At 49.1% G+C, this 521,059-nt stretch overlaps 155 protein-coding genes and 2 non-coding genes across 157 annotated transcripts, besides 2 other annotated features; 73 read left to right on the top strand and 84 right to left on the bottom strand.

Moving 5' to 3' along the window:
- Positions 1-10,681: 10,681 nt before the first annotated feature.
- CLUP02_17554 (glucose/galactose transporter) lies at positions 10,682-12,274 on the top strand (the record flags this gene model as incomplete). The annotated part of the gene is made up of 3 exons (XM_049296462.1): positions 10,682-10,879; positions 10,939-11,943; positions 12,020-12,274. 3 exons carry the CDS (start codon positions 10,682-10,684, stop codon positions 12,272-12,274), a joined length of 1,458 nt encoding a protein of 485 aa, XP_049137686.1.
- A 109-nt stretch (positions 12,275-12,383) lies between these two features.
- On the top strand, positions 12,384-12,962 carry CLUP02_17553 (uncharacterized protein; the record flags this gene model as incomplete). Its single annotated transcript, XM_049296461.1, has 3 exons — positions 12,384-12,499; positions 12,578-12,638; positions 12,777-12,962. 3 exons carry the CDS (start codon positions 12,384-12,386, stop codon positions 12,960-12,962), a joined length of 363 nt encoding a protein of 120 aa, XP_049137685.1.
- A 238-nt stretch (positions 12,963-13,200) lies between these two features.
- Positions 13,201-14,656, bottom strand: CLUP02_17552 (uncharacterized protein; the record flags this gene model as incomplete). The annotated part of the gene is made up of 8 exons (XM_049296460.1): positions 13,201-13,264; positions 13,329-13,387; positions 13,433-13,490; positions 13,524-13,611; positions 13,670-13,871; positions 13,922-14,158; positions 14,350-14,521; positions 14,610-14,656. The coding sequence occupies 8 exons, from the start codon at positions 14,654-14,656 to the stop codon at positions 13,201-13,203; spliced, it is 927 nt and encodes a 308-aa protein (XP_049137684.1).
- A 2,161-nt stretch (positions 14,657-16,817) lies between these two features.
- On the top strand, positions 16,818-17,709 carry CLUP02_17551 (uncharacterized protein; the record flags this gene model as incomplete). Its single annotated transcript, XM_049296459.1, has 2 exons — positions 16,818-17,106; positions 17,168-17,709. The coding sequence occupies 2 exons, from the start codon at positions 16,818-16,820 to the stop codon at positions 17,707-17,709; spliced, it is 831 nt and encodes a 276-aa protein (XP_049137683.1).
- Positions 17,710-18,327: 618 nt separating this feature from the next.
- Positions 18,328-19,275, bottom strand: CLUP02_17550 (uncharacterized protein; the record flags this gene model as incomplete). Its single annotated transcript, XM_049296458.1, has 5 exons — positions 18,328-18,357; positions 18,413-18,679; positions 18,895-18,963; positions 19,033-19,116; positions 19,258-19,275. The coding sequence occupies 5 exons, from the start codon at positions 19,273-19,275 to the stop codon at positions 18,328-18,330; spliced, it is 468 nt and encodes a 155-aa protein (XP_049137682.1).
- A 66-nt stretch (positions 19,276-19,341) lies between these two features.
- On the bottom strand, positions 19,342-20,717 carry CLUP02_17549 (alpha-1,3-mannosyltransferase CMT1; the record flags this gene model as incomplete). The annotated part of the gene is made up of 2 exons (XM_049296457.1): positions 19,342-20,525; positions 20,579-20,717. The coding sequence occupies 2 exons, from the start codon at positions 20,715-20,717 to the stop codon at positions 19,342-19,344; spliced, it is 1,323 nt and encodes a 440-aa protein (XP_049137681.1).
- A 2,868-nt stretch (positions 20,718-23,585) lies between these two features.
- Positions 23,586-24,034, bottom strand: CLUP02_17548 (uncharacterized protein; the record flags this gene model as incomplete). Its single annotated transcript, XM_049296456.1, has 2 exons — positions 23,586-23,769; positions 23,841-24,034. 2 exons carry the CDS (start codon positions 24,032-24,034, stop codon positions 23,586-23,588), a joined length of 378 nt encoding a protein of 125 aa, XP_049137680.1.
- A 26-nt stretch (positions 24,035-24,060) lies between these two features.
- CLUP02_17547 (ABC transporter) lies at positions 24,061-26,580 on the bottom strand (the record flags this gene model as incomplete). Its single annotated transcript, XM_049296455.1, has 5 exons — positions 24,061-25,618; positions 25,696-25,888; positions 25,945-26,169; positions 26,239-26,425; positions 26,491-26,580. The coding sequence occupies 5 exons, from the start codon at positions 26,578-26,580 to the stop codon at positions 24,061-24,063; spliced, it is 2,253 nt and encodes a 750-aa protein (XP_049137679.1).
- A 784-nt stretch (positions 26,581-27,364) lies between these two features.
- On the bottom strand, positions 27,365-28,729 carry CLUP02_17546 (SET domain-containing protein 5; the record flags this gene model as incomplete). Its single annotated transcript, XM_049296454.1, has 2 exons — positions 27,365-28,230; positions 28,399-28,729. The coding sequence occupies 2 exons, from the start codon at positions 28,727-28,729 to the stop codon at positions 27,365-27,367; spliced, it is 1,197 nt and encodes a 398-aa protein (XP_049137678.1).
- A 2,674-nt stretch (positions 28,730-31,403) lies between these two features.
- On the top strand, positions 31,404-32,132 carry CLUP02_17545 (uncharacterized protein; the record flags this gene model as incomplete). Its single annotated transcript, XM_049296453.1, has 1 exon — positions 31,404-32,132. The coding sequence occupies one exon, from the start codon at positions 31,404-31,406 to the stop codon at positions 32,130-32,132; it is 729 nt and encodes a 242-aa protein (XP_049137677.1).
- A 2,028-nt stretch (positions 32,133-34,160) lies between these two features.
- On the top strand, positions 34,161-35,032 carry CLUP02_17544 (uncharacterized protein; the record flags this gene model as incomplete). Its single annotated transcript, XM_049296452.1, has 2 exons — positions 34,161-34,210; positions 34,276-35,032. The coding sequence occupies 2 exons, from the start codon at positions 34,161-34,163 to the stop codon at positions 35,030-35,032; spliced, it is 807 nt and encodes a 268-aa protein (XP_049137676.1).
- A 380-nt stretch (positions 35,033-35,412) lies between these two features.
- On the bottom strand, positions 35,413-37,355 carry CLUP02_17543 (dihydropteroate synthase; the record flags this gene model as incomplete). The annotated part of the gene is made up of 3 exons (XM_049296451.1): positions 35,413-36,379; positions 36,439-36,647; positions 36,786-37,355. The coding sequence occupies 3 exons, from the start codon at positions 37,353-37,355 to the stop codon at positions 35,413-35,415; spliced, it is 1,746 nt and encodes a 581-aa protein (XP_049137675.1).
- A 1,265-nt stretch (positions 37,356-38,620) lies between these two features.
- CLUP02_17542 (2-nitropropane dioxygenase) lies at positions 38,621-39,940 on the top strand (the record flags this gene model as incomplete). The annotated part of the gene is made up of 3 exons (XM_049296450.1): positions 38,621-38,633; positions 38,728-38,989; positions 39,094-39,940. The coding sequence occupies 3 exons, from the start codon at positions 38,621-38,623 to the stop codon at positions 39,938-39,940; spliced, it is 1,122 nt and encodes a 373-aa protein (XP_049137674.1).
- A 1,023-nt stretch (positions 39,941-40,963) lies between these two features.
- CLUP02_17541 (uncharacterized protein) lies at positions 40,964-42,640 on the bottom strand (the record flags this gene model as incomplete). Its single annotated transcript, XM_049296449.1, has 4 exons — positions 40,964-42,062; positions 42,113-42,296; positions 42,354-42,489; positions 42,569-42,640. 4 exons carry the CDS (start codon positions 42,638-42,640, stop codon positions 40,964-40,966), a joined length of 1,491 nt encoding a protein of 496 aa, XP_049137673.1.
- A 424-nt stretch (positions 42,641-43,064) lies between these two features.
- On the top strand, positions 43,065-43,879 carry CLUP02_17540 (uncharacterized protein; the record flags this gene model as incomplete). The annotated part of the gene is made up of 3 exons (XM_049296448.1): positions 43,065-43,334; positions 43,402-43,586; positions 43,636-43,879. 3 exons carry the CDS (start codon positions 43,065-43,067, stop codon positions 43,877-43,879), a joined length of 699 nt encoding a protein of 232 aa, XP_049137672.1.
- A 431-nt stretch (positions 43,880-44,310) lies between these two features.
- On the bottom strand, positions 44,311-45,147 carry CLUP02_17539 (uncharacterized protein; the record flags this gene model as incomplete). The annotated part of the gene is made up of 1 exon (XM_049296447.1): positions 44,311-45,147. One exon carries the CDS (start codon positions 45,145-45,147, stop codon positions 44,311-44,313), a length of 837 nt encoding a protein of 278 aa, XP_049137671.1.
- Positions 45,148-45,968: 821 nt separating this feature from the next.
- Positions 45,969-46,053, top strand: CLUP02_tRNA343. The gene has a single exon. It is a non-coding gene; the product is annotated as a tRNA-Pro (tRNA).
- A 1,449-nt stretch (positions 46,054-47,502) lies between these two features.
- Positions 47,503-48,105, top strand: CLUP02_17538 (uncharacterized protein; the record flags this gene model as incomplete). Its single annotated transcript, XM_049296446.1, has 1 exon — positions 47,503-48,105. The coding sequence occupies one exon, from the start codon at positions 47,503-47,505 to the stop codon at positions 48,103-48,105; it is 603 nt and encodes a 200-aa protein (XP_049137670.1).
- A 481-nt stretch (positions 48,106-48,586) lies between these two features.
- Positions 48,587-48,961, bottom strand: CLUP02_17537 (uncharacterized protein; the record flags this gene model as incomplete). The annotated part of the gene is made up of 3 exons (XM_049296445.1): positions 48,587-48,650; positions 48,727-48,834; positions 48,882-48,961. The coding sequence occupies 3 exons, from the start codon at positions 48,959-48,961 to the stop codon at positions 48,587-48,589; spliced, it is 252 nt and encodes an 83-aa protein (XP_049137669.1).
- Positions 48,962-49,251: 290 nt separating this feature from the next.
- Positions 49,252-54,388, top strand: CLUP02_17536 (uncharacterized protein; the record flags this gene model as incomplete). The annotated part of the gene is made up of 26 exons (XM_049296444.1): positions 49,252-49,318; positions 49,376-49,458; positions 49,568-49,763; positions 49,832-49,982; positions 50,046-50,096; positions 50,324-50,356; positions 50,416-50,516; positions 50,613-50,654; positions 50,825-51,116; positions 51,153-51,233; positions 51,292-51,421; positions 51,515-51,576; positions 51,670-51,712; positions 51,783-51,952; positions 52,061-52,143; positions 52,200-52,348; positions 52,416-52,430; positions 52,634-52,660; positions 52,812-52,880; positions 52,962-52,999; positions 53,106-53,120; positions 53,208-53,409; positions 53,474-53,677; positions 53,745-53,818; positions 53,876-54,021; positions 54,168-54,388. 26 exons carry the CDS (start codon positions 49,252-49,254, stop codon positions 54,386-54,388), a joined length of 2,745 nt encoding a protein of 914 aa, XP_049137668.1.
- Positions 54,389-54,876: 488 nt separating this feature from the next.
- On the bottom strand, positions 54,877-55,550 carry CLUP02_17535 (uncharacterized protein; the record flags this gene model as incomplete). Its single annotated transcript, XM_049296443.1, has 2 exons — positions 54,877-55,236; positions 55,344-55,550. The coding sequence occupies 2 exons, from the start codon at positions 55,548-55,550 to the stop codon at positions 54,877-54,879; spliced, it is 567 nt and encodes a 188-aa protein (XP_049137667.1).
- A 1,995-nt stretch (positions 55,551-57,545) lies between these two features.
- CLUP02_17534 (uncharacterized protein) lies at positions 57,546-60,351 on the top strand (the record flags this gene model as incomplete). The annotated part of the gene is made up of 14 exons (XM_049296442.1): positions 57,546-57,718; positions 57,809-57,942; positions 58,009-58,044; positions 58,120-58,258; positions 58,335-58,475; positions 58,560-58,655; positions 58,734-58,796; positions 58,882-58,919; positions 58,978-59,147; positions 59,206-59,343; positions 59,418-59,611; positions 59,673-59,831; positions 59,894-60,213; positions 60,281-60,351. The coding sequence occupies 14 exons, from the start codon at positions 57,546-57,548 to the stop codon at positions 60,349-60,351; spliced, it is 1,872 nt and encodes a 623-aa protein (XP_049137666.1).
- An 81-nt stretch (positions 60,352-60,432) lies between these two features.
- CLUP02_17533 (uncharacterized protein) lies at positions 60,433-61,317 on the top strand (the record flags this gene model as incomplete). The annotated part of the gene is made up of 4 exons (XM_049296441.1): positions 60,433-60,516; positions 60,588-60,626; positions 60,680-60,963; positions 61,038-61,317. The coding sequence occupies 4 exons, from the start codon at positions 60,433-60,435 to the stop codon at positions 61,315-61,317; spliced, it is 687 nt and encodes a 228-aa protein (XP_049137665.1).
- A 58-nt stretch (positions 61,318-61,375) lies between these two features.
- CLUP02_17532 (uncharacterized protein) lies at positions 61,376-62,195 on the bottom strand (the record flags this gene model as incomplete). The annotated part of the gene is made up of 4 exons (XM_049296440.1): positions 61,376-61,488; positions 61,556-61,845; positions 61,973-62,061; positions 62,097-62,195. 4 exons carry the CDS (start codon positions 62,193-62,195, stop codon positions 61,376-61,378), a joined length of 591 nt encoding a protein of 196 aa, XP_049137664.1.
- Positions 62,196-62,316: 121 nt separating this feature from the next.
- On the top strand, positions 62,317-63,785 carry CLUP02_17531 (uncharacterized protein; the record flags this gene model as incomplete). Its single annotated transcript, XM_049296439.1, has 7 exons — positions 62,317-62,433; positions 62,565-62,636; positions 62,690-62,819; positions 62,889-62,972; positions 63,129-63,339; positions 63,455-63,672; positions 63,736-63,785. 7 exons carry the CDS (start codon positions 62,317-62,319, stop codon positions 63,783-63,785), a joined length of 882 nt encoding a protein of 293 aa, XP_049137663.1.
- A 66-nt stretch (positions 63,786-63,851) lies between these two features.
- Positions 63,852-64,120, bottom strand: CLUP02_17530 (uncharacterized protein; the record flags this gene model as incomplete). Its single annotated transcript, XM_049296438.1, has 2 exons — positions 63,852-64,035; positions 64,095-64,120. 2 exons carry the CDS (start codon positions 64,118-64,120, stop codon positions 63,852-63,854), a joined length of 210 nt encoding a protein of 69 aa, XP_049137662.1.
- A 3,129-nt stretch (positions 64,121-67,249) lies between these two features.
- On the top strand, positions 67,250-68,491 carry CLUP02_17529 (uncharacterized protein; the record flags this gene model as incomplete). The annotated part of the gene is made up of 1 exon (XM_049296437.1): positions 67,250-68,491. One exon carries the CDS (start codon positions 67,250-67,252, stop codon positions 68,489-68,491), a length of 1,242 nt encoding a protein of 413 aa, XP_049137661.1.
- A 3,602-nt stretch (positions 68,492-72,093) lies between these two features.
- On the bottom strand, positions 72,094-78,272 carry CLUP02_17527 (uncharacterized protein; the record flags this gene model as incomplete). The annotated part of the gene is made up of 25 exons (XM_049296436.1): positions 72,094-72,353; positions 73,328-73,390; positions 73,453-73,552; positions 73,639-73,804; positions 73,877-73,919; positions 73,994-74,141; positions 74,207-74,264; positions 74,320-74,392; positions 74,480-74,647; positions 74,692-74,947; positions 74,992-75,178; positions 75,312-75,394; positions 75,508-75,559; positions 75,629-75,838; positions 75,921-76,072; positions 76,207-76,265; positions 76,321-76,389; positions 76,450-76,619; positions 76,678-76,715; positions 76,767-77,020; positions 77,111-77,416; positions 77,512-77,673; positions 77,732-77,819; positions 77,900-78,182; positions 78,247-78,272. 25 exons carry the CDS (start codon positions 78,270-78,272, stop codon positions 72,094-72,096), a joined length of 3,474 nt encoding a protein of 1,157 aa, XP_049137660.1.
- Positions 78,273-89,410: 11,138 nt separating this feature from the next.
- On the top strand, positions 89,411-91,456 carry CLUP02_17526 (N2,N2-dimethylguanosine tRNA methyltransferase; the record flags this gene model as incomplete). Its single annotated transcript, XM_049296435.1, has 1 exon — positions 89,411-91,456. One exon carries the CDS (start codon positions 89,411-89,413, stop codon positions 91,454-91,456), a length of 2,046 nt encoding a protein of 681 aa, XP_049137659.1.
- Positions 91,457-91,865: 409 nt separating this feature from the next.
- CLUP02_tRNA344 lies at positions 91,866-91,961 on the top strand. The gene has a single exon. It is a non-coding gene; the product is annotated as a tRNA-Leu (tRNA).
- An 856-nt stretch (positions 91,962-92,817) lies between these two features.
- On the top strand, positions 92,818-94,455 carry CLUP02_17525 (diacylglycerol kinase catalytic domain-containing protein; the record flags this gene model as incomplete). Its single annotated transcript, XM_049296434.1, has 1 exon — positions 92,818-94,455. The coding sequence occupies one exon, from the start codon at positions 92,818-92,820 to the stop codon at positions 94,453-94,455; it is 1,638 nt and encodes a 545-aa protein (XP_049137658.1).
- Positions 94,456-103,626: 9,171 nt separating this feature from the next.
- CLUP02_17524 (uncharacterized protein) lies at positions 103,627-104,241 on the bottom strand (the record flags this gene model as incomplete). The annotated part of the gene is made up of 1 exon (XM_049296433.1): positions 103,627-104,241. The coding sequence occupies one exon, from the start codon at positions 104,239-104,241 to the stop codon at positions 103,627-103,629; it is 615 nt and encodes a 204-aa protein (XP_049137657.1).
- A 384-nt stretch (positions 104,242-104,625) lies between these two features.
- CLUP02_17523 (NDT80/PhoG like DNA-binding family protein) lies at positions 104,626-106,167 on the bottom strand (the record flags this gene model as incomplete). Its single annotated transcript, XM_049296432.1, has 1 exon — positions 104,626-106,167. The coding sequence occupies one exon, from the start codon at positions 106,165-106,167 to the stop codon at positions 104,626-104,628; it is 1,542 nt and encodes a 513-aa protein (XP_049137656.1).
- Positions 106,168-107,292: 1,125 nt separating this feature from the next.
- Positions 107,293-107,820, bottom strand: CLUP02_17522 (uncharacterized protein; the record flags this gene model as incomplete). The annotated part of the gene is made up of 1 exon (XM_049296431.1): positions 107,293-107,820. One exon carries the CDS (start codon positions 107,818-107,820, stop codon positions 107,293-107,295), a length of 528 nt encoding a protein of 175 aa, XP_049137655.1.
- A 796-nt stretch (positions 107,821-108,616) lies between these two features.
- CLUP02_17521 (uncharacterized protein) lies at positions 108,617-109,933 on the bottom strand (the record flags this gene model as incomplete). Its single annotated transcript, XM_049296430.1, has 4 exons — positions 108,617-108,748; positions 109,308-109,480; positions 109,757-109,823; positions 109,904-109,933. The coding sequence occupies 4 exons, from the start codon at positions 109,931-109,933 to the stop codon at positions 108,617-108,619; spliced, it is 402 nt and encodes a 133-aa protein (XP_049137654.1).
- Positions 109,934-114,650: 4,717 nt separating this feature from the next.
- On the top strand, positions 114,651-118,713 carry CLUP02_17520 (uncharacterized protein; the record flags this gene model as incomplete). The annotated part of the gene is made up of 17 exons (XM_049296429.1): positions 114,651-114,655; positions 114,772-115,016; positions 115,048-115,197; positions 115,308-115,385; positions 115,472-115,534; positions 115,594-115,692; positions 115,767-116,032; positions 116,088-116,318; positions 116,376-116,708; positions 116,824-117,101; positions 117,154-117,230; positions 117,300-117,571; positions 117,668-117,681; positions 117,733-117,812; positions 117,899-117,999; positions 118,071-118,087; positions 118,479-118,713. The coding sequence occupies 17 exons, from the start codon at positions 114,651-114,653 to the stop codon at positions 118,711-118,713; spliced, it is 2,544 nt and encodes an 847-aa protein (XP_049137653.1).
- A 154-nt stretch (positions 118,714-118,867) lies between these two features.
- Positions 118,868-120,983, top strand: CLUP02_17519 (tafazzin; the record flags this gene model as incomplete). The annotated part of the gene is made up of 3 exons (XM_049296428.1): positions 118,868-118,872; positions 119,078-119,484; positions 119,647-120,983. The coding sequence occupies 3 exons, from the start codon at positions 118,868-118,870 to the stop codon at positions 120,981-120,983; spliced, it is 1,749 nt and encodes a 582-aa protein (XP_049137652.1).
- Positions 120,984-121,086: 103 nt separating this feature from the next.
- On the bottom strand, positions 121,087-126,596 carry CLUP02_17518 (uncharacterized protein; the record flags this gene model as incomplete). The annotated part of the gene is made up of 13 exons (XM_049296427.1): positions 121,087-121,327; positions 121,484-122,536; positions 122,646-122,811; positions 122,884-122,948; positions 123,000-123,050; positions 123,110-123,181; positions 123,247-123,370; positions 123,435-123,785; positions 123,846-124,011; positions 124,062-124,235; positions 124,288-125,033; positions 125,090-125,306; positions 125,370-126,596. 13 exons carry the CDS (start codon positions 126,594-126,596, stop codon positions 121,087-121,089), a joined length of 4,653 nt encoding a protein of 1,550 aa, XP_049137651.1.
- Positions 126,597-128,107: 1,511 nt separating this feature from the next.
- Positions 128,108-129,096, top strand: CLUP02_17517 (SUR7 protein; the record flags this gene model as incomplete). Its single annotated transcript, XM_049296426.1, has 2 exons — positions 128,108-128,519; positions 128,585-129,096. 2 exons carry the CDS (start codon positions 128,108-128,110, stop codon positions 129,094-129,096), a joined length of 924 nt encoding a protein of 307 aa, XP_049137650.1.
- Positions 129,097-129,501: 405 nt separating this feature from the next.
- CLUP02_17516 (large conductance mechanosensitive channel protein) lies at positions 129,502-130,895 on the top strand (the record flags this gene model as incomplete). The annotated part of the gene is made up of 6 exons (XM_049296425.1): positions 129,502-129,607; positions 129,690-129,787; positions 129,855-130,045; positions 130,242-130,442; positions 130,608-130,752; positions 130,833-130,895. 6 exons carry the CDS (start codon positions 129,502-129,504, stop codon positions 130,893-130,895), a joined length of 804 nt encoding a protein of 267 aa, XP_049137649.1.
- A 1,099-nt stretch (positions 130,896-131,994) lies between these two features.
- On the bottom strand, positions 131,995-134,424 carry CLUP02_17515 (uncharacterized protein; the record flags this gene model as incomplete). The annotated part of the gene is made up of 11 exons (XM_049296424.1): positions 131,995-132,099; positions 132,142-132,493; positions 132,602-132,842; positions 132,997-133,041; positions 133,113-133,220; positions 133,278-133,299; positions 133,505-133,611; positions 133,675-133,759; positions 133,821-133,952; positions 134,023-134,313; positions 134,371-134,424. 11 exons carry the CDS (start codon positions 134,422-134,424, stop codon positions 131,995-131,997), a joined length of 1,542 nt encoding a protein of 513 aa, XP_049137648.1.
- Positions 134,425-134,504: 80 nt separating this feature from the next.
- On the top strand, positions 134,505-137,317 carry CLUP02_17514 (uncharacterized protein; the record flags this gene model as incomplete). Its single annotated transcript, XM_049296423.1, has 10 exons — positions 134,505-134,544; positions 134,676-134,724; positions 134,765-134,879; positions 134,952-135,047; positions 135,088-135,350; positions 135,422-135,733; positions 135,785-135,968; positions 136,044-136,180; positions 136,256-136,613; positions 137,135-137,317. The coding sequence occupies 10 exons, from the start codon at positions 134,505-134,507 to the stop codon at positions 137,315-137,317; spliced, it is 1,737 nt and encodes a 578-aa protein (XP_049137647.1).
- A 387-nt stretch (positions 137,318-137,704) lies between these two features.
- Positions 137,705-139,058, bottom strand: CLUP02_17513 (glycosyl hydrolase family 76; the record flags this gene model as incomplete). The annotated part of the gene is made up of 3 exons (XM_049296422.1): positions 137,705-138,736; positions 138,830-138,909; positions 138,965-139,058. The coding sequence occupies 3 exons, from the start codon at positions 139,056-139,058 to the stop codon at positions 137,705-137,707; spliced, it is 1,206 nt and encodes a 401-aa protein (XP_049137646.1).
- A 2,752-nt stretch (positions 139,059-141,810) lies between these two features.
- Positions 141,811-143,140, bottom strand: CLUP02_17512 (histidinol-phosphate aminotransferase; the record flags this gene model as incomplete). The annotated part of the gene is made up of 2 exons (XM_049296421.1): positions 141,811-142,987; positions 143,067-143,140. The coding sequence occupies 2 exons, from the start codon at positions 143,138-143,140 to the stop codon at positions 141,811-141,813; spliced, it is 1,251 nt and encodes a 416-aa protein (XP_049137645.1).
- Positions 143,141-144,607: 1,467 nt separating this feature from the next.
- Positions 144,608-145,895, top strand: CLUP02_17511 (acetyl esterase; the record flags this gene model as incomplete). The annotated part of the gene is made up of 3 exons (XM_049296420.1): positions 144,608-144,646; positions 144,737-145,751; positions 145,822-145,895. The coding sequence occupies 3 exons, from the start codon at positions 144,608-144,610 to the stop codon at positions 145,893-145,895; spliced, it is 1,128 nt and encodes a 375-aa protein (XP_049137644.1).
- Positions 145,896-148,504: 2,609 nt separating this feature from the next.
- On the top strand, positions 148,505-150,540 carry CLUP02_17510 (uncharacterized protein; the record flags this gene model as incomplete). Its single annotated transcript, XM_049296419.1, has 4 exons — positions 148,505-148,772; positions 148,840-149,069; positions 149,817-150,046; positions 150,108-150,540. 4 exons carry the CDS (start codon positions 148,505-148,507, stop codon positions 150,538-150,540), a joined length of 1,161 nt encoding a protein of 386 aa, XP_049137643.1.
- A 422-nt stretch (positions 150,541-150,962) lies between these two features.
- On the bottom strand, positions 150,963-152,642 carry CLUP02_17509 (uncharacterized protein; the record flags this gene model as incomplete). Its single annotated transcript, XM_049296418.1, has 6 exons — positions 150,963-151,055; positions 151,395-151,430; positions 151,702-151,800; positions 151,954-152,035; positions 152,404-152,561; positions 152,610-152,642. 6 exons carry the CDS (start codon positions 152,640-152,642, stop codon positions 150,963-150,965), a joined length of 501 nt encoding a protein of 166 aa, XP_049137642.1.
- A 173-nt stretch (positions 152,643-152,815) lies between these two features.
- CLUP02_17508 (uncharacterized protein) lies at positions 152,816-154,306 on the top strand (the record flags this gene model as incomplete). The annotated part of the gene is made up of 6 exons (XM_049296417.1): positions 152,816-152,835; positions 152,910-153,013; positions 153,106-153,154; positions 153,260-153,472; positions 153,550-153,608; positions 153,693-154,306. 6 exons carry the CDS (start codon positions 152,816-152,818, stop codon positions 154,304-154,306), a joined length of 1,059 nt encoding a protein of 352 aa, XP_049137641.1.
- A 45-nt stretch (positions 154,307-154,351) lies between these two features.
- CLUP02_17507 (TBC domain-containing protein) lies at positions 154,352-157,757 on the top strand (the record flags this gene model as incomplete). Its single annotated transcript, XM_049296416.1, has 3 exons — positions 154,352-154,945; positions 155,003-155,613; positions 155,765-157,757. 3 exons carry the CDS (start codon positions 154,352-154,354, stop codon positions 157,755-157,757), a joined length of 3,198 nt encoding a protein of 1,065 aa, XP_049137640.1.
- A 3,924-nt stretch (positions 157,758-161,681) lies between these two features.
- CLUP02_17506 (uncharacterized protein) lies at positions 161,682-163,070 on the top strand (the record flags this gene model as incomplete). Its single annotated transcript, XM_049296415.1, has 5 exons — positions 161,682-161,841; positions 161,911-161,943; positions 162,026-162,187; positions 162,247-162,548; positions 162,618-163,070. 5 exons carry the CDS (start codon positions 161,682-161,684, stop codon positions 163,068-163,070), a joined length of 1,110 nt encoding a protein of 369 aa, XP_049137639.1.
- A 1,348-nt stretch (positions 163,071-164,418) lies between these two features.
- On the bottom strand, positions 164,419-169,797 carry CLUP02_17505 (topoisomerase IV; the record flags this gene model as incomplete). Its single annotated transcript, XM_049296414.1, has 2 exons — positions 164,419-166,086; positions 166,141-169,797. 2 exons carry the CDS (start codon positions 169,795-169,797, stop codon positions 164,419-164,421), a joined length of 5,325 nt encoding a protein of 1,774 aa, XP_049137638.1.
- Positions 169,798-171,251: 1,454 nt separating this feature from the next.
- CLUP02_17504 (carbonate dehydratase) lies at positions 171,252-172,140 on the bottom strand (the record flags this gene model as incomplete). The annotated part of the gene is made up of 4 exons (XM_049296413.1): positions 171,252-171,432; positions 171,487-171,638; positions 171,717-171,934; positions 172,098-172,140. The coding sequence occupies 4 exons, from the start codon at positions 172,138-172,140 to the stop codon at positions 171,252-171,254; spliced, it is 594 nt and encodes a 197-aa protein (XP_049137637.1).
- A 575-nt stretch (positions 172,141-172,715) lies between these two features.
- Positions 172,716-173,347, bottom strand: CLUP02_17503 (acetyltransferase; the record flags this gene model as incomplete). The annotated part of the gene is made up of 2 exons (XM_049296412.1): positions 172,716-172,868; positions 172,931-173,347. The coding sequence occupies 2 exons, from the start codon at positions 173,345-173,347 to the stop codon at positions 172,716-172,718; spliced, it is 570 nt and encodes a 189-aa protein (XP_049137636.1).
- An 887-nt stretch (positions 173,348-174,234) lies between these two features.
- Positions 174,235-174,504, top strand: CLUP02_17502 (uncharacterized protein; the record flags this gene model as incomplete). The annotated part of the gene is made up of 1 exon (XM_049296411.1): positions 174,235-174,504. The coding sequence occupies one exon, from the start codon at positions 174,235-174,237 to the stop codon at positions 174,502-174,504; it is 270 nt and encodes an 89-aa protein (XP_049137635.1).
- A 920-nt stretch (positions 174,505-175,424) lies between these two features.
- Positions 175,425-178,584, top strand: CLUP02_17501 (uncharacterized protein; the record flags this gene model as incomplete). Its single annotated transcript, XM_049296410.1, has 10 exons — positions 175,425-175,641; positions 175,713-175,886; positions 175,948-175,958; positions 176,037-176,307; positions 176,356-176,379; positions 176,432-176,551; positions 176,604-176,703; positions 176,763-177,044; positions 177,100-177,202; positions 177,268-178,584. 10 exons carry the CDS (start codon positions 175,425-175,427, stop codon positions 178,582-178,584), a joined length of 2,619 nt encoding a protein of 872 aa, XP_049137634.1.
- Positions 178,585-179,493: 909 nt separating this feature from the next.
- CLUP02_17500 (thioredoxin) lies at positions 179,494-181,923 on the bottom strand (the record flags this gene model as incomplete). The annotated part of the gene is made up of 3 exons (XM_049296409.1): positions 179,494-179,841; positions 179,898-181,671; positions 181,730-181,923. The coding sequence occupies 3 exons, from the start codon at positions 181,921-181,923 to the stop codon at positions 179,494-179,496; spliced, it is 2,316 nt and encodes a 771-aa protein (XP_049137633.1).
- A 1,114-nt stretch (positions 181,924-183,037) lies between these two features.
- Positions 183,038-185,567, bottom strand: CLUP02_17499 (uncharacterized protein; the record flags this gene model as incomplete). The annotated part of the gene is made up of 4 exons (XM_049296408.1): positions 183,038-184,160; positions 184,223-184,308; positions 184,375-185,059; positions 185,119-185,567. 4 exons carry the CDS (start codon positions 185,565-185,567, stop codon positions 183,038-183,040), a joined length of 2,343 nt encoding a protein of 780 aa, XP_049137632.1.
- An 812-nt stretch (positions 185,568-186,379) lies between these two features.
- CLUP02_17498 (tyrosyl-DNA phosphodiesterase) lies at positions 186,380-188,058 on the top strand (the record flags this gene model as incomplete). The annotated part of the gene is made up of 3 exons (XM_049296407.1): positions 186,380-186,754; positions 186,814-187,591; positions 187,640-188,058. 3 exons carry the CDS (start codon positions 186,380-186,382, stop codon positions 188,056-188,058), a joined length of 1,572 nt encoding a protein of 523 aa, XP_049137631.1.
- A 175-nt stretch (positions 188,059-188,233) lies between these two features.
- CLUP02_17497 (acyl CoA binding protein) lies at positions 188,234-188,719 on the bottom strand (the record flags this gene model as incomplete). Its single annotated transcript, XM_049296406.1, has 3 exons — positions 188,234-188,383; positions 188,478-188,545; positions 188,623-188,719. The coding sequence occupies 3 exons, from the start codon at positions 188,717-188,719 to the stop codon at positions 188,234-188,236; spliced, it is 315 nt and encodes a 104-aa protein (XP_049137630.1).
- Positions 188,720-190,567: 1,848 nt separating this feature from the next.
- CLUP02_17496 (uncharacterized protein) lies at positions 190,568-192,075 on the top strand (the record flags this gene model as incomplete). Its single annotated transcript, XM_049296405.1, has 3 exons — positions 190,568-190,684; positions 190,983-191,759; positions 191,854-192,075. 3 exons carry the CDS (start codon positions 190,568-190,570, stop codon positions 192,073-192,075), a joined length of 1,116 nt encoding a protein of 371 aa, XP_049137629.1.
- Positions 192,076-192,739: 664 nt separating this feature from the next.
- CLUP02_17495 (uncharacterized protein) lies at positions 192,740-194,078 on the bottom strand (the record flags this gene model as incomplete). Its single annotated transcript, XM_049296404.1, has 3 exons — positions 192,740-193,464; positions 193,529-193,763; positions 193,839-194,078. 3 exons carry the CDS (start codon positions 194,076-194,078, stop codon positions 192,740-192,742), a joined length of 1,200 nt encoding a protein of 399 aa, XP_049137628.1.
- Positions 194,079-195,164: 1,086 nt separating this feature from the next.
- Positions 195,165-199,369, bottom strand: CLUP02_17494 (uncharacterized protein; the record flags this gene model as incomplete). Its single annotated transcript, XM_049296403.1, has 3 exons — positions 195,165-198,068; positions 198,192-199,039; positions 199,090-199,369. 3 exons carry the CDS (start codon positions 199,367-199,369, stop codon positions 195,165-195,167), a joined length of 4,032 nt encoding a protein of 1,343 aa, XP_049137627.1.
- Positions 199,370-200,395: 1,026 nt separating this feature from the next.
- CLUP02_17493 (dual specificity phosphatase) lies at positions 200,396-201,370 on the bottom strand (the record flags this gene model as incomplete). Its single annotated transcript, XM_049296402.1, has 1 exon — positions 200,396-201,370. The coding sequence occupies one exon, from the start codon at positions 201,368-201,370 to the stop codon at positions 200,396-200,398; it is 975 nt and encodes a 324-aa protein (XP_049137626.1).
- A 1,422-nt stretch (positions 201,371-202,792) lies between these two features.
- CLUP02_17492 (peptidase family M28) lies at positions 202,793-204,116 on the bottom strand (the record flags this gene model as incomplete). Its single annotated transcript, XM_049296401.1, has 3 exons — positions 202,793-203,065; positions 203,123-203,866; positions 203,928-204,116. 3 exons carry the CDS (start codon positions 204,114-204,116, stop codon positions 202,793-202,795), a joined length of 1,206 nt encoding a protein of 401 aa, XP_049137625.1.
- Positions 204,117-205,693: 1,577 nt separating this feature from the next.
- CLUP02_17491 (uncharacterized protein) lies at positions 205,694-206,512 on the top strand (the record flags this gene model as incomplete). Its single annotated transcript, XM_049296400.1, has 1 exon — positions 205,694-206,512. One exon carries the CDS (start codon positions 205,694-205,696, stop codon positions 206,510-206,512), a length of 819 nt encoding a protein of 272 aa, XP_049137624.1.
- A 447-nt stretch (positions 206,513-206,959) lies between these two features.
- Positions 206,960-208,828, bottom strand: CLUP02_17490 (AFG1-like ATPase; the record flags this gene model as incomplete). Its single annotated transcript, XM_049296399.1, has 5 exons — positions 206,960-207,845; positions 207,913-208,363; positions 208,425-208,516; positions 208,573-208,679; positions 208,733-208,828. The coding sequence occupies 5 exons, from the start codon at positions 208,826-208,828 to the stop codon at positions 206,960-206,962; spliced, it is 1,632 nt and encodes a 543-aa protein (XP_049137623.1).
- An 866-nt stretch (positions 208,829-209,694) lies between these two features.
- CLUP02_17489 (uncharacterized protein) lies at positions 209,695-210,956 on the top strand (the record flags this gene model as incomplete). Its single annotated transcript, XM_049296398.1, has 7 exons — positions 209,695-209,739; positions 209,831-209,899; positions 209,958-210,127; positions 210,209-210,359; positions 210,499-210,641; positions 210,697-210,823; positions 210,876-210,956. The coding sequence occupies 7 exons, from the start codon at positions 209,695-209,697 to the stop codon at positions 210,954-210,956; spliced, it is 786 nt and encodes a 261-aa protein (XP_049137622.1).
- Positions 210,957-211,040: 84 nt separating this feature from the next.
- On the bottom strand, positions 211,041-212,998 carry CLUP02_17488 (uncharacterized protein; the record flags this gene model as incomplete). Its single annotated transcript, XM_049296397.1, has 10 exons — positions 211,041-211,192; positions 211,250-211,312; positions 211,444-211,541; positions 211,635-211,973; positions 212,014-212,132; positions 212,245-212,278; positions 212,336-212,441; positions 212,506-212,517; positions 212,662-212,747; positions 212,805-212,998. The coding sequence occupies 10 exons, from the start codon at positions 212,996-212,998 to the stop codon at positions 211,041-211,043; spliced, it is 1,203 nt and encodes a 400-aa protein (XP_049137621.1).
- Positions 212,999-216,447: 3,449 nt separating this feature from the next.
- CLUP02_17487 (uncharacterized protein) lies at positions 216,448-217,401 on the top strand (the record flags this gene model as incomplete). Its single annotated transcript, XM_049296396.1, has 2 exons — positions 216,448-216,690; positions 217,261-217,401. Coding segments are annotated over 2 exons (384 nt in total), but the record flags the coding sequence as incomplete, so codon positions are not given.
- Positions 217,402-217,436: 35 nt separating this feature from the next.
- Positions 217,437-218,662, top strand: CLUP02_17486 (uncharacterized protein; the record flags this gene model as incomplete). The annotated part of the gene is made up of 2 exons (XM_049296395.1): positions 217,437-217,565; positions 217,709-218,662. 2 exons carry the CDS (start codon positions 217,437-217,439, stop codon positions 218,660-218,662), a joined length of 1,083 nt encoding a protein of 360 aa, XP_049137619.1.
- Positions 218,663-219,631: 969 nt separating this feature from the next.
- CLUP02_17485 (uncharacterized protein) lies at positions 219,632-221,233 on the top strand (the record flags this gene model as incomplete). The annotated part of the gene is made up of 1 exon (XM_049296394.1): positions 219,632-221,233. One exon carries the CDS (start codon positions 219,632-219,634, stop codon positions 221,231-221,233), a length of 1,602 nt encoding a protein of 533 aa, XP_049137618.1.
- A 405-nt stretch (positions 221,234-221,638) lies between these two features.
- Positions 221,639-223,170, bottom strand: CLUP02_17484 (calcineurin-like phosphoesterase; the record flags this gene model as incomplete). The annotated part of the gene is made up of 4 exons (XM_049296393.1): positions 221,639-222,651; positions 222,719-222,809; positions 222,868-222,991; positions 223,055-223,170. Coding segments are annotated over 4 exons (1,344 nt in total), but the record flags the coding sequence as incomplete, so codon positions are not given.
- Positions 223,171-223,858: 688 nt separating this feature from the next.
- On the top strand, positions 223,859-224,230 carry CLUP02_17483 (uncharacterized protein; the record flags this gene model as incomplete). The annotated part of the gene is made up of 1 exon (XM_049296392.1): positions 223,859-224,230. One exon carries the CDS (start codon positions 223,859-223,861, stop codon positions 224,228-224,230), a length of 372 nt encoding a protein of 123 aa, XP_049137616.1.
- A 1,848-nt stretch (positions 224,231-226,078) lies between these two features.
- Positions 226,079-227,674, top strand: CLUP02_17482 (uncharacterized protein; the record flags this gene model as incomplete). The annotated part of the gene is made up of 2 exons (XM_049296391.1): positions 226,079-226,207; positions 226,757-227,674. 2 exons carry the CDS (start codon positions 226,079-226,081, stop codon positions 227,672-227,674), a joined length of 1,047 nt encoding a protein of 348 aa, XP_049137615.1.
- Positions 227,675-229,105: 1,431 nt separating this feature from the next.
- On the top strand, positions 229,106-229,378 carry CLUP02_17481 (uncharacterized protein; the record flags this gene model as incomplete). Its single annotated transcript, XM_049296390.1, has 1 exon — positions 229,106-229,378. One exon carries the CDS (start codon positions 229,106-229,108, stop codon positions 229,376-229,378), a length of 273 nt encoding a protein of 90 aa, XP_049137614.1.
- Positions 229,379-229,382: 4 nt separating this feature from the next.
- CLUP02_17480 (uncharacterized protein) lies at positions 229,383-230,518 on the top strand (the record flags this gene model as incomplete). Its single annotated transcript, XM_049296389.1, has 3 exons — positions 229,383-229,733; positions 230,023-230,117; positions 230,182-230,518. 3 exons carry the CDS (start codon positions 229,383-229,385, stop codon positions 230,516-230,518), a joined length of 783 nt encoding a protein of 260 aa, XP_049137613.1.
- Positions 230,519-230,672: 154 nt separating this feature from the next.
- On the top strand, positions 230,673-231,250 carry CLUP02_17479 (uncharacterized protein; the record flags this gene model as incomplete). Its single annotated transcript, XM_049296388.1, has 2 exons — positions 230,673-231,162; positions 231,231-231,250. The coding sequence occupies 2 exons, from the start codon at positions 230,673-230,675 to the stop codon at positions 231,248-231,250; spliced, it is 510 nt and encodes a 169-aa protein (XP_049137612.1).
- Positions 231,251-233,783: 2,533 nt separating this feature from the next.
- CLUP02_17478 (uncharacterized protein) lies at positions 233,784-234,119 on the top strand (the record flags this gene model as incomplete). Its single annotated transcript, XM_049296387.1, has 1 exon — positions 233,784-234,119. The coding sequence occupies one exon, from the start codon at positions 233,784-233,786 to the stop codon at positions 234,117-234,119; it is 336 nt and encodes a 111-aa protein (XP_049137611.1).
- Positions 234,120-234,502: 383 nt separating this feature from the next.
- On the bottom strand, positions 234,503-235,457 carry CLUP02_17476 (uncharacterized protein; the record flags this gene model as incomplete). Its single annotated transcript, XM_049296386.1, has 2 exons — positions 234,503-235,013; positions 235,306-235,457. 2 exons carry the CDS (start codon positions 235,455-235,457, stop codon positions 234,503-234,505), a joined length of 663 nt encoding a protein of 220 aa, XP_049137610.1.
- Positions 235,458-235,471: 14 nt separating this feature from the next.
- CLUP02_17475 (uncharacterized protein) lies at positions 235,472-239,479 on the bottom strand (the record flags this gene model as incomplete). The annotated part of the gene is made up of 19 exons (XM_049296385.1): positions 235,472-235,572; positions 235,667-235,883; positions 235,939-236,043; positions 236,097-236,185; positions 236,236-236,493; positions 236,550-236,682; positions 236,774-236,867; positions 236,951-237,229; positions 237,308-237,361; positions 237,415-237,476; positions 237,538-237,554; positions 237,644-237,672; positions 237,736-237,746; positions 237,804-238,249; positions 238,319-238,688; positions 238,762-238,924; positions 239,071-239,126; positions 239,174-239,323; positions 239,402-239,479. 19 exons carry the CDS (start codon positions 239,477-239,479, stop codon positions 235,472-235,474), a joined length of 2,712 nt encoding a protein of 903 aa, XP_049137609.1.
- A 203-nt stretch (positions 239,480-239,682) lies between these two features.
- Positions 239,683-239,973, bottom strand: CLUP02_17474 (uncharacterized protein; the record flags this gene model as incomplete). Its single annotated transcript, XM_049296384.1, has 1 exon — positions 239,683-239,973. The coding sequence occupies one exon, from the start codon at positions 239,971-239,973 to the stop codon at positions 239,683-239,685; it is 291 nt and encodes a 96-aa protein (XP_049137608.1).
- A 931-nt stretch (positions 239,974-240,904) lies between these two features.
- On the top strand, positions 240,905-242,023 carry CLUP02_17473 (uncharacterized protein; the record flags this gene model as incomplete). The annotated part of the gene is made up of 2 exons (XM_049296383.1): positions 240,905-241,097; positions 241,257-242,023. 2 exons carry the CDS (start codon positions 240,905-240,907, stop codon positions 242,021-242,023), a joined length of 960 nt encoding a protein of 319 aa, XP_049137607.1.
- A 517-nt stretch (positions 242,024-242,540) lies between these two features.
- On the bottom strand, positions 242,541-243,555 carry CLUP02_17472 (pyridoxamine 5'-phosphate oxidase; the record flags this gene model as incomplete). The annotated part of the gene is made up of 2 exons (XM_049296382.1): positions 242,541-243,259; positions 243,474-243,555. 2 exons carry the CDS (start codon positions 243,553-243,555, stop codon positions 242,541-242,543), a joined length of 801 nt encoding a protein of 266 aa, XP_049137606.1.
- Positions 243,556-244,687: 1,132 nt separating this feature from the next.
- On the bottom strand, positions 244,688-251,614 carry CLUP02_17471 (carbamoyl-phosphate synthase; the record flags this gene model as incomplete). Its single annotated transcript, XM_049296381.1, has 3 exons — positions 244,688-244,744; positions 244,796-250,824; positions 250,879-251,614. Coding segments are annotated over 3 exons (6,822 nt in total), but the record flags the coding sequence as incomplete, so codon positions are not given.
- A 2,518-nt stretch (positions 251,615-254,132) lies between these two features.
- CLUP02_17470 (uncharacterized protein) lies at positions 254,133-256,113 on the top strand (the record flags this gene model as incomplete). The annotated part of the gene is made up of 8 exons (XM_049296380.1): positions 254,133-254,268; positions 254,402-254,483; positions 254,516-254,615; positions 254,680-254,824; positions 255,079-255,240; positions 255,432-255,609; positions 255,666-255,751; positions 255,836-256,113. 8 exons carry the CDS (start codon positions 254,133-254,135, stop codon positions 256,111-256,113), a joined length of 1,167 nt encoding a protein of 388 aa, XP_049137604.1.
- Positions 256,114-256,158: 45 nt separating this feature from the next.
- CLUP02_17469 (integral membrane channel protein) lies at positions 256,159-260,839 on the top strand (the record flags this gene model as incomplete). Its single annotated transcript, XM_049296379.1, has 6 exons — positions 256,159-256,301; positions 256,533-256,860; positions 257,145-257,442; positions 257,499-258,864; positions 258,912-258,980; positions 259,033-260,839. 6 exons carry the CDS (start codon positions 256,159-256,161, stop codon positions 260,837-260,839), a joined length of 4,011 nt encoding a protein of 1,336 aa, XP_049137603.1.
- Positions 260,840-261,493: 654 nt separating this feature from the next.
- On the bottom strand, positions 261,494-264,299 carry CLUP02_17468 (uncharacterized protein; the record flags this gene model as incomplete). Its single annotated transcript, XM_049296378.1, has 11 exons — positions 261,494-261,647; positions 261,700-261,842; positions 262,132-262,177; positions 262,293-262,311; positions 262,374-262,590; positions 262,642-263,184; positions 263,273-263,422; positions 263,499-263,705; positions 263,790-263,954; positions 264,076-264,120; positions 264,261-264,299. 11 exons carry the CDS (start codon positions 264,297-264,299, stop codon positions 261,494-261,496), a joined length of 1,728 nt encoding a protein of 575 aa, XP_049137602.1.
- Positions 264,300-264,370: 71 nt separating this feature from the next.
- CLUP02_17467 (uncharacterized protein) lies at positions 264,371-266,863 on the bottom strand (the record flags this gene model as incomplete). Its single annotated transcript, XM_049296377.1, has 1 exon — positions 264,371-266,863. One exon carries the CDS (start codon positions 266,861-266,863, stop codon positions 264,371-264,373), a length of 2,493 nt encoding a protein of 830 aa, XP_049137601.1.
- Positions 266,864-266,886: 23 nt separating this feature from the next.
- CLUP02_17466 (uncharacterized protein) lies at positions 266,887-267,262 on the bottom strand (the record flags this gene model as incomplete). Its single annotated transcript, XM_049296376.1, has 3 exons — positions 266,887-267,076; positions 267,154-267,196; positions 267,238-267,262. 3 exons carry the CDS (start codon positions 267,260-267,262, stop codon positions 266,887-266,889), a joined length of 258 nt encoding a protein of 85 aa, XP_049137600.1.
- A 38-nt stretch (positions 267,263-267,300) lies between these two features.
- On the top strand, positions 267,301-272,178 carry CLUP02_17465 (uncharacterized protein; the record flags this gene model as incomplete). The annotated part of the gene is made up of 15 exons (XM_049296375.1): positions 267,301-267,361; positions 267,420-267,526; positions 267,609-267,713; positions 267,907-268,036; positions 268,109-268,153; positions 268,250-268,319; positions 268,376-268,394; positions 268,455-268,480; positions 268,548-268,726; positions 268,765-268,822; positions 268,887-268,952; positions 269,016-270,279; positions 270,334-271,922; positions 271,979-272,039; positions 272,104-272,178. 15 exons carry the CDS (start codon positions 267,301-267,303, stop codon positions 272,176-272,178), a joined length of 3,855 nt encoding a protein of 1,284 aa, XP_049137599.1.
- A 244-nt stretch (positions 272,179-272,422) lies between these two features.
- CLUP02_17464 (TAP42-like family protein) lies at positions 272,423-273,520 on the bottom strand (the record flags this gene model as incomplete). The annotated part of the gene is made up of 1 exon (XM_049296374.1): positions 272,423-273,520. One exon carries the CDS (start codon positions 273,518-273,520, stop codon positions 272,423-272,425), a length of 1,098 nt encoding a protein of 365 aa, XP_049137598.1.
- Positions 273,521-275,192: 1,672 nt separating this feature from the next.
- CLUP02_17463 (RNase3 domain-containing protein) lies at positions 275,193-280,117 on the top strand (the record flags this gene model as incomplete). The annotated part of the gene is made up of 3 exons (XM_049296373.1): positions 275,193-275,846; positions 275,904-278,417; positions 278,465-280,117. The coding sequence occupies 3 exons, from the start codon at positions 275,193-275,195 to the stop codon at positions 280,115-280,117; spliced, it is 4,821 nt and encodes a 1,606-aa protein (XP_049137597.1).
- A 367-nt stretch (positions 280,118-280,484) lies between these two features.
- On the bottom strand, positions 280,485-284,281 carry CLUP02_17462 (methylenetetrahydrofolate reductase; the record flags this gene model as incomplete). Its single annotated transcript, XM_049296372.1, has 11 exons — positions 280,485-280,561; positions 280,827-280,990; positions 281,054-281,130; positions 281,231-281,376; positions 281,432-283,157; positions 283,182-283,226; positions 283,512-283,551; positions 283,624-283,830; positions 283,999-284,079; positions 284,133-284,190; positions 284,254-284,281. 11 exons carry the CDS (start codon positions 284,279-284,281, stop codon positions 280,485-280,487), a joined length of 2,649 nt encoding a protein of 882 aa, XP_049137596.1.
- A 1,547-nt stretch (positions 284,282-285,828) lies between these two features.
- CLUP02_17461 (uncharacterized protein) lies at positions 285,829-287,075 on the bottom strand (the record flags this gene model as incomplete). The annotated part of the gene is made up of 2 exons (XM_049296371.1): positions 285,829-286,787; positions 286,925-287,075. 2 exons carry the CDS (start codon positions 287,073-287,075, stop codon positions 285,829-285,831), a joined length of 1,110 nt encoding a protein of 369 aa, XP_049137595.1.
- Positions 287,076-287,921: 846 nt separating this feature from the next.
- CLUP02_17460 (uncharacterized protein) lies at positions 287,922-291,900 on the bottom strand (the record flags this gene model as incomplete). The annotated part of the gene is made up of 4 exons (XM_049296370.1): positions 287,922-288,684; positions 288,748-289,927; positions 289,992-290,756; positions 290,814-291,900. The coding sequence occupies 4 exons, from the start codon at positions 291,898-291,900 to the stop codon at positions 287,922-287,924; spliced, it is 3,795 nt and encodes a 1,264-aa protein (XP_049137594.1).
- Positions 291,901-292,404: 504 nt separating this feature from the next.
- Positions 292,405-292,638, bottom strand: CLUP02_17459 (uncharacterized protein; the record flags this gene model as incomplete). Its single annotated transcript, XM_049296369.1, has 1 exon — positions 292,405-292,638. One exon carries the CDS (start codon positions 292,636-292,638, stop codon positions 292,405-292,407), a length of 234 nt encoding a protein of 77 aa, XP_049137593.1.
- Positions 292,639-294,319: 1,681 nt separating this feature from the next.
- CLUP02_17458 (uncharacterized protein) lies at positions 294,320-295,532 on the bottom strand (the record flags this gene model as incomplete). The annotated part of the gene is made up of 2 exons (XM_049296368.1): positions 294,320-294,977; positions 295,042-295,532. 2 exons carry the CDS (start codon positions 295,530-295,532, stop codon positions 294,320-294,322), a joined length of 1,149 nt encoding a protein of 382 aa, XP_049137592.1.
- Positions 295,533-297,384: 1,852 nt separating this feature from the next.
- CLUP02_17457 (uncharacterized protein) lies at positions 297,385-298,995 on the bottom strand (the record flags this gene model as incomplete). The annotated part of the gene is made up of 3 exons (XM_049296367.1): positions 297,385-297,662; positions 297,726-298,419; positions 298,990-298,995. The coding sequence occupies 3 exons, from the start codon at positions 298,993-298,995 to the stop codon at positions 297,385-297,387; spliced, it is 978 nt and encodes a 325-aa protein (XP_049137591.1).
- A 997-nt stretch (positions 298,996-299,992) lies between these two features.
- On the bottom strand, positions 299,993-300,298 carry CLUP02_17456 (uncharacterized protein; the record flags this gene model as incomplete). Its single annotated transcript, XM_049296366.1, has 1 exon — positions 299,993-300,298. One exon carries the CDS (start codon positions 300,296-300,298, stop codon positions 299,993-299,995), a length of 306 nt encoding a protein of 101 aa, XP_049137590.1.
- On the top strand, positions 300,191-300,766 carry CLUP02_17455 (uncharacterized protein; the record flags this gene model as incomplete). The annotated part of the gene is made up of 1 exon (XM_049296365.1): positions 300,191-300,766. One exon carries the CDS (start codon positions 300,191-300,193, stop codon positions 300,764-300,766), a length of 576 nt encoding a protein of 191 aa, XP_049137589.1.
- Positions 300,767-301,917: 1,151 nt separating this feature from the next.
- Positions 301,918-302,717, top strand: CLUP02_17454 (uncharacterized protein; the record flags this gene model as incomplete). Its single annotated transcript, XM_049296364.1, has 2 exons — positions 301,918-302,456; positions 302,606-302,717. 2 exons carry the CDS (start codon positions 301,918-301,920, stop codon positions 302,715-302,717), a joined length of 651 nt encoding a protein of 216 aa, XP_049137588.1.
- Positions 302,718-305,175: 2,458 nt separating this feature from the next.
- On the top strand, positions 305,176-306,165 carry CLUP02_17453 (uncharacterized protein; the record flags this gene model as incomplete). The annotated part of the gene is made up of 1 exon (XM_049296363.1): positions 305,176-306,165. The coding sequence occupies one exon, from the start codon at positions 305,176-305,178 to the stop codon at positions 306,163-306,165; it is 990 nt and encodes a 329-aa protein (XP_049137587.1).
- Positions 306,166-306,932: 767 nt separating this feature from the next.
- CLUP02_17452 (major facilitator superfamily transporter) lies at positions 306,933-308,779 on the top strand (the record flags this gene model as incomplete). Its single annotated transcript, XM_049296362.1, has 3 exons — positions 306,933-307,335; positions 307,400-307,747; positions 307,800-308,779. 3 exons carry the CDS (start codon positions 306,933-306,935, stop codon positions 308,777-308,779), a joined length of 1,731 nt encoding a protein of 576 aa, XP_049137586.1.
- A 583-nt stretch (positions 308,780-309,362) lies between these two features.
- Positions 309,363-309,971, top strand: CLUP02_17451 (thioesterase superfamily protein; the record flags this gene model as incomplete). The annotated part of the gene is made up of 1 exon (XM_049296361.1): positions 309,363-309,971. The coding sequence occupies one exon, from the start codon at positions 309,363-309,365 to the stop codon at positions 309,969-309,971; it is 609 nt and encodes a 202-aa protein (XP_049137585.1).
- Positions 309,972-311,720: 1,749 nt separating this feature from the next.
- CLUP02_17450 (uncharacterized protein) lies at positions 311,721-312,655 on the top strand (the record flags this gene model as incomplete). The annotated part of the gene is made up of 2 exons (XM_049296360.1): positions 311,721-311,832; positions 311,898-312,655. The coding sequence occupies 2 exons, from the start codon at positions 311,721-311,723 to the stop codon at positions 312,653-312,655; spliced, it is 870 nt and encodes a 289-aa protein (XP_049137584.1).
- Positions 312,656-313,380: 725 nt separating this feature from the next.
- Positions 313,381-317,388, bottom strand: CLUP02_17449 (RhoGAP domain-containing protein; the record flags this gene model as incomplete). Its single annotated transcript, XM_049296359.1, has 7 exons — positions 313,381-313,524; positions 313,579-313,712; positions 313,768-315,561; positions 315,637-316,944; positions 317,125-317,155; positions 317,229-317,321; positions 317,374-317,388. The coding sequence occupies 7 exons, from the start codon at positions 317,386-317,388 to the stop codon at positions 313,381-313,383; spliced, it is 3,519 nt and encodes a 1,172-aa protein (XP_049137583.1).
- A 3,047-nt stretch (positions 317,389-320,435) lies between these two features.
- On the bottom strand, positions 320,436-322,326 carry CLUP02_17448 (uncharacterized protein; the record flags this gene model as incomplete). Its single annotated transcript, XM_049296358.1, has 11 exons — positions 320,436-320,525; positions 320,602-320,687; positions 320,819-320,862; positions 320,902-320,989; positions 321,028-321,037; positions 321,142-321,222; positions 321,292-321,430; positions 321,567-321,731; positions 321,840-321,895; positions 321,936-322,124; positions 322,171-322,326. The coding sequence occupies 11 exons, from the start codon at positions 322,324-322,326 to the stop codon at positions 320,436-320,438; spliced, it is 1,104 nt and encodes a 367-aa protein (XP_049137582.1).
- A 2,727-nt stretch (positions 322,327-325,053) lies between these two features.
- On the top strand, positions 325,054-325,332 carry CLUP02_17447 (uncharacterized protein; the record flags this gene model as incomplete). The annotated part of the gene is made up of 1 exon (XM_049296357.1): positions 325,054-325,332. One exon carries the CDS (start codon positions 325,054-325,056, stop codon positions 325,330-325,332), a length of 279 nt encoding a protein of 92 aa, XP_049137581.1.
- A 1,218-nt stretch (positions 325,333-326,550) lies between these two features.
- CLUP02_17446 (uncharacterized protein) lies at positions 326,551-330,668 on the bottom strand (the record flags this gene model as incomplete). Its single annotated transcript, XM_049296356.1, has 4 exons — positions 326,551-328,531; positions 328,587-329,489; positions 329,547-330,169; positions 330,585-330,668. The coding sequence occupies 4 exons, from the start codon at positions 330,666-330,668 to the stop codon at positions 326,551-326,553; spliced, it is 3,591 nt and encodes a 1,196-aa protein (XP_049137580.1).
- Positions 330,669-331,331: 663 nt separating this feature from the next.
- On the top strand, positions 331,332-332,297 carry CLUP02_17445 (plant Basic Secretory protein; the record flags this gene model as incomplete). Its single annotated transcript, XM_049296355.1, has 1 exon — positions 331,332-332,297. The coding sequence occupies one exon, from the start codon at positions 331,332-331,334 to the stop codon at positions 332,295-332,297; it is 966 nt and encodes a 321-aa protein (XP_049137579.1).
- A 333-nt stretch (positions 332,298-332,630) lies between these two features.
- On the bottom strand, positions 332,631-333,785 carry CLUP02_17444 (uncharacterized protein; the record flags this gene model as incomplete). Its single annotated transcript, XM_049296354.1, has 1 exon — positions 332,631-333,785. The coding sequence occupies one exon, from the start codon at positions 333,783-333,785 to the stop codon at positions 332,631-332,633; it is 1,155 nt and encodes a 384-aa protein (XP_049137578.1).
- A 221-nt stretch (positions 333,786-334,006) lies between these two features.
- CLUP02_17443 (uncharacterized protein) lies at positions 334,007-335,119 on the bottom strand (the record flags this gene model as incomplete). The annotated part of the gene is made up of 5 exons (XM_049296353.1): positions 334,007-334,240; positions 334,300-334,464; positions 334,516-334,604; positions 334,723-334,835; positions 334,893-335,119. The coding sequence occupies 5 exons, from the start codon at positions 335,117-335,119 to the stop codon at positions 334,007-334,009; spliced, it is 828 nt and encodes a 275-aa protein (XP_049137577.1).
- An 84-nt stretch (positions 335,120-335,203) lies between these two features.
- On the bottom strand, positions 335,204-336,822 carry CLUP02_17442 (uncharacterized protein; the record flags this gene model as incomplete). Its single annotated transcript, XM_049296352.1, has 9 exons — positions 335,204-335,477; positions 335,664-335,773; positions 335,798-336,051; positions 336,081-336,108; positions 336,199-336,257; positions 336,322-336,388; positions 336,462-336,607; positions 336,676-336,722; positions 336,782-336,822. 9 exons carry the CDS (start codon positions 336,820-336,822, stop codon positions 335,204-335,206), a joined length of 1,026 nt encoding a protein of 341 aa, XP_049137576.1.
- A 54-nt stretch (positions 336,823-336,876) lies between these two features.
- Positions 336,877-338,879, top strand: CLUP02_17441 (uncharacterized protein; the record flags this gene model as incomplete). Its single annotated transcript, XM_049296351.1, has 9 exons — positions 336,877-336,975; positions 337,052-337,098; positions 337,291-337,362; positions 337,547-337,645; positions 338,060-338,146; positions 338,223-338,291; positions 338,366-338,654; positions 338,726-338,785; positions 338,844-338,879. 9 exons carry the CDS (start codon positions 336,877-336,879, stop codon positions 338,877-338,879), a joined length of 858 nt encoding a protein of 285 aa, XP_049137575.1.
- Positions 338,880-339,454: 575 nt separating this feature from the next.
- Positions 339,455-339,717, bottom strand: CLUP02_17440 (uncharacterized protein; the record flags this gene model as incomplete). Its single annotated transcript, XM_049296350.1, has 2 exons — positions 339,455-339,539; positions 339,596-339,717. The coding sequence occupies 2 exons, from the start codon at positions 339,715-339,717 to the stop codon at positions 339,455-339,457; spliced, it is 207 nt and encodes a 68-aa protein (XP_049137574.1).
- A 986-nt stretch (positions 339,718-340,703) lies between these two features.
- CLUP02_17439 (FtsJ-like methyltransferase) lies at positions 340,704-342,107 on the bottom strand (the record flags this gene model as incomplete). Its single annotated transcript, XM_049296349.1, has 4 exons — positions 340,704-340,964; positions 341,047-341,175; positions 341,245-341,586; positions 341,883-342,107. 4 exons carry the CDS (start codon positions 342,105-342,107, stop codon positions 340,704-340,706), a joined length of 957 nt encoding a protein of 318 aa, XP_049137573.1.
- A 602-nt stretch (positions 342,108-342,709) lies between these two features.
- CLUP02_17438 (uncharacterized protein) lies at positions 342,710-344,644 on the bottom strand (the record flags this gene model as incomplete). Its single annotated transcript, XM_049296348.1, has 3 exons — positions 342,710-344,209; positions 344,270-344,554; positions 344,609-344,644. The coding sequence occupies 3 exons, from the start codon at positions 344,642-344,644 to the stop codon at positions 342,710-342,712; spliced, it is 1,821 nt and encodes a 606-aa protein (XP_049137572.1).
- A 317-nt stretch (positions 344,645-344,961) lies between these two features.
- On the top strand, positions 344,962-346,994 carry CLUP02_17437 (OST3/OST6 family protein; the record flags this gene model as incomplete). The annotated part of the gene is made up of 10 exons (XM_049296347.1): positions 344,962-344,970; positions 345,052-345,127; positions 345,189-345,294; positions 345,329-345,384; positions 345,437-345,762; positions 345,830-345,930; positions 345,990-346,345; positions 346,396-346,576; positions 346,630-346,666; positions 346,818-346,994. The coding sequence occupies 10 exons, from the start codon at positions 344,962-344,964 to the stop codon at positions 346,992-346,994; spliced, it is 1,425 nt and encodes a 474-aa protein (XP_049137571.1).
- A 747-nt stretch (positions 346,995-347,741) lies between these two features.
- On the top strand, positions 347,742-348,074 carry CLUP02_17436 (uncharacterized protein; the record flags this gene model as incomplete). Its single annotated transcript, XM_049296346.1, has 2 exons — positions 347,742-347,815; positions 347,873-348,074. 2 exons carry the CDS (start codon positions 347,742-347,744, stop codon positions 348,072-348,074), a joined length of 276 nt encoding a protein of 91 aa, XP_049137570.1.
- A 486-nt stretch (positions 348,075-348,560) lies between these two features.
- On the top strand, positions 348,561-349,984 carry CLUP02_17435 (exoglucanase-6A; the record flags this gene model as incomplete). Its single annotated transcript, XM_049296345.1, has 4 exons — positions 348,561-348,829; positions 348,892-349,276; positions 349,367-349,479; positions 349,564-349,984. The coding sequence occupies 4 exons, from the start codon at positions 348,561-348,563 to the stop codon at positions 349,982-349,984; spliced, it is 1,188 nt and encodes a 395-aa protein (XP_049137569.1).
- A 174-nt stretch (positions 349,985-350,158) lies between these two features.
- Positions 350,159-350,419, bottom strand: CLUP02_17434 (uncharacterized protein; the record flags this gene model as incomplete). Its single annotated transcript, XM_049296344.1, has 3 exons — positions 350,159-350,185; positions 350,244-350,286; positions 350,343-350,419. 3 exons carry the CDS (start codon positions 350,417-350,419, stop codon positions 350,159-350,161), a joined length of 147 nt encoding a protein of 48 aa, XP_049137568.1.
- A 292-nt stretch (positions 350,420-350,711) lies between these two features.
- Positions 350,712-354,565, bottom strand: CLUP02_17433 (guanine nucleotide-binding protein subunit beta-like protein; the record flags this gene model as incomplete). The annotated part of the gene is made up of 11 exons (XM_049296343.1): positions 350,712-351,137; positions 351,255-351,677; positions 351,780-351,833; positions 351,892-352,189; positions 352,345-352,598; positions 352,666-352,762; positions 353,029-353,183; positions 353,352-353,962; positions 354,022-354,203; positions 354,262-354,407; positions 354,449-354,565. 11 exons carry the CDS (start codon positions 354,563-354,565, stop codon positions 350,712-350,714), a joined length of 2,763 nt encoding a protein of 920 aa, XP_049137567.1.
- A 941-nt stretch (positions 354,566-355,506) lies between these two features.
- On the top strand, positions 355,507-356,826 carry CLUP02_17432 (serine/threonine protein kinase; the record flags this gene model as incomplete). The annotated part of the gene is made up of 1 exon (XM_049296342.1): positions 355,507-356,826. The coding sequence occupies one exon, from the start codon at positions 355,507-355,509 to the stop codon at positions 356,824-356,826; it is 1,320 nt and encodes a 439-aa protein (XP_049137566.1).
- A 964-nt stretch (positions 356,827-357,790) lies between these two features.
- Positions 357,791-358,759, bottom strand: CLUP02_17431 (necrosis inducing protein; the record flags this gene model as incomplete). Its single annotated transcript, XM_049296341.1, has 2 exons — positions 357,791-358,454; positions 358,509-358,759. The coding sequence occupies 2 exons, from the start codon at positions 358,757-358,759 to the stop codon at positions 357,791-357,793; spliced, it is 915 nt and encodes a 304-aa protein (XP_049137565.1).
- A 994-nt stretch (positions 358,760-359,753) lies between these two features.
- Positions 359,754-364,364, top strand: CLUP02_17430 (isochorismatase; the record flags this gene model as incomplete). The annotated part of the gene is made up of 8 exons (XM_049296340.1): positions 359,754-360,202; positions 360,256-360,317; positions 360,371-360,434; positions 360,564-360,806; positions 360,915-360,961; positions 361,019-361,147; positions 361,202-361,363; positions 361,513-364,364. The coding sequence occupies 8 exons, from the start codon at positions 359,754-359,756 to the stop codon at positions 364,362-364,364; spliced, it is 4,008 nt and encodes a 1,335-aa protein (XP_049137564.1).
- A 572-nt stretch (positions 364,365-364,936) lies between these two features.
- Positions 364,937-366,785, bottom strand: CLUP02_17429 (serine hydroxymethyltransferase; the record flags this gene model as incomplete). Its single annotated transcript, XM_049296339.1, has 5 exons — positions 364,937-366,084; positions 366,146-366,283; positions 366,335-366,428; positions 366,532-366,588; positions 366,660-366,785. The coding sequence occupies 5 exons, from the start codon at positions 366,783-366,785 to the stop codon at positions 364,937-364,939; spliced, it is 1,563 nt and encodes a 520-aa protein (XP_049137563.1).
- Positions 366,786-366,991: 206 nt separating this feature from the next.
- On the bottom strand, positions 366,992-368,461 carry CLUP02_17428 (uncharacterized protein; the record flags this gene model as incomplete). The annotated part of the gene is made up of 7 exons (XM_049296338.1): positions 366,992-367,169; positions 367,227-367,283; positions 367,341-367,472; positions 367,574-367,654; positions 367,911-368,123; positions 368,191-368,346; positions 368,421-368,461. The coding sequence occupies 7 exons, from the start codon at positions 368,459-368,461 to the stop codon at positions 366,992-366,994; spliced, it is 858 nt and encodes a 285-aa protein (XP_049137562.1).
- Positions 368,462-368,582: 121 nt separating this feature from the next.
- CLUP02_17427 (ribosomal protein L19e) lies at positions 368,583-370,259 on the bottom strand (the record flags this gene model as incomplete). The annotated part of the gene is made up of 5 exons (XM_049296337.1): positions 368,583-368,741; positions 368,818-368,964; positions 369,032-369,749; positions 369,823-369,895; positions 370,178-370,259. 5 exons carry the CDS (start codon positions 370,257-370,259, stop codon positions 368,583-368,585), a joined length of 1,179 nt encoding a protein of 392 aa, XP_049137561.1.
- Positions 370,260-370,383: 124 nt separating this feature from the next.
- Positions 370,384-378,574, bottom strand: CLUP02_17426 (uncharacterized protein; the record flags this gene model as incomplete). The annotated part of the gene is made up of 3 exons (XM_049296336.1): positions 370,384-370,929; positions 370,985-378,333; positions 378,439-378,574. 3 exons carry the CDS (start codon positions 378,572-378,574, stop codon positions 370,384-370,386), a joined length of 8,031 nt encoding a protein of 2,676 aa, XP_049137560.1.
- A 288-nt stretch (positions 378,575-378,862) lies between these two features.
- On the bottom strand, positions 378,863-379,248 carry CLUP02_17425 (uncharacterized protein; the record flags this gene model as incomplete). Its single annotated transcript, XM_049296335.1, has 3 exons — positions 378,863-379,041; positions 379,130-379,186; positions 379,221-379,248. The coding sequence occupies 3 exons, from the start codon at positions 379,246-379,248 to the stop codon at positions 378,863-378,865; spliced, it is 264 nt and encodes an 87-aa protein (XP_049137559.1).
- A 358-nt stretch (positions 379,249-379,606) lies between these two features.
- On the top strand, positions 379,607-385,518 carry CLUP02_17424 (helicase associated domain-containing protein; the record flags this gene model as incomplete). Its single annotated transcript, XM_049296334.1, has 10 exons — positions 379,607-379,666; positions 379,730-379,816; positions 379,879-380,004; positions 380,065-380,415; positions 380,481-380,765; positions 380,798-381,566; positions 381,632-382,319; positions 382,371-385,085; positions 385,134-385,209; positions 385,276-385,518. 10 exons carry the CDS (start codon positions 379,607-379,609, stop codon positions 385,516-385,518), a joined length of 5,400 nt encoding a protein of 1,799 aa, XP_049137558.1.
- A 743-nt stretch (positions 385,519-386,261) lies between these two features.
- CLUP02_17423 (RNA recognition domain-containing protein) lies at positions 386,262-389,546 on the bottom strand (the record flags this gene model as incomplete). Its single annotated transcript, XM_049296333.1, has 1 exon — positions 386,262-389,546. One exon carries the CDS (start codon positions 389,544-389,546, stop codon positions 386,262-386,264), a length of 3,285 nt encoding a protein of 1,094 aa, XP_049137557.1.
- Positions 389,547-393,643: 4,097 nt separating this feature from the next.
- On the top strand, positions 393,644-395,567 carry CLUP02_17422 (uncharacterized protein; the record flags this gene model as incomplete). Its single annotated transcript, XM_049296332.1, has 10 exons — positions 393,644-393,797; positions 393,957-394,063; positions 394,107-394,187; positions 394,304-394,440; positions 394,521-394,590; positions 394,646-394,877; positions 394,946-395,018; positions 395,072-395,152; positions 395,285-395,347; positions 395,444-395,567. The coding sequence occupies 10 exons, from the start codon at positions 393,644-393,646 to the stop codon at positions 395,565-395,567; spliced, it is 1,122 nt and encodes a 373-aa protein (XP_049137556.1).
- Positions 395,568-395,934: 367 nt separating this feature from the next.
- Positions 395,935-396,552, bottom strand: CLUP02_17421 (uncharacterized protein; the record flags this gene model as incomplete). The annotated part of the gene is made up of 1 exon (XM_049296331.1): positions 395,935-396,552. One exon carries the CDS (start codon positions 396,550-396,552, stop codon positions 395,935-395,937), a length of 618 nt encoding a protein of 205 aa, XP_049137555.1.
- Positions 396,553-396,904: 352 nt separating this feature from the next.
- CLUP02_17420 (uncharacterized protein) lies at positions 396,905-398,049 on the top strand (the record flags this gene model as incomplete). The annotated part of the gene is made up of 4 exons (XM_049296330.1): positions 396,905-396,994; positions 397,100-397,271; positions 397,327-397,601; positions 397,660-398,049. The coding sequence occupies 4 exons, from the start codon at positions 396,905-396,907 to the stop codon at positions 398,047-398,049; spliced, it is 927 nt and encodes a 308-aa protein (XP_049137554.1).
- Positions 398,050-398,422: 373 nt separating this feature from the next.
- On the bottom strand, positions 398,423-399,597 carry CLUP02_17419 (uncharacterized protein; the record flags this gene model as incomplete). Its single annotated transcript, XM_049296329.1, has 3 exons — positions 398,423-398,562; positions 398,630-399,451; positions 399,564-399,597. 3 exons carry the CDS (start codon positions 399,595-399,597, stop codon positions 398,423-398,425), a joined length of 996 nt encoding a protein of 331 aa, XP_049137553.1.
- Positions 399,598-400,043: 446 nt separating this feature from the next.
- CLUP02_17418 (cytochrome c oxidase subunit COX9) lies at positions 400,044-400,574 on the top strand (the record flags this gene model as incomplete). Its single annotated transcript, XM_049296328.1, has 4 exons — positions 400,044-400,079; positions 400,176-400,231; positions 400,310-400,423; positions 400,487-400,574. The coding sequence occupies 4 exons, from the start codon at positions 400,044-400,046 to the stop codon at positions 400,572-400,574; spliced, it is 294 nt and encodes a 97-aa protein (XP_049137552.1).
- A 54-nt stretch (positions 400,575-400,628) lies between these two features.
- On the bottom strand, positions 400,629-401,715 carry CLUP02_17417 (uncharacterized protein; the record flags this gene model as incomplete). Its single annotated transcript, XM_049296327.1, has 5 exons — positions 400,629-400,684; positions 400,800-400,977; positions 401,041-401,162; positions 401,272-401,402; positions 401,501-401,715. The coding sequence occupies 5 exons, from the start codon at positions 401,713-401,715 to the stop codon at positions 400,629-400,631; spliced, it is 702 nt and encodes a 233-aa protein (XP_049137551.1).
- A 30-nt stretch (positions 401,716-401,745) lies between these two features.
- CLUP02_17416 (uncharacterized protein) lies at positions 401,746-402,840 on the top strand (the record flags this gene model as incomplete). The annotated part of the gene is made up of 2 exons (XM_049296326.1): positions 401,746-401,826; positions 402,106-402,840. 2 exons carry the CDS (start codon positions 401,746-401,748, stop codon positions 402,838-402,840), a joined length of 816 nt encoding a protein of 271 aa, XP_049137550.1.
- A 1,124-nt stretch (positions 402,841-403,964) lies between these two features.
- Positions 403,965-405,364, bottom strand: CLUP02_17415 (HAD-superfamily subfamily IIA hydrolase; the record flags this gene model as incomplete). Its single annotated transcript, XM_049296325.1, has 2 exons — positions 403,965-404,976; positions 405,036-405,364. 2 exons carry the CDS (start codon positions 405,362-405,364, stop codon positions 403,965-403,967), a joined length of 1,341 nt encoding a protein of 446 aa, XP_049137549.1.
- Positions 405,365-405,647: 283 nt separating this feature from the next.
- CLUP02_17414 (uncharacterized protein) lies at positions 405,648-407,426 on the bottom strand (the record flags this gene model as incomplete). The annotated part of the gene is made up of 7 exons (XM_049296324.1): positions 405,648-405,888; positions 405,950-406,118; positions 406,168-406,525; positions 406,802-406,948; positions 407,008-407,071; positions 407,150-407,234; positions 407,360-407,426. 7 exons carry the CDS (start codon positions 407,424-407,426, stop codon positions 405,648-405,650), a joined length of 1,131 nt encoding a protein of 376 aa, XP_049137548.1.
- A 26-nt stretch (positions 407,427-407,452) lies between these two features.
- CLUP02_17413 (uncharacterized protein) lies at positions 407,453-407,804 on the bottom strand (the record flags this gene model as incomplete). Its single annotated transcript, XM_049296323.1, has 2 exons — positions 407,453-407,485; positions 407,550-407,804. 2 exons carry the CDS (start codon positions 407,802-407,804, stop codon positions 407,453-407,455), a joined length of 288 nt encoding a protein of 95 aa, XP_049137547.1.
- Positions 407,805-408,999: 1,195 nt separating this feature from the next.
- On the bottom strand, positions 409,000-409,812 carry CLUP02_17412 (short-chain dehydrogenase; the record flags this gene model as incomplete). Its single annotated transcript, XM_049296322.1, has 1 exon — positions 409,000-409,812. The coding sequence occupies one exon, from the start codon at positions 409,810-409,812 to the stop codon at positions 409,000-409,002; it is 813 nt and encodes a 270-aa protein (XP_049137546.1).
- A 1,285-nt stretch (positions 409,813-411,097) lies between these two features.
- CLUP02_17411 (mandelate racemase/muconate lactonizing enzyme domain-containing protein) lies at positions 411,098-412,560 on the bottom strand (the record flags this gene model as incomplete). Its single annotated transcript, XM_049296321.1, has 4 exons — positions 411,098-411,139; positions 411,198-412,165; positions 412,235-412,383; positions 412,457-412,560. The coding sequence occupies 4 exons, from the start codon at positions 412,558-412,560 to the stop codon at positions 411,098-411,100; spliced, it is 1,263 nt and encodes a 420-aa protein (XP_049137545.1).
- A 458-nt stretch (positions 412,561-413,018) lies between these two features.
- Positions 413,019-413,246, top strand: CLUP02_17410 (uncharacterized protein; the record flags this gene model as incomplete). Its single annotated transcript, XM_049296320.1, has 1 exon — positions 413,019-413,246. One exon carries the CDS (start codon positions 413,019-413,021, stop codon positions 413,244-413,246), a length of 228 nt encoding a protein of 75 aa, XP_049137544.1.
- Positions 413,247-415,643: 2,397 nt separating this feature from the next.
- Positions 415,644-418,711, top strand: CLUP02_17409 (fungal specific transcription factor; the record flags this gene model as incomplete). Its single annotated transcript, XM_049296319.1, has 3 exons — positions 415,644-415,867; positions 416,162-416,186; positions 416,408-418,711. The coding sequence occupies 3 exons, from the start codon at positions 415,644-415,646 to the stop codon at positions 418,709-418,711; spliced, it is 2,553 nt and encodes an 850-aa protein (XP_049137543.1).
- A 1,434-nt stretch (positions 418,712-420,145) lies between these two features.
- CLUP02_17408 (ctr copper transporter) lies at positions 420,146-420,849 on the bottom strand (the record flags this gene model as incomplete). The annotated part of the gene is made up of 3 exons (XM_049296318.1): positions 420,146-420,624; positions 420,719-420,749; positions 420,805-420,849. 3 exons carry the CDS (start codon positions 420,847-420,849, stop codon positions 420,146-420,148), a joined length of 555 nt encoding a protein of 184 aa, XP_049137542.1.
- Positions 420,850-420,855: 6 nt separating this feature from the next.
- Positions 420,856-421,355, bottom strand: CLUP02_17407 (uncharacterized protein; the record flags this gene model as incomplete). The annotated part of the gene is made up of 2 exons (XM_049296317.1): positions 420,856-421,123; positions 421,156-421,355. Coding segments are annotated over 2 exons (468 nt in total), but the record flags the coding sequence as incomplete, so codon positions are not given.
- A 2,106-nt stretch (positions 421,356-423,461) lies between these two features.
- Positions 423,462-425,438, top strand: CLUP02_17406 (ferric reductase like transmembrane component; the record flags this gene model as incomplete). Its single annotated transcript, XM_049296316.1, has 1 exon — positions 423,462-425,438. The coding sequence occupies one exon, from the start codon at positions 423,462-423,464 to the stop codon at positions 425,436-425,438; it is 1,977 nt and encodes a 658-aa protein (XP_049137540.1).
- Positions 425,439-439,841: 14,403 nt separating this feature from the next.
- Positions 439,842-439,913: a sequence feature (Short protein (CLUP02_17405, UQC75896.1) was converted to a misc_feature.).
- A 2,299-nt stretch (positions 439,914-442,212) lies between these two features.
- Positions 442,213-442,284: a sequence feature (Short protein (CLUP02_17404, UQC75895.1) was converted to a misc_feature.).
- A 37,247-nt stretch (positions 442,285-479,531) lies between these two features.
- CLUP02_17403 (uncharacterized protein) lies at positions 479,532-482,560 on the top strand (the record flags this gene model as incomplete). The annotated part of the gene is made up of 3 exons (XM_049296315.1): positions 479,532-480,480; positions 480,542-480,642; positions 480,698-482,560. The coding sequence occupies 3 exons, from the start codon at positions 479,532-479,534 to the stop codon at positions 482,558-482,560; spliced, it is 2,913 nt and encodes a 970-aa protein (XP_049137539.1).
- Positions 482,561-482,775: 215 nt separating this feature from the next.
- Positions 482,776-488,337, bottom strand: CLUP02_17402 (poly A polymerase head domain-containing protein; the record flags this gene model as incomplete). The annotated part of the gene is made up of 18 exons (XM_049296314.1): positions 482,776-482,811; positions 482,865-482,963; positions 483,015-483,470; positions 483,537-484,103; positions 484,165-484,226; positions 484,292-484,345; positions 484,434-484,602; positions 484,656-484,761; positions 484,905-484,996; positions 485,067-485,287; positions 485,353-485,898; positions 485,974-487,012; positions 487,074-487,436; positions 487,629-487,713; positions 487,767-487,835; positions 487,904-487,947; positions 488,079-488,237; positions 488,296-488,337. The coding sequence occupies 18 exons, from the start codon at positions 488,335-488,337 to the stop codon at positions 482,776-482,778; spliced, it is 4,209 nt and encodes a 1,402-aa protein (XP_049137538.1).
- A 9,054-nt stretch (positions 488,338-497,391) lies between these two features.
- On the top strand, positions 497,392-498,218 carry CLUP02_17401 (uncharacterized protein; the record flags this gene model as incomplete). The annotated part of the gene is made up of 2 exons (XM_049296313.1): positions 497,392-497,743; positions 497,800-498,218. 2 exons carry the CDS (start codon positions 497,392-497,394, stop codon positions 498,216-498,218), a joined length of 771 nt encoding a protein of 256 aa, XP_049137537.1.
- Positions 498,219-500,493: 2,275 nt separating this feature from the next.
- Positions 500,494-500,907, top strand: CLUP02_17400 (uncharacterized protein; the record flags this gene model as incomplete). Its single annotated transcript, XM_049296312.1, has 3 exons — positions 500,494-500,500; positions 500,557-500,682; positions 500,753-500,907. 3 exons carry the CDS (start codon positions 500,494-500,496, stop codon positions 500,905-500,907), a joined length of 288 nt encoding a protein of 95 aa, XP_049137536.1.
- A 268-nt stretch (positions 500,908-501,175) lies between these two features.
- On the bottom strand, positions 501,176-503,786 carry CLUP02_17399 (pre-mRNA-splicing factor SYF1; the record flags this gene model as incomplete). Its single annotated transcript, XM_049296311.1, has 3 exons — positions 501,176-503,416; positions 503,483-503,653; positions 503,730-503,786. 3 exons carry the CDS (start codon positions 503,784-503,786, stop codon positions 501,176-501,178), a joined length of 2,469 nt encoding a protein of 822 aa, XP_049137535.1.
- A 28-nt stretch (positions 503,787-503,814) lies between these two features.
- CLUP02_17398 (ATP synthase subunit D) lies at positions 503,815-505,714 on the top strand (the record flags this gene model as incomplete). The annotated part of the gene is made up of 12 exons (XM_049296310.1): positions 503,815-503,866; positions 503,941-504,052; positions 504,146-504,247; positions 504,307-504,502; positions 504,575-504,687; positions 504,752-504,762; positions 504,828-505,153; positions 505,207-505,255; positions 505,309-505,318; positions 505,371-505,411; positions 505,460-505,515; positions 505,568-505,714. The coding sequence occupies 12 exons, from the start codon at positions 503,815-503,817 to the stop codon at positions 505,712-505,714; spliced, it is 1,215 nt and encodes a 404-aa protein (XP_049137534.1).
- A 185-nt stretch (positions 505,715-505,899) lies between these two features.
- CLUP02_17397 (RNA recognition domain-containing protein) lies at positions 505,900-506,782 on the bottom strand (the record flags this gene model as incomplete). The annotated part of the gene is made up of 3 exons (XM_049296309.1): positions 505,900-506,300; positions 506,387-506,700; positions 506,757-506,782. The coding sequence occupies 3 exons, from the start codon at positions 506,780-506,782 to the stop codon at positions 505,900-505,902; spliced, it is 741 nt and encodes a 246-aa protein (XP_049137533.1).
- A 13,654-nt stretch (positions 506,783-520,436) lies between these two features.
- Positions 520,437-520,601, bottom strand: CLUP02_17396 (uncharacterized protein; the record flags this gene model as incomplete). Its single annotated transcript, XM_049296308.1, has 1 exon — positions 520,437-520,601. A coding segment is annotated over one exon (165 nt), but the record flags the coding sequence as incomplete, so codon positions are not given.
- Between the last annotated feature and the right edge of the window lie 458 nt (positions 520,602-521,059).

Raw genomic sequence — 521,059 nt, 5'->3', positions numbered from 1 at the left:
CTATAATAAGAGGCATAACAGGAGTTATAATAAGAGGCATAACGGGAGCTATAATAAGAGGTATAACGGGAGCTATAATAAGAGGTAGAGTAAAAAGTAAAATAAGGGCTATAACGCTATTATTATTAGTAATAGGTCGGGGACGGGGGACATTATCCGAGGTAACGCTCTCGTAATCCTAGTTAAGCTAAGGGACCTTAGTAATATTAATATTCGTAAAGAACTTAGTAACGTCGAACTACTTATTACGACCCATAGCTTTAACTTTAGTACGAATAATAGCCTCGTCGAGCCGTTATAGAGCTTTTACTTAGAGCGGGAGGAGCGTAATACTAGCCTTATTAAAATTTAGAATAATATAATTAAGGGCTAGGGTACCCTCGTCTATATTAAAAAGAGCGTCGTAAGTAGGGGTCGGCGAGTTATTAATATTAAAGTAGCGGCGCTTATTATAATACTAAAAAAGAGAATTCTCTAAGTTGCTACCGAGCTCTTTAAATTTAGTATCCTCGTACTAGGACTTATTAAACTTAAACCCAAAGTCGTCCCGCTCGTCGTTACTATTAGGAATATAGTTAATAATAAGAGCACGCTTCTTAATAAGAATCCGAGTCTTAGGACCGTAGGAAATAGGAGTAGCGCTATATATAGTAATAGTATAAGTAAGTACCTTATTTACTAAGAACTTAGTAACGCGTTTATAAAAAATAAGGAAAATAAAAAACTCCTAGATACGCGTAATAATAACGCCCTTAAGAATCTCTTTATAATACTAAGCTAGAGCGTCGAGGTTATTTCGTAAAGCGGTTGCATAGCTATTATCGCAAAAGTAAGCTAACTAGAGGTAACTAAGGTAGGAGATAATCTTAGTCTTATTATTAATATTAAGGATACTAGCCTAAAAAGAGAAATCTAAGTTAATAAAAAAAAAATTCGCTAAACGATTACTAACGACTTACCGTAATCGAGATTAATAAGTTTAGATACTCGTAGTTAGTAACGAGCTCTTAGAGAGTAGCCTATTTAAAGTAGACCTTTTTTACCTTACTACCCGCCGACGGGTTAGTAATATAAGCGGTTACTTTTTCTTACGCGCTAATAGTATAGCTAAAGGTATAAAGAACGCGGCCGCGCTTATAAGAGTTAAGGCTACCCTACTCTTTAATATCGCAGAACTCTATAAGGGTATTCTAAATAAACTAGGCGGCGCTATATAGCTCCTCGGGAACTTAAAAAATATCGTTAGCTAATATTTTAGTAATAAATTAGTAAGGACTCGACGACTTATAGTAGAATACTTCTTCTTATTAATTTAATAAATAATATACTTAGCGACGTGAGCACTAGTAATATAAATAAGCTCGTTAATATTATAATATAGACTAGCTAAGTAGCGTATATAAGGAGCACCGCCGCGGAGACTACGGAAGCCCTTTTTAAAATTATACTCTATATTAAGTATATCCTAAATACGCAAAATAGTAAACATTTCAGTAGATACTTAGCGATAGTATAGCAAGAGAGTCGTAATTAAGAAACGATACGGAATTAGAATATTATATAAAAAAAAATATAGTTATATAAGAAAGAATTCGCAGAACGGTCGCCGAATAAAAAGAGGGAAAAAAAAGTAAATACGTAACTCGTAACGGATAAAAAATCTTTTATTATAATTAATAACCTAGTAATAATAATAACCGCGAGGTTAGGCAGGCTCTTATATATTACGACGGTCGGAATACTTTATTATAAATATATACTACTAACTTAGTAACTAGTCGGCGCGCTATTACCGAATAATAATAATAAGGTATCCGTTAGATAAGGAAATAGGAGCAATGCCTTATTCCTAGGTAAAAAAGGATATTATTAACGCCTTACGGAATTTATTACGAATAACGACGTTAATAACTTTATTATTAGCGTTAAAAGAAGATATTACGTAATGACTTTGGGGACTAAAGTTACGTAAGGGGGGAGTAATTATAATAGATTTGGGATACGGCCGGCGATAGGACGCCGATAACTTAGCGACTAGTATACGGATCTTATTATAAAAGAACTTTTTAAAAAGTAGAGCCCTTATAAAGGACTTTATAAGCTTTAGTCTTATAATATACTTATACTTATATTATAGCCTCGCTAGTTAAGTACTCATAGCCTAATCTCTTATAATAAAGCGAGGGAGGAAACTTACGATATCTTATTAAATAGGCTAGGTAGCTTACTAAGTATAATATATAGGAGCCTATTAAGTATTTTAAAGGGGTAGCGGAAGTAGTTAATAAATTCGAACGCTATAAAAAAAGGGTATATATAAAATAGGATAATAAACGTTAAGTTCGTAACAAAAGGTCGCTAAAGATAAGTTAATTAATAATATACTATAAAACCTTTTTTATCTAGCCTAGCGCAATCCTTAAGAAAAAGACATAGTATTATAACCCTTAGCAATACGTTACTAAGAGATTATTAAGATCTAGCTACGTAAGGGGAGTAACTTACGTAATACTAATAGTAGTAGTAGCGGCTCTAGCGTATATTTCTAAAACTTAATAATTAGTAATAGTAGTCCGCTTAGTAAGTAAGAAGCGGGAAGGCTTTATACGCGTACTCGGCTAACTATTTAGAATAAAGCTATTAACTTTATTAATATTATAATAGGTAAGAAAAAAGTAGTCGAAGTTACGCAGAGTATTATATATATTAATAATAGTAGTTCGTAAAGCGTTCGCCGCCTAGTTACCGTTAGAAACTATAATAAGAGGCATAACGGGAGTTATAATAGGAGGCATAACGGGAGCTATAATAAGAGGTATAACGGGAGCTATAATAGGAAGCGGAGTAAGAGGCAAAATAGGGGCCGTAACGCTATTATTTTTAGTAACGGGTCGGGGACGGGGGACGTTATTTAAGGTAACGCTCTCGTAGTCCTAGTTAAGCTAAGGGACCTTAGTAATATTAATATTCGTAAAGAACTTAGTAACGTCGAACTACTTATTACGACCCGCGGCTTTAACCTTAATATAAGTAATAGCCTCGTCGAGCTATTATAGAGCTTTTACTTAGAGCGAGAGGAGCGTAATACTAGCCTTATTAAGATCTAAAGTAATATAACTAAGGGCTAGGGTACCCTCGTTTATACTAAAAAGAGCGTCGTAAGTAGGGGTCGGCAAGTTATTAACGTTAAGGTAGTAGCGCTTATTATAATACTAAAAAAGAGAATTCTCTAAGTCGTTACCGAGCTCCTTAGATTCGGTATCTTCGCACTAAGACTTATTAAACTTAAACCTAAAGTCGTCCCGCTCGTTATTACTATCGGGAACATAGTTAGTAATAAGAGTACGCTTCTTAATAAGAGTCCGAGTCTCGGGACCGCGGGAAATAGGGGTAGCGCTATATATAATAACGGTATAAATAAGTACCTTATTTACTAAAAACTTAGCGACGCGTTTATAAAAAATAAGGAAAATAAAAAACTCCTAAATACGCGTAATAATAACGCCCTTAGGAGTCTCCTTATAGTACTAAGCTAGAGCGTCGAGGTTATTTCGTAGAGTAGTCGCACGGCTATCGTTACGAAAATAAGCTAGTTAGAGGTAACTAAAGTAGGAGATAATCTTAGTCTTATTATTAATATTAAGAATACTAGCCTAAAAAGAGAAATCTAAGTTAGTAAAAAGAAAATTTGCTAAACGATTACTAACGACTTACCGTAATCGAGATTAATAAGTTTAAATACTCGTAGTTAATAGCGAGCTCTTAGAGAGTAGCCTATTTAAAATAGACTTTTTTTACCTTATTACCTACCGACGGGTTAGTAATATAAATAGCTACTTTTTTTTACGTACTAATAATATAGTTAAAAATATAGAGAACGCGGCCGCGCTTATAAGAGTTAAGGCTACCCTACTCCTTAGTATTATAGAACTTTATAAAGGTATTCTAAGTAAACTAAGCGGCGCTATATAGCTCCTCGAGAACTTAAGAAATATCGTTAACTAATATTTTAATAACGGATTAGCGAGGACTCGACGACTTATCGTAGAACACTTCTTTTTATTAATCTAATAAATAATATACTTAGCGACGTAAGCGCTGGTAATATAAATAAGCTCGTTAATATTGCAATATAAACTAGCTAAGTAGCGTATATAAGGAGCACCGCTACGGAGACTACGGAAGCCCTTCTTAAGATTATACTCTATATTAAATATATCCTAAATGCGCGAAATAGTAGACATTTTAATAAATACTTAGCGATAGTATAGTAAGAGAGTTATAATTAAAAAACGATACGGAATTAGAATATTATAAAAAGAAAAGTATAGTTATATAAGAAAGAATTCGCAGAACGGTTATTAAATAGAAGGAAGGAAAAAAAAGTAAATACGCGACTAGTAACGGACGAAAAATCTTTTACTATAATCAATAGCCTAGTAATAATAATAACCGCGAGGTTAGGCGGGCTTTTATATATTACGACAGTTAGAATACTTTACTACGAATATATACTACTAACTTAGTAACTAGTCGGCGCGCTATTACTAAATAATAATAATAAGGTATCTATTAGATAAGAAAACAGGAGCAATGCCTTGTTCCTAAGTAAAAAAGGATATTATTAACGCCTTACGGAATTTATTACGAATAATAACGTTAATAGCTTTATTATTAGCGTTAAAAAAAGATATTACGTAATAACTTTAGGGACTAAAGTTACGTAAGGGGGGAGTAATTATAATAAATTCGGGATGCGGCTAGCGATAGGATACCGATAACTTAGCGACCGGTATACGGATCTTATTATAAAAGAACTTTTTAAGAAGCAAAGCCCTTACGAAGGACTCTATAAGCTTTAGTCTTATAATATATCTATACCTATATTATAGCCTCGCTAGTTAAGTACTTATAACCTAATCTCTTATATATAAGTTCGACGTTATTATAGACTATTAGCTACTACTATTCTTTATAACTAAGCGCCTACTTAACTTATAATAAGCCCGCTAGGCCGGCACGCTAATAGACTTTAATTTTTAAATTTATTACTACCTAAGGAAGGAGAACGTACTAGCTAACGCCTTATTACGAAAGATAGAGGACATCCGCACTTAGTAAGTACTAAAAGAGGCTAATAGGACCTAAGTTCTCTTATTACTAAGATTACTATTCCCTAATATTATAGCGGAGCTACGGGCGCTATTAAGCGCCGTAGTTAGTTAACTATAGCTTATAGTTAGCTCGCTCTTATTAAAAAACGAGCTTTAGGGGTATTTATTAATAGAAAAGATTCTAAAGCTTAATAGAGACCCTATTATAGCGTCCCTTATGCTAATATAAGCGCTAGTAGCTAAAGGGCGCGAGCGCTAGTCTATTTAAAACAATAGATTACTAATAATAAATAAAAAGCTCGTAGTACTTAAGAAAGAGAACCTTTATACTATAATTATCCGCGAGGTCTATAAGCAAAAGCTCCTTACTTACCCAGGGCGTAATAAAGTTATAAAAATAATTAAATAATAATACTACTAGCCGGGCCTAACGGCGGATACTTACTAGTACGTATAGAACTACTATACTTATTACTAATTATAAAAGCTGCGCAATAAGCCCTTAGGAGAGCTAAGGCTACTTCTAATACCCGACTACCCGTAGTAGCATATTTTTATTAACTTTATAACTATCCCCACTAATTAAAAAGGATTCGATAATATTTAAGTAGTAATAGACTATTTAGGTAAGAGGGCGATATTTATTCTTTATTATAAAACTATTATAGTAAAAGATATAAGCTAAATATTTTACGAACGGGTACTACCTATCTTCGGCCTATTAAAGACTATTATATTAAACCGAGGCCCTTAATTTATTTTTAATTTCTAAGGGGAACTTTATAAGATCTACGGGGTTAAGCTATAGTTATTAACGGCTAACTACCCCTAGATAGACGGCTAAATAGAGATACTAAACTAATATATCTTATAGTAGTTAAGATTATTAGTTAATTAATACTAAAATAATTAGAGTAATATACTACCCGTAGTCGACTTTATTTATACTACTTAGCTTAGTAAGACTATAGGGCTATTACTATATAAAATAAAATTCGGTCGTTAACTACGGCTCTTTTTTAATTAGTCTAAACGAACCTACTAATTCGGCTTTATAAAGGAAAAGCTAAACCGTACTAACGCGTAGTATATAGCTTAGGGGATATACGAGGCCTAAGAGACCGCTAGGGGTAATATAAAAGTTACTTAAGTACGATATAAAAGGTATACCGACTACCGCTAGTGCCCGGACGACTTAAAACTAGGAGACCGGGTCTTTATTAATACCTCGTATTAAAAGTCCGCCGACGTAAATAAACTATAATAATTATAAGCCGGGCTATAGCTTATCGTTAGTACTAAATAGGGGGGTATATAGATTATAGAACTATTAGTAAATAGCTAGGTATACCCGGTCTTCTACCTAAATAAGCTAAGAAAGGCTACTAACGACTTATTACCTAGGTAAAACTAAGACCTACTATTACTAATTATTAATAATAATAACGAACCGGAGTACGAGGTCTCGGAGGTTATTAAATTACGTTTATATAAAGGAAAACTATAGTACTAAGCAGACTAGAAGGGGTACGATATAAATCTAACTTAGTATAACGTAAAGAGCTTTAAATATATACTAATAGCGCTCTAAGCGTTTTATTATTAATACCTAATTATTAAGGGCCCGCTACGGAACCTAAATATATAAATAAAAGCCGCCGCGGCTAGTAATTTACTATTACTAAGAGAGGACGATAATATAATAGTAGTAATTATAGCTATAGATTTGCTAAAATAAGGGGTAATTTAGAAGTTTATTTTTTTAGTGCTATGGATAGCGCCCTCTAGTATAGAGGGGGGGGTAATATTAGAGTAGTAGGTACTAGGGCCCTATGGGCCCTGTAGCTTAGCCTTAGGCTACGAGGCTAAGTTCTTAGTAGTTACGTAACGAGCTAGACCGCTAGGCCCAAAGGGCTAGCCTATTAGCTTCTACTTACTATTCTGTTTTTTCCCTTTTTATATTAAGTCTTTAGTTAATTAGGTTAATATAGTAGCGTTCCGACCTACCTCGAGTTCCTTTTTATAATACTAGGCTAGTATACTAGCGGACTTTAATTTTTAGATCTACTACTACCTAGGGAAAGAGAACGTACTAGCTAACGCCCTCTTATAAAAAATAGAAAACATCCGTACTTAGTAAGTACTAAAAGAGGCTAATAGGACATAAGTCCTTATACTATTAAGACTACTATTTCCTAATATCGTAGTAGAGCTACGGGCGCTACTAGGCGCCGCCGTTAGCTAACTATAGCTTATAGTTAGCTTACTTTTACTAAAAAACGAGCTATAGGGGTACTTATTAATAGAGAAGATTTTAAAGCTTAATAGGGACCTTATTATAGCGTCTTTTATACTAATACGAGCGCTAGTAGCTAAAGGACGCGAGCGCTAGTCTATTTAAAATAACGGATTATTAATAATAAATAAGAAACTCGTAATACCCGAAGAAAAGAACCTCCGTACTATAGTTATTCGCGAGGTTTATAAATAAAAACTCCTTGCCCACCCGGGGCGTAATAAGGTTATAAAAATAATTAAATAGCAGTACTATTAGCCGGGCTTAACGGCAGATGCTTATTAGTACGTTTAGAACTACTATACTTATTACTAGTTATAAAAGCCGTATAATAAACCCCTAGAAGAGCTAAGACCGTTATTAGTACCCGACTACCCGTAATAATATATCTCTACCGATTTTATAACTATCCCTACTAATTAAAAAGGATTTAATAATATATAAGTAGTAGTAAACTGCCTAAGTAAAAGGGTAATATCTATTCTTTATTATAAGACTATTATAGCGAAAAATATAAGCCGGATGTTCTATAAGTAAGTACTACCTATCTTCGGCCTACTAAAAACTATTACGTTAGACCGAGGCCCCTAATTTATTTTTAATTTTTAAGGAGAGCTTTATAAAATCTGCGGGGTTAAGCTATAGCTATTAACGGCGGATTACTTATAAACGGACGGCTAAACGGAGGTACTAAACTAGTATATCCTATAGTAATTAAGATTACTAGTTAACTAATACTAAGATAATTAAAATAATATATTACTTATAGTCGACTTTGCTTATACTACTTAGCTTAGTAAGACTACGGGGCTATTACTATATAAAATAGAATTTAGTTACTAACTACGGCTTTTTTTTAACTAGTCTAAGCGAACTTATTAATTCGGCTTTATAAAAAAAAAACTAAACCGTACTAACGCGTAGCGTATACCTTAAGGGATATACGAGGCCTAGGAGATCGCTAGGGGTAATATAAAAGTCGCTTAAGTATAATATAAAAAGTATACTAACCGCTACTAGCGCCTAGACGACTTAAAAATAAGAGACTAGGTCTTTATTAATACCTCATATTAAAAATCCGCTAACGTAAATAAACTATAATAGCTATAGGCCGGCCTATAGCCCATCGTTAGTACTAGATAGGGGGGTATATAGGTCGTAGAATTATTAATAAATAGCTAGGTATACCCGGTTTTCTATCTAAGTAAACTAAAGAAGGCTACCGACGACCTACTACCTAGGTAGAACTAAGAGCCGCTACTACTAATTATTAATAATAACGGCGAGCTAGAGTACGAGGTTTTTAAAATAGTTAAGTTATACTTATATAGGGGAAAGCTATAATACTAAGCGGACTAGAAGGGATACGATATAAATCTAACGTAATATAATATAAAGAGCTTTAAATATATATTAGTAGCGTTATAAGTATTTTATTATTAATACCTAATTACTAAGGGTCCGTTATAGAACCTAGATATATAAATAAAAGCTATCGCGGCTAGCGATTTATTATTACTAAGGGACGACGATAATATAATAATAATAATTATAGCTATAGATTTACTAGAATAAGGGGTAATTAAGAGGTTTATTTTTCGGCGCTGCGGATAGCGCCCTCTAGTATAGAGGGGGGGGTAATATTACGGTAGTGGGCATTAGGGCCCCTGTGGGCCCCGTGGCTCAGCCTCAGGCTACGAGGCTGAGCTCCTAGTAGTTACGTAACGAGCTAGACCGCTAGGCCCAAAGGGCCAGCTCGCCAGCTTCTGCCCACTGTTCTGTTTTTTCCCTCTTCACGTTAAGTCTTCAGTCAATTAGGTCAATACAGCAGCGTTCCGACCTGCCTCAAGTTCCCTTTCGTGACACCCCCCCCCCCCCCCCCCCCCCCCCGCCTGGTTCCCCCCCTTTTTTTTTTTTCCCCCCTCTCCTTAAATCTTCCAGCAATTTGGGCAAACACCCCCCCCTCCCCCCCCCCCCCAATTCCCCTTTCTGGCCCCCCCCCCCCCCCCCCCTGGCCGGTTTCTCATTCTTTCGCGTGCTTGGCTGCCGCTGCCCAGGCCGAGATAAGGCATGTTGGCGGCTCTTCTTGCTATTGGAATACTTTTGCAACTTGATTACGGAGTAGAAAACCTAAGGTATGCCTCAAGTGCCGGGGTACCTCAAGCCGTGGGTACGAAGCCCGGAAAGACGCGCGAAGCTGGGACTGCTTGGGCCTGAGAGAGAGTTGCAGATTCTTTTCTCTTTCGCCTCAGTTCGCTACCACTTCCACTACCGCTACCGTGTGCCTGCCCCGGGTGATCAATATCGTGGTCTCGCGTCTAGAAGGCCGTCAAGAAGAGACTAAAGAGCTTGCAGGTTGTCAGTTTGTCTCCAAGGGAGGCTGGAGCACTCGAGGGTTCGTGCGCTCCGAGGTTTAGCTGTGTTGATCAGCACCATCGCTTGCTTTAGCTACCTACCTAGCCCGGCCACACATTCGATGGCAGTGGCTTTTCTACTAAGCACAGAGACTACCGAGTTGATCGATGAAGCTTGTTCTGGTGTTTGAGCGAGATCTCTGCCGTCAGGGTGGTGTGGATCTCACCCCCCCTTCTCGCATGCTGTGAAGGTTGTCTGCACTATACAGAGTACAGTAGACTCTGCTTGCTCAGTAGTGCGCCTGGGAAAACGTGCCAACGTTGGGAACATTCCGTAGTAGGCCCCAAAGGCGAAGAGAGAGTCGAGGTGAGAGTCGTACGCGACTAGTTCGGACCAGGGAAAAACTCCACCTTAACCACGACGTCGGATCCAGCCAGGCCTAGTCGCTCAGTCTACGGCCTATGGTGCCCCCCTCCAGCCAAGTGGCGTGGATGCTGGGCACGACGGTTTCGCCGAGTTGGAGATTTCCCATATTCTCTCTAGCTCCGGCTAGTTCTCCGCATCATCGTGGTCGCGTCGTAACCCCATGGGCCCTTGGGTCTGGGGGGGCTCACTCACACTCACACACCCCGGCCGGGGATTTCATGAGTATATATGAATGCGACAAGCCGCGCCGAGATGAAGGAAGAAGAATTTCTCCATCAGCCAGCAGGGAACTTCCTGAGCAGTAAAGCATCTGACTCTTCTCACTCTCAAACATATACACTCGCATATCTAGCGGGGGTTTCCCGAGTGATTTCTCGTCTCATCTATATATCACCTCATCCTCATCTCTCTTCTCTCTCTCCATCCTTCTCCTCCCACTCTACCTACAACCGTCCAACACTTCCCGACTCCGATCACCACATCCGCCACAATGTTCGGCAAGAGACAGGAGCCAGATGTCAACGAGGTCCTCGAGCAGCGCCGGCCCAGCACGGCCGAGGCGACGGCGCAACAGCACCGCAAGAACGTCTCCAACAAGGGCTTGACCGGCGCGTCGGCCCTGACCGTCAAGCAGTCCATCCTGCCCATCACCTTGGTCACCGTCCTCTTCTTCCTCTGGGGCTTCGCTGTAAGTCCATGGTCCTTTTTGACGTCAAACATCCAACATACTAACACGCTCATTCCCAGTACGGCCTCCTCGACGTCCTCAACTCAAAGTTCCAAATCGCCCTCAACATCACCGCCGCAAAGGCCGGCGGTCTCCAGGGCGCCTACTTCGGCGCCTACTTCATCGGCCCCCTGACCTACTCGGGCTGGATCGTCCGCAAGTTCGGCTACCGCTGGACCTTCATCACCGGCCTCTGCATCTACGGCGTCGGCGCCCTCATGTTCTGGCCCTCCGCCGTCTACCGCTCCTTCCCCGGCTTCTGCGGCTCCCTCTTCATCGTCGGCTCCGGCCTCTCCACCCTCGAGACCTCCGCCAACCCCTTCATCGCCACCTGCGGCCCGCCCCGCCTCTCCGAGTTCCGCCTCGAGCTCTCCCAGTCCTTCCAGGCCGTCGGCTCCGTCATCGCGCCCCTCCTCGCCGCCCGCGTCTTCTTCTCCCACACCGAGCCCAACGACCTGTCAAAGGTGCAGTGGACCTACCTCGGCATCGCCGCCTTCGTCTTCCTCCTCGCCGTCGTCTTCTTCGTCGTCCCGCTCCCCGAGATCACCGACAGCGACATGGCCCTCCAGGCCGAGATGGTCGCCGGCGAGGAGGGCCACGACGACAAGCCCCTCCGCAAGCAGTACCGCCTCTTCTTCGGCGTCGCCGCCCAGTTCTGCTACGTCGGCGCCCAGGTCGCCGTCGCCTCCCAGTTCATCTCCTACGCCGTCGAGTCCGCCGGCCTGACCCACTCCGAGGCCAGCGACCGCTACGCCATCGGCCAGGGTCTCTTCGCCATCGGTCGCTTCGCCGCCGCCGGGCTCATGATGGTCATCAAGCCCCGTCTCGTCCTCATGGTCTTCATGACGGGCATCATGATCTTCATCGCCTTGGCCATCGGCATCAAGGGCGAGGGCGGCATCGCCATGCTCTCCATCGTGCTCTTCTTCGAGTCGTGCATCTTCCCCACCATCTTCACCACCGCCATCCGTGGTCTCGGCAGACACACCAAGCGCGGTAGCTCCTGGATCGTCGCATCCGTTTGTGTAAGTTTTTTTCCCATCCGTCATCCACCGCTCCTGGTACTCCTCCACAAGACATTGTTGCTGATTCCTTCCGTAGGGTGGTGCCCTCTTCCCCAGTCTCACTGGTCTCGTCGCCGACACCAAGGGATACCACATCTCCATGGTCGTGCCCCTCGCCGGCTTCGTCGTCTCCCTCGCCTACCCCATCTTCCTCAACACCGTCTGGAAGAAGGACCTCGACAGCTTCAGCGCCTCAAAGATTGGAAACACGGACGAGCACGGCGTCATTGGCGACCCGGCCAGAGACGACGCCTACGGCGACAAGGCCGCCTCCAAGCACTTGGAGTCATAGATGCCTTTTCCTCCTCTCCTCAATACCCACCCCCATCCTCTTGAATCTTTACCCCTGGATGAAATGAATGAAACGAATTTGGTGTAGATAATAAACAAACACATCGGTCATGACAGATAGAAGAGAACTTGTATATACCCGTACCTTTAATCAAAGTTTCTCCTACTTTCACACTGTTATCCCTTTCGATATTGGTGAATACCGCGCCTCCCTGGCTTGTGATATGTGTTTCTAGATGAGGGTTTGGGGATTTAGGTACTGTTATCCGGATATCAGTCTGAAGTCGAGGAGAGACAGGTGTAGTCTTCTCATCGCTGTTTCCTCGCTATATCGGGAAATCAGCTTAATCATGATTCACGCCATGGTTCACGGTTGAGGAGGAGTCTACCAGCCCAATCTCTCCTCCCTAAAGTAGGCAAGGAATCGGCCCATATTCATCACGGATTCCTCGTCTTCTTAAGGGCACTGTAGGCTGAGTATCTTGATGGGCCTTAACCTTCAGATGAATGGCAACCCTGAGGAGGGAAGCCTATATACCCCCTCAAGTCCATTCCCGTCACCAACAGCAGCAGGCGCCTCAGCAGGCTTGCGAGGTCAGGTCAAAACTGCCGTTTGGCGGGATGGCTACGGGCGAGCCTGTTCAACCGGCTTAGCGTACACCAGGTTCGAGGTTCGAGTCCCAGCTTGAGCACCAGAGATGTAGCCCTCAGTTCAGCCCCCAGGGGGGGGGGGGGGGGGTGAACTCTTTTGGTTTTTGGTAACTCTAGTTTTTTCTCCCCACGAAATTATAAGTTGCATCACCTACGTATGATATGCCACCATCTGCCATACTATGTATGGGCTAGATGATAGGTAGAGTGAGTGTTCTAGCATGGTCAAGTCTCCCGCCCGAGGTCCTCCTCCTTCCGCTGTTTGGTTCATTGTAGTTAGATGGGTGTTTTGTTATCCAAAGCGAAGGAGTACTCCTTTGCGGTCATGTGATCAAGTCGCCTGCATGTACATCGGTTGCTCTTCTCTGTGCGACACTTTACATGCCATGTGAGTCCCTCCTCACAACTCATTGCCTTCAACCCGAGACCGGTCTTGATATGTGAGGTCGAGGGTATGCCGATGCTACGGAACACATCAAGTCTGCTACCGATAGCATCAGAATGGAACAGGATACTTGTGAAGTATCAACTCGAGATGCGCCTTCCACATGGTGTAAGTGAGCTGACTGCTAGCAGAGCCTCAGACTTCAGTACCTCACAAGAAATATCTTGGCGCTGGCGGAGCAGTCATGCTAGTTGCGAATGGCTTCAATGGCAAAAAAATCAAAAAAATCTGGGCCCAGCGAGCTCGGAAACTTGGATCGCAATGGCCAACAAACGACGCGAAGACACAGTCATGACATACCGGTTTCAGGAGCTTCAGCGACCAAAGCTTGCAACGAAGCATTCGCCTCCCTCTCAAAAGATGTCGGGATGATCGACGGCTCAGGATCGCCTCGGCTACGGATACAACCCCTCTGCTTTCCCACTCGCTTGCCCGAAAAACAGTCGACAGCGCCAAAGAGTTCTCGCATCGAAAGCAACAACCCAAAGCTTCGGCTCGTCTTCTTGCAGCAGCATCAACAGCGATATGTTAATAATGCGCACAGCCAATGACGCAGTCAAAGCTGTCCGATGTACCAAAGATGGGCTGCGGCGTACGTCTGTTCGTGTGAGTCGGATAGCACCATCGTCCAATGTCCGATTGAGTTTGAGCCAAATTCGCGCTGGACCCCTTTTTGGTTCCCTTTTCTCGAGAAACGCCTCGTCCTTGGGATTCAGGTGAGTCTTGAGCCCACGGTGTCGACGAGCGAATAATGTTACAAGGTAATTGTGTTTGAGACTTGTCCATCTGCTACAGCATGCTTCTCGCCAATTTTGATTTCCGCGCTCTACCTTAGATATGGGCGCATACGCAGCTCAGAAAAAAAAAAGTAATAATCCGATAATTTGGAAACACGACGAGACGTTGAAGCTTAGCGTCGTCACGCATATCACGTCGCGTTACCTTAGTAGGCCAGCGACAGATTCGAAAAGGCCGGCCACAGTTTTGGGTTTGAGCCGGACCCGAGGCCATCCGGCGGCTATCGACCGTGCTAATTCCTGGTGTGGTGGTGTACGGGGTATTGTTTCCGTGATCGCTGGTGCTCTGGACTCTGGGGGTAATGTGCCACGGATCGTGAAGTTGTGGTCCGTTGGTACATTAGATTGACCGTTTCTGGATGACCACGAAATTGGACGTGATGATAATCGGCGGCGCTTTCCCTTAAGGGAGAGTGAATTGCAAAAAAGGGATTGGGTTGGACTTTGGGGGGGATCCAAGGATGGGGAAACCTGGCAAAGGCAACGTCATGTTGCAATTTCCAGATCCCTAGGTGCATAGAGCCATCTTCTCATTTGCCCACTGCCCATTGTATCCGTACACGATGTACGGAGTACATTCCTAATAACTCTCTTTGCCGCGGCTAAGAAAGTACCTACGTTTAAAGGTGATGCTTGTTGAGAAAAAGAGTTGACCTAAGCGAACGGGCGAATCAGCACCCGGACGCCACCTGAAACGGCGTCCGATGGTTCGTCAGATGGCCGAGCTGGTGGGGGCCAAGAAAGACGAGAAAGAGGAAGGAGGGCGTTGCCGCCTTTCTCAGAGGCACAGAGATAGGACAGAGACAGAGACAGAGACAGAGAGGTTCGCAGCCGATACGTACTGGAGAGTGGAATAGGTAGTGCACGTGAGTGGGACAATGGCTGGGGTGACTAAGAGAATCTCATCCAGACGATTGGCGGATGATGCACGTCTGGGTTGGCCGCTGCAAGGTACCCGATGGTGGCACTAGCTTTTTCGGGACTGGATGAACAGGGGCAGCCGATGGGATCCACCTAAAAAGGAATGGGTCAGCTCAATTGGCAGGAAGGGGAAAAAAAAACTTGTGCGACTCTGAGGTGAGGAAGGCGCACGTTGGAAATCTCCTGGAAAGAAAGATTGGCTGGCGCGCGCCACCTGTCTCATTTCCCAGGCGCGGATTTCCAGCCGTTGGTCTTTCCCCTTCTGGTCTCATCGCGACTTTTGTCGTTTCTCTCTCTTTTTCTGGGTACTGGAACTGGATTGTCTCTCCCTGCCAGCGTCTGTCTGACCTCGCCCCTCTAAATGCCCCCCGTCGACGCGACAAGCCTCCCTGCTGCTTCTCTGCTTCTGGGGGCGGTCACGTTTGCCCGTTTCTTTCTCAAAGGCTCCAGGGCCTCCTCTCCCACTTTCCAGGGCCCCCGGCACCCTCGCTCGGTGGAATCGTGGAGGCATCGGAGAGGGACCGCTGCAACTGGAGTCTGTATTCGTACGAGTGGACGGACTTGTTGTTGTTATTGTTGCTGTTGACACTTGACAGTGGCGGTCAGCGAGCCTGGGTTGAGGCCGTGAGAATACTGCGGTGTCACCAAGTTTGCGTCGAGAGAGAAGAAACTAAAGGTACGAAATACTTTGGGCGCATAAACGACCACCAGTTCATCCCCTTTTCCTTCTCATTGCCGTCCACTTGAGACGCCGCACGAGGGCCAGTGCCACCCTCTCCAAACACTTCCAAACAGGAGCAGGAATCAACCTGGTGGGAACAGTGGCAGGCCGCTACACCACCAGTCAACCACAACCGCGTCCGCTCTTCGCCCAACATGATCCATTGGGGGCTGCCGATGCTGGCTAGCATCAACACCCCCAGGCACGGTCTGTTCACCGACCAAGCAAGCGACCGCCGGCCACTGGCTGCTCTGGAAAGCCTCTGATCCGAATGGAAGCGCGCTCCCCTCCAAGCCGGGGTCATCGTGGCTGGCCCTGTCGGCCAAGCGACTCCAAGTGGTTGCTGTCCAGGCAAATGAAATTAAAAGGAGGATCCTTCCGAATCCGTGCTGAGCGCACTTGGGAACAACCATCAGCCATCATCTCTGTCTCCGTCTCTCTCTCTCTGTCTCTCGCCCAGTCTAGGTGTCCATCTGTTGGACTGACAGACTGTTAGTGTTGCCCGTAGTGTTAGTGTTGGTGTTTGTCACGCTTTCCCAATCCCAATCCCAGTCCAGGGCTGCCCCGTGCCACCCTTCGCCTGTCGCCGACTCATCCCCATGTCCTACTGCCCCCCGTCTCGCGACTCAACTCCCAGTCTCTCCCACTCTTTCTCTCCACTTCATCTCCAGTCTTTTCGCCGTCCCTCGCTCTGCCTCTGTCTTTCTCCCGCAACCCTCTTTGCATCGTCGCTCGCTTTTAGGTCAGGCTCCTCCAGCCCAGTCACTCTTTTACACCTTCCCGTCACGATCCCACGTCCAGAGTACTTGTCTCTCTCTCGCTCCGTCGATACTCTCGTTGTTCGTCGTCGATTCACTCGTTCCGCGTCGACTTTGCGCTCACTCTCAACACACGACCACCATTGAGTCTACTGTCCTCCGGAAATTTCCAGGAAAGACTCCAATCGACCGACTACCCGATCGAACCATTTTCAACCACCACTGAACCCCCCGGCAAATACTCTATCGCAATGCATATCCGCTCACTCGCCTCTGTGGCCTTCGTGGCCTTCGCCGCCCAGGCTTTCGCGCAACAGCAGACCAAGGTCTTCAAGCGCAGCATCACCGCCGGAAGAGATTTGGGTCTTATGCGCCGTGCCGACGACGGTTACCAGCCCGCCGACGAAGTCTGCAACAAGGGTGGTAACACCTGCGCTGAGGCTTGCGGAACCGGCTATGAGCAATGCAAGTCCACCGACCAGGCCGTCCACTGCTTCAACCCGGCCGCCGGCGAGACTTGCTGCTCAACCACCACCGGAAGTGAGTCGACTTTAGTTCTTCTACTACAGCCTGCATCCTGAATACTAACGCCTTCCATCAGACTCCTGCTTGTCATCTTTCTACTGCACCCACGGCAGCAACAGCGACACGACCTGCTGCCCCAACGGCATGAACCTCGCCGACTGCGCCGCAAAGCACGGCGTTAGCGGCCTCACCTCTGACCCACCCGTCGTCGCGAGCACTTCCGTTCCTCCCACCACCAGCAAGACCACCCCTCCCCCGACCACCAGCTCAACGCCGGCGCCGCCTACCACCACGTCTTCCGTCGTCGTCACCACTTCCAGCACTCCCGCCCCTTCGTCCACCCTCGCCCCCTCCACGTCTGCAGTGCCCAGCACTACCGAGGTGACCACTGAGGTCTCATCTACCTTTGTTCCCAGCGCCGGTACCAGCACAGCCTTCGCCTCCAGCAACGGCACCACCCTGGCCACGACATCGACTCGCTCCAGCGCGAGGAGTACCGTCCTCCCCTCGGCGGCGACCACCTCGGCATCCGCCCCCAACCAAAACGCCGGAAGCAGCAACGGGCCCGCCGGCATGGCGGTCCTCCTCGGTGCCGCCTTCGTCGCTGCGCTGCTCTAATCCTTTACGACTGGCTCAATTGGAAGCGCTGACCTGGCATTGACTCTAATATGCTGCCTCAAGCAATCTCATCTGTCAATACCAGCGTCAGTGTGCCATGTGTCACGAGTATAATGAAAACGAAAGCAGCCGGCGGAAGGCAGTGGATCCACGTGCTCTGTTGGGATGTTTAATGTTGGCCGGAATTTTTTGCTGATGCTTATGATTCCCCTGATCTACTTGATATGTACGGAGCGGCTTGATGAACCTTTGATGTGTTTTTTTTTTTTTGCGATGGTGTTTCTGGAGAGACGAAAGAAAAAGATGGATGGTTTGGAGATTTGTACTCGATCAGCGCCTTATATCCTGTTTTTGTGTTTTGTGAACAGCGTACCTTACTTTGCGTTGTTCACCCTGTACTTACGATTCCCCCCCTTTTTTTTCCATTTTGGGCGAGCTTGGGAGACGCATATAATATCCCGAGCTCGATGAAAGACCCCAAAAAAAAGTATCATAAACCTTAATATCCTTCTGGGACAACACAATAACATCACAACATTGCACGCAACTGACTTGGCTTTCTACCCCTCGACTTGCTCTCGAAGTGTCTTTTTTTTGGAGAATGGCTACGTACGCTATCTACGCCGTGCGACATGGTTTGCCAAAGGCCTGTAGGTTGCGTGGCAAAATTCGATAACCCCCCCCCCCCCCCCCCTTTTCAAACCGCGCCGTGTTGGAAAGAGGAGATCCGGCCGACGACTCGGGGTCGTGGAAAATCGGTGCCGGCGGCGGCGGCGCTGTTTGAGTTATTCGCTCGGTCTCCCCGTTCCGATACCAGTAGGTACCTAGCAACACGGAGCCTAGTTGTGCCACTTCCTGATAGCGAGGCCGGTTGAAAGTTGAGGTCAACGCCGCCGGCCGGCCGGCCGGGCTGGTAGGGGCCGGGGCCGAGGTTTCGGTACCGGAGCCGGCGGGAGGTGAATTGAAATTTCTCAATCGGCCGGAACCCCGGGAATTGAAATCACGGGGGGGGGGGGGGGGGGGGGGGGGGGGGGGGGGGCTTTGGCGGTTCTTTTTTTTAAAAACCCCCCCCCCCCCCCCCCCGCCCGCCGGGTGGGGGGGGGGGGGGGGGGGGGGGGGGGGGGGGGGGGGGGGGGGGGGGGGTGTGGAGTGCCGGCTTATATGTCCTTACCTGCATTACTTTACAAATACGCGCTCCCCCCATTCCCCCGGATCCGTCGTGTGTGGTTGGCGCTTGTGTTCGGCCTTTGGGACCTTGAGATGTGGTTCGCATGCAGCATGCAACGGCGTCCCGACGCAAGGGGGGGACGGAACCGATGGGACCGACGGGACCACGGCTTGGTAGCTAGCATTTGTTGTGGCTTTCCGATCAACGGCCGCAGCCCTTTGACGACTTTGGACTAGACTCTACGCAAATGAGCAACCGTGTAATATATACCATGAGAAAAATGCTTGGAAACCTATCACATCAATATTCAGAGGTATCATCGAATACGGAGATGCAAAGTTCAAAGATAGTTGATATTAGCGCCTGCTATCCCAAAACACTATGCTACCGGGTATCATGGTTGATGCTCTCTACAATGAAAATTCCACCACTTCTCCTCCTATAGCGCCTCGAGCTGGGTTCCTTCAAAGTCCTTCATTCCAGGGCCGCCAGAACTGGTTCCTGAACGTCGGCATACACTTGACCATCGCTGGCGGCTCCTCTTGCCAGTTGATCTTTGGAGGCTCCCCGTTGTTCTCATTAATGGTCCAAGCCGAAGCAAACCCCCTCTCTTCTTTGATTTGTCGTCCGTCTTTCACATTATATGCCAAGCTGACGCTCGGCACGACGGCGATTTTGCCGTGACCCAGCTTCCACAAATCCTTGCACAGCAGTGTTGGCTCGCCGGTATGGCACTCCCCTTGATATGACCTCCGGAAGTCAATCTGCTTCTTCAGGAAGGGCTCTCCAGTCACCGCAACGCCTCCATTCCAGCACGCAAACACCTGCAGTGGCTTACGGCTGAGGTATCGATCCTGGGAGTACGGGTGGTTCCAAAACATGTTGGCCACATCGCTCCATTGTTCTCCCTTGGGTGTTCTGTCGGGAATCGGCAAAAAGGTGTCGCCGTTGATGGCGCGAGAGATCCACGAATCGTAGAACGAGGGTTCTCCATTATGCGGCGCAAATCGGAGGAAATGGTAGTCCATCGCGCAAGTCATATCGGCTCCCTGCGTTTGCTTCTGGTACGCCAACTCTAAAATATCCTCGGTGCATGCAGCGACGTCGTTGAGGAAAATAATCGTCGCCTTCGGGTCGTAGGCATCCGCATCTGCCATCATGGGTTCCAAGGCCAGATTCCTCAGCTTGGCGAGCTTGCCGATACGATCGCCACTGTGGGAATCAATGCTGCTCGTCTGTAGGTGATAAGAAACTCCCATCTGGTCGAGGTGTGATTTGAGGCGGTATAGCGTCTCGTATGTACCATCGGTGGAGATACCCTCAACAATGGAAAGGGCGCAGTTCTCCGGCCCAATGACGTTCATGGCTTCCAGAACAGCTCCTATCAACTGGGGCAGGAGATCTCTAACCTGTCGCAAGTCGAGAGCAAAGAAGTAGTGCCTCTTATCCATGTTCATGGTAGGCCGCAGAACTTCGTAGCGAGTGACATTTGTCGCAGGGCAGTTGACAATAGGAAAGCCACCATTTTTGGGGTCTAGAATTGCCTGCACGTATTGACTTGCTTCGCCAAACTTGTCTGGTCGACCTTCGTAGAGAGCTGGCTGAACCCAGTTTGGCGTTGAGTCGTTCATCCAACTGCCGCCATATTCTGAACCCAAATCAGTACACCGGGTTGGCAAAAGGGCGATTGGCTAGACTTACGTTCTGCTGTCCAAGGAATTACAAAGTATTGGACTAGCGGCTGGTGGAAGAGCAAGAAGAATCCGGTGATGAGAATGAAAACGATGATGGCGATAAAGGGCGTCCGAAGCCGCCTAGGGTTATGAAAATTCGCAATCATTGTGTGTATGTACAGTGGTCGTTCGACGAAGTCGCAATGTGCTGAATCAAGTTTGGCTGCCTGACGTGCGGCGATGGCATGCGAGTCTTCTTCGAATATAGCAGCAATAGCAGTTTTGGTGAACGATGCCAAGGGAACTATGAGCGTACGCCAACGAGACTGGATCAAGCGATTATGCAGGTTGATGACTCTAATGCAGTAAAAGAGAAGATGCCAAGATCGGTAACCTGAGAAATGGCTGAAGGTGGGAGGAGGGTGGCTAATAGTTCATATCAGGTCCCGGTGGGCAGGAGCACTGACGAAAGCTAAAGCAAAGGCGATCTGGAAGGCGAGTCGAACTCGAAACCTCCCGACAGTTCGTTTCTTTCTGTTTCTTGATCGGAACTCTCGGCGACCCTGCAGGAAGAAGAAGAGGTTATGGCATGAGGGCCAAAAAGAACAAAAAACAGAAAGGACTACTGTTGGGATTATAGAGTTCGGCGTGGTCGTGACCCAAGAGCAAGACAGCTCACATGGCCGGGAATGGCGAGTGCAGCTGAAGCCTGTGAGAGACCAGCAGTTCCCGCCGAGCTCCGTTATAAAAGGTGTTTAGGAGAAGAGACGGAGCCCGAGCGATGCGAGGCGCAGCGATCCAAGAGTCGGGATCAACTAGGATCTTGGTTGGGAAAGGGGGAACGCAAAAGGCATCGAGCGGTAAGGAGAGAGAATAGGTGAGATGGAGGTCAAAAGTAACGTGAATACCTTGATGCTGATGGGACGGGGGGAGCATCTGCTTTAGTTTATGTTGGACAGCACGCACTCGTTGGCCCTTAAGGTAAGGTAGGTAGGTGCCTTCCTTACCTTACGCACGCACAGAGAAAGCAGGCGGAGTCTTGACTCTGGAAACTTAATAACCAAGAAGGAAGAGAGACTCCTGGCTCCTCCTTGGGGCGGGCCAAGTGGTGTTCCTGGCTGTGTCCGGTATGTGTCAACTTGGCAGGATGTGCCTCACACTGCACACGTAGCTGCGGATACCCGTACCGTCTTGGGGCATCTGTAGCCAAAAGGGTACATCCCAAGGCAATAATGGGAAACTCAGACTGGGCTCGCCCTACCCGGATGCACATCGCACTATGTGACCCTCGAAAAGATCTCCACGAGCCAGGGCGGGTAAGGAGAGAACGGACCCAGTTCCGTCGTTGCAATTTGATAATAACCTGTCAAGTGCCCACATGCGAATCCTTCAATGGCACCATGCCAGGTACGGATACTCTGCCCACTTCATCTTTTTTCTTTTGTTTCTTCTTTCCTATCCGTGTGATTCTGCTCTTTCGTCTCACCGCAACGTATGGAGTATGGCAATGCCTTGTTGTTACTCTGCGACGCTCATGCTGCGCTGTGCCTTGCCACGGTCGTTGTTCCGAGGCCGGAGCTATGTGGCAGGAATGCGTTCTCTGTTAAGGCACGGCGAATACTCCGTACACACGGTTCCTGAGTGTGAGTTCCACGCCCCGTCACAGCTTGTTTCACCCTCTGCCTCTCTCTTGCTCGCAGCCCAAGTACCTTACAGTTTACCTTAGTCCGGATACCTCATCAAACAAACAATGAGAACAATCGACGGCATTCACGACGGGGATGTTGTGATCTGCAAATTGGTTCTGAAGACAACATCATCATGGCCACTGTTCCAGAAGTTAGAACCCCCGTCTCTGAGGTGCAAAAACCCCCCAGTGTAACCCCAGATGACCAAAGTTAGCCAACCAGGAAAGCCAACCAGCTCATTGTGGCTTACCCTGCTTTCTGGAGTCGCCCGGTCTAGCGGCAGCATCGCCCGGCCAAGCCCCTAAGACACGCATCGGCCCCCGGAAAGGTACAATGTTAATTTGGAGTTTGGACAGTGCCATTACAATTCAGTATATGCAGTAATTACGGCTACCACGGGCTACGGCTACCGGTGGGAGTAGCGAGTATACTGCGTAAGAATCTCTCAGCTGTTTCGCTCGTGCTCTTGACACATGCGCAAACAAGATGCGCGACGAGGTCTCAGACACGCTGCGCATACAAACTCAACCCAATCAAACATCGGATCACCAAGAGGCACTGGTCCAGTCAAACACAATTGTTTCCGTCCGTCTGTGCCTCTTCGCAAGGGCCAAACCTGGAGTTCTCTCTCCGCCAATGCAGCAGTGCGTCAGCAATGCACCCTCCTGTTCAATGTTATACCGCAGTATATACATTTGACTTCTTTCCGGGATCGACCACGGCTGATGGTGCCGATCCTCCCGCCCACAATCTCCCGAGGTTGCAGCTGGAAGTTTTTGCAGAGGATTGCAAGCAGCTTTTCTCCTTCATGGGGCCTCCAAGCTACTGATCCTGTCCAGTAAGAAGAAGAAAAATGCTGCAGCCTGGCACAGGTAGCCGGCAAGTGTCATGACATTCCTTGTCATACAACCACAATACCTTCTCTCCATACCACCTAACCCTTGTCTCCAGTCTGCCGAACAACCAGGCGGCATTAACCAGCCATCGACGCGACACCGATCGGCTTTCGTCCACGCTTTTTCTGACGAACTCGCATTCATGTCGAGTTTCCCAGCAAAGCCATTGGCCGGCTTGGCTTGTCCTGCTGAAACTAGCCATCTTCGACAGTCGAGAGTGAGGACGTGCCTCACCTCAACTCCTTTTGACAGCCTAGGCGGCAGCGGGGCAGTCCTACTTCCAAAAACAAAATAAAAAATAGTCGAGGGTTGACGTTGAGGCAACGCGCCAATTTCGCCGCGGCCGCTATCCCGACCCGACTGGACGGGCCGGCGCAGCGGCAATCAATCGACCAACATGTCCGAAAATAGCGCTGTTCTGTGTTGGCTCTCTAGCAAAAATTTTGTACCTTTACTGGCCTATGCGTTTCACGCTGTGAATACGCAACGGCCTCATCTTTGAACACTCTCTAAAAGTCTTCACAGCTGTTCTATTGCGGTCGGACTGTTTTTCAGACTCGTCGAGTCTTCGGCTTTCAGCATCGTCAGATTGGAAAGCCAGATACTTCATGCGAATGAAGCTAAAGAAACTTGAGCTGGATCGAGACACTAGGCAATTGTACCTACTCGACGCGCGGATTCCGGAACCCCCACATGTACGACGAACTACACGTATACCGGGCGGATCAAGCCTGACTCGCCAGTCCAATTGACTGGTCCAGTATTCTTCTGCCTTGAACACCGGTTTCTAGTGTATTGGAATTCGGTACTAATGCGCCATGTTCCTACGCAATCATATTTCATTGCAATTTCCTGAGTAGCTGGGACTTTGGGCACCGTCCTAGATTTTGGCCGAGCCATGGTGGGCCTAGGCAGTTTGTTACCCTCTACAGACTGAGCAGCTTCGTCACCCTCTTCGCAACGCTCTCCTCGAATTCGGTCACGCCGCTCTGTAGGTGCGTCATGTTCCCTTGTCTCAACTTGTACACAAGCCGTCGTCTAGGTACCCCCTTTTCATCTTCATCCTCTTCGCTGTCAGAGTCCTCGGCGAGACCCTCGACTGCTCCGCGCATGAACCACCGATCGTGACTGACGAGCACCACTGCGCCCTCCCAGTCTCTGAGTGCTCCACGCATAGCAGTCACAGTCTCGTAGTCGAGGTGAGTGGTAACTTCATCGAGGATGAGACAGTGTGGTCTCCGCCACAAGAGACGTGCGAGCTCGCATCGCACAAGCTGCCCTCCTGATAGCTTCCCAAGAGGTACATCGGAAGCAATGCGACCAGGCAGACCGAGGCTGCCCAGAACGCCACGGACTTGCCCCTCATCCAATTCCCCGGCTACTTCCTCCGTGAGCATCGACAACGCCGTCAATGAGGGATCGCCTTGGCCCTTCTCTTGCAGAACATCGACGGCATGCTGCGAATAGTATCCCAGCTTCAGCCGTGGGTGCGTTGTCACTGTCCCTGACGTGGGCTTCGTCTCGTCGACTAGAAGTTTGACCAAAGTCGACTTCCCGGCACCGTTCAACCCGAGGATGCCAATTCGATCACCCATGTGAACAGACAGGTCTATATCCTGCAACACTGTTGGCGCCGCTAGCTTCGTCTTGACCCTAGTCGGATAACGGAATGTCGCATTCTCTACCGATATGAGAGGCCCCGGGAATCGGAGATCTAGAGGTTCCGGCAAGACGAAGCTTACGGGCCGTTCGTCTTGAGGGACGTCTATATCCTCGCGGGCTGTCAAGTGATAGCCAACAAGGTCGCGATTCAGCTTGAAGCGGCCGCCTTTAGCACTGACTGAAAGGCCCCATCGATCGTCGAGCTTCTTTTGGCGGGACTTGGCTTGCCGCAGCTTGTTCTGGTCATCATTGGCCTTGCCTGCCTTGATGTTGTTGGATATGCTTTGCTGGATATGAGCCTTTTGCTTGTCTTGAGCATCCTTCATCTTTGTCAACCAGAGTTTCCGCTCCGACTGCGATGCCTCGTATGTCGGAAGGTCGCCGTGGAAGTACGTCAACCCCTTTTCCTTCAGGATGAGAAGATCACTGCAAATGGTGATAAAGTCTCTGTCGTGCGACACGAGGATGAGCGTAGGGGCATCATCCATGTCTTGGAGGGACCCCAGATACCGCTGAAGCCAGATGATGCCAAGTAGGTCAAGGAAGTTTGTCGGCTCGTCCAAGATGAGGATGTCGGTCTCCTGGAGCAGCGATATGCAGAGCGCCGTCCGCATCCGCCACCCGCCAGATAAGCTGGTGACGGGTTTTGACATGTATGCCTCGGAGAACCCCAGGCCGGTCAGGATGCGCTTGGCTTTGGACTCCGTCTCGGCTACTTTCGACGGCTCAACTTGTAGTTGGAGATCTGCGAGCATCTCTAATGCCTCTTGCGTCTCGCTCTTCATGGTTTCGGCCGATATCTCATCTTGCGGCTGATCGACCCTGGCTTTTGGGTCAGTATCACCCACGCGCGGAATTGGATGGGAAAGGAGCAAAAGAAAATCTAAAAAAAAACGTACAGTGACTGAGACTCGGCGACCTTTTTCTCAAAGGCCTTCAAAGCCTTGCGTGCTGCCAGGCCGCGGTCTCCGCTGCGCAGCCTTGCATTCTTGTCGACTTGGAAGAGATGCTTTTGGTTTCTTTCATGACGGAGAGCGCGAATGGCGCGCACGGGGCCGAGGGAGTCTGCGCTATTGATGCCATCGGACAGAGCTACGAATGTTAGTTCCGGGTCGATGGGGAAGATACAACGGCTATATCGGGCACACCTCTGATTTCCTGTTCGACATCTGACCGCGCAGTCGCCTGTTCGATAACGTGCTCCAACACAGTACGGCTGCTTCCAGCGGGGCCATCTACTGGAGAAGTCGAGTCGTTGTCTTCGGGGCGCACGTCCGAGTCGGTATCACTGATGCTCGTTTGCTGGAGAAGAGATATCCGAGTCGCCTCGGGTATGCCGGGGATTAACTTCTCAGCAATGGCTTTGAGAAGCGCTTGAACGTCGCGTCAATCATTTCGAGTTCGAAAGTTTGGTCTCGCGGCCTCTTTCGGTATGTACTTACTCGATTTGCCTGAACCATTTCTTCCGACGAGGGCGTATCGTTGGCCGGCCTTCAGACGCAGCTTGGCGTCGACCAGGATCTCGGTCCCCTCGCTCCGGGCTTTGGACTTGCCCTTGGCACCACCACCACCACTACCACCGGGTTTACGTGCCGAGGTGATGGTGATGTTGAGACCATCAATTTCTAGCTATACGAGACTTTTTGTCAGCTAGTCTGTACGCTTACTTTAGGTAAGTTGTGAAGAAAAATTACTTCTCGATAATCTGCTGTCTGGATGTTGAAGCGCGTCTGTTTGCTGGTGCAGAGGATCGTGGCCACGGACTCGGACGCCATCGACGTCATTGCTGTGACCTTTTTTTTCCCCCTCTCTTCCTCGGGTCGGAAAGTTGATTGAACTCAAATAAAGAAAGGATTGATCGCGAAGGGATGGATAATCAAAGCGAAAACCGCCGAACAAGGATGATTGAATTCGATGCCGTGCCTCAAATTTGAGGTGCTTGGGGCATTCTTCACATTATATTTTGATTCTTGTTCGGTTCTCTGGCCTGCGCCAAGAATACCTAATTAAGGTGCTTGTCCTGTCGGTGCTCGCATCTGCTTCCCAAGCATCTTACAGATTGGAGTATCATGGCGCTGGAGGATAAGTTCGTCTAGCTTGGTGGCGTTGTACCTTTTCCCCGCAAACCTGAAGGAGCTGCGCGGTACGTACCCCTCTCGCCTTCACCTCGAAGTGACTTGGGAGTCGCGGTTCAGGTGAGTTGGTCTGGCCTCTCAGCTTGCGTTGGTGTGTCCTCAACCACCCCTCCGCACAGAGTGACTCACGCCGAACACTGGACGGAGCCCTTTTGAGACGCCCGGTCGGATCTGCGGGGGATCCACTCCCCCTAAAAGGAGGGGAGAGCGGTATCCGTACGGATAGCCAAGTCTGCGGAGTGGTCCGCCCCCCTCCCTTCCATCCCCCGGTTACGGTTTCCGGCCGCGTCACAACCGGCCGTGGTGACTCAACCGCGGGGACTGGACCGACTCGCAACCCCCTTTTCCATGCCGACCTTGACTCGGTTCCGAGAGAGGTGAGCCGGCAACCACTGATGAAAATCTTCGTCAACTGTCCCACACAATCGCCCCTTCACAACAACGGAAGCGACGCCAAAAACGCCCTCGTCTCCCTCGCATATTCCGACTCCTCATCAGCAATCTCGTGAATCTCCAACTCCTTCCTCGCCCACTTCCTCGCCGCCCCAAACTTACCCGACCTCGACGCCGCGTACGAAGCATACTTGTACGCTTTACCCAGGTAATCCACCAGCCCGACCTCCCCAACAAGCTCCACGAGCCGCTCCGCGTCGGGCAACACGTCTCCGCCAAACGCATCGCTCCCGAGTTCCCGCTCGATAAGCCCCATCAACCTCTTCATCTCGACCCTCTTGCCGTCGTCGTCCCGCGCCTCGCACGCCTGGCAATCGCACGTGAACCCCCACTGCGCGAGCCTCGCCCGCCGGCCGTCCGTATCCTGCACCAGCGGCGCGTACGTGATCGTCACCTCCTCGCCCGGCGCGATATCCCGCCCCGCCCAAATCACCCTCCGCCCGCCGACCGAGGCGGACCCCGCGTTGGGGCGGCACGCGTGGTTGAGTTTCGCAATGTGCGGGAAGATGCCGATCTCGCCAGAGGACATGGTGAAGCCGTTTGTGCGGAAGATGAGGGCTTCCCTGCTGATGCCGTCGTCTGCGCCCCCCGGGTCGCGGTGCGCTGGGCAGGAGAGGTAGGCTGTGCGGCTGGAGGCGTTGAGTTGGGCGAAAGCTTCGTCGACGAGGGCTGCGATGGCGGCGAAGGCGAAGCCTTGGCCTGGGGTGAGGGCGCCGGGGTTTATCGTGAAGAGGGGGGTTTCGTCTATGATTACGGTGCCGCGGGGGATGGGGGCGAGGGCGAAGATGCCGAGGCCTTTTCCTGGGGAGGGGCGGACTTGCCAGAGGCCGAATGGTGATTTGAGATCTGGTGGTTGAGTTAGTGAGTGAGCTGGTGTGAGGGTGAGTGAGGTGAGGTGAGTTTATGAGTGAGATTATGTTGTGAGATGAAGTGAAGTGAGGTGAGGTCATGGGCGAAGTGAGGTTATGAGTGAGGTAAGGTGAACGGTGATGTGATATGCAAAGAAAGACCTACTCGTTCCATAACGGATCCGCGCTTCTTCCGAGTCACCAAGTCCCTCAGGTACGCCCTCATCAACAAAGGGTTCGTCTGCCGTGTCAAGGACGCCGTACGGTGATGTCTCGTTCTTCTTAATGGTGCTCTGCAACGATGCAAAAGTCAACGGGTTCGAGGCGCATATGCGATCCCGAAGCTGCTGTTGCTGCTGCTGCTGCTGCTGCTGCGCGTCATTGCTGTCTATCGCTGCCAGGCTGGTGTCAAGGGCGCGGATGTCGTCGTGTCCGCCGTCGCATGCGAGTGCGCCGGCTACGATTGATAGCCACACGGCGATATTGGATGATCTCATGACGTGGGACTGTTGATTTGAATTTCTTCGAAAGGTTGTGCTTCGGTGAGGGAGGGGATGAACACGCGCACGCCACGCCGAAGTTCAGATGAAAGGGACTTGAATGTGTAGATGATTGTATTTCGTGGTGTTTTGGTGTTTTGGCCCTTTTTTTCTCAGTATGAAGCAGTCATCTGTACTCACGGCCAATCCGCGCCGTGCTGTGCGTCTGACGTTTCCTGTCCCCTTCAATTGGGGGTTGGCGTTACAGAGACAAGAGCAGAGAAGTCGAAACGGATCTGCCGTCGCAGGATCGTGTCAATACCAGGTTCGTGGCGTTCAAGGGGCCGTTGCTGAAACGAGCAGCGCTTGCTGGATAATTCCGTTCCCCTGCCCCCCTCTGAATTTTCAATAGCAGAACAAAACGGAAACATAGAACATTCTGACAGATATTGGTGGTTGCATGCCCATTTCACTTATGAGTTTTTGTCGTTCGATAATGAAATGGAAAACAAGTTCTAATATAAAGAAAAATTCCTTCCCAGCCTTGTGGTTGAGGGGACGTCTGTCAGGGGCATCAGTTGTTTCATCTGTCAGGGCAGGCCTCACCGGGAGGGGGGGGTCCTGACTTCCAAGCCTCTCCTGTTCCTGCTTCAGCGATACGAAGCCGCGAAATAAAACTGAGTGCTGGCCATTCAGTCTAGGAAATTCTCGTTGCGCCTTTCCAGCTAGACGGCGGGCGTAAATTGAAGTAAAGCCACAGCAGTTCTTTCACTGGTCGCAACACTCTATAATATCACCGAAAGGCATGTGAATAGAAGGGTGAAGCACTCCTCGAGTTGTTGCACTTGCACATGATGTAAGCAAGGGTTCAGATCCGGTTGTCTAAGTATGCGACTTGGGTCGAACACCGCGCAGGCTCTCGAGAAGACTGGGCATGGGTCGAGTGGCCGGCCGGGCTTCTGCGGCGTCTTTCTCGGCGCTGGACAGACCTACTCCCCGAAATCCGGAGCCGCAATTGTGACCGCCCGGGCTAGAGGTGCGTCCGCCGCAGACCATGCGTCAAGAGTTCCGGCTCTGACCTAAGAAGATCGCCTATGGTTTTGTAGGATGCTATGGCCTCCGATAACAGCAAGCTCTATTTCCTTGATGACGGTCGTTTACACTGGCGTGTCCATCTTCACCAACACCCTTCACCGAACCTCGTCCTTCACTCGTTATTTCGGGTATTATTCTTTCATACGAAGATAGGATGGTGGTTCTTCAACTATATGCGGAAATCGATCGGCCGATATCAGGGCTCGTCTTGTTCCTGTCAAGCCTGGTAATGAGTTTTGGCTTTCATAAGATGCCTAGTTCGGGAACGACGGTGTATAAGTCAAGAGCTGATGGATTCGACTACTATCTCTATAGAATTCTATTGTTAGGGTGTTCGTAATCGTAAGATTATGCCCAGAACTACAATGGTAACGTCAATATCGGAACTGCCGTGGGACGCTGCTCCCGACGCAAACTAGACCTGTATAGAGTGGCGAGAGCGACGTACCTGTGAGCAATAAGAGAATGGTAGGTGGATTTGTCTCCTGAGTATTATATATAGAGTTCCTGAGTTTGACCCTGCTTTTGATGTTATCGGTCAAACATAGGAATTTGAGGCTTTAACACCATCATGCGTAACGGTCAGCGAATGGCTGCACAACCACCTACGAGATGTCTCCCACGTCGTTGAAACTACCAGCGTTGTTCTATTGAAAATTGTGTCTGATGTTGTAGTGATGTATCAAGTTCTAGCCATTGTACACCCCATCTCAAACCCACTGCTTTCAAGTATATCGTGGTAGACCTTCTGGGCCAAGTAACAGATGAAGCCATTGGTTCTCCGAGCCTGGAGCTGCGATGTATCAATCTACCTGGTTACTCGCTCTGCCTGGTATATTCTGAGTAGCAGGGAGGAGTTTGTGGATAATTGTGTGGCTCATTACAAACCGCTGCCAGAAAGTTTGTTTGCGCGAGGAGATAGCCAACGTTCGTTCTGTCCATTCCTATGAAGCCGTATACCCTCAACTGCTATGGCTAAGCTTTTCTGCTGCTCATACCTTTATGCTCCGCGAGGCCTTTTCAGGCTAGCCAGAAATCTGGACCAGACGCCTCTTCAGTCTTGTGGCAATCTCCGTTGAAACTATAGGCTTGACTCCGATAGATTTCAATAGAGACCGGAGAAAGGGCCCTTGGCCTTACATCCTCAAGGCTGACAGACATACCCGCACCGCTGGTTAACCTTCCGTCAAGGTTTCTAACAGTCGTGTTTATTCCGGACGGAGGCCATGGCTCTCAACCTTGATGCCGAAATTTTGGTGCAACGGGCCGCCCAGGAACATGCTCACACAGTGAAAAAACCTCCTTTGGCATCCATCAATCCCACAGGTTGAGCCTTAGGTTGAGCACGTTAGGGCACGAAGAGTCGGAATAGACTCGCGAATGCAGACACCGTGACGGCCTCGATCTTCCAGAAGCCTATAAGTTCTGGTCTTTTTCCTCCTACAATTTCTCTTTTCTATTCATCCTCCATCCATCTTACATACCACTCTCATCACTGCATCTTGTCAAGAAGTCAACTCAACCACTTACATACAACTACCCAACCAACTTACAACCCAATTACACATACACAAGCAACCCAACTTCAATCGTCAAGATGCAGTTCTCTGCTACCCTCATCGTTCTCGCTGCCGCCGTCTTCTTCGGCGCTGACGCTGCTCCTGCTGGCAACGTCCGCCGAGACAAACCTGTCGTCAGTGAAGGCATCCCCAACCTCGTCAAGTATGTTGGCGCTGGCGAGAAAGACAAGGCCTTCATCCCAGAGGGTGCCGGTGTGATCAACACAGACAAGGTCGTCCCTCTACAGTATGTCCCCAAGGCCAAACCAGTCCCCCCCATCGCAAAAGAGGGCGACGGCAAGGTCGACACAAACGTCCCCACCACCAAAGATGGCGACGACAAGACCGACGCAGGCGTCCCCACCACCAAAGAGGGCGACGGCAAGGTCAACAACACAGACATCGCAACCCCCGAAGCCCCCGACTCCTCAGTCGACGACTTCGTCCAGCACGGGGGCGCACTCTGTCAGCACCAGGAGATGAAACGCCGCGTCCTCCACGCCTACTCGCTCAAGGCCTACTCGGGAGTCGACGACGCCCCCAAGGTCTGCGGCGATCTCTGGCGCAACCTCAGACGCTTCAGTGGCTGCTTCGCCGCCTCGGACGCTTCCTGCCGCGCGGGCACCGACAAGGGCGAACTGATCTGGCACTTCGTCGCCTCCACCTTCTGCAACGTCGGCATGGTCCAAGCCGCCTGGTACGAGGCTACCCAAAACAAATATGGCGCCGCTGAGTGCAAGGATGTGGAGCAGTTGGGCTTCCGTTAAGGGGCACGCACACACACACACCTCAGGCTGAACGGTAGAGCTCGTGTCTCTTGCAGCCTGGGAGAGGTGTTGGGTTATGGGAAAGGAACCTTGGCGGACTGGCGCCTTCTCCGACTGACAATGGAGCACATGACTCTTGATGCCTTCGGAGACTTGGGTGATGTGAAAAGGACATTGAGGTCTAAGGACCTTGGGAGTTAAGATACCCTGGCATGCTGGCTTAGGCTTTCGGCGTTGTGGAAATGTGTATGGGTAGTCTCTCTACTTTGTGGGGGACAGTAAAAGGATGTCCTTGAGCCTTCGGGCCTCGGTGGGCGATAGCATCCACATCAGTTCGGTTTCAGCAGATTGAGATCGTGTATGGCTAGTATCTCATTCTTGTGGGCAGGCAAACAAACAGTCTGCGGCGTTGACAAAAACAGTTCAACGCGATACATGGGATAAACAATACTGAAGTAGTGTAGAACAACCACATTAGTTCTAATACACTACATCCATCCAAATTATCTTGAGTTGAATCGTGGCCGTTATTGCTGTGACACGAATAATCTCTGACATTGACCACCCTGAAAATAGTCTGACAGATCGGCATGATACTGCATCTCATACTTACACAGGCTGGGTCAAAGGCTTGGGCGAGTGCTGAAGGTCTCTCGTCACTGCAACACATCTGGCAATAGCACTCAAAGCGCCCTATGGGCAAATTTCTGATTGAACGTAAGCATACTCGTGTCAAATACTCATGTAGAATACTCACGGAATACTCAGCCAGAACACCCACGCACAAGGCCTCATATACCCCCTCGACCCCGTTTCCGTCACCAGCACAGCAGGCGCCCTCTAGGTCGGGGGTCAGGTCAAACTGTGGCGTGGGTGGTGGAATGGTTCATGGTCAACAATCAATTTATACGCCAACCAGCCTACTCGACGACAGGCTTAGCGAGTACCCGAGTTCGAATCCCAGCATGAGCACCAGAAATTTCCCAGTATGAGCGCCAGAGATGTAGCCCCCAGTTCAGCACCGGGGGGGTGAACTCTTTTGCCTGGGCTGTTGAGGAATTATGCTTACTCGAATCTTGTGTACCAACTTATCATAGTTACAACGACTGTCTCCCACAGCAACAAGTCATGCACGACTCTATATGTCTCCTCTCCCAAAGCTTGGGAACCAGATGCCTCCACCTTTCAAGGGATGACACTGGATATTTCGATTATCAAAGGCTCGATCAGGGGCTTCAAAATACCTGGAATAGGTGGGTATTCTGCGAGACATGATTGCCCTTTTCAGTCTCCTGAGGCACCGATTGAAAACCTTCTCTTGTTTGCCCGTCGACGGATAACGTGATGGGATCCATCGCACCTGCTCTGGATCTTGGTCCAGCAGCTGGGTTGACTTGCCTTGCATCAGATGGGCCCTGCTCCTCACTTCGGATTTATCGCACAGAGAACACCTGTTTCCGATCTGGAGCTGAAATTTTCCAAGTTAGGGGCAAGTAATACGTTATGATCTCTCAAGTTTTGAACAACAAGTGACTAATCGGATTGAGATAAACATGTCGCACGGAACCGTGATGCCCACTTCCGGGTATGTAAACTTTCTATAACGCAATGGCAATTTTGATATCATCTTGGCTGACTTTGCGCTTCTGGGATACCACAGCAATCGAACCGACTCTGTTTTGAACCAGATTCGAGATGGCGGATTAGTTGGCGGACTTTTATATAAGCTGTTGACTAAGCCCGGCGGATGGTCTACGGTCTAAACCAACAATTTAAGATGACAGATTTACCCACGAACACATACTGCATAATGGTAACGTTGATCAGTGTTTGTTAGCTGACGAAATCCGCGAAGACGAGAATGGGGATTCTCGCGATGAATGAAAAAGTCGTGGCATGTATCTCAAGATGTAGTACATATATCAAGACGAATCGCTCTTAGACACTTCTCTCTGTAGTTCATTCAACCCGTCCAACATCCCATTCTAGCATCTCAATCGCTCCAACAGCGACATCCCATCTTCCAAAATGTCCCCTCAAGTGACCAACGTCGGCTTCATCGGCCTATCCTCCCGACCGTACGTACCTTTGCAGCCACGCTTCTCATTCCTTTGAAACTCACAGATACTAACAACGAGGATAGCGAATGGTCCTGGGCCGTCGCCGCTCACCTCACCTACTTCATCAACTCCAAACACTACAACTTCGCAGCCCTCCAAAACAGCTCCAGAGAAACAGCCCAGAGAGCAACCCGCCTCCACAATCTTCCGCAAGACACCAAAGCCTATGGCGACATCAACGCCCTCGTCTCCGACCCAGACATCGACCTCGTAGCCGTAACCATAAAAGTCCACCTCCACGCCGCCGCCGTCGAAGCCGCCATCCGCGCCGGGGAAAGCGCCGTCTTCTGCGAGTGGCCCCTGGTGCGGAACAGCATCGAGGCAGAGCGCCTGACGTCCCTGGCTAGAGAAAAGGGAGTCAGGACCTTGGTGGGGTTACAAGGGCGTCAGGACCCTGCTACCCTTAAAGCCAAGGAACTCGTGGAACGCGGGGCATTGGGGGATATGCTGCAGACCACGATGTTGTTCATGAGCCCTTGGTTCGGGCCTGCGATGCCCGAGGCGGCGGGGTACGGCGCCGATATCGAGATTGGCGCTAATCTAGTGTCCATCTCGGCGGGCCACGCGCCGGACGCGATGTTATTTGTGTTGGGGGAGTTGAGGGGGGTTCAGGCTACGTTGGCGAATAACCGGCCCCGGACGGTCGTCACTGACAGTGAGGGGAAGCCGAAAGGTGAGATTGAGAAGACGGCGCATGATCACCTCTCTGTGGTGGGGAGGCTTCTCGGCGGAGGCGTGGGAGGCGTTTGCCGGGGGTTCTGGGGAGGCGCCGGATTTTGACGTTGCTTTGATTAGGCATCGTATGTTGGATGCTATCTATAGGAGCAGTGAGCTTGGTACGAGGGAGGAGTACTGGTGAGTAGCCAGGCTATCTTGGGCGTATCTGCCAATCTTCGGAACCGGTTCAAGTAGAGCGCGGATGTTGACTGTTATTGCAACCATGGTCGAGATAGTCCAGGAAGAATTCGTGGCCTTCTCTGAGATTCAAGGTTGTTTATTTAGTCAAAGCTCAGCTGAAGATGAAGTCGAAGAAGTTGGCTCGTGAAACCAAAGCTTTTGTTGCCATCTTATCATACAGGAAGTCTATACCCATCGCTGATTCCCATGTGTTGTACATATTCTATTTTATTACCCTTCTATTGCCAAGCAAATCAAGTCGCTCAGTGTCTGTAAATGGCGTCCGCCATCTTGACAATCTGGCACATCTCAACGGCATCGTGGACTCTGACAATGTCCGCGCCGCCCTGGACAGCCGAGACGACCGTGGCCGCCGTGCCCCAAATCCGCTCCTGCGGCTTCGACACACCAGTGAACTTGCCGACGAAGCTCTTCCGGCTAGACCCAACCAGCCAGGGGAACCCCTCCAGGCCCGGCCAGGAACGCAACTCGTCCATGTGGCGCAAAATCTCGAGGTTCTGCGGCCCCGTCTTGGCGAAGCCCAACCCGGGGTCGAGAACGATGCGCCACCGGCGCACGCCCGCGGCCTCGGCCTCGGCGACGCGCTCGAGAAGCTCGCGTGCGATGGTGGGGATCAGGCCGTCGGGGTAGTCCGTCAGCGAGTTCATGGTCGCGGGGGTGCCGCGCATGTGCATCAGGCAGACGGTGCGGTTGCTGCGCGCCATGTAGGGGATCATGGACGGGTCGAGCTGGCCCGCGGACACGTCGTTGATGATGTCCGCGCCCGCGGCGACGGCGGCCTCGGCGACGGAGGCGCGGTAGGTGTCGATGCTGACGGCGAGGTGGGCGAGTTCGGGGAGGGCGCGGACGAGCTTTATGACGGGGAGGACCCGGGCGAGTTCCTCGTCGGCGGGGACTTCGGGCCGTCCCGGGGCGGTGGAGCATCCGCCCACGTCGACGATGGTGACGCCGGCGGCGGCGAAGGATTTGAGGGTCGCGACGAGGTTTTGGGCGTTGTGAACGCCGCCGTCGGAGAAGGAGTCGGGAGTGGCGTTGATGATGGCCATGACGTGGGTTTGGCGGCTGGAGGTGAGGGCGGCGAGGGGAGGGTGAGAGGCGGAGATGGGGGTGAGTGGTGAGAGGGGCGCCGCTGAGGGGGGAAGCTCGTTGAGGTAGTCCAGGGTGAGTTTCCAGGGGTTGGATGCGTAGAGAGGCTTTTCTGGGATGAGTCTGAGATGTAGTGTGTTAGTCGCCGTGTCATGTGAGAGGACGTTTGAGAGAGGACGGACTCAGCCAGAGGTCGCAGGACGAATTCTCTCTCTGGTATGCCGATGTGAGGCACGTTTAGACGAGGATGCTCAATCTTTTCATCACCATACATGAGAATGTCGAGGTCAATGTTGCGGGGGCCCTTGTCTATCAGCTTCTTACGGCCCAGGGTGCGCTCAATGTCCTGGAGTTCATCGAGAAGAGCCAAAGGTTCGAGTTCAGTCTCGACCTGTATGTCATCCGATCAGTCAAAAGTTAATTGGCACAGCTACACTTCCAAGAAGTGCATGAATATCACACATAAAACCCTGAGCTCATGAACGGAGACAGAGTGAAGAAGAGATTTCAAAGAATGAGTGTCACTAACCTCACAGACTCCATTGACGAACCTATCCTGATCTAACACATACATGGGCTCCGTCTCCCACAAGCTGCTGGTGCGCTTCACCTTGATGCCGCGGCGATCCATCTCGGCGCAGGCCTGCTCGATCCAGGCAACGCGGTCGCCGAGGTTGCTGCCGAGCGCGATGTAAGCCGTGCTCGGACCTTTAGGTTTGGCGGCGCCGCTGCCGCATCCACCGCCGCCGCTGCAGGCGCATCCACAGGCCGACCGGGTCTGGGCGGCGCCGGCGGACATGACCGGCGACGGGGTCCGGCGGGAGGGCATGGTTGCTACTGACCGGGGGCGGGAGCGGGTGAGGAGTGCGGTGGCAGGGTTGGTGGAGGAGGAGGGACTACCCCGTAACGAAGAAGTGCAGAACGTGCGCGAGGAGGATGAGGCTATGCAGGATGTTGCAGCTGCTGGTGATGCCGTCGTGAGCTGGAACCGGACAAGTCGCGGCGTTAGGGGCTGGCGACGCGCATTGTTGCTCCGTGCTAGGGCGCAAGCTCGTGGAAAGAGGGAGGGTTGTTGACGGAGGGGGTTTGGGGGTTTCATCACGACGGAAGGGAGAAAAGGAGGCCAACGGCAAAAAGCCCACAGTCCAGTAAGGTAATATCCAATGGGTTTGTGTGTCTTGTGTGTTGAGGGTCACTAAGAAGGAGAGAATCTTTTCTTGCAGCCAATGAGGGTCGGGTGTGCACCGTGGCGGTCCCTTTACAATCCAGTGATTAGGTAAGACGTGGAAAAGCGCGTAAAGTGGCTTTGGAGGGGTTAGACTGGAAATCAGTGTACGAAGTCAGGTATCCGTAGAATGGGCTGACCTAAGGCGAAGTAAGCTATTCCAAGGCGGGTAAGGAAGACGGGGGTCGTCGTCTAGGATACTAGATTGATAAAGAGGTGCAGACACTCCTCTGTGTTTCTAGAGAACCAAAGTCCGAAGTGCCCGCTTGTGGTTGCAACGAGGTTGGAAGATGGTTAGATCATGACATGATTCGAGCCGAGAGAGAGTTTACGGGCTCATTTCCAAACGTTCTGGAACGGATAAAAGCGCCTGGTTGACTCGGTGCTCAGGCCCGCTGTCAGACTCAGTAGAGAACACAACTGTTCAATTCACCCGTCGCATTCGCCGTGCGATGTCAAAATGGGAAAAAACGACCGTGTCCGAAAGTGAGTGAGAGAGAGAAAGAGGGTAAACGTCAAACACGTCTCCTACTTTAGTCCCCACGAGGCTTTGCAAAACGACTCCATTTTCACAGTAAATGTGAACACGGAAAGCTCAGACCGAGGTCACCGGTCCGAGTCCGATCGATGAATCAATCACTCTCGGGGTGGAGGGAGGGATGCATAAACGAGTTATGCTTTGGCCTGCTTATGTAAGGTACACCAAACTGTACTGTATCTTGTGCTCCTGTGGCCCTTGTGAAATTGTCCCGCTTCTGGGCTGGAGGCTGGTAAGTGACCCTCGGCATCTCTCAGGTTCCCCAGATCCACCCCGCTGGACTGACCCGCCTTGCCCAAACAGGATTAGTTGCTGAGGTCACAGGCGAACCTCGGCCCAGGACTCCCAGCAGGGGCGGATGGCAACGCTACTCCGCCCCTTCTTCCCCAGAAACCAAAAGTGCCTTTGATGCCGAGCGCTACTACCACCGGAACCCTTTAAACCGCCGATTGCCAGATCTCACCTCTTCCCCCAAGATTTACTTGCTCCTCCTTTCATCTACTACTCTTCTTCCCAGGCCAAATTTCTTCGTCTGTACAGCTTCACGACCCGATATACCCAGATCTTTGTAGCATTTATCACATCCAGTAACACAGGCACAATGGCGTCACCTCGTAAGTAACCTATCTCGCTATCCGGACCTTGCCTGTCACATGGGACAAGACGGTCCGCCTCAGAGCCACTGCTGACACGTTCCCGCCATAACAGAGCAAATCCGCACTCCCATCACCGATCTTTTCAAGATCAAGCACCCGATCCTGCTTGCTGGCATGAACGTCGCTGCCGGCCCCAAGTTGGCTGCTGCTGTCACCAACGCCGGCGGTCTCGGTGTCATTGGTGGTGTGGGATACACACCGGATATGTTAAAGGAGCAGATCGCAGAGCTCAAGGAGTACCTGGTTGACAAGAACGCCCCCTTCGGTGTTGATCTGCTTCTTCCCCAGGTCGGTGGCAGCGCGAGAAAGACCAAGTAAGCATCGAACCACTCAACTCCACATGTCTTCTGGAGTGAAGGGCGCGCGGGCATGTGCCGCATCTACAACCTTTAACCGAGGCTAATTCCTTGTTCTTTAGCTACGACTACACAAAGGGAAAGCTTGACCAGCTCGTTGACATCATCATCGAGTCGGGCGCCAAGCTCTTCGTCTCTGCTGTCGGTGTCCCTCCCAAGCACGTCGTTGATAGACTTCACGCTGCCGGCATCGTCTACATGAACATGATCGGACACCCCAAGCACGTCCAGAAGTGCCTCGACCTCGGCGTCGACATCATCTGCGCCCAGGGTGGTGAGGGTGGTGGCCACACCGGTGACGTCCCCACCACCGTCCTCATCCCTGCCGTTGTCGACCTCTGCAAGAACACCAAGAGCCCTCTCCTCAAGGGCCCCGTTCAGGTCATCGCCGCCGGTGGCATCCACAACGGCCAGCTTCTGGCCGCCGCCCTCATGATGGGTGCTGGTGCCGTCTGGGTTGGCACCCGATTCATTCTCACTGATGAGGCCGGTGCCCCCGAGGCACACAAGGAAGCTGTCCGCACCGCCGGCCACGACGACAACATCAAGACCCTCATCTTCACCGGCCGTCCCCTTCGTGTACGCAAGAACCCGTACATTGAGAACTGGGAGACCGAGCGCCAGCAGGAGATCAAGGAGCTCACCGCCAAGGGTGTCATTCCCTACGAGGCCGACCTTGAGAAGCTCATGAACTCAGGCGACGGTGAGGGCAGCGGCGAGAGCGGCAGCGACGATAACGCCGCCGAGGTCGACATTGACGATGCCCTCGACCAGTTCCGCCCCTTCCTCATGGGTAAGGCCGCCGCTGTGTGTAATGACAAGAAGCCCGCCAAGGCAGTCATGGACGAATTTGTAAACGACGCCGTCGCATGGCTTCAGAAGGGCAACAAGATGATTGCCAAGTTGTAAATTATTAAAAAGCGTAATGTTCTTTTTTTAGTTGGTCGCATATTTGGGTGTGCGCCAGGAGAAGCCTATGCCTGGCGCCTCCCCAGGGCCTGGAGTTATGAGGCTCTTGTTTTGTATATTTGAGATGAACTGAGATGGATGATTGCTAGCATACCATGAAATGAACTACAACCTTCTCTTCATATAAGTTGACACTATTTTCCTGTGACGCCATTGCCGCATTCCCAATTTGGGGAAGCCGGAAAGATGAACAATTCTCCAGTTCCAAATTCCAGAGAACTTCCGTCTGTGCTCGAGGTCTGATTGAATTTTTTCTCCGACAAGTGGCCAGTAAGGAAATGGGACGTGACTGGAACGGCTGACCCCCCAAAGTCGCAACGTGTTCTCGCACTCTCTTGCGCTCAAGTTTTTTGTAGAGTTTCCGCTGCCAAGTCACACATGAACACGACAGACCCTTGGAAGGCTAAGCGCCAAGTGGATACTTCACATGCTTTAACCTCTCTCCCCGTCTCTCCACACATGTTCTCGGCCGCAGATCAACTCCTCAGCGCCAAGACAGAACACGCTAGACAGCAGACAAGAACATGGTGACGAAGCTCAATTCTATTCATTCATACTTATGTATTAGACCCAAACCAACCAAGCAAGTGTCAATCCACTCCCCCGTCGCCGGCTTCTGTCTGTACGCCTCATGTGCCGGGATGCAATTCAAATCTCAAAAGTCCTCAGCATGCGTCTTTTCCTCCCTTCCCGACCTCGAGATCCCCACAATGACCCTCCAGGCTCACTTGATAAGCAGTCCGTTGTGAAAAAGCACACAAGGTATCCTTTTTTCGCGTCCGCCTGCTGTTGTCCAACGTTCTGCTTTCGTTACCTTCCGACTCCCCTGGCGTAAGGCATTCGTCCCTCTAAACGGTGTGTGTGAGGCGGGGACCTTGGGATATGGCCGCTTTCTATATCTCAATGGCAAAGTGAAATTCCAATTTCAATTCTGTCGTTTCCAGTGACGTCATGTCGAACCGCTCAGCTTCCGAGGTAGGCGCGGATGGCACCCTGCAGCTTCTGGCTGGCCTCGCCGGCCAGCTGACCAAGGTTCTCCAAATCGTCGCCCGCGGTAATACCGAATCTACGAATGAAGTCCTTGGCGGCGCCCTCGAGGTCGCCGTATTCCTCTTGCGGCTCATCCTCGGGGCGGCCAAAGTATGCGTTGGACGAGATGGAGGTAGCGCCCTCGAAACCTTGCAGACGAGTCTTCGCCTCGGCCTGTTGGTTGGGGTCGAAGGAGCCCTTGCCGAAGAACTCATCAGAGGAGATTCCCTTCTGGGCGCCAAACTTGCTGCGTGCGTAGTTCTCGCTCTCATCTGCATCGCTGTTAGTTGCGCATTCGTGATTTAGGAAAGCGGTCTTCTTACCCTCAGTCTTAGCCTTGATGGGGCCAACGGAGCCGAATCCACCAGTTCCGGCCTTCTTGGGCGCTGCGGCGGCACCCTTGGCTCCACCAACCATGCCGAAGCCCAACTTGCGAACACCCATTCCCAAACGCTCCATCTCGGCGTCAGACTTTTGACGGGTATGGCTGGATGATCCGTATCCACCCGAGGGGGCAGCAGGGGTAGGAGCCGCGACAGCATCCACCTTGGCGGCTTTCTTCTCCTCCTCAGCCTCAGGGTCGTAGCCCAGCTTCTCGATGCGCTCCGCCTCTTCCTTAGCCTTCTTCTCAGCCTCGTCGAAGTCGATGATATCAGCCGTGACCTTCTTGACTCCAAGCTTAGGGGCCTTCTTGGCTCCCAAGATGTTGGCCTTACGGGGTCCGGTGGAGGTCGTAGTCTTGCGCAGGGCAGCAGAGGTGGTTACGCGGCCGGTAGTGGGCTTGTTATCGCCTTCCGTTTTGGACAGGGGCGAGGAGGATCGTGCAATATCCTTGCCGGCACCGTTGTTGGCGTTGAGGAAGGGAGAGGCGGTTCGGCCGACGGTCGGAGGAGTGGAAGTGCGAGAAATCGGGGGCGTAGGCTTCTTGATAGAGGGCTTATCCCAGGAAGAGAAGAAGTCATCGTCAGGCTCGCCAGCGGGAGTAGAGGTATCGGCGTCGGTAGCGTCGGTGATGACAACCTCGCCGGGGTATCTGTCTCGTCAGCTTATCTGGCACGCAAGAATGACAATTTGTATACGTACTCTTGAGCGTCTCTTGCCGCGCGGCGCTTCAGCTCGTCCTTGTACTTGGTGGCAGCGCTGGATTGGTACTTGGTCTTGGGGTCCTTGCTGTTGAGGGCAGCAGTACCTCCATTCTGCTGGAAGAACTTGGTAGCTGACTCATTGCCGCCAACCTTCATCACACGCAGCTGATCCCACTGCCATTCTGTCGTAAAGGTCAGTCAAGGGAGGGAAAGTAAGACGGTCTTCCGAGTACACGTACGGTCGAGGTTGGTGGATCGGACGAAGGAGATATGGACACCGAGGTTTCGGTGGTTAGACGAGCAGTCGAGGCAGAGGTAGATGCCAAAGGGAACTGAGGTCCATGTCGGGTACTTGGCGCCGCAATCGAAGCAGATCTGTGGTGTGCGCAAGTCAATCAACACTGCGCAACATAGCAAACTTTGGGCATAAAGGGGTGCAGGGTATTGGGCATACCTTGTTCGCAGGCTTAGTCTTCAATTTCTCAAAGATCTTGAGCGACTGCTGCTTGGAAGCGAGTGCAGCCATCGTGACGGTATTGGCAAAAAATCAGTTGTGTGCTTCTAGTCCTGGAGCTGAAAGCGCAACCTGTTGCGAAGGCCGTGATATCAAAGGGAGCGAAAGAGGGTGCAGGTTGCGGGTACAGAAATGATGCGCAAGCGAGAGCGAAGCAGGGAGCGGAGTTATCTGAATTTCGTGTCCAAAAGTTCAGGAGGCAGTCGCCGCCCTTGGGTGAAGTGGCATGTAGCCAAAGCGCTAGACCTAAAAAGGCTAGATCAATTCCCCCACAGTGGGCTGGCAATTGGGATTCTGCCAAGGGCGGTCAAGAGGCTTTTGCAGAGCTCGCCCAGACCAGCTACATGGGGAGCTCCAACTCTCGACTGCCGAGCTCTTTTCGACCACTACCGTACCCTGCTTGCTGCGGTTGTACGATGGCTGACGTCGAACCACCATGATGAAGACGACTACCTGTTCGAATGCGATCCGCGCAACTGCGAGATTAGGTCTTGCGCCCCGACTACAACCTCTACTACTCCAGCGAAGCTATGCGACGCAGTACGGTCTCGGAACCACCGCCTCGACAACTAGCTCAAAACGAAAGAAAGTCACACCATTCAACGACAATGGGTCGGTACCTTGGTCGCAGCTTTCTGGGGGAGAAAAGGCAGCCAGGGCGACCCAGCAGACCTTCAACTTTGGACTGATTTTGGCTGGTATCGCAGTGACGGCAAGTCAAATGACTTCTACCCCGCGGCAACTAGTAGCTAACGATGGGGGTGGTCTAACAGGGCGGAGTTGCATATGTTTTGTGGACAGATGTCTTCTCTCCGGACAGCAAAACTGCTGTCTTCAACCGAGTCGTTGACAAGATCAAGGCTGATCAGAAGTGCATCGAAATGCTGGGAGATTCGAAGAAGATTGTTTGCCATGGCGAGGAAACGTATAACAAGTGGCGACGAGCACGTCCGATTGCGTATGTCGCTTCTCCCATGACAAGGATCACATAAGTCTGACTTGATTAGCTCTACTATCAACACGGATTCGAGAGGCCACGAGCATATGCTCATGCATTTCCATGTCGAAGGGCCCCTCAACAGGGGTGTGGTTTACCTCCACATGATCAAGACGCCCATCTCCGGCGAATTCGAATACAAGTACCTCTACGTTGATGTGAGAGGGCACCAGCGACATTACCTTGAGAACGCAGATACGGCGACCGGTTCTGGAAAGAAAGGCGTCAGGTTCCTCGGCATCAACTGGGGATGATCCCGATATGCAAAAGGGCAGTGGGTTGAAGTGAGAGCATGTACGAGAAGCATTTCCTTGTAGTGTAAGATATCAGCATCCTTGCCAAAGCTTGGAGGGCGTGTAGCATACGTATTGATCTATTCGAATGCTTTCAGCTTGGCATCGTTATACCGTAATCCATGATTTTGCCCCAAGAATCTCGCTTTCGCCACCTTCAGGCAACGCCGTTAGATGCAAATGTGACTTAGTCTAAGAATGCATGTTTGTCTTTGCTCATCCCGTTACCGTTCCGATCAGACACAAGTTGCCTATCATCTACTACTGCCAAGGTCATGCCAAAACTGTAATAGGCACCGTACGCCTTAATCTCCTTCCTTACCACGATAATTCAGGGATAGGTAACACAAAATTCACATCAGCCCATTCTCTCGCCATGCAACGAGGCCTTATCATCTCTCTTCAATGGCCTGTGCCTCACTTGTCTTTGGTGATGCCACTGAAAGTCGGGTTGCAATGACGCCACTAGCAGCGTTGGGTGTTGTTGGACCTGTGGCGCTAGATTTCTGAGGCTCACCAACCTGCTGACCAGCTCCGAGAACCGAGCTGGGGGTGTACGTTGCAGGAATATTTGCCGCTACGGTCTTCTTAGCCTCGTGGTAGAGACTGAAGCAATGGATGAGAGCCTGGTCAACAGACATGTTCTCTGGGACAATGCCAGTGTCGAGGATCTGTTTGAGGTGGTCTTCGACCTCGTCGAACTCCGCCTGGTTAGAGCGGTAACGGTCGGGCAGTCCGCTATTGTGCAAAAGTGCGAGTATTCCAGCATTGATAGTGTTCGTAGCCGCAATTATGGTGATGGGAGTGCCGTTCTTGAAAGACATGGAACCGATTGCGGTAAGGATCGCTCCGAGAATGATCTGAAGAATGTAGGCAACCCATCGAATGGAGCTCATGCCATGGTACATGTAGAAATACTTGGTCCGATGCCAGATGACATCTCTGTACAGTCCATTCGGGATTCCTTTGGGTGGATAATACCAACATGAAGGATGAAGGGCAATGTGGCCTTCGGTATCATTGACACCGCCGATTCCATGAGCAACGATGGCCCATTCAGAGGGAGTGAGAAAGCGATATCTAACCCGATGTTGCTTCTGCTTCTTCAAGCGAGGCCGAAACGAAGACTGGTTAGGCTCGTCTGAGCTCTTCGAAGTGTCAGGCCGTGTGTTGTCATTATCCATCTCGGCTTCAATGCCGTCGAGCTGCAGAGGAGGGAGTTCTCGCATGACTGTAGTCTAGGTGGTGCGAAGAAGAGGTGAGTGGAGAATCGAAGAGGATCTGATGCAGCTACTGGTCTCTCAAAAGAGTCAGTCTAGCTCTGTTACAGATCATCATTGATTAGAAAGACTTACAGGACGCCTTCGAAGAGAAAGCTGGATTGCGAGGCAACGGTCTAGAGACACAGCCGCGACTCGACAAGGGGAACCTAGGATGATGGAGGAGGACAAGTTGGAATGGTATGGAACATCTTCACCGTGGGAACGTTAAAAAACAGCAGGTTCCATATTTGGGAAGGTGTTGGCCGGCGTTCCTTTCAGCTGCCCTCGTATGTCAACCTTCATCGGCAAGAACAACTCAACATCACCTTCCCTCAACCGACTGGATTCTTGCCGATTGCGGCTCGTTCACGAGACGGCAATAAGCATGATAATAACCGGAAAGGATCTCAACTGCGTCTTTGCGACACCTGCCAAGGGATAGTCAGGGATTGGAATGGTTGTCTGCTTAGCAGGAACGTCTCCTCTTTCCATCAATTGACCTGCTAGCCTTACTTTCACGGAAGGAATTGAAGAAATTGTGATTGTTTGCCAGAAAAAAGCCTCGAGACCTGTCAGGTATATACCTGAGGCACCTAGGATACCTCGTAACCGTCTTTCCCTGTCGTGGGTTCAGGTGAGGCCCTTTCACGCTCGCTTGCCGGGTGACTCAACACACCGCCCACACCCAGCCTTTCACCTCACATCTTCAACCTCACCCCGAACACAAATCACTCACCTTTATTCCGATTGCAATTGAAGCTATTCCATCAAGAATACATCAACAGACAGGCCGATTGGTCAAGTGGTAAGATCCTTGCTTTGGATTCAATGAATTATCTGCAAGAGTCCCGCGTTCGAACCGCGGATCGGCCCCTTTTTGATGGCTATATCTCCCTATGAACCCGCCGATCATTGATCTAAGGCATGGCGAGCATATTGAATTGATTAAGAGGGTCTCTAGCTTCTCTAGGACGAATTAGTTTGTGATCAACTTGACTAGGCAGTATGATAAGAGCATTCGTCTTTCTCAAATAATAAATGAAGACTGCCTACCTAGAGCAACAGGTTATTATTAGGAACGAGTTAAGAGTATTCCCTAATCTAAAGGTGAATATTTTATGGATAAACACTATTCTTTTAAAATGATTGATATGAAATCTGGTTTATACTGTATATTTGCTGTCTTCGGGTCCTGAAAAGTAGTGAAGTCGTTGCTCAGTTGGATAGGGCAACGAGCCTGGCAATGAGCATCGTCACTCGAAAGAAATTTGTAGTTGCAAACATGATCCTTCATTCGAAGGGGCTGATCTTCGAGAAGACTAGGCATGCATGGGGTGATGAGTTTCGTTGACGGAAGATGTTCACATGTGCTTCTTCCAGCTGAATGCAATAGTTGGGTAGATCTACTAATAGCAGTTCCAAGAAAACTTTACACCAGTTATACATCATTTCGCTCAAAATGACTAGTGTTCTATAGCTTTTCTCATAATCTTATGTGAAGGTCTACCTTGGTGTCTCGGTGCTAAGACTCTGACCAGACAGCCAAAGACTTACTGCAGCCTGAAATCCCATCACAAACTTCGATGCACTTGCACCAAAATCCGACGCGCATGCTTCACCATAAATCCAACGCTCGGAACCATCCCTTCCAATCCAGGCTTGATCTGATGCAAATGGTCAGACGAGTGCTGCGCATCTCACTGCTTGGCTCCCTCACGGCCGCGTAAGCGCCGTGAGCAGCGCGGCTGACACAGACACTCCTGATTTGCTGGCGCTGCACTTCAGCTCTGTTGCCTAGAGGCAGGCCCCTCCAAAAGCCCAAAGAAACAACTTCACAAATTCCCCTCTGCCATCCCTCCAGCACGCTTCCGATGCAACATGCGTCCATATCAAAGGGAACTCCCTTAGGCAGCAACTTGTAAGAAGGAACGGCAGGGGTTTACAGGTACATTGACGTCAAAACAAAAGACCCTTGGTGCGAGGCATATTCGGTAGGTAGTGGCCCAGAAATAGTATGGCTAGAAGAGAGACATATATGTAATGATATCCATCCCGTGCTTAGTCAGGCAGACTCTCTATACAGCCACAGTCTACTAAATCGCTTGGAAGTTTCCCATCCCACTTGCCTGCCTCTTTAACTTCGTGTTCCTTGGTGCCCGCCAGTCGCATTTCGTCTTCTTCCAATGTGCATCCCACGTCCACGCAGACACACAACGCAATCCACCTCGCCCATCACAAAACTCCCCTACCAACGCCTCGGTTCCCCTCCCCCAACGCCCCGCATGGTCCCGAAAACCCAGCGCCATCGGAACCGTCGCCGCCATGCCCACATCGCCGGCCTGGACACCGGCTCTCGCCAACCCGCCAGCCTCCTCCTCCCGCGTATCCCTCCAGCACGAGCGCCTCCTCCTCGAGCTCCTCCCCTTCAAAGACGCCACAAAGTTCCACGACTGGCTCGACAGCAACTTTGTCCGCGGACCCTGGAACGAGTTCAACGCAGACTTCCTCTCCCGCTCCAGCGCCGTGCTGGAGCCGGACAAAACCCGCACGGCCCAGGCGGCGCGGGAGGCGCTCAACGGCCGCAAGGCCAAATTCTGCGTCTACCGCCCGGACAAGAGCGCGTGGACGGCCGAGGACCACCACGTGCGCTTCATCGTCACGCTCGTCGCGGACAACATGCTGCAGAACCTGTGGTACGAGTCCGAGTGGAAGAAGAAGGGGCTCGACATTGTGAAGGTGGCGTACGAGGTGCTCATCTTTCTCAAGGCCACCATGGTGTACGCGGACCCGAATCCGCCGGTTACTCGGCATGACGCCCCCGTGGTTTCAGGACTATGGTCCGTATTGTTGGGAGCTTTTTGGTCTCTGTCTCTTTGCATTAGCGTGGGGTTGAGAAGTGTGGTGTCTGTTAAAATCGTTGAATGAGGCTGTAATCGGTGCAATGGCGTTTTTCTTACTGCGTATCAACGGCGTCTTTTGGTTATCTGGCCTATGTTTCTTCTTCCCTGGCAAGGATTGGGAGCGATTTGGGTTTTTGGGAGGGTTCGACCAATCGTAGTCGTCCTATTTTGGGTACATTAAATCTACAAAACGAAACTGTCTCGAGAAACATTTCACATGCAGAACACATCATCGGCTGATAAGCTAATCACGCCAACGTTCGATTCTGATGTAGAGTTCGGAGCCCCTCCCCGGTCTTGGTTGAAAGCACGTGATACTTCCGTCTTACAGAGAGAGAGAGGAACTTCCTGACTGCCTTTCCGATACGGCGCTATGTCGGCCTGAACAATCCGGAATGTGCTTCCGGAGCCAATGTGAAGCTGTGATGCTTGGGTTATCCCGCTAGGAAAATGATATATTACCCTTGCGTCTCGAAAGGGACTTAGCAATCATCAGCCCGAAGTCTCTATTGCGATGTAAAAGGATTCATGCCATACTGGCCACTACTGCGTACATAGCGTCGACATGTGCTTGAGAGACAACAGAATGAGTACAGTTGACTTTTGACAAAGGCCCATCTCCGTACCCGTATCTTAGCTTCCTCACATGAATGCTCTCCAAATTCCAATCTCGACGCCGAGGCCGAAACGAGGGAATGCCGTCGTATCCTTAGCAGGAAAGCTTCTCCTCAACACATGGCAATTATTCCGATTGCTAGCGAAGCCATCAATCATGCAATTGACTTGCCGAGAATCGAGCACCTGCCACGAGGGATTCCGGGAAAAAAGGTCTCGACCTTTTCTTCGCCGGGAAGTCTGTTATTTTGTTCTTCATGCAGCATGAGCACACTTCAAGGAAGCATGAGCATGAGCATGAGCCAGCTCTAATATTGCGGGGCAAACGGATGGGTGAAGGGGAAGGGAGGGGTCAGAGACAGCAATCAGCAAAAGAAAATGCTGTTCAATTGACATGTGAAGGTGTTGATAGACACAAACCACCCTAGCAAAAAAAGGGCACTGACGTAAGGTTTCCTCCGTTGGAAGTGCGGAGGAATAGAGAGCCGCAACCACCACACCGGCACCGCCCAGCCCTCTCTCTTCCCGACTTACCGTAGACTTCCCGAGGCGAAACATGACAAACTGTGTCCCGACGAACTCTCTGAAAGTTTTCGATCCAAACTGGAAGAAAGCAAAAATCCGTTGGTCTCAATACGCGCACGCCCCTTCCGTCCCCTTCCCTCTATGAGTTGTCAAAGAAGGGATAGAGAAGCCGAGCATACCTGCCGTGGCCACTCAGAACAACAGGCTCAACTTTCTGAATACCCTCGGTTACTTCTGCGTTTGAAATGTCGAACGGAATTCCTTCTGGGTAATATGTGCGAAAGATAGATTGAGCCCTGTGTGTTCGTACTCTGTGCGAAAGCTTCCGAGAAACCCAAATGATCAAGGAAACGGTCGACCATCTTCCCATTCCGACGTTTGTCGTGATTCCCGTTGTAAGAGCAGTCCACGGTTACACCTGCAACTGGACCAATGCCTTTCGGGCCGGAAAGAATGTTGTAATTGCGACTTCAGCTATAACCGTTGCTATTGTGTATTTGCCTCCTTTCAGTATCACGGGAAACAGCGGTCTAGAATCTCATTGTCCTCCCCGTATATGCAGGACGATAATCCGAGAGACGAGGGGGAAACTCAAGCCACAAGCAGCCAAGATGTGCAAATGAGCAAACGTAAGCAGCATTGGAATCCAGTTTCGGCAAGAAAAGACGTCTCTCTCCCTTTCTCTCCCCGTCTCGCCGAGCACTTAGCGAGCTGCTCCGGCGGCGATAGGAGGAAGGGACTCTTGGGAGCAGAGGAGAGAAAGTAACTTGAGGGTGTGTTGACGGGCGGGCGGGGGAAGCGGGATGTGTGCATGATCGCTGCAAGTCATCCGCTGCAAGGTTTGCAACTCTACTCATCCTACTGTTACGCAAGCAAGTCTGTCCATTTATCCTAAATACGAGTTTCTGTTTCTGTTTTCTCTTCCTTGTCGTGCGTGTGCTATATTCATCATATACTTACACCACATACTCTCATAGGTCTAGGTAGTCCTTGAACTCTACCTTTCTCTTAGATCAAACCACTGCCGAGTGCTCAGAGTGTGTAAAAAATAACAAACATGCACCCGATCTAGAAAGATAACCCGCACATGAAGATCTCGGCAGTGGTCGCGGCAACGCGGGCCAGCGGGAGCGGCGGTGTGGGGGAGGTGGGTGGCACTGGGGCCATCGAACGACTCCAGGCGGGGGTGCCACAGAGCCAAACTGCGGAGAGACAACTGCGGAGACAACAACGAACGAGAAGGCAATGTTGTCAAAGACTTCGCGGGCATCAAGCAGAGGCGCAACGCGTATATCGGTACCTAAACAGCCTAAATCGTATGATGGAAAGACAAGGAACGAGCCGACCTTATAGGTTAAGTCGAGTCAAGTAATGCTGCCCATCGATGCATAGCAACATGGGAGGGTCTAGAACGAGGTCCTGTAGCAGAGTTGCGTGCGTTGTCACATTGCGGCTCCCGCCAATGAAGATCAGAAACCGGGGTTAATACAGTCCAACTTGGTGCTTAGTCTTGCCTTTGCTATGTCATTAGGTTGTCCCTCGAGTCTGAAACTCGCGGCTCTCGCTCCTTGGGGGCTACTATCTTGGGCTGTGGTCGGTGGTAGTTGTTCGTCTTCGCCGCCGCCGCCGCCGCGACGGAAAGCCGGGAAACATGGAGCCAGTGTTAGACGACGTCCGCACGATTAAGCGGCGTTGTGGGCTGACCAAGGAGCGGGAGGCGCCTACAGTCCTGCAGCAGGAATCGTCTCAAGTCCCTGATGTCACCCTGCGCTCCTCGAGTCCTGATTGCTTGCTGCGCGCTATATTCGTATGGAGTCAGGTCTCCAAGTGGGCTGGTAAAGAGGCCGTTTCTGCAGGACCACGAAAATCCGGGACCGCGCATACAAGCCCGTCCCCGTCCGCAGGCTCTGATAGGCACGAATAGCCATGCAGAGAGAGAAAGAGAGAGGCCTTTGCCACCATCTGCCCCCGCGGTTGCATCGGTGTATGCGACCCGCGGCGAATGGGCGATCTGTGCAGTAGCTTCTCCCGCTGAAGGTCGCTCGCCCAGTTGTGACTGCAGTTTCGTTAGAAGCTCAGAGAGGCTGAGATACGCGTTCTGCTTGTTTGAAGAGGCGCAAGTACCTGCTTCGCGTTGCATTTTGTACACGCAAGAGTGCTGTGCCACCGATTTCCTCCGCCGGAGCAGAAGGTCTGTAATTGTATCTTGATTTAATCATTACTTGTGACGACGTGAGCCTATGGCTGCAGAGACAAAAGGACACTACGTGATTTTTGGCCGTGATCGGTTGTAGACGGTAGTTACGATGGAGGTCATGATGGTGGTGGTTGCCATCGACGATGTCATATCAAATATGTGACTTCCTCGATGCGGAGAAAGAAGAACGGAGGGGAAAGGACACCAGTGGCACGATCGATCTGCTCCCCCAGACCAGATCACCCAATCTAGACCTCCCCCTTTTTCCCCCTTAGATAATGCCGCCGCTTGCCTTGTTTGTGACATACTACAGAGCGGTTCCGCTGTCTGGTGCGGTTAGAAGATACATCATACATCACACACAGATAAGGAAACATCGGCTGATGATGGGTAGAAACATAGTTTCAGGCGGGCCGCAACTTGAGATTTCTCCTGTTTCCTTCTCTCCGGCGTCAGCCGATAGGACCTCGGCCTGGCTCAGCCGACCGGGGAAGGGGGGGTGCTGCGGCGGCGGCGGAAGGGGAAGGACGGCATTGTGCAGTAGTTTGGTTGGGATTTGCTCCTCTGTACGAATAGGCGCACCTACTATTCTACCTTGAAGCTGGAACCTCGCTGCATCTGGGGGCTGTGGGTGTTGGCCTAGGATCTGGATGGGCTACCTGGCGTTTGATGTCTCGATTTTCGGCAAGATCGTAAGATGGAATATGGCCTTAGGACTCCAATGTTGTATTCGTACGAGCAAAGAAAACAAGCGGAGAAGGGAAGACTGGCTGGGGCAAAAGGGCGGGGAACGCGGGAATTACTTGCGGCTCGCGAGGTGCAATTTGGACGTCTGTTCAAACTTCAACGTCCCATCGACGCCAGGTTTTTGCTTCGGTTCAAGTTTGTGACTGAATCCAGCAGTGATGCAACCGCAGAGGGCCTATGGTATGTATGTATGCCACCTTGCATTGGAGCGATGCCATGGATGCCATAAGTGCAATACACAATTGCGACAGGTCTTTACGCAACTTGTACCTACCCTCCAGAATTATCTAATTGCTCGACCGCTTACTTGCTGTGGATTACCGCGTTTGGCTTGTAGAGCGAATTGATGCCAATAATTGCGTGAGAGCCAAGGTTAGAAATGGCATCATTACCAGACAATCACAAAAAAAATCTCACTCGGTCCGTACGTTGCAGGGTTGAATAACAAACACCTAACCAACCATTGCAGATTCTCAGTGCGGGCTCGATAGTGAAGGTGAACCCTGCTGCGCCTGCCGGAGAATAATAAATGAAAGATGTACGTACAATATACGTGAGTTGCAGCCCGGGCCATGTGGGAATAACTTCACAAAAGCCCGGTCTAATACCTACCAATGCCAATGCCAATGCCCAATGCTCGATGCCAGTGGTTCCAGACGGGGAAGAGATCCACTGGCTTATGTCACCCTAATTGGGTGGAGAAGGAGGCTACTTCGGTCTGGAGTCGATAAGCAAGGTACACTAGGTGCGGATCCGCAGCGGCATTAAAAAAATCAAGAGGCTGAAAAACAGACCAGAGGGTTGAAAATGAGGTACCTCAGACTCCAGAACTCCAGTCTCCATAGAGGGAATTTTCACCTGCCAGCGCGAGAGGGAAAAAAAAAAAGAAGTAGGGGAGACAGGGGATCACCCGTCGCAGGGCTGTGACTTGTTCATTGTAGGGACCAGGAAGCAGGGTAGGTACCTTATGCCGTGGACGGGAGGGACCACGAAAGGGGGCGTGGACGTAGCAAAACGTGCTCGGAAGATCTGGGGCGCCTCAGATACCTACCTACTGGACACTTTACTCCAGAGGCTCTGACGGAGCGCGAGATGGTCGCGAGAGTGGAATGCGACCGGGGGAAAACACCTTACTCGAGTTTACCACAAAATCTCAAAAGTCACTTCTTCTCCAGAAATACTTGTGTAGGCTCTGTGCCTGACCCTGCCACCATGCCCGCTGAGGGCCGTTTTGCTTGGCATCTCGTCAGTACTGCACACCCACGCAAGGGACGAGAGCGAGCGATGTGGAATCTACCCTGTGTGACAGTTCTGCTGCAAATACTTTACCTTTCCAATAGCACCGAGTCCAAGGGCCGATAGGAGACCCGTAGAAACCCAGCTCTCCAGCCTGTGTGCATCTCTATTGACCCTGAATATCAATGATACGGCGGATAGGCACCGTAACCTCCCCCTGAAGGCCAGCGCTCATGGGAACCTGGCAGCGCTTGGCGCGCAGCTGAGCTCTGCAGAGGTGCTTAGCCAGCGCAAGCAAACAGCGCGCACACCTTGGCACCCTCCTCTGTGACCAATGTGCACAGGGTACAAAATTACCTCGACGAGCTTTGAGAGACCAGTGTGTCCGCGGACTGCAGAGCCCGGCGCTGCAGAGCGTGTGGGGTCCCTCGATCTGACGCCATTTTTTCCTTCGAGAAGAAACGGGGCTCTCAAGGGGCGGGAGAAAAAGATTCCCCCACGAAAACCCGTCACTCCTCCCCAGCAAAAATAAGTATCCTGAATCTCAGAGTGGAAAGTCGCGCTCCCCGATGAGTAAGCCAATGGCTCCCTCCACCTCACCTTCTCACCTCAGCCATCATGGTCCTCTTTTTTTTTTTTTTTTTTTTTTTCCCTCGTCCCCCTTGATGAGCCAGCTGCATCCGGACTTGCCCGGAGCACCTTGACAACACACTTATCTAGACTCATTCGCTCGCTCACTCACTAAACTCACTCACCCACTCACTCAGATCTCACACACTACTCCCTAGCCGGCCAGCTCCATCTCATTCCGCACTCCCAAACTCACTCTGGGTCTCCTTGCGACTTCCCAAAGGGCGCTACCGCACCGCAGCCACTGCGGCTCAACCAAACATGTGGGCCCCACGATGCCCAGGTCGGGGTCGGGGCCCCGGACGAGCCACGGCCTATTATCCCCATCTCTGCCCCTGAGCCCTGGAAGTGTCTCTGAGCTGGTGCTTCCAAGCGGTCCGCGTCAAGCCGACATTTGGCCGATGGTGACGATGGACTTTTCATGCTCTCGGTGGACCCGGCTCTTGACCGACCATTGCTTCTTATCGGTCCTTAACCGCTGAATCTCTACCTGTGGCGGGTCGTCCGTCATATTTGGTGGAGTTGCACTAGTTTTTCCTTCCTCTGTCTTTTCCCTCTCGCCTCACCCTCAACTGTGAAGCTTGAGTATTCGTAACATGACACACTCCGTCAGTCTCGGAATTGGCTCCTGGTTGGGTTCATTTTTTTCATGACCAGTCTCCAAATTCGTCAAAGTCTGGGGCTGGGCAGCCTAGGCTGAGATTTTGCCAGGGCCGCCAAGGGGAAGGCCGTCAAGGGACCACATTCCGTACCGTATTATCGATTCATGCTCGTCCTATCTGTCGGCCAAGCTCCGGTCCTTCACCCGGAAATTTTCCACCATGGTCCCTTCTCCGCCATCCCTCTTTACTGCTCGGCCAAAACCTGGTCATCTCGGCCGCTAGTCGCTGCCTCACCCACATCTTCTGCCTCGTCGTCTTCGTCATCACCGTCGCCGCCATCGCCGTGGCCGTCTCCGTTGCTACCCCGGTCATCCTCGCTTTCGGCCGCCTGGGTCCCCAGAAGGATGTCTTCGCTGCCTTGCCACTGCGGCGGCGGGCCGGGAAGCGCCGACTCGTCTTCTCGTGCCCATCCGTATTCTTCGTCATCTTCCTCGCTATCGGGCACCTCGAGGCCAGCCTCTGCCAGCTTGCGTTTCGCTCGTGGAGCCGTTGGAAGGAACACCGATGGTTGGCTAGTGTCGTACTGCACGCCAACCAAGCCCGTCTGTCACGATAACGAGCCATGTCAGCAAACCACATAACCTCTTGCCTTGGAAACTCCGCTTTTGCGAAATTATGCCGGAATCGTGACTGCCCAACGAAAATACTGACCGCCTCAACTCTAAACGCCGCTGCGCTCTGCATCATGTCCGGCCCAGCCTTGCCGTCTAGCTTCTGCACACCGGCGAAGCATACAGACCACGGTCGCTCTTCCTTCCATACCCAGTCTCTGAACAGCACTACCCGCGTCGACATGCCCTGTTCCCATACCCCAGCATTAATGGATGGAATCAATGTCGCGCTCCGTTCCAACTGCATCTTGGTTGCACATTGTGACAGGACCACCACTGCGCAGTCGCGTGTTGCTGCTAGTTTCTGTAGGGCACTGGTAATATACTGCAAAGCTTGCAGCCGCTTCGCTGATAGACCTGGACCTGCATAATATGAGTAGACAACTTCGATCTGGTCCAGGACAACTGACCTTTACCGCGCGACTGATCTTTTCTACCGTCGGGCGCTTTAGGAAAAACGTGATTCACCAAAGCTGATAAGGAGTCTATCACAACCACAGCCGAATTCGCTGGCACTGTCGCCGCCGTAGGACGGCAGAGAAGTGCTATCAGGTGAGGCAGGCTGGGGCAGCTATAGTGTGCAAAGTGATTCGTGGCCGATTTCACCGCTTCGGGGTCTTTGGATGGCCGAGTTGATTCCACTGCCTCGATCACCGCGTTCAGTCGATGGCCGCAAACTGAATACGCACAATCTTTGATATGTGTGTCAGTCTCGTCGTCGTCTTCCCGTGCATGGTAGTATTAGATGAACCGACCTACCCACACAGCGCCATGCCTCTCGCATAGCGCATTGGCGACCAGTTGAATACTTTGCTGATGGGTCAGTCATGGCTACATGGCGTCGTCTGCAGGACAGCATAATGGCAACTCACCCTAGGGCAGTCTTGCCTGAGCCTGGTGGTCCCCAAATCTCCGTAACCTGTCCTCTCTGGAGGCCTCCCCCGCTTGTCGGATCTGGTGCCTGAAGAGATGAAGAAGATATGAGAGCCCCATCTAGTCGTCCAATACCTGTAGAGACATTTTTAGCGACACCGCCATCTAATTCTTCCAGTGCGTCAGCGGCGGACACTGTAGGCAATCGATCTGCACTCTGTTAGGAGCTGTGATGGTCGGAGGACGGGGTCATACATGCGTGTGGAAGGGAGGTCGAAGCTAGAGATATCCTCCTGATGTATGGAGTGGTATTTCTCCATTGCTAGGACCTCAAATCTTGCCTGACGGGGTTTGATATGTCCCGATTGAAGGCGTGAAGTTGAAAAAGTCGCACAGTACGAGTCTGTGAACCTCACACGTGTTCGACATGAGGTCATCAGCCACACCCGTGGCTGGCAGACATGTGGCTGAGGGAATCTGCGCACCTTCTTGCTGTGCGATGAAAGGTTGCCTACCTCGAGGTCTACCTGCGTTATTTCAAGATATCTTACATCATCTTTTGGTGTTTTTCCAACTTCAACCCAAACTAAATCCCAAAGAACAAAAGACCAGCCTCCATCATTCCGATGAGGAGCTGCGCTGCGATCCTCAAACCACAGTCGAGTAGACGTACCGAGTCGCATCCAACCTCAAGACTTTGACCGCCAGACCAGCGGCTTCAATCAAGCACCGACACCTCCAGAATTATCGTGATTTCTGGACCTCTTTCTTTTTGAAACATGTACCAGTCGAACGATTGGCACAAGATACCTTCCATTGGGAATCCTTCGTTGCCGCCTGAGTCCGTCGATGCTACTCAGTAAGACAAGACGTCTAATTCGAGCCGCCTCAGCTTTTGCAGCCTTCTGGTACCGACCATCTGGAACGTTCAGGACCTTTCCGGGGCCTTGGCCAAGTTTCGGACGACAAGAATCGCCAGCACTGACGGCAGTGTTTCCGGGCCAAACGGGTGGAACGTGGCCGCCAGGGTTCGTTGCTCGAGCGTGCCGTTTTGCGTATGCATTTTCCTCGATTCCTCATCGACGGCTTCGCGAGTCTATTTTCACAGCGACTCGGAACGTTCTAGGACCCCTACGGTTTCACATCTTTCCAGACCGATAAGTCTAGCGAGCTTGGGCTCTCTGGTCTGGTATTACCTCAGACTCGTTATTGCCTGTAACCCTAGCGCTCGATTCTCTTCACTCGTGGTTTCACCTACCGGACCATATTCGATCCTGGTATCGACACTTACTACTGCCGGCAGGCACTGTGCCTGAATATGAGAAGGGTTGACTAGAACGCTGCTGATGGTAGCACTCGTTCGGGGAAAATGCCCCGGAAAGAGCCCCCAATCGCTTTGGCTCAATTATGCTCAATAATTCGGATTAACCTTCATCTATCACGGCATGATCCAACCTGGGGTTTGCGGGGTTTGACATGCTCAGGCCGAGGAAATTTCCGACTTGAGGCCACCCCCAAGTATTCAGGTGAACGCAACTACGTGTAAGTCGGGCCGCGAAGTGGAAAGCTAGTCTTCGTATTTGTACGGATAACGGGATTTGACTCCGTACTACGTACTGACCGGTTGAATAGGCATTGCTCGGGTCGGAAATCGGAACGGCTAACTCCAGAAAAGCCGGGCTTCTCACGAATGCACAGCAGGATCCTTGCGGAGATCAGAGATGTGTCCTACATACCCGACAGCGAGGGCCCGAGGTGCCTTACATGTATGCGTACAGTCACGGCTAAATATTGCCCTAAAGCCTGAGCCTCAACACTTCTCAATGCAATAGACTTCAAGGGTCTACCTGGCGACGGTGCTGCCAACTGTCAAGCATGATGGTATTCCGTACTAGGAGAGCATACCGCCTTAGCTGCCAATGCCCACAGCCTAAGGGCCATAGGTGGAAGTGTAAGCCACAATACCTTCACCTCTTCCTCTTTCCCGATATCCGAGCTCGGGTCGACGGATCACGTTATATTCCAGGACCCAGAGGCAACGAATCCTCATTCCTTCGCTGGCATTGACACCGCACACATGTCGTTCATCTTGCAGGCTGGGGTAAATTGCTGATGAGGACCCTTGGTGGCTGCTGGGGTCACTCGTCACGAGGTGAAGAGACCTGGGGTCGATCGTGGAGGGTAGGCGGAGTTTCTCTCATCCGCGGTTTTCATTCCACAAATTTTGTGGAGAGACGATATTGGGGCTCGGGCTACAAGTCTACGGCGCTTCAGATTGCCTGGAGTCGCCCGCTTACAGGTGCGGCTAACAGCCACCAACAAACTCTCGTTTTCGAACGGCAATTCTGGCCAGACCCTTTCCCCTCTGCATGTGCGATGCAAGGTACGCGCTTCTCCAGAATTTACATGTGGAAGAATGTTACCGTTTCTCCAACTTGCTGAATGCGGTTCCAAGCTTTACCGCTGACATCATGCTAAGGTTTGTTCTCTCGCGAAAGGGGACAGATTGCTTCTGGGGTACCCCCCTCTCTATCTGCTTATCTTTCACATGTGATAGGAACGAGGGGCAATCCAGGGTTCAAAATCTCCTGGGCGATGTTCCGTTGAGGGACGACTCTCAGTGCCGTCGATTCGTCTGTTTGCATCTCACCTAAGGCATCTAGGATACAACAGAGATTTCATAAGCGCCACTCACATGCCGCCAGCTATTACCAAACCAAACCTCTGCTTCATGGGATGAGCAGTTGGCTTAATTGTTTGCTTGTGCTTTCGGGGAATCTCGGGATCTCGACCTCCCTCAGAAAACTGGGACTCGGAACCAAATCAACACACCACGTTCAACTTTCACACCTCTGGGCGTGCTCCCTTCTCTCTCCACACTTATCTACATACCCTGTATATCAACCCCCTAGTGAAGCGCCATCCCCGGCTCATTCCCACGCCTTCAGATATTGCCCTTTTCAGGAAGCTGGTTTCAAACACAGGCGTGTCCCGGCAAAGAAACTCGGGTCAATCTTCACCCAAGGCAGAAAGCACATGATACCGGTACGACCCTTGGCCCTTGGATTCTAGCTTCAAGAGCTACCGCCTTGGCCTCTCCAAGTACATACTTTGCGGGGATGTTCAAAGTGAAGGGGAGTCTGGGGAAGCATGGGCAGATCCAATCTGTCTCTGAAGAGCTCGGTTCATTTCCGCTCGACCGTCGAACGCAGGAAGCAACAACTGACTCATGCTGGGCGAGTCTCGCAATCGATTCTGGGGACAACTGCGGAAGCCCACAGTTCCCCCGAGAAAATTGAGCGATAATGCGCCCGCTGGCGGCATTGCGAAGTCTTACAAGAGCCAGTCATTCCGACGCTTGTCCAGAGTTTTAACCAGTGCACTCTTCGAGTTCATAGCCCCGGACTCTGGACTCGCAGGTCTTATCTTTCAGCCGTCATGAACCCGGTCCAAGCGAGACACGGAGGTTTGTAAAGCAACAACAGAAACGCCCAAGTGAGGGCGTCCGCCCGCGGTGGAAACAGCGAACCAGCCAGCGGGGTTCTCCCCGCGCGAACAACAACGGGCCTGTCTCATACAACAGGACGATACAAAGCAAGATGCAACTCAAGCTCCAGGACTATGCATTATTGCTATTGTTGCCGCTGTTAAAAATGTAGAGGTCTCGCAACCCCCGCGCATGCGGTACATGCGTGGTATGCAAGTTCGTCGTTGCAGCCCCGCGAGATCCATCGGAAATTTCGAACATATTTGGTGGAAGCCTCCACAATCATGCGATGAGCGTAAGATTCTTCGCATGTCACAATTGCGTCCCAATCCGGCCGGAGGGCGACGCAAGCTATGCAGATACATGTGCAAATTGGAGTGGTCATTTTCCAATGGCGGTCGAGATATGAAAGCTGTTTCTAGGACAAAGACGAGAGTCCATGTTGAGTTGCGGGCGAGCCTCGGCGACATGCTCAGAGAGAACTCACGAGCAAACCATATCAATTTAATTGTGGTCTCGACATCAACAAGGATAGCCGTGAAAGCTATCTGTCCACTGCATAAGCTTTATCTCTTTGCTGGGTATGCTGGGGAAGGGGACGAAGCAAAGAGCCGCAGGCAGAGTCGACGTCCTGCTAGCTGATACCCGACTCGAGATTGGCGCCTTCCCGTTTTTTTCATACCCCTGAGAAAGTCACGACTCGACAGAGCACCCTGGCTTGTAGATTGGACAACTTCCATTCGCTAGTACGCTATCAATGCTCGTCAAAATGAACGGAACAATACACGACATTCGGGATTCTGCACGACTAACCAATCAGCCAGAGAGGGCTTGGTTTGGCGTCCGTGGACATGTCTGCGAATACCTAGATATCTTGCCATCCCTGGAAATACGAGTAGCGCAGCAATCAGACGTACCGGCCAGCCAGATCTAGACGTGGAGAAGTCCGGGTGCGGGATAGAGGTGTGTGTAGCGGGAGAAGAAATTCGACAGATTTCTGGACTTTGGACTTCTAGAGCAATGGGGCGTTGGAACTGTTTGACAAATCCAATAGTGGAGGTGTCGACTCCATGGCAGTTTTCCCTTGCCAAACACATTTGTTTCCATCAAACGAATCACCTCATTCTGTCGACCCATGCCATCACAGAGTGCCTAGGCGCCCCGAGTATCAACAGCCTGACTCGGTTTACACACGGGTACATCGCGATAGCAATGCTATGTTTGGCGTACCGGAGCATGCTTTACGCCATGGCTCACGGGCTCGGAGCCTCTCGTCCGACGAAAATCAAGCAATCCACCGGTGAGGAGAAAGAATCTGGGGATGAGAGATCTCACAGCACTGGGTACCCCAAATCTTGGGAACATGGTCAAAAGGGTCTCCCCCGGAATTCCCGAATCGAGCTTAGCGCATCTCGCAGCCCGAGGGACCGTACGGAGTAGGCACCTGGATAGAAGGAAGTTTGAACTGGAAAGGCAGTTCAACGCCCGGCCGACAATCTGGCCAGCTGGGCGCCCGTGGCACCTGGGGTTATCGCATGCAATTACGGACCTGGCGCTACTGCGCAGGGAGGCAACAGAGGATGTGGCGCCGCTCGAAGATCACAGGTCTTGCGACGCCAATGGGAGACCTGGTGGCTTGATGGCGATATCCTAGGACCAGAGCTTCGGATGATTGTGGTGACACGACGCCCCCACGTTCTGTCCCATTTGGATTATGGGGGAGGCTCTTTTCTGGCTAAATGAGGGGTCCTTGGTCTTGCAATTACCGCAACGAGGACACCCTTCTCCGATGCTGGATCCTGGAGGAGCGACGCCTCTCCTGTCGCTAGAGAGGATGCATTCCCGCTTATCCGTCGAAGACAAAAACGGAAACCCGAGGCTGGGAACATAACCAGCGCTACATAGCGGCTCATGGAACAACGGTACAACATAGGCGGGACTAGAGTCTTTCTGAATCTTGCTCCTGAGAAGGAAAGAGTCAAATGTTATGATTCCGACGAAGGTCCGAAGCTCGGCGGCGATAGCTGGTGACTCGGTGAGCGCGGCTTCACTACGCAACAGCCAAGGGATGCGGAATTTCATACACCATTGCGTTTTCGCAGACCGAGAGGCGAGCCGAGGGCCAGCGGAGCCTGTTGTCCTCGGCCAGTGACTACCGAGGGCTGCCGAACCGCAGAAGCGCCTACCCTGTGTCAAGCCTAGTGCTCGGTGAACATATGCACAGGGTGGAGGAACAACAACCAAGCCGAAGAGAGTCCAGAGAGCCCCAGCGATTACGGATACTATGCGTCTTATCTATTGAAGATCACGTCTCGCGCTGACGAGCGCTGAAGAAGTCACGATGCGATGCGGAAATTTGAGTCATCTGCGACAAGGCTCTTTTCTCGCGCTTAACGCGCTGCGGAGTCGTGACAGGAGACAACCGAGACACACAAGGTTGCAAGGTCGAGAATCGCACCAACGAATGCTGATTCTCTTGTTGGCCTCATTCTTTGACTGGGTCGGCTGAGAGGTTTGAGATTTGAGACTCATCTTGGGCGGCCCGGATGACCAAGGCCCCATTCACATTGTTGTATTGCGGTGAGGCAGATCAACTTGTGTGGAGGTAATTCTCTTGTAGGGTGTCTGGTGATTTGGACGCCTGGTGGCTTTCATGGTGAAGAGAGACAATGTGCGCAATGGCTACTGGGGATCCGGTACCGCTCCAGACTCTTATCTCGAAGGAGGGAAGCTAAGAAGCAGCGGCCCCCACACCCCCGCCGGGACCCCGGTGTTGAGGTAAGGGCTCGGAATTGCGATCCAAGGACGCTCGTAAAGACGGGCCAACACATTGCGATTCAAACGAGCCGCTCTCGCTGGGCTTTGCTCGGCCCTCTGAGTGACAAGGCAAGAGCAAAGTAGGGCGACGAGGCGATGGGCAAGAAAGCAGATATCTCGACTTGGGCCGCAAAGTTACATCTCAAAGCGGCGCTTGTGAGTTGGTACAGTCACCATTTGCTGGCTGCCTCTCATCCGCTGGCCAACAGTTCTCATCGTCTTACCAGTGCAAGCGCAATGAAGCGAGGAGCCCCCCACACCGCGGGGTTACAGTCCCGACATCATCTCATGGTGAGCTGAGGAAGTCGAATCGCGGCACCGTGCCAGCTCGGACAGGCTGTCCTGCGCCCTGTGATACGACCTGCACAAAGATAGGTCTACCTATAGACGCCTGAGGACCTGCCGCAGGCTCCGAGCAACGATACACGAGGACTGCGGCTTGGGCGAGGAAGAACAGCATCGAACAAGCTTATTGGGCTTTGTCTCTTCTCTGTATGCGCTTCGCCTTGCTTAGGCCTGACTGACAATGGCGGCCATGCCACGATGCGGCCTGGATTGGCACCGCGGCAAGGGGCATGGACGATCCCCCGGTCGGGATTGAGGCGAATTAAATGCCGGCATCCTCTCTCCTCAGCTGATACTCGTGAGTTGAGGGCATGATTGGGGATTCCCCGTGGAGAAGAAAACGAAATATTGTCTCTGTTTGGGCCGACATCTTCCCCCAGATTTCCTTCTTGCCAATAAATGCAGGCGCCCGCGGGTCAAGGTTGTGCCTTCATTCCCACGGGGTAAAAACTGGCGATGAGCGGAGAGCCGGGACAATTGTGCCATGGGCGAGGTGGCTTGGGCGGCACATTGCGTGACGAGGGGTCTCTTTTCCCCCTGCATTTTTCTTCTCCTTCGTCTGCCTTCGTCGTCTCTTTTTTTTCTTTACTTCCCTGAATAGCTTCCCAAGAACGTGGCGGACCAATCAGACACGAGGATGGTGGCACAAGCTTGGGGTTTATCAAGAACCAAGCCACCACTCACTTCCGTTGCCTCACCGCCCCCCCCCCGCGTCCGCCCACACAGAAATTGCAAGTCAGGGTCGTTGGTGAGGACAAGCCGGGACCAGGCTGGGGGATGCTAATCTCGGTGGCCTGGAGAAAGGAAAGCGGGATGGCCAAGGGCCATGGGATGAGATGGGCGAGGCGTGGAGGGAAAAAAAAAAGTCTCTTTAAGATTACTGACGATTGTGCTGCCCACGTTGCACAAGGGCCATGTCGTATTATTCACGATGCTCGCCCCATCGATACTCCGTCCTGAGCAGATATCGACCGCGGAGAACTAAGCACGTGTCGGCAATAGACCGAGATGTGGTTCACGATGTCTTTAGAAAATTGGTGTTGGGTCCTGGAGGTCAAAGTGGTGTGGGGATTCTCGAGCGGCGGGAATAGCGGCGGCGAGGCCAATACGGGGGACCACGACTGAAGTGCTGAACCACGAAGGGGGCGGACGGATACGTTGGGTGGATAGGCAATATTGCGAATGAGGCCGAGGATTCACCACGGCCAAGCTAGCAAGTCAGGCAGGCCGCAGGGCACCGTTTGAGCATTCCCACCACGGCCGCCATACCAAGACGGACTACGCAGACCCGGCATGACAAAAAGGAAGAGAGAAGATTTTTTTCTTTCTTCACAGTCCTACGACTATTACGGAGCACCTACTTCTGCTGAGGATAAGGGTCCCTATGCCTCTGGCATGGAACGATGGTGTAATAGTGCACCATGATTTGGGCCTTGGGCGGGAACGGTGAAGGATGAGGGTGTGAAGAGTCGGAACACACGATGGGCACCAACGGAAAGAAAAAAAAATCCTGTCTGCCTGCCTGATTGCGCACTTTGCTGACCGACACGGCGGTATGGTTCCGTTCCCTTCTTCTTGTCTGCCTGTGCTGACTACTACGGAGATAATGGTGATGGCGGTGGTGGTGTTGGCAATGATGGCGGTGATGATGATGCCACCACGATTTGCCTTTGGGTACTACAGCAGAGGTGCTTGCCTTGTCGGATGGTGCCAGCAGAGCCGGGCATAGCACAAGGTAAAAAGCTAATGATGAGCACAACTGTACGGAACACAATCCGTACTCCACACAGAATCTGTATAGATTGACAGGTGAAAATTATGGACCGGAACACAACGAGGCGAAGGAAGAGAAAGAAAAGTGTGGGTGAAGGGAAAAAGCTGAAGAGAGAGGGTACGTACTGATCCCCAGTTTCCCCCGACCTGTCGCAAAACCACGTCGGTATCTGATGGTGCGCGTACCTTACCTTACGGAGTACCTCTCGCTCTGGTGCGGAGATACCTGATGTGCTTCAGGTCTTGAGTTTGGATAGAGGTACTCGGGTACTTCCTCGTCCGAGGCGGGAAAAAAAAGAGCATTGGATCCATCTCTAACAGGGCCGATACGTACCGATCTCTCCGGGAGAGCGAGCACGTCGCTCTTGGCTTTTTCCTAGAGTGGGATTGGAATTGTGGAGAGTGGGGTCCAAACCCCCGGCTGCGACACGCCCTTTCTCTTTCCAAAGTACACGCCTCTTCACTCCCCGTCCTCTCTCGGGCTCTTCCTCTCTCCCCTTTCACCCGCGTAAATAACGTATGGGAACAGAGTCAGTATCGGTTTACCTCACGCCCCCCCTTCTTCCCTGCTGGACTCCCTGCTGGTCATCATCGTTGACTTCTTGCTGAGATTGTAGCGGCGTGGCTTGTGGTTGACGACACACACTCGCAGTTTCACACACACCAGCGCGCTCTCGCGGTATCTTTCTCTGCCTCTCTCTTGGCTCCTGGCTGTGAGGTAGCCCTCATCCACACAAGTCTCACACCCGGTCTATTTTCTTTCGCAGGTGCTCGCTGCCGCCTCCTACCACGGTAAAACATCTATCCCTACCTGGCAGTCATGACTGGCCTGGTCCTCCCCCCGTTGTCACTTCATCACGGATATCTTCCGTCTACGACGTACCTCATCCAGTCCATGGCGGTTTAGCCAAGCCTTTCCCCCCGTCTTTTACGCTCGTCCTTCTGCGAAGCAACCAGTACTCCGTACTTCGTCCCCGTACCTTACATACCGAGCCTCTTCCAGCCCTGTCCGATTACTCCACGGCTGCCGCGGCCGGTGTGAATCTGACAGTCTGGGATTCTGTGTCGAGTGTCGACTAACGAATATCCAGCCGGCAGGTACCCCATACTGTACACCTCCATACCTACCGTAGAGAAGTTCCGTACTGCCGCCGATGCGCCCACAAGGTATAGCTGGGCCCCGCCGCGCAAGTGCGCTTGCTCTCTCTGATGCTGGCGGGTTTGACGCTGAAATGGGATTATGGGGTGAGAGGAAGCCATGGGGGCCCGCATTCGCACCCGCACCCAAAATCGAACCCCGTCATCCTTTCCACAAAGTACCGCCCACTTTTTGGTGTACCTTCCCTCTGCGCCGGTATTGGATCCGTATTTTGCGTCGTAGTTGGTGGCTCCCGGGCTTCTTCTGGTGCCCTTCTCTGACTATTCGTTAGGTAACTGGGGGAGACAAGTTTGTATCAAGAGCCCCGTTTTCTTCTCTTGGGGAGCCCCAGAAGGGCATAGAGACACGGTTACAAGTATGGCCAAGCATGAGCACGAGCAAAGAAGACCGGGGGGGGAAGATTCCAAAAGACAATGGTGCGAATTCAGTAAAGAGTAGACTTCCTTAGCAAACCTTGGCTGGCTGAGGTCGAAACTCACACATGGCAGATTGCAGAGTGTATCTACACATTTCAGTACGGGTTATTCAGGAGCCAAGCACAACTTAGGGAGTACTTGTGCGGTGTACCGTCCAAGGAAGCCAGTCAGTGTCGGGACCGGGTCCAGGAAGTCTTCGTACAGGGACGACCAGTTTCCAACAAGGCCAGGCCGAGGAAGTAGGTGAGAATGAGAGTGAGAAAGAGCGTCCGAGAAACTGCCCACGCCCTGCTCTGAGGTTCCTTCCCTTGCCCTTCTTCCTCCCCATTTTGTCTGGTCTGGGATTGGGACTGCGATTGGGACCGCCCACACCCCATCCCGTCATCCACACCGTCCACACAATCCACACCCTCCTCGCCGTCTCTCTCCCACCTCGTAACTTGAACTGGAGGTGACTTGCACACACACCTCACTCCCCACGTCTCTTTCTCTCTCTCTTTTTTCTTCTCTCTCTCTTCCTTCATTATCTGCTTTCCCTCTCTCTCTCTCTACCTTGGCAATACCGTAGCACCCTGTGCCTGTCTACCTCCACGCATCTTCCTCTCCTGTCTCTTTTAAACCTATTGCCCCGTCCCTCCCTCCTTCCCCAACTTTTACTCTGTTCCTCTTTTTGGAAGAAAATTATCACGCCAACCTACTGTCATTGTCATCCCTCCCAGGACCAGCCAACTTACCCCGGGCCACCCCTCAGTCCCCCCCCCCCCCCCCAAAAGCCGCCAAAGCTTTTTTTTTTCACACACCCACCCACCACCACTGCCACTCAACCTCGCATAACTTATATATCCAGCCGACCTCCCACACCCATCTCATCCGCACTCTCTCGACTCCCTCATCTACGCCCACTTACCACACCACAAGCAACATACAGCAACTCGGAACCGCACTCACGATACTCGAGTCCGGTTATACAATACATATCGACGACTATCATCGTCGACTACTATTGGAAAGGACAGAATAGGAGAAAGGGTTCGACTACTCCCGCAAAGCGGCCCAGCTCTGGATTATCAGGGCAAATGGGCGATCACATGCAGCAGACACAACCATCTCCTTTCAACTTTTCAAGTTTACTCAACCCCGATAAGAACGACACAATGATGTCCGGCGATGCCATGGAAACTACGAGGCTTGGTCCTCTCAACGAGCTGAAGCCCAAGGGTCCTCTCCCCGGCCAGACCGCCGAGAACCCGAACGAGCTTCCGCGTCCCTACAAGTGCCCCTTGTGCGACAAGGCCTTCCACCGCCTTGAGCACCAGACGAGACACATCCGCACTCATACTGGAGAGAAGCCTCACGCTTGCCAGTACCCTGGCTGCAGCAAGAAGTTCTCTCGCTCAGACGAGCTCACCCGCCACTCAAGAATACACAGCAACCCTAACTCAAGGAGAGGCAAGAACCAGTACAACTCTGGTCCTCAGCCCCATTTGCCCCAGGATGGCATGATGGCTCCTCCTCCCGCACCCAAGACGATTCGTTCTGCGCCTACTTCGAGCTTGTCCTCGCCCAACGTCTCGCCGCCGCATTCGTTTTCTCAGTACGTGTTGCCCGCTCACCCGGGACACGGCAGCCCCTTTGGCCGCCAGATGCAGGGCCAGTCCAACATGGACATCTCTATCCTGGCAAAGGCTGCGAACCAGGTTGAGCGTGAGACGCTCACCGCACCGCCTTTCCACGGCTCTTCTGCCAGACATCACCCTTACTACTCCCATAGCCTGCACAACTCGCGCGGCCACCTCCCCTCTCTCTCAGCTTACCACATGTCGAGATCGCACTCCAACGATGAGCACAACGATGACCACTACGCTGGCTCTCGCCACGCAAAGCGATCTCGCCCCAACTCGCCCAACTCCACGGCACCATCCTCCCCTACCTTCTCCCACGACTCCTTGTCGCCTACTCCCGACCACACCCCTATCGCTACACCCGCTCACTCCCCGAGACTTCGTCCCATGGGCTACGAGCTGCCTTCTCTCCGTAATCTTTCCCTGCAGCACGCGGCACCTCCTGCTTTGGCTCCTCTCGAGCCTCACCTGGAGACTCCTTACTTGCCTCCCCCTCCCGCGCCTACCAGCGCCGGAACCCCCACTCGGAACGGTGCTTCTCTGGCAGACATTATCAGCCGGCCTGACGCCGGCAGAAAACTGCCAGTCCCCAAGATTGGTGTTCACCAGCTTCTGGACGGAAACGACGGTTTCCAGAGCGGCAGGAGTTCCACCACTGGCAGCGTTGCCGGCGGTGACCTCATGGATCGGATGTAACGGGAACGACAACCTTAAAGTGGCACGACCTGACGACCTGGGCAATAGACGGGATAGAAGAACAATGGCGTTTCCGGGTATTTTCGAATTGGCAGAGTTGGCCGACTACGACTTCTTTATCTAATCACCAAACAACAAACAAACCAAAGAATTCGATGGGCTCCTCTTTTGCAGTGGCGGCTACACTCAATCTTATAGACTCACTCCTACCTCGATGGACGAACAACCAGAGATCGGAAATACGACTGCACCCTCACCCCTCAACAACAACGAAAAGCAAAACTCATTTTTCTTGTGTCTTTTTTTTCTCCTCTCTTTCTTGTGTGTGATGGATATAGGGATTTTGTGAGAGTGTGTGTGTGTGTGTATGAGAACGTCAACGGGTCGTTACAAAACCCGTCCTTTCTCATCTGTGTCACGGATTTGCTTGTATCGGCGATGGGACGGAGACAAACCAAGATATCAACCTATAGACGGCGGGAACAACTTTGGGCGGTGTACGCGAGAGGATTTTCTTCCTCTTTGGGCGGGTTTTTTTGTTTTTTTTTGAAGCGCAGAGACAGCGCTAACACTCTGGTCTACTGGTTTTTTTTTATGTCTGGATTTTCTTTACGACGAACGTCGCCGCCTAGGCTGGCTGGACGAAAGCTTGTTTTTCTTTACAACTGTTCTTAGAAAGAGATTTACTCGATAAACCCTCGACAAACTCGAGAAGGAGAAATCCAAACAGATCTTCCCCCCACACTTTCAACAGCGTTCCAACTCCTCGCCGTTTGATGTGATGAATCTAGTGACCTAAAACGGGACTCTATCTGCTTGTGTGTGTGTGTGTCTCAAACAGTGGACTGATTTGTTCCCCCCCCTCGTGTTTGCAAATGTGATGTGTGCGAGGGTGCATCTGGGGTGTGACCAAGAAACACCCACCACCACCGACGATCGGAACCCGTGCCCAGGCGGCCGTTTGTTTCCCTCTCTCTCTCTCTCTCTCTCTTTTCCTTGTGATGGGTTGGAAAGGGGGGGAAAGGAAGGGTGTGGTGGACGGTTCTTGGTGGTGTCCGGGGTTCGCGGGCTGCTGCGCGGGCGTTTCCCCTCCACCATCCCATCCCATCCCTCTCTTACTTTTCCCCCCGGGCCCCCCCCCCCCCCCCCCCCCCACCCCACACACTTTAGAGAGAAGGTAGGTAGGTACTAAGGGGTATGACGCCGTACGTAATCCGCGCAACTTTGCCCCAGACGGGACTTTACAGAAATGGGGCAAGTTCAGAGTCGGAGTCGCTACGCATCGTCTTTTCCCCCACAAACAGCTGCCAAACCACGAGAATGATACGTCGAATAATCATGGAGGGGCCTCAAGCCACACAAGAGATTCGACCCTTTTTGGGGGGGGGGATAATTCAAAGGGGGGGTTTTCTTTTCTGGGGTTACGGTGGCGGACTGGGGAATTATTTCTGGGGAAGATGAGGCGCCTCTTTTGATCAAGGTTACCTCAAAACTGGCGGCATGGTTCCGGGGGAATTGAAAAAAAAAGACAAACCAAAATCCTCTCTCCCTTCTCTCTCTCTCAACTCCTCTCAAGATCTTGTGTTTGCCCAGATCCGTACGTCTACATGCCTTCCCCACCGGAGTTTGTGGAACAATTCTGATGGAATTTCGCTCGACTATCACTGAGTTGCAAAGAAACAACGGGGGGGGGGGGAATAACCTCCCCCCTTGTTCTAGTTCGTTCAAGTACAGCTTTCGGTACACTCACACCCTTTTCACAAGGCAGGAGGTTCGGGTACTAAGTCTGAATACTATTTAATCTTGATCCCGCCTATTCCGCAGGACTCGGTTGTATTCGTTTCCCGGGGGTGTTGCGTACGTGCCTGTATCTCTGCGCGGGTATGCGCGGGTGGGTGTCATCGAAAGGGCCAACGCAACGACACAACTTTCTGTTCTCTTGTCAAACTTGTCATTACCTGAACTAAAGTGAGTATAGATGGCGTAAACAGGTAACAACTTTACGTACGGATACTCACCCACCCCCCCCACCCCCCCCCCCCCAGCCCTTGCCAACCAACATTAAGCCCTGTGAGGCAGAACCCTTCATACAAAAAACCAAGGCACAGATGGGATCTTCCAGCCCCCCAGCCCCATCTCCAATTCCAGCCCCAGCTTTCCAACTCCATTCGTAAGAACACAAGAAAAAACTATAGGGGATTTGTATTTTTCCCAATGTTCTAGTTGGTGTTATTTGTCCCATTCAGGCCCTATCTTTCACCCATTTTCCTTGGCACCATGTCGTTCCATGGCTGGGGTTGGTGGGCTCTTGGGCGGTTAACTGACACATGCATACACACGCCCCCATCGAGGTAGGAGACACCACTCAACTTTCCATACCTACCTACCCCTTTGGATCGTCGTCTGCACTGAACGGGGGGCTTGTCACTTTGAAGCGGATAGACACGGATACATTGATCAAGTCGTATCCGCAATCCGCAGTTTGTTAACCTGCAGGCTGGCTGCATCCAGCATTTTCCCATCTTTTTGCCTGCCGGATTCACTCCAAGCGCGCGTTTTCCCCGGACTCTGAGCAAAAAAAAAAAAAAAGAAGAAAAAGAAAAAAGCCTAGGATTATACTGCTCAATCGTTCGACATCGTCATCAATAGTGACAATGCCTAGGTGGTCCGCCTTTCCCCCCGACTCATGAACGCTAGTAGATCCTGATCGACCGAGACCCGTGGAGATTAAAAAGATAGGGCAATATGGGGGCGTTATAGAAATCTCGACCAAGACGTGACTTGACTTGAGAGAACGGGGCACACGAGACCCCATCCTGCCAGTCACCTACGTCAAGATGGGTTGGAAGGACGGGAAAAGGGTAGGAAGCAAGAACCACTTTCTCTGCTTGTGTCGTGCCATATCTCGGCCAAATCCCCCCATGCCAACTTGCACGAACATTTCCATAAACCTGATGGAATGATGCGCTGGTGTGGAGTTTCGGGGCAGGTGCAAGAGTCAGTTCCCCTGAAGGCCCAAGGACCCCTCCAGCAAAAGTCAACAACCCTTTCTCATGCCGCACCCCTCCTCCGGCTCTCGAGCTCTCTTCCCTACCATTCTGTCCCTCCTCGCCAGGGATTCAGGAGAGGGAAAAAAGGTCTGGAACGGACGGCATTACGTATTTCTCTGGGGGATGATATCACACCCGGCCCCACTGTCCCTGGCATGAAGGCGTTGCGTTGGCACCAACTCTGACACTTTGCCTCGTTTCCGTGGGGAAAGAAGAAAAGCCAGAAGAAAATTGTTTGACAACTCCATAGGATCTTCGTGGCCGGAAGGATGGAGTTTTTTTTTTTTTTTTCCTCCCCCCTCCCCGACTAGCGCCCTGTGTATATCAGATCATTGCGACGACACAAGCAAAATGTTGTCGGCCAAGAATAGCATCATCCGGAGCCTGCGGATGCTGTTCTGTGCAACGGAGGGGCCAAAAGGGGGCGCGGCCAAGACAGTGACATTCAAAAATTCCCTGAGTGTTCCCCAGTTTCAAACGGAGGTCGGTGAATGATGACTCAGGAAATGTCACTGTCATTTTCCCCGTACTATGGCGGGGGGATGGTGTGGGTTAGCTTTCTGGGGATGGTTGCTTTTTGCCCTTGCCGTATCCCATTTTCGGCCACCAAGGGGTGGTGGGCTCGGTAGTTGGGTGGCGAGATGCTGTTGGGCCAGGAACGCAACTCGTAAACTCTTCCGGCTCATCAAAATTCAGCTCCTTTGGTTTGTGCGCCGAGAGAGCAGCAGCAGCAGCAGCAGCAGCAAAAGCCACCAAACAATGTTTCGTGCACAAGTCGGACTGCCAGATTGCGTTGCGGTTCCTTTCCGTCCCTGTCCTCAGACGATGACAACTCCGGCCTGATTATCATGCCCCAAGGTTTTGGGCTGAATTGTTGAATGCCGCCCACTTGTTGTCGGATTCACGAGTGAGTCAAGGCACATCACTATTTAACTCTATCGTTTTACATTACTAGAGGATTACCACAGTATATATAGACGCTACCCTACCCTCGAATTCCGCACTATTTAACCTTAACCCTTTTTTCACCTATCTTTTCCTCTATTTTACCCTCTCTCTCGTTAAAAAATTATTAAAATCGTAGTTTTAATAGCTTATTAATAAGTTAATATTATTATTTAGAAATAAATAACTTATACTCGTATATAAATACTAAGAGTCTTATTATTATAAAGATAGTAATAAATATACTAAAGTACTTAAGAGAGCTTTTTAATAAACTTTTAATATTATTTAAAGCTATAATCCTCGAGCTATAAAAAGAAGCCGAGGTACTATATTAATACGGCCCTATCCGTCTTATTAATACTAATAATAGTCTTTTTAATATAAAATATATTATTAATACTTTATAGCTGCGTTACTATACTTCGTAAATTATACTTAATATTAATAAGGATTTTAGTATTATTTTTTAGTTTATTTCTTAATTTCTTTATTAAGGCCGTTATTATAGGGTTAGTTTAGTTATTAATATTTTAATAAGTATTTTAACTTAGTATACTTAAAAGCTCTTATAGCCCTTAAGGAGAGGCTTTTAAAGGACTTATAATTAGACTTTTTACTTATTATAAGTAAAGTTATTATAATTAAAACTATAGCGTTATAAACCTCGATAGTAAGTAGTTAATAATATAATTATCTTTCTCTTATAATAAGCTTAAAAAAGTATCTTAATTTAAGTACTAAGTAAGTACTATACTATTTTATTAAAACTATATTCTTATACTTATAACTTAGAAAGAATTAACTTTCTTCGATAATAAGGTACTTAGAGTCAAGGCACATGCAAACTGCCAGTCCTTTTCTCCCTGTCGCAGCTGAGGCGGCGCGCGAACCACCTCGCCAGCTAGAGTCTTTGAGCCAGGTCCGGTGTACTGTGTAGGTCGCATTTACGAGAAGACTCGTCACATGTGAGAGCGTCAGCCATGGCTTGCTTACCGGGTATTGGCATACCAGCCCTTATTCGCAAGTCCTGGCGCATCACCACTTCCGACGCCGTAAAGCAGTCCTGTAAGTATGGTTTCGGACGCGGTGCAACGTTGGCGTTTAGCCGTCGCGATGTGTCCTGTAGAGCGGCCTCGAGGAGGCGTCCACCGAGCGCAGGGCGGCATGGCGATGAGGGCCGCAATGGCGGTAGTCCGTCCGCTGCAGCTCAATGGTGTTATCTTCGGTATCAGCTACTGGAAACCTATCCAAGGCAACGCGTTTCTGTTGTGTCTCTTCTGAGCGCCTCCAAATGGCTGCCTCGATGCGCACGACTCTTGTCTGTGCCTGTTTCTCTAAACAGAATTTCAAGGCCACGCATGCGTGGTTTACCTGCCTATTTCCTCACCGCCATAACATTTTGAAGCGATAGGTCGAACTGGACACACCCACTGGCACACGAGATGGTGTGGTAGATGCAGGCCTCTCCCACAGAGGGTGAGAGGATAGACTATACGGTACGTACAACCTATGAGAATGGGCGTGGTGATTTCTGAAAAATCGATCGCCAAAGCCACGAAGCAAGTTGCAAGAGAAGTGGAGACCGGGGGAGTCTGGGGGAGAGCGGCATGGCGTCTTTGGCCTACTTGGAAGGCGTTCCGATTCGAAGAGCCCTGAGATGGAATTGCTTTTCGAGACAGCGCATGCGGGCGAGGCCGCCCTTCAAAGGATTGTGCACTGTCGCCTGCCGTGTAAGTTCAAGCGGCCAATGCTCCCGGGGAAGGGCGGAAGATTGGCTGGTGCGGGAGAGAAGAGACGAGACATGACGCGGATATCCAGGTGAATGCTGACATTTGAACAATCGAGTAAATGAGATGTGTCCAGTCGTTGGGAATAAACCTGGGTTGCTTGGCTTGTGACAATGCTGGCTAGATAGTTTGCTTTCTAAGTGACGGCCCGACGCTCATATTGCGCCCCCGAGAAGGATGAGAAAGTCAAAGAGAGTGAGCACTGCTCGGTGGTACACCGGTATCTGTTTGTTTGACTTCAGGAGCCAGGTCCTTTGCTCGATGAGCTCGTCGAAACATGATCTCGGAGTTGAGACACCCTCGCGGGCCGCTTAGACAAAAGGACAGATACTCTTTCCTCTTGATCGTTCCGCCTGACGCTGAACCAAGGACTGGGGTTATGGTGTGATGGCGCTAATCTGCGCTTCCAACAGACCACATGCGCTAACTTCCTGGACAAGAAGGCCAGCTGAGATGGGAAGTTGTCTGGTTCTTAACTTGGCAAAGCCTCCCGGGTTATGAGAAGAGGGTGTCGCAATTTGTCGCGGTTGCAGGGAGACGCAAGCCAGGCTGACCAAAGTGTGGGGGGATCTGGTTCGAATCTCGTCGATGAGGCGTGTAAACGAAGCAAAGAAGATAGGAGATGCTGCGCCTGTCCGATGACCTCCAAGGAGCGCATGACTTGGTTCCCTCTTTACTTCGATATGTCATCGCTAGTGATGTAGGCGCCGCTCACGCCTGTTCCCGCAAGCAAACGCCCTGCTCTCTCCGGTTTCCGGGGGGTGCTGAAGACTACATTCCGATTGCGCCCGAAGTTGTTCTTATCGTAACTCCGAAGGACGTGGCTGGGCCTCATCTCGCTTTCTTCGGCATTAGCCATCATCGTATGGCACACCACACCCTCTTCAAGCGGCGCGGGCAGGCTGGTGTGTCGGGTTTGTGTGAGCCCCCCACGAGATGCCCCACGAAATTTACCCCGGTATCTAAAGCGCGTTTTGACGTCGTTTTATGGAGTTGTGGGGGAAAAGGCGTGCTCTCATGCAACCTTGTTGGGACAGCCGGAATCTTGCGCCAGAATGGGCGATAAGCAACCAGATCCATCCATGGATCTCTTCAATGACGCAGCCGCCCCATCCAAGCTATCCCAGAGGATAACACGGAGTCAAGATTTCTCTGAAGAATATCATATGTATCCGTACGCCCAGCTCTTGTCCTCTTGGCCTCTCCCACAGGCTTAACCGTAGTTTCGTACCGTGGCCTCGGCCCTGTTTGCTGACAGGCCAGCATGCCCCGTGTCAATCAGACTCTCCCGCTGTGTGTCAGCGAGCCAGGGCTTCGGTATGCCGATGACAGGCTGACAGTAAAATCAGGACCATCCCTGGATTGAGGCGAAGCTGAAGCCTGTCCCGTCCCATCCGATCAATATCCGTGCCGTCAATCCGCGGGATTGGAAACCAACATAGTTGATATCCTCGCACCAAACAAGCGTACGGATAGTCTTTGGGACTTGGGATGCTTGGTGCCACGGTGCCTTGGTGAAGGTTTCGCCCGCAACTCCCGCTTCATCTAGTAATTTGTCGGACCTGTTTCCCTGTCCGACCAGCCGTGACTGGTTAGTATGATGACTTTTTCCCGCTGTTGGCGTAGCTACGAGTCTATCAGCACGCCATGACTATTGACAACGCAAAATCGGGTTGTATCTCGGCATCTCTCTCGGGCACCATGCATCCGCTGTGCTTCGGGAGCTCGAAGTAGACGCACGCTCCGGCTGAAGTTATGGTGCGACGGATCGGCAGGATGAACTGACACTTTGTGCTCTGAAGTGTACCGGATTTCCGTAGATATGTCAAGTTGTCACTCGCACGGTCTAAATATCATCCAACGCCCCTAGAGCCCATTGCCTATTATTTTGGCGTTGTGTTGCTGCTGCAAGATTGATAGATCAGCATACCCCATCGTGGATTCCAACCTGCTCAATAACTTCAATCCTGCGGGCGAGGTGCAAATTGCCTAGTTGAGTGTGGGGAAGAGTCATGGCATGTTTGATATTGATTGCCTAAGAAACGTCTGGGGAATCGGGGATTTGACAACCTTCTGAAGTCCCTAATGACGCCAATTTGGCGCAACGCATAGTCTTTTGACGATTCTAGGTTTGACGCCTAATTAGCGACTAGGACTCTGGCGAATATTTCACCGTTGGCCAAGGCGGTTGCAGATAACGACAGCCAGCGACAGCCAAGCGCTACCATAGTGTAAAGCAGGCGTTGAAGGTCGCGGAATGGTCTCTCCAACGAGAACGTAGCGGAGGGTCGATCCTCCGAGGCGGACCACGGGTCCGAAGACTCAAGACACCCATTGAGGCACCTTGGAGGATGTGAGGTCTGCGCATATCAGCTGTCCAGGCGTCGTTGGGCCAAGGGACGTAATCCTCCGCCATGGGGAGTTGACGCCAGAGGTCTCCTGTCTATCGTCATCAGTCATTCAGAACCCCCCAGATAAGAGCTATGCAACAAGGAGTTGGTTGTTGCGACACATCAATCGGCCATGTCTCGAAGAGTTGCTGACATCAGACACTAGGCAGCTCAATCTGTAGATATGGAGAGCCAGCAGGAGGCGCTGTGATTGGAGCGCCAGTTTGGCAACGGGTAGTGACAGGCGGCGCGTTGAGGTGGTTTGGTCCTCGGATTGGCGGCCGCTGTATCTAAACTTTGGCAAAGCAAAGGGCAAATCGGCCGTTCCAGGCCAAGGAAACCCCCCGCATCCTGCTCAGTCGCGCGAGCCAGGTTCTAATTACCCCGGCGATACCATTGACAAGCCTCATGCGACGAGGTGCTGGTACTCGGTAGTGTACGAACAATTGGGTGCTAGTTCTCTCAACCAAGCGTGGTAGGCGGGTAAATGTGCAGCGAGCGGAGAAGCGGGACGAAGAGTTGGTTCGATGCCGGCTGAGAAGGATTGAGAACAGTGTGCTTTGGTGTACGTAGCCTGTAGGGAGATGGGGACTGATTCTTGATCGAGAACAAAGTTAGAAGGGACACAGACCGTGACAGACGAGAGGCCAGGAATAGATGAAATGGCGAGACACGGGGGGAGAAGCGGAACGGTATCCGAATAGTCGATTTCTGGCATTCTCAGATTCAACCCCTTGCAGGCCGTCAAGGCTGGCGAGATGCACAAGCAGTTTGTGTTTCATTGTGCTCAGGGGCGGTTTGCTTGCTTCCCGTGCGTGCATGATTCCGTCGCCGGATATCTACACAGTAGGGATTGCGGGCGAGAGTGTTGAGACCCTGAATGGAGTCGAGAAGAAGACGATGCAACGTCGAGGCCCGGACCCCAGAGAAACACCATGGCTGGACTGTGTTTCCGCTTTGGGCAATCCGAATCAGGTGGGGGAGAGCCTTCCATGAGGCTATGGGCCCTTGATGAATGAGCAGAGATAGGCAAGGAGCTCCCGAATATCTCCTCGGTCTGGAGACTGGCGATACCGCGGTGGTTCGGTGGAAGCCGAATCAGGAGAAACGGAGGGTAATTTCCGTCAATCAGCAACGGCGAAAGGCGCCAGGCCTGTGGTACCGTCTTTTTACGGCAGCCCCGGTCCGTTCTGGGGGAATGGGCTGGGGAAAGCAGGGAGCAGAGGGGGGGACCTGGAGGGGGGAGGAAGGCACGACGGGATTGACAAGGGGAGGGGCGTGTGGAGGATGGGGGGAAGGTGCAGCTGTTGGAAGAGGTAGCAGGCGCGGCAGGATCTGGGAGCCTCCTCTGACGCCGGACGGGTCTGACCTTATCTGTGGGGAAACATCGAAAGATGCTCCCCAAGCGGGCCAGGGCGGGTCCTGGCCTGAGGGTGAGCCGGTGAGGTGGTGACTGCCCCGATCATTGATGCGCCCAGAGGGAGGCAATGGCTTCTTTCCTTCCATTTTCCCATTCCTGCCCGGTTTGCATCTGTGGGCCGAATCCCGGCTCCCGGTCCCATTGACCTCCGGATTGTCACCTCGACTTCCAAGCTTCTCTCTTCATTCCTGGTACCACGATTCACACCCCTCGATCCCCTTCCGAGCAATCGCCAAACCCCTTCAGGCCTATCTCCCGCGCCCCAGCTTTCTGTCAATGATTTTCGGCTTGCGGCATGGGTATCCAAGATGGCGAAACTGGTAGGGGACTCTTGATGGGAATACCCGCCGATTCACTCCACTTCCTCTTCTTCCTCTCGGTGCTTCCTCTTGCCTAATCCGACTTAGATTCTCTCACTCTTCTCGGCCTTACTTGACATTACACAGTACATTCGTTCCAAGAGCCCCGTAGCACTACAGAAAGCCCGCACTACCGCTAGAAAAGACCCTGCAAACGCTGTCGCCATCGCCGAATGGCTTGGCTATCGCAAATGCAGTCTATGGAGTAGACTACTCTGGATTTGCATTCGCACATCAAGACTCGAATGAATTCAGCCGAAAAAAGGGCCTCCCATTGCCCAGATGGAGAGCGCGCCAATGGAACAGCAGCACCTGTGCTTATCAGTGCAAAACAGCTTTCAAGTGCCTGGGCCCTGGATGGCGGCTGAAACTCCCTCCCCTGGCCTTTAATGCCTTCCTCCATGGACACTTTTGCCGCCTCAATCAGAACTTGTGCCCCCCACCGGCGCCTCGGTGTGCCTTCAGCCGCTACTACTCACCGTCCCATCCGGTCCCTGACCTGCGTCGATACGAGCCGAGATGCGTGGGTACCATGCCCTCGATGCGAGGGCCAATCCAGAGTGCATGGCATGTCACCCTGCCCAATTTGGTTCGCATCTCGCGCCGTAGAAGTTCGTTTGCTCGCTCTCAGGGCTTTGATATCCTCATAGAGATTCACACGGGGTTCCCGACATGCGTTGATGCGCTTGACAAACTGTCCAGGCCATACAATGGTGGTGCCTTGCGTGTGTACGCACCGCTCTCTGGAGACATCAGCTTGGCAATGCGGCCCGTCTGTATCAGCGAACAATGTCTGCCGGGTATAGTTTGATAGATACCATGGTGATGCTATGCTTACAGTGTCGTGTAGTCACAATGCACGGCAAGATCCAGCTTCCTACCATCGATCGCCTGCATTGCCGTCGTGATCTTCCCCGCAAGCCAAGCATCTCTCGCTACATTTGAGCCGATAGTATTATACAACAAAAGTATATCCTTCATATAGTTCATCCAGATTTGCCCGCCGGTTCCCATATTCTCTCACCGACCCCTCCACCCCGAGCAATCTTCAAACTAGCCAACTACAAGTCCGGCCAAAGGAGCCTCATCCGCCGCTGTACGTTGGGTATCATCGGTCTTCTCCACGATCTTGGGATCTGTCTTCTCCGGATGCCGGTCCGGAATCCGGCTACTCTTTCGTGCGGGGGGCTAGTCTGCGCCTCTTTTCCCCAATATCATGTCGTGCAGGTACATGATTTGCATGGAATTACGGCCCGAGGAAAGCGTTGGTCTTGATACCGGCTAAGAAGCCCGTCGGGGGATGTGTTTGGCTTCACCGAGTGTGAGGAAACCTCGTCACCGAAACATAAGTCTTCGATATAACCGGCTAATCGGTGGCTTGGGGCGGGACCGACCATGTAACCATGCAGAACACACTCTCAAGAACGGTTGCCGATTTGCCTTGCTCAGTAAATAGTGTGGTGGCGTGGAGATTTGACTGATTGGCGATTGAGGCCTCAAGGAGTAGTGTAAGAAAGTAAGGGATAAGGCTCGATATCTGAAGATGCAGATATGTCTAGACATTTTATGCCTTGAATCTACATCCCGTTCACTCATTGTTCGGGTCATGCATGACCAGCTATCCCACATGCATTTTCAATCGACTGCTACCACGGTCATGGAGAAGCACATACGCATTTGCCCTCCCAATACTGGCAGCTATCAAAGACCACTTTATGCTCATCACACATGGCCCTGAAGGCCCAGCCGAAAGCTGGGGAATGGTCCTCGACGCACTCAACTACAGACTAGCAACGACACTGTATGAACCATTAATACGTCTTTGAAATGTCCATGACGATCGTCTGCCGGTGCCTTTCCGCCCCGTATGTTTTCCGGATTCAGTTGCTCTAGACATGCTCTCGCTCCAGGTAATTTGCTTTGCCTATGAAACTCTGGTCCGCCCCTCGTCAGAGATTATACTTGTGGCGTGTTCTCCTTGGAAGTTTGATGCTCTCGCGCACATGATCCTTATCTGCCTCCAACTATGAGGCATGGAGTAGCTGCAAGGGCAGTACTACCTAGGCCGGATAAAAGCTCTCTGATGATCTCGTTCCTGGTCGTGTCTGAAATGCGGTTGGGAAGTAAAGTATGGCCGAGTAGAAGTGAAAACAAACAAAGTTTATCACAGCAAAAATAAGACCAAGGACTCTTCTGGTTTCACTGAGGTGGACTTTTGTTTTTGGAGGTTATCCGGACAGCACTTAACTTCACCGTTAGATGAGAGTGAACGGCGGAGCAAGAGAGCGAGTAGACAACTTAATCAACTCCTGGCCATAAAAGCTCACAATATGGCATCAAAATGTCACTCAGTCAACTCGTAATGATAACTAGGGCTAGAAGTAGTCCTACAGACTCTGAGGAAAGTATCCACGAAAGTCATCCAAGAATGATTGACGAAAGAGCTAACAGACACATCTTGAGATTCGTACACGATCATGGCAATGTTTCTAATTCAATGATCTAAAGATTCTATACGCCTGCACTTCTCATAACGCAATCCTGAACGAGGTATTCAAAGACATCTTGCAACCGATAACACGAGAATTGGTATAGGTATTGGTATCCCTATTACAGGGTAGTTAGTTCGAACCGTAGTTAACGAAGAGATTAATTGAACTATATAAATATCTGCGTAATAGGTATAAAAAGGAGGTTCTAACCGTAAGTTAGGCTAGTTATAATAATTATAAATAGGGCCCCTAATTAGCCCCTATATAGTTAGCTATATACCGCAGTCGAATTAGATTTCTAATTTAATACTAACTTTTTTTTTTTATCGATTTAACTACTACGGTTAGAGGTATAATTCGACCTTAGGCCCGTTTACTAAGTCGTCTCCTTTTCCTCCTTTTTTTTATCTTTTTTATATAATCTATCTTTTTATTTATATAATAACTTTTCTACTACTTATAAATTACTCTAATCCCTTATTTAGTACTACTTTTATAAAAGTATCTACAAGGTTATTTTTATTATTAATTTAATAAATCTCGAGTATCTTGCGCCTTTCGTACGATTACTTAAGGGCTATAATATTAATTATAAGCCTCTTTTCCTTCGTCGTTCTTAATTTAACGAGGTATTTATATAGTAAATAAAAATTAATATAAATAACTATTAAAATAGGTAGAAGGCTAATGTAATGGATTCGGGATGCGGCCGGCGACAGGACGCCGATGACTCAGCGACCGGTGCACGGATCTTATTACGAAAGAACTTTCTAGGAAGCAGAGCCCTTACGAAGGACTCTGCAAGCTTTAGTCTTATAATACACCCATACCTACATTGTAGCCTCGCTGGTTAAGTGCTCATAGCCTAATCTCTTATAGCTAATTCGATTAATAATCTTCTTTAGCGTTATTAAAATTATATAAGAGAGGTTAACGCCGTTAACTATACTATAAACTTTTAATACTAATATACTTTTCGTTACTTACTTACTTTTAGTTAACGAGTAATAGATTATATTACTATATATAGTAAATTTACTCTTACCTATACTCTTATTAATTAGGATAATAATATACCCTAATTACGAAATAAAGTCGTTATTATTTATAAATAACTTATTAACGAAGACGTAGAGCTTACTAATTATAAGGTTAATTAGATAGTAAACGAGACCTCGATCGAGATTCGTTTTTTATTACTTAAGCCGCTTATTAAGTACTTCGACGTTTTATTTAGTTAGATCTATAGTTTATACTACCCTAGTATAGTTAAAAGTCGCCTTAGGCTAATAAATATTTATAATATATACCCCTCGCGCGAGCTTAGCTTTATACTACTTTTTAACGTTAATTATATTTAAATTAACGAGGTTAATCTTCTCGCCCTGCCCCTTTTATTAAAAAACAACGGTTTCCCTTTTAATTATAAAAATCCCGCTATTAAATACTAGGGGTATATTTATTATAAGGACCTCTTTTAGCTTCGCTATAAAGCCCGCTTTTTAGAGCTCCTTATCCTCTTTTTTTATAAAGTTAATATTAGATAAGCTTAATATATCGTTAGTTTATATTCCGATAATCCTAAATTAGTCGCCTTCGTATTTCGTAATTAGTAAGCACGGGTCGTATATAGAAATAACTATTAATAGTTAATTAATATAAAAATCGTAATAAATAGCCTACTCATAAGTACCTAATTCTATAAGCCTATATAGTAGCTTAAGTACTTTAATAATCGTACTTTCTAAGTACTTACTAACTATTTCCTTCGGTAAATAGGCTAAGATTTTCCTTATAAGCCCTATGGCTAATTAGGTATAGGCCTAGGTAATATTACGGCTCTAAATTTTATATCCCTTTTTCTATAGTAATACTATTAGTACTATTATTAATCGTTAGCTATAGCGCTATATAGTGGGCAATTATATAAGTAGCGTCGCCTTTTTAACGTCGCCGTACTCTTAAATTATATATTTAGACTTCTTATACGGCTAGGGTATTCCTTTCTTTTTAATTTTACGAACTATTTATAATTTAAATATGCGGAGGTTTATATATTTTTCTAAGTTATATAGGATAAATTAATAGACCCCTCGATCGCAAAGAGTATTTATTTTAATAAGATCTAATCCCTTATACGGCTTTTTAATAGTTATAATTATACCTTCTTTACGTAATTTAACTACTAGCTTAAAATTAGCTTTCTTTTTTATTATATAAAAGGTATTAATTACCTCGTTACTAATAATAAATTACCGTATTAAGGCTTACTATCGTAGTCTTCCGTAACGTCTTATTAATAGTATTAGTACCCTTTTAGTAATTTCCTTTTCCTCGTCGTTTATTCATACTATTATAACGATTTCGTTAAAAATAATTTCCTATACCTTTTTTATAGGTTATATAGTTTCCCCTAGCTCTTCTTTTTTTTATAAGTTAGAAATTACCTCGTTAAGATCTATATAGTACGGTTTAACTATTATAATTAATACTTTAAGTAACTAGTTACAATCTCTTATAACTATATAAGAGCGCTCGTTAATAAAAATTAACTTATATAACCTAGCTTATTATTAAGTAATTTCGCGCTATACTTATATATCCGAATTTAGTAATATATTTAGATTACCCCCTATATTAAGCCTATTGCGCATAATAATTACCTTATTAACTTACCTTTTTATACTTATTTTACGTAGTACCCGTATTACTTTTTTAATTACTTAAGCTCGTTAGCTTATACTTAGCGACGATAGTAAGGCTAAGGTCGTTCTTAAATATACTCTAAATATTAATAGCGTTAATATAAGTCCGTTAGGCCCTATAATATCGTTATAGTATTTAAGTACTATTTAGAGGTATTCGTTATTAATAGAATCCGGATTTTCCTTTTTAATAATTCTAAACGCCCTTTTTAACTACTAATATACCCTTTTTACCTTTTTAATATTATAATACGCTTTAACGGGTACGACTTTTAGTTATATACTATAGGCCGTTATATTATCCCTAAATTCTATTAACTTAAAGCTAGTACTAGCGTCGGTTCTAATACTATCTAGCAGTCCTTAATATATATCGATCTAGCTTTTTCGTAGGGCTACTTATACTATTTTTACTTATAAATCCTAAAGGAATTACCTTATTTAAAAGGATATAGCTATATCGATTATATATAATACTAACTAACTATTTAAATATAAAATATTAATAACGATTTCCTAGTTAAAGTTAAGTTTATTACGTAATTTAAACTTAAATCTGCGTAGGCTCTATATATTTATTTAGTATTAATAACATACTTTCGTTAACTACTCTAGCGCCCCTATTTTGATATTATTATTATTTAATTACTTTAAGAAGTTATATAGCCTCGTAACCGACGGGTACCCGAATCTTTAATATAGTTTTCTAAGCTTACTTTCCGTTAAGTAATTAATTAACTTCGTATTATTAATAAACTTTATAAACGCATACCCCTATTATTATTTAATTATCTTAAAATACTTGCCGCTAGAGATTCTATTCCTCGTATTATTAAATATAATACTTAGTTAATCTATATTTTTTAAATATAAGAGAAATAGGGTATTAATAAGTAAAATATAAAAAGTTATCGTTCCGAAATATATCTCTATTTTTACTATACCTAGGGTAATAATTTCCTTACTTAGGCCGAAACTAATTTTTATAATACCTACCGTTAACATATTAAGTATTACTAATATAATCTTTTATAGTACTTAAAATTACCCTTTTCCTTTAGTTAACTATTACGATACCTTAGTATTTAGAATAATCCTATAGAAATTATCTAAGCTATACTTTTTATTTATATAGAATACTTATACGAGCTTAGTATTTAAGGGATCTAAGTAGTATAAAAAGGACCCCTCTAGTTACCCCTAGATTTGCTTAGTATTATATTCTTTTTTTTTAAATATTAAAAGAGATAGCGTCTTCTTTTTAATTATTAAGAAAATAGGCTTTAGCCCTATTAAATTCGCCCTTTTAGCCGCCTCTATATTCGTTATCTAAAGGACCTTTTCTTATTATTTATAAATAAAAGCCTATTTATTAAGAGCTTTTATTACCCTTTATTTATTTAGCCTCGTATATTTTCTAAAAGCTAACGGGGCGAAAAAAGAGTAGTTAATATTATCGATTTTATTATAATCTAATTCGTTAATATAGGGGGTAAAATCTTCCTTATTTTTTAAATCTCTTATAGGGAGTATATACTTTAGGCCGCTATTTTAGTTATTATTACTAAGTTCCGTACCCCTAGATCTACCCTTATATATAATAAAGAATTAATTAAACCGACGAGGGTTAGTTTTATTATTTACTACCCTCGACTTTTTATACTATTTATATAATTTAATATACTCTTCTTCGGACTAATTACTTAATTAATATCTATCCTTTTTATAAATATAGTATTACTTTTTTTATTACCCTATTTATAAGTTAAATCTTTATTTATTTAATAAATCTAGGCCTCCTTATTAGCGATTACCGTATTTAGCCTCTTTTTTTTTTTTTATATATTTAATCGACCTAATATTATTAATAAGGGCTGTCGTATACTTAGAAATAGGTTTAGCGTAGTATTTTTATTTTAATATTAAAGCTAGATCTTAGCTTTAAATAGAGCGTTTTGTAATTTTTAGGTACTTAGTATAGGGTTATTTTTATTTCTAATATACGCTAGATTATAGTATAAAAATATCCGACTTTCCGCTCGTTTATCCCCTTATTTAACTAGGTTTTTACTAGCTTATCGATTCGATTAATAAGCTCTTTAAGGATCTCTACTCGCAATTTACCCTCTATTATCCTAGTTATAAATATAAAAAAAATCGCTTATAGCTTAGATAGGAGCTCTAGGTTCTTATTACAAGTCTCGAAGCGGCTTCGGATTGCGTTAATTATACTAAAAAAGTTATTTCGATCGAGATTATATATTACTTCGTAATAATAATTAAAGGCTTTACTTATAAATATAATATTAATTACTAAATAGTATTAGTATTCCCTAATTCCGACTTTTTCGTAATAATTATAAAATATTATTAGGGGTTTTTATAAAACCTTATACTTCCCCTTAGAGTATAATTTCTCTTTTAAAAATATCTTTTTAAAGTTTATAAATTACTTCGTATTTACCGCTAGATTTTCGGTATTTATATACGATCCCTATGTCGCTACGTATTATTAATAACTTTAGGTCGTTTATTTCTTTTTTTATTAACTAATCGGCGCCGAATTTTATATTAATAGCGGTAACGAGTTATAAATTAAAATAAGTAGAATTATCGATTATTATACTTCTAGTACTATATTTTACCCCGGTATATCCTTTTATAATAATAGATTTCTATTAGTAATTATAGGGAGGAAATCTAAGTCGTTTACCCTTTTTTTAAATTTATTAAAGTAATTATATGCTCTATTAACTTATACTTAGTTCTATAATACGAATTCCTCTTTTATAATTATTACTATTAATATTTTATATAGCTCTCGCGATTATAATTACGTTAGTAATACCCCTTACCCGTAGAGGAATCTATTAATTATTTTTATAATTCTTAGGCTTATACTTACGAACTATTCGTTTAGCTAGTAGCTAAGGTCGTTTATAATTTTATAAAATAGGGGTTACCCCTATAGCCCCTTTTTCTTATAAACCTTAGTTAAATAGATTAATATTACGTTAATTTACTTATTATTAAGCTAATCTACGATTTAGTATACTTACGTCCCTTAATAGTCCGGGTTAATATTTACTTACTTATAAGGGATTAGGATTCTATTTAAGATCGGGTTTTATCCTCTTCTTTTTTACCTTAACTTACTAAGGGTCGTACTTTAGTTTATACTTATATTAGCAATTATTAGCGTATTTAATCTTAATAAGAATATATTTAATCCGCGCGCTAGTTATAATAAATTTATACTTTTACTACCTAACGAATTTATTAAAGTTTAAGAGATTCTCGCTTCCTCTCGCCGTCTCGCTACTACTCTCGTTTTTACTATTTTTAGTAATTATTACTACCCTTTTAAATCGCTAGTTATTATACTTACTAAGATCCTCCTTTTTATTTAGTATAAAAGGGTAGGTTTTAGTAGTTCTTTTTTATAATAATAATAGTAAACGTTTATATTACTATAAAAAGATATAATAATTAGTCTTAGGATCTTTATTAGTTACTAATTTCCGCTATTTTGTATATTTCTAGCTTCTTAAGCCTCGTACTTTTTATAATTTTTAAATAGCTTCTTTTTTTAACTTACTTCTTTTAGGGTAGTATTTTATAAAAATAGTTAAAAATAAACGCTAAATAGCTCGTAAAAGAGCTATATAAGTTATTAAGAACCGTATAGGCCGTTAAATATAGTTAATAAAGTTAAGCCCTTCTTTTTATAAAATCGTAGATTTTAAAGACTTATTAAAAAATACCTACTTATTACTCGTACGTAATAAGGTTAAATACTTAGAGATTTTATTTTTTATAGCCTCTTAGTACCCTATTTTATATTTTTTAGGTAGTCTTTTTCGTAGCTTAATTACGGTTAGGTAATTATTACTTATTAACGATCCTTTTTATTACTTAGTTAATTTTTTAAAATTAATAATTTTGTACCGGGAGCTAGTATAAAAAGAAGCCCTTTAGCGGCCCTCTAAAGGATTCTTTTCTTTTCCCCTTAGATCCTCGTCTTTTTAGCTTTTTTTTAAACTAATAATAACTCTAACGAGAGGTTATAAGACTATTTTAGGGTAGCCGCCTTTTTTTTAAGTTAATCTCTAAAATTCGTAATATTCTTAACTCGATATTATTAGGACCTCTAAATCCCCTTTTCTCTTATTAAACCGTCCCCTATATTATATTTTTAAATAATACTTAGGGGGTAGTTAAAAGAACTATAAAGAGGTTATTTAAATTATAGGCTTAAAATCGTACTTATAAAATCCTCGTAATAATAGACTTTTTTATATACTATAGATCTCTTAGCTTAATAACTCCTATAAAGTTACTTTTATTACTAAGTAAGAATATTTACGTTTAAAAATCCCTTTTTTTAATTACATAGTACTCTTTTATATTATATTATTAAGCTTATTCGTTACGCTAATTAATTAAATAAGTAGTTATTACGTAAGTATTTCTTTTTATTAATTTAACTAGTTAATTTTTAATTACGGGCCGGCCGTAGAAAAGTCGTTTAATAAAAAAGCTACTTAGGGTAACGGTAAAAGGCTAGTTACTTAAGCGGTTTTATTAATTAATATAGTTTAATATAATAAACGTTAACTTTTTATAAATAATAAAGGGCTATAATTACTTAATTCTATGCGGTATTTAAAAATCGCCCCCTTTTTCGTTTACTTCCGTAAGGTTAATTAATATAAATCTCTTATCCCGTATAGTATTAAAAAGTCGTCTTTTTTATATAATAAGATACCTTACCGATTTACGATAATAAAATTTAATTATTAATTAGTATTAGTATCCTTATTATAAAGTAATTAATTCGAACCGTAATTAATAAAGAAATTAATTAAACTATATAAATATCTACGTAGTAGGTATAAAAAGGAGGTTCTAACTATAGGTTAGGCTGGCTATGATAATCGTAAATAGGGCCCCTAATTGGCCCCTGCGCAGTCGGCTGTATGCCGCGGTCGAATTGGACTTCTAATCCGACAGTAGGCTTACAACTAGGCATCTGCTAAAGGTACTACTAGGTTGAACTCATCAAACTTGGAGAAAGCTACGACAAAGCGTAAGAAGCACTATTCGAGATGAATTAGGCTAGTCTCTCAGCAAAGGGTAACGTATTGAGATGTCTCGACGGCACCTATTGGCATTTCCGACTGGAGGGCTCGGCAGAGCTCGGTCTGAGAAGAGCCGAGCACTGCATAAAACGTACAATGCCAACCGAGTCAACAGCTACAGAACAAAATATAACCCGGTCATGCTCGGAATGAATAATTCACAAACAGCCGTTGATCGATAATAGTAGATTACGCAGCTTCTGGTTGACTTTCAATTTTTCAAGCCAACATTCATGGAGCCATGGGAGAGAGCAAGCAAGGTTGAGCTTGTCGCTGATGACTCACCGCCTTTGGCAGAATGATTGGACCCACTGAAATTTCTCTCGCCGACCAGCGACGACGTGTGACTTGAATGAGCCGAATCGACAAAGGCAGACCCAAAATTTGGAACCATCATATGACTGCATGTTGAACTCATTTCTTCAACGAGCTACACGCCAAGGCACACGCGCTGCGAGCCGCCAATTCTGTACACTACCCTTGGCTTTACGCCTCCAATCACTTCGATTGACGGAACCTTCATCAGCCGCCTCTCTCACTCGCGCAGTGTACAGAGGCAGTGCGCCGCCACTCATCAGATTCTGCAGCAGCTGTCCAACTACCAAAAGTGGTGAAATTACCGTCAAAATGAGCGGAGACGAGCAGATCTTCACCTACGATGACAAGGACTACAAGGGCGTGACCGAGGGCAAGGCCACGATCCTGGTCCCCGCGGAGGTCAACGACAAGAAGGGCCAGCAGGTGTTCTACAACCCCATCCAGCAGTTCAACCGAGACCTGTCCGCGCTGGCCATCAGAGTGTACGGCGAGGAGGTCGTCGAGAGGAAGGCTGCGCAGGCCGCCAAGGCAGCCGAGGCCGCTGCCAAGCGCAGGGACAAGAAGAGACGGCGCGCGGCTGCGGACGAGGGCGGGAACCGGCCGGCCAAGGTGCAGGTTACGGACGACGGTAAGGCCGCTGAGGTCACCAACGGCGGAGAGCCGCAACCCGAGAATGGCGTCAATGGCACTGGTGCCGAGGCCGAGGTGCCCGCAACAGTCACGGAAGCCAAGGAGGGCCAGGCCGAGGGTGAAGACGCAAAGGCTGTGCCAGAGAAGGAGTCGGCGCCGCCTCGCTTTACCATCTTGGACGCCCTGTCTGCTTCCGGTCTTCGCGCGTTGCGTTACTCTCACGAGCTGCCTTTTGTGACGTCAGTGACCGCCAACGACCTGACCAAGAGTGCGATTGAGTCAATCAAATTGAACATGAAGCACAACGGTCTGGAGGACAAGATTGTGACTAGCCACGACGATGCGATTGCTCACATGTACCGGCGCATCGCAGACGACTTGTCGAACAGGGACCGGTTCGGTAACCCCAGCAAAGAGAACAAGTACGACGCCATCGACCTGGACCCGTACGGAACGGCCGCGCCCTTCCTGGATGCCGCCGTGCAGGCCGTCAGAGACGATGGTGGTCTGCTTGCCGTCACCTGCACCGACGGCAGTCACTGGGCAGGTCACTGCTACGCCGAGAAGTGCTTCTCCTTGTACGGAGGCGCACCCGTCAAGGGCCTTCACTCGCACGAAGTTGGCATCCGCCTGATTCTTCACGCCTTGGCGAGCGCCGGATCAAAGTATGGTCTCACCATTGAGCCGCAGTTGTCCCTCTCCATTGACTTTTACTGCCGAGTCTTTGTCAAGGTCCGCAAGTCCAAGGACGCGGTCAACTACCAGGGCGGCAAGACGATGATCATGTACAACTGCCCCGGGTGCTCGGCTTGGGAGACGCAGCCCATGGTCCGGACGCGCGCCGCGCCCAAGAAGAAGGAGGGTTACTTTTACAAGCACGGGCTGTCCCAGGGACCTCCTACCGACTCGCACTGCAGACACTGCGGCTCAAAGATGCACATCGCAGGACCCATGTACAGCGGCCCCTTGCACAATGCCGAGTTCATCCAGCGTATTCTCGACGTCTTACCGACGGTCGACAAGAACGTGTACCAGACGACGTCCAGAATCGAGGGCATGCTCCAGACAGCCCTCGAAGAGTATCTCCCGGGCCCGGAGCCTGCAGAAGATCTCGACCCCAAGGATAAGGAGCTGGCGAGGGTGGACCACTACCCCTTCTTCGTCATGCCCTCGCGGTTGGCCGGTACCTTGAGCACGCAGCAGCCGCCGGACGACATGTTCAGGGGTGCTCTCAAGCACCTCGGCTACCGCGTCACCCGAAGCCATTGCCGGCCCGGGAGTGTCAAGACGGATGCGCCGTGGGATACGATTTGGTTCGTTATGCAGGAGTGGGTTCGCCAAAAGGCGCCGGTGCGCACGGAAAAGATCAACTCGCAGATGCCGGCGTATAAGCTACTGGGCCTGGACAAGACGGATAAGGCAGCCAACGGGAACGCCACGGAGGTCAAGGAGGCTGATGCCCCGGTAGAGGTGGTCGAGGTGGAGGAGAAGGAGGAGGAGGAGGCTACCAACAAGGAGGAGGAAAAGACGGCGGATGTCGAGATGAAGGACGGCCCGGAAGACAAGGCCGAAGAGAAGCTGTCCGAGGAGGCGCTGCGCAAGACGCTCGTGTTCGACGAGAACCTCGCCAAGCTCGGCAAGCGCAGGGAGCAGAGAAAGTTGGTCAGATACCAGATGAACCCGCGGGAGAACTGGGGGCCCATGACGAGGGCGAAGGGGGCGTGATCGGACGGTACACAGCAGGAAGAAGAAAAGCAAAGTCGACTTTAGCCGAGATGAAGCATTACCAAAGTTTTATCAACACTTGAAGCCGTACAATGTGAGGTAAACGGTCACCATTTTTTTCGTCTGTTCGAGAGGCTGCAGACTGACGCGACTTCGTCCTAGATATCTGTATGTCTGCAACCTGACCCAGCCTCCTCGCCTTTGGTAGTTATGCGCCTTTCATTTGCACCTGCTTGGACAATCAATGCAACGATGTCATCTCCCGGGCATTTCTTCCTGTCCGTGGTCTCATTCGTCCCTTCTCGGACGGGCTTCTTCGCATCGGGGTGGCGGTCGCGCGAACCGCCAAGACCGCGACCAAGCATAGGCGCCAAATCGCGCCCTCTAAACCTCAAGTTGCAATGCTTGCGGTGGGATGGCCGAGTGGTCTAAGGCGACAGATTTAAGCTTAGTCAGCAACTCTGTTACTCGTGAGAGTGCGCGGGTTCGAACCCCGCTCCCATCATTTTAGCTTTTTGTGACATGTGTTTGAATTTGCGGGGTGTTGGCGGTTGTTTTTGTGCATTAAATAAGTGCGCAATTGGGTGACGGGGCTGAATTGGCTGTGTTATCAGTAACTTAAGGTCAGGAAAGGTAAAAAGCCGGCCTGTGCAACATGGTGCGGGCGGCGTTTCGGGGGTCGATTGGTCGGTCTTCCGGATGGTGGCAGCGGTTCGGGCAGCCACCCGGCCCCGGCTGGCTTGGCTGCTGGACTCGCTACCACAGGCGCTGTTTTCTGGGTGCTTTTGGTGCCCCGCCGCCCTCCCTTTCGCCGGGGTGACTACCTTAGGTAGCTTGATGAGGTGCGTCTGGTAACACTTGCAGAAATAACGCAATCGCTGGGTCTATGGCATATTTCTCACAAACTCATCCACAGCACCAGCCACAGGTTTGCAAGAGGCGATTTGTAAGTGAGGTGTGTGTCTCGACGCCAGGTAGGAGGGCAACACGCACGCTTACTATTCATCGCTAACCGGGGTTTTGGGATAGTATTGCCCACGCTTGCGGTGCCAGTGCATCCGGGCTTACTCCCAAGGTACTAAATAACCCACGCATCTCACTGCGTTGTAGAGGAGGAGGTACTCTTACGGCCACCTGCCTGAAGAGGATTCGTCTCGTTTTTTGGTCCATCAGTGCTTTCCTCAGTCCCTGGTGGCTAGCTGCCTGCTTGCACCTTCAAGTGTTGATAAACCTCGCATCAACGTCACCCGTATATCGCTATATTCAAACAGCTGGCAAAGGGGTTTCGAGGTGACAGACCTACACATTTTCTAGCCCAAGATTTTCGAATCAACTCTTTTCTTTCGAGATCGAGGACCAACATGAGCAACGTGGACGGCGCCGAGCCTTTGGGCGTGCCCCGCGCTCACGGTTTCGTGCCCCGCCACGCCCGCGATGCCGCCTTCACCGACGGCAGACTCACCTTCACCACGCAAAGCGGCAGTGAGTCCGCTCGCCCGGAGGAGATAGTCTTCATCATTCCCGCGAGAAGCGATCCGGGCTCGGGCCCTATCATCTGCGTTCTCAAAGAAGACCCCGAGGCCAAGGAATCCCCTTATCAGCTCGACATCATTCTGCTCGCGGAGGGCCAACTGCCTGCCGAGCTCACCAGCCGCGGCCTCCTGCTCCCGCAGCTTCCGGATCATCTCACGCCCAGGCCGGAAAGCCACGACGTACACTTTGTCGTCTCGACTAAGTCTGGTTTGGGTCACGCGCCAAAGTTCTGGGACGGCGTCGTTCAGCCTCTGATCCTGCTTGCCGGCCAAAACACGACGTCTGGAGATTTGGCATCTACTTTCTCTCCAGAAGGACTATCGGCCGCCCATGGCCTGCCTTCCAGCTTCAATGTCCTGATAACGGAAGACGCCGACAGCGTTCGCAAATTCGCAAAGGAGAGGTGGGCCGCCAGACGAGCCACCTCGAGCTCCGCCTCCTCGCCCCGGGCCGAGACCATCGTTCTCCTCAGCGGCGACGGCGGCGTCGTCGACCTCTTGAACGGGTGCGAGGAGGAGGAGGAGGAGGAAGAGGAGGGGAAGAAGGAAGCAGGATCATCCACCGCCGCCACGACACTACCGACCATCGCCCTCCTACCCCTCGGCACGGGCAACGCCTGCTTCCACTCCCTCCACAAGCCCCTCTACGTCGAGAAGGGGCCCTCGCACTTGGTTCTCGGCCTCCGCACCCTCTTCTTCGGCACCTCGCGCCCACTACCCAGTTTCCGCGCCTCCTTCTCCCCCGGCGCCCGTCTCATCTCTTACACGGCCGACCCGGGCCCGCACGCGCCCCCAAGCGAGAGCGAGGGCGGTGGCGGTGGTCACGGTGACGACGAGACGGCGCTCTCCCGCCACGACACGAGCGTCGACCATCTCTTCGGCGCCATCGTCGCCAGCTACGGTTTCCACGCCCAGCTGGTCTGGGAGAGCGACACGCCCGAGTACCGCAAACACGGTGACAAGCGTTTCGGCATGGTGGCGCAGGAGCTGCTCAAGGAAAGCCACGCGTACGTCGCCACAGTCGAGGTGCGGTCCCCGGGGGCGGCGAGGGGAGAGCAGAGGTGGAGGCGCGTGGAGCGCGAGAGGTTCGGGTACGCCCTCGCGGCCATGGTGTCGAACCTGGAAAAGACGTTCACGATCGCGCCGGATAGCGGGCCGTTGCAGGGCAGGCTGAAGCTGGTGCATTTCGGGGCCGTGGGCGGGGAGAAGACGATGGAGATCATGATGGCTGCGTATAAGGAGGGTGCCCACGTGGGTATGAAGTGGACGGATGCGGAGGGGAGGGAGGATTATCTCGGGTACGAGGGCGCGGAGGAGGTTCGGGTTACGATTGGGGAGTCGGATCCGCGGTGGCGGAAGGTGTGTGTCGACGGGACGATTGTTGAGATTCCTGAGGGCGGGTGGATGGCTGTTGAGACGCTGGGGAGGCCGCTTTTTGGGATTCTTGCAGATCGGTCGGTGGCGTAGGTAGGCTGGTAGATGAGGAAGGGACACGTCTGAGAGAGTGTTTGATGTGGCTGACGTGGTGACGGGGCAGGATATCTGTGGTGATAATGACTCGGCGTTTCCTTACGAATTATACAAGACGATAGATGGACTAGCTTTCGGTAGTCTTCAAGCTACTGAGACTTTTTGTTAATGACAGCAATCCTTCCAATCTGGCGAGGCCTTTGGAGCATCTTGATCTCCCTATCGCTGGTCCTTTGACATGCTATCAATGCCTGCACCTGAAATGCGCCGGCTGATATTGGCCACACCCCAAATACAAACAAGCTATAGAGCTGATGTCCTAGAACCTGCACACGAATTCACAACTCTCAACAAGGTAAGCAACTTCACCTTCCTCCCACTCGGCCCATGCTCTGCGGGAAGGGGGGACGCCTACTGCGCAGACGGCAATGGCTTGCTTACACGCCGACAAGCCACGAGACTCGGATTTTGGCACAGCAATATATGTTCGAATACCAACGCCGCTTCTGTTCTTGAAACCCCCCCGGTTTCAAGACAATGTAGTGTGCAAAGATTTATCCCCCCTGGAGACCTGAGAATCACACCGGTGCTGAAGCAACGTCTCGGTTGACAAATCCTTGAGAAAGCGTGGGAGGATGTGTCGTTCTACATGCCGGCGCGGGCAACCGAGGCGAGTTTTGCGGCCGTCTCGACATAAAGGGCGGAAAGGGACGAGGATCAGTCCTCAAAAGCAAAATGAATGACCTCGATTTGCAGTTGTCTTTGTAAGGGGTTCGTTCATTGTTCGCGCCGAGGTATACGTATCTTGAAAGGGACATCAACGTATGACAATATGGATTCATGCTCGAGCGTTGGATACACACATGGCAGCACTTCTCAACATCTAGAAGTGAAATAAGTCCGTAAAGACTTCAGAGTATGAGGCTGCTGTAAGTTCTCAATCATGGCACAAGAACCTGGAACCCAGTTACGTTGGTCGCTGAGTAAAACTCGAGCAATATGTAGTTAAATGCGGCCAGGTTCCTAAATCGAGGTACCTAGCAAGTAGAGATTACAAACTTCTTGCATAGCAATACTTTTTCCCAGATCATGATTCGTATGAGAGATCCTCTCATGTTTGAGCAGACAAGCCACAGGTGAGTCGGCACCAGCTCCGTGACGTTAGAATCACACGAATATGATGAGCAAACTACAAGCGCCGGTGTCCCAACAAACGCACAGCGTATTTTCTCAATCTCTAAAGCTCTCTAAATCGATTACGAGGTTGCACCAAAGAGGACTGTAGACTATCCTCCAGGATATAGTCAAGGGGCGTTTGTGAATAGCAAGCCTCTACTCCCCCCTCGGACTGGCTCACAGGAAAGACCAGGAACACAAACGCCGATGGAAATGGATACTTTCATCCCATGTTTGTCATGCCGTTTAGTAACGCTGGGTGGTCATATCAAGGCAACGAGGTGAGAGACTTTAGAGGTCCCAGTGTCAGTAAGACCAATCTCAACATCCGTGGTATATCATCACCAGCAGTTCGTAGACGTCAATCGATGAAGGATCTTCTCTCTACCTTGTGCCTAGGCTTCTCGGTTCATGTGGTCAACAATACTGAGCCCGAGACATTCTCACACATCCAGTCAGAGGGCATGAGGACCATCGGCTACAGCGATTTCTGGACTGAAAGACCCGTGAATGTGCGGACGTAGTCCAAATTGCAGCTCGCCGAGACTTGATTAGTCTCCTCAACGCCCCTAGTGCTAAATAGATTATCAACTGTCGTATAGCAGGCTCTGTTAAGCATAGACAGCCGGTTATCGTGCATATCTTGCTCAAGAAGGTCTACTTCCTTGAGGTTCCTGATGATACGCAGAGCTCTCAGTCCTTGTAAAGATCTCGGCTTGGGCTCTGATCTGTCGTCTTCCCAGATTGATGCTCTGCGCTCAATGTGGCAGCAGCAGCAGCAGCAGTAAGAAATCAAACACCAGTCAAGTTGCTCCCCTCCCTTTGTCAACTAGGTACCATCGCGGATGCCACGACGCATCGTGTCTGTACCATTTCCCTTTCCAAATCTCGTCTAGCCTCTTAGTAAGAATCGCTGGAGTGTCAAACAAAGTCCTTGCTGAGTTGAGACACAAGATTCGAGAACATCATGCAATTTGCTGATACTTTTCCTTTCTTTTCGCCGTGGCGGCGTCATAAACGCATGTGTCGCCCAATCCACAAATGTGTTTTGATCGTCCAGCTAACATGCATTGGCCGTGATCTTCCTGGGGTTGCAATGACGGGAGAGTTATTGAGGGCCGTGACAATCTCTCGATCGCGTGAGCCGTGATGAGACGTCTTCCTAGGAGAAGATTTGGCAATTGCCTGGCTTTTCCATTCTGTCAATCGATATCGAGGAAGATAAGTAGCCGTCAAGCCTCCCGGCCGGATTAGGCAAGCACATTTTACTGCGATATCTAACTCGATGGCGTGGGGGGGACGGAACCCATACATGGATGTTGAGATACCTGTACATCTATAGGTTTTCCTGGAGACTTTGAAATATAGCGTGATCACATCAAGGGTCCCCTTACACGTGTATTCCTTGATGTATCTACGGATTGAATTACGTATTCTGAGGGTATTCTCAGGGTATTCTCTTGCCTGCTCTTCGACAGGCCATGTCGTTCTTCGAGTACTCTACCGGCCTGTATCTAAAATTGTTCCCCATGAAGAAAGAGAAGATGCAAAGAGAAAATCCTGAAAGCAAGGCAAGCCAACACTTCCCTTGACCTAGATACCTCATCCTTCGCAGGCTCAAAAGCTAGACGTATGAGCTTTGACCGTGTCATTGGGGCTCTTGCGCCATTCAAATGCCTCTCACTTTATTTGGTCCTCATATCTTTCTGCAAGATACCCTCTCTAAAATACAAAATGACGATGAATACAGTTTCTCGAAAAAGATTCAATCGAATTAACCCATGTGAAGCTCAATCTCATCTACGCAAGCGGGTCATTTACGACAAAAAAGAGCTTGAAAGAAGCTTCTGCCACCTCCAAAGACGCATGAAAGCCTTGAGGCAGCCTCAGTGACATATCAATAGAAATCCGGTACCCTCGGAGCCCAGACATCCCACTAAAAATGACAAGAGGAGATTGAACTGAACGCCCCCAAGAAGCATGACGTCTCCGCGTACGCACTTTAGCAACAAGTGTAAGTAGTCGTGCCCCCCCTCCGTTCAGCCTTGACTCTAGACACCATAGCTGCTCATCAATAAGCAGTATACGATAGTAGCCCCCTCTTGCGGAAACACAGTAGCCCATGTTTGGGTGTTTCGAGACACCTGACCACATTTCCATGATGGACTGAAAAGACAGGTGATGAACTACCCCCTTTTGGGTCCACTGATTCTCCCTGAGACACCAGAGCAGAGAGTGAGTCTTGTCTTCCTTCCCATTGCCAGGGACAAGGGATGAGGGACTGAGACACCGCGTTTGTAGACCCACATTCGCGCAGATGAAAGTGAGACTCTCATGCCGTCACGAAATTTATGATGGGGGAAGGGGGGGGGAAGGTTCCGATTCACATACAGCCGGACCCGAAGCCCTCCCCCCCCCCCCCCCCCTCAAAACAGGGAGCCGGCAACCCGCAAGCCACATGGCGCTTGTTTTCCTTGGTCACCACTTCACTCCCAGCCGTGACCCAGCCACAGAGACGTTGCATTCTTCGGCAAGAGGGATAAGGACCGGGAACGAAAACAAGTTGGGAAGACGTTTTCCGTTCTCGGCCCTAGGTAAGCCCGTGGAGGGCATGGAAAAAGAAAAGAGGAACACGGCTATTGCCAGTAGGGCAGCAAACCCGAGTGAGTAATTCATGACGCAGGCCGTAAATGCCCGCTGTTGTGCACCCCTCGGCCCGACGAGATCGTAATCAGCCACCACCCCTGCCGCCCCATTTGAACATGCCTAGATCGTAAGAGTGGCTGTCCCCTTGAATGTTCGTATTTCGCGCGTAAAGCCACTCGGCTTCAACGATACGTAGCGGCTCTCGATCGAGTAAAAAATGTCACGAGAGGCATCGTATCGTTGGTGGTTCCTGGGAAGGACGGCATATCGAGCGATGATTGAATATATCTGGCAGATCACCGAACGAGGCACCCAGTAGGAACGTCCTGTGTACTCTGTTGCTCAGAAAGGAGCAGCATCCGCAGATTCAGTGCAACTGCGCGCTGCAGGGATCTGGCCCTGAGTTTCTCAGGGATTATGCGGCAAGTCCTTGAAGCTGGAGCTATAACTCTTGCCAAGAATGATCGTGACATTTGAGGAACGAAAGGCGGCTAGAAAGCGCCGGGACTCGAATGACCACCACGAGCTAACGACGATCAAGGAACGGAACGGGGGTTAGCTTGGCAAGGGGAATCGCCCTAGACACAGTGTGGCGGCAGTTCAGGGTCTTCCCAGCTCGTTTGCGGCAGCTTTACCGCTGGCTGAAAGACGCGTGGCCGGACTTTGTGGATTTGGCGAAAGACTAGAGCAAGAGGGTGACACGGTGGGCAATGCCAGCTGAGAAGAAGGAATGGTGACCATTGTGTCGTCGGTACCATGTCACCATGTCAGCGGATGACGGCGTGGTGAAGGAATCCAGAGGTTGTGATCTGCATGTAGTAAGACGTAGGGGGGATGGTGTCGCATTCCTTCCAGGAGCGCTGGAGCGCGAATGTGCCAGCTTAGGAGGGTCAGATGTGAGGATCTCTAAGGATATCGGTAAGGCTGAGGAGGATTGAAAGTTTGTACAACGCCAGCACTGGCTCCAGTTACATGTGGAGAGAGGCGAATTGAGTTGCTTACTACTAGCACGAGATGCTGACGAGAGACAGGCTGTGTAAGTGTTGTTCTGGTTGCCAGCTAGAGCTGGAATGCCCTGATGAACTGGGGAATTTGGCGATGTATTCAGCGGTGAAATTACAGTGAGTAAGTAGATGATAGAACGCGGGCCCTGAGACCGTTAGCCAGGAGCGGACGAATAACGTAGGAGCAGGATGATATTGCCGAGACAAGGGCAAGGCTGGAAGTAAGACTCGGGGAAAGGGAGGTGACCTGCCATGGAGCAAGGGTACGAAATCGATGACGCTCTGAAAGGGTCTGAGATGGAAGCCGACATTCCGTCCACGACCACGTTCAAGTCCAATTCTGGATGCAAAAGTGTGATATGGTGGCTGATATTGAGAAGGATGGCGCATGGTCAGGGAAGAAAGAGATTGGAAGGCTGGCGAAAGGTAGTGTAGATGGACCAGGTCAGGCAGGCAAGGTGTCAGAGTCCGGGAGAGAGTCTGGGCCCATTGAACGCAGCAAGTGACAAGAGTACCCTAGGTACCTTAAGGTAAGCTAAGGTAAGTGAGGTGAGGTGCCATCTTTGTCATCGGATCATCCCTTCGGTGTTCGGTGAAGGGTACCCCGCACCCGGGCCGACCACAACCTTCCCGTCTGGTGGACGCTCACCATCACCGGGTCGCGCCCTGTGCACTGTGCACTGTGCAGCCTGTCCAGCATCCTAGCGCACCGTTCGTCCCATCCACTTTCCCATCCAGATTTCACCGATACTCGACGACGTGTCTTTTCTGGAATTCTTATAAGCCAAGGCTGGTCGTTAGTCGAGCTATCTCAGCGCAGACCAAGGACGGAATTAGCCGTGGCATTTTCAACAAAAGCTAATCTGGCTGCAAGCGGCCGCACTTATAAGATATGCCGGGCTGAGAAGGCTGATCCCCGCCACGGGACGCCGTCGCTGTAGCTAGGCGCGCGCAGGGCCTGGACCCAGCTAAGGTGGTAAGCTCCTACCTAAGCAGTGCTAAGCAAGCTAAGGTAAGGTAGTTACTAGCCCCCTCATGCCCAGGAACGGAGCAAGTTGCAAAACACATAGGTAGTGACATGCTATCGATGCTTTCTCTCGTGCAGTCTCTTCCCCCACTGTCACCTTTTTTTTTCCTTTTCCAATACAAAACCTCTGACTCGTCCGCGTAGACTCGGAAATCTGTCGAGGGGGGAACCGTGAGACAAGTGGAAAATGAGAGACAAAAACATGGCACGCGGGGATTGAAAGCCCGCAATGACAAAATATCTCAGACATTTCTGCCTCTCAAATATCTTAGCGGAGATACCTCCGGGGGCCCCTCTTCGGCCGCCCACCGTACCTCTAGGCTACCTTATCCCTCCCATCTTTTTCTGGAGGTGCTCTCCTGGTCTTCCCCCCACCATAGTCAGGCCCATGGTGCTAAGTCCAACAGGGACAAGGCTAATAAGGCCCAGTGGTCTCGGAGATGCAAGACTAAGTAGGTAAGCCAAGCCCATTTCGCACTCCATTCCGTTCCCCGTCTGCCACTCGTGCGCGCCTCTTAGTTTATCCTTTCTTCTTTTTCTGCCCGCCCGCGGAAGCTGCCTTTCCCATCCCCCCTAGAGGCCTAGACCAAAACCAAAAAAAGTAACTCGAAGTTTCCTAGCTAAGCTCCTTCCTCCCCTCTCTCCACAGAATGTCACTCAAAAACCTTAATTGGACATCAATCCAAAAAAAAAAAAAAAAGTTGTGGAGTTCTTTCCCCAAGAATTTGCTCACAAAACACCAACCACCAAACGTGCCTGCCTCACCTGCACCCATGATCTGATCTTAGGTAAGGTAGCAGCTACCTTGGGTGAGGCTGGGAAGCAACGATGAGCTTATGGAAGGAAATTACAGGGGATCATTGGTAAGCGAGCATTCACAAAGATAAGCACCGGCGAGAAGGAGGCTCCGAAGATCCGAGGAGACGACGAATAAGACGAGTTATGCATTTTCGGACCTGACCTCCGTGTTCGAGCGTATCTTTTCATCCTGTCGCCTGCCAAACCTGGCCAGACTCACAACCTTGCGATCGCAGGTTCTGCACCCCCCCAGTGGCTAGGGTATAGAATACAGGACGTCGAATCTCAACCCTCCTCTTTTCCAGCCTTCTCATCTTACCATTTTACACCCGCTGCTATTTGCCCATTTATCGAACAATGGACAAAGCCAATCTCGTCGCAATTTTCGAATCTGGTAACAAGAGGCATCAGCCGAGATTGCCACTTTCCGGCGATTCGGGTCGTGCATACCGTCATCTGTGTGTCCTTTCGGTCCCTACAACTGCCAACCACGGGCCATTCCGACCGTTTCTTCCCTTACCTAAGCCCGTCACCCGTATCCCCTGCCTTCCTCTCAACCACTCTACTCCCTACTCCACCTTCTCCATCTTAAAAATACTAGGTGGGTACGTACTCTGTACCGGACTTGTATCTCTTAATCCGGGCTCTATTATTACTGCATGCCTCAAGGTAGGTATGGACAGGAGGTAAAATTGCTTTTCCCTTCCATCCCACTTTATCAATCCCATCACATCATCGCACCGAAAAGAACTACAATAACCATTCATCCAAATTTTGGCATCTACATGCACCCATACGACTGGGACCTTGGGGCCCTCATCCGATCACAACGACACAGCCCCCCTTAGATCACAAAAATGATGATCACAGGGTAGGCGCCCAAGAACGCAACTGACGCCGTGCGACAAGTCCACCCAACCAACCATCCGGTGGAAACAAGCCTCTTTCCGTCACTCAAGATACGCACACATACATACCCCCCCAACATCAAACGGGTCGCCGCGTCTTTTGCACAGCCCAAGAAGCCTGAACAGCCAGTTCAGCAGAACGGGGACTAACAGAGCCAAGAAAAGAAAACTTCATCTCCCACACACTTTACCCCCAAAACAAATTGTTCCCAACTCCTTGAAAAGTGAGGTAATCAGATACCTAACTCGATCCGCATGCACCCGTCGGCGTCTCCCGCTCACGCGCATGAACCAACGGCTTCCTACATCACCATCGCTGAAATTCTCTCATCATTCCCCCATCCCTCTCAAGCCCCCCCCCCCCCCCTTCCCCTTCTCACTTACAGCTGATAAGTTTGCAAAGCTCGCGATCCCGTCTGCCCACCCTCTCCAAAATAGCAGAGCACCTGAACAGCTCTCTTCTGACCGTCTTCCCGTCGTTCATGCTGTGTTCCGACAAGGTTCGTATAGAACCATACCGGCGGGAATTCAACTTCTTTTTCTTTTTCAGCGACTGATTTCCCTTGCTTTGCTTTTTGCACAAAGGACCACACTCTTTCTGCAACTCTCTCTTTCCATACCCTCCCGTGCCCTCTTTACACCCTTTCCCCCCTTCTCGTCGACTTCATCTCTCCGTATCCTTCCCCTCAGTCCCTCGTCCTCTTCTAACTGGTTCGCATCGGGTATGTGACAGAAGGCCCAATGGAACCATCCCCTCCCCCCCTTGAACGAGAGAAAAGAGACAATTCTGCAATCTGCGGGACCTCACGACAGTCTTGACCCCAAACAAGGCCCTTTTTCATCCCCCCCCCCCCTTTCCCACTTCCCAATCACCCCCTGCCCTGCCCCCCTCGTGAAACCCACCACACCACCCACGAACCCGTGAATGTGCCAAACTAAACACCACCACACACCCCCCTTCTACCACAGTAGACCAGACCTGCCTTCCAGCCATCGGGTAGGTGAAGGGCTCATATTGGGTGGAAATTAGCAAGGGCTGGCTATGATCTCCGGGCCAAGCCGACAGAGGCAGCTCGTGCAGCTCGTGCAGCTCGTGCAGGGGTAGGGATACCGGTAAAGAGAAAGGGAAGGCATGTCGCAAAAATTCCAAGTTTGCTTGCCTTTTTTTTTTTCCCCTACCCTGCATTTTCCCAATTCTCTCTGGCACTTTTCTCGTAGCTTACAAGGGGGGGAAGAAGGAAAAAAAAAAACGGGCGGGATGCTCATCCTCGCCCACCCTTCCCACTGTCATCCCCCTTCGGGCTGTGACCCAGCCCAAGCCGGCCTTTCCTTCCCTTCTGCGCGGCTGCGCATCCTGTCGCATTTCAGCCATACCCGTCGTCGGGACTTCTTCAAAGACGGACAAGGAGACTTTTTTTCGCACTCTGTCCAGTCAGACCGCCGTAGCGGACAATAGATCCGGAGCTCGTTCAATATGCGGCACAACTCCCATAGATACATAGAGACACATAGAGCATGTCAAGGCACCACGTAGGGCATCATGTTTTGGGGGGTGGGATAACAATGTCAAAAGTTTTCGCCGCAAAGGACAAGAGTATGTGGGAAAGGGTCAAGAGCTCAAGCTTAAAGTTGCCACAATTGATACACCCCCCTCAAAAAATAAAATAAACAAACCAAGTACCTGGCATCGGCACCCGCCGCTGCTTCCCCAGTACCTGGCCCTCCAGGAGAAACCACACTCAGTCCGTTCCGCTTCGAAACTTCGTACGCCGTCATCCTCCCCACCTTCCCCGTCCATACGTTCGAGCACTTCGTCTCCATCCGTTATCTCCTCATGCCGTGGTATCTTTCTCTCCTTAGTATCCGACTCGATAGGAAAATAAAAAACTTTGTCTTTGTTGAAGCGAATGTTCCTTATCCTCACATTATTACTACACCGCGTGGCCTTTCGAGAAAGAGGGGAGGGGGTGGGGTTACAACAGAGGAGGAGGAGCCGTGAACGAAGGAAACCCCAAACATGAACGGGAAACAAAACAGAGAACAAGATCCCAAACAACAATGCGCGGCGGGTATCCCTAACAATGTCTGTCTGTCGTTCACCGTGTCCCGCCTCCCCCCCCTCCCTCTGGCCGCCTGGCCGACAATGTCCTTTTTGTTTTTCCCAAACTTTTCCTTCCCAAGATGTTTCAACGTCGGGGTGTGCTGGGGGCAAATTTCCCTCCATCCCATTTCAAACCAACAATTATCTTTCTCTTTTCCGCGCGCCAATTCGCCGTGACCCCTTTGTTTTGTTTTTCCCCCACCCATGTTGTGCTTACTCAATGTCAACGATGCATTCAGTCTCATTCGGGTATCGAGTGGTGTTCCTGATGCCTGTGTTGCTCCCATACGCCAGAATCTCGCCTTCGTGTTTATGCCAAATTTTCATTATTTCCTCGGAAAACGAAACCAGAAGAAGAGGACACCAAGGAAAAAACAGCTGTTTGCTGATAAACGGTTTGCCCGCTTCTGCTGGTGGGCCCAACCGCTGCAGGGTTCCTCATTGTACAGACCGCGATCCACCATGGCGGCCTTGGTGTTCGCAAGAATTGCTTGTGTTCATGTCTCTTCATGTCATGTTGGAGACATTGACACCGGACGGGGGCACCATTGTTGGATAGTACCCACCCGACGTCGGCTTGCCCTCAAAAGGACCGCATCTTTGGTTCGACATGAGTGCCCCAGGTTGGAAAATGCTTGGCAACATCGCCCCCTCAGGATCCCGCTTGACTCTGTCGTGGAGAGGGTCGTAGGTTGGCGTCATGTGCGGTACCAAGTTGTCCTGCGCGTGGCGGCTATGGGTGAACATTTCCACGCCACCCCTGGAATCGCTCGTGTCGTAAATATGACCCGGATAATATTGGTATTCCTTCGTCGTCTCGATGGCTTTGGCGTCTTCTGGCGGCAGCATGGTTTCGAGTTCTGGATGGTGTCGTGTCGACCCGTAATGGGCGCTTCCCCGGGAGTCGAAGCCTCCCCCGTATCCGCTTCCGACCATCGCACCTGCGGACCCAAAGTCGGGACCGATGATCGAGTTAGTTGGGTATCCGGTGAAGCTCCCGCCCGAGCCTCCTGGCCCGCTGCTTGTGCTGGCGCGCCTCTCGCTCTGATAGTGCCCTGGCGACCGGCCACGCACAATCATCTTGGCCGACTTTCGATAGGCGACCCGTACATAGTTGTCCGGGCCTTGCGATCCTACATCGGCCCACAACTCGATCAGAAGGTGATAGTACTGTTGGGCAGCTCGCCTCTTCCCATTGTTTGCTGTAGCCTGCTTGAACTGGATGCGCTCAAATGTGTGTTCTGTCTGGTACGAGTCACCGCCACCTTGTTGACCAACGAATCCACCTGGGGCGTCATACCCGCCGAGTCTTGACGAACCTCCTATCCCGGTATCGTGGGAGTAGAGGCCGAGAGGATGCGACATTTGAGGGTGTTTCGGGTGGAGGCGCACTTTGCCCGGTTTCTCGACGGGACCTTTGTCTCTTTTAGGCGTATGCTGTACGAGGTCGATAACGTGGGTATCGTTCTCAGCAACAACAGCAGAGATGGACATGGCGAAACCGAGAACTGAGTACGGTTGTGTCGAGCCTTGCGGTGTGAATTGTAGACCCTGACCAGGATAGTGCGGGGTCAGGCCGAAGGAGCAGATGCAAGAAAAGTAGTTCCTCCTGTAGCAGGTCCAGTCTCCTTCAGACTGGAAGAAGCCCTTGTCGATATTGCCTTGTATGTCAATCTTGACTTGCCCCATGTTTCCGTCAGTGTATTGGAGAATGCCGAGGGGGTTGATGCTGCCCAGTGGAGGCACGCTCGCCTGTGCCCTCGAGGAGGACGAAGGGTAGTGACCGGAGTCCATCCTCAGAGCCGTGGGCGCCGTGAAACCGGTAATGGGACTAGACGTTGGCGAGATGGGGTGACGGCGTAGAGCAGTTGGGTACGATGGAGATCTGGGCTGGTGCTCCGACACCCTCCTGAAGGATGGCGTCGCTGGAGAGTACTGGTCTCGAGTGCTGATGTGTGTGCCAGGATGGGGTAATGCTGTGGAGCGGTGGGCATGTGCCATACCCGTTGAAGAGGTGCTACTGTCAAGTAAGTCTGTGAGTTTGACCATGTCTTTCTATCTTGACAGCATAGGATCGATTCCATCTGGTAGCGTGTCGGAGAGGGGCAACAGTGTGCAACCTACTTTGAACCCAGGCGAGGCCTGACGACGTCCAGGCTGGGGTAGACGTGAGAGGTGGCTGGATGGTAGAAGCCGCCGTCAGCGGAGTACGGAGTGGTGTTGCTTATAGGTGGATTGAATAGGTTTAAGAGTGTCGACTGTTGTGGCGGGCCTTCGATCGTCGACAGAGAAGCATTGGCGTTGTGTTCGTATCTGATGTTCTCGTCAGCCCGAGTGGCTCCCCGAAAGAAGAGGCTTGTACAAAGCAAAAGGGTTGGAGCCTGGCACGACAACTGCTGTACCGCATCCGCATGCGAGACACAGTGTCAGTGCTACCAACTCGTCGTACTGCCAGCAGCGTGTTGCACAACGGCCAGCGGATACAGGATCGGGTCATGCGAGGACGCACAACCATCTCGCTGCGATAGGCGGGAACGCCTGCGGATTTCTAGTCGCACGTTGGTTGCCAGAAGGCAGCTACCCACGCCTGTCCATCCTTCGCCGCTGCAAAGATCAGATGCCCTTGTCTCTGCATACGTCTTTTCCGCGTCCAAGGCACGCCAAACTAGGACGCTGAGCCGAGAACCGATCAGAAGAGAAGAATTCGAGCCAAGGAAGTCTGTATCTTTAGTAGGGCTCGCAGAGCGAGGAGTACGATTGCCAAGTCGGTGGTGGAATTCTGACCAGGGCTCCAAGTGACTGGATACCCTGAAGAAAGCCATGACCGACCAGGCCTGCACACCGCAGCACCACGATCCTGCAGTCCCGAGAAAGAAGCAGAAGCCATGTCCTGGCAAGGACCGGGCAGGAGTCGAGATCAAAATCAAGGAGAAGTTTACATACCGCATGTCATTGCTCGAAGCTGCCTGCATGTCAAGGTAATCATAGCCTGTCGACGGTTCGAACTCCTGTTTGGATGGCAGCACTTGTTAGATCATAGCCTTTCCTTCTTTCTTGGAAGAATGAAGATGATGGGAATAAGAATGAGATCTCGCAAAGTGATCTGGATGCTGTGCCGTTGCTGGAGTAGTAGCCGGGGGGGAAGCTGTGTGGGTGTTGCGGGGGCGAGACGCCTCAGGCGTGATCCGCCACAGACAAGCGGACAGAGGGGACAAGTGAGTGACCTGCGGCGCAATCATGGGCGATAGTTAGCTGGGCGTGCCAAAGAGAGACATCTTCCCACAAGGAGGTAACATGCGATAAACTAGTTTGAGAATGAGGTAGAAGAGGGAGGGGGTGGGTGCTGGTATTGGGGTTGACCGGTCTGGGCCTGGTCGGTCTCGTTGAGCCCGACCGATGAGGAGCCACGGTGGATGCAGCGGCGGCAGAAGAACAACAGCAGCGGGAGCAGCAGCAGCAGCGGAGGGGGAAGAGGGAGACAGCAGTAGGGGAAGGGAGAGAGAGAGAGAGAGAGACTGAGTGAAAGAAAGAGAGGCTAAGAGACACAGAGACAGACAGAGACAGAGGGAAAGAGAGTGAGAGGGACGGTGTGTGCGTGTGTGTGTACAGGTGCGTGTGGTGTGTGTATGTGTGTGGGCGAGTGAGAGTGAGAGTGAGAGTGAGAGAGCGTAAGAGAGAAAGAGAGAGGAGAAGAGGCAACATGGGAAAGACACGGTACAATCCAATACCATCAGGCACCACAGTGTACTTGCTTGCATGACTTGCAGATGAGCGAGCCTGCCGACAGGCCAAAGTGATAAGTCTTGCAGAGCAGACACACACTCATACACACACTTATCTGCATGCTCACATCTCCCTCTCAAGCTCACACGCCCGGCTGGCACACCTCACATCAACCCGGGAGTGAGCGAGTGAGTGATTCAATGAGTGCGAGGCACATCGATGCCCCCTCTCCAGCAGCGCGCCTTTTGAGTGTCGGGGGACAAGGCATTGATGGTGGTGGTGGTAGTACCAATCGTCTCCGAGTCTTATGTTCCTCGTCCCATTAGATGGGCCTATGGAAGTTCAAGGCCCCAAAGGAGAGCGACAGAGTGTGTGTGTGAGAGAGAGAGAGAGCAAAGAAACGAATAAAGCACAAAAGTATGCGACTGGAGCAATTGCATGCATGTTGGTTGTCCTCGAATGGGGGCCCAAATGTGCTCTGTTCTGCTGCATTGCTCTGCTCTCTTCCCTCAACCTTGTTCTTTTTTTTTCTTGCTTTTTTCTTCTTCCTCCTCTTGCTCTGTCTGGTCCGAATGCAATTCCAAGGGGAGGCAGGTGATTTGAGATGGCGAGAGGGAAGAAAAATGAGAAACAAGACGAACTCAAAGTGCCGTCGACGAATGTGTGCAAGGCAGGAGAGACATTGGAAAAAGCAATGAGAGCCAAATCGCGTACGCACCTTTTCGCAAAGCCTCACTCGGCCCGCTTCCTTGCCTGTCCGTACTTCGGGACAGGTTCAGGCCGTCGGGACGTGGCTAGGAACGTGGATCTGGGCGTGGACCAGCCCTCGACTCGCCCGCCCTTCCTTGCCTGCGCCACCCGTTGAAGGCGTTGTTGGTTTCTGCGCGTCTGTCTCGCTCGTCTTGTCCTGTGCGTAAAATGTCTTGTCTTGCAATGTCTCGTCTTGCCGATAATGCTAATTTGTGCCGGATCGTAATCGTAAATGTGCTGCTGATGAGCTAGGTAGCTGTGCAGCAGATCCGACCCCATCCGCCGACCGATGGACGGGTTCCTGGCCGACTTAATCAATCAAAGTTGATGAACATGCCGGTCCATTGTTGTTATTGTTGTTGGTATGTTGCAGCATCCGCCGCAATTGTTGCTCCAGCTGATTTTTTTTTTTCGATTTCCGGGTACGGAGTATCCGTAGGGCACAGCGTCCGTTGCGATCCGATGTAAAGGAAATGGGAAGGGAAAGAAGGGAACGGAAGGGAAGAGGGCTCGGGAACGAAGCGTAAAAGTGACATTGCAGGGGGTTGTTATGGTTGTTCGATCAGGTAAGGCAGGCCAACCAGGATAGGAACATTGTATCCATAACGAGTTACCCCCTCTTGGATAAGCCTGAAGGGAAGCAAGCGAGCCGCGAAAAAGGGAGGGATTCCGAAGGGAAGGAGGGGGCAGAAATAGGATGACGGATAACACGGTACCTTTGGTAGCTGTTGAGGATTCATACGACGGTCGTCCGTGCCGGCCACGAGGGGTGTCGTGCCGTAGTAGAGGGGCGGTGATCTGGTACTGATGCTGGCGCTGGTGCTAGTGCTGGCGCTGGAACAGCGCTCTCGTCGCCCCAGTTCCTCGATCCTCTGTTTCGACACCGCAACTGTCAGCACACAATGTTCCCATAACAAACATCCTGGCTCCATTTCCAGCCAACCCAACCCAACCATCCCACCAACACACCCGACAAACTCGTCCAATCCTCTTCCACTGACTTGCTTCTGTTGCCTTTCCCTCTCAGATATTCGGCAGGTACTGGCTTGATTTGCCGCGATGCTTGTCTTGTAGACTGTTCTGCCTCTTCGCTCGGCTCCAAGAATCGACTCGAAAGATACTCTTCCCAACACTCCACGCGGGCTCACGGGTCTTCAATACTCACCGGTTGACTCTCCAAGAGTGCCCCTGTCATGCCAAGGGTTTGCGTGCAGCTCTTTATCCTGCTTGACCTAGCCAATTCGAATCTGCCGTCAGCAACGGACCCAACTTGCGTTTCTGTCAGAAACAAACGTGGCCGTTTCTTTTTGACCCATGAGCGCATCTCCCACTGCTCCAGCATGATCGATCGATCGTGTTAGAGACACCGCCGTGGATCCACGGGTAGGGCAAGAACAGCATCGCGCCGTTACAGCTGTGCCGTAAACATTGACAAATCCTCTGCGCGGATTCCAAGACTGCCTTATGCAGCGCACATCAAGCTGCTGTCTTTCCCGCCTATCTGGTTGCGCATTCCCATTTGGAGATGGTCTGGCTGGGTCGTCCTCCTCCACACTAGGTGATCAACGGAGAGCGCGGTCTCACTTACTCGCAGGAAGAAGAGCACGACAGATTGCTATAGGTACCTGAAATGGAGTTAGTTCTCATTTATCTTTCAGCGACAGATTGTGCAGCTGCCTCATCAACAATGGTCAGCAAGCCAGCGATTGACCCCGTCCTCAATCAACGCGAATCAGGTTCTGACGCGGGGGAACCGGCAAGATGGGTCCTAGCCAACGAACCCCGGTGCAAATCGCCCTGAGTGGCAACCCACAACTTACGAAGAGGGAGCATCGCGCCAAAGAGACCTAGTGATAGTCCACGAGGGGGAAAGGAGGAAGAGTTGCGGTTTCCACTTACTATATGACGATTCTCTCGTGTTTCAACTTTTCGTGTTGATCAGATGTTAGACTGTTGTTGGCTAATGTCTTGTCTCTCCGAGTATCGGATAGGCTTTCGAAGTGAATTGTTGTAGGCCGTAATGCGAGGAAGGTGCAGTAACTCGAGCAGTCGAAACCAGTAGCTTCTATTCGTTCTAAACAGATATCGAAGGAGTCTCTGTCCTGGAGATGTAGTTGTCTAAGTCGAAGAGTCTACGAGAGGCCCAAAAAAGTGCAGGATCGTGGAAGCAAGGTATCTATATACCCTCCCAGAGAAACCCCAGATGTGGCTGGCTCAAGATCGCACAGAGAGACAGAGATGGGTTGGAGGCTCCAACTGCGACTGACTGCTGGACACAGTTGCACAAACCAAGAAGCAGCAGACAGCTGGATTTCGCAAGCAGAGGTCCGGCTACTGTCCTAGAAGCCCAAGGTGTAATGGATACAATATACAATATCGGGGAGAGGTAGGGCGGGGGCCTCCGCGCGCGAGCAGCAAATGGGTTGTGCAGTCTCTGAGACAACGGCAAAAAGAGACATTCAGTCGTGCGGCACTGCGGAGAGCTCCCAGAAGCCCCGGTCGACTTTTCGAAAAGACGTGCTTTTCCTGCCTTTGGTGCTTCCTTTGCTAGAATACGATTACAGGTGTGTGAACCGAATGCGCAGGGTAGGAAAACTTCCCATCGCCAAGCCGTCAAGCAAAGGTAACGGGAGCCGGCTAGGGCCAAAGTCGAGGTATTTTGGTCAGGGGGGTGGGAGTCTGTACAACTCGACTTTGCTGCTGGCCAAGCTTCTCAATGGCCCAGGTCCGTGGGGCTATTCAGGCAAGCAAGTCTTTGTGGCCGTGTCTAAGGGTGCAATCAAGGTGGAATGATGCTATACCGCTCATCAATCCGCGAGCCGACAAGCGCTCAAGCCTGATGGCTAGAGACTCTTAGCACAAGCAACGTTTCCATCGCCATAGTCTGCCTGTACATGATACAACAGATGGATTCAGGCTTAGATCAAGGCGCCTTCTTCGAACCAAGGAGCGGAGAATCTACTGACCTGCATCGGCGTGTAGCCGGGTCAGTCGAGGTCGTTCGGTTGGTGAGCGGAAGACGACGCCTTCCAAGCCTCGCTGAGCTTTCCTTCCATGCAGCAATTCTGCACCTACCCGTTGATCAAGGGCCTGGATGAAACGCCACAAACAACCCCTTCAGATAGGGAAAGGATTTGCCCTTGGCGACGAGGAGGGCTATCAGCGGCAGCTTGCAGTCGTCGTGAAAGGAGATGGGCGTCTAGCGGACAATCCCGGCCATTGAGATCCAGGTGTTGGGATGACGTCCAGAGTTGACCGACACCCTGCGTTAAGTGCCGTTGGATTGGTTGAAACAAGTTGATAGTAGCGAATTCGTTGCGGAGGAGCTCTGACCTCGTGTCATCGGAACAATTGTATGCAGCCAGAGAACTTCAAGTCTAGGCTGACGACGATGGTGGAGGCAGCCTCACGTCTTCTACAGCCACACCAAAGACACGTTTGGCAAAAGTCGTGGTCTTGTTGAAGATCCACCACGTAGCTTTCGGCCCTAAAGCCGCCCATGCGACCCAGCATCCTTTGGTGGCTTGTCTATGAGCACAACGCTCGAGCTGCCGCAGAATCGGTCCTGATGAACCATGATCAGACTCGACTTGTAGAGACGTGTCTCGGCCGGCAGAGACAGGCTCGCCACATGACACGTGCGATGAGAATAGGGTTTCGCCTTAACCTGGTTGACAGCTTGCCATCGGACCATTTCTCTCCACGGCGCTGTGTTCTTAGGTTGTCCGCGCTTACTTTGACTAGCGGCTTGAGTGACCGTACGAATACTGAACGCCTCTCCGAGGCTGGCAAGACCGAACTCATCATCCATGGAGCCGAAGCATGACAATGCAGGATTAGAACAAACTTGAGCCGTGCCTCTTCGTGAGGATCCAATGGGATGTCGCAATACCCGAGAATGGGAGAAAAGCAGGCATTGCTAATTCCAAACTGACCCAAAGATGGTACGGACCGGCCAATCTTTTGCCTGAGGTCGTCAATTCTAGTGTCGGGAAGATAGGCTCTGCACCTCGTGTTCAAAAGTGCAGACTCAATTTAGGCCAATGCGTTAGCTGACCAAGTCGTTTGTGCAGGTTCCCGCTGACTAGTCCAGAAAGATCTAGACAATTGTACCTGATGCGCGCGCCACCATACATGAGGCATGGAACCAACTTCATTGTTTCAGAAGTCTGATTTCCGGGTCTTTTTGGGCCACCGGACTGGCCGGTTGACTTATGGCCTGATATCCGCTGGAGGGAGAATCAGTCCAGCAGGGCAGGGTTTGCATGTTGGACACTTTGCTGTACACGGCCAGAGCCACGGCCAGCACTCGTGAGACGAAGCTTGACCAAACGAAAGCTGATGGTCGAGGCTAATTAGTAAGTAGCTGGTCGAGGATGATCCAGTCACGTCGGATCGGGCCGCTCGAATTTGAGTGTGGCCGTTTCTTTGGCTCGTTTCAACGCCGTCGCCGCTGCTGCCGCTTCTACTGCTACTGCTGTTGCTACTACCGACGGGACGGCAGATGTGTGAGGGGGCGCTGACGATTGCTCTGTCGTGTCCAGCAGCATGTCATCGACATGTAAATCATAATGCAGCCCCCCCCGAATTGAGTGTAGCTTAATTCTCCAGCAGCATGTGCCGGATTCTTCGTCGTCGCCTGCGAGATGGAAGTATGAAAGGCACCATTTCCCCATGTTTCTTCCTTTGCCTGCTTCCAGAGATCAGATCTTGTGTGATGTGACGTATCACGGACACCAGGGTCCTCTCAGTGATGGGCAGACACCGGCTGAGTAGCAGAAGATTTGACGGCGGACTTGTTGCAGTAAAGAAAGATGTTGCTGTTGTTGTTGCTAATGGTCTGGCATGTACAAGGCCATAACAGGGGTTTCGGCGAGGGTGGTGACACAAGGAAGTGCCGGAAAATTTGGAGAATCGCGGGAATAGAATATACTGCAATTAGAGGCTAGGCGGGATGCAAGACTCTGTTCCAAGAATGGTGTCTAGACGTCGTTGGTGTGCGTCTGCGGATTGATGCGATGCGCCTTTGGGGCATCCAGGCTATGTCGCAACTTTGTCAAGCATTCGACCTGGATAGGATCAGACCCCGTATCTAGAGGCTACAACAAACGCACAAGTTGAACATTTGGGGGTTGGAATGAATCGAATACAGGGCTGGCGAGCGATCCATCGTCTGAGAGGCGAGTGGAACGAGCTGAGGGCGGCATAAATATTGCATTGTCGTCTATCCATAGGTTTCTTGCTTTCGGCTTGACGAGCAGGCCCAGATACCTAGGTACCGATACGTATGCACAAAGCAGCTGTCGGTACGGAGTATTATGAATGCTTTCCTCGTTCAGGGGGACGACGTTAATTTGCTCCTAGGTGCCTTGTTGGAGATGATGAGTGCCATAGCTCGAGCAATCAATGAAATGCTGTACAGTGGTCAGCAAGGAGCCATGCATTTCAAGCCCCTCGAGCAAAGGAGGAAACAAACATGTAGGTACATGCGGTGTGGTGTGGCCGGCGGGCGTGGTCGAGGACCAGTCGTTGACCAAGGTGGTCAAGAGAGCTTGCACTGTCTGGGGTTGGTGATGAGGTGAGAAATGATGGCGAGAATTGGGATGGAGCTGACAGTACTGGAAAGGAAGGCTCTCACACGGTACGGTGTAGAAGTGGAGCCCTCAGGTGAATGTACCGATAGTCAAGTGGGTCTTCCAATTGGCTAGCGGGAGAGTGCCTCATTTACACGGCCGAGCCTGCATATCATCGACCTACACACGCCTACCTTACCTAAGGTACCCCATACCTACCTACCTAGTCTTCATCTTCACAACTGCAATATGTAAGGTAATATAATATGTGGTACGACACAATGCTGAGGTGGCATTGGGCTTCCATTGTCTACGACCTCTACCCGTACCTTACTCTTTGATCTCCGGTACGCCGAGTCGCCGACCAACATTGACTAAGCCCGGTAGACCTGACGCAGGCTGCCTGCCGGAACGAGCTGCTTCCTACCTACTTACCTTGAAGTACTATACTGCTCGCACACTGTGCCTTCCTGTGCCTCCGGCCCTATGAGGTAAAGGCAGGTAGGTACTCACACCCACGCCCTTGGTACATACATCTAAACTCTGCTCCTTGACTTGCAAGTTCCCCCAAGCTCTCAGACATCGTCTTCTTCACCTAACCTTACAGAAAAGCTCAACGAGATATCTGCTTGCCGTGGCTACCGCTGAATCTGTTTCTGGGCCTCATCCGATCCCTTGGCTCTCCTTTGCCTCGCTGCATCTCTCGCTGGCACTACCTCCCGGAGGCTCTTTCACCGACTCTTGAAAGGCACATTTACTCCTTAGCCATGCGGCATCGCGCCTCCATCGGCCCTCTCTTCTCCCTTCGTTTCGTGTTTCTGGCCTTTTTCTGGCTCTTGCCTTGCTACACCAGTCTGAGTACCTTGTGCACGAATCTCTCAAGCCTCCTTCTGCACTGATACTTGTCCGGAAACATTGTTTTTGCTGGACAAACACCCACCCCTTGGAGGCCGCAAAAACGCAAACCATGGCAACTGTGCCGTTCAGAACCTAGAACAGGTCTGGTACCATGTCTTCGTCAGATTTCAGACAAGTTGAATCAATGCGACTGGTGTCGCTCCATTTTCCAACACTTTCGTAGCCTAAGCCGGCCATCAACTCCAACATACAGATATCACAGCTATGTGACTCACCAGCCAGCAGATATCTCAAAACGAGGACTATGTCTTCATACTTTCGACAAGAGCAGCTACCCATACAGCATGTCTATTGAGAGTCCGGGTCATGGCCATGGCCATGGCCATACAGCATGATTATTAACCGGACCGTGTCCCGAACCCGCCCCATGTACTACTTTGTACCTCTAGGGCCTTTCTGGTACCATACGACGGCTTGCCACATGTTCTCTCTTTCGGTGTCATTATTGCCAAGTTATCTTGGGATAAGCTATGCCTCCGGATCACAATCTATCGCTGACTATTCGGGTCAGGCGTCCTGCTGCTGGTATCAACCCTACTTCTTCCCGGCCCAACATCCCAGGAATGTCTCGCAGGGCGGCCTACAGGACGACAGGAGAGCCAAACGGATCGTCTCTCTTACATATCCGGCCATCAACCCTTGCAAAGCAATAAGTATACACGGACCACTTCGACAATGTGACAGCAGCTACGGCGACTGTGAGGGACCGGGTCCTTTTCATCATCGGACACTCGGTAACAAAGAAGCAAGTATGTAGAGAGAGCTATCAAAAGGTTATGGCTCTGCTCCCCGGTCCCGCAGAAATCTCCCGCTATATGTGGCGTACGCACCGCAGACTCGACAGGGTGTGCATTTCCAATGAGGCTTCTATCAGCAGGCTTTCTTGCCTGGATATGTACGAGACCTGTACAGAGGCGGGAGAAGACAAGGTGGAACAAAACCTGAAAGGAGTGACTACGTGACAGCGGCCTATCACTTCTCGTCTCATTCGATGCGGGCATCTAGGGTCTTGACTTGGCTTATAATGAGCCACCCCCGTCTCTCTACGGATTGCGACAGAAGGACCCGGTATGCTGGTTGCCTCGCGAAATTATCAAAAAGGCGGTCAAGAAAGAAATTTCCAGCTCTTGTTCTACGACGAGCAATCTCGTCAGCTCCAACCCCTCGATGCTCACTTTCCGATGTTCTCGCTGTCTTCGCGGAACTCGTCTCTCGCGCAAGGTCAACCCGGCAAGCGTAAGCTCCTAGTCGAAAGAGCGGGTTGGCCAAGGCGCCGTGAGACTACCGGCCTAGGTTTCTTTGCGCCATTCCAACGACAGGAAATGCTCTGTGACCTGGAGCCTAGGCCTCGTGACTACCGAGCATGCCATACCCCCTGCCGTTGCAGGACTGTACCCCTCGAGGCAGCAAAATTCATTCCAGGTGACACAAGAGGGCTTTAGCCGAAAGGGCTTCCACATCATGACAATATGGCAGTCGAAAAGAGAAAAGGAACTGGCAGTCTTAGGGAAGACATCCAGAATAACACACTCAGGATCCGATCGCTGTCTTTCGGTCTCGAGTGCCAGGCTTGTTCCGAAAAGCGCCAGCGTATCGCTCAAGACACCAAATTTGGTTGAGTCGTGGGTGGCATTGGCGAATCTTTGGGGGCCGATAACTCACATGTCGCAGATCGGATAGTGGTTGTTACGACCATGGTTGTTACGAGGCTACAAGGGGCACATGAGCATTCACCTTGGAGCCATTGCCTCGGGATCGTCACGACATCATGGGCTGTAACTGCGCATCTACCGAAAAGCCCCTCCTCGATGACCCCCTTACGGACAGGGTTTCCATCACGTTGCCTTTGACGTCGAATCTGGCCAATGTTGGAACACAGATTTCCGAATTTGTTCGCTTTCTCCTTCCAGATTGGGACTGTCAATCTCGAATTGTCAAACGTACAAGACTCCGTCAGCAAGCCTTTTTGCCACCGAGCGCCACCTCATGTTTCGTCTCCATGACCGGGTCCCTGACCATGTTGTGTAAGGCTTCTTACTCCCCGCTGAAGGCCTCCTTCACAACACAAAAGGGTGATTGGTAAAGGATCAGGAGCGGTCGATCACCCAGGTTACCCGCCCCGGTTGCCCTCGGGCATCCCTGGAGACCGTCCCAGACTATCCACAAATCTCCATCTGCGGGCTAGCAGCATGCTCCTGACCTGCCTGACGTCTTAAGCGTACAAGAGTACCAGAATTCAATATGTCGCGCCATTGGCAAAAGTCAACGACGAACACCGTGTGCATCCGAGACGCACGTTGTTCAGCAGGCCAGTTTCAGGCCCGCCTGTCAGGAGCCTGCCAAGGGCTTTTGTGGATGCAACGTTGGACGGGCCTTTAATGATAGATCCATGGATCCATCGGCTACCGGGCCCTTTGGATGTCGAGGCAAGCGCTGCCACGCTTTTGACGTGGCTTACCTGGCTGGGGTATCATAACAACTCTGGCTTCGTACACCAACATCTGGGTCTAAGGGAAGGGCTAGCCCTCGATGAGGTCAAAATGATGCGATATCTTCAACGGGCTGCTGACTCGTGATTGTGATAGCCCAATAGGATGACGTGAGGAAAGTCAATCGATAGAGCCAGCTGTGCGGCTACCCGATCTTCAAGGCGCGTAGCAAAAAGAGAGACCACTTTGCCCGGCTACCACGATGTTCCTAATATGGACCCGTCACTGATTCGAGACAGTCGTTGACAGCAACAGCTGAAAAGACAAGACAGGCAGCCTATTTCAAGCCCTGGATAGGCCCAAGAAGGTCACACAAACACTATCTAGCCACGAGGGCGGATTTGGCGAATATGATGAGTTGTGATATGGCGGCTTCTTGCATCGAAACTGCCATAATAAGCCAGTCCCAGATAAGAGGATGGTTCGAGGTTCAATGGTTCTAGGTATCGCCATCCATCCGTCGGTGCTGGTGGCGTCCATGACATGCATTGCTCACCAGTCACGCCCCACATTAGAGTGAATGCTCCATGGGCAGATGCTAGGCAATAATCTCTCCTCTTGGAATTCTCTGTTGAAACATTACACGAGATAGGGGTGACACAAAGCTGGCGGACGCAGTCTTAAACTCTAAGGTGCTGTTAGGTCTAGCGGCAGTCGAGTTTGCCAGGCGAGGACCTTTTCCTCACATTACTCTATAGTAAAAAGTGATGGACAGAGACAATAAAAGTTGATTGGGAGACGAAGGGGGGGCCCAGAAGCCAGTCAGTCGGGCCGTAGAGGTTGTTGTTGTTTTGTGGAAGGGGGACCGAGTCAATTTCATTCCTGTAAGTCAAGGTAGTACCTTACTTTAGGTCTGAGGTATCGGAAGTGGGTCAAGCCACAAGGTCGTGGATTGTCAATTGTTCAGGACCTGCCGAGCCGTCGACCGGCAGAGCGGGTCATGCCCGTGTCCGGGCCGGGGCACCTTCTTCGCACATCCGAACGCTCAGACCATGCGTTTGGCCCAAGGGGGAAAGGTCCTGCTCTGGCGTGCTCTGCCCTTGCCGCCCGACTCATTCAGTGATTCAGCGCGCACTGAGCAAGGGCACTTGGGAGTCTGGGATTTGGAAGTCCGTGTAAAACTGGGACTCACCTCAGGCTGAGAGAGTCGCCGGACGCCTGGAGTGGAGGGGAAAGCAGCGTATTAGCGTATTAGCGCTTGTGGGCGGATCCAGTTGGCAACTGGCGGAAGCTGACAAACAACAAAAACGAGGCGCATGAGGGGTGCTTAGGTGCTGCTTCTCTCCCATTTGCAGCATGACGTTTGTAACGTTTCCCCCCCCTTCCAAGCCACGCTACGGCCCTTATTCGATCCTAAAAAAGCTACTACCTAATTAGGGCATCAATCAATTCTTTGGTGAGCAACACCTGGCACCGGGGAAAGCGATGCAATGACTCTGCCGTTCTCACCTCGCTCTGCAGCTTACTGTGTATGCTTGCTGACTGACTGACTGACTGACTGACCAGATTGCCTTGTGACTCACAGCAGAAAACAAGACCTGAGCAACTGGCGACTCATCTCGTTGTTGCTGACGCTTGCCCCAAGGCGGATGCAAAAGGCGGAAACAACATTCCAGAGTACAGGGAGTACATAGCAGACAAAGCCGCGCCCGCTAGAAGCTTGTTTGCTCTGCTCTGCTCTGCAACAACAACCATCATCGACGACAACGACGAGAAACCAACCGTACCTGGCTTCTCCACCCCCGCCTACACCTCCCATCCGGAAGCCTCCTCACACAGCTTCCCCCTTCCTTACCTTACATTCATCTCTCACCCGGGCATGACTAAGAAAAGGCATCAAGCGTTATACTCGAAGCCGCAGTCAACTGCACCGTCTTCATTGGGTGCCTCAGCTTCAGCCTCTTCTTCTACTCGTAAGTCCAACTACAACCCCACGCCCATCGCGCACACCCCCCGGGCCGCGGCCCCTCCCCTTCCTCCTCTCCTCTCTTCTCTCTATCCCATCCTTACCTTTCCTCTCTCACCGAGCTCCTTTCCGTGACGTCGCTTCGGCCACTGACAATGTTGCAACACAGAGACCCAACGTAGGGGCGTCAACGAACTTTTGGCTGATCTTCGCCGATCATCCTCCCGTGCTACCCCGACAGCATCAGCAGCAGCATCGGCAGCGACCACGCCCACCGTCCCGCCCGCTCTCCGACAGATCCTCCAGATCCCAGAGACCCCTCCGCCGGCCCCCAGGCGTGTCCCAAGATTCGACGCCACAGGCAGACGAGTACCACCAGGCCCGCCACCTCCACGCAGCTGGTTATCACCATCCAGCCATGTCCAGCGCGCACACGCGACCGCCGCCCATCGCGGCGCCCAGGCCATGGAGGGCCTGCCTGGCACATACGAGCCGGACAAGGGCAGCCTGATGGATCTCGTCCTCCGAAGGATGGCCCTGAACTGGGAGCTCCATAAGGATTACGATCAGTACTACTTGCACACGCTGCCCAGCCGCGTCAGGGCCTCGTTGGCAAAGTATGTTGGCGTATGGTACGAGGGCGGCGCATCCGCTACAGACCTGCACAACATTCTGATTCCTCCTGCGACGCACGACGGCCAGCAGCCACTTGACGTCGATGGCCTGGTGTCCCTGAACAACGACGTCTACTCCCTCGACCTGACTGGCTCGGTGGGCCACTCCATGTCCGTCAGGGAGTTGGCCGACGTGCTGTTCCCACAGCAGCTGGCGAGCGCCGCCGAGGCCGTGCAGGATTCCTGGGACACAGCAGAGGCGCCCTCGCTCCCGCCGAAGCTTCTCCCCAATATCACGCATCTCTGCCTCACCGTCGCCCCTAGCGCACAGCAAGGCGGCGGGATGCCCGGCGTATCGTGGAAGCAGCTCCTCTCGCTCGCGGCGAAGCTGCCCACGCTCACGCACTTGAGCCTAGCGTACTGGCCCGAGCCGTCGCTGACGCCCAACGCAAAGTTCTCCAAGATTGTCTCATCTGACGGCCGCGCCGAGAGTTATTCAGGCACGGGGGCGTACGCGCATACCCTGGACGATGACTGGTCCGAAGCCGTCATTCTGCTGAGGAAGCTGAGCAAGTTCCTCTACGGGCTCGAGTATCTCGACCTCACAGGCTGTGGGGCGTGGTTCAAGGCGCTCATGGCCAACGTTGACGGAGACCACATCGACTGGACCGGGCCATGGGGCAAAGTAACAAAGCTGAAGTTGAGGTATGGGTATGAGATCAGCGTAGACACACCGATTGCGGACCACGAGAGGTTCCGTGAGGCGGCGCACATGGCAAAGGCGATTGAGAAGTACATTGTAGCGCAAAGAGCTGGAAAGGGGAGATTTATCAACGTGGATAGTGATCCGATAGAGGATGCGCAAATGCCGTTGATGCCGTTTATATTTTGAAGAGACGGGAAATCAAGTTACAAATTATTCCCAACACAAATTCTCGAGTATTCAGTCCTCTCCCAGTTCATAGTGCATTCAACATCGTGTACCATAGGTTTCCTCATTCATCTTGTCCACCAGCCTGCCGCCGACTTGCATCCCACAGCTCCCTGAACTTGCCCCGTCCCTGGCTCAACAGGTCCCGGGGGTTCCCGACCTCGACGACGCGGCCCTTGTCGAGGACCACGACGCGGTCAAAGTCGACGACCGTGTCCAGCCTGTGGGCGATGGCGATGATTGTGTGGTGTTTGAATTCGTCGCGGATGAGGTCCTTGACCATGCGCTCCGTGTGAGCGTCGACGCTGTGTAGGTAGGTATTCGTCAGTGTTCCGGCTCTCAGAGTTGGAATAGAATAGGGGCGGATGGGTAACGATGAGTAATAGTATATGGGAGGAGGGGGTTAGCATGAAGGGGAAAGGAAAAGGGGAAAGGGAAAAGGAAACGGAAATGTGCTTTACCTGCTCGTCGCCTCATCTAAGAGGAGGACCCGTCCGACGTCTTTTCTGAGCACCGCCCGCGCGAGGAAGAAGAGCTGTCTCTGTCCGTGGCTCAGCGCCTCTTCCGCGAACTGGGCCTCGAGGCCGCCGTTTTCGCGGATGGTGTCCCACAGACCGACGCGGGTCAGGGCGGAGACGAGGATGTTTTCGGCGGCGGCGGCGTCGGCATCAGCATCGGATACTAAACCCAGCGGGTCGAGGTTCTGGCGGACCGTGCCCGGCAAGACGAATTGGTCCTGGGCGATGGCGACGAGGGCCGATCGCAAGGGCAGGAGGGGCAGGGCGTCGAGGGGGACCCCGTCGATGGAGATGTTGCCGGAGGAGAGGGGGAGGAGGCGCAGGAGGGCGAGGAGGAGGGAGGATTTGCCGCTTCCTGTGCGGCCTACGATGCCGACTTTGGAGCCGGCGGGGATGGAGAGGGATATGCCGTCCAGGGCTTTTGTGGTGGTCCTCCCGGGGTGGGTGTCTTGGTTGTCGGGTTCGGGCTCTGGGCGTGTCTGCTGCTGCTCGTACGAAGCTACGATGTTGTGTATCTCGATGGCGCCGCGGGAGGGCCAGCCGTGGACGATTGTGGCCTCTGGGCTCTGCTGCCCTCCGGCGGCAGACCGAATCATCAGCGCCTCCCTCCCGAGCGCGTCCGCCTCGGTCTCGTCCGGCGTCTCCTCGGCAAAGTTCTTGATGCGGGCGACCGCGCCGATGGAGGTCTCGAGCGAGGTCCAGAACTGGATGAGCAGCTTGAGCGTTTCCGTGAAGGAGATGAGCTGGACGAGGGAGACGCCCGTGAGGGCGACCGAGACGGTGTCGCGGAGGTGGACGGCGAGGCCGACGACGAGGAGGGCGAGCGCCGTGGTGGCGAGGTCGAGGACGAGGGTGAGCCACTGCTGGGTGAGGAGGAGGATGTAAAAGGGGCGTTGGGAGCGGTCTATGAGGGCGTGGGCGCGGGTTACGGAGGGGTGCGTGAGGGCTTGGGCGCGGATTGTGGGCAGGCCTGAGAGGGTTTCGAGGAAGTGGGTGCTTTTGGAGAGGCTCTGGTTAGCCTTTTTCTTTTTCATTGCCTAGACTCGGAAGATGAGGATCTAGGGGTTTGGTGTTGGGGAGGAGAGAGGGAGAAATGGAGACTTACTAGACGGGGGCTTTTTCTTCGAGGTCTAAGAGGCGGAGCTGGCGGGAGGTGCGGAGGTATGCGCGTTGGATGTAGTAGAAGATGAGGATTAGGACGGGGAAGCTGATGGCGATGTACCATGAGGCAGAAGCTATGAGAAATGCTTTGCCGACGCAGGTGAAGAAGCCTGTTGATGATGCTCGGGTTAGATAATGCCGCCATGTTTTTCAGACCAGAGAAAAGGGGCAGTATGGCTTACTTGCGAGCGAAATCACCAGAGCCAGGGGAAGGCTTCTGTCTATCAGACCTACGTCTTGTGAAAATCTAGGATGTGTTAATACCATGGGATTGAGGGCGGCGTGAACGCAAGCTTACCGGGTGGTGATGGATCCTGTATCTGTTTTCGTGAACAGAGACAGGGGCGCGCTTGACGAAACATTAGAATTCATGATCTATCGTATGAGGGGTTTACGCACGGTACTCACTGCATGACGGCTTTGAGTAGACGCTGGTGCAGACTGATGCCCGACTTTGAAGCGACAGGAACAAGAACAAACCTGAAAGAACGAAGTCGTCAACTTGGGGCGCCTCTCAACTCAAAGAGAGAAAGCCTCTATCTTACCAGATGAGTACGGCAAAACACAACACACCACTGATTTGGAAAGCGGCATACACCCCGAGGTAGTAGGCATTATGGCTCGCTGGACTTTCTGCTTGAGAGTCCGTCCAGAACTTCAACCATACGGCTGGTCTCATACATTAGACATGCTTTTGTCGAGGAGGTCGTATCAATGTGTTGTTGAGACTTACTCGGAAACGTAGAAAAGAATGCCCACGTCACCTCCAAGACCATCAAGACGGCCACGAGAGCAGCGCCAACGCTACCAAAGTAGTAGCCGTATACGCTCCAGTCTCCCAGCTGCCGTCTCTTGTCATCCTGGTCTTTCAACGCCTTGGTGCTCTTCTCTACCGGGGCGTCACTAGCAGTCCTATCTGCAAGCTCTTCTGACTCGGGGGTGCTCTCGTCCTGTTCCTCGATATTGGTAGAGATGAGACTTGAGACGTAGCCCCCAGCCTTTCGACAATCCTCAAAATTTCCTTTCTCTACTACTTTGCCGTTCTCGAAGGCGATGATCATATCTGACTGGGATAGAAAGCTCACTACACCTACTTGTCAGCATTATGTATCATAAAGGGTGATGAGTGCTGAGAAGTTGGTACCTGACTGAGTCGCAAGCACAATCGTGGTTCCCCAACATCGGAGAATTCCATTCTTGGCACTGAAGACGCGCTGGAACACTGCCCTGGCCGTATGGTTATCAAGCCCGCTGAAGATGTCGTCAAAGAGAGCGATTCGAGGGCGTGAATAGATGGCTCTGGCAAGTGCCTATGCCTAGTTAGTCGAAGGAGGTGAATCCAGCTAATGGATTTACATACGACACGCTGCTTTTGGCCACCACTTAAAGCTATTCCTTTGCTTCCGATCAATGTCTCGTCTCCATCCGCGAGTTGAGCGAGGTCCTTCTCAAGATCACACGCCTGGAGAACTTGCTGATAAAGTTTCTGGTCAAGGTCAGAGAAGCAGATGATGTTCTTTCGAATGGTGTCGTTCTGAACATCCAGTTAGTAAGGCTGTTATATCCTAGACCGGAAGTTCACTCACAACGAGCCAGGGGCTCTGCTCACACCAAGAGATGCGATCGCTGGATAGGGCAACTGTTCCAGTGACGTGTGGCAGTTCACCGAGGAGACCTTTGAGAAGCGTACTCTTCCCGGATGCAACAGGTCCCGCGAGCATGACGAGTTGGCCCTTTGATATGTCGAAATCCATTAACTCAACGGCGAGAACCGTTTCGGGCTTCCACGCCAACGTCACGCCTTTAACGCGAATAGCGATCGTGCCTCCGGACTTGGTATCTGTTGATAACTGCCCTTTGCGGCTTTCCAGATTCTGGAGTCGCACATCTTGAGCGTCGGAGCTCGTACCTCCAGAGTATCTAGCGGGTGAGTTCGACGGAAAATCTCGATACTCTGTCCGCGGCGGTTCACACAAGTACTTTTCGATCCGGTTGAAGCACCCCAGAGCTGCACTCATGTCGAGCACGACCTCGAACATCCAAAACAGCGGCTGGGCCAGCAGGATAATCAACGACAACGCGGCGAAGAGCTTCGTGGCGTCGAGGCCTTGCCCATTTTTGGAGGCAATCGTCGTGTACATGGCAAAGGCCACGACGGGGGCGATCATCAGGGGCACTTGGGCCACGGCGGACGTGACGGCGCCGATCACGCGGAAGGGAGTCGCCGCTCGCATCTCGGCGAGCCGGAGATCGGCCAGAGTCTGGGAGAGTTTCTGGGTCAGACCCGACATTTTGATGCTTTTGATGTGGCCTATCATGGCCGAGGTGATGCCTTTGAAGGTGGTCAGCTTGGCTTTTGTCTTCCTCAGGAGAGAGGATGATACAGACCGATGCGCTTCTGAACCTTTTCAACCCAGATGATCTGGTACTTTTGAGCAGAGGGGGCGAGGAATACGGTGGCACCCAGCGCGAAGACCGACACGATGATCGGACCAGAGGCCGCATAGCCGAGGTGAGTGCTGAGAATCCATGTGGCGAGGGCGATTTGAATGGTGTTGGCCCAGAACTCGTGAATTTCGCGCCAAGCACGAATGATAGCTTCAACCTTGGTGACGAAAGTCAGTACTGATGTCGGTGATGGGAGGCGAAAGAAACTGCCATGACTTACATCGGTCGACATGAGAGTCACAGCCGCAGAGTCGTCTCCCGGAGCGACACGCAGCTCCGTCGTCTTGGTATAGATGGCAGCGACCAATACGCCCCGGAGCATGGTCAGGCACCGGAAAGCGGCGTGCCAGTAGAAGCTCGACGAGACGGAAATGCCCAGGTACACGAGCCCATAGGCACCAACGAGGCCGTAGCCGTAGTTGGCCGTCTCGGACGGGTTCTGCAAAAAGTCGAGGAACCGATTCAGGATCAGGGGCTGGCAAATGGTGAAGCCGAGCAGAAAGAGCCTGGGGAGGACCACTGCCAGCAACTGCCACTTCAGCGTGACGATGCACGTCCTGATGAGACGGTACCTTGGCGACGATCGTGATGCTTCACTAGGCTGGTCGTTATCGGCCGTCGAGACGCTCGACGGGGGCGACTTGTTCCAGTGAAGCCAGAACCTCTCATTCAGCGCGACAGCCGACATGGACCCGTCCAGGACGAACAGGTCCAGCGGCTTCAGGAGACGACGGAATCCCGTCAGCAGCAGCGGCGTAAGCCACCAAAAGAGACCGCGGCTGTAGATGCCGCTGGTCTCCTCGGGGCTGTACGACGACGATGGCGACGGCACGAGATATCGCGTCTTCTCCTGGGCTTCGAGGATCACGATGGCCGCCTTGCACGCGAAGGACGCGGCGAAGACGGCGCTGATGGCGACGCTTAGGTGCGACAGCCACATGGTGCGGAGGATGGCTCCGTCCAGCACCAGGGACACGAGGATATATGTATTCAGGATGGACGAAGGCTTAAAGCTCTTCGCGTGTTCTATGTACGAGAGTCCGGCAAACATGATGGTGGCCGCGAAAGACGCGCAAGAGGCGGCGATGGAGACGGCGCGCAGGCGGCTTCCGCTGCTGCTGGCCCCTTCCCCGCCCCCGACGACGACGATGTCGCTGCGATGGTGCGTTACCCACAAACCTATGAGAACCAGTTGCAGGATGGCGAGGAGGGCGATGGCGGCCTGTTTGGTTAGACAGAGCGTGGTGCCGTTGACGGCGTAGGGGAGTTTGCCGAGGTGGCGGAACCGGAGGGGCGCGATGAGAATGAGGAGCGAGGCGGGGAGTATGGTGAAGAGACATTGTTCAAACGTCAGAGTAAAGTCGAAACCGTCGCGACAGTGCTGGACGATTGGTCCAAAAGCATCGTCGGCAGTGAGGGAACAGCCGTCGGAGGTTGAGTTGGCCATGATGAGTGTGGTATTCAATGACGGTAGAAATAGTCAGGAATCGTTTTGAAGAAGCAAATAAACGAAACTGAAAGGGCATGAGGGGGATGGCTCGTTTTAAGGAACGGGAAATTAAGCTACACGTTGCGGCACAGTCAGCCAAAGAGTGTTCCCCTGAGACAAGTCTGTTTGAGGAAGGTAGATAAGCAGAAAGACTAAGTTGGCTAGCGGTATTGATCAGGTGACGGCAGAAGAGATGAATGAAACTAACAGCACTCAAAAATTGGACAGAATAGTGAAGCTGTCCGCAACACCACATACTGCAGCTATCTCGACTGTGGTCTTCTGCTTTGGATAACGGTGCCAAAAATGGACAGAGTCAGTTCCTCTTTGCTCCCGGTGGAGTGACGATCTAGCCTGGAACGAATGCTTCCAGAGAGTCAAGGGTCAAATCAGAGTTTAGCGCTGGCCAAGCTGGGGGACTCATGGTCCCCTGGGGTTACGGGTACGGTGACTGCACCAGGAGACAAAGAATAGAACATACCTTGAGCCTCCACAGGCGGCAAACGACCTCAGAAGCAAGACCCTGAAGAGTCTTGACTGGTTATGGAGGCTCCAAAACTTGCTGTCGCATCCTTGTTGGTCTCCTGTTTTTGTTGTTCTCGTCCAAACAGGTTTCCCGGGTGTCATCCGATGGCCGGCTGGTGACGGGGCCCTGCCACCCTTGTTGAAAGGGTACGTATACATCCAATAGTGTAGGTCTAAGCGTAGCCGCCAATCGGGAAAGAAATGCTGTGGCTCAGTAGCCGTAGAAAGACCGATGACGTAAACTTGGATATCGTTCTACTGCGTACACAGTACCTGCACATCCACAACCCGAACAACAAGTCACCAACCACACACCCTTCTTCCATGACTAAAGATCTTGGCCACGTCAGGCTCGACTTAGACCTGCTGTGTTGTTCAACGCCTCGCCAAGCAAAAGATGATGTCTCCCTGCCTGTGGATTCTTGCACTTGTTCGTGGCACCCACGTTGTGCTAAGACGCCCAAGTTCCAACTACCGCCCTACCTTCCACCCCCCGTAGCATATGCGCCTACTCTAATCATGGTTTTGCCCCCAGTACAGGCGAGTGACGCTGATGGGGCCGCGGGCCTTGTTCCTGTCCATCGTCTCCATCACAGCATTCTTTCACCTCCAGTCAGGGTCCCCTCGGTTGCATCATTGCCGGTCCAGGGTCTTGGATGGCTGGTTCGATATGATTCACCCATTGACCCTAGGCTACTTGGTCTTCCTCAAAAAGGCCTGGACCCCTTTGCTACCTTTAAAGTCTTTCAGTCGCGGGGTCTTTTGATTTTGAACACCACGTTTCCAAGTTGACAAGCAGAACCTACCATAAGTCTCTCGACAAACCTCTGGTCCGCGGTCACAAAGTCCCGCGGTGTACCCAAACAATCTACAACCAAACCCCGTCTCCATCCAACCATTCTTTCATTTGTTCAACGCGAGCAAAATCAGCCAATATCGACAACATGCATTTCACCGTGATAGTACCGTTGGTACTGTCCATCGTGGCATTCGTCCTCTCCTTCCTCGCCCTCTTCGCCGGGCACAAGGAGGGATTCATGGAGGACTACGACGTCGTCCGCCTCAACACCTCGACCCTGGGCCACAACCTCATCCCCTCCGCAACCTCGGAGGCTGATCCCGCTGCTACCACCGGCAGCTTCCTCGACAAATTCATCGACGGCGTTGGCGACAAGGTGTCCGACGTCCTCAACGATATCGGCAATGATGTCGCTGACCGCCTCGCCGACGAGTTGGGAATCTCCGAGTGGTACTCCCTGCACCTGATGGACGTATGCCACGGCCAATTTTCGCCCAACGTCACGGCGCCCAACGTCTGGCTGAACGTCACGAACTGCACCCAGCCGTCCCCTGGTCGTAAGTAAACCCCCGCTAGTACCTTGCCCTATCGTCTGTCATGGAAGCTAACATGGAAACACTAGCAAACGTGAACCTCACCAAGATGCTGGACCAAGAACTCGAAATAGGCCCTCTCAGCCTGAGCCTGTCTGACCTCAACTGGCCCGACACCATCGAGGACGCCATGGACAAAGTCAACAAGGCCCTCCTCGCCATCTTTGTCCTCTACGTCATGGGCATCGGCTTCTCTGGCCTCGCCATCCTCGGCTCGCTGGCCGCTTTCTTCCTCGGCTTCAAGAAGCGCATGACGCTCACCAACTTTGCCTTCGCCTTTCTGGCGGCTCTCCTGCTCTTTGCCGGCAGTCTCGTCACGACTATCGGCGCGAAGGAGGGCGCGAAGCAGATCACCGACATTGGCGAGGACGTCGGCATCTCGGCAAAGGTCGGGCAGAAGTTTATGATTATCTCCTGGGTGGCCTTCGCCGTCATGTTTGCGGCGTCCGTGTACTGGGTCACGCAGTTCTGCGCTGAGAGGCGGTCGCGCAGAGCGCCGCGCGGTTATACCGAGAAGCGCCATAAGAAGGGCAGCTTCTAAGATTCGAAGCAGCATTCTCGCCGGTTTGACTCGTTAAGAGTCGTCAAGCCATAAGTGCGCCTTCACTTCTCTCAGATTGAGAAACCGCAGTACGAAAGCGATGTATTTGAAACGATACCCTTGTCGTGTTTGCCCCGATAGCTGGCATATCATGGCTATTCCCGACGTCACGATCCTTTTTTAAACCTTGTTCAAGATACCATTGTCGCGATATATAAAACCAAAGTACATCATTTCATAGCATTACTTCTAGAACCACATCAATAAAGATGCCATCAATCAAAGAAACCCAGTGCCGGCTGTTGACACTCCCAGTCCATCGTTGGTGAGACTATAGCTGTGATTGTAACTTCCTCTGTATAAGTGAATATGAGTCAAGTTCAACTTCAATATGAGAACCGCCGAATGAGGTATGATGAGCTGTCGAACTTCGTTCACGCTCTTCAACATCGGAATCTGCCTTCGGAGGAGACCCACCCCGGCTCCGGCGTCACGCACCCCGGAATGTGGGGTACGTCATTCCTCCCCAAACAGGCAACAACCACCATGTCTCAACCTTGGTCAAACGGACCCAACCTTGACCGTCGCCTTAGGCACGCCACACTTCAACTACACCTCACCTCAAGGGCGCTTCAACTCTCATACTTCACCGCCGTCGCACCGTTGCATACCACGCTTTCACGGCTGTGAAGTTCCGTATCTCCTCGTTCTCCTTTTTTACCTCCAAGTATAGTGCGTCTCCTCCCCCTTGTCGGTAGAGCACCGTCAGGATGCCCTCCCTCCCGTTCTCAGACCGCATCTCCTCCGCGGCGAACATGCAAGGCCGCAACGACAACGGCGAAGAGGAATCCCTCCTTGGACGGGGCCAGCAAAAGGTGCGGCGTTTCTGGGATGGCTTCATCGACTTTGCCCTGCAGGGTAACATTCTCGAGATCGCCTTTGGTTTGATGTAAGCACCTATCCCCCTAATTATGCTCGACAAGCATGCCATCCTTAAGTATGAGGAGACGACTCAAGAGCAGGTCCCTCTTATATCAACAACGCTTACACGCAATAATGTTGTTTGAGAGTGTCAGCCAGCTTCATGTTGGACTTTTTCCAATATGAACGGGGATCCTGGTAGATTGACGCATACTGCTCGATAGCATCGCGGCCGCCTTCACGACCCTCGTCAACAACTTTGTGCAGAACATCATCATGCCGCCCATCTCCGTCATCTTCCCGCTCAACCGCAACATGGAAGAAAAGTTCGCCGTCCTAAAGGGCGGCCCGAACTACACCCACGACAACAAGTACACGACCCTCGAGCGCGCCAAGGATGACGGCGCCGTCGTCTTAGCTTACGGGTAAGATTCTCCTTTAGTTCACGCACCTTAATTCTGCTTGATCATCACCACGGAAAGACTTCATGTGGTATCGGGTTCGTCCTCGTCCGGAAACATCCGCCTTTGTGACTCTGAGGGATTACACACCCAAAGAACCTCGCTCAACCGTCTCTAACCCCCACATAGCTCATTCCTCAACCAACTCGTCTCCTTCCTCTGCGTCGGCATCTCGCTCTACGGACTGGCACACGTTTTCCAGTTCTTCTCCCGGGAGCCGATTATTAAGCATACCGTTAAGTGCAAGTACTGCCGCAAGCGGATCAGCAATAAGGTGCGCATCCATTCATGTCCAAAGAAGTTCTCGGATAGATGAGAGTATAACCCCGTTGAAGCTGACCAAACGAGCATTAGGCGCAACGCTGCGTCAACTGCACCAGCTGGCAAGACGGGCGTGAGGAGCGGGCTCATCAGTAATGAGGCTCTTCTCTAGTTTCTTTCCAATGGTGGCGGGAGCACGCGCGAGTGTGTGCTCGTCCTCTCAAACTAGGGTTCTAGCATATCGGGGGTGGTCGGGGGTGGCAAGGCAGCATCACGAAAGCCGGGTGTCGGGTGTTGTTGTGTTCATAAGCATTATTCCAGCATAGCAGGGTCTGGAGTTGACAGAGTTCAGTGCCGTTTCATGGTTTATGAGTATTCAAAGCATCATCCTTGAAACCCAAGTCCATATTCTTTCTTCAATGAAGTGGCCGATTCTACTTTACCACGTATTCATATCCGTGTTAATCCAAACGCTCTCACTACTTGATGAGATGCGGCTACATCACGTTCTGCCATGCCCCTTCACTCTACTCGCCAACACTGTACTTTCCCAAGGATCCCATCTCGCACCGTTATACGCAAGCCTTTTCTTCTTCTTTACCGCTTCGTCAAACACCAGGCATCGTTTCTTCTGCAACGCCCCCGTTCCGCCTGAAATACTCCTTTTGCGCGCGCGGCGACATGACGTGGCGGAATGTTATAAACGCCGCACAACAGAGGACGAAGACGCCGCCCACGCACGCTAACGCGATACCGGCCTGCACGCCGGGTTCCATTGCTTGACTTGCTTCTGTAGTTCTGCGAGGTGAGATGGAGTGAGGCGGAGAGGGAGAGGGAAGCGAGAAAAGGAAGAGATTGCTGTCGCTTGGCTTGCAAGTATAAATTCAATTCCTGGTTTGAGACTGTGGGAAAGGCGAGACGCGGGCAGTGTGCAAATCTTCATCTGGCTAAGTGGTGGACGCTGGGGAAGTAAGAGGTGGGAAATAAATTATGCTTCAATAGGATTGTATCTATACAACATGCTGCTCCTCACGTAAAAGAACTATCGCGATTCGTTGCCCAGCTGTGCTGAGACTGGTTCAACAAACAATGCTTTGGTTGTCGTCGGTATGACAGCCAAAGAAGAAGAAAACACCTCGTCTTTGACTCACACAAAGTCAACGAGGTGAAGGGAAATCATCGCCACAACAGGCAACAAAAGGTCATTCTTGACAATGAGTGAGAAACAAGCATGTTGTTACAGTTTTGACAGTCATTATGCGTCAACAAAGGCCGCAAAATTATTCGCGAGGCCGCCTGTTGCTGTTCCCATAATATACCCAATGCTCGATGCCTCGACCGAAACAACATCTTCAAAGACCTGGCTCTGCCACCAGCATACTTAGAACATCATGAACCCAACTGCAGCAATTGCGCCAGCAAGAAGACCGTCCCGGGCGACACGGGGTGCAGCGGCGTTAGGCGTTGACGTCGAAGAGGCCTGCGCACTCGTGGCCGATGCAGCGGACCCGGACCCGCTCTGCGCCGATCCCGAGGAGGACGCCGTGGCCGTTGCAGTCGCAGTCGCAGTAGCGCCGGTCTGAGCTTGCTGCAGTTTCTCCAGGCCAGCGGTGACGGTGAGGGGAACGTAGAGGCTTGTAGCCGTCAGAGGCGAAAGTCTCATGTTGGCCATCATGGCGGTGTTTCCGCTCTTTGTGACGATCTGCTGGTAGTCCAGGCCATCACCTGAAACGGTACCAATGTACTCGATTGATCTGGAAAGAAGAATATTCAGCGACCATGGTCAAGATTTTCAACCGCCCACTATCGGATGCGCCTGGGTGATGGAATGACGAGTAGATTAGAGTGTGGGGACGACTTACACTCCGCTGGCAGTATGGTCAATGTGAAGTTCCATGGTCGACGGCCCTCCCACGAGGGTCATCAAGGCGGAGGGGTCGGCGCGACATTGATAATTCGTGCTGTTGGTCTGGCAGCTCACGATGTACGTTGTCGCGGTGGGATTAGCGTCCTTGATGGACGCGTCGTAGGGGTTGTCACCGAAATAGGGGTTGAGGACGCTGATCACGGACGTGGTTTGCGCCGCGGTGATGCCCACGAAGGCTAACCAGGCTGTCGTGCAGTACTTCATCTTGTGATCAGTACGTAATTAAGATGGTAAAGAAAGATGTCCTCGTAAATATCGCGGCGAGGCAATGTTTTTTCCTTGGCTGGCCATGGTGGTCAATTTCCCGGCAAAGCTGTGCCGCAGGCTTACTGGAGGAATTGGGCCCGAGAGTCCATGGCCATTTCTGGTCAAGCGCTCGTGTCATCGTGTGTTGGTAGCGAGAAAAAAATAATAATAAACCAAAGCCCAAAAACGGCAGTCCAGACTGCTGTTGACAAGCAATACTCCGATTGGACGCCGCGCAACAATGTTGGCTGTCATTCTGATGAAGAAAATCAACCGTTTTGTGTTATGGAAGTGATGCCATGAAACGCCTTGTTGCGAACCCGAATGATTGAGGCTCGCTGGCACACTCGAACAGCTTCACACACTATGATTTTCTGAAAAATCGGACTGTGACCTGTGTGCACCACGCAATTGTTTGTACGAAATATGAGGTAGCTGGCAATATGTTATATTCGTCCCCTAGAGATGCTCGTTTTGGTGGAGTGCATCGTGTATCCTGCCTTGAACAAGGCATTGATTGCTGTTAACTAATACGCAGGTCAAAACTCGTCTAGCATCGGCATGCTGTAGACAGACGTTAGCGATTGGTCACTATGGCATGGGCGTGGTAGTTGTGCAAGCTGGAGCTGAGTTTATTTTGACATCTTCCGGTCTGCGACTCTGCGGGCTTAGATTCGCTGAACTGTAGCGGTGAGTTTACTAGGACGCTTCAGTTGCAGGATGCCCCGGGCGGGAGCAGGACGGGTCGGATGAAATGGCAACATCGAAAGCCCTTGCTAGTTGAGCTCGACGTGAGTGATGGGATGAAAGATGGAACGAACTCGTTGGAACAGTCGCTCAGAATAATCTTGTGGCCAGTGCACAGAGGCGCACACAGTACAGATCGAGACTGAGTTTAGCAGTGCGACTGACTCCAACGTTGAGATGGTCACAAAGACGAAGGCGTGGTCACCGGCGAGAGCCGAGTGATGGTCTATCGCGCGTGGGTAGAAAGCAGATGCATCTGCAGCGGTGGATAATGACCACACATTGGGTCCTGCCTAACACGGATGAGGGAGTTGCAGCGAGCGGAAAGAGGGCCCCGAGACTCGCAGTCGGAGCCTATCAAACAGCAAATCGAGGCGGAATCGGCTCCCACTTGGACTTCACTTCCACTCGGGGTCCAGATATCGTATGTTCCACGTTGACGAGGGCATGGTCAATTCTGATCAGCTGCGATCGAACGGTATCCAGAAAAGATCCGACAAAAGGAACCGTTGGGTGGCGGAGAGGTGAGACCGAGACCGTGATGTTTCTGAAGAGGGATTTTCTGGTCAGGCCGGGTTGTGGGCATAAAGTCCCGGAGTGATGCCCAGCATTAACGACGGGATGGGAAGGTGCTGGTGTTTTGGTCGAGGTTTCCTCATGGGATGCAAGTTACCTAAGCCTCCTCTGGAAAGGCAAGACCGCAAGAGTCACTGTTGTGAGTTGCGACTTCCTCAGTAGCGCAGCGGAGCGGGGACGAACGGGCATGACGGGGGCACGGGGGGGCCACGGGGGGGACAGCCAACCCCTGCCGGTTCCTGCCTGGCTGGCAACGTCCGGCCAGTCAGATGGCCAGTGACAAGAGGACCGTCTCCAGTCCGGGCGCCCGTGCCCACCCAGCTCATATTATTATTTTTTTCGAAATTCGCGGTCTTGGCATTTCTTGGCCTTCTTCCCTTCCATCCTCTCATCGTCGCCCGTTTTGTTTCCCTCGCCCAGCTGCCAATGTCCACCACTAGCATTGGATGATCCAGCAGCCGTCGGCCCTTGGCCATCAGGCGAGCCGCGGTGGATGCTACGGATACAGTGGTACACGCACACACTGCAGATACCTACTCCGTACGCACGCTACGGTTACCCAGCTATTATCGCACGCATTGAATCGCCCCCGAGATGGAGGTGCTCAGCTCGCATTACACCCACTGCCTGCAATGCAGCAGCAGGTCTGCTGCTGGGTTGCCTTTTGGGAAGGCCGTTGACGGTTGAAGTCTCAACCTGACTGAACTGACGGGAAGCGCCGTTGTTACGAGGAAGCCAGCCTACGGAGCACACCTTACGCATACAGTGAGCATGAGGTCTGCCGAGACAAGGGCAAGCCACCTTCGTCTCCCGTGGGTCGTGGACCTTTGACCCTCTCACACATTCGCCGAGTCTCCAAAGGGCGCCGTACCATCTTGTCCAAAAGTCTTGGCTTTCGTCCCATTTTGCCAAAAGAATGCCAATCGCTCACCTACTCTCCCGCCCAGCCTTGGCCGGCAAGGACGGCGCATTGGCAAAGGCTGCAAAGTCCTCAATCTCTCTCCGACACGTCTTTCTACTCACCTGAAAGTTGAGCCGCTCCCCTTTGCTCGCAATACTGCTGTCACGACAGTAAATCTCCTTCACCGGAAACCCCTCCTCATTCTCTCGGCTCCGTTCCTAGCTTGCTCTTTTAAGGAAACGGACCCCTCCGACCAAGACGCAACCTTTCCCTGCTTGCTGACAGCTTCCGCTTTGCTGTATTCGTCGTACCTCATGCCATCGCTACAACCGCGAAACACCCGCTACGACCGTCCCATGCTATAACCAGGGTCGCTCACCACCGCCGCATACGAACAAACCCACTCTCCGCCCCAAAGAACGGCCAACGGCCTTTCCTCCGACCTTTCTCCTACTTTGATAGGGAAATCAACGGCGTGTCACCAAGTCCCCGTCTGGCTCCCCCAGCTTCAACACCCGCCCTGTCAGCCTGGTCCGCTGCATTGCATAACCTTGCCTTGCCAGTATCGGTAGCTGTCCGACCCATGAACCGCCTCCGGTGGCTAGCTCGTTGACGTCAAGCACTGCTGCACCTTTCGACCGGCTCGAGACTCGACCAATCCACATTCTACGTCGCCACGATGAGGTGCTCGCAGCCTTCCGCCGCTCTGCTGTCACTGTGTTTCCTTGTCTCGAATGCCGTCCTCGCCGATGATACGACCACTGTTCCGATCTACCTGCCGCACTATGATGCGAATAGCTGGTCGCAGCTGCGGGGGAGTGTAATCTCAAGTGTATGAGCGTCTCAATGCTGCCGGAGCTTCCTATCGAATGCGATTGCTGTGATCTAACTATTTGCGCCATCGTAGAATGCCAAAGAAACAACATATACCGTCTTCTGCCCGCCACAAACAAGCCCCAATTGCGACCTAGCCATCGAGTTCCCCTTCGTCTTCTCCGAGGGCGAGAGCACGCTTCAGTTCCACGGCACCAAGACATCAACTCTGTAGGTTCTCGCCTCCCGCAACACGTGCGTCGCTTGGGAAGGAGTGGGACAGCTAATTTTGACGTGGGCGGACAGCATCGCCGATCTGGGCTGCACATTGAGCGGGACGACAGCTGCGACATGTTCAGGATACTCGAGTCTAAAGAGCGGATACATTAACGGCAAATTGACGGGCCCGACCGAGGTGTCATGGACATCGACCATGACCGGCTCTGAGGTGGAATGGGGTATTCTCACTATGGCCGAGGAGCCCGCGGCTACAGCAACCCCAGCGACGACAACGACTGCCGACAACTCGAACTTTGACGACTTCTTGTACACGGATAGCCTGTCGCCTTCATTACCTGCCGAAACCAACCCGAGCGCTGCCCCTCGTCTTGGTCGCGGCTGGGCTCTCATTGCATCGGTATGCAGCATGGCAGTTGTCGCGTTGGTGGCATAACCGGCGACGTTTCTACGCTCTCAGACTACCTACCTACGGCACACTATACCCACAATGGCGATCACAAATGATCTGCTACTCGGAATCCGAAAGAAAACGAAATAGAGAGCGGCATCATCATCATGGAAAGGCAGCATACGAAGCAGATCAAAACTAGGAAACTGGATCTCGGGACAACGATTTGGAGAGGGTGACACATGATTGGAGTTTTGCCCACGTGTCAGCATAAAGGGGGAAGCAAGTGGAGTGTCGTTGGCGAGCCCATTGTCTTTTCTACCCACAGAGCTTTTTCATTTCTCGCAATGTGCTCCTTTTTGGAGTTATACCCCGTATCGGCGTTGAATTTATTTACGATCAAGGGATCAACGGCAAATATAAACATGGAAAGGACAGGAGGAGATGATTCCTAGTCCTATGATTCTTTGTGCAACCAGTTTCATCGAAAATTCGTGTCGTTTATCCACCGAGAACATGCCCGTCAAAACAATCTGTCACTCATCTCATCATCTTAGAATGAACGGATCCTTCGAGCAGTCACACGTTTGACAGGATCCCCGCTAGATTGGTCGGCAGTCCTGCGTTACGCTCCACGCAAGACAACATGTGCGTGGAACGCGGACAGCTATTATACTCGCCTCTTGGACGATCGATTCTTCACTAAGCAGCAGGGTGACAAGCATGATGTGTTAATTTGAGGTCTTGAACATTAGAAACTTTCAGGGGTATGTATAGTCTTTCATATGTTCAGAAATAATGCCTTTACCCAACGCCAGTTACGCCTATTTTCCCTAGATTCCTTTCTACACAAGAGGCAAATGCCAAAATAGCAACATGGCGCCCAAGACGCTTGTGTATGTACATTTGAACAAGATGTTTGCTGCGTCACTTTGGCTCGGGACGGTGGCGAGAGGCGGGTCAGTCGTCGAATTACTCGTCGAGTTGTCGGTTGCATTCGTGAGGCTGGCGCAATGCCCGTCAGCGGTTGATCCCCCGTTGGCTCATTATCCACTGAATGCACAGCGCAGGACACGGAAGGACGCAAAGAGGGTTGGTTTCCGCAACGGAGGTTGTCGCAAAAAAACCTACTGGCTGACGACGAGACCCTGGATGATCTCGAGCGCGCTCATGGTCTGGCCCAGGCCGTAGCTGCCGTCGTCGCCGTCGACGTACCACTTTTGCCCGCACGTCACGTTGCCCGCCGCGGCCTCGCAGGCTTTGGCCGCCGCGAGCGCGCTCGGGATCAGGATCTCCTTGACCTCGGGCAGCAGGGCGGGCATGACGACGGCGGACTGCCACATGAAGCGCGAGAGGTAGCCCTTGAACGTCTTCATGTCCGTGTTGCAGGTGCCGACCGTCTCGCACGCGGGCTCGTACATGATGTTTGTGCTGTTCTCGTCGAGGGAGAAGAAGCTCTTGCGCGCCGTGGCGAGCATCTTGGTCGCGCGGTCCGCCCAGAGGGCGTCGCCCGTGTGGTTGGCCATGACGGCCGCGCCGTAGAGGTAGATGCCCGTGGAGTAGGTGAAGGAGACGTAGTTCGTCTTTGTGCAGTTGTCGCGCGCGTCGGCGCCGTCGTAGACCTTGAGGTCGGCGTCGAGGAAGCCGACGGCGGCGGACCAGTCCCAGACGTACGAGGCCCAGTCCGCGTAGCGGGAGTCGTTCGTCGCGGCGGCGAGGCGGGCGCCGAGCTGGAAGAAGCCGCCGTTGCTGACGCTGTTTTTGTAGTTGAGGCCGTTGGGGTTGGACTCGTAGATCTGCCAGAGGAGCCCGCCGCCGCAGTGCGTCATGTTCCAGCGGCCCGCGAGGGAGTTGAAGATGTTGCGGCCCATCTGGAGCCAGGCGGGGGCCCCCGTCGAGGGATCGGGGTCGGGGAAGTTGCGCTCGGCGGCGGACATGACGGCGAAGCCCCAGAAGCCGAGGTCGTCGTTTCCTTCTTCGAGTTCGTGCTCGGGGGGCATGAAGTCGTAGTTGGGCCCCGTGTTTACTTTTGCGGTCAGGGCTTGGGTCAGGACTGCGTTGTAGGTTGCGTCGCCTGTGTAGTGGAAGTAGTCCATCATTATGCCCCAGAGGGCGCCGGCTTGCCACCAGTAGTATGGTTCCGGGAGGTCGCCGACCATCTATGGAGATTGTCTTGTCAGTTCTTGTACTCGATGCTGAGACTATCCTTCTCGTTCGTGGAGACCTGAAATGTCTGCTCTAGGTTGTCATACCTTGGGATCGCTGGAGACGTTTCCGTTGTAGTAAGACATGGCACCGAAAGCCAGACTGCCGGCAATAGCCTTGACGGAGTCTTGGGGCTCTGTTAGCAAAAGCTTTACATGGTTGGGAATTTGGGCGGCACCAACCTGCGTTATTTACATCGAGCGTCTTGGGCGATGTGAAGGCGGAGACCGCCGTAACAGCCACGGAGGCGATGAGAGCGGGCTTAATGAGGACCATGGTGATGATACCAGGAGCTGATCTATAGACTTTGGGCGCCGTGGGTTGTCACCGTTCTGACGATAGGACAGTGTCTTCAAGAGACCAACTACTTATCCAGCGCCTTTCACAAAGGAATGTTTCGGATATAGCAAAGTAGGGAATACTCCGTCAAAGAGGGACGTAGGGTGAGAGAAGACAGTATTTCCTAAAGGAATGGCTTTTTTGGGTGAAAGAGGGCGAGAAACAAGCAGCGAAACAGTTCACGAGAAACGAGAGGAGGTTGAGAAGCGAAAGTGGCAGCGCATAGTTTAGGTAATAAACAGGCAAGAAAGTATCCGATCTACATACAGGGCAACCGAGGCGTTCCTCTTAATGAGTGAAAAGGAACGTCGCAACCAGGGGGGCGAAGAGGGCAGTTCGCTGTTCAGGTCCCGGCGCGCGGTTCGTGAGGTGGCACTAGGAGCGTTGAGGGGTGAAGTTCAAGGAATAGACGGCAGCTCCGGCCAATGGGGGGGGGGGGGGGGAGGCCACTCGCTGAACTTTTGGTTCGACTCAGCCCACCTTTCATCCCATGTTCCATCTCTTTTAGACTTCTTGACAGCTGCTCGTACAAAAAAGTCTCCTTGCCCACATGAATCCCGCCGGTCTCCCCCCTGACTCTTGGGGCGGGCGGTTGTGAACTTGGGTGTAGACAGGGGCTTCGACTGGGTCATCTCCCCATGTTTTGAGAAGCGCGGCGGCGGCCTTTAGTCAGGTACGCACATACGGATGTATATACTTGCAGTCTGGAGACGCTGCGCTGTCACTGGGCTGAAGAGCTGAGGAGGAGGGGTGGTTGACTGGTCGAAAGGGGAAGTTCCAACGGGACCAGAGCCGCCGAAAAGGGGGGGGGGGGGGGGAGGGGGATGCGGGAGAGCGGGGTGTGGGCGGTTTGTGTGGTTCTCAATGCAAGCTTACAATGAACAAACTTGCATGAAGAAAGGGTATTTCGAATTGTGATTGACAGGCCAGCGTTGTACCGGGACAACCCATGGCAGATCGAAAGAGGATGGGATCATAGAAGACCTCTGGCTCTTTTGGAGTTCTGCTGTCCAGACATGTTGCAAGGCCGGCAAGAACCAGGCAGGATGTCGACGATTGGGCCAGTGATTGGGCGCTTGTTTGGAGGAGTGGTGAGAAACCCTTGACGGGATGATCTACTTGAGAGCCGCTAGCTCGGGTTACCGTTACCTCCAGCTCGACACATGAAACAGCGACGGCACCCAATTTTAGCCCTTGCCTAATGGAGAATGGCGGGGGCCTGGGGGTGCCTATCGGCAACCATGATTTCTGGAAATGGTTGACAAAACGGCGGTTGTTTTTTTCCCTCTTCTGTGGTGGCGCCGTGCCGAATGCCGGGTCTCGTAAACAATATGGAAAAGGTAATGGATTGGTTCTCGATGGCGCGTTGCTGGCGGTTCATTTCTCAATTCTACTTAGGTCGACTGAAAGCCAGGCAAGCACTGGCAGGGTCAATGGGCAAAGGCGACGACTCAACTGGATCGGAACCAATAAGGCAGATTATCAAGTCCTCATGGCTGTCGACATTTCGAAGAAACCCGGTGTAATAGCATATGGCTCTTGTCCAACGGTTGCGATTGATTGATTGCCCGACGCAGTTGCTCAAAATCACGTGATCATGGTGGGGCCGAATGTTCGAAGCTATCACGATCATCTCACAGGCGTTTAAGATATGAGAGCTGGGGGCCGTACGCAGTAGTACATAATTGTTTACTGAGATAAAGAAGTCATCACTCTGCTACTGGAAATTTATAATGACGAGCACTGTATATTTCAAATTGAAGAGTAATAAAACAAACCGTAAAAGAAAAAAGAATGGTCAATGAAGGTTCCAAAGCCGGCGCATCACGGACTAGTTAAGACTTCACGGCCTTCTCCCCTCGGCCACCTAGGCGGCCGCCCCTTCTGTTGGGATAGTAACAAGAATGGTTCTCTATATCCCCCCTTCGGTCTAACGTCTGAGGTTGTAGATTGATGCCGCTCACATACATGCAGGGTGCCCAGCTAAACACTAGCAAATTCCCTATTATCTTGACATTAAAGAGACCTCATCAATGCCTATCTACAGGCATTTTCCCCGAAATAATACTTTAATACTTCTTGTACGGCAAGGAGTAGGGGTGAGTTTCCCACACCCCCTAGTGAACAAGACCTGACTTCTCCCACTCACGAGACATTTCGTACGCACATGGTAAGAATTAGCTCGAGATACATAGGAAACCGATCCTGGTGGTGGTGAATCATTTCTACATATATCTCATGGTGACTCACTCCGGCCTCTATCAGCGACTCATTGATCCTTCATGTCAACTAACAATATAGATACATGATAGTCATTAAGATAAAACAGCCATACTCAACTAAGAGGCAACTTACACACGCCCACCTACTGCTTCGTCATCGCTTTAAGGCAGGTGATGAGGTTGTTGTAGTGGACGTTGATGTCTCGAGGAAGACGCCGGAAGAGGCAGCCGAGGAGATTCTCGGTCATGTGCTCAAGATACAGAAACAGACGCCAGTCCTAGACGTTTGATTACGAATGCGTCAGAAAGAGAAAACTTAGGTAAGGGATAAATGTCTAATCTTTATGCCTGCATATAATTTCCCACCGTCCCATCGCCCCGACCGAATATGTTCAATGCTATATAAAACACTTTTATTTGGCCGTCTTCCCATCATCTATCAATGCCTCGTTACAAACCAGTCCCATCTATGCGACCACCCCGTTCGCCGCCGCCTCCCTCGTCTCCTCGTCCGGCTGCCGCGCAGCTCCGCGCACCTCGGCCAGAACCTTGGCAATGGAGGCAAGAAACCTCGTGACCTCGTCCTCGGTACCAATCGTAATTCTCAAACACCCAAGACAGCCGTGCTCCTTACCGCGGAACCGCACCACGACGCCCTTGTTCTCCGCGAGGCGCTCGTACACGGCCAACGCCGTGACGTTGTCCGGCCGGCCCGCCGCGTCCAGCATCTCGTACAACAAAAAGTTACTCTCCGTGCCGCCGCGCAACCTGCCGACGCCGGGTACCCGGGGAAGCTCGGCAATGATACGGTCCCGCTGCGCCAGGATCTTGGCGCGGTTATCCCGCATGACGGCCAACCCCTTGTCGGAGACGGCGTACTGCGCGAGCGCGCTGGTCGGCGTGGAGATGTTATACGGCGCCTTCATGGCGTTGAGCAGGCGCGCGACGGGCGGGGAAGCGAACGCGGCGCCGAGGCGGATGCCCGCCATGCCGAACGCCTTGGAGAGGGTCTGCATCACGACGAGGTTGGGCCACTCGAGCACCCACTCGGCCATGGAGCTGCCCTCGGGCGCGAAGTCGACGTAGGCCTCGTCGAGGACGACGATGCCGTTCCACGTCGGGTGCTCCAGCACGCGCCGGACGTCCTCCTTCGCTAGCACGGATCCCGTCGGGTTCCCGGGGGTGCAGAGGTACACGAGCTTGACGTTGTTGTCCGGCTCGCCCAGCGCGGCGAGGATGCCGTCCGTGTCCATGCCGAATTCGGGGGCGGCCTTCAGCGGGACCTTGACGATGCTCACGTCGTTGATCTGCGCCGAGACGGAGTACATGCCGTAGGTGGGCGGGCACGTCAGGATGCGGTCCTTGCCGGGGGCGCAGAAGCAGCGCAGCAGGGCGTCGATGGCCTCGTCGCTGCCGACGCCGACAAAGAGGTTCGCGGGGGCGAGGTCCTTTGCCGTGTGGGTGTGGGTGTTGCGCAGGCGGCAGAGGAGCTGCTTGAGTTCCGGTTGGTGAGGGTCCGGGTAGCGGTTCAGGCCTTTGAAGTCGATGCCTAGGTCGCCGGCCTCGAAGTCGGACTGCAGCGAGGGCCCGTAGGCGTTTTCGTTTGCGTCGAGGAGGACGTTTGTGCCGTCATCTTTGTAGTCGCTGAAGAGTGGTGTCAGAGATGGGGAATGTTTATGAGAGTCTTGTGAGTGAGCTTTTTTGGCGAGTGAGAGAAACTTACTCTCTTGCGCAGCGATAAGGCTCGAGGGCTAGAATATTCGGGCGCGCACACGTTTCGAGGTTAAAAGGCGACATTGTGGCTTGGGTATCTGGAGCGTCTATTCTGATCAGATGCTGTGAGGATACTGAAGCGGAGTGAATCCTTATATCACCAGTTTCTCTCTCACTTGAGTACGATAGTTGACGTCGGGTTGAGTCAACTCTCGGCCACTGTAAACTGGGTCCCGACAGCTGGGCCCGCCGACCCCGGAGCCATACGTCGGCACCAGCCCGGGCCAAAGCGGGTCATCAGGGAATGGCAATTGGCCAATGAGGTTCGATATGTTGCCTCTGTCATCCATCCGAAAAAAATCGATTTCTGAGATGCCCACAGGGCTCAGTGCAGATCGGGGCAACACTTGCGCGGAAAAACTGTAGGAATACTGATCGTGACCTGTTGCAATCTCGGCTCAAAACAGGCACTCCGAAGCCGTCTGGCTCGGCATCGGCTCAATTTCAACGCGGGACATGGAGCAAAGTCTGAAGTGATGAAGCCGATTGATGATTTCAAGCCGCAAGTCAATGTTCGCAGACGACCTTAAGTGAGTACTGATTCGTCATACTTCATATAATTACAGGCTTTCGACAGAGCCGCAATTCTGCTATCAAATGGACTGCATAGAGAATAAGCACTTCGATTCCCCTCCTCACGCAATTATGCAGTTGAATGAATGCATGCTCAAGTATGCTCTCAGGCTAATTCAAAAGCTTAGTCGGATTCCCAAGTCAGCTTCATCCTCGTTTTCAACGGGCAGCATTCTGTGATCTTCACCATACTTACACAGCCGAGTCTTAGCATTTCGATCCAATTCGTCTCTGGGGGCAATGTCCCTAGATTGAGCATGCATCTTGATCTTACCACAGACCAACCCGGACTTATGCCCCGCTCCTGGCCCGGGGTCGCGGGTCAACTGTCATCGCCTGCATTCAGCCTGAATATAGACGAGCACGCCAGCACCACGGGTCTGGTCCAATTTCAAGCCAACTTTTTTTTTCTTGAATTACGGCAATGTCGGATGTCCATGTCGGTAGGTAGGAGAGAAACAAACAGGAAACCCCGCACAACCTATGTAGTATCCCTGGTTTGCATGACGAACGAGCCAAACAGCTCCCCAACCCATTCTCCAAGGATCAAGAAGCATTTCCAACTTCGCGCCTCACTTGCCGGCCGTAGCTCCTCGCGTCGGCAGCTCGACAGAACCAAGCTAGTGCTGGACCGATGTGACGGGTATGGAGCTCGAGGATATGTTTTCCCCAACTTACCCCTCATCCATGATGATGATGGGATCTGGGGAAATTACAGATATTTGATATCTCTTCTACCGAACTCCGCATCACGCGGGTTCGTCACCGCTCTCCCGCCCTGTACGCGGGGGAAAGCTCCTACTACCTACGATCCGGCCCATTTCATAGGCGGCCATTCTTCGTCCGTCTCTGAATCGGTCGAGCTTCCCCCGCCCCTCCCGATCCTAGTGTCCCGGATGAAAGGACCTATGGCCCATCATGACGCAAGAATGTGAGGCTATGGGGGTCAAGCCATGGGTGAGAGCTATATGAACATCAATCCCCAGATATCGAAGCTATGGCGGTTGCTTATTCTGGTCCCCGCTGCCCTTCCCGACCTTTCGAAAGTGTCTGCCCGGCCGAGTGTTTTCGCCCTGCGAGTCTCTTACCGCCGTTATGCTCCCCCTCGTCGTCGCAGCTCTAGCCTCAGTGGCTACAGCCTCCCAATGCGGTCTGAAAAAGTTTGAGAACCTAGTGGCCTTCGGCGACAGCTACACCGACGAAGGTCGGCTCTCGTATTTTATCAACAACAACGGCACGGCTCCCCCGGCCGGCACTCTGCTACCGCCGAGCAACTCGACTGCGAGCGGCGGCTATGCCTGGGGCCGGATCGCGGCCAACTCGACGGGAGCGAACTACTACGGCTACGCCGTCAGCGGCGCCACCTGCTCCAACAAGATCATATCGCGCGACTTCGCAGCCATCAAGCAGCCGTTTCCATCCGTGCTCGACTACGAGATACCGGCGTACAAGGCTGACACGGCCTTTGAGACGCTCTATCCGAACAGAAAGGCGGACAACACGGTCTACGCGCTCTGGATCGGCACAAACGACCTGGGCTACGGCGCGTTCCTCACCGACACCAACGCCGCCGGCACGACCATCTCCAGCTACGTGGACTGCATCTGGGAGGTCTTCGACAACGTCTACGAGACGGGCGGGCGCCACTTTGTCCTCTTGAACATCGCACCACTGGAGCAGTCGCCGCTGTACGCCGCGACGGGGCCGGGGAAAAGCGGGTTCGGGAACAGCCAGTTCTGGACCAACAAGACGGCGTACAATACGACGGAGACGGAGTTCAAGATGCTCGAGTACAGCACCAGCGTCAACACCATGTTTGACTACGGCGCGCCGTTCCACCTGCTCGTCAAGAAGCGCTGGCCCGGGGCGAGCTTTTCAATCTTTGACGTGCACTCTCTGCTGCGGGACGTCCACGCCGACCCTTCGAGTTACCTATCGTCGCCTGCGAACGTGACGGCACCGTACCGGACCTGCGATGCAGTGACTAGGGCCTGCGTTGACTCGTCGGAGGCCAAGTCGAGCTTTTTGTGGTATGACGAGTTGCATCCTTCGGAACGTGCGGGTAAGTCTAGGGTGTTTAGCTGGCTCTTCTTTTTGTATGGATGTTGGGCTAACGGAAGTGATATCGAAAGATGAGATTATAGCGCAGAACTTCATCGATGTTGTGTACGGCAACTCGACGTACGGCACAACATATACGTCGTGAGGGCCTCGTATCCGGCCAGCTACTGTTGGGTGGGGTTTATGCTTGAAGGATCCATGGGCTGGTGGCAATGTTGGAGGTAAGATCAACGGGTAATGGAATGAAGCCTTTATAATGTCTGTCTTGAGAGAACAAGAGTCGGCATGTAATGGTAGGAAATACAAGGAAGTCTAGGAACTGTAGGAAGGTCCATCTGGCCTGGTCCCTGACCTGGCATCAGGGCGTCTACTTAGCTTTCGGTGAAATACTACCTAGGTACTTCAAGGCTCCAGCAGGCACTGCGATGCCAGACCATGCGAGGTGCTTCGTCTAGCGGCAGACACCGTCCTAGTCTCGACATTTAGACGTATTCAGAGGTGCCATATCACATCACTGCAAGGCGATTCTCAATCTTCCCAGTTTGGCTTTGAATCATGCTAGTCTCTTACTTGCAGGATGAATGCTCTCTGCTAATCAGATACTCGAGCATCAACAGAGGTACGGGTACAAGGTACCGGTAGGTAATTGATTCAATCTTGCCTTCTATTATTCTTAAGAAGTTCGAGGAAGGAAGGGGAGACATGACCCTTGCCGGCTGCAGGCACACCCCTGTCATGCTGAAGTGGAGTCTTCGATATAGTCCAATCAAAGGGCAGTTTCGCCTCGGCTCTTCGACTGCTCGATTAACGTCCCGAGGTACGTACTGGCCACCTTTCGCACCTTCTGGGTTCCAAGCGCAGGTTCGCAACAGGTTTCCAATGACCCCGGCGCGTGCCCCCCTCCCCCCCCTTCCCAGAACGCCCCGCCGTTTCTCAAGCTCCCCCAGGGCCCATGTGGAAAAGCAACGCAGGAAAATTCTGTTTCTGCCTTTCCACGTCCCTCTTGCCTATGAATGCCTGGTTGACACCTCACACAACACGACACACCGACACCCCGATATCTCGCTCGCTCGCTTCCCACACACGCGGCTCCCTCATTTCTCACACACACCCAGACAATATTAATCGCCGGATCGCAACTGGACTGGAACTCTAGACAAGGTTACCGCCGCGCCGCCACACCCGCTCTCACCTCACCTCATCTCACCTTGCCTTACCGCACACCGACACACCGATACCGTGCCGTGCCGTTCCACGCCTGGCCTCCCTATCCGTACCTTACCTTACCTCTCTCTCTCTCCGCTTGATGCTCCACGCCCGCCGTCACTCACACCAAGGCCGCATCTGAGGTCCTTTCTGTTGTCCTGTCGTCGTGTCAAACGTACGCAAAGGGTTGCTTTGCGTCCTGTCCCTTCGCTTCCAACCGCACCCTACCGTGCCGTCTTGCACCAGCCACCCACCCCTTCCGCTCTCCGCGTATCCTTCTATCTTACCTTTACTTTCTAAAAAGGTACCTACCGCGTGGGACCTTGCCAGCTTGCCTACCTTACGGATACTCCGTACCTTATCCAGCTCGGCGTCGTTCCTGATTCAAGTGGCAGCCCGGCGCAGACCACCACCCGATTGCCATCTGCTTGCTCTAGTCTTGTCTCACCGGCCCGCGCTGTGGCACTTTTTGGGACGCTCCTTGGCTCCTTCTTTACCAGATTGGACATTGTCAATCATCGAGCAATTACGGATACGCTTCTCACAATCCCTTCCTGCCTCATCTCTCACTGGCAACCTCTCATCTGGCGCCCCATCACTCCACGTCATCTCCCACCCATTACCCGTACCAAGCCCTTCACCCTTTCTCACCGTACCCATCTCATTCACTTTGGACCCCTGATTTCCACATTCTCACACCCCCGTGTGCTCTACTTCCCTCTACTTACCTAGGTACTGTACCTACTGAGAGGTTTACCCAAGGTAGTGGACGAGTACGGACGAGACCGAGACAAACAGGGCCGGCCTCATCCCAGCCCCCAGGTACCTTATACCGCTACGCCATACCAAACAGCCAGGTACCCCCGAGTGCAGAGACAGGAACTGCTGGATTCGCTCCGTATGCATGGTTGTACCTTAATACGAAATACATCCATCATTGGCAAGTCGCAAGCCGATTCAATCCGCTCATAGGCCAAAGAGTCTGGCTGTCAGTTCGCTCACAGTCTATCGAAGAGACAAGCCAGCCCATTGACGCCGGACGATACAACCCCTGTCCCCCACCGCTCATCACGCACGTCAAGCAGCAAGCAAACGAGCCAGTCATCCCGCCAGCCTAACAAACCTGCGGCCCGGACAGGCCAGGACCACCTCGCTTTACTCCACGCACTCCCCGCCGCCCGCCCGCCGTTCTTCTCTCTTGTTGCGATCGACTTGACGAAACGTCGCCCGCCCGCTGCGGCCGCGCCTCTCTCTCACCTCCTCCGCCCAGTTTAGGCCAACCCAGTCCAACCCAGCCAAGCGCGAGACAACAAGCGAACCAGCCAGCCAGCCAGCCAGCCCGTGTCTGACCGAGTCTCAAGCCCGAGTCTATTGCTACAGTACCTTATCCGTACGGATACACGCTCCCACGCTCTTCTCGACTAGGCCCCTTGGGACCCCCCCGTTCAACCTGTTCCTTGGGACCATCGCGTCAAGCAAGCCCCGTCCCCCCAAAACCATAATAATAATAATAGCTCCGCGCCCATCCTATCCCATCCCGTCCCAGCCATGTACGCTCCCGGCTACGGCTTCTCCAATGTCCCTCCGAACTTCAACACCAGCGCCCCACCTCCAAACCAGAACCCTCACATGCAGCCAGGCTCTGTCCCAACCCAGCCGGGCCAGCAGATGATGTACAACCCTAATCAATTCGCTGGTATGCCCGGAGGCCAGCCCGGCTTCGTCGGCGGTCCCAATCCCGCCATGATGTCGGGCGCTGGCCCTGCAGGCATGATGCAGAACGCCGGCATGCCACACATGGCTGCCAATGGTCAGAGTGAGCTCCCCCCTTCCTTGCCCTGTCTTTGCCCGTGTGTGTGTCCACGTCTCGCCATCGGTCAGAGAGTCTCGTATCTGCGTCACGCCCTCTGATGCTGCCTCGTGGCAGCATGTATTGCCCGTCGATGATCGAGACAAAGATCGTGGTGCCACGCGATCGCGTCTGTCTCGCAGTCACTCCGTCACCATAGTCATCATCATCGTCAACGGACACCCGCCAAACGACATGGCACCACAGCATCTTCCAGCATCTATCCATGGGAACACGCGTTTGCTAACATCAATGTCTCTACCAGTGGGCTTCCAAAACCCTTACCAGGGCAATCCATACGGCGGCAACATGCCCGCGCCGGGCGGTCAACATCCCAACTTTGGAGGAATGCAAGGCTTCCCGATGAATGCGGCGGGCATGACGCCTCAACAACAGCAGCAGATGATGATGCAGCAGCGCATGCAAGCGCAGCAGGCACAGCAGCAGCAGCAACAACAACAACACCAACAACACCAACAAGGGCAGGGACAAGGCAATCATGGAAACCAAGGCGGCATGCAGTTGGGCTCGACACCTCAGAGGCCGATGAGCGCGGCGCAAGGTGGACAAGGCTCTCCAAACAATGCGATGCAGCAACAGCAACAACAGCAGCATCAGCAGCACCAACCTCAACATCCCCAGAACCCTCAGCAGCAACACCAGCAGAACCAGCAACATCACCAGCAACAGCAGGGTCAGCAACAGCAGCCGCCACAATCGCAAAACCAGCAACAACAGCATCAGCAACAACAAGCTCAACATCAACAGCAACAACAGCAACACCAACAGCAGCAGCAGCAACAACACCAACAGCAGCAAGCACAGCAACAACAACATCAGCAAAACCAGCCTCAACAACAACAACACGCGCAACAGCAACAGCAGCAGCACCATCCCACATCGCAACCTCAATCACATGGCCAGACTCCTGCGGCGTCAGCGCACCAGCACTCGGCTTCCATCGCGTCCGTGACGACCCCTCAGACCCCGACATTCCCTCAACATAACCAGAACGCGACTGCAAATGGCACATCGTCGGTATCGACGCCCCTTAGTCCCGGCAGCGAGTCCCGCGAACAGGAGAGGTTTTCACTGTTGTTGGAGATCAATCAAGAGCTGTTGTTCGAGTCGATGCAGTTGCAACACACGCTAAGTGAGTTGAAGAAAGAGACACCAGGAGAAGGAGATCAGGCGAGGAAACCGACCCAAGAAGAAGGGTCGGTTCAGCAGGACTACAGCCAGTAAGTCACTAAGACAGACATGAGATGGAAAACAAAGGAATACTGACACTTTTCTTCACAGTTGCATGCGACGACTTCAAGCGAATCTCGCATACCTAGCCGCTTTGGCCGATCGCAAGGGAAACGTCCAGGTTCCTCCATCGCCCGCTTACCTGTCCTCCCCGCCACTGAATATGGCGCTCAAGATCCGAAACTCAACTCCGCCAGGCGACATTCCCGAGAACAATCCAGACCCGATGACAGACCGCGAGGAACGATCCAAATACCTATCTGAGCTGTACAGAAAGCTTCAAGCGCTGTTTCCAAATGCGGACCCCAAGAAGGAGCCACCGTTCCAGGCCGCGGGCCGCCCTCAGGGTCAACCGGGGCAGCAGGGACAAGGTCAGCGGCCGCCGAGCCACCACGCGAGCCCCGCCATGGCTCAAGCTCAACGGCCCATGCAGATGCAGAACATGCCCGGAGCACATCAGCAGCAGGGCATGTCTCTATCATGATCAAGGCGTGAGGAAGCGGCATGGATCGGACTCGGCCATTGGGTAACATGGTGGTGTTCAGGACCCTAGGGAGATGTATAAAAGAAAAATAAGTCACAGTTTTTGGCGCGGGTGGCGGGTTCTCCCGCTGGCGCCCTCTACGTTGGAGAGCCATAGCTGGAGATGTCCGCTACAAACTTTGTTGCGTTTGGAGCTGTACGAGGTGCAATCGCGCGGCGTTTGATGGATTTAGAGGAGGCCGTCAGCCAAGTTTGCATAGACTATACTCTTTGGAGCCGATGGAGTTGCGGCATACTGTGTGTTATATAGGTCGGCATAGGGGAAGCACATTGGCTCGAAAGAGGTGGATGAGACGAATTGAAGATTGGATAATCAAAGGGCAGGCGCTATGTTGTCTTGTGAATTGTCACTGATGTGTGTGCTTATTGGATCCTCGCGACCCCAGGATCGGATATGTTTTGACTCGGGCCGGTGACAACCGATACCGAGACAGCTTCATCGACGGCCGTGCCATTCTATGCGGTTTGTTGCGGTTGTACAGACACTAACTAACACAACGCGATGAAGTCATTCATGGATGTGTATCATTGAGAGAGAGGCATATGTGCCAACACCATCGAATTGTCTTAACTTGGATGATATTCACGATCGTATTAGGATAGATCGAGATATATCTTATGTATACGATAATCTCTCGATACCAACATATCTCCATCTATAGAGTCTATGGAGAGGTGCGCTTGGGGCTTGCGCAAGGACAACAGGCAGGTGGTGTAAGGGGAACCTCATAATCCCGCGCCACGGCAGGTTTTGTATCTGACGCTGTCTGTCCCGAGTGAATGGCATACTCTTACACGTCTGTGGGTTTTCCGAAGGGCCGTGGGCTGGAGCTATGGTACGGTGCCACTGCCCCCCCCCCCCCCCCTGCTGTCCCATCGTTATGAAAAAGGATTTGGGATATGCAGACTCTGGATGGAAGCTACGGGATCTGAACCGTAGTGTCTGTGTGTACATGGAATTCGGAAATGCAAGAAAGTCTCGTGATGGCGATATTGAGAGTTCAGGCAGCGGAGATACGGAGTGATGGCATTCTCTGTACCTTGCGCGGATACGCATGTTGTGTGTATGCGTACCGTGCCTTGTCTACGAAGTGTACATCACTTGTGGATCGTGGATATCCAACAGGTTTACGGATGCTGTGAAGTCACTGTAGCATGAAGGCTGAAGCCGAGGAAGGACCCCCTTGGACCGCTCGTTGGGCTGGGCGTTTGTGGATGCGGTTGGGTACTCGGTAATACCCGGCAAATGGGAGGAGGGAAGAGAAAAAAAAAATCACGAAATGATGAACAGAGTGGAACCCGGAAGCTCCCCGCCGGCGTGTTTAATTCCAGCGTTTGTCATTCAGCCTTCTACTTCGTAGATGTTGGACTCTGGGCTGGAGGATGGGTTGGGAGATGACGGAAATGTGCCTGCCGTCGTGCAGCACGCGTGGAAGCTTGTTTCTGTGCAGGTGTGCTGCAGCCTGCAGGAAGGGGGGGGGGGGGGGGCATGGCCCGTGATTGGATTGCTGACGGGTGCTAGCGGTTCCGTACCTTGCAGAAAGTGGCTGCTTCTTTTTTTTTTTTTCCACGCGTGCCTTTTTTTGCTGCTAATTTCGTCCGAGCTTTCGAGATGATTTGTTGTATTTTCTCTTGGGTTGGTCTGGCCAGCCACGGTCTAACAGATAAATAGCTATTGGTCCTTTGTTTCGTTGGCGGTGTTGATCCTTTTTGACCGTTGGTGCTAGAAATAGGGGGTTTGGTGATAGGAATTGCCATACTCGGTACAATTGATGCTGTTCATGATCAAGCGAGGTACGGATACCCAGGTAGGCGAGCGACGAGCGGCGAAGTGATGTAAACAGGTCCCGGGTTACACGTCAGAGACAAGAGGGCGAATGAGCGCGTGGGATTCGCGGTTTTTCGTTTGTGAACCCTTACCCCCGGTGCCCGCCCCTTGGGAAATTGAGTTCCCCTCTCTTGCTATCCGGTTCATATGAAAACGTTGTCATCAATTAAAACGCTTCTTACCCGGGCATCGCATCGTTTGTCAACTCCCTCCATGGCGTCCGAGGCTGCCTAGCTGCATTCTAGGCAATAGTCATCCGTGGGCACACTTCGTACATGCATAGGTAGTATCTTGTTTGCGAGCCCCCTTTCTCTCATGACCGCCCTGTGATGTGACCATTGAATTCCATACTCAAACGGAGAAAGGGAAGCATGTTCTTTCCAAGAACATGCCACAGCAGGGCTCTAGGTATCATCTATCCGTAGTTCCCTTTTCCCAGCATGGATTCCCGAGTCCCCCTTTGACCGCTCACTTCATTCCAGACCAGTCGAGATTCGCCCAATCCCCATTGCCAACGCAACCCAATCTCATCTGATCATCACCCCTCTGCCTTGCCCCCTGTCGCACATCCCGCATTCTTTCCTATGTGCCTATTCATCAGACCAAGACTTTTTTACTACCCCGTGAGACCACTGCTCCGTACTGCAACACCACCACCACCAAAAAACCGCCACCAAGCCCTTGGGGATCGACCGGGCTTGGAAACAAACGCCACCTGGTATCCGCGGTGATCTTAGCTAAACCACACTCGAGCTTCCCAAGCTATCCGCGCTAGAATAGGCGAACTCTTTGGCCCTGGCAACGTCTGAACTGCCACTGCCTGACTGCTCAGCTGTGGCTGCCTCTTTCTCTCGTTCGTGTCTTTCAGTGACCGCCTCCCCCTTCCCAAGTCCACGTCTCCCGGTGGCACAGGGCCTGTATGTAGTAGTAAATCCAAAGTGCAAGTGGAGGAAGTACCTACGGATTACAGTGCTATCCAGGAGATTCGAGAGGCTGCAATTGCCAGTCCATCGGCATCCACCTACCCTGGGCCGCCCACCCCAGCGTTTCAGCGTCCTTGGCTCCTCGATGAAACGACATAACCACAGGAGCACTTGACCAAGTTGACTGACACGCCTGCAGGCCCAATCCCAATCTCAATCCCCTCCTGTCGCCGTCCAATCCTTTCTTGATTCTTCCAGGTTGACTCTTCCAAGCTCCCGGTTCTCCCTCCAGTTCCCATTCAATCCCTCAAAGTTCGCCCTTTGCCCTCTCGACTGTCCCAGGCTTACCTACTCATCATCCTCCCCCCGACTTCGCTCGTGGCTCTTCCAAGGAGGCTGCCCATCTGTGGATTCCCCCCGTTTTCTTTTTTTCCCCTCCCGCTGCTGCGCTGCCGTGTCGTTCGTTACTCGATACCCCCTGGCTCTCCATTGAACAAGGAAACCGTTGGAGGAGATATTTCGGGACCCAAAGCCACACCCACCCGCCGTTGCAGCAAGCAGCAGCCAGCCAGTCACTTTGTTGGACACAACCACCACCCGCACCGAGTCTTGCTCTCTCTGCTTGCTGTGTTACCGCTGCCAACCTTGTGCACATCCCTGATCATCCGCATTGCTTGTGGCTTTTCAACTCATTCTCCTGCCGCTCGCCCTCCTCCCCCCTACCCCGTACGCAATTCATTGGGTGCGACAGTCTTTGGGCTCGCGAGCCGCCCACCGAGAACGTTGAACCACATCGAGCCTCGAATTCGGGAAACTTGTCGAGAGACGAGATTGGCCTGCGAGTTTATGAGTCTTGGAAACAGGGCCACGGCCGCGCGCACTTGTCGTCGTTGACCGTCCTACACGCATACTGTGGGATCACCTTCGACGAGTCCACATTCCAGTCCCTACTGTGATTTCTTGTTGCGAAAACACCAATCAAGCAGCCGGGCGGCCTGGCCATGGACCTGGCGCTGCAGCAACGGGATGAGGTCGACCACAACACCGAGCTGACGCATGCCAAACCCGACACGAGACCCGCTGCCGCCAACGCCAACGCCAACCAAGACGACGACGACCACCGGGAGACGACGCCCAAGATGTTGGCCCACGATTCCATGGTCACTGTCAGGCTTTCCGAGCCGCCTACTCTGACCCTCGACACCAATGTTGGCCCCGATTCACCCCCGAGGAGGAGACCTAGCACTGTCAAGATTGAAAAGCTTCCCTTCCCGACAGAGACGCTAGAGGTCAAGGCTCAGAATCAGCCAGAGGACGAGACCGACAACACGCCACCGAGCGACCCTACGACGCCGTTACCTGTTACGAACGCTACTCGGAATCTTCAAGACGAGCTTGTGGACTGCGAGGACGAGGCCGAAGAAGAGGGAGACCGCATCACTTCACTACCAGCTAGGGGAACCCTACTCGAGACGCCCATAGAATTTAAGAGGCCCGTGGTGGACGAAGCTGAAGAAGAGGACGAGGAGGAAGTCAATTGGGACGAACTGCAGAAATCCGAAGCACAAGAACCTAGGGACGCGGATACAGACAGAGTAAGTGCATGCTGTGGCTACTCCAACAGTAACTTTGTCGAGGCTCACAGTTCCTAGTCTACAGCCATGTTGCTGGCCATGCTAGAGCAGGAAAACGATAAGTTGGCGACGAACCCCAAGACCATCAAAGTTCAAGCCGTGGAACAAGTGGCCGCTTCCAATCGCCCGAGACCGCCATCAATGGCACAATTACGACACATGGTCCACGGGCCAACGCCACCGGCATTGCGATACTCGATGCTCCCGCCGCCACCAATGACCGATCTCGAGTTTTACGCCGCATTGGTCAAGGACTATCAACAGACGGCAGCTCGATTGCCAACGCTTCTATCGAACAAGATACGCAAAGGCATCCCCCCTCCGCTACGAGGCGTTGTATGGCAAAGCATGGCAGGCGCAAGAGATTCCGCACTCGAGGAGCAGTACGAGCGATTCACGGGCGAGTCGAGCCCCTACGAGCCCATTATCGGCAAGGACCTCGGTCGGAGTTTCCCTGGAGTCGACATGTTTCGCGACCCCGAGGGCGACGGACAACGCATGCTCGGCCGGGTTCTCAAATGCTTCAGTCTCTACGATACGAAAATTGGTTACTGTCAAGGGCTGGCTTTTCTTGTTGGCCCTCTCTTGATGCACATGCCCGATAAACAGGCATTTTGTGTTTTAGTCCGGTACGTGTCAAAATCCCAAAAAGCAAACCCGACCAGCCGCCCGACCCCCCTCACCCGATTTCCTGGGAAAAGGGGTCCGAGAGAAAAAGCAAAACAAGGTTTCGATGCAAATGCAAATGCAACGTTGAGGCTAACATGTTGAGATGGGCAGATTGATGGAACGATATGATCTGCGAAGCTGTTTCCTGCCAGACCTGTCAGGACTGCATGTCCGCATCTACCAGTTTCGAGAGCTTCTTCGAGAGCACATGACACCAGTATCGAACCATCTGGAGGAATTGCAAGTCGATCCGGCGTACGTTTCACAATGGTTCCTCAGCTTTTTTGCTGTTACATGTCCCCTGCCGATGCTGTTTCGCATCTACGATGTCATCTTTGCCGAGGGGGCCCCGGAGACCCTGATGCGGGTCGCCCTATCCCTGATGCAGAAGAATCAGGCCCGGATTTTAGCGTGCACCGAGCTCGAGGATGTCATGCAACTTCTCCTTTCGAGGGGTCTGTGGGATTGCTACCATTACAACGCAGATGAATTTGTGCAGGACTTTGTCAGTTTATCGGGCGTTGTCACCAGAGAGACATTGCTACAGTTGGAGCAGGGGTACAGAGACGCGCAAATTGCTAGCGCTAATGCGGCGCGTTCCTCCGACGTGACCACTGCAGCCTCCCGATTCCTCGGCCGCATTTGGGCTTCCTCCACCATCATCTCCCCGAAGTCCTCCTCCACCCTCAGCCCGGGCCTCACCGCTCCGTCACGGCCTTTGAGCATGCTGCGCAGGAGCACATCGAAGCAGAGCCTGGCCTCCACCCTCAATTCGATGGAAGCCAGCTCCGTCAGCGTTCTCAGTTCTGCATCCACCGAAGCCACCACCGTCTCCCGAGATTCATCAAACACCGACAGCGCATCCATCCGCGAATCGACGCCCATCCCTAGCGGCGGCAAGGCCTTCAATGGCGGCAAGAACAACAAGGAGAATGCACTGCACAACCAGATCGAGGACCTCCTCACTGCACTGACCGAATTGCAACGAAACCATGCATCGCTCGCAAACGAACTCCAAAAGGAACGGGAACAGCGCGAGGACGATAAGCAGGCCGTCCGGTCGCTACTGGACGGTCTGCGCAAGAAGGCCAGCAACGACTCTGTCGGTACCGATGCGAGCGTCGATACTCTCAAGGCGACCGATGACCCCGCAAATGAGGCACGCGAGGGAGGCGAGGGAGATGTGTCCACTGCCAAGACAGGCGAGCAAGATACCCCGTCACCAGGAGACCTATCACAACTCCTCGATAATGTCGAAGAACGATTTGGGCGCCATCCCGGCGGCGGCGTCGAACGCAGAATGTCCAGAGGCGAATCCAAATCGCAAATGCAACAGGAATTGCAGCAACTCAAGGACCAGCTCGCCAGCGCGGTATCACAGTCTCAGGACTACAACCGAAAAATGCACGACCTAGAACAAGAAATTACAACACTCAAGGATCAAGTGCGGGAATCCCACTCGCATACCCGCATCTTGCACCAGGACAAACAGCGACTGGAGAAGCAAATACACACGATGAGAGCGCGGGCATCCGCCGCCGGTGCGGAGAGTAATACTCAGCCCGATGGTGATTCGCCTGTGAGGAAGAGTTCTGCTAGTGGTGCGAGCGGCTTGAGAGAGTTGAAGCTTGGTAGGAGCAAGTCAACCCCGTCCCAAGCTGGATCGATATTCAGCAAGCGTTCCTCGTCAATGCCGAAGCCTCACGACTCGACGCCACCACCGGCTACACAGGCGCCGCCTCCCGTGCCGGCTCCGCCACCGACGGATGACCAGCACGAGGCGTTGCTGTTGGAGCTCGTGCAGGCCAAGACTTCCGAAGCTATCGCCAGGCAAGAGGCCGAAGAGACGAAACAGAAGCTTGAGAGCTTAAGAAAGGCATACAGCCTCGTTACTGGAGAGGCAGCACAGGCACAACCTGCAGCAACGGCGGCAGGAGCGGCAGCGTCAGCGGCCATGGGCGTATTTGGTCGCCTCACGGGAGCAGCGGCAGAGCCCGTCAAGCCCGTCAAGCCTACCACGCCGACGCCCGCCCCAGCAGCAGCAGCAGCCGCCGCAGCAGCTCCCGCGCCCGCGGCGGGAGGCTTCTGGGGTTGGAGGAGATAACCAGGACCCTGTTCGACCTCTTTCATGATCACATCGGCGTTCCAAACCACAACAAAATTAGAGGAGCATTCGGAGCATCTAGATTATTTTGCATTCTGGTTCTTGCAACGGGTACCAGGCCCGTCTGCTTGTCACACCTTCATCACTGCATTCGGAAAGACAGGGCAAGATGGCGGCTTTTTGCATCTGTGGAAGTAGGCCTGCTCCACGCCTGGAGGAGCATTCTTTTTCTTCTTCTTTTCGAAACACAACCCATTGCACGGCATTGGCATTCTAGACTGTTTACTGATTTTTATTATTCCATTCATACCATTCATGGCATCGGAGTTGAAGAAAGGGCACTTTCCAGACCCCGACGGCGGGAGCGGACGGATTATCGTCTCCGCCCTTTATGAAACTAGGGATGTCCGCCGGCCCCATTTGTTTGTTTTCAAAATCCTCTCTCCCCTCCTTCCCCCCTCATGAGCAGAGAGGGATTTGGAGGTTTTATCGGAGGAGCAGGACCCCTTTTTGTCAAAATACAGATAGTATCAGAATACCAGTGGGAAAGAAATTCAGAGTCATGAAGGGATAATCAATCAATACCATGAATCAATCCACGATACGCTGCAAAGTGACTGCCAATGTGTCCTCTCCTGAGTAGATTAGCTACAAGGCGATCTCCATAGCATCTGGAAAGTAGAGCTGTAAAAGCGCAAAGCTACCCTTATCAGTGGTCTGTGAGTTCAACACCCCCCATGCCCATGCCCACGGGGTGGGATGGGGACTGGAAAAGGCGAACCCCTTTTTCTTTTGACCCGTTTCGGCAACATCGTGGGTCCTTGATGTTGCATCTGCAGCAGTTTTGGGTTTGCTTGGCTTTTCGGGTGACCCATGTCGTGAGTTGGGTATCTGTTCTGTCTGTGCTCGGGACCACACCTCCAAAGTGTGGCGGTGCGGTGCTGCGATGGTGGGGATGGTGTCGTTTTCACATGTGATGGCCGTGGCGCAGGAGACTGATGTACTTTATACACTTACCCTAAGAAAAAAAAAAAAAAGCTGGGATGTTGCTGGTTCGGCGTGCATGTTGCCGTGGTAAGAGTGGATTTCGACGCTCTGTTTACTTATCTTTTTTTTTTTCTTTTTTCCTTCTCTTCTGATATTCGTTGTCTGAGAGACTGATGGGTCACTTTTGGTGATGGAGAATATCGACGCTCTGGTCAGCGTTTTTTTTTCTCTTTCCGTTTGGTGGTGGTGGTGGTGTGTGTTTTGACCGAGACATTCTCGCTCGCGTGGGAGGGTTTTTGTAAGCCCTTTTGTTCGGCTGGATAGATGCAGCGGCCACGACTACCTTACTGTGTAAGGTAGATTACAAAAGTGGTACATGTGGTCCCGTGAAGAAGGATACCTTGGCTCTAGTGTTGACTTGTCACTTGGAAAAAAAGACATGTCAAGTGTCGAGTGACAAAGTAAAGAACATGGTTTCTGTCGAAACCCATCGTCTTGTCAGGGTCCGGTGGCAGCGTTTGGCACGTGTAGTAGAGAAGGGTAGCTGGGGGAGCTGGGGCACGTGCCGCAAAGACCGGGCGTTTAGGTCCGATTCACGGCCGGCGCGGTAGGGAGGACGGACGGCCGGTGCGAGCTACGACTGATGTTGTTTTGTGGCTTGCCTGTGCTTGAATGGCAAGGAATGGAAAAGATGGGTTCGTCTGATGGCTGTAGCTTCATTTGCAACGGTGAGCTGGCGTGTGAGCGTTGCTGGCGGCGGGGATCACAATGAAGTCAAGGAAGCCCTAGCTGTCGTATCTCAGAGGCTATAAGTGATGTGCTGGCAGGTCGTCAGCTTTCAGATGTGCTCGGGGATGTCCTGGATCCAAAGGTTGGGCGTCTGAGCAACGGATAAGAAGGCTCTTTGAAGTTGTAATGTACGGGAGGGTCGAAGTGATATCGTGAGTTTTTTCTTCTTGTGGTTGCTTGGGAGTGGTGGAGGGGCTGAAAGTGGAGGGGCCACACGGCGGCGCTAGGGAGTGGGTAGCTTGTGTGTTGCTTGTGAAGCTAGGACCAGGCTCGATCATCGTGGGTACCAAAAGTAACAAAAGTGAGTACGCAGTAGTAGGTATGCTTCTCCAACCTCTTTGGGTAATGTGCCACGAGAGGAGGGTTGGGTGAATGAACAGGCTGGCGTCTTTGGTAACGACGTAACCTGGAACGGGAATCACGGTGGCTTGCGTGCGTGGCCCGTCTGCAGTTGTGGCACGGTAATGAGGACACAACGAACGGCCTGGCGCAAAGGTGAAGAGACTGAGAGAGAGGAGGGTGGCGGGCAGCTTGCATCAGATATCAGCGAGATGCCATGGTTTCAGGATTTCCAGGATTTTGAGGTGATCCCCGGTCGCTTCAGCCGCTGCAGTCATTAGGTAGTGTAGAATACCTAGTGGGCAGCTAATTCTAGACCTCTGTGAGCAGGAAGGAAGGCTGGCAGCAATGGGAGGAAGAGAGAGGAAAATGCAGGAGCACGTCACATGCCTGCTGCATAACTAGCGGCCAACGAGGGACGCTACGCAGTGGGATGACGCCAAAGACGGAGGGAAGACTGACATGATACTTCGTCATTGGCGGACACGGCGTAGCGATTGTATGGCGGCAGAGCCCCTCGGAGCGCGTCTTGGGGGGCGCCTAGAGAGGTAGTCCGTAGGTACCGAGCGATTGGTTGCTGTGGCATAGCTTTTGCGTCATCACAGGTCGGAAACCAAGCTGGGCACGCAGTACCTACGCAGTACGCAGCAACTTGACGGGCACTAGCCACACCCCGACCCGCCGCCCCTCTTTTTCTTTTTGTCGTTCCCCGTCTGTATGCTGCGTGCTACTGCTGCGTGTGCTCGCCAGTCTCTCTCTCTCTCCACCATGCAGTCATTGGTATTCGTGCTGCAGTGCGATACCTTGAGTAGGTGTTCGTATACGGAGTACTGGTGGTGTAGGAAATGGTGTAGGACGAGCAGTACTACGGGGTATCTTTGACGGGAGTGTGAAATAAGGGAGAGAAAGCTCCTCTACGTGGGTCTTTTCCCGGCTAGTAGGTCCTGTTTGGGAGAAAACAGCGTCACTGCCTCTTGCCAAATTCCCAGACGGGACGGAGGTGACGGACTGATGGAGTTTCCCATTGCTCCTTCTCGGGTCATTTCTTACGCAGTACCTTAGTCCTGTCGCTGTTGCTTTGCTTCTTGAGGTATCCTTTGCTCCCGCTGGCTGGCCCGCCGCCGCCCTGGGCTTGTCCTGGCAAGCCTGGCCTGCCCGGCGTTGGCACGGACGCTCCCAGTGGGCTCTGCGGTGCTCCTTTCTTCTTGATCTTCATTTACATCACTGCCACCCAGCAGCAGCACCACCAGCAGAAGAAGCAGTAGCAGCACTGCCAATATTCGTACCTTACCTTCCTACCAACCGAGCCACCTCTCTCACACACAAAGTCTTTTTTTTTCCCTCTCCCCCCTTCCTTGCCTGTGCTTTTTTCCCTGACCTTCCACCTCCTGCTGCCGGTCTTGCACCCACCTGGACCTTACCCACCCACACAATCACAAACACACGCCCTCACCTTTCCGGTTTACACCTCTGCCTGAGCTTCCAGACCTACCTTACCTACAGGCTACACACATCATTGCAACAAAAACACCTGGCCTTCCTCTCTTCTCCTCCTACCTACCTACAACCCTTTTTCTACATCTCAAGAACTTCTCAATACCCCAAAGCTTCTGCCACTTGCTTCTTACCAAAGCTACTCTCTTCCATCCCACCCAAGCTTCGATTTCTTGAAACGCAAACAAGGTAGCTTTCTAGCAACTCCACCATCACACGACACCTCCCATCCGCAACTGCCCGACCGCAGTATTTCCTCTACTAAACAACAACACCGCGTATACATCGCCAGAATCCTCGTTGCGATCACACACAATGTCTGACTTCCCGGACGCCCCTACCACGGCTCCTTCTGCCAACGGTACTTCCTACATCCAGGCTACCAAGGAGAGTAAGGTACGTTATCGCTGCCCCTCGAGATCCCGCCATTCCCGCTCCAGATCTCCCCCCTCATATGCGAACATCCGGCTAACTTGTGCGAATAGTGTTTCAAGCTTCAATCCCCATCGCCAGCGACCATGATAAGCTAACAATTCCCTTCCAGACGCTGCCGCTGCCTACCAGCAGGTCGCTTCCGGTACGTTTTATTTCCCCACGTCTCCCTCCCATGACGTCTTTGTGGCGCATCGTCAAATACTGACCAGAACCCTCCATTTCAGGCCCCGTCGCCCAGAGTGTCAAGGACCAGTCCGCAAAGACCTCAGATGAGTTCGGCAACCTTGCTGCCTCTCGCAAGACGCCCGCCAACCCCGCTGCCACCGGCCAGCCCTTGACTCACTACCACTCCTTCTTCTTCGAGCTTATCTCGTGGAACAACCCTCGTACGTGATAGCTCGGACTCCTTCCGGCCCCCGACCCCGACTGACAAACCACCCCACAGGTGCCTCGGCCATTGCCTACTCCTCCATCGTTGCCCTCATCTTCGCTGCTCGTTACCTCGATGTTCTGCGATACAGCTTGAAGCTCACCTGGATGGTGCTCGGCACCACCGTCCTTGCCGAAGTCGCCGGCAAGCTCGTTCTCAACAACGGCCTTGCTACCCAGCTCCGCCCCAGACGCTACCACGTCATTCCTAGAGAGACGCTCGATGCCGCCATAGGAGACGTTCACGAGCTGATCAACTTCTTCGTGATTGAGGCTCAGCGCATCGTCTTCGCCGAGAACATTGGTGCTTCTGCTGCTGTAAGCTGCTCGCGTGACAATCTCCACAATTCTTGACATCATGGTGACTGACGCAATTTCTTACCACAGGCCTTCGTCGGTTCCTTCATTGCCTACTACCTGGTCAAGATTGTTCCCTTCTGGGGCCTTTCTCTGATTGCCACCACTGCGCTCTTCATGGTCCCTCTTCTCTACACCTCCAACCAGGAGCTCATCGACGCCCAGCTCAACCGCGCCGGTGAGGTGATCAACCAGCAGACCAACCAGTTCCGCACTGTCGCCAGCAAGCACACCGCTGAGGCCACCAACATCACCAAGCAGTACATGGGAGATTACACCGCCAAGGCCCAGCAGCTGCTCGGCCGCCGCTCTGCTTCCCCCGAGGCTGTTTCCAAGCCCGGCCGTGTTCCTTCCGCAGACACCGCCATCCCCTCTGTGGAGGAGAAGGACTTCCCTTCCGCTCCCAAGGCCGATTTTGAGAGCACCACCACGGAGCCCGTTGTCCCGGGTGCCGAGGAGAAGACCCCCATGGTCGCCTCCTAAACATCTCGTTCGTTTGGTTTTCTGAGTGTATACAGGCCGGCAAGCATTCGCGGTTTTCCCGTTATGCCACCGGCTTGACGACAACGGAATGACTCACGAAGAACACGAATGGGATCATGCACACCACTTTTTCTCTCTCTCTCACTGCGACTTTATCGGCGTGGTAAGGTTCGCGGGCCGGTTCTCTGGAGTTTAGTTGCACATAGTAAGCAACAAAAGGATAATATCACAAGAGTGTCTCCAAGCGGAGGCAAGGGTCGTTGAATTATCGTGTACGCATGTAGTGTATTGGCTTGTAGTTCTCTCTTCATGGCACACGGCTTTGGCGAACGGGGGATCATCAGATTGTCTAGGGGACGCAAAGAAACTTGTTACTTCTATACTGGTTCATGCTTTGGTGATTACTGCATGCCAAATCTCGGTTGGCAGTGTTTTCCTGAGGTTGTTCGTACTGGACGCGCCTTAGGAGCATGTGATATCGGTGTATCACAGCTGACTCGCAATTTAGACACATCAACTTGCTCGACAGCACAACCCCGCGTGCTCGGGAAGCCTCACATCATCAAAACGTTCGTAGCACGTAAGCTGGCGATCGTAGGAAGGTAAAGATGATTTTGACTAATGCCGTTTCTCCCTCCATCTAAGAGCGTACCTGATCAACCACGAAAACCCAGTCAGATGATTGATCAAAACCCACTCGCTCACTATATCAAGTCTTCCTCTCCTCCCTCTCTTCCCCTTTCCTCTCTTTTCTGTCCGTAGATATCATGCTTTTTACCAACGAATGACCGTGGCGGGGGGGGGGGGCGCCACTTGATATAATGATTCCCATCTCCGCCTGTTCTCCCTTCGAACGGATCATATATCCCAGGCCAAAGGGAATGTTTCCATGCATCTATGTGTGTAGGCCAACAATCATGGCAGCACCTTTGCAAAGCCGGTTCAGAGATGGGGCGAGTCGGAGGGCGGACCCAGTCTACACGTCAAGCTGTGGCACGTCACTATGAGAGATACGACATCTAGTTAAGAGACTGAGTTTTCGGTTCTCGTTACAGCAAGCAGTATGTAGGTATACCAGAATATAGGCATAGACTTACTGCCGCCGGGGCCTGTCTGCATAGGTATCGAAAGAGAAAAAAAAAGGAGCAAGAGATGCTGTTTCCCCCTTGAGTCCTCTGCCAAAAGGAAATAAACAATTGCGAGCAATAAAATAGCAAAGTAGAAAGGTTGCAGCAGTAATATCTGTCCTTCCGTGAAACCTCCCGCCGTTAAACCCCATTGCCTAACCTGGCTCAGTATACACAGCACATGTACGCGCTTACGCGTCATTTAACCCCGGGCCTTTCCCCTAATCACTATCATCCATGTCGAACGGGTCCTCGCTCTGGTCGACGTCCATCTCACTGTCATCCTCAATGACATAGGTGGGCTTCGCCTTCGCCTTGGTCGCAGCCGCGCGCCCAGGTCTGCTTCGAGCAGCGGGACGAGGCGGGGACTCAGGGTCTTCCATGTCAACATCATCATCCTCGTCGTCGCTCACCGCACGCTTCGTCGCCTTCTTAGCAGCATAGGCCTTGGCGGCGGGTGAAAGCGTAGGCGGCTTGGGAGCTGCCTTTGCCTTGGGCTTCGCCTTGGGTGCTGGTGCTGCTTCGGCGTCCTTGGCCTTGTTCTTCGCTCCAGCGGGACGACCGCGAGCCTTCTTGGCCACTGCAGCAGCAGGAGCAGCCTTGGAGTCCTTTGCCTTGGAACCCTTGGTGGCAGGAGCACCGTCATCGCTCAAGAAGCTGTCAATGTCGTCGCCCTTGTTGAAGGTCTTATGAGGAGACGACCGAGCCAGCATCTCGTAGTTGGTATCGTCGACACTATCGTCGTCAAAGGTCCTCGAGGCCTTAGTCTTGATCTTGGGCAAGGTGGAGTCACGCCCATTGTCAGGACGGTTCATGGCGAACAAACTAAGTCGGCCTTTCTCAGTCTCTGACTTGGGCGCGCCGATTCCGCGGACCAGAGAACCAATGTCTCCAATGTGGTTTTCCTCCACCTCGGACTCCTCAGATTCATCGTCAATAACGTACTTTGACTTCTTGGTGGTGGTCGCAGCCCTCTGGTTTCTGCCGTTGGCGGCGGGCTTTGCAGGCTTCGGTTCAGGGGACGCGCTCATCTCGGCAGCACTCTGAAAGTCGTCATCTTCGTCAGATTCATCCTCAATGACGTACTTCTTCGTTGCAGCGGCGCGCTTGCTCTTGGGTGCAGGCTCAACCGATGCGGACTTTGATGCGGCCTTGTCGCTGGAGGTCTTCTTGCTGCCAAGGTTTTCAAAGTCGTCATCATCGTCGCTGAGCAACTCTTCCACCTTGGGTGCAGACTTCTTGGGCGCAGGCTTCTTGGCCGTTGCGGACTTCTGGCTCTGCGAAGAGTTATCGTCCTCGACCGCCGACTCCGCCGGAGCAGAGGTGCTCTTGCCAAGGCTAGCAAAATCTTCGTCGTCGTCATCAGTGTCGCTCAGCTGGTAGACGGGCTTCTTCTTGGTGGCGGCGGCTCTGGGGCGGGTCGGCTCAGCCGCGGGCTTGGCAGCATTCTTTCTGCCACCAAGAGCTGCAAAGTCATTGTCCGAGAATGCGTCCGAATCAGCGTCCTCCTTCTTTGGCTTCGTCTTGTCCTTCTCGAACATGGCGGCGAACCTGTCAGCAGCCTTCTCGGTGACCTTGGCGGCAGCCTTGGCTTTGGGCCCAGGACGCTTCTTCTCCCCGGGTGCGTAGTCATCGTCCTCCTTCTTCGTCTTCCGACCCTTGCCAGCACCAATCTTCTTAGACACTCGCCTACCGAGTCTCCGAATGTTGGTCTGGATTTCAGCGTCCATGGCCATCTGGGTCTCCCACTCGGCCACGAACTCGTCGAGATCCTTTGACCAGAGGTCCTTCTCACTAAGAGCAAGAAGTGCATCGTGCTCGGCCTTCTTGTTCTCAATTTGCTTCTGAAGTCTTTCAAGACGCTCATAAGTCAAGTTCCAAATGGGCATCTAGAGATAATTGTTAGTGACGAGATTTGGTAAGTGAGGTCAGGGGATACTAACAGAAAGCAAGTAGTCGTAGCCGTTCGTCTGCTCGTCGGCCTCCTCCTCTTCACCGTCGTCATTGCCCTCCATGTCTTCGTCGGTGGACTTCTTCTTGACATTCTTGTCCTTGTTTCTGGGGAAAGGCTCGTACTTGCGCTTGGCGAGCTCCTCGACGAGAACCTGCTTCTTCTTCTTCGCAACGACGAGCTTGCCGTCGATGATTTCCCTGATGAAGCGGGCTTGCTCAGAAAGCTTTCTGAAGTCTGAGTGGTAGACACCCAGCCAATGCTTCTTGCGCTGGGCGTACATATCGAGACGATAGTGATAGAACTCCTCCAAGATGTCTTCCACCTTTTCGTACTTTCGAATCTGACCGTTGGTATCAAAGGCGACCAAGTTGGAGGTTGCGACCTGCTTGGAGAGCTTGAAACGCTCCATGAGGCCGTCCTTCGTAACGTCCTTGACTTGCTTGTCGTCCATTTGGATAACAAAGTGGACGTTCTTGTGGTCGTTGAATTCCTTGTAGTCCTTGATCCAAACTGGGCCTTTAGTACCGCTGATGACTTCTTCGAGCTTGGCCTTGAAATCATCTGTCCACATGCGGATAGGAAGCTCAGTAATGATGACCTCACCAGTCTTCTCATCAAGCTCGCAAATACCGTTGAACTTATAGCGATCCTTCTCGGCCTGCTCAGGGGTGCCCTTCCAGCCACGGAACCACGGCATCATGGTCTGGAACACGCCATCCTCGCCATCCTCACCATCGAGGCGACCCATGCGTCTTTTCAGGTTGTTAACAATGTCAATTGGATGGTAATTGGGGATGGAAGTACTCCAACCAGTACCGATACCGTCAGCACCGTTGCAAAGAACCATGGGAATGATTGGTGCGTAGACCTTGGGCTCAATCCTCTTTCCGTCTTCGTACTGGGAGTCCAGGTTGGGCTCGTCGAGGGGAGAGAAGATCTTCCTTGCAAATGGCGACAGTCTCGTGTGAATGTAACGAGGGCTGGCAGCATCTGAACCACCGGCAAGTCGGGAACCGAAGTTTCCGGAGGGCTCTAAGCAGTTGATGTTGTTTGAACCCACAAAGGTCTGGGCGAGTCCAATGATGGTCTGCTGCAGAGATACTTCACCGTGGTGGTAAGAAGTCTGCTCAGAAATGTAACCGGCCAATTCAACGACCTTCTGATCTTTGACCAAGTTCCTCTTGAAACAGGCGTACATGACTTTACGTTGACCGGGCTTCAATCCGTCTAGAACAGAAGGAATGGAACGCATGTTATCAGCCATGGAGAAGAGGATGAGTTCCTTGTTGACAAAGTCGGTGTACGAGATGGTCTTGGTAGACTGGTCGAGGAAAGTACCGGGCACAAAGCTTCCGAGCCACTCTTTTCTGGCGTCCGCCTTCTTCTTGGAGAAGGCAAGGTCGAAAAGGTCGGCCTCCTCAGTCTTCATCGTGTCGAACTCCTTCAGATGGTCATCAAGGTTGGTAAAGTAGACTTGGGCGTCTTCGTTTGAACTGGTACCCAGACCCTTGAAGTACTTGTAGTGCCACCTGGAAAGATCGTTCCTGTTGTTATCCTTCCACTCCTCGTACTGAGGTTGAGTGAAGAATGACTTGAGGCGTTGGGGTTTCTTCGGATTGGGTCCCTGCCAGACCTTGACGATAGGAGTAATAAATTCCCGGAAGAAGTCGGGAATCTGCAGCAAGGACGGGTACTGGACTTGCAAGAAGTTGATGAGAAGACCCTTGATATGAGAACCGTCGTGATCCTGATCGGCCATGATCATCAGGTGACCATATCGCAGACTCTTGGTGTCGGTGTATGTCTGCTTGTGCTTGAGACCCATGAACTGCTTGATGTTCTGGATTTCGGCGTTCTTCGTAATCTGGTCGATGGACGCATCTCGCACGTTGAGCATCTTACCACGAAGGGGGAAAACTCCGATGCGATCGGGATCCAGGATCGCACGACCGGCGACAGCCAAACTCTTGGCAGAGTCACCTTCCGTGAGAATGAGTGTACATTCATGGCCGTGGCGAGTGCCAGCCAAGTTAGCATCAACTAGTTTCGCGTTGCTGATGCGGGATCGCTTATTTCCGTCGCTCTTGGCCATCATCTTGTCCGCCTTCTTCTCGGCAAAGTCGATGATGTTTTGGATTGCGTCTGATTTGGCGATCTTCTTTAGGAATTCCTCAGTGAGCGGACACTTGCTACCAAACTGGCTGACCTTGGTGGTCATTTGCTCCTTTGTTTGGGAAGTGAAGGCTGGGTTGTTGACAAGACAGTTCACAAAGATAAAGATGTGATTGCGGATATGGTTCTGCTTGAGGGCGTGGCCCTTCTTCTTCTTGTCGAGAGTTTTGAGCAACGAGCCGGTGATTTGGTCGGCAACATAGTTGACGTGTGTACCACCTGACGTTGTGGCAATGGAGTTGACGAACGAAACTTGCTGGAAGGAGCCGTCTGACACGGTGAAAGCAACCTCCCATCGGGGGTGCGCATCGGTCTTGTCAACCTCGACAACGACCTTGGGCTCGACGCCCTCCTCTGCGCCACGTTCCTTGGAGATGGCCTTGGCATACATCTCACAGTAGCCCTTGAACGCGAGCTTGATGTGGGTGCCGTTCAAGTACACCTTGATACCGCGAACAGTACCCGCCATGTCGTAGACGCGACGGTTGATGAGAGCCTCCAGATCATCGTCGATACCTGTCATGCTAAAGCGCTTGAAGTCAGGCTTGAAGGTGACGCGGACAAAGTCGCTAGTCTTGCTGCTGGAAATCTTCGCCTTGCCACACTTGCTCATGTTGTCGGTCCAGACCTGCTTGTATCTCTTTCCGTTGTTGGAGTCCTGGCACTCAAGAGTGAACTGCTCACTGAAGACGTTACACAGCTTGGCTCCGTAACCGTTGCGACCACCGACCGTCTTCTTCTCGTCGTCGTCGTAGTTGGAACCAGTCAAGAGGTGACCGAAGATCATCTCGGGGATGTAGATCTTTTCCTTGCCGTGAATCTCGACGGGAATGCCTTTACCGTTGTTCTCAACGGAGATCTCGCCTGCCTCGCGATCAACGGTAATCTTCATGGTAGTCATGGTGGCATCGCGCTGCTTGTTGTCGGCGGCGTTGACAAGAATTTCGTCAAAAATCTTGTACAGACCAGGGACGAATGTGACTTTGCGGTACTCCATGAGCTTCGTCTCCTTGTTGAAAACCCACATGGGTTGCTCAGTGGGCTCGACGGAACCAATGTAGGTATCGGGACGCTTGATGATGTGCTCCAGTTGGGTGAGCTTCTGGTAGGTATCGGTGGCATTCTTCTTGGTCTTTGGCGCGGCAGGCTCCTCGTCGTCGATCATCACGCTGTCGTTCTCGATCTCTGAGAGGGGATTTCCACTGGACTTCTTCGCAGCGGGGGCTTTCTTAAGCTTCTTGGCGCTAGGCGGGGTGTTAGAGAAAGTTGAGGCGCCATCTTCGTCGTCGCTCTCGGGTTTCGCGCGCTTCTTGGGTACAGCTTTCGTCTTCAGTGTAGTCTGCGTCAGCTTCTTCGCTGGCGCTTTCTTGACGGCAGCTGCCTTTGCCTTGGGCTTCTGTGACGGGTCAGTACTGGGTCGCGTGATGATCCGAGGAGCAGTTAGCAACTGGCTGGGTCGCTGTAGGATCGGCATCTTGCCGGGAGGGCAGAGGAGGTGCGGTGGTCAGGAGGTAGCAAGGTGCCAGAAATTTGACCGCTGGTAGGGGTTGGGAATGTGAAGAGCTCGCGCAAGTAGACGGAGGGCAGTCGTGAAGAATATTCTCGCGGCTATGAATTGCCCTCCTGAAAGGTTTGCGACAAACGAGAGTCTGTCAATGTGAAGGGCAGGCAGAGCAGGCGCGGCGCACCGCCAGATCTGGGTACGGCCCATGATGAGGCAGGCGCGACGACTGCTCTTTCCCCGGATTGCGATGAGGGGCACGAGGGTGAAAGTTAAGGGGTCCCGGCAGAGACAGGAATACTCTGCAGACAGAAAAAAGGAAGCAAACATACTGCAGGCGCAAAGTCGGACTCCTCTCCCATACTAAACACGGACGCTTCGTCGGACGACATCTTGTACAATATGCGCTCCCCGAGGCGCGGGGAGGAACACGAGAAATTTCGGAACGCGGTAGTAGTCGGTACACGTGGTGATGGAGGAAACGGTCGAGGAATCGCTCGGCGAGACAAGGACGAGGAGGGTACGACAAGATTTGATCCGAAACGGCTAGCTGGGCGGACCAGGCGCGCAATTGGCACGAAAGTTGATAAGAAAAAAGAGAGGGAGGAGGGGAGCGAGTGTGCCAGCTCGAGCAGGGTCTTTTTACATTGAAAGGAGGGTATGGTGAAGAGAGTTTGTGTGTTGCGATCTTGTCGGGACTAGATTGGGCGACGGGATGATTTTCCTTGTTGTTGGTAGCAACCCTTTTTGGGATGTTGATGTTTGGCACCTGGGCAAGTAAACAAATTGGGAACCTGACGGGTGAAGGAAAATGGAGTCGCGACACCTCCTTGCTCTTTCTGACTGGACCGCGTCGGGGCCCTTGGCGCCTTTTCCCCTTTGTTTACTGCCTCAGGCCCTCCTACTTGCTGTGCTTCGCGGCCACTACCACCTCCCGTCCTACGGCGTGGCGCCAGAGTACCGGCGCGAGCGGGGGAAAAGCACGTACCTTACCTCCCGGTACCTGCCAGCTGCACGCTCTGCCTCTGCCCCCCGCCTGTCCAATCGAGGTGTCGCGGTGGCACTAGATTTACGCACAAGACCAGACCAGCGGGAGCTGCCAGCCAGACCCACAACCTTAAGCCCAAGCAAGACACAACCCGTCAACTTTCACTCACCAGCTTTTTTATATACTACCTACCTAAAGTACCTTACGGTAATTAAGCATTGATATAGCCTCAATAGCAGGAAGAACCATAATGTCATTTCTGGCATAAGTTGACCGAATCCGAAATAACTAATCATATCGCCGTATCATCTCTTCACTCACACTCCCATTCATATCTCAAAATGACTTTCAAGTACTCCCTGAGGCACCAACACAATCAAACGCCTCTCCACGCCCTCCAGCCCACCAAAATACCTAGTAAACCGACAGCCCTCAACCCTCAAACAACACGCCTCGTCTTCCCCGTCTCAACCTCATAAACCCATCCGCTCAGAGTAACACTCTCCGGCACCAACTTGGACGCCTTGATAAACTCAATATCCTTCTTGACAGCCGCATCCAGCTCCGGGAAGGGGAGGAAGTCTGGGATACGGCTCGCCGCCTCCGAGGAAGCCTCGGCACTGACCAAAGCACGTTAATGCAATAAAAGAGATGATGCGAACATGGCAACTCACCCAAGATTCTTCTCAACGAGACCAAACGCATCCTCGTTCTTGAAAGTCAACATGCCGCAGCCCGTATGCTTGACCAGGACGATCTCGTGCGTGCCGAGGAGCTGCTGCGAGATGACGATGCTGCGGATCGCGTCTACGGCTGAAGCGCCGGCCTAGAATTTTCCATCTCATGGTGAGCCAAGGCGGATCTAGCGTGAATGCTTGCTTTTCGTGAGGTATATATGGCTTACATTGCGAATGACGTGCGCATCGCCCAGCTCGATACCAAAAGCCCGCGCCGGATCGATCCTGGCATCCATGCACGTCAGGACGAGGTACTTTTTCGCCGGCGGGAGGGCGAGGTGGCCCTTGTCAAAGGTCGACGAGTAGGTTTCCGAGGCGGCCTCGACGTTCTTTTGAATTGCGGACATGTTGAATGAAGTGTGAGATGGTTCCTGTTTAAGACTTGCTGTGAATTATGATATGTGGGACGTTGAGTTTTGTCTTGATTCTACCCGAGTAGATATGGTGTATAAGTTATTTGGCAAGGACTGTCTCGGGATTGTAAGAGATGGGAGATCCCCTGGCCTTTACATATTCCCCTCTTTCTCTCATTCTGCCACGAGCCTAACTTGCAGTTCTCCAAGTGCCGCGCCTGTGATCACTGATAACCATTGAAATCCCGTGATATCTGAATGTGGGTATATGGCGTGCTTTCCGGGCTTTGTGCACACCGAGACGTTCAACCAACGAGCTTCGCCGTCTCACGCATCCAAGAGCAATAGTTCGGTCCCGGCTGGGAAAGGTGAGTGTGCCCAGATACCCCGATTCCAAGGTGGGGTTCGATCACGGCACCGATCGACAGTATTGGTAAGCTGTCACCTCTGTCACCGATCTGGTTGCCAAGCCTTCGCCCACGCAACCCTGCCTCCACGACGTTCTCGATCCGAAGTCGTTGAAGTGCAAAAAAGGTCAATGTCGGCATTGCATCATCCCGAAGAGCCGTCGCCGAGCCGCTCCGACTGGCCCCGCAACGCTTTATTCGCACGCCGGGTCACCTCAAAACAGCGGTGTCGGGATCTCGAGAAGGTGGGTCATGCGTACCGGAATCTCACTTGATTCTGCAAACCCCGTCCTCGTCCGCAAGGGAATCAATAGATGACGTGGGTCGCCTCCGTCTTTGTAATAAACTATCTAGAACAGACCATCAAACCCCTCAACGCCGTGGAATCTCTGGAAATGGAAATTCCCTACGTCGAGAGCTGCTTGTAGAAGAAAACCTGATCCTTCAACTGTCGTGGAACGGCCGGACTGATGCCGTAGTTTGGAATTCTGCCGACCTCGACGTATCCGAATTTTCTCCAGACATCCTCTGCCGGGCTGCCCACCTCGGTATCAAGCATCTAAGCATATCCCGTCAGCGTTTTCCTTAAGGACTATAGTTCAATGGCTCGAAGTTCCTTACCAACAGCGTTCGCCCCCTCCTGAAAGCCTCACCCTCTAGAACACTCATCAACATCCTGGCGCCACCACGCCGGCGGAATTTGGGGCTGATGAGAAGCTTCTCGACGAAGCCGCGGAACGGGCCCGTCTCGGAGTAGGGCATGGAGAGCATTACGACGCCCATGAGCTCGGTGCCCTTGAACTTGCTGCCCGGGTCGGATTCGTCGAGGAGGATCAACATCATGCGGGTGCCTGCAGTCACGTCTGCTATGCGCTCCTTCCACCATCCTAAAAGCTTCTCGTGTGACAGAGGGGGCAAGAAGGTCGCGAGAGTCCGGTCTGAGCTGATGCAGCCGGCATGTAGTGCTGCCAAGTAGGGGATCAAGTGGGTGTGGTCCGCAGGTGAGAAGATATACGGTGTCCCCGAGCTTGAGGACATCTTGAAGGCCCCCTTGCTTCGTGCGTGCGCAGGTAGCGTGCTCTTTTGCCGTCTCAATAAAGTATCGTCTGTTAGAAATACGGTAGGGGCCGTAAATTGGGCTAAATCGCTCAGAAACTGCGCAGCCAAGCCAGACCAGAGCAGAACAAAGTAAGAGCTAGTAGAGATCGACAACGCAGGAACAGCGCAAATTCGGCCTCTGACCCTGTCCTGCTACTGAGGTCTAGATGGTGATTAGATGCACGCAATTGAGACCGGTCACACAGTATCTTTCAAGTCAGTTAGTTAGGGTAACTTGATGTCTGTCTCGTGTTGGCGTAGCGAGGTCGCGTGTCTGTTGTAATACTGGATGAGGGGAAATTTGTCAAAAAAGCTCACCTCAGCTTTAAGAGACTCAGCACGAGACGTGAGCAAGCGTGAGGTGGTCAGATTGCTCAAGAGAGCTGTCCGTATGAGTCAATGAGTCAATTGATATGGACAAGGTTCGCCAAAAGTGTCAGGAAACGGGAAACAAGTAGAGAAATGGGCACTCGAGAGACGTTGAGGTTATCAGGATAACGGGAAAGAATTGGTGACAAGAGTCAACTCGTGCAGGTAGGTTCTTTTTTTTCGATGGCTCCTGCCAAATCCAATTGGGTCCAGCCTGGGTGTCTTTAAGGTGGGATTAGCGGCTTGGTGGCCCAAGCCCAGTGGCAGAGGAAGCCGCTACGAGGGAATTCCCGGCGCAAGGCGCCGGGGCGTAGAGGAGCCGGCAGAGAAACAGCCCCCCGCATAGAGTGGAAGGACGCGATGGATTGTGACATTTCAGCCAAGTAAGCACCTGCAACAATTCACCTTGGCAGCGCCAATCTATAAAGCAGAACCGATTTCGTCGGCCCTACGGATACATGCCTGAAAGGCCGTTGGCAGCCGCAATGACTTTCAGGTTTCTGTATGTAGGATCCCTTTGCTTCCACATATGTTCGCTTCCGTCAGCCGTGTCTCATTCATCAACGCTCAACATGCCTACGTATTCAACCCGCTTCTTAAGCCGGACTCGGCCCTACGATGTGGTTTGTCTCCGGAAACGCACGGCACGTGTCCGAGTCGGAGTGCTTGGCCCAGCTGCCGTTCGACCCCTGGATGATCTGTCTTGGAAGTGGAGCAAACAAGCTTAAAGCTGATGCTGAAGATAAGATGCCAATTCCATCTGTATGCAGCATGCGTCGTAGTATTGCCGGGTTTACTATAGTTGTATAGCAGCAGCAGCACACATTGACTTATGTCAGGTAAGGTGAGTGCACCGGTTTGCTCACTTGACCAAGTTTGCTCCATGGCCCGTATTCGTTCTACACTGCCCCTCCAACGTCAGTATTTCCATGGGGTCAAACTTGCTTTCTTTGCATTGAACCTTCTATTCAGCTTTCGGACGGACAAATCACAGCTGCCCACCGAAACCCTTGAACCCCCCCCCCCCCCCCCCCCCCCTCACGACATGAGCCTTTGATAGGCTGCACAACCTACTCGCAGTACCTTGCTGTCAGGTACCTCATTGCCTTCACATAAGGTAGCTAAGATAGGTAGGGAAAAGAGACTCCCGTCCTATCTAAGATACCTATACAAGAAGGTAAGGCGTTGCAGGTCCATAGGTGCAAGCATTCAAGGCCACCCACTCACGGGAGTTCGGACACACGGACCATCCGCTGGTGTCGTCTCACCTTCAGCTGCCTTCACCGCATCTACCTGGGTCCAGAGGTCCTGAGGTGCATGGTCCCATCTGCAAAGTACCAGGGGACAATAGGTGCTACCCAGGGTATCCGTAGCTATCTCAGCTTGCAGTTGGCTACCTCCCAAACTCCCCTCGCACTCACATGCACCTACCCCTCTGACGTCGCTGTCTAGACCCTGTTTCATCGCCGCCTTTACCTAACACCAACTCCGAGTTCCCCTCCTCCTCCAAAGCTTCCTTCAACGACACTCACCTATCTTAGTTTGAGACTCTTACGACTCCCACATTCTCTTTTCTCATTTTCACCATTGCGTTCACACACTCTCCTATTTCGGCCTCATTTCAGCTCAGAAGCAGCTTCCTGCCGTCATGGATCACATCTTTCGCAAGGTGGAGCGGGGCATCGACGCCCTTTTCGGGGATGAGCGACACGCCCACACTCACTCAGGCCACGAGTGCCATGAGCACCATCCCGCCGGTCACGCCGAGAACAGATTCCAATCCTTTGCGCCGCAAACTACTGGTAATGCCAAGTGGTATGTCGACGGATGTTCATACTTCTGGGCCGTTTCCGAAGCTATCGAACGTAAGCTTGCACCACGATGTTACCAATTCCCCTAAGCATCAACCATTTTTCTCTGACCATGTGAGCTGCAGAGGCCCGAGAGAGCATTTACATCTTGGATTGGTGGCTGAGCCCAGAGCTGTACCTGCGCCGCCCTCCCTCTCAGAATGAGCGCTATCGCATCGACAACCTGCTCAAGGCTGCCGCCGAGAGGGGTGTCAAGATCAACATTATCGTCTACAAGGAGGTTGAAGCCGCCTTGACCCGTGAGTGACCCCGGCCCTGAGCAGTCGTCTGAACGCCACACTAACGACCAACGTCAACTAGTCAAGTCCTCTGTAAGTCAACATCACTTGTATCAATATATCAACAATGTGTGCCCATAGAACTCGAGTCATGCTGACACTCTCATCAAGCACACAAGGACCTACCTGGAAAGCCTTCATCCCAACATTGGCGTGTTTCGACACCCTGACCATGTGCCCACCGGATACGACTTCCAAGCTGAGCTCAAGCAGAACTTCGCCAACATGAACGTCAACACCTTCACTCTCTCCAAGGCTTCCGGTGATGCCATCAAGGCCATCTACGGTACCGCTACCGATGGAGTCACCCTATTCTGGGCTCACCACGAGAAGCTCTGCCTGATTGACGGCAAGATTGCCTTCATGGGAGGTCTCGATATGTGTAAGTCATGATGCCAAGCACGCACGCCACTCACTAATAGCATCGTAGGCTTTGGTAGATGGGATACCAACAGTAAGTCGAAAGCATCTTTCAGGTCCCCAGGAGCCGTCTCTAATGGAAATAGGCCATCCCATCGCGGACGCTCACCCCGGCAACCTGGATGCCGTCATCTTCCCCGGCCAAGACTACAACAACGCCCGTGTCTACGACTTTGCTGACGTCGACAATTGGGAGCAAAATAAGCGTAAGCCAGCACGGCTGATCAATTGCCCCTGTTTGTGCTAACATTCAACCAGTCGACCGCACCAAGAGCTCTCGTATGGGCTGGTCCGATGTCAGTCTCAGCTTGAGCGGCCCCATCGTGGCAAACTTGGCAGACCACTTCGTTGATAGATGGTTCGTATTAGAAACCAGCGGTCCCGATGGTTCTAGAATTGAATACTGACAATGAGTAGGAACTTCATCTACGGCGAGAAGTATGGCAAGAAGAACCCTGGAAAGTACCAGGCTCTCGGAGGAGGTGCCGCGAATGCGGACGCTGGCAGAATCGCCGAAAACGAGACGGAGAGCGGTGGCTTCTTTGGCGGTGGTGGCCATACCAGCCACCTCTTTGGCGATCTCTCTGACCGTATCAACCGAGGTATCAGTCGCATGGCTGTCAGTGACGACAACCAAGATGAAGGCCCCCGTAGAATCGACCGTGGTGACCGTGCTGCCAACATTCAGCTCACCCGCAGGTTAGTAATTAAGAGCCTCATCCTATCAAATCAAGTCACTGACGGACTATCACAGCTGCACGGAGTGGTCTGCTGGCCACCCAACCGAGCACTCCATTGCAAATGCCTACATGCATGCCATCACCAATGCCCAGCACTACGTCTACATGGAGAACCAGGTACACCTCCCTCCCCCTTTTCTCCTTCACCCCCGTCCACATGTCGCTCTAACATAAGAACAAAGTTCTTCATCACGGCCACCAGCAAGGAACAGCACCCCGTCACCAACAAGATTGGTCGTGCCATTGTCGACCGCATCATCCGCGCCCACCAAAATGGCGAAGACTTCAAGGTGGTCGTCGCCATGCCCGCCGTCCCCGCCTTCGCCGGCGACCTCAAGGCCGACGACGCCCTCGGCACCCGCGCCATCATGGAGTTCCAATACAACTCCATCTCCCGCGGCGGACACTCCATCATCGAGACACTCCGCTCCGAGGGCGGCATCGACGACCCGGGCCGCTACATCCGCTTCTACAACCTTCGCAACTACGACCGCATCAACATCTCCTCCACCATGGCCGACGCCGAAGGCCGCTCCGGCGTCCGCTACGAGGATGCCCGCCGCGAACACGACGATAACGTCGGCGCCGGCTACGGCGAGCAGGGTCAGGGCTACGGCACCCGCGGCGACTCCCAGTACGAGCGCTACCAGGAGGCGGCGTCCCGCGTCTCGGATCAGACCTGGGACACCGTCTCGGCGTGCTACATGGACAGCGGCCGCGACCTGCACTCGGTCCCCTGGCACGGCGAGCCCGAGGCCGAGCTCGACGCCTTCGTCAGCGAGGAGCTCTACATCCACTCCAAGCTCCTCATCGCCGACGACAACCTCGTCATCTGCGGCTCCGCCAACCTCAACGACCGCTCCCAGCTCGGAACCCACGACTCGGAGATAGCCGTCGTCATCGAGGACCCCACGCCCATCGAGTCCGAGATGGCGGGACGCCCCTACACGGCCTCCAAGTTCGCCACCTCCCTCCGCCGCCAAATCTTCCGCAAGCACCTCGGTCTCCTCCCCGACCAGCCCTGCGACCGCCCCAACGACAACTGGACCTCCATCGAGCGCGGACCCAACACCTACGACTGGGACTCCCCCGCCGACCGCCTCGTCCGCGACCCCATGTCCCGCGAGTTCTGGGACCTCTGGGAGGGCACCGCCCGCACAAACACGGAAGTCTTCACAAAGGTCTTCCACAACGTCCCCAACGACCGGGTCCGCACCTGGAAGGACTATGACGAGTTCTTCTCCAAATACTTCATCATCCCCGGCGCCAAGAAGGAGGACGACAAGCAGAAGGAGGAGGAGGAGGCCAACCGCGGCAAGGTCGAGTACGGCCACGTCGTGCGCGAGGAGTTCCCAGGCGGCGTGCGCGAGGTCAAAGACTGGCTGAACCGCGTGCGCGGCAACATTGTCGAGATGCCGCTCGACTTCCTCGTCGACGTGGACGATATTGCCAAGGAGGGTCTGTCTCTCAACAGCTTCACTGATGAGATTTACACGTAAAAACAGATGGAGGGTGGATTCGGTCCGTGGCTCTCCGTTCACAGCCAGAATCGCCAAAGAAAAAGTAAGAGAACAAGAAACACAATATCTTGGAATGTGTTACCGAAACAAACGACACAGTGATGGTCCGTGTATGGGCGGGAAGTTTGGAATTTAGAGCTGGGGAGGAAACGAATGAATCATTTCTTCTGGGTGGGATTTCAAAGCAACCTCGTTCAGTCCAGAGTCTCGTGTGTAACAATGAAGCAAGCAGCCTATCATTCAACCGATCCTCCCTCTATGCCCACATCTCCTGATGTCTCGTCTCCTCATGATCGCAAGCCACAGTGAACCCTATCAGCTTAGAACTTCATATCATATAAGCGACAAATTATCCAAGAAAAGTCGAAATCCCCGTATCCAAAGACAAAGTACTGATCCAGGTTGAGGGTTCTAGTGAGTAAATGTCAAATAAACAATGTATAATCTGTCAAAGTGGCACGTAAGGTAGACGCGAAAGGCGTTGTATTCTCCTTTCTCCTCCCCCGCCACCACCGCCAAACCTATCAAACATAAAGGAGTATTTATTATACAGACCTCTAGGCCTCATCGGCCAAATCCCGCACCAAGGAGAAAGACATGCAACGGGAAAAAGAAACACTAATAAGAAAAAAGAGTCCCCGTCAAACTCCGTGAGTATTCACCTCAATGCTTTGGGTTTTTGGTACGTCATTCTGCTTTCCTTTCGTTGAAAGCAAGAAAAAAAAAAGACAAGCACAACCCACACACTTTTGACGTTCAATGTTCCCCAAATCGTCGTAGCCTCATTCATGGCCTTTCCCATTAGTCCAACTTGCCAAGATCATGCTGTGCAGGGCACCGCTGCTGCTCCTCCAGCTTCTTCCACTCCTGTTCGAGCAAGCACAACTTCTAGTCCACCTTGCCGTTGCCGCTGGGTCCCAGGAGACCCTCCTTCATCAGCTCCTTGTTGCCCCATGATTCTTCTAGGCGGAAGTGGCCGCCACGGCCCTTGCGGGTGCGGCTGCGGAACCATGAGAAGGCTCCAAAGGCCAGGCCGAGAATGCAGCCCATGGTGAGATAGGGGTGCTCGACAAAGGTGACACGGATGTCGAAGAAGATCTTCTCGAAGCTCGAGATGGTGAGCTTGGGCTTGATCTTGGGCGGCGAAGAGACGACCTTGTTAATGGTCTCCAAGATCGACGTCCGGGACAAAAGGATGTTGTTGCCAGTAATAGTGGTATCCCAGTAGCGGCGGTTCTAAAAGTCAAGTCAGTCTGGCTGTTCACGTGCATGTGTGCGTCGGTTGTGCTTACATCCTCGTCATTGATAATGACACGGTCTCCGTCCTTGGTATCAATGCCATAGGTGGTGCGAATCCATCTCTGCCAGAAGACACTATCAACCCAGGCAAAGCCAACCTGCTTGCGGTCCGACTTGTCCATGTTGATGCGGATGGCCTTGGCCGCACGCAACGCACGCCCGTCGCCGCGGTCATCGGCCTCATCGATTCTGAGTTGCTTGGCATCTCGAAGCTCTTGCCTTTCGTGCTGGAAGAGAAGGATCTGCTTATCCATCCACTCGTTGGCAGCACTCTTCAACTCGCGCTTGGCTCTAAGGAAGCCCTCCTGGTCTTCCCTGTTGACGATTCCGAGGACGACAACCTTGCCGTCCATGATCTCGCGGGCATTGGAAGCGGTCATCTCAGGAACAATCGGAAGCCATACTGATTTCATCCAGTTCAAGACTTGGTGGATATCACGCATCTCCTTGGGTGTCAGCGGCTGATAGTATGTAGGGCGGCCCTCTCTGGAAACGAGCAAGCGAGGCCAGGTCGTGATCTTGTAACGGGCGAAAAGAACGGGATCCTTGGTCTTCACGAGCTTTGCCTTGCCAATCAGGCTGAGAGGGATGCGCTCAAGAGCCATGAAGTCCTCAGAGGTAGTGGCGTGATCGTAGAAGTAGATGAAGATAACCTCTTCCTTCTCCTCGAGAGCTGCCAAGGACTCAGCGTCTACATCCAGTACTCCCTCGCTAATGTCGATGGCCTTGTTGGCGTAGTGAACAAAGTCGCCGAGGCCTCTCAGACCATCGTACTCGACACGCTCGCCACCCTTGAAGAAGAGAATAGTGGGGTAGCCGCGGAGACGGACGTCCTTGCAGAGTCTGGTCTCCACGTCGCAGTTGACCTCTCCGATATTCAGACGACCCTTCATCTCCTTGGCCAGTTGCTGCCAGTTAGGTGCCATGGCCTGGCAGTGATGGCACCAGGGCGCGTAGAACTTGACAAACCAAGGGTCCTGGGTCATGGTGACCAAGGTCTGGAATCTTTCGGCACTCAGAGGCACAGAGGCACCTTCCTTGTTGGGTGTGACTGTAGGTTTCTTAACGACGGCCTTGGTAGGAACGGCGATAGCCTTCGAGGTGGTGCTAGGCTTTGCCTCTGCCTTGACGTCGGCCTTTGCGTCAGTCTTTGTCTCAGTCTTCGTGTCGCCCTTGGCATCGCCCTTGGCATCGCCCTTGGCATCGCCCTTAGTATCAGCCTTCGCATCGGTCTTGCCTGCAGGCTTGTCGTCCTCCTTCGCGGGAGGAGCCTTCGGGGGAGCCTTGGTCTCTTCCTTTGGCGGCGTCTTCTCGTCGGCCTTTGCGGGAGCCTTGCTATCAGTCTTGGCGTCCGTCTTGGCGTCGGCCTTGTCGTCCACAGGCTTCTTCGAATCGTCGGCCTTTCCTGGAGCCTTTTCGGGGGAGGTCTTGTCGCCAGGCTCGGGATACTCGAGGCTGCGGGGCCTGGTTCCGGGCTTGGCCGCCTCGAGGTACTTCTCAATGATGGGGCTGATCTGGTCAATGTCCTTGACACCCTTGATCAACTCGGCCAGCTCGCCATTCTTGTAGAGGATAGTGCTAGGGTACGACGCGACGTTGTGGGAAGCGCAAAGATCAAAGTAGGCCACGCAGTTAATCGTGGCGAAGCGAAAATCGTAGAGCTCGGTAAAGGTCTTGTCCTCCTTGGACTCGGGCTTCGAAGTGTAGTACCACTCGTAGAGGGTCTGGTATATCGGCGCATAGTCTATGCAATGCGGGCAGTAAGGGCTATTCCATCGTCAGCACGTTGCGCGAAGGGCGGGTAAGCGATAGCATGATCGGGTACCTGTAGTGCTTGATAAGCATGAACTGCGAGGCCTTAACCTCCTTGTCAAAGGTATCCGGGGTCAACTCGAGTATTGGCGGCACTTTCATGGAGTTGAAGTAGGTGTTCTCCCGTTCATCCTTGTCTGCCTCTGCTGCTTGAACCCCGGAAAGGAGGGTCGAGCCCAAGAACAGGAACAAAGGTGATAACCTCATTGCGGCGATGAGGGTGCACCGCGTGAGTGCGATGACTTTGGAGCGAAAGATGGAAAGCAAAGTCTGTCAGGCGATGCCAATAACGACTGCTGGGCAGACGCAATCAGTCCAGAGGGCGCGACAAAGCGCGGTTGTGTCGTCAATTCGCAATGGTAAGGTGCAGCGTCAGATAGGTGTGGATCGGATCGGAAGTCGCGATTGAGGTGGTTCGAGGGGTTTGCAAAGGGTTTAGATAAAACCTTCTAGATCGCCGAAGACATGGAGGGTAGAAAAGTCGAGAAAGAAGCTAATGTTCCTTTCGTCGTCTGGGTCAAAGCCCCCCGAAAATCGTCCAGCGGCGTCGAAATGAAGGAGAAAAAAGGGTGGTGGTGGCAGGTTAGATGGGTGGTTGCTTCTGGCAAAGGGGGAAGCCAAGCAAAGGGACCAGCGAAAGCGAGCGACAGGACTGGCAGGTCAGGAGAAAGACCGTGTGTCAAGATTCTGTAGCGCGGTCCAGGTTCTCTGGCTGGTTCTGGTCCTTGGTGCCAGCCGTTGCGCAGCCAGACACGGGAGTTGTACGTTGCCTTAAATATGAGGCAACAACCGCTGCTTTGTGCGTGTTCTTGCTAAGGCCACCGTCTCCAGTCAACCTCCAGCTGTCCGTTCTTGGTGTCCCCTGGCAAAGCCTGGCGGGCGGGAAGCGGAGAGTGTGGGAGAACAGCGGGAACTTGTGGTGCCAGCTGCCCGCCTGCTCGATCTGCCCCCACTAAACATTGGTTCATTTCGCCATTCGAAAGTTGGGCAGAGTTCAATCTTGCAGCAGCAGCGAGGTGGATCTGGGTTGCGATAAGAATAGAATGCTGCTTACCTAGCCTTCTCCATCTCGGATCGCCACCTCAAAATCTCACTACGCGTGCCACGCACCACCCACTGCCATGCAACAAACTCGAGAGCTGAACTGTTCCAGTGGCACGTGCGGATCGTCATCGCATCCCACGAGGGAGAGTAAACTCAAGCTGGGGGCTTTTCAACCCCACGAAAGGACCCTGAACGCCATGGCATTTATACGCTCAATTCTAGAACCAAAGGGTTACTGTATTGCATTTCCCATTCCTTGATCTGGCTGAGTCGACAACTAATCCACATCGTCACTGGTGCTGCTCGAAATTCCGCTGGAGCTGACATCATCGACAATGTCCATGCATTTACGTCCCGACAAGAAGTCCTCGAGATTGCGTTCTCGAATCTCTTCTAATATGTTCTTAAAAGCCAACCACTCGTCGAATGTCGGCACCGTCTCGCCCGGCTGTCTAGAGTCTTCCTTGCTATAAAGCCTGGCGGTCATAATCTTCATCGGAGTATCGCCAGCCGCGTTTGCTTGATCAGGGTTCAATCCGCGGATACGAGCATCGCTCAAAATGTCAATGAGCTCCTGATTTGCACTCTGGGCCGCAAAGTGGAGCATCCCGGACCCCTTTTTGTCGACGGCATCGAGTCTGGCGCCGTGCTGAATCAGGAGCTCCAACAACGCTGCATTGCGCCACAGAATCGTGTCGTGGATGGGTGTTCTGCCTTCGAAACCCCTCTGTTTGGACGGTACATTAAGGTCCATGCCGGCGTTGCAGAGCAAGTCGAGAGATCGATCCCAGTAGGCCCTCCTCGGATCCCAACGGGAGACGTTACTTGTACGGCGAGCCCTGTACGAGAGCGGGCACACCCAGTTTGTGTCGGTCTCAACCACCAGAGCACTTCCTCTCTGCAGTAGTAAGTCTACAACATCAGGGTTGTCGAACGCGAACATGATTGCGGTCTCTCCTTTGGACCCACGGTAGTTGTCGATCTTGGCATCAACGTTCGCACCAGCGTCGAGTAGTGCTTTAGTCATCCTCACCGAACCAGGAGATTCATATCGCGCTGCGTAATGCAGAGGTGTCCACCCGTTCCTGGTAGTCGTCTCGAGACTCGCACCGCGATACAGCAGCATATCGAACGAAGCGTAATCGGCCAGATAGATTGCCCAGTGCAGCGGACACCATCCGTAACTATCCAGGCCATCAATATCAGAACGAGCTAGCGTGATTGCGTCTGACAAAGATGTCGGGACGGTCCCGAGCATCGCATCGTGAATCAAGGATGATGTTTCAACCTCTTGAGAAAACGTCAATTGCTCGAGCATCCGACCATGCTCGGGCTTGAGAGACTGTATCTGGCTTTGCTTCGCCGCATAATAGAGCATGCGAGAGCGGCTGGCAGCGGTCCTAAGACGAGTCAACCTCGAACCGTCAACCAAGTAGTAGGGCACCGGATCAAGCTAGCTTACCAGCGAGTAACATTTTCAGTGTGCAACGGCCATCCTTGCTCGACCAGAAATTCCGAAAGCGTCAAGTTGACGTCGCGTAGCGATATCTGAAGACGTTGCAATAAGGTTAAGGAACTAGGACGATCTACAGATATCGATACACACGGACGTACCATAAGGAGCGAGTTCCCATCCTCATCTATATCTGTAGGCAGTACAGTTGAGTTGATGATTCCTCTTTTTATCCAATCGATGTCGAAGTTATACACAATCGATATCATCTGGTCGCGTGGGATTATTCGCGGGATACGGAGGTGAATCGAAGAGCCGATTCCGGTCAGACTGTCCCGTGAAGCAGCGACAAACAGGGCACGCAAGAGGAACCACTGGGGAAAGATGTATATCATCCGTGTCGAATCCGGTGCTCCATCACACGTCTCAAGATCGCACTTTCTGGGCCCCAGCAGTGATTTTCTATTGAATTCGAGGAATAGGGTCCCCAATATCAAGCGTAGCCATGTCGGTGTCTGTAGCCTAGAGTGTCGATGGCATTGACATTTGCAATACGATGTGCATTTTCGGCCGACTGGTTTCTGGACTGACCCAAAGGGGATACCTCCGGTCTTTATGTAGCGTAGACCGTTGCTCATCACAATCGAAGGCTGGTCTCTTCCTTGCATCGAGTCCTCTGGTTGCAAAGTCTTGGCAAGCATCTGGTTGAGAGAGACCTTGATATCGTTCAAGTCGGCTTGATTCATGATTTGCATCTGTCGATGTATCCTGCCCTCCTCTTCCAAAGTCATGAAAGAAGCCTCAATGAGCTGGCGAACTTCCAATATGGCCCTGGCGTGATGGGAGCTATTCGAGTCAGCGACTCGCTGAATCGCACTCGCCTTCAACAGTCAACTTGCGCTTACCTTTGTGAGGAGATGAGAGCGCCAAAACAAAGGATTAGAGATGTGTTGGTCTTGCTTGCCTTACATCTCAGCTTGGCAACATTACTTCTCTCTCGGATCCACCTCGACATTGAGACTCGAAGTTGCCCGCTCATTTCATCGCCAGACTTTGTTCCCGTGAGACGATGACACAGAGCTAGCAACTCCTCTTGTATACTCTCTAGATCCTGTTTCAAAGCCAGCGTCGGGGCGACGTTCAACACCGGAAGAGCAACATCTCCCTTCCCCAATTCCTGAAGCGGGCTCTTGACCTGCTCGATAACACCCTGAAGGGCTGTCAACTCATCAACGAGCTCGCAAAAGTCCGCCGGAGCATGACGAAGAGAGAGGAGTATCTTTAATCCTTTTCCAACAGCCGCCGATGCCTGTATCAAGGCGATGATGCTTGCGGCGGTGGAAAGAGGATCCATGTTGAGTTGACCGCTAGGGGGGATGAAAGAGAAAGGCTGGATGCACCGCCAAACTTGAAGTAGGGCGTGATTGGGAAGGATGCCAAGCCTATTCAGCCGGCCCGCATATCAGCTGAAAAGGTTCGACGAACCATCTTCTCTGAAAAAGTGAAGCCGACCCAAATGGGATCAATACGGCGGAGGCAATGTAGGTGCTTGCAGGCAAAAGCTCAACCTATCACATTGCGGGCCAGGAAGCTTGAGGCCAGGAGAGAGGCAATGCTTGATACATTGCTGAAGCCATCATTTCAATTCAGTTGCGAATTAGCGGAAACCCATGGCATTTTTATGAAAGATGAACAAGTAGGCTTGGAGTACACTTACAAGGCAGTAAACAGAGATACAGTAAATGCACTTCGAAAGCAATAACGTCACTACCCTGCTAGACTAGCTTCGAGTGCTGCAATAAAGACAACGAGTGGCTTTGAGAATTGCCAGAACAATGCATAGATAGGTGTTCTTAGCTATATACCAATATACGCAACTCAATTGTTTGACTATAAATCCAGTCCAAGAAGTTTTGGCTTATTTCATGGTTTTTTTGGGTACAGAAGTAACCGCAAGGGCTAAGCACGCCGCGGTTGTGTGCCTAAACGGATCTAAGCCGGAGCCACCTGCCTAGAACAACGATTTGGCACATCTCGCTCCTTCCATCCGTCCACCTCATAAAGTCCCAGCCACCAACCCCGTCTCGAGTGATCTCGCTCCCCTGGAACAAACTTGACCCCCCTTATACATGCCGTACATGATCACTCATTGATTTTATTTTCGCCATGGAGCGAGCATTCAAACGACAGCGACGTGCCGAAGACTTGGAGGGGCTGCCGCCGACAACTCAGTCAGACCATGTGGAATCCCTGAACCGGCCTATAAGTCCTCCCATGAAGAGAAAACAGCCGGGCATGCGTATCAAGTCGCCGTTCCAGCTGACAACCATAAGGGATCTCCCCGAGGCTGCCAACCGCGACTGCGTCGGCCTCGCTGACATCCTGGGCGATCCTATGATTGCAGAGTGTTGGGAGTTCAACTTCCTGCACGACGTTCACTTTCTCATGAGCCACTTTGACGAGGATACCAGGAACCTAGTCAAAGTTCACATCATTCACGGTTTCTGGAAGAGAGAAGATCCCAATCGCATAGCCCTTCAGGTCAGCCGATGATAACGAGTATAAGCCACTGAACAGACCTGAACGCTGACGTTGAAAAGGAAGAGGCAGGAGCGTATCCCAATGTTGAGCTACACGGGGCTTTCATGCCGGAGATGTTTGGCACTCACCACACGAAAATGATTGTGTTGGTCCGGCATGACGACTCAGCCCAAGTGATCATACATACGGCCAATATGATCGCCAAGGACTGGACGAATATGACCAATGCTGTCTGGAGATCTCCAATTCTGCCACTACTTCCCGAAAAGGTCGTTGACGAGAACGAATCAGCGGGTAGACATCCTTTCGGAACAGGGGAAAGATTCAAATACGATCTGCTGAGCTACCTCAGAGCGTACAACACACGGAGACCAATCCTCGTAGACTTGGTCGAAAAGCTGCGCAGATACGACTTTTTAGGTGTGCGTGCAACACTCATTGCTAGCGTCCCCGGCCGACATCCCATTCACGACACTTCGCAGACAACCTGGGGATGGCCAGCCCTAAAAAGAGCACTGCGCAATGTTCCGGTCCAAGAAGGGAAGTCTGAGATTGCGGTTCAGATATCGTCTATTGCTACTTTAGGGGCCACTGACAGCTGGCTCCAAAGGTGCCTCTTCGACTCCCTAGCCGAATCCAAGAACAATTCCCTTGCGACACCCAGGCCAACGTACAAGGTCATCTTTCCTACCGCGGACGAGATTAGGCAAAGTTTGGACGGCTATGCTTCAGGAGCATCAATCCACACCAAGATTCAATCCCAGCAACAGGCGAAGCAATTGGCTTACTTGCGGCCCATCTTCTGTCACTGGGCAAACAATTCGCCTAATGGCAAAGGTAGGGTGACGGGTCTCGACCTATCAATACACAACTAACATCCCATAGCGTTGAGCGATGATTCAGTTGTAAAAGAAGCCGGCAGACAACGGGCAGCACCTCACATCAAGACATACATTCGGTACGGCGAGAAGTCGATAGATTGGGCCCTAGTCACATCTGCCAATATTTCCAAACAAGCGTGGGGTGAAACGGCAAGTGCATCGCAGGAAGTCAGGATCGCATCGTGGGAAGTCGGAGTGCTTGTGTGGCCTTCGCTCATCGCAGACAAAGCGACCATGGTGGGGACATTCGAAACAGACTTGCCACCAAACGATGCGGGGGACGGCGAACCGGTAGTCGGCTTGCGAATTCCTTATAACCTACCTCTACAAGCATATGGAAAGGACGAGATCCCTTGGGTGGCGACGATGGCCTATGACGAACCGGACAGGCTAGGAAGAGCTTGGGGTGCTTGGGAAAACTGAGTCCACCCGTGCGCGCTTGTTCACATATGACTCTTGTTGACGTTGGTATCATTATATTGATCCTCGCTCTCCTGCTCGGCATGAACTCGAGCAAAAGGAAGCCATTGCTAATCCATATCAACCCGTTGTCGTTTCTCATGGTCGTTAGAAGCAGTGCGTTGGAGTGCGGTAACGTTTACGCGCCGACGGCCTCGGGCTCCTTGTTGGCGTCGTAGCCGTACTTCTCCTTGAGAGAGTTGACGAGGGCGACGTACTTCTCCTGGGCCTGCTCAGGGGTGAGGTTGTCGTCGACGACCTTCTGCCACGCGCTCTGCTTCGCCTTGCCCTGCAACCCACGCAAACCAAACGTCAGCTTTCCATCACGTGCCAGAATCGGTTAGGGGGAGCTCGGGTCGGCCCAGATGGTAGTGCTTGCGTACCTTGAGGTCGAACATGCCAGGCTTGGGGGCGCTGGAGATGTCCTCGCCAGTGCTGACCTTGTACAGGCCTATGTGCATCATCATGATATGTTAGCTACGAAAGAAGCCGAGGTAACAGTGGTGGGGCTCGTGGGAAGCGACGCACCGTAGAGCTCGAGAAGCTCGTCGTTGCCGGGCTTGGAGGTAAGCTTCTTGCTATCGGAGACAGCCTGCTTGAAGGCTTCGCTCTGAGGGGCAGACATGATGTTTTGTTTTTAGGGGGGGTCTTTGGTATAAGGTTTAAAGAGGTTTGCGTGGTTTGTGTAGTAAGTGAGGATATATCCAGGGAAGGGATTGTTGAGCTTCTCAGTGTTGGGAGGCGGAGGAAAGGGTTGGACCTTTTGGCGGGGTTAGCAAGGAAGGTCCCACACGCCCGCTTCATCATATGCTCATATGCGCGGGGCAGCTGATGCTGTCATTGGGTCGGCCCTTGCACCTTGTACGTTGCACCTTGTGCCTCTCAGACCTATTGCACCGCCACATGCAATTCGGGTGGATTGCCACAACCTGGAGGAGCATCGGCTCAATGTCAAGCCGCCTTCTCCGTGACATCGGCCCGGGGTTCGAGTACTTGCCTGACCTAGGTAGATTACCTTGAACAAGTCATCGAAGCTACTCGGAGCATCTTTGAACCTTCGCTCTATCCCTGGTTAAACGGTCAGCCTCATCGGCTTCGACGATGGTTTCTTTGCTCTGCCCGGGTGGAAATGCTCCCCACCCAGTACAATGCTTAGCTACCTAGGCGCTAGCAGCTAGCATCTTCCCTTAACCTGCCGCCTCTGAAGTCAACATTAACCGTTCGACCGTGCTCACGGCACTCGGCAGGACTGACGAACTGTTTGCCCGTCCGCCTGGTGCAGCCATCTCTTGCATCTGGCCAAGCAGCCGCCCTGATGCAAAGCAGGACATCCGAGCGCTTGATCTCCCCAGGTTTGATATCGCATGTCTGCAACGATGCACGTCTCTCCAAGCAGAGATGATGGACCAACATCTGAAATGTTCCCAGTCACACATCCGTATTAATAGGATGCATGGCTCGTGCCTTAAGCGGAATGAGGGCAACTTGACTACATCGACCAAAGGATGGCTGGCTCTCTCCGGGAGAGTGTTCGGAATCGCTGTTCCCCCCTGACTAACGAAAGTCTGCCTCCCATTGACAAAGTCACACCAAACGGGCTGATCCGAACTGGACGAATCGGGAGTGACAGCTACACTCGGGTCCGACGAGTATGCCTCGAGAAGGTGCATTGAGGCTCGCTCGAATAGCTATCGACGCGAATAAGGACATTTACCGCGAGGAAACATCGTTGGAAATGGCAAATGGTATCAACAAGCCCTACACCACCAGCAATATTCCCGAGCCTGGACCGACTCTCGATGGAGCGCTTCCGGTCGAAACTCAACCTTTTGTTTCCGTCTCTTCTTTGTTTGTTTGCTTGTGCAGCTACCAACTGTCCCAACGTCGTCGAATGGCAATCCGTCATATGCGTGGTCTGGGCGTGGGGAAAGCCGAGCGGACAACGGGGGATCGACAGGCCCACCCACCCCAGTGACGGACATGAACAATTCAAAGTGCTTTTTCTGTCTGACCTTACCTACCTTCCTACCAACCACATGTTGTGTTACCCAAACGGCACGGACTTTGAGACTGAAACCTGGACCAAAAGTACTAATGACACCAATTCGCGTTCTTCGTTGGCATTAGCGCAGCTTAGTGAGGGGACGCGTATTCCGGACTTACATGAGATAGGATGGGGGGACACAGGATCTATGCCGCAAGGATGCCACCAGGCTTTGATGCATCCCGGGCTCGAGCAAGCTATGGAGGGGAATAAATAGCAGTCGTCTCGCAGCTCTGGTTGAGGGGTGTCTATTGATCTAAAGATACCCAGCAGCTCCTCGACGGGCCCATCACCAAACAGTACTTTGACAAATCGACTAATAACCTCTTTTAGCTCCATCAAGGCGACTTATTCGTCCATTACTCACCTCATCAAAATCAAGAAGCTCAGAGTCTATTTGAGGACGAGTTGGAATAAGACATAGTCAATATGGTCAAGACTGTCGTCGTTCTCGGCGCCGCGTACGGCGGCCTGGCCGTGGCTCATCGTCTGCTCAAGCACACACGCCAGACAGAGCCGGACCTCAGAGTGATCCTGGTTTCAAAGGTGAGAGAGAATTTTCTACACTATAATTGGCACACATCAAGCTACTTGAAAATTCTCGATTCTCGAAATCGGACGACCTCTACAGAAGCTAGGGGTGTCACCGAGCTCCGGAGGCCCGTGGGGGCGGCGTAAGACAGCTGCAGGCGACCCACACTTATCTCACCTCTGCCTCCATCAGCGTCCAGAGGAGACGAAGCAAAAATGAGATATATGAGGACAGGAGTTGGGCAGTGCCTTGGAACAACACGAAACGGAAGGGAAAGGAAGTCGTGCGCAAAGGCTGATAAGAAAATGGCAGACAACTCACTTCTACTGGAACATGGGCTCCGTCCGCGCCATCGTGCCGGGCATCGTCAAAGATGACGAAATCTTCCAGCCCATCGAGTCCGGCTTCGCATCCTACCCCAAGGAATCCTTCGAATTCGTCCTCGGCACCGCCACGGGCCTCGATGTGGCCCGCAAATCCGCCCTCGTATCGACCGCGTCCGGCCCCAGGTCCCTGCCATATGACTACCTCGTCCTCGCCACCGGCGCCCGCGCCGCCTCCCCCGACATGCCGTGGAAATCCTCCAATTCCCACGAAGAAACCCTCCGCCTCCTCCACGCGACGGCAGAAAAGGTCAAGTCCGCAAACCACATCGTCGTAGCGGGCGCTGGTCCCACGGGCGTAGAAGTCGCCGCCGAGATCCGCTTCGAGTTCAAGGACAAAGAGGTCCACCTCTTAGCGGCCGAAGACGAGATCCTCGCGGGCGACTCCATCGCGAAACCTGTGCAGAACGAGATTACAAGGCTCGGCGTGCAGGTCCGGAAGCACGCGCGCGTCGCGAATTCCCGCCCGCTGCCGGATGGCAAGACCGAGGTCAAGCTCATGAGCGGCGAGGTCATCCGGACGGATCTGTACCTCCCCACCATGGGCCTCGTGCCGAATACGGAGTACCTCGACCCCGGGATGCTGAACGAGCGCAAGTATGTAAATGTGGACGAGTACATGCGCGTCAAGGGCGTCGAGAACGTCTGGGCGTGCGGGGATATCGTCTCGTTTCCGAGGGCGGGCTTCATGCTCACGGATAAGCAGGTTCGTCGCCCCCAACCCCCCTTTTCTCTATTTCTCTCACAACCTTCCCCTCTCTCTTACCAAACATGACTAACATCTCCCCAAAACGTACCAGGCCGCCGGCGTCGCAAAGAACATTGAGCTCGCACTCAAAGGCAAAGACCAAACCGTCGTAAAAGGCATGCCCGTCGACGTCTACGTCTGCGCCACGGGTCGCAGCCGTGGCGCGGGCCGCATCGGCTGGGTCAAGGCCCCTTCTCTCATGATCTGGGCCGTCAAGAGCCGGAACCTGGGGTTGCCCATGGCCGTGCCGTATGCCAACGGCGGCCAGTGGTAAGCTCGTGATGGTGAGCTAGAACAGAAACAGAAACAGAAGCAGAAGCAGAAGCAGAAGCACGGCTTCTCGGTGTTTGGTGTTTTGATTCATGTAATTATACTTATACGGTTCTATCCAAATCATCTGATACGAACTCGCGGAGAAGCGGCTGCTAGTCTGGTCTCAATACTCTTGCCATTTCCTAAATCATTCCCAGCCCCCTCTCCTGTACTTGAAAACTGCGCTCTGATCATTTACTAGGACCGATGACTCCCGAATGTCTCTATAGGAGAAGAAGGCAGCCCAAAAAATAATGAGAAAGAAATTCGTTACTTCAATCCCCGTGCATTGTTTGCTAAGCTTCTATTTTCTACCTCTTGGAAGCACAATCTTCAACTACAAGCCCCGCCTACCTCCTCTGCATCTCATCAACCTAAGCAGCGGACCGGCAAACATTATAGTCTTACATGCACGTGGAATATGCATCGAGATGGAATGATCAACTCCCTGAATTGAACGTGAGAAAGGGGTACCCAAACCAGACCGGGCCCGTCATCCCTACCTCGAAAGAAGACAAACATATAAAAGATAACCCAAGCAAGCCGCCCGCCCTGCACCAGAAACAGACGCTGTCAAATTTGGATTTTCCCTCTCCCTCCCTCCTTCACCCCACCAGCTCTCATCTTCATCTACTCGACTTCTCATCCTCAATCTCCCTCCGCAGCTGGTCAAGCACACCCTGCCGCGACGCGAGATGCGTCTCGAGACCCTCAACCTGCTCCTTGACCGTCTGCAAATCATCCGCTACCCCCTTCAGCCCACCACCGCCGCCCTGGCCCTTGCCGGCACCGCTCTCGAGGTCCTTGAGCTCCTTGCGCTTGTAGTCGAGCAGCTGCTCGAGCTCGCGCTTGACGAGAGCGGGCTTGCCGTCGCGCTTACCGCCCTTCTTACGCTCGACGTCGGCCTCGATGCGGGCCATCTTCTCGTCCAACTCCTGCAGCTGCTTCTTGAGGCGGACCTCCTCCCAGTCGTCCGTCTTGGCCGTGGAGAAGTCGGTTCCGCTAGACTTAAAGCCGCTGCGGCCCAGGCGGGTGAGGTACTGGTCGCCAAACTTGGCCTTGCGGCCCGTCGCCGTCGAGTCGTCGGCCTTTGTCGCCCATCGGGAGGCGCCGGGGGTCTGGTTGTCTAGTTGGTAGTCGATCTGGTTGCGCTCAAATGAGGCCCGGAGGGAGGCGGGGACGGTGCGCGGAATGCGGAAGCCTTCGTGGCGGTTGTTCAGGATGTGAAGGAAGGCGAGGCAGGCATCCTTGTTGATGGATTGACCAGCTGAGGGGTTGATGAGGTTCCAAGCGGAGCGGATGTCGGTGTCGGGAACGTCAAGGGATTCGTAGAGGTCCTCGAGAGCAGTGACTGAAACGAATACACTGTTAGTAAAAGTGACACGGCGAATAGGGGCCCGCGCAAGTGAACGTACATGCTACTTGTCCCCGTGCGTCCCGGTTCTCTTGGTATATCGACTCGTACTTGGACTTGTCCGCTGGGCTCATGTACCAGTCGAATCCATCCTTCAGCCCTGGGGAGTCTGGATCGTCGTCGACTTGCTCAAAGGCCACTTGCCTTCCTGTGAGCGCGCGATTCGCCTGGACGAGATGTGCCTTGGACTCGGGGACGAGCCAATCGGGGAGTGTCGTTGGGACATCTGAGTATTCCTGCCCATCCGAATGCGATTAGCAACTCTGCGCCATTCTCTCTTCCGCTGCACATCCAACTCAAGGTATACTCACGCCATTCAGGATATCAAAAATAACTCTCATGGCAACGCAAAACTCCTCAAAGTCGAGATTTCCATCATTGTCGACGTCGGCGAGATCCCACACCCTCTCGAGCTGGTTGTCCGTCAGGCCGCTATTCTTCAGCACCGGCGCGGCCTGTTCTCCCGTCAGGAACTGGCCGCCGCCCGTCCGGGTGGAGAAGATGTTCCAGTACGTCTCGATTTCTTGTGCTTCGATGCGAGGAGGCGCCATGATGTGCGGTATGTGTAGATGTGTTCTTGTACACGGAGGAGAGCGTCGGTGGACGGAGGTTGACGAAGGGGGCCGGGCGAGCTTGCTCGGGCTTCGTTCGTGTGGCGGGAACTGCGGTGCGCAGATAGATGATTTTGTCTTAGGAGACTGCTTGATGTAGCAATTCGACGGAGATTTGGAGGATCTCGTGAACCGGAGATGGTGAAGGCTTGGCCGGAGAGGTGTCGTTGTTGCTGAGTGGATCGTCGTTAGGCCGCGTGGGACGGGAGCTCGGCCAAGGATGTGGATTTGGGGTAATCGGCGGGTTGGAAGTGGGAGGCAGTGCTTCTGTAACTTGGCTGAGCGTGCGCTCGGTGAGGGAAGCTCGGTGATGCAAGGTCGACCCACAGCTCGCCGTCACCAACCCCTGTTCACTTAGCTCAGCGCTAACTTACATAATACTGGTGGCATTTCTGACGGCCCGGATCAACGACATCTCACGAAGCAGTTATTACATCACGAACCAAAGTGGACGTCATTTTGGGCAACCTGATATTTTTCCTAACTCACAACAAATCGCACTGATGCGATGGGTATCTCAACAAAATTAAGGGGCCTTTTCCCCAAGAAACCGTTCCCGAATTCCAAATGGGTATCATCCTCCGAACCAATGTCATCTGTAAGCCATCCATAGAGGTATGTGCAAAAGAGAAAGCCATCCGAATCCTGAGTCCTCCCCAATACCGAAACCAAATTCTCCAAGTAGGAGCGCGATATGCAACGAAGACCAAAATCCGTCTCGTTGAAAAAGTGAAAGAAGCAAGAAAAAAGACCGCCGATGTAGCAAGAAAGATCTCGCAAACCAGGAGACCCGATGGCCGTATGTCTGGCATCTTGGGTCAACTTTTCTGCTGTAATGGTGTTCTTTTGTTTTTTTGGTGCTTTTTTCTTTTATGGTGCCTTATAGTAGGCAGAGTATGTCCCGCGATGCAATTGATGTATTCTTGCCGTCGAGCCAGGCTTGCAACCTTTCGCTTCTTGACACTTTGATGTTCATCGATGCTACTAGATCGCTGTAGGAATTCTCTAGCAAGGTCATCGGCCGAATCACTTGTCTGCCTGTTCGTTTTCTTTGCGCTTCTGAGCGGCGGCGGCCTTCTCAGCTTCAATCTCTCTGCGAATGCTAGCGGTAACGCCCGGGAATGGGGTTGGCGCAGCCTTCGGCTTGTAATGAAGCGAGTAGATGCTGTTGGGCCACGAAGCCATGTTCATAGCAATGCGCTCTCGGGCAAGCTGCATGGCAACGTCAGAAGGCCACCCCTTCTCGACCATCTTCAAGGCATAGTCCGCGCCATCGGGCACCGATACCCAAAACTCCTCGTATGTCTCATACTGAGGAGGGAACAACCTACCAAGCTTGTCCTGGCGAGGACGTCCTGGGGCCTTGAGATCGACTTTGCTCGAAGAGTTGTTTGAGGCAGTAGTATGCGATGATTGCTGGAAAGACGAGCGTTTCAGAGCTGGCGCTATGGCTGGCATGGAGGGCTCTAGGATCTCGATGTCGGGTTGGGGTGTAAGTGCCGGAGGGCGAGAACAAGCTCCAGAAAGCGATGACTGACGCTCGACAGTAGCAGACGGCTGCACTGTAGAAGTTGACGACGCGGGCATACGCTCTTGGCTTCCCGGCTGACGACCGTGAGTTGTGAAATCGATCACTAGAGCAGAGAATGGGTTCGGATTCGAATAGGGACTAGGGACCGAGGATTGACGCAGCTCACTAGCTGACGACTGCATGCGTGAAGCAGAAGCCGTGGGCATACGCTCTTGAATTTCATCCTGACGACGACTATACTCTGTGGGTGCAGTTTCCATAGCAGTGTATGAGTTCGAAGGTTGATAGGCTCTAGGAGTCGACGATTGACGCGGCTCAGGAGCAGACGGACGCGCGCCAAAAGAACCAGGATGAGGCGTGCGCTCGTAGCTTGTCGGTTGACGGACACCAGCTCTGGGTTCGGGCGCCGGAAAAGTAGCGTATGAACTCAAAGGCTCATAGGCTCCAGGAAGCGAGGATTGACGCACGTCAGTACCAGACGGTCTCATTCCAGTAACGAAAGACGCGGGCATACGCTCGTAGCTCGTCGTTGGACGAACGTCAGCTCTGAAGTCGGTATATGAGTTCGAAGGCTCATTGCTGTATCTAGAGACTGGGGTCATTCTGTCCTGGTACTGGGCAATTCTCTGCACGTGAGGCTGATCAACGCTAGCTTGACGGCTGCTCTCGGTAGACTGGTTCGTCTTCGGTTTGTTTCGATGTCTCCGACTCGGCACGGCACCTTTGGCCGCCTGCGGGAGCATTGGCTCGGTGCTGGGAACTGGGTTGTTCGCCGGAGGTGTAGCAGCATTCAGAACGGGAGAACTGTTCGCGGGGGTCTGCATAGTCGTCGACTGGTTTGTAGCTCGCTTCACGGTAGCTTGGCTCGCGGTAGCTCGGTTCATGGCAGCTTGGTTCGTGGCAGTCTGTTCCGTGGCAGCTTGGTTTGCAGCAGCCTGATTCGCAGCAGCAGCAGCATCTTGCGCGGCAGCGATGTTTTCAGGTCTGGGATACTTGCGGGGACGTCCTCGGCCACGCTTGACGGGTATAAGTACTCCGTCAGGACCCATCACCTGCGGTTGGGGCAGAACGGCCGCAGCCTTCTTCGCAGGGCGGGCTCTCTTGGGCTTGGGAACATAGTCACCATCGCTGTCATCAGCCGCACGTTTGCGGGATGGCTTGGTAGAGCTCTTGGTGGATGGAGCTTCGGGACTATCCATGCCCATAGCCGGAGTTCGGGCTGTGTTGGTGTTTCTCGAGGGAGGAGCGACCACGGGTCTCGCTGGAGTAGCAGCCATAGGTCTCGCAGACTCATCAGTCAAGTCAATGACAGTGCGTGGGCGCGAGTCTCTGGCGACAACCGCAGGGGTGTTGTAGGAAGTAATTTCTTCCTGGACTGGAGGCATGGGAGCTTTCAATGCGAAGCGAGGCTCTTTCTCTGTAGATACCGCGGACACCTCAGAGCTTCCAGGGACTCTAGATACCTTCGAAGCCTCAGAGATTGTAGAGCTCTGGGGAATATTGGCGACTGCAGAAAATTCGGGGGCTTCGAAGAGCTTGGGGGCATGAGTGACCGCAGGTGCTTCAGAGACTTCAGACACTCCAGGAGCTCCAGACGTATCGGTGCTCGGCGTCGGATGCGAAGGCTCCATGTTCAAGTTGGAGTTCGGGTTGGCGCTCGGATTGGCGTTCGCGGCGGCTTTCGAATTCGCGTTGGAGTTCGCGTTGGAGTTCGCGTTCGAGTTGGCATTCAAGTTGACGTTCGAGCCCTCCTCGGTATTGTTCTCCTGCTGGCTGGCCTCCGGAGCAACACTCTGGTGAGCGTTCGCCTGGATAGCGGGCACCTCCGGTCGAACAACTGGAAGTAACATCTCGTCGACGAACCAATCGGGTTGGTTGCTGTAGAGATGTTTCTTGTAGTCAGCTGACTGGAAATATTCGTAGGCAGGTGAGTCGGAAGGCTTCCTGTTGGGGTCCACCTCATCAATATAAGAAATGAAGGGCTGAGGCACCGCTGAGCTTGCGCTCTGTGGAGTCAACTGGTCCTCATCATGAGCCTGCAATACGGGGAGAGACGGGTTCGTAGAGATGCGAGTATGGTCCACGGGTGGCTCTGGCTCTGCGAAGAAGGGGCAGGGCATGAGATCCTCTGCCTCGGGCAGGAGTCCTTCGAAGTGGAACAAGGGGTCGGCCGGCAGATTGTTGTCTTGAGCCTCGTGGGATGCTTCTTTGAGTGCTTGATCATCGGGAAGCGGGTACTCCTCATATTGATCATACTCCTGCGCCTGAGCGACTTCAAGGTTGCCATCGGCAGCAGACTGGAAGCTCTCATAGGAGACAGCGGGGCGGTTGCGATACTTGTGGACTTCGGTGGGATTGTAAAGCTCGTCCATGTCCAAGTTATCAAAAACCCATGCATACTGCTGACCGTTAGCCCAGTTCTCGTCTTAACTTCAAAGGCGAGAGCCACCGAGGTTCACGTCAAGAACAACGGACGAATTGCAAAGGAAGACATAGAGATGAAAGAATAAGAAGGAGCTTACCTGATTGTTCTCGCCAAACATTGGGCTGTTTGGAGCGTATACTTGACCGGCACTGTGAGGCTCACTCACTGACTCTGGAGTAGGAGTGCCATGCTGCTCTGTGGGATTGGTCGCAGACGATGTGCTCGCCTGGCTGCCCTTCGTCAGATCCAAAGGAGGGAGGTATGCTTGAATCTGCAATACCCTGTTCACCAACTCATGGTACTTCTCGTCGTACTGATCGTGCCAAGTTTGCGATCCGTTATGACTAGGATTTTCGATGTCGTGCACATTTGGACCATTCTTGCCTTTCTCAAGGATGGCAATGCAGGAGGCCAGAATCTCCCGCTCAATTGGAATCTGGAGGAAGCCCTCTGAGATCCCGCGGCACTTCTCAAGTCCTCGGATGTGCTCGCCTAATCCTGTTTGGCACAAGTACTGGCAGGCTCTCTCGTACTCGTCGGGCTTGATGGTGTGAGTGGGAAGATCCGGCTGGTGCAGAAAATTCACGCCGTCTCTCGATGGCCCTTGGCCATGGATCAGGTCGAGGAGCTCAGAGACGCCCATCTTGTCGCAGGTCTCTGCCCACCCCTGGATCAGGCGGTGGTACTGGATGTAGGCCACAACAAAGTCAATGACATCTGGAGTGGTTAAGCCCAGAGCCCGGGTTGCCGAAGCAAAGGTCTTGGAGTCACAAAGGACCTCCAGCAAGACCCATTGGGCGCCGTGGCTGAGGTGAGCCCAGGCAATGGGCTCAACCTCCCCAGGCTCTGGGCTGCCCCAGTCCATGTTTGTCGAGAGCCCCTCGCCCTCGTCCTCGCCCTTGGCCTCACGCACGCCCTCCGGCCGCTCATCCTCCTCCTTCTCCTCTGCGGCTTATTAGCGGGATATACGATGAGTAGGAGTAAGAAGTAATTACCGTCGTCACTGAAGTGCTCGGGGGAGGGGTTCTGCTCTCGCAGCCAGGCGTCCAGCTCGCCCCGGTCTCTCGCCTCTATATACTCATCCCCTGGACCGCGCTGGTCCAGGGGGATGGTTGGGAAGGATGCCCAACGAGCCGCGCCGGGGTCAAAGACCGGGTCTGGGTGAACCCAGGCCGGCCTTTGAACCCCGAGCGCATACGGCTCCTGGTACCTACCCCTCTGAACTGCCTGAGTTGAGCGCCGCAGCGCACGCTTCCGGCCGCCCGCTTCCTCCATCTTTCGATGGGTATTAGTATGCGATATTCCCCTGGGGGGCGGATTGGGAGAGCAGCAGCGACTACTTACTTCAGTGGTGATGGTGAGTGTGATGAATTTGAAATGGTGGATGAGGCAAGGTGAGAGGTAAGTGGGAAAAGTGAGGTGCGGGTTGAGAGAGTGAGAGAGTAGGGCTTGTGTGAGAGTGAAAATATGGGTTGTTGACAGCCAAGTGAGATTGTTTTGACCAGAAATCTCGCGTTCGTGAGAGGGATGTATGAAGAAGGAGCAGTGGGGCCTGGAAGAAAAAATCAATGAGGCGGCTGCTCCTTCCTCGTTGTCATGGAAGGATTGAGTGTAGGGTGAAGTGAGATGAGATGAGTCCTGCGACCTGAGGTTCACCGGAGGTCGGTCTCTCCCCATGGGATAGCCTCATGCAGGCTTGTTTACTGGCCCAGGGGGTCAATTTCTATCCCGGTGGCATGGTGTAGTTGCACTGAGGGTGACTACAGCGAATTGGTCCTTTCTATATCATGATTCGCATCCTTTCGATGGGTGATCTATCTACCGAGGAAACACTGAGAATACGACAATAACAGCCCGTGGCCTATCCTAGAAGAAGAATGAGTAAATAATATCTATGTGAAAGTTTCATGAGACCAATTTGACCTGCATGCTTGTCTATTACGTAAATAGTTCAGACCATAGTCATTATATGTGTGACCTTTTGTACTGGGCGTGTCTATCTATGCAACAAATCATCTTAGAATGGGCACAATTTGAGACAGTGTAAATGCTGGAATCTGATAGCGGTGAAAGCAGGTCTAAACTGCCCTAAGAGAAAGTCGTTGCCGACTGAAACGGGTATACTGACTGACACCTTTGACGCCTATCCATGTTCCCAAAGCAAAGTTCTAATTCCCCATAATGAGTCTGCTCCTAATGACGGCTGAAGGCGGTCTTCCTGCTGACGCCAAAATCACTGATGCAATGCCTCCGCTACAAATCTCTTCAGCTCCAGGTCTCTGCGATCGACTAGAGTCGCCCCTACGCGACTGTATCCCGATCACGAAACGGGACAAATTTGCCCCTGTCCTGGTACCGCTCACGATCCGCGGCGAATGTCTCATATCCTCCGCCCTGCCTGTCCTCGTCGTCAAGAGTTGTTTCGATACCGCGCTTGCCGCCTCTACCGGTGTATCCTTGCGACTGGCCGGCTCGAGGAACATCTCTGGTCACATCAGAGACACTTCTTTGGGCATTGAGGATGTCTTCGTATGCTTGTAGCATCCTCTTCCCATCCTCGTCGAAGTTGGCGGAGAATCGTTGCATGGAGACAAATTGCACGGATGAGATCATATCCTTTCCGTACATGGTCATGATGTAAGCTGCAGCAACGAAAGCTGACCGGTCGTTTCCAGTTTCGCAAACAAGGAGAATCTTGCCACTCCTGAAGCTTTCATCATCGACTGCCATCCGGCCTTCCTGCGCACCCACAACTTGACTGCGATACACGTCGATCAAATGCCCATTGATTTTCCTCACCACCTCTGGGAAGCCACGGATCAATTCAGAGTTGTCCAAGACGTCTAAATATTCGACTTGTATGCCGAGCTTCTGCGCTACCTTGTCGACACTCATCAGTCGAGCTTGAGCCACCCTGGCATGTCGTGTAACAATGACCATGGTGATTCCCTCCTTGGCAAGCCAAGCTTCGTCGCGAGCAACAGATAACGGACCGAGATATAGGAAGTCCAGGAGCGTCTGTGCCTTTCGTCGAGCCTCGTAGTTCCAGCCAACTGACCTGTCTGTGGCAGTCTGTGTCTTGTCCCGAGTTATGATTCTGAGATCCTCGCTCGTAAGGCGCATGGCATCGACATTGTTGAATGAGGGGGTAAAGGCGCAAGTAGCGTTGCCTTTAGCAAATGTCATGGGAATGGGTATATAGGGAGGACTGGGGGGCCTGTGGCTATACGGAGCTGTGGCGATGGCATGCTCTTTCGGCTCCTGGGGTTCCTCCATGTTTGCTGATGCTCAATGCGGGGTTTAATGAAAAGCAGTCGGCAATGAGATGTGTTTCGTTGCGGGAGTGCAAGACGCACTGACTCGAGGCAAGCAGTGCAAGGTGCCTTTGTTCGCAGTGTTCGTAGGTTGCTTATACTGTCTTGGCACACAAGCAAAGCTAGATTGCCGAAAAGTTGATCAAGCGAAGAAATGGGAATCAAAGCAACGTTCCGGGCCCCGTTATGAGTGAAATCGAAAAGGATAAGACGTTGGCTGAAGCGGTGGTGGTTTGGATGATGTTGATGTAAAGTTGAGAGGTGGAGTAGGAAAGTACAGAATCTGGGTTGCAGGCTTGCGGGAGGTGTCGAATCGGCAGACTGGGCCGGAGCGAGCTTAGACCCCCTGTGCGGCGGGCGTCTGTACATACAAACCCGCCCCACTCTGAAGCCTAGACCCATCGGAGACGTCCTGGAAGCAACCTGACCATGTGCCAATCCCAAGTCCAACGTCGCTTCCCCAGAGCAGAACCTTTATGGAACGGTCACTTGCCGTCGCATGCACGTCAGTGACATCACCTCAGTATCCTCCTTACCTGCCAAGGTTCGCAGTCTACCTTAAGGTAGGAACGAGGGCAAGACTGCAGTTGAGAGGCATCTTTGGGCGGGGCCCATGCAGCCAATTTGATTAGATAACCAGGCGACTTATGCAGGTACCTAAGGTACTTAAGTTTTCTGGAGACCTTAGTCAAGCCATCTTTCCACGGAGCCTCCAAGAGATGGCAACATGCCTCTTGGGACCGTGTCAAGTCAAGTCATTGAGAGTTTAATTCAAGCTGACTTTCTCTATCGCCAAAGAAGACGCCAGTGGGCGACCAGGACCACTTGCTGACGGTTCATTGAGCCAAAGCCTTCACTGGGATATCAACTGTATAACTGAATGCAAAATGTAAGCTTGCCGCACACCAAGACGCAAAGGCGATGCTGCTCTTCTTCACTAGACAATCCAGACAGCGAGTCTAATCCGATAGTAAAATGAATGAGGATTTCAGCCTGTATCAAAAATAACTTCCGTTTAGACTTATTAGTGAAAAATGATATCAATCAAATATCGATATCTCGCCATCCGCCTATGGGTGCCTCCTTCCAGGTTCTAGATGAACATCACTGTACTGTTGATGATGCGGCCGCCTTTTCGTAGCAAAGAATAACTACACGCGATTGCTGAACAGCTGCTCGAAGGCCCGCCATTCGGCTTTACGGAGTAACCTCTCCGCCGTAAATGGGCCGGAAAATAATGGCGCCAAAGGGCAATTCGATCATATAAGCAACTTCCACGGGCGAGCGTGATGAGACGTAATTTTATCGCATGAAAGCATCATCTATTCAAAATACGTAGGGCATCATAACTAATATCATGCGTGTGCATCATTCATCCAGCCGTTTACAACTCCTCGGAAACCTGGCCTTGCTTCTCCAGAGCGGCGAAGTCGGTGAAGCCAAGCTCGTACACGAGGCCAAGAGTCATCTTGGCGTGCTCAAGCATGTGGTCAAACGACAAGTACTTAATGTTGTCATCGGTGCTGTGAATGTGCTTGTCAGAGTCCTCGAAGGCAGACTCGATCACGAAGGCGGAGGGGTAGCCAGCCTTGCTTGCAGAGGCATGGTCGGAGCAGGCGTATCCACACTTGGTCTCGACGTAGGGAACCTTGCAGTACTGCAGTTATGTGAGTACAAGCTCGTGCCAGCAACTATGGGGTTCATTTTGACTTACCTCGACGATGACCTTCTTGATGAAGCCGGTCAAGCCGGGATCAACAAAGTCGGTAATGACACCGACGCTCTCAGGCTTTCCAGCATCGAGCGTTCCTTGAACAAATCCAGTCATGTCCTGCTGGAGCATGGCCTTGATGTCGCGTCCATCCTGCTCGTAGGACGAGAAAATGGCCTGGCTACCAAGCAGACCGCCCTCCTCGGCGCTGTACCAGTGGAACTCGATGGTGTTGTCAGCCTTGCCAGAAATGACATCCTTGGACTTAAGGAGGGTGCGGAAAGCCTCGAGAATGGTCATGGAACCACTGCCATCGTCATCGGCACCGGGCGCGGCGAGAATGGAAGGCAGCCACAGGTTGATGGAATCCTGGTGCGCACCGATGACGACGGTGCTGTTAGACTTGCCCGGGATGGTGACAATGATGGAGCTCTGTTGCCAGGTGTGGGGGAAGGCCTCGGCGTAGACGTGCTTGTCGGCACCAGCGTCCTTGATGATGGTGTTCAGCTTTGCCAGAAGCCATTCGGAAGACTGGCGGCCATAGTCGGACTTGAAGTAGCGGGTGTGGAAGCTCGTGAATTTTTCCAGGTTGGTCTGGATCTCCTTCTTGTCAAGGTCCTTGATGAGAGGCTTAACCTTGTCCTGGAGGCGACACTTCTCGGGGAAGACGCTCTTCTTCGTCTTGGTGTGGAGGCGGTTTGCACCGAATTCCTTGTGGTCGGTGATATCGAAGAAGCGGTTTCCGTTCTGCGAGGCGTCATGTCAGCACTTCTGCAAATAAAAGGAGCGGTGATGAGGGGAATCGTACTCTGCGAAGCTCCCACTTCTCCTCCTCAGTCACCCAGCGAGTGTTGCCTGGGGCGAGTTCGATCAGGTACTTCTCGGGCTCGGAGCCGGCGGGATACAGCTGGACACGGTTGATCTCCTCCTCAGCAACAAAGCGAGCGCTGACCGAGTGGGCCAGCACTGCAAGAGGCAAAGCTTTGGCGACCTTCATCTTGAATGAAAAGTATGGGTTGGTGATGATACAATCTGAGGATGATGTGGGAGGTATGTAAGGTACTCAGGTGGATGTTGTTGAAGGGGACGGGAAGATGGCTGGCGTCATGTCGGCAGCAGTGATAGGTGCCTAGATAAGATAAGGTAGCTAAGCGTCAGCAGGTCTGCGACAGCTCGGCAAGCTCCCCTGTCTCGAATCCATCCTCACACATTCCCCGCGGGTTGCCTGGGTGCCTGGCACGCCACCAATGCTTGCAAGCGGGTACCTTGCCTTAGGTACGTACCTCGGATGTCCGTAAGACCGGAACAGATGAGATGCCTTACCTAATCATCCAGCTCCCATGCAGTAGGTACCTGACTTAACGGTTTCCTTCCCCTTCATCTGGCAACACACAGTTATGTAAAGTTGCCACTGCTATAACATTGTTGACGGGTTCCTTAAAAGACTCAACCTCGCTGTTTCGCAGCATGTTTCCTGCAGGCAACGTGGGTTCTTACCCTTCTGTTTTAGGCGGACCCCCAAGGTATTCGGGCGACCCGATGGAAAGCTCCAAGGTAGGTAGGTACCTTAAGGCTTACCTTTATGAGCAACTTTCGTCTCAGCGAGCCAATCAATGCGGGCACCTTGTGATCATGCTTAGCCATCAGTCACCCTGAGATTCTTCATCGCCTCCCGCCAAAAAGCAAAGAGGAATACATGCAACACCAGGCATTCGCCGGTCGTCTCCGACCCGACTACTACTCTGGCCCTCGCCGGTTTATCTAGGAGAGAGCGGACGGGATCTCGAGTTCTCCAGCGGGTGTGGTCGCATGTACTTGGGTTGGCGCCTGGGGAAGCCCAATTCCGCATCGCACTGGGCTACCGGCACTTACTGCTGACGGATGCTGGAGCGTGTCGGAGCGGGTCTACGTGCCCCATAACGTCTCGGACTCGGCGTCTGGTCCGTTGGAGGATCGCGGGGCCTCTCTGTACTTAGTAGGCACTCGTAGGATACCTTGACTACTTACCCAAAAGATGCTGAAAATTCTGTCGTAAGATCTCTAGACCCGTAGCCCAAAATTGATCGCTTGGTGGGTTTTTCAGCATGAAAAGACACACACGGTACCACCCGTTTCCAAGCCTGCCCGTCGTCCCGTTCGTGTGGAGCTTCGGTGCTCATCGGACACCGGTACCGACTTACCTCTTTAAGCTCGTCTGAACACCAAACATCGACAGCCGCTACCTTACAACATGGAGTGCTGTCCCGAACCCCCGACAACGTTTAATGGGCGAACAGACGCCGGGCTTGGACCTGTTACTTTGCCATCCTCAGGCAGTAAATGATATCATGAGGGGAGCAACCGCAGGTTCCCCAAGCACATCCCCGCCGCGTGTATAAAGCGCCGGTTGCAGCCGGCGCGCATTCCTAGTGAGATGACCTGCATGTGTTCCTCCTGCATTCGTCCGACCTTGTGAGCCAAGCTAGGTAGGCTCACGATATATCTCGACCACATCTCTTGAATCTAGCCATCTCACACACCAGCACCACATCCATCCAAGCTCAATCGCGCACGAAACGAGTGCTGCCTTCTAAGATGGCGGCCTCCAAATCCGAGAAGCCAAGCTTCGACCTCATCAAGCGCGGCGTCAAAAAGTCCAATGTGCCAGGAACCCTCACCTTCCTCGGCCTCCGCGGTCTCGACCCCTTCTTCCAATACAAGCTCGTCGCCGGCGGCTGGGGCGCCGCCGCCCTCGCCAAAATCGGCATCAACACCATCCCCCTCAACGTAGCTGCCCTCTCCACCACGGGCGTCGCCATCCTCGACGACCTCCACCTGCCGCTGCCGCACCTCATCCTCCTCGGCATGTCCGTCGGCTCCTTCGTCAAACAAGCCTACTGGCTCGTCGGCATCTCCGCCGAGGAATTCCCGCCGTCCTCCGCTGTTGGCGTGAGCTTCTACAACACCCTCGTCAACAGCGCAAACTCCCTGCTCCTCCTCGCGGCGTCCACCTCCGTCCTGACCTCCCCGCGCGACTTCCCGGGTACCTCTCTCCCCTACCAGGTCGTCCTGGGAAGCGTCCTCTACGGCGTCGGCATGTTCCTCGAGACGGCGTCCGAGTGGCAGCGCAAGCAGTTCAAGGCCCGGCCCGAGAACAAGGGCAAGGTCATGCGCGGCGGGCTCTGGAAGCTGGCGCGGCACATCAACTACGGCGGGTACGCGCTCTGGAGGGCGGGGTACTGCATGGCGGCGTCAGGCTTCATCGGGGGTACGATCATGGGCGTGTGGCAGGCGGTGGACTTCCTCACGCGCGGCGTGCCGGCGTTGAATGAGTACTGCTCCAAGCGGTACGGCGAGCAGTGGGTTGACTTCAAGAGGGAAGTGCCCTGGGTTCTGCTTCCCGGTATTTACTAGTTTGCCGTAGATGGTACTATCATAATACTTTTCCCACATATGCAATCGCTGGTGGCCTTCTGGGAACAAGCATGGCCAAATGATGAGAGTCTGAAATGAATCCCGATCATCGAGATGTGTTGTCTTGACTGAGCCGAAGAATCATGTCTTGAACGAGGCTGGTTTATATACATAGACCTTTCGGCCAAGATATGCGAGTTTCCCGTAATGCAGTCCTGCCGTAGCATCATAAACGAACCCAATGCTCATGAAAAGACGAAAAGGGGGCCGTTGGCGCATGCCACCACCTAGATACCCCGGACGGGTAACATATAAGAAACAAGTGAGCCCTCTTTTCCCAACAGCTACAGCCATGACGCAGCCCAAAGCTGGCAGCAACCCAGTCAAAAAGGGGACGGCCAAACGGGGTAAAATGCTTTCCCTCTGACGTTAAAACAACGCTCGCTTCTACATGCTGTCCTCCATCTGCCGACTCCGGACCTTGGCCCAGTCGTCGCGCTCCTTCTTGCCGCCCTGCTGCTCCAACCCCATACCGCGCTCAACCCACTCCTTGCTGCCCATGTGACTCAGACGCGACAGCGCGCGCGCAAACGCAAACGCCTCCTCGTCTCCCGAGAACAGGCCCGACATGCCCTTGATGGAATCAATATTATGGTCCAGGTCCTCCAGGAGATGCGTCGCCGCCGCGGTATCACCACCGCTCTGCTGCTGTCCGGCCTCGTCCTTCTTCCCTTGCTTCTCCAACGACTCCTCCAGCTCGGCGCGGGAGACGAACAGCTCCGTCAGCGGCTTCTCCGTCGTCAGCACCAGCTTCGCGTGCGACTCATACACGGCGTCGATGAAGGTGATGAAGCGTCGGGCGAGGTCGCGCTGGCGGTACGTCATGCCGGGACAGTCGGTGATGACAAAGGCGTCGTAGTTGCGCACCAGCTCGAGGTAGTCCGCCGCCGACGTGGCCTTGCCGATGAGCTCGTCAAATGTGAACCACGCGCAGCGGCCGCTCACGCGCGGCACGTGGATCTCGCGGCCCCAGACGTTCTGCACCTCCGGGTGCGGCTCCGGGTTCTCCGGGTCGCCGAGGAAGCGGAACCACTTCTCGGCGTGGGAGGTCGCGTGCGCGTCGAGCGGGGTGTGGTACACGCCCGAGGGCGGTCTCGGGATCTTGCGGTAGTCTGTCGGGGAGTCCAGGTTGATGACGTGGAGCCTGCTCTTGAGCAGCTTGATCGCGGGGATGAAGGATTCTCGCTGGATGCCGTTCTTGTAGAGTTCGTCGGGGTGTCGGTTCGATGTCGTGACCAGTACGACGCCATGTGACATGAGCGCTTCTAGTAGCCTGCCCCCCGGTGTGTCAGTTTGCGACAGTGTTCCCTCTTCGCGCGCGGTTTCCCTTTCTAGCTCACCTTCTCAGAATCATGGCGTCTGCCACGTCGGTACACTGAAACTCGTCGAAACAGAGAACGTTGCCCTGCGCCGCGATCTGCGCTGCCACAAAGGGAACGGCGTCGACGTCGTTGCCGTGCTGCATCTTCATCTTGTGTAGCCGCTTGTGGACATCCTGCATGAAGTTGTGGAAGTGGATACGCGTCTTGGTCTTGACTGAGCTCGGCAGCGTGTCGTAAAACAGATCCATGAGCATCGTCTTGCCGCTACCGACATCGCCAAAGAGGTACAGCCCGCGGGGCAAGTTGCTCGGGATCGCTCCTATTGCAGCCTCGGCAGCCTTTCCCCCGCCGAACCAGGATCCGAACATTGACTTTGCGGGCTTGATGGACTCGAGAGTCGGCTGCTTCACTTCGGGCGCATGGTAGTTGACCAGCTCGTCGTGGAGGTGCTGGAGGCTCTGAATGATACCTGTCCCTCGTCAGCATGTGATTCTCCCCCCCTGCCAATGTCAGCTCCTGGGAGCGCAAACTTGCCCCTCTGATGCTCGTCGTTGCGCAAAATGCCGTTGTCGACTCGGCGGTCGTATTCTTGTATCGGGCCGTGTTCATCTTTTGCAGCTGCCTTCTCATTAGCCCCCCTTGCGCCACCAAACTGTTTTCGCGATTCTGGTTCCCTACCCCTGTTTCCCTCTGTTGCTGTCGCTACCGCCGAAGCCGTCCTCCTCTGGCCCCCATTTCCGGTTTGTTGCGTAAGGATACTCGGTAACGGACGCAACCTTCCAGCGCTTGTGTTGTGTCTATTAGCAAGGCAAGTTGTGCAAAGGGAGCGTCGGTTGACGGCCTGGTCTGTGATGCCTCGGGTTCGGGCGGCAGAGCCGTTGAGCGATGCGCCCACTATGCGGAGGGGAAGTGAGGATGCAGCTGCACGGCGCATGGTGGCTGGTCAAGAGGGACCAAGGTGAACAAAAGTCAAATGGAGAAAAAAAAAGTCTAGGGGTATTAACAAGAACAATGCATGTTGCAAGCATGCGCGCGCTGTGAGATGATCGTTGTCGCAGTGTTTTGGGGACACAACCAAGCGGCTTCGGAGATGTCTCGTGGGATTGAAGGTGTGTGTGAAATCAACAAAAATAGACTGGTCGGCCGGTAAAAGATACCGGAGAAAATGACGCTATTGCCTGCCCGCGGGCCGGCTCTCACAACTGGCGCCCGAATTGACACTAGCACTGGAGAGACGGTGGAGAACCTATAAGAGGCCCTGATGCCTCTATCCGCCGTAAATTCGATGGTGGGGAAGCCGAAAGATGCCGAATTCCGGACCATGCCGACTTCGGTCAGACTGACTGGCTGACTGCTCACCGAAGGTGAGGTTCCTAAGGGTGACGCTCAGGCCATGATCTGACTTCCAGTTCGTCTGTTTCCTCCCGAGCTTTCATCTGAGGAGAGGATTGGCACTGGCCAAAAACGAATTGGAAGTATTGCTCAAAGTGCTAGATGTTTCTTTGGTGGTCTTCCTTTCTCATTTACCCTGAACTTTGTCTAATTGCATATCGTCTCGAAGGAATCGAGATAGGCAAAATAACCGTGTTATTCACGACAGCTCATCAAGCAGATTCCATAAAGACGCCGACGAGCAACCAGGGAACGAGTGTTCCATCTAGCCTGCCCATATCTTTATGATTTCACTCATATGTAAAACGTTTCTTTTTGAGAAGCGGACTTTAAGTACATGCATCATATCATCCTAAGCCTTTTTGTTCAGGAAAGCGAGCTTACCTCGACCAAGGTTCGCTGGGAAAAATGTTAAACAACAAGACGACGCGAATGAAGAATCGACAAAATGATGTACTGCTTAGTATCGCTTGTGGCGCATCTCGCTTATGGTCAAAGGCAGGGAGAGAGGCAAGCGATCTAAGTTCTGTTCACACATACATAGTACTCCCTGTGCTACCAGTCAAGCTACCCGCCTGTAACTCATTCTTGCATCATATTGTTAGATGGTCGCGTTGAAATTCTATGTTTTTATAGATCAAAGAACTGTCATTTTGTGGATGTCGATGTAGTCCGGGATTACTGGATATGCTTGCTTCCAGGAAATGGGAGGGGCGGGTCAGGGATCCTCGATCCGTGTCATCTACCTGCTCAAGTATGCTGGAGCAAACACTGGCAAGTCTGTTCGAGTTTCATTGCGCCCAAGACCTATAACCATCCTTCTGTATATGTGGATAGAAATGTGAAGACCAAAGGTCCTCGCGGCTCGTCTCGCTACCTCAAAGAAGACAGCGGTAATTATAACCTCCGTGGCATGATCCAGCCTCATAGCCCCTAGATCCGGTACCGTTGAGCCTGGGAGTAACATGCTCTCCGACTTTTCAGAGCCACATTACCCTTTTATACATAAAATGGCCAAGACAACTCAAAATCCCCAGCAAACTTTTCCTTCATCTATTTTTACCCTAATTTGCGTAAGTCCAAGAGGTGAAGCTACACAGTTGGATGGAACACTTACAACATTACTCACATATCACTATTCTCCCGTTCTTCAATCTTAGTTAAAATTGGGAGAAAAGCCTGTCTCTGGGCCTGCCCACGCCATAAACATAGGTTCGCGAAAAGGGGGGGCCACTGCGAGGTTTCGATCCTCCAAAAATCAGCGGTCCTTCCGCGCCCCGCCAGCCAGCCAGCCAGCATACCTTTTGCAGCTCTTTGCGACATCGCGCCCGTCTAGGCAAGAGCTTCGCCGTCTTGTGCATCAGACCCTCGCGAATGACGCGTCTATATGGCTTGTGGAAGCAGTGAAAGGGATGGGGGGCACCCCAAGCACCCACGCACTCAACGCACTCTCGCCGATCTTTGGTCGGCAAAGGGGCTGGCCGGATGGACAGGCCGCAGCACAACATCGCGAACGCTGTGCAACATCACTAATGCAGTAGGAAGAATGAGGCATTGAGAGGGGGGTCATTGCTCTGCTTTGTCACAAGCATACCTATGGCTTGATTCTGATCCTTCATTCTTACAATGAGCTGACTGAAGCATCCTCTCTTGTGCAGATTGCAGCTTGAGCTGATTGACAACGCCTCGTGTCTAGAACGAAGGCTGTGGTCTGGGAAGCGGTCTGCCCGCTTCGACCCTCGCTAGCCCAAAGTCTAGAAGTTGTTGGGCTTGAAAATCAGTAAATCCTGAATCCCGGGACGGGTCTCAGAGGTATGTCTGAGTAGGGTAGTGATACCTAAACGCCTGTAAGTGCAAGTGTCCAAAGGCGGGGGAGAGCGGCCGATACCGATTCTAGACGGAGAGACTGTCCCAGACCTCGAGAAGAAAGCCTTGGCTATCGCACGCTATAGCCTCGGATCACTCTGGTATTCACCGTCGAGATCTAGATCACGATATGAGGAGGCAAAGAGAAGAGTCCAGAGACCTGGACGTATGTTGACTGTGGCCCCGCGTCTGATCCGAGTCTTACGAATGCTTCAAGTCGACGACGGAATTCATGACCAACATCCTGCGCATTTCGTGGATGTGCAGGACGCTAACCGTACTCTTAGTCACAAGACTCCCTTTCCAAAAAGCGAGGGAGAATTCTGGGGTTCAAGTTTCCAAGGTTACCCCGGCGGCCAGGCCATGTGGTCGAACGAGCGAGCTCGTTTCTCGTCAGCCATTTGCAGGACCACACGCAAGACCACACTGGCTGCTTTACTACCACAGCGTGTATAGTACATTCCTCTCAGGTCCTAATACACTTGGGTGCGCAGACGCGGCCTACAGCCCAAAGTCCGGCGTATTCGTTCAGCAGAGAGCATGTTACCTTGGATAAGGTACAGAAGCTCATGTCCACAACCATTGGTACTGATTTCAAGGGAGTCTCCGAAGAGCGAATAGGTGGCAAACAAAGGAAAGCACCAATCAGCCCTCGGAACACATCCATCGCAATGGCTGGGCTGGAACTTGATGGACCAATTTCGAGCCATCCTAGAGCGAGGTGGCGAGGCGAAAGCAAGCCCCAGTGATTTCCTGGCACACTTCTTCGATGCTGTTCGGAGGCCGGGAGCTCCGACCTCCATAGCGTTTCTCGAGTGAGGCTGTCGTGTGGGTATGTGTTGGTAACGACCGTTTCATGACTTGGTAAAATTGCCATAGCTCAAAGCAGGGCAGTAATTCAAGTAGGCCCTATTGCTGGCGAGTGTTTGGATTCCTCCCAAGTTCACACCACAACAATTCATGCTGCTTGCTGTGGTCATCTGGAATTGTATCGTCAGTGACCAGGAGATTGACTGTTCATTTCTCTGAGCCCTGTCCCGAAAAATGGGGGAGAGAGAGCGCTCACCGAATTGCTCCTCTCTAAGTACGCACGGATGAGGCGTGGCTCCTTGTTATCAGTATTCTACTGGTGTTTATTCTTAGCTTACCTTTTTGTTCCTCCAGTGTCGTTGTTCTACGACACAAAATATTGTGCGATGTTTCGTGGTACTGTCTTTCTTGTTTATGAGATTGTGAAGTGGGAACTTTAATGAAAGTGCGGAAATGTTCGAATAATGCCTCCTTTTCTCCTCGGGGATTTAATCATTCAAAGGAGTTGCCGGACCTCGCGGGCTCAATTAAGAAATCCAGTACCAGACAACATGCCTTCCATCCAAGCCGTCAGCAATTCGAATGCCGGCTCTAACGTCTTGCTCGGTATAGCACGTATTGAAGTACGGAAACATGTCGCCACAGCGAACGATGGTCAGCATTCCGGAATTTGCAATTTTCTCGGCCCCGGTATCTCACGACGAGGCGTAGTGAGAAACGTGGGAACGATGAGGATTCTCGGCTGAAGGATACATTTCCTCCGTTTGTCAGCGGCTGGTTGAGGCCTCAGCGGCCCGAAGTTCGTGATGTGGGGAGATGTTCTTCCCCAGCCCGAGAATCACCTTCCTGATTGACAAGCCGGGAGATCTTGTCTATCAAACTTGCCATCATAGTCATTTGGGGCTCCGTTGTAAGGCAGAGGCGAGAGGCCTAAACGTGGAGCTCTGGGACGGTGTCCCCGCGATATTGCCCTGCAGGCACATAGCTTGAGATCAGTGTCTAGAGACGTGGAGCCAGGCGAATAAGAGCTGTCCATTTCGTCGATAACAACTCAATCAAAGCAAATTCGGATCAAGTCCAACCCCGGCATCTCTTCAGTCAAAACATAGCATTTACGCCGAGCTCGATACCGAATGGAGGTAGCATACCGAAATTGTGATATGACTGCTACAATGCCGCTCTCTGGGTTTCAGCTGACGTACGGTACCGAGTTTGCAAGCACCGGTTCGAGCAAGCAAGAATCAGGTACCTTGTGTACGAAAGCCAGGCAGATGTCAATATCCTATTACATAGGAAAAGTCGATTTTGAGAAGGTGATGGTAGAGGAACTTTGGAAGAAAGCCATCATGAGTTGGCTGACCCGTTGGTCAAAGCGACTCAAAGCCTTGAAGGAAGGAAGGAAGGAAGGGAAGAATGCGCTGGTTAGAGAGGCGACAGCCGAAAGGAGTTCTGGTGGGCAGCGGACCAACGGAGGAGCTCCGATAGCCGTCCACGGTCCAGTGGCTGTTGGGCAAAACATGCGGTGAAAAGGGTCTCGGATGGCGCGTAATCGTGGCAATTGCGCTCCCCAGCAGAGACTGCTGCCGAGACGTATTCTCCCCAGATTTTCTTTTCTTGGATGACATGTCGTTGCATGCTAGGCATTTAGAACTGGTCGCAGCCGGTCTGGTCGTCGTTGACACCAGGCCATGCTGTCAAGACTCAATGGCGAACTTTGATACACATATCTTCCAAGGACCAAAACCTGTTTGTGCTCGTTGTCGGCCGGCGTTGGTGAAATTATATAAGTATGGCAGGCGCCCGTATGGAGATATCCGTTCCGATGCTGACAGGTTGCGAAGCCTTTCGAGATCGATGGGGGGGGCCGGGGTGACGATCCGGAGGTGTGTTTCAACAGTCGTCTTCATCAGGCTCATGGATGCGGCATCCACAATAGCGACCACGCGTTGGCGGCATGGGCGGAGAGGAACAAAGGTAGCAAGAGCAGGGCTACTGCATGAGCTTCGCAGCAACGGAACGCATCCGCGAGTCCGTCAGAATGCCAAGAGTTTGCGGGTGCACAGACACCACAGATCCAGGGCACGTCTTATCCGACGTGTGCCAGGGCCCGCTGACCGAGGGTCCAGTTCTCGGAGCGAGGTACCGGCGGGGCGGAGAGGAAGGAGGGGAAGGGCGAGACCGTAGGCGAGAGGCTAGAGCCTATGCCTACCTAGAAGTACGGAGAGCGGTAGGCAAGGACGAATGGGGGCGAAAAAATAATAAGAAGCCGCATGCTGAATTCTGTAACCGAACTTAGTCAATGTGAAAAAAAAGGAATCTTTAGTATTCACTAGCCACAATTACGGAGTTTCCCATATGGAGTAGGTATGCCTGACGTGCCACAGATTACGGCCGTGGACGATCCGAATGAGTGGAAATGACGCCTAGTTACGTAGCCGATTATGTCCGCTTGTCGTCAAAAAAGATGGTGAAGATGGAGAGCCCCTGCTATGTTGCCGGGTTCGGGCCAAAAGCATTCGAGAGGCTGCGTGGAAGAAGAAAAGAACTGGAGAGGGTCATGATGTGAGTGTTGTGATGGGCTGGTAATGTTCTGGGAGGCCGGAAGTTGGTACGATTCTGGAAATAACGAGTGGGTCCGGACGTAGTTTCGGACACTTTACTCCTCGGTTGGACGATCCTTAGCGCCGACGTCGCCCCTCTCCTCCCCGGTCGAGGAACCTGGGAGCATCAAGCAAGCAAAGCAAGCAGCACTGAGCAGGCAGCTGCCAGCACCCATTGTTTCCCAGGAATGTAACTCTGTGAGTGATCATAGGAAAGGTGGGGATGAGTAGGTAGGGCGTGGGGTGGAGTACAACCCGGTGACATATCCGTATGTTGTCGGCGAATACCAATGGGAAGGTACACTGTACACTGCAGAGTACGTGTATGCGTAGCAAGTACGGAGTAAGTAGATACAAAACTACCTTAGTGCCTTAACTACACAGTAGAGTACGGGTAGATTGTACGGATACGGGATACTCCGCGCGGGTGCCTCCCCTTGGAGGCTTGGGTAAGGTACCTTGTCTATTGCCTTTGCAGACTGCATGGCGGAGGGTATCTTTACCTGCCATTACCTTACCTAACTTAGTGCCTAGTGCGGCGTGCCTGCCGCCTGCGGCCGGCCCTCGACATCAAGCCCGCTTGCTGTTGCTGTTGGTAAATCACATCTCGGCTTTTCACAGTTGGTTCTTGGACCCCGGTACCCAGCTGAAGCTGTGGCGTGGGCGCCTCTGTCTCACCGTGTGCTCTATCCGCTTTCGTGACTAACCCGAACTCGATCGCTCCATCTAGACCTGCAGAAAGATACCACGTTGGACCGGGTGGATGGGGCAAGACTAAGGTAAGCAAGCACCTGATGGCCAAGTCTTGCCTGCCGGCTTCAAGTCCGCTGAGCAAGTTCTAACGAATCACGTCTAACACATAAAATGGACCCTGAGATACCGGAGGCCGCTCGTGGCAAGGGCTTGGCGCCTTGCCATTTCCATTTCCATTTCCATCAAATCATCCTCTCGACATTGCCCGACATGTTCAACATCCATGGTGACGGGCCTCAAACTAACGCAAACTAACACTCTACTACTTCTAATTCGACAATCTGACAGGTAGCATTTCTGCCCGCTCTAGATCCTGCTTGCCCTCGATGGTCAAGTCGAAAACCCACCACAGTCACAAAGGAGCTATTCTTGTCGTCATTTCCGGCCATCACCGTTGCATCGTGACACCAGTCGACAAGCCCTGAATCCTTCAGTCGATCAGGCACAGCAAATATTCATGATTACTGATGTCTAGGAGCAAAGAGGCATCTGTATCGCAATGTCATTCGTTGCCTCGTGCCCACCTATCATCCCCTCGTCCATCGCCACCAATCTGCTGACTACCTGAGATCCATAGAACAAGGACAGGCTCAGTCAACTTCTGGATCCGCATCTCTCGTGGTGTGCGTATGCCTAACATTACAGGACAATGATACCTGCGCAAGCGTCTGCTAGATGGCTATGCTCCTCGTCGAAGAGTCGCCATCTCCTTGAGACCTCCGACATATGGCACGTTGCCCAATGGCAATTCTGTTACAAATTTCGGCTTTATCTTGTGCTCTCGAGTATCCACCCCAATGGATGTCTTGCAGCAGCAAGAGGCTATCTTCGAATGGTGCCGCCAACGGAAGGGGAAGCGTCACTTAGATCCAAGAACCGGGAAAACAGGGTGTTCAGGATATCACGGTTGACGATCTGTGGCTTGCCGCCAATGACACGCCTGGATTCTTCCCCATTCAAGCTTATCCTCTCAGGCGGCTGTTGAGCATTCCGGATCTGTCGTTCGTTCCCCGTTGAAAGTCAGACATCCCGCCCTGTCCTCCCAGACAGTAGACTTCGCCCCCGGACCCGGCATACCTGGGGGCGAAGGACGCTCCAGCCCGACTAGGAAAAGCAAACATGACATCCAGGGCAACTGCTGCTGCTGCCTTCGGTCACGGCAGCCACGATCAAACCTGAACCTGTATCCGTACCGTTGCACTGGGACCAGCATCGACCAAAAGTTCCAACTCCCAACGCCGTGCCTCAAGTGACGATCCCAGTCTATCTTGGAGCCTTTTTCTTCGACGGACCGCGACAGCCGAAGAACAAGGCGCGCGTGCTTTTACGGAGTCATCGTGCACGGCTCAGGGGCAATATCACTGGCCGAGAGCACGTAGGAATCGAGTCCATATTACCAAGACCCTCTGTTCTGATGGCTTCCTAGCGTCCAAACCCCCAATTTTCCGTCGAGCCTGTCGGTCAGGGTCCACCGACAGACGCGTACTTTTGGGGTCACGGATGGTTTTTCGCATGAGGAGCTCGCTTACTCCGGCCGGCTTTATCTCTCCCTCGGTAGTCTTGAGCCGCAAGAGCTCAGCTCACCTGAGGGCAAATGTCCAAGCTTCTATGGCTAATCAAACCCACAGATGGAATGTGTTGATCGGCTTTGGTAGCTCAGAGTCTTCTTGGCCGGAACAAAACTTAAATCTAGATTCTGCATGTACGTCGATTGGCTGCGCAGATACAAGCAAGATCTCACGACAGTCAAGTAAATCGGAGTTCCCGTTTGGTCAGCTGCGTTGCCTCCTCATTATGCCTAGTGGCTTGGGGTCCGGTCTGGCCTCTTCCTGGATGATACCCCTACCACCTCAGCAGGAGACCTCGCAATCCTTGCTCTTCCCCTCTGGCGGACCAGTCTCGGCCAGGAAAAGCCATCCTCCACCCGTCTCTCAAATAATTTCAGGCCGTCTGTGATTTGCCGGCCCGTTGCGCTTTCTTTTACTGCAGCAACATGCCAGGCCTAGAAGCCCTTGGTGCGGCCTCGCCAGCTGATGTTCTTGTTCACATCCCCTCAAGTCTTTCTGATGAAACAGGCGGCAGCTAAGGCTCTAAAACCCCACAGTCTCTTGCACATGATAGATGCCCAACCTCCTAAGACGTACGGGTTACCTTCCGTCGTACGCTCCTAGAAGAGAAATCCCAATTTCTATTCCGCCATCTCCGATCATCATCATTCCCTCTGAAAGCATAGTTCCCCATATTTCGAAAGTGCGTCGTCGTTATCGTCTATCCGCACAATAGCCAATGGAAGCGGTTAGTGACCTTTTGGTTCCAAAAGAGCTCGGCGTGGAGCTCCACAGGGCAACATTCTCCCCCAGCGGATGGACAACTTACCAACCCTTTCAACATAGGAAAAGGAGAGGAACCGCATCCGGGATAACCAGCGCCGTTCGAGGGCTCGGAAGAAAGAGTACGTTCAAGAGATTGAGCAACGTCTTCGGCAATGCCAACTTCAAGGAGTCGAGGCTTCTGCTGAAGTACAGCAGGCGGCACGCCGAGTTGCAGATGAGAACCACAAGCTTCGACAACTACTTCAACATGTAGGCTATGGCGACGAAGTCGTTGATCAGTACATTCACACCGGCAAGCTCGCTTCTCCAAGTCATCGCGGCCTGCACATTGCAAACTCGAGCGGCAGCTTGGTTCCTGAGAAAGCGACAGAAACGTTGGAGGGTCTTTTGGTTCCACGGCGGCCACCATGCCTCGATATCCAGATGCCGATTCTACCAACAAGTAGTAACACAAGCCCAGACCGAACCTTGTCATACGGTCCTACACCAGACTCGCCTGTTGAAGAGTATGGTTCTCCGTCGGAATCTGTCCATCAAATCCATGGTTCGGCGGTTGTTTCACCGACAGACTTTGGCTCCCAACAGGTCTACGCTCGCGCCGGCGACATGAAAAACCGAGATTACGCAGGCCATCACCACCGCCCACTTGAGGTCGAGTGGGCAAATACCCACCAAAATCAGTCACCCCATGGTATTTCATCAAATGTTCAGGGATTCGGGGCGAATCAGGCGCTCGATTATCATCCGCCATTCCCGGGCATCAATCCTTCAGCAGGCATGCTGCCCCCAACATGCGGCGGACCGCCATCTATGCCGTACACATCGTACCCGACTTTTCATCCCCAGCCGCCAGCGTTCGTCGCAGCTGCTACTGGTCATATTGGACATGTCCCCGTCACTGAAGGGGATCCTGCTATTGAGGATCGCAAACCTCAGTATAGACACCCAGAAGACCATTCTTGGTCATCATCGGACCCCTTTACCAGATCGCAATACAATCCCCGACACAACTGAAGCGGCTTTGAGCGTTGTTGTTTGATGATCTCGACGCAGATTTAGACCTTTCTAAACAAGGCTCTCGATCCTGCAGACGAACCCGACACCGACAATGGAGAATGGTTGTTGTAAAGTCAACAATAAAGGCTGAGCCACACTGGAAATTCAATGGAATACTCGGCCGAACAAATTGGCCGGGGCCCTATTCTTGAATGGAGATCTCGAATAGCAACTCGCAGTGCCTTGGCGCTCCTGTTTTTGGAGCCGTACGTTGGCCTTGCCGTGTACACAATCAAGCACAGACGAGGTTGGTCAAAGGAAACCAGTCTTATTGTTCCCTACCCATGTCACCGAGGCTGGTGGGAAGGAATTGGGGCACAAAGGCAACGAAAGCTCGTGGCCTTTGGCAAGTGCTGAAAACGTTGCGTTCTCTATGGATACAGACCAAGAGTCTTTATCTCTGCTGCAGCGTTCTTTGTATGAAGCATGCGCATGGAGCAGCTGGAAAAAGGGCATGCCGGCGCCCTATTGAGCCAGCTGAGAAGGTCCAATGCTGTCAGCAAAGGGCTCATGGGTCACAAGATGGAGGGGTTGATAAGAGTCGTCTTAATGAATCTAATGCCCACGGTTACCATTCAATTCTCTTGTTTCCATTTCCTCACAACAAAGTCAACTCAGTGCGTCTACTTGACGGAATTTTATCCATATCCTACCCCTTTTACATCTTACCAAAATCATAGATCATTCAAAGCTTCAATGTCGGAATACTACAGCCAAGAGAGGGTGGATTTGGTAGCGATATTGGCTACATCACAGCGAATCGAGTTTGAGAGATGCCTTGCAGAAATCAAAGGACGCAATGGAGGTAACAAATCTGACACGATGGGAGTGCTCCAGCGTCTAGCCAGCGAAGCCGAAGAAGCCAGCAGCATTCTGTTAAGTCTTCAGGCAGAGAATATCGGGGGCTCATATGACACGATCCATCGTATGCTAGCACAGCAGACTCTACTGATCAAGACGCAGCTTCTGGAGGTTGCGGGAGAGATGGGGAAGCCGTTCCTACCGACGCCAATGTCTAATCCACGGTTGGCACAACAATCGATGATCCAGCAGCAACAGCAACAGCCACGCCAGGAGGAAGAGGCGGAATGGGAACACCGAAAACCACGGTCCCCTTTACCAAGACCTCCTAGGCTGCCGAAAGTAAAACTACAATTCAATCAGCTTCCATTGTCTAGACGGCTTTCTGACACTACGCCGACGCTTGACGCGATGGACCGGTCTCAACCCCCTGAGAAGCAGAAGTCCCCGATCCGTGAGATCAAGGGGTTCCCTCCTCGGATCGCTAGAAGGCGGCGTCGTCCTCAACAACAAGCGCCAGCAGAAAGTGGTGGAAGAAAGGACCATGGGACAACTGGTCCAAGGGGAACGTATCAAGGAGGGAGTGTCCGTCGTCATGATCAGGCTAGTGTAAGTCCTTCCCCCGGAAAAAGACTCAAGCTGTGGCCCACCGCAAGTAACAAATCCTCGCGTCCAGCGCTCGGAAAACCTCTCTCAAGAGCGAATGAAGAGCGAGAGCCCTTGAGCCGCCGGAAGTCGGGGGATGTGAGCGGTGCGGTAAACCTCTGCAGACTACAGGATGAACAGGAAGAGAGAATCGATGCGGCTAACGTAGAAAAGTGGTCGAATGATCTCAATTCAAGGACGGAGAATAAGGACGAGGGCGAAGCAAAGATGGAGATGGAGAGGGGAAATGGAAGTAAGACAGGGGACGAAGGGAAAGGGCGAGGGACTCGCGGGAGGAAGAGGTCTGCAGAAAACGACTTGTCCCCATCGACTATCAAGAAACCTCGCTCTGAGCCTCAGGGCGGGAAGAACGGTGGTAGTCCAGGGCGTATCAAAAGGTTCCTAAGCTCCCTCAACCCCTTTCGGAGAAGACGAACTAAGTCTCAGGAAAGCAGAGACGCCAAACCGACCGCCATTGTACCGAGCATACCAGACTCGCCGAAGTCAGTGGGGTGCTGCATCTTCGCGGAAGCTCTCAACCCAAGATACTTATTTGGCACCGGAAAAGAGGACCAGAGAGCCCTGCACTACCGCGACGCCATCGAAGAACTCATCCAGCTCGTCGAAGACGCGCCGCACGCAATCACGTCCAACGACCCCCTCGTGCGCGAATACCACGCGAAACAATTCAAAGACATACAGACCGTCCTACGCAAGATCCCGTCCAAGGCCATATCGAAGAAGATGATTGACGAAAAGCTCATGGCGATCCGGATGGAGGAGACGGCGATTCAAAAAGGGCAGATTCCACATCTAAGAGGGATAAAGGCGGAGGAGGCCAGGGCGGAGCGTATACAGCAGCTGACGCAGGAGAAAGAGGTCCTGCACCGTCGGTTGCGGGCCTGCAATGAGCTGAATGACAAGATTTTCGCGTTTGGGGAAGAGGGGGCGGCGATCTTTGCGGATTGGATCGTGGAGATGAAGTTACGCGTCGCGGGGGAGCTCGAGTTTGCGGAGAGGGCGCTGATGATGCCGTATTTTGGCGGGGTTCAGGAAGATGGCCGGGAGTTCTATTGTGTTTGAAGAGGAGTGGAAAGTTGAGTTTGTGGCTTATGGAGGGTTGGAAAGAGGAGGAAGATGTATATACCAGTGACGACGTGCGCCGTGTCAAGTTAGCTGAGATAGATATCACAGAGGCGTTTGGTTTGGCCTATTGAACGAATATCAAAAAACGATGCATGACTCGCGCCAACTCCTATTAACTCCAGTAATCATCCACCGACCGTTATACATACACGATCAGGGGGAAACACGTAAATTTTTGCCCAGCAACGCTGACCATTCCGTTCTCTGTCTTTTTTCGCTATTTTCATCTTTAAATGTTTTGTGTCGTTTTGAAACAATAAAAACGCTTTGGTATCGTCATTATACCGAGAATGTCTCTCGCCTCCACTGGGGGAGAGAGTCCGTGACCAAACCACCTCACCCTTACAAAAAGTAGTCCGCCACGGGCTTCTTCGCAGGCATGCCCCTAGAATCCTGCGGCGCGGCCTGGAACACGCGGTACCTCCTCGCGGGCCCGGGGAGGAGTACCTGGTCGTCGGTGCCCCGAATATTGCCGTCGCTGCGTCCCCGATCGCCGTTGCTGCGCGCAAAGACGCCCGTGCCCGAATCGTCCTCGGCCAGCTCGAGGATGGCCGCCACGTTGCCGCAGCGGTAGCAGTAGTTGGGCGCCGACCACACCGTCACGATGCTGGCGTCGAACATCTCCTTGAACCCTTCCATGACCAGCTGGTGGGCGCGCGCAATGAGCGAGAGGTCGTTCTTGTGGTTGAAGTCGCGGACGATATCGGCGCCAAAGAGGAAGCCCGCACCGCGCGGCGACAGGCCCCAGCCGTCGATCTCGTCCGGGTCGGACCAGAGCAGATCGCACATGGCGCCCTCGTGGGGGACTTCCTGCTTTCTGTCCAACAGCCGGATCTTATCTACGCTGTCTATAAGCGGGGACAACCCGCCATGAACGCACAGAATGGCTCCGGCGGGGTTGCCTATGGAACCTGATGCGCTTCCTGATGCGCCGCTTCCTGGCGGGCCTGTCTTGTCGCCGCCGGACGAGGGGGCACCGTTGGGGCTATTCGTAGGTTGCCTTTGTGGTCGTCTCTGTCGGGGGAAGCGGCTCATTGTTGAGCCGTTCTGATCGCAGACCTCAATCTCAGTATCTTCGCTGATGGGGTCTTGTCCCGGAGTGGAGTTGAATGTGTGTGATGCGCCGAGAACGATGGCGCCGAGGGCGAGGTAGTCGAACACGTCGCAGCAGTACCGCCAGACGTTGGCGGAGCCGTATTTCCGAAGGCACTCGTCGTAGAAGCCGTAGACGGTAGTAATTTGGCGGGATTCGTGGTTGCCCCTGATAAGGGTCATGCGGTCGGGGTAGCGGACTTTGAGGCAGAGAAGAAGGAGGAAGGACTCGAGGGAGTAGAAGCCGCGGTCGACAAAGTCACCTATACGAAGGAAGCGTCAGCACATCCGATAAGTGCCGTGGGTAAGCGAGAGATCATGAGGGCATACCCATGAAGAGGTAGTTGGTATCGGGAACATCGCCGCCTACTCGGAAGAGCTCCATGAGGTCGTGAAACTGGCCGTGAATGTCGCCACATATCTAGTCCGATGTCAGCGTCTACTCGCCGGAAATTTACGGTGGGGGTTCCTCATCGTACCGTTACGGGGGCTGTAACCGTGACAACATTTCCTTCCTCAATGAGCAGCTCGCGCGCCTTGTGGCATAGCTCTCGGACTTGCGCTTCGGGTATCGGTCGACAGGCGCGCAGTTGTGCGATAGCTCTGGGTTAAGCGTCAGCGCCTTTTCAGTCATGAGAGATAGTATGCGATCGCGAGTATGCTCACTTATCGAGGTCGCTCATTGTGGAATTTGAGGAGGGGTTCCTTGGTCTGGGTCGCGGCGCCCGAGGCCGAGGACTCGCGATATCGAGGTGGAAAGGATGGCGGGTATTCGTTCTACTTTATAGCATGTCGCGTGGAGTATTCGATTCGGCGCGATCGACGGCAGCTACCTTAACGTCGTCGTAAGAATGCGGATTGAGCACTTGCGTAGGGGCGATCAGGGCTTCGAGGATGGGATGGCGTCAGTAAAGTTCGAAGAGGTGCATGGTTGCCCTTTAGCGGTCGCCGGTCGCCTGCCAACCCCCAATTCGAACTTCCAATCGCGCCGGGATCTGCAAAAAGTGGATAGATGGCCAATGCGTCGCTGTGGGTTCTCGCTGGAGTGCATCCCGGCCCGGGGAATTGTTCAGGGCTCCATCTCGGGGCTTTAGTTATTGCGACGACCGAAGATTAGATCCTCAGGCTCGCGACCTGCAGTTGTCGGCTGGCATGTCACGTCGCCCAGGGTGGACCCACTCCGGGCCGCCGGAATCCAATCAGAAGGCCTGCATATCAGTTCGGGTCATTAAGCTTCACTGCAGGTTTGCGAGAAAATCATCCGTTGGCCATCGTCATTGCGAACCTCAAGCCTTCGTTAAGGGGACTACATTCGGATCCGTCACCCCGTCGCGCGAGCATGGTGCTGTCATAGGTGAGGAGCCTCAGTCAATTGGGTCATTTTGATGAATTTCAAAGTCGCTAACGTCCAATGGCACGCAGAAGTTCGAAGCCTCCTTTTTCCGAACACCAAAGAAAAAAATCGCGATCATGCCACCACACCCCCTCCACCCGAGGTCGCGCATGACCTCTTCGCTCTTTGCAACCACGGTTGTCGCAAGCTTCTTCGTAGTCGGCATGCCGCATCTGTTACCGTGTCCGGCACCGAGAGTCACATACGCCGATGGAGAGATAGTGGTGGGCGAGGACGGTCGCCGAAGGAGGCGCCGCCGTCGCGAGGCAGCCCCCGAAATCAACGACGGCGTCGTCAGCTTCAATCAAATGGGCGACGAGGAAACTATACGAGCACGAGAGGAGCGATTGAGGAGGGAGTGCCCAGTACCGAAACCTGGCGGCATTTTGGGCGAGTGGTTGGGATTCCACGGGCCGACCAAAGCAGAAGATGGCAGAGCGGGAAGGTGACGACAGCAGATGAACATATGTACAAATAACTCAAAGATACCATTTACGATCAACAATTGCGGTCCCGGCGGCATTGGATGTGCGATAACGATAGACGGGGTGACACGCAGGAGATGGTCAATGTGACGAGCATGCAATCAGTCAGCGAACAATCGCTCTGCCAAATTGAGAGGATATGGGTTAAGGACACCCGCTTACGCCAGAAAAAAAAAAGAGTTCACCCCCCCCGGTGCTGAACTGGGAGCTACATCTCTTGGTGCTCATGCTGGGATTCGAACTCGGGTACTCGCTAAGCCTGTCGTCGAGTAGGCTGGTTGGCGTTTTAACTGTTGACCTTTAACTACTCCACCAACCAGCCAGTTTGACCTGACCCCCGACCTAGAGGGCGCCTGCTGGCTGGTGACAGGGACGGGATTAAGGGGGTCTATATGGGCTTGCTCTTGTGGTGTATTCAGGAGAGCTGGGATGAATATACATATACGGGATGATTCACTGAAGGTGGCTGATGCGCCGCGAAGAGTTTGGGAACAAGAGCCCGAATTAGGAAGTAAGGGTGCCCAGAATCATGAATCCTCCAGTATACCGTAGGATCTCAAGAGCCCTTGCTCAAGTGAGCAACGCGAACCAGCCTTCCCACTGATGCCGCAATTGTTGCCTCAAGTGGCGTGTTCGACGATATCTCAAGCGTTCAACTGACAGTCTAGAGTTTTCGAGTCTAGGGCACAGCATTGCAACATCGGCTGCCGCGCCTTTGCCGTTGGACTCAAATGGGCGACCAGTACGCCGCAATCACACTCTCGGGCTACGTCGAGACAGATGGTGGTAGAGGGCCTCCGATGCAGAGGTGCTTTGGACCCTACCCTATAGCCAAATAACGATTCAACTTCAAGTCACGGAATCGACAAGCAACCCATCGTGCACAATATTCCATGGCCCAAGCAGTTCGCGATGTTCAGAGTCACGCAAGCAATGATATACCTCTGCTACCAGTACTTGGGGGCTGTTGGTCGGGGCTTGCCAAGTCTAAATAAGCAGTCATCCTAAAAAACAAGGTTATTTTGGAATTGACTGCGCCTGAAACTTAGGTGCAGTTCGCCCTTGCAGAGTTGCATCCTCTTGATCCTTGCGAGCTTCGACCAAAGAAAACGGCTGGGGACGGGCCCAGCGTGCCGTTCTTGGTGAGAACAGATGAGTGTCTTGCTCGAGATTTTTCGATCTTCACAGTCCGAACGCTGCTGGCTGGAGTCCTTGACAGTCTTCAAATTGCTATTTTCTCCGAGTCATCCTCGCTGACGACGATCAAGATCGCCGCTCGTCTTTCTCTCTCATGTTCCGTTTCCCAACGAAGTTCTCATACCCCTGAATCTGGTTTAAGAAGTGCCGTGAGCTTATTACGTATGATCTTCCGGGAAATTTTACACACAGGATTCGCCTCGCCTCAACAGTGAATCCAATGCCTGCCTACGTTACTAGGGCATAAAGTAGCAATATTGAAGGCTCTACCAAATTTTCCACGGCTTTCTGGTGTTCCGTCCATGACCGGGCGATCGTGGGGGATGAGACGTCGGAAGAGACTCAGGCAAGTGATCCGTGGTGCTAGGCCGCGCCCCTGCCTCCGGCCCGCAACCTTAACACCCGCTAACAATATCTGACGCAGGGAGCCCCTGATGGACGCCTTGGCGTAGAGGAACGCTGGCCAACTTTTTAGTCATTGTTGCTCCCGCAAACCACTCACACACATACACAACGACGCATATACCCTCACGAGGCTTCACAGCCTCTCCTCGTGGTTAAGAGTGACAAGGTTGTGTCTTGTTCAGGCTTGTGTGCGGGGCGGAGGTGTACCACATGGGCGGCTTGCGGTCTGATCTCCAAAGCGCCAAGAACGGCTCTGATCAGTCGAAACAGCCGGGAGGACGAATCACGAAGAACGCCTGGAGCCTTGGGCCCATTGAGATTTTGGCATCGCGGTTTAGAGTTGAGGTGACGGGTGCCATCTGTTTTCTACCGGGGCACGAACTGAGACCGGATTCAGCACACCCATCGTATGCCGGTCTTTCAAGGGTGGAGACCTTGCATCCTGCTTCGCACCTTGGGGAGGCAACTTGCAAGACGCCACCAGCCTGGCAGACCGTTGGCATGTTACGCAACCCGAAAATTCCGGATGGCATCTGTCTCATGAGCCCTGGTAGATGCCATCTGATCAGCAGAGGCTCTGGGCTGGGGGGAGGGGAGCGCCAGCCCAATACTGGGCCTGGTCCACACAAAGACTTATGCTTAATGACAGTCCGGGAAGATGTGAAGTTAAATAGACTTCATTTCCCCGAACCAGAGTATGTTTTATTCCTCATCCCTTCTCTCAGGACAGTGTCTTTTTTCTACATCAAACTTTTCAATTCTATTCTTCAAGAGCTGTGCTCTATTTCCATTCATTCTCAGCTTCTCTGTCATTCCTTGATACCCCAATTGTAAGTTTTCCTCCCATCCAGGGCTGGCTAGAAACACAACGCTGACTAGAATCTCCAGTTTGTACCGTTTTCTCTTCACGACAGTCATTCCACAATGAAGTCCTTCATGATCCTTCTCATTGCTACCGGCCTGGTGTCGGGTCTGAGCATCCCCAAGCAGCTGGACACCCGCCAGGCCATCGCCCAGGCCCCGGCCGCTGCTCCCGCAGCTGCTGCTCCTGTTGCTGCACCTGCTGCTGCACCTGCTGCTCCCGCCGCTGAGGCTCCCGCCGCTGCTCCCGCGGACGCCGCCGCCGAGGAGGCGAAGAAGAAGGCTGAAGAGGAAGCTGCCAAGAAGGCGGCCGAAGACGCCGCCAAGGCTGGCGAGGGCGCTGCCGCTGCTCCCCCGGCCGAGGCCGCTCCCCCGGCCGCCGCCCCTCCTGCTGAGGGTGCCGACGCCGCCGCTGAGGCCGCGAAGAAGGCACAAGAGGAAGCCGCCAAGAAGGCTGCAGAGGACGCTGCGAAGAAGGCACAGGAGGACGCGGCCAAGCAGGCCGAAGACAAGCAAAAGGAGGCTGCCAAGGAGGCTGCTAAGCAGGCTGAGAAGGCCATGGGAGACTACCAGAAGGGCAACAACAACAACAAGGGCAACAAGGGCAACAACAATAACAACAATGGTAACAACCGCAACAATGGAAACAACCGCAACAACAACAACAACAACAACAACAACAACAACAATAACAACAACGCCCTATTGCTCCAGAACATCCAGCTCCTCCTCGCGGCCATGAACCTCCAGAACGTCGTCAACGTCCAGGCCCTCGCCCAGCTCCAGGCGCAGCAGCAGCTCGTGATGCTCGCCCAGCTTCAGCAGCTCGCCCAGCTCAACGCCGTCGGCCTCGTCAACCAGGTCCAGGTTGTCGCTCTAATGCAGCAGGGTCTCGTCCTCGGCGGCGTCCAGCTCGGCGGCGTCCAGGTTGTCAAGATCCAGTGAACAATTTGCTGCCGAAGTTCAGGGGAGGGAGCATACAGTGTACAGGGCGATGTAACTGCAAAAATGTAATTGACACAATTTCTACGGTGCAAGGAGCAATCATTCAATCAGTGTTTAGCACTGGGGGCGCCACTGTGTTTGTTTAGATGTCTCATGCGTTGCGGAGGTGTGAGGGAACCCGCGCCGCGTGATCGGTTGGGTTTGACATCCTTAGTGGACGGTCTCTACTGAAGGTTGAGGTGACATTAGTATGGCCGTGGTAGCACTCATTGGTCTCCTAGAAAGGGGTTGGGAATCGGTGGTCCACATGACATGGGGATGGGTAACGGTGCATTGTTCAACGGCTCTACATATCAGACTAGGATTTGGCAAGTGCTTTAATGTAGTTTATGAAAAAAAAAGTGTCAATGATCCACCTGCCAAAACCTTTGAGTTTTACTTTGAGTTTTACTTTCCTTCCGTTGATAGTTGTGTCTGTCTCAAAACTTTGCTGATGTCGCGAGGGGTTCATGTTTAGGGCGGGATATCCCTGTTCGAATGCCAAGTTTGTTGACAGCATATTGACTTAAGCTTATCCTCGATGAATTTTCCTTTGATCGATTTGATTACTTCTGACTCAGCACAATGTTTGCCATACCATGTCACCTTCATTTTCATTCCAGTCGGCTAAAGGTATTTGACGTCTAAATCCAGTGCACCTGATCAGTGAATGATTTACACTTGGGTAGGAAAGGGTTCTCATCGTGATGGTGGACGATATGACGAGCACATAAAATCCGTTCGCCTCCTCACTGAGTTTTAGCATCAAAAGTCGACAGTCATGTATGGTACCGAGATGCCCTCGTCAAACGCAAACCCAACCCTCCTCTTCCCGGAAGCGTAGAACACCCGGGTTGCGGGGAAAGGGGACGTCAAAAGAAAAGAAGGTGAAGAACCAGGGTGTGACATCTGCAGCCCTGTCGCGCGTTCCCTTGTCGTCAATGCCATGGAGGGAAGATGCCTCATCGACAGAAGCCTGAGACACTTGGAGGGGTTCGGGGTTGGTGAGCCGAGCAGGGGGGTTCCGACGACAGCAGGAAAAGGGCGGCGGTAGGGTCACTGTGTGCTGCACATTGCGCCCGGACCGCTTGTCAGTGACGCTAGAGGCTCTGACTTGCTGGAAGAGGAGAATTGCGGGGTCTGTAATGGCCAATTAACGCCTGGTCAAGACTTGCAGGGGCCGTACAGAGGTCCGAGGGATGCTGATGGACCCCACTGACACGAGTTTAAACAGCCACTAAACCTTAGTTGAGCCGCTCCGACGTCGACGGTCCTCCTCCTCCCGTCTCTCTCGATTCTCTGCGTTGAGTCCCTGCTTGGACTATGCCATTCACAACCACTCATTCCAATACCAAGAGCGAGAATGGGATGATGTCCTCGCACCCCAATTCGATGATCAATGCCACCCTGATACAACGCATCGCCGGCGAGCCGGCTCGGCAGTCTCCTAAGGCAGAGCCGAAAATCCTGACGCGAGTGCAACGAGACCAACTTCATTCGTCCCGTCTTGACTGCTGTCAGAGACCCCAGCGGGCCCAGCCTTGGGACGACCCATCGGACTTCTCATCACCCGGCCGAGCATACCAGTTGTTCCAGCTCGGTACGCAGGTCTTTTCGGATGACACACCTGTCATCGCAGCATCGTCCCAGCTCGCAAGTGTCTGACTGAATGCCGCCACACCGCCGCCCCTTGCTTTTCCACTTCTTCTTCCAACTTCCCTCCGCATTGTCGTCGCACATACCCAACACCACCCTCACAAAACCTGTGATCAAACCAAGTCCTTTTCCACCGCTGCTTCTCATCATCAGACCCTACGAAACGGATTTTTGGCTCGGTTCTATGTGTAGATCTCATGAGTCTATTCCAGTTTCCGTCTCCCGTCCCCTGTCTCCCTTCTCTCACACAAAGTCCGCGGGAAGGAAACTGGCTGGAAGGGCCATGTGCCGGCTTGGCGATGGCTGGGATGAAGAATTCCGTGTCACCATTTGCCGTCGGCCGAGTAGCCGCAGGACCCGCCAAGTAAGGTTATTTGGGCATTGCGTTACGTTGCTTGGCCCACGAGAGCCTCAATGGCCTTGTCTTACTTCGTTTCCTCACCATAAACTTTGATTACTAAGTCTCGTCACAACCAAAGGGATTGCGAGTGAATCTCTTCTAATCTGTCTATGCTTAAAAATGAATTTCCATCTCCAAAGATTATATCTGGAGATAAACGCCTCACGAGAGACGCTGAAGTGTACGTGTATAGTGATATTGCTTTCCTACCGTAGTCTTTAATTCGCTTTCATTCAGCTCGCAATCATCCCAGCATAAGTCGCTAGATCGTGCCAAGGGTGGCATCGCTTCCGTCATCCGAAGAAACGTCCTCTCTTCCATGCTCTACGCGTCCCCTCACGACCCCTAGTCTCAATGTTGGGCCCCCCTCCCCCCCTGTCAACCCGTTTGATCCAACATTATTCCGTACCAGCGATATCGAGACTCTGATACGCATCGGATCACTCGTTCACGACTCTTCCGAGCGCAAATCGTACCTTAATTCGCACTTGGCAATGGCCCAAACGCCTCATGCCTTGCTGAAGAGTTCAGACGTCGACGTACAGCACTCTTGGCTCCGAGTATCTTGGCTTCTGCTCTCGTCGACGTATAAGCCACCCGTCCCGCCGCGAACATCACATATTCTTCTTTCTTCTCCATCCACACGCATTCAAGTCTCTTCATCCAGTCCGATCTCACTCATTCCCTTCATTCATTCTCTTCAGAGGTGGGTCTCATCTCAAGGCCAGATGAACAGAATACCATACTAACCAACAACCAGCTGTGCTCTTTGTTCTCTTCACTCCTTTCAGGTCGTTTACAAACAAAACCAAAACCACTCTTTACAGGAACAATCAAGAGCTGTGCTCTCTTCAAACATAATACATTTTTAATCAAACCCCCCCAATCTACCAACCAGCCAAAATGCGCTTCTCAACCATCATCCTCTCCACCCTTACCGCCTTCGCCGCCGCGGCACCCGTCGCCGACACCCTAGAACCTCGCCAGGGCAACGGCAACAACAACAACAACAACAAGAACAACATCGACCTCGCAAACCTCAACAACCTCCAAGGCTTCCGCAGCCTCGACCTAAACTACCTCCTTGCCCTCAACAACCTCAACCTCCAGGGGCTCGGCCAGCTGGGCCAGGTCAACAACCTCAACCTCGCCGCCTTCCAGAACCTGTTCGCCGCCCAAAACTTTGACCTCAACACCCTGCTGCAGCTGCAGCAGCTGTCCACCGTGCTGGCGATCCAGCAGCAGGGCGTGTTCGGCAACGTCAACCTGGCGCAGCTGAATCTGGGTGGCCTCAACTTGGGGCTCATTGGCGGGGTCGGGCAGGTGAACTTGGGACAGTTTATTGACCAGGGCTTGGTTGGGCAGATTAACCAGGTCGTTCAGCAGTCTTCCGGTACGTTTTTGACTTCGCATATGGACTATTGAAATCTTGAGTGCTGACCAGGGGTTCTTCTTTCGCAGTCGTCGTCGTTGCGAAATAAGCACTCTGCGTCTGTCCTCCAGGAATAGGCGATGCGATGCATTTATGAACTGGGCTACGGATTGCCAAATTTGGGACACGGTGTTTCAACCTGCTTTTCTTTTCTCTCTTAATGACTGGCGCATGAACTTTTTCTTGATTCTACAAACTGAAGGGGGACTGGTCGATACAGGTACTAGAATCAAGATGACAAGATGGCATGTATGGATATAGGTACCGTGACAAATTTACGAATCTTCATCCAGAATATTTCTCTGTGTACCGCTCTCAAGTGAGGCTACGGGCCGAGTGACAAACGCATACAAAAGTTTGATGAAGCTTCTCTGATCAACCCCTCTTTAGGCCTCTCAACTCGAGTCTAAAGTCAAAATTTCCAGAAAGAGATACTCAGACGGGGTGCAAGGTAAGACTCGGGTTTGTATTCGGCGTTCGAGCTACTGACAGGCCTCATCACAGTCGCCAGTACATGCAGTACTTTGATATTCGAGAAAAGTTAACAGGCGTCAAGCGCAAGAGTGCTCGCGAGTGCTCACGAGTGGGCTTCTGCTACACACTAGGTATACCAGAATCCTCGCAAAGATCCAGCACGTGCTTTTACATTTCCAGCCTAGGATCTCTGGTGTCTCTCATCTGTTTTCTCAATCATCGAGACCGGCGATCAATAAAGCCATGAAAGACCTCTGCCTAGTCCTACATTTTATATTCCATATAAACGGTACGTTTCAGGCCCCCCCCCCCACTCACCCTTCATTACTAGCTCTCCCATCACAGGCACAGATCTGCCCCGAACCTCGGACCAAACAGTACCTCTTGCTTCCCTTCCTTCATGATATTCTTTGTCGTTGACTGACTGCCCCCATCCCCCCGAAATGAGTCCCTTCACTCATATCTAGCATCGAATGTTCTGTCTAACCGTCTCAGTCGCAATAATAGACAGCATTCAATGGCGCGGACCCAATAAGAGATCAAGTCAAGATCATTCAAGGGGTTTAGCGAGTCCGATACCCCCGATTCAAGCCTGATACAGAATCCCACGAGAAATAGAATTTGGCAGCCCTCCCAATCGGTTGCTCGTACTACACCATCAGGACTGTCCCACAGCAGGCCAACATTGTTCCTTAGCCCAACCATAGCTGCACCACAGGGATTTTGTTAATACCAAACACCCTCTCTCGCCGACAGGTATCTCGCAGTCGCTGGACTTCGCTGTACCGACGCTCAACAAGGGTACTGCCCGCTCACTCCGTCAACGCCGGCTCTACAAGTCAACAATAGATAAGCTATTCCAGACGCAAAGAGTACATGATGAATCGTCATTTCAACAAGCGATTGCTCACTGACCAATACCGCACGAGAATGGGACACCGTAAACATCCAGCCTGCTTACGAGGTCCATGTCCCAGGTTGGAACATATTCCAAGCACGAGAGGACGTAAATCATACAGCAATGCCAAAGTCCAAGTTTCTCATATCGACCCTGACCTGTTGCTTACGAGACTTTATTCTTTTCAGTACCGCCGGTGAGATATCAGCACCCAGGCAAGCACAAACTACATTCGTTGGGAAAGTCATACTCTGCCGCCGACACAGTATCATCCAACTCATCTTCGTAATTGCCTAGCGCTCAGCTTGTACACGACATCATATGTCGTAAAGAACGATATTGAAAGCTACACGTATTATCTCCTCTCTTTGAGATCACTCACTGTTTGCGTAGCACGTGTGCCGCGGTCAACATCTCGTGAACACCATCACAGCATCAGCCCCCCACTTCCCACTTCATCCCACGGACACAGTTCCATCGCGTGGGCCCAAGAAAGCAATTCATGCACTCAGAAAACGAGCAAACCACCCTCCAGGAGAAGCATATCCCGTCGCGCAAAGAACCTGCCTGATGGTGGTTATGTTACTTTGTCATATTTCACGTATACGTTCATCACCGGAAGAGCACGTGGTCACTCCCGTACACGCATACAAACACAAACCTTTACGGATACCCTATTGTTAAATCTCCTTGCACATGATCTGATTTCGTACCACACTCCCACAAAGCACGCACATACATATCCCCGACAAATGGAAATACAAACACGCCCCCCATCCCCAGAATTTCGCAACTCCGACCACTGACATCTCCCCTCCCCTCCCCCAAGTGGAGACCTGCACGAGGGACTCAGGTAGAGACAGCGACCCGGAACTGGCCGACCTGCGTATGTGGAGAGGTACTCCGTCCGGAGTACACAGGAACCAAAGAAAAAAAAAGGAAAGAAGAAAAACGCTCACCTAAACACGGGAAATCCTGGCGGGGAGCCCGAAGATCAATCCCCCGCCCGCCCCTCCATTGACAATTCCCTTGCGACTGTCGATCTTTCGGGTATAAAAAGACATTTTTGTGGAAACATACGAATTTTCTCAGGGAGAGGAAAAGAACGTGGGGAATAAAACAACCAAAAAAACCCGTTACCCGCGTGCCCTGCTTAGGAGAACCGGACCGAAGGGAGTGTTGCAAGACAAGGCGGGTATCCTCTGTAGGGATGTTCCCAATGCCCGGCGTTCCTGGAGACGGTTGCCTCCCCCTCCCACCCGCCGGAATACGAAATGCATTGGCATCTTGGCAAGCCTTGTTGCGGAGACGAGCATACGGAATCCGACAGCGAGAGGAAAGAAAAAGAAAGCAGTTTGGCCCAGAAGAGCTCAGGAGGGGGGACGATGTCTCGAGACTGCTGATGCGATGTCGCCATTTGTGGCAGGTCTGCCAAGTCAGGGGGAGAGGTGACCAGGAATCATTCCTGTTGGGCCAGAAACGAAATTTCGTGGGCACATTTGTGAGGCTGACATCTTTGCAACGGGATGGCGCAGCGCAGGTCTGAGACCCCCTGAGTGAGATTTGCTGGAATTGCAATTGTTAGGTCAGGCTGTCAGCTTTGGGAGCTGAAAAGAAAAAAGCCTCGTCAGGTCAGACTTGCAGTAAGCAAATGCACTCGCTACATGTGCAGCTTGTCGAAGCCTACCAGGGAGCTCACACGACAAACGTGTGTTATCCAACCTCCCAGGCAGGACCTTGTTTCCAATTTTTCCCACTTGTTCTGCAAAATTTCGGCTTGGGCGTTATGATAAAGCCAACTGAAGTATGCTGCCGCACGCACGCGGGGGACACGTAGAGCCCGTGACTCGGCCCCGGGCCGGAATCCTCAGTTCGTGCCCGACCGGTCGGGGTGGACCGAGGCGAACGTGATTGGACTACCTCTCACAGTCACAGCCCGCACGAACGGGACTGCAGGCAAGAGGCGGGGGAAAGCTCTAAATTTTCGGGACAAGCACGCGTTGCATGGGGCCGAGGGAAACCATAACTTGCAGGTGAATATCGGGGTGCATGCATGACAGACTTTAGATGCGGATCTTTGGCGAGCCGATCAGCTTCGTAGGTGCAGACAACTGATCTCGTACATCGCGGTGCCCGCGGAAGTGTTGCGTCCCTCACGGGCAGAGATTTCTTCGCTGGCTGCTCCAGGGTTTGACGACGAGCGGACGAAGGAAGACTTGGCAGACCTCGTTGAGGTTTGGTTGCGCGCTCGGACGACGTCCCGTGGGACGGACGTTTGGCAGGCCATTTGGCATTGCCAGCGAGTCCGTCAGACGCTCTGATGGATATGGCCGCGCCTAATGACCCGCTAAGAGCTCCCTCGTGGCTGCGTGGCATCCCGCTTGCGCCGCTTGCGGCGACAAAGCTTCTATCGGGCGTCTGTTGACCGAAGCCATTACGCCTGTGTCAAGCCACTGGCTCAGGTAAGAGTGCCGCGATGGAGGCACGAAGGTTGGGTTAAGGTCATATGCGGCGGTTCAGGGCACCTCCCGCGAATCCAGACTCAACCGCTACAATTCCACCCATCCAAACGTCATGTTAGTCGTGGGTTGTAAAGCCAAGTATGGGAGAAACTTGGTCAATTGGGGCAAGGTTCATAGGAACCGCTGATTCTGCTAGTACCCCATAGACGGCATACGCCGGCGAGATTAAGATCGACCCGGAGTTATGGGAGGTGGGAGTGCACGACTACGGCATCGCCTTTTTTCGACCCTTGGAAGATCTGGACCCTGGATACTTGATAACCCACCCGGAAACGAGCAGACGTCTGGTCGAGACTCTGAACTACGAAGCGTTCGCAGCCAACGTCGCTTAATGCCAAGCTCCATGTGCCGATTCGCATCATAGTGGCGGATATTTTCAAACAAAGAGAACGGAGCTCCAAGGTACTCCGTACCGCAAAGCATTGGCTCTCGTAGACGCAACCGAGCCATAGGCAAGCAGATGGGCGATTTTGGACCCTGAGCGATGGTTGAGTGACGTGGGGAGGCAGGGAATCAACTGCCTCGCAGTGCAGGAGCTTTGGGATGAACAGAGCTTCCAATTCTGACACACGACAATCCGCAATACGGCCGTGGCTGACGGCCACGTCCACTGCTATGGCGACACGAATGCACTGACGGTAGGAAATCTTGCGCTCGCAGGAGCAAGGCAGCAGAATTATGTTGTGGGGAAAGCTGTCTCTGGAGGAAGGCTGTGCGTTTGCTCGTCCATAGTCTGACCGTCCGAGCTCGAGGTGTTGGGAGTCTTGGGTTGGGAAATAGGGGATGATCTGACGTATGGTGCATTGTCGATGGGCCGAACAGGGAGCGGGTCTATGCAGTGACGCGGAGAGTGTTATGCAAACTACCAGCGGTTGGTCTCTGATCTCTGACGCTAGCAGAGGTTTCCAAGGCAAGGCTGGGGTCCCAAACGATGGTGGTCGGGATATGCTGTATGTCAGTGGTTCTCCTAGAGTCTTGGTTGCTCAGTGCTGTAGGGGCACATGCATGTCAGGTTCAGGTGCTCTGGTGTAGGTAATCCATCGTCCCATCAGTTGCGCGCGTGAGATGGATGGGACGGTGTGGTTTGTGTCTGCATGGTGGTTGCATTCTCGCGAAGCCGGTTGCAGCTAAGTCAGGTACGGATGCATGAGGTGTGGGATGAGGTTTTTAAGTTTGGTTGGCTGGAAGGATCATCGAGATATCCGCAGCCCGAGGCCAAAGTCGACCACGATGCGATGCAGATGCAGATGCAGAGCTGCAGCACCGGCCGTACTCGAACGAGCTTGATCTGTTGCAACAATCGAGCACTCGCCATTTGCCAATCCCTTTCGTTCGTGTCGGGCTTGCCTAGACCACGATGCAGTGGGAATTGGCCATGATCGTGAAAGCAGGTCTCGACTGTTGATGTCAAATAAGAGAACAAAGAGGGAGAGGCATAGAGTATCGGTATCGACCGAATGACAGGAACAAGAAGCCGCAACGTGAATAGTAGAGGTTCAGTATTGGTAGCGCGACGCGGTTCAAGACCCGACGACTGTTGCAACCGCGCTTCGTAGCGGCTACCTCGTTGGACCAAAGGACCGAAGTCTTTACCCCAGAGTGCCGGCCTCCAGGTGGGGGTGGAAAGTTGGAAGAGAACAAAGAGACGGGCGAGGCGGCCTTGTCAATCGTTGCTCACTGGAATGCTGAACTGTCGGTTGTCTTCCATCGGGCCCAAGCATGTTTCCTCAAGGAGGGAAAAAATCTGCCATTTGGCGCGGCCGTGGCTGTGGCTGGATTAGCACGTCACTATACGTAGACGCTACGCTGAGACCAAGGGTCCCAGCGTGCCTAACACGGCGTGCTGCAAACCCACGGAGCAGGCTCCAAGGGTTCACGACCATCGACACTGCTGTGATGTTGGTCACGATCCACGTCAAGATCGAGGTTGACGGCTTCGTGGCAAGGTGGTTGAGGTGAGACCGTGAGAAGTTCGTGAGCAGTCTGGGCGAACGGACAGACGGGCGGCTTCCACCACGGAAGATCAGTTAGACTGGACCTTGGGCTTGTGGAGATGACAAGATGTACTTTGGAGGTACCTCGGGGAGTTCCACCACGATATGAAGGGTCGTGGTTGTTGATGAGCGTTTCCGTACTGTTTCTTTGCAAGGAGTCTTGGAATCGGACAAGCAAATGAACGAGTCGATAGGTTGTTTGGATGCCTCTCCTTTACCCTTGACTCTTGACTGTCGTCTTCAGAGACTCTGGTTGAGTTGGGACTGACCGCCTGCGGTGAAGAGTTGCCACCTTTTCCATGCAGAGGTTTCGAACCCACACAACCGGATAGTCGCATCAGATGTTGTCTTGTTGGAAAATGGAGAAGCTGAGGAGAAGAGATCCATCTGGCAAAGTGACAGATCACAAAAGGCGTCCCCGAAGTGCGACGAGGCAGGTACGGAGTACCGGAGACGGGTACTTGCCTGGTTGGTGAGTCCACCGTTGCTCCTCTCACCTCTCACCTCCAAGTACCTTTGGATGTACCTCCCTTCACCACCTCACCTCACCTCACCTTGCCTCACCATGGGCAGCGCAGGTACGCTGAGGTAGGTGTTGCATTCAAGGTGCTTAGCTAAGGCAGCTTCGGTTGATCCTCGCCCTCACTCAGTGAGACACTGATACTGACTGTGAGCCCCTCAGTGAGGGGACCCAAGTAGTAGTAGTGTACGTACCCAGCCTCGCTCCGTCACCAGCTCAGCCCAGCTTCCAGCGGGTCCTTCGGGCCTGCAATCCCCACTACAACCCACTGGACGAACACCCTTTGACACCCAAATTAGCACTCGCTGAGGGTTGTCGTCACGGTGAACCAGACAAGCCAGAACAACATGGCCAGGCTGTCCCTGGTTGCCATCCATGAAATCCAGGAACCTGCCCCCTTCTCGAAAAACAACACACTCGCAACATGAACGCGCAACATGCACGACACCACCACCAGCAATGTCTAAAGGGTAACTCGTGCGAGAGATTCTCCTTGGGATCACCTTGGGAAGCCTGCCTACCTTAGGTATTCCGTGACTCCGTAGAGGAGTGCAGCAAGGTTTGCTTGGCCTTTTCGTATCCATGTGGTCCATCGGAAAATACCACCAGTCAGGATGCAATGGATGAACAATGGCACCATCTGATCGACCATCCGTGTGACGAAAAGCCCGCCGTTCCTGGATCTGCCACGGTGATGGTCAAACAGAACTGGACCGCTTGTTTGAGCCCCAGAGGCCCTTGAGCAAGCCTGTCTCGCCTGTCTTGCCCTTTTTCTTTTCCCCGATTCGATCCCTTTTTCGGATAGGCAATGAGGCACGGGGGTGTACTTTTGTGAGGGGATGCGAGACACGGGAACTGAAGAGCTGCCACACCAACTCATCGAGGCTTCCTTTGGCTTCTGATTGAATGTCGACAGCTGCAAGCTCCAGGAGAGGGATTCGGGGGATGATCTGAGACTCGGAGGACGGAGGCAGGATGAACAAGGCCCGAGACGGGATGGCAGCATTGGCACTGTCATCATCAGGATGGGTTGATGAGGGGATGCCAACTGCCGTCCACCCATCCAACGTCATCCTGTACTAGCATTCTGAAAGAGAGGAAGGATAGCTGGACGTGTTATGATCTGAGGCCAGGGAATAAGCCAGCAAGCACCATCATCAACACCACTGACTGCGGCGGCATGCGGCGGCGGGCCTGCTTTTTTTGCTGCCCAGGGTGCTCACTGCACAGGACTGACGCGAGCGTTTCGTCTACAATGGGCAAAAGGGAAACAAAATTGCCAGCCATCGACGCAAGATTCCCGAAGCCGGGATGCCTGTCTCGTTCGTTGCGTCAGCCACCGTCACATATTATCTTGTGGGATGGGCAACACAAGGCGACCGGAGTGGTTGGGGTGTAATTTGAGTGCGAGTAACTGAAACGATTCTTATTTTTTTTTTTGAATTTTAATTCTGCGTCTACGGATACTGCGTATGGATCAGGTATGTCTGGGTATCACCGCTGCTGGGTAAGGCAACCTGTGCCTGTGTAAGAGTGGGATTTGTTTGGGCTCTGTTCATCTGACTCTTATGGATAACATTAACAACAAATCCATGCCAAATGGGAATTCAGCGATGATGTGAAGTCTTTCTGCCCAAGGCTCGCATGTTTGGTTCGCCATGACCGGACGATAGTAGTCGATAAACCATGCATCTAGATGCAAGAGAATGGGCACCTATTCAGACCCATCCATCAGGTATAGAGTACCCGGACGTGTGGTGATGAGTGGCCATTTTTGCCCGTATTTTGTCACTTTGTTTTGTGCCCGCATTCCCAATTTCTCGCTTCTCTTCTTCTTTTTCCGACTCCATTCAGTGATCCTCGCCCACATTGCTGCTGCCCCCCCCCCCCCCTGCCGGGCCTGCCCTCGTTCTTGCAGATACGCTAAAGAGCCGAGAGGGAAAAGAGGACCATTGCCGGGGTTTCCTTCTCGTTTTCCCTTGCCAAGTTGCCGTTACACCCCTGTCTTGGTGCCCTCTTCTCGGCCCTCGTCCACGTCGTCTTCGGTTCTCACCTACGGGTTTTCCGCACCGCCTATTTCGTCCACCACCACTTGCTAGCTAATACTTGCCATCGTACGGAAAGCAATGCTCCCGGGGTCGGGACTTGTAGGGGGTGTGCGAGGATTAGACTGTAGAAACAAAGGACAGCAAGAGAAGATAGACCAGAGAGAGAACGCCAAAACCAGATGATCCCGCTCAGACAGCGCGCTAAAAGTGAAGGAGTGAAAGAAAACCAAAGTTGCCAAAGAAAAGGTACATGCGAGGTACGTCCGAAGAGTACAGGGGGGAGGCACTGGGGGGCTTTGGACACAGAGCGCAGCATTGCATCAACACGGACCATTCTGCACTACTGGCGCAGTACGGAGTACCTACGCCTCCACCCCAACCTGCCTGTAATGGCATGAGCGATGGGCGATGAGAGGTTCCCAATTGTCCTTTCCATGTCTTTCCTCTTCTTCGTCTCCAACTTGTGCTTGTTGCGGAACCCACTTGGTGCAACGCCCACCGCCGAAATACCCTCTCTCTCTCTCTCAACCAGATAGTACATACTCCGTACAGAGTGCCAGAATCCCAGAATCCCAGGCTCTAGCCCAGCCCGCCCGTCCATCTTCCCGCTCCTCGCGACTCGTTTCCCAAACCCGACTCAGCCTTACTTCGCTTTATGAACCCTGCATAACTTACCAGCAACGGCATCTGGGATCCTTTCTCTCTGTGTCTGTGTCCAAGTTCGAAGCCCCTTTCTGATGTACGGACACACCCATTGCTACTAGGTACGGAGCATGTACTCGGACCTGGCAATCCCAATCCCAATCCCAAATCCAATCCCACCACGCCCGTCCATCATCCACCATCCATCATCCACCTACCTCACTACATATACCGCCCCGACCTCCCACCTCATCCAAGCCTCTCTCCTTGTGCTCTCCTACTCACCTCTCCAACCCGACGTTGCGTGATCACATCATCCCCTTACGACCGAGTACGAGCTACTGCCCTAATCACACACCCGATTACAAGCTGCATACGAATATGAGCAGCACCCCCTACTGCTCAGGACCGAGGATAGGAAGAGTTGGCTTTTACGACGTTTACCACCCACGACCGACACGATCCACCAACAGATAATTTTCTACCCGTTCCGCTATTGTTACTGTTGTAAAACAGGAATCACTTCGCATACACACACATTCCAAAACCAACAACTACCACCAGGCCCATCAGTCAGAGCCGTGGGCACGAGACACAACGACAAGATGGGCAACATGGCGAGACAGGTCCAGAACACCGACTACTCGGACGACGAATACGGAGCCGAGGACGCCTACTTCACCTACCGACCCCTCTCCAACCTTCCCACCCCGCCACCTTCATCCAGGAATTCTTCCGCCCACCAGAGCCCGAAAACGGCCTTGGAAGAAGGCGACATCCTGCAAGAAAAGTTCCTTGGTACGTGCAGCCCGAATTACGTGATGGCGGATGGGGAAAGAGCTTTGGCAACCCTTACAGACTTTACCCCGTCTTGCTCCAACGCCCGTTCGTTCGATGGGCATGCTCCAAATGCAATATATTATATGCAATGTAATGCTAACCTCCGCGCGCTTACAGGCCCCGCCATCCACCTCGTCAACCTCGTTCCCACGTCAGCTTCCCTCACGACCCCGTCGGTGCCTCTGGTCCAGGCCATGCTCAGCCGGTCCGGCCTCCCGCTCGAGACCATTGCCTTGGCCGTCTGCATCCTCGACTCTCTCAACTCCAAGTTCGCCCTGAGCTGGCGCTTGCAGTGCCCCCTGCTCGTCGACGGTTCTTCCTACAACAAACGCCACACTCTTGGCCACAGCCCTCTTCTCGATCGCCGCCGCCAGCAGCAGCTGCACATCGACTCGGTCCAGCCCGAGCTCATCATCCTGTCTGCCCTCATCATCGCCGCCAAATTCACCGACGACTGCCACGACTCGACGTCATACTACTCGTCAAATTGGGGCAAGGACACTTGGTCGTGCGAGCAGATCAACGTAACGGAACGCTGCATCTGCGAGAACCTCAACTACCGCATCAAGCCCCTGGTCGACGATGAGGATCTGCTCGCCGACACTATGGTTGACATGCAGCTGGCCGCACGGCACTACAACTCGGCCCGCCCCGTCCAACCCCACGAGATGGGACACAGCAAGAGCAAGAGCATGACGATCGGTACGGCCGTGATTGGTCTGGGCCTGCAGCTGACGCCCGTCGACACGCCCAAGTCTGAGGTCGAGTCGTTTGGTGACGAAGTGCGTGCGGCTCTTGAGAAGACGACCTTTGGCGGGGATTACATGTCCCTGACCTTTTCTGGTAACGACATGGGTCTGTCTCCAGTTGGCGAGGAGTTTTGAGGAACGAAGATGGAAAACAAAAAGGGACGACGGGACAATCAGCGAGCGAGCGTTTTTGTTTGATTGTCATGATGGTTGATTTGCATGCCCTGTGGGATTCCGAGAGGATATTTCGCACATTTGCATAAGTCTCACTGGCTTATTGTATACTGAGGGGGCGACATCATTTTTTCCAAAGCTTGAACGTTTTTAGGATACCAAAACCTCGGCCTCGACGAGGGCTTGACGGGTTACGCATTTTGTAATTTTTCTCGAGCGATCAAACTGGGCTGGCGTATATGGTGGACAAGGGGTTTCATCGGTATCGGATTGGGGGGTTTGGGATCAGGGTCGCGACACTGGAAACCATGGTTCATCTTTTTATCATACCCTATTTGGTAATGTAGTCCTGGAAAGACAAATTTCTCTCTTTTACACATTGTTCCCTCGCTGTGATTCCTTATGATGAGTGATGGTATTTTGACTTGACAACAAAAACCAGAGTATATGTCTAACCTAGAAACTACACCATCACCGCCTAAGGGCTCAACCTGTTGATCGTCCACTTATCCTCCTCGCCCTCCACCTTGTCATACACAAACCGGTCATGAAGCCGACTATCCCTCCCCTGCCAAAACTCAACCCTCTCCGGTACGATCCTCAACCCGCCCCAAAACTCGGGCACCGGAATCGTCTCCTGGCCCTCGAACCGCTCCTCCACCTCCTTCACCCACCCCTCCAGCTGCGCCCTCCCATCGTCCTTCTCCCCCTCCTCGCCTCTCACCCCTTCCCGCGGCTCCAGCACCTGACTCTGCCGCGAAGCCCACGCCCCGATCCGGCTCCCGCGCACGCGCGTGTCGTAGTACACCTGGCTCTCCTCCCTCGTCAGCCTCTCCGCCCTGCCCTCGACTCTGACCTGCCTCTGCAGCGCCTCCCACCAGAACGTCAGGCTCGCGTGCGGGTTGGAGGCGAGGTCGGCTGCTTTGCGGGAGGTGCCGAGGTTGGTGTAGACCACGAAGCCGCCCTTGGCGTCGAGTTCTTTGAGGTAGACCATGCGGGCGGAGACGCGGCCGGACGGCAGGGAGGCGGTGGAGAGGGTGCAGGTCTCCGGGTGGGAGACGGCGCGGGTTTGTTGGGCTGCCGTGAACCAGGTGTTGAACTGGTGGGTTGGCGAGGTTGGGTGCAGGGAGGGGAGGGAGAGGCGGCCGAGGGTGAATTGGTCTGCGCGGGTGTTTTGGGAGGAGCCGGCGGGTGCGACTGTGATGTTAGTTTTTGTGTTCTGTTGGGGGTTTGTGGTGAGGGGGTTGGTGAGGTGAGATGGGAGGGGAGCATGAGAGTGAGATGAGGGCCGTTGTTTCCCGGCGTCTTCATCATCCAGTGACCCGGTGATCCGGCCTTTTCACTCTCATCGTGCCTCTTCACCCGGGGATGTCATGCTACGCAGATCGAAAGGGCAGTGGTGAGAACTTACAAATGAGCTTCTCGCTCTCGGGAGGCGGGTGTAGAGCCATCTTGAGCGATCTCGAGAATCTGTAAGCGAAGCCGGGCCTCATATGCGAGAGGTCGAATGTTCACCTTGGCTGGTGAGTAAGTGGTCTTGTTTACCAGAACTTCCTCACTACCCAACTTTCATCAGCTGATGGAGAACACGGGCAGAAGAAAGTTGATTGTTTCGTGACTCGATGAAAAGCGACTCACGAGGAAATGCTAGGATTGACGTTCAGATCAATTGCAGCTTGGAAGTTCGCGCTTAGGTACGTAAAATGTCGAGAGTAAGTTGATGCGGTGTGTTTGATGTGCGTAGACCAGCGTGTAAAGGGTGAGGTGATTTACGCGTCTGAAAAAGCGGTTGCAGTGTCATGTCATGACTTGGTAACTTTCCTCTCATGATGCTTGCATTTGGAGTGAGGGGCACCGCAAGCTGCAAAAAAACGCCCCACATTCTCGGAGCACGTTGCTGAGGGTGGACAGCCGCAGAATGTTCCACCCGTTCTTCTCTCCTGCCCACACACCTATAACGTACTACGTAGACACTCAAACACCCAGACATCGGATTGTACAGAGGTAGGCACAGCGCGCAGAACACCCACATTGCGGAGCTCAGATGCGGAGCAGGGATCAGCCCAGCACATCAGTCCTCCGATCGGACCACTTGATGACTACACATTGAGAGACGTCACATATAACAATAGAATACACACAAAACACACATAAAAACACACATACACGCAAGACACACACATAACGCAACAGACCAAACAAACGTATTTCATTCCGTACATACGACGGGTAGGGGGTATCATATCGTAAAAAATGTCATCCAGGTACGCAAGATACGCAACGTACGCAACAAACGTAGCGAACGCAACGCACTATACGCACTACCCAAAACACCTCTAAACCCAAATAAAAACATGTAATCCCTCTTACACCACGACGTCGTGATGGCGCGAGCCAAACAACGGACGTCTTGACGGCGCGCTTTCTTATACGCCAATTTTGAGGAATAGTTGCTTCCTACTTTGTGTGTGTGTCTATACTATCATCCCGATGAAAAAAAGAAAAAAGCCCGAAAACCCAAAACACCAAACTGTTCTTAAAACTTTTTTGCACGTGTGCATTTTTTGTTCTCATGTCCAAGTTCCCCGTACAATTAGGAAAGAAAGCCAAAAGAAAAATTCATCTCTATGGTGCCATAACCAACGCAAGCAAAGCCATGCGGCAGTACAGACCATATCTCATCTGTGCAACTTGTCAGCATTCTGTTCAAACCTCAAGGGTCAAGGGACTTACCTGTCTGAAGTAAGCCGCACGCTGGTCAGTGTCAACCTCGGGCGCAATCTCCTCGTTTCTCGGGAGAGGGTGCAGGATGCACATGTCTCTCTTGGCCGACTTGAGGGTGCGGTTGTCAATGCGGTACGAGTTCTTGACCTTCTCGTAGTCCTCCACCGTCGGGAATCTCTCCTTCTGAACGCGAGTGCAGTAGAGCACGTCGCTCTTGGCCAGGATCTCTGGAGTAAGCTCCTCAGACTCGCAAAGGAGCTGGCCAGACTCGACCAAGAAGTTGCGCACGTCGGTAGGCAGGGCAAGTCCCTTGGGAGAGACAAGCTGAACCTGGACACCGTAGTCGCGGAGAAGGTAGATCAGGGAGTGGACAGGGCGGCCGTAGAGCAGGTCACCAACGAAGGTGATGGTGAGACCCTGGACGGTACCGAGCTCCTCACGAATGGTGAAGAGATCAAGGAAGGCCTGAGTAGGGTGCTCCTTGCTGCCGTTGCCTCCGTTGATGACGGGAACGGGAGAGTATCTCTTAGCAATCTCCACGCTATGCTCGTCAGGGTGGCGGAGCACAACGGCGTCACCGTAGCAACCGAGGGTGCGCAGAGTGTCCTGGAGAGACTCGCCCTTCTGCACCGAGGATTGAGAGGTGGCAATGGCGACGGTGCGGCCGCCAAGTCTCTGCATCGCGGCATCGAAGGAGGCAGAAGTGCGGGTCGAAGGCTCGTAGAACAAGGTGCACAGGACCCGGCCCCGCAGAACGTTCAAGACACCCTCGCGCTGGACGCCCAGGCGCATCTGCTGAGCCACAGTGAAGAGGTGGTGAAGGTCAGCACGGGTGTACTGGCTGACAGACAGGCAGCTGTGGCTCTTCCACGACGAGGGCTGCGACAGGAGGTCCTGAAGCTTGGAGCCAACGGCGGGGTGGAGAGGGGCGGGAAGACCGAGGTCCTCGAAGCCGCTGTTGCTCTTGTTGGGCAGGTAGCCGTCGGTGGGACGAAGCTTGGTGGGCCTGGAGGTGTTGAACAGCGACGGGCGACGGTCACGAGGGCTGTCAGGGTTGGTCAAAGACTGCAGCTGAGGCTTGATCGCAGGGGACATGGGCAGAGCACCGTGAGTGGACATGTCCTTGCCAAGAGCAGGCAGAGCCAGCAGCTCGCCATCCAGGCAGACGGTCTGGTCCTGGAAGGTCACACGCTGGACCGAACCGCGCATGGTGCGGCCAGCGAAGGGAGACCAGCCGTTGGTGTTGTGGACAGCGTAGGGACGGTCAATCTCAACCTCGACGCTGGTTCCAACCTGTTCATGGAGCTCAAAGATCTCCTTGGGGTTGTCGTAGAGACGAGCCTTGATGTCGTCGACGGTCAGCTTGCCCTCAGTAACGGAAGTGAGGAGCAGGGGCAGAGCGTCGGCGATGCCAACGGAAGGATCGGCGGTCTTGCCCAGAGAGCTGGCAAGCTGGTAAGGCAAGCTGCCAATGGAGAAGACGTCGATGGTGCTTAGGTGAGCCCAGAGAGCGTTCTGGTCGGCCTTGGTGGGGAGCAGAGCACAGTCGGGGAAGTCATCCTGCGAGAGGTACAGGGAGAAGATGGACACGTCGCAGGTGACCTTCAAGCCCTTGGCCTTGCTAAGGGCAATGAGCTTGATATCGTCCTTGGTGGAGACCGAGGTGACGTGAATTCTCCGGTTGTGCAGGCTGGCCAGGAGCAGGATGGAAGCCAGGTCGGTGAGCTTGGCATCAGTGACAATGGGCTTGTGCGCAGGCCACTTGTCAAAGTGGGCAGTCACGGCAGCGACCTTGCTGATGTTTCCAGACAGGTGGTTGAAGGGGATGAAGAGAGATCCGACCTCACCGGTGACGTGGCTGATACGGTCAGAGTTGTCAGAGGTGGCAGTGACGGAGAAGTTGAAGTCGCAGAATCCACCCTGCTTGCTGCTCTGCTGGGCGACCTTCAGGCTGACAGCATCGGTGATTGAGCCATCGACGCCGACAGGCATGATGCGGACCATGCTGAAACCGGCGGAGAGCGAGGCCTTGGTAACAGCCTTGAGATCCTTGCTTCCGGCAGTAGCAATACCAGGTACAAAGGCAGCGACGTTGATCAAGCCAGGCAGAGAGATGGTGCGGTGGCTGGTCTGGAAGTCGCGGCTGCCGACCTCGAGTCCGAAGTGGCGGGCAATGGCCTCAACGAGAATCTTGGCGTTCTTGACGTTGGTGACCAGAGGAACCTGGTAGTCGACGGCCATACGTCTGGTCTGGTAACCCTTACTCATGTAGTTGGCGGGACGGCGGTACTTGTTGTTGGAAGGCAAGTTGATGTAGAGATCAATCATATTCTTGGCCAAGTGCTGCGTAAGGGAGAACTCGGAACGCTGGTCCTCCTGCTCGTTGGCAAGGACTTCCAGGTACTGAACGGGAATGTTGTGCTCCTGGAGGAAGTCGGCAGTACCGGCGGTAGCGAACAGCTTGTAGCCGAGGCGGGCAAGCTTGTCGATGGCGGGCAGCATCTCCTTTTTGTCCTTGTAGGAACCGATGGACAGAAGGATGTTGGCCTTGGGGATCTTGAATCCGGTGGACATCAAAGCCTTGAGGTAGGCTTCGTACTTGTCGACACCGAAGCAAGCAACTTCACCGGTGGAAGCCATCTCGACACCCAAGACGGGGTCTGCGCCGGAAAGACGGGAGAAACTGAACTGGGGAACCTTGACACCGACGCAGTTGGGGGCGATATCGGTAGCAGGGTAGGCCTCGAATGGCTTGCCAGTGATGGCCTTGGTGGCCATCTCAATCATGTCGACACCCATGACCTTGGAAACGAAGGGGAACGATCGAGAAGCACGAACGTTGCACTCGATGACCTTGATGTCGTTGTCCTTGGCGATGAACTGAATGTTGAAAGGGCCAGTGACGTTCAGAGCAGCACCAATCTTGCGAGTTGCCTCCTCGATTCTGGCAATGGTCTCGGGCTCCAAGTCCTGAGGGGGCAGGATGAGAGTGGCGTCACCAGAGTGAACACCGGCATTCTCGACGTGCTCAGAGATGAAGTGGCCAATGACAACACCGTCCTTGGCAACAGCATCCATCTCGATTTCCTTGGCGTTCTCAATGTACTTGGTAATAACGACAGGGTGCTCGCGGGAAACCTCAGCAGCCTGGGCCAAGTAGTTCTCGAGATCCTGCTCGGAGTAGACAGTGTTCATCGCAGCACCCGAGAGGACGTAAGAAGGTCGCACCAACACGGGGTAGGAGACGGCGTTGCAGAACTTCTTGGCCTCGTCGAAGCTGGTCAACTCCTTCCAGGTGGGCTGATCAACACCAATGGTGTCCAGCATACGAGAGAACTTGTAGCGGTTCTCGGCGTTATCAATCATCTCAGGAGAGGTACCAAGAATTTTGATGCCAGCGCGGTGGAGCGGCAGAGCAATGTTGTTGGGGGTCTGTCCACCCATAGCACCGAGGACACCACCAGCGCCTTCCAGCTGGTAGATATCAAGGATGGACTCCAAGCTGATGTTCTCGAAGTAGAGCTTGTCGGCCTCGTCGTAGTCGGTACTGACAGTCTCCGGGTTGTAGTTGACCATAATAGTCTTGAAGCCATCCTGGCGCAGGGTGCGAATAGCGCGAACAGAGCACCAATCGAACTCGACGGAAGAGCCAATGCGGTAGACACCAGATCCCAAGACCATGATGCCGTGGTCATCAAAGGACACATCACTCTCGGTCGCATTGTAGGTCAGGTAGAGGTAGTTGGTGTGAGCAGGGAACTCAGCAGCAACGGTATCGATTTGCTTGACAAACGGCATGATGCTGGCCTCCTGTCTCAGAGACCGCACGGCGATCTCGTTGGAGCTCCAGAACTTGGCGAGCTGACGATCAGAGAAACCGAGTCTCTTGGCCTGAAGGAGAATGGCAGGGGACTTGGAGATGTCGCTGGTGGTGTAGTTGGTCATGTTCTTGGCGAAGTCGCTCAAGCCCTTGAGCTTGTTCAGGAACCACTTGTCGATCTTGGTAAGCTCCCAGATCTTGTCGACGGTGTAGCCAGAGTGCATAGCGTTGGCAATGGCGAACAGACGCTGGTCGGAGGGAGTCTGCAGCTCGTCATCGATAGACATCAAAGCCTCGGTCTCGTTAAAGCCCAGGTTGTGGAAATCGATGGCACGAATTGCCTTCTGGATGGCTTCCTCAAAGCTCCTGCCGATGCTCATGACTTCACCAACACTCTTCATGGAGGAACCAAGCTGAGTGGAGACGCGGGTGAACTTCTTCAAGTCCCAGCGGGGCATCTTGACAACAACGTAATCCAGGGAAGGCTCGAAGCAGGCGCAGGTGGACTTGGTGACGCTGTTGGCAATGTCCTTCAGGGGAATACCAAGACCAAGCTTGGCGGCGATGAAAGCCAAGGGGTATCCGGTAGCCTTGGAAGCAAGGGCAGAGGATCTCGATAATCTGGCGTTGACTTCGATAATGCAGTACTCCCTAGAGAAGGGGTTCAGGGCATACTGAATGTTGCACTCTCCGACGACGCCCAAGTGGCGAATGACGTTGACAGCGGTAGTGCGGAGCATGTTGTAGTCCTCATCAGACAAGGTCTGGGAGGGAGCGACAACAATGGAATCACCGGTGTGAATACCAAGGGGATCGAAGTTCTCCATGTTGCACACAGTGATACAGTTATCCTGAGCATCACGAACGACCTCGTACTCGATCTCCTTCCAGCCCTTCATACTGCGCTCGATAAGCACTTGGGGACTGGCGGCGAAGGCCTTGTTGCAGAGATCCATGAGCTCGGCCTCGTTGTTGGCGAAACCACTGCCGAGACCTCCAAGAGCGTAGGCGGCTCTGACAATGACGGGGAAGCCAATGTCCTTGACACAAGACATGGCCTCGTCAATGTTGCTTGCAGAAGCAGACTTGGCGCACTTCTCGCCAATGGAGTCCATGCTGCGAGCAAAGAGCTCACGATCCTCGGTGGTGATGATGGTATCAATGGGGGTACCAAGGACCTGGACACCGAGCTCCTCGAACTCGTCCTTCAACTGGATACCGACTGACAGAGCAGTCTGTCCACCAAAGGTAACGTAAATGGCATCGGGTCTCTCGTACTGGATGACCTTGCGGACGAACTCTGCGTTGACGGGAAGGAAGTACACCTTGTCGGCAAGACCCTTGGAGGTCTGAATCGTCGCAATGTTGGGGTTGATGAGAACGGTGTAGATACCCTCCTCCTTGAGAGCCTTGATGGCCTGGGAGCCAGAGTAGTCGAACTCTCCGGCCTGTCCAATACTGAGACCACCACTGCCCAGAATGAGGACCTTGCGGGGGTGGACGCGGGGGTGAAGACGCTCGTTCTCCTCGATGGTGCCACCGGGGAACTTGACCGGAGCGTTGAGCGCCTTGGGGTCGGCGGCGCACTCCTCAATGGTGCTAATGAAGACATCAAAGAGGTACTCGGTATCGCGAGGACCGGGTGTGCTCTCGGGATGGAACTGCACACTGAAGTAAGGCTTGGACAGATGGGCAATACCCTCGTTGCTGCCGTCGTTGGCATTGACGAAGAGCTCCCTCCAGTCGGCTGTCAGTGACTTTGAGTCGACAGCGAAACCGTGGTTCTGGGAGGTGATGTGGCACTTTCCGGAGATCATGCTCGTGCAGGGAATGTTGTGACCTCTGTTGCCGAACTTCATCTTCTCGGTGCTGGCACCGGAGGCACGGGCGAGCAGCTGGTGTCCCAGGCAAATACCAAAGACGGGAGTCTTGGTCTTGTCCATGGCAGCCTGGATGTTCTTGACGGTCTTTTCCAGCATGGCCGGGTCACCGGGACCATTGGAGAGGAAGAGACCATCGTACTCTTCGCCGGCCTGCTTGACCAAATCGTGGTCCCAGGGGCAGACCAGGACTTCGACACCGCGCTTGAGGAAGCACCTCAGCTGGTTGTACTTCATACCAACGTCCAAGCACAGGACGCGGATAGGTCGGCCGGAGGGGTGCTTCTTTACGGCAACGCTCGAAGGAGGCTTGTACAACTTGGGAGCCTTGATTGATACTAGAATGCAGAGTAAGCAAAAGCCGAATCAAGAGAATTGTTGGCAGAACTAACCCTCAGCTACGAGGTTCTTCTCGTTGGGGTTTACCCAGTCAACGGCCTGGAAGTCCTCAATGGAGAAGGACGCGACACCATTGACGTGACCGTTGGCGGTGCCGTTGGTCAGGTTCTTCTTTTGCAACAACAAGCGGCCGAGGGTGCTGCCCTGTGACCTCAGGTACTTTGTGAGTTGTCTGGTGTCAACGCCGTAGATGGCGGGGACGCCCTGCTCCTTGAGCCAGGTGCCAAGTGATGACTCTGCCAAGAAGTGGGAATAGTCCTCGCCCGAGTAGGAGTGGGCGACGAGACCGGCGATGTGAATCTGGGACGACTCGAAGTGAGCGGGCAGGTCGCCCAGGAGCTCGTCAATGGTCTCCCGCGAAGGAACACCATAGTTGCCAACCAGAGGGAAGGTGATAACCAGGATCTGGCCACGGTACGAGGGGTCTGTCACCGACTCCGGATACCCCACCATTCCGGTCTGGAAAACGAGCTCTCCGGCGATGCTCTTCTGGGCACCGAAGCTGTAACCCTGGTAGACGGTGCCATCGGGCAGCTCCAGAGCCATGAGGCCCTCGTCATCGGAGCCGACAATGCGGGCCGCAGCCGGGGGGTAGACGGTGGGCGACATTTTCGGTTGTGGGAGGAGGAGTTTCTTCTGGGTGATGCGGGGCACAGAGAAAATTGACGGGTGAAGAAACTCTCGGAGGGAAGAGGGTCTAAAGCAACAACGATGTGAAAGAAAGAAGTGCTAGAGAAAGTGACAGCAGCGAGCTCGTCAAAAGAGTCTCGTAGGTTGGTTCTGGAGCTCCCCAGCGATCATCTGCCACGATAGATCTTCGGGAAGTTATGCGAGTTTCTAGACAACCATTGTCGGAGAAAGAAAAAAGGAAAAAGAGAGAAGGAGGAAGAGAAGAGCCAAACAGCAGGACCCAAAGACTTTTACCTTGCTCTGACAGTGAGAAAAAAAAATTCATCTGGTTACCCCCCTCCTCCATGCTCAGGGCCTTCCCTCGCTGGGGGAGGAATTTAAGAGTGGATTGACCAATGATACAGGCAAAATCCCTGGACGGTGGAGTCCCGGCTACGTTGACACAGATCTGCAACTGAAAAATTACGGCTTGTGCTTCACCGAAATCGCAGGCGGTCAGTTATCAAAGGTCTAGCGCTATCTACCAAGTGGGCAGAAAGTGGGCAGAAAGTGGCAGAAAATGGCGGTAGGTTTGGGTCATTGCCGCTTCTAGCCATAGGGCGGGGGAATTAGCCCCGCGTCACCAGCACCAAAATTCACCAATGCCACCAACAGCCCGCCCGGATGGCTGAGGTTGCAGAATTTTGTCGGTCTTGTCCCTGCAGAAATTTCTTTCCTCACCTCAAATTCACCTAGCTTGAGTGGCCAGTGGTGAAGAACCTAAAGCTGTGAGAAAACGGTGGCTGGCCACGAGTGGACCGGCCGCTTGTGAATCACTTCCAAAATTGGCCGAGTCCACGATTGGAATGGACCAGGCTACTTGCAATAGTATGTCCCCCAAATAACCTTGCAAATCGATACCTTGCGATCGATGTGGTGATTTATTTCGAGGGCGTACCTAGGGCCTTGGGCTTACAAGCGTTTGGTAGCCGTGGCTCTTTTGAAGCATTGATGTGTGTGCTGGCTTGTAAGCTTATTGCGTAATCACTTCCATGTTACTACGTACTAAATATGAGTGGAAAATCCGATTTTGACCTGCGCACACCGGCCAAGGTGAGAACAGCTCTCACCTGTTTTCACCTGGCCATCGCCGATGCCGGTGCTGAGTTTTTGGCGGGGCATTCCTCTCGATTTGGGGTAGGTATGGGCAGCTGGGGCAACAACCCACTCCCCGGACTGGAAAATGCTTCGGATTCATCGAGACCTCGCAATGTCTAAATACTTTGCTTACCAAATAGTTTCACTCTGAGTAATCACACCTTAGTTCTATGCTTGAAAATTGGCCATGAGAAAATCCAGACTGGCAATGGCCACTGGTAGAGTATTACGCATATATATCTCGCCTCGATGAGTAAATAAGCCGTCGCGACAAAAAAAAAATAACACGGTGGGGTTTAAACCCATGCTTTGCGTTTTACACGGCGCCAATTCGAGTCCAGCCCCTCATCAAATACCATTTTTGGAGCATCTTTGGAGAAACTCTCGGCACCTTGGATTAAGGAACGGACAATGCGGATGACTTGACGTACTTGCACGTGCCATACTTATGTCTTATACTGGTTGATCGGAATGTGATATTCTCACTAAGTAGTTGAAATAAACGGCAACTGAGTGTTGTAGCGTGAGTAGGCAGGTCAAGTGACGGAAGATGACATTCCATTGGACGCTTCTAATGGACCCCACGGATCTCACCCAGCCCATCATCTCTGACAGGGCGGCTCCCCTGTAAGCAGGACAGCTTACTAGCTGTACTACGTACGAATAAGCAGGACAACTTACTACGCAGTAGCTGTAAGCATGACAGCTTACTAGTCTCGGAAGAGCCTGGAGCATGAATGCTTGGCTAAGCCAGTTGGGATTTAAGAGGTCGAAAGGAGCCAAAAAAAAAATGGGAGCAAGAACACAGGCCGGCAAGGTGGAGGCTTGACTCGTGAGGCTTGTACAATGCGAGGGAATTTGCGAAGTTTGCTGTTGCCGGGCCTGCAGATTTGCGCTGCGGTGTGGTCAATTGGTGGAACGCATAGAGTTCACGATGCTGGCCTGGGTATGGCGGCCTCTACCCTGCAATATCTATTCGAGATCTGAATCGACATAAATCGCCGATGGCCGTGTTGGTCTCAATGTAACCTGGCATGACGGGCGTCTGCTGAGATTCCGTGCATGGCTTGGACGAGTTGATGAGAAGCACACCAACCATCTCATTCTCTCCAGAAGGATTTCGGCAACCTTGTGTAAGTGCGGGCTGTGTGAAGGTATCGTTGAGTCTTGTCACGCGTACTATGTTCTTGAGCCAAATGTTTTGTGCGCCTGCCTCAACTTCAACTCAAGTAGCTGTGCCTCTGATCGCTCTCGGGAACCAAAACAGCGCAAACGGGAAGCACTCCCTTCCCGTTCTTTGAGGGCGGGATTGCCACCACAAGAAGAAAAAAGGATTGGAGGAGTAGCATGGAGTAGAAACGACAATGGTGTGGAAGCAGGGGCCCGTCGAGAGCAAAATCCCGGCGGTGTCCCCCAAATGCAGCGTCGCACCCTGGGCCAGAACAGGTGCCATCTGTGCATCCGTGTGTGTGGGATGCCAATGGCGGTGACGGCCCCCGTAGGCCAATCAAGCGAGGGAATGGCTCGAGGTGTGCTGCTGATCCTGTGGGGGGCTGAATTCTTGGAGCTGGAGGATGCAACTCAAGCTTCACTGTTGCGACTCTGGGGCTCTCGAGGTGAGGTTTGCTTCACTGGTTGCTGACCGACTCGCCCTGTTTCTCCTGCGAACTGTGCTAGTTTTCAGGCTAGCGGTGGAGAGACATGTCGCGTTGGTTTTGTGACTGTCTTGAACTGAGGATGCCGAGTGAGGCGTTGTGATTCAATTTTGGAAAGCAACGGAGGAGAACCGCGAATCGACCCATGACAAGGGCCCAGCCGCCCAGGCCAGTCAGTATCCAAGCATCGTGTGTCACGCATGTCAAGTGACGATGCGCGGCCGCGGATGCAGCCTATCTGCCAGGTCGAATTTTTGAAATTGGTCCTCGCATTGCATGGCAGCTTCGGCAACTCTTGGGTCTGCTTGGTACGTCTTTTGCTTCGATCCCCTTCTCATTCTCGCCCTTTGGCTGCCGAGTGTAATTACTTAGCCTGCCGGTTGTTGTAGAGATGACCATAAAGGATACTGGGAGAAAAAGGAGGCTACGGATATTGATCCGGACGACGTCGGGGAGGAAGCCGCAGATACAGTCGTGGATGCAGAGGCACGAGAGGCAGACGCAGGCACCTGTACCTGTGTGTCTGGCGGTCGAATGTCTCTTGTCTGACAGAGCGGGACGGGGACGGGTGTCTGAGTGCGTCGGGTCTTCGGAGTGTTTGGCGCTTGTGTGTCGGGGTCTCCTTCTTTTTCGTCCTAACAAAGTCATGCGGTTGCATGTCTCGCCCGATTTTCATCTGATGTCGTCGTCGTCGTCGTCGTCTTCGGTCTTTACTTTTCTCGTGTATGTGCGTGCCTTTGCAGAAATGTGGCTTAACTGACATGTTATTAGCATGCATGTGCAGTGTATTACAGAGTATGCCGGTATGGTATGGACACGGATACTGGGGGTTTTTGATTCGGAGACTCGGCAGTATGTATCCCTTTTCCCCCTTGCCCTTTGTTGTTTTGATAGCAAAACACGCCTGGCTGCACCAAAGGCAATTAGTAGTTGGTAAGTTGATGCGACGGGAGTCTTGCAAAAGACCTGCAAAGACTCGGGCGGTCTACGTACTCGTGCTAGGGAGGTAGTCTGGCGTTAAAACGTCTAGGCTGGACGATGGATCGGCTTTCAGGGTAGCAAACGAATGTCGACACAGACATGGAGCTCCCCCGGGCCTTTTTTTTGATTGTGTCATTTCGCAGAGCGGACTGGCCCCGGTGCGTACCCAGTTGCGGTGCTGCGGCGATGCGTGAATGTGGACGTGGGCATCATGAAGTTCCGGGGTGTATGTGCTAGGATGAGGGAGCACTTGCAGCCGCAGGCTCAGGAAGCTTCCATTGGATTTGGGTCCTGCCTCCAGTTTTCCCACTCCGGTCTCCAGTGCTCTTTCCAATTGACCACTGACCAGAAAGCTCTTGCAAGTTGAGGTGAAGCAGGAAGCAACAAGTCAAGCAGCAGGCAGAGGCAGGCAGAGGTGGGCGCATCTTGCCTGACGCACTTTCCGTTGTGGCGCATTGGCAGCGTTGGAACCCCCCACTTTTTAGAGGCCAACTTCCCACGCCCAGGGATCTTGCGCTAGCCCATTCCTGACTCTCGAGCGGCCCAGGCGTGCCAGGCGAGAAGCTCTGGATCTTGGATGCCCCGTTTACTCACTCCATCACTGCCACTTTTGTTCACTTCCATTTGATCCTTGGAACTCGGAAGGGCAAGCCCAGCCTGCCACGATGCGAGCGAGAACCACGACATTTCGCGACGCTGCATCTCTACTCGCCCCAGTGGCGCGCCGCGTTTCCTTTCCTTGATCCTCAGCTGCGCACTTTACACACGTACGGCATACTTCCATGTGTGTGCTCATGTTCGGTTGTTGGTAAGGAAGTTGGTTAGGCTGTGTGGACAAGACATCGGATGGTGGGTGGTAAACGGTCTTGAATGGCTAAAACCCAGACTCCTTATCGCAGTCTCTCCCCTCTGTCGCTATCGTCACCGGTTATGATTTCCTCGTTGCAAGAGGTCATCGATGCAGGCCATCTTGCTTCGAGGTGCTTCGCTTCTGGCCTGCATTTGCAGCTGGGGTGCATACCTACGTACATACGGAGTACTATGTACGGTTACGTCCCATACCTTAGCGATTCAAAGTATACATGCATACGGATACTTGGAAATATATACATACCTAGACAGGAGGTGAACATCATCCCATACATAGATCCATACCTTACTCGGAACGGATACCTTACGGGCATCCTGTTACTCGCCTGTTCCTTGCCTTCCCGTCCCCTACCGGCGTCGACTGCCTCATGCAGTATCACTCGCCTTTTAGCACTCTACCTGTCCGACTACGCTAAAAATCGCATCGTCCTCGTCAGAATCTCGATCCGCGCTCCACGCGCCTGTTGCTTGCCCGTGTCTCTTCCTAACACTCGCCCACGTCCCTTTTGCTCTCTTTACTTTCCAAGGATCAGTGTCTTTGCTCCTTGTCACTTGGTCTTACTGTACATCCCTCTTCCTGGTCTAGAAGAAAGGCTCTTGGCCAGCTTCCCCACAAAACAGTGCATCGATTTCTTCGTCTCGACCACGGGGAACCCTACTGGCCTACCAACCTGTCTGTCCAGCACTTTCTTATTTACCATTGTGCTCGGCCAGTCTATTCCGACCTGACTTCACTTCCTATTTCCTACCCTCCTCGCCGTGCTTTGGCCTGGTGTTGCTCCTAACGACTTCTTTTTTTCTCGCTCTCTTACGTATTCCTCGAGGATTACCGCAAACCGACTCGAAACGAACTCCTGTGTTTACGCGAAAACGAACCCCCCACCCCTTCTCCTTCCCGCGCACTCTCGAATCGTCTCCTACCCTTCCTCTATGGCGCCGTAGGACACGATAGCATAAGGCGGCGGGCTGCATCTCATCCCCACTAGACAATGTTTTCCTCTCTGCTTCGACCCAAGCAGAACAATCGCAGCCGTCGCGTCGACCGATTTCACGATAGGCAATCCCCTTCCCCTGGCCCTGCCTATCGCCACTACGTTGGCGAACCACCACGACGCGCAACCGGAGACTTCACTGAGGCCGAAGATGACGACGAAGAGGAGGAGGACGAGGACGAGGAGGACGACGGCCTAGGCCAGTCAGGGGACGACCACGACAACGTCGACGACGAAGATCGCATCCAGCGCTCCTTGCCTGTCCTTCCTCTCTTCTCAGAGACATATCTCGGTACAAGACAACCAGAGGCCCTGCATGGGCTACCCCTATAAACTCATGACCTCAAGCTGACCGCAAACCTACAGATTCCTTACCCATCTATAGCATTACCCACGCGATTCGCATCATTGTTCAGACCCGTACCGAAACGACGTTATCATGGGACCAAATACGCTCCCCCCAAGTCTCCCAGTTCCTGGTCAAGCCTATGCAACAGCAAATCAGGACTCAGCAGTTTAACCGCGCCACCCTATACTGCCTCATGGCCAACTGCCTGCAGTTCAATAAGGAGGCCCAGATGTACCCAGGGAATGCTGGAAACAGCTCTACCAGGGCTCTGGTTTGCGAATTGTTGGCTCTGAAGCTCCTGAAAGAGTACAACACCCGTGAGCTGATCGACGCTCTATCCTACGATTTTTACCCCCTTCAGGGCCTCCCTGGCGCACAGCCAGCAAATGCACCGAAATCGGACCCAAGGACCAAGGCTCGCCTTACCGCGGCCCGGACCTCGACACTCGAGGTTGCTATTCGTGCTTCTGCCAAGCACTTCCTCGCACACCCTCTGGTGGTGCAGCAGTTGGAGGCTATCTGGAACGGTGCCATCAGCTTTTACTCATCTGCAGACAGCTTGCACAGAGAACCCCCTTCTTCGCCTGGTGGTCAGGGCAAGCCCGATTCAAGAACGCCGCTGCTTGGCGGCAACAGCCAAAAGGAGGGCCAGCAGCCATCAGTACCGGGAAGAAGGAGTGTGGTTCTCTATGATCCTCGCCAGGCGTCCCTCTTCAAGCTCTCACGACTTCGCGTACCGCGCTATAGGTTCTTTCTCTCGACGCTGTCACTTCTCGTTCTCATCGCCCTGTTTCTTGCTGTCTTGGCCCAACGTGCAGCGCGGATCAGCTCGCTGGAGTTGATATTCTGGTTTTGGAGTGCCGGTTTCATGCTGGATGAGCTTGTTGGGTTCAACGAACAGGGGTTCTCGCTTTACATCATGAGCTTTTGGAACGCTTTCGATTTGGGAATCCTCCTCTTGTTGATCGTCTACTACTTCATGCGTGTCTATGGGGTCTTCCTCGTGGACGCAAAGCACTGGAATGACTCTGCCTACGACGTTCTCGCGGCGAATGCCATCTTGTTGCTGCCCCGCATCTTCAGCGTGCTGGACCATTACCAGTACTTCTCACAGCTGCTGATTGCGTTCCGCTTGATGGCCGTTGACCTTGTGGCCGTCACTGTCTTGATTCTCATCTCGTGCAGCGGCTTCTTTGTCTTCTTCACTCTGGCCGACGGTAATAACAATGCTGCTGACATCGCCTTCCGGATCTTCCAGCTCCTCATGGGCTTTACCCCGGCTGCTTGGGAACTGTGGCCAGGGTATAACTGGCTCGAAAGGGGCCTCATGGGCTTCTTCCTCATCATGTGTCACTTCGTCATTGTGTAAGTCAAGTCTGTCTCTAGCTACGGGCTGTATCTAACAAAGCCAGCACAATTCTCATTACGGTCTTGACCAACTCATTCATGAAGATTGCCTCGAATGCTAAAGAAGAGCATCAGTGAGTAATCAGACACGCCTCATTGAAAAAAATAGCTTCTAACAAAATCCAGGTTCCTCTTTGCAATCAACACTATCTCCATGGTCAAGAACGACGCGCTCTTTTCCTACGTTGCGCCAGGAAACATCTTCGCGTGGCTGTTGATGCCTTTGCGTTACTGCATGCCACTCAAGCATTTCGTCAAACTGAACAGAACAATCATCAAGGTCACGCACTTCCCTCTTCTGTTCTTCATTTTCCTGTACGAAAAGTACTGGCTCGCCCCGTCAATGTACGAGCCGACGGATCTTGTCGAAAATCACCACCACCACGGCCGGGATCGGACAATTTCCTTTGCAGACCCGGCAAGTCGATCTGCTCTTTTCAGCCCCAACGTGCGCGTTCGCGAAGAATCCATCACTGGCTATCAGAAGGATCATGCCTTGGAGGAGGTCTTCCGGCGAGGTCCTGGCCTTGCGACTTTGCGAAACCAAAGGCGGAACGAGAGAAAGAAGACCCAGCATGCGGTCCGAAACTGGATGGATCGTAATGACGAGGAGGAACCCTCCCCTTATCTCCAGCTTTCCCAGTGGCCGACCCTGGAGAACGGAAGCACAAGTGCTCGGCCAGATTGGCATAGAAGGCTCAGCCTCTCTAGAGAGCTGCGGACACAGAGATCTCGTCAGATATCAGATGTCAGATCTGCGGCTAGCGACCCAGCAGAGTTCGTCTCACAGCCTGCCATCGGTTCCTTCTTCCGGAATGTTGTCGCAGCGGCTAAAGCCAAGGAGGAGGAGAATCAACAAACGGATGCAGACGGCGACGATGAACTCGTTACGAATGATGAGGAAGAGGAGGAAGATATCGCAACGAACGCTGGCGACAGCCGTCGGGGACCCGTCATACACCAAACGTCGATTGACGATTACTTCAATACGACGCCCAGGACGAAGGGGTTTGTACCACCTCCGGCATCTTCATCATTGGGATCAAGTGGTAGGCCCTCCGTATCGGTTACTCCTCGATCTGCGCGTCGCATGCCACACAGCCGGACAATGTCAACAAACACGATTTTGTACGCACCGCAGGAGTTGCGTCGGCCGCCCAGCTCATCCTCTCATTCTTCGCCCGAGCCACCGCCTACGCGTGCGCGTGTGCAGAATGGTCGCCCTACAGTAGTTGAACCGGCTACGGCTGGTGGCCATCGTTCCCCTCGCCGGCAAACATATGTCACCAACACGCGGCCAAGACCTATCATGCCACCAAGGGATGCAGTACAAACGGCGCCGAACCGAGCAGCTCTCACGGGTATTGATCAGCGCTTACAGCGCCCGAACCCCCTTAGAAGGTTGTCTTCGGTTGACATGAGCATTCTGTCCGAAAACATCGTTCCTGATGACCCAACGGGAGGCATGCCTTCAAGCTTCCAAACACAGATGGCCATGGCTATGATGAAGGACGCACGACTAGGCGGTGCGGGACGAGGCCAGGATGCCGGTGACAGCAACCGGATGAGCAAGCTTGTCCTGGCGCGCATGAAGACCTTGGAAGAGAGTTTCGCAGACGTCGCGAGGGAGCTGCGCGGGCTGAAGACGACGTCCAACTCGACGGCGCCTACCACTCGCCGCAACTCATCGGGCGAGGAGCTGCAAAAGGTTGCAGGGCTGACAAGCTCCGAAATCGCAAGACAGAAAGAGGGAGGCGGCGATAGACCAAAGATGGTGAGAAGAACGACGGGCAAACGCCCGGCCAGCCGTAAGAGCAATTTGGGCCCCTTGGACAAGCCAAAGGGCAAGGGAAAGGAGCCGGCACACTCATCAGGCGACGAGTCTGACAGCGAGGGTCCGGGTATGGGACCGACGAAGCGAAGCTCAATGTAAAAAGGGGAGGGGAGTCGCGGTTTGAAAAATTTCTTGCTGGGCATTTTCCGGCGCGCTATACCAAGGTCATGGTTGGTGATTACCGGCATCCGCATCGCTGGGGCGTTTGGAACCAAGAGAGACGATTTTTGTTTTCCTCCCTCTGGAGGTTAGTTGTATTTGTGCATTATTGTTTCCCCTGCCTTTCTTGTTTCTGTGTTATTTCTTGTCTTTTTTCCGAGGCATGCCGCATATACATCGTTAGCTGGCTGCGATTGCATTTGGACATGTGGATGGAGTAATGATTGTGGAATTTTTGGTCTGTTATTTTGATAGATCTGGTTCTGGATTGGATCTGAGTGCCGCCATCCCACTACAGATCATCCAAGTCTCCTGTATTCATACTTTACATAAAAAGTCAATTTGATCATCGCCCCCCGTGGATATGCTCCTCAGATACAGCCGTGTAAGACTGAAGGTTGTTTGCAGCATGTTGTTTAGGTTGAGGTGATGAGTTGTGAGGTACGCCGTGACAAATATTCATTACGATATGTGATTTCCCAGTTTCCCCTTATACCGAACCAATCCGTGTCTCGTAACCGTTTGGGTATATGGTTTTGGTGTTTGTGTTTTTTTTTTCTTTTTTTTTTCTTCAAACTCGAGGGTTTTTAGACTCTAGATCCCGCCGCCGCTCCGGTCGACGCTGACGTAGTAGGGATTGCTGGAGCACTGGTTCTGGTCGTTTGTTCTCCGGGAGAGGGCGGTGTATCTGAAGCTTACGGCGACGGCTGTGACGGCTGCGGTTACGACGATGAGACCTCGGTGGCGGCTGTGTGTGGACAGGTTAGTTTTCTTGTGTTGAATAATACAATGAAGATAACGAGGATGTCGGCGGGAAGTGTCGGCGGCTTTTTGGGAGGAGGGAGGGAGGGAGTGTGTGAGCGAGGAAGGGGGAGAAGACGTACATTGCCGGGCGGATCTGAGGGACGGGCATTGCGGCTTTGGGTTGCATGGTGACAGGTGGCTAGGTATGTTTTGCTGGACGGTAGCTGGATGAGGATGGTTGATTTTGTTCACGATGGGATTTTCACTTCTCAATGTGGTATTTCCAAAACTAGGTACATGAAGAACGAGCAGAAGATCGAGAAGGGGGTGTTCTCCAGTTAAGTAGACGGCTCGACGTCCTCGATAGCTCTTGGCCTCTTAGCTAGGTCCATCCCTAGCTTTGCCGGGGGGCGGCGGCGGCACACCAGCATACGTGGAGAGGAAGAGGGAGGGAGGGGAGGGGGGGGGGGCATCATCGGTAGACATACAAAGTGTTTTTGTTGGGGAAGGACGGGGAAGATGTCACTAGTGCCGCTTGGTGTGTGCGTCTTGTGTTCAAAGGAAGCTTGGGGATCGGACGGCTGATGGGTGATAGGTACAGTCTCTCTTGTCTTGGGGTACTTATTACTAAGATATGAGAAGAGAGGACAAAGGAACTGGAACTGCGGCTCAGATCAGCAGAGTGTGAGTGTGTTTGTGTCTAGACCCTGCCTGAAACTGGCAGACTGACAGACCGGGGATGGGAATCCTAAGAGGGGGGAATTTGACGTGAGGAACGAATGCCGTGGTATGGGTTTTGCGGTGCGGTCAAGGGAAAGGGAAAGGGAGATATTGCTGCTGCGAATAGGGAGAGACGGAAGCGAGACGTAGAGGCAGTGTGAGTGGGTGGTGTGTTGGTCTGGAACCGGTGGCGATGGGTACCTAGTGGGCAGTGGTACGGTGCTTTGCTAATGGTGGCGTGTGAGAACTTTGGCGGGGGGGAAGGGAGCTGAAGGCACACGGAGACATGGAGGGGGGAAGCGGGACACGCGACATGCGGGACACGCAGGTTGGCGGCGGGCGGTGCGGTATCTGATTTCTGGGGTCAGGGGATGTGATTGGGCGGTTGGGGTTTGGAGCTTGGCTGGTGTTGGGTTGGAAGCCGAGCCGAGACCTTGTCTATGGGGTAAATTGATACCTGCGCGCCCAGCTACCCTTATCCTGGGGACAGGGTTGCGCAGGAGGCACAGGTTTGAAGAGGTAATGGCGGTCAGTAGCTGAGCGGACGGACTAGGTATAGACGAGGAATAACGACGAAGCGTGACTGGGGATGTGAACAAGATTGAGGATGTAAGAAGACTGGGGATGTCTTGGGGACGTCGAATGAAGTGCATATTCGGACAAAAGGGAGATATTGTTTTACTGTAGTAAGATGTGTGTAATACTGCTAATGTACCTAGACTGGATGACTTTCTTGAGACGGCGCCAACTGGCGCCACGTGTGTGCACCTAGACGCAAGTCGCGCATGCATCCAATGCGTGATGCGAAAGCATGCGCTTTGCTGGTTTGGATTGTTTGATTTTAGAGTTGGGCCAAGTTTCAGCCGATGGAGGGCACGCAGGGAATAGAACTTGGAAACAAAGCCGCACTGATACGAACACCGCTAGGCTGTCGAGTAAGTCGATGATCCCGCTGAGTGCGGGGAGCTCTTTGGAAACATGCAGCTCTGGAGTGAGTGCTTTTGGGGTGGGATGCTTCGAAGCTTCAAGCTCTGGGAAGCTGGGGAAAGGAATGGGATGCTACGTGGATTGGCGGTTTCGAAGGCTACCCCAGAATGCAGGATGAGAATGAACTGACGATACTAAGTTTATGTACGCCGACTGCCAATCGGTAGTCCCCTAAAGCCAGGGAATCATCCTGTCCATTCCAACTTTTCGTTCCTTTTCCTCTCCTCTTTCGGAAAGGAGGGTGCTCGGACGAAAATGCATCAGTGCGGAACGACCCTTTTGGCAGCGGGCAGAGCTGCCCTACCTGAGGAACCTTGCTTCTGGAACAAGCTTTTCTGCGGGAGCTTCCTGAATCCTACCTAATGATGCGGCAATTGAAAAGTTCGTGGGGTGTGAGTCAGGGTTGAATAAGCTTATCAACTTATGATTCATGAGTGACCGAGGTTTCGTCAATGTCATCACATTTTGGGTAGAGTGATATGGTTCTGACACGATCCCTCGGAATGTTACCTCGGCAGCCGGCTTTTGGGGTAACGGATGAGTGGGGCCGGTATTCGGGGTCCGCTCCGGGGCTCAGCCCGACCTTCAACTTCCACCACCTCACCTATAGGTACGTGCCTTTCAGAATACCACGTGCATGTATTGCAATTATTTAGATTCACAAATGCTCAAATCAGACATGGAAGCAACGTATCAGCATGAAATGGAAAAGGCTGGCTCCTGACCGTCCAGTTCACGGTCAGTTCATAGAGCTGATCTGGAGCATTTTTCTGGCAATTTAGTCCGTGTTAATGTGAGGTACCCAAGGTCAACAGCACACTATACGGTGTAGAGAGTTTCCTACAAGCCCTAAATTCTCATCTCAAAACGCCTTATCTCCCTCCCTCGTCGCATTTTGACTTGGACAAACCCCAAGATTATTCGTACATGTGCTCCAAGAAGCCGCCATTTTATTCCACCACCATGCCTGGGTCCGAGCTCATCCACCCTCGAAACTCTTTTCTAACCCTCCTGTGAAGCTCAAGCGGCGAATGAGTCACGAGTCCAACCAAACCACTTTGTAAGCCGTCTTCCCATGCCATGGAGCATGACGGGATCGATCTTGAGCACCGGGTGCGGCTTGTGGAAGATGATCGCCCCTTTATCGCCGGATCCACCTCTTGATCCTCGCTCGAACCGCACCGCCGATCCGCCGTTGTTGCTCGCAACGAAACCAGCATCACATAGAGCGTATACGAAGTCGTCCCATGTGATGTTTCTCGGCTTTGTTTGCGCATCGGGGTACATGAGGTGGACCACTCCAAGAGTGCGCGGGGAGACACGAAGTCGTGTGACGGGCTCGATAGAAAGTGTGGCGATATCGGGAGACTCCGGGTCATCTACCGACTGGGAGCTCGAGGATGAGTTGTCGGGGCGGGTCTTGACTTTTTCTCGTTGAGTCGTCTGGACCAGATCAGCTCGAATGATTCCCTCCGTCGCTGTGCTTCTGTCTAGAAAGGTGTCTGGGGCAGGCTTTTCGGCCTCGGTGATCTTGGCCATGATCTCTTCTTCTTCTCGAGCGATCGCTTCCAGATATTCTGGCTTGTTCTGGACAAGCACAACACTTAGGGTCTCTTCGATGGTTTCCGCTTCAAGGCCAATTCGTTCGAGATCTTTCCGAATAACGTTCTCCACTTCCTTGAAGAATCCCTCGACAAAGCCTCGCATAGTCTGGCTTTGCTGCAGCCATGCCTTGTTTTTCACGCCGCTGGGAGCTTTTCCTTTGTAAAAGCCGTCTACAAGGGGCTTCCCCAGCTTCTTGAGTTCTTGCCATGAGTGTTCTTTGGGCTTATTATCCTTCATATAACTCCAAATTCCACGCTTCTCCGTCCGAAACACGTCTTCAAATTCCCTGGAGGTGTTCCGAGGTCGATTGAGGCGCAAAGAAGTCAGTGACTCATGAAGGGCGGAAATGTCTGCCATTTCGCGCAGGAGGAACTCATTAAGACGGGCTGCTTCCTTTCTGTCATTTTTGGCCAGATGATCGTCAATCATTGCAAAGAGGATAGCGTGATCAATGTGTGTCTGGTTGTCAGGCTTGGCCAACATTTGATGGAGACACCAATCGAGCGGGTCTTCCTCTAGAGCTTCCTTTGTGTATGGATTCGAGTCCCGCGACACGCCGGAAAGGATCGTCTCCAGGGACACGCCAGGTCTCTTGGGCAGTTTGTAGTATTTCTCCTGTCCCGGAGACCAGGGTATGAGACATTTGAAGCGAGCAGTCCGCTCTATGCCTTGATCGTTGAGGAGAAGCTCCAAAGCACCAAGTGCCAGGTCGTACTTGGGAGGGATTGACTGGCCGGGATGCGTACTGTCTGAAAATTTGTCGCGTAGATCCCGCACATGCTTGCACTCAACCTCAATCCAGTACCACCAGAAGTATCGATGATACTCCATATAGATGTGGTCAGCCACCATCGCTGCCGCGTACTCTGTATCTGCCGCGCGATATAGCGTGGTGCTGAAGAGACCCTTGATTTGCCGGCGAAGATATCCTGGGTCGCACTGAAGATTGATGAGATAGTCGATTGCCTCTTCCTTGCGCGTCTGGGCCATGGATAAGATGTAGTCCATGTCGAGCTTGGGAGGCCGAGAGAAGGCTAGGTTGGTGTAGGGAGACCAGAGCTCCTTCTCCCCGGGGTGTCGGAAACCAATTGACGTGAGATCTCTCCACTTATCCGTTCCCGCACTGGCACTTGCAGCATTTGCACCCTCAAGAATGTTATCCGTGATTCTGGAAAGAATCTGCATGAGGAAGGTTTGGGCTTCGAGTACAAGTCGCGCCCGAGGGAAGCCTAGAGTGTATCCGGTGTGCGCCTGTTGGGCTTTCCAGTCGACAACATCGCCGTATTGTGGTCCGGACATGACGACGCATTTGGCAGAGAACTCGACGTCAAAATATCCGCAGGCCCATGATGACTCCATCTGATGACAGTCTAGCGCAGCGAAGTCCTCTGGCGGATATAGAGTTCGATAATGAAGGAGGGCGAACAGGACGGCCGGGCTCGTCTTGAGCACTTCGACATTGAGCCATGGAACCAAAAGTTGGCGTCGCCTTTGCGCAGTTCGCTCACCGAATCGAAAGCTCTCGTCACTGTATCCGTATCTGGAGTTGATCCACTGCGATTCCTCGAGCTCAGGCACGGCCTTGTGCAGCAGCTCGCGACGTTCTTCCTGGCTTCGCTTCCGCCAGCGGCTCATAAGGAGATCAGCATGGGAGCGCAGTCGATTGGTGATGTGCTTTCTGCTCTCCTGAAGTGCTTTGACGTATGTAGACGCTATTTTGATTGCAGAGGTATCTGAGATACTGTGATGGTAGGAATACCTGTACCCACGCTGTTCGCTCTCAGTGTAGTACCCTGCCTGACATTTGGAGCAGTCATGTGGCGGTGGTCGTATGGATCGTTCGAGTTCTCCTGATTTGCATCGCCAGCCCTCCGGTATCTTAACGAACTTGGGGCGTGTATCCGACATATCTAATTCAAGTGAATGCGGTATCATTGTTCGGTGTAGGAGTTTGTAAAGTTGACGGCAGAGGCACCCTCAAGGTTTCCCATCAAATGCGTGCCCGAAAGAGTGGTAGTCGTCGAGGAATTTTGGGAGAAAATTATGTTGATCGAGGTGAAGAAAATTGAGAAGCTGGCGTTGTAAATTCGGAATTTGAATTCTTTTAGGAAGCCACGAGTGCTGGAAGTAAGGTAAGTAGCCATCAGTCGGACGACTATTACCGTTGGAAGCTGAGGCATCTACCTTAAGCACTGAACAGCGAGTGGGGCCAGTATTCTGGATTCTTCATCCTCCCGTCCACTGTGTGAGCTGTTAGAAGAATTCTCTATTCAATGCCGTACAAATGAAGTACATGCGATCAGCCATTGGTACTAGAAAGGTTCCAGCACCATTACAAGCTCCCAATGATAGATATCAATGCATTGATTATGGGAAACCGTAGAGGAACAGCCGTCATTACATCACGTCGATACGCTCAGAACATAAAATTTTGCCCTTGTCCTCTGTTCTGACATGCGATCAGGTAAGGTGCTTATGCTCCCATGCTTTTGTTTGCCAGTCAAAATTGAGCCCCCGCTCAGTATGAGTGTACAGTGGAGGTGGTATTTCTTCGATGCATCTTTCAATCAGGTAAGATGCGTTTTCCCAACAGAAGGGATGGAGTTATGCTCTTCGTTCAAAAGTCGCTTTGTCAAACCTGCCGGTCTGGAAGTGGGGCCAAGCAGACCGGACCTCCAGCTCTCGGTCCACACAGCGGCGGCCGGCCGGAACGGAGCTGGCAGCTGATCCCCGGGCGTGGTATTTGGAGGCACCTCAGGTAAGCACAAGGTACGTCACCCGCTTCCCCCACTTTTGGCCACCCGAGCAGGCAACAGCGGCACGGAGGCTAAAGTATCGATGAGTCTTGGGAAACCTTGGTTATGTGCGGTGGTTTTTGAAGAGGTCGCCTTACTACAAAGCCACGAGGAGAAGATACTTTGTCCATTTTCCCCCCCATCTGTTGATGGTAGGCCTGCCAGTACAATAGGGTGACCCTTTCGTGGCTTTCTTCAATTCCTACTGCCTGGTTTGGGCTGATAGGCGCCCACCAACTCTATCCCGCATCGTCTTCAGTTACTTTGAAGAGGAAGGGGAACAGAAGTGTGTTCGGGGTCCGCTGTTAGCCGTCTTCTGTCGCCTAGATTGGCCTCTTTTTGCACTCACCTCTGAAAGCTCTGAAAGACTCACTGGCTGCCAATGGTTCCTCTCGGTTTTATTGTATGTGGCCACTCCGGAATGCTGGGAGCTTTGTCCATCTTTATGTACCTTAAGTACTGGAAGTAATGCCACAGCTGTATCCCTGCCCCTCACAAGGTGTAAGCCGAGCCAGATCAAAGCACCTCAACATACCAGTCATGTCTGCACCCGCAGTAGAGTCACTCAAGTCACGAGTTGCCTACCTAATACCTGGTCATCCAGTCATCTGTCTCGTTCCCGCAGTCTACTCACCGTACCCAATGTCCGAACACTTGTACCTAGTTTGGTAGAAACCCACGTTGGTTGTCTGCATAACTCCTAGACACGGTCTCATGTCACCGGGGCACAGTGAAGGTACCTTTTCTTACCCCTCCATCCATGCTTCTCATCTTCCTGTCAACCTTCACTGTCACAGCTTCATTCTTTTCCTCCTGATTACATCGCATTCTCGTTGCCCAAAAACCACCATCATACAGCATCGCAATCCATCAGGCGATTCTCGCGAGCGGCTTCTCTCCAGTCATCTCCTCTTCGACGCTCTTGGTAGGATAGCCGCGTGGCTGAGGCAGCCGGCGGTGTTTGGAACCGCGCTGAGTGGCATCTGACTCCCTGGACCTTGCTGCCTGGACAAGGCTACGCACCCCCGCCAATCTTCATCTTTGGGTATCCAGACTGCGAACTGGCGGACTTGTTGCCTTGCGATTCTTCAACTCTTTTGACCACGCTTTTTCGCCCAGCTAGTTTCGATTGCCAGAGAAGCTACTCATACCTTTGGTTGCTACTCTAACTTCGACGTCGTCAATCTCCCGGCTGCTTTGGTGTCAGTCATCATCGGTGTGAGAGCTCAGAGGACCAGATCCTCCTCATCTCAACATTAACTCAGTTCCCGTTGCCTATGTCCTGATCTCTTCGCAGCAATGGCCTCGGACGAGAACAAGGCGCCACCAGCGGCTGCAGACAATGATTGGTCACCTGTAGTCATGGACTGGTGGGAGGCCCCTCAGGACGGAGATCAAGAAGAAAGCCGGGGCGGTGCTCAAGATGAGCCCGACCGCGGTATCACGTACGTTGGGCCTCCGCTCCGAGAGCAAGCTGCTGAGGAGCCTTTGCTTGAGCGCTTGGCTACAGAGCTATTTCCTATAGCAACATTCCGTGAAGGAACATCTCCCGAAGAGACAACTGATATCCCGGATGCCTTTGCAGTCGTTGATGTCCCGTCGCAGACACTCGATACCTTCAGTAACTTTGTACGATCGCAACAGGGACCACGCGCCACTGAGAACAATATGCCGCACAGTCAGGCTCGCCGATACTCCCAGTTCCTTCTCCACGACATTCAGAATGAACTCAACGAAGGCGATACCTTGATCTTCGTGGACTTCCCTGCTCCTGCGAATCCAGCAGACAGCGTTGATTGCTTCATCTACGCATGGAACTCGGTCCGATTTCGGATGCCCTCTGAGAAGCTCCTGGCCACTGGATCCTCCAAGTTCGCGGAGATGCTGAATCCTACCTACCAATTCCGTGTCCAGCGTCGGCGCAAGATTGCCAAGAATCTTCCTCCGGGCATCAAATACGTCTTGGACCTTACCCCTCCTTCCGAGGGCGATGATCTCGTCTTTCAGATGACTGAAGCCTCGCTGACACCGGGCATCATGAGCTGGTGGACAGCTTTCGACAAGCACGATGTTGACGACTACGTCGTGCGTGGCCATGACGATATCTGCTCTTGTTGGAAAGAAGCAAAGGTCGATAGCTTCAACACGATCATCGACAAGATCTCAGCGAGCGAAGCGTCCCGAGATGAGAACAAGGAACGGGACCCGGAGATGGAGTACGCCATCAGTTCGGCTATCAGAGAGAGTCTGCGCGATGTCATTCCAGAGAACGGCAAGAATAAGGAGAGGCTGTACAGTGAGGACAAGGGATTGGCTGCCAGGGTTCTGGAGAAGAAGTCTAGAGGAGACTTTTCTGCTCCCGCAGTTCCCCCCTATAGACGCATCCCGGACTACTGCCCGATCCGCCATCGCGTCAACATTCTGCGCCTCATGTGCATCATTGCAAACAAGCGAGTTTTCATCGATTCGGCCGCTCGAGTTTGGACCCTGGTGGCAGTTGCCAAGATTTTGGACTGCACCACTGTTGTGGTGAGTTTCTTCGCCACCCTAACCGACTTTGTTTGATTCTAACATGATCAATAGCGCGATCTAGTTCTTCAGTGGATCACGTCTCCCAACAATACCTCCTTCATCGAAGTGTTGCCCGAAGAGAGTCTTCAACTCGGTGTCGCCCTGAAGCTGGAGGCTGTCACCCGCTCAGCGTTCCGAATCCTGGTGAATGAGCTTGCTCTGGAAGAAGCCGCCGATGTGAAGGGAACGCCCAAAGCCGCAACCTACACCGTTTTTGGACGCAAGCGTCACGATCCCGGCGACGACTTGAACAACCTCATCCAGCACGCGGCCAGAGCCATGGTCGAGCGCGTCTCGTGGCCCGTCAACCAGCTGGTCAGCGAGACCATCTTCGACGATCTGCAAATTCCGGAGTGGACGCGGTTGCAGAACCTCATCAGCATGCTCTCGAGCTGCCCAGATGACCCCGTCGTGGTCAAAGCCAAGGTCTCCGCGATGACGGTATCGTTTACGCTGAAGACTCTCTGGGAAAACCACGTGGTCTACAAGTTGCTTAGAAAGCCTCTTGACGCCGATGATCTCCAAAAGATTGACGACCACCGAGCCAGCTACGTCGACATTCAGAACTTTAACCGCTTCGAAATCATCTACAACCAGTTCAACAACGTGCAGAAGGCTCTGTGCACTTTCATGTACGAGACGGTCGGAAACAAATGGGCGTCTCTGTCCGAAATATACACTTCAAGCGCCTCGGGCCAAATGAATGTGTACAAGTTGGTCACGACCTTGTGGGACCACTTGAAGGAGGTCCTCGTCGCGCACCCCGAATTCGCCTGGGACGGCGCCTGGATGGCCGTTCTGAACCTCCCTCGCCCCCTCTCCATGAAGAACCCGTTCGACACCCGCGAATTGGATATGATGGGGGCCTGCAGATACGCGTTCGACACCCGCGAATTCCAAAAACCCCTCCAGGACTTCCTCAAACCGTTCTACCAGGAATGCGTCCGTGCCGACTTCGAGATTAGGATGAACTTGACGCCGCACTTGCTGCTGAAGCTGCACCACAACGAGTTGAAGTTCTTGCCTCTCTGGGCCGGCGGTAACGACGACGGTACCGGAGGCGTGTTTGAACACTCCCTGCCTCCTGCCGATTATGGTCCGGCCGGTCCGGGACCAGCCTATCACACTGGTATCACGATCCCCTCGGATGCCTCGAGCACCTCGGGCTCGGTGAGCAGCGTCTTGAGACAGCTTCGTCTGGAGGGAAGCGGCAGCACCGTCGGACCTGGCAGCGTGGACGTGCAAGACGGCATCTCGACCGTCTTCAACCCGAACAGGGTCATCGCCGACGACGTCTCGATCCGCACAGAGTCCTTCACGGACGGGGGCTCGGAGTACGGCAACGCCAAGTTCGCCATCCCCGCAGACGGACAGTCTGTGGCTGAGGCCATGAGCACAATGGTACTCGATGAGAGTCACGACCAGTCGGACGCGGGCACCAGCATCAACTTCGATACCGACGCTGACGAGGACGACGAGGTGATGACGGAGGTTGGTCCAGAGGACAGCCGCTCTCGCGAACAGACTCCCGAGTACGTCATTGAGGGTTCCGGTGCTCGCGCGGCATTCTCCTCTCGCGAGAATCAGCCGGCCTCTGCTGCGTCGTCTTCCAAGAGCACCGCTTCTTCTTCCCTTCTTGACGACGACGATGATTTAGTTATGGTCTAGATCATTGTATCGGAAATGCGGGGTTCAGCCAGATACTCATGAATAACGATGTGGACTTGGAATTTGTTTGAGGCGTTTTGGCGGAGTACTAACAATTTGCATTAAGATTGCCAGGGTGGCAGATTCATACTGGATTACACAGGGAACAAAAAGGGGTCTACGGTTGATGACACTGGCTCTCACTTATAGGGCAGCACAGATGAGACCGGATGTCTGGGCAAATGCGTTAGATGTTGATAATGCTGTATTGAATACAAGAATTCAATGAAGCCTTCTTGCCGTTCTCACCATAATGTGAACTCCCAAGGCCGTCGTCGTGTCGTGCGTGGTGGTATCCTCCTACGTTCTTTTTGGTCTATGCATCAAACTCTTCCAAATTACATACTCCCACCCGATTGCCCGAATCCCCATTCCTGATCCCCCTTCTTGAGCCTCAGCCCCTGTTTAGCGTGTTTCCTGAGCCCTTTGGATTCGCCTCGACAAACTCGTCCCACGCTCTCGCCTTCATCGTCTCCTCGTCCGCCTTGTCAAAGTCATCTTCGTTAGGCTCCGGGCGGTGCCAGCTCGCGTCGCCGCCGCCCTCGATGATGCCGCCCCGACGCGCCTCCTCGTCAAGGTACTCGTCGATGCTCATCGTAGGCAGATTGTGGCCGGGGCGGAAGACATCTTTGGTCATCTGTTGTCTGTTCCCGACGAGCGTGAATGGCTGCAGCGGCTTGCCCTCCGTAGACAGTATGGGGCCCCCTTGCCCAAACATGCTCTGCAGCCGGCGCGGGGGCTCGAGACGCTCGGTGTATCCCGCAGCGCCGCGGTCTTCGGTGCGGCGGCGCTCGTCCTCCTCGACGGACGTCGGCGAGGGCATCAGCGGCACCGTGGCCTGGGCCAGGACCTCGAGCTCACGGTTGATACCCTCGAGCCCCTGGAACGCCATGTGCGCCGAGTATGCGACGTGCGCGAGGTGCAGGTCGCGGGCGACCTCGTCATCGCCGTCCTCGTTCTGGTAGCGCGGGTTCCGGCGCAGGGCCTCGAGGCGGTCCTTGAGGGCCTTTTCCGACTTGAAGTTTGCGATTTTGGCGTCGCGGCGCTTGGCGGGGTCGTTGGTGCCAAGGGTGGAGAAGGCGAGGGGCTCGTCGGTGTAGCGCTCATAGAGCATCTTGTTCGTGTCGGTCAGGAGGTCGTAGGAGTCGAGGGCGCCGAGAAAGGTCTCGTAGGACTCGCGGGCGCGCTCGAGGGCGACGCGGCGCTCGATGGGCCGGCGGGAGGGGAGCTTCTGGTGCAGCTCGGCGAGGTGGTATGTGATGAGGAGGTAGGGGAGCGAGGAGGTGGAGAGGTCCTCAAGGGACTCGTTGGAGGAGAAGAGGGCGGCGCGAGAGACTAGGTCGAGGCATGTCTCGTACTCTGCGATGGCGGTTTGGAGGTCATCGAGGTAGGTCGGGGAGGAGGCCTCGTAGGAGTTTTCGAGGGTGAGGCGCTTTCTCTCAGCCGACGTGAAGACGGATTTGAGTGTCTGGGGTTGATCCTCGTCTGCCATGATCGCTGTTCGGACTGTGGTTGTTGGCTGTCGGGAGGTGTCCGTCCAGAGCGTCGTTTGTTGCTTGGTAAGGTAAGTAGTGGGGATGGATGGAGGGGTGGAGGGGTTGGGGGAGAGTGTGAATTGGAAATTGCGACGAGTTGCAGGGAATACGAGAAGAAAAGGTCGAGGAGAGACTTGTGGCCCAACACAAAGGGTGATAAAATCAAGCTGCAGCGACGATCAAAGTATCATAAGCTGTGGCGTGTGAGGGGATTCATAGCTAGCTTGAAATTTACTGCAACGGTTCGCCTCTTTGCGCTTAGAAGAGGCTATCGAGAATTGGCACCAAACTTTAGGTTCCGTCGTTCCAAATCCTTAGGTTAGGTTGAGTGGCGACTTGCATTCTCGGCAAGGGTCCTTATCTTATCTAGGGGACCACCCACCACATCCCACCTCAGTGCTCGCTCATGGCGACGGCGGGGGAGCTGAGAGATGGAAGGTGGGGTAGTAACAGGGGTCCATGTCGGCAGAGCTCTCGACCGAAGGGCAAGCTGGAGGTACCTACCTAATGCTTACAAACATCAACCTCAGATTCCGTGAGCTTTATAAACAGCAACTCTTCAAGAGAGACAGCTCACCAGATAAAGCAGCATTCCTGTTCACACCCCCGCCTGAGTCGTCACCTAGACGCCTTTCCATGGAGAAACAATAATTCAAAATGCTCGGGCCTTGTTGAAAGAATCAACCACCCAGCTCCATGGGCATTGTTTGAATCTTGGCTCATGGGAAATATGGGCGAAATCTTCACCTTCGATTGCTTGCCTCATGCTGCTTGCCGCGCCATGCCGGCAGCAATCGGAGTACAGATGTATCCTAGACTGACCGGTACTCTCTTGATGGTTTCCATTTTCCTATCTCTAGTCTTGTTTCTAGTTTCTATTTCAAGAGTTTCGATTTTTGATACCGTTACTGCTCGTAACATCCAAGACATCAAACTTCCTTCTAAGCTGGTTCAGTTTCGTTGTGAACACCTTTGCTTCGTTGAGAGTCAAATCACCATTAGGAACAGCGCCATCCGATGCATCTGGAGCGGGTTCTTTCCCGACTTCTCTGGCACTCACACCTTCCATTCTTGAGTGGAAATACGGGAAGGTAGACGGCCAGAGTTTTCTCCCCTTCTCATATCATATCCTTCTACCATCACCTTCCCTCACTTTTCCCTCCATTACGTCCACTTCACTTCGGCCCTCCGGCCTTCGCCTCATCAGACACCACAAATAAGCCAGACGTCACCAGCTCTCAACACATAGGCTGAGGTGAAACTTGTCTCACTGAGAGGTGCCTATTTCTTTACATGCCCTTCTCCATGAGCTCTCAAGACTCTTTGGCTCACACTATTTTTCTTACCTCCTGCAGTGATCTGCTTCTCCTTCGATTTGGCGTCAAAGTTGATGATTGGCGTTGACTTTTGCGCACTTCCGCTGCCTTGAACAGAGACGGAGTTATTTGAGAAGGAGCCATCCCCCTCTGGGTTGATGCGGTGTCGCGCTCTATTCCCATTCATCTTGCATCCACTCTCCACGAAACCTCTCTGCCTCCCGATAACCCAACGCCATCATCTGCAAGTGTGTTCCCTCGTCAACAACGATACTGAGGCACACAACTCTTCTCACAAAGTATTCGCGCAGATATGGAGACATCTAAACGTCAAAGAATCGGGGATTGGCCTCTCATCGACGGCCTAGGGGAGCTCTACTTGACTCCCCTTCCCTCGAAGCCCTCGACGCCTGTGGAGAGAAGCCATAAACCGCCTTCGACGACCGGACTAGGAGGAACCTGCCCGGCAATAGAGTTTTCCACCAAGCTACCCTCTCCGAGCTGTTCAACCGCGACTTCCTCCAGGCATGATTCCGTTGTCAACACAGACGACGTCGAAGAGCAGGATCAGGCAGATGAGGATGAAGAAGATGACTATCGTCGCTGGAGTGTCAACCCTGAGAGGCCGCGAAAGATCTCAGAGAAGAAGCGTCAGGACCACGCCAAGTTCCAGTCTTGGATCGAATCGAATCAAGCCAAGGTGCTTGAGGCAGCCTCAAAGACCAAGGCACCGACGCATGGTTCTGTTGCATACTTGTTGAAGGAAAGTGAGAACCGAAGAATTATTCAGAGTCCTCGCGAGTACCAGATCGAGCTCTTCGAAAGAGCGAAACAGAAAAACATCATCGCAGTCCTGGACACGGGCACCGGCAAGACCTTGATTGCCGCTCTTCTGCTTCGTCACATACTTGAGAAGGAGGTCGAGGACCGCGCACACGGAAAGCCTAAACGTACGGCTTTCTTTCTGGTAAGCCCTAGTAGACTGATGGCCAGCAATTGTCCTCAGACTAACGTATTCATGCAGGTTGACAAGGTGTCGCTGGTCTTTCAGCAGCACGCGGTTCTCGAGTGCAACCTGGAGCATTCTGTCGCCCGGTACTGCGGTGACATGGTTGACGAGATGTGGTCAAGCGAGTTCTGGGCTAAACAGTTTGAAGAGAACATGGTCGTGGTTTGTACTGCGGCCATTTTGCAGAAATGTTTGATGCACTCTTACATTTGCATGCACCAGATCAACCTCCTCATCTTCGACGAAGCACATCATACGAAGAAAAACCATCCCTACGCGCGCATCATCAAGGATTTCTACATCAGAGAGCCCGAAAAGGAGAAGAGACCCAAAATTCTCGGCATGACTGCGTCACCGGTTGACGCCCAGACGAACATGAAGGTTGCCACTGCTCAACTAGAGTGCCTCCTACACAGCGAAATTGCAACCGTCTCCGAGGAATCGCTGGCTTTGAATCCCAACCAGCGGAAGATTACAGAGAGGGAAATCCACTATACGCCTCTAGTGAGATCGTTTGAATCGGAACTCGTGCAGAAGATACGGGCACTTGTTCGCAGGAACCAGCTCTTTGACAAGGAGCTCCAATGGACTACCACCGCCATGGCGGAACTCGGTCCGTGGGTAGCAGATCGCTTCTGGAAGCTTTACCTTACCGACAACACGATTGCACGACTGGCGAACAGAACAGATATCAACTACTCAGGTTTCGACGGTAATGGCAAGCAGACAGCAGCAGTCCAAAAGCTTCGGGATATCATCCAAAGTCACAACTTTAAGCCACCCGCACTGTCTTTGGATGATGTGTCCAGCAAGGTCCTCCGCCTTTGGGACGAGCTGAAGGTCCGATTTTCTCAGCCAACTGATCATCGGTGCATCGTATTTGTGGAAATGAGACTCACTGCAGTGATGCTCGCCGAGTTGTTCAAGCAGGACGGCATGGACTTACCACACCTCAAGTCGGCAGCACTCGTCGGCAGTCAGGCCTCTGCAGGTCTCGGCAACATGTCTTTCAAGGAACAGCTTTTGACCATCACAAAGTTCAGGCGGGGTGAAGTCAATTGCATCTTTTCTACCCAAGTTGCTGAAGAGGGAATAGATATTCCTGCCTGCAATGTGGTTATGCGATTTGACCTTTATAAGTCCGTCATTCAGTACATTCAGTCGAAGGGACGCGCAAGACAACAAGATTCAGAATACCTTTCCCTCGTCGAGATAGGCAATGGAAGACATACTCGAGCGGTAGCGCAAGCCACGTATGATCAAAGCGTTCTCCGCCGATTTTGCAGTGCGTTACCGGAGGACAAGAAGATCATGGGCATGGACATCAATGCCAGCGTGATGCAAGCAGAGTTGCACTACCAGACTTACACCATCAAGGAGACCGGCGCCAAGCTGACGTGGATGTCTAGCCTAGAGGTGTTGGCCAACTTCGCATCATCACTGCGCCAGTCCAGCGATGAAGTCTTGATGCCAGAGTATGTGGTGACCAACCAGGGACAATCCTTCATCGCCGAGGTTCAGTTACCGGCAAAGTCCCCGATTCTTAGCATGACGGGAATGCCACACAAGAGGAAGCAGGCTGCCCGCTGTTCTGCGGCATTCGAGCTGTGCAAGGAGCTAGTCAAGAAGAAGTACATCGATCTCAACTTACAACCAATCTTCACCAAGAAGCTACCTGCGATGCGAAACGCCCGTCTAGCAATCAGTTCCAACAAAAGGGCAGAGTACAGGATGCGTACCAAGCCTGAAATATGGTCACGAGTTGGTGTTTTTGATCATCTGTACGTCACAGTACTGGCACTTGGTTCGCCAGACGCAGTTGGCAAAGAGTCGAAGCCGCTGCTTCTCCTCACCAGAGAGAAGTTGCCCGACCTTCCTCCTATACCACTGTTCTTTGGAAACGATCAGAAGTCTAATACTTTCATCGTGTCCCTGCCGAAGCCGATCAATATGTCTCCCGCAAATTCAGAGCTTCTGAAGAAGTTCACCCTTCGTGTTTTCAAGGACGTTTTCAGCAAGGAATACGAAGCTGCGGTCTTCGATATGCCTTACTTCCTCGCTCCGACCGCACAGAGTCATTCCGCCGACTATCAACATGCCGACGCAGCTACACTAGTTGACTGGAACCACCTTCAAGCGACCAACGACAAAGACTATCTAGACTGGGACGACAGCACCTCAGATGAGTTTTTTACTGACAAGCTCGTAATCGATCCTTACGCGGGATCTCGCAAGCTACGCTTGAGGGGAGTTCGCAAAGACCTGAAGCCAATGGATCCCGTGCCCGATGGCGTTCCTGACCCTGGCCACAGGCCGTGGCGCGACTCAGCAGTGGAGAAGAACATCAAGGAGTACAGCGTCAGTCTCTGGATGAAAAGTCGTCTTAAGCGAACATGGCGCGATACGCAGCCTGTGGTCGAGGCCGAAGTGATCTCACTGAGACGCAACTTGCTGGATGACTTCGTGGAGGCCACAAATGGAGAGTCCAAGGTCTGCTACGTGATATTGGAGCCCTTGAGGGTCTCGACTGTAAGTTCAGCTCCCTCTAACCGAACTCATAACCTAACTATCCCTAGTTACCTATGGAGACAGTCGTCATGGCATTCACATTTCCTGCCATCATTCATCGCATGGACCAGGTCTTGATTGCCCTCGACTTGTGCAAGTTGCTCAAGCTCGACATCCGGCCTGACCTGGCCCTCGAAGCCGTCACCAAAGACTCTGACAACAGTGACGAGCATGACGCAGAGAAAATCAACTTCCAAGGGGGGATGGGCAACAATTACGAGCGCCTGGAGTTCATTGGCGATACTTGCTTGAAAATGGCCACCACTATCGCCCTCTTTACCAACAATCCAGACAACAATGAGTTCCAGTATCATGTCGAGCGTATGCTGTTGATCAGCAATCGGAACCTCTTGAACAAGGCTATCGACCGGAACTTACAGGAATACGTGCGATCAAAATCCTTCAACCGCCGCAGCTGGTATCCTCAGGGTCTCCGTCTCATCCGAGGCAAGGAGGGCACTGTTGATGTCAACCATGCTCTTGCGGACAAATCCATCGCTGATGTCTGCGAAGCCCTGATCGGCGCCGCGTATCTCACGTTCAGCGATTCGAACGACTTCGACATGGCCATCCAGGCAGTCAGCGCCATGGTGAACGATAAGAACCATCGCATGACCTCATGGGCAGACTACTACGCAGGGTATAAGCCTCCCTCTTGGCAGACAGAGCCAGCCTCCGCAATGTACCGGGATGTGGCCAGACAGGTCAAGAACAAGATGGGATACGACTTCAAGTCACCTGCGCTGCTGCGAAGTGCCTTTAAGCATCCGTCGTGCCCTCATAATGTATGCTCTCTGCCCAACTACCAGCGTCTCGAGTTCCTCGGCGATGCTCTGCTCGACATGGTCTGCGTAGACTTCCTCTACCACAAGTTTCCCAGCGCGGATCCGGAGTGGCTGACCCGCCACAAGAGTACCATGGTCAGCAATCGCTTCTTGGCCTGCCTCTGCGTGAAGCTGGACCTCCATAAGCACATTTTGACGGCGCAGGCATCGTTGCTGAGCCAGACTCAAGAATTCGTTGCCGCTCTCAGATTCGCCGAAGAGAGCGCCAGAGAAGAAGCTCTAATGGAAGCAGTTCAAAACGGAGCTCCCGCCGACGGAGAACAAGGAAAAGAAGCGCCGGTGACCAAAGCTACAGGGAATGCCACAACCGCCGCCCCGGTGAGCTACTGGCAACACGTAGAAGACGCGCCCAAATACCTCTCCGATATGATGGAAGCGTACATCGGCGCCGTCTTCGTGGACTCGGACTACGACTTCGGCCAGGTCCGCGCCTTTTTCGAAGCCCACGTCCGGCCCTTCTTCACCGACATGTCCCTCTACAGCGACTACGCCCTCAACCATCCCGTCACCAACGTCTCGCACATGCTTAGCAACGATTTCGGCTGCGACGGCTGGCGCCTCATGACCAACGAGGTCGTGCCGCCCGTCGAGGCCGGCGCTGGTGTCATTACCGAGACGCAGGTCCTCTGCGGTATCATGATCCACGGGCAGGTGTACTTCCACGCCACGGCTGCGAGTGGACGGTACGCCAAGGTCGCGGTCGCCAAGGTGGCTATTATGAAGTTTACGGATATGGATAGGGAGGCGTTTAGAAAGGAGTTTGGGTGTGATTGCCAGGATGCGGAGGGTGAGTGTGGCACACAGCTAGTTAGTTGATCATGGAATCGCCGCCTGAGATTGGGAGCGGCGATATGAGATGGGTTTCATGGACAAGGAATGGAAGTGATCCGGAGGGGCTCATGATGGATTGTCATCCAGGTCATCCACGTCGAGCCGCTCAACCCAGTATGGGTAATCTGCGCCGCCGATACACGATTCTCTAGGAGCTCGCTCTGCTTACGGCGCCCTCATGAAAAGATACAGGCGTTCTTCTAGCGAGGACTTCATACCGCTCCCTATAAAAGCGAAGACAGCGAGGACAGAGATAGAGCGGCATGTTAACACAGAATGAAGACTCGTTACCCCCTCACCCCTGCCTCCGTCGTGAACAAGGTTCAACGTAGTTTCATCACAGAAGAGCATATCACCAGGTTGGGAAGACGCCAGAAGTGTAGTTTGAGGAAACAGTCGAGCCCAAGTTGATTTGGCTCTGAAGATAGACTAGACGACGACACTAGTCCACAAAGTTCCCTCCATCCATCCTCACCAACTCATCTTTCCCTTTTTTTGGACGCGCCGCAGTCACCTCATGCTGCAGTCGTGATCAATCCTTTTTCCTCCTCCCTTCCTACGTTTCGTCGTCATTTCCCTCATTCCATAGCATACACGGCTTGTGTTGCTGCTATCCAACGTGAAAAAAGAATTCCGAACACGCTTGTGACAAACAAAAAGAGAATTCGTCTCTAAGTATAAATAAAAAACAGACCCGTGTTGAAACTCCTTGCTCTCTGGTTGTTTGTGTAGTTCTCCCGGACCATTTTCTTCTCGTTGGGGAAAAGAAACTTGTGGTCCGTTTGTATGGGGGTATCGTTGAGATATATGCATTTGCTCCGTTGCTTTCCCTTCCTGTCCGTTTCCTCTTCTCCTTGACTTTTGTTGTGTGGTGTGGTGTGATTTGTGTGTTCGGTTTTTGGTTTCTCCTCATGCATTTACCGCTTGAATGCCATGGATAGAAACATGCCACTTGAAAAAGTTTTTTGTTGAAAAAACAAAGTTGACCCCCTTTTGCCCTGTTGAAAACGCCGCTCATGATGCATACTTAAGTAAATAGTAGTAAAGGGGGTGTGTTAAACACAAGTCAGAATGAATCGTTCGTTAGTTTGCCGCAACTGCGGCGGTAGGAGCGCTGCCGTTGGTTTGTTGTTCCTTGACGGCGCCGTTTGTCTGAGGCTCAGCCGAAATGTCGCTGTATTCCTTGACCTCAAGGCCCTCGAGCAAGTCGAAGAGAGCTGTCTTCTGGTGGAAGTCATTGTTCACTGGGTAATGTTAGCATATGTGCTCGGCACGATCAAAATGACGAGCAAGACTCACCAATGTTGATGAGGTACCATTCGTTCATGATACGCTCAACAAGGGTTCTACTGGGAGACCCAGCCTCGAAGCAGTGTGCCCAGTCGATGCCCAAGCGGAAGGCCTCGTCCTTCCAGGCCATGAAGCTGATACCCTCGACAATTGTGGGCTGGACAATCTCCTTGCCCGGGAAGACACCCCATGTAACAGCGTTGGGGCTGTCATTTGAAGCGTTGTACTTCAAGTTGCCATTCTTTGTGGTGGCGTAGTAAGTCATGTCAGGGTTCTTCTCGACGCGGGCAACGATCTCATGGTACACATCGGGGTGAACGAGGAGTTCGAGGTAAGCCTTCTGGTAAACGTAGCCGTTTGCCGGTCCCCAACCGTGTACTGGATGGGTCGACTTCACGCCGTCGACAGCAGGTTGCGAGTTGATGGTCAGGAGGCCACGCTTGTTCAGTCCAATGAGCTCTTCGCGAATGGGATCGGCTTCGCTAGTGAGAGGTGCCTCACTCCAAGGCAATGAGTCCAGCTCCGTCTCAAGGTATCGGACGAAGATGTTGGCAATGTCCTTCACTGACTTGGGCTCGCCCCACTTCTTTCTGTTCTGCTCGTTCGTACCGGTCAAGCCAATGCCGTAGGCATCCAGCTCACCGAAAGCGGGAGACCGAGAATCACCCCAGCGTCCGTTGGGGAACTCGTCCCAGTCCTGGGTACGAAGAACGTAAGACTTGTTACGGCCCTTCCAGAAGATGGGGCGTACATCCTCCTCTCTGCGTCCGTGGGCCAGGGACTGCTTCCAGGGAAGGGCATGCTTCACAGGGCGGTCGCTCGTGGGCATCCATTCCAATTCCTCGAGAACCATTCTGGTGGCCTGGGCCAGGTTCATGGTGTAGAAGTGCAGGTGGTGAATGCCAGCAGCAACGATCTTCCGGCACATCTCGGCGACCAGACCCTTACCGACCTCTCTAACAGCAACGTCGTCGTTCTTGATAGGCTCCAGAGCAGCCATCCACTCCTCAGGCACCTTGCAGTTCATGTGCTTTGCGCGGCGCAAGAAGCTGGAGTAGGTGGCAATTGGCATAATACCGGGAATGATGGGGACGGTAATGCCACGTTCGCGAACCTTGCCGACCCAGCGAACAAAGTTGTCACCGTCGTAGAACATCTGTGTGACAATGAAGGTGGCGCCCATATCGACCTTCTCCTTCAAGTGGTCCAGCAGCTGCTCCTCGTCCTTGTTGTCGTCGCAGCCCTCGGGGTAGCCAGCGACACCAATGTCGAAGTGGTCGTGGTAGGTGGCACGAATGTGCTTGACCAAGTCCTTTGCGTAGCGGAAGCCGTCGTCGGTGGCCTCCCACTTCTCCTGCTCTCTTGGGGGGTCGCCACGTAGGGCTAGGATGTTGGTGCAACCAGCCTTGTAGGCCTTGCGCAAAGCGTCGTTGACCTTTTCCAGGCCCATGTCGGTACAAGTCAAGTGCATGCAGGTCTCGAGACCGTAGATGGACTGTGCCTGGAGGACCATCTCGCAGGTGAGCTCGGCGATGCGGCCGCCAGCACCCCATGTAATATCGATGAACTTGGGACCGAAGTGGTACATGCGCTCCATACGATCGTAGAGGTTCTGGACACCCTGAGCCGTCTTAGGAGGGAAATACTCGAAGGAGAAGGAGGGCTCGCCCGTCCTCCGGGACTCGTCGAGCATAGCCTTGATGTGCATATTGGCGGTTGTGTAGGTGGAAGTTTTCTGAGTGGTTCAAAGGCAGAGCACAGGTGGAAGTATGGCCGCCAAAGGGCTCGCTAGAATCGCCGGGTGCTAGAAGCAAACTTGTCAGACTCAATTGACTAGAGGAAGCAAAAACGAAGAGCAGATTGTGGGAGCGAGAGTCCCATATGGAAAAATGAAGCTATTTAGAAGTGGCGTGGAAGTGCCCTGGGTAAGGGAGACAAAGTGGCGGAGAAGCTAGAAGTAGCGGGGTGGAAGTGGAATGGTGGGCGGTAGGAATGGAATGGTGGAGGGGTAAAAGGCGCGTGTTTAAGGAACGCCAGGAGAAAAGTCTAGACATTCTGAAGCAAGGGAAACGAGAAGTCAATAACTCACCAAACAATCTCGTTGGCTCAAAGCGTATGGTACGTCTCTTCTAACACACCGATCCCCAGATCTGCGCAGTATACAATTTCCCAGATGTCCCAAGAAAAGAAAAAAAAGGCACTTGAAGGGAATTGGACTTTTGAGGTATGAAGGGAGGAGAAGTTTGGAAATTTTGCAGCACCGGCCGAGATGTGCTACCTCAGTGCTCAAGTCCAGGAAAGTAACAGACCGGGGAGAAGTAGGAGAAAGTGACGGAGGGTAAAGGTACGTAGATACGGGTGGCATCGAGTTCCAGACCCTCTTACCCTTCCCAGTGCTGGATCCCACGCTTTTGCTGCATCAGAGCTCCGAACAAGGAGGGAATCTACGCATGAGAGGGTCCAATGATTGGCGACTGCCCCTCCATTGCGAGGTACGTGGGTACCTAAGGTACATTTCACTGGACCTCTCAGAGATCCATCATCCATGGATGGTAAGGTAGGGACGGATGTCGCACCGAGCACCGCGAGTCTTCCATGACTCTTGGAGAGTAAGAGTGAGAGTAAGAGTGAGAGTAAGAGTGAGAGTGAGAGTGACTCTGAGACTTCCATTGAGCGAGTGAGTCCCCCCCACCTTACTACCCTCAGTGACCCTCCATCGATGAGGTGATCGTCCCTGCCCTGTGCAACTGCGGGGTGCGGCAGAAAAACTGTCAAGTCTCCGTAGAGGTGCTCACTCTGTAAGGTACGAAAAAAACTTGTGTTTCTTGAACCTTCCGTCTCATTCATCTGTGCTCTCATTACACAAAACAAGGTCGTTGTGTGAGTGAATACTATCTATTCCAAAGTCCCTTATGGCAAGGACTCACATTGGTGACTGTAACAGGTGTCCTGATGGCATGTGCCCGAGGTGACGAAAGGACCGGATACTTTCTCGCCCGCCGCATCCCTTCACCGCCAGACGGGACGACCTACGTCAGGTACACTGCACCCTCACAAAGTCACAACCCTCTCCCATGCTTCCCCGACACACACACAGAAACACACATGCATACCTCTACACACCACTATACACCAACCAAGCCAGCCGCTTTCGCACCGTGGAAGTTTATTCCAACCAGGGCTTTGCCTTCCCATCCTCGGGTCCGTCGTCGGCGGTCGGCCACTTCCAGCCTCTGGCGCCTCGCGCGCTCCACACAAGAGCCCACCAGTCTCCGACTGTTCGTCCTCCAAGAGCCTCCATACTGCGTAGCTCCAAGAAGGGTCTCCATTTCTCCAGATACCGCACCCTTCTGCTACTCGATCTTTTTTGTTTTAGTTTCTACCACGTATTACGTGATTGCACACAGATGGGGTTTGTCAACTAGTATGATTGGCGGATCTCTCGCTGAAACGCCTGCAACCCGTTGGCTCAAGTTTCTCTAAACCAACAAAACGGTTTCCCAAATCTCGGGAAACAGGAAACGGGAAACCGGGAAAAACGGGGAGATCAAAACACCAAGTTCCTTCGCCCAAAAGTATAAATCAAGTCGCCGCAAAGGCTTGTTGGGCAGTACATCCCGGGAACCCTTTTTCGGAATGGCGATCGTTGGTCACATTCAGTTGCGGTCAGTCACCCACATGGCAGAGGCAGAAGTCCTGTAAAACAAGGGATGGGATTCTGTGCCATGCCTCTCGACTGGATAAAGTTGGTGCATCGGGAAGCTTTTGATACTACATCGGGCCATCGCAGTAAAACCCCCCGTCACACCAACGACCGATATCCCCGGATCACTGCAACCGAGTCCGACGGTGACAACGGCGCAAAGCTCCGAAGTAGTTTGTAACGCACAGGACAACACAGTACGCGCGACGCTTCTCTCAGATCGGCCACTGAGAGTTCAGCAACACCATTTTGCTCTCCCTGCGGAACGTTCAAATTTCGGAGCGACTGACTTGCTCCCGCATTTTGCTTCCAAGCGAAGCCAATAAGCTCCGGCCAAGCATCTCGCCTTCCGCGACTACATGCACTAGCCCGGCCGCCCGTCTGCTGCATGTCGCGCATCTAACCTCAGTCCGGCTGCGCATGCTTCTTCTGGCCCATCCGTTCGTTCGTAGAGAGATGCGAGCTTGATGCTGATGCCTAGCAAGTCCCAGCTCGAACCCGGCATTGACTGTGGCAACGGACTTTTCTCAAAGTGAACGGAGCTTCACTTTCTCCGACTGGGGTGTCAAGAGTTCACGGGTGAGTCCAGACTAATCCTCGGCAATACTCAAGTAGTGGTTATGCCAATAGTATTGGTTGGACTCTTGATTTCGCCTCTCAGTCGGTCTAAATGCACTCTATATGCCTGCGACCTGCAAGACGCTTAAACGGCATCAGTCAAGTCAACCACACTGCCCGGCCGCATCTCCAATGCCTTGGCACCCCTTAATGACCGCCACCTATTGCTCTGAGCAATAACACTCCTATCAAACAAGAACCACCACCTCTCAAACAGTACCTGACCAACCTCCCAGCTCGACGCATCATACGGGTCCCCACCCCATATACGCGCCCCTTCGCTAGAATCCTCCAGGTCGTACGCAAAGTTGACCAGGCCCAGCTGGCCCCGAGCCGCAGGCGGTCTCGCCCCGTCAGGTAGACTGAACAGGTTGATGATCCGATCACGAACGTCGGGCCACGGCAAGAAATCCATGATGGGGTGGTGAGGCACCAGCACCTGCGCCGCCGTCGGCTTCCACGTTGCGGGCAGCTGCTCGACCGGTGTGCCCGCGCCCACATTGAACGGCGACGTCGCCGCCGGATCCCACATGACGGATTCGGAGCCCAGTCGCGTGGCCACTCGCAGCAGTCCGGTGAGGAGCTTTAGGTCGCTCAGGGGCAGGAGGTAGCTGTCGGAGAACTCTGACGGCGAGAGGGACGCGCCGCTGTCCATGAGGGACGCTGGGTCGATGGTCGAAGGCGGACTGGGCAGGACCGTCATCGTAGTCTCGCCGCTGTCTGAGCCGTGGTCGAACATTGGTAGGTTCGTGCCGTACAGCAGCTCCGATATCGAGCTGTCGTCTGAGAGATCGGCTGGCCACGCCGTAGATGCGTCCAGATTGAATCCCACAGTAGCGCCGCCATCCGGGTCAGCGTTCAATGGAAGGCGGCGGTCTGCAGCCTGCTCAATCGGGTCGACGGCATCAGGAACGGGTGGAGCAGCAGCAGCCGCTGCCGGAGGAGGAGAGCCGCCGTGGTCGACGCATGTCTCAGACACCCGATGCTCTGGGCCATCGGCGCGCCTCTTCTCCCTGGCGAGGCGGTCTTGTTTCTTGCGTTCGCCTATCCTTTCAGAGTAAGTAATCTTGTGAGTCCCTTTTGATGCAGTCGAGATGTGACAACGATGCGCCATGCAGTAGAGTGCATCTGACCAAACGATGGGAGTTTCCGGCGAGGCGGTGAAAAGCAAGACAACGTACGGTATCTGCGCTGGGCCAAAACATTCAACACCCGCTTCCTCTCCGGTGCGTCTTCGTCGATATTTGGCACGTCCAGGGCGGGAGGTGCCTTGGGGAGTCGTTGCCGCGTTCTGGGGCGGTTGCTGTAAGTCGTGGGGACAGCCGAGCTCATTGTGTGCTGCTCCACTGCCAAGAGGTTTCCTATGACGGTGATGAGTAAATTTGTGATGCTGCGCAGTACCCCTGAGAATTGTGATTTGAATTGACTTGGCGAGTTGCAGTGAGGTGATTCGTGGAGAGAAAGTAATGATTGAACTTCAGGAGCGGATGATGAGGTGTAAGCATGTCGTTGAGCGATGAGGGACGCTGTACAGTGTCATAACATGCGTTATGTTAACTGTCTGAGCATAACGGATAAGCATTTCGGTTCCAGTGCGGCCTGTCTCTTAACAAATTCGCGTCGTTGGGTGAGACGAGTACAGTCTGAGACACAGTGTGCTCTTAGTGCCGTCCATGATCTACCAACCTACACCAAGCCACTTCTGTGCTAAGGGGAGAAAAGATATCTCGTACACTCTATGCCTACTCCTTCTCGAATATCATGGGCCTGATACGCTGTACATGAACATTGAGTTACCAGCGCCTTTCCTCTCATTGTCTTCGTCCGGAGGGAGGGCTGCGAAAAAGATGGGGGCAGTAGACATGAAAACAATCTAAGAGAATGAACACTTTATGGCTGGCTGGAGATGAGAGCAGAGACCCAAAGCCACATGGGAAGATCTAGTTTCATGATGTAAGATGAGATTTTATTGGGTATACAAGCTCAAAAACCAACAAACGTAACCAAACGCCCGTCATCCCGTTCCTGTGATCCCGTTCCGTTTACTTTTCTTTCATCGACCCTGTTGAACATCGGGCCGTCTGCCTGTGATTTTTTTCAATTATAGGATAGTCCGTCGTAGAGTCATGTGTAGAGAACGTAGCAGAGAAGTTGCGCCCGCCACCTCTAGGTCTATTATCACGCAGGCCCCGCGCCGGTTCCGAAATCCATCCCCATGGCCACGTCAAGACCCTCCAAGTCAGCCGCACTCAGGTCAAAGTTCATATCCTGCAAGATATCATTCATCTCCGCGTCCGACAGCGTCAGTCCGGGGGTGCCCGAGGATGCAACAGCGGGAGCGGGCGACACCGTCGGGGCAGAAGTCGCCGTCGCCGTCGACGCCGGCGTGGGCAGCGGCCTCGGCTGCGGACGGACAAGCACGGGCGCCTGCTGCTGCTGCCGGCCCGGAATCTGGCCCCTCGTCATCATCCACCCCTTGAACTTGCCCAACAACACAGGGTCGTCCGCGGCCGTCTCGGCCGAGTTGAGAATCATCCTCGCCTTGACCCGGATCGCCTCGTCGTCGGGGAACGACCCCGTCAGACTAATCTCCGACTCGACAAACTTGATCAGCCCGTCCTCGAGCTCGCGCGCGCAAAAGATGGTGGCGGGCTTCGGGTACCGCGTCTTGAAGGTCTCGAGGTACTTGTTGGTTATGGTGGAATCCGTCTGGAAGAACTTGACATTGCGGATCGGCACCTCGGTCGTCTTCTCGCTAAAGGGGGCCATGTCGCCCTTGGGGAAGGCATAGGGCGGCGCGAAGCCCGTGCCGCCTTGCTCGAGGGACCAAGCGTCGCCGGGCGGGAGGCCGGGGCCGGGCTCCGCGATGATACCTGCATCTCTCTTGAAGCGGCGCAGCCATTCTGCGTTATCGGCTGCGGTTTGGTTCCATGGGTCGTCACTGTTGGGGCTTTGGTTAGCTACACGGTACTTTGTATCTTGTGGTCTCCGGGTTGAAACTTACTCATCGTATAGAATGAGGCGTGCTTGGAGTTGTAGCTCGGCATCGGACGGCGTATGCTGGTGGGGGTTATCAGCCGACATGGCCGCCACCGTGTATTTCTTCAACGTACGCGCCAAACGGCGGTAGCAGTTTGCGTCGTTCAAGAAGAACGGACCCGTCTTGACGCCACGAGGCAGTGCAGCCTGATCGGGTGGCAGATAGGCCGGAGCCGTGTCGGCCGTTAAGAAGGAAGGCAGGTTAGCTTGGAAGTTGACAGGCGAAATACCGGAGCCAGAATGCTGCAGCGATTGTTGGCCCTGAGACTCTGGCGAGGTGGTCATACTCGACCCCGACGCAGAGACGGGCTGGTGGCGTTGTCTGAAGGCCGCGAGCCACTCCAAGTTGTCGGCTGCGGTCTGGTTCCAGCCGTCGTCGAATTCGTAAATGACCATCCTGGCCTCGCGCTGCAGGGCTGCGTCATCCGGTTCGATCCCCAAAGCCCTCTGCTTGTCCATGAAGTCCGCCAGGGAGTGTTCCAGCCTGCTGTAGTTGTGGATAGTCGAGTCGATTTTGGTGGTATCCGTCGATCGCTCGTTGACCACCACGATGTCCTCGGTTCGGGGAAGATGGGCTCGTTGCCGGAAATTGGCGAGCCAGTTGGTCGAGGAGAAGATGCATCTTACGAGCCAACTGGCAATGTGATCCGAAGGACTGATCGAGACTTCCTCAACACGTCCAACAATCTCTGCTGCCGTTTGCTGAAGCTCATCATCCATGGCGGTGAGGCCCAGTAGCCTCTTCGCTCTAACGAACTCGTGAAGCTGATTTTCCAAAGGACAAGTCTGGAAAATGGTATCTTTGGAGGCTAGTTTCAAGGAAGACAGCCTGTTCTCAGCCGCTTGACGAATAGGACCGTATTTGGCTGATAGTTTGACTTCCTCGTCTGACATGATCAGATCACGCAGCCAGGAGAATTCGGACGAGATTTCCCGGATCGACAGTATTTCAGAGGCGAAAATGATACGACAGGCTTCCAGCTGCATCTGTCGGTCGTCCGGTAGGGTCTGGTGCTTATCGTAGTGGTTCTGCATAAAGTATGCCAGCTCGATTTTGATCAGCTCGTACGCGTTGCGAGGGGTCTCGGCTGGGGCGCCACTGGCTTTGTACGGATAGGGCGAGTTGCGCTCATTGTCAATGAGATCTGTATTACCACAAGTTAGACTTTGGGAGCTTGTCTACGGGATAGCTTAGGGGTCGGTGCATACATGGCGGGATCGAGTTCTCGACCATCTCGAGCACCGGTGCTTCAAAACCCCAGTCACCCTTCCAGTCCGCCATGGTATTTCCGTCACTACGGTAATGGTTGGCAATGTGTTCCACTCGCGAACCCCAGCTGTCCAAGACCACGCCGCAGAAACCGCATCGTGACCGAATCTCTGGCGTAGCGACCTTCCAGGCCTTCATGGACCAATCGACAAACTTGCAGTCGTGGACGAGGCGCAAGTGCTGATTCAGATGATCCTTTCTGTAGAAGCATCTCTCTTGGAGCAGCCGCTCCTGGCATGCCGAATGATTGTGACTCTCAACATGGGCGTTGTCGGGGTTGGCCTCCCCACAGAACACGCAGGCGAGCTGATTTGTCGCCGGGTTGACTGCTACAGGCCCGTCGGGGGCACACACCCACCTCTCGAGGGAAAGATGGAGAGACTTCTCGTGCCGTTGCCAGTCGTGCTTGGTCCTGAAACTTTCGGTACAGAATGTACACTGGAAGGTTTTGGGAGGAGCGGCGAGAGCAGTCTTCTCTTCGACCTTGGTGCCGACTCGCCTCCTGCGGCGCCTACGGCCGCGGTTGAAAGACCCAAAGGACCCGAATGAGCCACGAGAGGCATGGGAGTAGGCAGACGCGAATGAGCCGCCACTGGAGTGGGACGTTCCATGGGACGTTCCGAGAGAGCTGGCGGAGGAAGCATTGCAGAGAGATTTGCCCGATCCGTCGTCGGTGAAGTTGAAGCTATACGGGCTCGTAAGACCTGGAAGGAGGTTAGCTTCATGATGCATGTTGTTCAGTCAGATGGGAAGAGTCATACCTGATGATGATGTTCTAGAACTAGAAGCAACGGCCAAAGCAATGGCAGAGACAGTAGCGGGTTCGTTTTCGGGCGGGGAGTCAACCCAACGCTCCAAGGGATTCATGTTGCGCACTCTGCCGTCCGGCGCCGGAGTTCCTCGTCTCTGAGGAATGTCGATGGCACCGCTGTAGCTACGCGGGTGGGGAGAAGTAGAGCGAGGAGCTTGCGTTTTACCCCTACGACGGGCATTGGCAAGCCAGTTGGTGATCTGAGTTTTGTTGAGACCAGTCTGGCGCTGAAGCATCTCTTTCTCTTCGTCACTCGGATAGGGGTGACGTGTGTGGGTGGAAAGCCAGTTTTTCAAGATACGGACAGACTCGCGAGAGAAACGAGCGCCAACTTTGGCCGGAGTAGCTGTTTTGGCTTGGGCAATCTCCACGGCAGGCTGCTCGGCTGAGGCGGTCATACCTCTAAGTAGATCTGGTGCCGATGTCTCGGGCAGACCAGCAGCAATAACGTTGTCCTCAAGAGTGCCACGAGGATGATCACCCATCGCCGGCCAAGCGTTCAGAGATGATAGCAGGTCCATGTGGTCATCTTCCTGAACGGCGCGCGGATGGTCACCCATGATGGGCCAGGGGTTTTGGGAAGGGATGGCATCAGATGTGTCGAGGTCGGCCAGGCCGCCAGGCAAGTGCTCGGCCAAGCTGCACTCGCTGCGAAGAGCAACACAGGAAGTACAGTATGACTTGAACTTTCCCTCCTTGATCTGTTTGCACGAATAGCCACCAAGGATGCAGTTGTTGCATGGGGTTTCGGGAGCGAACCACCAGTCCTCCTGGGCGCTGGACAGTTGCGTGTCAATCAGTTCGAGGGGGTTGCCATCAGTCAGACCAGCTCCTGGTGGTGCAAGATCCCCAGAGAAGTGCTCAAGGGCGACGAATCCGAAATCGTCATCGTCGGCATTCTCCAAAACCAAGTCCAGATTGGGGTCGGTGGGTGGCACGTCCTGAGTGGGCATGTTGAAGATGTTGCCCACCTCGGTAGCGGCAGCCTCCCAGTTGACGAATTCGTCCATGCCCGTGTCCTCGGGGATGGTTGTCATTGTACTGACTGGCCCTTAATGAAGGGCGCGGGCTGATTTGGAAAACTTCCTGAAGGGCGTGAATGGCATGGGAGAGATCTCCTGCAGATGGAATTGCAGATCGATAGGGCGTAGTGGTGCTCCAATGTGTCGCGTCGATGTCGATGGTGCTTGTCAGTCGTCAAAGAGACCGGAAGGGCGTCGGTGAGCCCCGCTCCGTGTAATCTTCTTGAACGACAAGTTGACAACCAAGAACGGTCGAGATGGTGAATAGGCCCGGGCTCTTTGGAGTCTGTGACAAATCCAAAAGTCCCACGGAGGCAAATTGAAAAAAAGGTATAAGAAAGAAAAGGGTACAAGTCGGGACAGACGAGTTCCAGGCGACGAAATCTTTTATTCAAAAGGACTATCCTCCTCGCTCAGTAGATCGGATCAAGCCAGATGGATTCTGGCGTTCGAGGAAGCGTCCAAGTCGGAGTCACCAATGGTTGGCTCGCCAGACCGGGATTACAATGGGTCGTGTCATCAGAAGGGCGCAAGTCGCATGTCTTTTGACAAGTTTACTATGCACACCCTTCGGACGGGGGGGGGAGGGATCACCCCCCACATCTCTACTGCGTACGAGTCTGCGCTTGCGCCGGCGTCTTCCTTGTGCGTCTGCGTATGGGAAAGGCTGGTTCGCGTTCTGGCGGAGGGGATGCGGAGTGTAAGCAGTAGTAGCTGAGATAGGGCGCCGTCAGTTGGCCGGCGGCTTCTCATGTCATTGTGGGATTTAAGTCAAGATAAAAAGATCCTTAACATCAGATGCTCCCAAGGATAATATCGCTTTAGACTCAAGTTGCGCAGACTCATTCATCGTCGCCAATCGACACAAGAGGAGGGTGTTGATATCGTAAGTACGAACAGAACAGATCCTTGGGAACTTTGGTACTAGGACGCATACGGATACAGCATGGCAAGGCAATTTGCAGGGTGCTTTCTAGAACCATCATGCTGTTTCTACATTTCAGAAGGCTGAGGTGGTTGCAAAGGATGCAATGGACTCGTCGCTCTCAGCCGATAAGCTGAAGATCACAGCATTGGCTCGCTCTTCTATTTGGCAACTTTGCCTGCAGTAGGTTACTCCGCAGCCTACCCATCTCATGGTATGTTCCGCTACTAGTCAATGGGGGTGTTGAACATGTCCGTCTGACGGTAAGGCCGTTCACACCAGAAAACGCTGAGGCTAAACACTATAGCCAACCCTACGGGGGTGCTTCTACCCAGGCTGTTCAGCCAATGTCGTCCTTCTCAACATGGTCCTGTGTAACCGGTATTAATAATTGACCCGCCTTCTGCAGCCATCCACCCAGAACACCACACTTCAAGCCACGAGCAACTGCGGCCTTGGCTCTTGAAGGACACCAAGGGCGTAGAGACTCGCATTCCCGTCTTACACCCATGCACAACGATTTCTTTCAACGTCGTTATGTCGGCCGGGACCTAGATGAGCGGCTTGTGAGTCAAGGTCGAAGCAGAGTTGAGGTATATGACCATGACAGAGGTTAATCCTGTAAAATCTCTGAGCAGAGATGGGATCTACCCAGCCAGCAGTAATTAGCCGGTCAAAGGTGGAAAAGGCGACCTTCCACTATCAGGTACTTTTGGCAATCAAGACCGACACCATCAGACTTGGTATGAGAAGGAGGTGCGGTCTCAAGCCGAAGCCGATTCCGCGTTTTGTTCCCAGGCTTCCCGCGACTGTTTCTCCGCGGCTCTCCCATGTCCATGTGGGCATGAAAAATGCTTGATTGCAACTTGCAAGCCAGCCCGCCCGTCAGCCGCACCCCCGACGACCGCTGACCGCTCCCCCGGCCTGGGGGATGAGTCGAGAACTCGAGATGCGAAACGACCACCCACCCATTCCGTCGGTCCAAGTTCTCGGCGTGCGCTAGACCCGGGTTGCTCACCCACTCCGGACTCCACTGCCGTATGAGGAGAGCCTCGGAGCCTCGAACAAAGGCGCTTGTTAGGACCCTTTGTCAATTGCGGCTGCGAAGTCGGAGGACTGTCTGGGTCAAAGCTTACGGCGCGATGGCCCTTCAGCCGACCGAAGATGGCTTCCATCGGTCTGTAGCGGTTTGAAGTGGATAACTCGGCCGGAAGGATTTCTAGGATTGAAAATCAAGTTTTGGCATGATCACAACTATCCCATGGGGTCCCCTTGGACTTGATCGAGAAAGAAGCGAGACCGGCGATCCTAAGAATGAATCACCCGGGCCAGGCGGAGGTATCTCCAAGTTGTTTTGGCCATCGACATTGCAGCAGTGACTCGGATGAGCCTAGCTAACAAAACACAATACCGAGGAAAATGGTCTTATGTCGAGGCTTTGGAAAGTGCGATTCATTCGCAGTCATTGGTTTCAATCTTGCTTAACGTTCATTCATGTACAGGCTAACTCTAACAGCAAATCGCGTCAACCGCTCTCTCAAAATATTCATTCCCAGAGGCCTGGTTGATGTACTTCGTGGCAAGCTCCTTCAGCAGCGTCATCTGCGTATAGTCCGCCAGACCAATCTTGTTTTCCCCGAGCGTCGGGTTGAACCTGATATATGCCGTCTTGGGGCCCTTTTGCCTGCTGTTGAGCGCCGCCATGTGCCTCGAAAAATCCTTACCCTTGGCTTCCGTATTGGTGGCGAACGCCATCACCGTCGCTGCGACCCCCGTGAGACGGAACCAAGAGTCGTTTGGCGACTCCGTCTTGTTGTAGCCCGTGCCGAGACTGATCACGCACGAGATCTTGGGCTCCTCGACCCCTTCTTGTGCTTCTCCCGGCTGAACGAGATCGTACCGCGCGTTCCACAGTTGATCGATGGGATTGTTGTTCAAGAGTCCTCCGTCCCAGAACGTGAGAGGCTTCTCTGCGCCCGCGGGCCACTTGACTTCGGGAAAGTACGTCGGGGCGGCAGAAGTTGCCCTCGTCGCGAGACTCATTGTGATTTCGTTTCCGTGGCTCTTCATGAGGTTGTTTACTGTCGAACTGGTGTACATGTTGGTGTTCTTGTACGTCTTCATCAAAACCGTTTCGCCTCTGTTTTGGGCCGTTGTGCATACAAGCCTTGGTTCCAAACGTTAGAATCTTGACGTAGTCTGAGGTGTTATGGGAGTTTTTATTGACTTACAACTTGCCGGCTGCTGGATGTTGAAGCAGAGCCTCCCCCTTCAACCGCTTGTCGTCCTTGTCCAAGCCGAGTTCATCTACAACTCTATTGATGGCGGCGATCAAAGACGCGTCGTCAAAACGACTACTCTGCACCACGGTCTTGCTATTGTTAACCCAGGACGAGAGCGTATCTCCGAGGAATCCAATGCTCCAGCCATATATCTTGGGCTTGAAGACGTCCGTGGCAATGATGTCGTACTGCTTAATGGCCTCGGTGGCCGTCATGCGAAGTCGGAACAGCATGATGCCGATGATGCCACCTGTGCTGGTTCCGGCTGCGAGCTCAAAGTAATCCACGGGGAGAGGCTCCTTTTCCAGCTTCTTTCTCACTTGGACGCGGCGCATGAGTTCTTGTAGAATCATGAGGGAGACGACGCCGCGGACGCCACCTCCGTCGAGGGCAAGGAGGCGGGCTCCGTTAGGATGTCTTGTGGCAGGTGATCCAACCATGATGGAATTTCGATAAAGGTATTATATAGATGCGATGAGGAGAAGAAGATTTATGCTCAAGCCGCCCGCTGGGTGAGTTCGTCGAGGGATTCGGCCGTCATTTTATGTACATTGTTGTGACAGGCTTGCGTCGACGCAATTAGACAAGCAACGAATATGCGACTCGTTTTCTCCTCATTCACCTCGAATCTAGACCTTTCAGTGGCGGCTTCCGTTGGAGCTGATGAAGGCTTTACACGTCAATATCGACCTGAGCTGAGAGCCTGAGACCGGCCATACCGGGGGTCTGGTTCAGCTCGTCTGCGTGCGAATCGCGCTATCACCTGCCGATGGGGAAATATTTGATAGACCCTTGTCGGGTTATTCTAACACGGGCAAGTGCCACTCCCATTCTAGCAATACTTAATGTTTAGCTCTAGTGAGTGCGCTTCTCATATGCAAACTAAGTGGAATGTCTGTCCTCATTTGCCCACGAGATAGCCAGTTTCGGGGGGCTCAGCTCCTCGAAAAGGAATGGCGAGGGATAGCGTCCTACGACGCGTCTGGAATAAGAGTGACCACGCAGCAAGAAATGGCTAATTTTAAAACGAAGATGAAGTCTTTCCGTCATGACAGACAGGCTTCAACGGAATCTGGCTTTCAAGGAAGATCACACGATACGGCGCATGATTCGAATACATAGTGCTCATGCTATGCCCCAAGCTGGCGCTCAACTCGAAGCAGCAATTTCAATCCAAAGAAGCTACGATGTGATACGGGATCGTGAGTACGCTGCACTCGATGATGAACATGCGACATACTTCACTTCTTACTAATGGATGTGAAAACATCTGATACACGCAACATGATATACCGGCTCCCATTCATCACTATGGACGCGCCTTAACTCGAAGCCACGGCAATAAAGTAACTGAGTCGGACGGAATGGATGGTAACATGATTCTAATCACTTCCTTGAATCCATCATCAGAAGTTTCCCTGGGTCGTCCTTTATTCAGCTGCAATTTGAATTGACGATGGAATTGATATCTAATGATGTGATTGTGACGATACTCACTGACTGTTTCTGATGGCGGCCAGTCTACCGGCTGGAAAACATAAAGAGCTCACGAGTTCGACTATAGAGTCCGCGGGAACTCTCCATACTCAACCTAACGCTGTAGAAGATGCACCGATTGAAGTTTGTGAGGCTGTTGTCTTATTCATCATGATGAGTTGAGCTGAAAAGCTTATGGCCGTGGCATCCTTCTCTCCATGGGCACACTTGCCTGCCTCATATGCCTCAGATGCCGCATGCCAAATAACACACAGCCCCAAGTCTCTAGTATGAAAGTTGCTTCGTTTTCCGTGACGGCTTCTGGCTTCCCAATGGCCTCCTTCTGAAGTCGTATCTTGGAACCCTGTCTGAGCCGTACCGAAATCTCACTCCTTCCCACTCGCTCTCATTCAATCCGATGCGACGAATGGTTGCAAATTCGGGAAATATCCTTATCACAGACTCAAGCATCACTCCCATCATCTGATCCGATGCACCCTAAAGACCACCCGAGGCGTGAGATATGCTGTTGCACGTGGAGCATCGTGTAAGACTTGCGTCGACACAGTGGGCTGAAGGGAAGAATTCTCTCATATGCCACTTGACTTTCCAGGCAAGTATGTTTGCCCTGCCCATATGCTTTAAATATCCTTTTGACGCCCCAAAAATTGTGTCCACATAGTACACGTAATAATCTTTTCCAGATAAGTGGTATATAGAATGAGAAACAAAACACGCCCCGCGCCACGCCATCCCGAATTACAAGTGAGGCCTGGACTTGACTCTCATTAGGTTTGATGGAGAACCAAAAAAAAATCAGCTCATGATGGCGGCATGGCACTCGGTCCCGATATTGGGCGTCTCCAAGTTCCCCTTGGTCTGGTTCCCCGGCTTGAGGTAGCAGTTGCCCGGCGCCTTGCCCTCGACGGCGCCCGCCCTCGTCGTCCACAGCGGGATGAAGCTGACACCCGTGCACGACGCGTTGCCCTCGAACCCGGGCTCGTAGTTTGTGAAGGATGCGCAGGCGTCCATGCAGTTGTCAAAGTTTGCCGTGAAGAGCGACATCAACGGCGAGTTGGGTGCGTTTTTGTTGCCTTGAGGTGGCATGTCAGTAATGCGCAAAAAGTGAGATGGGATCTCTCAGGTGCACTACTTACAGTACATGGTGAACGTCTTCTTGCCGAAAAAGTCAGTCGTGTACGTCTGGCCAGTCGTCGTCTCGCTCGAGTCGGTGCAGCCGTTGGTGAGGGCGTTGAACCCCGTAGCCGTCGCTGAGGCGCTCGTCACCGTCACCGTCGTCGTCGCCGTCGTCCCGCCGCTCGTCGCCGACGCCGACATGGCCGCCAGCTCCTGGATCGCGTTGTTGGCCCGGCTCGCCTCAACGCCGGTGCCGGCCGCAAGACCGATGACGGCGGCCGCCAAGACGGCGATGATGACGGAGAGGAGGAAGACAAGGAACGTGCAGCCGCAGACGGTCTTTCTGGACTTTTGAGGGGCAGTCTCCCCGGCGGCGTGGTTCTGGTACTGGTTGCCGCCGTAGACGGACTGGTCGACGCCGGAGGCCGGGTACCCGTACGTCGAGCCCTCCTGCTTCATCGGCGTCACGGGTTCTGGCTGTGGCGAGGCCGAGTACGACTGCTGGGGTGGCGGGTGGTAGACCTCGGGGTACTGATGCTGAGGTGCCAGCTCCGGGCCTTCATCGTACTGGTGCTGTGTTGTAGCCATGATCAGTTTTTCGGTGGATCGAATAAGATCTTTGGTGAAGCTGTGAAGAAACCAAAAGAGATGGGGAAAAACCGAGAGAAAGGAGAGCCAAGAGGAAGGGGAAAGCAACCAAGCGGGGAACTTACCCTGGGAGCCATTTTTAAGTACTTGACTGTACTCATAAGAGGCAGAGAGAGAGGGACAGACAGACAGGCACCAGAAAAGAGCCGGAAGGATTGGACAAGGTGCGGGACGGGAGAAGCATGAGCTGGGATCGAGAAGGAGGAGGAGCAGGAGGTAGATCAACGAAGGAGCTGGAGTGGCCACGGGTGGAAAGACATGTTAGTCTAGCGTTGCAGTAAAATCTGACCCCGGGCAATGGCCCCCCATGTTACCCATCCTTTGGGCTGATGGTTGAACTCTCTTCAACGTCTGGGCGAAGAGTTACCACGGAGTGATGAGCGTGATGGTGAGAGTGAGAGTGAGCAGGGCATGGCATGGCTACCTAGCTTGCTACACTAGTAGAGGGGGGCCAGCACGGGTCGCCGGATCCAATCCTTGAATCGACCACACTCTCGCGTATGTAAGAAGATAGATATTGCAGGGGTCCCGAAGAACGGGGTCGAGACCACCACCGCTGCGGGCACCGGTGGATGGCTGACGGGCCAAGGACAAGTAGAAGAAGGTGAGGAAGAAGAAACTTCAGACGGGACCAACCACCATTGGTGATGGAGCTGATGGGCTGAGGCTTTGCAGGGTTCCAGTTGCCTACGTGGGCGCTAAGTTCTCTCCTTTCAAATTTGCCGTGGTTCGTAGGATTTTAAGAAACGAAGCTTGTACTCCGTAGCGTACGCAGTAACATGTAAAATAGCTCCCAGTTGGCGCTTCCTTCGCATGGGTTAGCCGCGAGGAGCACACCAAGAATCGCACAAGGCCCAGCCACGAAAGCTTGACAGGAGCGTTTGTGCGCCGTTGCCCCTTGGGAGACATGGTGTTGGAGAGTTGGGCGCAGCAAAGACACATGTTTGTGATTTCTGGCCACAATGTATCCCGGCACCGGATACGTCTTCTGCGGGAGAGACAAGCGTTAATGATACCATGCAGGCGAGCGGATCGCCCCAGGCAGCTCTTATGCGCTTCTTTTAGTCGGGTACGAGATGGGCAGAAGATATCTATCACGCCCTCTGCCTCTCTCTCTTAAGGAGGGAAAAACTTGCCTCAAAAGGACCATTGCCTCATGGATTGGCATCAATGATTTCCCAGAACAATTGGATCCGCGGAAAGGAACCAATGGGGTAGTATAGTCAAAGTTGACAAAGCAGAGAGATTGCCAACTCAGTAATGAGCATCACGACATTGTGCTCTCTGGGTTGCTAGTGCTTACCAGCTGTGGGACACAGTTTGACAAGGGCCACCCATGGATGCTACATTGCTACCACATTCGACTTACCCAATAACAGGGTTTGTGGGAACAGCGGACCTGCGGGCTGAATTTGTGAGGTTACAATTGATTGCCTATTGCAACGCTGAGCGTATCCATGATTCCGCACATTCTCAATTGTCGATGGCCGCCAGATCTGAGGTTTACCTCGTCAATGGGAAAACCGAATTGCTTTTTCAAGATTCAAGATGGGCATCCGTATAAAGTAAGGCAAGGTGAACGCCAGCAAAGGGTCCGGGATTAGAAGGTTGAATGAAAGGGACCAGCTAGCAGACATAGTCAACCGCGCCGTTGCGGCGCCTTATTGCGCCTGGGATCGTTTTTAGCAAGAGGGCCGAAGCGGCAAGCCCTTCCCGTGGATGGAAAGGTGGCACGCCGCACGCCGCACGCCGCACCACCATCTCTATTCTCTCCTGGGCTGGACCGCTGGGCTGCCTCGTCCGCCCGTTTGCTCAGGAACTCGCGCTTCTTGAGGGCATGGGCGCTCCCGTTGCCAGGCTGGTTGGTGTGTGTGGTTACTGGTGTGTGCGTGACCACGTTCGTTATGGAGACAGAGGGGAAGAGGAGATGAAAGGCTATCTTCATCTCTATCTCTGGGCGAAAGGGTGGAACAGTGTACTCCGTAGTTGTGGGGTTATCAACTTATCACCCACAGGCTTTCTTCCGGATGTTGAAGAACTCCGAAATCAAAAGATGGAGGTTTCTGCTCAGCGCCTGCGGCAAGATGCAGAAATTTTGAAAGGGGAAGTAGATCAACACACGATACCCTGTAGTCGCCGACGTGGACTGGGGTGGTATGGTCCATCAACGCCCGCAGGCAGTGCTTACTACGTAGAAGTTCGAGTCTTGGAGATGTATAGATCGATCTTTTATCGACTCTTTTCGTTGACAGACGTTGAGACGTTGCTGATGAACCAGCAAGCATCCATATCCTCTCCAAGAACCAACTCTGAGCGGTTTGTGAGGAAGAGAAATACGACGCATGGACAACCAAATAATCCAAGAGCGGGAAAAGGCTTCTCTTCTGGGGATGGCCCTGAGAGATTGGCCTGAGCTCATCCCACCCCCTGGCCGAGTCTGCGCCTCTAGCAGGATAACCCCCGGCGGTCCGACTAAGCTTCTTTCAGCCGTACGAAGCAGCCGTCCAATCGCCCCTCGGAGGAGCTGCTGGGGTTCTTAACCGCCAGGCAGACCACAATTTCGCCAACAGAACCCGAGGAGAATCACTAATCATGAGTATTTTCAACATCCGCATCGGATCGGGGGAGAAGGATTGTCTTCGCCGAGAGGGAGTCTCGTCAATCTTGTTTAGTCTTTGCGAAAGAGCTTTGCTCATCGACGCTCGGCCCATGGCCCAACCCAGCCGAGAGGAACTTGCTTCCAGAGATATGATAAAAGGGTGACCTCACCTCATTTAAACGTCAGCAAGACCATGTGACGAGCCGTCCTCATTTCTCGTAATCCTGCGGCACAGCAGCAACAGTAGAGGCTATGCCACCACGGTTCGAGAGCCATTGTTCCCATTGTGGTTGGTATCTGCCCTGCCCAGCTTGTTCTTTTTTGAAGGTCCAGACGGGCTCATCTTGGAAATTCCCTGAACGTCCCAGGCGAGCTTGAGCGGCACAAGCAGCCATAGATGTCGCGGTAACACCTTTATCCCCTCACAACTAAGTAAGTACTTAGAATATCACTTGGTGATGACCATTTTCTCCCAGGGTCATCGAGATTATAACTGTCTGCATCCGACATTGCAAGTCGCAAGCTGGGTCGATACAGATGCTCCTGCCAGCGTGTTGTGAAGCTGGTATCGTGAAATCAGCTAGGATGACCTCAACATCAATTCGCACTCCTAGGGTTTGTTCCTTCATCGCCGGACCCATGAGCATATCTCAATTAAGCTCTTGGTCCTGCACCTCTACATTGGGCCCCTGTCAGACACAGTCTTCCCAATGGCTGGAAGAATATCCTCCTCCGCACAGAAGTCCCTTTCGCTTCGCGACCCCCGTTGGTTTAAGGCAGACTTAACTGAAGTCACAACCAACTCTTTTGCCAAGCTTCATCGAAAAGTCATTTAAAAGGGGGCCGCTTCGTCGCTCTGAGCTTGAGTTACTATGTGAAAGACAACACCTGCAACTTACAAGTACCTCCGCCCGGCTCCCGGAAACATCATTAAACTTCACGCCCTGAGCAATCCTTCTGTTACGATGAAGACGTTGTCGCTCCTTCCCGCCGTCTCGGCGATATTGGCTCTCGTCGACGCGCAAACGACCGCGACATCGACCTCCAGCGTGCAGGCTCCTCGAGTTACATCATCCGCTAGAGCTTTCTTTATCTATGATACCCATCCGACCGGGAGTCTCGAAGCATCTGTCGTTGCGTACGAGCGCGAGACGGCAACATACCAAGTTGTGTGCCCAACGGCCGATGCAGCCTGCCAAAAGGAGGGTTACTGGCCGGCCAACGTCACCCACATTGAGGGCTCTAGCTGGGTCGGAAGCAATACGGCCACGTCCGGCATCGTGAAATATTGGGACTGCCGGCTCGGCACTGGCGGCCGTCCCGTGATTTCAGATCAGTATGGACGGTGCCACGTATCAACGTCAACCCCCTCGCTCAGGACCGGGACTGTGGATGAGGAGCTCGCCGTCAACACATGCTTTGTGGAGGCGCGCTCTGTCGTTGTGGCCATTACTGCAGGATTGGAGAAGGTCGAGGCAGTCCACCCGATACTCACGGAATCCGAGTACGTTGGGGCTTGGGAAGCTTCGTCTCTAATGTCTCTGATGAGTTCTCGAAGTGCGACCGGAACGTGTTCGCCCTTCACAAGCCCTGCGCCTTACACCGGTTCTCTTGTCACGGGGAGCTCAAGTTCGTCGTTACCTGCGGAGACAGGTGTCGCAACTGGTACGGGAACGGGTGTGGGAACGGGCTCGACGACAGGTGCGGCAAGTGGCACGGCAACAGGCACGGCGGCGACTGGTGCGGCATCGGGTGCGGCGACTAGTGTAGCTTCGAGTATGTTGATGTTGCTTGGAGCGGCGTTTGTGGGGTGTGGTACTCTTTGGTGATCGGCACATCAAGTGATGGGATGAAAGCTACGATGGAGTAAAGTAGCATCCATGTAGCAGATCAAGACATGGCACCTTGGTGTTCAGTCATCATTGCCGCTAATAATATGGTATACCGCCGCGTGCCAAAGGCCAATCTACCCCGCGATCCTGTGACAACATCCGAGAAAGGTCGAGACTGTGCGCGCGATGCCGCAGTCGCATGTGAGCTTCGGGCCGGGAGGGATGAAATGTCAGCCGGGCTTCTTGACAGCTTTCTGTCGTCGGAAACGCGCCGCGCGAGACAAACAAGACAGTGGCATGACAAGGCAAGGCTGCGTTTGTTACCCCGCCTGTTCGAACTTTGGATACGAATGCTTCGGGACGTCCTCCTCTGGACTGTTGCCGGGCGCAGGGATTAAGCTTTCTAGTTCCCTCTGGCCAGTTTCAAGACGGCTTGAAACCCGGTGCCGTCAGTAAAGTTGTGCTGAACACGTATGCCTCCATCGCGAATCTCAAATCATGTTGCGGCTTTTGATTGGCCGCCGGTGGTTTGGGTTCGAATGCGAGTGCTTCTTGCAGCTTGTCTGTGGGCAAAGGTTGAAAGTTGGTGTCAAAAGTTATCAAGTATCCTGTCTGTGTTGAGTTGGATAGCAAAGCTAAGATTGATGGCTTTGTTGATGCTGGTTATAGAGTCTCGGTTTCGTAAACGCCGTATAGGAGTTGTCGTCTCAACAACTTGAGTTGGATGCCAAGGAAGAAACACAACTAATAGGGCTAATAGTGCGCCCTACCTGTAGATAATCCAACTCAAACCTCGGTTGCAACTGACAAAAGCAATCAAGGTTCAGCTCGGAATTGAGGCAAGCCACAAGTCGCAAGAACGGAACGCAGAGTGAGGTAGCATGCCGAGTGGGCCTTAATTGCTTACCTAAAGCCAGCAATTGCCTGCGACTTGAGGGGGGATTCAGGGTCGGGAAACAGCTCCGGGGGTGCTAGTTTCATGCATGTCATAGCTTTCCGTAGGTATTGCTGTGAAGATATTCCATCGTCTGTCTCTATCCGTACGGGGAATATATAAGGCAAGGTACCGGGTCTTGAGGATGGGTTGCTGGCATATACTTTGGTTTACTATCGATCGAGTTGAGATGGATTCGAACCGAGGCGGATGGTCACGAAAATAGTGACATCTGATGCACTCGAAGGCGAGGCACTAGCAGTCTGCAGTGTCCAGAAGAAGGCCTGTTCCCGTGTTCCATGGACCATGGCACTCAAGGCCGTGGCTAAGCCCCCATGATCTCCATCGGAGCACAGACAGCCCCAGAATCTTGAGCCTCCAGTGAGGGAACGGAGGCAAGGAAGGATCTTCGAAGAATCAGACACTTTGCTGTGTAAGGTGCATGGGAAAAGCCACACACAACAGCCAACCTGCGATACCAGAACGTACATACTTACGTACCTACCTACCTAGTAATAAGGTAGGTACGGATAGTGGAAGAGCTCTCTCTCTCTCTCTCTCCCGGCCACACGTCCCGGATGGTGGCGCCTGCCAGATCCTAGGTGGCCATTTCTTATTGGCATATTTTCTTTCCCGTCCCTTCCCTCCAGCAGCGCAGCTCCCCAGTCCAGTCACCTTCAGCTTCCCTTTCTCACTTCTCGACATTCCTCTGCCTCACGCCTTGCTGTCTCTTCGCCTGGCCTGATCTTGCCCTTCTTTTCTTGCTTTTCCCGCCCCGATTTGCACTTTATCCATTGACTTGTGGCCACTCACACTTCGCCTTTCCAATTTCACCTTCCAACAGGCTACGCCGCTTTCGACCTCCCCAGTCTTTGTTTGCCCCCCCAAGGAGCAATATTTCGTTGGGCGTCAGGTGCGCCGCAGCCCAGCGTGCGATGCGACAAGCTATGTTTCCTCGACTACAGCTCGAATAATGCATTGCGTACCGTTCAACTCACCGTCGAACCGGCAATTCACAACACCTGACCCCTATCTGTCTTTCTGCCAGCTTCTCCCATCTCCAACTTTGGCTCAACCCCGTCTCGGGTCTTGTACTCCCTGACGCGCCTCTCCTCTCGATAGGACGTACGACACCCATCGCCCGCTACGCCTCTTCCACCTCTCTGGCGGGTTTGGGCTGTCTAATTCGTCCAACCTGCCCACCTTAGCCAACAACACATCTCTCGCTCTCGACGCCGCTGAATGACGACAAACCCGGGCAAGCGACGACACTCGATCTCGACTTTGGCAAATAGAAGCTCTCATCTGACCCCTAGCTCGGAGCTCTCCACCGATCTGCGCTCGTTATCGTTCCCGTCTCCCCCTGAGCTACCTGCTTAGGCCCCGCCACATACCGCTTCGTCCTATCTTCCACAACCCCTCCCCGCCCATCCCAAGCTTTATCGCGACTACCCACAATGCCTACCTACCTCTGCCACGGATTTCGTTGGGACCGTCGAAGCATCCGCGTCTTTGTCGTCGTCCAGAACATCGACGATGCTGCCCCCGAATGGATCATTGCGCCAAACTCGTCTCCTGCCATTCTCGAGTCCTTCTACTCTCTCTTCGACTTCCTTCCCGAGCCCATACCCGACGAAACCGAGGCCCAACGTGACAAGAAGAAGCGCAACAAGTCCAAAGCATCCAAAGCCGCCGCACTGCGCAACGAATACGATGTCCCAGCCTCGACCGTGCCGCCAGAGGAGGATGACGTCCTGCAGAACGACTGGAGCGCTGTCAAGCTGCTCGAGGAGTATGACCCGACTGATCTAAGCTATGTCAGCCGTCCCTACGCATATGTTGCCGACCACGTAGTACGCATTGATCTGAGCAACTCAATAACGGAGGAGATCATGCGGTACGAAGAACGACTGAGCGAGACCAAGGCGATGGCAAGCGCCCCTAGCGATGAATTCTACAAGGCGAAGAAGAGCTCGTCAGGGAAGAAGGCTGGCTGGTTCGAAAAGCTGAGAGATCAGCTTCAACGAGGAGAGGATATTCGCTGGTACATTGTGGTATGCGGCGACGAGGTGCGCGATTTCCCTGAAGACATGGGTGCGGCAAGGGCAGAAGAGGAGGAGTTGAATAGGGAGGCTGAAAACGCGACACCCCGGCCCCGCGACCGCAGTGCAGGCCCTTCAACATCGAGAGGAGGGGCATCACCCCGTGAGTACGTGTCGAGCGTACCAGCGAGTCAGTTCGCAACAGCCATGTCGCCGCAACAGCTCTCACCAAAGGAGGCGGGTCTGCCCTACGGCACACTTCCCCAGCATCCCAACATGGTTGGCAATTGGACGGAAAAGGAGACGCCAACACTACAAAGCAAACCTTCAATGGACTTTAGGCCAAAGACACCCAAGGGCGGCGGCTTCAGAAGATTATTCGGAAAGAAGGGCGATGATCCATAGAGAGGCGGCCTCGGAAGACTGTTCGGGAAGAAGGGCCATGTTCTATGACATTTATTAGAAGCTCAATGGTGAGCGTTCTTGAGGCAGCTCTCCACGACCTGAGCCTGTATTTGTACCACTGTACCGTGTGCTGTCTTAGGTACGACACGCCACGGCATCCTCCGTTTTAAGCGAATCATCCGCACGCCTACGCGGCATTTTAGTAGACACGGTTTCAAAGCGAAGGCGTTTACTTGTATAATTGACTACTTATTGAAAACAGACAAGGAGAGGAAAAAGAGAGAGAAAGGGAGATTATTAAAGTCTTCATCTTTTATCCCTGTTTGCTCCAATATCTTGCCGCACATCGTCCCGACACCCGCAACCCGCAACCCGCAATCCGCTAAACCCAGCCGCAATGACACCTTGGAGGATCCGCAGCTTTCCCTTTCACTAACAGCTGGAGTAGAGCAGGGGTTAGCTTGCCAAGGTACGTCACTGGTCGTGGGACCTCTCTCCATCATCCTTCCACCGTTCCACGTATTTCAGTAGCAACGCGCCCAGCTCGCTCTTTCAAGACATCAATCTTAACCTAGCTTCGTCGGCAACACCCACCTTCAATGCGGCGGAACGAAGACCTGCACTCATCGCGGACTACGGCCTGCAAGCCAAACATCTGCACAGCATCCAATTCCATGACTTAAATTGCTCCTGCCTGCAGAACAGTCCCCAGGTGACCGTGTGTCCTCGACTCTGACGGGACGCATGACGTTCCCCTCCCTGTGGTAATGGCCGAATCCTCGAGGCTTCAGACACCTAGCCGTTCAAATCGCTCTGGCGAAGCGTCACCGTCATTTGCGCAGACCACGGCCGAGTTCAGTCTCGACAGCGACCTCGATTTCGACCCTGACGACGACGATGATGATGTCGAGGACTTGCATTTGCATGAGGCACAGCTTGGCGGTGGCCAGGCCTACGAGCTGAAGAGCCTAAGTGCATCACCTGCGAAGGATACTGACGACGGATGGGGTGATGAAGTGCCGTCGCTGCGGAGAAGAGCTAGCACCAGCACCGTCGCGAGCTTCCAGCTTTACACCCCTGACGAGGAGAGGTCCGTCGTTCGCAAGCACGACCGAAAGCTGGTAGTCTTCGTAGCACTGCTATTTATGCTCAGTTTCTTGGATCGATCTAGTATGGCATACCTTGAGCCGCGGCCATGTGATCTTGCAACCTACTGACAGCCCCTCCTCTCCAGATATTGGCAATGCGCGCATAGCTGGTATGGACGAGGATCTGCAGACGAATCCTCCGTGGGACGGTTGGTATGAGTGGACATTGACGGCCTTCTATATCTCGTACATCTTCTTTGAGTGGATGTCGCTGTTATGGAAGCTCATCCCTGCCCACATATACGTCTCCATGATCGTCCTCTCATGGGGACTGACTGCCTCGCTGCAGTCCGTCTCCGTCTCGTACCCTACGCTCATTTTCCTTCGGGTTTTGCTGGGTATCGGAGAGGCCGGCTTCACAGGCATACCGTTCTACCTATCCTTCTTCTTCAAACGAGAGGAACTAGCATTTCGTACCGCTATATTCATCTCTGGTCAGTATCTCGTCACTCCAGACGACCGTTCCAACCGACTGATTATGGGCAGCCGCGCCGTTGGCAACAACATTCGCATCGTCCTTGGCTTGGCTCATCACCAACTATGCAGAGGCCGGACCCATAGCCCCTTGGCGTCTCTTGTTCCTCGTCGAGGGCTTCCCATCCGTTCTCGCCGCCGTAGCCGCGTGGCACATCATTCCCGATAGCCCGGATACGGCGCGTTATCTCACTGCGCGGGAGCAAAAGGTGGCTCGCCTTCGACTTCGACGCGAGAAGCCGCGCCAGAAGAAACATGGGGGAAAGGGTCATAGCAATCTCAACCTTGGTGAAGCGTTTGCTGTCTTGTGCGATCCCATGGCGTTGCTGACCGCGGCCATGTTCTTTCTTACCAACATGGCATACTCCTCCCTACCCGTATTCCTGCCCAAGATCCTCACCGAGATGGGCCACTCTCGCCTCGCATCGCAAGGCCTTAGTGCTCCTCCATACTTCCTGGCCTTTCTTGCCGTACTTTTCACAGCGCATCTATCGGATCGGGCGCAAACCCGGTCCATTCCCATCATACTGCATGCCCTCGCATCGGCCGGCGGATACGCCGCGCTCGCCCTAGCAAAGCCCATCGGTCTCTCGCCATTGCTGCGGTATCTCGCAGTGTACCCAGCGGCCATTGGCTTCTTCAACGTCGTAACGCTCACCGTGGCATGGAGCATCAATAACCAAGCGTCCGAGAGTAGGCAGGGCGGGGGGTTTGCCCTGATGCAGATTATTGGGCAATGCGGACCGCTTGTGGGGACGAGGTTATACCCGGATCGAGACGCACCTTTCTATGCGCCTGGGATGCAGACCTGCGCGGGTGCGATGCTCGCCGTGGCTGTCTTGGCGCTGTCTCTGAGGTTCTACCTCTCCTACTTGAACCGCAAGACAGACGTCGCTTGCGCCGTCGGTAGCGAAGCCGAAGAAGAGGAGGGCTTGGTGGGATCTGGGGGCCGTAAGAGGACGGCCAGCGAGGGGTTTCGATACATGCTGTAAAGAGGAGAGGACAACATTGTAGTGAAGTGTCTATATCCACAAGCCATGCGTGTCAGTGGGTAGTTGTGAATGTAAGCAGGTAAGCACCTTAGTTGCAGATCAAGGCATGGGATGAACCTGCCACCGCCGAACCTCCAGGAGAAACCTATAAAATTCCTTGATTGAACTTTTGTGGTGAGAACCGCCAATAGGGAACTGTCGAGTCTATTATTGGTCGTCCCATGTTTCTTGTAGTTTAAGGTAGCAGCCACCCTGACAGCCAATAAGGCTACCCGCAACTACCTTACCTTACGTGGATGTGGTGACATGCCGCATGCCAACGCACGGGCCCGATCTGATAAAAAAAGACCTCGGCTCTTTTCCAACTCAATTGAAGCTCGCAACCTGGAACTCAAAGAACACCCACAGCTCATCACCAACCGGGTCTCCATCAAAATCATTGGACTCCGAAGTCGCTCATTTCAATAGTACATGTCGTCAAGATTGAGTCGCTTGCCTACGCGTAACATTCGACAGTGTCCAAAGATTTTGAAAGGGCATCAAGCTTTAAGCTCGTAAGGATAGGGGACAGCAGACCGCAACAATGAAGTCGGCAAACCCAGACGTCCAGCATTTCCTGTCCTTCCCCTGGTGCGCGGCGCACCTCAACGAACCAGACACAGTCCGCGACACAGCGCCCTCGCGGTTCCCCAAACAAAACACTGAGGACCAGCTTTTTTCAACGACCCTCAACACGACGGATACGATTGCCGCGTACCTAACCTTTTACAAGCGGCCGTCGTCGTCGTCAGCATCCTCAAGTACCTTGACCTCCGACATACCAAAGGACGACGACGCCGGCCCCACCATCATCCGCCAGCTCAAAGCCCTCCTCACGCTCCGCAGCGGGATAAACGGGTACCCGGACGTCTCGCACGGCGGCATCGTCGCCACGATTCTGGATGAGACGATTGGGCTCGTGTTTCCTGTCAACAAGAGTAACGGGTTGATTCCCGACGCGGCGTACATGACGGCGTATTTGAACGTTACGTATGTGAAGCCCGTGAGGACGCCGCAGACGGTGCTGTGTGTTGTTGAGGTGACGAAAGTTGTCGGAAGGAAGTGGTGGATTGATGCGAGGATCGAGGATGAGGGGGGCGCGGTGCTGGCGAGGGCGGAGAGTTTGTATGTGAGGTTGGTTGAGAAGCTTTGAAGGGGTTTTGATTTAGAAATTAGGGAGTGTGAGAGGTCTGGTATGGGGGATTGCGTTTGTTTTTGGTGAGGTTTTTGTGATTAGGATGGATGGGCGGCGTGTATGCTATTCTTGATAGAAGTGTGCAGCGATTACACAGACCGCGAGTGCATAGAATCTTTGCTCGTAACGAGTAGCAGAGCTTGCTAGATTAGAAGTCCGAGAAGAACCTTTACACGATTAAACACCTATTCGTTCTTGTGCAAAAGGGGCAGGCTACGTACTTTGACCGACAAGGAGGGAGAATCACGTCAGTGGGTTGTTCGATTTTTGCCACTTGCCCTGAGTACAATATCGTCAGGCGAAGGGTCTGAGTCGTATATTCACACGAGTGGTTCCAAGTACTCGTTTTCTGTTCTGGTCGTCGAATGGTATGTAGATGGGGTTTCAATGAGTGTGATTGATTCGACTCTGCTATGAAGCCATATCGATGTGTGCTGCTGCGAGGTAAATGTCCAAGGTTAATGAATACATGGCTGATCCTAGTAGTATTGATGGGGACGCAATACTGTCGAAGAGGTCGCAGGCTAGCATCCGTATCGAGGGATTGCGAGGTATCCCATATATACCCCCTCAACCCCATTCCCGTCACCAACCAGCAGGCGCCCGTCTAGGTCGACGGGTCAGGTCAAACTGGCTGGGTGGTGGAGTGGTCTAAGGTCAACATTCAAATCGCCAATCAGCCTACTCGACGACAGGCTCAGCGTATACGAGGATCACGAGTTCGAGTCCCGGAATGAGCACCAGAAATTTCCCAGCATGAGCACTAAGAGATGTAGCCACACCGGTGGTGAACTCTTTTTTGTCCTCTATCTGTATCTAATAGATATAATACTCTTGACATATTATTACTAGTATATTGATGGGTGAATGCTTCTTACCTAGGTGCATCAGCGCCATCCCGAACTGAGCTGCGACCACATCCTTTAGTTCTCTTGGAAACGTCTACTTATGATCTGAATCTGGATTCAGAGAAACTTCCTCATCACATTCATCATTCAGCTTACGTATCTTGTATTGCATGAAAAAGCCTGCTTTATCTTCTTGATGAAGTACTATTTGGATAAAAAATCGTCCTGTTTTCCGAATGCGAGTGTCATCTTCGTAACGAGGTGCCAGATGTCGGTGCCTCGAAGAGACCGGACGCTCTGAGAGGAGAGGCTCATAAGGGGTTCTTAACGTTGCCCGTAGTTAAGAGCTTGAAGGTAAGCCAATCCACATGTATATTTAGCTCTCGAGAATATGTTACAGGCTTCCTTCTCGCAGACTGGGTTGTTCATGCTTGCCTTTAGGTACCTTAGTATATACCGGAATGTGAGGTCCGATAACCAGGAGCCGGGAAGGGTCCACAGTCCACAACGTCCGACACGGACCGTGCTCCCACTGGCCAGCAACAAAAACGCGCTAAGCCACTTTCGTCTCACCTTTTCGAACCTCTCATCGCAGGATCCACCTAAAATTTCATCCTTGCTCAATCGGCTTCATCGACTTCATCAACCTTTCTCACTCTCATACAGGAATCTTACGCATACATCGTGTGCAAAACGAATCGCACCCGCACCATCCAGGCAAATCAAAAGCGCCCAGTTCATTCGAAACTTCATTTATCCAGGGTGGGACACCCCGCCTCGCTCGTTTCCGACGGCTTGACCGATCCTCGCCTTCACTCCAGTCTCTCTCTCTCACTCACCGTCACCACCATCGCAAACCATGGCTCCTAAACGCGCCGCCGAGGGTACATCCTCCTCAAAAGACCACCAAGTCAAGAAGCGCAAGGGCTTCGGACCAAATACCCTTCCCGAGGGCCCATGGCGTAGAAAGGGTAATGATCTCACACGTCCCTGAATCTCTCAAATGATCATCATTCACTAACCTCCCCCCTCACAGTCGAAAAGAAGAAAATCGAGCTCATCCACAAGGCCAAGATCAAGAAGGCCTACGCAAAGATTAAGGAGCGAGAACTCGCTTCTCGGGAGCCCTCCTCCTCAAATGCGCAGCAGCCTGTCGCCGCGCTGGCAAAGGACATCTCAAGCGAAGATGAGCTCGACTCCCTCCAGGACCCCTCCAGCAAGACGGGATCTCCCGCACCAACTTCAGCACCAGCAGCGGCAACCGCATCATCATCAGCAGTAGAGACAAGCACATCCTCGTTCTCATCAACACCAACACCGCCAACAACAGCAACAGCAACAGCAACAGCAACAACCACGCCTCACCCCTCAAAAGAAGAAGTCCACCCCTCCCGCGCAGAAATGCTCGAAAATGACGGCGAAACCCCCAACCCAAACACAATCGCCGTCAAACGCAAGCACGCGGCGGAAGAATCAGCCGATGCCGCCGCGAACGAGGACACCGCCGGCGGCGACCGCTACGAACCCCGCCAGCAGCGCAGACCCCGCAAACCAGGCTACTACGAGAAGCAGCTCGCCCACGCCGAGAAGAAAAAAGCCGAGGCCGAGGCCCGCCGCGCCGAGATCCAGCGCCGCCGCGAGGAGCGCGAGCGCAAGACGGCCGACCGCGAGCGGTACCGCCGGGCCATGGCGAAGGCGCGCAAGGGGTCCGAGAACGGCGGGCAGCGCAGGCTGGGCAGGGAGAGCGCGCTGCTGCTGGAGAAGGTGAGGCGCATGGTTGGGGACTCAAAGTAAAGGTGCAAAAACCGAGAAAAAGAAGGATGGGAAGAAGGAGCGGGTCAGACCTGATAAGTAGTCTGGCACGCCCTTATACAGAGCTTGATACCACATTGTATATATCATTATCACATTGTTAGGGCACCACGGTTTATAAAAGTTTCGGCTTGGCTTTGTTCAGATACAAAGGATGGGCTGGGCCATCCATGAGATATTTGCAGCGTCACTAAACTTGGAATCCCATCTCGCCCGCAATGACTCCATGCGCAAGTACCATGCTCTTCAGCGTCGTGCTCAGTCGTCATCCTGTCACGTATGACTCGTCCTACTTCTAACCAACTGCAGAAACCTCGCCACAAGATTGAACTGAACCGCCCTCGACACCTCATGGTTGGACGAGGTGAGATCGCGCTCTCGCAACGACAGTGAAGACGTCCCCTCAGCCCTGAATCCTAAACCTGCCTTCGAGAACCAAAGAAAACTCCATTCGTGCCCCGAAGCAAGAAGTGTGGATATCATTAAATTTCCCTGGCGTGGAGAGATACTCCCGTATTGCTGCGGTCATGACGGCGTTCGAACAGTTCGAATCCAAATGTGAGGTAGTAATAAAAGCCGTCAGGCGTGTGGAAAGGTTTCTCCGGGCCAGATTCCTTGAATAAAAGGGGGTCGAGGGCGTCAAGTCGTGGGTGCGTTGATATGTACATGAATTTCCAACATCATTTTTGTCCATCCAAGCCAATCTTTCAGTCGGTAAAGATGGTGTGGCTATTCTCGACAACGAATTGCACAGCCAGGTTCTTGGCGTGCATGTCTGTCATCTCACGTTCCAGGCTCGTGTCCCGCATGATAGTGGGCGCAAACACGACCGCCAAGTTCTTGGGAGACATCTGTCATATCAATTAGCTTAATTGCAACCTTACACCACTGGAATGAAAGCTTACCAAGTTCTCAGGCTCCCGTTGAGCAACCCGCGCAAGATGAAACATCAAGAACTCAAGACAGTCGCGGTGTCGCTGTGGCATCGTGCTGAAAACCTTACGAAGATGGTCACAGCGTTCAGTCTGGTCTGTGATGGCTACCAGGCAATGTCAGCTTAGAATTCGGGCGGGAATGTGTGTATATCAACTTACCATTCGACTCCAGGACTCTGTCGTACACCTCGTACGTTAACAACGGCATTGGCAGCTTCCTGAAGTATTGCTTCAACACGCTCGTCACCGCGGTGATGTCTAGGCCAGGGTCTGAGATGTCGTAGTCCTCGCTCTTGTCGAATCCTTCTTGAATGACCTTCACCAGGGAGTTGCCGCCCGTCTTTCTGTAGATGCCTTCAATATCCATACCGCGAAGCTCAACCTCTTCGATACAACGTGTTACTACGCTTGGGATGGTGCGCCTTTCGTAGTCAGCTCTTTCAGTTAGGTCTGAGCCGAACAAGGTGGTGGGCGCCTCTGCGATCGTGGGCGTCGACACGTTGGTCGTGGACATGGACTTCTGGTTGTTCTTGTTCTTGAAGAAGCCAAAACCTTGTGCTTGCTGCGCATTCTTCTGCTGCGAGGCAGCTCCAGGAGCCTGGGTACTGGGTGCTTCTACTTGAGAAACAGTCATATTGTACGGCAGGCCGATGCTGTCTCCCGTCAGGCCCTGATGAGGACCGCGTTCGCGCTCCTGCTGGAAAGCCACGACGGCACGGTTGACACCCTTGGCCACGCTTCCTGCGAGGCCCTTGGATCCCTTCTTCCAGTTGAACTTCTTCACCTGGCCCTTCCTAATATCAACCACTGTCGGTCGAGCTTCAACAACTGGCTCATCCGTCTCATGAACGAGAGTCGTGGTCATGCTCGCCGAGTCGGTGAGGTTCAGATTGGATGATGAGAAGACCTTGCTCTGGCTGTAAATGCCAAGGCCGTTGGGAGACTTGAGTTCGCCTCCAATTTGAGACTTGAACCGTTCTTGGATCTGGTGGGTCATTTCGTTGTTCATGTCCGCAAGCTGGGCGTTCTTGGAAGAAAGCTGCTCAAACTCCAGCAGGGCGCGGTCCCTGTCGGCCATTGCCTGGTTCTTCTCGTCGACTAGCTCGTCGCGTTCCTCGTGTAGCTGCTCGATAGCTGCGCTCATGGCCTGCTTGACCTTGTCAAGCTTCTGCACAAACTCCTTGATTGCAGAATCTTCCAGGTCGCGGGGATCGACAGGTGTCTTGGTCTCCTTTGCGCGTTCGACGTATCCGGCGAGAACTTCCAGCTGACGAATCATAATCTCAGTCTGAGTATCCAACACCGAAACTGTTTTGCGCTTTTCAATGAGCGTCTTGTTAAGACGCTTCAAGTCCTTCTCCGTAGTGAACTGTCTCTCCAACTCGGCAACACGATTCTCTGAGTTGCGCAATTGCCTCTTGAGGAAAGCCGGATCGTCGCTTGAGTGCAGGGAAATAGGGCTGCTGATCTCATGTCCGTTGGGATCCTCGGCAATCGGGGTCTTGGGCCAGCGAGGAGAAGCGGTACCGCGGGTGGTCTCACTGATGCTCCTCGTGTGACCTGTGACTCTATGAGGATGTTGACTCTGAGAATGACCACCCTCGGTACTGTTGGTACGTCCGTGACGGACGGCATTTGATACACGACGAAGGATGGACGACGAATCTGCGTCGGTGCCAAGTATCCTCGCCATGTCCTCGTCCATACTGAAATCGCCACCTGCACTCCATCTAGGCAGCTTAGGTGATACCTTTCCTTCCTCGTTGACGTTCGCCTGATCCTTTGCGGGAGGATTGGGAGAGTTGGCAGGTTTGCCGGGCGGTTGAGGGGGTGCTCGAGGCTGCATGTAAGTATCGCTGAGCTTGTGCTCGGTCATATTCGGTCGCCCGGCTGCGAGACCTGATGAGGTTGTCTCATCATGTGTGTTGGATCGACCTAGAGGTTTGCCGTTGGCTGTGGGAGAGTAAAAAGAAGATTAGGTCGGTGCGCCTTGCATGATGGTAAAACACGGGTGCGAAATTGACTTACAGCTACGCGAGGGAAGCTCTTTACGAGCAATGGATTTGCCAGCAGTTGTGTCTGTTCGCGAGGAAGAGATGGAGTCCATCGAAGGACGCACCTCGCCCTCATCGCGCTGTCTCGAATCTTGAGACGATCGGGCCATGCGTGGAGGTGAATCGGACGAAGGCAAGTTAGGGAACGGCTCCTTGTCTTTGCGCAGAACACCTTCGCTGCTCTTGGCGCTGCCGCTCTCTGGGGTCAAGGCGGCCGAGTGAGAGGCACTTCTCGGGCTAATGAGCTTCTTGCTCTTGGGCGCATCTTGCAACTTAAACTCATCAATCGATGGCGAGAGCTTGCCGGTTGTAACCTTGTGCGATTTCTCATCATTGATGACCGATGATCGCCCGTCATGCCGAGATGACTTTGAAGTCTTGCGCAGCGGCAACTTAATGGGCCCGGACTCATAATCAGACGACGGCTGTCGACCCTTCTCCTGAAAAGCAATATGGGGTGTTGAGGACTGGGATTCGCCCTTTTGATCAGTGCTGGCTCGGGGCACGCTGAAGTAGTCCTTATCCTTCTTGGATGCGCTGGACACGTTCTCCGATGTCGATCGGGGGGTAGCATTCGATGCCGGGTTGTTATCCAGCGCCACCGGAATGAAGAAACCGTCGTCACCGCCGTTAGTATCGGCGTTGTTATTAGGAGCATACATGGTCGAGTTGCGGTTGTTGCGGTAGTTTGCAGCAGGAAGACCCAAGCCGCTTTCCCTGGCGGGCTCGGAGACACGCTCAGGAGAACGCGAAGGCCGAGTGCTATTTTTTGACGAAGAATCATTTCTGCCGTATGCCGGTCGCGGTCTTGGGGACAGCTCGGTCGGAGTCTCCTTGTCTGAATCGGGGTCGACTTTGGTATCGTGGAAGGCATTCGGAGGAATGGCATTGGGTGGCAAGGCGGGAAGTGACTTGTCGGTAATCATGGGGGAGCCGTCCTTCTCTTTCGACTTGGCCTGGGCTGCTGCTTTTGATTTTTTCCTCCGTCTTGCCATGAGCGACTCATGACAGCTCATACAGAAAATACCTTGCGAAGTTCGAGCATATCGCAGGTTCTCGATCTTCCGCTTGCAGTTGCGACACCTAAAGCACGTTGCGCAGAAGGCCTGATCCCCGGTGAGGATGGCGAGGTCCTCGATCTTGTTGTTGCAGGCACTGCAGCTATATGTACAGTTGTTGCAGATGAGCGAGCCGTCGCCGAGGAGTAGCAGGTTCGCATCGGAATCGAGAAGGGTGCCGCAAGTATTGCAGCGGAAGCAGTTGAGATGCCATCGGTTGCCAGCTGAAGGAGGAGGAGACTGGTTAGCCTGGTTGAACTTGGAGACTGCGGACGACGCCATGGCCACGGAGGACATCATGGCCACAGGGTGAAGCCAGATGATGATGCTGCTCAGAGCATATTACAGAGACAGAGAATAGGGCAAGAGAGAGTTGAGAAGAGAAGCAATTGTAGGGAACATACCAAGTTCGAACGCTTTGCCCTCTTCTAGGATCTAATCGGGTAGGGTACCGCCATCAGTACGTGCTTGCAGAATAGTCAGAAGTAACGGGGGTGGGCCATCGTACCTCGCCGCAACCTTTGCAAGGGAAGACGTCGTCATTGTCCATGGGACTCTCCAAATAATCCTCCACGACAGCAGTCATGACGGGCAGAATGTCCTTTTTTCGTAGGACGTCGTCACGACAATTATCTGGCGAGCAGGAAGACGACTTTGTCGCCGGTCATGAAAGCAAGTCGAAAGCAAAACGATCGATAGGCGAAGGGTCGTCTGTGAAAAGCTGTATCATGGACGACGAGAGATGAGGATCGGTCGGCAGGCTGTGCGGTTCGTGCCAGAAGCCCGACAGGAAGGGCGTGTACGACGGGCAAGAGAGCTTGTAGTGAATGGCGCTTCGAAAGGGGGTGTGTGCTCAGAAGCGCGATAGCAGTGAAAGCAGAACGGCGGTGCGGGAAGTGAATGTCGAGGTGGTGAGAGTAGCGAGGGGCGTGGGCGGTGTCGTGGTAGTGGTAGCGCTCGTTTGATTTCGTCTGGAGGGTTTTGGATGTAGTTCGCCAGCGAGAAGATGAGAGGTTGTACTCGAGGGCTCGGGGCCTCTGGGGGGAGGCGTAAAAAAAAGGAAAAGGCAAAACCCCAAAAAGAAGCGAGGCGGCGCCGGTGACGAAAATCAGGGTTAGGTGAGGTGAAGCAAGGTAATGAGGTTAAGTGGCAGAGGCCGTGATCTCGCGGTGGCAGTGGAAGCGAGAGCAAAGCTGGGCGCGGGCTTGTCGAATTCGGAATTGTGGTGACAAACTAGGCCCTCGAATGGTCGGTTGGATGAAGAGGTGCGACGACGACGTGGAGGACGAGCGAGACGATGGCAAGCCCTGGGCTTGGTCCGTGGTACCGGGCTAACAGCAACGGGATGATGAGGACCGAAGCTGGCGTACCTGGGAACCTACGCAGTCAGGTAGCAAAGGGTGGGTTGACGGGTTCAGGGGGTTGTCCAGGCCCTTAGAAAGGTACAAGAGAGTTTGATGGGGGAGGAGAGCTGAAAGGCCTCTATCGCGGAATGAAGGAAGGTGCTTGTAACGCGCGGACCTTGCCTTAAGGCAGTGACGGGTCGTGTACGGAGTACAGAGTAAAGGCAATGTGGAAGGTAAGGTAGATTGCTAGCGTGTACGAGAAAAGCGAGGGGTGGAACTTGGAAGATTGTCCAAGTACCTTTATCCGTTCCTAAGGGAAGGAAAGCACCAAGTAGTACTTCGTACCCTAGGTAAATGACGGTAGGTGTGTATACCGACATACACGCTACAATCAAGTGAGGGAGAGAACGCGAGAGAGGAAAGGAAATGTCCCTTCCTCGACACACACATACACACACACACACACACACACTCACATTCACGAAGACAGAGAGCGAGGGGGGGAGGGGAAGCGCGAGGAAATGATCACTGGTGGATGGCGGTGGCGCTCGTCGTGGAATTTGGGGGGAAACTCGGGGGGGGGGGGGGGGGGGGGGGGAGGGGGGGGGGGGGGGGGGGGGGGGGGGAGGGGTGGGGGGGGGGGGGCGGGGGGAGGGGGGGGGGGGGGGGGGGGGGGGGGGGGGGGGGGGGGGGGGGGGGGGGGACTCTGGATGGAACGGGAGACTGATAGCTTGAGGTGGAGGTGGAATCGGGGACTGGAACTGGATGAGAAACGGGGCTGGACGGACGGGAGGTGGAACAGGATGATGGGACACTCACACACAAACGTTGGCATATGTGATGGATGGTGCGGTGCTGTGGTACGGAGGGGGTGGTGAAGTTGGGAACAGGGCGGGAGTGATCGGTACCTTGGAGCCAGGTACTTCCTGGTTCCCATCTCCTTCCATAATCCATCCACAGGTACCTACCTACCGCAGCAGGTAGCTTACCCCCTTCCCGGGCAGGCAGGGCAAGCAGCGGGGTGGGTGTCGAGAGTCCAACACTTTTTTTTTGGTCCATACGGCAAAACATCGTTAACTTCGCTCGCCAAACTGATAGCATCATTCAGTTTAATGAAGACGCTTCTCATGAGATCGAGGTGAAATGAGAGATCCAGTCTCTGATTCTATGCCAAATCACGCAGATGGCTTTCTACATCAACCTATGTACCATAGAGTATAATGTATGTATCATCTGATGCAGGCATCTCAGGGCAGACAATGTCCCACGTGCCTGAGCTAGGCAGGACTCGCCAGGAGGCGTCTTTTCGCAGTGTTTGGGCTTGCAGTGTGTCCGTTTTACACAGAGTCACAACACTTTGTAGCATGAAGAAACGGAAAGGAAAAAAGAAGAAGAAAACAAAAAAGACAGAGACAGAGACAGATAGAAGAGGGATTGATGCTATTTCTTATTTTTATTTTGCTGGTGTCTCTCGGGCACCCAGACTGGAAACCCCCCAATTCGCGACTCTTCACTCTTATTGTCCTACAACTCCAAGAGATGACGGGACAGAATAAAGAATACATAGCATGACACCTATCCGCGAGCTAAGGTATGTGGGTGCGCATAATCCGTACAGATATACGCACATACGAACACCACACAGCCGTCACAGCCCAACGTGAACGGGACGTGGACATAAGAAAAGAAGATGAGCAAAGGCCCATCCCCCTCTGTGGCACAAACAGTGGAACCCCTCATCACTCAAACCCCCCTCCACGAGTCCACAGTCCACTCCATATCATCATGTCTGCTGCTGGGGTCGTCTCCCGGCGGCGGAGCGAGGGACTCGAGTCTCATGGGAATAAGACGTGGGGTGTTCCGCCAGGAACCCACGCCTGCTGACTGGCCACTGGCCGCCAGGGGCTTCGGTACCTCCTGGTGCCATCTACCTAGGTATCTTCGTGCCACTTCAGAGTGGTAGAGTACTCGATCCAGGGGATGGGAGAAGTTGATGGCGACAAGTGTACTTATAATATCCAAGTCAACAGACAGCAGTGCAAAAAAGAAAAAAAGAAAAAAAAGGGACATGCTGGGCAAGAAACTCGTACGCCAGGCTTCAGCACAAGTGACTCTCGAACTGTACCGCCAACAAATAATGCCGACCAGCGGTGCTATGTAAGCCCGATGAGCTGCTACACGTACTTGATGAAAGTCACCGTCGCTCGTTCCATGGGACCGATTTCGAGTGCCCGCATCGAAATTACAATTCGTATTGTTGACTACATCGAATTTCCAGACTGATGAGGTGAAAAGGGTGGGCCAGACGATAATAAGCAATGGACTTGGGGCGGTACGGTAGAGTACTTCCTACCGACGTCTCTGGTGACTTACACGCTCAGGCCCATTGAATAAGAACCGAAGCACAGGAGGTGACGGTGTTGTGCTAGGCGAAGCATAACAACGACCACCATTGTGCTCTGTACATTGGTGGCCCAGAAGCGGTAACAAGCTAACAACTCAAAGCTCGTCTTTTCCTAGACCACAAGCGATCACCGGGTATATGGAACTATCCAGGCAATGATTGCAAGCCTTGAGTGCAATTGCGAGTAGCCGGTACGGATACTTGATATGTTGGTCGTCTCATGCAAACAAATGACTGCCGTGGCTATCCACCCCATTCGGCAAGCCGTGGGAGACACATAAGAGAGCCACCTTAAATTGAGCCCAGTTAGACGGAAATGAAAGGGTCGTTGCACTTATTACAGCAGACTTGATTGAGGGTTGATTTTCCTCCGCCTTCTTTTACTCTGGGGGCTGTCTAGTGGATATCTCAGATGGCAACCCATGCCTTACTGCGGCTCAGCACCAAGGTAGGACGACAATGTGTTGTTGTTGGTCGTCTTCGCAGTAGAGTAAGCGGCAAGAGTTGAGACGGCGTAGGCTGGGATGGGTCATGGAAAGGGCTTCTCTGCAGTGTACCGCAGAGGAGCTACAGCTCGTGATCCAAGCCCATCATCTCGAGGAGCCTTTATTCCTCTCATTGTCTGCATCTCTCGCGCGTCGCATGCACGTAAAAGGTGCGGTGTGTTGTACCTGAACGGCATCTGACGGGATGTCCCTATGCGCCGTTAGCTGCAGGTCCAGCTGAAGCACGGCCGAGGCTTGGGACACCAGCTATGCCCAGTCGGTGATCCGTTCGTGTTTCCTAAGCAGCTAAGTTCCTGCGGGTAAGCTCCGAGAAACTGCGAGCGAGCTATGAGCTGGCGACAAGACTCCAAGATTGGGTTTAAGCGTTGATAGCAATAATGACTCGAAGCTGACGCGAGGGTTTGAAGTGGGCTTCTCCCCGAACCTAGTTGCCGACCTTTGGGCAGTCAAAAATCTAGTCGAAGGTGCATGAGCAGAAGAGGCAAACCAAACGTGTGGTAGAAGAACAGACAAGGCACGTTGTATCGCGGAGCACGGTGTATCAACCGTATCAGGATATCAGACGGAAAATTGAGGCGGCTTAGATTCACGACGGATTGAAACCAAGTCGTTTCCCCTTGCCCGTGACTCGAGCTGTGGCTGTCACATTCACGTCGTATGTCATGTGTGCGTCGTGTGTCGTTCCAGCAAGACGAGGCAGGTCCTGGTTTGACGTGAACCAGCGGGACGCCAGAAGCTCGAGGTATCTGTAGTTCCTAGGCATAGGAAAGTCGGTACTAAATTTAGCGAGACGTGTCGTTGACTAGGTACCACTCAACGATCGGGATTTGCCTCTAGCAATGTAATAATATCTGTCAGCTTACACAGCACAGTACTCCGAAGAGAGGCAGAGGAACGAAGGAGCTGGTCGGCTGTTGGTCTGGCCCTTCTGATCAGCGACCAAGCTCCGACCCCCTTACAGCTCGCAGCATGTGGCTCAACAACCCTGCTGTTATGTTAGTGTAGCGCCAGGCTCGGAATCGGAGATCAGCAGAGGATGAGGAGCCGTGTTGGACCGTTGAAGTCGAGGGAAGAAGGTCGATCAATACTTGCAGCAGTGAAGAGGATGTCTGGAATAATCGGATTGGACACAGTGCCACTGCGGCACACTGTAGGGTTGAGTTGTGGTCAGTGGTCGTCAATCGAGCATCTCACGGAGACTTTGTGATGTTGGGGTACGATGCTACGGATAGTGCCATGCCAAGTATTAGATGCGCCGGAGCTTTGTGAGAGGAAACCAATCTTCAGGAAAGGAGGCCAGTTCGGGGTAGGATCAAGTCTGTAGGGACCGATCCAGTGGCAGACTGTCATGGCAGGCCCTGTGATTGCAATTGATGCTGGGAGTGAACGTGTGAGAACTGGTCAGCAGTAAGGTACGCCAACGACATTGAACCAGAAGATGCCTTCAGAGTACGTAGGTAGGTACTATGTAAGATAGGTAGGCAGGTACTTTCTGAGGTACGTATGCTGGTCGTCGGGGTCGGGGAGGGGTAAACCCTTGATTCTGGGTACGTATCTCATCTAAATGAGAAGTCGAGACGGGTGAACGACTGGACGTGGAAGGCGTAAGTGGAGATTCGGTGCTACTGTTTCAACTAAACGCCTCTCCGCTGCAAACGCCACCAGGTCGATCCGGATCCTTCTCCTCTCTTCAGTCTCTCAGTCTTTCTACACAAAAAAAGAGGGACGGTTTGAAGCCATCCGCACTCTGCCGCTACTCATCCACAATCCATGCAGTCGATCCTTCGGGCACCAAGACTACATACCCTTTTCTTCTCCATTTGCAATTTGCGAACACAACGGCGCGGCAAAAGGCCGCACAATTGCCGTCAACATGGTCTCATCACATCCATTGGCAATCACGAAGTACTTGAATGCCTCAGCATCTCAAATGAGCCGTGGATCCGTCCATTATCCGTTATATTCATCAAGGAACGTTCCGCAACAACGTGATCAACCTATGATGGACCTCCGAACCAGCAGAGCACAGATTGCTTCCGGGTCGGCGGTGTCCATCAGCGGGGCGTTGGCCAACGTCGTTGTCAAACAGTCCAGCACACTCGGCGTGTGTGGGTAGATGGAGCAGGTTTGCTGGCAATTTCATACTTCTTCTGATAGTCGTGGTCAGCAAGATTTGACCCTGTAGCAGTGCTCATCGCCTTCTCGCCCAAGATCTCTCGCCTGATGTTGACTTTGGCCTCGTCAGCCAACCATGATACCTCTTGCCCCTCAATGCCGGGACGACGATGTCTTTCACCCTCAGGTACGAAAACAGATTGGGCTTTGCGTCTTCCCTATTTATCCAGACTGGTTACGGAGTATCACTCACGGAATAACTCTTGGCGACAAGCCGACGATGTGCTTCACCAGCTCCCCGCCTTCGTTTCAAACACCATTTCCAATCGCGCCAAGTTGTTACCCAGTTTGCCAGCCCGCATCCTGATGTTACATGGTGTCGTCCTACGTACAGTTCTTTGATATCCCCAGAGAACCGCGATTGGGGAAGGAATCGGCTCCGTTGGGTTTCAGGCCCTCAGTTTCGGTACCACTACTACGTACAGCAATCCCGGACCTGGCTCATCCCATCCATGATGTTAGACCTGGAGGTAGCACACCGCTTTTCGCGCAGCCTGCTGTTCGAATTTTCGTCATTGTTGGGGTCTTGCAAAGTTGCAAAGCATCTCAATTACTCAAGAGGTCCAACCTTACGGATACAGCTGTTAGTCACTTTCCTTCACTCGTTTATCAAAGCCGGACTGCAGCGGCAATGAGAACCAACATTCTGGCCCTGTTCCATCGTGGACGCAAGATCGGCATTTCTGTGGGGAAGGCGATCGAGTTAGCTATTCCATACTAGGCCAATACTGAAGCCCGACGAGTTGACGACCGCGGATAGGACTGCAACTAATACACCGTGGAACCTCGTCTGAGCGAATTTTCCCCTCGGAGCCCTACCAAGACTCTCTAACCTCGACAGGGAGTCCACGTCGATGAGAGCACATATGGAAACTCTCGGCACGCTCAATCATTTTGACAGCTCAGTTGCCTTAGCCAACAACCCAACGTCAACCTCCTCGTCGCCTCGGTCTCGATCAAGTCCAACCATGCATACGGCTCTCCATGGCCGCTACTGGGGCCGCCGGCAAGCATTTTGTTCCCCGAATTTTCATGAAGAGCACCTTGCGAGTTGCAACATTAGAATATTGCAACAGTCTACAGAGACCCTTTGGCCTAGAAGGTCAAAAGGTGGAATTGCAATCCACTGATGCGCTCGCTAAAAAGAACCCATGTTCGTTCTTCGACATCTTGTCAGCGTTGGAGTTTAACAACTGGCCCCAGTGCTACGCTGTAAACATCACCCAATTTGTTGATTGCAACGCTCTCATTCAATCCTAGCCTCTGAGGAGGGCTCCTTTCAGCCCGACTTGATTCAAACGCAGCACTCAGTTCGCGGAAGCATCCACCCAGCACGTTCTCAATCGTTCGATTATACGGATACAATCGATGGCTCGCCCAGCCCCCTCGCCCAATGGTCGATAGATGCAGGCATCATGTCCCGACTACAAGCTTTCAACATGGGGCCCGCCAGCCCTCCCGTCAACCGCTCAAATTCCTAGAATTTTCACCGACGCGGGCGGGATGCCGCAGGGGACCGCGTAATCCTCGGCCTCTGCAGATGCGTTGTCCCTTGCGAAACTCGAGCATTTCCGCGCTGGTCGCCCATGGACACTCCTGGCCTACTCGTCCAATTTTGGACATTCAGATTGCCGATCACCTCCCTTCTCCTTGAGGACTTTGGACGGTTTGCTCAAGGGACGGACAACCTCGCGTCGCGTAAATTCAAGCAACGGGGATAGCACATGGCGTTACGGGATGCTCAAATGAGGAAACGTGGCAATCGCCAACTCCAACCATAGGGGCGTCACTGCACGTCCACAGTGTCATCGGTGAACCGTCAGCTATAATTGACATGTTTCCCAAGTACTCGGGTTCGCCGCACACATCCAGCCGGGCCGACCAGATCTACTGCTATCCAGTATGTTAGTCCAACAGCTGCGGCTGCTTCTGCAAGTCCCAGAGAGCCGTGCCCAAGGATCAGCACGGCCGTCTCTCATGCGGCCGGCCCTCCCACTTCCAAAAATCTCAACGCCGCCGCCCGCCCGGCAGCCCGTAGGCTTATTCTCCGAAGTTGCATTTCCCACCCGGGCGGGCCCCCCTTTCACAACAGCAGTCGGAGTCGCCGCACGTCATACGATTCCCGACCTCGCCGCAGCTCCAATGCAAAGACTAAGACTGCCTTTACACAAACGTGGCTGAGCGTCAACCTTGTGATAGAAATACCTAGCGGAAGACATGAATCTTTTCTTACTACATAACGCCATCTTTTCCAAAACCGAAAAAGGGGGACTTTGCCTCCTGGAACATCCCTCACAACCCAATACCCCCCACGATCCGGGGAAGCCCGCAAGCCCTCGTCTTCAGCCAACATCCATGCGCCCGCCGTCAATGCCTTTCTCTCCCATCATTCTCTCTTTGGCCAAAGAAATAAAACCCATCAAACAGAGTTTCTCTGACAGGTCTCCCCGCGTTGCCCGCGCCCCCTTGTCCAGTGGCGACATGGCCTGACAAGTGAAAGTGGTCTTAGTCAACCTGATGCAGGCATGCTTTTTTCCATCTTCTTTTGTGTTCAAGCCATACCCTGTTCCGTCCCATGTTCCCCCTTTCCCCGATGACAGTGGCCGTGGATGCCACGGAGGAAATCTCCTCCGTATCTGGGCATCCGTGTCCGCGAGCCAACCAACCTTTGCCAGGTCGGCACGTCAGCGCAGGTGATCGCAATGCTCTGCTGCACACTCAGCCCTAACCAGACCTGACCTGATCTTACCTCATCCTCCCATCTCTTTCTGTCTTGAACGCAATGATACCCTTGACCCAGCCACGTCTCCATCAAGAAGCCAGCTGCGCCCCTCCCCTGCCCTGCCTCATAAGAGAATGAAGAAACCTCGCGCCGGTCTCGGGCAAACACCCCCTTCTAAACCGGCCCGAGGAACTTGGCTCCGAGACTCGGGCATCCGGGCGAGAGCAAAGTCAGCATCAAGTCTGGGCTGTGCTGCATAATACTACTCAATGTCTCTGGAAGCAAAAAATGGCCGGACCATAAGAACAGAGAGGCCACATAGCAGGTCGAGAGAAACGAGGTTTCATCAGAATAGAATAGAAAGTATGTTGGTACAGTACACAGCTTATGCCGAGCAGCTACAAAGAAGGCATACAAGAAAGGCTTCCAAAATGTAAAATACGCAGAACCCAAAAAAAGAAGAACCTCGCTTTCGCCTACAAGCTCGGCCCTCCGTATTCTTTCCGTTGCCCAGCCCCTTTAAGCAAACAATAGAAACTCCATTTTCACTTGTTTTTTTGAGGCCCATGAGGTATTACCCATCAAACCACCCACACATCCCGACGCCGTTTTCCAACTCCTGCAGCGATACCGTATCTCTTAGTGGTGCATCGACGTTCCTCGAGGTGCACCGGTACCTAGGCTCCGACGCTGCTCTCCCGCTGATGCTTCGCGATATAGTACGTGATGAGATTCTTCGGGTCGTCCTTGGCGCCTTTGATAAGCTCCCAGAACGGCGCATCACCAATCCGCGCGTGAAGAGCAACGCAGAGTTGCACAGCGCCCATGCGAACACCAGAGTCCGTTGACTCGAGACAGCGGCCAGCGAGGCCGGCAAGCTGTGCGAGCTCATTGTCTGAGGGCGTGAAGCCAGTGCGCTTGTCGAGAAGCTCCTTGAGAACATGCAGACCTGTAGCAAGACAGCGGCTGCCCTCGATCGTAGTGTCCTGCTTGCTTTGCAGAAGCTTGGTCATGACCACAACGATCTCGGGCGGGTCTCCGAGAGCTACGAGCTCTTCTGCGAGGAGCTCAAGACCGCTGACAATGCGAGTGCGTGAGTCATATGCGCTGCGCGTTGATACGAGAGACTCGAGGCCACGTGAGACGTGTGGCTGGAAATTGTCCCGTTCCTTCTTCAGCAAAAGCTTGATGGTCGCGAGGATCTGTGCCTTGACGTCCTGAACTCTCTCCGGCGCGAGCGTTTCAAGAGGTGACTCTAGATACTCAAACAGTCCTCGAAGCAGCGCCTCGAACTTCTCATCCGTGAAAACAGCCTTGTTGTCTCTGATGATTGATTGTAGCTTCCTAAAGCCGTGGACGTCCAGAGACTTCGCCTTAACTCTCGTAACACCGCTGTCAAGCAGTCTCGATGTCTGACGGGCTTTTTCGGGAGTCTCGGGCGTACCGTTGGCCTCAAATCCATTGCTCAGCGCTGGTGCAGCAACCTCATTCACGGGCTTATCTTCCAGAACGGGGATAGTGATATCTGGGTTGGCAGTTGTACCGTCATCGACGAAGGGGTCCTCGAACACCTTCAGTCCATTCGTTGACGCCGGCTCCGGTTCTGCCTTAGCCATCTCCTCTATAACAGGAGAGGGGGCTAATCCTCCCGCCGCAGCCTCGGCAGGAGCTTCCACGGCCTCCTCAAGCGGTGCCTCTTCGGTCTCGGCCGCTGGGGCCTCGGGTGAGGTCTCGGTGGGCGCTCCTACAGCAACCTCATCTTCAGGTTCTGCCAAAGATTGCTCGGCAGGCTCCGGAGTGGGCTCAGGAACGGGTTCAGAAGATGCTTCTTGTGCTAGCTCGGCCTTGGGCAAAGGAATCTCCGCCGCAATCTCCGCAGGCGCATCTGCCTCAAAGTCTGGTACTGTCGGCTCCTCTGTCGCGGCTCTTTGACGTCGATCCAAAGTTGGAGGCGACCTCAAGCTCCCGAGGCTCGGCACCACTAATGTAAGATCTTCATTGTTCCTGGACGGGCTACTCGTCGGGATTGTGGTCTGCATCCTCTCGGGCTTTGCAGGACTTGTGCGGGGCGAGTCGCGAGGAGAAGAAACAGATTTCGAAAGGGTCGACTTGGCGCCGGGTGACGCATGAGATGTCGCAGCACGAGGCCTACTTTGAGCTCTCCGTGGGGAGGCCTCGGTCTTCGGCCTCGTTGTGGTGCTCCTAGACTTGGGGTTTTCGGGACTAGATGTCTCGGCGGAGGGTCCGTCATGCGTGCGTACTGAGTAGGGTCCAGCCGTCGCGGGTCGTGCCGCCATTTCTGGCCTTCTCTTGGTCGGTCTCATGGGCCGAACGGACATGCCTCCTGAGGCTGTCGGCTTAGCGGACGGCGCTGGGCCGCTCGACGAGCTGGACGCCGCTTGTTGTGGTCGAGCGGGAGACAAATTGGCCATTGCAGAGCCTGGGCGAGGCGGCAACTTTTGTGATGCTGCCATTGTCGCCTTCTTCTGTGCCATCATAGTCTCACGCAAGGTCGGTTTCCCAGTGCCCATGGTGCTCTTTGACAGGCCCAGGCCTGGTCTGGCGCGTGTAGCCTCGACTTCCCTCTTAGGGGCGTTGGGGTTGTTGGGGTCCTTGTCGAGGAGCTTCTGCGCAGTCGGTTCCAGCGTATCCTTGAGCCTGTTTTTTTTTCTGTCAGCAAGATGCGTGGCAGATCGGAGCACTCTCGACTTACATATCTGCCCTGGGTGGCCAGATTTTGGCAAACACCCAAAAGGTGGCACGCATGCGCTCCCTTACACCGGGGTTCGCGTCATTGAGCCCCTTCTTGATGCATTTCTCGACGAGGTCCAGTCCTCCGCCGTGCTCAATGTGACTCTTGTGATGTGCTTCCTTGGTAAGGATCGTCTTGAGCCAACCAGTGGCATACGTTCTGGGCTGGACATTCTTATCCTGGCAAGCACCCCAGATATGCTGCATGATGCGCGAATTGTAGGTGACTTTGCCGATGATGATGTTGACTGTGGTATCTGCCTGCTGGGAAGCAATCTTCTTCGTTGCCGCGGCGAGTTTGATGAAGGTCTGCATAAGAAGCTCCACCAAAGGATCCATGCCGGGGCCAAAGGTCATGGCGATATCCTGTACGAGATTGCAGCCTTCTTTTGAAAGACTGGTCCGTAGCGAGGTGATGGCCTTGATGATTCCATCGAGTAGTCCCTTAAGACCCAGCAGGAAGGCGTCGGGGAAGTCTTGGGGGACGTTGCCGGCAATCAACCTACGCAACTTTGTCATGCTCTCTTCGCGCTTCAGCCAATTTTGCTCCGACTCCCTGCCCTCAAAGTACATCATCATTTCCCTTAGAATGTCGTCTAATTCACGCTGGGTGTTGGCATATGACGGCTCGACCTCGCTTCGCGTTTCGGGGGCTGGTGTAACAGGGCGCTCGCTCGCAACGGAAGACACACTCGCGGCAAGCTTCGGTCGAGGGGCAGGAGCGGGAGCATCGAGGCCTGGAGTCTTTGGTCGGTCGGCTGCTGTGGGCGCAAGCTCTTTGACAATGGCTTGTTCAATGGCGGGGCGGACATTGAAGTTCTTAAGCTGTCTCTTGAGGTCAGACTTGGCGGCATTGGGAGCATTCCTGCATTATATCAATTAGCGCGAATCATGCGATCGAACCCGCGTCCAGGAAACATACCGGAACAGCTCAATGACGGTGCTCTTAGCGACGTCGCGCACCATGCCATCAGCGTCTTCGAGCAACTCCATGAGAGTCGGGACGTAGGCGCGGAACTGGGTGCCGTGCTCCTGGTGCATGTTCAACAGCCAGTGCATGCTGGCCTCCTTTGCCCTCGGGTTCTTACCAACCATGGCAACATTCTTGACGGAGCGCTCGACGTCCATGGGGGCGGCTGTGTAGATGGTGGTCAGTGCCTGCGATGCGAGGCTCCTGAACTTATCCTTGGGGTCGCCGAGCTTGTCAATGACCAGGGGAAGTGTGTGTTTCGCATCCTTGGCAATGTACTTTGGCTCCTGTCTCGACAGTCTTGTCAGGAGGTGGTTGAGGGCCGTGAAGCCGGCATTGACGAGGACGGCGTGCGGCGAGGTAGAGGCGGTACGGAGGCCGTCGAAAACTTGCGGTACGAGGACATCGGGAACGTTGTGCTGCTTGATGCCGGACTTGATGCCGGTGACGTGCTGGACCTTTTGATCGACGCTGGCCTCGCTGCGGAGGATCTTCAGCAGGTCGTCGACCTGTTCTTCGGTGATTTTTTCCGCCATTCCCTGCAAAACGAGGGTTGGGCTCGGGGTGGGTTGTGCCTGGTGCGAGCAGAAGGCAGTGTCAGCAGTTGTCTGTATATATCGTGGTCAATGGTGGTGTCGTTTGTCGTCGTTGTCATCACAAAGGAAGCTTGGACGAATGAGACGGTTTGCGCGCGCGCGGGTAGGTAGCCAGTCAGGACAGACGAGCGACGGGGAGGTCGACGATGAGCGAGGGTATGAATCGTTTAGCGCACCGAGGGAGGGGAGGGGGGTGTGTGATATCGTTTGAAACTGGTAGGGCAGAAGAAAAACGCTTACAACTATGTGCAAATATGCGTTGGGAAGCGAGCAGCAGCACGGAGGAATATCCCAGTGCGAAGAATGTGGCAGATTGGGGCCGGGTTGCGCAGGTGGCAGCAGTGGCAGAATGGAGATGGGCAAAATGGGGTTGTTGTTTATGGATGCGGTTGACGTTCTCGAAACCAAACAACAAAGGGGCATCGCAGGTTGTCCCGTGCACCAGCAGCGCCCAGCAAGCCCCAGCCCGGGCGACCATTGGCTGGGGGTTCCGCTCCTGCGGTGTTGCGGGACGCTAAGAAAGACCGCGCTAGGTCCTTATCCGCTTATCGTGAGAGGGCCCTGAGCAGTGAGGTGAGGGGCGGCCACGGGGCCCGGACCCTTACCCCTGCAGCCGCGGGGGAGGCACGTTCCCACCCAAGCAGCTAAGCACCTGAGGTACGTCCCCCGATCGGGAGCTACAGTCGCCTGTCATGCTGCACCTTACGGCGTATGGAACAGGGTCCTCCGTCAAGATGATGTGGACTCGTGGAATTCCTGTTTTCCTTCCCTAATCCACCTCTCGGACATAAAGGGAGGAGCGTTTCCTGTTTCTATGCAACCTCTCGAAAACGAGATCGTAATGTTAATTATATGAGAAACACTGGCGTGTAGTACAACCAGCATCCGCTTCCGCATGCAGCTACTTATCTTACCTCAGGCGTTGAAACTCGAGCAAAGTACGGATACCTGCGTCCCATTACAGTGATCGAAACCACCACTACCTCACGCTAGTTGGCTAAGGTAGGTACTCACGAAACCAAGGTACTCGGTAGCTCCAACAGGTACCCTACCTAACTTCAAACTGTCCGGATCCGTAGGGCACATCATCTCGAGCTACTGCGTCCCTCAAAAACCCCCCTCGCGGGTCGCTCTCTCCCAGATGGTCCTCCCACCAAACACCACGCCCAACCCTGATCCCATCGCCATCTTCCTCCCAGCCATGTCATCCGCCGTCCCAGAATCAACACCAACCTCCGAGGCACCGGGCCCGGCCCCGGCGCCCCCAGCCGCCACCCCGCTCCCCGCCCACCTCAAATCATCATCAGATCAGCAACCGCTAGCCCCCGCCGCCGGCGCCGCCAGCAATCACCCCCGTCCCGTCCCGGACTTTGCCCTCCCCAAGCTCCGCCTCGAGATCCGCGACCTCAACGACCCGGCCGCAGCCCACTTCCTCTCCGCCGTGAACGCCAGCACCGCCCTCGCGACCGCCGTCCGCTCCGTCCTCACCCTCCTCTACGAGTCCCCCTCCAACCACACAACCCACGTCCCGCCAACCCGCTCCGTCACCCTCATCCTCCGCCCCATGGGCGGCGTCGCCTACACCACGGGCTCCGACCTCGACGACGACCACAAGGAGATCCACTTCTCCATGTCCTACATCGCCGGCATCCCCGCCGACCGCCGCACCGCCGAGATCATGGGCGTCCTCACCCACGAAATGGTCCACTGCTTCCAGTATAACGCCCACGGAACCTGCCCGGGCGGCCTGATCGAGGGCATCGCTGACTGGGTCCGCCTCAACGCCGACCTGAGCCCGCCTCACTGGAAGCGCGACGCCACCGGGAACTGGGACGGCGGGTACCAGCACACGGGCTACTTCCTCGACTACCTCGAGGGCCGCTTCGGCAAGGGCACCGTCAGGAGGATCAACGAGAAGCTTCGTACCCAGCGCTACAAGGAGAAGGAGTTCTGGACCGAGATCGTGGGCAGGCCCGTCGAGCAGCTGTGGAAGGATTACGGCGACAAGATGAAGGAGGAGGAGGCTGTGATTGTGAACAAGGACGATATTTCGGATGATGATGTTAGATTGGGAAGGATCCGAGCTGCCGACGAGGTTCCACAGTGAAGAGCTGTTCCACTACCATACTAGCGTAGACGAGGAGATACACTTCCTGTCATTTTTGGAGTTTGTTAAACTTTGATTGCCGTGGACGCGGCGCTATGCGATGGTCTCTCAGAAGGCAGACCAACAGGGAAGACACGGGATCACGGGGAAATGCATTTAGAAACTAAAGGTTTTATTTCAAGTCATGTGCCTATCCGCCCAAAATCTATTCGTGCTCTGTTTCCCAGTCCTGTTGATCCTTTTGCGCCTTTCCCTGCTATTTCCGTCGCCGTGCTTAGCGAGCTGACTGAATCAATTGTGATATACCAAAGAAAAGTTGAAGAGAAACCGCGTTCATGCGTGGACACGGGCCTGCGCAGTTTCGCTGCGAGTCTCGCTCTCGCTGACAACGCTTCCAACCTCGGACCAGCTAGCGGGAGTCATCATACCCTCGCTCTCACTCAGCACATCGTAGTAGCGGCTGTTGTCACCAGCTCTAGACGAAGCGGCATCGTTGGCGACGTCCTCGCCGGAGCCAGCGAGGGAGGCCGAGTCGGTGGGGGTGAGTTCGCCTTCGCTAACAAGCTCGGGTTCGGACATGGGTACGGGAGGCGACATGGGAAGCGGTGAGTAAAAGTTGGAGGGGCTGGACCCTTGTGCCCAGGCTTGGATGGAGGCATAGGCTTCTTCGCGGTTCTCTTGGCCAGCAGTCATGTACTCGTCGGCACCGAGCTCGCGGTCGAGAGTCGTGGACTTTTCAGATTGGGATGAAGTTTCAGAGACGTCGACCAGAGGGGGCATTTGGGCAATGGTGGCGGCAATGTCTCGGGGGCGTTCGTCGGCGTCGCGGGTGGTGGCGCTGTAAATGTCTGACACGGCCTCGTCGTGGGCGGGGGACAGGGAGCTGGGCTCTTCCATGACTGGCAAATCTTCCTGATCGATCTGGTGTTCGTCGGCGAAAGGGTTGGCGTAAAGCGAAGCGTTGAGGCCGCGGACACCCTCGGGACGGCGTCGAATAAGCCCCTCGTCGTTGTAGGTGGTTGCGCCCGTGTTGTAAACGAAGGATCCCTTCTCGCCACTCTTGTCCTCGTGCAAAAAGTCATCGAAAGATCTGCCCCGCGCTGGGCCTGGTGGCGGCAGCTCCCGCGATCCGGATTCTTCGGCTTCGATTCTCTCCTTCTCCTTCTTGGCCAAGGCCACGGCATTCCAATACAAAATCTCCTCGCGCTGGCGGCGGCGTGTCTCGTCATCGGCGTCGACTCCAGCTTCAGCCCCTCCACGGGACTCTAGGAAACCCTGGGCGTCCTCGGGTCTGTTGAACATGGGCGGGCGGTCGTTGGGCTCGAAACCCTCGCCCAAAGAGTGTAAGGCCATGGCGATGCGTCTCCGGACATCGTTGGCATATCGCTGAAGTTCTGGTGACTCGTAGATGGCAATAGCAGCTGCAACGGCAACAGACACAGCAATAATGCCGGCTGAAGCCAGGGCACCGTTGTTAACACCAGGCATCGTCAAGCGTCGAGGCAGTCAGAGTTGTAGGGAACGAAATGGCGAGAAACGGTGAGGTAGCAGGGAGCGAAACAGGTTGGTTGCAATTTTGCAAAAAGGCAAAAAGAAACAGATGAAATAGCAACCCGAGAAACGAAACTGGCAAGCTCTAAATTGGCCACGCGCCCGAACAAGTCGGGATTGCGTGGTCCTGGAAGCCATTTGCCACAGGCCTGACCACCTCAGGCAAGCAACGTGATTCGCAAGAGCGCTGACGCGGGGTAGTGTAGGTACGTGTATCCGTAGTGTAGGCTCCGAAGGAATAGCAGAACAGCAGATCGTCGGGCGGTGTTTGGGGATGCGGGCATGGGGGGATTCGGGGGAATTTCCATCCATTGAGACGGAGGGGCTGTAGGCGGTACATGGAAGCGAGAGGCGGCGACAAGGGGGTGGTTGTACAGATGAATGTCACTGACCTTTGGCGGCAATTGGCACAGGCATTTCGAGCAACCTCTGATCAGCAGGCCAAACGCACTTTGAAAATAAAGTATTGACCAGAGGTTGTAGATGCGGAAAGAAAGAGTGTGTGAAGGAAGTACGGTATGTAGGTGAGGGAAGTGGGAGGAATCGGAGCAAAGTCAAAGGAAGCGAAGAGAAAGGGAGATGGTGTAAGTGAGAGGGTGCGTTGCGTTGCGGCAGGCTGGCGACTTAGATACCTCTCTACGACGGTACCTTTCTTACCTTTTCTCACCTTGTCTCTTCCCTTCAACGGTGCGGGTTCTCTTGGGGGATTGCGTATTCCCTTACCGCAGCTTGAGCTCCCTCTCGCCGCATATGGACCTTGGTAGGCATGCCGCAGCCGTCAGGTACCTAGAGATAGGTAGGTCGGCAGGACGGCAGGCCTTGAAAGTACCTTGACGAGCGCTCTCGGTGGCCCCGTACTACTATTCTTCCAGACCCAGTACCTCTTCTGCCCTCACAAAGTCGGATCCAGGGCTGCCGCAAAGGGGGAAGGCCAGGAACGTCCAACCAATAGCCCGCTGCTGCTTGACCATACTTGGCGGGGGATCCCTGGACGTGACTTGCGTAGGGGGCGTCCGAATGGCTTAGCACCGATAAGATGGTGACAGTTTGATTCTTGGGTTGACTTTGGTACCCAGGCCTCGTGGTCCGCCTCGCAGCGAGACAGGCATGGACACTATCGTCCGAGTCCGCGGCGTGCGGTCAAACGTCCAACGAGTCACCCACCGCTTTGCCAGAGAGCCTAGACTTAGAAGAGGGCAGAGGGGCGCCTGCGCGTGCTTGATGGTCTTAAGTTGGTCCATATTTGGGGGCGCCGCCGCATGGCAATCCATGCACCCACTCACGTTGCTTGACTCCCTGAAGGACCTTGTGGATTGTGGGTTGTACTTGTTGCCACCCACCGCAAGCTTCATCACCTAGGTATTTGCTGCCAGAGCCTCCAGCTGCGCCCGGCTGGAGGAAGCATGGCGTCGTTTATTGTCTCCCAGCCAAGCTGGAGGTGAAGCCTCTAGGGTGCGGCATCCTTCCGTCGGTATTGCGAGAATGCCATCCGCGGCGCGAACATCCCGCTGGTAATCGCCGAGCGATGAGCAACCAAGCCGAGATAGCACTCTCGTGGTCGAGAACGAGACGGGCATGTCCCACAAAAAATCTGGCGGGGGTTGAGGGCCAAATCGCCCGCGTGACTCGCTAACGCAAGGTCGGTGTGCAAGCAACGGCTGTCACGATAACATGCTCCGGTACTCCGTACTTCATGCAATAATAGTTTGTTGAGCTGGTAGGGCGTTGGGGAGAAATCCTCGATCGATATAGCCTTCGAGAGCCACTCTCCTCTTCTCCTCTTGATCAGACCGGTTCTGGCGCTTCGCAGCTTACAGATCGGACGTCATCCGCCATTGTAAGATGAATGCATCGAGTTGCACGATGAGGGTTTCAGTCATTCTTCTGATGTACGTCGGTATACGTCTGGAGGAAGGCACCTTACTCTGTAATTGTTAGTGTGCTCTTACTTGAGGCTTGGTGCTGCCGCCCACCGGCTGCGGGGCGCCACTGAATCCGGACATGGGAATCCACCTTGTAGTAAGGCAGCAGGTCGGCTCCGGGAACTGTTCGGCCCCGCTCCGGCTGCAATTCCGATTTTGGTACAACCCTGTCGGCAGAGCGGCCCAACGACCCATCCGGAGGGCCAAATCAAGAGTACGAGGTCCAAGAAAACGCTTCAGTCTTGCTTGATGCAACTTGCTCGCGGCACAGCCTAGTTCCCCTGCCGACAGTTGATCAGCGACAGTTTACCATACTTCAGTGGCCGTGATCCACCGTCCTCAATCCCCCGTCCTCAATAACATGAGAAACTCGCTAAATGGTTAATTTCTATGGCTAAAAAAGACACGCATACTCGTTCGCAACATACTTCAGGCCAAGGATCATATCTCATAGCGCCCTGCTCGTGATATTGCAACACCTTTATGGCTCGAGGTGAATGGTTTTTATGTAGATATACTCCCAATTTGCGCGTACTAGTGTACGTACTCACTGAGATTATGTTTCATGGAGTACTGGCTGGAATCCCCAATCTGCTTGCTAGCGAATCCTGCCGAAGACTACACCTGAGCAGCCTCACCAAGCGAACGCCAAAGATCTCCATAGACGAAGACGCAAATAGTAACATTAGACTTGCCAAGCAAGCAAGTAGCTGATTCTGGCTGCAAGGATACTGAGCTTGAGGTTTTGTACATTGAAAATATAAGACGTGACACAAACAGCGTTCCAGCGTTGGCTTTTACCATGTTGGATTCCAATGTGAGGGGGGCAATCACCGACTTTCAGAAGAGGTTGTAAAAGGATGGTGATTCTGGCAACCGACATTGAATAAGCTTATTTTATGAACTCAAGTAGCCGTGCTGAGGAAAATCTGCGCCGAAAGTAAACCAAATGCTGTTTGAGGAGTTCTTCAGTTGTATATCGTCGAACAGCACTTGTAATATTAGCGTCACTCACCGCCGAGATACACCTGGGTGTCGACAACTTCATACATACCTCATATGTACGTATGCTTGTGCTAGCTCTCTAGCACCATAATAGTTGCTAGATGGCCGTGAATGGGAACGCAGAAAGATCGGTATCACTCCCCAAGCTTAGCGTGACCTCCATGACAACCTCAGATGCTCGCTCTATCTGGTCGTACCTGGTCCTGAACAGGACTTGACGCTATACCCATATGTCTGTATAGATTTCTTCTTGTGCAAACCTGGAAACTGATATAGATGCACCTTGTTCCCGCCATTAATGAAGCGAGGAGGAAGAGCATGTAGTAGAGATTCACATTCAGCGCCATCCACACTACCGAAATGATCTTACTAATTCAAGTATTCTGGCAAGGCATCGCAGGGCAACTATCTAACCACCGGTGCTTATCTACGACGGACTAAAGTTCACATCTCTCTGCTGCTAACTTCGGCTGTATTCATACCTTACTTATCCATGCTTCCCTGCAGTCAACTAGCTGTACGCTATCCTTCGCTGCTCTAGACGGCATGAACCACCAGGTGAACGTCGAGCTGAGAACCATTCGGGCGTGTGGTAGTATAATAACGAACCGTGGTACTTCGGAAGACACCGCAGAAATCTAAAAACGCTCGTTTGCTTGTAAGTATTCGTGATGTTTGAGGTAAGGTATCAACGACTGACAAAACCCCATGCGGGTCCACAACATGCGATTATCGTGAACCCACCAAAACTTCAAAAACATACAACACCAGGTATTCGCTGGTCGTCACCGACCCAACTACTAATCCGGCCCTCATTGGCTTATCTATGGGAGAGCGGACGGGATCCCGAGTTTTCCAATGGGTATGGTCGTATGTGACGATTTGAATCGAGGGAAGCACCTATATCGCGAGATTGGGGAAGGTTGAAATGGATGTTTTTCTTGATTAACACAAAGAGATGGCCGTAAGAAGTGAGTTTTTCTTAGGATGGAAGCTAGCTTATGTCCCAACTGGAACGTAGGCCTTTCGTGTAGAGTCGACAATTGCTCGATTGTCCGCTTTGTCGAAGCCTGCCGTATTATCATTCATCTTTCTACTAACGAAACATAGACCCGTAAGACTTGCATACGCGTTTGGCGGCCGAAAATATAGAATTTCAAGAATCAAACAGTTGGATCTCGTATTACATTTCAAGAGCTTTCATCATCCCAGCAAGTAATACTCGCCAGCTTGGAGGGGGGTTCGCCACAGGAGTGATATGTCACCCACTGAACCCCCTCAAAGGCCGACGGCGCCCTCAAATCCTCTCGCATGGCTAATGGGATTCGGAAAACAATCTCTCAAGTCAGAAATTCGTCTCCGTGGCATATTGTACTCGGCAGCTAACTGATGGCACTGTCTAGTATCCGACCCCCTAGCTACTAAGAAGCAGACGAGCACTGGTGAGAGTAGAAGAGCTACCAATCTTCATCTTAGACTCGTCCGCCGGACCACGGCATTATCCAGCAACCGGACGGTTCACGACGATGGAGACAACGGATTTTTAGAACACCGTCCATACTAGGCCGTAAGGACTGGCAAATCACGAAGTCGGCGGTCAAGCAAGACCGACCCCGACAGACATAGGAATAAGTCGGCCACTTTTTTCTTTCGTTTGCCGCACTACGTTGTCCACCGGTTCTCGGGACCGACTCGGTGCTCTTCGGTGAGGTACGCTTACTTGAGAGCAGCGGGGGCTCTCCGAATCACGAATTCGCCGCTCAGACGTGGAGCTAATGTAGCCCTACACGATACAATGTACAACATGGCCGCCCACGGCTCTAGCGGGCTCGAGACTAGCGGGATCAAGAAAATGCTTGTATCATGGCCAACCGGTGGCGTGAGATGACTGTTGCTCAGGAGCAGGCGACAAACATCGACCCAAAGGAGTCTGGTGGAGCTGTGTTCTAGAGGAAGCCGTCGACACACCGTCTGGATCAGGGTCCGCCGGACGAGATCCACCGAGTCAACGTGGGATCAAATTATATGCCCTTCTCAATAATCTCATGCTGCCATGCATTGCATGTAGAACTTTCGTGATCGGATCGGGATTCGCTCTCGCTGACTTTGGTCTCCGGAAGTGCCGGATGTTAGGCTACCCGCGGGAAAGCGTCTTTTTGATGGGTTTGACGGATCTGGTCAGTGACGATGTACACAGTATGCAATTTAGAGTGAGTTATAGTGAAGAACAAGTTCATTGCCCATCTACTTCCCGAAGAAATAAGCAAAGAAGACAAAATTGTCAGCTGCGAGCTGCTCTATACGCCAATATTTTCCAAACCTCCGTGCAGACCCTGCTTTCGCCCTTCGCCCTTTCGCTCCAATGCACACCGGCGTGTTGCCATATACGTGCTTCGAGTAATTTCTCACGCACACCGGAGTTGACGGATAGCATGCCCCCGAGTATTGGTTGTGGAGTTGAATATCTTTGCCGTCGGCTCCGATCAGAGGTCGCACGTTGGTCCTCAAGGGGTTTCCTATTCCTCCACATGTCGTGCCTATGTAACGCCGTAATTGCGCCGTTTAAACAAGTGGTGGGCTTTCACCACCCTATCCCGTCACCGTATTTGACCGCGCCGTCTTCGAGATTTTTCTTTCCCTGCCCGACTTTCTTAGTCGAGATAGTTTTAAGGCCTTCTTCTAGTGGGAGCTGCTGATGGTCGAAGCAGATGATGAGCTGGTCTGTGAGTCGGTAGAGTTTGTCCTCGTCGCCTTCGTGCGCTCGCTTGGGGACCGTATTAGTGCGAAATGTCAGAGATCGAGCACGGTTGCTTCACTCACTAAGTAGAGCGGTCCTGTAGATGACACTCATACTTGGCACTGCCAGTCTTGAACTGGAAACGGATGCCCTTGTTCTCCAGTACGGTCTGGAGTTGACCCTTCTGAGCGTCGGCGGAAGGCATGTTGAAGTTTGCGGAAGAGGATGCTCGAGGGTGTTAAGTTGCGGTTGTCCTTGAAATGTTACGAATGGTGTAAAACGATTGTCGGTAGACAAAGTCAGCAAGATACTGTTCGGAGAGAGACAATGGAGGCAAAATGAAGGGAGCAGCAGCTTGTTTATATATTACAGAGCAAGGGCTTTCGCAACACTAATACGGCTGCCGACTTCTCCAAAATCGTTGGCCACCCGCTTAGACTCGCAACAGACCTGCGCGGAAGAAAAGGCCCCAGCACTGGCGAACCCCAAGGTTCGCCGATTCGGGGACGAGGACTACATATTACATGGAAGTGGTCCACCCCGCAAAGATCCACTGCTAAGGCAAGGAGGGCAAGGGAAGCCGATATGAGCGATATTCGAATTTGAGTTGGAGACTGGGAATGGCCGTCAACCCCGAGTTTAATCGAGAGATAGTAGGCATTCGTTCATTTAGCCTGCATGGTGACCCATATTGCTTAGCTTACGGACCACTCGGTCACAGTGTATCCCAATGCTCATCTACATGCTCAGGTACCAAGCACCAACATGGGGTCTTAGTCTTGAAAGGACCTAGACTAGATTCCGGAGTATTGTTTCTGCCCCCCATCCCATCGATTCGTAGTAGGGTTCTTGGGCACGCGACATCCTGTATCCGGTACGATGGTATTCAAGGACCCCATTAGGATCGACACTCGGTTTTACAACACCAATAGGTATTACTTGGGCAAAGTCCTACTTCGAACCAATTGCTGACTACCATCTCTGCGCGTGATGTACAATACACCGCTGGGGCTTTCTTCCTGGGGCAGCTAGAGATGACCGACCCCTTTCTCGGTTATCCCATTCGCATTCCGTGAAAGCTCTACAATCACTTGTCTTCAGCTTGCCCTCTGTATCGTAACACGGCAGTGCCCGTGACTTAACCCTTACAGCTTCTCTTGACTTTCATACTCGTACACATCCAACAGTTGATTACAAGTCGTCACTCTCCAAGCTTACGTTTCCCTTCCTTCTGAGTGCGACAAAGTACGCCTCTTTCGAGTCCTGTGAACGAGTCAGCGTATTCCCATACACAATGTGGCTCTCTGTCCCTACACTGCGAGATGACTCTGGCTTCTCTCGAAAAACCTTTGCAAACAAGGTCTTCAGCTTCTTTTCAAACTCTCTGTCCTCGGAGCCTTGATAGAACTTGCAGACAAAATGCCCGCCGTTCTTGAGTGTGTCATTGGCGAACTGCAGTGCCGCTCCGCATAGATCCTTGGTTTCTCACCTCAGTAACTTGATAGACAGCAGCAGGGAAGAGAAAGATACGTACCATACTCCCAGCGTGGTCTCGGAATGCCATGCCGCTCGTGTTCATCATCCTATGATAGGGATTACTAAGACTGTTCACGCCGAATCCACTGGTCTGGTCCCAAGGTGCTGACATGTCACTCAACATAATCTGGTCCTTACGTCAGTCTGCAACGTCCTAAAAGATCTTGATGAAGGGGGAATAACGGGAAAGACTCACATCCACCAATCGACCTTTCTTAGCTTCCGATCCATCCTTGGCGGTACTTGAAGTTTCGAACGCTGCTCTCTCCATGTCGATGTAGCTCGGTTTTTCCTCAATGACTGTAGCCTCGCTATCCGCAGGTGATTCTTCTTCGTCGTTCTCTTGTTCTTCATCTTCTTCTGCTGGCAGTGAGTTCCGCTTGCGGTGCCTGGCTCGCTCGAGATAGTCCTTCACCATGCCCTGGACGTCGGGTGAAAGGAAGTTGCCTTGGATTGTTGAGACGCCCTTGGGTGGCTGTGCGGGTATGATGTCGATGCCCAGGATCTGGCCATTTGGCTTCGTGCGCTCGACAGCAACCTGTTTAGCGATGTTACACGTACTCTCCCCTGACGCGCGACTCTCCGTTCATCTAAGAAGTCTTCTTAAAAACCGACGTACCTGAGACCAACTTCCTGGAGCATACCCCTTCATCGCTTTCTCAGCCTCATTGCCTCAATGACTATTGAAAGGGACATCAAGCTACTCTCGGAGACTCACCAGATCTACTACCGTCTGCCCTTTGCGAAATATCTTGTATTTGGCATCCATCTACAATCTTCGTTACCATTTTTTGCCCTTGATTGACTTCATAACAAGATTTGATGGTTTCGTACCTCTAGGAGCTTGAACGCAGCCCGACTCTTGAGCCCCTGCACCTTGGCCTCGCGGGCGAAAAAGTCTTTACCCTGCCTCATCTTCCACCGCGAGTTGGAAGAAGATGCGCGCGTCTGCAAAGTCTCAGGAAAGCTTTTTTGACATTGCTTACATGTTGTGAATATGCTGGAAGAGGGTCGGCGCAAGGCAGCGCTCCACAGAGGGCGATATGCTGCTTCTGACATTGTGCGGATGTGTTGTGACAATGGTGGTTAGGATGAGGTTGGGCGTCGTCTTCTCAGTTCTCATATGACACGTCAAGACTATTGATAAGAGTCGGCAGATTTGACCACGCTTGAGCGTTCAAAGCCGCTATGTCGCTCGATGCTCATGAAATGAACGATGAGAGACGTTGAAGGGAAGCTTCTGCAATGGAAGGTGAGCTGAGAGACTTTATTGGCCCAAGCTTCTCGGATGCGACTAGGGGTAAGACTCTAAGGCGACCTCAGGTTTTGACAAGGTATTGGCTTCACTTCTTTCCGCGTCCAACATCTCCTTAGGCACAACTGAAAGCCCTCGGAGCGCTTAATTACACGGATACTTGCAACAAAAATCATTCATCAGGACGCAAAATTCTGGCAAAATGGCAACCGCATGCGGTCTCTTAATTGGGGGCTTAGAAAACCCTACGTTATCTTTACATAAACCTCACCGACTAGCCAACCCTGAACGTAAAAACAACCGACCGAAAACGCCGCCGATGCATTGCCCCTTTTGACTCCTCCCGTTGAGCTGAAATTCCAAGGAAAAGCATTCTTCGCTTGAAAGCACAATTATTCAAAGCCGATCACGCCAGGAAGCTGGCACCGACTCCCCTTCTGTCCTTCTTGAGCGGCGAGAATGACTTCTTGCCAAAAGCGCCAGCGTTCCTCACCATGCTAAGATGAGTCTTGCCGAGAGCTCTGCCGGCACCCATACCAACCTTGCCAGGCCGCTTGGTAGCAGCGGGAGGCGCTTCGCCGTCGTCATCATCGAAGAGTGTTGCAGTTTCACCGCCCAACTTGCGCTTCTTCTTCTTGACTTCTTGTTCGCCCTTGCTAGCAGCGGGAACCTTTGCGGGAGCCAGATTCTCTGGCTCGTCAGAGTGAGGCTCCTCCAGCACCTGCTCAAGAGGAGCACTTGATGGAATGTGAGGTTTGTCAGCCGCAGCCGAGACCCCCTGCACAGGCATATTTGGCGATGTTTCCGTCAAGGCCTTCTTTGGTCGGCCACGGGGCTTCTTTGCTTCACCATCATTCTTGGATTTCGGCTTTGCTTTCGTTGTCTTGGTGGGGGCAGGCTTATCCGCGGATTCTTCCTGCTCTTCAACCTCCTCCAGCTGTTCTGGCGCATCTGCAATCTCGACCTCGGTCCTAGTATCGATCTCGACCTCTTGGGAATGAGACTGGTGGGACAGAGGGATATAGCTGACATCAGCTTCCTCGTCCTCTTCGGCGACGGCATCCTCGACATTGAGCGTCTTGGACTTGGCCAAGAAAGGAGTAATGGAGAACAGTGACTTCTCACCCAACATCGTCTGCTCAAGACCCTTCTTCTTAGCAGGGCGCCTGCCGCGAGTGATGTCTTCTGGCGTGCCAAGGCTCATGTCGTTCATGGTGACCTCTTCAACTCTTCGCTTCTTGCCGGCCTGCGCCTTTGCGCCTCCGGCACGCGCAGAAAGCTGTGCACTCGGTATCACTGCTGGTCGAGCTCCCAACTCCGCACGAACGGCCTTCAACTCATCCTGAGCGTTGCGCAACTTGGACTTGACCGTGTCTAGGCGCTGTTCGAGCATCTCATTTTGCGTTTGGGCCTCAGATAGAGCCATCTCATGCTCTTTTCGTAGCCTCTCCCGCTCCCGCCTCTCGACTGAAAGCACCTTCTCCATCTCTTGGATCTTCTGAGCCAACTCGCGTTCCGCCTTCTTGGTCTCTTGTCCAGCCTTTGCGGCTGAGACGGCAGCCTCAAGCTCTTCCTGCAATTGTTCCTTTTCACGCTTCTCCGTCGTCAGCTTCTTCTCGACGTCCTTGAGCCTGCGCCGCAAATCGTCTTCGGTCGATTTGTCGCCTTCCGCTTGTGCCGTCTGCTGTTCCCGTGCTCGTTTTTCGGCAGCCAATTCTACTTCAGCCATATTCAGCTGACGCTCTAACTCCAATTTCTCGGCGATGACATTTTGCTGGTGGGCGACTTGCGACCGTAGATGCTCCAGTTCAGGTTTCATGGCGTTCACCTCCCGAGAGAGGGCAAGCTTCTCTGCAAGGACTTTCGTAGAATCTTGAGACAGGCTGTTGAGGGATTCGAGTTCGGCCTGGCACATTCGAGGTTAGGATAGTTCGTCGGGTGTTTCCGAATCGGCGTTCACACCAACCTTGATGTGACCAAATTCCCTCTTCTGAGCCTTAAGCTGTGTGTCCTGATCGCGATTTGTCGCCTTTAATGATTCCAAGTCACTGCACGTTTGGTCGAACTTTTCGGACAACTGGTTGACTTGCGCTTCCCTTTCGGCAAGCTGCTCGCGTAATGTCGCGTTCTCATCGAGAAGAACTTGTTTGGTGACCTTCTGTCTTCGCGTGTCTTCCTCCTTGACGATGAGTTGTGCTTTGTGGATGTGTTGCTGGTGTTTCATCTCGAGCTCGTGAGCCGCAGCGGCCCTCTGTGTGAGAAGTTAGAGACATACCATTATTTGCTGTCCGACTACTAGACTTACCTCTTCCGAGTCCATGTTCCTAGTCTTGCAAGGCATAATGGCGGTGTTGTGCAGTTGCTTCTGCGCTGAAAGCGCGTTGACGCGTTGGATTCGGAGGCCCCTAAAGAGGTGTTGTGTCGCTTGAAGCTACGGCGTTATGGTTCAGAAGTCTTCTTTCACCACAATGCGCGATAGTGGAGATGCCCGCGCGTAAATCGATTGAGGTTCGCGATGTCGATGTTGAGATGGTGGTGTGTTTGGGTTGATTTTGAAATGGAGTACCAATGGGCAAGGTAAACATGGTTCCCAAAGCAGTTAGTTCATCGATGCTCCCCCCCCGGCTCCAGGCGGACTGTCTCCACAGTTTCTGAACTATGTACTCCGTACGCTGATGTCTCGGTAAACGGTTTGACGGTTCAGGGTGACATAACACTGGGATAGTTCAGGGTACCTGCTTCCCCTAGGAAGAACCAAAATCCGAATCCGAGCGAGCTACCCCCGACAGCCCCGATCGTGCTTTCCTTCCACACCCCAATCGAGGTACCTTACCGTACCTTTCGTACTTAAGCCAAAACAGGAACGATACGTACACAACCTTGAGACTTGACCCACTTCTCTGTGGGTTGTCTGCCGCTGTTGAGAGCTGTCCAGTTCGAGCTGTTGAAGTTCAGTGTGTGGCATCTCGACGACACCCGCGGCGCGCACCAGTTCGTTACGCCAGCCCGACTTCAATATCACCAGCAACGGCCAATTGGCCACATCCTCAACCTTTCGATCGCCTCCCAAGCTATTGTTGCGTCTGAATCACCGACGCATCCCTAAAAATGCACTTCCTTCGCTCCCTCCTAGCGGGAACCTTTCTCGCTGCCGGCGCCTTCGCAGCCAAGAAGACCCCCGAAGAACGATTCAACGATTTCCACGCAAAGGCCCTTACCTCGTCTCCGATCAAGCTCGCCGATACCAGCTACAAGTCTTTGACTTCTGCTCCCCGCGATTACACCGTTGCAGTCCTCCTGACCGCTCTCGAGAATCGATTTGGTTGCCAATTGTGCCGCGAGTTCCAGCCGGAATGGGATCTTCTGGGCAAGACCTGGACCAAGGGTGACAAGAAGGGCGAGTCGCGCCTTCTCTTCGGTACTCTCGATTTCTCTGATGGCCGCGAGGTCTTCATGTCGGTAGGAAAACCCAGCCCGGAACCAGGTGACAATGGACTCGGCCAAGAACTAATACGATCACTACCAGCTCGGCCTCCAAACCGCCCCTGTCCTGCTCCTGTTTCAGCCCACCATCGGTCCTCACGCTGTTGCTGCTGTCGATCCTCTGCAATACGACTTTACCAGCGGGTAAGCTATCTGTCTCAAGAACGGAGTACCTCGTAGAATAAGCTAACGACTTAAAACAGACCTCAGTCTGCTGAACAGGTTCATGCCTGGCTGTCGAGACACCTTACTGACCGACCTCACCCTCCGGTGAAGCGCCCGATCAACTGGATGCGATGGATTTCTAGCATCACCATTGTCCTTGGTCTTGGCACTGTCCTCGTTACTGCCTCGCCTTACATCCTTCCCGTCATTCAGAACCGCAACTTGTGGGCCGCTATTAGTCTCATTGCCATCCTGCTCTTCACCAGTGGCCACATGTTCAACCATATCCGCAAAGTTCCCTATGTTGCTGGAGATGGCCGGGGTGGTATCAGCTACTTTGCCGGTGGCTTCCAGAACCAGTTCGGTTTGGAGACCCAGATCGTAGCTGCTATCTGTTTGTTTACACCCCCCTTCACGTCAAGTCTAAAAGCTAATCAAAAGTAGACGGTGTCTTGGCTTTCTGTGCCATCTCTCTCACCGTTAAGGTGCCTCGTATTGGCGACAACAAGAGACAGCAGGTTGCTGTTCTGGCCTGGGGTGGTGTTCTGTTCATCATGTACAGCTTCCTTCTCAGCGTTTTCCGCATCAAGAACGGTGGCTACCCGTTCTCTCTGCCTCCTTTCATGTAAGGATGCTATTTGACAAGCCGGCACTATCGGAAAGAACGACCTGCGCTAGCAACTTCTCGTCTGGCTTCGAGTTGTTCGCCATCGCTGTTCGCTAGGATAGCCATACCTTGGCAGTGGCCAAGAGCCCCGGTGTCACCATTGACACAAATGTAACATAGCGGAAAGAAGTCACTAGAAACCCATAGAGGGGGTGATTGGACGTGGTAAAATGACGTTCCACGAATTGAACTACAAAAGCATCGTAACGCATTTTTCAACCTCTGTTGGGATTCGTTCACTGTAGTTTCGTTGAGCAAGGCACAAGGGAATGGCTTATGCCCTATCCGCAAGTCCCCCTTTGATCGCAATGTGCTTGTGTCTCGCGCTGCTTTGACATTTATACCAGACCACGAGTCGACTCTATCTTTGCATTAGACCTAGGTGATTGGTCTATATTTATTGAGCTCCTTCTCAGTCGCCTCTAGAAACCATGTTCACACGCCCAATGCCTCTTTTATCCCTCTATCGGGATGCTGCCTCAAGATCAACTAGGTTATTGTCTCGAACTTCCAATTGAATAGTATATTGCGCGAATAATATGAAGCTCCGAACTATCAAGCAACCTCAGATTGGGTTAAACGAGGTTCACGGGACTACGACGCATGGCCTTCACTTATCCAGGTGACTCTTCGGGCAGATTGATAAGCACCGAATTCTTTATTGCTCGTCATGCTGACAGTTGTCTCCTGCCTAACGAGGTTGAGCCCGGGGCCGCATGGCAGCATTTAATATCAATGAATTGTCGCACCATTCTAACTATGGAGGCGAATAGAGGAGGTTTCATCCGGCAGCACCTGACCAATTTACAGTTGAAGTAGCCAAGCCGTGAAGCTAGGATCGGAGTTTTTAGCCGGCCAAGGAGAAATTAAGCACTCAGCACGAGGATTGTCCCCCCGCTGATCTGGGGTTGTTGCCGGCTAAAGTGATGACTACCACCCTAGCTCGTAACACTTTATTTTGTCCTCAGGAACTCTAGAGGAACGAATCACTTTAGTCAGGATTGGTCATTAGCCACCTCGTCTGCTTGGGGTAATACTGTTTTGACTGGAGGCTCTGGGGTGTCTGAAATAATTACACTCGCCATATGGCACTGCAATTCTTAGGGCAACATCGATTTCGAATATGCGCACTAGGTCTGCTTCAATTTTCTTTCACTTTCATGTGTTTTTGCTATATAACACGTACTCAAAAACAAGGTGATGGGGATAGTTTAAAACAACCGGAAAAGGCAAGTGAACTGCAAGGTTTACCAGAGCATCAAAATCTCTGCACCTACTGCTCGCCATTGTAAAACAATTACGCCGGGAGTCCTGGATATCTTACGATATCCGGTTAAGACGGCCCGTCCTCGAGGAAATCTGCCAAGTTGGATGGCACCATCACTCGTCCACGTTTGGGATAATTGTGCAGAATAGGAGATCTGCTCTCGAATGGTCGAAACGGAGGTTGGTTTGACGAAGTGACATTTTCTAATATTGCAAATACCACAATGTTCTGGGTGCTCTAACCATAATACTAGACTCGTGAGCCAATCATTCCTTGATTATTAGATGAAGTTGTCAATCTGGCGGTGATCTTTGCATCGAGAACCCTTGATCGTGAGGTGCTTTGGTGGACACCGCGTAGCATGAGTTTTGTCTGATTGCAGTCGTGACAGAGCCCATCACCTTGCCCATGGGAACCGCTCCCTTGGCTGGACATTTTTGGTTCGGAGGCTTGAGACCGAAATCAATACAGCCACCGGGCCTGGTGCCTGATTGCCGTTACTCAGAGGTTCAGGGATGAACAAAATGCAAGACTTCGGAGGTTGACCATTCTTTCAAGGTATTACCAGTGTAGATAAATAGTGTCATGGCTCCCAGTGCAATCATGGCTCTCATCAGAATCTCAGCATCGCTACTACAGAGCTCATCATCTTAAGAGAGTATTATTATCATCAAGATGAAGTTCACCGCCGCTACATTGGCGGCTTTGGCCTCAACAGCCATTGCTGCCCCTTCTCAGACGATCAAGGAGCAACCTCGGGCAGCAGCCGCTGCATGCTCTGCCAACGTCTCCCTGGATGCGAAGACCAATGTCTTTTCCAAGTACACCTTACACCCCAACAGCTTCTACCGTGCAGAGATCCAGGCTGCAGCTGCAGCCATCTCGGACAGTACGCTCAAGGCCAAGGCCCTGAAGGTTGCTGACATCGGCTCCTTCCTCTGGCTGTATGTTGGACATCTACGAACCCTTCCTTACGCAATATGATACTGATATTGCAGCAATGCAGTGACACCATTGCCAACATCCAGCGTCTCACGCCCGCCATCGCTGATGTTCCCTGCAACAACATTCTCGGTCTGGTCATCTACGATCTCCCCGGCCGTGACTGCGCTGCCAAGGCCTCCAACGGCGAGCTCAAAGTCGGCGAGCTGAGCCGCTACAAGACGGAGTACATTGACCCCATTGTCAAGATCCTGAAGGGGAACCCCAAGACCGCCTTTGCTCTCGTCATCGAGCCTGACTCTTTGCCCAACTTGGTCACCAACGCCAACCTCGCAACCTGTCAGGCCTCGGCATCGGGCTACCGCGATGGCGTTGCATACGCCATACAGGCTCTCAACCTTCCCAACGTCGTCATGTATCTCGATGCTGGCCACGGAGGTTGGCTTGGGGTAAGTTCATCATCACATCCGTCCAAGCGACATGTTCTCGCACAGTCTTGCTTTCCATATCCTGATCATGTTGTCTGACTGGATTCATAGTGGAACGACAACCTCAAGCCTGGTGCCGAAGAGCTCGCCAAGGCATACAAGGCCGGCGGCAGCCCCTCGCAGCTTCGAGGCATCGCCACCAACGTTGCCGGATGGAACTCTTGGTAAGTCTAGCTCATATGCTCAAACCTTTGAAAAGTAGGAAACAACGCAGCGAGAGCCATTTCACTGACATCGCGTACCTACAGGGACGCCGAACCCGGTGAATTCGCCAACGCCCCAGACGGCCAGTACAACAAGGCCCAGAACGAGAAGAAGTACGTCACCCTTCTCGGCGCCGCCCTTCAGACGGCCGGCATGCCCAACCACGCCATCGTCGACACGGGCCGCAACGGCGTTCAGGGCCTCCGTCTCGAGTGGGGCGACTGGTGCAACGTCAACGGCGCCGGCTTCGGCCTCCGCCCCAGCGGCAGCACCGGCCTCGAGCTCGCCGACGCCTTCGTCTGGGTCAAGCCCGGCGGCGAGTCCGACGGCACCAGCGACTCGAGCGCCACGCGCTACGACTCGTTCTGCGGCAAGTCGGATGCCTACAAGCCATCTCCCGAGGCTGGTACCTGGAACCAGGCCTACTTTGAGATGCTGCTCAAGAACGCCAAGCCTGCCTTCTAAATGGAAAAGAAAGGCTTCCGCTACTCTGGCCATGTTGACCGCAGCGAGAACCCTTCATTGTGCTGAGAAAGGGGGCCTCTGCTGAATTTTGTCTTTCACACATGGCCTAGTTAAATTCTCTTCGTATATATACAATGCCAAGTCTTCATATATCTGTATCATTCGTGTCTTATTCTAAGTGATCCAGTGAGGGGCATGGGTCTTGAAAAAGTTGCGACTAGACAACATACGAGAAAGAGACTCGGTCGTCACATCTCACAGCAAGAAGGCCACCGTGCTCATCATGAAGGTAGTTGCTTACCCTGTGTTCTGCATAACATGGGGGGATAGTCGTTGCTAAAATGCCAAGTCTACAGACGTGACGTTGAAGGACGAGTTTTCACAGTCATCACTCAAGGCAGGATTGATGCGAGTGTGAGCTGACCAAGTCAACATCACGAGTTGAATGAACGAGAAACAGGATTTTTTTGAGTTTGCCAGGATCTTTTGATTTGGGCGTTACGGGTTCATGTCCGAGTCCTTTCGTGGGCTACCTATAAGCCAGCCATGCAGTCTCATCCCCAATTTTTCACAAATCGTTTTGACCCTGCGCATCCCGAAAGACATAACGAGGAAGCCAGCCTAGGACGCCCGCCATGATCTACCAAGAGAGCCCTTTCCCCACCACACTTCGTCACCATCATCGCATAACCCAGAGAGAGAGAACAGAAGAGAGCTTCACGCCCGTTTATGCTCTCGACATGACACCCCAGGCACGGATGATGTTGTCAGTGTAACCGGCGAACAGGGTCTGGCCATCGGCGGACCAGGCCAAGCTCACGCACTCAGGCTCACGGCTCTTCTTGCCGACAGCAGTGAACTCGGGCTTGAGCTCATCAACCTTGCTCTTCTTCTCAAGGTCGAAGATGATGATGCTGCTGGCGGTAGCAGCGCAGAGCCAGTAGCGGTTGGGGGAGAAGACAAGGGCGTGGATCTCGTCGTTGGCGTTGAGGGAGTAGAGGTGCTTGGACTCGTTAAGGTCCCAAAGCATGGTGGTACCGTCCTTGCCACCGGAGGCGCAGAGGGATCCATCGGGGGAGATGGTGACGGTGTTGATGTAGCCGGTGTGGCCGATGTGGTCAGTCTGCAGCTTGCAGGTGCTGAGCTCCCAGACCTAGAAATTTACCCTTGTCAGCCATTCTGATCTATGTGGAATTTTCCACAAGGCAAAAAATAAAAATTGAAGGTGCGAGATCAGGGCAATGGTGAATAGTGGTCTCATGGCCTGCACGGCAGGCTCTGAAGTAGCAAATACTTTGGTTGCAAGCATCACGTCGAATCGAGTTGTTGTGGCGACTTCTCCTAGAAAACATAGAAGGAGGTATTTGAAACTAACCTTGACGAGCTTGTCCCAGCCGGAGGAGACAATGACGGGGTTCTGGGGGTTGGGGCTGAAGCGGACGCAGGAAACCCACTCGGAGTGACCCTTCTCGGAGATGGTGTACTTGCAGTCACCGAGGGTGTTCCAGAGCTTGATAGTGCGGTCGCGGGAGCCAGAAACGATTTGTCTGTTGTCGGCGGAGAAGGAGACAGACAGAACGTCGTTGGTGTGGCCGACAAAGCGGCGGGTGGTGGTGCCGGTGGCAAGCTCCCAAAGGCGGAGAGTCTTGTCCCAAGAGGCAGACAGGGCGTAGGCGCCGTCCGAGGAGATAACCTATTTTCCTTCCCATCAGCCCAGAGTTCCCAGTGATCCTAGCCCCGCCAAAGAGGGCGAAGGAGATTCTTCGTAGAAATCGGAGGGGTTCGAGAGACGTACGCAGTCGGAGACGATGTGGGAGTGGCCCTTGAGGGAGCGCTTGGGGTAACCGTACTGGGACTCGTCACGGGTGAGGTTCCAGATGATCAGAGTCTTGTCACGGGAAGCGGACAGGAGCATGTTGGGGCTGTCGAAATGTTAGCGATTGCTGTCTTTCGAGATTCTTGGCCTCCTCCCCCGCCGCCGCCACTGTGCAAAGGCTCGCATGTCGTTGCCCATTTCGAAGAATCCCATCCTTCTCAAAAATCAACGTCGGCGGCAGCGGTAGCCAGGTAGGGGTGATCGCAAATGAAGAGGATTGTAGGAATGGTCGTACTTCTCCATGGAGGTAGCCAGGCTGGTGACCCAGCCATTCTGCAAAAAGCATCGCCGTCAGCCTCAAGCACAACGCAAAAATGACCGGCGCAACGCTGCGGCGTGCGGGCAAGTGAGACGACAACAACTTACGTGGCCCTCGAGGGTACCCTTGAGAATCAACTGCTCAGCCATTGGGAAATGAGGCAATCAGGTCGATTGAGTGGTGAGGGAAAGGTAGAAAGATTGGAGTTGATTCTGAGCGTCAAACCTTTGACCCTTGGGGAGCTTGAGCTGAGATTCCGGATTTTGGGTGTGGGTGAAAAAAATTAGCAAACTTCGCTTAGGGCCTGGCAGGTGGAAAGAGCGCCAGCCTTGCTCCTGCTGCGCTTGGTGTGGGTAATCGAGGTGGGGCTCGAGCCAATGGGGATCGCTCGTAGCTACACTTCTTCTGAAATGCTGACACGAGGCTGATTGGCCCCATAGTCGAACAGAAAGGGACGGTACTTGTACATTAGTACCAACCTCAGAAGAATGATAGCCATGTCCAATGTTTCGGGCCCATCACAGGAAGTTCAATTCTACATGTCACTCGCTGCAGGGGCTCGCAGAATAGCAGCTGTTCACCTATCTTTGATCGCAATATGACAAGTCCATGACTGGCGAACTTCCCGCAGATGTACGCGTTTCTCATTCAGATGTGGTCTCCACGAACCCAAAGCTCACTCTCACGACTTGAATCAAATAAATGCCAACGCTCCCGACTCTCGTCCATGACCACTGTTGTATCCTCGGTTTCTCCTAGTCACATCATAACCTTTTATGCGGGGAGCTACTGCTAAGCGCTCTGGGATTACTGATAAAACTAAGGATAATCTTGATGATTCGCTAGCTGCCTACGCAAAGTTTCTCACAGCTTTGCTTTTATCCATGCGGTCGCTGTAAAGTGCTCAACCGGATAATCGTATGATCCTCCTCCTGCGTCCCATCTTCATTCTCGGTCAAGAAATGATGTAATCTGCTGGAACTCGTCCACACGATGAAATACCCAAACGCCTTGCTGAATGCATGTCCATTTCCCAAAACAACCAATTCCTGTGTCTGCCTTGACTGGCACCCGACACACTGGCCTATGCAACCCAAGCCCATAAGTTCTGATCATTGCTCATCCTTTTTGATTATGTGGTCGTCCTTGGAAGCACTGGACTCGCGCTTCCGGCCTCTACCGAGAGAGGACGACTAGCTTTGCCCGGCGGCTCGTTTGCTTTGTCGCTGCACTTCCCTGCGCAAATGCCGGGCGTCCGAGTTGACAATCATGCTATGATCGGCAATCTCGAGTTGTTGGCCGGTGGCGCCGCCTTCCTTTTTTACGAAGCCTTCCATAGCGGCAGCCCAAAGCGAATAGCGCTCCTTGGTCATAGGATCGCGCTCCGACAGAGATCTGATTTCCTTCTGCTTTCGGACCTTTGCCGCTCTGACCAGGCCTCGAAGGGCCTCCTCTCCTTGCTTCGAGGCCTTGGCCGCCTCTTCCCTTGTCTTTTGGGGGTCACGACCGTTGTCATCTTCCTTGGGTGTGTATTTGTAGGTATGTTTGCTGGGAAAGTCGGGGAAGGACTTTGGTATGTACGACTTGGCTTCCTTCTCGGGCTTGCCGCTCAGCTCCTCGCCGAGGAGAGGTAAAGTTGTGTACGCATCCGGATCATCGACCAAAGGATTAAAATATTCCACGTCTAGCTTCGCTTTTGGTACGGGATGACGGAGGTGAGGCCTCAGCGCCTTCGTCTTCAGAGTGTAGCGTCGCATCGTGGACTCGAAGTCCGCTGGAGTCGGCTGCTCCCTTCGTGCTGCTAGAGCGACACGTTTGGCATCGGCGATCATGGAGGCCATGTCTGGACGTCGAGTCAGCGCCGAAAAGCATCAGTTTTCACACAACGTCTCGTAATCTCACAGGTCTCTACGGCCCCCAAGAAGCCCTGCATCGCTTCCGGGGTAGCGGAATCAAAGCCAACTTGCTGCAGTGCCAGTCCTATACTTCTTTCGAGGCCACTTTTTGCTTGATAATCCAAAGAAGGAATGGTGACTTTGGTCGCGCCAGGCAGGCTTGGCTCTTCATCGTCGGCGGCATGGTAACTTTTTGCCGCGTCGCTATTCGTCTTCTGTCTTTTGATGATTGGGTTCTCATCTTCACTAGACGAGCTCCGCTTGATCGGAGTCGTTGCCGCGGAAGGTGAAGACATGGCCGACGTCGAACAGAGCTCGAGGGTGATGGAGGCGTGTCACGGCGAGGTCGCAAATGTACGCGCAGATGTCAAGAACAGAAGAGTCTGGACACTTCTATAGATTGAGGTAGAGAAATGCGCGACGGTAATGTATACGGCGCGCGCTCCAAATGTTGGATCTGGGCCTTGGGCGAGGAAGACGCGATGTCGGTGGGAGGAGGTTGTTCGAGGTCCGAGATTCGAGATTGTTTGCGCCTCGGACGGAAGGTACATGAGCTAAGCTAGGTACCTAAGGTAGGTAGGTACGTTGCCCGCGAGAATGGGTACGTACCGATGAATGAGAAAAAAAAAAGGGATTTGGGATGAGGCTCTTTCTTAGTCTTTCTGGGGCTCGGCAGTTGCCCCGCGGCTCACCATCCACTGTAATCGGACTTGCATCCACCCTTCGGGACCCCTTTCAGCGCCTAGGGGCCCTAAGCCAATCATGGATGGGTGATGGATGACCTGGACATCAACACCCAAGGTGGACGTCCAACACTTTTACCAGAAAAAGGAAACGACTCGGGAAGAGATCATTTATCTCGATGACATTTATCTCTTCATCGCATTACTGACCACTCGCAAGCCTAGAGCGGTGTTTTTCCGCGTTAGATCCCAAAGTACGATCTCGTCGCAAGATGTGGCATCATCAAACCACGTACTATCCAAGGGGAGGTCTCTGAGCATTTTTGTCATTCACTTTACCTTAGGTACTCTCATTACTATTCTCAAGTCAAAAATGCACTGCCTTATGCATTTACATTTTCGCAGAGACACAGAGGATACTGTCTAGCGACAAAAAGCTCGCCCTTTGTCTTTCAGCTAGGTAATAGCAGGCACACGTGTAAAACAGGAGGACTTCGTATCTTTACTCACCTTACCCTACATAGTCTAATTAATGCAGGGAGACCCATCCCAGCCAGCCTGTGCTCACTATCTTATCTGAGTCAAGCGCCTCGATGCACCCCTTTCACGACCCAACAATAGACTTCCTCATAATTTCAATGTCCTAGTGTTCAGAAGCCTTCGTAACTTGTGTCGCTCTCTTTTGCCTTTGTCGTTGTCTTTGCTTCCTTAACCCTCTCCGAACTGGCTTAGGGATGGGATTGGGTTTCTACCTGTCACTTCGGTAACACCAAATAAAATCGCTCACCCGTCCAGTGGCTATTGCAATAATGCAGGATCTTGAAACTCTGCGCAATGGAGGCTATCGCGGCCAAGGTCTGCAAAAGCTCAAAATCACTGGCACTTTAGACCATTTCCCCTCGGAAATCCTAGATCTAGCTGAAACCCTCGACCATCTTGACCTCTCCGGGACCGGGATTTCTGTTCTCCCCGATGACTTCAGCAGGCTGCGCAAGCTCAAGGTCGCCTTCTTTTCCGACTGCCGGTTCGCCGTGTTTCCCAAACAGCTATCAGAGTGCCCCGAACTGGATATGGTGGCATTCCGCTCCAACGGCATGACGACTATCCCAGAAGGTTCCTTGCCACCCAAGCTGCGTTGGCTTGTCCTCACGAACAATAGCATCGAGGCACTGCCCCGAAGCATCGGCCGCTGTTCTCGGCTCCAAAAGTGCATGCTTGCCGGCAACAATCTCACAAGCCTCCCGGATGACATGGCGGTCTGCAGTAAACTTGGCCTACTCCGCCTCTCCGCCAATAACTTCTCTGACTTGCCAAAATGGCTGTTTGAACTCCCCGAACTCGCCTTTCTGTCTGTTGCCGGCAATCCCTGTTGCTCGATCAGTCTCGAGGAGGAGCTTGCTCTGCTGCGCAAAGTGGACTGGGAGGATGTTGAAATGAGGGAGTTGCTGGGCCACGGAGCCTCTGGCGATATCTTCAAAGCGAGGTGGATGCTCGCCGACTCGGTGGTAGAAGAGGTAGCCGTGAAGCTGTTCAAGGGGGAGGTGACGAGCGATGGGACACCGCTAGATGAGATGGGCGCCTGCCTGGCAGCAGGTTCGCACGACAATCTGATCAGCACATTGGCCAGCATCAAGGGCCATCCAGAGAAGCACGGCCTCATCATGCAGCTCATTCCTCCCCATTATCAGAGTCTCGGCCTGCCGCCTTCCTTGGATACTTGCACTCGAGACCGGTATGCACCAGGCAAGAAATTGTCAGTCAAGGTTATTCTTGAGCTTTTGGGTGGCGTTGCCGCAGCTGCTCTTCACCTTCACAGCCGGAAAGTTTCTCACTGCGATCTATATGCGCATAACATTCTCTTCAACGATCACGGACACGCTTTGTTGGGCGACTTTGGCGCAGCGACGATCTACGAGCACCTCGGCAGATTCAACTTTGAGAAGCTGGAGATACTTGCATTCGCTCACCTCATTGATGACATGATTGGTGTTGCTCATGTCGAGGAGAGTGGTGAAAGAAAGCAGATTCTACAACGCTTGCGGGAGTTACACATCCGCTGCTCCAACTCAGTCGTCTCTGAGAGACCTACCTTTGCTGGCGTCGTCGATTCTCTCCAGGCATTGGCATGAACCCCAACAGCCTGAAAAGGCGATCTTAGCCTGTTGTTTCGGCCTCTGGGGTTCCATGCGGCGAGATATGCATGGCGGGTCCAAGAGAGGTTTCTAAGCAAGGACACATCAGCTGTGCAGGTGCGAACTTCACCTGAAGTTGAGTAGATGGAGTCTTCATAATGAATAGAAGCAAGAGATACGACGGGGATGAGGCATGGGGCTATAGAGTTAGACATAACCTAGAGTTAGACGCATTTAGATTTCATCCAAAACAATACTTAGAGTAACCATCTTCATTCAGTTAGCTTTTCTTTGAAGAGTCGCCAGGTGGAAAGATAATGCGATTGAGGTTCATTACTTGGATAAGTTTCGGGACTTCTGCAATTGTTAGCAGACTGTTGAGCTTTTCTGTTAAGTTTGCGGTCATGACTGATGTGTAGTACAGAGACCCGGCTGGTGAAAGTAGACACCTGGAGTGCTTGTCTTCACATAGTTGAGGTGCTGTTCATTAATGGAGTAGGATTTAACACCCGTATGATAGGTTACTTCTAACGATACGAAACTTCTACCCTTCCTAGCCCGACTTTCAAGATGACGACAAGGTATGCCAGCCTCCTAAATCCTACTCCGTCACGCCCGTCTTCCGCTTCAATGTGGGCTGATCAGAGGTGCACCTGTTTTATGGCAACTACAAAAAAGGACTCTCGACGGACAATGAAGACAGATGGCATGTCTTGGGAGTTGAGATAAACCCATACACGGTATCCTCGGATGCTCTTTATCTTTCGTGAACATTAGTTGAGAGTTTGGGTAATAATAGTCAGATCAATGTGTATCAAACATGTGTTTATGAGATCAAATTGATTTATAGAAAGCGAGCACGCATGGCTACCACGACTGTACACTGCTCTAGTAAATTTTGCCTAGTCATACATGCCATCTGTGTACAATATTCGGCGCAGCAGGGAAGACAAGCAGTTCATCAGCGAAGACCGTCGTCAGTAGGTTCCGCAACCGGGGCTGTGGAAGTCGGTAGGGCCTCACCAAAGTCCGGGTCGATTTCGGACTGAGGCGGGTCGTCGGATCCGCAATCCTGGCCAGTTGGCACGTCTTTGTAAAAGACGTCGGAGTAGGCGGCATCCAGGAAGTTCTGGAAATTGTTATCGCTGAAGGGAACTTTGGTATGCTCGTACTGCATGCCATTGAACTGCTCCTTGACGAGACCGGGGAGGCTCTGCCAGCCCACCAGAGGGGGTCTCAGAGCACCGTCCGGGCCTGAGCTGGAGGGGAAGATGGGTTGACCAGCATCGTACGCCACGATAGGGTGAGTCCCAAGGCCGTACTCATCATCGGTGAAGAGGGTGTTGGACCTGGTGGTGTCGAAGTTGCCGGGGCTGGTAGAGTAGCTCACGCCACGACGAGAGAAAACTCTGGCATCATCCGGGCATGTGTCAAAAGCAAGCCAGACGACAACAGTCAGCCAGTGATGTCGATGCTGCTCTTCTTTCCCCTGGACCTTGGGCAAATAGTAGCTGTATAAGACCGCCCATCTATCATGGGATTTTCCGACTCGTGAGTATGTTTGACCGGATTGCTTGAAGTCGCGGCAATCACCGCCGGCGTCATCGGTAGGCTTCAAGCCTCTCCTGGTAGGCGATTGAGATCAGCGAATGCAGCTTTTGCTAGCAGTAATTACCTACCCATGATTGCCGTCGACATCGACTGCAGGGTACGGGATACAGCCGTGCCATGAATATAGGAAGGGCGCGAATTTGAGCTCAATGTCGCCGAGCAGGTCCTCGTCGGCACGCGGACGGAGCGCGATGATTTCATTGTGGTTTTTCCATTTGTCGCCGAATGCTATGTCTTTGCCGCGGGGCAGTAGACTTGAGGTGGCTAGGCCTAACAGGGGAAGGAGATGGAGGAGAGAGAGGAGAGGATGAGACAGCATTGTGATGAGACGAGCCGAGTTGATGCTTCATACAGGATTCTTGGTGAGAGAAAACTAGGATAGACGGAAGATTATAAAGAGTAAACAGCTATGGGCTTCAACTGTCAGTGTTGAAAACATTCTTACCTCCCGATCATTCCAGGGACTGACTAAGAGCAAACCGGAGTCGTGATTTTGCCCAGACGAGTTATAGCACCCGGATATTACCACCGGTGCTTTGGGAGCAGAAATTGTATATCAAGGTGAGTATGATCGTCTTGGTGTGAAGGCTAGAATAAGTGCTGTGAGTTGTTGAATCCTTTTTTGAGTGCTAGAGTGTAATTGTGGTTCCACCTTTTCCAATATTGAAATGAGTTGTCTAGTCATTTGCAGTATCCGGGCTCATGTTCGCCCAACTGATCAGGTAATGATTATATCTCACTGCCGCTGCCCGTCAATAGATCACTGACAGCCAAGCGCGCCGTGCCAACTTCGTCTTCAGCGCTCCGTCCATTATTCACGCAACTGCCGGCCTTCTATGTGACTGAGTGTATCTCTGCATCGCGCTCTAAATCATCTTAAAAAGCATGCTGTACTTGGACTAAATCGTTCTGACAGCTGTATTCAGCCTTTTTCAAATAAGCGCGCATGGGTGGCCGGGAAAGCGAGCATAGGTAAGGGTTTCCGAATTGAATGCCGGGAGCACCGGCGACTCCGGTGGACACGGAGCCGGCAGTGCGGGTCACCGACCAAGGGACACCTGATCCATGACCGGGCCCTTATATTCACTCAACTTACTTAGATATCCTACTCAGCGTGCAAAACTTAATCCAAGATTGTTCATTGAGCCAAGTGCGCTTCCCAATTTCGGGCCATCCGAGAGGAGTTCAACTATGCGAGGAGGAAGAAAATGGACTCGTATAGTCGAGTTATAAAACTTAAACGCTTTGCCGGCCATTAAGGTGTGTTTCTAAGCCGAATGATTTCTCTCTCTAAAGAGCATCACATTGTAATCATGAAATTCTTCGCCCTCTTTACCTACTGCACCGCGGCGATCGCCAGCGTTGTGCCTCTGGCCACGGACCTGACCAATGTCGATGTACAAGTTCGCAACGCTGGCGAAGTATTCGAAACGGCTGATTCGGTGTCTTTGGCGAAGCTCCTCTCGCGCGACTCGGCGAGTGCCTACGAAGAGGCTAGGCGGGCCGCTGGACGTAGCCTCTCCGCCGACACCTACTACTACTTCATGAACTGCAACGAGATGGTCGAAGGCGACTACAACCGTGCTACAACAAACAAGGGGCGCTGGATGATGGACACCTATTCTTGCTCTCATGTTGGTCTCGTCGTGGGTAAGACTTCGTGGCTGGGGCGCAAATTCAAGGCGCATTATATACACATCAGGACGTTCTCTGATGGCCTTGGCCAAACCCACCACGATTACAACCCTTATGAGCACCAGAGGTATGCATGCTCTTCGAAGGGAGCGATGTCTCATCAACGCTGACGATTCACAGACTCATTTGGGGTGGTAAAACCACGGAATCCAAGGCCAATCTTGACAGGTTGGTCGATGCTGGTGAGTTTGATTACCTGTGTAGGCTCACTGAAGATTACTGACATCCATCCCAGGTAGAAGCTGGCTCAATGGAGCGATGGTGATCACCGAGGAACACAACTGTATGGCGCATTACGAGTATCTCGCCAGTCTACTCTAAGGAGTTGTCACTTCTCCTGTCTCGTGCTATGGGGCAAAGGAGGACTGACTGGCGGTCGTGCTGGAAAAGGAGTGCGGCGTCGAACCGTGACCGACACGATTAATTAGCGTATTCAACCACCAATCCCCGTTTTCTTGTCTTTCCGTGATACAATTTGTACCTCCGTCACGACTATTGATTATTGGAGTTATCCGCCCGGCCTACAGCGTGCTCAATTTCCCTCAACGTGGCCCGCACGCCGTCCGTTCCTCTAAGCATGGCCTGGGAAAAGTTGAACCTCTCATCTTCCCCACCGGCAGGAACCCCAGCTTGCCCCGCGAAGAGCCGTTATATAGCTGGAATTTGCCATAGTATCTCTATATAGCACTCAGTCTAGCCCGAGATCGCGAGCTGAGATCCCCGAATGAAGAATTTTATACCAGGTGGAAGTCGTTCGAAAATGAGAAGACACAAAATAGCTTACTGCTGGGCTGGCGTATCACATTCGCGGCCCCGCTGTTCATAGGTCGCTACCTACCTACCTAGGTAGCTCCCCGCTGGACCCACTTCCATATCGGACGAGAGCCGATTCGAGCAGGCGCCCAACCCAATGCCCTGCGCTTCAACCCTCAGTTGCACGATTACGGTCTCGCCCAATTCAAAGACTCACTTCACCGGCTCAGACTTCATCAACCTTCGAGTGCGATGCTCGGTACGTAATAATACGCTACCGAGGACACAGCATATTTCCACGACGACTTATCAGAAAGCCCTCGGCCTCTGTCCCGCTTGCTTTCCTTACGGTATCCTCTCTTCACTCACCGTACGGTCACTCTCGGCCCCAATTCTACATACGACCAAGACAGCGAACTGATGAAGCCTGCAGCATTTTGTGTACTGGAAACAGCGGCATCTTGGCAGTACCGAGGTGATTGGTTTTCCGACATTGGATAAGCTTATGGGATAATTTACTGCACTTCAACCAACTCGATAAACCCAATTCGAGAGAAGGAAAGGCAGGGAGGTCCCGTCGCCCTGAACACCATCTGATATTCACCACCCGGTCACCATCACAAGTCTGGCCTGGTCCAACTCCCGCCAAGATGTTTCCTTTCGATGTGACCGCCATGCCCACGCTACCGACGCGCAAGGGTCTGTTGGTGATTGACTTCAACAACGATTTCATGTCTGCCGACGGCGCCCTACCAGTCACAAACGGCAACGAACTAATTACACGTACCCTAGAGCTGGTAAAGGCCTTCCGCAAAGTCGGCGATATTATCTGGGTGCGCAGCGAATTCGACAAGTATCGCCTTGCCGCGGGGGAACAGATCTGGGCTACCGACACAATCCCCAAGCCCAAGATACTCGAGTCCCGTGCTAGAAGAAGGATTGGAGGCGCATCTAAGCAAGCGCCCGAAGAAACTTTCGATGCCGACCCGGAGGCTTTCCTCAGCCAACCTGGACCCAAAGTCGTTCGTTCTGGCACCCCTGGTGCCGATTACCCCGCCGCCGTCAAGGAAGCAATCGGCAAGAGGGATATCAACTTGTCCAAGTCACATTACTCGGTCTTTTCCTCCGGCCAGTTGATCCAGATGATGCGCGTCAAGTTCGTCCACGAGCTTTATATTTGCGGATCGCTCACCAATATCGGCGTCCACGCCTCAGCTATGGATGCCGCCACGTTCGGCTATTCCATCACCTTAGTCGAAGACTGTTGTGGTTTCCGCTCCGATGTACGTCACAACGCTTCATTAACCAAGCTTGTCGAGGTGACGGGCTGCGAGGTGATGGAGAGTGAGGCTGTCATTAAGAAACTGCAGCCCAAATCCGAGTCAAAGCCGGCGGCCCCGTCATCACCCGTAGTGCCCAAGAGGATCGCGGAAGCCAGTGGTGTTAAAACGCCGCCCTCGGCTGATTCGTACAAGACGAAACTCGAAGAGCAGTTGGCCAATCTTTCAATCAAAACTTTAAAGTCCTCAGCAAGCAAGCCTCCCATCTCACGCCCACGCCGAGACTTGTCAGGCCTGGGCTGTGCAACCGCTTCCGATGTTTTGGAGGTGGATGTGGACGCGGGTCCAGTCAGTGACTCAGACGACAAAGAGGTTCACAAACGATCAAAGAGTCCGATGGTAGGCAAGGGCAGTCTGGAAATAGAAGTAGACACAGACTCGGTACCGGAGAAAACACCTATAAAGAAGCAACAACTTCCTAAGAAAATCGCCGGCGAGAAAGCATCTTCCACGTCCGACATTGAACTCGAGCCAGACTCAGGCCCGGATTTAGAGCCAGAACCAGCCAAAAAGCCTGTTGTCATGAACGATAAAATTGAGGTCGATGACTCACCGCACGCTACCGAACCTCTATGCGAGGGTGACACCACCGTCATTCACAATATACTCCCTTCGACCATGGCCGAGTGCATCTTCGAGAAGGTGAGAGACGAGGTCTCATGGCAGAGAATGTCCCACCAGGGCGGTGAGGTCCCTCGGTTGGTCGCCGTGCAAGGCGAAGTAGCCGACGATGGAAGCATGCCAGTATATCGGCATCCCTCAGACGAATCACCTCCCCTCTTCCCCTTCACCCCTACAGTACAGAAGATCAAGGCAGAGGTCGAGAAGGAGCTCGGGCATCCGCTGAACCACGTGTTGATCCAGTTCTACCGCAGCGGCACCGACTACATTTCCGAGCACAGCGACAAGACCCTGGATATCGTCAAGGGATCGTACATTGCCAACGTCAGCTTGGGTGCGGAGCGCACGATGGTGTTCAGGACCAAGAGGCGGGACAAGGACCCGTCCGGCACCGCAACGCCGTCGGGCGAGGTCTCTCTGCAGCGGCAGGTTTGCCGTGCCAAGCTGCCGCATAACTCTCTCTGCCGCCTAGGCCTGGCGACGAACGGTCGATGGCTGCACGCCATCCGCCAGGACAAGAGGATGGATCGAGACAAGACGCCTCCCGAGTTGGCTTTTGACGGCGGACGCATCTCGCTCACCTTTAGACAAATTGGCACCTTTTTGGACCGGGATAGCGCCCTGATTTGGGGTCAGGGGGCCACCAGCAAGAACAGAGAGACGGCTCAAACGGTCATCAACGGTCAGTGTCCACAGGCCGTCGACATGGTCCACGCCTTTGGCACCGAAAACCACTCATCTGACTTCGACTGGGACAAGTTTTATGGCAAGGGTTTCGATGTTCTGCACATGAGCACTTCGCCGCGCCTCTGCGCCTCGGCTGATCCTATCACCAACATGCGTATCGCCCTAATGTTAGCCGAGTACGGCATCTCGTACGGCAAGGGAAGCATTTCGCCGTCCTTCAACTGGAAGGACAGCAATACCGGCGGCAAGGATCTAACCGCTATTTCTGCATCGCTGCCGATTCGATTCGTCGACAATGACGTAGCAAAATCCACGGTTCAGGGCGAGTTGGCCATTATGCTCTATCTGGATTCCGTATACGGCTCCGAAAAGAAGGAAGCGGCAGATAAGTCGCAAATAGATGTTGCGAAAACATTCACACGTTTCCAGGATGGCCTTGCGCTCCTCGACAAGTGGCGAGGGCTCGAGAAGGACAGCAAGTCAGGAAAGCGTGACCTCGCACCCTTGAAGAGAGAACTCGCCACCTGGGAGGGATATGCAGGTGAGGCCGACTTCATTGCGGGCTCTAGTATGTCGTTGGCCGACTTTGCAGTATGGCCGGTGTTACACGAAATCTCCAAGGACGCCAACACCGAAAGTCTGGAAGCGACCAAAAAGCTGAAGGCGTACTACGAGAGAATCAAGTCCACCGAGTCTGCCGCCAAGGTCCTTGATGCAACCCAACCTGATACCACTGGGGCTGTATCGGCGGACCCAAAGACTGAAAGTGTGATCGAGGCATCAAAGCCGAGTGAGAGTTCCTCAGGCGAGAAGTTGCAGAAAGACTGAGCTACAAAGGGCGGTTCCAGGATGCAGGGCGAGCTTCGAGGACGAATTGTTTAGATAGCGGACATCGCATACTTGATAGCTTTGAATAGTTCCAATTACACTTTGTAGCCATGCACTGTACTTCCTTTCTCACAGCTCTGGTCTTTATAGTTTACCTTTTCCGTGAACGGGTTGGTTATGTGAGAGACATAAGTTTACGAAATGTCACAACCATTATTGAATAAAGCACGAATTTTAGAACGGATTTTCCTGCAGCTGCAATTTCTATTCCACCATCTCGTTGAGGATGGTCAAGTTTTGTCAACGCTAATTGGTCTGTGCAAGTCCCCCTAAACGATGCATATGCAGTTTGGGGGAAGTGGGTACCCTCACGGATATAGACCCGTATTTGATATGAAAATCAGTAAGGCTGGATGGAACGATGAGACCGAAATCGTTCTCGCAAAGCCTGTCCTCATCAAGAATGCCCCCATAGAACGCCGTAAAGGAAGAAGAGATCCCGTGCCCAGTGCCCATTTCACGACGAGTTTCCATGAACTATAAGCTCGTCGGAGCTGGTCTCATTGCATCGCTTAAGAAGAGTGGGCGTCCCACGGCAAAGGGTAAGTGCCCACCCAGTCGGCCACCTCGGATCTCAACTGAACAATCTCGGGATCGTTCTCACCATCACCAAGATGCTGCATGTAGTGTCTCAACAGACCAGGCTTCTTCTCTCCCTTCTCCTCGGCCGCCTTCTTGGCGCTCTTGTTGACGCGAATAGCGATGGTGACGGCGCGGTCAATAATGTCGGCCACGCGGCTGAAGTCCTCCTCAGTGAAAGCTCTCGTCGTCATGGCTGGCGTACCGATGCGCAATCCACCAGGCACAAGTGCCGACTTGTCACCTGGCACGGTGTTCTTGTTGGCAGCAACACCAACGAGCTCCAGCACACGCTCAACGCGGCTGCCATCGATGCCCTGGGGCTTGAGATCCACAAGAATAAGGTGGTTGTCGGTGCCGCCGGAGACAATGCTGTAGCCCAAACCTCCCTTCTCCTTGGGAGCACCCAGTCTCTGGGATAGCGCCTTCGCGTTGGCCAGAACTTGAGACTGGTAGGCCCGGAACTCAGGGGCTTGAGCCTGCTTCAAGGCAACGGCCAAGGCGGTGATAGTGTGGTTGTGAGGGCCACCCTGGTGGCCGGGGAAGACGGAGGCGTTGATGGGGCCCTCGAGGTTGTACATTTCGTCCTCCTTCTTGGCATTCTGGCGACGCACTCCCTTGCGGAAGAAAATCATGGCGCCACGAGGTCCTCTCAGACTCTTGTGACTTGTAGTGGTGACGATATCGGCATAGTCAAACGGGCTGGGCATGACCTTGGCTGCCACCAGGCCAGAGATGTGGGCCATATCGGCCACGAGGTAGGCGTTGGTTTTTTCACAGATCTCGCGGAAGCGCTGGTAGTCGATCAAACGGCTGTACGCGCTGGCTCCTGCGACAATGATCTTGGGTCGGTAGAGCATAGCAAGCTCCTCCAACTTGGCGTAGTCGATTTGTCCAGTAGCCTCGTCCAGCCTGTAGGGGACTGTTTCGAAGTACTTTGAAATGGCGGAGATCTTCTTAGTCGGTGTCTGGTAGCCGTGCGACAAGTGACCACCGTGAGGCAGGTCCAGACCCATGAGGCGATCGTGGGTGTCCATCAACGCCGAATAGACGTACAAGTTGGCCGGGGCACCGGACAGAGCTAGAAGAAGGTGTAAGTAAATGCGTAGGAAGCGGGTTCCTGTGTTGTAAGCTGAGCGTACCTTGAACATTGACACCCCATTGCTTTGAGTCGAGACCGAATGTATCAAGAGCACGCTGCTGGCAGAGACGCTCTGACTGGTCGATGAATTCGTTGCCGCCATAGTATCTTGCGCCAGGATAACCCTCGGAGTACTTGTCTTGGAAATAGTCTTAGCTTCCGTCACATCTGGAGCCAGCAATGGACATACTCTGCATCACACTGCCCAAGGCATCGAGGACGGCCTGGGAGGTGAAGTTCTCCGAGGGAATGAGGTTGATGAAGTGCTTCTGTCTGGTTTTCTCCTACGTATTTCCAACCGTGTCAGCGGATATGTTGTATGGGAGCATCCTCGGCGCACAGATTTGTGTGCTGGGAAGCTATCGGTGGGCTTGGGCGGGCTCGTACCTTTTCGATAATGTCGTAGACGGCGGGGTCAGCCTGCTGAAGCTTGGCTGCCAGCAGCTGTTGGTTGTAGAGTCAGTTGAGTAACGTTCCCGTTTGTATGCAACCGCGATAGGGGCAGCTATGCGCACCTGTTGCTGGCCCTCCAAGCTCTTGGTCGAGATGAATCGCCTCACGCCACCTGCGCAGGGAACTGACGCCGCCTTCGGCAGGAAGCGGGAAGCACGAGCTGTGCCTCGAAATGCTGGAAGTGACATGACGCCGGTATGACGAAGGAACTGTGAAATAAGAAATCAATTGCCTGTTCCAAGAGTTGTTGTGAAGCTTGACAAAGGTTGGAGGATGCGAAGGAGAATAAGTTGGGGGGTGAGACGAAGTTGGTGGCGGTTAAGGAAGGAAGGCGGTCGACATACTAGTGAATAAGGTAGGGACGGAGCTTACAACTACAAACCAATTGACCCAGCTACAACAATTCCATGATGTAGCGGCGGCGGGTGTGCACAGGCATGAGGAGACCGCGGTACATAAGGACCTGGGGATTGGGGGTTTCGGGGGACAACTGCCGCTGCTTCAGGCGGAATGTGACCCGAGAACCATGAAGCAAAGCAAAGCGCCCGGTGTGGTGGCCGAGCTGCTCAGTGCTTGTGTTGGTGGTTGGCGGTTGGAGCCGGGGTTCGGCTCAACTTCCGACCTCGCACTTGTCCGTCGTGCACTGCATTCCAACTTCCATCCTGCTAGCCATCCTGCGCTCCGCGCTGCGCGCTTATCAGCACTTATCGCATCGGCCCATCGTTGTGGGACAAGAAACACACCCGAGGCACTGATATCGTTCCAAGCCTTCAAGGACCTTTGGCATCCGTCCTCCGTGGAAAGTTGAGAACGTTGAGCCGAACACGCACGGACCCCTCGGTAGCGACCCGCCGCACTTGCCCCAGCCCCACAATCTCTACCCTTTTTCAAGGCCGCGTTGTGAGTTCGAGCTTTTCCTTTATCTTCTTCTCTTCTTTACAACTAAATTGGAGATGACGAGCACGCTTATTGTCACATCAGCTCTTCCGCTTCGGCGGGTGCATGATGAAATGTTCTGGCGTCCTCACCACCTTTTTTCAGGACAATATGAAACAATCTGATCCAATCCATGTTGTGCTTCTTTACTCATCTGTTTACCTTGTCTTTGAAAAATTTCAACCTTTTCCATCCTAACTCTTTGTCGGACGCGACGGACACGGTTTTAGAACCACATTCCATCTTTTCCGCCATCAGATAGAATCAATATTAAAAAAAAAAAAAACGTAACTCGGAATGCCATCGGGGATGGGGATCCTGGCGAGTGCCACGGACATTCTTCCAGACCGATGAAGCATCTGGTTTAGACTGCCTACTGTGGAGATGTCAACTGGTTGTCCGCAGCATATTTTGAAGCAATGGTAAGGACAGCCCAGTAGTCCTTTGTATGCTTTGCCGTGGCCTTGTACTCTTCTGGTTGTGGTAGCCCAAGCCACAATGGGCTGACGCCGTCTGGAGTAGTACGGATGGATATCTTTAACAGCTGCGGGGACTCACTTGTAGTCGAATCAATGAGGATGGCTTGGATGCTGAAGTTCCATACGTCTCATTTTGGTTGGAAACATCTGTGTGGCCAATTTCCGATGTCCGTCGAACCAAACATTGTTTAGCCCGACAATCCCATTGGATTGGTGGCCCACGCGTGATGAGTGCGGACAAGCACGCGGTGTATGACGCTTAGACTTCACCGAAGAGAAAGACGAAAACTGGCCCAGCTGGTGAACGATCTTGAGAAGGGTTGAAAAAGGGTATCTATCGTCAGACATGACCAGGAAAATGTCACGAGGACTCTCATGAATGTAGAACCGTAAAAGAATTGCTGCTACTCATTTTCGTTCCCGTAATTTGCCATGTCATCGATTTCCATTTTTCAATGCTACATGCCAAAGCCCTGCTGCGACAATAGGGACAGTAGGACGTAAAAAAAGAAGACCCAACCCGATGACTCCGAATGCAGCCGCCTAAGGACCGAGATCGATCGTGATCATCTATTTGGCCTCCTCCTCGCCCTCGCCCAACAGAGCGTTTCTCTTCGCCGTCTGTCTCTCCTGCTTGCGCTCGCGGGCAGCCTTGGTCTTCGCACGCTTGGCGTCCATCTCGTCCTTGAGAGCCTTCTCGCGGGCCTTCTCGGCCTTGGCACGGTGAATCTGTGAGGTATCCGGCGTCAGCCCACCACTCATCTCCAATATTGCAATCCAAAGATATAGTTGGGGCGAGACTTACGTGCTCAACGAGAGCACGCTTGTGCTTGAAGGCGTTACCCTTGCTGGAGTGGTAAAGCTCGTGATAAAGGTGCTTGTCGATCTTGCCGGAGGCACGGTACTTCACCAGAAGACGGCGAAGGACACGGAGGCGGCGCATCCAGAGGACCTGGCTGTGATGGGGTCAATATGAATTTCCGCCAGATGTATCAAAATCGGTCCGCGAGCCGGAAGACTTGTGGATATCGTTGTCGAATGTTCAAGGGGGTTGCCCAAGTGACATTCCAAGAGTAACCTCCAATAGCGGACCGATCGATGGGAATGGTGTCGACGAACCTGGGCATACGGGCCTCAGCGGTACCCTTGCGCTTACCGAAGCCACGGTGGCGACCGATGCGGCGAGCCAAGTTCAGCTCACGGGCACGGGACCGCGAGTGCATGGTCACGGGCTTGCGGATGATGAGGCCATCGGCGACGAGCTTGCGGATGGTCTGGCGAGAGTTGGCGTTGGAGATCTCGTTGACCTCGTTGGGGTCGAGCCAGATCTTGCGCTCACCGCAGCCGATGACCGACGCGGCAAGGCGCTTCTGAGTTCGCAGATTGACCCTGTGAAGACATTGGACATCAGCAATTTGTCCTTGGTTATGGGAGAAAAAACATCGTCGTCCCGCCGTCGAATTGATGGATGCCGTCGTCGGTTTTTGTCGCCCCCGCGTGTCCCGGGCTTCGATAGACCCTAAATAAGGCTTGCCCGGTGCAGTAGGCGACGCAAATCGATTTGGGCTCGGTGGAAGAATGGTGTAGTGCTCGTATCGTGATAACTTACATCTTGAATGCTGTCCTAGTCGATGGTCGTACCTACCGGGGGAGTCGAGGGTGTTGAAATTTCGAGAGGGGTGACAGGAGGCCAATTTTTCTGAAAGGCGAAGTGTGAGAGCAGAGTCGGGGCTGACTCTGTGTGGGCAATGTGGGGCGATGGGTAAGCGAGCCCGGAAAAATCGAGGCCACACTTTCGCTCTTAGGTCACGTGTCGTCAACGACATAGGCCCTTTGGTGTGTCTTAAGGGGCCGGTGCACGCAAATGAGAGATACATCAGGTACTTGCACTCCATGTTCAGGGCACCTCTGGAAGATTAACATTGCCCGGCAAGGATCCCAGCATATGTACCTCAGGTACTTTGAAATCTAATGTCGTCTTCCTATCCTCGCGTGAATGCTGGTTGAGGTGGTTTGGAGAATTCAACAATGAAATGGTTCTCGCCGAATTCATTGAAAATACTAATACCTTGACCCCGGCAGTCATTCAGCGGTAGCTACTGCACGAGGCACGGAATCATGTTTAGTCTCGCTCGTCACTTTTGATTTTCTGGAGATATCTCAACTTTGATGGAGCGTCATCTCCATCAGATAGTGCAACCATGGCATACCTTCGTCTTCCAGGGCCGCAACAACCGCCTTACTCATTTTAACCTCAAGCCAGAGAGCGAATCATCCTTTTACTCAACAAAGCCGCTTAGTGATCACGTAAAACAAAACTTTTAAATTTCAATGTTTGCCCCTTCCTTTTACTACAACCATCATGCCCTATCTACTTGCCAAACACATCCTCACCAACGTCGACCTTACCCACGCTCCAGATCTCCTTCTCGTCCTCGACCTCGTCGCTAGACAGACCCAGGCCCCCTTGGCCACCCTCAGCCTCTCTCCGCTCACGTGCTTGGGTACCCAGCCGCATTGTGACGCGCTTGAAGTAATCCTGCATGCTCCTCTTGGTGTTCGGCGGCAGATTGGCACTTTCGACGTACTTGTCAAAGACCCGTGTCTCATCGTCCACCACATTGAACAAAGCCATAAATGCAGCTTCGGCGGCTAGCTTGACTGGAATAACAGGGTCTCTGACACTGGCAAAGATGGGACCTGCAAGCGCAGCAACATGCGGCCTGACCATGTCCATGTCCACGCGGCTCATTGTGCGGACAATAACCAGAGCAAGTCGGCGCGAGTCGACAGGGCCTCCCGGTTGAATCGTGTTGGCAAATGCCTCAAAAATCTTCTTGTTCGAGTCGAAAGACTTTGTCGAATCTGAGAGGAGATATTTGCCCGTGGCAAGGATGACATTGTCGGCGATGTAAGGCTGTGATACGAGTTAGTTTTGCGTTACTTAGAGGCCATTACAACGAATTACTTACGTTCTTGTGGGACATGCCCTGGCCAAGGAGGTCGGGCAAGTCGTCCGCGAGAGGACTTTCAAGGAGACTCTTCGGAGACTCCACGAGCACTGCGTTCAGCGCCAGTGCTGAAGAGTGACTCCAGTGGCTAGTCACAACTCTGTTCTTAAGCAACCCATTGGCAGCCTCCTCGGGAACATTCTTAATCAATGCTCCAAGCAGCTTGGCGTTTGTGATTGTCATAGCATCGTCCCTCTCGTCGGTATCCATGTCAATGAGACCCAAAACGGCGGTTCGCGATGTTTCGCCCATGTTGGCGCCAGCTTTGCTAATGACTTCGTAAAGTGCGCTGAGCATAGCCGTTTTGACACCGGGGTCTGATGTCTTGGAGCCAGTGACGAGCTCGGCAATGAGCGGATCGATACGTGGCGTGTACTTGATAAGAGTACCCAACGCCTTGGCCGCGCGGGCTCTGAGGACCTCGCTCGATGTGTCTGCAAGAGACTTAGCGAAGGTGCGCTGAAGCTGAGGCAAGAATGGCTTCAGTGCCGCAGGCATCTTTTCCAAGAGGTTGTTGAGAGTCAACAAAATGGCAGACTTGACGTCTGTAGACCTTTCGGAAACAACACGAATGAGTGGACCTGTTATTTGTGTAACAAACGGCTTCAACGAAGCCTCGCTTGTCCGGTCGACGATATCGGAGATAGCCAGAGCTGCCTGTGTTCTCTGCTCCGGCGTGCCATTCATAAGACCCTGCAGGAAGATGGGCAGGATGGCGTTGATACCCTTGGGGAGCTCGAACCCGGGCAAGTTCGCGCCAGCCACACCAACCTGCTGGAGAGTTTGTCTGGTGGAAATAACCAGGCCCTCCATCTCTTCTTTCTTGAGCTTTTTGGTGAACTCGCTAAGTGCAGCCCAGGCACCCTTGACAACGCTTGCGTCTCTATCATCGAAGGAGATGAGAAGCGACCGCACAATATCTTGATTGTAGCGCGAATAATCCACTTCGCCAGCGGCAAAGAACTTGCCCAGGTGGCGGGTCGTCGCTGCACGTTTCCGGTGATCGTCGTGCTTTGTAAGCTGAAGTAGTACGTTCATCACTGTATTGAGTCCGTCATACTCGTCGATGGACAGGATCACAGTATCGAAAGATGTCTCGAGATCCTCTCGCAAAGCCTCGTCCTCGCAGGTAATGATGTTCTCCATCAATGAGTTGATGATGTTGGGCAGGCGGCGGTTCATAGCAGCACCGGCCACCCTCGACAAGGAAGCGAGAGCCTTGGCGTTGAACGCAGAGATGGGAGGGGTAATAAGCGTGGGGATAAGATTGGGAAGAATGATGTTTGAGCGAGTCGTCTCAGTAAGGAGGGTAAGCAGGGCTGACAAGGCGTTGTCGGCGTTCTCATCGGAGCGAAGGAGGTTGAGCAGGTATGGAAGCACCTGGTCCACAGCTCTCTTGCCCAGGATCTGCTGGAGAGAATCGAAGGCTTCTGCGGCAGCCTCTCTAACATCAGCATCTGAGTCAGTGAGGGCTGTTCTGACGACAGAAATGAGCGTCTTCTCGTGGTCCTCCAAGGCATCCTCTGAGGCCGAGGCAATGAGTTCCTTGAGGGCAAGGCAGATACCCTGCTTCGCGTCTGTGTCGGTGGAGGTTTGCAATCCCTCCTCAAGAGTAGGCAGCAGGGTGGAGAGGACACCATCACCGGCTTTGCGGATCAATTCGCCAAGGGCATTGCTAGCAATGACCTTATGCTCCATGTTGGAGCTTCCCAAACGCTTGATGATGAGTTGAGTAAGCGTCGGCACCAACTCCTTAAGAATGCGAGGGCTAGAAACCAAGGCCTTCCACACAGCAACGGCAGCGGAGCGGACGGCGTTGGCGGTATCGCAGCGGCAAACATAGAGAGCAGAGAGAATCTTGTTTCTCTTTTCTTCGCCGAGGACCTCGCGAAGTGATGCTCCTGCTTCTCTGGCGCTCTCCTCGTCCTCCTCTTCATCCTCGGCCTTGCCACTGATACCTGTGAGGTTGAAGAGAAGGTCACCAACAAGCTCGACTGAGCTAAGACGAATGCGGTAGCTGTCATCGGCCAAGCCGCGTTCAAGCTCTGGAAGTAGCAGATCAACAGCGCGAACAGCAAAGTTCTTGACAAGGAGACGACCTGCACGAAGAGCAGTCTCGCGGATAGACTCCACATCATCAGCAAGACCAGACAAAATGGGAGGGATGATTCTGCCCAAGTAGTTTGCAAAGCTGTTGCCAAAGCAAACAGGGAGAAAGATGAAGAGGGACATGAAGCCTTCGCGAACAGCCGGCTTGGTCGACTCGACGTTTTGCAGAATGGTCGGGAGAGTCTCTTCGAGTCTGGTGGTACCCAAACCTGCGAGGACCTCGCTGAGAGCTTGGGCGGAACCGAGACGGTCGCCAGCGCCGTTGTCTGCCTTGAGGGTTTGCATAAGGCCAGGGATGAGATCCGGCAGGGCATCTTCTCCCAGCTTCTCCACAAGCGATCCCAAAGCTCTTGATGCGGTGGCACGAGTTGTGGGGACAGGATCGACGATGGCAAGCTTGAGTCCGGCAACAAGGATTGGCAAATGCGAGACCAAGTCTTTTCTCTCAGTGAGATGCGCAAGACTGCCAATGACTTGTGCTGCTTTGCGCTTGGTGTTTGAACGGTCGCCCAAACCACGTTGCAAGATTCTTGTGACCAGCGCCAGTGACGGAGCATCCAAGTAGTGCACGAATTGGACCTTGATCAGAGAATCCAAGGCATCATCCGTGTATCTAGTGGGGTCGCTGAGCGCTTTGAGAAGGATGTCGACAAGACCCTTGATCTCAGGGTTACTGATTACCTCGCCAAATCTCTTCAAGCTCTTGTTGGCACCCGAGCGGACCTCCTTGTGACTGTCGTTGAGAACACCAGTGAGAGGGGGGATAATATCGGGCAAACTCTGCGCCAGTTGGTTGGGGTCAAGATAAGCCATGGCTCCCAGCAGGTCACAGGCTCCCTTTTTACTACGCCATTGGTCATCGTCTAAACCGTTGAGTAGGGTAGGAAGGATCTTCTTGACACCATATGAGCTCAGCTTGCCGAAACAGGCCTTTGCTGCTGCCAGACAGGAGTCTCGGACGTTGGCGTTGGCGTCACCAAAGCCAGTAAGAAGCTGAGGAACGATTTGAATGACGTAGGGTTCGAAGAGACGACCTAGGATGGTGGAAAGAAGCTCGTAAGCCAGGAGGGCGGCTTCTCTCTGGTTCGGCTCCTTTTTGTTTTCCATGGCACCCCTCAGTGTCATCATAATACGCTGGTCTTTGAGTGACGAAATGCCACGACCCTGAACGAGACCGGCAAGACCATAAGCAGCACCACGCTGCTCGGCATACTTCTTTGAAGTCAATAGGGTCTCAAGGACCTGAGCGAAGTACTTGGATGACTTGTCTCCGTAAGCCCGGACTAAAGGTGGCAGGCAATCAGCAATAGCATACTGCACGGTCTCGGAAGGCGTGCTCAAGGTCGCCAGCAGTCTGTCGATAACCACAGGAAGTTTTGAATCACCTGGGTTCAAGTGACGCGCAAGCGCACCATACATGATGATGACAGCTTCGTTAACACGGTCTGACGCTTCGGTATTCTTATCCGGACCTTCGAGCGTACGCTCGAATACCTTCATCAACTTGTCAACCATTCCCTTGCCATGCAGATCAATGGCGTGGATGGCTGCATCTAGCATCTCGCCACGGACGTTCGCGTTCTGGTCACCCAAAGGCCCGTTCTCAATCAAGAATTCAAAGAAAGGATCAAGCTGCTGCTTAGCCATGTGAGGGGCCAACTCCTTGAAAGCAGATCCAATGCCGTGGCGCGATTCCCAAGGATCTGCCAGATTGGTTTTCTTAGGCATGCCATATTCATCCAACTGAGGGACACGCGGTTTGGCGAGGTCGGTGTATGAGGCTTTCAAAGACTCCAAGATAGGCTCCAGCGTCGAGTTGTGTGCCTTGCAGGCTTCAGCCAAGGCCCGGGCTGCGGCTCTACGGAGCTGACCGTCAACACTATCCAAGTAGACGAGCATCTTGGCTGGAACCTCTTCAGACAGGGCAAAGCCGCTTTCTTCCCAGATCTCACGACCAAGCTCCACATTCTCTTCGATGTCGTCGTGACATGCGATCCAAATTTCGTTGGAGAAATTGGATTCGCTCATATCAACTTCGGAGCTGATAGCCTGCAGCACAGCGGTTCTCACGCTGATTTGAGGAACGATGGATCCCTTAGCCAGGGCGGCGATTTCCTCGGATGTCATGTTAGGGGCAACGCATCGGCACATGTCAGCGAAGCAATCCTTGATGATCTTGTAATGCTGAGTATACTGCTGCATGGCCATTATCAGAGAGGATATAACCTCCAAGCGAGGCGTTGCCGGGTCTTCGCAGATATTCGTATGGAAGGAGAGAAACTCGATGGCGAGAACAAGTTGAGCATCTCGATCGTCAGCAGATGAACCGAAGCCTCCGCTTGCGAGAACGGTAAATACTAGGGGAAGGGCGTAGATGAGAGACACCGTATCGAAAGGACGTTGCTCGCCGGCAAATCGCAGTCGGTAGAGCACTCGAGTGACGAGTACGTCGACGGGCTCTTCCTTGTAGTGCTCGGGTAGGGCACTAACCTCACGAGCGCGCAATGTGGCCACTCCGACGAAAGGTCTCATAGGACCAAGGCGGCTGGTGGTACGGTCTGAGCATGCCAGGTAAGCCAGGGGAGCAGCATCGCCTGTGAGAAGACCAGCACCAGCGTCAATGACGTCCAGAAGAGCCTTGACAGCAGGTCCAATCCAAAGAGCGGACTCGGTTGGGGGTCCGGTTGCAAGACTCTGAATAATGCCAATGCCGCGTAGGAGTCTTCCCTCGATATGACGAACCGTGTCGCGGATTCCGGCCTCCTTCTTAAGCTGAGCATTGACCTTCGCTGTTTCCTCGGCAGTAAGCTTCTTTTGTTGGCCCTTTTTCTGGGCCAATTGCGATCTCAGCTCAGCCTCCCACTTCAGAATATCGTAGTCCTTATTGTTCTTGTCGGGTACAGTTGTCTGTGCCTTCTTCGCGAGGACATCCACGAAAGCAGTTCCCTCGGGGGTTCGGAAGATAGCAGCTTCAACCGGACCAATGGTGCGCAGTTCCTCGGGTTCCAGATCTCGGCGTATAATCTCGACAATCTTGCTGGTCATGGTATCAGGAGATACAAAGGCAAGCTCTGCCGCGGCGTTGCAGGCGGCTTGCTTCACTGCCTCTGATTTCTGGTCGATAGAAGTCCTCTCTGAAATCTCCTGCAGCAGGTCACCCTCAATTTGGCGTGCCATTTCTCCGGGATCTCTTTCAACACGCAAACAAAGTTCAATCCAGCTTGTGCGGGGAACAAGCTCCTGTCTGGCGAGTACGAGCAGTGAGCAGAGCTGTTGATCTACGGCCTCTCGCACAGAGGTCTGTGAGTCTTCTGGCAGGCCCTTTGAGTTGACACATATGGCACGAAGAACAAGATGAAGGTTCGATTTGTCGGTTTTGGACAAGATAGCCGCGCTATCCTTGTCACCACTTTCCAGAGTTTCGAGCCAGTGCCAAATGCCACTCACGATAGCCTGCGAAACAAGTGCAGGTCTGATGACATAAACCTTGGTCAGACTATCTGACGCGATCTGTCTCGTCTTGGGGGTAGCCACAGAGGCCACAATGGCGTAAATGAAGGCCTCGGCCCAGGCCACGGCAACGGGCTTCGGTGTCCTCTCGGATAAATGCTCCGCAGCGGCCGCCAAAGCTCGGGAGAACCAAGTAAGCTCGTCTTCGGCTGTGATTTTACCGTATACACGAGGATTGAGCAGGAACGAGGGCTTCGGTTCAAGAGCGAGACACTGTCCAGTAACGGAGACTTTGGCAAGTGCTGACTTGAGCGCTGATGAAACATTGGGTTGCTGCGACCACAACGTAAGGGTGATAGCGATGAAGGCGCCAACCGTAAGGTTATTTTGAGCTGCAACCAGAGGGTTGGCGACAATCTCGTTGTAGGTATCGAGAAGCTTGGGCACAGTAGCTTCGGCAAACTTGACAGCGTTTGCTGAGAGAGCGCCAGAGGCCGAAGCCAGGTTGTAAATCTCACCAAGGCGCAGAAGCCAGATGCGCCGTGTGGGAAACTTCTTGTCAGAAATACCCTTCAGGCATGCGTCAATGACCGGCTTGGCCACTTCAACGTCATTTTGGACTAAGTAGCCGGCCGATCTTGCAAGGGCCGACGTCTCAACAACGAGGGCGGCTTCATTTCCTTCCTTGGCTGAGACGGCCGCCAGAGCCGTTGCAATCTTGTCGGCGGTAGTCTTGGATAGTGGAATTGCCTCTAGCATTTCGCAGTGAAGGATTCTGTGGTCTGCTGATGCCAGCTTGCCACCCTTGACCGGCCCTACAATCTCCTCTGATATCTTTTCGAGTGCCTTTTCCTCGTGGCTCCGGGCAGCAAGGGCGTTGAAAGCCTTGACTGCCCCAGTACGAGTAATAACGTTGCTGGACTTCACATTCGAGAGGATAGGTTTCAGCAAGTTGCCGACCAAGATTTGGGAAAGGTCGTAGTCCTTGGGAAGGCAGCCGATCAAGGGGATAAGAACATCGCTCAAAACAATCTCAGGGGCCCTGAGCAAACCCTTCTCGAGAGGTGGGATGATCTCCTTGGTGAGTTCTTCAAGAGTGACGAAGTCAAGGAAGAAGTCCTGGAGGCCGGACGCTACGTGGGCCGGTAGTGCCGTGCGTGAACCAATTATTTCTCTGACGTAGAAAGTGAAATACTGGGATTTCTGGGCCTCGAGGGCTGGCTTGACGGCAGCGATTCTCGAACTGACGCCAGCGATGATGCCCAGAAGAGGTGCTTTCGCTGCGGAAGGCTGCGCGGCCTTGGCCGTCAGGAGTTGGACAGCATCTTTGAGGGCCTTCTCGGGGTTTTGGTGCTTCGAGAAGAGCTTGCGCAGTCCTCGCCGGGTGACGATGATGGCAGAATGGGCCATACCACCCTTGGCGGCGGGTTGAAGACACTTGTCCAGAGCATCAGCAACACTCAGAAGAATCTGAGAAGCGAACTTATCCCAATCAGAGGTCTTTGCAAGGTGCTGCATGAGCAAACTGCACCATTCGACGAGAACAAAGGCATTGCTCGCGGCGATGGCAGGTTTCTGTGACTCTGCGCGCAACGCAGCGACGAAGGCACTAAGGACATCAGGCTCAAGACCCTTGTCCAAGATGGCGGAAAGACATTTCTGAACAGCGAGTCGCGAGGGTCGGTCGGTGTAAAAGGCATGAGTCCAGAATAGTAGCTGGACAAGCTTGCGGGTAGATGCCGCGTCGGTGTCTGTAGCAACAAGATAGATTCAGCATCCTGTCTTGAAGAGATGATGTGCGCGGTGGCCGTGATAGGAACGTCACGGAGGGCAAGGGCGCAAAGAAGAGTTCGTACCGGCGTTGGATATCCTTTCCTCAAGAATGCGCAAATGCGCTATTCTTGTCGAGGTTGAGGAGGAAGTCAAGGCGGATCTCGTGGCAGCGAAATCGACAGAGCCAGAGCTAGAGCCATTGGCGACGACTTCAGTCATTTTGGCGGAATTAAGGGCGGACAGAAGGCAGCATTGGGGGCAAGTGGGCCAGCTGAACGGTCGACAAGCAGGAGAAGGGTCGCCGTCGGATTTCGTATGCGGATCGGGGGAAGGACGACGTCAAGTTGAGCAGAGGAGTGAGGTGGTGATGAAGTGAAATAAGAGGCAGAAACAAACGAGAGGTTCGCCGTTGGCACAAATTGTCAGGCAGCGGAGAGAGTGGTACCTCGAAGTAGCCGTTGATGCAGTTGGGTACGGTGCAAGCGGATAGGGTCAGGTCAGGTCACCTTACAGGTACTTTAGCACTGGGCTGGGATTATTTGCAGTTGTGCCGCCCTCCTTAAACCTCAGTCCAGTGGGAATACTTTTTCTGCCGAACGCAGCTTGACGGATGAGGTACCTGAAGTTCAGGTACTTGGGTAGGGTTGTGTGGCCCGGCGACCGAATCGAATGGGGTGGAGGGGTTGCTGATCCATATGAGGCAGGCGGTGACCATGGTATCAGTTATCCCACCTCAGATATGTACAAAGTACCTGCCCTTTGATACGCAGCGACTAATGTAGGTGGGAGGTTCCAGCTCGTCGTGGCGGGGCAGAGGTGCTTGACCAGCGGCTACGATCACTCATGATGGCTCATCCAGACTCACCAATAGCCATGCGTTCGTTTGCTTCCATTATCAGAGATGACCTGAGGTAAGGTTATGATACAATCTCTATCTCGGTAGGCTCAGCTCTCGACGAAGATAAATTTGCCTGTCTCTACGTCCCCCCGAACCATCATACAATCACTCGTCTTGTGATGCAGACAATGCATTTCTTACTTCTCTGCCACCACGGGCACAATTCAGCGTGCTGGAGCTCTCTCAGAACCTTGACTGGTGACGCAGGGGCAGCTCCCATGAAGCCCTAGCTCAAGGCAATGCCCAGGTATCTGCTAGGGAGCCACAGAAGTTAGGGGATTGTTACTGACCGGTCTGACTCAAAGAGGAGGGAAAATATTGAATTTTCCCGTCTTTCACACACTCCAGCCACAATGGAAAAGAGAGGAAAGTACCTTATTCTCCACAGAAAAACTGCCCAGTCTTACTCCTACGTACTGCCTGACTTATTAAGGTCGGTTGGGTAGGTAGGTTTTGCTGGATCCCCCACCATTTAGTACCTGATGGGACCTGAGCATCTTCCAGACTTTCATCGGTGGTTGTTGTTCGGTTTGGCCTTGGGCGCAAAATCATTACCTTTGCATGTCGCGACCTATCTGAATTATAAGCCACGTGCAGTGCAGCATACCAACTGAACAGTAGGTAGAGAGGAACCCGTATCAGCTCAAAAGCTACCGGAGACACCTGCTGCCTACCCATCTACTTACCAGAGTATCTCCTCACAAATACATCATCATCATCATCCATCATTTATCCCGTCCTCTACTATTTCGTGGATCCAGCCAGACATGGTAGCGTAGGCCACGTTTTAGCAACCTCAAATCCACCTTAGCCTTGCCAATTCCCAATACCACCGACGGCCTGTCACTCCATCCAAAATTTGGCGCCCAGTGTGCCAGGCAGGCACCCGACACCCGACTTTGCGGCAGAGACACACTCTCTTTGGGCTCACTCACTCACAAACACCCACTCACTGAGGTGCTTTACGCGTTGCACTCACTACCTTACCTCGCCTTCGCCCCGCCTCTTGCAAGCAATTCTGCCAGGGCCATTTATCAACCCTGACAATGCTAGGAGCCCAGCCACACCGTTGACATCACTCTACCTTGCCTGCCTACTCTACCACACTCAAATCGCCTCACACACCAAGCTACCAGGTAATTATTGTCACCTTCATCCCGGAGTGTGCTTGGTTTGCGCTCACTTGCCTCACACACTCAACCATATATTCTTGCTCACTCATGATAGGACCTCAGGAGGATTCAACGCCATCTCCGGCTGCTTCACCAGTCTTTGCCTTCCTACCGCCCCCTTCCGGTCCTTGGACCCTTCATTTTCCGCCTCCGTCTCCGCCTTCGCCTCTCGGCTCGGCTCCCTCTCCAGTCCTTCCCGTTTCTTCGACTGATTCTCCAACCTGAACTCATACCCCAAACTGGTTGCTTCTCACTAAGCAGCCCTCACACTCGGATTTTTGGACGCCACCAATCTTGCTTTCGACATTTTGCAGACTCACAAAACTCGGACCGGTTGCTAGTCGCAACTGATACCTCCATCTCCTTCTTCAGCTTCACCCTACCGACCTTATCATGGCCGGTGCAAAGAAGAAGAAGAAGCCCGCCGCCAACCCGGCCAGAGGCTTCGCCACCACCTCCGTTGCATCATCCAAGCCTCGGACCGAACCCGCTGAAGGAGCCGATGCCGCTGCTGCGGCCCGGGCTGCCACTGTCGCTCCGGATGCTAGTTCCAAATCGGATGCCCCGTCAACTGATCCTCAGTCTTCCACCAATGGTGCTGGTGACAAAGCTGCCAAGGCGGAACTGAGCCCCGAGGAGTTTGAAAAGCAACTTGACGAGTCCGAATTGCAGCTCATGGTGGAAAAGTATGCGCAAAAGACCAAGCGGGATGCTCAACGCCAGCGCACCAGGCTTGAGACTGATCGCCGCCTGCTCAGAGGCCAAGCCGACACTGTCAACTCGAGGAAGTGGTTGCCTCAGGAGTTGATGGACCAGGTCCTTGATCTGATTCAAGCCGAGAGCCGCTTTGCATCGTCAAGTGTATCTACAGAGACCTCTGCGAATGGAAAGTTGCTGCCGGAAGAGGATATGACCATCAAGCTATGGACACTTCAACAGACACTCGCTAGTGTTGGTTTTCCAGAGGAACGAGTTCAGGCTGTGATGCGGCACATTCTTGACATTGCGCCGAACATTCCATCTTTCACCAAAGATAGCCTTTGGGGTCTTGAAGAAGCCCTTGACTGGCTGGCGAGAGAGTGTCCAAGTGATGAGTTGCCTGATTACGAGGGTCGAGGGAACAAGAGCGTTAGACAGTTAGGTAAGCTACGATTTTGTGAAATTCAAAGCCCTTGCCAAAGAAGCAAAACTGACCAGACTCGTCAGATACACCGGCTGAGAGCCCCTTGCCTTCAGGAGCCACAACTCCTGTACCTGATGGACGCCAGAAGCCTGGTCAAGCATCCAAAAACGGCAACAAGAAGAAGGCCGTGGTGACTTGCGACATTGACATTGAGCCAGATGAGCTGGTTCCTGTTTATCTCGAAACAAAGATCAAATTATTTGAGCTTGAGAAAAGTCAACAAGGAAAACGAAAGCAGAACAGCAACAAATTTGAGGCAAGTGACGGGGTAGATCTGCAAGCCGAGCTCCGCGCCAAGATTGTGAGGATCGAGAAGGACGTCCTCTTCGACAAGTTTGCTGCGGAGCAAGAGTGGAAGACCAAGAAGGTGGTCTTGGAGAAAGAGTTTGCAGCCGCAAAAAAGCAACAAGCCCAGGAGGAAAAGGAGAAGGAGCCTCCAAAGGCGGTCACCGAAGCATCTGGATCTTCTGATGGAGACATCAACGACGAGGCCGAGCGTATCGCTGCTGAGATTCTGGCCCAGAACGACGACGACGACGATGGCGGTCTTGGTGATCTCTTTGCCAATCTGCCTGTCACCGAAGTAGACGCCACGGGCAAATCAAGCACGGTGCTTAACGGCACAGACGGCGTCAAGATTACCATTCGGGATTTCGGAAAATGGACCGGTGTCTCCCCTATGCGGGCTTTGGAAGAGGCCTGCAGAGCGAGGTATGGCATTTCAATCACTGATGCTTGATACTCATGCTGACTTTGTTTCAGGGACGCCTCCACGAGGATCAACTACCGCCTCATTTCAGAAGTTCCTTTTGCTAACCGTCACTCTGTCTCCATCACCTGGGCAAAGCCCCAGGAGGTCCCATCCGCATCTCAGGACGATACAGTTGACGTCGTCAATATTCCGTCAAGCTTCAGCTTCAGCATGAAGTCCATCGCCACTCCCGACAAGAAACAGTCGGAAGCATACGTCGCAACGTGGGCCTTGTTCTACATCTTCGGCACCTCAGCAAAGGAAGAGAAGGTCGGAATGAGGTTGCCTCATGTATGGCGTGAGTTATGGGATGAGCTTGCAGAAGCCAGAAAAAGCCAGCTGGACTCAAAAGACCGAGAGGCAATTAGAGAGTTACGGGCTCTTGTGCGCCAAAGACAGGATCAGGAACTGGAGGATGGCGTCATTCTCCCCAACGCCTTCAGGGGAAGGGCCGCTGCCCGCAACCAGAACGACAACAAAGACGAGGCAGCTCAAGAGGCCGCCAAGCGTCTGTCCAATGGGCCTGAATATTATCAAAATATTTGGGCTCAGAAGATCAACACTCCTAGGTATCAGACCATGCTCCAATCTCGCATGCAGCTTCCCATGTGGAATTTCAAGCAGCAAGTCACGGATGCCGTGGACAGAGAGCAAGTCGTCATTATCTGCGGAGAGACTGGCTGTGGCAAGAGTACCCAGGTGCCGGCCTTCCTCTTGGAGCACCAGTTGGCCCAAGGTAAGCCATGCAAGATCTTTTGCACTGAGCCGCGTCGAATCTCAGCCATCTCGTTGGCTCGCAGAGTCAGTGAAGAGCTCGGTGAAGGCCGTAATGATCTAGGCACGCCCAGGTCATTGGTAGGCTACTCCATCCGTCTCGAAGCCAACACTTCTCGCGAGACCCGGCTAGTCTTTGCGACTACAGGTATCGTTATGCGAATGCTGGAAGGTTCGAATGATCTTCGGGAGGTCACTCACCTGGTCCTGGACGAGGTTCACGAGAGGTCCATTGACAGTGATTTCTTGCTCATCATCTTGAAGAAGCTAATGCTGAGACGCAAGGATCTGAAGGTGGTTCTCATGTCAGCCACAGTCGACGCCGAGCGTTTCTCCAATTACCTCGGCGGAGCGCCTGTTCTGACAGTTCCCGGACGTACATTCCCCGTTCAAGTCAAGTACCTGGAGGATGCTATTGAAACAACCGGTTACACCGTTGGCCAGAACCCTCAAGAGAAGATGGTTGATCTCGACGATGATGTTGTCGAGACGGAAGCCGAAGGACCCAAGTCCACAGTCGGAGCTGATCTTTCAGCCTACTCCGCCAAGACCAGGAACAGCCTTGCCCAGATGGACGAATATCGAATCGACTTTGATTTGATTGTACAGCTAATTGCCAAGGTTGCCTCCGCGCCCGAGTACATCCCCTACAGCAAGGCGATCTTAGTCTTCCTTCCGGGTATCGCAGAAATCCGGACCCTGAACGACCTGCTCTCCGGTGACCCTTCGTTTGCGCGCGACTGGCTCATCTACCCGCTACACTCCACTATCGCGACCGAGGACCAAGAAGCCGCTTTCCTTGTGCCGCCTCCCGGCGTGCGCAAGATAGTGCTAGCAACCAACATTGCCGAAACCGGCATCACGATCCCTGACGTGACTTGCGTTATCGACACGGGCAAGCATCGCGAGATGAGATTTGACGAGAGAAGACAGCTCTCCCGCCTCATCGACACCTTCATCTCCCGCGCCAACGCAAAGCAGCGCCGCGGGCGAGCCGGACGTGTACAGGAGGGCCTCTGCTTCCACATGTTTACAAAACACCGGCACGATGCCGTCATGAGCGACCAGCAAACTCCCGAGATGCTGCGTCTCTCGCTGCAAGACTTGGCGATCCGCGTCAAGATCTGCAAGATCGGCGGCATCGAGGAGACGCTGAGCGAAGCCTTGGATCCGCCTTCGGCCAAGAACATCCGCCGCGCTGTGGATGCCCTCATTGATGTCAGAGCCTTGACGCCTGCCGAGGACCTGACGCCTCTGGGTAATCAATTGGCCAGGCTGCCTCTGGATGTCTTCCTTGGCAAGCTCATCTTGATGGGTGCGATCTTCAAATGCTTGGATATGGCCATCACAGTCGCTGCAATCCTATCCTCCAAATCGCCATTCACGGCACCATTCGGTCAGCGAGCTCAGGCCGACCTTGTCCGCAAGGGCTTCCGCAGAGGCGATTCAGATCTCCTTACCGTCTATAATGCCTACCTCGCATGGAAGCGCGTATGCCAATCGAACACCGCTTCTGGTGGCAAGGACTTCCAGTTCTGTCGCAAGAACTTCCTCAGCCAGCAGACCTTGGCCAATATTGAAGACCTCAAGGGTCAGCTGCTAGTCTCGGTTGCAGACTCTGGCTTCCTCATGCTGACTGACGAGGAGAGAAGAGCGCTCAATAGAGTACGCTACGGATCCAACTCGAGAGGAGGACGACGCAACCAGAGCTTCTTTGACATTCCCCAACGCGTGAGCATCAACAGCGAAAACGATGCCATCACCACAGCAGTCATCACATGGAGCTTCTATCCCAAGCTTCTGGTGCGGGAAAGCCCGGGAGCCCGAGGTCTGCGCAATATCAGTAACAACCAGTCAATCAGTCTTCACCCATCCTCTGTCAACAAGGGACACAATGAGCTCAAGTGGCTGTCTTACTACCACATCATGCAATCGAAAAGGCAAGTTTCCTTGTTATTCAGCCTACGAAGTGCATAGACAAGAAGCTAACAGACCAACAGCGTTTATCATGCGCATGAGACGACGGTGGCTGACCCCTTTGCCATTGCTCTCCTGTGTGGTGACGTCCGAGCGGACGTGAGTATCTCCCTTGTCAAGCTTGAAGCCCAATTTCAGGAACTAATCCATTTTCCCCCCACATAGATGTTCTCCGGTGTGCTCGTCCTCGACGGTAACCGCTGCCGCTTTGCCCTGCCCGACTGGAAGACGATGCTCGTTATCAAGGTCCTCCGCACCAGGCTTCGCGAGCTCCTCACTCGCTCCTTTAAGCAGCCCGTCAAACTGCCGTCGGCACAGCATGAAAGATGGTTGGCCATCTGGCAAAAGATATTCTCGCAGGAGGCCAATAAAGAAAGGGACATGACTGCGAGTGTCAGCAAAACATAGAATGTTTGCAGCATTCGCTTGTCCTAGGGCGATAACCGTCTACACGGAGGCCGTCCTTCTGGAGGGGTGAAAGGAAGCAAGCAGCCTTGTGCATGATCCTGTCAAGATGTTTCTGCCTTTGTAGGCCCAGGAGATCCTGTTGCTAGCTGATGTGTTGTATACACGAAGGCGGTACATTGTACGACGCCTATGGCCATGCATCTTTTCATCTGGGGAATCATTTGGAGAGTCAGAGCAGCCAAAGTTGGATGAGATAGCATGTCCATTGATGGATACAGTCCTTGGGGTGGCCGCGAGGCCAACATAGCTGGCACTGTTTTACCGAAAGCCATTGAGGGAAGGCAGCAAGCACACTGAAAAGAGCACCAGCTGTGCCTTGTGTATGGTGGACAATGACAGACTACATGTAATTATCAAGCCAACAACAGATGCTTGTACTTGTGTCTCGCTAGCCTCACTCCGCAAAGTACACTCTGCCTCTTGCAACCGCACATCAGTGGAAGGTTCCGAATCACAAAGGATGGCTTGTACAGCAAACAGATCAAGTTAGACGCAAGTACGGAACCTAGGCTAGCTGGGGGACAAGTCAGTCGAATAATTAGATGACAGAGCATTAGGCACTTGATATTAACCCCTTTGATGTTGAGGCATGATAAGATATGTATAAGTGTGTGTTTCTGTGTTTGCCAGGACTCCTACTCAAATGCAAGAGTCATAATACCATTTTCCCATAAACGCCGTAATTATTGACGGTCTTCCACGACCGGACCACTGCCATTTTCCCCCACACTTTCTCCGTCCTTGGGCGCATTAGTTGTAGTAGTTGTAGACATAAGCAGAGCCTTGAAGTCGGCATTGCTCTTCATCGGTTTCCGAGTCTCTGTTTCCACACCAGCGCCATTGACTTTGGATTCTGGTTGTGGATTTGCGGCAGGGCCACCCTCTCTCACGCTCAAAGCCTTGGGCATAAAACCCAATCCTCCCCTCTTGGCACCGCCCAAGACTGGCCGCTTGACAGCCGTGGAAGGAGGGATAAAGGCAGGGCCGGTCCCAGCCTTCTTTGGTGCCGCAGTCTTGTCAGTCTGCTTCTTGCCGCCAGTACCGTACACAATCTTCTCTGTCCGGAATTCTCCTTTTGCCCGTTTCAGCTCCTCAACAGATCCGGTTCGCAACTTACGACCATCTAAAACATAGCCGTCGAGCTGGAGCATGGCGCGACCGGCACTTGGTTCGTCTTCGAACTCGATCTTGGCGCCACCATGACTAGGCTGGAGAACGAAGCTCTTGAAGCCCCCCACCTTCTCAACAATTTCCTTCACCCGCGCGTCGTTGACAGTGTCTGGGATATCTAAAAGTGCGATGGTCCGTGAGGCGATCTCGGCGCGACTTGGCCCACCTTGAAGGCCAGTCGCATCACCATTGCTGTCTCCCATCGTCGCGTCTCCGTCATCATCTCGACTTGGCGCCGGAGATGCGCCATCTTTCGAAACAGCCGCTGACCTCTTGTAGATGCTGGGTGTTGACACTTGTACGGCGATGACGTTGCCGCGGAAGTTGACGTTGTTCAGCCCAGAAGCAGCCTTCTCGGCCTCCTCCTTGGTTCCCATTTCAACATAGGCTGCTCCATGGCCTTTACCTGCCATGTTTTTCGGGATGCTGACGCGCTTCACAGTTCCGTATTTCTCGAAAACCTTATGGACGTCATCCTCGCTGGCCGCAGGGTCGAGATTGGTGACGTGAAGTTCTCTGCCTTCCTCGATGGCGCCATCACGCTTCTTCGCACGGGACGGATCAGAGTACATGGCCGATAATTTGAACTTTCCATCGAGAAGAGTACCATGCTTTGCAGTTGCTTTAGCAGAAGCCGAACGATCGCGAAATGTCACGTAGCTGAAGCGTCGGCGAACGTTACCCTTCAAGCTGGGCATCCTGATACTCAGTATCTCGCCGCAATCCTTGAAGAGGCTTGCGATGTAGGCCTTGTCTGCTGTGGGCGGGTAGTTGGTGACGAAGAGGGTCAGATCAGTTCCGGGTTTGACGTTGATTTGGGCCGGTCCGAAGTATTTCCCGTCTCGGAGCAGAGCCGATTGAGCCTCCTCCGGGGTCCTGAATTCTACCATGACCGTCTGGGTGTTGTCTGAAGGGTCAATGGCAGGGTCCGTAACGTCGACAATGTGGCCGTACTCTTTGAAGTATTGGCGTATTTTGGTCTTGGTTGTTTCCGCAGGAAGGTTGCTAACGAGAACTGATGTGTTCTCTCGATCCCTTTTGAGGCTCTGATTCTTCAAGGCTGTCTCGGCCTCTGTGGCCTCACTTCTGGGTCGTTTGTTGGTAGTATCATCGGCTGTATCAGTCTCCGCTTCCCGCTTCCTCTTAGAGCTGGAAGACGCGTCATCATCCACCGCTTGAACTGCATAGGCATTTTGCTGTTCTTGCTGAGCAGCATAGTACTCAGCGGCTTGAGCTGCCTCTCTCTCTCGCCGCTTGGCGACCTCCTTGCGGGATTCGTAGACCGTGTCAATAGCAATGCGAACCGTACTGGGGAGCTCGTAGTCATTGCAGTGCTGGACGTAAACGTCAATGACCCTCTCAGGCCAGTCTAAGCTCTTACGCTTGATGGCCCTTCCGAGGACAGCTGTAGCCACCGACGGCACTCTTAAGCCAATCGCCGCGGTGGACGGTGTTGGGCTGCGGTCTTTGCCGTTGGCGGCAAACACCATCATTTCCCAAAGGTAGTAGTTCAGCCAGAAGTCATAGCTATCGGCATATAGCTGCTTTTCGGCCAGCTTGTGCCACTCGCTTCTCGCTTCGTCGACGTTGCGTTTCTTCTCGGTTAGATACTGAATGTAGATGCGCTCCAGACGGAAATTAGGATCGCCTCTGTAGCTATCGCTGTAACGGTGTTTGGCCTCCTCAAGAGATTCAAGTGCAGCGCGCAAGCCCATATCAGCGACATCAACGTCCTCGTCGGTTGCATTCAGATCCATTGCCTTTCGCTTGAGGAACCCGCACCAGGCCGCGTACATGTCGATGAGCGCCGTCATGCCATTCTTATAAAGCTCAGGGTTGCTCGTCGCCTTGTGTTTGATCTGCTCGATCTCGTTGAAGGGGAGCTTGGCGTCTTCAGCGGTTAGGATGTAGCGCGACCAAATGGCCCCTGACCACGGGCAATGGTCAACAGCCCGACGCAAAACATCAACCATACCCTGGGGCGATTGTGCATATGTCCCAGAGGTAGATAGAAAGCGGACATATTCATTCCAGGTGGTATCGTCGAAGGCAAAGGTGCCGGTCAAGGCTCTGGCGTAAAGTCCCCGGCAGAGGTCACCCGTAGCCTCTGCCTGCTTATTGCTTCTCTTGCTCTGAGCGCACTCCCACTCAAGATATCCTCTGAGGAGATTGCGGTAAGCTTCGTCCTTGCCCTCACGGGACGCTTGGCGCAGCTTAAATTCGTAGTCGTCACGATCCTCGGTCAACTTCTTGGCCTCTTGTGATTTTGGATTTGCAGTAATTCCCTGCATAGTCTCCTCCCAGGCGGCTTTGTTATAGGTCGATAAAAACTCGGAAAAGTCTTGCATGGTACTGTCGCGGGTTACATGTGGAACCTGCAGTCGATCGGTGTAGAGGAACGTGATGCGGCGGATTCCCTCGGCGGTGCGCGAGCGTGCGAGCAGCCCACTTTCCAGTGATATCCATCGGTTCCAAAGTTCGTGACTGTCGTTGATTCGGAATAGGATGGCCTCGTAGCCTTGCTGCCATAGCGAGAGGGCAGCGTTGAGAGAAAAGAGCTCGCAGCCCATGCGGCGTTCCTCGTCGGGCCATCCTGCTTCGTAAGACTGACTGTCGACATAAAGGGACCAAAAGTAATCGCAGTATGCGCGCCAGACTTTGACGCTGTTGGGTTCGGCCTCGACGGCATGTTTGAACAGCTCGATGACATGAACGCGCTTCTCTAGATCGTTGGCGTGTCGACTGTTCTCAGCGACGTAATCCAACCATTTGTCCTCCCCTACCGGCAGGGTCGCCATCTTGCAGAAATCGTGAGGTCGTCAACAGACGAATCATGGGAGGAGCAGTCGTCACAGAGTGTGGTTCAGTCGTTCGCTTGCGCCAGACTCATGCACCGAGGGTGTAAAATTGAGGATGATGCGATGCCGACGGCGGCGACGAGGGGAGGTGGGTGTGGTTTGTCAACGGGGACGTGGACGACGAGTTTTGTTGAAGAAAAGTCAAGCTTGGACGGTCGGCGCGTGTACGAGCTTCGGAAGCTGCTAGCAACGATGAGTATTCGCAATCGAAGAATTGAAGTCGCGGTAGCGGCAGCGACACAGACTGCGGCTCTAGTTCCTCGCAAAAGGAGAAATACAGTGTTGGCCAGCAGCAACGACGAGAACGGATTGAAAATTAAAACGTGGTCAACAGCAAAATGGAAACCTTTGCGCCGGTACGAGACAGGGCGGGCACGTAGGCAAGCAATGTCTATTCAGCCCGGCCGCCTTGCTCTCTCCCCTTTTTTTTTTCTTTCCGTCTTTGCTTGGTACCTACCAGGCTGTGAGCAAAACAATACAGCAGGTACGTTAATTGGTTGGGGTACCTTGGGCGTTGTCGGCAAGTACACGGGTACCTCAGGTACCTACCGCGAAAAACGACAAGGACGAGAAGGAGCGCTAGTGGAACTTGGAGCTGCAACTGGCAGTCATAAAATCTTCTTTTGCGGTGGAAAATGCCCATTATCCTCATTTACTGAGTTGTCCTCTGGTTCATTTTCTACATTTCCATATGATACGAAGGTTGTAGCATTCCAAAGTCGAGTAAGCTCAGTGTCGATACTGCCTGGTTACTCTACTGTACTGCTAAACTTGCCGATGTGTACCTTACACAAACTGGGATGATGCATTCTAGTAAGAGTCAAGCCCTAGGCTTGGTACCAATTGCCCAGCCGACTTGCTTATGCTTAAGCATACTTGAAGACATCGACTGCTGCGACGTCTCATTCATGGTCGCACGGAACCTTGGACATTGGGACTCTCCTAGGTGAAGGTACCGTGAACGCCCAGGACTCTTATGTAAGGAAACGCCATAGATCGAAGACACGGACCCAATCACGGCCAATTGAGGCAAGGTAAAGTCATCTTACTGGTTTGCATGCTTTGCGAAAGCGAGCGTCAACATAACTTGCGGGAAGCTCATAGAGGCCGGGGTATCGAGAGGTTGAGAACGAGGGAAAACCACAGCGAAACTACACGAACCGCCCAGTCCTGCCTCGTGTTCATTTTCCGCACACTCTCGCAGACTTGTCGATACATGTAGCTCGAACCAATACTTAGCTTACCTCACGCCCACGCAATAGGTCACCAGCGCGTCCCTGATCAGCTGAATTGAGATGAGAAGTGGAATGCCGGGCACATCTTGTGGGGAGGAAGAACCAGAGCCCGCCTATTCCCGGAGCAATACTACGCCGAAGCCCGGCTGTTATATTCTGATGAATGGACACGGCCGGCCGGGCAACAGTCCTTATCGCCGTACAAATAAGATGTTAAGTAAACTTTTGGTAAGAATTTTCCAAAGGGGCTGAACTTTATCTCGTTTGCCTTGCCCGGCTGTTTAGCCGTTTTTCAGATGGCTGAGGAGTAAGACACCAAGCCGCTGGCGAGGCCAGTGGGCTTGGCATTGGTGAGGTCATGCCGATGTGCCGCGAGAATGATGCGACGCCCAAGAGGCTCTTGACCTGCTGGGTTTTTCCAACTCTTGTGTTTCCTTCCATGCGTCTTATTTCTGGCTCCGAGTACATTTCCAGGTACAGCCGATGTCTCCCCCTTTCTATGCACGTTTTGCTGGTCGAATCGGCCATCATGATCGTGAACTAAGCATCGCTATTTTCAAAGCACTTGAGCCCAGCTATTCATAGCATTCGTAGTGATCTCCAGCGCTAGTCTCCCTACCTTGCGGAATGGACTCAATGGAGTCATGAGCTTACTCAAAAAGTCGTACCAGTGCTGCTTACGGGTACTTGCCTTAGCCCTCAAGGGCCTTAGCCCGCAATTTACGCGAGTCTATCTGTAAGTCGCCTAAGTCAGAAGTCTAGACTCTGATGTGTGGTCAGCCGGCTCCGATCAGTCTCGGCACCGGAATGAACTCCGAGTCCGGATCTGACACTTGAGTCTCGACAGCATACCCGTCAACGGCTTCTAAACTTTGACTTCCCACCACTATGAAACCACGTGATATGCAATCGACGCCTGTAGATGTATTCGCTGTATGCTGGTTTAGTACGACTGTCACTCGGGCGGGTGGTAAAATGACAGCTAGTCAGCATATGATTAACCCTCTTTCCAATACCGTTCCGATTTTCCCTGTTGTCACAGTCTCGCCGAGGTACCGTTACTTTGAGGATGTTGTAGAGAATATCATCGAATAAAGAGGGAATAAGTGTAATTTGGGGCATTAAGTTGAGATATCGATAGAGGCAGAGGTAGTTATGAAACGTAGAGACATGGGATCTGTTGATGCATTCCGTCACCCAATGACCTGTCAGTCTACAACGCCGGAGCCGTGGTCCGGTTTAGCGGAGTCAGTAGTGACGAAGACGGGCACTCCGGCGCCGTCTCAGCCCAACGAGATCAGCTACACGACTGTGAAGATTTCGCGAAGCTGTCTGATTTACTCATAGAGCGAATATGACATCCTACTCAGTCTACCGCCACGAACATTCTGATAAGCCCATGTTTATCTGCATCAAGTTGGCAGCTGTGCTAGGAAACAGAATATCCAACTAAGGGCATCACTGTGTCTTTCTGCCATATGACCGGGCCTCAAGAGATCTGGTGACGGAGAACTTGAATAGCAGAACCAGTCATCAGTATCTTCACACCGTTACGCAGTCGCGAAGCAACGAGAGCCGGAACGACAAGTTGGCTCAGCCATCAACATGAGACCGCAATGGAGAACCCTGAAGATTTCGGGCAGGCGGTCGTCAAGAAAGAAAGAAGAAGAAAAGAAGAAGAAAAGCTCCACTTTTGTGGTGCTTGTTACAGCGCGCCCCTTCTGATTTATGCGCAGGGGATGTCTATCCTAGGCAACGCAAGCCACATATAGCAGAACAGCCGAATTATTGCCATCGAGATGTAGCCTTGTTTGCCAGTAGCCGTGATGCCGCGAGGCGCATGAATTCGCGACAAGCGAGTCCATTTATCGACGGCAAAGCCATGTTCAGGTCAAGATGAAGGGGCAGAAAGAAGCAAGCGGAGAATGCGGCAAGCGACAGGGCAAGCTGTTCGACATTTGAATATGGCCTAGCTGTTATGGGGCTTTCGCAGTCGAATGTGTACGTTTGAAAAGAATGAGTGAACTTCTGGAGATGCCTCCATAGGTACCGGTTGTAACCATGATACGGCGGCGACAGAGAATGGCCTACGCCTTGGGCAGGCGTATTGTTCCGGCTGTGCTCCGTATCTTGGAGTTAGCAGCAAGAAAGTGAGGGTCAAGTGCAGCAACGGAAAAGCCGAGAGATTTGGCAAGCACTGTCCAGGGCTCCAGGCCGCTGAGTGTGTGGATAGAGGCTTCCCGTTCCGACTCAGGAGAGCGCTGAAACAGGGGAGCGAGGGGTCATGACAGCGGTACTTCGTTCTGTCTGCCCATTCGAATATTCTGCGCAAGGGCCAGCGGTTGAGGCCAAGTAACCGGCGGTAGACGCGCAAGTCTCCGGGACTGCGGTGCGAGGGAAGGCATACGGACGCTGAGGATAACATGCGTTTGGTGGGAACGAACAGGATCGGAAGAATGCTGTTGGTTGAATACGAAAACACCCTCAGCTCGAGCTCACAAACTTTTCAACTTATCTCATGTTGGTACCTCACAACGTCGTTAACATTTATTCATAGAACGTTTGTCTTTGAGCCCAGGTTACCTTGCATGGGATTGGCATTCAGCGCGTTCCTTACGACCAGTCAAGTAGGTAAGCGGCACAGGTTTGGGGTCTGGGTATAGCAACTTGCTTAAGGTTAGTAGTTAGAAACCCATTGGTCCTGTCAGCACTGTCGGATGACAGCTTACATAAGGTACTTCCAGGGCAATGGAAGAGAGGAATGGAGACCAAGGTGCCTTAAGTAAGGCCGTCCAGGTCCCCATGCCGGCGACGGGAGTGCCGCACCGGCATCCGCAGTTCATGCAGCCCGATGGAACATGGAACTCCCAGGTTCCTGCTTTCCTTTTCGGGCACCCGGTTTGTCATGCTGCAGTCATGTTCCCTTGTTGGATGACGACGGAATCCTCGTATCATGGTGCGCAGTGCGCACAGGCTAAGCGAATAGATCGGAAAAGGAAGTCTTGTAGCATTCTACCTTACTTACCGTGGACTTGGGTGTCGGGATGGATTTTGAACGATGCGCTCCGAGCCCGTCGCGGCCGTCTCCTTTTCCTATCTTCCGTGCCTCCCTAAGTCTATGGTGAAGCGGTTGATGTGCGGTGGCTTGCGGCGGCTTGCGGCGGCAAGATACACGACCTGCCTAGCGCAGATCAGCCTCGGAACCAACGACAGATGAAAGCGGTCGATGAGTGTAGGTACCTAGGCACGTGCTTGACCGTTGTAGACCCCTCATCGGCCAAGAGGACAAAAAGCGCAGTTCACAGGCTGGATTCGCCCCCTTTCCACCAATCTGCCGCCAACCTTCGTTTAGGTAGTCTTTAGCTGGGGCACGTCGCGCGAGGGGGCTTTGACTGTGCCCCGTGTCGCAACTACAAGCAATTCCTATCCAGCCAACCAACCCCTGGCTGCGACTACGACTAGGGATCGGACGACCAGGCAAATAGCAGGTCGTTGGGGTCGGATGGGGCCAGCGTTCGCCAACAATCCGACAAGGTCCTGTTAGAGACGGGGCCGAATTCGTGCGTGGCTTATTCTTCAAGAATAGCTTCGGACGATCTGTAAGATTTAATAGGACGACGCAGGTGCAACCCCACGGCGGCACACCTATATCAGCGCTACTTTGATGTGCAAACATGAGCCAACGTTATGCGCCGCAAACTCGACCTGCCGTATTGTTCCCATCATTCTTACTCAGTAGTCCGTCGAAAGTATTGTGACGAGGGAATTGGACATGGAAACTTCACGTCCGGATTGTGCGAATAGCTCACCAAGAAGAGTGGATGTACGGCTGAGTCGTCTTTGCCATTTACCGGGCCTCCCCCTCCATTGAACGTCATCCCTGGACCCCCATTTCCATTTCCGCAACCCCTGTCAAAGCGGGCTCATCCTGGCATGGCAGCTCGCGGCACAGACTCAGAGTACGTGGTAGTCTCCCTCAGATCGGGCCCAGGCCCAGTTGGGGATCCTCCACCAGAATCCATGGCGAGCCGCCGATGTGACTTGCCTCGACGGGAACTTAGCCTCGTAGGTACACCGTACTACGTAGTACGTACACATAACAAGTCAAGGGTGACGAAAAGGCCAAGAGTCTCCCGCTTCAATTTTGCCTGACCTCGGATGGGAATCTGGATCCCATGTGCGTCTTTTGTTGAATCATCGGATGACGCAGCTTTTGCGGTGATGCTCTAGGTATGCGCAGGTTGATCGTGTTAAAAAGCCAAAAGACGAGAAAGACAAGGACATGCAAGAGCATGATGCAGCCATACTAAGGTAGACCGTCGGGGCCTCTCCTTCCTTTTCCTCGTTCCAGTCTACGTTGCCCTGAGGTGAATAAGGTAAGGTGCCAAGGGTGCCTACCTCAGGTAAGGGATTACCTGAGTTTACCTCAACCAACCTGGAAAGCACCCGGGCCTGCTCCCTTCTCAAACCCGTCCACCCCTCGCATCAAGATACTTGCCAGTTAAGGTGCGTGTCCGTCACTTTTGTCTACCTGCTTCCTTGAGGAAGTACAAGTAAAAAGTAAGGTACCTACCTACCTTAGCTTTCCTCTGCAGAGTTTAGAGAGGACTATCCAGTATCAGCCAGCAATTGGCCCGACACGCCTGTCACCATCATTATTCATCTGCCGCAACTTACCTTGTCGACCTTGGGTATGGGTCTGCTGACTCCAGACTTTATACATTAAAGGTACGCAACACGTCGGATGCCATTAAAACCGACAGAGAAGATAAATAGTTGAACACGTCTCCGTCTATACCTCTATTTGACGCGACTGTACTAATTTAACGTGGACGCGACAAGGTCCACGGGCTGTCAACTGCCAACGTCGCACTTGCACCAGAGGGAAACCCCGGGCTGTCTTCACAGCCTCCTGCCTGTGCTCGTGCCTCTTTGGTCCCCTTCTATTTCTCTCCCCACCCCCTTTCCCCTGTTCTTGACAAAAGGAGGAAGGAATGCCCCTCGTCATGAGTGACATGGCTCTCTGTTCTGATTTCCTCGTCCGATGATGTATCTGGATTCTTTGCTCATGAACCAGGGCAGCCCCGTGCATCTCATACGGGGCCAACAGTGCCTTCCATCCCATGATCCCATCGGATCGGTTGGCCCCTGCCATGACTTCTGGCCCACGTCCTCCCGTCCTTTCTGCATGTGGGTAAGCCACCGTGGTAAGGTAAGTTGCACTGCTCTCTCTGTGGAGGCAAGGTAGTCCCTCCCTGGACTGCCAGTGTAAGTGCAAGTGCGAGGGATATGTGGGTGTGGGAGTAGGACCGTGTTCCTTCTTCAATACGGCAATATCCCTCCTCCCTCTCTAAATCTGAAATATTACCCTCACTCCCCGCTCCCTTCTCATTCCCCCGGAACCTCACCTGCGAGCTTCTTCCCTTCTTTTCTCCTCGCTCTGTGCCTTGTTTCTTCTCTTCTGCCCATTCGGAATCTTCTTCAGCTTTTCTCCCCAGTTCGTCCCACGCTGGCTTTTCTCTTCCATTCCTCCCACTTCGCCTTGACCGTTTATCTTCCATTCCAGCTTTGGTCAACTTGTTTCGCTTCTCCCGCCCCCTCCCGCTGCAAGTCCATCCAACTCGACTTGACCTGACTTTCTCTCTCTCTCTCCCCCTCTCTCGCGACGTCGACCATCTGCCGCCAGTCTTGGCCCAGATCACTTCAGCCATCTACCTCACTCAGTCTTGGGGGTTCGCGTTCTTTTGTCAGCTTCGTCGCCTCTTTAGTCACCTTGACCGTCTGCCGAGCAGTCTCACACGTTCTCTCTGAGCCTATTTCGCGCCACGCAACGAACGTCCTATTTCCATACGAATATCTGCGCCGTGCCGGAGTACCTCACCAACCACTTGAACTCGAGACAGATCATGATGTTCTGTGCGACACTCTAAAAGATCCGGTCTTATGCGCAACAGGTGTTAGGAGGTTCCAGAGAGTGACGCGCCGAAATTTTGTCTCCAAGACACTTCAGTTGACGTTAATAACATCAAGTATTCTGTCGCACTTACGTTCACCATTCTCATCATGAGACGTCGATTCTGGTTTCGGGCTTTCGTCATTACGGCCCTTCTTGGCAATGTCTGCGCGCAACTGGATTCATTGCCACCATGTGGTGTAAGTCTTGCCGAAATAATCATTCAGAGACATGATTGGCTGCAATAAGACACATTTCTAGAAAGCTGAGCGAGCATCAAGGACTAACACGCTCTTGCCCTGCAGATTACCTGTGTCAACAATGTCATTGCCAAAGGATTTGGTTGCGCCTCTGGAGACAATGCCTGCCTCTGTAAACAACAAGACTTCGTGTTTGGTGTTCGCGATTGCGCCTCGCAATCATGCGCCGCAGATGTAGCACCCAAAGTCAATGAATATGTCGCGGGTCTATGTGCAAGTGAGGCAACTTCTTTCCCTGATCTAGTTGAGACGTCACTGACTTTCCATGATAGCTGCTACGCAAGCACCTCCTGCTTCGACACCGCCTGCGTCAAATCCGCCGGCTTCTACACCCGCCGTTCAGCAGACAACACCCCCGGCGGTGCTGCCGTCGACTTCTCAGCCGCCTCCGTTGCCATCAAGCTTGAGCGAGCCGCCGAAACCCAGCGCCGCCGAGACTCCCACTTCCTCTGAAGTCGCCAAAACAACTCCATCGGAAACCTCTAGTAACCCTGTCACTGATACTGCTCAGGCCTTCCAGCCGTCGACTGCAGTTCCGACCACCCTCGTAAGCTTAATGTTTTCAGTCTCTGATGATGTCTCTAGCACTGACTTACTCATTCCAGGCCACATCTACCAGGTCATTGTCCTCAACCTCTTCGAGGTCGACGTCGACATCTACCGGAGCTCGCCCATCGCAATCCGGCTCAGCCTCGGAGACCGGAGCGGACAATCTAGAGAGCGATGCGGCAGGCCTCTCTTCATCTGCTAAGATAGGTATCGGAGTGGGAGCAGGTGTAGGTGTCCTAGCCATCGCCTTGGCCCTGTGGCTTCTCATCAGACGACCAAAGAATCGTACAAAGTCTATGCAAATTTCGGGCCCAATGCCTGGCTCCGGAAGAGACTACACTGGAGGTTTCATTGGAATCAAAGACAAGAATCACTCGGAGCTGGAGATGAAGTCGAGAAGGTACGAAGACATGTTGCCGCGCCAGTCACCCAGGCGTTTCGAGTGAGAGGCAGTTCACCGAGGCATTCGCCATGCCTGTCTTTTCGACTGGCCCATCTCAAGCAGATGAGCAGTGCAAGCGGATGTCTTCCACTATATGAATTATGACTAAATGAATGTTAATGAGCGGTTGCGGTGGAGTGGGGTTCAAAGGCGGTTGTCGAAAAAAGGTCAGCATTATACCACGGGATATCCTATTTCTATTGCATACATACACCCAAAGGCACCGGTAAGGTAAGGGGGATACGCAGCGAAGATGGCGTAAAGGACTCTATGACAGCTTTTCATTGTACATATTCTTACAGGTTTTGAGTGTGTTACAAGATGATATCTCAAGCACTTCCGGTTATGTGTCTTCCAGTCGTGACCTTTGTTTTTTTTTACCATGAGTAGTAGGGTCTCTGAGCCGTCACTGGCCGGTCAGGCAAATGCACCCAGGGCTTTCTCCTCGCCTGCTTGGCCAACTTCTCTGTGTGCTCTCGTATCCTCGTTTTTTCCTCCTTCAAGACGATTGAGATGCCTGCAAACTACTGTTAACCTCATGACGGACAAGATTGAGTGGTAGAATGGGAAAGCATCAAACATACTGGTTGAGGGCGACTGCATGATGCCGAATCTGCCTCTGCCCTTGTAATCAAGCTCCTTGGCCCTCCAAGGTCCTCGACCAACCCAGGCTTCAGCGACATAGAGTCTTGTCGGGTCTGTGATGGTCATGGTCTTGCCTTCCTTGGTCTGGATTTTGATGGGCTGCACGTTGGTGGCAACGCGACCGATGCCCATGCGGCGGGTGACAACAGCCAAATCTCTGGCCTCCTCCAGCTGGTACTTGACTTCGGCCGCCATCTTCTTCTTGGAGTACGACATCTGCAAAACGGCCTCTTCGAGGGACTTGCCCTGGATCTGGCGCGCCAGATGCACGAGCTTCTTGACGCTGGTCTCCAAGAAAGGGCTCTTGTGCGACAGCTTCTTCTCAGTCTGTGCGATACGCTCCTCACGGGTGACGTGGCCGTTCTTGCGCACCATCTGGATGACCTTCTTTCTCTCCCAGCGGAGACGACTTCGCGGATCGGGGTCGAGGCGCCACGCCATCGTCTCTGGTGTCTTCACCGACGCTTGGGCAGCTTGAGCCTTGGAGCCACCCTTTTTACTGTCCGCGACGACATCGTCGACTTCCTCCTCGAAGATTGAGCTAGACATCTTGGGCTGCTGTGACTCGGCAAAGCGTTCGCGGACCTTTGGGTCGTCGAGGTTCTCGCCCATCATGTCATCGGAAGCTTGGGCTCGCCTGCCGCGACGGCTGCCAAAGATACTGCCGAGAGTCCATTTGCTTCGGACCTGAGTGGCTGGTCGAATGGGTAGGGTAAAGGATCGAGGAATCGGTCGGGTGATGGCTTGAAGTGTCGAAGGAGCTGGTAGTTCAGAGAAAGTTAGCTACTTAGGGAGCCCAATTCAACAGGTGACAGCGATATAACACAGTGTTGGGGGCGAGAACGAAGCCGAAATAACATCAATTGGACATACCGGCTGAGGCCAACCGCCTCGTGGGAAGACTCATGGCTGCTACTGGTGTTGTTGATTCAAGCTGATTGATCGTCAACCAGCTTCAATCCCACCCGTTACGGGGAAAAAATGCTCGGAAGATCCCATGCGCGTTGATGGTCGCCCCTGGGCCACGTCCCTGGGCCTGTTTAGCCGGTGTTCCTCCGGCCAGTCTGCTTACCTAAGTTTTTTTTTTCCTGACTGAGATGCAATGGTAGATGCCAGGGCCAACCAGGGCGAAGCAGTTTCAATCACCGAAATGCTTAGCTAAGGCCCAGCAGCCGTCACAAAGCCATTACCTTGGTTGAAGAGGAATTGAATATCACGTGATGTTTCCCGTCGCGCGAATTGATCAGACCATTCCAGCTACCCGCCAAACATCTCAGCATCGTCAAACAACCCTCCGATTACGAACTCTCGGCTCAATCGACTACCACAACCCTCTCCGCACTACACATCACAATGGCCGGCGCTACTGCTGTTAAGCCCATCACGGGCGTGCGTTTTCCCCCCCTTCCGACTATAGAATTTCCGCCGGAATCTCGGAGGAAGAAGACGAAGGGCAACGGACTGTGGGCTAACGACAATTGACAGATGCTGCGACGCAACCTCGTTCTCGACCTTGGTATCGCCCTCGGTAAGCCTTTTTCGTGGGCAGGGCTGGAATTTGCAGATTTGCTGCTGCTGGATTGAGGGCGACATGCGTCAATTGAGCCTCTTGGCTTCAGCTTGCAGCGATTTGCTACTCCAGTGTTCAACCCTTGCTTTCCGACACAATCCGAGAATGACTCAATTAACGTTGCCTTTACAGGTCTTGGTTTCGCCATGGCCAACGTCTACTGGTACGCGATCGTCGACTGAGTTCTACAGAAGTCCCACCCCCGAAAACTAAGATTGAATCATAGGTACGGCTTCCACATGCCGCGCACGAACGCCCGCGACAGCTACTACGCCAAGCTCGAGCAGCAGAAGGCCGAGGCCCGCAAGGCATAAGCGACAATCAAACAGCCGAGACGAAGCGGGAACGGAGCGAATTGAGATGGTCTGTTAGATTGGGTGGAGGAAGCACGAGAGGGCATTTGCAGTCATAGACAAGATACGGGCTTCATCAGTTGATCATCCAACCCCGATTGTACCATACACTTCAGCAATTGAACCAAGAGCCTCTTTATGTGAATTGATTGGATGCGTGCGTCGATGTTTGTCGCCCTAGTCGACGGACCATTGTCCACCAGTCCATGGCACTTGATCCATGCTGCCTCCACGTTGAAGGTCTTGCTTTGCCGAAACCTCGTGAGAACCAAGTGCGACAGACTGCGGTACGATCAAGAGAACTTGGCTTTGCTCGTCTGATTATCTCACGTATCCAGAAAATACAGGCTTTATCGCTCGAGACCTGTGTTGGTGATACACATGATCGACGTTGGAGCGTTGCTGTATGATCTACGGATATGATTACAGCCTTGGTTTCGATGCACTCGGATCGATTATCCACGACACAATCTCGCCGGGCCGTATCATCATACGATCGGCCAGGTGCGCATACTATGTGCTTCGAATGAGATGGCCAGATAAAGATACCTGGATGACGTGTAGTGTGCGTCTAGACGCCATAGATACCCCGGAAACAATGATGCCCTGGCTCATTCATCCTCCCATGCCTGAGACCATTGATGGTATGATGGCTCACTAGAATGGCCGTCTTGCGATTTGCCGTTGCCTATAGCTTGGGAGTTGTGACGGGTGGTGGTGGTGGGGTCTGACTTTGAACCCTCCCAAGCTGTGGTCTCAACCATGAACGTGCCCTTTTTGTCTTGACATCTAATGAATCACATACACAATCAGTTTACAATATTACCGACGACGGATATTTGTGCGACACTGGCAAGGAGAAGGTATTAGAAGAAATCAAAACTCACTGTCGGAAGAGCCGGTGAATTGGCCAGCAGCGGACCGGGCTATTCCGGGACTGCGAGTTCTCGACAAAGCACCTGTACTGCGTCATCTCCTTCAACGCACACTTGGTCAGGTCGACATCGGCGCCTCCTGGCAGCTTGCGCTTCTTCCCCTTGACATCTTCCTGGACGTGCACATCCAATTTTGACGGTGGGAACGCGGCACACGGCGGCGACATTTGCTAGCGGCGACGGCGACGGCGACGGATATGGAGATGGAAATGCCCTCGGTGGCCGCTTTAGCCGGCGCAAGGCTGCTGGGCGAGATTGAAGAGACGAACCTGGACGAGGTACGCAAGAATCACGAGTCCGTTCTGTTTGCGCAAGCTGTGGGTTTTGGGTTGGGGGGATGCTTCTTCAATTGGTTCCGGTCGATGAAAGCTGGATGAGTGATGTTTCCGTTCAACTTTTCGTCCGTGTAGCGAACGCCGAAATCCCCATGACCGTTCCTCACCACCACCACCAGCCATCTTTGACCTCGTCACTAGTACTCACGCCCAGCCCCGCATCATCCAAATGACCACAATGAAGTCGCACATACGCACTAGCACTGACATGAAGCACCGCAGATACTGTATGCTCTCCGCATAGCGATTGATCCCGATGCGCCAACAAACAAATCGAAGCATCCAAAGTCATACCCCGTTCCTGGACTTGACGATCTTGTCCAACGGAATTTTGGTGCAACAAAGTCTGCTCCATTGGCTGTGACCGGCCGCCAACTCCCGCTCGTCTACGCACTCGTCTCGGCCCTTTTGTCACATCCACATAACAAGACGGTACTGATCCTCGATACTGAGCACCGTTTCGACGCAACTCGCATCCTTGGTGACCCAGATGACCTGCGCCACGCCTACGTGCATCGCCCAGCTCGCCGGAGCACCACTGTTGATAGCCGCAGCGGCGGAAGCGGGGGCGGAGGCGGTAGTAGCATCGGCGCGGAGCAAATCCGGGAGCTCGTCGCCGCTGCGGAGAATTGGATGCTCTACGGCGGACACCACAGCGGCGCCCGGGAATGGTGGGGAACCATAGTCATCGGCGCACTCGGGGCCGGCGACGTGACTGCCGCCTGGAAAGGATGGCTGCGCGTTGACCGCGAGTACGTCCCGGGATTCTCCCTCGGCTGCAGCGCGACGGAGGCTGTGAAGGACCGCCAGCAACGCCAGGAAGCCGTCGAAGCTGCGTCGTGGGCTGCCTCTTCGCAGTGGGGCAGTTTCACATTCACAGAATCTCACTCTAGCACTACGACGCCCGATGCCAGGGATCCGAGGCAGTCGAAGCGTGTCACTGGTACCGACCGATAAGAGATGCGGAGGTTGCAGAGGGACTTCCTGGAGGAACTCCTGGAGGAGCGAGGAGACGGAGACGAGCCAGCACCATGTGGAGGCGGGGATGGGGAGGAGTGTGCACATAGCAAACAAGCAGACTCACACTCCTCTCTGCGAACACCTTTTCGTACATGTACTTCTGCCATTCTTTTCTCCTCCCGAGTTCCATACTCGTGCGCCAATTCCTCCACTTCTTCCCCTCCCCTCCTCCACCAGTGATCAACAACCCGCGAATCCATTTCTGCCCGTGAGGAAACCCACGCGCGCGGTGAGTTGCCTTCTCCACAGAAGCAGGCGAGATGCGAGGGGGGAAACTGGCGACGAGTTACTCTTTGGAGACAATCTTCGTCTGGGCAACATCTGAGATGCTTTGCCAAGCAAAGACGTGTTCGGCCACTCGGCTTCTCACGGGTACCAATTCTCCAATGAACAGTAGCGCCAACGGCGGGACCAGGAAATAAACAGAGGGATGCAGCTTATATTCGACCCCGGCCGGGTCCTTAGCAGACCTGTGCGGGAGGCGGCGCGGCGCCAGGTCCGTGAATGACGGTGTTCTGCAGGCTCGGTCGGGGTCGGCTCGTGGGGAGGGGGGTTGCCAACAGCATGCTTTCATGAAGCTTGCTTCTCTTGCAGTAGTATTTCCGTTGCCCGGTTCGACGTGCATGTTCGTGTCGAGGCGGTTGTGGCGGTTGTGGCGGAATAATTACTCGCAAATGCTAGAAATGGTGGACTATGATGAACTATCGCTAGCCGACGTGTGAGCTATCATTCACCGCTATAATTCTCTCAGTAAATCACAAGACGGTTAATCGGAAATAATAAGAGTAATCCAAAAATATTTTGCGGCTAATGCGCCTGTAGATTTGACCGATGCGAATCTGCTGACAAGCTATCTATGACTCTAGCATCTATCTGTAGTCGTGATGTTCATTGCTGACGCCTTTGGTATCATACTTTTACTCCGTCCAAGTGAATAATCAGATTCAGAAAATGAGGGAGCTCTGAAGAGAGCTTTGGCAAAAAATAAAAAAAAACCGCTAATATCCCGAACATCCCTTTTTATCGCGCAAAGTTGTAAATGCTGAAAAGTCGCCGTTTCTTTAACCCAGAATTGGTTGCGAACGCTCCTCAAGGGGAGTGTAACACGCGCTACCTTTCTCCTGCATGGCGCGAAGGCAGTCTTCTTCGCCGAGGATGTCCTTGCGCAACGAGGTGACGACCCGCTTGCGGATCTCGCGCTGAATACCGTAGCGCACGGCGTCCAGGACGGTGTTAACGGTAGCCTTGGGCTTGTAAGCCGGCTCCGTACCATCTTGGTAGACACCGGTCTTGACCAGGATGCTGTGCCACTCGTTGTCCGCGTGCTCGTCGTACAGGTTTGTGCCGCGAATATCGGACTCGGGAGTATCGCCGACAAAGTAGACAGTGTCGGGAGGGGCGTCGAGGCCGTGCTGCTGGCGTCTCCATTGTTGCAAGAGCCTCGTCGCAAACTCGAACGTGCTGACCTGGGGCTTGCCGAAGGCGTGTGTGTGGAGCTTGCCCTTCTTCTTGGTAACGTCCTTGAAGGCGACCTCGAGCATGCGGCGGAGGGCACCCATGCCCAAGCGCACGTTGTCGTGGGCCGCGGACCAGACGACGTCGTTGTGGGAGAAGTAAATTGGTGGGCCCTCATCAAAGGTCTCGCTCAGAGTACCGATCTTGCCGCCCTTGGACATTGCGATATCGAGCATGATCTGAATGTCACCGGCCCAATCGCGAGAATCCGCGAAGACGAAGACGGCCTCGATGGTAACGTCAGTGAAGTCACGCTCGCGAGAGTTCTTGAGCTCGTCGGGCGTAAGCTTGCGGAATGGTGTTGTGGCCGAGTTGTGCTTGATGATATCGCCGGGCGTGATGACGTCCTTGAAGCCGTAGCCTTCAGCAACTTGACGGCACTTCTCGCCTTCTCCACCGACAACCAACACAGTCTTGAATCGGTCGGCCATTTCCCTCATGGGAGTGTGGCCACAAATAAATTGTGCGGGAGAGATTTCGATCTCCATTTGTTTTGACAGGTCGCCACATCTTTCTTCTTCGGTCTTGCCGCCTCCGTTCGTGAGGAAGATATAAGGACTAAAAAGTTCCATGTCAGTTTCGGATGTAGGTCAAGCAATGAGTTGGAAACAACTTACATCTGAATGCCGTATTCATTCTCGCCGTTGAGTACCTTCATAGCCTCAACGGCCTCGGGAATGGCACGGCCACCACGGATAAGGACACCATCAATGTCAAAGGCGAAAGCGAAGCTATCGGCCACGGGAGCATCGACTCTTATCGAAGGGGTGACGGGTGAAAGAGCGCTAGCAGGGCTTCCGACAGGAGAGTCGCCAGGGGATGATGCTTCTGAGCCGTCGAGCGAGGAATCAGGAGTGCTCAGTGCCATATTGTCCAGTTGCTTCCGGGCAGCTTGAATGCTCTCGATGAAGCTGCCGGTGGACGAAGCTCGGTGATTGGGAGCCATGGTGGGTGGTGTAGAGAGTGAAGCTCTTCAAAACTGGTTAATTGAATGTGGGTAAGAGCTGTAAGCCTGTAAATGTTCAGGCTAGAGGGGCTGACTTGGGGAGTGAAAACTGAAGCTATATCTGTCAAAGACGGAGCTTTCGACGAAGATGATAAGTTGAGATTGGGATGAAGTGATAAGACAAACAGGTGTAGATCATTCAAAAGGAAATCACGGGGGGGGGCTGCCAGATTATATACTCCCGGTATGAGAACATCTTGACTTGATGCTGACGTCTCTGATCTCACTCTCTCTTACTCTCTCTTACTCTCTCCCTGCCCCTCGCTTTCAGAAATGCGCGCTTTCGAGGCGCCCCTGCGCTACCCTCTTCCAACATGTGGAAGTCTCCGCTAAAACCAGGCAAACGCGGGTCCTTGCTCAGTGACACCCTTGGGATGAGTTTCTTGAGTCGTGCATGGTCGTGGATACCGTGGAGGCGAAGTAGCATGAGAAGTTTTTTTTGGATCCAAGACCAGGAGAGGAGCCTTGCTCCACTCTGTACACACAAGGACCTTACCTGGTGGTGAAATTTTATGATTACGACACAGAAGAGGATAAAGACACTGCCCTTTGTTGCGAGCAGCACTGCTGCAGTAGACGTACTTCCGTGCAGAAGAGTACCGCCAAAGGGAAACGGACCGGGATGCGGCTACTTGCCAAGAGGGAGAAAACTTGTGTGGCACCAAAGGTTCCTCCATCTCACCGCCAGGGCAGACTTCTAGTCAGTCCAAGTAACATTTGTTCCTGGCTCCTACGGGTTTTACCAACACAGATAGATCCAAAGTACAAAGTACAGACGTAGTGCAAGTCACAAAACGGGCGAGTAACCCAGCGAGCCACCAACAAGAGAAGGGCAAAAAGCATGTTTAGGAGGCTCCATAGACAGAAGAGGGATCCATCTTGCCAACCGTCATGGTGGAGACTTGGCTTTTCGGGTTCCTCGTTGCGGCTGCAAAAGATTCCGCCGTGTGTCGCGCAAGGCATATGGCTAGGGGCCTCGAAATGCCCCGAGCAATGATGATGATCTGGGTACCGATGCGGCAGCGATCGACCCTTACCCGAGGCGGCCTTGGCGCGACGACGAAGCACATGCGAGCCGCCGTCACGGCCAGCCGTTGGACCCTGAGGCAAAATGCAAAGGCTTATTACAGCATGCACAAAGGCTATTTGGTGTGTTCAATTTCTCTCACTTTTTCGTTCGGGCATGTACCGGTATCTATCTCTTAAGCCCAAACATGGAAGGATAAGCCAGGGGAACTCCAGGGCAACTTGGCCTTGTCACAAGGAATCTTGGTAGGTAAATCGGACCAGGACCAAGGACGTCAAAAGGGGGAAAAGGTAAATACCATGCGGCGTTTCGTATGTCGAGTATCCGTACCTTTATCTGTATAATGGCACGAAAAGGTACTCCGTAAGGTAGTCCGTGAAGCAGACCATGCCTAAGTCAGTCGGTCTCGTCGGCTTCTTGTCTTCAGCATCAGATAAAGCAGCACCGGCGCAATCTCTGCCCCTCCTTCGCCCGCCTCCTTGAAGACCCCTCCATGACTCCCATTGGGCGTGTGCCTACTCCTTATCGACGACTCCTTACGATACGGCAGGCTGACACAGGGATGGTGCCCGCAGGAAGTCGTGATAGCGCCGGTGGTGGTCCACAAATGCGAGAATGCACTTGCACCATGAGGTGAGAGATGTATCAAGGAACTTTGCCCGTGTGGTGGCCCAGCGGGTTCCATAAAAGCGGGTTACGGAGACCCCGTAGTGACGTCACCGCCAGTGGGCCCCGGTGTCGCGACAGCAAGGATTACGATGAGAACGCCCGTGGCTCGGATGGCTACATTTCATTGGTCGCCGTCATAGGCGAGAGGCTCCGCTAGACGGCCCGAAGTGGCAGTCGTCTCTTCCGGCGGCTTAGGTAATAGTAGAGAGCCTTTCTAGTGCCCCCCTATGGCAAAGAACCGGGCATCCAGCGGCATCGGGTCCGGAAACCCCTCGGTCCCTTGGCCGTTCGACACCGGCCCTGCATGATTGCGCTTGTCTCACCATCATTAACTAATTGGGACATTGAAAGAAAATAGAGGCAAAGTAATTGCGGAGAGGCGAAGAAGAAGGGGGAAGAGAGATTATTCCGTTGCTGGCTTTTTTTCAGCTCCAAAGAGGCCACTTCGCCGCTCATCACTTGTGTCATCGCTCCGAAAGAGCGCTTAGATACTATTCTAGGTTGGTTCATGACTCGGCGAATGACGTCCATCTTTCCCTTCTTCATCTCAAAGTAGGAACACACTATGTACGCAGAGTCCAGACTGAGTACGACAGTATTCAGGGTAGTTGCGTGAACAGGGCCACAAAATATCACCAAGTCCAGAACATTGATACCCAAAGAAACCACGCATCTCCAGACCATCCACTTATGCTGTACCCGCTCACAACATGTGTATTTTGTGGCCTGTTCCTCTGAACAAGTCCGGGGGTTTCATTATTCTGTGACCGACGGTCGATCTCGACGTTTCTCGAGCGGAGAATTGGGTATAGCATGGACACGGGCAGTGTATCTAGTGAACAGACGTGAATCTTGGTGTATTCGTAGCATGAAGAGGTTTCGAGATAATAATGTAGCACAAGCGCAGTTGCTCAACAGCTCGATACCCGTCCTGCCGTATCACACGCTTCACCGAACACTCCCGAGATTTGCGGTTGTACCGGTAAACGCCCATTTCCCGTCGCGGGCCTTTGCTTCCTTTGCGGCCGGCCTCCCGTCACCGTTTTTTTCTTTCTTCTTTTCCTCCTTGCTGCACAACTACGCCATTATCCAGCATTGCCGAGCCGGAGGAGAACGCCCACCCACGGCCAACCAAGCGTAAACCAGGCTTCAGCCCGGCGCTATTACTGTCGCGTCCCGCTGCCGCCATACACGCTACTCGTCAGTCGCATTGTGATGCCGTCACCGTTGACCAGACTCCATGCAGACACCCCTGCCCCTGTCCGTATCCATACTGTATGTATGTAGGGATGGAGTCCGTCACTCGTTCAGCCAGTCGAGTGCACCTATCAAGGCCGTCTTATTCGTCCGTTGCCCTCGCTTGGACAGTTGGAAACCCACCGAAGACGGTGAAATTGGAAACCGGAACCACATTTCGCTCAAACAAAAAGCAGACAAACGACAAGTATGAGGGATGGGCAGAAGGGGGGCATTGGCTTGCATACGGAGGCCTGATCCTTGTCCAGTAATATGAGGATAAGAGCGTTTGATGGAAGGGGAAAGGAAATCAATGGATTAGCGTGACTGGCCAACATGAGCACGCAAGTGGATTCAAGGAATAACGCTCACTTGCTAATAATCAATCATACATTCCTCAATCCTTGGACCTTTGTTTCATCCTGCGGTGCTTGAATGCGCCGGTTGGAAAGGTAGGCGGTCTTTGCAACTGTGTCTTTTTCTTTTCCCATCCGTGCCCTCATAAATCCCTCATCCCGTCGTACTTTTGAGTCCTCCATGGGCCGGCATTCTATCTGCTACTCGGCCAATAGGCGGGATACCCCGATACCAAAGCACTTTAAACCAAACAAAGCAAACTCGAGCTTGATAGGCTGAGAGCGCTTTATTGAAGATTAACAAAGAGGCCGCCGTCGACCAGCAACTGCGCGCCAGTCACATAACCACTCAGGTATTCGCAGGCTAGGAAGACGGCGGGCCCGGCGAGGTCGGACGGCACGCCGGTGCGGCCCAGTGGAATGCGGCCCTCCGTGTAGGCCCGCTTGGCATCGTCGGCCAGGTCCTCCTCGTTGAGCTGTGTCTTGATCGTACCGGGGAGCAGAGCATTGCAGCGAATATTGTACTTTCCCAGGGCAACGGCAGTGCTCTGCATGAGGCTGAGTACACCAGCCTTGGTTGGGGTGTAATGGGTCTGCTGGCCGCCACCGACGAGGGCGGAGATGGACGAGATGCCAATGATGCTGCCACCGGCGGGCGATTGCTGGCTCATCTGGCGAGCGGCTGCCTGTACGACATAGAAGGCGCCGTCGAGGTTGGTACGGACTGTCTTGGTGAACAGGTCCGGAGTCAGCTCGAGAAACTCGGCAAATGTGCAGATGCCAGCATTGGAGACGCAGATGTCTAGACGGGCGTTGCCGGAATGCTCGACGGCACGGGCTACCAACTTTGCTGCCGTCTCGGGCTCGCGAACATCACCAATTATATCGGCCAGACGACCCGCGTTGGGGTTCTCTTGCTTTGCAGCAGCGGCGTCGGCAACGAGAGCATCAAGGTGGGGCTGGTCCTTTTCAAGACCCAAATGGTTTACGACAACGTTGGCACCCTGCTTTATGTATTCCAACGCAATAGCCTTTCCAATGCCAGTGGTGCCGCCCGTGATGATGGCAGTCTTGCCAGCAAGCAAGTTCGTCGGGGCCATGGTGCACAATGTGAAAATATAGCAAGCTTTCTTGAAAAGGAAGGCTGTCGTCGATATATAGGATGTCGAAATGAGGTCGTATGCGGGGTTGCCTTGGACGGCACGGCGTCGAATCGGATCCTGGTAATTGGATCAGCCAAAGAAAGGACCAAACGGTGAACGATTGGCGATAGATGGCAGACGATTGGCGAGTGATCGTGTTCGTCTGTAAATCCGTGGTAGGCTTCGCTCGTGCTCGTGCGCGAGGACGGGTGGTCGGCAAGTCTATATTTGTAGTTGACGATACATGCCTGGAAGAATTCTGGTTGGTGCGGAGGAGGCGGGACAGAGCTGTGAGGACGGAAGGGGGGGTTATTATGCAGCGAGGGCGGCTCAAGTGAGACCCGATGACCGAGCCACGACTGCCGCCCGCTCCAGGAGGTGCCTTCCGAGTCCCACGATACCTACTCGGGGGGGCAGAGTTGGGGGATCTTAGGTAAGGAAGGCTGCTTGTACGTATTCATTTGTGACCCCGGGGCAGCTGCCGATGACAGACCCCTTCCGTGACCTGCGTGAGACCGTGGCACGCGTGGGTACCCTTTTTATTCGGAATTCCCCATGACTTGCGGGCATCCCACTTTCCACCCCGCACTCTCGGTCACAATTATAGCGAGCCTCACCCCACCAACCACCATGTTGACCATATTGCGTATCCATCCCACCTGAGATGCTTCATGCTCTTCCCAGGGACGGTGTTTCCTCTGTGGTGTTTGTGGTTCCGTCACTCCGCCCTCACTGCCTCCCAACTGGTTCCTTTCTCTTAATGATACACATCGAGGATGGGAATCGTAGGCCAAGCTAAACATGGAACCCCCACTCTCCGCGTATGTGTCGCGCACGGCTCCGCGAATCTCAACTTCATCGCCACAGATCAAGTCGAAGCCTTTGGTTCTGACACATTTTACGAGTAATCCCGAGGGTTTCTCTGCCGCCGTCAGGCAATTAATGATCATACTATTGCATCCTTAGCCTTGGTTACAGAGAAAACAAATCCAGTTCGTGATGGTCAACATTCCATGTAGCTGCTGTAAACGTTGTCATAAATCTATTTTACGTGGTAGCTAAGCATACCAGCTGATTCGCCATGTACATTGCGCCAATAAGTCATGTCCAACACCGCTACATAGTTGAACCCAACCGCCCCGGTCTAAGTATTCCCAATAGCCGTGCAAGTGGCATGCTATTTTACTTCGACGATGTCACGGGCCTTTAAATCTGGCCGCAACATCATGCATAAAGTTGCTATTCATTTCGCCTCCGTCTCCTCCACCGACTTGAGGGGCCTCTCCTACGCAGTTGTTAGCACATCTGATAACACAATGATTTACGACTTTCTGTCCACTTACGGGGCTGGCATTCAACAGGGCCTTGCCCGAGATCAGTTTTGACCTGACGGCGGGGTTGAGCGTCAGACCGAAGCCGGGCTTGTCAAGATCAGCCGTCGTCAGGAAGCCCTTTGTCGGGATGGGCTCGTCGAGGAACAGGTCGCCGAAGACGGGCAGAACGCTCTTGCCGTCGGGCGAGTTGGCGAGGTACTCCTGGAAGGGCGTGTTCGGCTGCGAAATGACAAAGTGGTAGCTGTAAGGGCCACTGGCGTGAGGCACAACAGGGATGTCGTATGCTGAGGCCATGGCAGAGACCTTGAGCAGTTCCGTGAGGCCACCGAGCCACATGACATCGGGCTGGATAATATCCAGGTTGCGTCCCTCAATGAGCTTGCGGAATCCGAATCGAGAGTACTCGTGCTCGCCAGTGGTGAACTTGATGGTGGGGTGCGCGCGCTTGATTTGCTCAAAGCCGTCCGTGTCATCGGGCGACAGACACTCCTCCCACCAGTTGATGTTGAGGTCCTCGCAGGCCTTGACAATTTCGATTGTGTAAGACACATTGAGACTCATGTAGCAGTCCACCATAATGGGGAAATCGGGCCCAACGCTTTCGCGGTGCTTGCGAAGGAACTCGACGTTCTTCTTCAGGCCGGCGTGGCCATCCTCTGGGCAGTACGGAAGAGGGACCTTGCCGCCCCAGAAGCCCATCGTCTTGGCTGCCGACGGTTCGGGGCCAGTGCAGTAGAAGTCCAGGCGCTCCTTGGTGGCGCCACCAATGAGCCTGTATACAGGCTCATTTCTCACCTTGCCAAGCAAATCCCAGATGGCGAGATCGATGACGGAGATGACGGCAAGAGGAAGACCCTTTCGGCCATAGAACATGGAGCCTCTGTACATCTGCTCAAACAGCAGGTTTGTGTTTCGGGGATCAGCGCCGATGAGGAAACGCTCAAAGTGCTGGTGGACGAGCCAACACGCCGGAGGACCTGCGCGGGATTTGGTCAGCAAAGTCTTCCTCAGCCATGTGCTCTCGTATTATGTACAAGACTACGCACCTCCAAAGCCAGTAGCAATGCCGACAGTGCCGTCTGTCGCTTCGATCTCGATGAGGAATGAGCCCAGGACGTTGATGCCCCAGCTAGTTCTTGAGTTACGGTACTGCTCCCATCGCGAACAGGGAGTAGAAATGGGGCTGTCAATCAGCCTGTTTATTGCATTGTTAACTCATGTCGTTCTATGTGTGACGAGGCTCATTCAGAGCAGCGCTACAAACGTACCAGTGGCCACCCTTGACATTGTGGTAATCACCGCCGGAACCAACGCCGCCAATGACAAACGTCCGAATCTCCTTGATGGAGGGGAAAGACCTCACGGACGCCATTTTGTTGCCTCCAGAATCCGCGTCTGCCAGTGTAGTGAGCAAGGAAGGGGAGGAAAGAGGGGGCTTTTGAGAATGCGCAGGTGAGACACGGTATGATGATGGAGAGAGCAAGTGAGGGGGAACGGAGGGGGATTGGGTTTATGGGCGTCTTTTAAGAGGGACGGAAGACCACTTGTCGCCGGGATTCCAAGACATGTGAGCGCAGTGAACAAGACAGGAGTAGAGGAGCCATGGCGACCGAATCGGACGAAAGTCCACGTTAGTGGGGTCTAGACACAGCAGATTCGACACGAGTCGGCTCGGAGCCAGACTGCTTTGTGCCATTGTGGTGGACGGTGGTGGACGGGAAGGTTTTGGAGATCGGCAGCAGATGCACCGACAGGCGGAAACAGGGGCAAGGCAGTGGGTTACGGGAAAGGACCCCTCCCCCTCATCCAGTCCCCATCTGCCGGCCTCGGATGTCGGGTGTCAGTGACATGGCTTTTCCTGAGGCTTTCAGACTTGTGAATAGTCTAAAGCGAAGTAAGAAACACTGTGAGACAAAAATATACGGGCGTTCGAGGGCCATCAAACAGTGGATGGGCACTTGGGCACGTTTATTGTGCACCAGCTACGATGATCAATGCTTCATACACATACAGGACGAAAAGGGAAAATCGTGCGTAGATTACACCTCAACTCTCTAATGGCTTCTCGCTTAGTCTCCGGCCAGAACCGATGACACGAGGGCACAGGGCCAATCGGACAATTCTGGGCGTTGGACTGGCTAGGCCAAGTGTCTACTGCAAGCATTGCTGCAGTCATTGAGTCGTCAATGAGTTGAGGGTGTGTGTGTTGGTTGTGTGAGAAGGCGCATGGTGATGGACAAGATCACCGTGGGGGCACGGGGGGAGTATCTCTCTCGTCTGGGGGTAACGAGCAGGCCAATTCAGTCCCATAGTTGAGTGTATCCGCACAAACATAGGTACTCAGTAATTGACTTTTGAGGCGGTGGTGAAGCGCACAATCCCGGTTGCTCGGGACGGGAGAGGCCGTAGCTGAGAAGGCTTGTGGCACATTACCTTATACCATGGGCTAGCTAGCGTATGGTCCAATGGAAGGTATGTACGCAAATAATGCCATAATGGCTATCTTGACTCTTGAATGTTTACTTTTCCCCCTCTCGCCTCTATTTTGTCGGTACCTAGGTTCTACGGTGGTGAAGTTCGTGACTCGGTCAAGCTGTATCCCAGCAGTATCGAGCTGCACGCGATTCCTCTTTTCAAGTACCCACCGCTGGTTACGGGCGACTTCGGAGACGTGGGATATCTTCGCCCGAGAACTGCACCGAATTGCCCGATGTGAGTCCTACTCTTGCTGGTCCGAGGCATTGCACGCTTTCTCAACGAAATTCCTCTGCCTCATTCCATCTTGCCTTGCTCCTCTCAAAACATTTTCCTCCGAAGCACGTTACATAAGACATCTTACCTAAGGTCGGAGGTAGGCCGACAGTGAGAGCCAACATAATCAATCGAGCAGTGAGCAGAGAGAGCGTGGCACCTGGAAGATGAATGATAACTGAAGAGGCTGTTCATTGACGCAGAATAGCCAACCTGATATGACTGATACTGTATGGGTGGAATCCGAGGCTGTACAGAACAAAAGACTGAGTCTTGTTTTGTGTTGGTCTGTGGTAGGTATTCACATTGACATACTTAATTCTTCTGCGGCGTGCCATGGTGACCGTCTCACATTATTCAAAGTACGTACCGATGTCTGGGACCACAGCCACCTCCACACTCTGGAGTCTGCTGTGGCTGGGTGTGGGATGCCTCATCCAATGAAAGAGGCTAATTCATCCCGCACATTCCAGTCCCGAAGGTTTCATTGGATAAAAGCGTTCCAAGGACGGGGCACCTCGTTGAGCCTCGGAAGGTGCCAATCTGTCAGCGATTTCTCCGCATTTTCGTCGCTTTCGTGCGGGCAGTGGTGCGGGCAGTGGTGCGTGCGTGCCTGCTTCCTTCTTCTTCCCCACACAATCCATTTTCGATTCGGCCGCCCCCAACCGCCGGCAACATTCGCTCTCTACCTGTCGCTTCATCCCGCGTTCTTTCTGATCTTGTCTTGCGCCTGATATTATAGTGGTCGTCAATTTGCTGAGCTGCCAAGGGCGAGCGCTCTCTCACAAAGACCCTCTAGCACGGAAATCGCGTCGTCGCCTGACGTTCCTGGGCCCTTCACGTTGTCTTGACAGCTCGTTCCTAAGGTATCATTTCCGGGTGACACCGAGTACCTACGAACGTGCTTGTTGTTGTAATCTGTTCCCGCAGCCCACGCGTACAGGAACCATAACGAAAGCAGACCAAAGAGAAAAACGACTACTAGGGACCAGACTCCGTGTTCTCCATTAAGCTTCCCAGTTGCGAGGCAGTAGTATCCATTTATCTATTCAAGGTAGCCAAGAATTTATACGTCTACACGCACCTGGGGTAAGCACCGCAAGGTAAGGTACCGTACCTTCCTTTAGCCCATTGGGACAGTATGTTCAGCTCGTCAGGCCCATCCCTCTTTCCCCATCTCTTCCAGTCCAATTAAATCCCATCCCGGTCACGTATTTCTAGCTCATCCTCTCCACCTCCGCTTCCTTCCCCTCCCCCGAACTTGCTTCCCCGCCCCCTTCCTTGTCGTTCTTTGCCTCGTGCAGTCCTTCTCGGTGCCTGTCCAACAGTCTGGACTCTCACTGGAGTGTGGCACGTGTGGGACAGAAAAAAAAACACAAAAAAAAAATACCCCGAGCCTCTTCTTTCCCGACCCCAGCCTCCGGTGCCCTTTTTTTTTCTCCCACCCTCTGCTCAACATTAACCCGAGATTCCCAAGCTTCTCCCGAATCCGCGCGTTGGAATCTCGCACAAACGCCTGCGACTCCAACTCATACGCACGCCTACGCGTTCGCCTTCTATCCGTGTGTGTGTGTGTGTGTGCGCGCGCCCGCCCGACCCAACCATTCGGCTCTGTGCCTGCGTCACACTTGCTCTTCAGATACACATCTCTCGGCCTTGTTTTACCCTTCCGCCAGCCATTGCTCGGAGACTGCCACACCGAGGATGCAGCACAACGGTCACTCCCTCAGCAGCCGGTCACCGCCTGCAGCTAACATCAAGTCGATTCAGCACAACCGTAGCCAGAGCCATGACCAAAATCAGTCTCATAGCCAGGACCAGGACTCTGACGACGGCAACCAGCTGCAAAGCGGAGACGAAAACGATCTTGACCAAGACGATCAGGATGTCACCCGCCTTGGGAAGCGCAAGAGACCCATATCTGTCTCGTATGTCGTTCCCCGTCCTAGCTCATCCCACCTTACCTCTCACCCCATGCCATGCCGCTCACTCTCACTCAACCCTATCACGCCTCACTCATCTCAACTCATATCAAACCCGGCTGCTTGGGTGCCTTGCTCCCTCTATCCACTTACTCACCCACCTGCCTCTCTCCCTCCCCTTTGCCCAGTTTCTTGTCTTTAATTGCCCTCTTTGGGCTTTGCCCCCATGTCCCTCGAACCACCATCGCCTGAACCCGTGCCTTCCGAGCAGAACCCTGAAGCTAACAATCCAACTCCAAGATGCGAGCTATGCAAGCAGAGAAAGGTTACACGAAGTCCCTTTTCCTTTCCGTCTCTCTCTTCCTTTGTACCTGAACCTCAGTTTCCCATTATACCCTATCACTGTGTCATGCGTAACTCGTTCACAAGCCGAGAAGTCACGAACTACTCTCAGAGATATCCTCTTTGTTCTTCTCTTCTTACGCCTCAGATGACCTGCTTAGCTCTAAACCTGGAATCTGTGGCTGACTCGCCTCGACTGAGTAGGTGAAGTGTGACCGAGGACAGCCCTCCTGCGGCTGGTGCAGCCGCAATGGAGCCTTGTGCGAGTACAAGGAGCGCAAGAAGCCCGGCCTCCGTGCTGGCTACGGCCGCGAGCTGGAGCAGCGACTAGACAAGCTTGAGGAGATACTCAGAACTCACTCTGAGATTCTCCAGGCGACTCTGACATCCAATCAACACCACGGCGTAGCCCCAAGCATTCGGAATAGCAATCCAAGTCTGCCGAGTGATCATGGCACACCACGAGAGACCAATGCCTTGTTTAGGCCATCTGAGTCCCATCGAACGCCGCAGGCGGAAACGGCTCTCTTCCTTCAGAAACCATCATCTTACCCCTCAACTTCACAATCTATGGAGTTCGGAATGCCGCCTCCCACCCCATCCATGCACGAGTTTCAAGGTCAAATGCCCATGACCAGCATGGCTGCACCCCCAAGCCATATCACTGCCATGTCACACCCGAGCAGTGCGGCACAGGAATATTACGGCACAAACCAAACCCAATTACATTCTCCAGATGTTGCCATGGCACAAAGTCAGGCGTCAACGGCGCCAGACCAGGAGCTGCCGCCCTACGACCTGCTTTATGCCCTCGTCGATCTTTACTTCAAGCACATCAACACCTGGTGTCCTATTCTGCATCGAAAGACGACCCTGGATTCTTTGTTTGGCCCATCCACCCTTGAAGAGACAGATCGTATTCTGCTTCATGCCATTGTTGCCACAACACTCCGATACTCTACTGACTCAAGACTGACCGAGGAAAGTCGGCAGCATTACCATTCCATATCGAAGCAGAGGGTCTTGCTCTATGGCATGGAAAATTCCTCTGTTAAGGCCCTTCAAGCCTTAGTAATTCTTGCTCTGGATCTCGTCGGCAGCAGTAATGGCCCCCCTGGTTGGAACATTATGGCTCTCATTACTAGGTCAGTTGTTCAGCTCGGGCTGGCCGTTGAGAGCACTTCCTTTTCAGTCTCGCCAAATTTTACCTCCATTTATACACTGAGGGCCATGATTTTACCAGAACCCAAGGACTTCATCGAGGAGGAATCTAGGCGGCGGCTCTTTTGGATGATTTACCTTCTCGATCGGTATGCTACTCTAGCCACTGCCTTCGAATTCGCTCTGGATGACAAGGAAGTCGACCGGACCTTACCGTGCCGAGATGATCTATGGATCAAGAATCAGAAAGTTGAAACCCGATGGTTTAGGACCCAGGACCATTCTGAGGACACGAATCCTGAATACGAGATCAACAAGCCAGAGAACCTCGGTGCTTTCTCATATTACATAGAGATCTTGGCAATACTGTCCAAGATTCACAAGTTCTTGAAACAACCCGTCGATATAAGCGCTCTCAGCGACGTGGAGCAATGGCAGATGCGATACAAGGAGCTCGACAACATGCTCACATCCTGGAAGTTCGGCCTTCCTGGGGAGTATGGCAATATGGCCAAGTTATTCCAGCCCGGTAACAAGACGCTGAACTGCGGCTGGGTGATGCTGCATGCAACATACCACACGGCTGTGATCCGACTGCATTCATCGGCGGCGTATCCGACAACTCGTTCGCCAATTTTCACCCCCTCATACAGTGCCTCGCAGCGCTGTCACGGGGCCGTCGAGAACATTGCTGCGCTGGGTGAATTCGTCGTCAATAACGGCCTTTTGGCAAAGCTAGGCCCTCCCTTCGCATTCACCTTATGGGTAGCCTCGCGTCTGTTACTAGTCCATGGGTCTACCGTTGAGCACAAGCTCTCGCCTCAGATTCAATTCTTTGTCGAGACACTACGCGAAATGGGACGCTACTGGCCTGTAGCTGCGCGATACTGCGGCCTCTTGCAACGTGTTCTGGATGAACATCGCGACAGTGAGCGTCAAGGGGATGGTGTCACGCCCAGCTCAGTTAAGATACTAGCCGACATGCGTCGCACAGCGTTTGACCTCGACTTCTTAATATCCCGTCAGCCCCGTGCCAACGGCATGCCAAATCACAGCCGGCTTCCCAGCGTCACACCAGCCAGAACACCAGCACCAAATGAGCTCGAGTACCTGGACGTATTCGACTTTTTCAACGTGCCACGCCTACCCGCTGGCAACGAGATTCAGCATGGCATGAGCGGCAGTAACGGGCAGAACGGGACCACGTCGGGCATGGATGCTAGTAGTGAAAATGGCGGATCCAATGCGCCACCAGCCCCGGGCAACGAGTTCAACATTACGAATTTCATGGTTGATGCCAACAGTGATTGGCTCTTCAAGCAGGAGGGTGCCAAATTTCTTTCATGAGCGGGGTAGTAGTGCCACGACGAGGAGACATTCGTGAATAGGGTCCTGAGCGTGGGTGCTACTTTACCGGGTTTATTGGGGGCATCATTTACGTAGGAGCTTAGCAAAGTCTCCCACTTTTGCATTCGACTTAGCGAACTTTACTTTTGAAATGGCATTTGGAGGCTTGTATGATCATGATGGACTTCACGGAAGGATGAGCGTGAGTGAAAAAGAAAACTAGGGCTGTCATACTAGTGAGGAAGATGAGGATGAATAAGCAGTCAGTGGCTTGGGGACGATGTCTCGGAGGACAATAATGAGAAAAAGAGGATGACATGAAGGACTGCCACCTAGTCTTGAACGTTGCTCTGTGTCCATGTTTGTTTGACCCACGTCCTGCATCACAGGCCGCGTCCCGGCGGGCCATTCGGCCTCTCGCATGAGGTAGGTACCAGGCAGCGCTAGCCGCCTTGGACACACCAACCCCAGCTGAATGCTGTGCGACTTATCAGCTATTGAAGTGTGCGCTGAGAATGTCGGTAGAATCCAATCCATTTCTATAAACCAGTAGATGTGAGAGGACGTATGACATAGAGTATTGCCCGCAACTAAGATAAACGCCATTTGATTATAGGTAATCTACAATGATGAGGAGTATGACGATACTCTTTGGTGCGTTATCTTTAAGCATTGGTATAACCACACAGAAAATTTTATTGAAAAGACTAGTGAGGATCACGATGTAACGGAAGTACATCAGCAAGCTTGATGATGTGGCTGAAACCCTGACCACCACCGTATGTACATATTGCTGTGGGCCAAATGGACAAACTTCAAGGATAATAGAAATGGTTCCAGTGATCAAGCTCGCTGTTTCGGATCGCTAGCCTAGAGTTGACCTCGGAGGTATACATAGCCTATGGTATGACTATGCCGGTGGTGATGTAGCGGCTGCTTGGGTCTTCGATGAGGCCATACAAATGTGCGATAGATTGAAACCATCGTTGATCAGTGGTCGGCGATTATCACAGATACAGACTCACTGAACCACTGCTGTGGACAGGCAGCAAGGAGCATCTCAAATAGATCTGCAAAACCATCACATTGCTCAGCCTTATGAAGGATTGGATAAGGTTTGCTCTTGTGCCGAGATTTGTTCCGGATACGAGAGCAGTGACTAGATTCATAGCTGCAGGAAGAGGCAACTTCATAATTTGCCATGATGAACCAAGAAGTAGCAGAACGAATAGAAGAGCGAACGCAAGAGACAAAGGGTATTGATTCATTATGTGCACGGTTTTGAGCACCTTGCAAATTGCTACCAGACCGAGGAATATTAAACCTCACGCGACAAATAGCAGACATGTGCGCCACCAACGCCCCGTCATGAGACGCCTTTTCCAAACGCTCGTTGTAAAATCAGAATGCTAATTCAATTAGGTCACCATTCTCTCAACCGCAGCAGACACTTGGCTCCTCAATTCCAACAATGTTATTGGGAGCTGCTGGTGCCAGAGCCTCCAGAGTGACACGAATAACAAGCCAATCGCAAAGGAATTTGCCCAAGCCAGCGCCGATTATGATGGAAATGATGAGGTAGCCATTGTAGTACATGGCCAGCAACATGACGATGTATGCCAATCCAAAAGTCGCGGCGTGAATTACAGATCGGATGAGCTGCTGCAGTGGCGATGCACGGAAGACAAGCGTCTGAGGGGCGACAACAGTGGGAGGTTCGCAGCAGTCCGTCTCCTTGGGCATACGAGCTTGTAGTTCGGCGGCGCGGGCATGGAACTGGCGCTGGATGAGGGCGTCGTATTCTTTTCCGAGTCGTCGGAACACTTCGAGGAAGACGGTGAGCAGACCGACACCGATGCAGCTAGCGGCGAACATGCCGGCGTTCTTGATCTGCCATGAAGACGCGAGGAAACCTATCGCATCGGCTCGTTAGCTTATTTTCCGAATGTGTGGGCTTACAGCACAATGCTGCACTGTACCTCGAGAAGATACTCTCATTGTACTTACATGCGTCAATGGTATACCAGTTCCACAACATCTAGTCGTTATGTTAGATGAGCACATGTACTTGGAGGCCGCGGACAGTAACACACCGACATCTTGCAGTCTGTTGAGCTGGCCATCGAACTGTGGTCCATAATGGGCTAATTTGGCAAGCCAGAAGCTTGTATGCGAAGGGAGAAGAGACAGGGTTGAGCGACCAAAAGCAGGGGAGCCTGGCGTTGAATGAAGCTATTCAGAGTAGCAAAGTCGATATAGGTGAGGCGTCGCAGGTACGATTGGACGGAATGGGATACGATTTGTTGAGGCGGTCGATGGAGACGTTCGTTGACGAGGGCGATTGAGCAGCGATGTGGTGCGAATGGTAGTGAGGACTGGTTCGGGTTGAGAGCGCTGGAGTGAAGTAGAGCGCTGGCAGACGTAGAGATAACTTCAGCAGGCACCCCGCAGGCCGCTCGCGCCGGAATCGCTTGATATCTATACGGGCTGAAGACCCGGAGTAGGCCTGGAGGCTGGATGGGTGTTGGGTGGATATGAGAGAGTTGAATGAACGTCCCACAGGTACGGAGTACAGGGTCAGCACGGGCCGAACACTCAGCGATTGCAGGATTGTAGAAGTGACAGGGACCCGGAGAAGAGGGAAATGGCACACATAACGCAAAGAGAGGGCAAAGAAGGTGTGTGGAGGGGGATGTCACTACTTATGGGTTAGCGCAGATATGGCTGGCAGATCCTGGTCAGTCAACGGCAAAGGTGGTGCTGCGCAGGTTTCAAGAGGGGTCGGCATGGGACATGAGCATGGAGGGATTGAGTAAGGACTTTAGGAGCGTCTGTTTCCGTTGCTGACGATTCAAAGGGTTCCACTCATGCTGCCTTAGTCAACCGAAAGGATGTTACGATGGTATGGAAAGGTTGGGCGTTGGATAGTTGGCGTGTATCCGAATTACGACAGCAGACCCTCTATCTTGCTCACGCTAATATGACCTCAGTGTTTGCCAAGGGAAACAGAGTAGGAATAGACACCATTAGCAACTTACCTGGTCTTACCTAAAGCTGCTGGATAGCAACAGACTGGGAATGTGTCTTTCCGGAAATGACTCGAATCCTTTTGCCACCGGATCAAGTCAGATTAAAATCCACAGGCCATTGTAATATGCGACTCGATACTATGTCTTTGACAACGATACTTGCTGAAGACAATCAACGCAACCCCTTCAAGGGAATCTTGAGTGAAATGGTTTGAGTTTTCTCTTGAGTTGCACAATAAGATATTTCGGGTGTTACCCATTATGTCCATAACGCTTTCGGCGTTCAGTTGTCAACTTGACCGTCATTGCAAAAGCCACCCGACCCGAGGGCGGGTCTCCCGTTTTCCAGGTTCCGCTGAAATCATCTCGGGTGAGCGTTCAGCCTGTTGGGCCAGCCCTAGAATATACCTTATTGAGGTTTGCCCGCCCTGCTGGGAACAACGACTCGATGCCAAAAGAGGCAATGGCTTGGACAAGCTGGAGATGATCCTTCACAGCATCAAGAGATATTGGTGAGATGACTGGTGGTAGTTCGGGATGAGGGGAAACATGGCAGGAAGAACCTTGACGGTCCCGAGAGCCGCGCCGCTCCTGCAGCCCGGCCCCACACGCCACGGTGGATCTCGTAGTTAGGTTCCCACGCGAGACCCCGGCTCGGATCCACTTTCTAACAGAAACTTGCTCAAAGATGCTCAACTTGCTCACTCCTCTTCTACCACACGATCATAGTTTCCGTGTTTTACAACATCTTCACACAGCACTGTCGCTGACTTTCACCCGGCTTATGTTGCCCATTTTGTTCATAGAATACTACCTCACTGAGCATTTGATCCCTCGATTCTCCTAGTCCACATGGCCATTCTGCCACTTTCTAAAGAGTCCTTTCGCTATGGGTCTCCAGAAGTTCACAGTTCCGGCTCATTCCCCGCTAATGTGCTCCAGAAACCAAACCAAGAACCCTTGTTCCTTTTGCGAATAGCAGATCTCCAACCTGGCCAGCCCCTCCCATCGCCCTCCAGAACTGGGGAGTAATTATTGCCTTGGCCAGACTCAGCGCAGCCATTCTTGATGACACAGAAACTTGCTCAAAAAGCAACTGTATAAGCAGGTTTCAATATGGGGATTCTCTTTAAGAGTGACACCAGTGGCCCCGTTGCCCTCCTTCCGGCTCCAAACATCGCGGAGCCGCCCCAAACCCGGAAACATTACCAAGACCCCTAGATTAACTAGCCACCTTCGCAGACCCCATAACCCGCCATAAAGACGTCCCGGAAACCTTCTCAAATCCCGCCCGGTCCCGTTTCTTCTTCTCGAATGATGATACTACCGGTACACTCCATCCTCCGTGCCACACCATCCTCCCCTTAAGAGTCTCTGCCTCGCTGGCTGCCGTTTATCTACATCTGCTCTCATCATCTACCATACAGTCCCCCGACTTCTTTTTACGTTGTCCTTCACATTATCCTCGGTCCATATCGCAAGATCTAGTATTCTTTGCTCCCGGGAAGCTCATGACCTTAATGTTGTACTGAGACCGGCACTACAACGGCACTTATAATTACATCCACCATCTCGACCACATGCGCACACGCATCTCTTTCAAAGTAGATTACCCCCAGAAAACCGAAGTATCAAGACGGCGCTGAGCGCTGTCGAAAGATACAAGCCGACCCTCGGTCAACTCTCACATCTGGTCTTCTCACAGCACCTCCAAGAACACCATGGATTCTCAACTCAAATCTCAAGTGGCGGCCCGCCACATCCAGAACTTGAGCGATGCCACCACGATAGAGCCTCACTGGGGCTACGTGGATCGGGCCCTTCCATGTACCAACGACGCCGGGTCCTGCGCCTACCTGGATGTTGTCTACGCCTCTCATGATTTAGGCATGCTATACGTTGGTATTTTGTGGGCGGTTATTGGCGCCATCTTATTGTTATGGGCCGTTGGTCGACGGTCATTGCCGTCTCTCTCCGAGGAGGATGTCCTTCGAGCTGCTCTCCTCGAGGATACAAGAGCAAGCAAGAGCTTTCTCAACCGCCTTCGTCAGACTGCCTCGTCCGCAATCAACCGATACCTCCTCCCCGACTGCGCCCGTCCCATCTTCGGTAGGACAACCCGCCTGCAGGTACTGGTCTTGGCCGTTTTGTCCGGTTATCTCTTGATCTTCTCCTTTGTTGGTATCATCTACAACACATGGATCACCCCCGTCAAGAAGATGCCAGGCGTCTACAATACTAGAGTCAGTCTCGGTCCCTGGTCTGATCGTATTGGAACACTTGCCTACGCCCTTACACCTTTGTCTGTCCTCTTCTCGACACGAGAGTCAATCCTCTCCCTTCTCACCGGCATCCCCTATCAGAACTTCAACTTTCTTCACCGCTGGGTTGGCTACATTATCGTTATCCAGTCCAGTTTGCATACCATCGGCTGGCTGGTGATTGAGGTCCGTCTATATCAGCCTCAGCCCACGGTAGCCAACGAATGGATCTCCCAGCTCTACATGATATGGGGCTGCATTGCCTTGTTCTTCCTCATGGCCCTATATATCCTCAGCTTGCCCCCGGTCATTCGTCTGACCGGCTACGAATTCTTCCGCAAGTCGCACTACGTGCTTGCCATGTTATACATTGGTGCTTGCATTGGTCACTGGAAGAACCTGGAGTGTTTCATGATTCCAGCTCTTGTCATCTGGTTCATGGACCGCTTCGCCCGTGGTGTAAGAACTGCGCTGATGCATCACAACTTCATTGAGGGTAAGGGTATGGGCTTCTCTGCTGCGCAGGCGGCTATGACAGTATTTCCCGATTCAGAGAATGGCGACGTTGTCCGACTCGACTTCAGTCACCCCCATGATGCCTGGAAGATTGGTCAGCACTTCTACTTGTGCTTCAGCGAGAGTAGCATCTGGCAATCACATCCCTTCACGCCTCTCAACGCCCCTGTTACTGTGAACGGAAAAACGAAACATTCCTACATTTTCCGCGCAAAGGGTGGTGAGACGAAGAAGGTTGCTCAGATTGCTGCACGCAAGCTCGCTGCCGGTCCTGTTGAGAAGACTAACGCCGGCCCAACTACTCCAGTTATCTTGACTGGACCTTACGGCGACCCAATTCTGAGAAATGTCACCTCAGACGTCAACATTCTGTGCGTTGCTGGTGGTACCGGCATCACCTACGTTCTCCCTGTTTTGATGAGTCTGAAGAAGCACTCTGGGGCATCTCGAAAGCTCGAATTGGTCTGGGTTGTGAGACATACAAACGACGTAGCTTGGGTGCAAGCCGAGCTTGATGCTTTGGAAGCTGAGCAAGGCCCGAAGGTGGTGGTTCGCATCTTTGCCACACGCGAATCCGGCAATGCCTCCTCTCGCTCCGGAGATTCCGGGGACATCTCGGAGTCGGAATCTTCGTCTGATGCTGGTAATAGTTCGGGTGAGAAGCAAGTGCAGGTGTCAGCTCGGGCGATAGACCAGGTTGGCGTCAACAACACCCGCCGCCATCCCGAACTGGCGACAGTTGTCCGAGAATTTGTCGACGCCACTGTCGATGGGCGAACGGCGGTGTTTGCAAGTGGCCCTGGCGGACTGATGTCCGACATGCGACAGGCGGTGGCCCAGTGCAACTCGGTGGGCAAGGTATGGAGTGGCGAAGAGCGGTATAACGTATCACTCATCCATGACGAGCGTATGGAGCGATAATCACAATAGGGCAGCCCGACGTGGGGCCAGTGTGGTGGTCGATCTTGATTTGAAATGCATTTGAAGCCTTATGAGTTACTATATACCCTAGACGAGCTATTTCTCGTCTTTTAATCAAATAAATCAACTTCTATCGTAAACCGGCACATTCAGATATCAGTGAAATATTTAGCAAAGGGTATATGTGCCGCACGTTTGCCAGTGTGGCATCAAGCCGGTTAATAGGCGTAAGACTCAATAAGCACTTATCAAATTCCGTAATCAGGACCCAGGAGGAGCTAGAAGGAGTTAAACATAGGTCTCTAGTTCCTTTCGAGCAATAACCAGGGGCAATAGACTATAGGAGCGACTCTACGAAGTAATAAATACCTTAAGACGATAAATAGTTTAAAATATTCTACTAAGTATAGGATAATTTGTTTTTATATTCTGCCTTTACTAACTACTCGGGCGGTTCTCGATATTTATTATATAATATTAATATATAATATTAATAAATAGTCTTATTATTTTAATAAACTATATTTTTATAGTTTTTTTACTTTTTTAACTTTCTTTTTTATAAAGTTTATAACTACGGATTATTAATAATAATATTAAGTACTTAACGCTATTATTTTATAAGGTTATTATATATCTAGCTAAGTTAATTATTTTTTTAAATAATAATAGCTTATAATAAAATAGTATTAAAAATACCCTCGTCGCTACTATTAAGAATAATACTAACCTTTTTATTACTAATATTTACTATATATATATATATATATATATTTATCCCCCCGACGGAGTAATCCGCCGGGGCCGTACTATGTATTACGTATTAAGGAAAACTAGGTATATTACGCTCTATACTTAATTACTAATTAAAATAGCTCCTAACTTTCCCCCGTTTCTAGCTGTCTAGAGAGCGAGCTATACTTACTTTAATATATATAAAACCTCTTAGTACTAACCTATATAAGTAACTAGATCTTATATTATATATTCTTTCTTATTAAAAATTAGGGGGCCCCTTATATATTCCCTTATATTTATAATATAGCTTATATTAAAGGGATTTTTAGTTTTATAAAATCTAGCACGTATAGCTTTAACGAGGTAATGCGGGATATTCTTATCAAGAATATAAAAAGTGAATATTCATATAGAAGTAAGAATATATGAATATAGGGGATATAAGCGTATATAAAAGAGGTTTTTGTAATAAAGAGAGTAATATAGTTAAATTACTATATAAGAAGTTGCTTGCTTAACGAAAGGTCTAGGTAGGTAAATATACGCCTATATATAGGCATAAAAACCTCCTACTAGAATATTCTATTGCTTATTAATTATGATATAATTAATAAGCGTATACGTAAGTGAATGCGTAATCGTAGTACGTAATTCCGCCTCGAGTAAATTCTAGATTATTTAGTTACCTTCCAGTACTTTCCATTGCTCACGTAAGCTTATATAAGCAGTATTGCTTATATAATCAATACCTATAATAATCTACAGAAATCGTAGATTAATATGATATATAGTTTGCTTACGTAATATTGATAATAAGGCGAATAATAAGGTAAACAAAGTTACCTTCGTAACAGTTTTTAATAAAAATAATTAAAAGTGATTATAAGATTTATTATTAAGTAAATTATTAAAGAACTATAAGAAGTCTATCCTTAAGCCTAGCTTAAATCTATACTATATATAAATCCGCTTATAAATATATCCTTTATTAATAATTACTCTTATTCGTTAGGTAATTACTAAGTGAATATTAATAAGTAATTATTTAGAGTAATTATAATAATTACTTTATTACGTAATTACTATTTCTTATTTATATATAACTTATTTATAGTTCTTCCGTTTTATAAGAGTTACCTTATATTTCTATACTTTTATATATATAGTATACCGTAGCTACTATAAGCCTGCGGGGCGGGCCCTAGTCTTAGTTATATATATTAGGTCGTAATACCTCGAATATAAAAAATAAAACGCTTAGAATAACTAATCTAAGCTTAATAATAAATATAAATATAAACTAATAACTATTATTACTAAGTATTATAGCGGATTAATAGACCTTAGCGTTACTAAAAAAGAATAACTTCGATAAAAAAAGGACTTTAAATACTATAACTATAATAAGCTAAGATATATAATTAGAAATTATTAATAACCTAAGCATATTTAGTACTAACTGATTTTAGAAAAACGAGCTAATATTATAAATAAAGAAGTTTCTTATAGATAATTTTTATAAATAGCTTATTATAATGACGACTATTTTACTTATTAAAATAATAAAAAATAAATAGAATAGTACTCTAAATAACCTAAGAGTAATAAACAATCTACTTTATTACTTATTGAAACCTTAATAATAATACTAAAAAAAGAAGAGATACTTACTTATTAACCCTATATTTTTTAAAAAAAAAATTGAATACTTTATTATACTCTCTTAGATTTATAAGAATATAAAAGAAAAGAATAAAATGGACTTTATTATAAAAAACACGCTTAACTTCTTTAAAAAATAAATCAAATAAAAACTCCTAGTTAATTTAAAGGAGTAGCTCCTTAAGTTTAGAAAAAAAGGACCTAATATTAAAAGAATTATAAATAATTTTATTTATATAGCGCGACGAGATAATATAAACTAAAAATAACTTATTAAGTTTTAAAAATAACTTATTTTAAATAAAATACTAACTAAGTCTATTTATATAATATAATAAGTAAATATTAATAAAATATTTATTTATAAAGTTAAAGAATAGCTTAAGGACCTCGTATATAAAAATAAGATCGAAGTACTTAAGAGACTAACTCTTAATTTTAGAATTATTAATAAAAGAAAAATCGATTTTAAAATCGAAAAAAAAAATCAAAATAAGAACTAGTTCTTTTTATTTTAATAAAGTGAAATTACCCTATAATTCGGACGAACCTCGTAACATTATTTAATAATATACTTAAATAAAGATCACTATTAATCCGTATTAGTGATCTTTATAGGAGGGAAAGTTCAAAAGGTAGAAGAAAATCGAAATGATAGTTTAATAAGATAGTGTGAGTATTTACTAATACTATGTATTAATACCGTATAACCGATATCGAGAATCGCCCGAGCAGCTAGTAAAGGTAGAATAGTAAAATAAAAAACAAATACTTAAATAAAGATTCATTATAAAGTACTATTTAGCGTTAATAATGCTAGCTCTAAAAAGGATAACAATAAACTATAATATAAATATATTTATTTATTTAAAAATAACTAAGTTATTTAGTTTTATAAAACTAAAGAACGTAAAAAAGTTATAATAACCCCTTATATAAATAAAAATTACTTTTTATTTAACCCTAAAAACCCCTTTTATAAAGAATTTTTTTAAATAGAATACCTAAATAATAAATACCTTTAGTATCTTATATCTAAGTAAAATAGTCGTTTTTATTTATAAAAACGTAATAATAAAACTATTAAGGATATTTATATAGAAGATTAATTACTTAGCTAGACGTTACTAAGTTTTAATAATAATAATAGAGCTATATTTAAACTAGACCCTAACTTCTTTATAAAGTACTTTAATAGCGAATATATAGAATAAAAAAACTATAAATATAATTAATATTAAATTTATTATATTAGGAAAGCTAAGGCTTAGAGAGAGTATTAAGAGAAATATAAATAAGAAACCTATTTAAAAAAATAAATTATAAAAAACTAAGAAAGTTAATTATAAAAAAACGATAAGAGGCAAAAATAGAAAAAAAAGTTTTTATATATAACTATATAACGTAACGACGTATACTTATAAATTAACTTTAATATTAAAAAATAAAAATTAAATATTATTATTAATAATAGCGTATAAGAAACCTATATTTTATTAAGAATAGTAAATAAACTTAACTTATTATAGATATATAAAAATAAATTATATTAATTATAAAAAGTAAAAAGAGAACGAGTTAATTATAACTATAGATATCTTAATTAAGAGACTGTATACTTCTTAATATATATTAATAATTAATAAGAATAATTATAATATAATATTATAAAGATTAAAAATATCGATATTATCTTAAGATTTTTAAAGTTACGAAAATATAACTTATAAATAAATTAAATTACTAACTAGATTTTTTAAAAGAATCTAGTTATTAAATAATTTAAAAACAAAAGGGTTTAAATAGATTTTTAAGAACTTTTAAAGAACGAGAATAAATACGATATATAATTTTTATTAAGATAGTAGAAAGTTATAAAAAGTTTATAATTCGTACTAATAATTAGGGATCGTAACGACTCTAAACTATACTTAAGGAGTATTAAATATATATAAAACTATTTATCCTTTTAGGGTCCGGTCTGCCTCATTAGGGGCTATCTTTGCTTTTATAGGCAAGCTAGTTTATTAGGGTTAATGTTAAGTATTTTTATTACGTACTTTAATAAAACTCTATAACTAACTATAACTAGCCGTAGCTATTATTAAGTAACTATTAATACTAACTAAATTTAAGATATTAACGACCCCGCTATTATAGTATATTAATTACCCTCTAAATAGCTAAAAACTACCCCCTATTTTTTACTTTTTTTAATAGTACTAGATTTTTCTTTTTAATCCTTCTTAATTTATTTTTATATAACGATTTTAAAGTATTAATAATACTTAGGAGTTGGTTAGGTATTTCGAGGCTACTATATTATATTAATTAAATATTAAAAAAGGTAATACTTATATTAATATACGTATTTTAGATCTTTAAGTTAATAATATTTAATCCGTATTCTTTAAGACGACCTTATTATAGTTTAGGGTCTTTTAGTATAATACTTATAGGATTAAACTTCTAGCCCTTGAGGTATCCCTATAGATCGATAAGTTAGTATCTTAGTATTTTAATAGTATATATTTAAGGTAGATAATTCGATAGCGATAGTAATAGACGGTAAGGGAACCGTTTTTAAATTTTAATAAAAAAAACGAAGTAACGAATATATATATATATACGAGTTAAAGTTAAAAACGTAGTAGATATTAATAAGGTTAGTATTATACTTAATAATAATAACGAGGGTATCTCTAATATTATACTATTATAAGCTATTATTACTTAGAGGGTAATAAACTTAGCTAAGTAGGCGGCTTATAAAATAGTAGCGTTAAGTACTTAATATTATTATTAATCTATAATTATAAACTTTATAAGAGGGAAAGTTTAAAAAGGTAGAAAATCTAAAAAAATAGTTTAATAAGATAGTGTGAGTACTTACTAATACTATGTATTAATACTATATAACCGATATTAAGAATTGCCCGAGTAGTTAGTAAAGGTAGAAATAAAAAAACAAAAATAAATAAAACTATTTATAAAACTTAAAGAAATAGGATTATTAAAATATAGTAGCTAGGATATAAAAATCGGACTTAAAAAAGGGATATAACCTAGGTTCTATTTAATATACTTAATAAATTAAGAAGAATAAGAGTATTTTAATAAATACATTAATAAAAAACTTAAGAAAGGATATATTTAATTATTAAATTCCCTTATAAGATTCCCTTTATTCTTTATATCAAAAAAAAAGTAAAAAATCAAAACTTATTATTAATTATAAGAGGCTTAACGAAATTATAAAAAAGAATTACTATCTTTTATTACTTATTACTAAGCTTAGAGATCTATTTTATAGAGCTAACAAGTTTATTATTATAGATCTTAAAGAAGTATTTAGTTAGATTTAAATTAAAAAAAGAGATAAATAAAAAATAGTATCCTAAACTTATAAAGAACTTTTCAAATACCTCGTTATACCCTTTAGACTTATTAATACTTTAATAACTTTTTAAATAATAGTTAATTACGTATTCTAAGAGTACGTTAATACTTTTATTATTATTTATATTAATAATATTCTTATCTTTTCCCCTAACCTTAAAATACATAAAAAGTATATGTATATAGTATTTTAAAAACTCTAAAATACTAAACTATATACCGAACTTTTTAAATACGAATTTTATATATAAAAAGTAAACTTTTTTTAAATATATTATTATTTTAAAATAAATTTATATATAAATATTGAAAATAGAAATAGTTAAGGACTAGCTTATACTATAAAACGTTAAGGACGTATGAGGATTTTTAAAATTCGCTAATTTTTATTAACAATTCCTTAAGGACTATATTAATATAATTAGATTTTTTAATAACTTAATATAAAAAGATACCCTATTTATTTAGGATCCTAAGTATAAAAAAATATTTATTAAAGTTAAGAATATAGTCGTTTTAAAACTAGTTATTATAGTCTTAGACCCCTAAAAACCTTTTAAAATTAAGATTAATACTTTAGACTTTACTATAGGAGCGGTCTTAAAATAATAAAATAAATAAAAAAAGCTTTATTTATATTATTTCTATTTTAAAATATTCTATAAAATAAAGTTAAATTAGTAAATTTATAATAAAGAACTAATAATAATTATTAAAGTATTTTAAAAATAAAAACTATAATTATTTAGAACTAAGTACGAAGTTATAATCTATATATAGTGGTTTTTTTCCGGCTTTATAAGCGCAAAAAATCGACCTTAACGGGATTACGTTTTTAAAGGAAATTATATAATACGGTATACTTTTTAACTATATAATACGCGCAATATACCCTAAGTACGCGCTTAACGTAATATAGTAATTTTAATACGAAAACTGCTACATAATTCGGGATAAGTAAGCTACTCTATAGTAGCGCTAGCTAAAAAGGTCGATAATAAAAGTCGGCTATAATAATTAGCTATAATAGTTAGTTATAATAGTTAGAGGCGGCCCTTAATTATACAGGTTCTGAACTTTAATAGCGACGTAGAGGTTTTTAAAAAAAGGGCTAAATAAGCTAATATTTACTAGTCTTTATATTAAAGCTTATAAAGATCTTTTCTATCCTTATTACTTCTAATATCGCCCAAAGCTCTATTTAAACTAAATAAATCTACTAAATAAATCTATTGAATAAACCTATTAATATATAAACTACTACTTAAATAGCTAGTTAAATAACTAGTTAAGAGGTTAGCTAGTTAAAATACTATTTTAACGAGAACTTACTCTAAAAATGCCCGTTAATAAGTTTACCCCTCTCGGGCTAGGCGCCCTTAGCTAGCTTAATACTATAGTTATTATAGTTAATATAGGTACGCCTAAGGATTAGTAAAGTACTTTTTAATAGTACGGAATTTAGCTAGGTAATAATACGAACGCCGTAAATAGCCGGGCTAATATAGACGTTAAGATTTAGTATATTAATATTAGTTTAGAAATTATATTTTATAAAGTTAGAAATCCCTTTAATACGGGCTATATTATAAACGTAAAAGAATATATAAGGGGCCCCCTAACCCTTAATAAGAAGGAGTATATAATATAGGATCTAGCTAATTATGTAAGCTAGTATTAGGAGGTTTTATATACGTTAGAATAGGTATAGCTTACCCTCTAAATAGCTAGAAGTAGCGGAAGGTCGGGAGTTAATAAAAAGAAGATAATAGTTAAGTTAGTTAATTATTTTAATTAGTAATTAGGTATAGAGCGCAATATACCCAGTTTTCCCCAATACGTAATACATAGTACGGCCCCGGCGGATTACTCCATCGAGGGGGTTATAATCTATATAAACTATGAGAATTTTATAAATTTTATAATGAATAAGAACCTAAATAAATAATAAGTTAAATAGAGCGAATTCCTATTTAAATATAACTTTTAAATTATTTATTAAAAAGGTTTAAAAAATAGTAAAATAGACGCTCTTAATAAAAAACTTAATTATAAAGTCGTAGTCCCTAAAGAAATATAAGTTATCCTTAAGTAAGAAAAGAATTATAAGCTTATACTAATTATAAAACTTTTTATAATAACTAAAAGGATTAATACTAACTTAACTAAAAAAATAACCCCTAAGCTTATTATCGAAATTTATAATATATTAGTATATAGCTATTAAGGAGTTATTAAAATATAAAAACGGATTTATTAATATTATAATAAATCTATTATATATATTAAAATTATAGAAATAATTAAGGATTATATAACCTATAAGAAAAGTAGAAATAGGCTATATAAGCCTTATAGCGAGCTATAACTATTATAATTACTAATAAAACTATAGTAATTAATTATATAGGACTTTATTATTAAATTACTAAAGTCTAAAGAACTATTTATTAAAGTATAATATAATAATATTTTAGTTATAGTTAATAAACTTACTAAGTTTATATATTTTATTCCTTATAAATAATTAAGTATTATAAAAGAGCTAGTATATATATTTATTAAGGTTATACTTTCGAACTATAGTTTATTAAAAGAAATTATTTTTAATAAAGATAAGCTATTTATTTTAAAGTTTTAGAAATCCTTAATTTTATAACTTAATATAAATTATAAACTATCAATATTATTTTATTTATAAACTAATAAATGAATAAAAAGGATTAATTAGATTTTGAAAATATACTCTTATTATTATATAAACTATAACTAAGATAATTAAGTAATATTTTTATTAATAGCCCAGTTTATATATAATAATATATAGTGGTTTTTTTCCGGCTTTATAAGTACAAAAGATCGACCTTAATAAGATTACGCTTTTAAAAAAATTAGATAATACGGTATACTTTTTAACTATATAATACGTATAATATACCCTAAGTACGCGCTTAATATAATATAGTAATTTTAATATAAAAACTGCTATATAATTTAGGATAAGTAAGCTACCTTACTACTTATTAATAACAAAGTAAGCGATATACTTACGTAGCGGCGCTGGCTAAAAAGGTTAATAGTAGAGGTTAGCTATGATAATTAGTTATAATAATTAGCTATAATAGTTAGAGGCGGCCTTCCTTAACTACAAAGGTTCTAAACTTTAATAATAATATAGAAGTTTCTAAAAAAAGGGCTAAATAAGCTAATATTTACTACTCTTTTATTATACTAGAGCTCGTAAAGATTCTTTCTATCCTCATCGCTTTTAACATTGCCCAAAGCTACTCTATTTAAACTAAACAAATCTACTAAACAAATTTACTAAACAAACCTATTAATATACAAACCACTACTCTACTAAAAATACCCATTAATAAGTCTACCCCTCTCGGGCTAGGCGCCCTCTTTAGCTAGCTTAACGCTATAACTATTATAACTAACATAAGTATGCCTAAGGATTAGTAAAATACCTTTTAATGATACGGACTTTAGCTAAAGAGTAATATAAACGCCGTAAATAGTTAGGCTAATACGGACGTTAAGATCTAATATATCGATACTAATTTAGGAATTATACTTTATAAAGCTAGAAATCCCTCTAATACGGGCTATATTATAAATATAAAGGAATATATAAGGGGCTTCTTAACCTTTAATAAAAAGGAGTATATAATATAGGATCTAGCTACTTACGTAGGCTAGTACTAGGAGGTCTTATATACGTTAAAGTGGGTATAGCTCGCCCTTTAAATAACTAGAATTACGTAGCGAAAGGTTAGGAGTTAATAAAAAGAAAATAACGGTTAAGTTAGTTAATTACTATTTTAATTAGTAGTTAGGTATAGAGCGTAATATACTTAGTTTTCCCTAATACGTAATATACGGTACGGCCCCGGCGGATTGCTCCGTCGGGGGGATCTTCGCTTTTATAAATAAGCTAGTTTATTAAGGTTAATATTAAGTATTTTTATTAGGTACTTTAATAAGACTTTATAACTAATTATAGCCGGCTATAGCTATTATTAAATATTAATAACCCCGCCGTAATATATTAATTACCCTCTAAATAGCTAAAAACTACCCCTTACTTTTTACTTTTTTTAATAGCTCTAGATTTCTTTTTTAATCTCTCCGAATTTCTTATTTTATTATAATAATATTAAAGTATTGATATTACTTAGGAATTAGTTAGGTATTTTAAAGTTATTATTATATTATATAAGCTAGGCGCTAATAATAATAATATTCATAAAGGTATATACGTCTTTTTAGATTTTTAAGTTAATAGTAATTAGTTTATACTTTTTTAAATAATCTTTTTATTTGTTTTTTATTTCTACCTTTGCTAGCTGCTCGGGCGATTCTCGATATCAGCTATACAGTATTAACACACAGTATCAGTAGATACTCCTACTGTCTCGTTTGACTATTTTTTTTTAGATTTTTTACCTTTTTAAACTTTCCCTCCTGTAAAGTTTACAATCACGGATTGACGGCGATTTATTTTAAGTATATTTTATTAAAATACCAAGATGCTAACTCGTCGACCCTTAGGGCTTTTTAATAACTAAAAGTTATTTAATTTTATAAATATTATACTAAATGACCCCGGGCTGTAGAGAGATTACTTTAATAAATATTATATTAATAATATTAACCTATAAAGAATGAATAGATATATTATAATAAGTATTACCCTTATTAATACATTATTGATATAATAGAGTATAAATAAGCCTAGATTTAATAATATATTTAAGAGCTTAACAAGAGCATAAATAAGAATATTAAATAAGAATATTAAAAAGAGGTTATTATTAAATAAAATAAAGAGAGAAAGTAAGAGGTAGTATTTAGTTATTAAAAAAGTAATTAATATATTATAGTAATAGGGTTATTAATATTTTAAGTTGAGTTAGTATTAATAGTTATTTAATAATAACTATAGCTAGTTATAGTTAATTATAAAGTCTTATTAAAGTATATAATAAAAACTTAAGATTAACCTTAATAGACTAGCTTGCTTATAAAGGTAAAAGTGGCCCCTAATAAGGCGAACCGGGTCCTAAAGGGGTAGCTCCTTATTTATTATTAAAATAAGCTTAATATTTAGTTTTAACTTAGCTAACTTAATTTTTTTATAAACTTAGCTAGTATTAACTTATTCTTATTTTTAAATAAGGAGTTTTATTTTGTATTATTTATACCTTAGTTATTATAGATAGTACGGGCTTAATTAGTTAACTAGCCTTTTTTAAATAAAGCTAGTTATAATAAAATAAGCTATATTATATTCTTTTACTTATTATAAAAGGATATAATAATTGTAAAATAAAGGATTTAGTAATATTTATTTTGATATTCTGCCTTTACTTACTACTCGGGCGGTGCTCGATATCGATTATATAGTATTAATATATAGTATTAATAAATACTCTTACTATCTTAATAAACTATGTTTTTTTAGATTTTCCTTAATTTTCCCTGTTATAAACTTTATAATTACGGATTATTAATAACGATATTAAGTAGCTAACGCTACTACTTTATAAGCTTATTACGTACTTAGCCAAGTTAGCTACCCTTCTAAGTATAGTAGCTTATAATAGTAGTATTAGAGATACCCTCGTCGCTATTATTAAATAATACCGACTTTATAATATATACCCTATTTTAACTTTAATTTATATATATATTTATATATTCGTTACCTCGTTTTTTTTATCAAAGTTAAAAACGCTACTTCCCTCGTTATTTATTATTATTGTACTATTACTATTACTATTACTATCCAACCGTCTATTTTAGATATACTTTATTAAAATACTTAGATGCTTATAGCTCGTTAACCCTTGGGGGTTCCTTAATAGCTAGAGGTTATTTAATTTTACGAGTATTATACTGAATAACCTTAAGCTATAAAGAGACTACTTTAATAAATATTATATTAATAATATTAATTTATAAAAAACGGATTAATATATTATAATAAGCATCCGTGGTTATGAACTTTGTAGGAGGGAAAGTTGAAAAGGTAGAAAATCCAAAAAAAATAGTCTATCGAGATAGTAGGAGTATCTATTAATACCGTATATTAATACTATGTAATTAATGTTAAGAATCGCCCGAGCAGCTAGTAAAGGTAAAAATCAAAAATAAAATAAATATTATAATAAGCGTCGCCCTTATTAGTACTTTTTTAATATAATAAAGTATAAATAAGCCTGGATTTAATAATATAATTAAGAGCTTAGAAAGAGCGTAAATAAGTGTATTAAATAGGAATATTAAGAAGAGGTTATTATTAAATAAAATAAAAGGAGAAAGTAAAGGGCAGTATTTAGCGTATTTAAAAAGTAATTAATATATTATATCATTAATAACGGTTTATGTAAGCTATATTAATATATTTAGTAACGGCTACGGCTAGCTATAGTTAGTTATAAAGTCTTATTAAAGTACGTAATAAAAACTCAATATTAACCTTAATAAACTAGCTTACTTATAAAGGCGAAGATAGCCCCTAATAAGGCGGACCGGACCCTCAAGGGCTATTTATTTTTACATTCTACTTTTGCTAGTTACTCGGGCAGTTCTTAATATTAATTACATAGTATTAATATATGATATTAGTAAATACTTATACTAGTTTAATAAATAATTCTTTTTAAATTTTCCTTAACTTTCCCTCTTATAAAGTTTATAATCCCCCCGACGGAGCAATTCGCTAGGGCCGTACTATATATTACGTATTGAAGAAAACTGGGTATATTAGGCTCTATACCTAATTACTAATTAAATTACTCCCGACCTTCCCCTATATAATTCTAGCTATTCAAAAAGCGAGCTATACTTATTTTAATATACATAAAACCTCTTAATACTAACCTATATAAGTAGCTAGATCTCGTATTATATACTCCTTTTTATTAAAAACCAAGGGGCCCCTTATATATTCTTTTATATTTATAATATAACTTATATTAAAAAGATTCCTAGCTTTATAAAATATAATTCCTAAGCTAGTATTAATATATTGAAATATAATATCTGTACCGGCCCGGTTATTTATGATAAGAATTAATATACCGGTATTATAAATTAATATACCGGCGTCGCTCTTATACTAGCGTCGCTATTTTTTTTTTTAATTAGTTAAAAAAAATCATTAATATAGTTAGATTTTATTAAATATTTATAAAGTATTCTAAGCTTTTATTCTTTTACTCCCTTTATACTTAAGTTATATTATTAAGTTTCGAAATTTAACTTATAGTATTCATTTATAATAGCTTTTATAATTAGAATTAGAGACGTTTCTTAAGGCTAATCTTAAAGTAATACCCTTATTAAAAGACTTCCCCTTTCATGAAAATAATTATTAATTAATTACGGGTTTTTATTCTTCTTTAGTTAATTATTATTATTCCCCTTTTAAAAAAGTAATTACCTTAATATTAACTAATTCTATAGAGTTAATTATCTTAAAAAGTAATATAACTTTATTATTAAGCTCTTGATTAGTATATTATAAAATATATAACTTTTTATAAACGATTATTTTAATATAGAGGTTATATTATATTTCATTTATTATTATTTTAAAAAAATAATAAAAACTTAGCGAATTACCCTTTTATAACCTTTTTTAAAATATAACCCCCTTTTTTTTAATAAATAGTCCTAATAACCTTTTTATTTTATAATAAAATAGTTTAATAATACTCTTTAGCTTATTAAATAGGTTATTAAGATTAATTAATGACTAATAACAATACTACTTTAATAATAAGAATATATTTATTAATAATAATAAATATAGGGTCCCTAAGTTAACTTATTATTTTATTTATCTTTATAACTATTTTTTATTTAAAATAAAGCGTTTTTTAAAATTATAGCTTTTTATTATATTTTAAATAACTAATCCTCCTCTTTTTTTATAACTAAAATCCTAAACTTAATAATTCTTAGTAATTAAAATAAACTTATAATACCCTTTTTAATTAAGTTAATAACTTTATAAAAACTAATAAATTTAGTATTATAAAGCGGAATAAATATAAAGCTCGAGGCCGAATTATTTAATATACTTTTTAATATAATTAGTTTAATAAGCCTAGGTTTATATAAAATATTAATATTTAATAATACAAGTTTTATAAATATAGTTATAAATAGTAAGTTATTACCGAGGTTTCAGAAGAGAATAAGTAGTTATTATATTATTATTTAGACCCTTAGTATAAATAATATAATTATAACCTTAGTTTTAAAGTTTTTATATACTTTTTATATTATAGGCTTATTAAAGTAGTTAAGGATATTATAAAAATTATAAATTGATAAATTAGGATTCGGGCTCGTAATATATATTTTATTATTTAAAAATAGTTCTTAAAGTTCTTATTTATAAAATAAGATATTTATAATACTAAGGCTCGTATAAACTAAGAGAAACTAGTTAAGTACTCGCTAATTATAGCGTTAATTAAGCTATTTAATAAGTAAAATATCTTATATATAATAAAATAAGTAAACGACGAGCTAAACTACTTTATTAACCTTATTTAGGCCTTTTTTTATTATTTCTAAATATAAAAGCGATTCCCTAAGGTAATTAGCTTTAATAATACTTATAATACTAATTATTTTAAGCTCCCTCTTTTTTAAATTACTAAGTAAACTTATTTTAAATCTATTTATAACGCTATATTCGGTCTTATTAATAATAAGAAATTAAAGAGTTTTTAGTTTTTTTTAATAAGTATTTACTAATTTATAAACTAATACTTAGTTTATTATATTATTATTATTATTATAAACTACGATAAGTAAATAAAGGCTATACTAAATAAGTAGTTCCCGGACGTTTAGTAATAACTTTATATTTATTATATTAACTCTAATATTATACTTAGGGCTAAGTAAAAGTAAGTTAAGGACCGTAGTTATAATAATAATAATAGTAGGTTTAATAATGAGGGATATTAATTACTAATATAAGTAATAGTTATACTAAGTAATAAGGATAAAGCTTATATTAATACGCTTATTAATAAGCCCCCCCCTTATATATATTATAGGGTCTTTATAATATAGAAGCTTATTATTTTTATTAAAACTAAGTATTTATTTTAGAGAATTAATATACCGGCGTTATAAATTAATATACCGGCGTCGCTCTTATACCGGCGTCGCTATTTTACTTTTTAATTAGTTTAAAAAAATAGTACCTCTTTATAAAAGCGGTAAGAATAACTATACTAATATAGCTATTCTTACTATCCTCTTTAACCTAAGCTCTAGTTTAAAATTTTTAAAAATAAGAATACTACTATTATTTACGTACTCGTTTAAAACCGCTATATTACCTATTTAAAATTTATAAATCTTAAATTAGTTAGTAATATAAGCTTTTGTAAATCTTAAATATGTAAGGCTTCTTCTTATTATATACTTAAAACATATTAAAAGTAAATTATAATAACGTCTACTTAACTACCTTTTTTAACGTAATTATAATAATTTATTATTATTATAAACTATTTCTTATTACCTCCGTTTTTTTTAAATACTAAGCTATATTAGCTATTTATTTATATAATTCCTTATTATCCTCCCCTTATTAAGAACGCTAAACTAGCTCTTTATTTATTATTGAAATAAGCTTAATATTTAACTTTAATTTAGCTAATTTATCTTTTTTATAAACCTAGTTAGCGTAAACTTATTTTTACTTTTAAATAAGTAGCCTCGTTTTTTATTACTTATACTTTAGTTATTATAAGTAGTACGGGCTTAACTAGTTAAGGCCTTTTTTAAATAAGGCTAGTTATAATAAAATAAGCTATACTATGTTTTTTAGCTTATTATAGAGGGATATAGTAATCTTAGGGTTAAGGATTTAGTAACATAAATCTAAAAAAAACGTCTCTTAAAAACGCTACTAAGGGTATACTTCTTACTTATTGAAAATAGCTAAATTTAATATTTTAAGATAGATTTTATAATAATATAGGATATTTAATTTAATTAAAATAGTATAATTTAAATTATAAAATCCGAGGGGGTCTAGGAATAGCCTCTTATTAAATAATATTACTTTTTTTATAAACTAGTTTTATATTTTAATTAAAGTAAAATACTTTAAGAAAAGTATTATTTAAAGTTTATTTAAGTACTTAAAGTAAGTACTTATATACTCCTAGCTTATAAATACCTTATCCTCTATATAAGCTTAGTAAAAGCGTAGCTCTTAATCGCTAATTATAATTTATATAACGTTAATAAGCCGATATAAGTAACTAAGACTATTTAAAAAATATATTTTAATATCATTATTACTTAACTTAGTACTAGAGGTAACGTAAGTACTAAAGTTCTAGTATTTTTAAATAAAATAATAGGCCTACTATGCTTTTAAAAATAGGTATATTACGTAGAGGTATTAGAGGATTAGGTATTAGTTATTAAACTCTTTATAGAACTGAGTCTAAGCTTTTTCAAAAATATACTTAGTTTTAATAAAAATAATAAGCTTTTATATTATAAAGACCCTATAATATATATAAAGAGGGGGCTTATTAATAAGTATATTAATATAAGCCTTATTCTTATTACTTAGCGTAACTATTACTTATATTAATAATTAATATCCCTCGTTATTAAACCTACTATTATTACTATTATAAGTACAGTCCTTAACCTACTTTTACTTAGCTTTAAATATAATATTAAAGTTAAAATAGTAAATATAGAATTATTACTAAACGTCTAAGAACTACTTATTTAGTATAGCCTTTATTTATTTATTATAGTTTATAATAATAATAATAAAGTAATAAACTAAGTATTAATCTATAAATTAGTAAATACTTATTAAAAAAAACTAAAAACCCTTTAGTTTTTTATTATTAATAAGGCTAAATATAGCGTTATAAATAAATTTAAAATAGGTCTACTTAGTAATTTAAAAAAGAGGGAGCTTAAAATAATTAGTATTATAAATATTATTAAAACTAATTACCTTAGGGAATCGCTTCTATATTTAAAAATAGTAAAAGAAAGTCTAAATAAGGCTAATAAAGCGGTTTAGCTCGTCGTTTACCTATTTTACTATATATAAGATATTTTATTTATTAAATAGCTTAATTAACGCTATAATTAATAAGTATTTAGCTAGTTTCTCTTAGTTTATATAAGCCCTAGTATTATAAATATCTTATTATATAAATAAGGACTTTAGGAACTACTCTTAGATAATAATACGTATGTTATAAGCTTAAATCTTAACTTATTAGTTTGTAATTTTAATAATATCCTTAACTATTTTAATAAGCTTATAATATAAAAAGTACGTAAAAGCTTTAAAACTAAGGCTATAATTATATTATTTATACTAAGGGTCTAAATAATAATATAATAACTACTTATCCTCTTCTTAAACCTCGATAATAACTTATTATTTATAACTATATTTACGAGACTTATATTGTTAAATACTAGCGCTTTATATAAGCTTAGGCTTATTAAACCGATTATATTAAAAAGTATATTAAATAATTCGGCCTCGAGCTTTATATTTATTCCGCTTTATAATACTAAATTTATTAGTTTTTATAAAGTTATTAACTTAGTTAAAGAGGGTATCGTAAGTTTATTTTAAATTATTAAGAATTAGTAAGTTTAGAATTTTAGTTATAAAAAAAAAGAAGATTAGTTATTTAAAGTATAATAAGAGGTTATAGCTTAGAAAAACGCTTTATTTTGAATAAAAAATAGTTATAGGGGTAAATAGGGTAATAAGTTAACTTAAGGACCTTATATTTATTATTATTAACGGATATATTCTTATTATTAAAGTAATATCGTTATTAACTATTAATTAGTCTTAATAACCTATTTAATAAGCTAAAGAGTATTATTAAATTATTTTATTATAAAATAAAAAGGTTATTAAGACTATTCGTTAGGGAGAGAGGGATTATATTCTAAAGAAAGTTATAAAAGGGTAATTTACTAAGTTTTTATTATTCTCTTAGGGAAATAGTAAGTAAAATATAATATAAGCTTTATATTAAGGTAATTATTTATAAGAGGTTATATATTTTATAACATACTAACTAGGAGCTTAATAATAAAGTCGCGTTACTTTTTAAAATTATTAATTTTATAAAATTAGCTAATATTAGGGCGGCTACTTTCTAAAGAGGGAGATAATAATAATTAACTAAATAATAATAAAAGGCTATAATTAATTAATAATCGTTCTTATAAAGGGGGAAGTTTTTTAATAAGGGTATTATTTTAAAATTAGCCTTAAAAAACGTCTCCAACTCTAATTATAAAAGCTATTATAAATAAATATTATAAATTAGATTTTGAAGCTTAATAATATAACCTAAGTATAAAGGGAGTAAGGGAAGAAAGGCTAGAAATATTTTATAAGTATTTAATAAAATCTAACTATATTAATAAAAAATTTTTAAACTAATTAAAAAGTAGAATAGCGACGCTAGTATAAGAGCGACGCCGGTATATTAATTTGTAACGCCGGTGTATCAATTCCTTTATTTTAATATTTCACTTTTACTAGCTACTCGGGCGATTCTCGATGTCGTTTATACGGTATTAATACATAGTATTAATAGATACTCCTACTATCTTAATAGAGTCTTTTTTTAGATTTTCCAACTTTTTAACTTTCCCTCTTACAAAGTTCATAACCACGGATTATTAACGGCTATTACTAATATATATTATATTCTTAACTTTAATTTATATATATATATTCGTTATTTCGTTTTTTTATCAAAGTTAAAAAACGCTACTTCTCTTACTATTTATTATTATCATGCTATTATTGTTAATATTACTATTTAACTATTTATTCTAAGTATTTGTTTTTGTGTTCTGCCTTTGCTAGCTACTTGGGCGATTCTTAGTGTCGTTTATATGGTATTAATATATAGTATTAGTACATACTCTTACTATCTCGGAAGACCTATTCTAAGTATACTTTATTAAAATACTAAGACGCTAACTCGTCGACCCTTAGGGCTTTCTTAATAGTTAGAAGTTCGATTTTATATATATTATACTAAACAACCCCGAGCTATAAAAAGACTACTTTAATAAATACTATATTCATAATATTAATTTATAAAAATTAAATAAATATATTATAATAAGCGTTACCCTTATTAGCGCTTTTTTAATATAATAAAGTAATATACATAAACCTAGACTTAATAATATAATTAAAAGTTTAAAAAGAGTATAAATAAGCGTATTAAATAAGAATATTAATAGAGAGAGGTTATTATTAAATAAAATAAAAAGAGAAAATAAGGGGTAATATTCGGTTATTGAAAAGGTAATTAATATATTATAGCGGCGGGGTTATTTATATCTTAAGTTTAGTTAGTATTAATAATTAATAATAACTACGGCCGGTTATAGTTAGTTATAAAGTCTTATTAAAGTACGTAATAGAAACTTAATATTAACTTTAATAAACTAGCTTATGTATAAAGGTAAAGATGGCCCCTAATGAGGCGGACCGGACCCTTAAGGGAAAAGAGGGGTTATATTTTAAAACAAAGTTATAAAAAAGTAGTCCGCTAAGTTTTTATTATTCTCCTAGGGAAATAATAAGTAAAATATAATATAAGCTTTATATTAAAATAATTATTTATAAAAAGGTTACGTATTTTATAATATACTTACTAAGAGCTTAGTAATAAAGTTATACTATTTTTTAGGATTATTAATTTTATAAAATCAGTTAATACTAAGGTAGCTACTTTTTTAAAAAGGAAATAATAATAATTAGTCAAATAATAATAAGAGACCGTGATTAATTAATAGTTATTTTTATAAAGGGGGGAGTTTTTTAAGAAGGGTATTATTCTAAAATTAGCCTTAGGGAATGTTTTTAATTTTGATTATAAAAGCTAAATTAATAAATATTATAACCCCCTAACGGAGCAATCCGCCGGGGCCGTATTATATATTACGTATTAAGGAAAACTAGGTATATTACGCTCTATACCTAACTACTAATCAGAATAGTTAACTAACTTAACCGTTATCTCCCTTTTATTAATAGCTCTCGACTTTTTACTATTTCTAGCTATCTAGAGGGCGAGCTATACTTATTTTAATATATATAAAACCTCTTAGTACTAGCTTATATAAATAGCTTAATCCCGTATTATATATTCCTTTTTATTAAAAGTTAAGGGACCCCTTATATATTTCTTTATATTTATAATATAGCCCGTATTAGAGAGATTTCTAACTCTATAGAGTATAATTTCTAAACTAATATTAATATATTAAATTTTAATATCGATATTAGCCTAGCTATTTATAGTATTTATATTATTACTTAGCTAGATTTTATATTATTAAAAAGTATTATACTATTTCTTAAGTATATTTATATTAACTATAATAGCTAGGGTATCGAAGGGGCCTAATTTATCGAGCCTTAGAGGGGGGGACCTATTAAGGGGCATTTTTAGAATAGGTTCTTAATAAGGTAGTAGTTTATATATTAATAAGTTTATTTAATAGGTTTATTTAATAAATTTATTTAGTTTAAATAGAGAGTAGTTTTAAGTAATATTGAAAATAATAAGAATAAAAAGAATTCTTATAAGCTCTAAAAAGTAGCTATATTTTAGCCCTTTTAGCCTTTTTTTTCAAAAACCTTTATATTATTATTAAAGTTTAGAACCTCTATAATTAAGGAAGGCCGCTTCTAACTTTTATAACTAACCTCTACTATCGACCTTTTTAATTAGCACTACTACGTAAGTATATTACTTAGCTTATTATTAATAAGTAATAAGGTAGCTTACTTATCCTAAACTATATAATAGTTTTCGTATTAAAATCACTATATTACGTTAAGTACGTACTTAGGGTATATTATACGTATTATATAATTAGAGAATATACTATATTATATAATTCTTTTTAAAAACGTAATCCCGTTAAGGTCGATCTTTTGCGTTTATAAAGCCGGAAAAAAACTACTATATAAATATTATGAATTAGATATCGAGGTTTAATAATATAACCTAAATTTAACCCCCCGATAGAGTAATCTGCCGGGGCCGTACTATATATTACGTATTAAGGAACACTAGGTATAATGCGCTCTATACCTAATTACTAACTAAAATAGTAGTTAACTAACTCGATTATTATCTCCCTTTTATAAATAGCTCTTAACCTTTTATTATAATCTTTTTAAATTCTAATTACTTGCAAAGCGAGCTTTATTTATTTTAATATATATAAAACCTTTTAATCCTAGCTTATATAAGTAACTAGGTCTAGTATAATCTCTTTTTTTATATAAGTATTATTATTATTTAGCGGGTCTTATAAGAGCTATTTAAAATACTAGCTTATTATTTTAACTTTTTATACCCTTAGCCCGTTAAGTATAGTTATTATAATTAAGCTAGTATTAATATATTAAATTTTAATATTTATATTAGCCCGGCTATTTATAATATTTATAATATTATTTAGCTAAATTCTATATTATTAAAAAGTACTTTATTACTTTTGAAATATATTTATATTAATTATAATAGCTATAGCGTTAAGCTAGCTAAAAAGGGCGCCTAGCCCGAGAGGAGTAGACTTATTAATAAGTATTTTTAACTTCTTTTGAAAGTAGTATTTTAACTAGTTAACTCCTTAACTAGTTATCCAACTAGCTATTTAAGTAGTAGTTTATATATTAATAAGTTTATTTAATAAGTTTATTTAATAAGTTTATTTAATAAATCTTTTAGTAAATTTATTTAGTTTAAATAGAAAGTAGCTTTAGGTAATATTAGGAGTTTTGCTATCCGGGCAGTACTATTTAGCTATCCGGGCAGTAATCCACTTTTTAGACCAATTAGAGCCTACTATCTAAACTCTAAACTTTTTTACCCCACTATACCTACCCATGGGCTACTTAGCGCATATGCACCGTAATTACGTAAGGTAGCTAGAAGTACGTATAGTCGTAATTACCTACGGTCGCAATTACCTGCTTAATTACCTACTTAATTACCTACTTAATTACCTACTTATTTACCTACTTAATTACTTACTCAATTACCTATTTCTATAGGCAATTGCGACCGTGGGTAATTGCGACCGTGGGCAATTACGACCGAACGTGCCTGCGGCTGCCTTACGTAACTGCGCCGGGTGGCCCGTAGGTAGGTGCAGCGGGTACGGGTGTGGGGTTGTGGCCCGAGCTCTAGAGCTGTAAGCCCTCATTGGTCCAAAAAGTGGATTACTGCCCGGATAGCCAAACAGTACTGCCCGGATAGCAAAACTCAATATTAGAAGCAATAAGGATAAAAAGAATCTTTATACGCTCTAATATAAGTAATAAATATTAACCTATTTAGCCTTTTTTTTAAAAACCTCTATATTATTATTAAAGTTTAGAACCTCTATAGTTAAGGGCCGCCTCTAATTATTATAACTAATTATTATAATTAATTATTATAGCCGACCTTTATTATTAACTTTTTTAACTAGCGCCGCTACGTAAGTATATTACTTAGCTTATTATTAAAAGTAGCTTACTTATTTTGAATTAAATAATAATTTTCGTATTAAAATTACTATATTACGTTAAGTACGTACTTAGGATATATTACGTATATTATATAATTAAAAAGTATATTATATTATATAATTTTTTTTAAAAGCGTAATCTTATTAAGGTCTATCTTTTATACTTATAAAGCCGAAAAAAAACTATTATATAACTTAAATATCCCTTTGGGGTCTAGTCCGCCTCATTAGGGGCCATCTTCGCCTTTATAAACAAGCTAGTCTATTAGGGTTGATATCGAGTGTCTTTATTACGTAATAAAACTTTATAACTAATTATAACTAGCCGTAGCCGTTACTAAATACTAACGATCCCGCCGTAACATATTAATTACCCTCTAAATAACTAAATATTATTGCTTATTTTCTCTTTTTATTTTATTTAATAATAACTTCTCTTTAATATTCTTATTTAATACGCTTACTCTAGCACGTATAGCTTTAACGAGGTAATGCGGGATATTCTTATAAAGAATATAAAAAGTGAATATTCATATAGAAGCAAGAATATATAAATATAGGGGATATAAGCGTATATAAAAGAGGTTTTTGTAATAAAGAGAGTAATATAGTTAAATTACTATATGAGAAGTTGCTTGCTTAACGAAAGGTCTAGGTAGGCAAATATACGCCTATATATAGGCATAAAAACCTCCTACTAGAATATTCCATTGCTTATTAATTATAATATAATTAATAAGCGTATACGTAAGTAAATACGTAATCGTAGTACGTAATTCCGCCTCGAGTAAATTCCAGATTATTTAGTTACCTTCTAGTACTTTCTATTGCTCACGTAAGCTTATATAAGCAGTATTGCCTACATAATCAATACCTATAATAATCTACAGAAATCGTAGATTAATATGGTATATAGTTTGCTTACGTAATATTGATAATAAGGCGAATAATAAGGTAAACAAAGTTACCTTCGTAACACTTACTTACGCTCTTTTTAAGCTCCTAATTATATTATAAAGTCTAGGCTTATTTATACTCTATAATATAAAAGAATATTAATAAGAGCGACGCTTATTATAATATATTTATCTATTTTTTATAAGTTAATATTATAAATATAGTATTTATTAAGGCGGTCTTTTTATAACTCGGGGTTATTAAATATAATATCTATAAAATTAAACTTTTAGTTATTAAAAAAGCCTTTAGGGTTAACGAGTTATTAATAGCGTCTTAGTATTTTAATAAAGTATACTTAAGAATAGGTAAACGGTTAAATAATAATAGTAATAATAATAGCGTAATTATAATAAATAGTAAGAGAAGTAGCGTTTTTAACTTTAATAAAAGAAACGAGGTAACGAATATATATATGTATATATTAGGGTAAATATTATGCTTATAGAGGTCGAGATTATTTAATAATAATAACGAGGGTATTTCTAATACTACTATTATAAGTTACTATTACCTAGCGGGCTATAAACTCAGCTAAGGGGGTAGCTTATAAAGTAGTAAAGTTAAGTACTTAATATTATTATTAATAATCTATAGTTATAAACTTTATAGGAGGGAAAGTTAAAAAGGTAGAAAATTTTAAAAAAGAAATAGTTTATTAGAATAGTAGGAGTATTTATTAATACTATATATTAATACTATATAAACGAGATTAAAAATCGCCCAAGTAGCTAATAAAAATAGAATATTAAAATAAATAAGCTAAAGATAAAGGGAATAAATCGCCGTTAATCCGTAATTATAAACTTTATAAGAGGGAAAGTTTAAAAAGGTAGAAAATCTAAAAAAATAGTCTAATGAGATAGTAGGAATATTTATTAATACCGTGTGTTAATACTCTATGACTAATATTAAGAATCGCCCGAGTAGCTAATAAAGGTAGAAATAAAAAATGAAAAAAGGGAATAAAGGAATAAAAACTTAAGATACTTTATATAGTAGCTTTTTTCCGGCTTTATAAGCGCAAAAGATCGACCTTAATAAGATTACGCTCTTAAAAGAAATTATATAATATAATATACTTTTTAATTATATAATATACGTAATATACTCTAAATATGTACTTAATATAATATAATAATTTCGATATAAAAACTACTATATAATTCGGGATAAGTAAGCTACTATAATAGCGCTAGTTAAAAAAGTTAATAATAAAGGTTAGTTATAAAAGTTAGAGGCGGCCCTTAACTATAGAAGTTCTAAACTTTAATAGTAACGTAGAGGTTTTTTTTAAAAAAAAGGGCTAAAAGGGCTAATATCTAGTTACTCTTCGTACTAGAGCTTATAAAAATTCTTTTTATCTTTATTATTTTTAATATTATTCAAAGCTCTATTTAAATTAAATAAATTTAATGAATAAACTTATTACACGAACTTATAAATATATAAACTACTATTTTTATTAAAAATGCCCCTTAATAAGTCCCCCCCTCTAGAGCTTAATAAATTAGGCCCCCTCGACGCCCTAGTTATTATAACTAATACAAGTATGCTTAAGGAGTAACGTAGTACTTTTTAATAATATAAAATCTAGTTAAGTAATAATATAAATATTATAAATAGCCGGGCTAATATAGATATTAAGATTTAGTATATTAATATTAGTCTCGAAAATATATTTTATAAAGCTAAAAATGCTTTTAATATAGACTATATTATAAATATAACGGAATATATAAGGGGTCCTTTAACTTTTAATAAAAAGGAGTATATAATATAAGATCTAGTTATTTATACGGGCTAGTACTAAGAGGTTTTATATAGTGGCGCTTTTTCCGGCCTTATAAGTATAAAAGATCGACCTTAACGGGATTACGCTTTTAAAGGAAATTATATAATATAGTATACTTTTTAACTATATAATATACGTAATATATCCTAAGTACGCGCTTAACGTAATATAGTAATTTTAATACGAAAATTATTATTTAATTTAGAATAAGTAAGCTACCCTTTTTAGTAATAGCGCTAGTTAAAAAGGTTAATAATAAAAGTCGGCCGTAATAATTAGTTATAATGGTTAATTATAATAGTCGGCTATAATAGTTAAAGGCGGCCCTTAACCGCAGAGGTTCTAAACTTTAATAATAACGTAGAGGTTTTTTAAAAAAGGGCTAAATAAGCTAATATTTATTACTTATACTAAAGCTTATAAAGATTTTTTTTATCTTTATCGTTTTTAATATTACTTAAAGCTACTCTCTGTTTAAACTAAATAAATTTACTAAATAAATTTATTAAATAAACTTATTAATATATAAATTACTACTTAGATAGCTAGTTAGATAACTATTTAAGAGGTTAGCTAGTTAAAATACTATTTTAACAAGAACTTATTCTAAAAATGCCTATTAATAAGTCTATTCCTCTCGGGCTAAGTACCCTTAGCTAGCTCGACGCTATAGCTATTATAGCTAATATAAATACGCCCGAGGATTAGTATAGTACCTTCTAACAGTACGGAATTTAGCTAAGTAATATTATAAGTATTATAAATAGCTAGGTTAATATATTTATACTATTTAGTTAGTTTTTTATAAAGGGAACTTATTAAATAGAAGTAATTAAAGTATTATAACTAGCCAGTTATCGCCGTTAATAATCCGTGGTTATGAACTTTGCAAGAGGGAAACTTAAAAGGGTAGAAAATCCAAAAAATAGTCTATCGAGACAGTGGGAGTATCCATTGATACTGTATATTAATACCGTGTATTCGATATCGAGAATCGCCCGAGCAGCTAGCAAAGCTAGAATATCAAAATAAATAAATAACTAGCTAGTTATAATAAGTATATTAATAAAAGTTAAGGCTATAAGTACTAAGTAAATAATATCGTAGTTATAAATAGCTTTTTTGAAGCTATATCTATAAGTTTCAAAATAAATAAAGCTTCGTTAATTAATCATAATTTTATTAAAAAGGTTCTTAATAAAGATAGTTAAAAGCGATTATAAGATATAATACTAAGTCAATTATTAAAAAAGCTATAAGAAGTTTATTTTTAAGCCTAGTTTAAGTTTATATTATATATAAGTCTTATTTTTAAATATATCCTTCCTAATATCCTTCTTTATTATTATTTAATAGTTTATAAAATAGTTATCTATCCTATTTATTTATAATCGCCCGTCCTATTTATTTATAAGTATCCGTTCTTTATTTTATTATATAATCGTAGTTATATAATTTATTTTAATATTCTACCTTTATTAGCTACTCGGGGAGTTCTTAATATCGTTTATATAGTATTAATATATAGTATTAATAAATACTCCTACTATCTTAATAAACTATTTTTTTTAGATTTTCTACCTTTTTAACTTTCCCTCTTATAAAGTTCTTAACTACGAATTATTAACGGCGATAATGGGCGCTACTACTTTATAAGCCCGCGTACCTAGCTAAGTTAGCTACCTTTCTAAGTAATAATAGCTTATAATAATATAGAATCGGAGATGCCCTTATCGCTATTTTTAAATAATATTAACCTTACGATATCTACCCTAGTACTTTTAACTTTATTTATATATATATATATTCGTTACCTCGTTTTTTTTATTAAAGTTAAATAACGCTTCCCTCGCCGTTACTATTACTATTACTATTACTATCTAACCGTTTATTTTAAGTATATTTTATTAAAATACTAAGACGTTATTAATAACTTATTAACCCTTAGGGCTTTTTTAATAACTAAAAGTTCGATCTTATAAGTATTATATTAAATAACCCCGAGCTATAAAAAGACCGCTTTAATAAATACTATATCTATAATATCGATTTATAAAAAATAAATAAATATATTATTATAAACGTCGCCCTTATTAATACCTTTTTAATATAATAAAATAATATAAATAAGCCTAGACTTAATAATATAATTAAGAACTTAAAAAGAGCATAGTTAAGCGTATTAAATAAGAATGTTAAGGAGATGTTATTATTAAATAAGATAAAAAGAGAAAGTAAGGGGTAGTATTCGGTTATTAAAAGGGCGATTAATATCCTACGGCGGCGGGGTTATTAGTATTTAGTAACGGCTATAGCCGGCTATAGTTAGTTATAAATTTTCATTAAAATACGTAATAAAAACACTTAATATTAACCCTAATAGACTAGCTTACCCGTAAAAGCGAAGATGGCCCCTAATGAGGTAGACCGGACCCCAAAGAGATTTTAATAAATATATTAATAAGAAACTCGAGAAGGGATATATTTAACCGTCGAATTCTCCTATAGGATTACTCTTATTTTTCGTATTAAAAAAAAGAATAAAGAAATAAAGACCTATTATCGATTATAAAAGACTTAACGAAATTACGAAAAAAAAATACTATCCTTTACTACTTATTACTAAGCTTAGAGATCTATTTTACGGAGCTAACTAGTTTATCTTTTTTCCTAACCTTGAAATATATAAAAAGCATATTTATATAGTATTTTAAAAGCTTTAAAACGCTAAACTATATACCGAACCCTCTAAGTACGAGTTTTATATATAAAAAGTGGACTTCTTTAAATATACTATTATATTAAAATAAATTTATATATAAGTATTGAAAGTAGAAGTAATTAGGGACTAGCCTATATTATAAAACGTTAAGGACGTATAAGGATTCTTAAGATTCATTAATTTTTATTAATAATATTTTAAAAACTATACTAATATAATTAAACTTCTTAATAACCTAATATAAAAAGATATTTTATTTATTTAAGATCCTAAGTATAAAAAAGTATTTATTAAAATTAAGAATATAGTCGTTTTTAAACTAATTATTATAATCCTAGACCCCTAAAAACCTTTCGAAGTTAAGACTAATATTTTAAACTTTATTATAAGAGCGGTCCTAGGATAATAAGATAAGTAAAAAAAGCTTTATTTATATTACTTCTATTTTAAAATATTTTATGAAGCGGAATTGAATTATTAAATTTATAATAAAGAACTAATAGCGATTATTAAAGTATTTTAAAGATAGAGATTATAATTATTTAGAACTAAATATAAAGTTATAGTTTATATAGACTATAAGAACTTTATAAATTTTATAATAAATAAGAACTTAAATAAATAATAAGTTAAATAGAGCGAATTCCTATTTAAATAAGACTTCCGAATTATTTATTAAAAAGGTTTAGAAAATAGTAAAGTAAACGCTCTTGGTAAAAGACTTAATTATAAAGTCGTAGTCCCTAAAGAAATATAATTTATTTTTAACCCCCTAACGGAGCAATCCGCCGGGGCCGTACTATATATTACGTATTAAGGAAAACTAAGTATATTGCGCTCTATACCTAATTACTAATTAAAACTCCCGACCTTTTGTTACGTAACTATTTAGAGGGCGAGCTATACCTACTTTAATATATTTATTTTCATTTCTACCTTTACTAGCTACTCAAGCGATTCTCGATATTAGCTACATAGTATTAATATATAGTATTAGTAAATACTCCTACTATCTCGTTAAACTATTTTTTTTTAGATTTTCTACCTTTTTAAACTTTCCCTCTTATAAAGTTTATAATTACGGATTAATAATAATATTAAGTACCCAACGCTACTACTTTATAAGCCTACGCACCTAGCTAAGTTCTTTACCTTTTTAAGTAACTACAGCTTATAATAATAATATTAAAAATACCCTTATTACTATTATTAAAAATAATATTAACCTTATAATATCTACCTTAATACTCTGAACTTTAACTTATATACGTATATATATTCATTACTTCGTTTCTTTTATTAAAATTAAAAAACGCTACTTCTTTCGTCGTTTATTACTATTACCCTATTATTATTATTATTAAATCATCTACTTACTCTTAAATATATACTATTAAAATACCGAGATACCTAGTTATCGTCGACCCCTAGGACTTCCTTAATAACTAGAAATTTAATCCTATAAGTATTATACTAGAGGACCCCGAACTATAGTACGATTATCTAAAGGAATACGGATTAAATACTATTAATTTAAAAATTAAAAAGAGGTATATTAATATAGCTATTATTTTAATTAGTACTTGGCTTATATAATATAATAACCTTAAAAGACCTAACTAATTTTAGAGTATTATTAATATTTTAAAAACGTAGCGTAAGAGTAGAGTAAGAAGGATTAAAAGGGATATATTAAAGTTCTTAAATAGGGTAGAAAGTAAGGGGTAGTTTTTAGCTATTCGGAGGGTAATTAATATACTACGGTAGTAGGGTTATTAATATCTTAAGTTTAGTTAGTATTAATAGTCGATAATAGCTATACTAACTATAGCCGGCTATAGCCGGCTATTATTAGTTAATATAAAGTCTTATTAACCCTAATAGACCAGCTTGCCCGTGAAGGCAAAGAAGGCCCCTAATGAGGCGGGCCGGACCCTAAAGGGCTACTTTAATATATATAAGACCTCTTAGTACTAACCTACGTAAGTAGCTAGATCCTATATTATGTACTCCTTTTTATTAAAAGTTAGGGGACCCCTTATATATTCCTTTACGTTTATAATATAGCCTATATTAGAGGGATTTCTAGCTTTATAAAGTATAATTTCTAAACTAATATTAATATACTAGATTTTAATATTTATATTAGCCCGGCTATTTATAGTATTTATATTATTATTTTGCTAGATTCCGTATTATTAAAAAGTATTATGTTACTCTTTAAGTATACTTATGTTAGCTACGATAGTTAGGGCGTTAAGGGGGCCTAATCTATCGAGCCCTAGAAGGGGGGACCTATTGAGGGTTATCTTTAGCCCGCTAGTTACTAACTATATACTAGGAGTAGAGTAGGTTCTTAATAAGTAATAGTTTATATATTAATAGGTTCGTTTAATAAGTTTATTTAGTAGATTTATTTAGTTTAAATAAACCTTTAGGTAATATTAGAAATAAAAAGGATAAAAAATTTTTTTATAAGCTCTAAGTAGCTAAATATTAGCCCTTTTAGCCCTTTTTTTAAAAACCTCTATATTATTATTAAAGTTTAAACCCTCTATAGTTAAGGGCCGCCTCCGACTTTTATAACCGACTTTTATTATTAACCTTTTTAACTAGCGCCACTATATAAGTATATTACTTAGCTTATTGTTAGTAAATAATAAGGTAGCTTACTTATCCCGAATTATATAGTAGTTTTTATATTAAAATCACTATATTACGTTAAACGTATACTTAGGGTATATTATACGTATTATATAGTTAAAAAGTATACCGTATTATGTAATTTCTTTTAAAAACGTAGTCCCGTTAAGGTCGATCTTTTGTACTTATAAAGCCGGAAATAAACTACTATATAAGTTATTTTTAAATAGAAAAAGAACGGTAGCCTTATACTAATTATACAACTTTTTATAATAGTTAAAAGGATTAATACTAGCTTTATTAAAAAGATAACCCCTAAGCTTATAATAGAAATTTATAGTATATTAATATACAGTTACTAAGGAGTTATTAAAACGTAAAAACGGATTCGTTAGTACTATAATAAATCCGCTATACGTACTAAAATTATAAAAGTAATTAAGGACTACGTAACCTATAAAAAAAGTAGAAATAGCCTGTATAAATTATGTAGCGAGCTATAATTACTATAATTATTAATAAAAGTATAGTAATTAACTATATAGGACTTTATTATTAAACTATTGAAGTTTAAAGAACTATTTATTAAACTATAGTACGATAGTATCTTAGTTATAATTAACCGACTTACTAAGTTTGCTTATTTTACTTTTTTAGAAGGAATTTAGTACTATAAAAGACCTAGTATACGTATTTATTAAGGTTATATTTTTGAATTACGGTTTATTAAAAGAAGTTATTTCTAATAAAAATAAACTATTTATTTCGAAGTTTTAGAAATCTCTAATTTCGTAACTTAATATAAACTATAAACTATTAATATTATTTTACTTATAAACCGATAGATAAATAGAAAGGATTAACTAAATCCTCAAAATATACTTTCGTTATTATATAAACCATAACTAGGATAATTAAGTAGTACTTTTATTAATAACCTAGTTTATATATAGTAGCGTAGTTAGTAAAAGTATAAGAGAATCTCCGTTCTACCTTAATTATAAATTCTAATTAATAATATATAGAGAAGTATAATAAGGACTATAAGCTATAAAAGCTATAATAAATATAAGTAAACTCAAGGAAATTTATAAATAAGTATTAATAAACTTTAAGTTTATATAATAGTATATAAAAAAACGCGGATAGATTAAGGATTAAAAGATTATTTTTAAAAAAGGGGGATAGTACTTATCTCTTTTATTATAATATTAAAACGAAATAACTAAGTAATAAATTAGATTATAAAAAACTTAGACTTTTTAAAATTATCAAAAAGGTCTTATTAATAAATTACGAGCTAAGATTACTAAATATAATACGATATTACCCTTTGGGGTCCGGTCCGCCTTATTGGGGGCTATCTTCGCCTTTATAAATAAGTTAGTTTATCAGGGTTAATATCGAGTATCTTTATTATGTACTTTAATAAAACTTTATAATTAACTATAGCCGGCCGTAGTTATTAATATTAACTAAACTTAAGATATTAATAACCCCGCCGCCGTAGTATATTAATTACCTTCCTAATAACTAAATACTACCCCTTACTTTCTCTTTTTATTTTATTTAATAATAATCTTTCCTTAATATTCCTATTTAATACGCTCGCCTACGCTTTTTTTAACCTTTTAATTATATTATTAAGTCTAGGCTTATTTATATTACTTTATTATATTAAAAAGGTATTAATAAAAATAACGCTTATTATAATATATTTATCTATTTTTTATAAGTTAATATTACTAATATAGTATTTATTAAGGCGGTCTTTTTATAGCTCGGGGTTATTTAGTATAATATTTATAAGATTAAATAATTTCTAGTTATTAAGGAAGCCCTAAGGGTTAATAAGTTATTAATAACGTCTCGGTATTTTAATAAAGTATACTTAAGGTAAATAGTTAAATAGTAATAGTAATAGTATAATAGCGACGGATAGCGAGGGAAGCGTTTTTAATTTTAATAAAGGAAACGAGGTAACGAATATATATATATATATATAAATTAAAGTTAAAAGTATTAGGGCAGATATTGTGCTTATAGAGGTCGGTATTATTTAACAACGGTAACGAGGGTATTTCCAATACTACCGTTATAAGCTACTATACCTAAAAGGGTAGCTAACTTAGCTAGGTGCGCGGGCTTATAAAGTAGTAGCGTTAGGTACTTAATATTGCCGTTAATAATCCGTAGTTATAAACTTTATAAGAGGGAAAGTTAAAAAGGTAAAAGATTTAAAAAATAGTTTACTAAGATTGTATAAGTATTTACTAATACCGTGTATTAATATTATATAATCGATATTAAGAACCGCCCGAGTAACTAGTAAAAGTAAAAATAAAAAAAATAATAATACGATATTAACCCGTTTTTTATATCTTATTACTTAAACTTATATTGAAAGGATTATATATAGAAGATTATATTATTATTAAACCGAATTAATTAGAATATAAAGTTAAACGAATTATTAATTATAAAGTTAAGAGTAAATATAAGAATTCTTTATTAAATAAAAGGGCTATAAATACGAAAAGAATATATAAGAACTTATTACGAACTTCTAGAATTTTTAAAAATCCTTTTTAGAATACTAAAATTAAAATTAAAGCTAGAACTCTTAATTATTATAGTATCCTAGTTAATTACTCTAAAAGTATTACTAAATTATACCTCTTATATAGCGGCCGACTTATTCTTATTAATAATATCGGGAGGATTAGGGATTACTTTACCCTTTTTAAATACTATTCTTTTTTTTTTTCTAAAAACGATTTAACTTTAATAAAGATTAATCTATTTTAGCCTATATATAACGTAAAGCTTATACCTGTTTTTAAAAAAGAAGCTCTTTTATCTCTTTTTTACGTTCTAGCTTATTAGTTTTAAATAAAAAACAATCTATTACGAATATAGTTAATATAAAAAAACACTAGTAAAAAAAAAACCCCCTTATAATTATATATAGTACTAGTAGTTACGTTATAAGAACGACTACGACGTATATATTTATAATACTTTAATTTAGCCTCTAGTATTTTATATTTTTTCCCTAATAAATAATAAAATAAGTAAAGTATTACGATTTTAAATCCTCGCTCCTTAATTTTAAAAATAAGCTTTAGTTAATAATATATTAAGGATTTAGTAAATATCTTAGTATTTTTAAAAGAATTACTTAACGAGCCCTAACTTAGGCTATAACGACTTACTTATAAGTCTATAAAAATAAAACTTTTAAAAAAAAGACCTACTATTACGACCTAATATATATAACTAAAACTAGGGCCTACCCCGTAGGCTTATAATAGCTACGATATACTATTTATTTTAGTATTTTACCTTTACTAGCTACTCGGGCGGTTCTTAATATCCTTTACACGGTATTAATATACGGTATTAGTAAATACTTATACTATCTCAGTAAACTAATTTTTTTTTTAATTTCCTTCCTCCTTTTTATCTTTCCCTCCTATAAAGTTTATAACTACGGATCCTTAACGGCGATGTTAGGCACCCGACGCCACTACCTTATGAGCCCGCGCACCTGGCTAAGTTAGCTACCCTTCTAGGTAATAACAGCTTATAATAGTATAGTATTGGAGATGCCCTCGTCGCCGCTATTAAGAATAATACCGACCTCTATAAGCCATGGCAGTATTAGGATGTCTGCCCTAACACTTTCAACTTCAACTCGCACACACATACACATTCGTTACCTCGTTTCCTTTATTAAAGTTAAAAACGCTTCCCTCGCTATCTATCGCTATCGCGCTATTACTATCGCTATTACTATTTAACTATCTACCTTAAGTACACTTTATTAAAATACTAAGACGCTAACTTATCGACCCTTAGGGCTTTTTTAATAACTAGAAGTTATTCGATCTTATAAATATTATATTAAACGACCCCGAGCTATAAAGAGACTGCCTTAATAAATACTATATTCGTAATATTAACTTATAAAAAATAGATAAATATATTATAATAAGCGTCGCCCTTATTAGTACCCTTTTAATATAACGGAGTAATATAAATAAGCCTAGATTTAATAATATAATTAAGAGCTTAAAAAGAGCGTAGTTAAGTATATTAAATAGTAATATTAAGGAGAGGTTATTATTAAATAAGATAAAAAGAGAAAGTAAGGGGTAGTATTTAGCTATTAAGAAGGTAATTAATATACTATGGTAGCGGGGTTATTAGTATTTTAAGTTTAGTTAGTATTAATAGCTATTAGTAATAGCTACGGCCGGCTATAGTTAGTTATAAAGTCTTATTAAAGTACGTAATAAAAACTCGATATTAACCCTAATAGACTAGCTTGCCCATAAAGGCAAAGATGGCCCCTAATAAGGCGGACCGGACCCCAAAGGGCTACGATATACTATATATATAAAAATATAAGAATATAAATATAATAGATTCGGGATACGGCCGGTAATAGGACGCTAATAACTGAGTAACCGGTATACGGATTATATTATAAAAGAACTTTTTAAAAAGTAGAGCTTATATAAAGGACTCTATAAGCTTTAGTTTTATGATATACCTATACTTATATTATAGCCTCGCTAATTAAGTACTTATAGCCTAATTTCTTATAATAAAATAACTTTAATAAAATAAAAAAACTATAAATAAGTTACGTATGGTAAGAAATAATAATTATATAATAAGGTAATTATTATAATTATTCTAAATAAGCGCTTACTAATATTTACTAAGTAATTACTTATTAAATAAGAGTAGTTATTAATAAAGAATATATTTACGGGCGGACTTATATATAATATAAACTTAAGCTAGGCTAAAAAATAGAGTTTTATAGCTTTTTTAACAATTAACTTAATATTAGATTTTATAATCGCTTTTACCCCTTTGGGGTCCGGTCCGCCTTATTAAGGGCCATCTTTACTTTTATAAGTAAGCTAATCTATTAAAGTTAATATTAAGTATTTTTATTACGTACTTTAATAAAACTTTATAACTAACTATAGCTAGCCGTAGCCGTTACTAATTATTAATACTAACTAAACTTAAGATATTAACGACCCCGCTACTATAATATATTAATTACCCTTTAAATAGCTAAAAACTACCCCCTACTTTTTACTTTTTTTAATAGCACTAGATTCTTTCTTAATCTTTTTTAATTTATTTTTATATAGCAATTCTAAAGTATTAATAATATTTAGGAATTAGTTAGGTATTTCAAAACTACTATATTATATTAATAAAGTATTGATAAGGGCAATACTTATATTAATATATATATTTTAGATCTTTAAGTTAATAATATCTAATCCGTATTCTTTAAAACGACCTTATTATAGTTCGGGGTTTTTTAATATAATACTTATAAGATCGAACTTCTAGCCCTTAAGGTATCCCTATAAATTAATAAGTTAGTATTTTAGTATTTTAATAATATATATTTAAGAGTAAGTAGATAATTTAATAATAATAGTAATAATAATAGTAATAGTATAATAATAATAAATAATAAGGGAAGTAGCGTTTTTTAATTTTAATAAAGGAAACGAGGTAACGAATATATTTTTTTTTTGTATTCTGCCTTTGCTAGCTGCTCGGGCGATTCTCGATGTCGTTTACACGGTATTAATACACGGTATTAATAGATACTCCCACTGTCTCAATAGACTATTTTTTTTTAGATTTTCTACCTTTTTAACTTTCCCTCTTACAAAGTTCATAACTATGGATACGAATATATATATATATATACGAGTTAAAGTTAAAAGCGTAATAAATATTAATAATAAAAAAGTTAGTATTATATTTAATAACGGTAATAAGGGTATCTCTAATATTATACTATTATAAGCTATTATTACTTAGAGGGTAATAAACTTAGCTAAGTAGGCGGCTTATAAAATAGTAGCGTTAAGTACTTAATATTATTATTAATCTATAATTATAAACTTTATAAGAGGGAAAGTTTAAAAAGGTAGAAAATCTAAAAAAATTGTTTAATAAGATAGTATAAGTATTTATTAATACTATATATTAATACTATATAACCGATATTAAGAATTGCCCGAGTAGTTAGTAAAGGTAAAAATAAAAAATAAACAATCGCTTTTAGCTATTTTTACTAAGAACCCCTTTTAATAAGACTATAATTAATTACTAAAGCTTTACTTATTTTATAACTTATAAATATAGCTTTAGGGAAGCTATTTATAACTATAATACTATATACTTAGTACTCGTAGCCTTAACTTCTACTAATATACTTATTACGACTAGCTAGCCGTAATATTGTTATTAAGGGTTAAAGAACCCCTTATATATTTCTTTATATCTATAATATAGCTTATATTAAAGGGATTTTCAGCTCTATAAAATATAATTTCTAAGTTAATGTTAATATATTAAATCTTAACGTCTATATTAACCTAGCTATTTATAGTATTTATATTATTACCTAGCTAAATTCTATATTATTAAAAGGTATTATATTACTTCTTAAGTATATTTATATTAGTTATAATAGCTAGGGCGTCGAGGGGGCCTAAGAATCTATTGAGCCCTAGAAAGGGGGACTTATTAAGGGGTATTTTTAGTCCTAGCCCGCTAATTATTAACTATATACTAAGAGGTTCTTAATAAAGTAATAGTTTATATATTAATAAGTTCGTTTAATAAGTTTATTTAGTAAATTTATTTAGTTTAAATAGCGAGTAATTTTAAATAATATTAGAAATAATTATAATAGATTTGGGATACGGCCGGCGATAGGACGCCGATAACTTAGCAACTAGTATACGGATCTTATTATAAAAGAACTTTTTAAAAAGCAGAGCCCTTACGAAGGACTCTATAAGCTTTAGTCTTATAATATACCTATACCTTTATTATAGCCTCGCTAGTTAAGTACTTATAGCCTAATCTCTTATAATTCTAAAGCTTTTACCTCTACGAAGTAACTAATATAAGTAATAATAGATTACGGAAACGAACGGAACGTTAACGAAACGACGCTTAGTTATTAGCGAAGAGCTATTAGTACTAACAAGCTATAGCTATTTAGAGTCGACTACTTAACCCTATTCCGTCCGGGAGAACGAGCTTATTATAGGGCGAGTCCTACTTAAATACTAGTATTTATAAAAGAGCTAGATAAAGAAGATAATCGGAGTAGATTACCCTTACGGGCTAGTTACTTTATTAATACCCCGAAGACCCTATCTATTATAAACGGGGCGTTTATTAGCGATAAATTACTAAATATACGAGGTTAAGGCGCGTATAAAGGCGCGGGTAGTACTAAGATAGCTAGTTTAGTAGACCCCATAAGCCTAATAATAACCTATTTTTATAAAACGATAGAAATAATAGTTAAAGATCGAAATTAAGAACGGCGTTAATATAAGGAGCTCGTTTAATAGCTTACCGAGCGGCTAGTAATATATCTAAGTCGACGAGAATATAAAAAGCCTCCTTTTTATAACTATAAACCGATTAAAGAAGAGTTTATAAGTACTTAGGTAGTAAACTAGATTATTATTATAGAGGTAAGTAATAAGCTTCGCATAGAAAGTACTATAAAATAGTATATTAAATAGGCCCTATTTAAAATATGCCTATTACTATAAACGTAATAATATAATTATAAAAAGAGCCTCTAGGATCCCCTCTCTTAGGGCGACTTCTTAGCGTTTATTTGCTAATAATACATAGACCCCAAGACTTAGGAACGGGAATATTATAGAGAGCTAAGGACAAAGAGGCTAAAAGAGGGCTAGACCTTTACTTAGTTCTTTACTAAGTAGTTAGCGATCTATTATAACCTAAGTATAGAAAATATAGAAAATTTAAAAGTAGAGGTATATTAGTTCTTTTTTAAATTACTATCTTAGCTATAGGACGATCTAATTCGTTATAGGGTTTTAATTAAGAGAGTACGCAATATAGCTTACGAAGCTAATAAATTATAATCGTTAAATTAGTAAAAGGGTAGCGACTAGTTATAAAAGGACGGTAAGAAGAGGCTATATCCGTTATTAAAATAACTACATTAAATATCCCCCTTTTATAAAAAAAAGAGTAAAGAGAACTTTAAGGGGCTAGGCTCTAGGGACTCGCTAGGAGTAATATTATAAAAGCTATATAATAAGAGTACTCGCGCTAAGCTATTATAAAAGCGTCGTAGTAATAATATTAAGTACTTTACGTATAATAAAATAGGCTATATATTTAGTAAGTACTAAAAGAATAAGTCGGGAGGTAGGGGTAATAATAAGCCGACGTACCCCTAATCGAAGCTAACGTTAATAACTATTTAATAAGTTACTACCGAGCTAAGAGTTATAGAGGTTAACTCGTTAAAAAACGAGTAAGCGTAAGTAATATACTTAATACGCTTACGCTAAGTATTTAAAAAAGTACCGATAGGAATAATTACGAAGGGTAGGGTAATAGTTCTGCGAGGTATTATTAAAAGGCTAGTAAAAGTTAATATAAATATATATTCCGAGATAGATATTATTAGTACTAGGCTCGTAACCTACTTAGGGTTAACCCCGGCTACTATTATAGCTCCCTCGTTAAGGGACTTCTAGGGTAAAGCCGTAGGCTAGGGGAAAGCTTACTAATTAACGCTCTTTTTTATTAACTACTATAAGTAGCTAAGGAAGATTTAGTAACTATTTGCCGTAGTTAGTAGGGATAAAAGAATAGTAGACCTCTTATTATTACGATTATTAATGGGCTAAGAGGGTATTCGTATTAATATAATAACGAATATATAGTCGTACGAGCCTATCTTAGTTGCCGAACTAGAAGCGATAGCTCGTAATATCGTTAAGAATTGCGAGAGGGTATATATATTATATATTATTACTATAAGAAGTATCGTGGGGATAATAAAGACTAAACTACGAGGGGGTCTATTACTAGAACTTTAATTAGAAATAGAGACGTTCGACGAGTAATTAGCAAAGGGACCGTAGTTATATAGCGGGGTAGAATACTTTATTAACTTAGTTCTAGGTACTAAACTACCGTATAGTCCTATTTATCCGTTAAGTAAAAAATAACTCAATAAGCTTTGCGTATATATTACTAAGAACCTAGCGAACGGTCGTATTATACTTTTGGTTAGTAAAGCTAGGGTACTAATCTTTTTTATACTAAAGAAGGATAGCACGCTGCGCCTTTATATAGACTATTATAAGCTAAATAGGGTAACTATAAAGAATCGATACTTATTACTACTTATTAGCAAGCTCTTAAATAGGCTTCGCAGAGCAAAATAGATCTTAAAAATAGATATTAGGGATACCTATTACTATATCCGAATTAAAAAAGAAGACCGATAGAAAATAGCGTTTTAGAGCCGATATGGTTATTTTAAGTATACTATTATGCCTTTTAGGCTAACGAACGCACCCGCGACGTTTTAGGTATATATTTACTGAGCGCTCGCTAACCTACTAAATACTTACTATATAGTATATATAGACGATTTAATAATCTATTTAATAATAAAGGAGTAGTATATAGAGGATATTAAGAAGGTCCTCTAACGTTTGCGTTTATATAGGCTTTTTATTAAACTATTAAAGTGCTCGTTTTATTAAAAGAGGGTCGAGTTCCTAGGTTATGTTATTATATTAAAAAGAATTAAGATTAACTTATCGTAAGTACGAACGATCGCCGATTAAAAGGTACTAGAGTCTATTAGGGATATCTAAGTATTCCTAGGGTTCTATAATTTTTATTAGAAGTTTATTACTAAATACTTAGGTATTGTTATACCGATAATAGTATTATTAAAAATAGAAAAGGGGTAGATAAGGGACTTTTAGTAAACTAAAGAAGTAAACGAGGCGTTTAATTAGCTAAAGGTCGCTTTTACTTCGGCGACCGTACTTACGTATTAAAACCTATAACGTATTATATAAGTAAAAACCGACGCTTTAGTTAAAGCTATTGCGGTAATTTTATTATAATAGGCTAATAGAGAATAGCGACCCGTTATTTATTAGTTACGGAAGCTTACGGATACGGAGTAGTAATAGGCCACGGGTTAATAAGAACTACTTATTATAGTAAAAGGGCTAGAGCACTAGGCTTACTATTTCTAGGGCCTTTTATAAAAGTTTATAGTCCTAACGGATTACTAAGTATTTAAAAAAGTAATCGGCACACTAGCGCATAATTTTTAAAAAAGGCTCGCGAGGTAGGTATATAAACTATTAATATTTAACTTTAACTTAGAATACTAACTAGAGAAAACGAACCTAGCGGACGGTCTATTTAGAAAGCTAGATTATATAGAAAGAGAAGTGCTTTATAAAAACGTCCTCCTTATACTAGCCTAGAAGTTATATCTTATTAGCGAACTACTACCCGACGTCTAGCGAAAGATAATTAGCTTAAAAAAATAAAAAAATATTACTAAAGTATATATTTAAGTAGTTAAGGCCTCCCTTTGCGATCCTAGCTAAATATTAGCTAGTTCTAGGGACGGGGAATCCTCTCTCTTATATTAATAACGTATTATAAGACGTATTAATAAAATAGTAATAATTATTACCGTAATAACTCGAGGTAAGAAAGTAAGAAAGTTATTAGCGAACGCTCGTTAACGGTTTAATAAGGATAAAAAGGAGTTAGATAGAGCTAGGGTTATTATATTAGAATAGTATATCCTATGCCCCGTTATAAAGGAGCTTATAAGGGGCAAAACGGTATTCGCTTCTTATTTCTCGCTAAAGACTAAGGAGCTCGTTAGAGGACTATAAGCTAAAAACGAGTTCTATATATTATAATTAATAAGAGTTTATACTACGGCTAGCGAGCTAAGAGTATATTTGCTTAACAAATAGGGTATACTATTTTTTAAAAAAAGACTCGTTATTTTTTAGGTAAAGTCTCTTCGGATAGAGATCCTTTATTAATACTACGACGACTATAAAGTAAGTTATATAGGAGCTATAAAAACTCTCGAGCTAATCTAAAAGAAGTTTTATTAAGAAAATATTTAATAAAATATCTAAGAATACGTTAAGAACTATAAGTATTATTTAGGAGTTATAACCCTAAGATATAAGCCGTACGGGTAGCTATAGTTATTATTATTACCCTTATACCTATTCTAAGAAATATCTATAGACTTTATTACGGGGCTATTACCGAGCGCTTATAATAATAGCGTAAAGTACAATAGTATCGTAGTTATTATTTATTATATAATAAAGTTCGCGAAGTTCTTACGTATTATTAAAATATTTAACTATAATAGATTCGGGATACGGCTAGCGACAGGACGCTAATAACTTAGCGACTAGTATATAGATCTTATTACAAAAGAACTTTTTAAGAAGTAGAGCCCTTATAAAGGACTTTATAAGCTTTAGTCTTATAATATACTTATACTTATATTATAGCTTCGCTAATTAAGTACTTATAACCTAATCTCTTATAATTCTAAAGCTTTTACTTTTACGGAGTAACTAATATAAGTAATAATAAATTATAAAAACGAATAGAACGTTAACGAAACGACGCCTAGCCGTTAGTAAAGAGCCGTTAGTACTAACGAGCTATAGCTATCCGGAGTCGACTACTCGACCCTATTCCGTCCGGGAGAACGAGCTTATTATAGGGCGAGTCTTACTTAAATACTAATATTTATAAAAGAGCTAGATAAAGAAGATAATCGGGGTAGATTACCCTTACGGGCTAGTTACCTCGTTAATACTTCGAAGACCCTATCCGTTATAAACGGGGCGTTTATTAGTAACTAATTACCGGACGTACGAGGTTAAGGCGCGTATAAAGGCGCGGGTAGTACTAAGATAGCTAGTTTAATAGACCTTATAGGCCTAATAATAACCTATTTCTATAAAACGATAGAAATAATAGTTAAAGATCGAAACTAAGAACGGCGTTAATATAAGGAGCTCGTTTAGTAGCTTACCGAGCGGCTAGCGACGCGTCTAGGTCGACGAGAATACGAAAAGCCTCTTTTTTATAATTATAAACCGATTAGAGAAGAGTTTACGAGTACCTAGGTAGTAAACTAGATTATTATTATAGAAGTAAGTAATAAGCTTTGTATAAAAAGTATTATAAAATAGTATATTAAATAGGCCCTATTTAAAATATCCTTATTATTATAAACGTAATAGCGTAATTATAAAAAGAGCTTCTAGGATCCCCTCTCTTAAAGCGACTTTTTAGCGTTTATTTACTAATAGTACGTAGACCCCGAGACTTAGGAACGGGAATACTATAGAAAGGTAAAGATAAAAAAACTAAAAAAGGGCTAGACCCCTACTTAGTTCCTCGCCGAGTAGTTAGCGATCTATTATAACCTAGGTATAGAAAATATAAAAAATTCGAAAGTAGAGGTATACTAGTTCTTTTTTAGACTGCTATCTTAGCTATAGGACGATCTAATTTATTATAGGGTCTTAATTAAGAGAGTATACGATATAACCTACGAGGCTAATAAACTATAGTTATTAAATTAGTAAAAGGGCAGTAACTAGTCGTAAAAGGACGGTAAAAAGAGGCTATATCTATTATTAGAGTAACCGCGTTAAATATCCCCCTTTTATAAAAAAAAGAGCAGGGAGAGCTCTAAGGGGCTAGGCTCTAAGGACTTACTAAGAGTAATATTATAAAAGCTATATAATAAGAGTGCTCGCGCCGAGCTATTATAAAAGCGTCGTAAAAGTAATATTAAGTATTTTATATATAATAAAATAGGCTATATATCTAGTAAGTACTAGAAAAATAAGTCGGGAGGTAGGGGCGACGATAAGCCGACGTACCCCCGATCGAAGCTAACGTTAATAATTGTCTAACAGGTTACTACCGAGCTAAGAGTTATAGAGGTCGACTCGTTAGAAAACGAGTAAATATAAGCGATATACTTAATATACTTATGCTAAGTATTAAAAGGGTATTAATAAAAATAATTACGAAGGGTAGGGCGATAGTTCTGCGAAATATTACTAAAAGGCTAGTAAAAGTTAATATAAATATATACTCTAAGATAGATATTATTAGTACTAGGCTCGTAACCTACTTAGGGTTAACCCCGGCTATTACTATAGCTCCCTCATTAAAGGACTTTTAAAATAAAGCCGTAGGCTAGGGGAAAGCTTATTAATTAACGCTCTTCTTTATTAATTACTATAAGTAGCTAAGGAAGATTTAGCGACTATTTACTATAGTTAATAAGGATAAAAAAATAGTAAACCTCTTACTATTACGACTATTAATAGGCTAGGAGGGCATTTATATTAATATAGCGATAAATATATAGTTATATAAGCCTATTTTAGTTACCGAACTAGAGGTAATAGCTCGTAATATTGTTAAAAATTGCGAGAGGGTATATATATTATATATTACTATTATAAGAAATATCGCGGGGGTAATAGAGACTAAACTACGAGGGGGTCTATTACTAGAACTTTAATTAGAAATAGAGACGTTTAACGAGTAGTTAGTAAAAGGACCGTAGTTATATAGCGGGGTAGAATACTTTATCGACTTAGTTCTAAGTACTAAACTACCGTATAGTCCTATCTATTCGTTAAGTAAAAAATAACTTAATAAGCTTTGCGTATATATCGCTAAGAACCTAGCGAACGGTCGTATTATACTTTTAGTTAGTAAGGCTAAGGTACCGATCCTCTTCGTATTAAAAAAGGACGGTACGCTACGCCTCTATATAAATTATTATAGGCTAAATAAGGTAACTATAAAGAATCGATACTTACTATTACTTATTAGCGAGCTCCTAGATAGGCTTTGCGGAGCGAAATAGATCTTAAAGATAGATATTAGGGATACTTATTACCGTATCCGAATTAAAAAAGAAAACCGATAGAAAATAGCGTTCCGGAGCTAATACGGTTATTTTAAGTATATTATTATACCTTTCGGGCTAACGAACGTACCCGCGACGTTCTAGGTATATATTTACTAAGCGCTCGCCGACCTACTAAATACTTACTATATAGTATATATAAACGATCTAATAATCTACTTAATAATAAAAGAGTAGCATACGGAGGATATTAAAAAGGTCCTCCGACGTCTACGTTTATACGGGCTTTTTACTAAACTATTAAAGTACTCGTTCTATTAAAAAAGGGTCGAGTTCCTAGGTTATATTATTATATTAAAAAGAATTAAGATTAACTCGTTACGAGTACGAACGATCGCTAATTAGAAAGCGCTAGAGTCTATTAGGGATATTTAAGTGTTCCTAGGGTTCTATAACTTCTATCGGAAGTTTATTACTAAATACTCGGGTATTGTTATACTAATAATAGTATTATTAAAAATAGAAAAGGGGTAGATAAGGGACTTCTAGTAAACTAAGGAAGTAGACGAGGCGTTTAATTAGCTAAAGGTCGCTTTTATCTTAGTAACCGTACTTACGTATTAGAACTTATAACGTATTATATAAATAAAAACCGACGCTTTAGTTAAAGCTATCGTAATAATCTTATTATAATAAGCTAATAGAGAATAGCGACCCGTTACCTATTAGTTATAAAAGCTTATAAATACGGAGTAGTAATAGGCTACGGGCTAATAAGAACTGCTTATTATAGTAAAAGGGCTAGAGTACTAGGCTTATTACCTCTAGGGCCTTTTATAAAAGTTTATAGTCCTAACGGACTACTAAGTACTTAAAGAAGTAATTAGTATACTAGCGCAGGACCTTTAGAAAAGGCTCGCGAGGTAGGTATATAAACTATTAATATTTAACTTTAACTTAGAATACTAGCTAAGGAAAACGAACCCGGCGGACGGTTTATTAAAAAGGCTAGATTATATAAAGGGGGAAGTGCTTTATAAGGACGTCCTCCCTACGCTAGCCTAGAAACTACGTCTTATTAGCGAACTACTGCCCGACGTTTAGTAAAAGATAATTAGCCTAAAAAGACAAAATAATATTATTAAAGTATACGTTTAAAGAATTAAGGCCTCCCTTTACGATCCTAGCTAAATATCGGCTAGCTTTAAGGACGGGGAATCCTCTCCCCTATATTAGTAACGTATTATAGGGCGCACTAATAAAATAGTAATAGTTATTACCGTAATAACTTAAAGTAAAAAAGTAAAAGAGTTATTAATAAACGCTCGTTAACGGTCCGGTAAGGATAAAGAGGAGTTAGATAGAGCTAGGGTTATTATATTAAAATAGTATATCCTACGCCCCGTTATAAAGGAGCTTATAAGGGGTAAAACGGTATTTATTTCTTATTTTTTACTAAAGATTAAGGAGCTCGTTAGAGGACTATAAGCTAAAAACGAGTTCTATATATTATAATTAGCGAGAGTTCGCACTACGGCCGGCGAGCTAAGAGTATATTTACTTAATAAATAGGGCATACTATTTTTTAAAGAAAAACTCGTTATTCCTTAAATAGAGTCTCTTTAAATAGAGATCCTTTACTAATACTATGACGACTATAGGGTAGGTTATATAGGAGCTACGAAAACTCTCGAGCTAATCTAGAGGAAGTTCTATTAAGAAAATATCTAACGAGATATCTAAAAATACGTTAAAAATTATAAGTATTATTTAGGAGTTATAACCCTAAGATATAAGCCGTACGGGTAGTTATAGTTACTACTACTACCCTTATACCTATTCTAAAAAATATCTATAGACTTTATTACGGGGCTATTACCGAGCGCTTATAATAACGGCGTAAAGTATAATAGTATCGTAGTTATTATCTATTATATAATAAAGTTCGCGAAGTTCCTACCTATTATTAAGATACTTAACGTAGTATAAATAGTAAGTATCTTATACCGGGAGGTCGAATATAAGTTCGGTATGCCTAAAGGTATTATTATAAATAAAAATAAGCTCTTTATAAGCGTATTTTAAGAAGAGTTCGCTAAGGAATAGGTAATACGTTACTAACTATTTACTACGTATTACTTATAAACGGATAACTAAACGGAGCGAACTTATTAAATATTAAAAAAGTATTTAAAGATCTATACCGAGGGCTCGCTAAATAAATAGGTAGCGTAGCTAGAGGAGGCTAAGTTTATATATAATAATAGTTAATACTCTATTATAAAGGTATCCCCGTATATAGTATTATATAGCTACTACCCTAGGTACGTTAAATATATACCTAATTATAAGGCTATAGTTTAGGGGGTTCGGGAAAGGGTTTAGAAAATTAGGGAGATTAGGGCCTAGGCTACGCGAGCGTAGGCATAAGCCTTTAAAAGCTAAGTAGCTTATTATAATAAAAGACATACCCTAAAAGAGTTTAATCGTAAAGAGGTCGTCGGCCTATTAACGAAGAATATACGATTTAAGAATAATAAACTAGCGCCGAGATATATTAAAATAGTAATAGCTAAAAGGGTAGGGAAATAGGCTTACCGAGTATATTTACTAAAATAGTATTAAAGAATATATAATATTTTCTTAGTTTCCTAGCTTAAGCTATAGGGAAATTACCGAACGGTCGGTAACTAAATAGCGAATCTCCCGGAGTTAGAGGACGAGTAAGACGTTTAGGAAGTTAAAAAAATCGTTACGATATAAGGCGAGGGAGGAAACTTACGATATCTCGTTAAATAGGCTAGGTAGCTTACTAAGTATAATACGTAGGAGCTTATTAAGTATTTTAAAGGGGTAGCGGAAGTAGTTAATAAATTCGAACGCTATAAGAAAAGGGTATATATAAAATAAGATAATAAACGTTCAGTTCGCAGCAAAAGGTTACTAAAAATAAGTTAATTAATAATATACTATAGAACCCTTTTTATCTAGCCTAGCGCAATCCTTAAAAAAAAGATATAGTATTATAACCCTTAGCGATACGTCGCTAAGAGATTACTAAGATTTAGTTATATAAGGGGAGTAACCTACGTAATATTAGTAATAGTAATAGTAGCTCTAGCGTATACTTTTAAAGCTTAATAATTAGTAATAATAATCCGCTCGGTAAGCGAGAAGCGGGGAGGCTTTATACGCGTACTCGGCTAATTACTTAGAATAAGGCCGTTAACCTTATTAATACTATAATAAGTAAGAGGGAGGCGGTCGAAGTCGCGCAGAGTATTATATATATTAATAATAATAGTTCGTAGAGCGTTCGCTACCTAGTCGCCGTTAGAGGCTATAATAAAAAATATAATAGGAGCTATAATAAGAAGTATAACGGGAGCTATAATAAGAGGTATAACGGGAGCTATAATAAGAAGTAGAGTAGGAGGTAAAATAAGGGCCGTAACGCTATTATTATTAATAACGGGTCGGGGACGGGGGACGTTATCCGAGATAACGCTCTTATAATCCTAGTCGAGCTAAGGGACCTTAGTAATATTAATATTTATAAGGAACTTAGTAATATCGAACTACTTATTACGACCCACGGCTTTAACCTTAGTATAAGTAATAGCCTCGTCGAGCCGTTATAGAGCTTTTATTTAAAATAAGAAGAGCATAATACTAGCCTTATTAAGATTTAAAATAATATAACTAAGGGCTAGGGCACCCTTGTTTATATTAAAAAGAGCGTCGCGGGTAGGGGTTAGTAAGTTATTAATATTAAAGTAGTAGCGCTTATTATAACGCTAAAAAAGAGAATTCTCTAAGTCGCTACTAAGCTCTTTAAATTCGGTATCCTCGTACTAAGACTTATTAAACTTAAACTTAAAGTCGTCCCGCTCGTCGTTACTATTAGGAATATAGTTAGTAATAAGAGCACGCTTCTTAATAAGAGTCCGAGTCTCGGGACTATAAGAAATAGGGGTAATACTATATATAATAACGGTATAAATAGGTACCTTATTCGCTAAGAACTTAGTAACGCGTTTATAAAAAGTAAAAAAAGTAAGAAACTCTTAGATATACGTAATAGTAACGCCCTTAGGAGTCTTTTTATAATACTAAGCTAGAGCGTCGAGGTTACTTTATAGAGCGGTTATATGGCTATTATTATAAAAATAAGCCGGCTAGAGGTAACTAAGGTAAGAGATAATCTTAGTCTTATTATTAGTATTAAGGATACTAGCCTAAAAAAAGAAATCTAAGTTAATAAGAAGAAAATTTACTAAACGATCGCTAATGACTTATTATAATTAAGATTAATAAGTTTAGATACTCGTAGTTAGTAGCGAGCTCTTAGAGAGTAGCTTATTTAAAATAGACCTTCTTTGTTTTATTACCCGCTAACGGGTTAGTAATATAAGTAGCTACTTTTTTTTATGTATTAATAATATAGCTAAAGGTATAGAGAACGCGGCCGCGCTTATAAGAGTTAAGGCTACCCTATTCCTTAGTATTATAAAACTTTATAAGGGTATTCTAAGTAAACTAAGTAGCGCTATATAGCTCCTCGGGAACTTAAGAAATATCGTTAGCTAATATTTTAGTAACGGATTAGCGAGGACTTAATAACTTATAATAAAACATTTTTTCTTATTAATCTAATAAATAATATACTTAGTAACGTGAGCGCTAGCGATATAAATAAGCTCGTTAATATTACGATATAGACTAGCTAAGTAGCGTATATAAAGAGTACTATTATAGAGACCGCAAAAGCCCTTTTTAGAATTATACTCTATATTAAGTATATCCTAGATACGCAAAATAATAGATATTTCGGTAGATACTTAGTAATAGTATAATAAGAGAGTCGTAATTAAGAAACGATACGGAATTAGAATATCGTAAGAAAAAAAGTATAGTTATATAAAAAAGAATTTGTAAAACGGTCGCTAAATAAAAGGAGGGAAGAAAAAATAAATACGTAACTAGTAACGGACGAAAAATCTTTTATTATAATCGATAGCTTAGTAATAATAATAACCGCGAGGTTAGGCGGGCTCTTATATATTACAATAGTTAGAATACTTTATTACGAATATATACTACTAACTTAGTAACTAGTTAGCGCGCTATTACTAAATAATAATAATAAAGTATCCGTTAGATAAGGAGATAGGAACAATGCCTTATTCTTAGGTAAGAAAGGATATTATTAACGCTTTACGGAATCTATTATAAATAACGACGTTAATAGCTTTATTATTAGCGTTAAAGGAAGATACTACGTAATAACTTTAGGGACTAAAGTTACGTAAGGGGGGAGTAATTATAATAAATTCGGGATACGGCTAGTAATAGGACGCTAATAACTTAGCGACTAGTATACGGATCTTATTATAAAAGAACTTTTTAAGAAGTAGAGCCCTTACGAAGGACTCTATAAGCTTTAGTCTTATAATATACCTATACTTATATTATAGCCTCGCTAGTTAAGTACTCATAGCCTAATCTCTTATAATAATAAGGATAAAAAAAATCTTTACGAGCTTTAGTACGAAGAATAGCTAGATATTAGCCTTTTTAGCCCTTTTTTTAGAAACCTCTATGTTACTATTAAAATTTAGAACCTTTATAATTAAGGGCCGCCTCTAACTTTTATAGCCGACTTTTATTATTAACCTTTCCGGCCAGTATTATTATAAAATAGCTTACTTATCTTAAATTATATAGCGGTTTTTATATTGAAATTACTATATTACGTTAAGTACGTACTTAGGGCATATTATATATATTATATAGTTAAAAATATACCGTATTATATAATTCTTTTTTAAAAACGTAATCCTATTAAGGTCGATCTTTTGTACTTATAAAGCCGGAAAAAAACCACTATATATACTTAATTATAACCTTTTAGGGTCCGGTTTGCCTTATTAAGGGCTATTTTCGCCTTTATAAATAAGCTAGTTTATTAAGGTTAATATTAAGTATTTTTATTACGTACTTTAATAAAACTTTATAACTAATTATAACTAGCCATAGCCGTTACTGAATATTAATAACCCCGCTGTAATATATTAATTACCCTTTAAATAGTTAAAAACTACCCCTTATTTTTTATTTTTTTTAATAGCCTTAGATTTTTCTTTTTAATCTTTTTAAATTTCTTATTTTACTATAGTAATATTAAAGTATTAATAATACTTAAGAATCGGTTAGGTATTCTAAAGTTATTATTATATTATATAAACTAGGTATTAATAATAGTAATATTTATAAAAGTATATACGTTTTTTTAGATCTTTAAATTAATAATAACTAGTTTATACTCCTTTAAATAATCTTTTTATAAATTAAGATCGTTAAGTATAATATTAATAAGATCGAACTACTAGCCCCTACAATATCCTTATAAATTAATAAGTTAGCGTTTTAATATTCTAAATATTCTTAAAAATAAGTAGATAGTTTAGTAATAATAATAATAGTAATAAGGTAATGGTAATAGGGTAATAGTAATAAATAACAAGAGAAGCGTTTTTCGATTTTAATAAAAGAAACGAGGTAACGAATATATATATATATATATATATAAGTAAAGTTAAAGTCTATCGAGATAGTAGGAGTATCTATTCATATTATATATTAATACTGTATAATCGATATCGAGAACCACCCGAGCAGCTAGTAAAGGTAGAATACAAAAATAAATAAATAAGTACAGTTAAAAATATTAATAAGGTTGGTATTATTTATAATAATAGTCACGAGGGTATTTTTAATACTATATTATTATAAGCTACTATTACTTAAAGGGGTAATAAGCTTATTTAAGTATATAGGCTTATAAAGTAGTAGCGTTAGGTGCTTAGTATTGCCGTTAATAATCTTAAATTTTATAAAAAGGAAAGTTAAAAAAGTAGAAAATCTAAAAAACTTTTTTTTTAAAATAGTAAGAGTATATATTAATACTATATATTAATACTATATAAATAATACTAACCCTTTAGGGTCCGGTCCGCCTTATTAAGGGCTATCTTCGCCTTTATAAATAAGCTAGTTTATTAAAGTTAATATTAAGTATCTTTATTACGTATTTTAATAAAACTTTATAACTAACTATAACTAGCCGTAGCCGTTACTAAGTAGTTATTAATACTAACTAAACTTAAAATATTAATAACCCTGCTATTATAATATATTAATTACTTTTTAAATAGCTAAAAACTACTCCCTATTTTTTACTTTTTTTAATAATATTAGAATTTTCTTTTTAATCTTTTTTAATTTACTCCTATATAACGATTTTAAAGTATTAATAATACTCAGGAGTTAGTTAAGTATTTCGAGGTTATTATATTATATTAATTAAATGTTAATAAGGGTAATACTTATATTAATATATATATTTCGGAGTTTTAAGTTAATAATATCTAATCCGTATTCTTTAAAACGACCTTATTATAGTTCGGGGTCCTTTAATATAATACTTATAAAATTAAACTTCTAGCCCTTAAGATATCCTTATAAATCGATAAGTTAGCGTCTTAGTATTTTAATAATATATATTTAAAGTAAACAATTCGATAATAATAATAATAGTAATAATAATAGTATAATAATAATAAATAATAAGGGAAGTAGCGTTTCTTAATTTTAATAAAAAAACGAAGTAATATATATATCTATATATATATATATACGAGTTAAAGTTAAAAACGTAGTAAATATTAATAAAGTTAGTATTATACTTAACAATAGTAACGAGGGTATTTCTAATACTATATTATTATAAGCTATTATTACCTAGAGGGTAATAAACTTAGCTAAGTAAGCGGCTTATAACGTAGTAATATTAAGCGCTTAATATCGCTATTAATCCATAATTATAAACTTTATAAGAGGGAAAGTTTAAAAAAGTAAAAAATCTAAAAAAATAGTTTAATAAAATAGTATAAGTATTTATTAATATTATATATTAATACCGTATAACTAATATCAAGAATCGCCCGAGTAGTTAATAAAGGTAAAAATAAAAAATAAATAAATAATACTAAGAATTGCCTAAGTAGCTAGTAAAAGTATAATATAAAAATAAATAAATATATAGTTTTTTTTAATACTTAATATATAGTACGGCCCTAGTAGATTGCTCTATTAGAGGGAAACCCCTTTTTATAAAATCAAACTCCTTATTAAAAAGCTTTCTAAGTTTTAATTTTATTATATATTTATATTTATATTACAATTAACTTTACTCATTAAATATTTATATTCTTTCAATATATTATTTTTTAAAACTTTTATAAAAAACTAGACTATAAGCATTTACTAATACTATATATTAATATTATAAAAATAATATCAAGACCTACTTAAGTAGTTAATAAATATAAAATATAAAATTAGATTTCAAAAAATTAAAACTTATTAAAGGCTTAATAAAAGTAAAATAACTAAAATAATTAAAAATACTTTTTATAATTATTAAGCTATTAAGAACTAGTACTTAATTACTCTAATTAAGGTATATATTTATTTTACTATTCTACTTTTACTAACTACTTAGGCAATTTTTAATATTAGTTATATAGTATTAATATATAGTATTAGTAAATACTTATACTATTTTATTAAACTATTTTTTCGATTTATTTTTACTTTTTAAACTTTCTTTTTTATAAAGTCTATAAATATAAATTAATAGTAATATTAGGTGCGGGATATTATTACTTTATAAGCCCACGTACCTAGTTAAGTTCGTAGCCCTTTTAAGTAATAGCTTTATAATAATATAATATTAAAAATACCCTCGTTACCGTTATTAAGAACGATACTAACCTTATAATATTTACCTTAATACTTTTAACTTTACTTATATATATATATATATTCATTACCTCGTTTCTTTTATTAAAATTAAAAAACGCTTCCCTTACTATTTATTATTATTATTATTAAACTATTTATTTTAAAAATACTTAAAATACCGAGATATCAATAACTTAATAACCTATAAGGATACCTTAGGGGCTAGTATTTCGATCTTATTAATATTATATTTAATAATCCCGATTTATAAAAGAATTATTTAGAGGAGTATAAACTAATTATTATTAATTTAAAAATCCGAAATAATAATACCTTTATAAAAATCGCTATTATTAATACCGAACTTATATAATATTAATATAGCTCTAAAATACTTAGTTAATTCTAAAATATAATTAATATTTTAATATTATAATAATAAAATAAAAAGTCCAGAGAGATTAAAAAAAGAAATTTAGAGTTATTAAAAAAAATAAAGATTAAAAAATAGCTTTTAGCTATTTAAAAAATAATTAATATATTATAATAAAGTAATTAGTATTTTAAGTTTAGTTCGTATTAATAGTTATGGCCGGCCATTATTAATTATAAAGTTTATTATATAATAAAAACTCGGTATTAACCCTAGTAGACCAGCTTGCCCGTGAGGGCAAAGTTAGCCCCTAATGAGGCGGACCGGACCCCAAAGGGTTAAGGTATGTATTTTAAGAAGAAACTATTCAATTTAACGATTTCTAATAAAATATTAGTTAGAAGTATCCTATTGGCTTCTGTGACGTCACGTCGCTTTGAACTTTGCCCGGCAGGCAAGTCTTCCAGGCAAACCCGAATTTCCATATCCCCGTGTATGCCCTCCCGACGAACAGGCAACTTGCCCATTGCATTTCTCGATAGGGATGCGCAACTCATTCCAAGATGGCCGCAAGATCGGCATCCCGCGATTCGAATCCTCCCATGCCCTTCACCGGCGACGCTGACAAGGGCAAATCCAGCCGAGATCTTTCACCAGTATTCCCACTTCTCAACAACGACGAAACGGCGAAAGCTCTATCCTCCGATGCTGCGATGCAAATCCGTCCCGGCGAAGATGACGTCGATGAAGAACCCGCGGTCGCAAAGCCCTTTGTCAGAACGTCAAGTCCTGACTCTGCAGCTCGGGCGGCGGATGCTTATGATGAAAAGGGTCCCGATCGCCTCGATCGCAAGATGCATAAATTCAGCCTTTATGAGACTGCCACGCGGTACTACATCGTGGGGGGAGACGTGACGGAGAAGCGGTACCGCATTCTCAAGATTGAAAGAACAACCGACGACTCGGAGCTCAGCATTACGGACGACAAGATCATCTACAGCCAAAAGGAGATGAACCAGTTGTTGGATACGATCGACGATGGCAACAAAGGCACTGGTGGCATCAAGCTCCGATGCACTGCCTGGGGCTTGCTAGGTTTCATCAAGTTCACTGGACCGTACTACATGCTCCTGATCACGAAAAAGAGCACAGTGGCAATGATTGGGGGGCATTATATCTACCAAGTCGATGGTACAGAGCTTGTGCCGCTGACGCCCAATCGATTCAAGGCGGACGTTCGCAACACCGAAGAGTCCCGGTTCTTGGGCATACTGAACAACCTGGATCTTACCAGGTCGTTCTATTACAGCTATTCGTACGATATTACACGCACACTGCAGCACAATCTGACAAGGGAGCGCGAAGCGCTTGCGCGGGGGCTTCCAGGGACCATGGATGACTTCAATGGCATGTTTGTGTGGAACAGCCACCTGCTGCAGCCGGCCATGAAAGCACTCAAGGACCCGTTCGACTGGTGCCATCCCATCATCCATGGTTATATTGACCAAGCTGGTGAGTACTGGCAAATGACACTAATAAGTCAACTGGGCATCTACCTGACTGCGTTTCATAGCCTTATCGATATACGGGCGCACTGCGTATATCACCATCATTGCTCGGCGATCTCGTTTCTTTGCTGGTGCGAGGTTTCTCAAACGAGGGGCCAACGACCTCGTGAGTTTGCCCAACTAGTATGCAAGAAACAATGCGGCTGACACTATGTGAATAGGGTTACGTTGCAAATGATGTTGAGACGGAGCAAGTCGTCTCAGAAGCCTTGACAACTTCATTCCATGCCCCAGGACACAGGCTATTCTCCAGCCCGCAGTACACTTCCTATGTTCAGCACCGGGGAAGCATTCCCCTGTACTGGACACAGGATAACACGGGCGTGACACCAAAACCCCCCATCGAGTTGAATCTCGTCGATCCTTTCTACAGTGCTGCCGCTCTTCATTTCGACAACCTTTTCGAGCGCTACGGCGCTCCCATTTATGTGCTGAATCTCGTCAAAGCGAGAGAACGGACGCCGCGGGAATCCAAGCTGCTGTTGGAGTATACAAACGCAATCAACTACCTGAACCAGTTCTTACCCGAAGGCCGCAAAATCATTCACAAGGCGTGGGACATGAGCCGAGCGGCGAAGAGTCGTGACCAGGACGTTATAGGTACACTGGAGCGCATTGCCGAGGATGTTGTCACCACGACCGGATTCTTCCATGATGGCGACGGCAAGGTGTACCCAACCAGCGTCCAAAACGGCGTGGCCCGAACCAACTGTATAGACTGTCTTGACCGAACCAACGCTGCCCAATTCGTCATTGGGAAGAGGGCCCTAGGCCATCAGCTTCATGCACTCGGCATTCTCGAAGACACCTCCATCAACTATGACACAGACGCCGTTAATCTCTTCACTCACATGTATCACGATCACGGTGACACTATTGCTGTGCAATATGGTGGCTCCCAGCTTGTCAATACCATGGAGACATACCGCAAGATCAATCAATGGACGAGCCACTCTCGCGACATGATCGAGAGCTTCAAGAGGTATTACAATAACTCTTTCCTAGATGGGCAGCGCCAAGAAGCGTACAACCTCTTCCTCGGCAACTACATATTTGCTCAAGGGCAACCAATGCTATGGGACCTTGCGACCGACTACTACCTTCATCATGCGGACCCACGAGCTTGGTCCGAAAAGACGAAGCGAAACTACATCAATTGGTATACTGCAGACAACTTGCAGGAAAGAAGTTTCCCGCCTTACATGCCACCCCCAGGCGAGGCAAAGAACAAGCCAGTATCTCACTTTGATGATTACTGGGTCGAATACTATCGCCCATCCACACTCTCGTCATTCCTGAAAATGTTTCCCTATAAAATGAACTCAACCATCAAATACATACCCTTCAAATCCACGCAAGATGGACGGTATGACCTGAGTCCTTTCCGGGTTCGCAATGAGACTGATATGGACGCCCACGAGAAGAAGAAGCCCAAAAAAGAGGTGACAATCGTCGATCCGCAAGACTTGAAGTCCCCTCGGGACATTGACGCTGCATCGGTCATGTCGGACCGTACTGCAGGTGGGAAGGGGATTTCCATTCACCGCTGGCTTCAGCCAATGCAGGACAGAGTGACTGGGCATCATGGAATTATGAAAGAGACCCATGCAGAACCACAAGATCCGTCAAAGATCAAGCCCACAGCCCAGGAAAAGACTAAAGCGGCTCAGTGGACCTTCACGAAGGCCGTTAGTGAGTCCCTCAATCCATCCGTCAGCCAACAAGAGGCCGAGGACTATGAGCGGTACATCAGCCACCCGCAAAACCTGCCGCTGGTAGTGTCTGCCGAAACGATCCAGGCAGAAAACCAATCCGAGTACCAGCACTATGTCCAGAGCAGTGAGCAAAGCGACGCGATAACGCCTGTCGGTACCGAGGAGGATATCGCTGTATATGCGGAGCTCCTCAAGGTTGGCAGCAATCCTCTTACCGTTACCGAGGAGGATGCTCAGAAGAAGCGATACAAGGCCTATAGGAAATGGCTTCGTGGCAAGTCGTTCTTCAAACAGCAGCCACTTGATTGAGGTCACCTCCGCTGTTCCCTTCACCTACCGCCACTGCCCCATCCCCCTGGTCTCCAAACAAGTCTTCGAGCCTAGGCTCCGCAGCTAGCAATGCCGATATGTGAGGCTTTAAGGGCATATCGGCCGCTGCAAAGATCGCGCGCAGGATAGGTGCAAGTTTGGAGATTTCAGCTAAAGCCTCTTTGGTCGCCGCATTCTCAGGCCCGTTCCTTTGCTCAGCGAGCATATTCAACCAGCAAACGCTGGTGGATCTAAGCACTTCGCCTGCATGTGTCCCGTTTGGAATTCTCGGCCAGCAGTTCACCAGTATGGCACCGAATGCCTGCGCAGCCGCTTGTATGCTGCTCGGATGAGAAGCGAGAAAGGGGTCCGTCATGATTGCAGAAACCATGGACAGGAGTTCCTATGGAATAGTTAGCAGTCGAGGCACCACGCTGGAGACATGTGGAGTTACCTTCAAATGTGCTGTGGCAAGAAAGCCGAGTTCGTTGACGATAGAGGTCGTTTGTCGAGCAAGTAATTCAACAATTCCAACATAGTCGGACGCTTGCCAGTAGCCCATGAAAACTCCTTCCCTGAGCAAACGAGTAAGAAGTCCTTTCTTTTTGTCTCTGTCCCCCTCCCCAGGAAACTGAATTTTGGCGAGCCGGATGATTGCACTATATGCCGGATCAAGTAGCAGGAGGGACTCTTTCTCAGGCGTCAGAGTTGGCAAGGATAGTAAGGTGGGGAAGACGGATTGCTCAAATATGTCACCCAGGCCGGTTTGGACGAGAACCTTGCCTGGGCATTTGACGAGAAAGTCGCCTAGAACAGCCAGGCCCCTTGCTTTATTTTCTGTATCGGGGTCGTCTAAGAGAGCGAGGAGAACTGGAGTGAACAATGGCCAACTTTTTTCGACAAGCGCATCCTGTAGATTAATGGTTAGCCGGCCATTCCAGCATCATGACTACTTGATATCGGAAGTGTGACCAACATGGGATTGTTCCACAGCCCAGGAAAACACTGTAATGGCATAAGCTTGAGTGGTTTTCCAAGATTTCGCGTCATCGGTATCAGCGGAAGCGCCAGGAGTGAAGCGGTCCTGACTGTCGTCGGCGAAATGAGCTTTTCTGCCGGTGGAAGTGATGCGACTAGAGCTGTTCCGAGAGAAGAGGGGTCGAATAAAGCCCTCCAGCACTACCGATGTGATGAACGCCTGCTTTTGAACACCGTCCAATGAACGCTCCAGGATCTCTCTAGCATAAAGCTCTGCATTGACGGTCGTCCAGGTTCTCTTGCGGTCGGTGTATGCAGCGATAGCAATGAGATCTTGGTCGTCAAGCGATGGAGAAAATCTCACGACAAGACTTCTCAAGATATCCAACGCCTGCTCGGCTAGAGCTGGGTCAGTGTTTGACAGCGGGCCAGAAGAGCTGCTCAGTAACCCCAGTGCATGGCTAGATAGCTGTGCGATAGACTCGTGATCTTGAGGCCCTTCGTCGATGCGGTCGGCGTTTCTGAGACAGAGTGAAAGAGCGCTGAGAGTGGATATTGGTGGCTGCTGGTGGTGTTAATGACTAACAGTGTAAGATGAATTAGATGGACTAATAGGTCGAACCCACAAAATGCTCGACCTCCGATAAGTCTCGTGCGAGGTCTGTGAGAGTATATCGTTTTGGTAGATCTGTAGCTCCTGTCAGCTTCCAATGTCTAACGAAGCACTGCTTTGATCGCGAGGGAAATGCGGACCTCTATCGACGTTGAACTCAAGTGAGCTTGACGTAGCTCGATGCAGGGCCTCAACTACGTCGGAGAGCATAGCGGGCAATGGTGAGACCAAATAAACGTGGACGATCGAGGCGGGACAGGGCCCTTGATGCGGTTTGTTTACTTGTATGCAGGTAGTATGACAGGTTCCTTTCTGGGCAAGTTGGGACCACGGATGACATGAGAAGTCTGACTTCTTCGCTGCCGAAATCAAGTAGATGGTTAACCGTTGATGGAAGCAAGTAGCAGCAGGATTGAGCGGGCACAGTGAGAGCGAAATCAATGCGTGCAGCCTTCAGAGGGCAAATCGTACAGACATGTACAGTACATATATAGTGTTATACACTGTGTGGTGCTGTGCAGGCTTCTCCAACATTTTGTACTCGAGTACAGGCAGACCGGCAATGAAGGACCGCCGCATTGAAGACGTAAGGAATATACAGAAAATCTGCCTTCATAGACAGAGAGATGTCACAGAAAATTTGGTGGCATTTCCCTCACAGCTTCAATAAGCAAGTGGTCTTCGGGTATTTCAAGCCGGCCCCCCTCAGGCAATAATATTGTCTTCACCGGCATAACCCCTCCTCGCCGTCACTCCTTTGTCAAGTAGAACCTGCATCTAGCACTGCCAAAGACAGTCGAAGTCTTAGCTCGATTTATAGTGCAGAGCCCGTCTTCAAGGGCATCCTGCCCAGTACAGCTGGGTTCATCATATGGGAAGCCCTTCGATCCCTAGTTCTACTGCCCGTCGTCGCACCTCTTCGATGGCCCCTGCCGGCTCAGTCTCGTCTGGGTGACGAAGCTGCCAGGCAACGCAAACATCCAAGGCCTGGCCCATCCACTTGCCGGGGCGGACACCGAGTTCTTTTCCCAGCAATCGCCCGTCCACCAGGCGCGTCAACGAAGGTGCGTCCATGACGTCCAGATCAGTAAGGTGGTCCAGGAACTTTTGCCATCCAGAGAGAAACTCTGCTCTGTCTGTGGCGGAATGAGCAAGCTTTTCCGGGGCAAGGTACGAGGTGTACGGAGATGGCGGTACTTACCCGTAGGTGAATCGGATGGCAACTTTTCAATAGCCTCGACAAGTAAGGCATAGAGTACCTGGATTCGCCAGTGGCCTCCATGGCTGTCCCACTTACGAATTGCCATACCAACGATGCCCCTTTCGGTAGTCCTAGATTGCCCGGCACCAAAGCTTTTCTTCAGACCAAGAATCTCGACGCGGTGGCGATATGCTGCAGTAATTACATCGCAAAGCTTGTTGGGGGCCTTGATGCCTTCCCGGGCAACCAGCGTAGTCAGAGGCACAGTACCCCGAGCCTTTGGTAATGGTACTTCCTCCGTTATGTGGGAGTACGGGGTAATTGCAGCCAAATTCCAAGCAAAGTATGCAGCTTCGTCGGATGTGACGAGAACATCATAGATCAATCCGGGGTCCTTGTCATGAGCGAGCCTGTCAAGGAGATCGTAGGCCAGTTTCCACTTGGAGAGATCAGGTGACGGGTGACCGCTATCACTAGAATCCGTGAAGATGGCCTCGTACAGGTTGAGGGTTCGAATCAAGTCCAGAGACATGCATGGGTTCTTACCTGCTCCAGCACAAAGCCAAACGAGTCAGTTCACCAGATTCGTATATCAAAAAAGTTAAGCATAGGCAGACGAACCCTTTAGCATCTTTTCCATCTCGACACCAACCCTTTCGCGGCTAATTTTAAGTTTCAGAGCGTTCAAAACTTGGGGGTCGGCCATGACTGCAGTGGCAGCAGGATCAATTGAAAAGTCGAGACGACTGGCGAAGCGGAGCAATCTCATGACTCTGAGGGGATCGTCTGTAAAGGTCTGGAAAGGCTCCATGGGTGTGCGGATCAGGCGAGACTTCATGTCTGCGAGTCCTCCGGTCAGATCTTCGACCAGGCCGGTGTGCAAATTGTAAAAGAGGGCGTTAATGGTGGCATCGCGGCGCAGAGCATCTTCCTCGGCAGTACCAAACTCCATCGTAGGATTGCGACTGTCCTGAGTGTACGTCTCCTTGCGTAGATTGACAAAGTCAACGTCCAGACCAAACATACGCGTAGTCGCTGTCTCGAGGTGCTTCGACTTATCGGGATTCGCGGCAATCCTGTGGAGGCTGCCCATATCATCGGGACCAATACTGTGCTTCTTTGTATGCTCTTCTAGAGCACAGTAGTCGCGCAGCTCCAGACTAAAGGCATACCCAGTCATGGCATTGATGGCAGTATCAATATCGTGAGACTCTATGCCAAGGAGTTTATCACGAACCCAGCCCCCAGCCCATCGAAGGACGAGAGGCTCAGGTGAACGACCGGCTCCATCGATAAAGGCAGCAACGTCAACCAAAAGATCCCTCAATTGCTGCTCTTTGGAAGTAAGACTGAGTGTCGGGGGATCATTTGCAGTGGTGAAGTTGCTCATAGACGAGGCGGCAATGGAGGTGGTCATCTTGGACGGCGAAGAGACAGACGGACGACCCACAAACGCGTCAAAGTTTCTCTTCATGAGGCAAGGGTACAAGGATGCGCGCGGCACCGAGCAGCGGTTCCAGGTCAAGACAGATCGAGGCCGAGCACAGGTACGTAGCATGACACGACAGGCCTGACAGTTGGAAGGTGTCGAGTCGGCAGATGCGCCAGTGCAGAAAGTCGAGGGGTAGAACGTGCGCCGCGTTAGACCACGGGCCTTGATCTTTGAGTTTCGAGATAGAGTCCTTCTGGTCTCACTCCAGAAGCAGCCCCAGCTTAATCACCTTGGCTAGGGTGGTCGTGGTAGCAGTGGTGATGGAGGCGGAGGCGCAAGCACAAGCGCGGTTGCATGAGGTAAGGAAAGGGCGCAGCACAGGCCTTGAGGCAAGCAGTCTGGATCCCGGGATCGTCAAAGGAAGTCGATGAATGGTGGGTTGATGATGTGGGTGCGGCTGATCATGCAAGACCGCACTGGGGTTTGAGGTGATGGTGAGCTCAAGATGAAAAGTCGATACGAGTGGCTGGTGCGCGGTTAGCTGATGGATAGTAAGGTTGGGGCAAGGCGTCAGGGCGATGAGACGAGACAGGTCGCGACAAGTCAAGATGAGTAGAGCGAAGAAGGGTGAGTCAAACCAAGAGAGCCAGGACTTGGTGTCGAAAAATCAATCATTAGGGACAAGTGATATGAATATGATTAAGACGTTGTCTGAAATTACAAGCTCATCTTGGAGGGGGTATGTATGATGTACTCATATAAGCCAGAGATGAGAGTCATTGGGATTTTGACTCACAACTTGCTACGGGTATCTAGTCAACCGAGACCCTGTAATTGGGCCAACGAACTTGATGTTTGCTTCGAGTTCGCCAAACGTGACAGTAAGAAGAGGAAAGGAAGTAATGAGTGTGCCGTGCACCGGCGAAAACCTGGCTCTGGCAGGCAGTGGTGATAGACAATGAGTCTTTACTCAGGCAGGCACACAGCGCGCAGCACGCAGGCACGGGCAAGTGACTTGTTAAGCACCTTAGTGCTTAGGTACCTGAAAGTGCTGATTTGCCCATGACTCCACAGGAGTGATTACGTAAGGAGACTTTTTAGTATGATTATGTAATGCACAGAGTCTGAGTTGACGTCGTTTCAAAGTGTATGTGAGTGGTGAACTCAAGTGGACCTTTCTTCACTCTACCTTGCAACCTTACTCCGTACTTGACCAACTTACCTTGTCTTTGGCTAATACTATACTAAACTTCCCGTGTCATCTGATTCGTCCAGGGATAAGGCTCGCGCGGACAGAGATGGGGTTGTCGGAAGCCCAAAATTGGTGGTGAGACCAAGTTTTCCATATTGCTGCCCCTCTGTCAAAGCATAGCGACGAGGGTATGTTGGGCACCGTCACTACGGATACCGTCCAGTGCTTGTGGTGTCTTGAGGGCCTCTTGTCCAAAACATACTGTCAGCTTCAGCCCCAAACGGACAATCATCACTTAGTGATACAACTTTTAACGGACCTGAATCCCACACAAGGCTGGGATACCGCGATAAAAGTCCATCTTCGACCATACCTTGCCAGGAGCAGATCCACACCTCTTCCTGCTTGACCACCTCAGTTGGGGGATTTCCCCCAGGGGATAGCATGACCGTGGTCGTAGTTTGGCCAAGGTTGGCTTAGCTTCCGCCGGCCACGTTCCCGTCCACCTTTAACCTTGATTACTCTTCCTTTCTGTTTGATCAACCGCTGGCACTACCACCACCTGACAAGCTACTGTATGCTCTTTAGACTGGCTCACGAGGATCATGCATCACACCGCTGTTGTCACCGGCTGGCGGGTCGATCCGAGGCAATTTTGTCTTCTCTCCCTCTCTCATGAGCAACGGCCAACGGGATCGATTCCATAGCTCTGCCGCACACTGGAAGGGGAAAGGCTCATGCGATTGGCCCCGCAACCATGGGGTTTGACAACTTCGTTTCACACAACATCGGTGCGCAGCCCACGTCGCCTGTTTCAAACGATGCCTGTCTCACGAAGGTAGGTTCGCCGCCCTTGGCAACTACCCACCTTGCCTAGTACCCTGCTACGTTTACCCGCTACTCATCTTTCGGTCCATCTTGAAACTAGTTACACTGGATTGTGAACTTGCTGTCTAGTCAGCGGCTTCAATTCCCCAAAGCATCTCGTCCGTTGGTCGGTGCGTGCTGGCTGCATATGCAAGCGGCAAAGGGTCATCTCAAACTTCATCTCATTATTAGTAATTCGCGGCATTCCTAGCTCCAACGGCTACTTTTTCTGTGAGGCCCGGTCAGATCACCAAGCCCGTTCCTACATCGTGGCATGTAGCTGATACGTCACAGGAATTGTCTTCCTAGAACTCCAGCCTATCGTATACGAATCCAACTGCAGAGGATGGGATCTGAAGTTGCCTATATGCACGTATGGTATGCTCCCGCATCGACATGCTGCATGCGGTAGCCACCATTGTGTGCAAACCGACCTCGTCCACCATCGCTACTGTTAGCCACCAGTCACTTAGTCTCAGCATGCACTACATGGGAGCACTTGCCATTTCTCCTCATCACGTACATGGAACGACTGCAACCTCCGTGTTTCTTTTTCCCTGAGTGCGACAAGCAAGCACCATGGCTATGACTCAAAGACTGAAAGATGTCAGGACAGAAATAGCATCTTCAGGTGCTCTCGATACCCGCCACAATCCACAGTAGCCTCTCTTTTGGCATCCATTCCTCTGCCTTGGTGGCCGTTGCTCGATGCTCGGTGCCCTCTGGGAACCCTGCGTCGTGTTGAGCGTTGAGAGGCTACAAGGTCATCGCCCCTCGCCATAGCTTTGACTAGTATTGAACCGAGCTATGGCGCTCCGCAGCACAGGGCACAGTCGATTCTCGCGTATAACAACCAGTTCTAACGCGTGTCCTACCATCGGCTGTACGATTTGCCGGTTTGCCAGCCGTTGCACCTGTGCGCGGCTCATAATCGACCTTGACTTGACTCGGCTCGACCCGACTGGCCTACGCAAAGAACGAGTTATTCGAATTCGTACTGCCTTGCCGACCATCTGTGCGTGCGTGATTCTCGCCGTTGTCGGCCGCAGCGGTTTGATCCGTCTGCACATGTGCTCTCTTTGCAACGCTGGTCGACAGCGTCTCCCTTCATCTACATTGTCTAGCTACTAATGCATCTGCCATACTGGCTTGTGAGTGTCTACTCAGGGTTATCCACGCCACGGCGGTAGATCATTTCTGCCCGTGCGTTCGTAGTTGACTGCAAGTTCAATCCCATTGGGCTGCCAACTCCCGGGCTCGTTCTTACATTCCCCCCTGCAACAATCACGTCGTACCCCGGTGATCTGGATCCGGCGTTGACTACGGCAGACTGCAAGAGGCACTCCGCTAAAACCGTTCTTTCTAATAGACCTACGGCTACTGTAAATTTTAGGCATTAATAGCGCGACTTTCTTATATATATAAATAAATATTATAATAAACCCTGTATATTATTATAAGGAATTACTTATGACTATAGGTAGTAGTGGTTACGTAAGGGCGGTTATGCTACCTAGCGAAAGTGGGGTAGCTAGGGGGCATATCCTCCCTACTAATTTCTATTACTAATTAATTTCCCTTTCTTCTTAACTAACTTAATATTCCTTAAGTAAAGTAAGTAATCTACCTACGCCCCTATAGTTACTTATTAGCGATTATATTTCGCCTTATTATACTTTATACCCTTTTCTACTTTACTTTTATTACTATTACCTAATTATATACGTAATTATAAGTATAATATTCGTAATTTATTAATTAAAAATATTAATTAAGTATAATTAAGTAATTTTATATGTAATTGTTACGAAGGTAACTTTGTTTACCTTATTATTCGCCTTATTATCAATATTACGTAAGCAAACTATATACCATATTAATCTACGATTTCTATAGATTATTATAGGTGTTGATTATGTAAGCAATACTGCTTATATAAGCTTACGTGAGCAATGGAAAGTACTGGAAGGTAACTGAATAATCTGGAATTTACTCGAGGCGGAATTACGTACTACGATTACGCATTCACTTACGTATACGCTTATTAATTATATCATAATTAATAAGCAATGGAATATTCTAGTAGGAGGTTTTTATGCCTATACATAGGCGTGTATTTACCTACCTAGACCTTTCGTTAAGCAAGTAACTTCTTATATAGTAATTTAACTATATTACTCTCTTTACTATAAAAACCTCTTTTATATACGCTTATATCCCCTATATTTATATATCCTTGCTTCTATATGAATATTCACTTTTTATATTCTTTATAAGAATATCCCGCATTACCTCGTTAAAGCTATACGTGCTAGATTAAATAACGGTAAGATATTATATAAGTATATTCCGGGACGTATAAGTAAAAACCCCTATATAGAACTATATAATAAACCGCGAATAAGTATTAATATTAATATAGATCTTAAATCTAAATAATAAAAGCTTATTATACGTATTTAAAGACTAAATATAATTTAGTTTAGGAGTTATAACCCCTTTATAACGGTACTTTATTTTACTTAACTAATCTTAAACTTATTATAAAAAGGTTTTGCGATATATAAGGTATAGTTTATCTTAGTTAATAATATAAGCTTATTAGCGAACCTATATATAAAAATACCTTCTACCGTACCCTTTAATACGGTAAGTAACCTCTAGTATATTAAAAAAGAACTCTTTTAATCGTTATTATATAATTGCGAGCTATTTTAGTATTTATTATTACTAAAGCTAATTCTATTAACGAAGTATTAATAATCCTATAGCCGTAATTATAAATCCTTTAAATTAAAGTTAAAAAAGGATATCTTTATCGTTTAAGTATTATTAAAAGAATAATTCTTAAATACGAATTAATAGATCCTTAGAAAAGACCGTACGCTCTTCTTATTATAAGTCCTATTTTATAAATTAACGTTCGAAAGTTCGCTTTATAATTCTAGTACTAAAAACTATAAAGATATATATAATAATTATATTATAAGTTTAATTACTCTCTAACTTTATAATAATTATCGTTCGATATAGTAAAAGATTAATACGTAGTCGTACTATTTTAAAAAAGTAGTAATATATAAAATAAAAAACTAAGAAAGAAATTTTAAATAAGGGGTAAATGTTTATATATAATTATAGCGATATATAGGGGTATCCTTTTACTTATAAGGTCTTATAAGTATATATATAGAAATATAGACGCTTATAAGGATTTATAATACTAAAAAGGATAGAAAAGTATATAACGATAATATATAATAAATAAAAGTTCTATAATTTTATTAAAAACGTTAAACTTTAGGGGGAGCCTTTATATAGTTAGTTATAGCCTCTTACGGGCTAAACTAAGCGCGTATACTCTAGCTTATAGTTAATAAGTACCCTATAACTCCGTAGGGGCCTTATTACCCGGGTATTAAGCCTAACCGTACTATATCTTAATATATACCTATATAAACTCTTATATTATACTATATAAGAATGTTAAATTAATTACTTTTTACTTAGAGTTTATATAAGTTAGTAACGCTCTTTATAATCCTATATACTATTATATATACCCTCTTTATTATTTTTAGTTTATTTAGCTACCTATTTAAGGGCTTTTATTATTATATAGAGGTATATAGCGAGAATAGTACTTAGAGACTTAAGTAGAGCGCCGATACGGACTTTACTATAGCTTTTATAATTATAACCGCGCTTAACGACCTTAATAAGCGTATTACGAGCTAGTACGAACCGTTAGTAAATTATAAATAGATATAAGGTAGTATAGGGTAATATATAAGTAATAACGGGAGGCGTAACGAGCGTATACTCGTATATAGTAAATATATAGTTATAATTAGAATAGCCCTTACTTATAAAAGTAACGTAATTAGCGAAAATACCTTTACAAGTCTTATAACGGGCGCACGACTTAGCACTAGTCTTAGCGTTACTATATACGGTTATTTAAATAATATTAGTAGCCTAAGTACGAGTTACGGCAATATCTAGGGGTATATAACGGCTATTTTTAGTAATCTTAGGGTTAAGCTTAATTTAACGCTAGGGCTAGATTATACGGGTTAGTATAGTAATATTAAATAGTATAAGGTAGTATATATTAACTTATATAATACTAAGGTTATAAATCTAATAGAAAGTCTTTAAAAAGGAAAATAAAGAGCTTATAAATAATATAAGAATCCGTATAATAAAGAAGCTATTATATAGAGGTATACGTATTAGTAAAGAAGTAAGAGGTTATTTTATAAGATATAAAGTCGTTAGGGTACTACGTAAGTTAGTATATAAGGACCATTAGGAGCTATATACCCTCGATATAGGCTAGAACGCTATATTAAGCACTTATTATAAGTATTATACGGCATATATAATTATTAAAAAAGGGAGTGTTTTATACGAAATTGTTAGTATATATACGTAAATAGTTAATACTAAAGAAAAAAGTAAATAAAAAGAATTAAATTATAAATAAGTATATACGCGTAATTATACTTATGATTACGCATATATTAGCCTAAGAAAAAGCATAATTACTAATTAGTAAAAATTACACTAGTAATTACTCTAGCACGTATAGCTTTAACGAGGTAATGCGGGATATTCTTATAAAGAATATAAAAAGTGAATATTCATATAGAAGCAAGGATATATAAATATAGGGGATATAAGCGTATATAAAAGAGGTTTTTATAGTAAAGAGAGTAATATAGTTGAATTACTATATGAGAAGTTACTTGCTTAACAAAAGGTCTAGGTAGGTAAATACACGCCTATATATAGGCATAAAAACCTCCTACTAGAATATTCCATTGCTTATTAATTATGATATAATTAATAAGCGTATACGTAAGTGAATGCGTAATCGTAGTACGTAATTCCGCCTCGAGTAAATTCCAGATTATTCAGTTACCTTCCAGTACTTTCTATTGCTCACGTAAGCTTATATAAGCAGTATTGCTTACATAATCAACACCTATAATAATCTATAGAAATCGTAGATTAATATGGTATATAGTTTGCTTACGTAATATTGATAATAAGGCGAATAATAAGGTAAACAAAGTTACCTTCGTAACATTTAATAATAGGGATTTATATTATTACGAGTTCGTTTAGACTAAAAAAAAGAAACCGTTTTTATATTTAGTATTTACTACTACCTTTTATAACACTATTTAATAATAAAAAGTCTAATTATATTTCGTAATTATTAGATTTTTAGTAAAAGTATCTATAACGTTAAGATTAAGAGTTAGTAAAATCGTTTTTATTAAAATAGATTAGCATATTAGCGGGTAAGTAATATATATCTTAGTATATATAAGTATACTTACGTTTATAAGAATACTTCTAACTACTTAAGTTCTAAAGGCTATTCTATATAAATATACTCTCTAACTAAATTATACTTCTATTTACGTATATACTACTAATTCGTTCTAATTTTATTAACTTTGTATAAATTTAAAACTCTTATCGAATTCGTTATTAAAAAGGTCGCCCTTATATTATTTCTAATTAGTTATAATAACTATACTATTAACTTACGTTACGAACTATATAAGACTTTATATAGCTAATTAACTAAAACTAAGTTTAATAACTATTAAACGCTATTTAGAATAGTAATAATCTAGATATATATCTTCTTTAAGCTATTTTATAAATTTATACCTTAATTATTAAGGGCTCCCTAACTATATTAACTAAAAGTACGAAGTTTAGGAAGGCTAATTATTTTTATTTTAAAGCGTATTAATATCTTCGTATTTATTTAAAGTAGTATATACGTAATAAGCTCTAACTAGAAGTTATTTTACTTAGTAAACTATAGGGTAGTATTATATAGGTTAAGTAGAGATTAAAAGACTTTAGAATTAATCTTAGAGCATTAAATAGCTTTATAATTACGAGCGATACTAAGGATAAAAAGGAATTATAAATATAATTATAGTTTATTTTAAACTATTTACTAACGAGAATACTCGTTTTTATCCTTATAATATACTAAGTTATTTACTATTGTAAACTTTATTTTCTTATTAAACTACTATAATCTCGTTTTTTTTATTATTTTTATCCTTTTTAACCTTTTTCTTAGCCTTTATTTCCTTCTTAACGATCTTCTTTTCTTACTTAACTAATAATTCCTCCTTAATCTTTATCGTTAGTTTAATATTAATACTTATCAAAAGCCGTGTTTTTAGAACATTTCTATACGTCGTTTTGCCTAAAGTTTTAGTTATAATTAGCTTTATACGACCTTTTCCCTTCTTTACTAACTAAGGTTTAATAACTAGCGACTTAATTTTAGTTTAAGAAATAATAAAAAGTTAGTAAAAATTTTTTTATATAAGATCGTAGCTTTAAAAAGGAATCTCTCTAAACTTATAACTTCGTATACTACTTTATAATATTCTAAGATATTATAAAGATTCTTTATATTAATTAAAAATACTATCTACTCTATTAAAAGAATTTGCTAGTTTATTATAAAATATAAAATAATAAATCGTATTATATTTTAATATAAAGTAAACGTTAAGAAGCGATTAAACTAAACTTTCTTAATAAACTTCTTAATAACTTAAATATTAATATAAGTCGTTACTTAAAAACCGTTAAGTTCGTTCTTAAAAAAGGATATGTTATATAATATAATAGAAATATTAATTATTAGCGATTATTTTAGCTCTTTTTTTATTTATTAAATACTTCGTTCTCGCTCTTTTAAGCTTATAAAAAGAGATTTTATTAATATTAAGGCTTATACGTTTATACGTTCTTATTATATAAAAAGGGTAGAGCTTATATAAATATTATTATTAATCGGTCGTTTTAAAATAGCTTTATAAAGAGGTATCGTAAGGTTAATTAGTTCGGTAACGTCTTATATAAAAACTAGAAGTTATTATAAATTTATACTATAATATTTATAAGCGAGCTATTAGTTTAATAACTTAAGTAAAGAGTAATTTTTGCTTATAAGAGGGTAAAAAGTAATAGTTATTTTTATAATAAAGTTATAAAAAAAGAAAAAACTTTTATATCGGGATATAATATTATACAATTTTATATACTACTATATAGTTTAATATATTACGAAATTAAAGTATTTCTTAAGCCGTAAATCTCTATAACCCCTATTTATAAGTTATTATACTAATCTAGACCCTATCCTAGGTAGTGGGGTGACCGTAAAATACGATTTCTGCTTTGACATATGAAAAAAGTGTTTTGGCAGAGTGCCTCTTGTAGTCTGCCGTAGTTGACGCTCCCGCGCCGTGGATCGAAACAGCCGTATATCTCTGCGTCAAACACGCACGAGGCATGGTCTTTGCTTGCCAGGTCTACCACCACAAACCTGAACACAACAGCCTTGTCCCTAGTTGCTATGTCACCTTACATAGCACCTCACCCTAAGCTGGCCGGGCCGCCGCAATCCCCACGCCTGTCTTGGTCTTTAGAAACGGAAACAAGGCCGGCAAGATCCCTGTCGAGATCATATTGGTAGTGCTTAATTTCGATGTAACCCGGCAGCAATCCTGAGCTAGGTCATGTATCTCGTAACTCGACGACTCGTGGGCCTACTCCGCAGTCGGTTTTACTCACGGGATGCTGAGGGATTTGCACCAACGAGCTGGTCGCAGTATGCATTCACAATATCAGTCGCTGCTGTTTTCTCCTGGATGGGTTGAAAACCGTTCTCTGTCAGGTCAAGCTACCGCCTGTATCTGCCCGACTAGAAATACACGGAGTATAGAACTGCAGGTCATCCCCTTATGTGTGGCACTCTTGTCGTTCGTACCTTGAGCTAAGGTAGTGGACGGTGCATACGATCATTTTGCACTCATTAACCCCCTTCAACACTGGTGCATCTGGGTTGAGTCGAAATAAGGTCGCGGGCTCGGACTTTTCCAGCTGACATTCGGCCACACCAACTCCGGAACCTTGCGGCCATCCCTGCTATGGCGGCCTCATGTTGCACACGCCCCTGGCCCGAGGTTCGCATGAGGCTCTACTCGTGGCCTCGCCACAGCCCGACTTTGTGGACACAACTTTGAGCGAGCAACAACAGCCGCGCGTGGAAGGTACTTCTGTGCACGTGCACGCTCCTTTAGCTGTAGTGATACCCCCCGGGATCTCGCATTGAGGCTCTATTGCGAAAACATGTTTGGCTTGGCGGTTTGGGATGTCGGATGGAAATTCGACCAGCGTTCTCTGAGTATCAGAGGAGAAGGCGGGAGAAGCACTCCGGATGCTCACTAAGGCGCGTAAGGGCATTGGGATGCAGGACATGCGCGTCGTCTCGACATCAGGCAGACATCCATCCACCGCTTGGTTGCTCTCAAAGGGGTGCTGACAACCAAGGTATAAAGATGGTCTAACCTCCGGCCTCAATCCTCTCGTACTCTTCTTCCCCATCCAGCATTCAGCAGTCTTTTAGTTATCCGACCACTTCTCTCCTTCCAATCATTTGTATTGTATAATATACCCCTGCCGGCCAGGACTTACCTTCTCTCACATCACAATGTCTTCCATCAAGAGCATCTTCGCCATCGGCCTCTTGGCCACTGCCGACATTGTTGCCGGCCATGCTGCCATCATCGGCGCCACTGGTGATGCCGGCGGACAGGGCATGGCCCTTGGAATCGACTCCAGCACCCCCCGTGATGGAACACGTCGTGATCCCTTCCAGGCTGACAGCACTCGCTTCAAGGGAGAGGCTGCGGATACCTTCGGCGAGACAGTTGGAGCCGGCACCAACAACCTTGAGACCGGCACCAAGGCCATGATGGCCGAGACCGGCACCATGCTCCCCCAGATCTCCGCCGGCGGCTCCGTCGACATGACCCTGCACCAGGTCAACGGTGACGGTGGTGGTGAGTATTCGATATGAAATCTTCTTCTACTTGACACTTGACTTACACGTACCAAGGCCCCTACGACTGCATGATCAACGCCGATGCCACCGGAGCGTCGTGGACCAACATCAACGTTGTCACCACTCCCCCGGGCCAGAACTCCCGTAACCGTGACGGTGCCATGACCGATTTCCCCCTCAAGGCTGCCATCCCCGCCGATCAGGCTTGCACTGGTACCGTCGCTGGCCAGAGCAATGTCTGCTTGGTTCGTTGCCAGAACGCTGCCCGTGCCGGTCCCTTTGGCGGTATTGTTCCTGTCCAGATGGCTGGCACCACCACGCCCGCCGCTGCCCGCCGCAACTTGATGCTCGCCGTCAAGCGCTCCGATGAGCTTCTCAACAAGATGATCAAGCGTGCTCAGACCCCCTCCGCCGCACCCGAGGACGACGCCGCCTATCTGGCCGAGCTCCGCGCCGACGGCGAGGAGATCTAAACGCTTGTGTTTTCTGTAGAGAGGGATTGGGACTACTACGAGGGTCAAAACAGAGATCCGTGGAGGCAGGATGGATAGCAATGAAGAGAGGCTGTTAACTGATGCTGATGCTGATGCCTTTCACTTGTATCTGAGGTGCCTGACTGTGTCTTGACACCTGTAGTGCACAATTACATTCTCTGACTGCTGATCACTTTGGTTCACTGTAATGCAAATGTGTCGAATGATGTTCATATGTATGTGTCCGTGTCGAGATTCTTTACTGCCCTTAAACAGTGGTGAAAGGTATGAGAACATCGTCTGCTACCGGAGTTGAGTATGAGAGTGACGTGCGAAAAGCGTTCACTTACCACATTGAACAAGGTATCACTTAACGGGGGAGATGCGCACAAGTACAGCATGCGTGCATGAAACTGACGGGGAGCTGAGGCGGGATGACGGCGGGAGCAGAGAGGGGGCGACACAACGCTAGCAGATGCAGTATGAGGGAATCATAGGACATGATCCCAATCCGAGTACCTCAGTTTCAATCTACCTATGACTGCTAGCCACACTTCCTTGAATCAAATCAACGGCTGACAATGTTGACAGCCATTCTCTCGGTGATGCCATATTCTCGAAAAGACGAAGTATCATATCTTGGTCTTGCTGCTGTCGCTCTTGTAGAGCCCATCTTCACGTCGAGGACTTTTTTATCAAGTCTAGCGCAGGCCAAGGCCTCTGATCTCAAGATAATATCTAAGGGGGGTGTCGAACCGCCCAAGTGTCGCGGGTGTCGAAGTCTAGGGTTCCCTGGTCAAGGGAGGGAGCCGAGGAAAGAAGAAGATGTTGAAGAGAGAGGGGAATCCGAAAAGGGAAACATTGGAACCTCCCCGCAGTTTCCGAGATGCTGGTTGAGTTGTGTGGCTGTGGTTGGAGGCCTGTGTTGGGATAACAAAAGTAAGGTCAGGTAAGGAAAGAATAGTCTAAGGTATCATTCGTACGTAGACTGAGGTATACTTTCACACCACCACTACTTAAGCAGTACTTTCTCATGCTTGACCACAGCTGCGAGGCACTAATACAGAGTATGGGTGGTGGGCAGGTAGCTCTTGGGGTGGTCGCGGCCTCCGTTTATTCGCCGCGAAAGGCGTGTGACGTCAACGGCGATGGCAAATCCTCGTCACTTTCCCCGCGTTAACAGGGGGAATGGATAAGGTACCTTGCGCCTACTCGAGTACTTTCAGATACAAGAAACCTTGACAACCTTCCTAAACCTGTCGCCTCACTCTCTCGCGTTGGTTCAAGCTGAGATACTGTCAGATCTTGCACTCTCATGTTTTCTATGGGAGATGAACACCTCGTCTTGGATCATGTCGCTGTTAACAGAAACCAAGCCAGTTTGACCAAATGAACCCTCAACATCAGGCAAGTGAGGTGAGCTGCGATATGCAACATGACACGTCTCCCTACAATGCGTAGATTGCTACATCATGTATGTTATGACAACCCTCATGTTCCTGATACCTGGTGTATATGAGTGCTTGGCTCTATTCAGGTTCTCTCGCTGCAGCCATCGTGGTCTTGGCACATAGATCTGTGTGTGCGTAAAGGTCCTTCAAAGCTTGGCTCAGGTGCACTCAAGTGAGTGATGTGCATCACACGTCGACCCAGCCTCAACCTTAGCACGTATATGATCGACAGGTTCATTAAGCCAAAGCGCCTTCGCTTCTCGAGTAGGATCAAGTGAACTCATACCTCCCTCAATAAACAAATTGGAGGCCTGGGGATCAAAAGTGCGCAACTGGCAGGTGACCACCCCGAGTGAGTTCTGGTCCGAACCTACCTTACTTTGACCTCATGTGCTCTCTTCGTACACCCCCCATCGTACAGTACATGACATGCATCGCCTCCGCCTTCGTTGACATCAACGCCCGCCAGCTGCATTGGCTAGCTACCTTACCTCTGCTCCTCCCTCACCTTGCCCTCCAATGCCATCAGTAGCACCCACCCTCCACGACTCATCCATGCTACCCAAACGCGGGCTGCTGTTAAGAAGGCAATCGCGAGGCCTGGACCTTCATAAACTCACGTCTTTCCCCCTCTCAAGTCTCCATTCCCACTCCTTTGCTCAACTTCCCCACTTACCCCCCTAACCAGCGACACCACGATACCCTCAAACAGCGTTTCCATCAGCCACCACCCTACACAAACTCATCTTCTGAACTCTTAGTAAGACCTGCCACTGAGCAAACCTATACTCATACCATCCAGTATATCCACCGTCACCATCACCATGTCAAGTAAGCGTCCCCGTCCATGTGCAGCGCATGTGAACCTTGCTTACACGCCCTATCAGACGAACAAGATAGAACCCAGAGCATCTCGACCGAGGTCGGTAGCTCGCCAGTCGCACTCGACGGAGAACCCGCCGTTGCACTCTCATCCTCGCCCATAGATCGAAGAGCAAGCACCGACGAATGGGGTGAGCTTTGGAAGTGTACTTTGAAGTCTGCGAGTCTCTGGAGTACTGACTGATGTGCTTCATCTACTAGACGCATCCAAGGTACCCCCGAGCCGCTTCCAAAAGCGCAAGGGTTCCATCTACGCCACGCCGGGTTCCCGTGATGGCCACGTCGACCGCAACTACGCCTCGGGGTTCCATGAGAAGCACACCGAGAAGGGCTATACCAAGACGCCCGCGAAATAGTCACCGATACAGTGATGTGTTGGGGAGGCGCACGGCGTGGTATGAGGAACGCCCCCCACGCTCGCGGCATGGAGCAGTACGCCTAGCCAGACCACTACATGTGAGGCTGTGAAACACATCAGCCAGACAAGGGAAGGGAGAACATTGGAGAATGAATTGATTTGAATGGGGTGGACCGGGAATTGAAAAGTATTGTAGGGGTCCTGCTGTCTGTATGCTATTACCTAAAACTAGCCAACCACCGCCAGGCCGGAGAAATTGATACATGTTACTCGTCAAGGTCGTCAATGTCGATAGCGTCCGGATTCGCCGGTGCTGGCGGTGCTTCCAATGTGCTGCTCATCTTGGTAGCGTCGCTGGCAGCCACGAACCCGGCTGGTGCTCTTGCTTGTCGCTCAAGTGCCGCCATGGCATCGTCCACCTCGGCATCGCCCGAGTCCTCCGGTCTCCGCTGACTACGCGCAAGCGCTTGCGACGCGATGAAATTGACGTCCGTGTTGTACTGCGCCTGCACACTTCGCTTGATACGGAGCATTTCCTTGAACGTATCCTCGTTGCCATGCTGCACCTCGAATGACTCCCACTTGGTCCAAAAAGCTGGACTGGTGCGTGGATCACAGAACTGTGACGCGTGACCGTAAATGGCTCTCGCCCGATCGATCTCGCCAAGGCGCTTCTCCATGTCGGCAAACTTTAGGCACATATCCCGTGCTTCGTTGTCGGGTAGAGTGGAAACCGCCTTTTCGTAGATTGGCCTCGTCGATGGCAGGCCAAAGTTAGACGCTGACTTGGTGATGTAGAAGTTGAACATGTCTGCCCGATCCTCATCCGCCACCGCACGCGTTGCGCGTTCGTAGATGCGCATAGCGTGCCTCGCGAGGCCCCGCTCCTCTTCCAAGTTGCCGTACATGAGGTAGATGACCTTGGCGAATTTGGGTGGGCAGTCTTCACTGGCCTGTTCGAAGAGGTCGCGCAGACGCTCAATACCGATCTTGCGATCCACGGCCTTTGTAAGGTAGAGATTCCACAGCTCAAAGGCAACTGGGTAGCTGAAGAGGTCCAGGCCACGTTCGTAAATCTTGAACGACTCTTCGTAGTACTGGTGCTCTTCCAGCAGATTCGCATAGTTGACCACTGTCTGCGGTGTCGCGATTCGCAGCTCAAAGATGCGCTCGTAAACCTTTCGTGTGTCCTCCACAGTGCTGACACTCTCCACGAGGTCCACGTAGAAACTCCACAGCTTCCAGCTCTTGTGCACACGCTGCTGCGGCGATAGCGTCTCGTCAAAGTAGTCGACTGTGGATCTCTTCGGTGCCTGGACAGCCTTGGCCATGATTCGTACGGCATCGTCAAAGTTCTCGTTCCTCAATTCCATCTCAGCCCATTCAATCCACATATCAGCCAATTCGGCAACGGACTTGAATGGGACTTTGACGGCTTTCTCCATGATGATGCGCGCATTGCGTATGTCACCACCACGCTCGTAGAATTTGGCGTAATTGGCCCAAAGCTGATGGAAGGCCCCGACGGCCTTTTTCGGTTGTATCGTGGCGATGGCGGCTGTGTATGTCTGAACGACTTCGAGATGGTTGTCGCCCCAGAGAGCCACTCTCTTCTCCCACTCAGACACGTTGTTGGGGTTCTGGCGCAGGACTACGTCGTTGAGAAGGAATGGCCGTCTGTCCATGAGTTGCTCGAACCGCATCATCCGTATGTCGAGTTCGAAATCTGCCTCCTCGTCCACGATACCGTTGTCGGCACGCTCCGAGGCTACCTCCATTAGGGCTCCAATGATGGACTCTTCGAACTCGGTGTACGAATCGAAAACAAGCGTGAAGTCTCTGACCGTCATTACCGTGGTGATGGCTTCCTCGAGCACATCTCTGGCGCGCTCGAAGCTGCCTCGTCGGATCCAGTAAGTCGCTAGGCCGCACCAGAGTTTTCCTCGTTGATCGGCGAACCTGACAATGCCGCTTCTGACGATCCTGTCAACATCAATACCCGTTTCGTGACCGGTTTCAATATCCGCCGCGTGCTCGACCATCAAGTCCACCATTTCGCTCCACAGTTCATAGTGCCCTTTCCCTTGCTTGCTAGTGAAGCGCGGATTGTTGAGGATGTCCATGTACTTCTTGATGGCTTCAGTGTAGAAGCCGACCTGCACAAGGAGCTCGATGAAGTCTTCGGCGTCCTCGGGGTGTATTTGCATGTAGCGGCGCCACACCTTGACGGCGCTGATTCCTGCAGCAGAGTTGATGAACGGCTTGTAGAGAGCCCAGATTCGATTGTGCTGGGTAATCGGCAAGGCGCGAAGGGCTCGATCGAAAGTGCGTCGGGTGGTCGTGACCAGCGGCTGCTGAAGCAAGAACTTCAGATATAGCTGCCAGATGCGAGGCATTTTGTTCAACAGAATGAGCGCGCGCTCGAATAAGGCATTGACTTTTCGGTACTCGGCGGGGAAAATGGCAGCATTTAGCTTCGAAACGTGCTTGGTGCGAAAGGTAAGATACTATCCGTACAGTTAGCAATCGGCGGCGGCGGCGGTCCCCCAGCTGGCGTGCTCCTCGCGACGTACCATCTTCCATAGCTTGTAAGACCGGGGGAGTTGGAGACAGGCTCGTTCGAGCACGAAAGCGCGTTCGTGTACAGTTCCATGTTGGGACTTGAACTGAATGTAGGCAAGCCACGGCTTGATGCTTCCAGGGCTTCGCAGGATATCCTGTTCGTATACGGAGTCCTCGTCGCTCTATCGGGCACTGTTAGCTTCTATCTCCAGTGTTGACAAGACGAAGAGGGCAAGTAGGAGGATGGGCGGCGCATACAACGAGGTGCAGTTCCGGCCGCCTCTGAGAGCCGTTGAGAAGCGTGGGAGCAGGCATCTTGGTTCAGGCCGTTTGTCCAAAGGCCATGAGTAACCAAGAGACTGACAGCTCGAGCGCAGAGAGCGCCTTTTCGCCTTGTGCAGGTCGCGTTGGGGACGAATTCGCAACTTCCGGGGGCGCGATTTCAAAAGATGATCATGGCGCGAACTAGGCGACAGATCGTTCCTTTACGATGCAGTCTGGCAAGGTCGACCAACCAAGGTACTTTTTCTCGCATGCGCCACGTCCTGTATTTTTGGGATGGCGCTCGGCTATTGGGATAAGTTGGGCGGCAGTCCCAGCCACTGATACAAGCATATCGCAATGGAGGCGCCGTGCCGCTTTAGCGTCCGTGAGACGCTCACGCGCGGATAAAGACAGCCCACTGTTGAGCTTTATCAGTGGACTGCTAATCGCCAGCGATCCACCTACCTTATGTTTACCAGGTACCCGACTCCATCTCTGGGGGGCCGCTTGAGGTAGGTACTTCCACCTTAGCGTCCCATCGCTGAGCCGGCTCTGAGCACTGACGCAACAGCAGCCAAAGGCCGCCTAACAACATCTCCAGCTCCTCCTTGTCGACTATATCGTGGACGACCGTCTTGCGCCCAACTGCCTCCGCCCTTCGCTGCCGTGCGAATCGTCTCGAACCTCCCCTCCGATCTCCTTTCAATTCCAAGCCCAACCTATACCATCGCCCATTCCGATCATCCAGCACCATGTCGGGTGCTCCTGTAGGCCGAAGCCCTCCTACATCATCCAGAGTCGACCACGGAGCTTTCTAATATGTCGATGCATCTGTGTAGGACCGAGAAGCGGTATTCCCCACGCGCCAGTCGCTGGGTATCATGAAGGCCAAGCTCAAGGGCGCCGAAACTGGTCACAGTCTGTTGAAAAGAAAGAGCGAGGCCTTGACCAAGTATGTGTGCAATGAACTGTATCTTGCAGTATGATTTGATTCACTGACGTGTTCCATGATACAGGCGATTCCGAGGTTGGCAGTGCCGCTTCCAGTCCGAGACGAACCTAGGCTGACCGATGTGACTGCGCCCTGAACAGAAATTACAAGACGTATCGACGAGGCGAAGAGAAAGATGGGACGCGTTATGCAGATTGCTTCCTTCTCCTTGGCTGAGGTCACTTACGCCGTGGGCGGTGATATCGGATACCAGATCCAGGAGTCGGCCCGGTCAGCTCGCTTCCGTGTGCGTACCAAGCAGGAGAACGTTTCTGGTGTCTTACTCCCGGCATTCGAGAGCTACGTAACTGAAGGAAACAACGATTTCGGCCTCACGGGCTTGGGCAAGGGTGGTCAGCAGGTCCAGCGTTGTCGCGAGACATATGCCCGTGCTGTTGAAGCTCTGGTCGAACTTGCCAGTCTACAGGTACGCCGCCGCGCGTCTCCATTGAACACTGCAGAAGCGCTAACAGCGCCAAGACCGCTTTCGTTATTTTGGATGAGGTTATCAAGGTCGTTAATCGACGTGGTAAGTATTCGATCAAACGTTGAACTTCTTAGCGATTGACTAACATTTTGCAGTAAACGCCATGTAAGATGCCTGCGAGATCATCTTGGCAATCCACCACTGACCGTCTCACCAGCGAGCACGTTATTATTCCGAGGACAGAAAACACCATCAAGTGTATGTTGTATGCCTTACTTCGGGATACCTATCTAACTTTTACTACAGACATTAACTCGGAGTTGGACGAACTTGACAGAGAGGAGTTCTACAGACTTAAAAAGGTACGTGGAGGTCCGTTAGATCTTGATGGCAATTTCTCACAGTGCACTGCAGGTTGCCGGAAAGAAACAGAGAGACACTGCTGCCGCAGACGCCGAGATCAAGGCCAAAAAGGCTGCACGGGCAGCAGAAGAGAAGGGCGATACGTCAGGCCCCGGCGACATTCTTGCTGCGGAGGAAGACAACGACGTTATCTTCTAGCTAGTCCTTGGGGCACGGATTGAGAGGTGACGATCAAGCATGCGTCGGGTGCGGTGTTATTAGACTAAGGTAGCTTTCATTGGGTACGCACTCGTTGTAAACATTAGTACCCTGCCGGAACACATTTATTACCTCCCTACATGCAAACAGAGTTGAGGCTGTTACCTTCGTCCCAATCAACCGTCTTACTGGCGCTGGTATGTGACCTTGATCGTGTGCGTGTCTCCCAGCACCATGCCCGCCGTGTTCTCCTTCGCCGTAATGGCACCCTGCTCACCCTCGTACTCTACAAAGGCAATGCCGCGGCGTCCAGGCACCAATCTGACCTCACGGAAACCCTCGAAACGGCCAAAGATACTGGTAACAGCCTCGATGTCGTAGTCGTCGGGCAAGTTCTGTACAAAGAGAATCTTGTTCGGGGGCAGATATTCGTCGGGAATGACTGCTGTGGTAGAGGGATTTGTGGATTTGAGACCAGTTCCACGAGCAGCCTTGGCAGGACGGGCATCTGCTGCCGGTGCACCGCCAGGGCCAGGTCTCTTGAGACGTTTCTGTTCCTCGGCAGCCTCGAACGCCTTCTTCTTGTCTGTTGGTGATGAGAGGACATGGTCAGCAAACCGTTCTAGTTCACAGTAGCGAGAGAAGGCAGTGTGAAGGGCGAAATGAAGTTACCCTTTTCAGCCAAGCGGCGGCGCTTGTGAAGCTCAAATTCGTCGTCGTTGCCTACCGACTTGACGGTCGCGTCGCTCCTCGTCCGGGCCAGGGCCAGCTGCATAGGCTTCTCGAATAGCTCGAATCCCTGAACCTCCTCGATGGCCTTGCGCGCAGCCTCGGGATCGTCAAAGACGACAAAAGCCTGGCCCTTTGCCTTGAGATTCGTCTTGGCGACAATGTCAATTACATTGCCGTAATCGGAGAAGATCTGAAGCAGCGCATCCTTCAGCTGGTCGACTTTGGCGCGCTCCTCGAGGTTTCGCACGTATACCCTGTGGCACAAAAGGTCAGCCAACGGCTCGACGTGTCGAAGTGCAATGACACGTACGTGGCGATAGGAAGACCGGAAGCCATGTCTACGGTTGTGTAGGCGAGCTCCAAACAAAAATGAACGGGAAGAAGAGGGAAATGTAAGTGTTGAACTCGAGTGACAGACTGAGATTGGCTTGTGCACAGTGTTGCGGTAAGTTCTGGTTGCCTAAGGCGCGTACCTACCTTGGGCACGGCCGATCTACCCTTACGGCCTGCGCGGTGACGCGCGCAACCTCACGCTTTCAACTTCAACATCAAGCTATCATAGCTTCGCTTCATTCTTGTTGCACAATCATTGAGCAATCTCTACTAGTGTTTCACGAAAACGACACTACCTACTGAGTAGACTATTGATCAGCACCTGAGAAGATGCATGGTGTTGTACTAGACTAGAGATCATTACTCTAGCTCTGTTGGACCCCTCGCGGCCTTCTTTTGCTGCACTGTAACCTTGCTATGTTAGGACTATAGACACGATCTGCCTGAGAACTGTCACATACGACCATACCCATTGGAAAACTCGGGATCCCGTCCGCTCTCCCATAGATAAGCCAATGAGGGCCGGATTAGTAGTTGGGTCGGTGACGACCAGCGAATACCTGGTGTTGTATGTTTTGATTTTAGACAATGCGTTTCTATTCAGTTTTGCTCGTTCGCAAAGAATGGGTTACTTTTGGCCTCCATCGAGCTGTCGAAAAGTGGTATTGGGTGTTTAGACGATTGTCCTCGTGGTGTTTTAGCGTCCCCGAGGCTCAAATTGTTGTGCCAACAACGTAAATGGTTTTGAGAGGGACAAAGAATGGCAGTATATTTTATGCTCGATCTTGCCAATACACAACACTTGGCTACGGTTATATAAGTCAAACCACCCACTTTTGGCCCACCCCCCCTTTTGGCCCACCCTATTTTAGTAGGGCTACACCAAAACCTACTATTTTTAATTATATACTTATCTAGCTTATTTATATGTATTAAATTATATAAAAAATACATTAAGTAGAATATTAGTCAAATTTAAAGAGTACAGTATTTTTATAATTATATACTAGGTCTTTATTACGTAATAATACTAAAGCCTTAAATATTAAAAATTATATAGTTAAGAAATATTATTTTAAATCTAAATAACTTAAGTAATACTCAGTTATATACGCTGAAATTCAGCTATATATAACTTACTTATATAGATTTTCTAATAAAATCTTTTTTGGATTAGTAGTATTTTTTCTCGCTTAGTAATATTAAGTTAAAATTTCCCCATAGTAAATTTTGTATGGGGAAAATTAAACTTACTATAGCTATATAAGTATATATTATATAATATTAACAACTAGTATATATAGTATATTTAAGTATAAATAACCTAAATAAAGTTGGTTTTTCTTTTTTAAATTATAAATAAAGGATTTATTTAAGTTTTTTAAATATTAGTATATATTAGTAATTCGTATGTAAATACTAATATTTCTTTAATTTTAGTATAAGAGATTAGGCTATAAGTACTTAACTAGCGAGGCTATAATATAAGTATAGGTATATTATAAAACTAAAGCTTATAGAGTCCTTTATAAGGGCTTTACTTTTTAAAAAGTTCTTTTATAATACGATCCGTATACTAGTTACTAAGTTATTAGCGTCCTATTACTAGCCGTATTTTAAATTTATTATAATTATTCTCCCCTTACGTAACTTTAGTCCCTAAAGTTATTATATAATATCTTTTTTTAACGCTAATAATAAAGCTATTAACGTCGTTATTCGTAATAAATTCTATAAGGTATTAATAATATCCTTTTTTATTTAAGAATAAAGTATTACTCCTATCTCTTTATTTAACGGATACCTTATTATTATTATTTAGTAATAGCGCGCTAACTAGTTACTAAGTTAGTAATATATATTTATAATAAAGTATTCTAACTATTATAATATATAAAAGCCTACCTAACTTTATAATTATTATTATTATTAAGCTATTAAGTATAGTAAAAGATTTTCTTTTTATTACTAGTTACGTATTTACTTTTTTTTCCCTTTTTTTATTTAGTAACCGTTTTATAAATTCTTTTTTATATAACTATACTTCTCTTTTTATAATATTCTAATTCTATATCGTTTCTTAATTATAACTCTCTTACTATATTATTACTAAGTATTTACTAAAATATTTATTATTTTGCGTATTTAAAATATACTTAATGTAAAGTATAATTTTAAAAAGGGCTTTTATAGTCTCCGCGGCGGTGCTCCCTATATATATTACTTAGCTAACTTATATTATAATATTAACGAGCTCGTTTATATTACTAACGCTTATATTATTAAGTATATTATTTATTAAATTAATAAAAGGAAGTATTTTACTATAAGTCGTCGAGTTCTCGCTAATCCGTTACTAAAATATTAACTAACGATATTTCTTAAGTTCTTAAGGAGCTATATAGCGCTACTTAGTTTATTTAAAATATTTTTATAAAGTTCTATAATACTAAGGAGTAGGGTAGCTTTAACTCTTATAAGCGTAGCTACGTTCTTTATATTTTTAGCTATATTATTAATATATAAAAGAAGGTCGCTACTTATATTACTAACTCGTTAGTAAGTAATAAAGTAAAAAAGGTCTATTTTAAATAAGCTACTCTTTAAGAGCTCGCTACTAATTACGAGTATCTAAATTTATTAATCTCGATTACGGTAAGTTATTAGCGATTATTTAACGAATTTTCTTTTTATTAACTTAAAGTTCTCTTCTTAAGTTAGTATCCTTAATATTAATAATAAAACTAAAATTATCTCTTACTTTAATTACTTCTAGCCGGCTTATTTTTATAATAATAGCTGTGTAACCGCTTTATAAAATAACCTTAACGCTCTAACTTAATATTATAAAGAGGTTCTTAAGGGCGTTATTATTATATATATTTAGGAGTTTTTTATTTTTTTTTATTTTTTATAAACGCGTTACTAAATTCTTAGTAAATAAGGTGCTTATTTATACTATTACTATATATAGTACTATTTTTATCTCCTATAGTCCTAAGACTCGGATTCTTATTAAGAAGCGTACTTTTATTACTAACTATGTTCTTAATAATAATAACGAGCGGGACGATTTTAAGTTTAAGTTTAATAAGTCTTAGTATAAGGATACTAAATTTAAAAAGCTTAGTAATAACTTAGAAAATTCTCTTTTTTAACGTTATAATAAGCGCCGCTACTTTAATATTAATAACTTATTAACTCCTATTTATAACGCTCTTTTTAGTATAAATAAAAGTACCCTAACCCTTAATTATATTATTTTAAATCTTAATAAAACTAGTATTACGCTCTTCCCGCTCTAAATAAAGGCTTTATAATAGCTTAATAAGGTTATTATTTATATTAAAATTAAAGCTATAGGTTATAATAAGTAGTTCGATATTAATAAGTTCTTTATAAATATTAATATTATTAAGGTCCTTTAGCTTAACTAGGACTATAAGAGCGTTATTTTAAATAACGTCCCCCGTCCCCGACCCGTTACTAATAATAATAGTATTATACCCCCTATTTTACCTCTTACTTTACTTCTTATTATAGCTCTTATTATACCTCTTATTATAGCTCCTATTATACTTCTTATTATAGCTCCCGTTATATTTCTTATTATACTTCCTATTATAGCTCCTATTATACTTTTTATTATAGCCTTTAATAATAATTAAGTAGCGAACGCTCTACGAACTACTATTATTAATATATATAATACTCTGCGCGACTTTAATTACCTCCCTCTTACTTATTATAATATTAATAAAGTTAATAGCTTTATTTTAAATAGTTAACTAAGTACGCGTACGAAGCCTCCTCGCTTTTTATTTACTAAGCGAACTACTATTACTAATTATTAAGTTTTAAAAATATACGCTAGAGCTATTATTATTATTACTAATATTACGTAAGTTATTTCTTTTACGTAGCTAGATCTTAGTAATCTCTTAGTAGCGTATTACTAAGGGTTATAATACTATAACTTTTTTTTAAAAATTGCGCTAAGCTAAATAAAAAGGGTTCTATAATATATTATTAATTAACTTATTTTTAGTAACTTTTTATTACGAACTTAACGTTTATTATCCTATTTTATATATACCCTTTTTTTATAATATTCGAATTTATTAATTACTTCTATTACCCCTTTAAGATATTTAATAAGCTTTTACGTATTATATTTAGTAAGCTACTTAGCTTATTTAACGAGATATTATAAGTTTCTTCTCTCGCTTTATATCGTAACGATTTTTTTAACTTCTTAAACGTCTTATTTATTCTTTAACTCCGAGAGATTTACTATTTAGTTACTAACCGTTCGGTAATTTCTCTATAGTTTAAGCTAAGAAACTAAGAAAATATTATATATTCTCTAATATTATTTTAATAAATATACTTAGTAAGCCTATTTCCCTACCCTTTTAGCTATTACTATTTTAATATATTTTAGTATTAGTTTATTATTTTTAAATCGTATATTCTTTATTAATAGGCCAACGACCTCTCTATAATTAAACTCTTTTAGGGTATATTTTTTATTATAATAAGCTACTTAGCTTTTAGAGGCTTATATTTATACTTATATAGCCTAGGCCCTAATTTCCCTAATTTTTTAAACCCTTTTTTAAACTCCCTAAACTATAGCTTTATAATTAAATATATATTTAACGTACTTAGGGTAGTAGTTATATAGTACTATATACGGGGATACTTTTATAGTAAAGTATTAGCTATTATTATATATAAACTTAGCTTTTTTTAGCTACGTTACTTACTTATTTAGTAAGCCCTTAGTATAGATCCTTAGATACTTTTTTAATATTTAATAAGTTTGCTCCGTTTAGCCGTCCGTTTATAAGTAATACGTAATAAATAGTTAGTAATATATTACCCGTTTTTTAATAAACTCTTTTTAAAATGCGCTTATAAAAAGCTTATGTCTATTTATAATAATACCTTTACGCATACCGAACTTATATTTAACCTCTTAATATAAAATACTTATTATTTATACTACGTTAAGTATTTTAATAATAAGTAGGAACTTTACGAACTTTATTATATAATAAATAATAATTAAAATACTATCGTATTCTATACCGTTATTACGAGCGCTTAGTAATAGCCCCGTAATAAAGTTTATAAATATTTTTTAAAATAAATATAAGAGTAGTAGTAGTAATTATAGCTATTCGTACGGCTTATATCTTAAGGTTATAATTCCTAAATAATACTTATAATTCTTAACGTATTCTTAGATATCTCGTTAAATATTTTCTTAATAAAACTTTTTTTAAATTAGCTCGAGAGTTTTCGTAGCTCTTATATAACCTACCCTATAATCGTTATAATATTAATAAAAGATCTCTATTTAAAAAGACTTTACTTAAGGAATAATAAGTCTTTTTTTTAAAAATAATATACCTTATTCGTTAAATAAATATACTCTTAGCTCGCTAACTATAGTACGAACTCTTATTAATTATAATATATAGAACTTATTTTTAATTTATAATCTTCTAACGAGCTCCTCAATCTTTAATAAGAGACGGGAAGCGAATACCATTTTACCTTTTATAAGCTCTTTTATAATAGGGCATAGGATATACTATTTTAATATAATAACCCTAGCTCTATCTAACTCCTCTTTATTTTTATTAAACCGTTAACGAGCGTTTATTAATAACTCTTTTACTTTTTTACTTTAAGTCGTTATAATAATAACTATTATTATTTTATTAATACGCCTTATAATACGTTATTAATATAAGAGAGAGGATTCCCCGTCCTTAAAGCTAGCTAATATTTAGCTAGGATTATAAAAGGAGGCCTTAACTATTTAAACGTATACTTTAATAATATTATTTTATTGTTTTAGGCTAATTATTTTTTATTAGACGTTAGGTAGTAGTTCGTTAATAAAACGTAGCTTCTAAGTTAGCGTAAAGAGGACGTTTTTATAAAGCACTTCCCCTTTTATATAGTTTAGCTTTTTAAATAAACCGTCCGCTAAGTTCGTTTTTTTTAGTTAGTATTTTAAGTTAAAGTTAAATATTAATAATTTATATACTTATTTTACGAGCCTTTTTTAAAAGTCCCGTGCCGGTGCGCTAATTACTTCCTTAAGTACTTAATAATTTATTAGAATTATAAACTTTTATAAAAGGCCCTAGAGGTAGTAAGCTTAGTGCTCTAGCCTTTTTATTATAATAAGTAGTTCTTATTAACTTATAGCCTATTACTACTCTATATCTATAAGCTTTTATAATTAATAAGTAACGGGTTACTATTTTTTATTAGCTTATTACGATAAGATTATTATAATAATTTTAACTAAAGTATCGGTTTTTATTTATATAATATATTATAAGTTCTAGTATATAAGTATAGTTACTAAGGTAAAAGCGACCTTTAGCTAATTAAATACCTCGTTTACTTCCTTAGTTTATTAAAAGTCCCTTATTTACCTCTTTTTTATTTTTAATAATATTATCATTAATATAACAATGCCTAAGTATTTAGTAATAAACTTCTAATAAAAATTATAAAACCCTAAGAATATTTAGATATTTTTAATAAACTCTAGCGCCTTTTAATTAGCAATCGTTCGTACTCGTAACGAGTTAATTTCGATTCTTTTTAGTATAATAATATAACCTAAGAACTCGAGCCTTTTTTAATAAAACGAGTATTTTAATAATTTAGTAAAAAGCCCGTATAAACATAAACGTTAGAGGACCTTTTTAATATCCTCTATATACTACTCCTTTATTATTAAATAAATTATTAAATCGTTTATATATATTATATAATAAGTATTTAATAAGTTAGCGAGCGCTTAGTAAATATATACTTAAAACGTCGCGGGTACGTTTGTTAGCTCGAAAAGTATAATAATATATTTAAAATAACCGTATTAGCTCCGGAACGCTATTCTTTATTAATCTTCTTTTTTAATTTAGATATAGTAGTAAGTATCCTTAATATTTATTTTTAAAATCTATTTTGCTTTGCGAAGCCTATTTAGGAGCTCGCTAATAAGTAATAATAAGTATTAATTTTTTATAGTTACTTTATTTAGCCCGTAGTAGTTTACGTAGAGGCGTAGCGTACTATCCTTTTTTAGTACGAAGAGGATCGGTACTTTAGCCTTATTAACTAAAGGTATAATACGACTATTCGCTAGGTTCTTAGTAATATACGCACAAAGCTTATTAAATTATTTTTTATTTAATAAATAAATAGGACTATATAATAGTTTAATACTTAGAACTAAGTTAATAAAGTATTCTACCCCGTTATATAACTACGGTCCTTTTACTAACTATTTATTAAATATTTCTATTTTTAATTAAAGTTTTAGTAATAAACCCCTTCGTAATTTAGTTTTTATTACCCCCGCAATGCTTTTTATAGTAGCGATATATAATATATACGCCCTTTTATAATTCTTAACGATATTACGAGCTATTACCTCTAGTTTAGCGACTAAAATAGGCTTATATAACTATATATTCGTTATTATATTAATACGAATACCCTCTTAGCTTATTAATAGTTATAATAATAGGAGGTCTATTATTTTTTTATCCTTATTAATTATAGCGAATAGTTACTAAATCTTCCTTAACTACTTATAGTAGTTAATAAGGAAGAGCGTTAATTAATAAGCTTTTCCCTAGCTTACGGCTTTATTTTAAAAATCCCTTAATGAGGGAGCTATAGTAGTAGCCGGGGTTAACCCTAAGTAAGTTACGAGCCTAGTATTAATAATATCTATTTCGGAATATATATTTATATTAACTTTTATTAGCCTTTTAGTAATACTTTATAGAACTATTACTCTACCTTTTATAGTTATTTTTATTAGTACCCTCTTAATACTTAGTATAAGCGTATTAAGTATATTACTTACGCTTACTTATTTTTTAATAAGTCGACCTCTATAATTCTTAGCTCGGTAGTAACTTATTAAACGGTTACTAATATTAGCTTTAATCGGGAGTACGTCGGCTTATCGTTACCCTTATTTCTTAACTTATTTTTTTAATACTTATTAAATATATAGCCTATTTTATTATACGTAAAGTATTTAATATTATTATTATAACGTTTTTATAATAGCTTAGCGCGAGTACTCTTATTATATAGTTTTTACGATATTACTCTTAGCGAGTCCCTAGAGCTTAGCCCCTTAGAGCTCTTTTTACTTTTTTTTTTATAAAAAGGGGATATTTAACGTAGTTACTTTAATAACGAATATAGCCTTTTTTTACTATTTTTTTATAACTAATTACCGCCCTTTTACTAATTTAATAACTATAATTTATTAACTTCGTAAGCTATATTACGTACTCTTTTAATTAAGAGTTTATAATAAATTAAATCGTCCTATAGCTAAGATAGTAGTTTATAAAAGAACTAATATACCTCTACTTTCGAATTCTCTATATTTTTTATACTTAGGTTATAATAAATTACTAATTACTTAGTAAGGAACTAGGTAAGGGTCTAGCCCTCTTTTAGCCTCTTCGTCCTTAGTTTTTTATAATATTCCCGTTTTTAAGTCTTAAGGTCTATATATTATTAATAAATAAATACTAAGAAGTTACCCTAAGAGAGGGGATCCTAGAGGCTTTTTTTATAATTATATTATTATATTTATAATAATAAGGATATTTTAAATAGGGCTTATTTAATATACTATTTTATAATACTTTTTACGCAAAGCTTATTACCTACCTCTATAATAATAATCTAGTTTATTACCTAGGTACTCGTAAACTTTTTTCTAATCGGTTTATAATTATAAAAAAGAGGCTTTTTATATTCTTATTAACTTAAATATATCGCTAGCTACTTAGTAAGCTATTAAACGAGCTCTTTATATCGACGCCGTTCTTAGTTTCGATCTTTAATTATTATTTTTATTATTTTATAGAAATAGGTTATTATTAAGCCTATAGGGTTTACTAAACTAGCTATTTTAATACTATTTACGCTTTTATATACGCTTTAACCTCGTATATCTAACGATCGGTTATTAATAAACGCCCCGTTTATAATAAATAGGGTCTTCGGAGTATTAATAAGGTAACTAGCTTATAAGGGTAATTTACCCTAATTATCTTTTTTATTTAGCTCTTGTATAAACGCTAGTATTTAAATAGGACTCGCCCTATAATAGGCTCGTTTTTTTAAATAAAATAGGGTTAAGTAATTAACTCCGGATAGCTATAGCTCGTTAATACTAATAGCTCTTTACTAATAGCTAAGCGTTATTTTATTAACGTTCCGTTTATTTTTATAATTTATTATAATTTATACTAATTATTTTATAAAAATAGAAGCTTTAGAATTATAAGAAATTAGGCTATAAGTACTTAACTAATAAGGTTATAATATAAGTATAAGTATATTATAAAACTAAAGCTTATAGAGTCCTTTATAAGGGCTCTATTTCTTAAAAAGTTCTTTTATAATACGATCCGTATACTAGTTACTAAGTTATCGGCGTCCTATTGCCGGCCGTATCCCGAATCTATTATACTTTAGCTTTAAGTTATTATAACTACTTTTATACTTATTATTACGTAATATAGTATTTTTTTATATAAATAATATTTATTTTGCTACCTATATAGTAAATATAATAAATAAATATATAAAAGTGGATTTATTAGACGTATAATAAGAAGTAGAACATTTGGTATAAAAGGGGGTAAAAGGGTGGGCCAAAAGGGGGGGTGGGCCAGAAAGGGGTCTTTTGACTTATGTATAACACAGCCCAAGCGCATTTTAAAAGCTTCGTTTAGGATGCCTACTCCATTCGCTAATTAGAATAAGATGCTATCATAGTATTTAAGAAGCAAAGAAAGACTGGGACAAGTAGGTATCAGTAGATTAGATTATATTAGTAGGAAACAAACAGCTATTCCTCGGTAAGACTTCATGGAATTTCTCTTCTTAGATGATAAGTATTCCTCCTTCAAGGAAAAAAGTCCGCATTTATCAATCGTATAATGAAATCTCAAAAGCAAGCCAGCTAAAGAATGCTCAGCTTTGCAGTTACTACTTCTGAAGTAGGGCCAAGATCTCTATAAGTGGCAGTAAATAAAGGTTTGTTATTAGTTCGAGCCACTACCTTAGCGGGTGCCGTCTTCCTTATACTGAGAACGTCGCAAAAGAGTACAAAAAGACTGGACCCTTTACTACAAATATTGTCTTATATTATTGAGTCCAAGACGAGCTATTGGTGCTGAACCTCTGCTACTCGACGCAGTCACTTACTATGGACTGAACGATAAGCTTATGGTCCGGGCGGTCATTAAGTTATCGAAGATGATAGATTGAGAAGGCACCGGGGTCCTAGAGACATCGTGTCAACCATCGCGAGGCGTCGCTTCTGCACAACGTATATATTAGTATCCCTATTATAGGGTAGTTAGTTCGAACCGTAGTTAACGAAGAGATCAATTGAATTATATAAATATCTACGTAGGTATAAAAAGGAGGTTCTAACTATAGGTTGGGCTGGCTACGATAATCGTAAATAGGGCCCCCTAATTAGCCCTTATATAGTCGGCTATATACCGCGGTCGAATTAGACTTCTAATTTAATACTAACTTTCTCTTTTTTTTATTAATTTAACTACTGTAGTTAGAGGTATAATTCGACCTCGGGCCCGTTTACTAAGTCGTCTCCTTTTCCCCCTTTTCTCTACTTTTCTTATATAACCTATCCCTCTATTTATATAATAACTTTTCTACTACTTACGAATTGCTCTAATCCCTTATTTAGTGCTACTTTTATAAAAGCGTTTACGAGGTTATTTTTATTATTAATCTAACGGATCTTAAGTATCTCGCGCCTTTCGTACGATTACCTAAGGGCTATAATCCTCTTTTCCTTCGTTATTCCTAATTTAATAAGGTATTTATATAGCGAGTAAGAATCTATATAGATAACTATTAGAATAAGTAGAAAGCTAATTCGATTAGTAATCTTCTTTAGCGTTATTAAAATTACGTAAGAGAGGTTAACGTTATTAACTATATTATAAACCTCTAACGCTAGTATACTTCTCGTTACCCGCTTACTTTTAATTAATAAGTAATAGATTATATTACTATATATAGTAAATTCGCTCTTACTTATACTCTCGTTAGCTAGGATAATAATATACCCTAATTATAAAATAAAGTTATTATTATTCGTAAATAACTTATCGATAAAGACGTAGAGCTTGCTCGTCGCAAGGTCGATTAAGTAATAAACGAGACCTCGATCGAGATTCGTTTATTATTACTTAAGCTACTTATTAAGTACCTCGATATCTTATTTAGTTAGATCTATAGCTTATGCTACCTTAGTATAGTTAAAAGTTATTTTAAGTTAATAAATACTTATAATATATACCCCTCGCACGAGCTTAGCCTTATACCGCTTTTTAACGTTAATTATATTTAGATCGATAAGGTTAATCTTCTTACCCTACCCCTTTTATTAAAAAATAACGGTTTCCCTTTTAATTATAAAAATCCCGCTATTAAATACTAAGGGGGTATTTATTATAAGGACCTTTTTTAGCTTTGCTACGAAGCCCGCTTTCTAAAGCTCCTTATCCTCCTTTTTTATAAAATTAATATCGGATAGGCCTAATATATCGTCGGTCTATATTCTAACGATCCTAAATTAGTTACTTTCGTACTCCGCGATTAGTAAGTACGGGTCGTACGTAGAGGTAACTATTAATAATTAATTAATATAAAAATCGTAGTAAGTAGCTTACTAATAAGTACCCGATTTTACGAGCCTATATAGTAGCTTAAGTACTTTAATAATCGTGCCTTCTAGGTATTTACTAGCTATTTCCTTTAGTAAATAGGCTAGGATTCTCTTTATAAGCCCTATAGCTAATTAGGTATAGGCCTAGGTAATATCACGGCTCTAAATCTTATATCCCTTCTTCCGTAGCGATACTATTAGTACTATTATTAATTATTAGCTATAGCGCTATATAGTAGGCGATTATATAAGTAGCGTCGCCTTTTTAATATCGCCGTACCCCTAAATTACGTATTTAAACTTCTCGTACGGCTAGGGTATTCCTTTCCCTTTAATCTCACGAACTATTCGTAATTTAAATATATAGAGGTTTATATATTTTTTTAAGTCGTATAGGATAAATCGATAGACCCCTCGATCGTAAAGAGTATCTACTTCGATAAGATTTAATCCCTTATACGGCTTTTTAATAGTTATAATTACGCCTTCTTTATATAGTTTAATTACTAGCTCGAAATCGGCTTTCTCTTTTACTATATAAAAAGTGTTAATTACCTCGTTATTAATAATAAATTACTGCGTTAGGGCTTACCGTCGTAGTTTTCTATGACGTCTCGCTAGTAGTATTAGTGCCCTTTCGGTAATTTCCTTTTCCTCGTCGTTTATTAGTACTATTACGACGATTTTATTAAGGATAATTTCTTATGCCTCTACCGCGGGTTATATAGTTTCCCCTAGCTCTTCTTCTTTTTATAAGTTGGAAATTACCTCGTTAGGATCTATATAATACGGTCTAATTACTATAATTAATACTTTAAGTAGCTAGTTACGATCTCTTGCGACTATATAAGAGCGCTCGTTAACGGAAATTAACTTATATAGCCTAGTCTACTATTAGGTAATTTCGCGCTATACTTATATATCCGAATTTAGTAATATATCTAAATTATCCCCTATATCGGGCCTATTGCGCGTAATAATTACCTCGTTAACTTACCTTTTTATACTTACCTTGCGCAGTACCCGTATTACTTTTTTAACTACTCGGGCTCGTTAGCTTATACTTAGTAATAGTAGCGAGGCTAAAGTCGTTCTTAGATATACTCTAAATACTAATAGCGTTAGTATAAGTCCGTTAGGCCCTATAGTATTATTATAGTATTTAAATACTATCTAGAGGCATTCGTCGTTAATAAAATCCGGATTTTCCTCTTTAATAATTTTAAACGCCCTTTTTAATTACTAATATGCCCTTTCTACCTTTTTAATACTATAGTACGCTTTAACGAGTACGACTTTTAACTATATACTATAGGCCGTCGTATTATCCCTAAATTCTACTAACTTAAAGCTAGTACTAGCGTCGGTTCTAATACCATCTAGCAGTCCCTAGTATATATTAATCTAGCTTTTTCGTAAGGCTACTTATACTATCTTTACTTATAAATCCCAAAGGAATTACCTTATTTAGAAGGACGTAGCTACGTCGATTATATATAGTACTAGCTAACTATTTAAATAGAAAATATCGACGACGATTTCCTAGTTAAAGTTAAGCTTATTACGCAATTTAAACTTAAATTTACATAGGCTCTGCGCATTTATCTAGTATTAGTAATATACTTTTATTAACTACTCTAGCGCCCCTATTTCGATATTATTATTACTTAATTACTTTAAGAGGTTATATAGCCTCGTAACTAACGGGTACCCGAATCTCTAGTATAGTTTTCTAAGCTCACTTTTTATTAAATAATTAATCGACTTCGTGTCGTTAGTAAGCTTTATAAACGTATACCCCTATTATTATTCGACTATTTCGAAGTGCTTACCGCTAGAGATTCTATTCCTTGTATTATTAAATATAATACCTAGTTAATCTATATCTTTTAGATATAAGAGAAATGGGGTATTAATAGGTAAAATATAAAAAGTTATCGTTCCGAAGTGCGTCTTTACTTTTACTATACTTAGGGCGACGATTTCCTTACTTAGGCCGAAACTAATCCTCGTAATACCCGTTATTAACGTATTAAGCGTTATTAGCGCGATCTTCTATAGTACTTAGAATTGCCCTTTTCCTTTAGTTAACTATTGCGATGCCCTAGTATCTAGGATAATCTTATAGAAATTATCTAAATCGTACCTTTCGCTCGCATAGAATACTTATATAAGCTTAGTATTTAAGGGATCTAAGTAGTATAAAAAGGACCCCTCTAGCTACCCCTAGATATGCTTAGTACTATATTCCTTTTTTTTAAATATTAAGAGAGATAGCGTCTTCTCTTTAATTATTAAGATAATAAGCTTTGGCCCTATTAAATTCGCCCTTTTAGCTACCTCCGTATCCGTCGTTTAAAGAACTCTCCCTTATTATCTATAGATAAAAGCCTACTTATTAAGAGCTTTCGCTACCCTCTATTTATTTAGCCTCGTATATCCTCTAGAGGCTAACGGGGCGAAAAAAGAGTAGTTAATATCGTCGATTTCGTCGTAAT

Source organism: Colletotrichum lupini, chromosome 10 (assembly GCF_023278565.1).
Source record: "Colletotrichum lupini chromosome 10, complete sequence".
Taxonomy (NCBI): Eukaryota; Fungi; Ascomycota; class Sordariomycetes; order Glomerellales; family Glomerellaceae; genus Colletotrichum; species Colletotrichum lupini.
This window is presented reverse-complemented; position numbering and strand designations above follow the sequence as displayed.